General features: G+C 42.3%; 3 protein-coding genes and 1 long non-coding RNA gene across 8 annotated transcripts; 2 read left to right on the forward strand and 2 right to left on the reverse strand.

Moving 5' to 3' along the window:
• The first annotated feature begins 80,048 nt into the window (after positions 1 to 80,048).
• Positions 80,049 to 126,205, forward strand: LRPAP1 (LDL receptor related protein associated protein 1). Of its 2 annotated transcripts, XM_033950229.1 has the most exons (9): positions 80,049 to 80,316; positions 96,709 to 96,853; positions 109,614 to 109,735; positions 111,550 to 111,670; positions 116,442 to 116,597; positions 117,759 to 117,841; positions 121,209 to 121,385; positions 124,679 to 124,706; positions 125,730 to 126,008. In XM_033950229.1, the coding sequence occupies exons 1-9, from the start codon at positions 80,059 to 80,061 to the stop codon at positions 125,780 to 125,782; spliced, it is 1,143 nt and encodes a 380-aa protein (XP_033806120.1). In that variant the 5' UTR covers positions 80,049 to 80,058; the 3' UTR covers positions 125,783 to 126,008. The 2 variants fall into 2 exon arrangements, with proteins under 2 accessions (XP_033806120.1, XP_033806130.1); XM_033950239.1 differs by having other exon boundaries at positions 80,051 to 80,316; positions 124,679 to 126,205.
• A 21,678-nt stretch (positions 126,206 to 147,883) lies between these two features.
• On the reverse strand, positions 147,884 to 327,481 carry DOK7 (docking protein 7). 4 transcript variants are annotated; one of them, XM_033950252.1, is made up of 13 exons: positions 327,378 to 327,481; positions 327,162 to 327,207; positions 298,296 to 298,526; positions 294,019 to 294,219; positions 254,692 to 254,811; positions 241,083 to 241,190; positions 229,368 to 230,239; positions 208,455 to 208,503; positions 200,254 to 200,310; positions 187,404 to 187,454; positions 182,523 to 182,612; positions 159,380 to 159,532; positions 147,884 to 148,834 (listed from the first exon to the last, which is right to left on the reverse strand). In XM_033950252.1, the coding sequence occupies exons 1-13, from the start codon at positions 327,429 to 327,431 to the stop codon at positions 148,698 to 148,700; spliced, it is 2,169 nt and encodes a 722-aa protein (XP_033806143.1). In that variant the 5' UTR covers positions 327,432 to 327,481; the 3' UTR covers positions 147,884 to 148,697. The 4 variants fall into 4 exon arrangements, with proteins under 4 accessions (XP_033806143.1, XP_033806152.1, XP_033806169.1 ...); XM_033950261.1 differs by lacking the exon at positions 200,254 to 200,310 and having other exon boundaries at positions 327,378 to 327,479; XM_033950278.1 differs by lacking the exons at positions 327,162 to 327,207; positions 327,378 to 327,481 and adding an exon at positions 315,859 to 315,989.
• LOC117363066 lies at positions 316,080 to 374,397 on the forward strand. The gene is made up of 3 exons (XR_004539967.1): positions 316,080 to 316,337; positions 368,417 to 368,466; positions 374,194 to 374,397. It is a non-coding gene; the product is annotated as an uncharacterized LOC117363066 (long non-coding RNA).
• Positions 338,191 to 441,760, reverse strand: HGFAC (HGF activator). The gene is made up of 14 exons (XM_033950292.1): positions 441,484 to 441,760; positions 434,848 to 434,920; positions 422,801 to 422,897; positions 409,111 to 409,184; positions 398,737 to 398,850; positions 395,623 to 395,754; positions 389,016 to 389,126; positions 385,838 to 386,015; positions 369,747 to 369,832; positions 367,991 to 368,237; positions 361,579 to 361,718; positions 353,858 to 353,998; positions 343,650 to 343,798; positions 338,191 to 338,562 (listed from the first exon to the last, which is right to left on the reverse strand). The coding sequence occupies exons 1-14, from the start codon at positions 441,550 to 441,552 to the stop codon at positions 338,383 to 338,385; spliced, it is 1,791 nt and encodes a 596-aa protein (XP_033806183.1). The 5' UTR covers positions 441,553 to 441,760; the 3' UTR covers positions 338,191 to 338,382.
• Between the last annotated feature and the right edge of the window lie 15,555 nt (positions 441,761 to 457,315).

Raw genomic sequence — 457,315 nt, forward strand, 5'->3', positions numbered from 1 at the left:
CCAAGGCCAGCATGAACAGCAAGTGGAAGATGATGCTTTCTTCGGCAAACATTTAAAGAGTTACATGGGGGGCAGAGATGAAGAGAGGCACCTGTGTCCCCTGCAAAGAGGGCACCCAGAACAGACCACCCCTCAACCTCTTACTACACACTGTGTCCATCCTAGCAGAAACAGGAAGGTTTGTCAAAGGGGGCAAATGGAAGCAGAGGAATAGCATGAGGAGACCAGGGGCAGCACCAGAGGATTACTGCTGCTCCAACAACCCTCCCCCCCTCCACCCCATGCCGAATCCAAAAAGTTATGTGTAAAGGTGAGGAGGGACTTCAGAACGGGGTGATAAGAAGGAAATGATATCTCAGTTCACATCTCCCCCAAATATTGACCCTGACATGAATCCAAAATGGTCATTTATTTCCTGTTAGAGGTAGATAGGGAGGAGAAAGATGTGGCAACACGGGATATAGAAGTGTGGAGAGACAGAGCAATGCGTAATGGGGGGGGAAGGGCAATGCAGTATATGGGGAGAGAAGGCAATACCAGATGGGTGGGGGAGAGAGATGGAGCAATGATGGTTTTGTTTTTGAGGTAGTATCAGTGGTGTTGGGGCAAGGAGGAGAAACAGAGTCATCCTAGATGATTAGGAGGTGGGACAGAGTGCATCAGAGTGAAGAGATGAGTGATAATGAACGTTAGAGAGAAAGAACTGACAGCAGCCATTCAGGGAGCGGCGCAGGACCAGGTAGAGGCGCGAAAAGCTCGTGCCTGCCTTATGTGCCGCTCAGCTACTGCCGCAAGACTTGGAGGCAGCTGTCCAGCGAGGGAGGGGCAGGAGATGCAGCGTGGACCACAGGAATTTTAAAAAAGGTACCAGGGGAGGGGAGGTGTCTGCCTGCCTGCCTGGACTGCTGTAATTTTTTTTTAAAAGATACCAGTGGGGTATATTCGCTCCATAGGATGCACCTTCATTTCCACCCACTTGGGGGAGGGAGGAAAAGCGTATCTTATGGTGCGAAAAATACGGTATATATAAATAACAGAATACCAAAACATAATATATAGTGAACGACCCCTACGGGAAGATTACAATCAGCCACAAATGCGGAGAAAAAGAGACCTCAGAAAAATGACCTCACACCATATAGCACATGAAATTGTGCAAACTGGGGCTCTAGTACAGTCATTGGTCTCAAAAAACTCCACCAATTTCATATAATTTCAAAACTTTCACTCAAAAGAGATTGTGAAACAATGTTCATCCACACAGGACAAATCCAATCATGAAAAAAAACCGCTTAATCCCTGATCTTAACCTGAGCATCGATGAAGAACTGTATATCCAAGTTTCGAGATTGTGACTGAGACCATGACTGATTAGCTGAAGATCAAACAGGTCCGTAGTAGGCATTTGGCATTAATCTCACACTTCAGTGTTGTTGAAGGCATATACAGGTGATCATTTTGTGTGTTAATCGGTGGAGCTACTGTACATATTTTTTCATTTGTAAACCATATGAAGTGGTGCTGTGCTCCAGGTACATAGTCAAAAGCTGCTTGCACCTTCTCGATTTGGGGACATATTAATAATATCTTAGAATCTAAAATCCCTTTATCTTATGAAGTAGTTATTTGTGGAACTGTGTTGCATATCAGGGATCCGTTAGATAAATATAAAGGTCGACTGTTCCTAATTAAGACAGGTACTGCTGTACAGTTGATCATGCGTAACTGGAAAAATTGGGACCGTCTTAACTTTACATTCTGGTGGGCAAATTTATGCTTGATATACAGATATGAAAAAATGATTGCAGAATCGTTAGGAAATATAAAAATTTTCAAGCTAATATGGGGTCTATTGACGTCTTTTGTTGATCTATTGTAGATTTGATTTTTATTGATATATTATGTGCACATCCAGAGGGAGGGAGGGTGGATTTATTTTTAAATGATTCTCTGAATTCTTGTAAAATTAATGTATTGGATTATTTATTAGTGCTTATTATCTCTTATGGATATGAAATGTATATCATAATGTGCTTTTTGAAGATTTGATTATTAAATTAAAAATTTATAATAGTTATGGGATAGGGTGGGGGGAGGGATGTAGATTGATTTTTTCTTGAAAGAATATTAAGTGGTGTCTTATTTAATTTGTATTGCACTTATTGAAAATACTGAAAATGAATAAAGAATTAAAAAAAAAAAAAAAAAAGCTGCTTGCACCGTTTCAGGTGTGTGTCTTTGTTGTGTAAAGTTAACTCTTTGGCATTACACTTTTTAAGACAGTTTAATTTCAGATAGGCATGAATTATCCTAACCACAGTTGTCTGGCTTATTCCTGCTTCTCTTGCTATTTGGTGAGTTGTTCGGTGTGTTTACGGCATGTCTTCCTGACTCAGTACAAGATCACATACAACATCAATGTGCTCTAGTGTGCAAATCGAGCGCGGTCATCCACTGCCTGACTTATAGTGCCCATTGCTCGGATCTTGCATAGCAACACATCAAGGCCGTTCTTATTCCAACCCTTCTGTGGGAACTCTTTCAACAATCGTCAACTGCTCTAACCTTTTAGTAGTGCCAAGTTCTTTATCAGAATTCAGTTGATACAGAGACTGTTTACAAACTATCATCTGCTTCTGCGCGTATCCCATAGCAACAATTCATTTTCACAAGGTAGTGTTGTGGTGCGGTGGGACATATTTACAACATTTTACATGAACTTCATTCAGGACACGACGCACTAAGGGCTCCTTTTACTAAGCTGCGATAGCGTTTTTAGCGCGTGCAGAATTTTAGCGCACGCTCAACCCGTGCTACGCAGCTAGAACTAACGCCAGCTCAATGCTGGCATTAGCGTCTAGCACGCGTGGCAATTCTGCACGCGCTAAGCGCACGCTAAAACCGCTGTCGCAGCTTAGAAAAAGGAGCCCTAAATTTCATAAGAATCGGCCCAGTTCTGTGGAAGATATGACAAAAGACATTTTGGTATGGGGGGGGGGGGGTTCGGTTCAGAGTGTATAAATGCAATTGTGTGAAAAACTGGAATTACAGAATTGACGCATAGCACCCAAGTTTATGATGCTCACTTTCTTGACTTTACTGAAATTGTGATAGCAGTAATATAAAATTACAGGGTACAGCAATGGTGATCAGATGGACAATTCCCTGGCTCTGGTGCTGCAGTGAGAAATCTGAAAGACTAAAGGCAGTGGTCTGAAGTGAGGAGAACATATTCATGTGCCTGTATTTATTATGAAAGAAATCAGCTGCCAGATTGTCAACTTAGAGGGAGAAATTAAGGTTGATGCCTAATGAAGGGGGGTATAACTCTGTGAAGATTGGTTTGAAATGTAATTAGTTGAATAATTGACGACCTAACCTCTCTTGCTGCATGTGAAAGAAGTAATGCACGCTAGCAATCTGGCACTGAGCATAGCGAGACCAAAGCAATAGGAGAGAGATCACACATCTCTGTCACACAATGTGTGGAGACAGAGATGTGGGTTTCTGCTATGAGATTTACTCCTTTGTGGATGCTTGTCTGAGTTGTAGGACCTGGTACAGTAAGTCTCTTCTCCCACCCTGTGTCTACGGGGAAAAAAGTCTGGTAAATCAGACTTAGTCGGTTTGGATTTTATGGTGAGACACAGTATAATTTCTAATTGTAGCAGTCTCTGCTTTGCCCTGTTTGATATGTGAGCCTCTCACAATGGGATTATAGAAAAGAATGCAGAGTATTTCAGGTAAAGCCTTAGAAAAAGCCTGTCATGTACAGCTTTTAGTTTTATACAGAAGATTAATCTTTGTAAACATCAAAAGATGTAATGGTTTTAAATACATTTGGAAAATGTAAAACTTAAATCCAGACCATGAATTCTCTTTTTAGGGTACTTTATGTAATATAAAACTTTTATTGTTTTTGCTTTATTCATCTCTCATTCATCTGTCTGTGACCCTGACATGACAGGCAGATAGTAATGGGTGTCATGGAGGCATTGTCCTTGTAGTCAGAGTGGTAGGACCTGGTGGTAAGGAGAGACCCCAGAGGACGACCACTTAAACTCAGGAGGAGAGAGCAAGACCTCCAAGGCCTACCGTTCTGACTAGGGTTATGGGAATGAAAATCCAGACCCATGGCCCTGACCCCAGGCCCTTCCCCATCCACCTGAGTCATGCCTCGTTCCGCCTGAGTCACTCCCTGTTCCGCTCCCGGCCCTGCCTCCAGCCCCGCCCCCTCAACCTTGTTGCTTGTCGGGAGAGCATCTGCACATGCGCCGGTGTGACGCAATGACATCGCATGCGTGCGCGTAACGTCACCGCGTTGCATCCCCGCACGCTCAGATGCAATCCCGATGCAGCTGCTACCTGGAAAGCTTTTCAAAACCCAGACAAAGTGCTGGGTTTTGAAAAGCCATCCGGCCCCCCCAAACATGTCCTCGAAAAGGAGAACATGTCCGGGGAAATCCGAACATCTGGTAACCCTAATTCTGACCCACTGGAACAGAATGAGTCAGCGAAATGTGCATCCTCTGAACTGGCATTCTCCTACCACTGGGTTGAGTCAGCATGGAGCTACTAGTGAAATACTGGGGTCTTAGCAAGGCTTCTGTTGCTGCTTTAAGATCCAGGTGATAGAAGATCCTCTTGGGCTCCTATGGAGTATAACTGAAGGACAGAAAATCTTCCACTGTGGCAATCAGACCTGAGTTGGTGGGAAGCATGCTTTTGCAGGTAGGATACAAAGAGGAAGTGACTTCAGAGGGAGAGCTAAGACCAGCGCAAGCAGCAGGTTGGAGATGCTGCTTGTGCCTGCAAAGAGTTAAAGAGGAATGGGGGGAGGGGTAGAAAGGAGAAGAGGTGCCGGTGCCCCCACCAAGATGATGCCCTGGTTTGTCCGTGCCCCCCTGCCCTTCCTTACTATGTCACTGCATAGAAGTACACATGGTATTGTCCTTAGGTTGCAACTCCTGGAATTGCCGTTAAAGCTCACTTCAGCCTATATGAACCTTCTCATCATTTGAGTGTGCAGACCGTAAAAGTCTTCCCTCATGTTCCAAATTCCTGGAGTTCCCGTTGAAGCCCTCCCCAGCCCATTCTAAACCTAATTGCCATATATGGGGCACAGACCATACAAGTCTGTCCAGTACCAACCCTAGTTCTTCAATTTACAGTCTATCATTCGTTTTCTAACTAGTGATCCACTATGCTCATCCCATGCTTTTTAGAATTCTGTCACCACTTTCACCTCCACCACCTCTCTTGGGAGGGCATTCCAGCATCAACCACCCTCTCATAGGAATTCTATGAGCATTGGAGCTAATATCTCCATGGCCGGAGATTAAGAAAAAAGCCTAACACAGCTTCGTAAAAGGGGGCCTTAGTTTTTACTCAAAAAGTATTACATTGACAATAACTTTTTTTACTTTCACTTAAGTAAATTTTTTAATGTGTTCTTCATTGTACTTTTATTTAAGTATTAAAATAGACATATTTTTATTCTTTACTTAAATACATTGAACAACACTGGCTTTAATTTGTTTACTTTTCATTATTAGAAGTTTATGTGACACTATGTAGTAGCATGGGCTAGCAACTAGGCATGGACCCTTCACAGATAGAGGCAGCAGATACAGTAAACCATACAAAAAGCCTTTACTATTATGAACCAAAAAGTACCAAAATATGTTATTGTCACATATCTGAAAAAGCCCTGTGTGAAACGGCAGATTCTCCGTTGGTTATTTAAAAAGCTAAGTGCTTCTTTTCTCTAAGAGCTCCGTTTTGCTATCTAGAGTTTGCACATAAAAACATAAATAAACAAAATTGTTGAATTAAAATAACAAAGTAAAGTTACAATGTAAAGTTTTTTGTGACCAATGATAATATCCATGGCCCCAGAAAGACTCAGGGTGTGACCCATAGTTCGGGTGTTTGAGGTCCTTGCCTTACATTCTTGACACCATAGTCTTGTTTAGACCAATATTAGTTTGTCCATGTCTGTTCAGTTTTCTGTTTTATCTGTTTGTGGACAGAATTTTTGGCTTCTGTTAGCTCCATTAGATTTATTCTGATTGGCCCAGACACATAAAGCCCCACCAATAGGAGGAGCCTTAAACAACCTGGGCCAATCAGAGCCTCAAGCCCCTCCCCCCAGATACAAATAAAAGGGGCCTAAAGTTCTGACTGGCCCAGGTTATAAAAGGCCTCTCCTATGGGTGGGGCCTTATGTGTCTGGGCCTTTAGTGGGTGGAGCGAATCACCTGAATAATTTACTTTACACTGAGATAATCCAATAGGGGATCACTTCTAGCAGAATAATTATTTACAGTACTTGTATATACCAGTGATATAAGTAATCCAAATTGTAACATTCCTTGAGATTCTTCCTAATATCCATTTCACATTAACATCTCTACACAGTAAAGCTGGTTCCTCCCAGAAGGTCATCTGGGTTGGTCTGACTCAGCAGCGGCAATTCTTATGTTCTTATGTTTACCTTACATAGAAATATAGAAACATAGAAGATGACGGCAGAAAAGGGCCATAGCCCATCAAGTCTGCCCACTCCAATGACCTACCACCCTTGATTTTAACCCCCTAGAGATCCCACATGTGTATCCCATTTCCTCTTAAAATCCGGCACGTTGCTGGCCTCAATCACCTGACGCGAAAGATCATTCCAATGATCAACCACCCGTTCGGTGAAGAAATACTTCCTGGTGTCGCCATGAAATTTCCCACCCCTGATTTTCAGCGAATGCCCTCTTGTGGCCGTGAGACCTTTAAGAAAGAAAATATCATCCTCCACCTCAATATGGCCCATGATATATTTAAACGTCTCTATCATGTTTCCTCTCTCTCTACGTTCCTTGAGTGAGTATAGCTGCAATTTATTCCGCCTTTCCTCATAAGGGAAATTTTTGAATCCCAAGACCATCCTGGTGGCCATTCGTTGAACCGACTAAACTCTCAGCACATCTTTTTGGTAATGTGGCCTCCAGAATTGTACACAATATTCCAGATGAGGCCTCACCATGGATCTGTACAACGGCATTATTACTTTGGGCTTCCGGCTGATACAACCCATCATTTGTCTTGCCTTCGATGAAGCCTTCTCCACTTGATTGGCAGTCTTCATGTCTTCGCTAATGATCACCCCCAAATCACGTTCTGCCTTAGTCCTAGCTAAGGTCTCACCATTTAGTGTGTAAGTTCTGCACGGATTCCTGCTGCCAAGGTGCATGACCTTACATTTTTTTGCATTGAAGCTTAGCTGCCAAAGGTCCTGCGTCATACTGTCTGGCAAAGTGCTCTTACTTACTAAGTTGCATAGTTTGGCGTCATCAGTGAATAATGCGATTTTACCCTCAAGCCCCTGAATCAGATCTCCTACGAATATGTTGAAAAGGATCGGGCCCAAGACCGAGCCCTGTGGCACTCCACTGGTCACCTCCGACGTTTTTTAAGGGGCACCGTTCACCACCACTCTCTGAAGTCTACCGTTTAGCCAATCATTGACCCATGCAGTTAATGTTTCTTACTTGTCATCTGCTGCTCCATCTGGATTTTGTAGCATTCTCTTTCTCTACTTTCTGTTCCTCAGCAAGCAGTAGTAGCAAACAGGTTCTCCATTCCTGTGTTCCCTTGAACAGCATCTTGGTAGCAGCTGATTCGACAGCTGATTCGGATTCCTGACTCAGCCATGTCAGAAACAGAGGCTATAGGGATACCTTCTTTGCGGATGATACCTCCAATAGAGTAGACACCCCTGAGGGTGTAAATAACATGAGGAAGGACCTAGTGAAGCTAGAAGAACGGTCTGTAATTTGGCAGCTACGATTTAATGTTAAGAAACCTAAAGGAAAGGTACAGTTTAGGAGGTGAGGAACTTTTGTGCACAAAAGATGAAAAGGACTTGAGATCGATAGTATGTGGTGATCTTAAGATGGCCAAACAGATCGAAAAGGTAATGGTGAAAGCTAGAAGGAAGCTAGGGAGCATACGAAGAAGTATGGCCAGTTGGAAAAAGAAAGCATTGATGCCCCTGTATAAGAAAGACTCTGGTGAGTACTCATTTAGAATATTGTGCACAATTCTGGAGACCGCACCTTCAAATAGATATAAACAGGATGGACTCAGTTCAGCGGACGGCTACTAAAATGGTCAGTGATCTTCATCATAAGGCATATGGGGACAGACTTATAAATCTCAGTATGTATACTTTGAGGAAAAGCGGGAGAGGGAAGATATGATAGAGATGTTTAAATTCCTACATGGCATAAATGCGCATGAGGCGAGTCTCTTTCATTTGAAAAGAAGCTCCAGAATGAGAGGGCATAGGATGAAGTTAAGAGGTGATAGACTCAGGAGTAATCTAAGAAAATATTTTTTTTACAGAAAGGGTAGTAGATGGCTCCCGGTGGAGATGGTGGAGACAAAGACTGTGTCTGAAATCAAGAAAACGTGGGACAAACACATGGGATCTCTTAGGGAGATGAGGAGATAGTGAATGCTGTGGATGGACAGACTGGATGGGCCATTTGGCCTTTATCTGCCATCATGTTTCTATGTGACATTCTGATCTGCTAGAAAAAGTTTAACTATGCTGCAGCTTAGAGGTTAACAATTATTTATGTATTAATATTCCACCTACAAATTAGACTAATCACAATTGGCCAAGGGCTCTGTCAAACCTGAGTATCCTTGATTTGAGGTCCTCTGTATGGGGATCAATGATTCTTCACCTGGGCCCTGTTTTTCCTCCTTCCTCCCTTTAAGTTAGGAAGAAAAATCACAGTCCTTGTTCTGGAAACAGCAGAGTTAGGAAGATGTCAAAACTGCTTTCTACTAGCAGTGCACTGAAGGTTTCAGCATTGCTTAACCTGAGTGACCTCTACATATTTAATAACAGATAACTTTAAATGGATTTTTGCCAGAATTATCTGGACAATTTTGTCAAAATAACTTTAACTCTCACCTACTTAATACAAATGCAAGTTCTATCAAGAGTAAGGCTAATAATTCACAGGTAAAATTTAATGGTACTGTACAGCAGCGGTTCTCCATCTGTGTGTCATGAGCATTCAGGATGTGTGTTAATTATCATTTATATTTGGTTTTTTTCAAAGAGGTCAAGGCAGATGACTTTAAAATATGCAATCACCACAAATTACCCAGATATCATGAAAACACAATGTGTAAAATAATAAACACTTTCAGTAATGATTGATGCAATGAAGTCCTATGGTATGATACAAGGACAGCATAGGTTATAAAATAACTCAAAATGAAGGAAAAAGCCTCAGAAAAGAGCCCTCCCACCTCCACCAAAGTGGTTTATTGTAGGTGGTTGAGCGGTAACCTCATTGGCAAAAAAACCTTCAATACAATTATAGCCTTACTAGTGTTTAAGCCCGTTACATTAACGGGTGCTAGTAAAGCCTCCTTCCCTCACATGTCCCCTATTTTCAGCCCCAGCTCCAAACCCATTTTACCCCCCCCCAGCCCCCTTCTCCCATCTGTTCATTTTCAGTCCGAGCCCCCTTTTCTCGCCAGCAGCATTTCCCTCCCCACTTCCCTGTCCAGCAGCACCTCTTCCCTGCTCCCCCTGTCCCTCTTCCCTGCTCCCCCGGTCCAGCAGCACCTCTTCCCTGCTCCCCCTATCCCTCTTCATTGCTCCCCCGGCCCAGTAGCACCTCTTCCCTGCTCCCCCTGTCCCTCTTCCTTGCTCCCCCGGCCCAGTAGCACCTCTTCCCTGCTCCCCCTGTCCCTCTTCCTTGCTCCCCCGGTTCAACAGCACCTCTTCCCTGCTCCCCCTGTCCCTCTTCCTTGCTCTTCCGGCCCAATCCCCTGCAAAGTCCAGGGAAAACTTAACGCAGCAAATGCATGCGTGCAAGCCCACACAATGAGGCCAGGGGTGATGCAAAATGCCAGGCCCTGTTGCTATGTATGGAAGTTCTGCAGAGTGCATAAAACACAAAAGAGGTATTTGGGGCAGATTCCTCCCTCCCACCCAGCACTTATTCACTGCGGACCCGTACATTGCAATCAATCGAAGAGTGGTGTGAGTAGGCGAGAGGGCGGCAGGTGGGTTTGGAGGTCGGGGCGCATGCGGCAAGCCACCGCTCGCGTCTGAAGATTTTAAAAAGGCGGTAGGCATTGGGGCGTGTGCGGCAAGCCGCCGCTTGCATCTGAAGATTTTAAAAAGGCAGTAGGCATTGGGGCGCGTGCGGCAAGCCGCCGCTCGCGCCTGAAGATTTTAAAACCTCCCCTGGATCGGTCTGCCCAGCTCCTTACCTTAGTTGAAAGACGCTGCGGTGGCGCCTCTTCGCAGGAGCAGGGCAGACCGAAGAACAGCATGGCCGACAGCCGCCGCGTCCGACATCTGCCTGGGGGGAGGAGAGTGTTTCGCGCGCATGCGCACTCCTATCCGAGGTGCCCTACAGCGCACGGAAAATGGAACACGCGATGGGAGTGCGCATGTGCGGCTTAGCCTTTTATTATATTAGATGTTGTACTTCGCTTAATGAGAAATGAAGGATAGAAGAAAAAAATTTTTTAAACTTATCTTCAGCTGATCGGTACACCAACGGTGGCCAGCGTTTCACAAAATTGCTGCCTCAGGGTATATCCCGACCAATCAGTCTTCTTTCAAATCAGATGCCAATGGTCGTCTCATGCATCTCAGCAATTTTGTGAAACGCTGGCCACCGTTGGTGTACCGATCAGCTCACTCGGCGGCCCCCAGGTCAAAGATCAGTGCCCCAACCGAGACCAGCCCTACCTGCATTCGTTCCGGTTCAGCAGGAACTTGTCCAACCTTGTCTTGAATCCCTGGAGGGTGTTTTCCCCTATAACAGATTCTGGAAGAGCATTACAGTTCTCTACCACTCTCTGGGTGAAGAAGAACTTCCTTGCGTTTGTATGGAATCTATCCCCTTTCAACTTTAGAGAGTGCCCTCTCGTTCTCCCTACCTTGAAGAAGGTGAACAATCTGTCTTTATCCACTAAGTCTATTCCCTTCACTATTTTGAATGTTTCGCTCAAGTCCCCTCTCAGTCTCCTCTTTTCAAAGGAGAAGAGGCCCAGTTTCTCCAATCTCTCACTGTACGGCAACTCCTCCAACCCCTTAACCATTTTAGTGGCTCTTCTCTGGACTCTTTCAAGTAGTACCGTGACTTTCTTCACGTATGTCGACCAGTGCTGGACGCAGTACTCCAGGTGAGGGTGCACCATGACCCAGTACAGCAGCATGATAACCTTCTCCAATTTGTTCTTGATCCCCTTCTTTATCATTCCTAGCATTCTATTCGCCCTTTTTGCCACCACTGCGTATTACGCGGACGGCTTCATCAACTTATCAATTAGAACTCACAAGTCTCTTTCCTGGGAGGTCTCTCCAAGTACCGCCCCGGACATCCTGTATTCGTGCATGAGATTTTTGTTACCGACATGCATCACTTTACACTTATCCACGTTGAACCTCATTTGCTATGTCGATGCCCATTTCTCGAGCTTGATTATGTCACGTTACAGATCTTTGCAATCCTCCTGTGTCTTCACTACTCTGAATAACTTCATATTATCCGCAAATTTAATCACCTCACTCGTCGTACCAATGTCCAGATCATTTATAAAGATGTTGAAGAGCACGGGTCCAAGCACCGAGCCCTGCAGCACCCCACTGGTGATGTTCTTCCAGTCCAAGTATTGTCCATTTACCCCCACTCTCTGTTTCCTATGCTCCAGCCAGATTTTAATCCATGTATTTCACGCTTGATTCCATGGCTCGCAATTTTCCGAAGTAGTCGTTCATGTGGAACCTTGTCGAACGCCTTCTGAAAATCCAGATATACAATGTCGACCAAGTCGCCCTTGTTTATCTGCCTGTTTACTCCCTCGACGAAGTGCAGCAAGTTCGTCAAACAAGATCTGCCTTTGCTGAAACCATGCTGGCTGGTCCTCATCAGACCATGTCCATCAAGGTGAGCAATGATGTGGTCCTTTATCAGCGCCCCTACCATCTTTCCCAGTACCGAGGTCAGATTCACTGGTCTGAAGTTTCCCGGATCTCCCCTCAAATCTTTTTTGAAGATCAGCGTAACATTCGCCACCTTCCAGTCTTCCGGAATCTTTCTTGATTTGATCGACAGATTGGCTATTAGTTGAAGCAGTTCAGCTATAATCCCTTTCAGTTCCTTGATGACCCTCAAATGGATGCCATCTGGTCCCGGGGATTTATCGCTCTTAAGCCTATCGATCTGCCTGCATACCTCTTCTAGACTAACCATCAACCCTGTCAGTTTCCCATCTTCATTTCCAGCATATAGCCTGATGGGTTTCGGTATGCTGCTTTGTCCTCCTTTAGCACTCCCTTTATTCCATGGTCATCCAACGGTCTCACCGCTTCCTTCGCGGGTCATTTCCTTTAATATATCAAAAGAACGGCTTGAAGTTTTTCGCCTTCTTGGCTATTTTTTCCTCAAAGTCTCTCTTGGCCCTTTTTATCGCCTTATGGCACCTGCGTTGATATTGTTTGTGCTTATTCCAGTTTTCGTCCGTTCTTGACCTTTTCCATTCCTTAAACAAAGTTTTCTTGTCTCTGATCACTTCCTTCACCTCTACAGTGAGCCACACCAGTTCCTTGTTCTTTTTCCTCTTGGATCCCTTGTTGCTACGCAGTATATATAGATTTTTCACCTCAGTTACTGTGTCCTTAAAAAGGGATCAAGCTTGCTCTAGCCTTTTTACAGTACTTATCCTCTTCTTAATCTTCTTCCCCACCATGAGTCTCATCCCTTCGTAAAAAATAAAATCATTCCCCCTACTGTTGTTGTCTTCCTCCCTCCATGCTGTGCCTTGCCTTCTGGCCTGTCCCCCGGTGTTATCTTTGGGTCGGCTCCCTCTTCCTCAATGCTACAGTGCACAAAGCCTTGGGCAGCGACTCCTCGCACATCACGCGCTTCATCTGGAAGCCTTCCCTCTGACACTGCGACATCAGACAGAAGGCTTCTGGTTCAGGCACAGGACATGCGTAGGAGCCTCTTCCCACAGCTTTGTGCATTGCAGCACTGAAGAAGAGGGAGCCGGCCTGAAGACAACGCCACATTGATTGCACCGTGGACCTGCGGCTGAAGAGCACTGTCTGGGGCCCAATGCATGTGCCGGCCCTGTGGACGTGTAGGAAATTTCTGCGGACCTTCACCGGTCCACGGACCAGCGGTTGAAGAACACTGGTCTAGAGGGAGATCCTGTTGTTCAAGCTCTTTGGCCCATTTTCCTTAAGAACTTCAAACGTCAGAACAGAGTTTTAAATTTAGTCTTGTATTGTACTGGTAGCCAGTGACGTTATACAATTACCTTTTTAGCATTTACAATTCAACATCAAGTAGTCATGAAAAGTAGTAATTTTGCTTACTCACTGCTCACACATAGAAGACTTCAAATGTTCAGCAGAGTCACCCCCACACTGCTGTAAATCATTTCTCAAGGATTCCTAAATACCTGGCACAATTCTGTAAAACACAAAATCCATAAACGCATTCTGAAAACAAAAGACTCCTTGCAAGGAATCCACTTATGTAGTCTAAGAGTGTCCTATAACACAGCAAGTACACGAAGATGTCCAATGGGTATAAAGTGACATACAAGATTCTTAAACTGAAAAAGAGACATTAAAGCACTGAGTTGTAAATTAAAGCTCAAGCATTATTAATTAATTACAATTCACAGAGGCAGGCTGAACTCTCTATTATCTTTAATGTATCAGCAGCTGCTTAAGCAGCTGAATTAATGAAAAATGTGGCAACTGCAATAACTAGGTTTATGATTATTGTTCACAAGGGGTTTTTCAATATGTTGGTTGCACACTGTGCATCAACAATAAGAGCATTTACTAACATTTATTGTACAAATCTATGATGCACCCACAACTTCAACTCTATGTACAGTTCTGGTCACTGTACTGTACACCCAGAATAGACACGGACAAGACCAGTGAAGAAGATTTGTGATATAGAATGGCTTTGTTATGAGAAGAGACTAAAGATGAGCATTAGGAGACAAAAGCACATAAAAACATGACTAGACATATTTCAAGTTTCCAAGTTTATTTGTTACTTATATACCGCTATTCTTATTTTCCTATAAATGGAGATTTTCTAAGAAGTTTATACATGTTGGTACTCGAGCACTTTTCCCTATCTGGCCTGGTGTGCTCACAATCATGGAATCTTCCTTCTATATCAACATTTTGATGACACCCATGAAGGGAGAAACCACTTTTATAAACTTCTCCATGGTGATTTTAACAGATTTCTATTCTTCTTTGGCCACTCCTAGCAGATTTTCTTCCTCGGCAGGTTCAAGAGAAACCTGCCGTCCAGGAAATTCTTTTGCCAAGTTCATCTATGATAAATACTCCTCATGTGATCCCTTTTTTTTAAGAATTCTTCCCACATTTCCTGTTCTACTCTTTGAGAAGATTTCTCATCTTCTACTTCCATCTTTTTCTCATCTGCCTCCAGCATCTCCCTTTCAAGGATGACTCCAAGGAAGGAGATAAGGTGTTCACATTTGCCTCATGTGAGGGTTGGAACAGTTTTTCAGCATCTCTGTCTTCTCTCTTATTGAGATTTCATCTGAGGTTTCCTTTCCCATCACCTCTTCTGTCGAGGTTGTTCTTTTAGTTTAGTTTATTGTCATTTCTAGTCTGCCTTTGCCCAAAGCAGATTATAAAAGCATACATACACAGTAAAAAAAATTAAAATACATACACCAACAACATATTTGATTTTTTTAGCCTGTCCTCCCATAGGTATCCAAGCAGGGTCATGGTCTATCTAATATACCTGAGGATAAAGTGACTTGCCCAGGTTCACAAGGAGCAGTGTGGGTGTTTGAACTTAACAACTTCAGGGTGATGAGTTTATAGTTGTAACCACTACACTACACTTTCCTCCTTTCAAGGGCCTCTTCTGTAGACCCTTTAATGGTCAATGCTGGAAGGAAACAATTCATACAAGCAAAAACTTGTTCAACCATTATTCTTGTTTCCAATGATCTGACTTATTTATGAAGAGTTAGCTCCTCTTCTCCTTTTTCCTCTCTCTCTCTTCCTTGTTTTGTTTTGTTTTTTATCTTCCAGAAGTATCTCCTCACTGTAACGGCTTGTTACTGTTGAGTCAGACAGATGCAGAATTTCTTCTTTCTCCAAATATGCAAGCTTTTCAGGTTCCTCTCTGTCCAATTTTAGTGTCTTCATTGGAATGAGGGCTTTACTTCTGGAAGAACTGTATTCTTCAGCATCTGGTACACCAAGATTTGCTTTTTCTTCTACCACAAGCTTCTATTCTTATACTCTTCTGCAAATTTCTCCGTCATCTTCTTCCCACAGCTCTCTCAGTCACTGTCCATGCTCTCTTTCTTGCCATATTCCTTGGTACCACTCTTCTAACTTATGTTCTCTGTTGCACCTCTTGATACAACTCTCTCTGTTCCCTTCCTCACTGTACTTCCAGGCATCATTCCTCTACTTTTTGCTTTCTTTTTATTCCTCAAATTCTGTAGCATACCCATCTAGACTAGGATAAGATTCATATACATTATCCTTGTAGTACATAATTGCTTCCTGGTATCCCATATCAGCTAGTAAGGGATTAAGGGATTTTCCCTCACTGGGACTGCAGTTATTTCATTGGGCATCAGACAAATAGGGATGCTCTGAGATTTGCTGATCGGTGTTGAGATCCATTAAGGAAGGGATACAGCCTTGCTGGGTTAGAGGGGAGGGATTCAGGCAGGGAGGAGTATTTCTGCCCTAAACTGGAATTATTTGGAGAGGTCCCTGAGAGAGGATGTCCTGAGGAAGAGAGCTCCACTAGAGAACCCTTCCCTAGCTGTGGGTTGAGGTGAACCCTGGGAAGCAGAAGGAATCTAATGAGACTGTGAAACAAAGAGAGAGAACCCTTCCCAAGCCGTGGGCTGAGGAAAAGCCCTAAGAGGTCAAGAAATCTGACAAGATCCAATGTTGAGATCCATTAAGGAAGGGATACAGCCTTGCTGGGTTAGAGGGGAGGGACTCAGGCAGGGAGGAGTATTTCTGCCCTAAACTGGATTATTTGGAGAGGTCCATGAGAGAGGATGTCCTGAGGAAAAGAGCTCCACTAGAGAACCCTTCCCTAGCTGCGGGTTGAGGTGAACCCTGGGAAGCAGAAGGAATCTAATGAGACTGTGAGACAAAGAGAGAGAACTCTTCCCAAGCCGTGGGCTGAGGAAAAGAGCTGACAGTGTGAGACATTTGGTACATGGCTGGCTAAGGTAAGCCAAGCTTATTATACTGAATATTGTGGACTATGTGTGGGTCTGACTAGGACCAGCCCTTGAACTTTGTTTACGAGAAACTGTTTATCCTTGAACTGAGAAAGGGTTTTGTTTTACCTGAGCCTGTGAGATAACAGATTCAGGTCTGTACTTAATTTTTTTTTTTTTTTAAACTGTTATACCTGCAAGAGTGTCCAGGCTGTTTATGTGAGTGGGCATAGGGTCCAGGAAAATCTGGACTGGACCTGCCACACAGCTCTACAGTGACAATGGATATGTCCCACGTCTCCACAGCAGGAACATACAGGACTCCTTTTTCTCCTGTTGGCTTCACAGACAAAATTTCTGTGGAATTCCTCCTCCTGTTTCTGTTTCCACTGTCTTTCCTTGGAGAGCTTCCACTCTTTATGTAGGTCCTCCATGTCTGGCTTCCTGATTTTGGTCAAATGTTATTATGTATCTACTAGAAAGGTTAAGGAAGGTTTGGAGAGTGATCCAGCAGTTTTGAGTCTGATCTGCTGCTAAAGTTAATGCCTGTCAAAACTTTGCCTGAACTGAGCAGATAGATTCCTGGGGACAGAGTTAGCGAGGGGTTTGCCTTATACAGCCTTATTAAAAAAACATGCACATATGTACATGAAGTAAACCAGAACAAGTGTACATGGAAAACAGAGCATGTAAGTAAAAACATATCAATTCCCTTGGCTAATTTTTAAAATTAAGTACTGTACATTCATGTTTTAAATTTGAAAATTTGCTAAAGCCTGCCCAGTGAAAATAATCATGTATTTTTTTATATATGTGCAAAGTTATAGAATTACCCCTGAGTTCAATAAGATGCAATGTAATCTATGCATAAAAACAATACCTCATTATAAAACTATATCCATTCTTATATCTTTCCTTATAATCCCCTTCTCTCGCCTTCTTTCCCTTTTCTCAAATCAGCATTTAAGAACCCATGGGATAACCACAGAGGGTCCTAAGTTGCTTAGTTACAAATGCGATGAGATTTTCTATCTCCATTATAAAGCATGCTGTCTGAAACCAATCATACACTGATAATGGATGTTTAACATTCCATTTACCAGCAATAGTCAGTCTCACTGCCAAAAGCAAGTGATTGATCAATTTAGCTGTGAATTGTACTTCAAGTCTTGGAAAGCCCCCTATTCAGCAGCAATACTTCCAAGTCTTCTGGAACCAATATTAAGCTATACAGTATAAGATTAGACAGAACAATATGATCACTGTGTGTAAGATACACAATGATGTACCTTTCCTACTGCATTCTCTTCACTATTTGTCAATGAAGGAAATACCCAGCTGTGGGAACGTTCAGAGTGCCAACTGAAGTATATGGTCTTTGGGCCCAATTCTATATATGGCACTTAAGCGTGATTCTATAAAAGTTAGGTGCACTTTATAGCATCACACTTATGGCTTCTTTTACAAAGCTGCGCTAGTGGCTGCGCTGCACTAACGTCCCCGAAGCCCATAGAGATTTAAAGGGCTTCAGGGCTGTTGCCGCACGGTAGCCGCTAGTGCGGCTTTGTAAAAGAGGCCGTTAGTGCCACCTACGGGGCTCAGGTGTCAATAGGGGTTCTAACTTTGGACGCATCCTGTTTAAGGCAAAACACGCCCACAATCCACCCCATCATGTATACTTTGTAGTTGGCACCTTGGACTAGGCACCTATCTCAAAGTGATAGGTGCCTACCAAGTTAGGTGCTTAACATCCAATTAAGTGCAATTTATGTCAATTACAAGGTGCTAATTGTCATTTATTGTTGCCGATTAAGGCCCAGATTCACTAAAGACAGTGACCCAATCGCTGTTGGCCGATTCTCTGGCCGATTTGCAAACAGCGATTGATTTACTATCAAGTGAATAGGGGCATACAAACTCACTGAATCAATCGCTCAGTGAGCTATTGAGTCGGTGCAGAGCCCTGACAGTAGTGACAGGAGAAGCAGCTCCTGTCACTGGTGTCAGGGCTTCAGCTTTTTTTTTTTTTTTAATGGCACAGATGTTCTGCGCGACTTAAACATGCACCATCTGTCCCATTAAAAAAGCCCTCCCCCTGCGCTAACACTCCCGATCCACCGACCGTCCCCCATGCAAACTCCCTCCTGCCACCAGACGATCGCTGCCTACACCAAGGAATGGCAGGAGGGATGCCCACACCCTCCTGCCACCAGATGCCCCCCGCCCACCCACCCGCTGATGCTGCCCGATGATACCATCAAACTATTAAATATAGCAGGAGGGATGCCTACTCCCTCTTGCCACCAGACACCTGACGCCATCAGATGGCAGGAGGGATGCCCACTCCCTCCTGCCAGTGGAGTGCCTCCCTCCCTCAGCCTCCCATTCCCTCCCTGTTACCTTTCATTGGGAGCAGGAGAAGTTCCTCCTGCGCCTCTGCCAGCTGCCTCTGTCTGCAATGCAGGCCTTAGGCCCCGCCCCATGCATCAATTGATGTATGAGGAGGGGCCTAAGACTCTGATTGTCTCAGATGCTTCAAGACCATCCCCTTGGGTAGGGTCTTAGGCATCTGAGCCAATCGTGTACTCCCCTAGGCTCCCTCTGTATCCCGGATACAAGGGGGAGGAGCTAAGGCTAAGTGCCAATTATCGCTTGTTAAGGCTCTTAAATGGTTCATTATCCACTTAGTATGGGCGCCTAAGTCACGCTCAGTATTAGGCGTGATTTAGGCGCCCTTTAAAGAATCAGGGCCTTAATGTATAAATCGCGGCCTATCATTGGGGAAATACGGTACTTTTAGTTAAAGAATTGTAAGGACATCTTTTTATCCAATGAATTTTATTTTCCCATAGAATTATTGTGGCTTCTTTTTGTTATATATCACCTTGAATTAAATAGTATTAGAGCGATTCAGAAATCCTTGATTAGATTAGATTAGATTAGATTAATATCCTCAATAATTGGTAAAAAAAAAAAAAAAATTAATTGGGTGACAAACACCTATCTGATTCTATAAAAGATAGCTGCTTATCACATTGTGCTTAGCGGCACCTAACGCCTAAGTGGGCATTTCTATGGGTGGAGCGTGACTTAGGCGCCATTAAGCACAATTCTCTAACATCTTAGGTGCCTGAAATGTAGGCCTTTAAAACCCTCACCTACAATTCAGGCACCTAAGTTTTTACATAGGCGCCACTAGCTGTGATTCTGTAAACGATGCCTAAGTGTGACTGACACATAACCAGCACCATTTTTTTAGGCGCTGTCGATTTAGGCACCGTTTATAGAATCAGCTCCTAAATGTTCAGTGCCAGTACTTATAACAACCAACAACAAAGTGAATGATTGCCAATAGCAAAAAAGTCCAAAGTTGGGGTGCAATCAAAGGACCTTTAATAACATTGGCTCGACACGAGTCGTGTTTTGGCCGTAGCCTGCCTCAGGGATCACAACACTGTATTCTCTTTAATGATAACACACAATGTAGACTGTAAGACAACAAATGGCACTTTCACCATGATGCACTACAGTATTCCATAAAATGACAGCGGGGAAAATCTGTGGCAACTGAGTGCCAGTACTTATCCAGATACTAACACTGAATATCCAGGCACAAGGCAGCTGTCAGGAGCTAACGATACCACCAACATTTAACAATGATACCCAGATAATTACCCAGTTAACTTGGGGCAAGTATTTTATTGCCCTAATGTAACCTGCAAGGTTAATACATGGGTCAATTAATAATTCATGGTAACTTTTTTTTTTTTTAATTTGCCATTTTGATGCCCAGTCTCCCAGTCTCATAAGGACCTTTCACAATTTTTCACAGTCTTCTTGCGATTTAACAACTTTGAACAACTAGGTATCATCAGCAAATTTAATTATCTCATTAGTTATTCCCTTCTCTAGATCATTGACAAATATGTTAAAATGCAGCAATTCCAGCACAAACCCTGGGGAACACCATTATTTGCCCTTCTCCATTCAGAATATTTTCCATTTTAACTTACCCTCTGTTTTCTTTCAACCCATTCTTAATCCATAATAGGACATTACCTCCTATTCCATGACTTTCTAATTTCCTCAGAAGTCTCTATTGAGGTGCGTTGTCAAATGCCTTTTCAGAATTCAAATATACAATATCAACTAGCTCACCTTTATGCTCATTCACCCTTTCAAAGAAATGCAGTAGATTGGTGAAGCAAGATTTCCCTTGACTGTTAATCTATGCTAATATATTTGTTCTGCTATTTTGTTCTTTATAATAGTCCCTAACATTTTGCCCGGCACCAATGTCAGACTCACCGGTCTATAATTTCTCGGATCACCTCTGGAACCCTTTTTAAAAATCAACGTCATATTGGTCACCCTCCAGTCTCCCAGTACTATGCTGGATTTTAAATAAAAAATAAAAATTACTAACAGTAGCTTTGCAAATTCATGTTTCAATTCTATCAGCACTCTGAAATGTATACCATCTGATCCAGGTGATTTGCTATTGTTCAATTTGTCATATTGACCCATTACATCTTCCAGTGTTACAGAGATTTGTTTGAGTTTCTCTGATTCATCAAAATTGAATACCATTTCTGGCCCCAGTAACTCCCCCACATCTTCCTCAGTGAAGACCAAAGCAAAGAATTCATTTAATCTCTCCACTATGGCCTTGTCTTCCCTGAGAATCCCTTTTATCCTTCAGTCATCTAGTGGTCCAACTGATTCTCTTCCTGGCATCTTGCTTTTAATATACCTAAAAAAGTTGTTACGGTATGATTTTGCTTCCAGTGCAATCTTCTTTTCAAGGTCTCTCTTTGCCTTCCTTATTAGCACCGTGCATATGACTTTCCATTCCTTGTGCTGTTTACAATTATTTTCATCAGATTCTTCTTCCACTTTCTGAAGAATTCCTTTTTAGCTCTAATAGCTTCCTTCACCTCACTCATTAACTATGCCAGCTGCAGTTTGGTTTTCCTTCTTCTTTTTTATAATACATGGAATATATCTAGTCTGGGTTTCTAGGATGGTATTTTTGAATAGCATCTACACCTTGATATATATTTTAACCTTTGTAGTTGCTCCTCTAAGTTTCTTTTTTTATATTTTCCTTATGTTATCATAGTCTCCTTTTTTTAAAGTTAAATGCTGTTGTATTGGATTTCCTGTGTGAACTTATTTCAGGGATTATATCAAATCTGCTTCTATTCTGCCCTAATTTACTTTTCTCCGCTCTAAATAAATGCACTGCTTTCTGGGTTTTTTTAAGGCCCAAAAAGTAACTGAAGTATATTAGAGTAAAATAATGAAACAGTATAACATTCTCAGAAAACTATTTATTCTGAGAGCATTAAACTATCCAACCAACTGATAAATAGCGTTTTCCACTGTACTGACTTTCAAATGCATTTAAAATTGAAGAAAGATCATTCAAATAATTTGCCCAGTTTAGACATCAAGACAATACCAAAGTATTTCATCAATTTGTGAGCAAGTTTTAAAAATACACATGTGAAAGTTGAAGCATATTTTCCTTTTCAGAATTGCCCTAGTAAAAAAAATACCAGAAAAATTTCCAGTTAGTATTCCGGCAGGTTATTTTTACTTCAAAAGAAATGTGCATAGATTTCAAAGCATAACGGGCCAGATTCTATATATATGGCACCAAAAAAATCATTGTGAGAAAAAAAAATCTGTTTAGCGCTATTCTTAAACCATGCAGTGGCATAGTAAAGGGGGCCGTGGGAGCTGTCTTGGTGGAAGCACCAGCGCCTCTCCTCCTTCCTGCCCCCCGCCACATGTGGTTTCCTTTCCCCAATGTACCTCTAACTGTTTGCCTGCACAAGAAGCAAACAGGATGCTAGGAATTATTAAAAAGTGGATGGTTAACAAAACTAAGAATGTTATAGTAAAGGAGGCAAAGTGTGAGGTTATAAAATTCGCAGATGATACCAAACTATGCGGCAGAGTTAGGACCAGGGAGGAGTGTGAGGACCTACAAAGGGACCTAGACAAGCTGGAAGACTGGGCAAACAAATGGCAAATGCGCTTCAACGTGGACAAATGCAAGGTCATGCATATAGGGGAAAAGAACCCGTTGTTCAGTTACAAATTGGGGGGGGTATTGTTGGGAGACAGCAGACTCGAGAGAGACTTGGGTGTGATGGTGGATGCATCACTGAAGCCATCTGCACAGTGCGCAGCAGCCTCGAAAAAAGCCAACAGGATGCTGGGCATCATAAAGAAGGGCATAGCAACCAGAACACGGGAAGTCATCATGCCATTGTATCGAGCGATGGTGCGTCCACATCTGGAATACTGCGTTCAGTATTGGTCGCCGCACCTCAAGAAGGACATGGCGGTACTTGAGAGAGTCCAAAGGAGAGCAACGAAAATGGTAAGAGGGCTGGAACACTGCTCATACGCTGAGAGGCTGGATAGGCTGGGGCTCTTCTCTCTGGAGAAGAGGAGGCTCAGGGGAGATATGATAGAGACATTCAAGATCATGAGGGGCATAGAGAGGGTGGATAGGGACAGATTCTTCAGACTAAAGGGGACAGCAAATACGAGGGGGCATTCCGAGAAACTGAAGGGAGACAGGTTCAAAACAAATGCAAGGAAGTTTTTTTTCACCCAAAGGGTCGTGGACACTTGGAATGCGCTACCGGAGGAAGTGATCAGGCAGAGTACGGTACAAGGATTCAAACAGGGATTGGATGGATTCCTGAGGGATAAAGGGATCGTGGGATACTGAGGGAAAAGGAGATAGAGGGGTATAGATAGAGGATTACTGCGCAGGTCCTGGACCTGTTGGGCCGCCGCGTGAGCGGACTGCTGGGCACGATGGACCTCAGGTCTGACCCAGTGGAGGCATTGCTTATGTTCTTATGTTCTTATAATGCCCTTGTATCGCTCATGCTGCGACCTCATCTGGAGTATTGCATTCAATTCTGGTCTCCTTATCTCAAGAAAGATATAGCGGTGCTAGAAAAGGTTCAAAGAAGAGCGACCAAGATGATAAAGGGGATGGAACTCCTTTCATATGAGGAAAGACTAAAAAGGTTAGGGCTCTTCAGCTTGGAAAAGAGACGGCTGAGGGAAGATATGATTGAAGTCTACAAAATCCTGAGTGGAGTAGAACGGGTACAAGTGGATCGATTTTTCACTCCATCAAAAATTACAAAGACTAGGGGACACTTAATGAAGTTACAGGGAAATACTTTTAAAACCAATAGGAGGAATTTTTTTTTTCACTCAGAGAATAGTTAAGCTCTGGAACGCATTGCCAGAGGTTGTGGTAAGAGTGGATAGCATAGCTGGTTTTAAGAAAGGTTTGGACAATTTACTGGAGGAAAAGTCCATAGTCTGTTATTGAGAAAGACATGGGGGAAGCCACTGCTTGCTCTGGATCGGTAGTATGAAATGTTGCTACTCCTTGGGTTTTGGCCAGGTACTAGGAACCTGAATTGGCCACCGTGAGAACGGGCTTCTGGGCTTGATTGACCATTGGTCTGACCTAGTACAGCTATTCTTATGTTCTTAAGAAGCATATCCAACCTGCTTAGGGTTGCCAGATTTTGCGATTGTAAAATCTGGACACTCTAGCGCATGAGTGGATTGCCTCCTACCCAACGCGATTGAGAGGAGGCTTTTCAAAACCTGGACAAAGTGCTGGGTTTTGATGGAGTGAAAAATCGATCCACTTGTACCCGTTCATATCGTTGGGAAGTGAGAGGGGGGGTCAGTGACCACTAGGGGAGTGTGGTGGAAGTCATACCTTCATGCATCCAGTGGGCTTCTGGTCAGTTTGGGTACCTTTTTGGCTCTTATACACTTTTAAAATAGGTCTAACTCCAAACGTCTAAATGACACCCTAAACATCTTCCAAAAGGTTTTATTATCCTTGCAAAATGTCCAAGTCCTAAAGCCTCCCTAATCCCAACTAAAACACGCCTCTAACATGCCCCCTTAAGATTTAGACATACTGGAGGGAAAATGTCAGTTTCAAAAATCAACACTTGGATGTTTTAGCGATTAAAACAGCCAAGTGTCACTTTATGCCATTTTTTTGGACATCTTTTTGTTTTGAAAATAAGCCCCTTAGCCTTTTGATAACAGAATTCTACATTTTGGCTCTCTTTTATCAAGCCGCAATAGGGTTTTGTTATTGCTGGCCGCCGCAGTAAAAGCTCCGACGCTCATAGGAATAAAAGGGGGCCTTAATTCATTCCTGCATAATGTTGGGAAGCCAAAAAGTATAGCATCATGAGTACAAAGAAGCATATTGAATTAGGATTTAAGATTTTTTGCAGAGAAGACAAAACATCCTTAAAAGCAGACTGTTGATACCTCTTTTCCAAGACCTTTATTTCACAATCCAGATTATTCAGTTCAGCAGCACATATTTTATTTATATGAACACTATACTGAATAATTATCCCAGAAAGATAAACCTTATGGGCATCCCACATAACTGAAAAAGAAATATCAATCGTCATATAATGTATAAAGTATTCCTTGGTTTATTGCTTCAGCTTCTGGCTAAAACATTCATCTTTCTGTAATGCAACACTAAATCTCCTTGCATTTTCCACCTTACCAACTGTGTCTAAATTCAAACTTAATAAAATGCAAGCATGGTCTGAAACATGAATAGGCTTTGTACTGGCATCAACAAGTAAGTGGAGAAAGAGATTAGGTTCTTACCTTAATAATATCTTTTCTAGTAGATAGGTGTGTCATTTTGGACGGACAGGTAATATCCCATGCTTGCGAGCCGTACAAAAGGAATCCAGATTTATTAAAAGAACTGGACAATAGCATCAGCAATATGATATAAAGCCAGATCACTACTTACTTAGTTTCATTAGAAATTAAGTTTTAGTAAAGAGTAACCAGAAATACTACAGAACCTAATAGATTCAGAGTGGCTGCCACTTAGGCAATGCCATAAATTTATAAGTAGTTGTGGCATGTATAGAAATTACTCCTATTCATATCTGTGTTTTACGAGGGTCATTTCATAAATAAGGCACACTAATTTTTTTAATTTACATGTTTGTTTGTTTTTCAAGTATTTCTTTACAATCCTTCAATATAATCTCCCTGCTTTGCAATGACCGAGTACCAATGTCCGGGAAGCTTCATTATTCTATCCAAGACACTGTTTTGGTTCAGTTGACGAATGGCTCGGGTACTGGCGGAAAAACTCTTCCAGAGATGGAAAACGATGTCCATGCATAGTTTGGAAAAAGGCTGAAGTCTGGTGTATTCATGTCTGGACTGTAGGGAGCATGAGGTAACACCTCCCAGCCATATTTGCATAGTTTTTCAATGACAACATTCCCGGGCGAGCATTGTCGTGAAGAATGAGTGGCCTAGCTAAGAGCAACTGAAGTCGAGTTTTGTGCATTTTTCTGTGCATTTTTTGCAAAAAAAATCATGATAATACAATGCTGTGACACTTCTTCCATGATGATGCCTTCATGATCATAAGCAAAAATCATCATTTGTTTGACTTTTGATTGAGCTCATCAAAATTTTTTTAGTCATGGAGAAGATGGCACTCTCCACTCATCATTGAAAAACTATGCAAATACGGCAGGGAGGTGTTACCTCATGCTCCCAACAGTCCAGACATGAGTCCACCAGACTTCGACCTTTTTCCAAAGTTGAAATAACCTATGCATGAACATTGTTTTGCGTCTCTGGAAGAGCTTTCTTCCGCCGGTATCTGAGCCATTCGGCAACTGAATAAAAACGGATGGAATAATGAAGCTTCCTGGACGTTGGGACTCGGACATTGTAAAGCAGGGAGACTATATTGAAAGACTGTAAAGAAACACTTGAAAAAAATAAAACATGTAAATTTAAAAAAATAGTGTGCATTATTTCTGAAATGATCCTCATAGGTGTATCAATTGAAACAAGTAACTAAGGGCCCTTTTTACAAAGCCGAGGTAACGATTCATGAGTGGCAAATGCAACACAGCCCATTCAATTCCTAAGGGCTGTGTTGATTTGCTGTGCCAAGAATCACTAGCGCAGCTTTGTAACAGGGGCCCTAAAGTTGGCATACAGATCAATAACTTTTGTTCATATGTTGATACAGAAAAAAAAATATAGCTTACCATCAGGATAATCCAGATCAATACCTTGCTTCTAATTTAGGTATATGCCAATGTGTCCTGTGCCTGGTATACATTCTTGAAAGGCACTATTACAGGATGCCTGTGTGGCAACAAGCAACAAAATTCATTAAAGAAATTCCACAGAAGAGCAGGAGAAACCAATACAAAAGATGAAAGCTGTGGAACCAATGATCTTGTGGAAGACTGTGGTTGCAGGGGTTAAAGCTACAGCCTCAGCACCTTGAGGTTGTGGGTTCAAACCCATGCTGCTCCTTCTGACCCAGAGCAAGTCACTAAATCCCCTCATTGCCCTAGGTACATTAGCTAGATTGTGAGCCCATCGGGACAGAGAGGGAAAATTGCTTTTGTACCTGAATAAATTCATGTAAAACCGTTCTGAGCTCCCCTGGGAGAACAGTATAGAAAATTTAATAAATAAATTCACTAGTTAGGAAATTCTACTTTACAGAGAGGGTGGTGGATGCCTGGAATGTGCTCCCGAGAGAGGTGGTGGAGAGTAAAACTGTGACTGAGTTCAAAGAAGCGTGGGATGAACACAGAGGATCTAGAATCGGAAAATAATATTAAAAATTGAACTAAGGCCTGTACTGGGCAGACTTGCACGGTCTGTGTCTGTATATGGCCATTTGGTGGAGGGTGGGCTGGGGAGGGTTTCAATGGCTGGGAGGGTGTAGATGAGCTGGAATAGGTTTTAACGGAAATTTCGGCAGTAGGAACCCAAGCACAGTACCGGGTAGAGCTTTGGATTCTTGCCCAGAAACAGCAAAGAAGAAAAAATTTTAAAAATTTAAATTGAATCAGGTTGGGCAGACTGGATGGACCATTCGGGTCTTTATCTGCCATCATCTACTATGTTATGTTTTTAGTTTACTAAAAGAGTCTTTTTGCTTTGCTCATTTGTCGGCATCGCCTGCATCGGAAGCATTACACTCTCATATACACAGTATTCTGATTGCTTCACAGCATACCAAATTCTGTGATTACATCAGATAGGACCCTAGAAGAAGGTCTTCTGTGACCGAAATATGGACCATATCAGGTCCACACCACAACATCTGTACTGTGTATCATTGGATTGTTTTATTGATCTGCACCCTGTAATGTGAAGACTTTTTAAAAAAATAAACTTGTGTATCAAGATCATCGATTCCACAGCTTTCGTCTTTTCTGTTGCCTTTTCATTGGCGATGGCAAACCATCCCAGAGTGCCCTGTATAGGGAAAAGGGCTAAAGGGTCTCCAAAATCCACTTGATAAGACACTAGTTTTGTAATTACAAAACTTAAAGGGTGATGATGTCAATCCTTGGCCCTTATTTTCACCTCCTCCTTGATGTATTGCTGATCACTTACTGGTGTTTTCTAGTTATGTAAAACAATTTAAATAAAACATTACAACAGAAAGTATTTTCACTTATCTTTTTAATTTACAATCACTAGCCTGCCCCGACGGGACCTGTTTCGCCACATAAAGGCTTTTTCAAGGGTTCTAAAGGAGCTCTGCACAATACAAAGAAAATATGTTTAATGTGAAGACTTTTTTAATAAACTTGTGTATTAAGATCATCGATTCCACAACTTTCGTCTTTTGTGTTGGCCTATTCATTGGCCCCAGGTACAAAAACTTAGCCAGCTTTATAGGTGATTAGCGCCAGACTAGCACACATGTTAATGAGTGCAGAATTTTCATAGGGCTCTAGCATGGGAAACAGCATGCGTACCCTAGATGGTAGCAAATTGTATTTAAATATATTCACATTATATTCAAATATATTCAAATGGATGTTAATTATGTCATTTCATCCTCCCAGTGTTCAAAGGACAGCACAGAAACAAATACTGCCCTTAATGCTGCAAACTTACCACCAGCTCATGGGTATCATGGAAGATTTGAAGAGAGGATTTCATCAGAATTTCTGATTTTAACATGCCAGTTTTGTTTTTTTTCTAGAAGCGGAAGGAAGCCCATGAAGCCTCTAAAAGCTGATAGTGAAAAACAAGTGTGTGCAAGTCCAAGAAAAAATAGAAAGTGCATGCACACATCAGTGCCATTATTCTTTGCTTAAATAAGAGCCTTTAAAGTGAAAACAATTTTTGAAACACTTATTTTAAAGGCACAGAAGAGTGACAAAGATGATAAAGGGGATTGAACTCCTCTTGTATGAGGAAAGACTAAAGAGATTAGGGTTCTTCAGCTTGTAAAAAAGATGGCTGATGGGAGATTTGATTGAAGTCTACAAAACCCTGAGTGATGTATAACAGGTATAACTGGGTTGATTTTTCACTCCATCAAAAATTACAAAGACTAGCAGATACTTGATGAAGTTACAAGGAAATACTTTTAAAACCAATAGGAGGAAATATTTTTTCACTTAAGCTCTGGAACGCATTGCTAGAGGATCTGGTAAGAGCGGCTAACGTATCTGGATTTAAAAAATGTTTGGACAAATTTCTGGAGGAAAAGTCCATAGTCTGTTATCGAGACAGAAATGGAGCAAGTTAATGCTTCCCCTGGATCGGTAGATAGAATGTTGCTAATATTTGGGTTTTTGCCAGGCATTTGTGACCATGTGCAATGCACATTACATCAGCTTGATCAGTTCAGCCGGTTGCATGTAGGTATGAAGTGAAGGCTTCAGTATGTCCTTGACAATGCAGCAAGAAGCAGAAGTAGATACACACTGTTCCACAGCTATGCCGGTGTGATGAGCTGCAGAAAATTGGCCCCAACTTCGTTATATTATACACATATAACTCTCATAATCCAATACTTGAACTCTGGACAACTTGTATCATTTTCAATTATAATGCTTCAGAGGATTCTCAAATACGTACTTCAAAAGCATACTCTAAAGGACTACCTTCAGGGTTTTTAAGTGTCTATCTAATATTGGGGAACACAATTTGGTTTGAAAATTCAAAGCATGTTTTGAGCTAGATAGGATACTGGTCTAGATGGACCATTGGTCTGACCCATTATGGCTATTCTTATGTTCTCATATCTTAGCTTATGTTCTTATGCCTAAGCTTTAACAGAAATAGCAATTTTATGTTTTCTATATAATGTTTGATATTATTTAGTTAGTTAGGTGCCATCGATTCATGCTCGAGTCCTAGCGACTTGATAAATTACAGATCTAAAAAGAGATTGGTTTTATGCTAGTACGGTAAGCCGTCTGATTGCAGGTCACCCTCTTTGCCTGGTCCTTCGATCTTCCCAAACATAATGTCCTCCAATGATCTTTCTCTTCAGACCAAAATAAGACAGTTGTAACTTCATTATATGGGCTTCAAGTGACATAGCCCATTTGATCTCTTCCAGAAACAATTTGTTAGTTCTTCTGGTGGTCTACGATAGAGAATGACACAGGGAAAAAAATTCATCACCGTGCCCGCTCCGTTCCCCTGAGCTCGTCTCCGTCCCTGCCCCGTCCCAAAGAGCTCAGTCCCCGTCCCCACCCTGTAAACTGTCAGATCCCATCACACAAGCCTCGAATAGTTAGGATTTTATACTGAACTTATTTTATTAAAGTATAAAAAGAGACAATATTCTGTACAATTGTCATTTTATAAACACAAATAATACAGAGCAAGGATCAACAAAACCCCTGCCAGAACCGGAAAAAATCTTCAAGGGGGATCAGGAGGGTATATTATCATGCATGGAGGTAAGCCTCGAAGGCGTTCTAAGGCAGATAGATAGATTAAAAATTGACAAATCTCCTGGCCCAGATGGGATCCACCCGAGAATACTGAAAGAGCTCAGAGACGAAATAGCGGAGTTACTCAGGCATATTTGCAACCTATCCTTGAGAACAGGGATAATCCCGGAAGATTGGAGGATAGCAAATGTTACACCAATCTTCAAAAAAGGATCGAGAGGCGACCCGGGGAACTATAGACCGGTGAGCTTGACCTCAGTTCCGGGGAAGATGGTCGAATCACTGATCAGGGAAGGTATCAATGAGCATATAGAAAAAAATAAACTGATGAGATCAAGCCAGCACGGTTTCTATAAAGGACGATTGTGCCAAACGAATCTACTACATTTCTTTGAGGGGATAAGCAAACATTTGGACCAAGGTAACCCCATTGACATAGTTTATCTGGATTTCCAAAAAGCCTTTGACAAGGTACCCCATGAGTGCCTGCTGAAGAAACTGTGGAACCACGGGGTGGAAGGGGACGTCCACAGATGGATCCAAAATTGTCTGGCGGATAGGAAGCAGAGGGTAGTAGTAAAAGGACACTACTCTGACTGGAAAGGGGTCACGAGTGGTGTCCCGCAGGGGTCAGTGCTGGGACCGCTGCTGTTCAATATATTCATTAACGATCTGGAAACAGGCACGAAGTGCAAAGTTATTAAGTTCGCAGATGATACAAAACTCTCCAACAGGGTCAAAACTGTTGAGGAATGCAAAGAACTGCAGAGCGAACTGAACAAACTGTGTGAGTGGGCAAAAAGATGGCAGATGAGCTTCAATGTGGAGAAATGTAAGGTCTTGCACATGGGGAAAGGGAACCCCATGTACAGCTATACAATGGGAGGAAGGGTGATGGGGAAAGGCACCCTAGAAAAAGACCTAGGGGTATTGGTGGATACAACAATGAAGCCAGCGGCGCAATGTGCAGCGGCCTCAAAGAAAGCGAACAGAATGCTGGGCATTATCAGAAAAGGTATCACTACCAGAACGAAGGAGGTTATCCTGCCATTGTATCGAGCAATGGTGCGACCACACCTGGAATACTGTGTCCAATACTGGTCACCGTACCTTAAGAAAGACATGGCGATACTTGAGAGGGTCCAGAGGAGAGCAACTAGGATGATAAAAGGAATGGAGAACCTTTCATATGCTGAAAGGTTAGACAAACTGGGGCTCTTTACCCTGGAAAAACGGAGACTGAGAGGAGACATGATACAGACGTATAAAATCATGAAAGGCATAGAGAGGGTGGAGAGTGACAGATTCTTCAGACTAGCGGGGACAACAAAAACAAGAGGTCATTCAGAAAAACTGAGAGGGGACAAATTCAAAACGAATGCAAGGAAGTTTTTCTTCACTCAGAGGGTGGTGGACACCTGGAACACGCTTCCAAAGGAGGTAATAGGACAGAGTACAATACTGGGTTTCAAAAAGGGACTGGATGACTTCCTGGAAGCGAAGGGGATTGCAGGGTATAGATAGAACGTTACTCTACAGGACATAAGCGAAAAGCGTATGTGAGTTTAAGGAGCACTATCAGGTCCTGGACCTGAGGGGCCGCCGCGTGAGCGGACTGCCGGGCACGATGGACCTCCGGTCTGACCCGACAGAGGCAATTCTTATGTTCTTATGTTATGTTCTTATGTCTCCACTCACTTTAACAAATATCCCCTCCACTATTGTGAAAACTGAACAAACCAAATTACTACAGAATGCTACATAGAAAAATCAAGCTAACAGAATACTTCAGTCACACATAGCAGGAATAGTGTTAGGAGAGTGCAACTAGGGCACATGTCCCCTAGTCAGAGAGAGAGAGAGCCCTAAACCAGCTGGAAGCTAAAGAAGCACAGCCTGGGCTTTGCATTCCCTAGTTATGTCTAATACCAGCTCTAGCAGGATATATATTTCAAATCTGAAATATTCTAATCACAAAATATAAAATAAATTTATTTTTTCTACCTTTTCTTGTCTGGTAATTTTATTCTTCAAATCACATTGGTCTCAGGCTTTGGTTTTGGGTTCCTTCTGTCTTCATTGTGGCATGGCTGGCTCCTGAAGGTAAAATAGACGCAAAAGGAGCTGGGGAGGAGATGCCGAGTTTGACATGGGCACAATTTTTTTACCAAAGGAGCAAGAATTTTTACCGCTCCCACGGGGTGGTAAAAGGTCTTGTTCCCATTCCCGCGGGGCAGTGAAAGGTCTTGTCCCCATTCCTGTAGTAAACCAGTTGCAAATGTCTTCATTCCTGCTGATGTAATGCGGTGACCACGGTTTACCATTTCATTCTCTAGTCTATGACATGCATAAAATCCTTCTCCAGCACCAAACCTGAAATAAGTCAATCTTCTTTCTGTCTTGTTTTCATAGTGTCCAGTCAATGTGTCTGATCTTCATTTGGAATTTTCTTTCCTTGCCTTTAAATACTTTGTTGAGAACCTTCATTGAGGAGCGACCAAGTATTATTCTGCGAAGCATTTCTTCCTGCCAGTTGCTTCTTTATTTACAAAAGAACCCAGGGGATTGAAATTCTTTACAACTTCTGTTCTAATGCCTTCAAGCTAAAAATCTTCATTATTTATTCCATGTTCGTGATCTTGTTTATTTTCAGTTCTAATCCATTGTTATGACTTTTAGCTTTGACTTTTCTCAGTAGATAACATGTCTTCTTTTGTTGCTGGTGATGAGCATTGTATCATCTGCATAGTGCAGGTTACTTATATTTCAGCCACCAACTTTGAAATCAATGCTCTCTTCTTCCAAATTTGCTTTTCTGAAGATGGGTCAGCAAAACAGTGGGCCTTCTTTAGTAGGCCTGCTTCCTATCCTAATCCTGGTCATCCTCAGCAGTAACAATGCAATGATGTGCCAACAGTTCTGGTAATCACTAATACAACAGACTACATTTTTTAAAGAAAGAATAATATATCTATATATATAAAATCGGAGGTATGTATGTGTGTGTGTATGTGCCACGATCACGCAAAAACGGCTTGACCGATTTGAACGAAACTTGGTATGCAGATCCCTCACTACCTGGGATGATATGTTCTGGGGGTCTCGCGGCCCACCTGCACACGTGGGCGGAGCTACAAACAGAAAATCAGATTTCACCCATTCATGTCAATGGAAAAAATGTACAAAGCTGCCATTCTCACAGTAATTCAAAAACGGCTTGACCGATTTGAACGAAATTTGGTATGCAGATCCCTCACTACCTGGGGTGATATGTTCTGGGGGTCTCGCGGCCCACCTGCTCACGTGGGCGGAGCTACAAACAGAAAATCAGATTTCACCCATTCATGTCAATGGAAAAAATGTAAAAAGCTGCCATTCTCACTGTAATTCAAAAACGGCTTGACCGATTTGAACGAAACTTGGTATGCTGATCCCTCACTACCTGGGGTGATATGTTCTGGGGGTCTCGTGGCCCACCTGCTCACGTGGGCGGAGCTACAAACAGAAAATCAGATTTCACCCATTCATGTCAATGGAAAAAATGTAAAAAGCTGCCATTCTCACAGTAATTCAAAAACGGCTTGACCGATTTGAACGAAACTTGGTATGCAGATCCCTCACTACCTGGGGTGATATGTTCTGAGGGTCTCGTGGCCCACCTGCTCACGTGGGCGGAGCTACAAACAGAAAATCAGATTTCACCCATTCATGTCAATGGAAAAAATGTAAAAAGCTGCCATTCTCACTGTAATTCAAAAACGGCTTGACCGATTTGAACGAAACTTGGTATGCAGATCCCTCACTACCTGGGGTGATATGTTCTGGGGGTCTCGCGGCCTACCTGCACACGTGGGCGGAGCTACATACAGAAAATCAGATTTCACCCATTCATGTCAATGGAAAAAATGTAAAAAGCTGCCATTCTCACAGTAATTCAAAAACGGCTTGACCGATTTGAACGAAACTTGGTATGCAGATCCCTCACTACCTGGGGTGATATGTTCTGGGGGTCTCGCGGCCCACCTGCACACATGGGCGGAGCTACAAACAGAAAATCAGATTTCACCCATTCATGTCAATGGAAAAAATGTAAAAAGCTGCCATTCTCACAGTAATTCAAAAACGGCTTGACCGATTTGAACGAAACTTGGTATGCAGATCCCTCACTACCTGGGATGATATGTTCTGGGGGTCTCGCGGCCCACCTGCACACGTGGGCGGAGCTACAAACAGAAAATCAGATTTCACCCATTCATGTCAATGGAAAAAATGTAAAAAGCTGCCATTCTCACAGTAATTCAAAAACGGCTTGACCGATTTGAACGAAACTTGGTATGCAGATCCCTCACTACCTGGGATGATATGTTCTGGGGGTCTCGCGGCCCACCTGCACACGTGGGCGGAGCTACAAACAGAAAATCAGATTTCACCCATTCATGTCAATGGAAAAAATGTACAAAGCTGCCATTCTCACAGTAATTCAAAAACGGCTTGACCGATTTGAACGAAATTTGGTATGCAGATCCCTCACTACCTGGGGTGATATGTTCTGGGGGTCTCGCGGCCCACCTGCTCACGTGGGCGGAGCTACAAACAGAAAATCAGATTTCACCCATTCATGTCAATGGAAAAAATGTAAAAAGCTGCCATTCTCACTGTAATTCAAAAACGGCTTGACCGATTTGAACGAAACTTGGTATGCTGATCCCTCACTGCCTGGGGTGATATGTTCTGGGGGTCTCGTGGCCCACCTGCTCACGTGGGCGGAGCTACAAACAGAAAATCAGATTTCACCCATTCATGTCAATGGAAAAAATGTAAAAAGCTGCCATTCTCACAGTAATTCAAAAACGGCTTGACCGATTTGAACGAAACTTGGTATGCAGATCCCTCACTACCTGGGGTGATATGTTCTGAGGGTCTCACGGCCCACCTGCTCACGTGGGCGGAGCTACAAACAGAAAATCAGATTTCACCCATTCATGTCAATGGAAAAAATGTAAAAAGCTGCCATTCTCACTGTAATTCAAAAACGGCTTGACCGATTTGAACGAAACTTGGTATGCAGATCCCTCACTACCTGGGGTGATATGTTCTGGGGGTCTCGTGGCCCACCTGCACACGTGGGCGGAGCTACATACAGAAAATCAGATTTCACCCATTCATGTCAATGGAAAAAATGTAAAAAGCTGCCATTCTCACAGTAATTCAAAAACGGCTTGACCGATTTGAACGAAACTTGGTATGCAGATCCCTCACTACCTGGGGTGATATGTTCTGGGGGTCTCGCGACCCACCTGCACACGTGGGCAGAGCTACAAACAGAAAATCAGATTTCACTCATTCATGTCAATGGAAAAAATGTAAAAAGCTGCCATTCTCACTGTAATTCAAAAACGGCTTGACCGATTTGAACGAAACTTGGTATGCAGATCCCTCACTACCTGGAGTGATATGTTCTGGGGGTCTTGCGGCCCACCTGCACACATGGGCGGAGCTACAAACAGAAAATCAGATTTCACCCATTCATGTCAATGGAAAAAATGTAAAAAGCTGCCATTCTCACAGTAATTCAAAAACGGCTTGACCGATTTGAACGAAACTTGGTATGCAGATCCCTCACTACCTGGGGTGATATGTTCTGGGGGTCTCGCGGCCCACCTGCACACATGGGCGGAGCTACAAACAGAAAATCAGATTTCACCCATTCATGTCAATGGAAAAAATGTAAAAAGCTGCCATTCTCACAGTAATTCAAAAACTGCTTGACCAATTTGAACTAAACTTGGTATGCAGATCCCTCACTACCTGAGGTGATATGTTCTGGGGGTCTCGTGGCCCACAACTCTATGTTGCTTGCTCAAGGGTTGGTTCACCCAAGAATTTATATGTTCTTGCTCCAGGAGATGAAACTAAAATTGTTGTTTATAATCACGTTTTGCGTTAGTTGTATTGTATTCATTTTGTCAAATATTTCACATTATAATTTGAATATTGTACTTTTTATTAAGCTGTAAAAAAATAATTTCATTCACCACTATAAAGTATCTTTATTTGAATCCATTTTCAGTGTTATTGCTATAATTAAATACCCGTGCAACGCCGGGGCATCAGCTAGTTATATATATATTTCATTTTGTATATACAGTTGTCTACTAGCTCCAGATTTTCAGTTCAGCTTTATTTGATATACCATTAATATATGCAGAGACATTTGAACAGTTTAGAATTAGAAATAACTGAGGAGAGAAACAAAGAACAATCTAAAATCAAAAAAGACTAAATGTTGAATGATGGAAAAAGCAGAGTACAAGGGGGAAGAGAGAAGTACAATCTCAAGATAAAGTTCCCAGATTTCCTCTTTAAAAAAAGAGAGCACCTGGCCCCACCCTACCTCCAGTGCCACCCCATTCTGCCCCCAGCCCCCTCCCCACACAAACCTCCCCAAGCTCAGGGCCATATCTGGCGGGCCTCTGCACATACGCATGTGCATGTGTGCGTGTGTGTTACGTCACTACATCAATGTCCACCCATACGCATGTGTGCGTGTGTGTTACGTCACCACATCAATGTCCACCCATTCGCAGAGGCCCTCCAGATGCTCAGGAACTTCAAAAACCTGGACAAACTGCCAGGTTTTAGAAATCCCTCCAGGCACTTGGCTAGTCCTCTAAAAATAGGACATGTCTGGGATTTCCTGGAAGTCTGGTAACCCTATCTTAAGGGGAATCAGTGTTATGGGGGGAGGGCTAGGGAAGTATAAGACAAGAGGAGAAAGGTTTGTATAAAAGACTGCATTCTGAAGAAGAGAGTCAGAGTTGCAGAAGTACCTGAAAAAATAAATGCTAGATTCCATAGAAGGGAGATTCAGTGTTACAAAAAAGGCTTGGAAAAATAAGTGTACTTTAAGGGAACTCTTAAATGTTTTGAGGGAAGGTTTAATTTTGATTGAGAGTAGACAAAGCGATGTGGCTGGATGGTGTACATCCAAGGATGCTGAAGGAACTCACGGAAGTTCTGGCGGCTCCCCTGACTGACCTTTTCAATGAGTCTCTAGAGTCGGGAGTGGTACCAGAAGACTGGAGAAGGGCAGATGTGGTCTTTCTCCACAAAAGTGGAAGTAAGGAAGAAGAAGAGAATTACAGGCCGGTAAGTCTGACTTACACTTTTAAATTGTGAAGTTTAAATTTAAATTGTGAAGTTTCTTGAATCCTGTGGATTACAGGGCCGGAGGCAACATGGATTCACTAGAGGTAGGTCTTATCAGACAAATCTGATAAATTTCTTTAACTGGGTAAGCAGAAAAATAGATAGAAGGAGTTTGCTAGATGTGGTATATTTAGGTTTTAGTAAAGCCTTTGGCAGTGTTCCACACAGATGTCTAATAAATAAACTGAGTACCCTCGGGATAAGTCCCAAAGTGACGGGCTTGGTAAAGAACTGGTTGAATGGAAGGCGACAGAGGCGACAGAGTGATCAATGGAGATCGCTCTGAGGAAAGGGATGTTACCAGTGGTGTGCCTCAAGGTTCTGTTCTTGGGCCTGTTCTTTGTAACACTTTTATAAATGATATTGCTGCAGGGCTGTCGGTAAGATTTGCCTCTTTGCGGATGATACCAAAGTCTGCAATAGAGTAGACACCCAAGATAATGTGAATAACATGAAGAAAGACCTGGCCAAGGTTGAAGAATGGTCTGAAATTTGGCAGCTAAAATTTAATGCTAAGACATGCAAGTCATGCATTTGGGCTACAAAAATCAAAGGAAAGTGTATAGACAGAAGAGCAGGACTTGGGTGTGATTGTATGTGATGATTTTAAGGTGGCCAAACAGGTTGAAAAGTGATGACAAAAGCTAGAGGGATGTTAGGGTGCTTAGAGAGAGGTATGGCCAGTAGAATAAAAAGGAGATATTGATGCCCCTCTATAAGACTCTTGTGAGACCTCATTTAGAATATTGTGAACAATTCTGGAGGCTGCACCTTCAAAAAGATATAAAAAGGATGGAGACAGTCCAGAGGAAGGTTACTAAAATGGTGTGTGGTCTTTGTCATAAGGCGTATGGGGACAGACTTAAAGTTCTCAATCTGTATACTTTGGAGGAAAGGCGGGAGAGTGGAGATATGATAGAGACATTTAAATACCTATGTGGTGTAAATGAAAGGAAGCTCTGGGATGAGAGGGGATTGGATGAAGTTAAGAGGCGATAGTTTTTAAATTATAGCTCTTCTTTCTCCTATGTTTTTCTGCTATGTACTCTAGTCTTAATCATATGTGAACCGAGTCGAGCTACACTGGGAGATGACCCGGTATATAAATCGAAGATTAGATTAATCTATGGAAATATGTTTTTACAGAAAAGGTGGTAGATGCGTGGAACAGTCTTCCGGTAGAGGTGGTGAAGACAGAGAGTGTGTCTGGGATAGTCACGTGGGATCACTTAGAGAGAGGAAGAGATAATGTTTACTGCAGATGGGCAGACTGGATGGGCCATTTGGCCTTTATCTTCCATCATGTTTCTATGTTTCTATTCCAGAAAGTATGTGCAACAGTGCTACAGCAATTGTAATGCCATGTTTGATGAAAGGAGGGGACAGTAAGTAAATGCTGTTAGAATGAACAAAGGACACGCCGAGAAGAACAAGGGATAAGAAGACTTGACAGAAATAGTGGAAAGCCAAAACAGAGGATCTTTTCTAGATCTATTAACTGAAACAGCTGATGAAAATAGAGACTTTGTAAATAGGTTATAAGTTCTACAATTAAGTTATTTCTGAGAGTTGTCTTATTTCCTGTTGAGAAGACTAAAGTTGGAAGTTTGGTTCATCATCCTGTGGTGTTGTCTAGACTATTTGGAGGAGCAAGAGACTTTGGAGGTGCTTGCAATGGCCTGCCAGCCTAGGGTTGATCCTAGCTCACATCTCTACCACATACACTTTGTGTGACCCCTTCCCAGCAGCCATGATACAAGGAATTTCAGTAATCCAATCTGTGATGACAAGGCCCAAGACAAGGATTCTAAGAGAGAAAAATCCAGCATAGAGCAAACAGACCAGAGTAAAGAAACTACATTGAACAACAGAAGGAATCTGTTTTTGAATAAAAAGGTTGTTATTCAGGTGAACACCAAGGACTTTAACAGAGTCCTTCAAGAGGACATCTACATCATGGATATAAGATGAGGAAGAGAGCATGTGAGGTGGTCCAGAAGAAAAAGTAATTGCTTCAAACATATTAGCATTGAACCTGAAATAGCTATCAGATAGCCAGTTGATTCTCATAGGCAATTGGTATTCTTACGTTTTTGCATGCATGTGGTAAAACCAAGATTAGATGATGAAGATATGGAACTGCTAACCCTAGCATTACCGTATGGCTCCAGAAAAAGGAGGATGGATTGAGACATCTGAGTTTTACTTCTATTGCTTTCAATGGAAGTATAACCCAGATGTCTCAATCTGCCCTCCTTACTTTCATTGCTTTCAATCCATCCTCCTTTTTCTGGAGCCATATGGCAGCCCTAGCCTCAACCCTCTCTGTGCAGGCCAAGAGCCCATGCATTTTTAAACCATAGTTCAAATCATATCAGAGAACTATCATAGAACTGCACTGCCCTCCTATGGCCAATATTATTCGTTTTTCCCAAAAAAATAGTTGTAGCATATTTTTCATTATCTTTCTACTTTTGTAGTGATGGAAGGAAAATGACAGCGGTGCACTTGAGGCATGTACAATGTTCCTCATCTTAAGTATATAAACAGGAATTAGAAGTAAATCAAATCCTGCAAGCAAAGGCAATTTTTCAACATCTCCAAATAGTCAGTCCAAGAAAATGTTCCCTGTTCATTATCTGCACCTCTACTCACTTGGTGATGCTGTGTTCCTCCCTGTTACCCATGATTATGTGTGTTGTCTTGCAACCCATTCTGAGCTTTCTGGGAGAATGAGATATAAATAAATGTGACTCACCAAAAAACAATGTACATTAGATCATCTGACAAGATAAATTAAATCTCCAATGTAGCTAAAACTGATCTTTTACTATGTGCCACATGTTATAGTCAAGAGTTTTTCAAATGGATAAAACATTTGGCTGAATATAATTTTGACTATTAAATGTGTATATATTGCTTTGATGAATTCTAAATTAAATCTTCCATGTAGTTAAAACCAGTCTTTTACTTTGTGCTATGTCCTATAAAATCAAGAGTTCCTCAAATGGATAAAACATTTGGCTGAATATAGTATATTCCTTTGATGAATTCTAATTAAAAAATCAAGTGGCAAATAATCACAGGATCATTATACAGTATTAATCATTACTGTGAAACCAATTCACTAATTCATCCAGGATCTTAAATAAGTGTAAGAAGCTAAGTCTATTTAAAAGTCTGGACTATTCACTAAGGGACCCTTGTACTAAAGTGCAGCAAGCTCTTGTATTTTAATTGTGCTTTAATAGCAAAAATTAACATGCATTAAGTGCAAAGGCTGTGCAATTATTATTGAGGACCTACTCAGCAATTACTACAGTTCCATACTGAGTGTTTCCAATTAGGGCGCACTGAACACATCTGCTTGAGGAGGTATTAGGTGCATGTGTGCTAAGTGTTCAAGTGCCAGCATGCTGTAAGTTCATGCTGTTTATGGATAGATGGGAATAGGGGAGAAGAAAAAGGGAGGATATGGCACCTATGGATGGATAGATTGGAAGGGAAGACATGGAAAAGTAGATTTGAGAAGGAAGCAGAAAAATGGAAAAAGTTGAATGTTAAACTTTAATGCCAAAGATGGAGAGAAAAACAGCAAATGGATAATAAGGCCCTGGAAATAGAGTTAAGAGCACAGACAGAAAGAAGGAAGTGCAACCAGAGACTGGGAAGAGTAGAAAAAATAAAATCACCAGGTAGGAAAGGTGATTTTATTTTCAATTTAGTAATTGAAATCACTCAGTTTTCAGAATTTATATCTCCTATCTATATTTTGTACTGTTCGGAAAGAAATATATTTCTTTATATTTCTCTGAAGTTGTACTACATGCAGAGTCTGGCATCTTAGGGTTTCATTTTTTATATTGGGACTTTTAGTTTGTAGTCCTGTATTTGCATAGGTTTATTTGTGTTCTGCATGTGTAACCAAGGCCAGGTGTTTGTTGTGAATGTTATGGGTATCAGGGCCTCAAGTAGGAAGATATTTGTTGACAGTTTGTTGGGGTTTTGGAAAGCCCCAATCTCGGGGCTGCGTCTGTAGGACCTCTACACATGCGCGAACATTGACGTAATGACATCACATACATGCATGTGTCGATGTCCGTGCATATGTGGAGGCCCTCTAGATGTGGCCCAGAGCTCAGGGAAGGAGACATAAGGAATGGATCATGTGGGGGCATGGCTGGGGGCAGAATTGGGTGGAGTCACATGTCCTTTTTTTTTTTTTTAAAGAGGAAATCTGGTAACCTTAGACAAGCTTGATTTATAGGTTCTAAGTGTGTTTTTGCAGGATGCTGTGGCCGTTAGCATAAGAGTTTGCTGCTTCTCAGTTCACTAGATTTTTGTGGTATCATTCTATTTTGAGATGAGATCTCCACATCTTCAAGTTCAACAAAATGTAAGTCTATTTCTTTTTTTGGTGGTGAGAGGGAGAATATTGGGCACCCTAATAATTTTGAAAAGTTGGCTCCTATGACCAGAAGGATTGTTAAAAGTGTTGATAATTTTCAGAGTTTAGCTCACTACAGCACCCCCACCCCTGCGCCCCCCTTCCACTGCTGAGTCTGTGGTAGACTCCAGACAATGAGAAGGCTGCTCTAGTCACAGGAGGAAGCAGGGGCTATAGCTCCTGAGTAAGTGTCTGTGTTGAGAACCCCCTACCTTAAAAGCACCTCAGCTCTAGTTAGCAGTAGTACTCCTCCATTTTGGACTTGCTTCTTTCCCACCACTACCAGGAAATGTCCTGGAGTGGATTCATCTGGCTTACTAACCTGTGCCAGACCCTTTCCCTGCCCACCAGCTATTCATATTCATACCAGTGAATGCTGCACCGCTAGGGCAGGGAAACTTGCTGCTTTCAGTTGTGTGGGTGGGGTCTGACTATTCAGGCTCAATATTAGCTCGGGCCCAAAGGAACATTCCTGTCCTCCTCTTGCAGGAGCAGATTCCAGCGGGCACCACTCCAGAAATTTCTTCATTCTCTTGCACAACTTACAAAGATGTCTATCAAACCAGTGATGAGGACAATAGAAGGGTGAACTATGCATTTGTCGAGGCTTAAAAGACCCAGGTCAGCTTTAATATAATGCTACTCCTCCTCCTTTTCTTCCTACCTTGTCTTTCCTGAACATATTATAGCCCGGTATAACTACATCCCAGTCATGGTTCTCTGTGCTACTATATCCAACTTCTCTTCTTCCATCACAGCTTCTAGATCCAGAATCTTGTTTCTCATTCTTCGAGCATTAGTATATACTGCTTTCCAGACATTGCCCCCTTTTCCCCTCCGTATAGAGGTATTAAGTGATTTACTTACCTGAGAGCTTACCTGGGAGCTTTGATCACCCTGCCCCATCACTTCTAGTTTAAAACCCTCTTTAGTAGATTAGCCAGCCTGAGGGCAAAGACACTTCTACCCTTCTTTGATTGATACACACCATCCCTGCTCAACAGCCCTTTGAAGATCATCCCAAAGCCAAAACGCTCTCAATGACCATCCACATAGCCAAGCATTCATCACCAGGAGCGAACTTCTCTGCCCTGGCCTTTATCCTTCAAAGGTGGCTTGGACTCCAAATTGTATAGAGCAAGATTATTTTCTACCTCTCAGTGTTGGCACTGTAATTCTGACTTGGGCATACTTAAACATATGATATTTTCTTACCCTATGCTTCTTTCTTTTTGGAGAGCTATAAGGTATTTAGTGAAATATAGGAGAGCTATGAGGTATTTGGTGGGATATATTCCATCTCCTCCTAATGTGGCTATTATTATAAGATCTTCTCTTAAATTTAAACCAACACAAAGTCACTTGATAGATATATTAACATTTATTTATTTATTTAAAAAATTTCTATACTGTTTTATATCAAAACGGTTTACAAAATGTTAAAACAAATCAAGACAAGTAGAAACAGACAGTATTAATTCTAGCAACAATCAATACTCAGAAAAATGCATCAACAAATAATTGTGCACAATGCAACCCAAGAACCTAGGCAAAAAGAGTCAGCAAAATACAGACGTGGAGGGGCATAATCAAAAGAAATGTCTAAGTCAGTTTTGGCCTAACTCACAAGTCGTCCAAAGTCGGACACGGGAAAAGGTCCATTTTCAAAAAATACATCCAGCATATTTTTTTTTATATAATCGTCCAACTGTACATCCAGCTGTCTGATCGTCCAGACCGCTAAGTCATCCACCTTTATACCCCATTTTCGTCCAAAAATTCATCCAAGTCAACAACGCCTAGAAAAAGACCATTTGGACATGGGAGGTGCTGATGTTCTGGAGGCAGATATGTAAAGTTGTTATTACCGTTTTTAGGGGGGGGATCAGTGATCACTGGGGCTGTGTGTGGGGGTCTATACTTTGTGTCTGCAGACTTATCTAGTCACTTTGGATACCTTTTGTTGACTTAGACCTGGTTTTACATGGCCTAAGTCACAACGTCCAAGTTCCGTCTAAGCAGTGTTGTAAAACTTTCGGTTATATATGCAGTACAACTAAGTCTAGGATGGCCCACTGCCCGCCCATCCTGCCCTCACCACTCCTCCTAAAACGCCCCTTTTAGCTCTGGTCGTTCAGCAGCACTGTGAAGACGTAAGTTGTTTTTAAATACGTCTAAAACCCTGTTCAATTATCGGCACTTGGACGCTTTAGGCCAATTTTTAGACGTTTTTCTGTTTCGATTATGAACCCCCTAGTGTATACATTGGAAAAAAGGAAAACAAAAAATTGTGTTTTTAACAGTTTTCTAAATGAACTCCTGTCACAACATTTCCGAATTTGGCCAACAAGGGCATTCCATAGTTTTACCCCTGCACATGAAAAGGCATTGGTTTCCGCATATTTTGGGTTGACATTTGTTTTCAACAGTGCAGACCTTTCCGAATGCAGTGATCTTGTTGTTTGATAACTAGACATTTTACTCTTAAAGAATTCTGGAATCATGCCATATAGAAATTGGTGACAGATCATAATTGCTTTGCATTGGATTCTAAATACAACTGGCAACCAGTGAAGTTGTCGAAGATACAACAAATTCATAGCAATTGGACATCAACCAAAGATGATAATGCTACGTTTTGCTGGCATAGTATTCCAATGTCATAAATTTGAGGAAATAGCGGCACAAAAGACTTTACAATTAATTATGTTTTGATCCATATGGCAATCTCTTGAAGCTGTCTTAGCTCATGTTTAGTTATTGGATGTACAGTATAATTATCTTGATGGCCATCTACAGGTATTAGTTGTTTGGTGTGCCATCACTGTCCAACCCTTTTACAAAAGCATAGCACAGTTTTTAGTGCCGGCTGCGGCGGTGACAGCTCCGATGCTCATAGCTGGCATTAAAAATAGTACTGTGCTTTTGTAAAAAGGGGGAGGGGTGTTTGTTGCTTTTTTTTTTGTACTTAGGCATCCCTGTAGTTGTTTTATGTTTCATGTTTTGTTGTTTATTTAAAAAAAAAAAAAAAAGAATAAAGATATTGAACTAGAAAAATAAAGGAAATTTTGACATATTTTCTGTTCAAAAATATATGTGAGATGGACATCTATTTAGGACACTGTCCTTTTGAAAATGTCCCTCTTTGGCATCAAACTGCAAATATGCATGCATAACAGAAAACTTGCACAGAACAAAGTAGTTTTCAAACATAAGATACCCATATATGCTGGATTTGAAAATTGGATTCTTAGGCAAGTAAATGCACATTGAAAAGGAGTGATTGTTATATTGCAATAAAAATGGTAATTATTATTATTACTTATTGACTTGGTAAAGCACCTATACCAATGTCATCACTATAACAACTGGAGAAGCATCACGTTCCTTTCAATCGCCAGCAAATTCTTTTGCGCAGACTAGTTGGACTGTTCAGGTCTTTATCTGCCGTCATTTACTATGTATTCAGGTAGGCTGGAGACCTGAACATCGAGGAAAAGAATAGCCAGAATGGATTCTCTTTCCCACATTACTGGGCTAGAGACTCCGTTCTGTGAATTCAAATAACAGACGAGGAAAAGCCATGTAAAAACAAATGGTTTATTGACAGAGCTTCCACAGTCTGGGAAGAGCAAGCCCTCAAAATTTCAGGGCTCTTCAAAGAGAGAAAACAAGGCAAACAGATTTATACCCTAAGTGACATCATTTGTAATAATTATCATGCTTTAGAATACAATGGCACAGTTGAGCACATGACTTCCATTCCAAATATGCCTTACATCAGTATTAACACTAAGGCCCTGATTCTCCAAAAGTGCGTCCCGATTTTAGGCAGCTGTAGGTGTCCTACAGCTGTCTAATCAGCCAATCGGGATGCACGTTTTTTTAAAAAAATGCTCCCCAGGCAGGCCGCCTACATTGAAGGCGAGGCCCGCAAGACACCTAGGCCCTGATTCTGTATAGGACGCCCGGGAGAGGCGTCCTATTCAGAATCGGCCTAAACTAAACCCTGATTCTGTAAACCGGCATCCATGTTACAGACACGGGTTAGAGAATCGGGTTAGATTAGACACGGCCCGCTACACTTATCGCGGCAAGAGATCTCTCTGCCGCGATAACTATAGCGGGCCGCGGCCTGTCCGATCACTGGCAGGAAGGGTGCCCAATCCCTCCTGCCCGAAGATGCACCCTCCCGATACTACCGACCCCCCCTGACATTACCAATCTACCCCCCCCCCCGACAATATCGATCGCTGGCAGGAGGGTGCCCAATCCCTCCTGCCCGAAGACGCACCCCCCCGGTGCTAACAACCCCCAAACCTCCACTCCACCAAACCTGTTTTTACGGCGAGGTGGGTCTTGCACGTCCAGCCGGCAGGCAAGTCTCGTCGAAATGAGGCGGGCCCGCCCCTTCCCGGCCCATCCTGCCGAAGCCTAAGGCCTGATTGGCCCAGGCTCTAGAAGCCTGGACCAATCAGGCCTTAGGCATAGCGGATCCGCCCATCCCCACTAAGTCTAAGGTCTGATTGGCCAATCAGGCCTTAGATTAAGTGGGGATGGGCGGACCCACTGTGCCTAAGGCCTGATTGGTCCAGGCTTCTAGAGCCTGGGCCAATCAGGCCTTAGGCTTCGGCGTGATGGGCCGGGAAGGGGCGGGATCGCCTCATTTCGACGAGGCTTGCCTGCCGGATGGACGTGCAAGACCCACCTCGCCGTAAGAACAGGTTTGGTGGAGTGGAGGTTTGGGGGTTGTTAGCACCGGGGGGGTGCGTCTTCGGGCAGGAGGGATTGGGCACCCTCCTGCCAGCGATCGATATTGTCGGGGGGGGCAGGCGGTAGTGTCGGGGGTGGGGGCGGTCGGTAGTGTCGGGAGGGTGCGTCTTCGGGCAGGAGGGATTGGGCACCCTTCCTGCCAGCGATCGGACAGGCCGTGGCCCGCTATACTTATCGCGGCAGAGAGATCCCTTGCCGCGATAAGTATAGCGGCCACGTCTACTTACAATGTAGACCAGCATTTTGCTGGCCTACATTTTAAGCTTCTCCTCTACTAGGGAGACGCGTAGGGCCGCCTAGGTTCAGCCTAAGGACCGCCTAAGGCCCTTAGACGAGCTTAGGCATCTTGGGCGTCTACCTAGGCTCCCGAAGGCGCCTTCAGGCCTGCCTGGGGAGCATTTTTTTTTTTTTAAACGTGCATCCCGATTGGCTGATTAGACAGCTGTAGGATGCCTACAGCTGCCTAAAATCGAGACGGCACTTTGGAGAATCAGGACCTAAAAGTCCATTCTGTTAAGTTTTTAAACCCAGCAGGTGGTAGTGTTTCACTTTTCTTCCTAAATCAGTTTTGATCTTTGACCTTTCCAAGTATCAATCATGTCAATTACAAAGCCCTACTTCCTTAAAGTAGTATTGTGTTTTCTAATCTATAAGAACCAGATTCTCTGTAAAACACCCAAATTTCCTGTTCCTCTGAGAACTTTATCCCATAGATGTATGTGAACAATGGTACATAAATCTATGTCTCTTAACAGTCACAAAATCAACCAAATCAACCTTCTAAACTTCCTAGCATTAGCTGAAATGTAGAATCAGCAATTTAGACAGGGAATGCCAATCTGTGAGCTAGCTAAATCTATTTATTGCAATCTATTTATTACAAGGTCTCATGGCTGAGTTTCCAATGCAATGTGCAGATAACTGTATTTTTTAATGTATTCACTTAAGTTTGATTCATTCACAATCTCAGTTTTCATATCATCGGTAACAACTGTCACACCTGTAAATTCCAGAAATCTTCAACATATATTATTATGTTGCTTCATACTACTCAAGCAGTAGCTGAATACTGTGGACAAGGCATTATGGGAAGAAGCCAGGTTTCCCTGTGGATGCTCATGGAGTGAGCAAATTTTCACATTGTGCAATATCAATGAACAAAGTATCGAATTCCAAAGGCCACTGCTAATTAACTACATTGATTTCAAAAAGACATTTAACAGCATACTTAGAAAATCTTTTTGGAACATTGTTAAGAATATATGTTACATCAATATTTTCCAGAATCTCTACTTGAACTCCAGTTGCTATACTGCATCACAGATTTCTTCAACATCAATACTAGAGTTTGCTAGATTGCATCATCTCGCTGTTTTGGCTGTGGAATTCATCAAGAGCAGGGCAAAATGTAGGTATACTTTGAGTACAGTGGTTGGTAGTCATGAATACCGTGGAAAAACCAGTTCAGGCTCACAGATTTAGGCTTTGTGGACAATACTGCATTTCTAGCAATTTGGAAACAGAGGCTGGTAAAGTCAGCCTAAGGATCAGTCATGACAAAGACATGCAGGTTGAAAATGCCCAAGGAAACATACAGTTGTTTTGTCAGATGCCTATCTAGACAGCACACTTTCAAACAATAGCAATGTAGATAAAGATGTTAACTCAGAGGCCTCAATGTACAAAGCTCCAGACACCACAATAAAAAATACTACAGTGGGAGTGATTTTTCTTTTACCGGTACAAGCAATGCGCAGCACAATAACTTGCAAATTAAATGCATGCTATTCGTGCAAAGCATCGGCAGATTAGATTCTAGTTGTAAGAAACTCCAAAGAGTAGGCCTGTGTTGCCACCAGATAAGAGATGAGTGCAGGTGTCTCTGATAGGGGAGAAGCAAATAAACATGACATTTGGAAATCATTGTTTTATTTTGGCATACAGGGCCGGATTCTGTAACTGGCGCCAATATTGGCAGCCGCCTTAAAAGCGGCCGCTGATCATGTGTCAGTCATGCATCGATGCCAGTTTCAGAATCGTGCCTATGGGAACAATAGGCACCGGAAATGAAGGCCAGGGTTTTCCGGGCCTACATTCCCGGCACCTATCTTTATATGAATCATGCCTACATAGGCGTTTTAGGCTATCCAATGCCACTTCTGGCATTGGCCATGCCTACTTTGATATTCAGTGGCCTTAAGCAGGGGTGCGATTCCGGTCATTTTATTTAGGTGCTTCAACTTCGCCATTTTTTGCCATTTCTAATGGCACTGGTAGAATTTCCCCCTACAGTATACAATATGAACAACAAATTCAAGTACAAATTGTTTAATTGTTAACATCCTTCAAAGTAAAGTAGTCTCTGAGCTGTGGAAACCTTGGGAGACTGCTTTGAAGGATATTAACAGTTAAACCAGTTTGTACTTGTATTTTGTTGTTCATGCTGTATACTGTAGTGTATGCTATAATAAACAATGATTTCAAATGTCATGTTATTGCTTCTCCCTTACCAGAGATACCTGTACTCATCTCTTATCTAGTGGCAACATTAAGAAGTACATGGCACAAACTTTCAAATGTATATACAGTATTAGATTTCCAGTATTGGTGCATTTTTGAAGAGAAAAAATTAGTTGCCATGACTTATGAATCAACCCTTGGTATTTTGGGCCCAATTTAATGAAATGCCTTTCCCCTCTGGTCAACAACATGCTACCTACCTCACAGGAAACTGATAGGTTTCAGGTGCCTTTCTAAATCACTTTGGCTCTAGTCTAAAGTGATACTTCAGAAAGCAAAACTTTGAATGAAACTGATTATCTCAGCTCCTTATTCGCCCTAATGTCATTTTGAAACAGGAAACTAAACAGATAAGACCTGTAACTGACATTAACAATCTCAAGTAAACAACCTACAGATCTTATTTTGGCGAACAAGCTTTTACCGCCTGGGGTCTGCATTAACCTTTAGATTAGGTAGAATGGTTGAAGAGAATATTAAACATGTTGTGTAAACAGCACTGTAGAAAAGGATATCCACTGCTGAGAGCAGGAATTGTTAACCAATGTTTGGCCTACATGCTAAGACAAAGCAGAAATGGATCTGGCACAATTGTTAATAGGCTTCCTCTATGTGCACATGTTTAACATTCTATTAGGGCCAGTTTTAGATTTGCTGGAGCCCCTCCCCCAGATGAAACAATTATAAATGACTTCATACACAAAACACAGACATTTACAAATACAGAACATAGACAGACCTTCTCTAAGACCCCCTTTTATGAAGCAGCGTTAGGGTTTTTTTTTTTTTTAAAAAAAAAAGCTCCAACACTCAGAGGAATTCTATGAGCGCTGGAGTTTTACTGCAGCAGCCGGCAATAAAAAACCCTAACATGGCTTGATAAATGGGGGTATAAATAGAAAACAAGGTACCTCAAATTAGAAATAAAAATATGAAGACCAAAATTTAACTGAGAATCCCAAGAAGCAGTGGCGTACCAATGGGGGGGGAATGGGGCAGGGGGGCAGTCCGCCCCGGGTGCACACTCCAAGGGGGTGCACAGCCGGCCGGATCCGGAACCTCCCGAGCTGCTCCAAACGGCTCCTCAGCGCGGCTGCGGTACTTAGAGCAGAGTCGGCAGCCACGCTGAAGTGAACGAAGGTCCCGCGATGACTGTGCCATCTACCACCTCTGTTCCGGAAGAGGTAAATGATGTCGGGGGGAGGGGGGGTGGACCAGTCATCGTATGATCTTGCTGCAATTAACTGCGTCTGCCGGCCCCTTCCCCTCCGACGTCACTTACCTCTTCCATCCAGAGCAGAAGGAGTCATTGCGGGACCTTTGGGATGGAGAAAGAAAGGAGCATAGTAGGATGGTGAAAGAAGGTCAGGGTGGTATGGAAGGGTGTGAAGGGTGAGAAAGGGAGTCAGGGTGGTATGGAATCATGGTGAAGGGTGACAAAGGGGGGTCAGGGTGATATGGAAGGGTGTGGAGGGTGAGAAAGGGGGGTCAGGGTGGTATGGAAGGGTGTGGAGGGTGAGAAAGAGAGTCAGGGTGGTATAGAATCATTCTTAAAGGTGACAAAGGGGGGTCAGGGTGGTATGGAATCAAGGTGAAGGGTGATAAAGGGGGGTCAGGGTGGTATGGAAGGGTGTGGAGGGTGAGAAAGGGAGTCAGGGTGGTATGGAATCATGCTGAAGGGTGACAAAGGGGGGTCAGGGTGGTATGGAATCATGGTGAAGGGTGACAAAGGGGGTCAGGGTGGTATGGAATCATGGTGAAGGGTGACAAAGGGGGTCAGGATGGTATGGAAGGGTGTGGAGGGTGACAAAGGGGGGGTCATGGTGGTATGGAATCATGGTGAAGGGTGACAAAGTGGGGTCAGGGTGGTATGGAATCAGGGTGAAGGGTGAAGGGTGAGAACAGGTGTCAGGGTGGTATGGAACCTTGGTAGAGGGAGAGAAAGGGGCAGATGCTGATGGAATTGCAGGGAAAGAGACATAAGGGGGAAAGATACTGCATGGAATTGGGTTGGAGGGAGAGAAAGGGGGCAGATGCTGATGGAAGTGGGGGGAAGAGAGAGGAGAGAGATGCCAGACCATGTGGTTGTGGGAGAGGGAAGGGAAGAGGAGAGGAGAGATGCCAGACCATTGGAGGAGGGAAGGGAGGAGATGGATGCCAGACTAATTGGGGTGAATGGAGAAATGGAAGGGGGATGCATAAAGTTTCTAGAATGGGAATAGAGAGAAGATGCCATATAGAAGGGGCAGAGAGAGGGTAGACAGTGGATGAAAGGAAGAGAGTGACAAAAAGATGAGGAAAGAAGAAACCAGAGAAGACAAGGTAGAAAAAAAAAATTCTATTTATTTATTTATTTTTTGCTTTAGGTGAAATGCATCGCTGTTTCTGTGATGTTGCATTGTATGCAGAGTCCAGCTTCTTGGTGCTTCAGTTTAACCTTTGTTTACGTATTTTTATTCTATCTCCCCATTTACAAAACTGTAGAGCATTTTTTAGTGTTGGCATCTGAGCTGTTACCACCGTGGCTAAAAACCACACTACAGTTTTGTAAAAGGGGGAGGAGTTAGTTTGTGATTACATACTAGGCGAAGGTGTTTTCTGTGCTCTGTTTGTTCAAAAAGACATGGTTTTCTGCAGTGGCGTACCAAGGGGGGGGGGGGAGACCCGCCCCGGGTGCACGCTCCAAGGGGGTGCACAGCCGGCCGGATCCGGAACCTCCCGTGCTGCTTCAAACCGTACTTCAGCGCGGCTGCCCTACTTAGGGCAGAGTTGGCAGCCGCGCTGAAGTGAAGAAGGTCCCGCGATGACTGGGAAGAGGTATGTGACGTCGGGGGGGGGGGGGGTGGACCAGCAGCCGCAGTCATCGCGGGATCTTGCCGCAACTAACTGCGTCTGCCGTCCCAGCCCCCTCCGACGTCACTTACCTCTTCCATCGGAGCAGAAGCAGTCATCGCGGGATCTTTGGGACGGAGAAAGAAAGGAGGTCAGGGTGGCATGAAAGGGTGTGGAGGGTGACAAAGGGGGGTCAGGATGCTATGGAAACATGGTAAAGGGTGACAAAGGAGGGTCAGGGAGCTATGGAAACATGGTAAAGGGTGACAAAGGGGGGTCAGGGTGCTATGGAAACATGGTGAAGGGTGACAAAGGGGGGTCAGGGTGCTATGGAAACATGGTAAAGGGTGAAAAATGGGGGTCAGGGTGCTATGGAAACATGGTAAAGGGTGACAAAAGGGAGTCAGGGTTCTATGGAAACATGGTAAAGGGTGACAAAAGGGGGTCAGGGTGCTATGGAAACATGGTGAAGGGTGACAAAAGGGGGTCATGGTGGTATGGAAACATGGTGAAGGGTGACAAAGGAGAGTCAGGGTGCTATGGAAACATGGTGAAGGGTGACAAAGGAGAGTCAGGGTGCTATGGAAACATGGTGAAGGGTGACAAAGGAGGGTCAGGGTGCTATGGAAACATGGTGAAGGGTGACAAAGGGGGGTCAGGGTGATATGGAATCATGCTGAAGTGTGACAAAGGGGGTCAAGGTGGTATGGATGCCTGGTGGAGGGAAAGGGGCAGATGTTGAAGGAATTGCAGGGAAAGAGACATAAGAGGGAACGATACTGCATGGAATTGGGTTGTAAGGAGCGAACGGGGGCAGATGCTGATGGAAGTGAGGGGAAAGAGAGAGAAGGGGCAGATGATGGAAGTGGGGAGAAGGAGAGAGAAGAGGGCAGATGATGGAAGTGGGGGGAAAGAGAGAGAAGGGGCAGATGATGGAAGTGGGGAGAGAGAAGAGGGCAGATGATGGAAGAAGGGGATAAATAAAAGGAGGGCACATGATGGGGGAAAAGGATTGAGTTAGGGAAATACTGGAGGGGGTGAGGGAAAGAGGTGGCGAGCTATAGGTAGACAGTAAAAAAGGAAATTGATGAGAGGGTAGTAATAACGTAATCTAGATGGATGCAGAAAATAAATTGAAAAGGAAAATGAGGTAAGAAAAGGATTGCAGAAGAGAGGTGTGGGAGAGGGAAGGAGAGGAGAGAGATGCCAGACCAATGGGGGTGAAAGGAGAGATGGAAGGGGGAGGCATACAGTTTCTGGAAGGTGCATAGAAGGAGAGAAGATGCCATATAGGGGCAGAGAGATGGCAGACAGTGGATGGAAGGAAGAGAGTAACGGCAGACAGTGGATGGAAGGAAGAGAGTAACAAGAAGATGAGGAAAGCAGAAACCAGAGAAGACAAAGGTAGAAAAAAATTTTCTATTTATTTATTGCTTTAGGAGACATGTGTCACTGTTTCTGTGGTGTTGCATTGTATGCAGAGTCCAGCTTCTTGCTGGTTCAATTTAACCTCTGTCTATGTATTTCTATTTTATCCCCCCTTTTACAAAACTGTGGAGCGTTTTTTAGCACCAGCCGTGGTGGTAGCAGCTCTAATGCCCAGAATTCTATGAGCGTCAAAGCTTTTACCACTGTGGCTAAAATCCGCACTACAGTTTTGTAAAAGGGGGAGGGGTTAGTTTGTGATTACATATTCCATACTAGGCAAAGGTGCTTTCTGTGTTCTGTGTGTTCAAAAGACATGGTTTTCTGTTAGGATTGACGGTGTAGGATTGATCTGTACTAGTCTGGCTTGTTTAGTTTTACAATGGATGTATTGATGTTGTACTGCTCACTGCATATGTAAGATGCTGCCTTTTCCTAGGTACTCATGTGTGACATGTGGCTTGTTACTAAAAATCATGTTTTTCGTACAGATTGGGGGGGGTGCTAAAAAATGATGGGCCCCGGGTGTCACATATGCTAGGTACTAGCTATAGAAACACAGATGTATTGAAAACCAATGTATGTAAATCAACACTTTCAAATGGTGACTACTATGTGTATAGGACAAAACAATAATAAAGTTTTGCAGAAAAGTGTCTGTGAGACAAGTATCAACTCTAAATATGCTCAAAAAGAAGGAAAAAAGCCTCAGAAAGAGGTCCTCTTGTTGTACACTGTCTTGAACACAATCATCGGTTTGAAGACTTACGATGCTATGCCATTGATCATATTAAGGAAGGAACTTTGAATCGTCAGATTCAGTTATTACGTGCTGAACAATTTTGGATCCATCTATTAAACAGTGAAGAACCTGCCGGTTTAAATCAAAGACTTGAATGGAATGCTTTTTATTAAATTTGACAAATCTATTGAAAATAATTTTTTCATATTTTTCACATTCGTTTTGGAAATGGTTTTCCTTCATCACAAATAATTTCTTAAGATAAAATTCATCATGAACTAATGGTCTAAGAAAGAAGAGATAAGAAAGAAAAAGAAGAAACAATGATAAAAACAAAAGTAAAAACAAAATAAAAATTTTAAAATTGATAAAAATGAAAAACAATAACACACATTAAATAAATAAAATAAGCACGTTTTTGCGTTCTCTGGTTTATAGCATTGATTTACTTTGTTTGATTTTTTCTTAGCTGTTACGTTTTCTCAGTTGTTACGTCTTTTTAGGATTACTTCCGGTAGTGATGTCACACCGGGGGTATTTAAATTCAAGAATTCTGAAGCCGCCCCATGGCAGCCATCTTTTTTTGGACTCTTTCGAAGCGGTAGTTTCTGCTCTCTTAAGGTACGTGTTAATATCCAACAAAAGTTAAAACCTATTGAGAAATTGCTGAAGTTTCCTCTGTTTTATTTTTGTTTTGCAGACTGATCGGTTGGGTCACACCCTGATGCAACTTGTCGGTGAAATGCTGGCCTCCGTCGGTGTGCCGATCAGTTTAAGATAAGTGGTTTTTCCTCTATCTATTAGTCTATATATGTGAAGCACAAGTTTTTTGCTCAAATAACTCATATTAATGAAGGTTTTTGCCTGTGAGGTTACCGTCTAACCACCTTGATATCCACCTTTGTGGCGGTGGGAGGACCTCTTTCTGAGGCTTTTTTCCTTCTCTTTGAGCATATTTAGAGTTGATACTTGTCTCACAGACACTTTTCTGCAAAACTTTATTATTGTTTTGTCCTATACACATAGTAGTCACCATTTGAAAGTGTTGATTTACATATGCTAGGTACGCCACTGGTTTTCTGTTAGGATTGACTGTGTAGGATTGATCTGTACTAGTCTGGCTTGTTTAGTTTTACAATGGGTGTATTGATATTGTACTGCTCACTGCATATGTAAGATGCTGCCTTTTCCTAGATATTCATGTGTGACATGTGGATTGTTACTAAAAATCATGTTTTTCATACAGATGGGGGGCGGTCAAAAAATGATTGGCCCCGGGTGTCACATATGCTAGGTACGTCACTGCCAAGAAGTTAAACTTGGCACGTACTGCAACACTGTTGAAAGAAAAGCAGAAATGCACTTCCTGTGTCCTGAACACAATAAAGTGACATCTGTGATGCCATATCCCAAAGTTAATATAGTCCAGTTAATAAATTCAAAATAAAACACTTTTTTCTGACTTTGTTTCTCCAAGTTCATTCCAATTTCTCTTTTTTACTTTCCTTTCTCTCTTTCCTACTTAATCCTGTTTTGTTCTATATCCTCACATTGTGGGGCCCAGGGCAGAAATTAAGAAGGGACCCTCCTCCCTAATGATCTTCCCACCATTATTACCATACAACTACTATAATACAACTTTAGTTTAATTCTTTATGGTGGTAAGGGGGGGGGGGGGGAGGTGACAACAGCTACGTCAACAGTAAAGGTACTATAGGGGGCGTTTTTGAGCACAGCAGAGCTGTCCAGAATTTCTTCTACTGTGTCTCTGAAAAATGTAGTAACTTACCATATTCCAAATGAAAGCTATCACCTTATTTTCCATGTTTTATTTATATTTAATTTCTAATGAACTGTTTACAATGTTAGTTTTTAAAATTTACACCTGTTATTTTTATATTTTCCACAGTACAAGAGGACACAAGTCAATATTTTTCTTTCTGCAGTGTTGCATTGTGTGCAGTGTCTGGCTTCTTAAGGGTTTCTTTTACTTTTCATCTACATATGTTGGATTTCATATCTATTAACCTTTAGAGCAGAATAACACAGCTATGACACTACTTTATCCTAAATTTAAAAATAAAATTATTTTCTCTACCTGTGTGGTCTGGACATTTAATTTTTCTAATTCTATTGATTCCAGTCTCCAGCTTCTGCCTTCCTCTGTCTTGCCAGGATTTCCTGGTCCATTTGTCATTCTTCTCTCTTCACCTATCTTCTTCACTTCCTCCATTACATTCATTTCTAGCACTGATCTTTTCCTTTCAGTTTCTTCCTCTCTGTCTAGATTTCATTACTACTACACAGTCTTCAATTTCCCTCTATCTACCTAAAACATCTCCATCACTTTCCCTCACCCTGGACCTCCCCTTCCTCTTCCTCATATTTCTCAGGATTTCACTGTCCTCTCCTTCCAGCTTCTCTGTCCTCCAATTACACTCAATGTCTCCTTTCTCTCTCTCTCTTCCAACCAGCATCTCTCCCTTTCCCCTCTCTCTCCTCTTCCATTCAGGGTTACCCCATTTCCATCCCATGTCTCCCTTTTCCCCCCTTCTATCCAGAATCTCCTCCCTCCCATCCACCCTTCTCCACTACAGCCATCCAGGATCTCCTGTCTCTCACTCTCTTACACACCTACAATCCAAAATCTTCTCTACTTCTTTCCCTTCTACCATGCCCTTTCATACCATCTACCATGTCTCTCATCCTCAGCATTACCATCTCTTTCCTCCCCCCCCTACATTCCCCCCTACATTCAGCATCACCTGTCTCTTTCCCAATACTCCGGTTTTCCTTTCCCCCATCATGAACCTGGCATGTGGCATCCGTTAAAGGGCCCACCCAAGTGGATTAGTATTTGGAGTAAGCTCAATGCATATGCATGAGACCAATTCGCATCTCATGCATATTCATTAAATCTCTCCTGAGTCAGCTACTCCCAAGTGTCTTTGGGTTCCAGCTGCCTCCCCATCTCTGCCCCAGTAGTTCTGCTGGTAGACGAAGGAAGCTGTCCCTACTGAAGTGAATGGGCTGCACCCAACATATCCCACTGCCAGCCCAGAAGTTTGAGGAGTGCTCAGCAAGCTGCCAGTGGTAAGGAGCCCCTTCCAGTCCCATCACTTCCTGTTTCCCCCAAAAAAGGGGCCCCCACCAGCTTGGAGAGGTGAGATAGGTTTCCCTCCCTTCGACTCACTGCCCTCTCTCCTGCCACTGCCACAGTCTGTAAACAAATTTAACACATGCCTCGGGGCTCTAACACTGTGTGTGCCACTAACGGCTTCCCTTCTCTTTCCTCCCCTCATGATGTAACTTCCTGTTTCATCTTCCCTACCTCCTATTCTCTTCCATCTTTCATCTACTTCCCATTATCACATTTCTTCCCTTTGTACTCACTATATTTTTCTCACTCATCTCTTTGCCTCCCCCCTTGGCTTCTCCCATATGGTTCCACCTCTCCCTTTCCCTCATTCCTTTCTTGTAATCCAGCATTTCCTTTCTCTCTCCCCCCCTTGTTGCCTGCCATTTCCATGTCCCTTTCCTTCCACCCTCATTTCTTTCTGTCCCATCTCTATTTCATCCTTCCTCACCACAGTTTATCATCTCTCCTCCTCTTCCTCCCCCAATGATCCAGCATCTATCCCTGTCTCTCTCCCATTGTCCAGAATTTCTTCCTTCCACCCGACTCCAAAATCTATTCTTCTCTTCCCTCCATCCCTTCTATCCTCAGATCCAATATCTCCCTCTGTTTTCTCTACCTCCCTCCATCATCTCTCCCTCCCTTCCCTCCATCCCTGGGTGCATCTCCTTATCCCTTCCCTCCATCCATTGTCCACCATCTCTCTTCCTCCCCTCTGTCCCCAGGCTCATTTCTTCCCCCAACACCAGGCCAGCATTCCCCCCTCAACCCCCCCTCCCCCCAGTCTAACTTAAAACAGATCCAAAAACACCCATGGCCTAGCATCGCTCTCCTTCTCCCCACCCCTCCCCTTCCTAATCTATGTCTATTTCTATGGCTCACTTCCACAGCAGAAATTCTGACATATTCGTGGCCAGCATCAGAGCTTTCTCTCTGCTGAATTCTGCCCAGGTCAAGCAGAAACAGAAAGTTGCATTAAAGGGATGTGGGCCACAGCAAAGGAAAACTCCAGGGTCAGCCATAGATAGCATAAGAAAAGTGAAGGGAAGGAGATCAGAAGATGATTTCGTACTGGGGTGTGTGGAAAGAAAAGAGATTACCGTGCCAGGGGAGGTGAAGGAAATATCAACCCATGGGGGCCTTTATTTTCTGTTGATTTTCTCAAAATATTGTGGACTAAATATCCAAACAATTTGTTTTTCCTGTTTTTAGGTGTTTCTATTATGTTTAATTGATCTATTCAAGTTTTAATTATTCTGCTTGATTGTAATAAAGTTGTTATAAATAAAATAATTTAAGAAGAAAACATGGGGGCCTCCTAGAGCTGTGCTGTTTACCTGCCACCACCACCATGCTGGCCTTGCATCCTATCTTATCCTCAGGGCCAGAATGAGCTAAATGCAGCTCCTCAAACTGGTTCCTAATTTTATTCAGTAGTTTTTATAAATATCTTATCAGCAATAGAGTGAAAATCTAGCCCCCAGATATCCTATGATCCCATTTTGCCAACTGTGTTTGAAAACAGAAATCGTGGCCAAGCCAGTACTGGTGCAGATTTCTATAATCAAGGTCAAGGAAATTCAGATTTAATCTGAACTGAATTGCACTCTGTAGTTCAAATAGAGTAAGAAATTGAACCTATTATGAACCAGCTCACCCAACTGTGCATTGAAAACTGCAGAACAAGCCAGTATGTGCAAATAGCATTTATTTATCACTTATGGTCTCAAATCCCAGTGCATTATTCTCTGAGTTGTTACAGCAGCAGGATCCTTGGTATGAGGGTAATACTGCAGCAACATTTTCCCAGTATTCTCTTGGCTTCAGTTGGGAATTGCTTTTATAACAAGGATTTTCCGAAATCATGTCCTCAATAAAGATATCCTCTGGCACTGGGAGAAAAACACAAGCATTAGGACCCCATTTTTTGAACTTTGCTGAACCCCTCCATTTACTTTTGAAGATCTTTTTCCCATCTCGAATGCATGAGGGTGATATACTTGTCTTTGGCTTTTGATTCCTTCGCTGATTTGCCTTTGAACTGTCAGTTTTACTTCTGTTTCTTTTCGGAGCTGTTTTCTTTCGTGATAGTGCCTATATAAGACAAACAAAAATGAAAAATAGACTCTGATCTAAAAATAATTTTTATGTCAATAGTGTATTTTTACAAATTTTATAACTATTATACCTATTTTATAAAGGTAATGTATGTGCCTAGCTTTCGTAAAATAGTCTCCCTGAAAGTTCCCATATAAAGTTACATCTGCTTCAAGAGCTCTATATTTCCTGAGAACCTACTTTTAAGCCTGTATACTCTTGGGCAACTGTATAAATGCCTACTTGAGCATGTAAAATGCTGTTCTATATATTCAAACTACTTATAAAATTATCTCTTTAGAGCACAAAATTTACAGTCGGAACCAAGATGCATTTTAAAATTTCACCCTGAATGGACACCAGGGATGTGGCACGGACCTTGCAGATACTACGTACTTCTCCTATGGGGGTAGAGTATGATGATGTGAGCTCATGTGGCACCTTTGAGTACACTTTTTTTCAGACTTTTTACATAATCATATTTTGAGACATCACTGTTGATGTTCTATACATTTTTGAATGCATTTATGCCGCCTTGGGCAGGGGATGGAGATATGTTGATTTTACATTAAGCTTCTATATTTACCTCCAAATTCTATAAAAAGTGCTAAAAATTGCATGTGCATCTTAATTGAATAACAAGCTAATGTATTCCTTGGTACAAATGGCCATACCTAAATTTAGTCACAGTTCCCAGGCATAAGCGCTATTCTATATACCGTGTCTCACTTTAAGCATAGCTTTTAGAATAGCACTTTTTTTCAGCGCCAATTTTTTGGGCACCATATATAAAATTTAACCTTTAGTCCTAAGCTTGTAAAATTCGTCACAGGCCTAAAACGTCTATATGCTGACATCTATAACCTTTCTAAAATGGAGCTGTATATCATCCGGCTTACATTTATTCACATTTATTAATGCCTTCATTAAAAATGTACATAAAACTTGTTCCCTTTTTGAAACAGGTCATAAAAGATTGCCAACTCGATCCTCAGATGCACCACTCCACGTTCAATGTGCATTGTCATCACCGGATCCTACTTTATAATTACATCTGTTACTTTATTTTTAACTTTATAAATATTTAATTCAAATTTTAACTTATCTTTCAGTTTGTGGTCTCTCTTTTTTTTAGGGACTTCCTTTTGCCATTGAGAAGTGTGGTCTAGATGGAAGGCGTATAACTGTTTAGGAACCTGGCCTTGAAAAAGCTCTCTCCAGCGAAACATGTTGGCAAAAGGAAGTCCCTAAAAAAAAAAAAGAGACCACGAACTGAAAGATAAGTTAAAATTTGAATTAAATATTTATAAAGTTAAAAATAAAGTAACAGATGTAATTATAAAGTAGGATCCGGTGAAGACAATGCACATTAAGCTTAACATTATGAAACTGAATTGAACGTGGAGTGGTGCATCTGAGGATCGAGTTGGCAATCTTTTATGACCTGTTTCAAAAAGGGAACAAGTTTGATGTACGGTTGTAGATGAATGATTGCTGAGTAAAGGTTATATCAATAAGGTGCAGTTAGTTTCATTAAAAATGTAGCACATTAGTAAAGTAAGACATCCCTTGGCTAAAGCCATCCCATAAGCGCTTTTCTCTATGTTCAGTCATTTTACTATTTTTTTTTTTTTATAATACTCTCATATCTTTTTGCCCAGCATTGACATCAGGCTCACTTGTCTGTAGTTTCTGAGGTCACTCTTACAACCCTTTTTAAAAAAAAGAGATTATGTACTTACCCTGGTAGATAGGTGAGACATTCCAGTAGATAGGTGAGACATTCCAGTAGATAGGTGAGACATTCTAGACAATAGGTTTATTATCTATACTCGCATTGGCTGCAGAAGTAATCCACTGAGGATTTTTCATGGCCTCCAGTGTGCTTCACAGATTAGCTTAGCGCTCTCTAGCAGTCAGTACCCAAGCATAGAAAGGCACCCACACGTGAAGTAGAGGCACCAGTAACCACAGGCTAAACTATTGTTCTGCTCATAAACAATTAAACAGTGCCATTAACCGCCAACACAGGCTTCAAAGGCGCTCAGAAACAACTCCCTAACAAGTTGAACATATGTACAGATTCTTCACAACCCCAAAGGGCTGGCTGGTCACCAAGAATCAGCTTGGAGAAGCATAAGTAGACTGAAAATTGAAAGCAGGCACAGGAAGGATAGGGTGGGAAGTCTAGAATGTCTCACCTATCTATTGGAAAAGAGCTTACCAGTACAATAGGTGAAATATTCTAGACAACAGGGACATACATACAAAAGCAATCCCCTTTAAAATAGCTAGGGTGGGCTTGCTGTGCCAGCCCTTAAGACCAAGGACCCGAAGGCCGAGTCCTGCCTGGCAGCAACATCCACTTTGAAGAACTTGGCAAATGTGTGAAGCGAAGACCATGTGGCCGCCCTGAAAATCTCTTTAGGAGGAACAGCTTGAGCTTCGGCCCAGGACAAAGCCACATTCCTGGTGCCCTGACGAAAACAGGAGACTGTATCCCTGCCAGAATATAAACTGATGAAATGGCCTTACGAATCCATCTGGATATCATGGCCTTAGAAGTGGAAGCACCCCACTTAACTGATTGAGTCAGCACAAACAGATAGTCAAAGATCCAAAAAGACCTCCAAATAACGTAGGAGCACTCTGCGCACATCCAATTTATTCAGCAAGCAATCCTGAGTTCTGGAACTAGTTGGCTGAAAAGCAGGCAAACACACTTCCTGATTGACATGGAAAGCCAAAACAACCTTTGACAAAAAGGAAGGAACTGTCCGCAAACAAACTCCCGCCTCCGAAATACAGAGAAAAGAGTCTCTACAAGTCAAAGCCTGCAGTTCAGAAACCCTACGGGCAGAGGTGATGGCGACAAGAAAAAAGTCTTGAGAGTTAAATCCAAGAGAGAGGCATCCTGAGGAGGCTCGAAAAAAGCTCCAGCAAGGCGTGACAGCACCAAATTAAGGTCCCAAGCCAGGAAAGGATTCATAACGGGTGGCCGGCCCCGAAGAGCCCCCTTCAAGAATCAAGCAACATCCGGATGCGATGCTAAAGAGAACCAACTGTCCCAGAATCTAAAACAGGACAGTCCAGCCACCTGAACTTGCAGAGATGCCACAGTGAGGCCTTTATCCAAACCAGCCTGAAGAAAAGTGAAAATCTGCTGTGACAGGGCCGGTACCTGTATTCTCCAGAACCCGGACCCTGCTCACCCGAGCGCAACTCCGGCGTGCTTCCGATGAAGGAAGGAAGTCCTGTTGGTATATCTTTACTTGTCAGGAATCCAATATAAAAATAAAACAAATCAGCTTCACTTGTTCACAGTCACTTTATTCAGTGAAGCGATAATGGGAGCAACGTCTCCCTTAAGCATTCAAAGCAAAAACAAAGTCCAAATAGAATGCTTTATCCAAATATCAAAAATAAAGTATGGAGTGGACCCACCGGAATGGGTTTACCACTGCTACCTTCAATCAGGCAATTCAGGTAAGTAACAGTTCAGTATTGTAATCACTAACAGAACTTTAGAGGGGTTGTCTTTACCTTTAAGAAGGCAAAGGAACCTTTTTTCCCTCACACAAGTTCTGGGCCTCCAAGCTCAGCAAGTCTTAAAGCTTGGCTATAACCAACAGAGAAGCTGTTGGTGGGGGAGGGGAGTAAAGGAATTCACTTATCACTTTTCTGAAATTTCAGAATGCCAATAAGGGCCCCACTATCCCAACCTGGATCTTAAGTGAATTCTCCCCAAAATCGTAACGTTTACTTCCCTCACATTCACATACATGAGTCCCCAATTCAGGCCAATTGAATTTCACAAAAAAAAACGTGTTTTTTTTCTAGCACAAGTCTATGCAGTTTCCCACACACAGCACTACTGCACAACAATACTCTATTAAACAGAGAAAGCTCCTGCCTGCACAAACCTCCAGACCTGCCACTTATCCTCACTCCAGGAGCATGTCTTCAGGCAGTCCAAGGTTTTCTCCCCAATCCATGGGTTCAGACAGAGCTGGCTGGTTGGCAATAGGGTCAGTGTCAGCTTCCTGCATTATCACATCCTCACAGTCCGGAACATAATCAGGAGAGACCCTTCCCTGAGCTGGCTCAGGGCCAACTAACTTTCCTCTCCTCAGAGCAGCCTCTATATTGTTCAATCGAACACACCCTGCTCTCTGAGGGGGAGGAGTTACCTGCACTGTTTGCTTAGTTTGTCTTGGGTTTTTCTTTATGGGTCTCAGCTGAGAGTGAACAGGAGGAGGGAGGTTCCTCTGAAGCTCTTCTGAGCTGTTCTGCTCCCCTTCCTCTACTCCCTGCAGTTCAGCCTGCTTTAAGTTAAAGGGAAATCCACCTTTTTCCCTGGGACTAGTCACAATCCTATCCCCGTGGTTAGCTCGCTGTATGACTGGATAGGGTTTAGTCACCGGCAGCTCTGGGATGAGCGGAGCCACAGGGGACGGATTGTGACACTGCGCAACCGGAGCCAAATAAGGATCCACCTGGTCTTGGGCACGCCAGTGATGGAAGGTCTTTCACACACCATAGGCCGACACCGTGGATGACTTCTTAGCTCTGAGAAGTGTATCAACCATCAGATCTGAATATCCTTTATGTTCTAGGGCAGCGCGCTCAAGAGCCATGCTTTATGCACAGAGAGACCCGGATATTCCATGACCACTGGATCCTGACAGAGAAGGTCCGGATAGGCGTGCAGACGGAGACTGCATCCCACACGCAACTGCAGCAGATCTGTGTACCACGGTCTTCGAGGCTAATCGTGCGCCACCAGAATGATGACCCGCAATCCTCCAAAGGACTCGGCCAATCATTGGCCAAGGAGGAAAGACATAGAGAAGAACTCCCGGAGGCCACGGCTGCACTAGAGCCTCAAGTTCCTCATTTCTGGGCTCAGATCTGTGACTGAAGAAGCGCTGTGCCTTCTTGTTCCTTGCTGTGGCCATGAGGTCAAAGCTGGGCTGCCCCCAGCACCGCACAATTGCACAGAATGCCTCCGTTGAGAAGGCCCACTCGCCCAGATCCAGAGTCTGTCGGCTGAGAAAATCCGCTTGAACGTTGTCTACTCCAACCACATGCATTGCCGTCAGTGCCAGAAGATGATGTCCCGACAAAGGAAAAGCAGGCGGGCTTCCTGAGCCAAGGGAGAGCTCTTGATCCATCTCTGGTGATTGACATAGGCCAACACCATCACATTGTCAGAGAAGACCCGGACTGTCTGTCCCTCAGGGTCACCTGCAATGCTCTCATGGTGAGATGAATGGCCCTGAGCTCCATATGTTTGATTGACCACCTTTTCTGGAGTGCAACAACCCAGAAGAGGATGGTGATTGCCCCGAAGGCTGGCATCTGTCGTCACCACAGTCCAGGAAACATTGTGCAATGGAATGCCCTTGCAGAGCGTTTGAGGACGAAGCCACCAGTTCATGCTCACTTGGGCCTCCAAAGTCCACGGCAGACACATCTGCAAGGCATCCCTGTGGGGCATCCAGCAGGAAAGCAAAGCACATGTGTGTTCTTACCCAAGGGACATCCAGTAGTCTGGAATTTGTGCGCCTTGTCTGGGCGCCCGGACGGAGAATCCAGGAACTAATCTGACAGAGGTTGGGCAAATTCCAGCTTTTAGCCTGACTGAATAATTTCCAAGACCCACTGGTCTGCTGTAATACGCATCCAGGCAGGCAGAAACTCTGACAGCCAACCCCCTATCCGCAGAGAGGCATGCAGCTCCCTGGCATCATTGTCTTTCAGGCAGGTCATGCAGGATGGGTGGTGAAGGTTAGGAATGTCTGTAGCCTGCATACCAACCTCGGAAACTCTGTGAAGATCTCTGTGACGAGGAAGAAACATATTGCCTGTGGTCACGAAAATTTCTGCAGGAGCCTAGAAAATTAGAATGCCCAGAACCCCTGGAGGATCTGGCTCTACTATCAGGTAGGGTCTTCATGCAACGGACCACTACCGAATCCATGAGGTCATCTAGTCCCTTACCAAATAACAACTTCCCCTTGAAAGGCAACCATGCTAAAGTTGCCTTAGAGGAGGAATCACCAGCCCACTGCTGAACCCAAAGCATTTGGCATACCGAAATAGAATAGGCTGACACCTTTGCCAGCACTTTCAAAAGATCACATAAGACACCTGCCATGTAATTTGTCCCAGCCATCAGAAGCTAAGGAGGAGGTTCCAGCATATACAGCCGAGAGAGACAGGCGTCTGCCACAAAAGATGTCAACCCCGCTGTCTAGAAAATTTTCCTGAGGACCACCTCTACATGGCAATCCTGCATATCCTTCAACACTACTCCCCCATCACTGGGAAGAGAGGTACGCCTAGTCACCTGAGCCACCAAGGAATCCACCTTGGACTGTCCCAGAAGCTGCTGGCACTCCTATGCCATAGAATACAAACGGGACATGACCCTAGCATTTCTCAAAAGACCTTCTGGAGATTCAAACTGCTCAGAGATCATACAACTCATATCCGGATGCCAAGGAAAGGTTGCAGATTGTGAGCGCACACTGCAAAGCCAGAGAGAAGTGGAAGTAGCTGGCTGAGCAATCAGATCAGGCAAAGCTGCAAATTTAAATAAGCACAGCACAATCAGATCATCACCAGGATCCGGAGCCCCTAAGGGATCTATGGATCCAGTACCCAAGTCTGGATTCCCCAATCCGGGAAGAGCTGCACTATCAAATAAAGGATCAGAAAGGTCAAGATAAGCCTCTGGATCCCCTAGGAGTTAAAAGAGGAACAGGCGGAGGAGTGGAGTTCCCCGAGTGCAACCTACCGCCCCCAGACACTGATGGAGGAGGCAGAGAACTTCCAGCAGCAGCAGTCTGAAATTCGGACCACAAAAATCTCATACAGTCAGAAAAAATATCAGGTCCCTGGGGCATAGAGTCACCCTTAGATGACTTAGACTTGTGTTTCTTAGGCTGCGGAAGGTCCACCGCCTGGCTGCCCAAAAAAAACAGTCAAGTCAAGCCCCAAAAGCAAAGGCGGCTGCCCCACTGGGCTAGCTGAGCATAGAATCACCTACTTCTGTGAGGGGGAAGCAGAGCTGATAGCTACTGCTCCCCCCCTGCTGCGCCATGTGGTATGTGGCGCAAGGATGCTCAAAAATGCTACATTTGCACAAACTTCACATGAGGAGACCCTGAGGACTCTGTCCCAACAAGTTTCCTGGCAAAAAGATGAGTTTTGAGGAAGCAGGGAGAAGATGAAAAAAAGAACGCTAAAAATCCTAGATGGCCGCCGGCATCGTGCCAAAATCGCGCTAAAATTCGTGCTAAAATTCGCGCCAAAATCACGCTAAAATAAACACCTTCTGAAAATATAAAAAATGGCGATTTTAGGATTTTTCAGGTGGGGGAACACAGGGGACCACATGAAAACATAGAGAACTGCTCAAAATTAACTTTTCAAAATTGCTGTGAGAGCCTGTCAGCTCTGCTGTACTCACTATTACCAGAGACACTGGACTGCACCTGCTTCCAGCTCTGAGTCAGTAACCAGCTGGAATTCACTGCCACACTGCTGGGAAAGCCTTCTCCAAGGTGATCTTCAGGCTGCTGGTCAGACTCCACTATCTGACAACACCTCCATCCCTGCAGACCACCAGGCGGAGGCATGAAAATGCAGCTGGCATGCTGCAGGACACCGCTGAGCCCCCTAAGTGTGCCTAACAGTCTGTGCTCAACCCCCACTTAGTGGATGGTGGGACAACTTAAGGGACGGCCCTGAGCTCCAAGGATTACTATGCAGACTGGCCAACACGTACCCAAAAGGGATCGGCCTGTCAGCTAGACCGAAGTCTGTGAACTTACAAGCAGGCAGAACCTCCAAATTGCTGTAGACGCAAAAATACTCGCAAAGGGGACAAAACTATGTTGAAGCAACATAATAAAAATGAGGAGAGCAGAACACACACAGCTGCAGCCATGCGTGCAGAAGGAAAGACTGTTGGAGGGCGCTACGCTGATCTGTGAAGTACACTGGAAGCAGAGTAAAAAATCCGGAGTGGATTCCTTCTGCAGTCCATGCGAGTATGAGGAAATAACCTGTTGTCTAGAATGTTTCACCTATTAGATACCATATATAATTTTAACAATAGGTTAAAGTTTACTAATAAAGTCATATCCAGTCCAGGTTCTGGCTGTATACAGAAAAGTAGCATATTTGAGTGATTCAAATATCAGTTGGACTGTTATTATCTTCACAGTAAAAATGAAAAGACAAAAATAAATGAACAATATTAAGGAGGGAATTCATGAAAGGGCATTAAGCACGGCGCATGCTAATGTGTTAGAACACACAATCATATTAGAGCATGATAACTGCTAGACGCCCATTATATCTATGGAGGGGTATTTTTGATAGGATGTTTAAATTTGATTTTGGACGTTTCCTGCAAAACATCCAGAATTGAACTTCTAGAAGGGTCCAGTTTTGAAAATGCTGGATGTCTAAAATGTCTTTTTTTTTTTTTTTTTAATCGTCTCGTTGGATGCCTTGGCCATCAGGATGTCCAGCTAGATGTCCAACCTCAGGACGTCTAACTTTATTCCCCATTTTCAACCACAATACCATCCAAAATGAAAATGTCCAAATGAAGCACAATTGGATGTGGGAGGGGCCAGCTTTCTAATGGACTGGCCACATACACATGTCAACAGAACATTGGGGCACATTAGAAGGAACTGCTATGAACTTCACATAAATAGTTCCAGAAGTACATCTCACTATAAACCCCTTATAATATACGGTGAGCCCTCCAAAATTCCCTCAGAACCTACTATACCCACATGTCCACCGCCTCAATAGCCCTTATGGCTGCGAGTGGCACCTATAAGGCAATATAGGAGGGTTTAGGTGGGCTCATACTTTCCACCAGAAATGTAGTGGTTAGATTGGCTTATGGGCCTAGTTCCTCCTCTCTATGGTTCACTAACCCACCCACCTGATTATTTAAGATACTTGTGTTCTACTTCCATACCAAGTGCTGCTGTTCTACACACAGGTATGTACTGTTTCATTCAAGTTTTAGGGGGTGGGAGGGGGTCAGTGACCACTGAGGGGAGTGTGTGGGGCTCACTACTTAATCCCTCCAGTGGTCATCTGGTCAGTTTGGGTAACCTTTTGGAACTTAGACGCTTATCAAATAGATCTAGTTGAAAATGTCAAGTTCCATCTTGGACATCCTGGGAAAGGTTCGATTATACTGTGTAACAGAGGTTTTGGGGCATGAATTGTAGTGGGTGTTCTATAGTGATTTGGGGTCACTGAATTCAAAACTAACCTTAAATTTTTTTGTATGACCCTCTGATTTTTGGCAAAGAGCATTATAATGCAAAAATTAACATTTTTGCTATATTTTCTAATGCTTGGAGTAAATGTTATAACAATCTCTGAAATATTAAAAGTTTGCCTCAAATTAGATTTTTAAGCTAAAGTGAGAAAAGTGCATGGATAGCATTGAAGAACGTAATCAAGAATTTTCTGGGGAATAGGAAGGCACCAGCCGTTGTCCAAATGGTGGAGACAATGCTTAAAGCATTCTGTAATCTCAAATGCAACATGTCACTAAAAATTCATTTTCTCCACTCGTATCTGGATTTTTCCCCCCGATAATCTTAGTAATGTTAGTGATGAATACGGGGAAAGGTTTCACCAGGACATTGCTACAATGTTGAAACGATATCAGGGCAGATGGAATTCATCAATGCTGGCTGATTATTGTTGGACATTAATTAGAGATGCTCTAATCGCGTTTATATACACACTTCAACAGCAAAACAATTCTAGAACATATTTATAGGAACTCTTATATCAGCGCAATGTATTACATTATGACTTATCATGCTATAAATATTTGTGATTTGCTCAAAAACTATATGTGATAGGAGAAAACTCAGGCTATTTTCATACACAGGAGGTCAAATTCTATAAAGTTAACCTAATTTTCTTCTTGCCTCAGAAAAAAAGTTAAAACTTGTTGTGCAGTTATAGCTGCAGGATGTCCAAGTCTAAGCCCACCAAAGCCTGCCCACTCCCTCCCGTACCAACATGCCCATTTCTACGGGTAAGAAGTCCCGCTAGATGTTCAGAAAGTCAGTTTTAAAATGTCCCCAGATGTTTTGACTAGTAACATGTCCAAGTGCCACTTTATGCTATCTTTTGGACATTTTTTAAAAATGAGCCCCTTAGCGTTTAGAACACTAATGTGATTGCTTAATGCTCGTTCATGGATTTCCCCCTAAATCCTCTTCCTTCTTTTCTTATTTGGGGACTCCATCTTTTAGCCTACAATCCAGGACTTTCCCTGCTTCAGCTGCCTTCTTCTTTACTCCAGTTCCAAAGTCAGGAACTTGCTCCTTTGCCTGCAAGACACTCCAATATCTTATTTTCTTCTATGTTACATTCACCGATTCTATCTTCTACCTTGCATGATTTCCATACTATAGTGATGTAGTCATGGGGGGCCTCGGGGGTCTGGGTTCCCTCAAGTCAGGCTCAGCCTCCCTCCAACACTATAGCTGGCAGGGGTGTTCAAGCCCCACCAGCCAGTTTTCTGCTGGAGCCCAGTCTACATTGCCTGGGCAACATGAAGTCAGCAGGGCGCTCTGGCAGCTGAAGTGGCACTTCCACACATGCTCAGTTCATGTATGTTCATGTATGTATGAAGTGTTGGGCATCAGAGCTTGGAGCAGCTTGATGACTTCTGTTATTCAGGCAATGTGGCCTGGGCTCCGGCAGGGAAATTCTGGCTGTCAGGACTTGAACATCCCCACTAGAAAAGGTGATCAGGGAAGGGGTGGTTTTTATCAGTGGCAACAGTAGTGGGAAGTGGCAATAGTGGGGGAGGTGGGTCTGAGAGAAAATGCTTGCTTCCCAAGACCATCCTCGGGCTCTCCCTCCAAAATCACCTTCTGGATACACCAGTGGTGCAGCCAGACAATTGTGGGTGGGCCTGAGCTCAAAATGGGTGATCACAAAATTGTTTCTCAGCCTTCACCCTCCCCACTCTCTCTTGAAGACTTCAAAGGCAGTCAGAGCTCCCTTTTTCCAAGATTGGCAGACAACAAAAATATCCATGAGCCACTGATGCTAACATCCCATGCATGCTTAGTTGTCAGTAGCTCAAGGATACTGCTGCTGACTGTAGAGCCCGGTAGAACAGAATTCTAGCTACCTTTTGGAGCCTGAGCTCAAAATGGGTGAGCACAAAATTGTGTCTCAACCTTCAACCTCCCCCAACTCTCTGAACCAAGGGACAATGAAATTTTTTCAAACTTAACATTGAACAAGAATTCTTTGTGCCTCATGAAGACACAAGAACTTTATAGACTAGTTAATTCCAGAAGGACCAATCCTAGGAGACTTTTCCTATTTGTCCATGAATATCTAAGACTCTGAAATTGTATGGTAGACTTTGTTTGACTCTAATACTTAATAATACTTGTTCTGTTCCTATCACCCTGTTTGCATGTTTACCTTCAGTCTGCATTGTATTGACAGTCTTAAACTAATGTAAGCTCATTTTGCTCTGGTTCTGTAATCTTTATATTCATTTCATAGATTAAATGTTGCATGTGACCCCCTTCTCGCTAATCTTTTTGAGACCTGCTTTGCTCATACTTTCAGCCAGCTCTAACCTTTGACCCTATTAGTCAATTCTGGAATCCCTAGCACCTTGGGTATTCTTCTGCATCCCTCTCTCTAAGCTCCAACATGGCAAGGTCTCATGAGCCTTCTCTCCCCCCTTTAACCCTTGCAAAATAAGCAACTTTTCTCCAGTTCGACATTTGACTGTAGCAATCATCTCCATTCATTCCCACAAAAGTAATTCAATCAATTTAGCAGCCTATCCTGTAGGTGGCTATTGAAATGAAATGATTAATTCAGACAGAATCTGCCTCACTCTGGTTTCAATGATCTTCATGTAGAAAGTCTCTTGTATTTACTTATCTGTATTGAACATCTGGAAAAGAATAGCTTGAGTTTCCTCTATGAATGTTGGACTGCTTTAGCTAGCTGTTGGAATACCGCACAAGAAAAATACAGTTTGAGAACAGAAAATATATTCATTAATATCCTAAAAACCCAAGTTGTTTGTGGCCTCACCCTCCTCTTCAGCTTATATTAACTGTGTTACATAGAATAGATGCATCACATTCTTATCCTTCTTTGTTATATTGTAAAGCAATTTTTTTTTAACAGAAAATGAAGAAAGTCCTCTTACACACATCCTGTTGGTTTTATACTTGTAGTTATTCCTACTGTATTGTTGCTCAATTACATCCAGGACAACTTTATGGCTATAGGACAGGATAGGACTTATACTGGTTGGTGTTCTGAGACTAAATGAACACAAGGACTACCTGACATTTTGCAGGAGTTAGTCTTGGTGCTTTTATCACATCTCGGCAATGAAGAAACTGAGAACCAAATCTTTCCTTGGCTGTGTTACAGGTTTTTTTCTTCAGTTGCTGTTTCCTGTGGTTCCTAATCCTTGGAATTTTTCCTGGACAAGACTGAGTGGAAGAAGTATCATCTTTCAAGCTGACAATTTCTTCCACAAAAGAGGAGCATCCCTCTAAGATATCTATGCTGTCCATTTCTTTTTTTCACTAATCTTGACTTCAATGTGTTGTGGAGTTTATGCAGGATGGAAAGCAAATAGTAAAGGTGGGGAACTAAAACAAAAATTAAAAACATAAACATGAGGTAACTTGTGAAGAAATATCATGTCTGCTCTCATTTAGAATCCTTTATGGCATGGTTATAGGAGTAAGATTCTTGTTACCACAACAAACCAGGGTGAGATTCCAAATGTCATGGCAAAAAAATCTAATAAAATCTAGAATGCCTGGGAGAATAAAAAAACATTGAAGAAACTTTCAAGCAGATATTGCTGTAGCTCTCCATCATTATGTTTATTTTTCTTCATATACCATAGATCAATTAATATCTGTGCAGTTCACATTGTTTTAGAAATCATAATAAAACGCAACAAAATATGATCATATATCAGACTGTTAGATGTCACTCTCAACAGATTTCAAAGGATGGATTTTACAGTTTAACTACAGGGTGCCCGTATCCCAGAGCAACAGATTTTATAATGCTTCAGTTGCCTTGCTGGGACAGATCGAAGGTCCATCATCCTGTTTCCAATAGATCACAAGTACCTGGCAAAGATTCCAAAAGAGTAAAACAAATTTTATGCTGCTAATGCTAGAATTAAGTAATGGATTTTCCCAAGTCCATCATAATAGTAGTTTATGGACTTTTCTTTTGGAAAATTATTAAAACATATTTTTTAACCCTACTAAGCTAGCTGCTTTCATCACATTCTCTAGCAATAAATTCCACGGTTTAATTACAGGTTGACTGAAAAAATATTTTCTATGGTTTGTTTTAAATTTACTACTTATTAGTTTCATTACATGCCCTCTAGCCCTAGAATTTTTGGAGTAAACAAGCTATTCACATCTACCCATTCCTCTACACTCAGTATTTTGACCTCTATTATAACTCCCCTAAGCTATCTCTTCTTATCAGGAAAGGAATGGAAAACAAAGATGAAAATGTTATAACATTTGCCCTTGTATCGCTCTATGGTACAGCCGCACCTCAAATACTGTGTGCAGTTCTGGTCGCCGTATTTCAAAAAGAGATAGCGGAATTAGAAAAGGTACAGAGAAGGGTGACAAAAATGATAAAAGGGATGGGTCAACTTCCCTATGAGGAGAGGCTAAAGCAGCTAGGGCTCTTCAGCTTGAAGAGATAGTTCAGGGGTGATATGATAGAAGTCTATAAAATAGTAAGTGGAGTGGAAATGGTAGATGTGAATCGCTTGTTCACGCTTTCCAAAAATACTAGGACTACAGGACAAGCAATGAATCTACTAAATAGTAGATTTAAAACAAACTGGACAAAATATTTCTTCACACAACGTGTAATTAAACTCTGAAATTCATTGCCCGAGAAAGTGGTGAAATCAGTTAGTATAGCGGGGTTTAATAAAGGTTTGGATAATTTCCTAAAAGAGAAGTCCATAAGCCATTATTGAGATGGAGGAAATGGAAGGTAGATGGTAGACAGATGCCAGACCAGGGCCAGGAAGAAAAGGAAATGGAAGGTACAGAAGAGTGAAGAGAGATGGCAGACCACGAGGAAGGAAATGAGAGGAGAGATACCATATTTTTTTGGGGGGGGGGAAGAGAGAAGGAATGGAAGATTAGGTTTTCACCTTTGATAATCTTCTTTCTGTTAGCCCCTGGAGGATTCAAGCTAGAGGCCAGGTTCTCAAAACAAAAATCTGCCTTTAACGTGCGCGTTAAATAGGCTCCAGCTGATTTAGTGAGCACGTATTTCAGCAGTGGATTATCGGATTATCAAAACGGCTTAAAGAGGTCTTTTCCAAGTTTTCTAGCAGTCTCCGATACTGCCATGCAAATATAGTACAACCAGGTCATTAATACTGAAATAATCACTCCAAGCGATTCTCTATAATCGCCTAATGATTCTCTAACCAGGTTGTGTCAAATTTGCACACAAAATTTACCGACAGGTCTGAGCTGTCGTTGCCTTATTTTCTGATCAGTGCCTGAGCACTGATTGGTTCAGGCACTGACAGGAAAGTAAGGTGACATCTCAGACCCCTCCCCAATGCTAACTAAAATAATAATAATTTAAAAAACCCAAATTTAAGTTCAACAGGAGAGATGCCCACTCTCTCCTGTCACATTGCCGACACTAACCCCACACACCCCCGGCAGTGGGAGAGATGCCCAGTCTTTCCCGCCGCCAAGAAATACCTCCCCAACAACCTTAGGTGGAGGGAGAGATGGCCACACAACCCCCCCCCCCCCCAAAGTTTGGAGGTTTTCCTTATAGTTTGTATTTCCAGCACAATAACACCATCTAGTGGACTGACTCCCACGCTCCTAAGAATATTATATCCATGTATTTATACATTTATTTTGACTTGAGGGTCACCAAGGACTAAGAAGATTATATTCATGCATTTATATATGTATTTATTTTGAATTGAATTTATATAAATAAAATTTGTTTGTTCCAAGGTAGATGTGTTCTGTCCCATTCCCCACTTGTTTTTTCCTTCTGCCCACACTCCACCCATTTCCTTGGTCTCCTTTCCCATCCTCTGTACCCTTTTAGTGCTTCTCTCCCTCTCCTTTCCTCCAACCCTCTTCTCCTCTCCTGTGGGTGCTTCTTTCTCTCTCCTTTGAACTCCCAGCCCCTGTGGGTGCCCCTCTTTCTCCTTCCAACTTCTTCTGCTGTTTCTGTCTCTCTCCTACCATCTAGCACAGTGGTCTCAAATTCAAACCCTTTGCAGGGCCACATTTTGAATTTGTAGGTACTTGCAGGGCCTCAGAAAAAAATAGTTAATGTCTTATTAAAGAAATGACAATTTTGCATGAGGTAAAAAACTCTTTATAGTTTATAAATCTTTCCTTTTGGCTAAGTCTTAATAATAATATTGTAATTTATAGCTAAAGAGACATATGATCAAGAAACTGTTTTATTTTACTTTTGTGATTATGATAAATATACCGAGGGCCTCAAAATAGTACCTGGCGGGCCGCGAGTTTGAGACAACTGATCTAGCACTACCCTATCCATACTCTTTTCTCCAGTACTCATTTCCATAATACTTCTCCAGTCCTTCCTCCTTCACTCCATGCTGTTTCTCCAGCCCCCTCCATATCTTTATGCTGTTTCTCCAGGCCCCTCCCCTCTCTCCTCCAATGCTGCTTCCCCTCAAAACCTCTCTGGCTCCCCCCACCTTCTTCCTCCCCGGACCTGGCTGCTGTAATTTAATCTTTGGGCAGCCAGCCACAGCGAGGTGATCTGATGCCGCCGGCCTACCCCAGAATCGCCTCTTGGCAGTTACTTCTTGTTCCTGCATAGGTGGAACCTGCAGAGGTGGCTTTCGGGGCAGGCCAGTAGCAGTAGGCTTAACTTTTTCCTGCTGCCACCAGCTGTCCGAAGATTAAATTATAGTGTCTGGGCCTGAGTAGGAGGTAGGTGGGTGAGTCAGGGAGCTGGCTAAACCCAAACTCCTTCATTTTTAGAAAACTATCCAGACAATCCTCTAAAAAGAAGACAAGTCAGGGTTTTCCCAGATACCTGGTAACCCTAGGGAGAGGAGGGAGGGACACAAGGAAAGGGAAAGCAAATCACTTAATCCTCCATTACCCCAGGCAGATTGTGAGCCCACTGGAGCAGATAGGGGAAAATGCTTGTAACTGAAGGAAAAAAAAAAAAAAAAGCTTGGGAGATACAAATTTTTTTTTTTTTTTTTTGGGGGGGGAGAGAGAGGAGAGATGTCAGACCATGGGAAGTAACATTTCTGTTCAAAGATGCATACCAAAACTGCAGTTAAGAATACTTTTCAAGGAAAAAATATAAATAAATAAAATACAGAGAACCTCTTTTAAGAAGCGACTCCCCCTTCCTCCTGTATTCTCCTCCCCCCTCTTATTTTATTTTTTAATATAATTATAATCTCCCTCCTCCCCCACCCCAACTCCTCTTGTATCCAACTTGTCTGAACTTTGTCCTTGTCTTATATAGAGGTACCACGAGGCGAGGGGGATCAAACAGAGGCTCAAGGGATGATAGCCCAGGAGGGGGCCGGTAGGGCTAGAAAACCCAGAGGAAAAGCGGGGAAGTGGGGTGGCGGGAATGTGGGGAAGCTGAAAGCTAAGAGGGTAAAGGCTGAGGGCAAAGCAGAAGCACAGGGAACGGGAGAACTGCCTGAAATCCAAGGGCAGGCGGCCCAGGTAAATGCAGAGGTGGAGGAAAAACGACGGGACCTACGGGACCTGCGGTGCTTATATGCAAATGCAAGAAGCCTCATGGCCAAGATGGGTGAACTAGAAGTCGTGGCCAAGGGGGAGGACCTAGATATAATTGGAATTGCAGAAACCTGGTGGACAGAGGAAAATCAATGGGATGTGGCGCTGCCGGGGTACAAGCTCTACAGGAGGGACAGGACCCACAAGAAGGGGGGAGCATAGCACTATATATAAAGGACTCTATCCACTCGGTCGGGATGGATATGGCAACGAAGGCAGAGGGGCTGGAATCGCTATGGGTCAAATTGCCGGGAAACAAGGGTGCAGGCATAAAACTGGGCTGTACTATCGCCCACCTGGTACGCCAGAAGGAGTCGGACACGACTTGGAAGCGGAATTGAGACAGGAATGCAGGACTGGAAGTGTAACAGTGATGGGGGACTTCAACTACCCGGGAATAGACTGGAGTACGGGTCACTCCAACTGCACTAGGGAAACAGGATTTGTAGAAGCTGTGAGGGACTGCTTCATGGAGCAACTAGTCAAAGAACCGACGCGAGGGGGTGCTACTCTTGACCTCATCCTAAACGGATTAGGGGGGCCTGCAAGAGGGGTAGAAGTGGGAGGACCACTAGGCAACAGTGATCACAACGCGATCAGATTCACATTAGAAAGGGGGACACCCATAGTAAGGAGGACCGCAACAACTGCGCTCAACTTCAAGAAAGGGAACTATGTTGCTATGAGGGAAATGGTGGGGAGGAAGCTCAGAAACATCTTTAGGATGGAGACTGTGGAAAGCGCCTGGACCCTATTCAGGGACACCCTGCAGGAAGCACAAAGAATGTACGTCCCCAGTTTCAGGAAAGGCTGCAAGAACAAGCGATCAAAGGACCCGGTTTGGATGTCAACTGAAGTAAAGAGGGCAATAAATGACAAAAAAGTATCCTTCTGGAGATGGAAAAAGGACCCAACGGAGGAAAATCACCAGGCGCACAGGAAATGCCAAAAGGAATGCCACCAAGAGGTTAGAAAAGCAAAAGGGGAATACAAAGAGGGGCTGGCCAGGGAGGCGAAAAACTTCAAGGCATTCTTCAGTTACGTAAAGGGGAAGCGACCAGCGAGAGAGGAGGTGGGGCCGTTGGACGATGGGGATAGGGAGTGATTAAGGAGGATAAAGAGGTAGCTGAGAGGTTGAACACGTTCTTCTCGTCGGTTTTCACGAGCGAAGACACATCTAATATACCGGACTCAGAGGAGCTCATGAGTGGGGAACAGGCCGAAAAATTGAAGCACATAGAGGTAAGTAAGGAGGATGTCCTCAAACAGATAGGTTAAAATGCGGTAAATCACCGGGCCCGGACGGGATCCACCCAAGGGTTCTGAAGGAACTAAGACAAGAAATAGCGGGCACAATCCAGCATGTTTGCAACCTATCCTTGAAAACTGGTGAGGTACCAGAGGACTGGAAATTGGCGAATGTCACACCTATCTTCAAGAAGGGATCGAGGGGTGACCCCTGGATCTACAGGCTGGTGAGCCTGACTTCAATTATAGGGAAGATGGTGGAAGCTATGATCAAGGACGGCATTTGCGAGCACATCGAGAGGAATGGCCTACTGAGAACAAGCCAGCACGGATTCTGTAAGGGAAGGTCGTGCCTAACGAACCTTCTGTACTTCTTTGAGGGAATAAGCAGTCGGGTGGACAATGGGGAACCCATAGACATCATTTACCTCGATTTTCAAAAGGCTTTCGACAAGGTGCCACATGAAAGGCTGCTTAGGAAGCTGTGGAACCACGGGGTGGGAGGGGATGTGCACAGATGGATCAAGCACTGGTTGTCGGGTAGACTGCAGAGGGTCGGAGTGAAGGGCCAATATTCTGACTGGCGGGGAGTCACGAGCGGTGTGCCACAGGGATCGGTGCTGGGGCCGTTACTCTTCAACATATTTATCAATGACCTGGAAAAGGAGGCAAAGTGTGAGGTTATAAAATTTGCAGACGATACCAAACTGTGCGGTAGAGTTAGGTCCAGGGAGGAGTGTGAGGACCTGCAAAGGGACCTGGACAAGCTGGAAGACTGGGCAAACAAATGGCAAATGCGCTTTAACGTGGAAAAATGCAAGGTCATGCATATAGGGAAAAAGAACCCGTTGTTCAACTACAAATTGGGGGGGGCATTGTTGGGAGACAGCAGACTTGAGAGAGACTTGGGTGTGCTGGTGGATGCATCACTGAAGCCATCTGCACAGTGCGCAGCAGCCTCAAAAAAAGCCAATAGGATGCTGGGCATCATAAAGAGGGGCATAACAACCAGGACGCGGGAAGTCATCATGCCATTGTATCGAGCAATGGTGCGTCCACATCTGGAATACTGCGTTCAGTATTGGTCGCCACACCTCAAGAAGGACATGGCGGTACTTGAGAGTCCAAAGGAGAGCAACGAAACTGGTAAAAGGGCTGGAACACTGCCCATACGCCGAGAGTTTGGATAGGCTGGGGCTCTTCTCTCTGGAAAAAAGGAGGCTCAGGGGAGATATGATAGAGACCTTCAAGATCATGAGGGGCATAGAGAGGGTGGATAGGGACAGATTCTTCAGACTGAAGGGGACAACAAGTACGAGGGGGCATTCGGAGAAACTGAAGGGAGATAGGTTCAAAACAAATGCAAGGAAGTTTTTTTTCACCCAAAGGGTCGTGGACACTTGGAATGTGCTACCGGAGGAAGTGATCAGGCAGAGTACGGTACAGGGATTCAAACAGGGATTGGACGGATTCCTGAGGGATAAAGGGATCATGGGATACTGAGAGAGGTGCTGGGATGTAACACAGGTATAGAAAGCTAACAAGGTAATAAGTATAGAAACCCAACAGGTCGTGCATGTGCAAGACCGGAGGGTTAGGACTACGATGGGAAGATAGGACTTCAATGAGAAACCAAGGTGGCAAGGGAGCCCCTTCTGGTGATTCAGACAGGTCGTGACCTGTTTGGGCCGCTGCAGGAGCGGACTGCCGGGCAGGATGGACCTATGGTCTGACCCGGCGGAGGCACTGCTTATGTTCTTGGCTTCAACCTGCCTTATTTTATTTCTATTTTTTTATGTTTTTATTAATTTTTAATATTGTAAAGCGGCCGGATACCTGTGATTGTCAGTAAACCAAATTATAAACAAACTTGCAATTTAAGGGCATCGTGAAAAAATTACCGACACACTAAGGGTGCCTTGAACGATACGAACCACTACCCTAGCATGCAACTCAAAAGAGAGTGTGGCAGGAGAGTTTCTAAAAGTTGTGCGTGGGATTATGGACTAGCCGGGGCCCCATTTCTGCGCCAAAATTCCTAGAGTTGAGACTAACAATTTACACCACGTTTCAGCTGGTATAGGCAGCGGAGCCTAATTTTTGGCGCATAGAGGGCACCTGTTAACCTAATACCAACCCCGATTTTATTTGCCTTTTTGATCCGCTAATGATTTCACTATATTGTCCACAGAAGACCAGAATCACATCTTATGCCGACTGACCAAAACACCACCGATTCCAACACAGAACGCAATAGACTCGAAATGTCCGGAGACTGATAGGTCGACGATTGGAAAGGGGCGGGCTTACTGATAGCATGGGAAAAAGCGGTAGGTGAGCGAGGGAAAAATGAGAGCTAACTGAGCTGTGATTGGTTGCTTTGCCTTTAAGAGGCGGGCTGATTGAACAATGGGATGATGATTGGTGGGTCAAAGAACAGAAAGAGGACGACGCTACCTGATGACTTGAGAGTAGTGACGGTAGAGTGTGACCATAGGGGTGGGGCGACATGTTGCCAACGGAAGACCTATGGAGCGTTGATTGGTGGATTTGCCTTTGGTAGGCGGGCTGAGTGGTTCCTAAACGAGCAGTGATTGGTGGCTTGTGCTATGGGGGAGGAGTGGGTCGTGTATTGGTACCCTGAAGGACTGTGGCTGGCGATGCGCTCTCCTGCCGTACTTCACTCCGCTATGTTGCCTCTGGCCTTTTTCGGGCTCGTGCTGCTCGGTTGTTTGCCGCTCGCTTCTCTGGGGGGTGGCGGTGGCAATAGCAAATATTCGCGAGAGGTGAATGAGAGAGAGACGCAGCGTGGGGAAGCCGAGTTCCGGATTCTTAAACTGAACCAGGTGTGGGAGAAAGCGCAACGGGTGAGTGTCTGTGGCTGGCAAAATCCTCCTGTCCCCCGACTGCAAGTGGTAGCTTGATATGAGGGGATTGCGCCACATTGTTACGCTCATGTACACTTGACTCTTCCTCCTGCTGATTGCATGGCCCAGTTATAATGGTAGGCATATGCTTTCAGTAGGTTTGAGGTTCAAGCCTTTCTGATCCCCTTTGGTGGAACGGGACTGGATAAAAGGCGGATCCCTGAGCATGGTTTCTGCTCGATTTCGCTCGCGCATGAGAGGATGCCGCATTTGAGCCGCTGGAGGTGTGCTGGATCTTCCCAGCGGGAGTATAGGATCCACCGCCATTATCTTGTCTGTCAGCAGTTTACCAAAGCGTCGTTTTAACTGTGACTTTTCTCCAGATCCCCCAAACCCTTACTTTCCACTTCAAAGATTGTGGCAAACTGCTAGTAATGAAGGATTGCATTTGGAGGGTCCAGGGTAGCTCTGTTGGCGTTATCGATGCAGACAAGAAAAAGGAGTTGGATGCTTTTCCACTAATAGGATCCAGTAGCTCAAAAGCCACATTCTCAAGGTCTGTTGATATATGGACCCAATTTAAGTAGAATGTGCAGCTGCCTCTTCTGTACATTGTCTTTCAATCTGTGCTACATTACAGTGTTTCTCAACTTTTTCAAGCCAAGTACCCCCTAAGTGTAACACATCAATTGAGTACTCTGCCCCTGACCCCACCTCCATAATAATAGTACTAATTGTAATGTAATTTCATCCATCCAATTTTCACATACACAGATATAATCTTATTAATACACACAACACACTATGTAGAGAAAATGTTAATTTATCATTTATATTTGTTTTTTTTCCAGAGGTCAAGGCAGATGACTTTAAAATATGCAATGTCACCTCAGTGACAACTATAGAAAAATAGACAAATATAGTGCAAAATATAGACGGCGGATATAAATTTTCAAAATTGACACATTTTGATCACTGAATTGAAAATAAAATCATTTTCCTACCTTTGTTGTCTGGCGATTTACATGAGGCTCTGGTTGCACTTCCTTCTGACTGTGCATCCAATGTTTCTTTCTTTCTGCCTCCTGCACACTTCCGTTCCTCCGGACCTCATCCCCAACATCTCCCTCTGTCCCTCCATGAGTCCAACACTTCTCCCTCTCTCATGGATCATGTGCAACATTTTTCACCACTGCCCACCAGCCCCATGCCCATTTCTCTTTCTATCACCCCTCTCCAGCACCATGCCACATCTTTCCCTCCATCACTATGTACAACATCCCGCCCCCTTGCATTCCCTTCAGTCTGTCCCTCTGTTCCCTCTCCACCACCATATCCAACATTTCTCCCTCTCACCCCTTTCTACCTCTTTGTATACTCCAGGCAGAATTCTGTGCATCTATCCATCACTTCATTCTGCTCCTGATCCAACATATCCTTCCTTCTCCCCTTCTCCTCCTGTGTATTTCTCTCTCCCTCTTATCTACCCCCATGTCCAACACCACTCACTCTCTCTCTCTCTTCCTTATGCCCTATCTCAAATCTTTCTATCCCCTTCCATGCACCGTCTCTCCCTTCCTCTTCTCCATTATTTGCAATTTCATCTCCCCTCACCATGCATGTATCCAAATTTCCTTCTCACCCTCCTCTCCCTCTGTGCCACCAGATTTTCTTCCTCTTACCTCTTCCATCCCCTGTGCCCTCAGACATTCTTCCTCTCCTTTCCTGTACTCCAAGACTTGTTTCTTCGGGTCGTGGTATCTAGTTTCACGTTGTTACAATTACCCATACATAGCTTAAACAATTTTAATAAATAACTCTAATTTTAATTTTGTTGTTGGTTTTGCAATTTTATAATTTCAATTATAATGTGCATGGAAAACATAAGCTCCATTTAGTGTGCCAGAGCTAAAAAAATTTTGAGACACCAAGTTAAAAAGAGCTGATTTTTTTTGGACAACTTTGTGCATTCAGGTGAAATATTTTCTGTGGTGTTTTTAGCCTCTAAAAGGTTATAGGGTTTTGCAAGTGTGGTTATGGTATGCACTCAAGCTCATATTCTGTAAATGGTCCCTTAAGTTAGGTGCCTAACTTAATGTAAACAGCCACTTCAGCAGGATTAAAAGTTTTAAAACAAAAATGTAGGCACCTTCATCGCGGCTATGGAGGTGCTTTACAACTCCTAATGCCACTGTAGGCGTAGCTAACACCAGAAGCATCATAAAGCACCTCTGTAGCTGCAATCCATGTGAAGGTAGGTGCCGGAAAAGTAGGCCTTTAAAACCCTGATCTACAATTCCGGCAACCTTTCATAAAGCCATGATTCTAGAAACAGTGCTGTTGTGCGATTGATGCACAATCTGCGGCCATCTTTTATAGAATCTGCTCCTCAATGTGTATGTTTACTTTTCACACACAGACGCACTAGAGAAAGACAAAACGCTTATCACGTTGTACCTGAAACAAAAATAAAACTAAACAAAATGACTATTCCTGTAACAAAATAAGAATCTAAACAAAATTTAAAATTTTGGGGCTACACAGTTGTGTATATATATATATCTGCATATAGTATAGGTAAACCACTTTGGTTGTTCCCAGAGAAAAGTGGTACCGTATATCAGGGCCGCCATCAGAAATTTCTGGGCCCCTTACTGAGCAATCCTATTGGGCCCCCCACGCACCCCTTTCCCCCCCCCCCCAACCCACCCTTCTTCCATGGGCCGAATACACACATACTTTTCTCTGTCGCCGCACTCTTTGACCAAAAGATTTGTAAGCCTGCAACCACGTCAAGGTAGACTCAGCAGCTCCCCTCCCTCCCCTTACCTTTGTGGCCAAGTCAAAATGATCTACCAACAATAAAATTTTAAAAACACAAAGCACGCTGTACGCAGAGAAAATGTTAATTATCATTTATATTCCGCGGGTTTTCAAAGAGGTCAAGGCAGATGATTTTATGCAATGTCACCTCAGTAACAACTATACAAAAATAGACAAATATTCCCCCTCCCTTTTTACTAAACCGCTATAGCGGTTTTTAGCGCAGGGACCTGCGCTGAATGCCCCACGCTGCTCTTGAAGCTCATAGGCTCCCTGCGCTAAAAAAACGCTATTGCGGTTTAGTAAAAGGGGGCCATAGTGCAAAATATAGACAGCATATATAAATTCTCAAAACGGACACATTTTGATCACTAAATTGAAAATAAAATCATTTTCCTACCTTTGGTAATTTCATCAGTCTCTGGTTGCACTTTATTCTTCTGACTGTGCATCCAATATTTCTTCCCTTCTTTCAGCCTCCTGTATGCTTCCTCTCCTCCAGACCTCATTCCCTCCCCAAACTTTTTCTTTGTTTCACCCTGCCCCCTTCTTTCTTTTTCTCTCTCTCCATACCCCCTTTCATTCTATATGTCTGTCTTTCTCTCTCTCTCCGTGCCCCATTTTTCTTTGTTTCACCCAGCCCCCTTTCTTTTTTTTTTTTTTTTCTGGCTCCCTGTCCCCCCCTTTCTTTCTTTCTCCTTGCCCTCCCCTATGCCACCACCATTGGAAAAATGCTGCCACCGCCACTGGGGAATAGGCTGCCACTGCCGCTATCAGGAACAGGCCGGCGCCGAGTTCGCCCTGCTTCTCTTCCCCGTGGGGCCGACCAACTCTCGCCACTCGACGTCAATTCTAACGTCGGAGAGGACGTTCTGGGCCAGCCAGGCAGCGAATGGCTGGCCTAGAACGTCCTCTCCGACGTCAGAATTGACGCGGGTGGCGAGAGTTGGTCGGCCCCACAGGGAAAAGCAGGGAGAACTTGGCACCGGCCTGTTCCTAATGGCGGCAGTGGCACTCAAGTGGCTAAAGAGACGCAGTTTGCCAGCCTAGGGAGAACACTGGAGGGTGGCCAGCTGTGCACCCCTTTGGGGCGTAAACCCGGGGCAGACCGGCCCCACCCCCACCTTGGTATGCCACTGTCTGTACCTCACTCCCTCCCTATGACCAAAAATTCTCCTTCTATTCCCCGTGTACACAACCATCTCTTTCCCTCCCTTCCTCTCTCCCAAGTCCTTGCCTTCTGTGTCCAAAAACACATTCCCTCCCCTACCTCAGCATCTCTTTCCCTCCCTTCTTCTCTCCCAAGTCCATGCCTTCTGAGTCCAAAAATGCATTCCCTCCCCCACCTCAGCATCTCTTTCCCTCCCTTCCTCTCTCCCAAGTCCATGCCTTCTGTGTCCAAAAACCCATTCCCTCCCCCACCTCAGCATCTCTTTCCCTCCCTTCCTCTCTCCCAAGTCCATGCTTTCTGTGTCCAAAAACCCATTCCCTCCCCCACCTCAGCATCTCTTTTCCTCCCTTCCTCTCTCCCAAGTCCATGCCTTCTGTGTCCAAAAACCCATTCCCTCCCCCACCTCAGCATCTCTTTCCCTCCCTTCCTCTCTCCCAAGTCCATGCCTTCTGTGTCCAAAAACGCACTCCCTCCCCCTTTTGACGTCGGGGAAGACTTCCGATAGGCTGTGTGAGCGGCAGGGCAGTCGGAGTAGAAGACAAGCCTCGCGGCTTGAGTTATATTTAACCCCGCGGGTCCCCCATCGTCCCCGTTCAGCTCTCTCTCCTGTGCACCCCCTTGGGGCGTGCAACCGGGGCGCACCGCCCCCCCCCCCCCTAGGTACACTAGTGGCCCGGGCCCCCTTTCAGCTCCGGGCCCCTGAATGCAGGACTGGTAGTACTGCCCTGATGGCGGCCCTGCCGTATATACTCAAATATAAACTGAGGTATCCTTTTGTCCCCCAAAAAGGAGGGAAAAAGGTTGACTCAAATATAAACTGGGGGGGGAATGGGTTAATATTCAACTGCTGTGTCTTGCGTTGTCCTGCTAGGCTCTCCACCATGTAAACCCTGCACCCTGTAAACAACATCCCGATTGTAAGCAGCCAACTGCTGCCTAACCAGTCAATTGGGACGTACATTTTCTAAAAAAAAAAAAAAAAAAAATCCCTCCCGAGGCAGGGCGCCTACAGGAGCTTTAGGAGGCGTGCAAGCCTGCCTAAGCTCACCTAAGACTAGGTGTGGGCGTGGTTTGGCCCGGAAGTAACCTTAGGTGGACCTAGGCAGCCATACGCATATCCCAAGGCCTGCGGAAGATGTGTACAATGTAGGCCATATTGTAAGTAGACGCTGCTGCTGAGTTTATCGTGGCAAGGGATTTCCCTGCCGAGATAAGTTTAGCAGCCGCCAGTCCCCCCTCCCCCCCGGTACATGGCCGGCAGGAGGAAGTCCCAGTCCTTCCTTCCGGAACTCCCCACCTCCCCCGTACATCATGGACATCCCCCCCTGCCGGATCCCCCCCCCCAAGCCCCATAGGAGGGGCCTTAGGCACCTGGGCCAACTGGAATCTTAGGCCCAATTCACAGTGCATTCTGGGATGCACTGGGAGTGGCCTAAGATTCCGATTGGTCAGATCCATTAGGTCACCCCCCCCATGTACCGGGGGGGATTCTGGTAGGAGGGACTGGGCATCCATCTTGCTGACAATGTATGGGGAGCGTTCCAGCAGGAGGGATTGGGCATCCCTCCTGCACGTACTCTTCACAGGAGGGGTTTGCCACTAAACTTATCGTGACAGGGAGATCCTTGCCGTGGTAAGCTCAGCGTCAACCCAATTCTCTAACCGGCACCTGTGACATGGACTTGTCTGCTAACCAGAGCTGTGGAGTCAGTCGGAAGCAATTTTGAGTGGAGTTGGAGTATAAAAAATGTACCGACTTTGACTCTAGCTTCAAAATAAAAATTTACAACTTTTATAATATATGGTATATTTATCATTTTATACTTTATATATTTTGTCTTGAATCTAAAGTACTGGTAAATATGTGGGTTTTTACCAGTACTTTGTAATCGGAACAAAAAATTTAAAGTCTAATATCAGCTGGAGTCAAAAGTTTGTTGTACCAACTCCACAACCCTGCTGCTGACATCTGCTGTATTCAAGGTTTTGCTCCAGGTGCGCAGTATCCATTACCCTTTACTGTAATCTCCATTTCTCTTCCTACCAATGTAATCCTAGCACAGTTTAGCCCCAAACTGAAGAGAGAATAAGTTCTTAAAAAGTACAATTTATAGTACTTGTGCTTTTACAGCAGCAAAAGTTTCATTTACTTATCTATGAAATTTAAACCCTTTCTCATTGCAAGCATTTATAACCTGAGCCTCTTGTACAAGAATTTAACAGCTATGTATTTTTAAATAAAGTATGTTTGAACTACTCTGGAGAATGAATTAGTTAATAGATACCACAATAGAGCAAGGTTCCTTATCTGTTGCTTAAGTTAGTAAGGACATGGTACAATGAGCTATGTGGTTAAACATTGATGCCACCTGGTTAATCTTAAGTCATTTGTTCTAGTTAGTGTTCAACTTTCACATGAAGTGAGGTAAAAATTATGTGATATATTGTCATTTAACCAGACATATATACAGAATACACTTCTCCCTCAGAATCCACAAATTCAGTATCCGCGGATTCGGTTATTTGCGATTTTTTGTTTGTTTGTTTTGTTTTGTTTTTTTCCCCCACAAAAAACTATTTTCATTTATTTGCTATTTTTAAGCCGTCCAAGCCTCCCCGGTATCTTACCTGGTGGTCTAGCGGTGAAACGGGGCAGGAGCGATCTTCCTATGCTCCTGCCCTGTGCAGAGCCGTCATCGGAATGGCTGCCGTGAGTTCCCGTTGCAGTCTAGAGACTACGACGGGAACTCACAACAGCCATTCTGATGACAGCTCTGCATGGGGCAGGAGCATAGGAAGATTGCTGCTTCACCGCTAGACCACCAGGCAAGGTTCCGGGGATGCAGGAGGGAGGCGGGGTGGGTCAGAGCCGGGCGAGAGGTTATTCGCGATTTTTCACACTTTGCGGTCCGGCTCTGCGCCTAATTCCCGCAAATACCGAGGGAGAAGTGTAGTCTGAATATTTCAGTATACCTATTATCTGCTCGTTCATTGAATCTCGAATGCCAGTTGCATATCTCTTTTTGCATGTAAGATGTTTCAAAACATTGTGCAGAAGGAGTGAGGGAAAATATATCCCCCAAAGGAAGGGTTCCACCTTAACGAGGGTGGAAGAAGGCTGATTTTCTCTTTGTTTAAAGGTTAGAACAATATTTTAAGGAAAAATTGATAGTTGCTGAAGAATGCACAGTGCAGAGCAAGATATCTTCAATAGATAACAGGCAAAATGTGAAGAATTGGACAATGACATGGGTACAAAGTTTCACCACCTTCCCCATAAGCTTTACCCCTGCATTCTTTGCACTTAGGGTCTTTTGTAGGTCTATGACCGATATAATTAAAGAAAAACATTGCATGGTATGTGTTGGAATTCAAGTGGTGCACTGATTTGACCACTATTCATTGTATGATTGGTGTTATTCATTTTTATTAATCTTATATGAGTCAAATACTTTAATAGTGCAGTCTGAATCAATAAACAAGACCCAGCACAAACATATATCTTCAGAACAAAAGCAAAAAGATCCAGCAGTGTTTACATAAACCTCGCAGCATAAACCGGGGATCCTCTGCAGTGAACTATAGAGTGCTTGAAAGAAGCTAACTGTCTGTCACCTGTATTGGCCTCCCATATATTTTCAACAATTTTTTTTTTCTTTTCAAAACTTGAAAAACCAGATCAATATTTCATATAAAATCTTAACTTGTAAACTTGAACAATTGCGCCACCGGACCATTGCTGGCATGACCAGCGTTTCGATTCCTGCATCAGGGTAGAGGTCTGCTAGATGAAAAACAAAAAAATATCAAACTCAAAAAAACACAGCATTATCTCTCAAATATTCATAAATCACACACACAAAATTGCTGGACTTACTCCCATTAGCTCAGCTCTCTTACATTCTTATGTTTTGCTCCTTTGCTGTTGTGTGATTGGAGTGATTGGTTCTGTTGTGGGATTGGTGTATGTATGCATGACGTTGCTTGCTGTCTGCTCTTTAGCGTGGGTGCGTTGCTCCTTGGCCGCCCCGCCCTCCAGCCGCCCACATTTTTCTTCGTCGGGTTCATGGGTTCCTGAAGAAGGGTTCTTCCCCGAAACCAGCTCGGTTGAACCTGTTTTCCGGACGCGTTTCACTTTTGTGCTTTTGAGATGAGTTCCTGCTTCATTTTTCAGTTACCGTATTTGCCGGCGTATAAGACGACTGGGCGTATAAGACGACCCCCCCAACTTTTACATTTAAAATATAGAGTTTGTTATATACTCGCCATATAAGACTACCCCTTCTTCCGCACACCTTCTACACAACAAATAAAACTTAAAAGAACATCAGAATTTATTTCAACAATTTTAATTAATTCACTAAAGCTGAATAGAACAATAAACCCATGGGAGCTGCCATGCTATTTGTTTTCTAAACTGTTAACCAAACTGAAACTGTCAATGATAGAAGGAAGATAACACATAGAGGGAGAGAGCAAGTGCCGGGCAAGTCCCTAGCAAGTTTGCTGGCATGACAGTTTCCCTTTAAAAGCCTTCAAAAACCTCCTTTTCGCCCCCGCAACTTCCTTAAGGGCTAGACTCCACACACGGCCGCATGTGCGAGAGACGTAGTAAAGAGAAAAGGGGTGGGGCCAGAGCGCCGCTGCTTCCCGCTGCGCAGGATGAAGGAGATGGCACCCTTGTCACACTGATGTCCCGCCATGGCCCCGCTGATGTCCCGGCAGGTTTACTAGCACCGTAAGGAGGTAAGGAAGGAGATGTTAGGGCATGTAAAGTAAGGGCATGTAAACAGTACCCGGCGTATAAGACGACACCTGACTTTGGGGAGGATTTTAAGGTACTGAAAAGTCGTCTTATACGCCGGCAAATACGGTAAGCTACTTTTTGCTGATGTTTTGATTTTGTGCTGGGGTTTTGGCTGGTAGGGTTCACGCAGGGGTCGCTCAGGTCTCACCTGTTATTCACTTTAGTTGATTTATTCGCTGCTGATTTGTTAACATTTTCACTTTGAGTTTTTGCACGCCCAGGGTGCTCAGTGATGGTGTGCGGGTGGGGGTATATTACCTCTACCTGAGTTACAAAGTATTGGAGATTGTCTCCTGTTACTGCTTGCTCACACTGAGAACACCCTTAACAACTGATATCATTCTGCTATTTTTCACACGTGTTGCATGGTGTGCACAGTTTTGGTTCCTGAGCGCCCCCTTTGTGAACCCTTTTGACTATTTCTGCCTCATTGTTGTATCTGATTTAGGTTTTGGCAGTATTTTTGGAGTGTGTTTTGTTGTCCTTTAAACATGGCACCAACAATATCAGTAACATTGAAATAAGAAAGCACAAAACCACCTAACCTGTGACATCGGGCAAAAAAAAAAATCAGGGCTGTTAACAAAACAGAGAGGAATTGGAAAGACCGACATTCAGTCTCCAGATTCGACCCATTAGGATTAACCCCCTCTTCTACAAAACCACGCTAGCGGTTTTTAGCGCAGAGAGCCACACTGAATGGTCTGCGCTGCTCCCAACGCTCATAGGAACTCGATGAGCGTCGAGATTAGCGTGGTCCATTCAGCGTGGCTCTCTGCGCTAAAAACCGCTAGCGCGGTGTCGTAGAAGAGGGGGTAAATGTTTAAATAAAAAATCCCCACTTAAATTGTTATTGTGAAATACACTATCCACCTAATACAATGCGCTGTCGCACAAAATTCAAATATAATCTTATGACACAATATTTTTGAGATTAACTGGGATCTCAAGTGCTCACAGCCATAATATTGACGTATATTTCAAAATCAATGGCCGATACCGTGAGCTATCATTGAACCCTTATGTAATCTCTATGCATTTTATTGTCTACTTTTTTCTTTTTCCTTTTTTTCTATTATAATTTTCCTTTTGTAAAATATATAAATTATTTGTTTTACTTTCCCATACAGTGTGAAACCACTTATCTTATTTTCATTCTTAGTGTTTCTCTTGATGTTCATTCACTTCAATATTTTATTCTCACTTCCTTCATTGGATATTGTATTTTACTTTCTTTCTACGGAAGATCTCCGTTTCGCACCCAAATTTTAATATGGAGCTTCGTCAGGAAAGCGATCACATTCACTATAGAAAAAGCAAATTTCATTAATATTCACTTTAAAACTGTAATTCTTACCTATTTATATTAATGTTTAAATACTTTGCGCTAAACTTGGTAATATGGTGATAGCTAATGGGAACAATTTTTCTTTATACTACAACTTTTACGTAATATATATTATATATTATATTATACTATATTATAATTCTTCTTTGCATAATGCTTTGAACTTCCTTATGCCTTATATTCTATAACACGTAGTGTTACAGACACAAGCAACCACCCTTCCGTAATACACATATATCCTCTATACCCCCTTCTACTCAAAATAACCTATTCGCCTACCTCGCTTATGATCATGACATGAAATGAAGATTCTGTAGACTGGGGTCTCACAGCAATTATAAGAGACTTCTTCTTGATCTCCATACCCAGCTACTATCCATCGGAGAATGCGCCAGAGTCTGACTCTTTCTCATTTAAACCTTATCAGTGGCGTCTGACATCACATCCGGTGAAATCGAAGAAGCCACAGCCCTACTGAGACTCCACCCCCTAAACGTACGTCATGACGTCATTCAAATTTAACTGAGATTTTACTGTCCTTCATTATAACTAGCACTCCTTATTCTTTATATATAAAACTCACTTCTCATTTACACTTCTACACTCATAAACATTTTTCTCACATTTGCTTCTAGTTTTTCTTTGCCAGTTAATGGCTATATTCAGCCCTTGGGGTTGTAGGCTACCCAAACGCTCAATCCACCTTTGTTCTGCCTGTAGCAGCTTCCTCCCCCTATCTCCTCCTCGTATTGATGTTTCAATTTTATCAATTACCATACATTTTAGCTGTTGAAAATCGTGATTATATTGCATGCAATGGGCTACTAGTGGGGCTTCTTTTCTTTGATGTTTCAAACAAGACTTATGTTCCGCCATTCGTACATTCAACCGCCTAGTTGTTTTCCCTACATAAATTTTCTGGCACGGACATGTAATAATATATACCACAAGATTCGGAATCATTGGCGAATAGTGCAACGTAGTCCATGCTTTGAAAACACTAAACTACAGCTAACCTACACTCGAGGTAGGAATTTGAGAGAACACCTTAGATACAAAGTAGATAGAAATCAACTAAATGTAGAACGAAGAGGGTTTCATTCTCAATGTGGTGCATGCCAGATCTGTCAATTAACAATTCAAGGCAGTATATTTGAACATCCAAGAAATCACAGGCAATATACCCTACAATATATGACTACATGTAAGTCAGATCATGTGGTATATATTATTACATGTCCGTGCCAGAAAATTTATGTAGGGAAAACAACTAGGCGGTTGAATGTACGAATGGCGGAACATAAGTCTTGTTTGAAACATCAAAGAAAAGAAGCCCCACTAGTAGCCCATTGCATGCAATATAATCACGATTTTCAACAGCTAAAATGTATGGTAATTGATAAAATTGAAACATCAATACGAGGAGGAGATAGGGGGAGGAAGCTGCTACAGGCAGAACAAAGGTGGATTGAGCGTTTGGGTAGCCTACAACCCCAAGGGCTGAATATAGCCATTAACTGGCAAACCTTTTTTTGAAAGAAAAACTAGAAGCAAATGTGAGAAAAATGTTTATGAGTGTAGAAGTGTAAATGAGAAGTGAGTTTTATATATAAAGAATAAGGAGTGCTAGTTATAATGAAGGACAGTAAAATCTCAGTTAAATTTGAATGACGTCATGACGTACGTTTAGGGGGTGGAGTCTCAGTAGGGCTGTGGCTTCTCCGATTTCACCGGATGTGATGTCAGACGCCACTGATAAGGTTTAAATGAGAAAGAGTCAGACTCTGGCGCATTCTCCGATGGATAGTAGCTGGGTATGGAGATCAAGAAGAAGTCTCTTATAATTGCTGTGAGACCCCAGTCTACAGAATCTTCATTTCATGTCATGATCATAAGCGAGGTAGGCGAATAGGTTATTTTGAGTAGAAGGGGGTATAGAGGATATATGTGTATTACGGAAGGGTGGTTGCTTGTGTCTGTAACACTACGTGTTATAGAATATAAGGCATAAGGAAGTTCAAAGCATTATGCAAAGAAGAATTATAATATAGTATAATATAATATAGTATATATAATATATATTACGTAAAAGTTGTAGTATAAAGAAAAATTGTTCCCATTAGCTATCACCATATTACCAAGTTTAGCGCAAAGTATTTAAACATTAATATAAATAGGTAAGAATTACGGTTTTAAAGTGAATATTAATGAAATTTGCTTTTTCTATAGTGAATGTGATCGCTTTCCTGACGAAGCCCTATATTAAAATTTGGGTGCGAAACGGAGATCTTCCGTAGAAAGAAAGTAAAATACAATATCCAATGAAGGAAGTGAGAATAAAATATTGAAGTGAATGAACATCAAGAGAAACACTAAGAATGAAAATAAGATAAGTGGTTTCACACTGTATGGGAAAGTAAAACAAATAATTTATATATTTTACAAAAGGAAAATTATAATAGAAAAAAAGGAAAAAGAAAAAAGTAGACACAATAAAATGCATAGAGATTACATAAGGGTTCAATGATAGCTCACGGTATCGGCCATTGATTTTGAAATATACGTCAATATTATGGCTGTGAGCACTTGAGATCCCAGTTAATCTCAAAAATATTGTGTCATAAGATTATATTTGAATTTTGTGCGACAGCGCATTGTATTAGGTAAATAAAAAATCCACCACTAATTACAAAAAAAGAGATATTTTGAGGTTATATTTCAAAAAGAAGCAGGCTCTGTTTTGTGGACAGCAATTAATGATATTTCCTGATGTAGCCAGGCAGACACAATTATGCGGAAAGCAGTTCCTACATCTAAAGTCTAGAACTTTGGCCACAGGAGCTTCATTTTTCCTTAAGTTCCCTTGTAAAATGCCTGGTTAACTTAGGAAAGAATAAATATACTTTGTGGATCCTACTCAGTTGGAATTGTTTCTTTAAGATAAAAATGTACCTCAATTTCTGAAAAAGAATGATTAGAAGTTGAGGATAAAGGTGAATAAAATGTTTATTTTTTGCCTGCTTGTAAGATTTGAAGAAGAGCAACAAAAAAAATTTTGATTTCCTAAACTGATACTTGTTACTTATCAAAGCAGCCTCAATGTGGGCTTGATTTAATGCAATATTAATGTTTAGAATATATTTTTTGTTTAATTTTTTTCTTATTGCTGTAATTTTATTATGTTTATGTAATAAATGAATAACTATAAATTAAAAACAAATCCACCACTGTTCCTTCTAATTTAATCAATTTTTGATTTAAATACTGTGGTTTTGTGTTTTCTTATTTCAATGTCACGGTGCCATGTTTGAAGGAGCATTTTGTTTGAGGTGGTATATAAACGTGATAAATAAAATATTTGTTATGGTTTTAATCCATGGATGAATAATATGCCATGATAGAGTGGAGTATACATTTTTTAAATAAATTAAATACTTTAAATTGCATGCAAATGCTAGAAGTGAGAATTCCCACAAGGCTCAGATTTGTACCGAGCCATATAATGTAGAAAGGAAGAAGAAACTCCTGCTCCAGCTGCTAAAAACATGAAAGACTCAAATTTCCAGTTGCCATGGCATCCTAGTACCTGGAATTTGTCATGTACTGGTATGTACATTTATACAATATGTTCATTGTGTGTATGCTGGGTGATCTGTCACTTTAGAAAGAAAGTCATTTTGAAAAATGCCTGTAGCTGTTTTCTCATTCTGCTTATATTAATTTTTAACTAGTGGCAACACAGCTTCTCTACTTTGGGTTTTCTGCTTGTTCTTTGTGTGTCCTTTCCTTTTGGTTTCTATTGTCACTCGCTTTAAATCTGAGTGCAGAGTATTAGCATCCAGCCAGGTGAGAATACCTACCTGGAATACAAGTTTAAAAAGTTGCTTTTCAATCTGCTGGCTTAGCCGGTTGCATTAGCTTTGCAGTCAGCAATGTAGAGTTAGGCATCCATATCTGTGGTCCTGCTGAGCAGAGCAGATGAGCCAGCATGAATAAAGTAGGTTTCAAGCCATTTACAGTAATCTGCAGATGGTTTAGTTTTCCTCCTAGCATGTCGGCACATTTCAGTTTATTTGAAAAAGGGATGAGGGGCTTTTAATGTTTTGTCTAGAGCACAGGTGTCAAACTCAAGGCCCGCGGGCCGGATGCGGCATTTTCATTGCCGCCTCCAGTGTTATCTTCTGGCCGGCTCCCTCCTCCTCACTCCCGCAGTATGCACAAAGGCACAGGTGGCGGCTCCTCCGCGCATCCTGCTCCTGAACCTGAAGCTTTCTCTCTGATGTCATAACGTCAGAGGGAATGCTTCTGGATAAAGCGCGGGCGCCTGCGGCTTTGTGCACACTGCAGCAGGGAGGAGGAGGGAGCCGGCAAGAATATAACTCCGCAAGCAGCATAAAACAGCCAGGTGAGAGCTGGCCAGAAGGTAAGACACCCGCCAGAGGGAGGCACCTAGTTGAGGATGAGGCACAGCATGAAGGAAGGGAAACAACAAAGGTAGGGGGAGTGATTGAATTGTGTCAATTTTGAGAATTTACATCTGCTGTCTTATATTTTGCACTGTTTCAGGAAGAAAGGCATTTGTTTCTTTTTCTGTGGGGTTGTACTGCATGCAGAGTCTTGAATCTTAGGGTTTGGTTTGTATATATTAGTATTTCCTAGTTTTTGGTCCATTATTTGCATAGGGGTTATCTGTGTTCTGCATGTATGACCATGGTCAGGTGACCTTGAGAAGCATACAGTGTGCTTTGTGTGGTTTAATTTTGTGGTTGACCATTATGTGTTGTATATATAATCTTATTAACATATATATAATATATATAATCTTATTAACAACACATAATGGTCAACCACAAAATTAAACCACACAAAGCACACTGTATGCTTCTCAAGGGAAAAAATGGTGTTACAATTAGTATTATTATAGCCCGCAACTTAGCTTGTGTTTTGGATTTCGGCCCTGAGTTCATTTCCTTCCTTATTTATGCTTACTATAGGCAGAGACTCTTAGGGCTTCTTTTACGAAGCCGCATTAGGGCTTTAACGCGGGGAATAGCACGTGCTACATTGCCACGCGCGCTAGACCTTAACGCCAGCATTGAGCTGGCTAGAAGTGTACCACGCGGTAATTTTCTGCGTGAGCTAAAAATTGCTAGCGCACCTAAGTAAAAGGAGCCCATAGTGTGGCTTGCAGTTACAGTTTCTCCATTGTAGGCCACAAGAGCTCTGTTTTAAGTTTCACCCAGATACTGAGAAAGCACAGCTCTTCCTGCCTTCTATCATTATGTTAGGTGGGGTGTTTGTTAACATCTTTGCCTTGTTCTTAACTCAGAAATCTTATTTTGAAAAAGGGGTAAAATAGGTACATAATCATTTACATATTCATGACTATTTCTTGGGGGGGGGGGGAGGTTCCTTCATGAAAAGAATCTCAGAATTATAAGTGCCTAATTGAATATTCACTTTGAAATTTCACAGAAGGGGTGTTGATTCTGTGGCATGATCTCCTAGCATAGACAAAGACCATCTGAAGTAAGAAAGTTTGGGGTCAAATAAATAATTTGTTAGATAATCCGGTGGCATTATCCTATGACACCGTATTGTTTGGCATGTCAATGAGGGCTAAAAGCCAAATATCCTCTAATAACAATAAGCTTTTACTCATTATGACAGGGGTTGCCATACAACATATTACGAATAATTGGAAAAATTGGGATAGGCTGAATTATAGCTTTTGGTGGAACTCTTTGTATCACATATTCAAAATAGAAAGGATAATTGCCATGTAGCAGGGAAATTTTAAGAAATTTCAGGTTATTTGGGAGCTATTAACAAGATACTGTAAAGATTGAAATTACTGCATAGAATACATTAATTTTTTCCCTTTTGTTCATACAGGTCCAGGGTGGGGTGGGGGGTGGGAATATTTCATGATTTCTTTTGCTTATGAATAATTGTTGGGTATAAGGGAGGGGGAATATTTGATAAGAATTTGAATTTGATGATATATTAAGTGATATTAAAGTATAAAATGATTGTATTTTATGTTACACTTATTGTGAGTTTTAAAAATGAATAAAGATTTATAAAAAAAAGTTTGGATCAAGTACATAGAATCTCTAAGGTAGAGAAAAAGTTAATTTTCTTTTTCTTTGACAAATATTGTAGATTTCAAGACAAAACTATGTAGTATAATGCATAGACTGATACTTGTGGAGTAATTATTTTACTGTTTTCAATTCAAAGCTGCACCTTTCTGCTGTGAAGCTGGCAGAACTGCACAGTGACCTAAAAATGCAAGAAAAAGATGAGTTGCATTGGAAAAAACTGAAGGCTGAAGGATTAGATGAAGATGGAGAAAAAGAAGCCAAGCTCAGACGCCACTTCAGTGGTAAGACTTTCAAGTTTTGTCTATGTTCTTATGTTCTTAAGTCATTGTAAGGATATGGTATTTTAGTAAGGAACCATGATTCAGATATGCTTGCCTGTTTACCAAAAAACATAGGGGTCAATTCATCCCTGCCTTTAGAACTTCATAAATGTCATAAAACAGCTTCATGAATATTTAGGGCTCCTTTTACAAAGCCGCACTAGGGCCTTAACGCCCACTAAATTGCCGTACGCGCTAGCCGCTACTGCCTCCTTTTTAGCAGGCGGTAGATTTCCGCCTAGCGCGTGCTATTCCAGTGCGTGCATTAAAACCGCTAGTGCAGCTTTGTAAAAGGAGCCCTTAGTGTAAATGAATGTCAAATTTGGAAAAAGTAATATGGAGCATTCTGGAAGAGGAGTCATTCTAAACACTGTGCTCCACTCCAGCCAGTCCTCTAAGAGATTATTTGCCTCAGAGTCCTCCTTACCAAATATACTGCTCTAAAGTAGGTGGGCAGGGTGCAGGATGGCAGGAGAAATAGTAGGAGACAGCCTGTACCTGGGGAAGGGGATACTGGCGGTAAGGAAGAGAGAAGGAAGAAGCTGGATATGGGGGAGAAACATGAAATGGAGAAGATGTTGGGCATGGAGGGACAAGGACACAGAAGAGAGGTGCTGGATATGATGGATAAAAGATTCAGAGGGAGGATGGATGGTGGACAGGGAAGCTGGGGGAACATGCAGGCCTTCGGAAGAGGGCCTTATAGAAGTATACAGAGGGAGGGAAGGGGGGTTCAAAGAGATGTGCATATACTGGACTGGGGTTAGGGAAGAAATAATGAGTCTAAAAACAGGAGAGGGAGAGAGATGGATAATGGGATTTAAGGAGGGAAGGAACAGAAAGAGAGAGAAGTTGGACACAAAGGATGGTGTGGAGGGGGTGATAGAGATACTGTATAGGAGGGTAGTTGGGAAGAGAAAGGGAGATCTGGTGGACCATGGGGTGGTGGGGAAGGAGGGATAGATACTAGATGAAAGTGTAGTTGAGAAAAGGAGAGGTGGTGGATCTGGGAATGGTGAGGGTCCATCGCTGCAGCTGCAGGGGGATGGAAATGAAAAAAAGGAAAGATACCAGACCTCCGGGGGAGGGAAGGGAAACAAAAGGGGAGAACATGGAAAGAAGATGGATGGTTAGCACCGAGAAAGGAGGAGACCCTGGCAAGTGAGTTATCAGAAGACAACCAGAGCCTGGGACCAACATGATTTGAAAAATGACCAGACAACAAAAGGTAGATAAAATAATTTTTATTTTCTGTTTTGTGATTACAATATGTCAGATTTGAAATGTGTATCTTTCCAGGGCTGGTGTTAGACTGCGAACGTGAGCTAGTTAACAGAGAGAGGAAAAGTCTTTTTTTTTGTTTATTTTGTTTACACCACAGGATCAATTTGGGTAGAAGAGGGCAAAAGGGGTGAAGAGGCTATAAAATAAACCCACCAGGATATTTGAAAAATACCACTCAATTGGGCAGGAAAATCAAATCGAAAAATAGATTCAGTAGGCTGAATCGAATCAAATTTTATTTTGCCTGAATCGGGCAGCACCAGTGTGCGCACGTGGAGTGCAAAATTACTATGGGACACCTCAGCATATCCCGCAGTAAGCCCTTTCAAGCTGCAGTAAGCATACGTGTGTACTTATTGTAATTTTAGTAAAAAGATCCCATAAACAATAAAGCAGACCAGAATCCAATAATTTTATTATAAAAAATCATACATAAAACACAAAGCATACAAATTAATCAACATAAGAATAGCCTTACTGGATCAGACGAATGTTCCATCAAGCCAAGTAGCCCGTTTTCACGGTGACCAATCCAGGTCACTAGTACCTGGCCAGACTATGGACTTTTCTCCAGGAAATTGTCCAAAACTTTTTTTTAAACCAGCTACGCTATCCAATCTTACCACAACCTCTGGCTATGCGTTCAAGAGCTTAACTATTCACTGAGTGAAAAAAAATTTCCTCCTATTGGCTTTAAAAGTATTTTCCTGTAACTTCGTGTGCCTCCTAATCCTTTGTAATTTTTGACGGAGTGAAAAATCGATCCACTTGTACCCATTCTACTCAGGATTTTGTAGGCTTCAATCATATCTCCCCTCAGCTGTCTCTTTTTCCAAGCTGAAGAACCCTAACTGTTTAAGTCTTTCCTCTTACAAGAGGAGTTCTATCCCCTTTACCATCTTGGTCGCTCTTCTTTGAACCTTTCTAGCGCCACTATATCTTTCATGAGATAAGGAGACCAGAATTGAACGCAATACTCCAAATGAGGTCGCACCATGGAGCGATACAGGGGCATTATAACATTCTTAGTCTTGTTAACCATCCCTTTTTTAATAATTCCCAGCATCCTGTTTGCTTTCTTGGCCGCCGCCGCTACACATTGGGCGGAAGGCTTCATCGCACTGTCCACGACGACACCCAGATCTTTTTCCTGGGCACTAATCCCCAAGTTGGACCCCAGCATCCAGTAACTGTGATTCAGGATATTCTTCCCAATGTGCATCACTATGCATTTGTCCACATTAAATTTCATCTGCCATTTGGACGCCCAGTCTTCCAATTACCTAAGGTCTGCCTGCAATTTTTCACAATCTGCATGCGTTTTAAGAACTTTGAACGGTTTAGTGTCATCTGCAAATTTAATCACCTCGCTCATTGCTCCAATTTCCAGATCATTTACAAATAAGTTAAAGAACACCAGTCCCAGTACAGACCCCTGCAGCACTCCACTGTTTACTCTCCTCCATTGAGAAAAATGACCATTTAACCCTACCCTCTCTTTTCTGTCCGATAACCAACTAAACTTTGCCACCTATCCCATGACTCTCCAATTTTCTTAGGAGCCTCTCATGAGGAACTTTATTAAAAGCTTTCTGAAAATCTAGATACAGCACTACAACTGGCTCACTTCTATACACATGTCTATTCACACCTTCACATGCACCAAGCTGGTGAGGCAAGATCTCCCTCGGCTGAACCAATGCTGACTCCGTCTCATTAAATCATTTTTGTCTACGTGTTCCACAATTTTATTTTTTATAATTGTTTCCATCATTTTGCCCGGCACTGAAATGTGGCCCATTGGTCTGCAATTTCCCAGATCTCCCCCGAAGCCCCCCTCAAAAATCAGCACAACATTGGCCACCCTCCAATCCTCAGGCACTTCAGACGATCTCAGCGACAGGCTACAGATCTCCAACAGCAGGTCAGCAACTTCATAAGCATTTATATACCCAAAAAGTCCAAAGAAGGATCAGATGCCCAGTATAAATTTGGTATGTAGCCTGCCTCAGAGAATGTAATTTGGAAGAAGTTCAGGAGTATGAACCCTAGAAAAGGAATGATGGATGTAAAGGAGCAAGGAAGAGCTTAGAAGTGAGGTTCATTCTCATCATGGTACGTGGAGGAATTGCCCCTAAGAAAGACATCACCAATTCAGACTAAATCTATGGAAAAGCATTAAATGTCCTATGTGCACCATTTAATGCTATGTAAATGTCCCCGATCTCCTTTCAGAACTAAAAAGGATGCTCCAAATAACAAAATTTATTTTGAAAAATTACACAGCTTCTATAGCATCAGAGATAGTAGCGGCATTGCTGTCTTTTAAATATCAAAAATTTCCTGTGGTTATAGCTGAATTGGGGTATGTTTAAAAATAATGAAATCGAAATTCCCGTTTGGGCTACTCGAGCTCCTTTAGTGCAATTTGCAACGTGTGCACTCTCTTTGGTCCCAGAATTATAATGTGTACCCCCTCTAGATCCAGAATTGATAGCAATTCTGGGTCTAGAGAGGGTACACATTATAATTCTGGGACCAGAGAGAGTGCACACGTTGCAAATTGCACTAAAGGAGCTCGAGTAGCCCAAACGGGAATACCCCCACAGGGTACACACATTACCGAGCCTGAGATAGGAGCACACTATAGTCATGGGGAGTCCGAGACAGGTTCAAGCTTTAGCTCTGGGTCTATGGAGTGTAAGAGACAGGCGAATAATGTTAGGGAGTGTAAGAGACATGCGAATAATGCTAATGGGGTCCTAGTTGATAAAGAGGGATCGTCCCCACTGAGATACAACAAACACACAACGTGGAGGGCTATGTAAGTCAACGCCCACAGTCTGGGAAATAAGATCCTAGACTTGGAAACAGAAATGAGGGATGCTGACCTGGATGTAGTGGCGATATCTGAGACCTGGCTCACAGACTCCCACGGGTGGGACATGGTCATACCAGGTTACAACTTGCTTCGCAGGGACAGGGAGGGTAAAATGGGAGGTGGTGTAGCATTATATACTAAAGATGACATTAAGGTCACCAGAATCACGGATGTACAGTACACTGGGGAATCCCTTTGGGTAAATTTGGCCAGAGGGAAGGACAAATGCCTGTATTTTGGCGTAGTATACAGACCCCCAAGACATCAAGATGACCTAGATAAGGAATTAATTGGAGATATAGAGAATATCACCTTGCGGGGTGACACAGTATTGGTAGGTGACTTCAACATGCCTGATGTGGATTGGGTCACACTTTCCTCTGCTTCCGGCAACAGCAGGAAGCTATTAAACTCTTTGAATGGAGCAAGACTCAGGCAACTGGTATCTGAACCAACAAGGGATCAGGCAATACTGGACCTAGTACTTACCAATGGGGAAAGTATCACAGAGGTCTCGGTGGGTGAAACTTTGGCCTCCAGTGACCACAATATGATATGGTTCAATCTCAAGAAAGGTTTCACGAAATCTACCTCAATGACCAAGGTTCTCAAATTCAAAGACACAAACTTCCAAGACATGGGAGACTTCGTTCACCAGGCGCTACAAAGCCAAGCAGACACTGACAGCGTGGAAGAAATGTGGTCAACTCTGAAAGCCACCATACAGGAAGCAACAACCCGCTATGTTAAATCAGTAAGCAAACGGAATAGGAACAACAAGCCACAGTGGTTCTCTACGGAGATCTCGGACATCATCAAAGAGAAGAAAAAAGCATTCATCTCTTACAAACAATCAGGGACACAGGACTCTAGAGTAAAATATCTGGCCAAGTCAAGGGCCGTCAAAGCAGCAGTTAGGGAGGCCAAATTCCGCATGGAGGAGTCTCTAGCAAAGAACATCCAGAAAGGAGATAAATCTTTCTTTAGGTATATCAGTGACAGAAATAAGAACTCGGGAGGGATAGTACATCTCAGAAAACCAGACGGAGACTATGTAGAAACGGACTCGGAAAAAGCCCAACTGTTAAATGAATACTTCTGCTCAGTCTTCACCCGCGAGGCGCTGGGAATCGGCCCTCAGCCACAGACAAGGGTTAAATCAGTTGACCCGTTTAGTAATTTCAAGTTTACACCCAGCAGCGTCTATTGCGAGCTGTCAAAAATCAAGGTCAACAAGGCAATGGGGCCTGACAACCTACACCCTAGGGTGCTCAGGGAGTTGGGTGATGTCCTAGCGGAACCGCTGTCCGCGCTCTTCAATCTCTCCCTTAGTACAGGTAACGTCCCGATGGACTGGAAGACAGCTAACGTCATCCCACTCCACAAGAAAGGCTCCAAGATGGAGATGGCAAATTACAGACCAGTGAGTCTCACATCGATAGTGAGCAAACTAATGGAAACCCTAATCAAACACCAATTGGATAGAATCATGGACGAGGAGAAACTACGGGATCCCCGCCAACATGGATTTACTAAGGGGAGATCCTGCCAATCCAACCTGATCAGCTTCTTTGACTGGGTGATGAGGAAGCTGGATGCTGGTGAGTCCCTGGACATTGTCTATCTAGATTTCAGCAAGGCATTTGATAGCGTACCACACCGCAGGTTGCTAAGCAAGATGAGTTCTTTAGGTTTGGGCGACATATTGACAAATTGGGTTGGGAACTGGCTTGGAGGTAGGCTTCAGAGGGTGGTGGTGAATGGCACCCCCTCCGAAATGTCGGAGGTGATAAGTGGAGTGCCACAGGGCTCCGTCCTGGGCCCAATCTTGTTCAACATCTACATAAGAGACTTGACAGAAGGGCTCCGAGGAAGAATAACATTATTCGCCGATGATGCCAAGCTAAGCAATGTAGTGAACAAGAGCACAACAGACAATAATTCGATGGCAGATGATATGATGCATGACCTACTTCTACTGGAGCGCTGGTCTAGGTCCTGGCAACTCAGTTTCAATGCCAAAAAATGCAAAGTCATGCACCTGGGAAGCCGAAATCCATGCAAGATTTACACCCTAAATGGCGAGATCTTGACAAAAACTGAAGCAGAAAGAGACTTAGGGGTGATTGTCAGGGATGACATGAAGTCTGCAAACCAAGTTGAGCAAGCTTCATCCAAAGCAAGGCAAATCATAGGTTGCATACGCAGGAGTTTCGTCAGCCGTAAACCTGAAGTCATTATGCCACTATATAGATCCATGGTGAGACCGCACCTGGAGTACTGTGTGCAATTTTGGAAGCCACATTACCGCAAGGATGTACTGAGACTGGAATCGGTCCAGAGAATGGCCACCAGGATGGTCTCGGGACTCAAGGAGCTCCCATACGAGGAGCGGTTAGAGAAGTTGCAGCTCTACTCACTCGAGGAACGTAGAGAGAGGGGAAATATGATCGAGACATTCAAGTACCTCACGGGTCGCATCGAAGTGGAAGAGGATATCTTCTTTTTCAAGGGTCCCGCGGCAACAAGGGGACATCAGTGGAAAATTAGGGGCGGGAAACTGCACGGTGACACTAGGAAGTTCTTCTTCACCGAAAGGGTGGTTGATCGCTGGAATAGTCTTCCACTTCAGGTTATTGAGGCCAGAAGCATGCCAGATTTTAAGGCCAAATGGGACAAACATGTGGGATCTATCTGCAAAGATAGATAGGGAGGGTCAATGGAGTGGGCAGACTTGATGGGCCGTGGCCCTTATCTGCCGTCTATTTCTATGTTTCTATGAGCATTGAAAATACAAGAGACCATTGTTCCCTCTTCCTCCTTCCCCCAACCCTCTTTTTAAATCTAATTTTTGGCTTATTTTTTGTTACATTTTTTTAGGGGGGGGTCCCCTTTATTTTTCAAATTTAAGGCTCCTTTTACTAAACAGCACGGGCTGGCGAGGTAAATGCTCCGACACTCATGGAATTCCTATGAGCGTTGGAGCATTTATCTCGCCAGCTTGCACTAAAAACCTTTTAGCGCTGTTTAGTAAAACCCAGCGTTATTTTTGTAATCTTTTATTCATTATACAAAAATGGTATCACTCCTTTTATTTTTTAAAAGGCTTTTTTTTTTTAAAGGCTTTTTTTTTTAGAAAGGGTCTCAATTTATTTTTAATATTTACTTTCATTTTTTCTACTTATCCTAATTCAGTTGTAACTGTGGGAAAACCCTAAAATTTAAAGGCAACAGTGCTGCCAGTACATGAAAGAGATGCACATAAAGGAGGTGACAGGCATGCATATCTCTCATATATATTCATTAGGGATATCCTGAAAACCTGACAGGCTGGTGGTCCTCCAGGACAGGTTTGATAACCGCTGCTCTAAGTTGAATGAGAGTCCTCCATCTCCAGTCCTGCGAGTAGAGTGTTCTGTTTTAGTATATTTTCAATAGTGAGGGACAGTGTGAGAGAGGGGGCTTGAAAGGAAACATTGGAAGAGAGGCTGATGCAGAGAAAGAAAGAAGGGATCAAGAAAAAGGCTTGATAAAAAGAAAGGAGGAAGCTGAGAACAAAGGTGTTGGAAGGATGAGGTAGTAATGGAGAGACAGCAGATCAAGAGCCACAATAGTGAGATGAGGAGGAAGAAAGGAAGGAGAAATACCCAGATATGGACACATTAATGCCTTAGTTATTGGCATATTTGAAAATAAAGAAGGCAAGATTATCCAAGTTGAATTCTGCACCTAGAGTAAAGAATATATATAAGATGAATAAGGCTGTAACCTGAATAATGGGTCAATCCTGTTGATATCGTAGAAATTAATAGAATACAATACTCTGCAGCAAGAATTACTAGGAGAATGCTACAAACAAAGATGCAGATAAGACACTATGGGGCCCATAATAAAAAAAACCCATAAATGTCTAAAAAGCATCCTAAATCAGCACTTGGACGTCCTAATCGCCAAGACATCCAAGTGCCGGTAATCAAAACCCTTCTTTCTATATGTCTAGCGAGGTGTTTCAACCTCTGTACATTCAGAGCACAAGATGGGGCATGGTGGAAGCATGTTATGGGTGGGCTTTGGGCGGTCTCAAGCATGGGTTAGACATGGATGTCACGCAGCGATAATCAAACATTTTTCAAGACATCCTGGACAGAACATATACGTTTGCAATTAGACATGTTTTAGAAAGGTCTAAGTGCCACAAAAGTGCTCAAACTGACCAGATGACCACTGCTTGCATCAAGGTAAGACACCTCCACACTCCCTCAGTGCTCACTGACCCCATTCCATCACATAAAAATGAGAAGAAAAAGGTACAAACCTGTCTCTAAAACAGCAGCATTTGGCATGGGGAAGCCTAGTAGAGCTGCATATCGGTGTCTTAAATAGCCAAGGCGGGGAGTGAGCTAGTGAACCATAGAGAGGAGTAGCAAGTCTCATAAGCCACTCTAACCACTACATTTATGGTGGAAAATGTGAGCCCACTAAAAAAAAAAACCCAAATCCTACTCTACTGCCATATAGGTGCTACCTGAATGCATAAGGGTTATTGGGGTTGTGGGCAGGTGGGTATAGTGGGTTTGGGGGGGCTCACCATAACCTATAAGCGAGTTCTGGTGAGATGTTTATCTGGCACCCTTTATGTAAGGTTCACAACAGTGCCCTCTACTGTGCTGCCATGTCTAGGTGCAACATAGTAAGTGGAAGCTTTTTACAGGATAGTATGATAAAGGACCTTCGTATGTTGGAAAACTGGTCCTCGACATGGCAGCTAGGCTTCAATGCTATGAAATGTAAGGTCATGCACCTCGGTAGCAGAAATCCGTGCAGAACTTACACCTTAAACGGAGTAACATTAGCTAGGACCTCAGTAGAACGAGATTTGGGAGTAATCATCAGTGCAGACATGAAGGCTGCCAATCAGGTGGAGAAGGCCACATCCAAGGCAAGGCAAATGATGGGATGTATCAAAAGAAGTTTTGTCAGTCGGAAACCAGAAGTCATAATGCCGCTGTACAGAACCATGGTGAGACCTCATCTGGAATATTGTGTGCAATTCTGGAGGCCACATTATCGTAAAGACGTACTTAGAGTCGAATCGGTTCAGCGGATGGCCACTAGGATGCTCTTGGGGTTCAAGGGTCTCTCGTACGAAGAGAGACTGAGCAGACTGCGGCTCTACACTCTAGAGGAGCGCAGGGAGAGGGGGGACATGATTGAGACATTTAAGTTCATCACGGGACGTGTCGAGGTGGAAGATGACATTCTCTTCCCCAAGGGACCCTCGACCACAAGAGGAGGGAAATTTAGTAGCGACACCAGGAAGTATTTTTTCACGGAAAGGGTGGTGGACCACTGGAATGAGCTTCCGGTGCAGGTGGTCGAGGCCACCGGCGTGCTCGACTTTAAGAGAAAATGGGACACTTATGTGGGATCCCTACGTAAGTCGAGTCACTAGCATCTAGACTATTGGGGTGGGTCAGTGGAGTGGGCAGACTTGATGGGCTATAGCCCTTTTCTGCCGTCATCTTTCTATGTTTCTATGTTTCTATGTCTTGTTCTGGGTGCTTGGGACTTGGTTGAAAATGTGGTATAAGGATAGAAGTCCTGGCAGTCTGGGTGTCTCAGTGGCTTAGAGTCCAGATAGAGGATTTCCCCCAAAATTTATTTCTAGACATATGGTTGTTTGCCTTTCAAAAATATGCATTTTCTTACTGCTGACTGACTTGGATGTATGTTTTGAAAATGCCCTGCTACATATATACTATAATTTAAACCTATCTGAGATAGCAATTTTCCCTCAAAGGAAGGGGAGGGGGATTATTATATTTAAGTGTAATTCTTCCTTACTTTCAATTTCCTAACCACCTCCTCCTCCCCTAACCTCATATGACCAGAACTTCTCTCTTGCTTCCTCCCCCCTGTAATGACTGGCACTTTACTTTCCCTCCCCTCTAGGTTGACTGGCACTTCACTCTCCTTTCCTTTCCCCCTTCCTTGGTGTCTCCTCTCCCACCAGGTGACCTGGCGGTTCGATCCTCTCCCTTCCCCCTTCCTTGGTGTCTCCTCTCCCACCAGGTGACCGATCTCTCAAAATCTCTTTCCTCGTTGACACCAAATACCTGTTAAAAGTTCAAAATCTTCCCCAGCAACCAGCAGCATGATTGATATGCGGCTCCCACCAGCCCTACAGTCCTTCTAACGCAACTTCCTGTTAACGTTGGACAGAAGGGCTGTGGTGCTGGCGTGAGCATCATGATCTGTCATGCTGCTTGCTTCCGGCAAAGATTTGAACTTTAACAGGTATTTGGTGGCAACAAGGAGAGTGATTTTGAGAGAGGAGACACCAGATTGCCGGTCACCAAGGAAGGGAAAGGAGAGTTAAGTGCCAGCCACCACGGGGTGGGGGTGAAGAGACACAGAAATCCTCTAGTTCAACTATAAGCTGAGATCCAATTTTTGGGCTCAATTACAAAAGATGATGATAGATATTCAAACCATCAAACTGGAACATGCTGCATTGAGGAAGACTTTAATTTATTATTGGAGTATATGAATTTTAAATGTTGCGCCCGAAGCACAAAAACAATGCGTGAAAACAGACAAGAGAGATATCAAAACGAACTATTCAGAGAGAACTCAAAACAGTCCTGCAAAAGAATTTTATATGGTGACAGTACCATCAGCTAAAACTGAAACAGAAAGAACATAAGAATTGCCGCTGCTGGGTCAGACCAGCGGTCCATCATGCCCAGCAGTCCACTCATGCAGTGGCCCTCTGGTCAGCGCTCTAACAAACTAGCCCTACAAGCGCACGTTCTTGTTCAGCAGGAACTTGTCTAACTTTGTCATGAATACCTGGAGGGTGTTTTCCCCTATGACCGACTCCGGAAGAGTGTTCCAGTTTTCTACCACTCTCTGGGTGAAGAAGAACTTCCTTACATTCGTACAGAATCTATCCCCTTTCAATTTTAGAGTGCCCTCTCGTTCTCCCTATCTTGGAGAGGGTGAGCAACCTGTCCTTATCTACTAAGTCTATCCCCTTCAGTATCTTGAATGTTTCTATCATGTGGACCTTGTAGAGTGCAATCAAGAAGCAGATTGCTTACCCTGCATGCAGGGCTTCTACTTCTAGTTGATGTTATTTTGCACAGAAATCGTACTATCGAGTGCTTTAAGATAAGTATCAAAATTTTGGCCCCCTTTTATCAAGCCGTGTTTGGGTTTTTTATTGTTGGCCGTTGCATTGAAAGCACCGACTCTCATAGAATTCTATGCGCGTCGCTTTTAACACGGCGGCTAGCAATTTTTTTTTAAAACCCTAACGTGGCTTGATAAAAGGGGACCTTTTATTTGTTTTATCAAGGACTTGGGACAAGTAATTGAAGAGGAGTTGCCCACTCTTTGTGAAAATATTGGACACTTTGGAATCTTCTGAGAACATAACATTAAATCCTTAACCCTACTCCTCTGCCCTCCAACCCAGCCAGCTGATTCACCATTCCCCTTAACTGTATACATGACATCTTGTCTGTCTTGCCTGTTTAGATTGTAAGCTCTTTCGAGCAGGGCCTGTTTTCTTACTCTTTGTGACTCTGTACAGCGCTGCGTGCGTCTGGTAGCACTGTAGAAATAATTAATAATAGTAAATAAACAATTGAATATAATGAAAATTAACTCCAATCAACTATTTTTTGATCATGTATATGAGAAACTGGTCCATTTGGAGATTTTTGCCCCCCATGAGAGTGCTGCTGACAGCAGTTAGTGGCTCATGAATATTTCTTCTGTAATTTGACTGTTGCTTGGGTGCATCCCAGTTGTCTATTATCAGCTGAATCATAAAAAAAGAAATTCCTACTGCTAAATAGTTGTTTTATAGCCCTTTTTATTTGAATTTAAATTAAAATTTTAAAAAGAGATACTAATAAAGACAGTATGCTATAGTATAAGATTGCTCATTTATTCTGAAAAACATTGCAATGTGAAAGATAGATAAGACTGTAACTACTTATAATGCTATGGATAGTATTACTGTTTTTCAGCTTGGGGAATATGTCGAAACTGACCATAAGAATTGCCACTGCTGGGTCAGACCAGTCCATCCTGCCCAGCAGTCTGCTCACATGGAGGCCCCTAGGTCAAGATCAGTGCTCCAAATGAGTCCGGTCTCACCAGTTTAGCATGAACTTGTCCAACTTTGTCTTGAAACCCTGGAGGGTGTTTTCCCCTACAACAGACTCCGGAAGAGCTTTCCAGTTTTCTACCACAGAGACTTGTATGCTTAAGTTAAAATTCTACTTCTACCAAATGGAAGGAGTTGATGGTCCATGATATCTATGGTGCAAGACCAAGAAATCAATTAGGAAGAAAATTATTCTTTCTACCAACTTATAGAAGATGCAACAGCTTCTCTAATGCTACTAGCTTAATAAATGCGTAAGAAAATTGTGCTAAGTGATGAGATGCAAGTACCATAGTGAAATATTGCTGTATTTTCATAAAATTAGTGCTGTTTCACTTGTATTGTTCTTATAACTTTTTCCTATTTCTTTATCAAAGTGATTTTAGCCAAATACGGCTTGGATGGCAAGAAGGGTACCCAGGTAGTAAACAACTATATTAATGATGGCACTGAAAACGATGTGCTTGATGACCCCAGACTGAATAAGTTATGGAATAAGGTATATATATATATATACAATAAACCTTTGCTCAGTTTCAAAATTCCAGTTTATAAACCCGCTGACAAGACAATGCAGTTTAACTTGCCTGTTTTGTTTAGTATAAGTTAACATGTGGTCCTTGTGTTGCCTTAGGCTTTCATAAGGATTGAAGTCACTTGGCATTCTGTTAGTAATACAATTTAAATTTTAATTAAATCCCACAGTGTGCTGTTGTGGTTAGCTTATCTGACAAAGGCAATTTCTGTTTTGTGTTTATTTTTCTTTGGTGACCCCCCCCCCCTCTCCCAATATTCAGCGCTATTTATCTGGTCAGATATGGCCGTTGACCAGTTGAATAGCATTTTTTTGCAGCTAACAGTGAATATTTAGTGGGGGTAACTGGTTATATCACATGACTTATCTGGTTAGGCACAGATATCAGCTCCAGAATAGATAAAATTAGTAGTTAAATTGGACTGCATACATGGCAGTTCTGTTTTTAACCATTATAATTTTTTTTTTAATGTTTTATTTTAATTTTAGTGAAAAAGCAGAGAAAAACAAGTACAGCAAAAAGTTGTAACATGACTCTTTGATACAATGCCCAGAAAGCATCAACAATTGTATTACAACCCTCCCCAACCTTCCCCCCTTCCATGGTTCTGGAAATATCACAAATCATAACACAGCTAGATGGAGATTTCCCTATGTTCACACCAAACAACATATGGTTTCCACCAAGTCTGGTTTCCACCAAGTCTGAAACCTTCCCAATCTATGGTGCTTCATAGCAGTTAACTTGGTCATATGGTAGACATAATCTAGTTTTGGACCACTTGATCCTTAGAAGGAATAATCTCCTGAAGCCATGCCGCAGCCAAAACCAGGCATGCCGCAGTCATCAAGGAGGCAATGAGAGGAGAGAACCTAGCAGACAAAATGGAGAATACCATATCCCAATAATGACACACTTTAGGGCACGTCCACCAAATATTAACAAACGTCCCTTGAGCCCCACAGTTACGCCAACAAACATCTGGCAAGTTTGAATTAATCCTATGGAGTCTCTCAGGGGTATAGTACCATCGATAAAAGACTTTATAACCATTTTCCACCATGTTAGTAGCAATGGAAACCCAAAGTCAAGCACGCAACATGGACTTCCATTGCTCCTGGGTAAACGTGCGTTGCAACAAGGTCTCCCAGTACTGAAAGTAGTGCTCCGGTTTGGGATCATGTTGCACCAATAATTGATAAAGTCTGGAGTACAACCCCTCCCACTAGAGGCCTCCCAGGCCGTGGTATCTTGAAGCAGATCCGGTAAGGCTTTTCTGCGAAGAAAATCCACCACCTGATTTATATTGGAAAACCTCTGACACAATGAGGCCATATTTCTCCTGCAGGTGGGAGGCAGAGATTAAGCTAACATCAATTTAACCACTATAATTTAACTGGTCAGCCGCTGAATATTGGCTTACCTGGGTAATTGTTTAGTGGCCTAAAAAATACGAGATATTCAATGGCAGTTGCTAGAAACGGCCCTGCATTGAATTTAACACCAGTGTCGGGCTATCAAAGCGCTGCTCACCACTGGCTGAATATTGGACCCAATTTGTTTCTGACTTTCTACAAGATATGTTTGTGCTGCAAATACCCACCACTGTGCTAGAAACTCTCTTGTGAACTACAAAACTCTAATCCCAAGAGAATGGCGTAGCATCTTGTCTTTGTGTAGTTCATAAACAAAAAGGGTAATCTGTCATATCTATATATTTAATATCTGTATGCACATGAAAAGAGGATATTGACATTTTTTTCTTATTGATTTTTAGGCCAAGGCCTCTGGGAAGTTCACTGATGAAGAACTAGATAAACTATGGCGAGAGTTCAAACATCATAATGAAAAAACTAAAGAATATAATATTCTTTTAGACACTGTGAGCAAAACAGAAGGTATCTTTTTATTTTTTTTTCTATCTTTTACACAGTCCCACTTCTCATTAATATCAGAGTTGTATCTTCTTTTTGAGGTGAGAATGATACCATAATATTTCTGTTGAAATACCTATGTTTTTAATATAGGTGCCAGGGTTTCTTTGTAGGAGGGATAGCAACTGCTCCTTAAGTGCTAGCTTTAAAATCTGTATATTTTACCAAGGGTTTATTTTATCCAATAAAAGATCTTTTCTCAAAAATAAGCCAAATTCAATAATGTGGCATTGCATGCATGTGTCGGTGCACTCATGCTTCATAAGATGCAGAAATCCAAAAACAGCTTCTCATTGTAAACAAGAGATAAAATTTAAGGCAACAATGGCTTTCTGCTTCTGACAGAAAGTTATTGGATAGAATTGGTATTGAGAGAGTCTTGCAGGAGGTTTCACCTCACAAGCTTTACCTAATAAATTACCTTTGTCATTAACTTTCACATTAACAGTTGATTTGACTCTAATGATCCTCTAAAGACCCTCATTTCTCCTTGTACCTGCCAAACCTAGGTACAACTCCTCTTATAGGGCTGGATGTTTTACTGCTTGCATTTCTGCAAAGTTTTTCTTCATCCACTACTATCTTAGCAAGCTGTTGCTTTAATCTCTTGAAAATCTGAGGAGATAAGTCCCTAGGAAACTTTCTTGTCTGTGCAAAAAGTTACTTTTGGTAAAGGTCTTCACTCCTTCTCAGTCTGCTGAACTGCCTCCTCTAGCCATCTAGGTAAGTCTTGGCGTTGTAGCCCATCCAGTTATTGAACATTTCTAGAAGGGTTTTATCACATATGGACTAAATAATTATCTGTGAGGCAAGCCATAATCTGTAATATATACTAGGAGCCTAAAGCGTCCCTGTACTTATTCAGGGTTACTAGAATTATTTAACAACCCAAGTAAAAATATTTCTATTCTGTGTGATACCCTTGCTATAGTTTTAATAGGGTTCTATATCTACCTCATTTTGATAGTACCACAGACATGGGGTAAAAAAACCTGAGAAAACAGAATATTCAAGTGAATTATTACATTTGTTCTGTTGTCTCCTTAAAATATTACAGCCTGGTTTGTTGAGAAATTAGTAGAAAATGGTTTCAGAAAATAGCCATAACCATTTAGTCATATGATATTCCCAGTTATTTTGTCTTCACTAAGTATGCATCTCAGCAACCAACCACAGACAATGACCATCTGCAAGATTATTCCTTATCCAGAACAAAATTTTTGTATTTCTCCTTTTGTACCTTTTTGACCATGCTGTGAAAGGCAAACAAGGCCCCATCTTGGTTCTGTTCTGCATCAGCTTTTCCTGTTTTGAGCCACAAACTCTGAAATCTGTGTAGCCAAAAATATTAACACGGCCACTACCTGAGCAGCTAGCCCACTAAGTTCCTTTGAGAGAATCAAGGGATTGATAACATCAATATGACAACTTTATTAAAATCAAGGCATTAATTGTAGAACAAGATAAACTCGGACAAAGCCAGGCTTTCAGCTGCTAGAATAAAACTACTTTCTTGTACAATCCCACTTTATTCCGGGACCAGTGGGTTATTTCCCTCCTCCCGCCAGAGATCTATAGGAAGCCTCAAAACTTTAGAGACTTTTACCCCCCTCCCTCTCATACCCTCATCACTGAGCATGCTCCTGTCCTCAGTAGTCTTCTTTCCTACAAGCCAGGCTGCATGAGTTTGTGTTTTCTGCTTGTGTTTCATTTTGTGATATTTCAGTACCTTTCAGTAATTTCGGTTGCGGTTTTCACCCTTGTGCTATGCAGGTTCCCTTCGGGGACATTCTTGACTGCATGAGATCGCACACTGTTAGAGAAAGTCTGCTTCTGGGGGGTTCCTGCTCAGCAGAAAGCCCACCCCCCCCTTCCCCCTGGACAGCCTGCACATTCCCTTGGCAGCTAGCTCACCCCAGGTTCGTCCACTAGTTGGGTGGCGCACAGGCTGAGCGGTTCTGTGGCATCTGACCAGGATCAAAGCCAGACTGCTCTCCTTTAGGCGCTTGCGAGACGTGTCCATGGGTGGCGGAGGTCTCCAGCTGTGATGGTCAGGCCAATGGCCAGTCAGAGGACTTTCCACTGTTCAGCTCTGCCTGCAGTTTCTCTCATTCAGCACAGTGAGTAAAAGTTGCAGTGTTTCTTGTCTGCACATGTTTATGTGAGAACCAGCTAATAGCTTGAATCAGACATTTTAGGGCCCTTTTAAAAAGGTGTTGTTGTTTTTTTTAGGTGGTTTCCCTTCGTGCCTTATGTCCCCCCCCCCAACCAAAAATCTGTTTTTGAGGGTTCTCTGTGGTTTACCCAGGCTATTTTTAGTGAAAACAGGGCCTCAATGGCCATTTGGATTTTTCCAGATTTGATTTTAGTTATTTTTCATACCCTGCCAGCTTCATTTTTGAAAGAAAACCACATAGATGACCTCTCCAGGGCAGGATGGGATGGTTTCATGCCTCATTTGCGGTGGATGGCTGTCGGTTGCGCTGCTGTGTTCCCCGAAGTGGGCGAGATTTGTTCAAATGTGGTGCCTTCGACCTCCGGGGAGATCTTCAAGTGCTTTATGCCACGGCTCCCACAAAATTGGTATCGGGGGGGGGGGGGCCCTGGGGAGTGCACTGGAGGCGCTTGAAATATAATCACGGTTCCGGCAATAAATCTCATAAATCTTCCAAGCATTCCAAATCTGAGGCACAGAAGTTGGCTTCCACCGCGGAGGATGGGTTTCCCCAGGAATTTGTGAATATGCTTTATCAGGCATACTTAGTTAAAAAGTCTCTGCCTGTTTCCCTTCCATCACCCTCTGTGCCAGTCACAGGGACTCCTGCTCCAAGGGACCAGGGTCTGTCTTCTTGCTTTCCTGTGGGGGTATCTGGGAGTGAGTCGGCTATGCCTGCAGTTGCACCATTCCTCTGCTTTTGCAGGGTGGCACTGCAGCGGCCTTGGATGTGGCAAATCTAGCGAATCTCCACGATCTGGCCTTTGTAGAGCCCATGGTGCACAGATTCTTTAAACCCGCGCACCTTATGGATTTAATCTCTGAATTTCTGCAGGAATTTAAGCTGCAGTTGGAACAGCCGGTCACTGATTAATGTTCCCTCATGAGTGATCAGAGGCCATAATCTGCCTCTTTTCCTGATCATCCTGATGTTGTTCAGATTCTTACAGATATCTGGGACATTCCAGAGGGTCCCTTGAAATGTGCTCGGGCCATGGCGTGGCTTTATCCCATGGCAGATGGATTTAACAAGGTGGATTCTTCGGTGGTGCAGGTCACCAAGCACACCAGCGATAGGGGGTTGGTCCTGAAAGATGTCCAGGACCAACGCGTTTAATTCATTGCGTCTGTTTGATTTGGCTGCAGCTGGTATTAAAGCAGTGATGGCCTCTTCCTTCGTGGCTCGGGCATGACATTCCAAGCTGTGCCATTATCCTGACACTGTGGCACTTCGCGATTTGGATTTTCTCATCTCTAGAGTGGATTGCATTGCTGATGCCTTGTACAACATCTTGAAAGTTTTCACCAAGCTGAGCACCTATTCTGTTTCAGCTCGCAGAATGCTCGGGATCTGGCAGTGGTCTGGGGATTCATCTTCTAAGACTACATAGAGCCAGTTACCCTTTAAGGGTCAGCTCCTGTTCAACCAGGTTCTGGATGACCTTATGGCCAGTGTTCAGGATCGTAAACCCAAGGCATTGCCTGGGAGCAGGTCCCGCCCGTTTAGGCGTTCTAATTTTCATCCCTTTTCGGCATTCTCATCCGTACAAGGATCCTTCCACAGGACATCTTCATCTGCCAGACCATGATTCAGCAGGCCATGGCAAATCGACCGGCGGCTTCCATAAATAAAAAACAGTTCTGATGCCAGGATGATGTCTCCTCCGCGCAGAATGGGAGGCCATCACCTCTGACCGCTGGGTTCTAGAGGTTCTCAAAGATAGCTACAAATTGGAGTTTCTCTGTCCTCGGACCAAGTATTTTCTGGATTCCCCTGTGGACCACTCCAAGTATGTGGTTCAGGTACAGGCCACAGACTTTTGGATATTGCGGCAGTCGCCCCATGCCAGAGTGAGGCTTAGGCTCTGAGAGATACTCAATATACTTCATCATTCCAAAGAAGGGATCTGACAAAAGGAGACCAATTCTGGACCATAACTGCCACAAAACATACACACATGGGTATGAATGAATTCCATGAATCTTGCTGTAGAGTGCTTTCTCTATTTATTTTTTTTACTATTTGCTTATCTGGGTTTTCAGTTTAATTGGAGCTGACACTTACTGTGAATATGAATCTCTGAAGCTTCACTCACAGCTGCTTGAATTGTTTTTCTCCTTCACTTTTTAAGCCTCTTATTTTAGGCATTGAAAGTAATCATTAACCTCTGGTTTCTCTGGAACCTGGCGTAACTGATAGAAGGTCTAGGGATACTTATTCTTGCTCAGTGGCTGCTAAGCCCTTCCTTTCCCTCCCCCCTCTGTCCCCCCCAATCCTCTGAGCTGGCCAAAAAAGCAGAAGCTGGGTTTAGGAACCAAACCCAGACATCTACATGTCTGCTAAGCCACATTTTAAAAGAAACATGTTAAAGACAACTGCAATAGAAATGTAAGGATTTTAAATAAAGAAGATAAATAGTTTTCAGTCAGTTAATCTCTAAGACTTGTTTAACATAATGTTAAGGTAGTGGTGGTGTTTAATACTGTTAACTAAAGTGATATTTTTCCCTTTTTGTTAAGAAATTCATAAGAATATTATCAGTCCATTAGAGGAGGAGATGAAAGAAGAAGTTTTATATGAAAAACACACCGAGCTGAAAGAGAAAATCCGAAGTATCAATCAAGGTTTTGAACGATTGCGTAAACTTAGCCATGAAGGATATGATCTTGCCAGTGGTAAGCTTAGTTAAAACATATTATGAGTTTAACTTCTCAGGATAAGGTTCTTGGAATCCTTGTGGAAAACTAATCAAATCTCAGCTCAATGGCAACAGCCAATTATACAACTGGGAATTATTTGGACAGGAACAGAAAAGAAGTCTAGAATTGCATGATAACATTAAGGAGCAGATGTGGGATTGAGTGAAGAGTATTTTGGGTGGGAATGGATGGAGTCATAACGATGACTAGATAAATGGTAGACTATGAATGTTTGCTGGAGTGTGGGAATGTGGCGTGTGTTGTGAATGTAGCTAAGCAGACATATTACTTCTGTGAGTTAAAGTAGGAGGTCATATGGCTCCCACCTGGACGGTCTGGGGGAGAGTGGTAGCAGGGGTGGTGAGGAGGAGGGGTGGGTTGGGGGTGTGGGAAGACTTGGGGTAGGATGGGAGGGCTAAGAAATGGTGAGGAGGAGGGGTTTACATAATCTAGACCTTGGTTACTTTGATTATGAGAAGAGTTAAGATAGTAACATATAATATTTGAGGGCTTAACTCATAAAAGAAAGTTCTTTCAGTGGTATGTAAAAGATCCTAGATTCCCTGTAGATTATTGGGCCTCCAAGGACGGGTCATCTAAGAAGTGTGTGAGTGTGTGTGTGATGGGGGGGGGGGTTGGTATTCTCTTTGCTAAGGGTTTGCATTGTGAGGTAAAATGGATGGTATCTGTTGATAGTGGTATTATTAGAGGGTACCCTGTATTCCTTAATGAATGTGTGTGTGCCCAATGAGATCAAGAGGAGTATTTATAGGAACTGATGTCTAGACTACTTCAGTATAAAGAGGGGATAAGGGTGGGACTTTAACTTAACTATGATAACCTGCTTAAAAAATATGGCTAATTCTGGTATGGTAAGAAAGACAGGAAGTTGTTTCATGAAGGTATTCTCGTTGAGCTATTTTATAAAGAAAACAGTTGTGGGTGTGATTTGTTCACAGAGAGTGTGGTTTGGTAATGTGTTATTTAAATCAGTGCGATATAAATATATTTATTATGTGGTGGTAAAAAATAAGTGCAACAGAAGGTTTCTTAAAGTTAGTAGGTATTTATGGTTTTTATGTTTGGCACTTGAAGTACTGTGCCAACTAAATTGCATTTTCTGCCTCTTACCTTAAGAGTTTGAAGAACCCAGAGTGATTGACTTATGGGACATGGCACAGATGGCGAATTTTACTGAGAGAGAGCTGGAATCATTTCGAGTAAGAATTAAAAGATCTGTCATCAAATTTGGGAAATAATCATTTAAAAATGTTTTACAGCAAAACACAATGCTTCTTCTAATGCTACTTTCAAACATGCCTCTTCTGTGTCAGGGAAAATGCTTCTGTTGTAGAACTTCACAGTTGGGGGAAGGAATTGGTGAGTTACACATTAATCCGGGGGTCACTGCTGTGTGCATTAATTACTTCTGAAGTTAATGGTGTTTGGGAATAGACCATAGTTTTGCATTTGTATACTAATGAAATAGCTCATTTATTCAAAGTATGTCTTCCCAGTTTGAATAAATGAGATAATAAAGCTAGATTAGTTATTCCTGTGGCTGATAAAGGAGTAGAAAGGTTTGTATGTGAAAGCAATATTTTTGAAAGGAGCCTTTTGTAAATGGTGCTTTGAGCCAGTAGTCATATCCTGTGTAGTTCACTAGGGTAACGTACATGAGGTAGACGATACTTTGAGGGTAGTATGTATTAAGGGAGGAACACATAATTTTTGCCAATTAGCACAGGTTGTCTACAACAGGGGTTCGCAACTGTGTCCTGGAGGACCACCAGGCCAGTCAGGTTTTTGGGATAGCCCTAATGAATATGCATGAGAGATTTGTATATAATGGAGGTAACAAGCATGCAAATCTGCCCCATGCATATTCATTAGGGCTATCCCAAAAACCCGGCTGGCCTGGTGGTCCTCCAGGACAGGGTTGGGAACCGCTGGTCTACAACATTGTGCGTGTTTTGGGGCATAGCACAAACTAATAATAATAATAATTTTATTCTTATACCACCAAAGCCATGATAGTTCGAGGCGGTTTACAACAAGAAGTACTGGACAATCAGTGAAGTGGTCACCATACAAAGTCATTGAATACAAGTTTACAGAATGGAAGAAGTGAAAAACTATAAAATTCTTAGGTTACAAATCGATTAAACAAATTTGTTTTTACTGATTTTCTAAAACTAAGTAGTGTGATGCAAATGCACACAAGACAGTTATGAAAATTGAATAAAGAAGTTTGTGTTTAAGCTCACAAGTTGCATTATTCTTAGAACGATAGCAGGTGCTCAGAGTGAGTATTATCCCTCCTCGCCCCCCACCCCCGCACACACACACGCTCTCACCCTCTCCGAGATTCTCATGGGGTGGGGGCTCGCAAAAAGAGTCAACGCTCGGTTTGCGAGTTACAGTTTGCTTGAGTGTTTTGCTCGTCTTGCAAAACACTCGCAAACCACGTTACTCGCAAACCAAGGTTTGACTGTATATAGGTTCAAATGTGCCACAAAAATCATTTGCTCTATTTAGTGTGCCTCAAAACATTGCTCAGTGTGTGCCAAAGCTAAAAAAAAGTTTGAGAGAGACTACTTTAAATAATAATATTTTTTTTAAAAAAGCAGGATAAAGCATTTTACTGTGAAAGGGCAAAATAGGTTCCCACCCCCTGTGCTCAATAGTCATGCACATATTCTTTCTACCATATCAGAAGGAACTTAGGTGGGAGGTTGGACAGGAGCAATCTCCAGTCATTCCTGTCCCATCAGCTGCAGGTAGTGATAGTACCACTAAGAGTCAAGCTGCCATCATTAAAATTATTATTATTTTTTTAAATTTATATTAAATTTCAATTGAGCAATAGTCATTCTCCTGCCTGGAACCATTAACATCCTTCCTTATCCCAGTATTTCAGAGGAGAAACCTCAGGTACCATAGGTTAGTGTTGTGCTTCTCAACCCCAGTTCTTGGGGCATACCTAAGTCGCTCAGGTTATTGGGATATCCGCAATGAATATGGATGAGAGAGATTTGTATACATGTGCCTTTTCAATATATACAAATCTATCTCTTCTTTATTCTTTGTGGATATGCTAAAAACTCGACTGGCTGGGTGTACCCCAAAGGACTGGGTTAGTGACGTGCATAGAAAATATTGCTGCAGTAAAATGTGCAAATTTTCCACAGCTTAGTGACTACCTCTCTCTGGCCTTTCCCCAACCCTACCAGTCAGGTTTCCCTGCATGAGGTGGGGGGATGAGAAAGATTTGTCTAGTTTAGTTTATTAATTTACGAGAGTGAATCAAAAATTAAAGGCAATTATGCGATGGACTGTTCAGGTTTTTATCTGCCTTCATTTACTATGTTACTATGGTATAACCAGAACAGAGCTAGCAAAAAGCAACATATGTACTCGTACATTGCCTGTTGAATAGTTTGTCCACGCACAGTGCAGTGCTTGGCCTTTAGTCATGTGGCTGCCACGAGGTCAGAAACATGGACGCTCCATTGCAAGATTTCACCATCAAAGAACAATGTGCCAGTAGTGCCCTTTCTTTGAGCAGAGGGAGTGAAACCTGTGGAAATTCACAATCTATATTGACTCCATATGGTCATAGCACCATAAATCAATGAAAGGTTTATGAGTAGGTAAAAAGGTTTAAAGCGAGAAGAACAGGTGTAACCAATGAAGGTCATTCTGGTTGCCCATCATCATCACGCACACAGGAGCACATTGATGGGGCGGATGCCTCGATTAGAAAAGACCAACGGATGATTGTCTCAATTGGCTGCAAATTGGATATCAGCTATGGATCTGCATTTGCCATAATGCATGATGACTTGGGATACAGGAAAGTCTCCACACAATGAGTTCCCAAACAGCTAGGATTTAAGGGTAAATTAGATGCACATCTCCCTTGAGAAGCATACAGTGATATGGGGACTAAAACTATGCCAGAGTACACCTGGCAGGGCCTCCGCATGTGCGGATCACCGGACTTGATGGACCCAGGGTCTGATCCGGAGATGGCAATTCTTATGTTTACTGTTCTGCACAAGCAACAGCGTGTGGACCCAGTTCCTGAGACGGTATGAAGAAGATCCAAATATTCTGAAGAGAATTGTCATTGGCAACAAGACATGGGTATATCACTGCAATATGGAGAGCAAAAGACAAAGCATGATGAAGTAAAGGAAATGGTGCTCACCTGGCTTAAGGAGCAGCCAAAAAAAACTTATCTGCAGGAATGCAGAACTAGTTGAACGATACAACAAATGCATCGTCTTGCATGGGGACTATGTGAAAAAGTGATATGTTCAGTTGCTTACAGTTACTTCTATTAAAGCTGTTAAATGTACTTTGCCTTTATTTTTTTATTTACCCTCCTATATAACGCATAATTTTACTTGTAAGTCGCATCTTATACAGCTAAAAAAAAACCCCACTAAAAGACAACTTCAAACTGTTTCTTTCCACAAGTAAAACATCTGTTACCTAAGAATATAATACCCTTTGAAAATTATTTATGATTATTAATCTTTTTTTAATCTAAAAGTTTTCCCATTTATTTTACTGATGCAGGAGGAGCTTAAACATTTTGAAGCAAAAATTGAAAAGCATCAGCATTACCAAAAGCAATTGGAAACTTCATATATGAAACTTAAGCATGTAGAAGGAATGGGAGACAAAGACCATATACAGAGAAACAAAGAGAAATATTCCATGCTGGAGGAGAAAACTAAAGAATTGGGCTACAAGGTGGGTACAAGTGACTTTTTCCTTTGCAGCTTTGATTTTTTTTTTTCCCCTATGACTGCTCGATGTTAACCATAAATAGAGACTTCTATATTTCTACTTTATGAAAAGGGTTTTGGTTTTTGTCAACAAAGGATTTTTCTTTAATGTCACTTGCATAAAGAAGAAAAATTTTATTGGTTGGCTATCACTCACTTTTATTAATTCTATAATAGATTTAACTTTGCATGTAAATTGCTTTGCGTGAAATAGTGGTAAATCAAATAAACCATAATTTGACTTAGAACATAAGTGTGGCCTGTCAAATGCTGGTATTTGAACTATGACATCTGGAAGATGGAAACAGGACTTTTACCCATTGAGCCACAGCAGCTTCCACTAATGTCTTCCTCACGTCTGATATGATAGCTTAGGGATCTGCTAAGCTATGATCTTGTCAGGTATTTTCACCATCACATGGCTAGGATCACTAAGTTCTCATGGTAGGAACCCCCATGACTGAAAGGTAGCAACTGTGGCTCACTGGATAAAAGCCCTATGCTCATCTTCCAGAAGTCATGGATTCAAATCCCAGCACATATTTTAATTGTGGCATTCTATCTTCCTGTACCTGCCTGTACACCACAACAATAGCCCTTATGCCTACAGGTGTCATCTTTATGTAGGTGCAGTGGATTTTGGAGGGCTCGCCATACAATATATTGACATGTTTCTGGAATTTTTTAATGTGACTTTCACTGCAGCACCCCTTAGCGTGCCACTCTAATCTGCTGAGCTATGGCCTCTGAATTTGTAATACAGGCTGAAATATACTGTTTGGGTGGTAGGAGGGGGTTGGTGGCCACCGAGGGAGGAAGCGGGGGTCATGCCTTAATCCTTCCAGTGGACATCTGGTCTGTTTGGGTATATTTTTGACCCTTATTAATTTTTTTAAACAGGTCTAACCCTAAACGTCTAAATAGTGCCCTGGACATTTTGTTAAGTTTGATTATCCCTGCTGAACATCCAAGTCCTAAGTTTTGATCTAAGCATGCCCAAAACACTAACACACCTCCTTAAGGTTTAGATGCACTGAGGACAAAATGACCGAAAAATATCTAAGAAGTTTTATATGGGCAAGAAAACAAGGACAGATAATAACATTGAAAGTTTCTGTATCACAAGAATGAACTTGGTTCACACAGCCCTCAAAAAGCATTGGAGAGAGTTATGAAGTTTTTCTTTACTGGGTTATACAGCCTTCTTCCTGTCTCAATAGTCTTGCAGCTTTTGTGATCATAGTTCTCTCTGTAGTCCCTTTTTTCTCTGGCTTGGTCCATGCTGCAGCTGTGGCTATGGCTCTTATGACTTTGGTAACCATGTCTTTCTTAACGAGGGCTTCTGCTCGATCTATTTCTTCCTTGTCTTTGCCTGGATCTACTGCAACTCCTGCCAGAGCTGTTTCTCTCCTTGCTCCCTCTACCATTCCCCTCGCCCATCTGGTCTCTGTTACAGCTCTTACTCTTAAAAAAAGGAAGTCAGTTTTGAAAATGGCCACTTGGGACGTTTTGACTAGTAAGACATCCAAGTACTGGTTTATGCCATCTTTGGGATGGTGGATGCCTGGAATGCGCTCCCGAGAGAGGTGGTGGAGAGGAAAACGGATGAACACAGAGGATCTAGAATCAGAAAATATTATTAAATATTGAACTAAGGCCAGTACTGGGAAGACTTGCACAGTCTGTGTCTGTATATGGCCGTTTGGGGGAGGATGGGCTGGAGAGGGCTTCAATGGCTGGGAGGGTTTTAGATGGGCTGGAGTATGTTTTAATGGAGATTTTGGCAGTTGGAACCCAAGCACAGTACCGGGTAGAGCTTTGGATTCTTGCCCAGAAATAGCTCAGAAGAAAATATAAAAAAATTTAAATTGAATCAGGTTGGGCAGACTGGATGGACCATTCGAGTCTTTATCTGCCATCATCTACTATGTTACTATCTGTTTTTGAAAATGAGCCCCATAGTTCTAAATAATACTGATCATTATGAATGAGTAGACTGAAAATAATGGAGGAAAAAGACCTCAGATTCCTTAGTTCCAAATCTTTTGAATTGTGACCACTTACAGGTTGACTCTAATCATTGGTCAAAAAATTGCCCTGTTACCAAAGCATTTCAATGTGTCAATGAATATTTCAATTAACTTTTAAATGTCCCAAATTCCCAATTGGAGCTTGTTTCATCAAAGGCTTCTTCAAGAGAATATAATGGCTGCATCTACAAAAATAAACATCCACTCAAAAATTATCTTCCATTAAGGCACCATACTCCAACCCACATCGTAGTGACTAAACTTTTTCAAAACTGCTTCACTTGTTCTTCTGCTCTGCTCAGTCTGCTGCTACATTAGAGCAGCCTGGAAAACATGATTCCTGATGTCAAAGAACGCCATTGGTGTACTTGGCCAATCAGGAAAGGGGGGGACATGTCAAATCTATGACTCAAAACATCAGTCATTCAGAAAAAGGGAGGCTCAAAATTCTCCAACTCTGCGGAACCTGCATCCTTTCCCAGGCAGAGAATCCCCAAATATGGGGTCTCGGGGCAAAAAAAGCCTGAAAAAAAACCTCAACCTTATAACTGAAAATAAGAAAAACTAAGCAGAGCAGATCAGAAACACCTATTCACAGTTTGCTTGCACAAGGAAAAACATACAGACTCCAGTGAAGATTAATAGAAAAAAGATTATCTAGGTAAGAACCTAATCTTTCATTCACTGAAATGATTGAACACATTGGGGTTTGAAATAACTTTTCATCGGTGTTGCTTCTCATTTTCTGCATTTTGGGATGCCTAGCAACGCTTAATGGCACTTGGGCTGCACTAAGTGCGATTCTATATATTGTGCATAACTTTTAGAGAATTGCACTTAGCTCTGCACTAGTTGTCATTGATTTTTATAGGTGATAATGTTTAGAATCTGCTACTTAGCACCTTATATGCCATGCACTACCTACAGTTTGCTCATCATGCCCACTCTGTCCATGCCCCCAACACAAAATGCTTTTAAAACATGATTTAGCACTTTATACTCATTGAAATAATGCAAAACCACATACTGCACTTGTGTGGTAGCAGCTACCATGTGCTGTTTTGCATGTTAACTGCCTAACATGCTTTTATAATTTTTTTTTTTTTTCTGCCAATTAAAAATCCATAGGGCTTTAATGCTTCTAGATTTCATTTTCTTTGTATCACTATTTTATAATCTTTTCAATTCTAAAACGTTTTCAACTTACTGTATATCTGTTTTTGTTTAGGTAAAGAAACACCTGCAAGATCTAACAGGTAGAATCTCTCGAGGAGGTCTTCACCACAATGAACTATGAAAGTAGTGGTCATGTGATAGACTATTTTTAATATACTCTGAGCCTGATTTATAAATGGCTTAAGTTAGACAACTAGCTAGCACTGAACAATGGTGTAAATTTTCATATCATTGATTGTCTTCATTCCTTATGCCCCAAGGGTCAGATTCTGCAAATGGCTCTGTAATCGACGGCGGCCTTAGAAAATGCCACTGATCATGTGTCAAATCACGCTACAGCGCCGTTTTGCAAAATCAAAGCTATCATCAAAGGTAGGCATCGGAAATGTAGGCCAGGGTTTTGTAGGTATCCGCGGAGACACCTAATGGCGCCTAATGTCATTTCTGGCGTAAACCATGCCTGCTTTGACCTTATATGCCATTAAGCATCTTTGTTGATGCGATTATGGCATCCTTTTGTGTAGGTGTCTCTGAGCCATTTTAATTGGCTTTAAGCAACGCAGTCAATTACCACGCTGATGACCACCAATTAAAATAATTAAGTTAGGCAGTGGTAGAGTACCTACTACCACCTAACTTACAGTGCCATTTAGAGAATTTTGGCCCAATTGCCTCACGAAATCTTGTCCCAAAAATATTTGTGACTAGTACCATGGAATCTCAATCTTTCAGAAAGTTACTGTGAATCAGAAATTGATCTAACATTTTTTTTTTTTTTTTTTTTTAAATCCTGGATTAATTTTTGGCAGTGATGTATCAAATTTTGGTTCTCATTGGTGACTGTTTATCTGGTCACTGTGTTTAAAAATGTTACTGCACTATTACTGAGAATGTTGGAAACACATTTTTCTGTTGAAATAAATAATGCTCACAATTTGGTCTACTCTTCTAAATATGTGAGATGATGGTACAGATTTACCCTTTCTATTTCCCTAATACAAGATGGCCCACTTGAAACTTTTGTGAATTGCATAACATATCTCAAGTTGATGTGTACTCTGCTATATCATATTTCTCTCTGTTTCCCTTCTGTCCAAATGTAGATTTTAGTGGAAGTGGGGCTGCTATCGGTAGATGTTTTCAGACCATGAGTTGATGCATCCTGTTGTGGGCAGAAAACGTGTTTTGCCTGCAGTATTAACTGCTCAATTCTGTTCAGTAAGCTTATTTGTGAAAGACACTTTTCTTGGCTGTATCTTTTTTAAAAAGTTTTTATCACTGGAAATAGAGAAGATTAAATCTTATAGGGTTGATATTCAATGGCGACAGTGATGACCCTATCAGTTTAAATGCTGGCATTTTAAATTAAATACGCACCTACAGTTGTGATCATAAGTTTATATATCCCTAGCAGAATATGTCTAAGATGTGTACCATTTGTAGAACATGAGTGATCAGACATTTCTTTATTTTTAATGTGTTTTTCAAATTAAACTCACAGAATAATACAATCATTAAACAAACAATAGCAATAAAGGAAAATAATAAAATAGTCCTGTTGAAAGTTTGCATACCCTTAGTTCTTATGTTGTCTATTGACCTCTTTTGTATCAGTGACGGCTTGTAGTCTTTTCTGATAGTTGTGAATGAGGCCTTTTATTTTCTCATGTGGTAGAGCTGCCCATTCTTCTTGGCAAAAAGCCTCTAGATCAGGGGTGTCAAACTCAGTCACATTAAGGGCTGAAATCCAAAACAGACACTACCCAATCTCTGCCCCAGATCACACCCCCTTAATAGTACTAATTGTAACACCATTCTTTCCATTTATTTTTCATATATACACACACAATATAATCTCTCAAAGCATGATTATCTATGGAGAGGAGTGGTTTCTTGAATTCTTGATAATTTAAAATTGGGAGCCTCAACCCTGACGAAAGTAATCTGAAACATGGGCATGTTGATGGAGCTCCCTTAAAGCTATTTAAGCTAAGTACTTTATTTAAATGAAATGCTAAAAAATATATGCATGACTTTTTTATTAGAAAAAAGTATTAATGAAGATTTGATCCAATGAAGATCGGGTTCAGTGATTTGTTTCACGAGAACCATAGGGGTACTTTAGCCCTCTGAGGATCTTTACCATCTCTAATTGATTTAAGGCTTGATAAAATTGGGCAATAGTATTTACGGTTGTTACCGTAAAGTTCAATTTTGGTCTCATCATTCCAAATTATTTTTTTACAGAAGTTTGAAGCTTCTCTAGGTGCTGTTTGGTATATTGTAAGCAGGTTGTTTGTGGCATTGGTAAAGCAATGACCTTTTTTTTTTTTATTAAGTATCTCCTTAATGTGCATGCTGAAACAGCCACACCACTTTGTTTCAGAGAAATCTATATTTCAGTAGAAGTTGCTTGTGGGTTTTTCTTTGCACCCCTACAAAGTTTTGTCAGTTGTGTCTGAACTCTTTCTTGGTTTACCTGACCATGGTATGGTATTAACAGAACCCATAATTTTCACTTCATGATCAGAGTTTGAACAGTACTGATTTGACATTTTAAAATTTTTGGATATAAAAAGATATCCTTCGGATTTATAAAATTGAACTTATTTTGCTCACTTATACTTTGACAGTTCTTTTGCTTTCCCCCATGCTTAAGTAACCAATAAAGTCAGTGGAGCCATGGATGAAATGCCCAGAGGTTTCTCAAGAGCTAAGAAACTCATTGACTATTCATATACAGACACTAATTGCAATCAAACAATCATTGCCATGTGTCAACTTGTGTTTAGTTTCAGCCCAAACAAGTAAGAGTATGTAAACTTTTCATCAGGCTACATCGAATGAAAAACGTACTGTTAAGTATAGTTGGGACCACCATTCACACAGACATAATTGAGACTTGGTAAATAATAAAGGACAATGTAGAGAAAAACAGACCTCAATACCATGGTTCATGGATCCACAAGGTGCCCTTTTGGAACCCGTATCATCATGGATCTGTTTTAAAAAAAAAAAAAAAACACCTCCACACACCAAAAATAGAAGTCATGGCACAGTGCGTACAGGGGGGTCTTTAAAAGCAGTTTCTGGGCATTTTGGGAGTTGGCCCTAGTCCCCCACCCCACCCCTAAAATCACTGTGTTTGGGTTCCTTTGCTTTTCCCAGACTGTATTTATCTGAAAATTCATCACTATAACCCAAGTTATAATATAACATATCTAAAATCTTTTATAACAGGGTTTGGACAGTACTTTTTAAGAAAAACAATTAATTTGCACACACGTTGATAGTGTGGCCAAATTTTGATATGCACATCCAGTCTTCATGTTCTCTTATTTCTTAGGCTTTGTTTTTGCAGAGGGACACATTTTTATTCGGCAAGAGAGCTGCCACTTGCTTGTTTGAACAATGTAGATACCTTTTGCTGTGTTTGTGGCGAAGAGATTTTTGTATCACAGAAGTAGAGTATAACCATTTTGGTTAAGAAAGACTGCCATCTTTGTTTTGGCTCTAAAATTGGAGATCAGAACAAGAGCTGTGCCCCGCACATACAAGGGATCTTCAAAATGTTTCTGCACCTTTATTTTTTAAAATAGTATTAAATATCTCAAAAGCAAATTACATCACTTTTCCACATAATCACCCTGTTTTGCCTGACTGACTAGTCATATGACATTCTATGACACACCATTTCCTGCAAAAATATGGAAGTGCAGAAACTTTTTGGAGAACCCTCATATGTTACAACCAATCTTCAGCATTGGTTGACAGGAATTGAAGCAATATGCCCATTCTACAGAGAAGGACTGCCAGTTCCTAATGCAGCATCGTTCTCACTTGAGTCCAAAGAGGAAGAAGCTTATGGTCTTGAACTATCAATGTCACATAATCCAGCCCCCTTCCCCCTCATTTGAACCACACCTCATAATAGAAGGTGAACTGAGTAAGGCTGAGCTACTTGTCACCAGACTACAGCAGTGATATCTCCTGGTAGGTGATGGTAGGGTTTCTATGTTCCATGATCTTCAAAAGCATCTTCTCTCATTCTTCTTCACTAAAGTGAGCTAGTAGCCTGCAACAGTAGCAGTGGTCTAATTGCAGCCCTTATCATGCATGATCCAGATGAGTGAAGACTGTTCATTAATTCATTGATGACAAGTCTTGCTATTTTACCATCGATTTCAGTTGATCATGCACATCATATGAGAAAAACTTACAACAACATGAAACAATGTTTGAGATGCATAAACTATGGTTACCATCAGTGGTATTTGTGTGGCAACTTGAATGAAACAGGATGGACTTTTACTGGCGAGGGGGAGACAGTTTTCAAATAGTCCATTTTTCTCTGATTATTCTGGGAGATAGTGTTGGGGTGATCATGATTGCTGGGAAAGCCAAGGTGTGTAAAGTTTAATTAGGTTGTGGGAGACACAAGACTTAAGGTTTGCCACAGCACAATACTTTTCACCCAGTCCTTGAGTCCCATCAGGTTTTCAGGCTATCCACAATGAATATGCATGAGATAGATCTGCATGCACTACCTCCTTATTATGTAAATCTATCTCATGCATATTTATTGTAGATAGCTTGAAAACCTGATAGGACTCAAGGACTTAGTTGAGAAGCACTGGCCTAGGACACTTAAAATCCTTGCATTGGTCTTGAGCCTCTGTTCTGTCTTCCCCAAGCATTGATGAAGCAAGAGAAGGCCCGTCATTTTGTAAGAGGCAGGCCTGCCAGCCAGAGTGGGATAGGTGTCCCTCTGGCCGAACTTCCTGAATAAGGTAGGAAGGAGCAGGGGGTGTTGTCGGCACGGGGGGAGTTGTTGGTGGGGTTGGACAACGGAAGAAAGGAGTGGACATCCCTCCCACAGCAGGGGGGGTAGAGTTGGGGGATTGTGTGAGTGCAGCAGGCAATGTCGATCTTTGCCATGTGGTAATGATGCTGGGACATTCTCAGTTTTTTCAGGGATCTACCCCAAATGGGATCATGGCCCCAGCTCAGCATTTGCCAGGAGACTTGGGGCAGGATTCCAGGCTGAAAGTCAGATTTGGACCGGGAGCAGAGCTCAGTTTGGGACCAGCTGATGCCTAGGGTGTGGGTGTATTTTCAGTTTAATGCTGGGTGCTGTGACCGATCTCTGTGCAGATTTCTGCACCAATGTAATTAGTGTGTGGGAGCCCATCCTGTCTTCTAATGCGGCAACCCCATTGTTGGGGAGCAGGTATCTAGGGCATGGACAGGATGGCCTAGCCCTTGTCCCTCCAGAATGCCTGGCCAAGTCACCATCACCCATTAATATCTCAGGGCTCAGGAGTGGCTGCAGACTTACCTGAATAGGCAGACTGTAAATTTATTGTTGTGAGGATTTTCAGAGGGTTTTGCGATTCCTTTCCAAGGTCCGTGTTTAGCTCGTGTTTTATTGCAATACTCCATCAGTTGATTGTTTTCAATCGGTGGTTTATGACAAGCTCCAGATGGGGCAAGAGTGTTAATTCCTTCATTGATCCAAGCCTCTGCTCAGTGCAGTATGCGTCCTTTGATGGTGCAGTTTCTGTGTTGCAGCTGTTGGGGCCTAGAACAGTGATGGCTAAGGCCTTCATTTATTAGATACTAGTCGTTAAGCCCGTTACATTAACGGGTGCTAGAATATATGTGTGTCCGTCTATCTGTGTTTCTTTATCTCTCTCTCCTTGGCCGCTGTCTGTGTCCTTCTGTCTCCCCCCTCCCCCGAGCAAAGTTGTCTGCCTCCAGCACACCCCTCCCCCCAAAGCAGCCCCCTTTTCCCTCTCCCTGTCTCTCCATGGTCCCTTCTGTCTCCCCCAGCACACCCCTCCCCCATAGTAGCGCCCTTTCCCTCTCCCTGTCTCTCCATGGCCCCTTCTGTCTCCCCTCAGCACACCCCTCCCTGCATCCCAGCGTCTTCTGGCCTGCTCCAGGCTGCGATCATGGTGGCCGGCCCCAGCGAACTTCACAGGCCGCTCCCCAACCCAGAAGCACGCTCCCTCCCGACGCGATCCCATGCGTCAGAGGGAACGTGCCACCGAGGCCGGAAAGCGGCCCGCGAGGCCCGCCAAAGCCGGCCACGATCGCAGGCTACCCAGAAGAGAAGGATCAGCGGCAGCGGTGAGCGAGGGTGGGAGGTGAGGTGCTTGTTTCCGGTTGGTGAGGAGCTTGCTTCGGATTGGTGAGTGAGGAGGGGAGTAGCCAGAGTGATCCCTGGCCGCGTTCTAAAATGGAACGCGGCCACGGATCAGAAAACACGGCACCAGGGATCACGATTTTTCAAGAGCGCATGCGCGCTCTAGAGTTTTATTATATAGGATTCATTTCAATGGCTGCTATTATTTTGATCGCTGCTTGCTAATGGGATGCTTCATTTTGTGTGCATATTTTGAGGCCTTCTCAACATTTGTGCATTGGGTATTATGCTAGGTTGGGTGGTGGGATACAATTGTGCAATTTGCAGTAGCTAAAGGGAGTGCACAATGTGCAGAATTGGTGGCAACTTTTCAAAAGGTGGCTGAAGCCATAGGGATTCCGTTAGTCAGAGGGGCCTTGTTGTCAGCTTGTTTTCCTTGGCATTGAGTTGGACTCTTTATCATGATGGAGTTGCATTTACCTTGAGGGAAAGTGAGGGAACTGATAGATAATGTGCAGGCTCTGGGGAAAAGAAAATTGTCTGCGTGAAATAGTCATTGGTGGGGAAGTTCAATTTCATGGCTATGGTCATTCCCATGGACCGGGTTTTTGTGTGTTGTCTGGCATTACTTTGTTTGCCTTACATATGGTGTGCAGGCAGATTTACTACTATGATAATTTTTAAGTGGGTTTAATGGAATCAGTGTGTGGTGTCATCCTCCAGTTTTCAGCACAAATTTCAATTTCTTTACTGCAGCTTCTGGGGGGTAGTGACTTTGGGATATACCCAGGTGTGGCCAATGTGGTTGAGGGAGAGGGGCTGGTGTGAATGTGGCTTTCTTAGAATTGTTCCTTGTCTGGGTGCGGGTTGTGGCATCGTCATGTGGTATTTTATTCAGATAATGCTGTGATAGTGGTGGCTCTCAATAAGCAAACTGCATGGTGTCCTCTGTTGGTGGCGGTACTGCTCTTGATTATATTGCATTGTTTGGAATTGAACTTGATGCTGTCAGTTCAGCATATTCCTGGTATGCATAATGATATCACTGATGCTCTAACTTGTTCACAGTGGGCCTGATTTTGTGTTTTGGCTCCAGCAGCAGAACGGGCAGCAACAGACGTGCATCAGGAATATTGGATGTATTTTTTTGCAGAGATCCGGACTTTGCTAGCGTTGTCTTTATCCATGAATACCTGAAAAGCCTATAGCGCTGGATGGGTACATTTTTTGAATTTTATGACTCAGCACGGGTGGTCTATGGTATTTCCGGTGCTTTTATAGAACATGCCAAATGGCAAGGGTGGTCATTTGGGCTGTTGCATCATTCTTTGGCTTGTGTTGAGTTGCTATACAAGATTCTTGGGGTTGTTAACCTATTAGCCAGTTTTGTCATTAAGAAACTTGTGTGGATATGTTTGTGGGCTGCCAGTTTGCCCTGTGCATTGTTGGATGCTACTGATCGGACATGAGAGTTGTTTGCAGCTGCTTCATTTTCTGGGCCAGGCATGTCTCTGTGATTTTGAGGCCTGGCTCTTTTGGGTGACTTTTTCAGTGACACTTTTTTGGGGTGTTGAGAGTAGGAGAACCACATAAGCAAGCGAAGGGGGAAATGGGATTCTTGGTGCAGGATGTCCATCTGAGAGTGCAGTTCCTGCAGTTGTTTCTCTGGAAATCTAAAACTGACCAGTTGGGGAAAGGGCCATGGATAGTTTTGTAGCTGTCGCCTTCTTTACGGTCTTGCCCTTTGTGATGTATTGAGCGGTACATGCAGCTTTGGCTGGGGATAGATTTTATTGGTTGGTGCATCAGAATGGCTTCCTCTTAATGCACTCTGGTGCTGTTTTGAAGAAGGGTCTACAGGCAGTGGGGTTGTGATCCGAATGGGTATGGGTCGCACTTGTTCCGGATTGGGGAGGTATCTTTCACAGCTCAGCAAGAGAGGTGGGGGGTGTCAATTGAGCAGGTTAAGAAACTGGGGCGATGGCAATCTACTGCTTATAAAAGTTATGCGAGATCTCAGTAGCTGTTGGGGGGTGTTTTGCTAATTGTCTGCTTTGTTAGTTTCTATTTTAGATGGATTGCCCCTTGATAATTGTGTATGGATCTGTGGCCATTCTTATATGTATTGAGCTCGGAAGAGTGATAGACTCATTTTTGAATGCTAATTTGGGTTCATCCACCTTGGGAGTTTGCATTCACTGGCTCAGACTCGGAGGCATGCAGCAGTAGCAACTTCTTTCAACACTTTTGCATGTTCACTGCTTTTCTTCGTCTGAAGTCATTGTCATTCATTTGGGGGGTAATGACATTGGTTTAGTTAAAGGGGTGGAATTTATTCGTCTGATGAAACATACCTTGTTGTGGCTTGATATTTTACTCATTCCTGATGATGTGTGGTCCATTATCATTTGGCGCCTTGTAAGGCATGGGGCTGAGAAGGTGAAGGCAGTGGAGCACTTACATAAGCAGGTGAATTCTGAAGTGGCCTGCTTTGTGATCCTGCTCTGGGGCATGATGTTGACCCATGAATGGCTAACCAGCGATTTATGCTGGGCTGTACCACCCTGATGGCGTACATTTACCTGATCTAGGACTAGATATCTTTTTGAGTGATTGGAAGCCTGTTTTCAGTGGCAGTTTGGCTGCGGGGATGGTTGGAGCAAGCGATGACAAACTAAGGACTACCATTGATTGCTGTAAACCGCCTAGAACTTTCAGGTATGGTGGTATACAAAAATATTATTATTATCACTTATGGCAGAAAAGGAAAGATGAAAGGTACAAAGAAATTCAGTTACTGGGTAATATTTGGGGTGCAGAATGGGGAGGGAAGTTGAGACTCACGTGCCCAGTGACACCATGGGATGGAATGCCTGGTGACAGATATGATGTTTATGTGTCAGGAAAAAAGGCCAGCTAGTGCAGTACCATCTAGCTGTGCAAGTTTAAAGACAATTGTATTGGTTATTCTGATTGGGTGGTGTTGATTAAGTGTTGAATTATATAATGAAGTTATGGCCAGTATACTGCCACTGCATTTAAGCTTTGATATTGTTGGGATGGGATGCGGTGAGAGTGAGGGTGTGAGAATGGTGAATTAGATTGTGAGTGCCAATGATATGAAAGCCAGGGTAAACTGTTTCTAAAGTGAGCAGTGAATAAACACACCTAAGGACAAAAACTCACTCCTCTCCCCCAAATACATATACCGGTAGTTAGCATTGAATTCCAAACGCTGACCACAGCACTTAAATCTATACCTGAATACTTGCTGCTGGCCAATGTATGGATACCTGAGGAGAGTGTGGTGTAGTGGTTAGAGCTGCAATTGTGGATTCAAATCCCATGCTGCTCCTTGTGATCCGGGGCAAGTCACTTAATTCTCCACTGCCCCAGGTGTATTAGACTGTGAGCCTGCCAGGGCAGATAGGGAAAAATGCTTTTTGAGTACCTGATTTGTAACCTGTTCTGAGCTCCTTTTGGGAGGACAGACCACCCAAGCACCACCCAGATGTGCTGAGGCTGTTAAGACTATTTTTATTGTACAGATAATAGCATTGGAAATCACTGACTGAGCACATAGCTAAGAGGCAGCACCTGCTACCTGAATAACTAACTTTGAATTTCAAGTCTTAAAAATTAGGTGGTTGTTGATTGGGTATAAAGGGCTCTAAACTGCAAAGAGAAATTTGGCAGTGAGCCTAATGAAATGTTAAATGCTTGAAAATAGCTGTTGTTCATGTATATGGAGCTAATGTTACAATGCCAACTTTTACAGCTGCTCAATGTACATATAGGTTTAACAAAAGTGACTATTTTGGCCAGGGATTAAGGGTGTCAATCTCCCTAATCCCATGTAGTTTTCAATCACCTCTGCAATAAAATCATGTTATGTTGGTAGCCTCACAACTTAATTGGCGGCACTTCTACTTGTAGGTTTGTCAGATGGGGAATCTACACATGTTTTTTAAATCACCACATCCCTATGTAAGCACTCCAAGTTTGAGGCTAGAACCATGCCATTCATTTCCAACATTCATCTTTGTAAACTGATTTCTCCTGCTGCATTTGCCAACAAATACATATGCACTCTTAAATGTACAGTAGAATCTCAGTTAAGGTTAAGTCACCAACCGGCAAAAAATTGCCAGTGAGAAGAAAATGACACCTGATGCAGCAGCAGTCCTGAGCTGCTAACCTCCCTCAAGCCCCAAAGAACTACAAGCGGTGGCAGTTCTGAGCCGCAAACCCCACCTCCCGATCCAAAGCACCAGTGGTCCTGAGTTGCAAAGACTTCCTCAAACCTCTTAGTGGTAAAAACAAGCAGTGGTTCTGAGCCATGAACCCCCTCGCTCCCTACCTCCCTTCCTTACCTGAAGCGCAGCCAGGCAGCAGGAGGCAGCCTCAAAAACAGTTTGCTTGTGACCAGCCCCGGCAGAGCCTTTCTGCTGATGCATCACTTCTGGTATCCACCAATCCCCGTGGGTGCAGGATAGTAATGCTTCCCGATTCGCATCGATTCACTTTGGGTGAATCAATTTGTTTTTGTAAAAAAATCAGCCTTGCCAATTCGGTGGGGTCAGTCAGGAAGTGCATGAGGTTATGCCAGTCATCTTCAATGCAAGACCCGCACACCTGTCTGGAGCTCTTGGGGTCGCGTGAGTGAAGCAAACACGATGCCTTCAGCGGCCCCGGAAGCCTATCACTCATCTACAGTTTCCTGTCCCTGCATAGGCGAGAAATCTCCCAAAGATGCATAACATAGGAAGTCTTTCATCCATTCCAACCCCATGACAGTTGTCGGTAGAACACTGATCTCTCCATTAGCCACTGTTCCGCCCTACCCGAACCTGTTCCTCACTCTGACAAGCACACAAATTCCGACTTCCACAGCCAGGAAACCAAACCCCGCCCTAACACTCAAAAGTCAGTCTTCTCTATGGTCAGACGCTGTAACATAGGAAAAGCTTTCGGGACTCGCAAAGGCAGTGTGTTTGTAACGCTGCCCACAGCCCCGACGGTGAATGCGTACAGTGATGTTGGGGAGCTAGCAGAGTAAATAAGTACCGGATCCCATTGGGGGGGGGGAGGGGGGGTTGGAATAGAGTTCCGGACAGGTGCGCAGGTCTTGCATTGAAGATGACTGGCATAACCTCATGCACTTCCTGACTGACCCCCACGGAATCGGCAAGGCCAATTTTTTTTTTTTATTATTATTTTTTTTAATAAAAACAAATCGATTTGAATCGATTCACCCAAAGTGAATTGGTGAATCGATTTGAATCACGAATTGGGCAGCACTAGTGCCAGATAGCTGAGATTCTACTAAATGTTAGAAAATCTCTTGTTTTGGCAGACCATGTTCTAGAATATTGCTGGAATTATGCATGTCTCAACTTCAACACCTCTGCATTCTATCTAAAATGGGTTATTTGCACAGGTTGTGCCTTTTTCCCCAACCAAAAGGGGGAAAAATGTGAGAATCAAGTATCTAAAGTGTGTATGTTATTTGCATTGTGAGGGCTGGTCAAGTTGGAATATTTCAGAAGGATGCATGCAGACAGCCTTCTGCTGGAAAGCCTGGTGCATGGTCTTTATGCCAACTTGCAAAGAAAATAATTAAGTGTGGTTATTTACCTGTTAGAGCTGACTATGTGGAATGGCAAGCAGATAATATGGCTTCCTAAGTTCAAACAGTACCAGTGGGCACATAAGAACAGGAACTCTCATGTTTTAGGAGGGTTTTTTTTCTTATTTACTAATCTAAAACCAGATTAACTCATCAGTTTTGGAGCCAGATACATAGCTGATTTCATATATTACAAATGCAATCCCCAAATTCTAGTGGGGGTTTGCAAACACTAGATCCATGTACATACTGGCAATTTCCATACAGTGAAAGGAGTCCTAATAGTTACCTCATTGATTATATCTGTTTATATTTGTTCATTTTACTATTGTTATGCTATTAACAAGATTGTATGTTTTATGTCAAGCTGCACCTGCTATACAACACCTTGGGTGAATCTTCAGTAATGTAGTTAATAAGGAGACAAATCCTGACAAGTTGGGGCCAGCTCGTTTGTATGTTAAGCAGAAGCAAATACTGCATTGTAGTATGAACTGAAAATCCTGTAAACACTGAAATATTGTTATTTACCCCAGGATGGTTTATTATGATTATTTTAAACTATCATCCCAAAAGCCTTTGACCTTTGCTCTCTTAGGAGCCCTTTTACAAAGATGCACTAATTTTCCATTTCCTCAATTAATGGTCATGCATTAATTTCCCAATTCATTAGGTAGCCATTAGCCCAGAAGCACTACCTGACACCTGTTTTGTAGGTGGTAAGGGCTTACCACCTAGAAAACAGGTGTCGGTTAGTGCTCCTGGGCTAATGGCTACCATATGCTATTGGCTAACCATATGCTAATGAGTTAGTATGCAGTGATAGTTCCACTGACTCAGGGGTAGGGAACTCTGGTCCTCGAGAGCTGTATTCCAGTCGGGTTTTCAGGATTTCCCAATGAATATGCATTGAAAGCAGTGTATGCAAATAGATCTCATGCATAGTCATTAGAGAAATCCTGAAAACCTGACTGGAATACGGCTCTTGAGGACTGGAGTTCCTTACCCCTGCACAAACTGATTGGCACTGGGCAAGCCTACTCTCTGCCCCAAACTTGCCTCCTGCACTAAAAACTAAAAAAGTATTCTTTAGCACATGGGAAGCGTGGGCAGATCTGAAACCTACCATGGGCTGCTTGAGCATGCCCTACACTAATGTTTTTTAACCTGCAGTACCATCTAGCTATGCAAGTTGTGATCCTGCTGTGGGGCATGGTGTTGACCCATGAATGGCTAACCACAGATTGTGCTGGGCTGTACCGCCTGGGCTTAGCAGAAGAAACAGTTGCAGCTTCTACAAGTAGAGGAATTTGCAATAAGAATTTTAAAATAAGAACTGATTAAAACAATGTTCAAAATAGTCATAGTAATAATATCTGACCATTTGAGGAATGACTCCAGCATCTCACACAAATGAACCTTTCACATGTAAGTCATTCCATCTCAGTCGGTCTGATACCCCAGTAGGAGGGTGTTTTAATACTACTAAGAAAACAAAAATACCACACTTGCCACTGCACTTTATAGTTTCAGCATTGAGCTCAAGCAATAAATCATCATATATACTGAATCACATTTTTACCCTGAATGAGCCTTACGTCCCTTCTCCTCATCCTGTATGTCCAGTTGCTTTCCCTTAGTTATCTACTCTTGGGAGATGTTAACATGGGCTATTATTAGCACATGCTGGGGTAAAATCTTATTTTAACACAGGCCCGATTTTATGCACTTAAACCTAGTTACTAATAACTCCAGTTTAACAGTAAAATAAGCCATCTTAACGGACCATTTTGATAACCTCCCCCGTTTGTCCCCACTCTCCTTATCGGTTCATATCTCTTCAGAAATAGTAGAGTAGCCCTGGCAGTGGCAGCAGTCAGTGTCCATGTAAGAACGAAGCAAAGGCACAGGTAAGGGTATTCTATTGTATTGTTGTTTCTGTTCTCCATTGACTCTTTAATAAAGATGATATATACAAATAAAAAAAAAAAAAAAGAATGAAGTGGAGTAGTTGCAGGGACTGAGATCATATGCCAGTGGTGTCAAAGTCCCTCCTCGAGGGCCGCAATCCAGTCGGGTTTTCAGGATTTCCCCAATGAATATGCATGATATCTATTTGCATGCACTGCTTTCATTGTATGCTAATAGATCTCATGCATATTCATTGGGGAAACCCTGAAAACCCGACGATTGTGGCCCTCGAGGAGGGACTTTGACACCCCTGTTCTACCTGCTCCTGCTTCAGAAGGGAGTAGGGTCATCAAAGAAGAGGATGTGGCAGGAGAGTATGAAAACTGATGGACAAAGCAAGCAACAGAACACAGGAAGAGAGATCTGTTTAGGAAAGTGCTGGAAATATGATAATAATGAATTTGGCTGCTCACTATGGAACTACTACTACCACTTTTCATTCTGTGAGAAACTGGAACTCCCAATGATTCCTTTTGATACTATCAGCTAGGGCACAGACTAGGAAAGAGTCAGAATCTCTTCTCTATGACCTTTATCAGCTTTGTGCCAAGAATCACTGGAAGAAGAGAGTCCTTATTCTGCTTAGAACTACAACATCAGGAGACGGGGACATGGAGGGGAGGCTGGGATTGCTAATATAAGATGAGACAATACAAACTTTTCCATTAAGGTACCATTTGCCCCTTCCCCAACTCAGAGTTAGAATGGGAAGAAAAATGGAGGGTCGAGGGATGAAAAAAGAGCCAGTTGGGAGAAATTGGAAAGAGATTGGGAAATGGAGTTGAGGATAAAGAATGGAAGGAAATATGAAGAAACGAAGGGCTAAGACATTGTAATAGAATGAGATGAGAAAGTCAAGAAGGGTGATATAAAACACATTACAAATTAAAGTCCTCATATTCTAATCCAGGGATTCCCAACCCTGTTCTTGGAACACACGCAGCCAGATAGGTTTTCAGGATAACCACGATGAACATGCTTGAGATAAATTTAAGTGCACTACCTTTAATGCCCTATTTAGAATACTGTGTGCAATGCTAGAGACCGCACCTTCAAAAAGATAAATAGGATGGAGTCTGTCCAGCAGGGGGACCACAAAATTGGTCAGTGGTCTCCATCATAAAATATGTAGGGACAGACTATTGTAATTCAATCCTCCTTTCCTTCTGTCAACGTTCGTCTTGTTTACCTATTTGTTGTACTAACTTTCCCTAGTGATGTTCTTACTAATTCAGTTATTTTATTTTACTTTTTAAATGTACTTTGCATAATACCTTTTTACTGATGTACACCACCTAGAAGTCTGATTAGGTTGTATAAAATTTTTTTAAAATAAACTTGAAACTTGATTAATGTACAAGAAATGAGTCTCATTCCAGAAAACTGGAATGAGAGGTATAGAATGAAGCTAAAAGGCTGTAGGCTCAGGATTAATCCAAGGAAATACTTTTTCACAGAAAGGGTGGTGGATGCATGGAATAGTTTCCCAGTGGAGGTGGTTAAGTAAGTGTGGGACAGACACATGGGATCGCTTAGGAAGAGAAAGAGATTGTGAATGGAGAGTTCTGTTTCTATGTGACCTGACAAATGGGTTAAGGACCATTGTTCTAACCAAGAAATATGTTTACTTTCAACCTGGTAGACCGTGAATTGGTTGGGTTTTTTTTAAATTTCTTTATTCATTTTAAAGCCATAAGTAAGTGCAAAATAAAATACAATCATAATTCTATAAAAGCACTTAAATACAATTACAATTATAATCTATGACAAAAATAATATCCTCCCTCCCCCCCTCCCATAATTATATCTAAGAACTACACTCAAATTGAGAATTGAAAAATACATTCCAACCAACCCTGGACGTATATGACCAAAGGGCATAATCAGCAATCACTCTTTGCAAAATTTTCCCAAATCTTCAGAAACTTCTTATAATATCCCTGATGTATGGCCATATTAAGTTCCATCTTAAAAACATGACAGAGAGAATCCCACCAAAAGGAATAGTTCAGTCTATCCCAGTTTTTCCAATTCCTTAGAATAAGCTGTATGGCAACCCCTGTCATAATAAATAGAAGTTTATTATTATGGGATGATATTTGGCTTTTAACTCTCATCATAGTACCAAATAGCACAATGTCATATGACCATGAATTGTTACTTTTTCATCTTAAGTAGTTCTGAAGTGGTTCTAACCATTTTTTGGAATTTAGATCTTTTCAGGTAAACTGGGACTCTCAAATGATTTCTGCCCCAACCACTGCCATATGGGATCCCTCAAGGATCAATCTTGGTTCCAATCCTATTCAATTTATTTTTGGCTCCTTTATTTACAATGATTCAAAGCTAGGATTTTCGTATTTGTTTATATGCAGATGACATTCAAATCTTAGCTAGCTTTGCTGCTGAAGATGTTGATCTTTAAGGACTTAATTCGTATTGCTGTCTGACTATATCAATATGTTCAAATTAGATCCTAATAAATCTGAAGCTGTTTGATTTTCACGAATGATCAATGCTTCTATTTTATCACCTTGCATTGTGGGGACAGCAATACTACTCAAAAACTTTACAAAAATCCTTGATATTTTTATTGACTCATGACTCACGTTTGGATAACAGATTTAGGCAGAAATTCGTCAAGCAGGGTTAGGGGCTTAATGCGCCTTTAATGCAATTTAAGAGAATTAGCCTGCAATAAATTGTAAAGGCCATTTTATACCTATTGGCTTTTAGGCCCAGATTCTGTAATTTGACGCCTATAAAGATAGGCGCTTAAAGTTAGGCATCTATTGCATGGCAGTCACTCTTAGGTTCCCATTACAGAATTGTGCTTAGTGATGCCTAAGAAATGTAGACCAGGGTTCTTAAGGCACATATTATAGGCGTTTAAGTCCTTTACGCTCCCCCTCCTTTTACGAAGCTGTGCTAGGTTTTTTTTTTATCGCTGGCTGCGGCGGTATTCGCTCCAATGCTCATAGAATTCCTATGAGCTAATACTGCTGCTGCCGGTGATGTAAAAGCCTAACACGGCTGTATAAATGGGAGGGGGAAGTAGAGAATGACACCTGATGGCGCCTAAGTCACTCTCCACTCCTACATATGCCTACTTTACTGTTAGGCACTGCTAGGTGCCATGCAATAGATGCCTCTCTTTTATAGAAACGCACCTAAGAAGATAGGTGCCTATCTCCCAATTTTTATTTGTTTCAATTATGAGCTTGTTAACGCTCATAATTGAAGCCAATTTACTAATTAACACTCTCCTCCCCCCCCCCCCCACACACACACACACACGGAGCAGCGTTGGAGCATTTAGCGGCCCAGGCTGCAGTAGGAACTACTGCTGCAGTTTAGTAGAATAGGGTCTAAGATAGGCACCTAACTTTAGGCGCCCTTTATAGAATTTGCCCCTTAGTGTTTAAGGTGTGCTAATTTCCTTAATGCGCATTAAGGTGCATTGAATTCTAACATTGCTTGATGAATTCCCCCTTAATATTGTTCATTCTGCCATTATTTTCCTACATCAAATTCAAACAGTACCATATATTCTTGGAGCCATACATATTTATTATCAGGTACATACACCTGTCATAAACTATTTGGATTACTGCAATTCCCTTGAAGTTACATTTCTGAAAAGATTTCAACTTTTCTTTAAAGCTAGCAGATATCATCATGTTCCTCTTTTTTTTTTACTTTTCATTTTTCATTAATTACTATTTTTTTAGGTATCATGTACTCATGCTTTGAATATGGGTTTTCTACCATACCTAGCTTTTGTAGTGATTTGTTAAGTATCTCAGCTAACAGATGGGATTATCTCCTCAACATTTACTAAAATTTCCTACTCCTGCTATTGTTTGTTTAGAATCTAACAAGGCACTGGCCTTTACTCATGTGAGTCCCTGAGATTGGACTAAGAATAACTAATCTTAAATCATAGAGTACCTAAATTTAAAGCTACAAGACAGATATTTCATCAAGCATTCCCTTGGCTCTTGGCTTCTGCAATTTTAGCACTAGATTATTATATATTTTATTATAGCACCTTTATGTTAATTGTTGGCTTTAGCTTGCCCATATCTGTCCTATTTGTTACTCATATGTTTTGATATTACTGTATGAAAGATAGTTAAGCAAATTATGGCCCTTCTCACCCAACCTCTAGGACCCTGACTTACCCAAACAGTCTAAAGGACTAGGAGGTGATGAGGGGTAGGACAAATTCCAAACATAACAAAATCTGATCACGATAGGCTGAAAATCTCAAACACTATCATCATTGTTCTTAGAGGGAAAGACCTCAGAGAAACTTGTTTCACTTCACTCATGGTTTATACAGAGGTGTCAAAGTCCCTCCTCGAGGGCCGCAATCCAGTCTGGTTTTCAGAATTTCCCCAATGAATATACATGAGATCTATTAGCATACAATGAAAGCTGTGCAAGCAAATAGATGTCATGCATATTCATTGGGGAAATCCCGAAACCCTGACTGGATTGCGGCCCTCGAGGAGGGACTTTGACACCCCTAGTTTATAGGGTCTAATTTCTCTTTCATTGATCTTAAAAACCTCTGTGATTTTTCTTTCTGCTTTATATAAACAGCATAACAATAGTTTTTCTTTCTACTTTATATAAACAGCATAACAATAGTAAAATGACTATATGCATATATAAAAACAATGAGCTAAACTTGGAAATGGCATATTGAATCCTAGTAACAACACTAACATGATAAAGTATCAGAAATATACACATTTAAAAGCACTGTAAAGCAATCATATAATATGAGAAATATGTCAGCAGAATAAGAACATTCATATAACACAGACATAATAATTATTTCTATAGCATAATATTCATGATACCAGCATAATGCAAATAAAACACATTAATACACATGAGAACATTCAAACAACATGATGCTAATTGTTTGTACAATACAATGAAACATCTTAACAGGCAATCAAGGGGGCAAGTAGAGAGTTGTAGTTCAACCTGTAACCCATTTTGAGCTCTTTGGGGGACAAGGGGATAGAAAATGAATTAAATAAATAATAGAGGAAGTAGATTAGTGGTTAGATTAGAGCTAGTGCCTTTGCACCCTGAGGTTGAGAGCTTGATCTCAGCCTGCTCCTTATGTCACTTAAAACGCCATTGCCCAGGTACTAGAGAGTTGTACGGGAACAGAAATCCCTGCCCGTCCCCGCCAGGATTCTCTCCGTCCTCACCCATCCCCATCAGGATCCTCTCCGTCCTCTCCCATCCACGCAAGGAATTACCTTCATCCCCACCCGTCCCCATAAAAAGCAGCAATTACTTCTGACAGGATCATCAATTCCACAGTTTCTTTTGTGTTTGCGCTGCTGTTTTCCTTGTTGAATCTCTTTGGTGGAACCCTTTTTTTGTTTTCTGTTCAGGTAATTAACTTATAAACCCCCTCTTTTACTAAGACTGACATGTCCATTATATTATACGGACAAACCCTGCTTTCAAAGCCTTCCATCCCCGTGGGAGTCCCGTGGGCCAGAGGGAGAACCCCGTGGGAGTCCCGTGGATTAGGGGGGATTCCCGCGGGACCTGCGGGATTCCCGCAATCCCCGTTCCCGTGCAGACCTCTACCAGGTACCACAGGACAGATAGGGAAAATGCTTGAGTACCCAATTATTATTCAATGAATCGTAAACCCCTTTGAGTGAATCTTTTCATGAAAAAGGTGGTTAATAAATCTAAAAAAGTAAATCTGTGCAGTTGAGACGTAGACAAGTTGGGTAGTACAAAGTCATTAGTATAAACCAGGGGTGTCAAAGTCCCTCCTCGAGGGCCGCAATCCAGTTGAGTTTTCAGGATTTCCCCAATGAATATGCATTGGGGGAAATCCTGAAAACTCGACTGGATTGCGGTCCTCGAGGAGGGACTTTGACATCCCTGGTATAAACAGATGGGTGGTTAAACTGAAGGCATATGTGTGTATAGCTGCAGAAAATATGAGAAACTAAGGGCTCCTTTTACAAAGGTGCGCTAAAATGCCACGCACGCTAGCCGCTACCACCTCCTTTTAGGCAGGCGGTAGTTTTTTGGCTAGCGCGCGCTAACCTTGTGCGTGCGCTACAAACGCTAGTGCACCTTCGTAACAGGAGCCCTAAGTTGTAGGGTGGAAATCAAAAAAAGAATGAGACCATCTAAAACAGCACAGACTTTATTTAACATACTCCCAGGATACAGAAAGTGCCCGACATGGCCATGTTTTCCCGAACTGGCTGTGTCAGGGGCAAATTAATGTCTTTCACCTGTGTATTGTTGGATTTTCTCCTAACACACTTTTTCATGTCACATTGTGCTGTAGTTTATCTTTCCAATTAATCTTTTCTGTTTATTTTGCCTTGCTTGCCGGTAGCAACATTATGCACAGCAGGCCGACTCAGTCACTGTGGGACTTTGCCACAACTCCCTGCATCTGCCGGGTCCACCCCCTCCGACGTTACTTATTTCTTCTGGAGCAGAGTCAGCAGACGAGTCATCGCGGGACCTTCCAGCATGCGGCTGCTGAGTCCGCTCCAGAGCAAGTACGCCGGAGTGGGATGGACTGGCAGCTGCAGCTACAATCATCGTGGGACCTTGCTGCATGAAGGGAGAGAAAGGAGCAGGATTGGAAGAGTGGTGGAGGGAAAGAAAGGGGTCAGGGTGGTATGGAAGGGTGGTGCTGATAGAACTGATGTACAGAGAAAGGGGAGAGACATAAGGGGGAAGGATATTGGAGGGAGAGAAGGGGTAGATGCTGATTGAAGAGGGGTGGATGGCGAGAGAAAGGGCAGACATTGGATGGTAGTGGGGAGCCTATGCTGGATGGAAGTGCAGATGGGAGAGATAAGGGAGCAAATGCATGAAGGAAATGGGAGGAGAGAAAGAGGGGAATAGACGCTGGGTGGAAGTGGACAGAAAGAGGAGAAGGTACTAGATGGAAGGGTTGGAGAAAGAGGGTACATGATGGAAGGAGGGCACATGATGGGGAGAAAAGGACTGAGTTAGGGAAACACTGGAGGGGTGAGGGAAAGAGGTGGCAAGCTTTAGGTAGACAGTAAAAAAGTTCATTGATGAGAAGGTAGTAAGAACGTAATCTAGACATGCAGAAAATAAATTGAAAAGGAAAATGAGGGGAAAAAGGGAAAGGGATTGCAGAAGAGGTGTGGGAGAGGGAAGGAGAGGAGAGAGATGCCAGACCAATGGGGGTGAAAGGAGAGATGGAATGGGGAGGCATACAGTTTCTGGAAGGGGCATAGAAGGAGAGAAGATGCCATATAGGGGAAGAGAGACGGCAGACAGTGGATGGAAGGAAGAGAGTTACAAGAAGATGAGGAAAACAGAAACCACAGAAGACAAAGGTAGAAAAAAAATTTCTATTTATTTATTGCTTTAGGAGACATGTGTCACAGTTTCTATGGTGCACTTTATGCAGAGTCCAGCTTCTTACTGGTTCAATTTAACCTTTGTCTATGTATTTCTATTTTATCCCCCCTTTTACAAAACTGTGGAGCGTTTTTTAGCGCCAGCCGTGGTGGTAGCAGCTCTGATGCTCAGAATTCTATGAGTGTCAGAGCTGTTACCACCATGGCTAAAATTCACACTACAGTTTTGTAAAAGGGGGAGGGGTTAGTTTGTGATGACATATTCCATACTAGGCGAAGGTGTTTTCTGTGTTCTGTGTGTTCGAAAGACATGGTTTTTTGTTAGGATTGACTGCAGAATTGATCTGTACTAGTCTGGCTTGTTTAGTATTACAATGGTTGTATTGATGTTGTACTGCTCACTGCAGTATGTAAGATGCTGCCTTATCCTAGGTACTCATGTGTGACATGTGGCTTGTTACTAAAAATCATGTTTTTCATACAGATGGAGGGGTATCAAAAAATGATGGGCCCCGGGTGTCACATATGCTAGGTATAGCTGTGAACAACTCAGATATATTGAAAACCAATGTATGTATGAACAACACTTCCAATCAAAGACAAATGTGGTCATAAGATGTTGTAGTAATATAAATGTACTGCAGAAGCTCTATGAAACCAGTGTCAGTTCTTTATCACTCTGAAAGAAGGAAAAACGCCTCAGACAAGGCCCTCCCACCTCCACAAGAGTGATAAAGAACTGACACTGGTTTCATAGAGCTTCTGCAGTACATTTATATTACTACAACATCTTATGACCACATTTGTCTTTGATTGGAAGTGTTGTTCATACATATGCTAGGTATGCCACTGCCAACAGGTCCAGGACCTGTGCAGTAATCCTCTATCTATAGCCCTCTATCCCCTTTTCCAGCAGGAAATTGTCCTATCCTTTCTTGAACCCCAGTACCGTACTCTGCCCTATTATGCCCTCTGGAAGCGCATTCCAGGTGTCCATCACACGTTGGGTAAAGAAGAACTTCCTATCATTTGTTTTGAATCTGTCCCCTTTCAACTTTTCCGAATGCCCTCTCGTTCTTTTATTTTTTGAAAGTTTGAAGAATCTGTCCCTCTCCACTCTCTCTATGCCCTTCATGATCTTGTAAGTCTCTATAATTTTCCCTCTAAGTCTCCTCTTCTCCAGGGAAAAGAGTACCAGTTTCTCCAATCTCTCAGCGTATGAAAGGTTTTCCATACCTTTTATCAGACATGTCGCTCTCCTCTGAACCCTCTCGAGTAACGCCATATCCAATATTGGCCGCAGTACTCCAGATGCGGATGCACCATCGCCCGATACAACGGCAGGATAACTTCTTTCGTTCTGGTTGTAATACCCTTCTTGGTTATACCTAGCATTCTATTCGCTCTCTTAGTGGCCACTGCGCACTGTGCCTTCGGCTTCATTGTCATGTCCACCATTACCCCCAAGTCCCTTTCTTGGTACTCTTACATGTTTAATGTAAAGCACTGCATATATCTATTTAGCACTACAGAAATTAGTAGTAGTGGTGGTTCTTGAATTAGAGGTAGTCTTGAGTTAGATGTAGTCCATGTAGTGAGTTCCAGAGTATGGGGACTACTCCTAAGAAGCCTCGTTGGCAGTATTAAATTATACAATTTCTTTTGATGAGGGTATAGATAGTGATGCTTCTTGAGAGGATGTTACAGGACTTATTGTTTAGGCATTCTAGTCCATTTTGTCCAAGAACCTTGACAATCAAAGATAGTTTTTATTTTGCATTACTGTTCAAGTGATAGATAGCAACTGAGGTCTTCTTTTACAAAGCCACGGAGTGATTTCTGCCACGGTCTGGGGCGCTAAATGCCCCAACGCTCATAGGAATTCTATGAGTGTCAGAGCATGTAGTACTCCGGCCTGTGGTACAGACCACTACTGCGGCTTAGTAAAATGAGAGGGGGGGGAGGTGTAAATGATTTTTCAGGCACTGTCTACTTATCTTCCCACCCTAAGAATTTTGAAAAATCAAATATTCATTTTTACTTTTAAAAATTTTTTAAACTTTTGAATGGTAACCAGTCTAAAAGGTAACAAAGCTGCAATGAAGAATAAAAACCGAGGAAATGTTTATTTAACTTGCACCTGGTTTATGAACACAGACACTGCATTTACTTAGCAAGTAAAGTAAATTTCATCTCTAAATCCTACACTTAAGTTAAGCTTCTTTTAGCTTTAGTGATCAGATCTGTAGCATCTGAAGTGGCAGAGGATTTCCTGAGGCCAATTGGTGTGACAAACTTCTAGTGTTGCAGGCCTAGCAGCTGACATACAGCTTATGTACTGTACATATAAAAATGCCACATAAACCCACCTTCTCTGCTCTATCCATAAATCACTATTAAATAACATAAATTGTAACATTCCACAACCTCACTGAGATACCAAAAATGTCTGCTTAGTTTTTGGGTAAATAAATATATGTGTATATATATTTAAGTATGCATATATAAGTTTATATTTTTACGAAAGCATCCTACCTCCATAAGACCATAAAAATATATTTCCAAATGATCTTAAATAAATTGTCCCAACATGAAAAATACATAAGCTCTTGAGTTGCACATTCAATAAAATAAATAATGCTTCTTTAAACATATACATTAAAGAGATTTTTACATTTATTTTAGTTATGCTTATACTATTTCAAGCTTCCTCCCACAGGACAATGAACTCGGACACACCATGCTGCCAGTCTTCCCAATGAGGAATATCAGTGTTGGAATGAATCTGATATGAACATGACCCCATGACACCAGTTACTGTAAGAATGTGCTTACTGTAACCTCAGAGGTAATTTTGAAGCTTCAATTATCGGCAAGGTAGGATGTCAGAAAGGAAGTGTTTTCTTCGGGTCTATCATTGCTGTGCTCCCCTTCTTTTCTGTTCGAGCTCTTGAAGACGTTCTTCTCGGAAATGTGCGTGCTGAGTTCCCACTTTGTGTGCAGTTTCTGTGGCTGTGATGTCTATCTGGACATACTTGGTAGAGCCACTTCCTATAATCAATAGAAACCATTAGTGATGATTAAATATTCTGTATAGTGAAAACAGACCTCCAAGTCATTACAACCAAATAATGAAATCTATACAGCAAGGTTATTGAAAGATCCAAAAAGCTGCAACTGAAGCAACATTTTATCATGACCAAAGGAAAAAAAAAATCTGCACTATTAAAGCACTAATACAAGCAAAACCACGTTTTCAGTCCAGTACGTCATCCAGGAGAGAGAACAAACAACTACACAAAGGCCTCTTAATTCTCATTTTCATTATTTGATTTCCAGGGACTGGAGATGTGCTTACAGCAAGGACTGCTGGGACCAGACGGGTTACACCTGACCAGGAGGGGGAAGAACGTCCTTGGACACCGTCTAGCCCGCCTACTACACAGGTCTTTAAACTAGGTAAGTTGGGGGAGGGTACGGGCAGAAACAATCCACCTGACGAGCTAAGCTACCAATACTCTTTTGAGACTGAGCTAAGTAAATACTATATTTCTGGGACTCATTACAATTTTGGGTCTAGGGGGAGGATACATAGCAATTCTGGGTCTAGAGGGGGTACACATTATAATTCTGGGACCAGAGAGAGTGCACACGTTGCAAATTGCACTAAAGGAGCTCGAGTAGCCCAAACGGGAATACCCCCACAGGGTACACACATTACCGAGTCTGAGATAGGAGCACACTATAGTCATGGGGAGTCCGAGACAGGTTCAAGCTTTAGCTCTGGGTCTATGGAGTGTAAGAGACAGGCGAATAATGTTAGGGAGTGTAAGAGACATGCGAATAATGCTAATGGGGTCCTAGTTGATAAAGAGGGATCGTCCCCACTGAGATACAACAAACACACAACATGGAGGGCTATGTACGTCAACGCCCACAGTCTGGGAAATAAGATCCTAGACTTGGAAACAGAAATGAGGGATGCTGACCTGGATGTAGTGGCGATATCTGAGACCTGGCTCACAGACTCTCATGGGTGGGACATGGTCATACCAGGTTACAACTTGCTTCGCAGGGACAGGGAGGGTAAAATGGGAGGTGGTGTAGCATTATATACTAAAGATGACATTAAGGTCACCAGAATCACGGATGTACAGTACACTGGGGAATCCCTTTGGGTAAATTTGGCCAGAGGGAAGGACAAATGCCTGTATCTTGGCGTAGTATACAGACCCCCAAGACATCAAGATGACCTAGATAAGGAATTAATTGGAGATATAGAGAATATCACCTTGCGGGGTGACACAGTATTGGTAGGTGACTTCAACATGCCTGATGTGGATTGGGTCACACTTTCCTCTGCTTCCGGCAACAGCAGGAAGCTATTAAACTCTTTGAATGGAGCAAGACTCAGGCAACTGGTATCTGAACCAACAAGGGATCAGGCAATACTGGACCTAGTACTTACCAATGGGGAAAGTATCACAGAGGTCTCGGTGGGTGAAACTTTGGCCTCCAGTGACCACAATATGATATGGTTCAATCTCAGGAAAGGTTTCACGAAATCTACCTCAATGACCAAGGTTCTCAAATTCAAAGACACAAACTTCCAAGACATGGGAGACTTCGTTCACCAGGCGCTACAAAGCCAAGCAGACACCGACAGCGTGGAAGAAATGTGGTCAACTCTGAAAGCCACCATACAGGAAGCAACAACCCGCTATGTTAAATCAGTAAGCAAACGGAATAGGAACAACAAGCCACAGTGGTTCTCTACGGAGATCTCGGACATCATCAAAGAGAAGAAAAAAGCATTCATCTCTTACAAACAATCAGGGACACAGGACTCTAGAGTAAAATATCTGGCCAAGTCAAGGGCCGTCAAAGCAGCAGTTAGGGAGGCCAAATTCCGCATGGAGGAGTCTCTAGCAAAGAACATCCAGAAAGGAGATAAATCTTTCTTTAGGTATATCAGTGACAGAAATAAGAACTCGGGAGGGATAGTACGTCTCAGAAAACCAGACGGAGACTATGTAGAAACGGACTCGGAAAAAGCCCAACTGTTAAATGAATACTTCTGCTCAGTCTTCACCCGCGAGGCGCCGGGAATCGGCCCTCAGCCACAGACAAGGGTTAAATCAGTTGACCCGTTTAGTAATTTCAAGTTTACACCCAGCAGCGTCTATTGCGAGCTGTCAAAAATCAAGGTCAACAAGGCAATGGGGCCTGACAACCTACACCCTAGGGTGCTCAGGGAGTTGGGTGATGTCCTAGCGGAACCGCTGTCCGCGCTCTTCAATCTCTCCCTTAGTACAGGTAACGTCCCGATGGACTGGAAGACAGCTAACGTCATCCCACTCCACAAGAAAGGCTCCAAGATGGAGATGGCAAATTACAGACCAGTGAGTCTCACATCGATAGTGAGCAAACTAATGGAAACCCTAATCAAACACCAATTGGATAGAATCATGGATGAGGAGAAACTACGGGATCCCCGCCAACATGGATTTACTAAGGGGAGATCCTGCCAATCCAACCTGATCAGCTTCTTTGACTGGGTGACGAGGAAGCTGGATGCTGGTGAGTCCCTGGACATTGTCTACCTAGATTTCAGCAAGGCATTTGATAGCGTACCACACCGCAGGTTGCTAAGCAAGATGAGTTCTTTAGGTTTGGGCGACACATTGACAAATTGGGTTGGGAACTGGCTTGGAGGTAGGCTTCAGAGGGTGGTGGTGAATGGCACCCCCTCCGAAATGTCGGAGGTGATAAGTGGAGTGCCACAGGGCTCCGTCCTGGGCCCAATCTTGTTCAACATCTACATAAGAGACTTGACAGAAGGGCTCCGAGGAAGAATAACATTATTCGCCGATGATGCCAAGCTAAGCAATGTAGTGAACAAGAGCACAACAGACAATAATTCGATGGCAGATGATATGATGCATGACCTACTTCTACTGGAGCGCTGGTCTAAGTCCTGGCAACTCAATTTCAGTGCCAAAAAATGCAAAGTCATGCACCTGGGAAGCCGAAATCCATGCAAGATTTACACCCTAAATGGCGAGATCTTGACAAAAACTGAAGCAGAAAGAGACTTAGGGGTGATTGTCAGGGATGACATGAAGTCTGCAAACCAAGTTGAGCAAGCTTCATCCAAAGCAAGGCAAATCATAGGTTGCATACGCAGGAGTTTCGTCAGCCGTAAACCTGAAGTCATTATGCCACTATATAGATCCATGGTGAGACCGCACCTGGAGTACTGTGTGCAATTTTGGAAGCCACATTACCGCAAGGATGTACTGAGACTGGAATCAGTCCAGAGAATGGCCACCAGGATGGTCTCGGGACTCAAGGAGCTCCCATACGAGGAGCGGTTAGGGAAGTTGCAGCTCTACTCACTCGAGGAACGTAGAGAGAGGGGAGATATGATCGAGACATTCAAGTACCTCACGGGTCGCATCGAAGTGGAAGAGGATATCTTCTTTTTCAAGGGTCCCGCGGCAACAAGGGGACATCAGTGGAAAATCAGGGGCGGGAAACTGCACGGTGACACTAGGAAGTTCTTCTTCACCGAAAGGGTGGTTGATCGCTGGAATAGTCTTCCACTTCAGGTTATTGAGGCCAGAAGCGTGCCAGATTTTAAGGCCAAATGGGACAAACATGTGGGATCCAGTGGCGTACCAAGGGGGGGGGCGGGGGGGGCGGTCCGCCCCGGGTACCAAGCCCTGAGGGGGTGCTCCCGGTCCGGTCCAGTTCCCCCCCCTGCGCCGGGTGTCGCGTCTGGAAACAGCCTGCAGCAAGATCGCGATGCCAGAGATCTTTGCCTGCTTCGACTGTTTCCTCCGCCATGGTCCTGCCCCTCCTCTGATGTCAGAGGAGGGGCGGGACCGCGGCGGAGGAAACAGCCGAAGCAGGCAAAGATCTCTGGCATCGCGTGATCTTGTTGCAGGCTGTTTCCCCAGGGCAGTAGCGTACCAAGGGGGGCGAGGGGGAGGTCCATCCCGGGTGCCGCCTTAGGGGGGAGGTGCACAGCTGGCCCGGTCCCTATCGCGCTCCTACCCTCCCAGCGAAAGCAGCATCGGCGCCATTATCGAAAAAGGTAATGGCGCCAGGCCTTGGAGCACCAAGGCAGACCGCTTCTCCCCCCTCCCAGCCGAAACCCCGCTGACCATCCTATCTCTCCTCCCCCAAGTGAACCTTTCCGACCCTCCCAACGAAAGCAGCAAACCTCCCTCCAGTAGCGTCGGCTTTATCCTCCCTCTGCCGCATCACTGATGACGTCATCAGTAACGCGGCAGAGGGAGGAGAAAGCCGCGAAGGAGGTTTGCTGCTCTCGCTGGGAAGGTCGGAAAGGTTCATGGGGGGGGGAGATAGGAGGGTCAGCGGGGGTTCGGCTGGGAGGGGGGAGAAGCGGACTGCCTCGGTGCTCCATTACCTTCTTCGGGCAGCAGCAGCATTTACAATTCGCTGCTGTTGCCGGCTTCAGGCCTTGTTCTCTGCCTGGTCCTGCCTACTTCCAGTTTTCATGAAGACAGGACCCGACAGAGAGGAAGGCCTGAAGCGGGCAACAGCAGTGAATTGTGAATGCTGCTGCTGCCCAATGAAGTTCAGGACATCAGGACATCGGGGAAGGAGCAGGGAGAAATCGGCTGCTGGCTTGGGGGTGAGGGTAGGGAAAGAATCGTGGAAGTGGAGAAATCGGCACGATGGCTTTGTGCGGGCTAGGGGGAGAGAGAAAGAAAGGAAAAAATAAAGAGGGGGGGCCAGGGGGAGAGAGAAAGAAAGGCAGAAATAAAGAGGGGTCAGGGGGAGAGAGAAAGAAAGGCAGAAAGAAAGAGGGGGACCAAGGGGAGAGAAAGAAAGGCAGAAATAAAGAGGGGGTCAAGGGGGAGAGAAAGAAAGGCAGAAAGAAAGAGGAGGGCCAGGGGGAGAGAGAAAGAAAGGCAGAAAGAAAGAGGGGGACCAAGGGGAGAGAAAGAAAGGCAGAAATAAAGAGGGGGGCCAGGAGGAGAGAGAAAGAAAGGCAGAAATAAAGAGGGGAGCCAGGGGGAGAGAGAAAGAAGAAGGACCAGAAGAAGGACCAGAGACTCATGAAATCACCAGACAAAAAAGTAGGAAAAATGATTTTATTTTCAACTTAGTGATCAAAATGTGTCCGTTTTGAAAATTTATATCTGCTGTCTATATTTTGCACTATGGCCCCCTTTTACTAAACCACAATAGAGTTTTTTAGCGCAGGGAGCCTATGAGCGTCGAGAGCAGCGTGGGGCATTCAGCGCAGCTCCCTACGCTAAAAACCGCTATCGCAGTTTAGTAAAAAGGGAGGGGGAATATTTGTCTATTTTTGTATAGTTGTTACTGAGGTGACATTGCATAAAGTCATCTGCCTTGACCTCTTTGAAAACCCGCGGAATATAAATGATAATTAACATTTTCTCTGCGTACAGCGTGCTTTGTGTTTTTAAAATTTTATTGTTGGTAGATCATTTTGACTTGGCCACAAAGGTAAGGGGGAGGGAGGGAGGGGAACTGCTGAAAGACATCTAGTAATCCTTGCAGGCTTGACTGCAGGGAATTATTTTTGTAAAATCATGTTTTGTTATGTGACTGGCATTATCTAGACTTTAATTTCTATGAATGAATAGAATGAAAATGATATAAAATTACTTGCTTGTTTTTATGTGCGTGCGCTGAAGGAAAGTGGAGAGAGAGTGGGCTGAGGATGCTGAAGGGAAATGGGGAAGAGAGTGGGGAGAAGACGCTGATTTATAAATTGACAATTGTACAGAATATTGTTTCTTTTTATACTTTAATATAAACAATTCAAGGCTTGTGTGGATGGAATCAGGTGGTTTGCGGGGATGGGGACCGAGCTTACGGGGATTAGTCCAATAAAATGGTATTTTTTTATTTCTCATTATTTGTTTTATTTTTATTTGTTAATTATAAAGTGGTGATTGTTATGTATCAGTTTTTTCAAATTTACATCTACTGTCTTTATATTTTGCACTGTATTAGAGGACATGTGTTACTGTTTTTTGTGGTGTTGCATTGTATCCAGGGTCTGGTTTCTTGGCGGATCAGTTTAACTTTTGTCTACATATTTCTATTTTTAGTTTGTGATTATTCCATTTTGGGCGAGGGTGTATCTCTGTTCTGTGTGTTCTGAAAAAGACATAGTTTTCAGTTGGCATTGACTACAGGACCAATTGACTGTGCGGGGTCTGGCTTGTTTAGTTTTACAATGTATGTGTTGGTGTTCTAGTGCTCACTGCAATGTTTAAGATGCAGCCTTTTCCTAGGTACACTCTTGTGGTGCGATATGTAGATTGGTACTAAAAATCATATTTTTCATATAGATGGGGGGGGTGTCAAAAAATGATGGGCCCCGGGTGCCACATACCCTAGGTACGCCACTGGTGGGATCTATCCGCAAAGATAGATAGGGAGGGTCATTGGAGTGGGCAGACTTGATGGGCCGTGGTCCTTATCTGCCGTCTATTTCTATGTTTCTATGTTACACTGGAAACAAATGAAAATGAAAAAGAAAAAAAAAACCTCAAACAATTAGGGATGAAGATACTGCAAATAAAACCGAGCTAGTTTAATCAATAATAAATATGATATCCTAGGAATAAAAGAGTTAGCAATAGGAACTTTTATCCTATATATTTGATAAGCTGGAGAAAAAGCAAAAATGTACATTTTATAACTGATTAAAGAAAGACACTGTAGTCTATTTCTGAGCTACATAGTAACTTAGTAGATGACGGTCCATCCAGTCTGCCCAACCTGATTCAATTTAAATTTTTAAATTTTTTCTTCTTAGCTATTTCTGGGCAAGAATCCAAAGCTCTACCTGGTACTGTGTTTGGGCTCCAACTGCCAAAATCTCCATTAAAACACTCCAACAATGTCTTCATCCATTTATGTCTTCATCTCTGTTTTTTGTTTTGTCAAGCTGTCAGAGCATCTGTCCTTTCACCTTCCGCACACACGCAGCTCAATATATTGATAATTGGCTCCCTACTTTATAAATAAACATGCGCGTACACACAGTCTCTCTAGTTTTGGTTTGGCTTTGTTTTCCAGCTTGACGATACGCCAACATGGTAAGGTCCTTTTCCTTTTTTTTGTTGTTGTTGTTTGCTTAACACCTCCATTTTTAAGTTTTTAAGTAATTCGGGGACTTTTAAACATAAGAACATAAGATTTGCCGCTGCTGGGTCAGACCAGTGGTCCATCGTGCCCAGCAGTCCGCTCACACGGCGGTCCTTAGGTCAAAGACCAGTGCCCTATTTGAGTCTAGCCTTACCTGCATATGTTCCAGTAGGAACTTATCCAACCTCTTGAATCCCTGAAGGGTGGTTTCCCCTATAACAGCCTCTGGAAGAGCATTCCAGATTTCTACCACTCTCTGGGTGAAGAACTTCCTTACATTTGTACAGAATCTTTTCCCTTCTAACTTTAGCAAGTGCCCTCTCGTTCACCTTGGAAAGGGTGAACAATCTCTCTTTCTCTACTAAGTCAATTCCCTTCAATATCTTGAATGTTTCGATCATGTCCCCTCTTGTAGCAGTGATGTTTGCCATTTTTTTAAAATATATATATGGAGTGGTGGAAAACTGGAATGCTCTTCCAGAGGCTGTTATAGGGGAAAACACCCTCCAGGGATTCAAAACAAAGTTAGACAAGTTCCTGCTGAACCAGAACGCACACAGGTAAGTCTAGTCTCAGTTAGGGTACTGGTCTTTGACCCAAAAGGCTGCCGCAGGAGCGGACTGCTGGGCACGATGGACCACTGGTCTGACCCAGCAGCGGCAATTCTTATGTTAATCTTATACTGGCGTTTTAGTGAAGCAGATCTTTTAAAGCATTTCACGGTGTAGCAGTAACATTGGCCGTTTTTTTTTGTGTGTGTGTGTGTATATAGATTACTTTTAAATACCATTTTTTATGTTCACTTTTGATTTTATACAGCGAAGTTTTATTACCAATTTCTCTAGGTGTTTTTCTTAGTAAACATATTCAACAAGATATGTAGCTCTTATCTTCTTGCATATACTTTTCTCCACTGTCTGTGTCAGGTTTTCAACGCTCTTTGTTCTTGCTGGCTTTGGCCATATGGAGTTGTACCTCAGGCCATGTCTTGTAGAGCATAGTTTCCCTTGCAAAATCTCACATGATGGTTTTATAAATGTATTGCTTTATTACACAGAAGTCTGTATCAGCAGTCACAGTGGTGTATATAGCAAGTTTCAAGTTTCAAGTTTATTAGTTTGCTTGTTGAATCGCTTAATCAAATTTCTAAGCGATGTACAATAAAATATACATGTAAGACAACAAAAACATTACATACAGTTAATTAATTATAACGTAAACAAAAGGTAAGAGGGAGTGAAATACATTTTTTTATATTAAAGAAAGAACTTACAGGGAAAACACATAAGGAAATTTAAAAGAAAAAAAAAAAAAAAAAATTTACTTGAGTAACATTGTATAATAAAATTTAATTAATTTGCAAATGCGTCTTTGAACAAAAAGGTTTTTAATTCGCTTTTAAATTTCCCGAACACTTTCTCCTCCCGTAAAAACATAGGAAGCGCATTCCAGATCTGGGGAGCTGTACATGAGAAGATAAATTGTCTTCTTGTGCTAATTACTTTTAACGAAGGAATTGATAAGAGGTTCCGTTCACTAGATCTTAAAGTTCTTTTAACAGAATATGGGATAAGTAGTCTGAATAAAAATGCTGGAGTCTTATTTTCTAATGTTTTAAAGATAATAGTACATAATTTGTGTGTGATTCTATGTATGACTGGAAGCCAATGAGCCTTTTTAAGGAGTGGTGTCACATGATCAAATTTTTTAGATTTTGTTATTAATTTAATAGAAGCATTTTGAATAATTTGTAAACGTTTAATTTCTTGTAATGCTATTCCTGCAAATAAAGCTCTAGTAGTGGGGCTCTCCTACTATTCTATTTTGCAATTTCTTCTGTTTTGTCTTTTGTTCCTCACTTTATATTCTGTTTTATTGTTTTAATTGTGTTTAGCATTGTGAATTGTTTTATTGATTTTATCAGTAGTTTTACAGGTTATTTTCCAAAGTGTTTTAATTTTGGGCTCCTTTTACTAAGCTGCGCTAGCGGTTTTAGCGCGCCCAAATGCTATGCACGCTAGATGCTAATGCCTCCATAGAGCTGGCGTTAGTTTTGCCACGTAGCACGGGGGTTAGCACGTGCTAAAAACACTGCCGCAGCTTAGTAAAAGGAGCCCTTTGTCAACCTTTGTTTAATATGTTTTTATTCCATTAATTGGTGATTATGATTATTATATCTGTGTAAATTATGCCATTTATGTGTTAAAATATGATTTCTATGTTACTTTTAATATCTCATTAGTCCCCTGAGGAAGGCTTTTGCTGAAATTGGGATCCTAGTTGGGACCACAACTGATGAGAGAGTTTATCTCGGCTGGACTTATTTGTGGACTAATAAATGTAGTTTCTTTGGTTGGATTAAGACATCTCACTTGCCTCTCTTTGTGTCTATTTTGCATTTATTTAAAACAAAATAAGAAATTCCTTAACCCTTAAGCAATATAGCAAAATTTCCTATATTGCTTTTTTGTATTTGGGGGGAAAAAAGAAAATGTTATTCTTTTTTTCTTTAATTTACTGCCTGAAGCTCCCACCCCCCCCCCCCTCCCCCACCCCCCCACACACACACACACTTTGGGATTAAAAATATACAGCTAAATGTCCTAAAAGTCACCCTTTCTCCTCTCCTCCCAGATTTCCTAAATATCCCTACTCCCTTCAAAGCCCCCCTAAACTGACATCATAGCCACAGGGTTTCAAATGAGGCAGGAGTGATCTTCAGTCACTCCTGCTCCGCTGGGGACATATTTGAAATGACATCAGCCAACATATGGCAAGCACTGTTTTGGCATATGACCCACCTCCTGAAGTACCCTTCTCCCTCCATATTCACAATTTCAACAATCGCATTTTTGATTATTCACAGTTTGTAGCTTGCTGGCTCCTCACCCCAACTTACATCAGCTTGCATAGAGAAATCGCTGATTCCAAGCATTTACAGAGAAAATCGCTGATTCCCAGCACTTTCTTTACCGTGTTTTGCCTCTCCTTCAGGAACAGGCCAGGTCTCCCACCATGTTATTCGTGGATACACCGTATTCACAATGTTTTTTAATAGAAAACAGCAAATAACATAGGAAAAAGTTATTTGCGTTTTTTCTGTTTTCGCGGGTCTGTTAATCCCCTATCACAGCGAATACGGAGGGAGAAGTATATAGCTTTGGCAGGGCAGGAGCACCTGGGGTTCACTCCTACCCATTTTAAAACCCACAGCTATGGAATAAGTTTAAAGTGAGAGCCATAGGATGGGAAGAATTGTAGTGCAATTTTAATCAAGGGTTAAGGAATTTTATTTTATTATGTGCTGTAAAATAGCACATACTGAACAAAAAAAATCCCAAAGCTATAAATTGAAAGAAAAAAGAACATATATAGCCCCAACAGACTGTATCTTTTTTCAAATTAATGGTAGTCGATGTTTTAAAACAGTGTTACCTCTTATTCCCGTACTAGATTCTTGTAGCTCCAGCTCCAAGTAATGAAGCTGTTTCTTTGATGTTGGACTGATAGGAATATTAACATACGTTGCCATATCACTGTGGGGTCGATCAGACAGCGGTAGCTCTGTCGGATAACCTTGTGTGCCTCCTAATAAAAAGAAACAGACTCGGTAATCATGGTTAACAGCAATGTGTTAGTTCATAGCAATGGATGAGAATAAAAGCAGAAGCCACAGTCTCATTTATGGGAGAAACTCCATTCCTTAATTAAACCCAGTTGATGTACACTAAAAATATTACGTGGGTGAGTGTGAGTGCATCTAACAGAGAGATTTACATTCTTTTCACAACAAATATGGCTGGGTTTTGTTTAGAAGCAGCACGACAGAGGCTGGTCTGGTGACTGGGTGTTAATTGTGTACACTGTCACACTTGGGTTTGATTCACTCCTCAGGTATTCTGTTTTCTGAGACAGTCAAGGCTGAAGATTCTGTGGGTACAGTGTTCACACTTCATACAGTACAAAGAGTCATGATTACTAGAGGTGGGAAGTAAAAAAAAAATGTTCATTTCTGTATGTAGAATAAACTTTTTCTACTACGAACAAACATATATGTCGTGAACTACACAATGCAGTCACTATCAACAGATAGCCAGGCTGTCTTACGGCAAATTTCAGAAAGAAATTAAGACTGTACTGTTTGATAAATTCATTTCCTAAATAGAAGTTATATTAATAACAATAATTCTATTCTGACTCCTAGGAAATTGTTGTACTCTTGCTATTTGTACTTCGCTGATTGTCCAGCTCTCTTCAGTGTAAACCGCCCGGAAATCGTCTGATTGTGGCGGGATAGAAGAATAAAGTTATGATATATCTTATAACAAATGTGTTTTAAACAATGGTAATTGGGTCTCAAGCATAAATAGCTCCTAGCCTTGGTCGAATATAAAAGGTAGGAAAAAGCCTCAGAACCCCACCTACATCTTATGAAAATTTGGTGTCATTTATAGGAATTTCTGTTTTATTCATTGTTGTTTTGGCCAATTTATTTTTTTTTGTTGTACACTGATAGTTCAAATTTTTTCCAGACTGCATTATTATGTAGAAAGAGGGCATACTCTTTTCCTGAAAATTGGCACATGTGCAATAATAGCGAGCATTATTTTCAAAGAGCTTGCATTATCATCAGTAAGCAACAAAACATACAATTTTGACAATTTTGGTTTTTTTTCTGTTCCTTTTCATTTGGTAATGGCAAGCAAAGGCACAAAATATGTCATCAATATATTCCATGTAGCTGCAAATAATATCCCATCCTTAATCGTTGCCCAGTGACGGCGCCTTGTGGCCAGATTTCAGGCTCATAATTACAAGGTTCAGAAAGTGCTCCGGTGCATGGCTCTCAACCCAAGGATTGGAGCAAAGCAAGTTGGAAAAGGATATACAAATAAGGGAATATCTCTGAATGGTTATAAATGAAAACTCATAGCACTAGTACCAAGAAATGCAGTCTGAGACCAAGAGGGTGTGGCAGAAAGATACAGAAATATTTTTCATTATTTTGGGTCCCACAAGCTTGATTAAAAAGAACTTGCAAGTACAATTAGATAAGTTGCCTCGACAAAATGCATCATATGAACTCCAGAAAGAAGCTCTCTTTGGCACAAACAAGACTACAGCGAGCGTAAGCAGAACATTTGAGAGACTGAGATCATATTCCACGTGCTCTGGCAATAAAATCATTATTACCATACTGGTGTTTTACTTTCTTCACCCTCTTCTGTGATTTGTCGTCTCTGATTTGATCACCTTGGCTAATGATCATTGCCACTATCCATCAGTAACGTACTTAGTACATTTGACAGCCAAGTAATAATCCACGAGTCATACAACAAGGGTGCACCTAGGAAAAGGCAGCCTCTAGTGCTCATTGCTGTGTTTAAGAACATCAATACACCCATTGTGAAACTAAACAAGCCAGATTAATACAGATTGATGTTGCATAGGCAATGCTAACAGAAAACCATGTCTTTTTCATACACACAGAACAAAGATACACCCTCACCCAGTATGGAATAAGTAATCACAAACTAAAAGTAGAAATATGTAGACAAAAGTTAAACAACTGCCAAGAAGCCACAGAAACAATGATATGTTGCCTAATATTATGCAAAATATAAAGATAGCTGATGTAAATTTGAAAAAACTTAAAAATACCAATCACCACTTTACAAACTAACAAATAGTGTTGAACCCCCCCCCCCAAGGAAAATAAGAAAATAACATTTTATTGGACCAATCCATTTTTTCAATTAGCTTTCAGAGGCCAGAACCTCCTTCCTTAGGTCAGTACAGTATACTGCTGTTAAGGCAGTGGCGTACCAAGGGGGGGGCGGGAGGGGCGGTCCGCCCCGGGTGCCAGCCCTGAAGGGGTGCTCTCGGCCTTGCCGTTCAGTCCCCCCACACCCCCGAAGGACCGCTCGCCCCACTGACCTTCCTGCACCACCTGTGAAGCAGCAAGCAGCAGGATCGCGAGGTCAGCTATCCCTGAGCTGCTTGGGCGCTGCTTCCTGCGCCGCGGTCCCGCCCCTCCTCTGACGTCAGAGGAGGGGCGGGAACGCGGCGCAGGAAGCAGCGCCTAAGCAGCGCAGGGATAGCTGACGTCGCGATCCTGCTGCGGCTGCTTCATAGGTGGTGCAGGAAGGTCAGTGGGGCGAGCGGTCCTTCGGGGGTGGTGGTGGTGGTGGGGACTGAACAGCAAGGCCGGGAGCATAGGTAGTGCTGCTTCATAGGTGGTGCGGGGAGGCCAGGGGGGCAAGCGGTCCTTCGGGGTGGGGCGGGTGGGCAGGCAGGCAGGCATTCAAGGGGGAGGGGGGTGACAGGCAGGCAGGCCTTCAAGGGGGGAGGACAGGCCTTCGGGGGGGTGCAGACCTTTAAGGGGAGGGACAGGCCTTCAAGGGGGGGCAGGCAGGCCTTCAAGGGGGGACAGGTCTACAAGGGGGTGGGCAGGCCTACAAGGGGGTGGGACAGGCCTTCAGGGGGGGTGCAGGACTTCGGGGGGGTGCAGGCCTTCAAGGGGGGGGACAGGCAGGCAGGCCTTCAAGGGGGGGACAGGCCTTCAAGGGGGACAGGCCTTCAGGGGGGGTGCAGACCTTCAAGGGGGGGACAGGCAGGCAGGTCTTCAAGGTGGGGGGGACAGGCCTACAAGGGGGAGGGACAGGCCTTCAAGGGGGGGACAGGCCTACAAGGGGGTGGGACAGGCCTACAAGGGGGTGGGACAGGCCTTCAAGGGGGGTGCAGACCTTCAAGGGGGGACAGGCAGACCTTTAAGGGGGGGGACAGGCCTTTGGGGGGGACCCTGGTTTAGAAGTACATGGAGGGAAGGGGGTGTTCAAAGAGACGTGCATATGCCAAACTTTGGGGGGGGGGGATGAAGAAATAATGGGTCTGAAAATAGAGGAGAGGGAGAGAAATGATGGACCATGGGATTTAGGGAGGGAAGGAACTGAAAGGGAGAGAAATTGGACACAAGGGATGGTGTGGAGGAGGGATAGAGATACTGGATAGGAGGGTAATTGGGAAAAGAAAGGGAGAAATGGTGGACTCTGGGATGGTGGGGAAGGAGGGAGAGATGCCGGATGAAAGGGTAGTTAAGAAAAGGTGGATCTGTGGAGGGAGATGAAAAAAAGGAAAGATACCAGACTTCCTGGGGAGGGAAGGGAAATGGAAAGGGAGGACAGAGTTGGCAGATGGATGGTTAGCACGCAGAAAGAAGAAAGAAGGAGACCCTGGCAAGCAAGTTATCAGAAGAAAACCAGAGCCTTGGACCAACAAGATTTGAAATATAACCAGACAACTAAAGGTAGAAAAATTAATTTTATTTTCTGTTTTGTGATTATAATATGTCAGATTTGAAATGTGTATCCTGACAGAGCTGGTGTTGGACTGCAAACGTGAGCTAGGATTTAACAGAGAGAGGAAAAGTCCTTTTTGTTTCTTTATTTTATTTACACCACAGCGCCAGTGTGGTTAGGAGAAGCCAAAGGGGGTGAAAAAGCTATAAAACCCACCAGGAGTTTTGAAAAAAATCACCCAACTGGGCAGGAAAATCGAATCGAAATTTTTTTTCCTGAATCTGGCAGCATTAGTTTGCGCTACTGTCTTAGACTTTAGGACCTGGGATTGGGGAGAGATGGCATCCTCAGTACTTTATAATGCAAGTGAAACGAGGATTTGGTCAGACTTTTGAAGGGTCTGCAGAAAAAAAATATTGTATAGGCCGGGGACATGAAACAGCAGGAAATGGGAACTTTTCTTCCTTCTATTTTTGTGAATGGAAAGGCTGAGGATGTCAGAGAGTGAAAATATAATAATGTGTTTTATAAAGTTTATAGCATACGGTAGCTGGCCTACCCAGTGAGGTGTTTCTAGTGGTGGTGGTGGCAGCGTGTCAATGTGTTGAGAGGAAGAGGTGGTCTGGGAAATTCTGCTGAGCAAACTCCGGGCCCATTTCCACCCCCCAGTTAGTCCACTCCACTCAACTGGTTCACACACTGAGTGGGTCTTTGGGTGTTGTGTTGGGATCTCTTCCAGTGGTTTATCAGTATCTCCTTCTGGTCCAAGGAAGGAAACTTTGTTATCCTTAGCATTGACCTACAGAATATGTTTGTAACAGCGCTGCTTGTGTGGCATTAGGCTATTTAGTGATCGAAAGAAAAAAACAGACCTTTGCACATTTTTGCACTATATGGTGGGTGTATGAGGAGATTCACATTTCCTGCACAGCTAAGTCCATGTGAAGTTACCTTGTGCTGTATTTGACATCTAGCAAGGGCTCTGTTTGAAAGGAAAGATCTAAACTTAAAAATGAAGTGGCCAGAAGTTATGGTAAAAGCAGATAGTGTAGCTGGTTTTAAGAAAGATTTGGACAAATTCCTGGAGGAAAAGTCCATAATCTGTTATTAAGGCATGGGGGAAGTGTCTGCTTGCCCTGGATCGGTAGCATGGAATGTTGCTACTCTTTGGGTTTTGACCAGGTATTAGTATCCTGGATTGGCTACCATGAGAATGGGCTACTGGGCATGATGGACCATTGGTCTGACCCAGTTAGGCTATTCTTATGTTATGTTCTCATCTGTAGGGGCCTTTGTTTTCACTTCTTATTTTAATGTATTTTTTTTCTGGGAACTTATCAGTGTTTTTTATAATGGGAACAAAAATGGAAGAGAATTAATGTGTGTGGGATGAGGGGGTAACTAATTTCTTCAGCTAAATAATTCAATCCACTTCAAACAGACATAGGAGAACTCACGCACCATTCACACACCCTCCAACCAAAAACGTCAAAAGAAAAAAACTGTTCGACAACCTCCTAGCCATTCGAGCTGCAACACTCGACCCCCAACCCTACAACCAATTGACATCGACCACATACTGCAAAACCTTCAAAAAGAAATAAAAACCCTTCTATTCAAAAAACACATAAAACCGAACTAGCACAATCAGAACTGTCCCAAGCATCACCTGCAACTACTCCATATGTACTTCTGATGTCATGACAATTCAGACATAATTTATGTTATGTTATGTTTGGAATATAAGAAAATTTTCACTGCCTGTTTCTATTCTGACCATTTATTCCGTTTCATGGTCATTACAAAAAATATTTTTTTACATGGGGGGGTGTCAAAAAATGATGGGCCCCGGGTGCCACATACCCTAGGTACGCCACTGTGTTAAGGTATCCTGTCCTGACCTGAGGAAGAGGGTTTCAGTCTCTGAAAGTTAGTTTTTTAAAAATGTATTAAAATTAGCCCAATAAAAAGATTACCTTATATTCATTTTCTACACTACTGCTTTATTTTAAAGCAAAAACAAAATCTTTTTTCTACCTTTTTAAATTTCTGGTTTCTACTTTTCTCATCTTCTCTTCGCTCTCCTTTCCATCCAGCGTCTGCCCTTCAAGCCATTGTCCACCCTCTCCCCCTTCCATATGGCATCTCCCCTCTTTCTATGCCAACTAAACTAAACTAAACTAAACCTTAGGTTTGTATACCGCATCATCTCCGCAAGTGCAGAGCTCGGCACGGTTTACAGAGGTTGAGAGGAAAGGAACTACAAAGATGGATATATGAGAGGGACTGAGAAGATAGGGAGGGAACAGGGTACTAGAGAACGGGGGGTGATTAGATTTTTGAAAAGAGCCAAGTTTTCAGGTGTTTATGGAAGGATTGGAAGGAGCTAACATTTCTGCGTGGGGACGAGAGGTTGTTGTTCCAGAGTTCTGTGGCTCTAAAGGGGAGGGATGTTCCAAGTTTTTCTGCGCGGGATATACCTTTTGTAGATGGGAAAGATAATTTCAGTTTTTGGGAGGATCTAGAGGAGAGTGGGTTAGAGGAATTCCAAAGGAGTGGGATAACGGGGGGAAGGATGCCATGTAGAATCTTGAAGGCTAAGCAGGCACATTTATAGAGGACTCTGGAGTATACTGGGAGCCAGTGAAGCTTGGAGAGGAGTGGGGAGATGTGATCAAACTTGCCTTTTGCGAAAATAAGCTTGGCCGCGGCGTTCTGAATTAGCTGAAGTCTGTGGAGGTTTTTCTTAGTTAGGCTTATATAGACCGACGGCAGTGGAGACTGATAGCAGCCTGCTAGGTTCATTCTGCAGGCTGCCATAATTAGCTTTAAAGGGGGGAATCCGGAAGGCGCTGAGGGGGAAGCCGAGGAAGACAGCTGGTAGGGAGAGCTATATCGGGCGCGGGCCACAGTGAGAGCTGTTTTGGGCTGGATGTTGGGTTTTCGGGATAGACCTAATGAATATGCACAAGAGAGATTTGCAAGGCAAAGCAATGTTATTAATATCTCTTGATTTAATCTAGTTAGCCATTATCTTCTATTATCTCGCTTAGAGTTGTTAGGATTATCTGGGACAGTACTCAAATGGTTTCATTCATTCCTAACAGAAAGGATATTTAAAGTATCATTTTCATCATCAATTTCCTCTTCTAATAAACTTTCATGTGGAGTACCTCAAGGTTCTAAATTTTCCCCTTTATTATTTAACTAGTGTTTAAGCCCGTTACATTAACGGGTGCTAGAATAGATGTGTAGAATTTCTCTCTTTTTGTCTCTCCCTCCTGCTGTCTATCTTTCTTTCTGTCTCTCTCCCTGCCCCATTTTTCTTTCTTTCTTTCTTTCTTTCTGTCTCCCTGCCCCATCTATCTTTCTTTCTGTCTCTCTCCTTGCCCCCGTCTATTTTCATTTCTTTCTCTCTCTCACTATCTAAACAAAGCAGCCTGTGGATTAGAATAATATAGCCTGTGAACTTTAAAGCAGTCATTTATAAGCGCTATTCATGCTTTAAATATCCCAATACCAGCACATTATAGTTTTTTTTCTGCCAAAATATATAAGCTGGTATTTTACAAAAGGGCAGAATAAAATCTATAAGCCTAAAATGTCTAGGGCCAATGGAAGTGTATCGCGGCAGTAAGTAAAGTTACTTACCTCTAACAGGGGTTCTCTGTGGACAACAGAATAAGTCAGCCATACCTGGTGACATCATTTGACAAGCCTAGATTGGATTTCCACAAAGACTGGAGTCAAAACAACTTAGTTCAAAGGAGGCTCCCATACCCAGAGCAGACCCAAAGGTCAGAATGCTCAGACTTACTTTAGATCATGGGAGATCCTAGTGAGAAAATTGAAGAAGCACACAATGCGCTTACCAACTCCCCTAGGATGCCATTCTATACTTCATAGGAACATAAGAGTTGCCATACTGGGACAGACCCAAAACTGGGTTGCTAAATGAAGGAAAGAATCTCAGAATTACTACTCCAAGAATTATAATAATATTATCCTTATATGAATTGTAGCATGGGTATCTTCATAGATCCAAAACCTTCATATATTATAATGACTTTTTTCATAAAATCTAATAAATTATTACTACTCAAAAATTTATGATTCATTATAAAAAAAATTCTTTTTTTTTCAAAATTTTACATTTTACCAATCTACTTATACATATTGTACCACAAGGCACAATTTGTGGTCTCAAGCCAATATTAGCGGTCATAGACAATTGTATTGCTAATCATTATAATTATTTGCAATACAAATACCTCACAAGCGGCATCCTCAAAGTTAACAAATTGGGCAACAATTTTAGCATTAACACATCATTCGTTATGATCAGGGTGGGAAGGAGAAGCTACCTAGGACAAGGAGGAGCAGCAATCTTCCAAACAGAGAAGTAACTGCAGCCATGAGGCTGGGACAGGGAGGCCACCCTATCCTAGGGTTACCAGATTTTCCGTTTGGAAAATCTGGACCCCCTAGACCCGCCCCCAGTTCCACCCATCATGCCCCAGCCCCACCCCACACTGCCTACTCTCATCAGGCAGGAGGACATCCGCGCATGCACAGATACAATGCGATGTCATGCGCACTTGTGTGTGCATGTGACATCATCGCGTGGAAACCGCGCAGATGTCCTCCTGCCCAATGCAATGTGGAGGAAAGTTTTTCAAAACCTGGACAAAGTGCCAGGTTTTGAAAAGCCATCCAAACCACCAGACATGTCCTCACAAGGAAGACATGGCTGCGGAAATCTGGACATCAGGTAACCCTGCCGTATTCCAGGATTAATATAGAAAGGCCTGATACCCAGTAATAATATCAAAGAAAAAAGATGATTCAGTGTAAGCATGAATTTATAATGAGTGTAACTGTTAGGCAGACTGGATGGAATATTCAGGTCTTTATCTGCCGTCATTGCTATGTTATATATACTGTACCGGCCATTGATTTTTGAGTCACTGAGGATGAAGAACCTCTTTAAAGTAGAAGACTATAAGTTTGCCATTATTTTGACAATGTGTTCATCAATGTAGAACCATGGACATACTGAATGATGGATATATATAATAATAGGCAATTACATTGAGCAGCTTAAATGGCACTCAGAAACCCTGTGATTATTCAATTTAACATCAGAAAAATATCAGCTTTAGATGTAGGTAATGACTAATATCAAGACAATTGGCATCTCAGTTTATAGCAAGTACTTCTGTACAGAGGCACTAGTGGCTGCAATGTTTCAGATAAGTACTAATCATCAAAAATAAAAGTAGATCAGTCAATTTAATAACAAAAGGAGGGAAAATGTAGTTGTGGGACAACATCCATCATCTGTGCCAGTCATCGGAACTCCTCTTTGTTGTACATTGGAAAAACAAGACAGTTTGAAAGCACCTTCCAAAGAGAACTTGAGTTTTAAAAAAATGCTTTGCAAAGAGCCATTGTTTTCAAGATAAAATGCTTTTTTAGCAATATGCTGCCCAGTTTTATATTCAGAGGCTCTGGCTAGCTGGAAAAGTGCTCTTTATTTCTAGTGGAAAAAAAAAAGTTAACAAGGAACTCAGAGAGCTCCTTCTCAAATATGGTTCATTCTCAGGGATGGTCTTAGAAAGGGGGCAAACAGGGCAAGTGGCTGAGGCCCAACATCATTAGAGGCCCCCTTGACAAAGCTAAGTGATGTCACTGATGCAAAGCTTCAACGTGACTGGCTCTGGCAGGGCCTATTACACATTGGTTCTTATTACTTGAAGGGCAATCCTAGAAAGAGGGCCTAAATATATATAGACACCAATTGTGTATTCTAATTTATAAAAAAGGCACACAGCACGCGTGAATAACATCACAAACTGGCATTTATGCACGTATAAGCTAAGCATGATTCTTTAAACTGGCAAGCTAGTTGCACAATGCATAACAGCAAATGGGCTGTACTAGTGGATGGAGTATGGACATTTTGCCTAACAATACACACACCCTAAAGCATAATATTGGATATACACACTATAATACACACCAGTTTATGCCTGCCATTGACCTGGTGTAAGCTGTTGTCCCTAAGTTTTACGCTGTTATTGAACAGCGGTGTGGTAACATGACTGAGAGTGTTTGCAAACAAAAGAAAATATTTTATTATTATGATTCAACCTGTATGCCCCTGTTACTTCACAGGCTTAAGTCTAGCACTAGTCTTTTTTTTTTCTCTCTGGTTCTCCTCATATCACTCTCTCTCTCTCTCTCTCTCTCTAGGGCTGCCTCCCAGCCTAGCCCAATTCAGTATCTATCAGCTTCTTGGGTTCCCTATGAATATACATCAAAAGCAAATATTTTCTGAATACAGTTCGAGGTTATCTCATAAAGAACATAAGAATAACCTTACTGGGTCAGACCAATGGTCCATCAAGCCCAGTAGCCTGTTCTCACATTGGCCAATCCAGGTCCCTAGTACCTGGCCAAAACCCAAAGAGTAGCAACATTCCATGCTACCGATCCAGGGCAAGCAGTGGCTTCCCCCATGTCTTTCTCAAATAATAGACTATGGACTTTTCCTCCAGGAAATTGTCCAAACTTTTCTTAAAATTAGCTACACTATCTGCTCTTACCACAACCTCTGGCATGTGTTACAGAGTTTAACTATTCGCTAAGTAATAAAATATTTCCTTGTATTGATTTTAAAATTATTTCCCTGTAACTTCATCGAGTGTCCCCCCTAGTCTTTGTAGCATGCATACAAAAGGCCGAATATCTATGTCTGGAGAATTTTATAAAACTCCATGGAGTACCCTTCTGGTCCCAGTGTTATCCCAGGTTTCAAGGCCTTTAAGGCCGTTACCCTATAGGAGACAACTAAGTGCTTCCAGAGCTTCTGATTGGAAGACCTCTCATATAATGACAGACTGAAGAAGCTGGGGCTTTTCTCCCTGGAAAAGCGGCGACTTAGAGGAGACATGATAGAAATCTTCAAGATCATGAAGGGCATAGAAAGAGTAGACAGGGACAGATTTTTCAAATTACGGGGAACCACAAGTACAAGGGGGCACTCACAGAAATTGAAAGGGGAAAAGTTTAGAACAAACGCCAGGAAGTTCTTCTTCACTAAGAGGGTGGTGGATACATGGAACGCGCTACCGGAGGATGTGATAAGCAGGAGCACGCTACAGGGCTTCAAAGAGGGTCTGGACAGGTACCTGGAGGACAAAGGGATTGAGGGGTACAGATAGAAGTAGAAGTAGGTATTAGGGATAGGATTAGAGGCAGTTACAAAATAAGTCAGGGACACTGTTCAGGCAATTCAGGATGGACCTCTGGTCTGCCCCAGCGGAGGCAACTTCTTATGTTCTTATTGAAACACTGGCATTCCAGACTTTTACAGGTACTCCAAAATCTGTGATTTTTTTTTTTTAACTGGCTCACATTTATACAGAAATATTTCAGTACAAGCTGAATATCTTAAATAAATAAATATGTCTACACAACAATGATATTCATCCACTATCTTAATATCAGAGATTATACGTGCCAAGCTTCTTTAAATGGAGAAAAGACCTCAGTGTTTCTCAGGAACATACCTGAGAAACTTTCTATGGCAAGTACTTAGTTGCCACAGAAAAATACATCCTTGGTCTCAGAAAAACTCTGTTACATTAATCACTGTTAAAACTTTAAAGTAGTCACTATTAAGGCTTTAAAGTAGATATTCAACACACTTCAAAAAGTGCTCGGTATGTAGTAATATGCAAGAAAGCACATTGTTTGTTAATCCATTTGATAATAGGGAATATATAGGGGAGGTGTAGCATTATATACTAAAGATGACATTATGGTCACAAGAATCTCAGATGTCCAGTACACTGGGGAATCCCTTTGGGTTAATTTAGCCAGATGGAAGGACAAATGCTTGTATCTTGGCATAATTTACAGACCCCCAAGACAACATGATGACCTGGATATGGAAATAATCAGTGATATAGAAAATATCACCTTGCGTGGGGACACAGTAGTGTTAGGTGACTTCAACATGCCTGATGTGGATTGGGATAAACTTACCTCTGCTTCCGGCAGCAGCAGGAGGCTATTAAACTCTATGAAGGGAGCTGGTCTCAAGCAACTGGTGTTGGACCCAACAAGGGATCAGGCAATACTGGACCTATTACTTACCAATGGAGAAAGTGTCACAGAGGTCTCGGTGGGCGACACATTGGCCTCCAGTGACCACAACATGGTATGGTTCAATCTTAGGAAAGGTTTCACTAAATCTACCACACTGACCAAGGTCCTCAAATTCAAGGACACAAACTTCAAAGAAATGGAAGACTTCGTTCACCAGGCGCTACAAAGCCAAGAAGAAACCGATAACGTGGAAGACATGTGGTCGACTTTGAAAGCAACCATACAAGAAGCAACAATCCGCTATGTAAAATCAGTAAGTAAACGGCGAAGGAACAATAAGCCACAGTGGTTTACTGCGGAGATCTCAGACCTGATCAAGGAGAAGAAAAAAGCATTCATCTCTTACAAACAATCAGGGAAGCAGGACTCTAGAGCAGACTACCTGGCCAAATCAAAAGCCGTCAAAACAGCAGTCAGGGAGGCTAAATTCCTCATGGAGGAGTCTCTAGCAAAGAACATCCAGAAGGGAGATAAATCCTTCTTCAGGTATATCAGTGATAGAAGTAAAAACTCAGGCGGGATTGTACGTCTTAGGAAACCAGACGGAGACTATGTGGAAAAGGATTCGGAAAAAGCCCAACTATTAAATGAATACTTCAGCTCAGTATTCACCCGAGAAGCGCCGGGGCTTGGCCCTCAGCTACAAACAAGGGTTGACTCAGTTGACCCGTTCAGTAACTTCGAGTTTACGCCCAGCAGTGTCTACAGTGAGCTATCAAGGCTCAAGGTTAACAAGGCAATGGGGCCTGACAACCTACACCCCAGGGTGCTAAGGGAGCTGTGTGATGTCCTGGGGGAGCCACTGTCCAAGCTCTTCAACCTCTCCCTTAGGAAAGGCAGCGTCCCGTCGGACTGGAGGAGGCTAACGTCATTCCACTCCACAAAAAAGGCTCCAAGATGGAGACAGCAAACTACAGACCAGTGAGTCTAACATCGATAGTAAGCAAACTAATGGAAACTCTAATAAAACACCAATTGGATAAGATCCTGGATGAGGAGAATCTACGGGATCCCCGTCAACATGGATTTACAAAAGGGAGATCATGCCAGCCTCTTTGACTGGGTGACGGGGAAGCTAGATATTGGGGAGTCCCTGGACATCGTGTACCTGGACTTTAGCAAAGCATTCGATAGCGTACCACACCGCAGGTTGCTGAGCAAGATGAGTTCTATAGGATTAGGTGACACATTGACGAAATGGGTTGGGAACTGGCTTGGAGGTAGGCTTCAAAGGGTGGTGGTGAACGGCACACCCTCTGAAATGACGGAGGTGATCAGTGGAGTGCCACAGGGCTCGGTCTTGGGCCCAATCCTATTCAACATCTTTATAAGGGACTTGGCAGAAGGGCTTCGGGGTAAAATAACATTATTCGCCGATGACGCCAAACTAAGTAATGTAGTGGGCAAATGCACAATAGATGATGTTTCAATGCCCGACAACATGATGCACGACCTACTCCTACTGGAGCGCTGGTCTAGGTCCTGGCAACTCAGCTTCAATGCCAAAAAATGCAAAGTTATGCACCTGGGCAGCCAAAATCCATGTAAGACTTACACCCTAAATGGCGAGATCCTATCAAGAACTGAAGCAGAATGTGACCTAGGGGTGATCGTCAGTGAGGACATGAAGGCTGCCAATCAAGTGGAGCAAGCTTCATCCAAAGCAAGACAAGTCATAGGTTGCATACGCAGGGGTTTCGTCAGCCGAAAGCCGGAAGTCATTATGCCATTGTATAGATCCATGGTGAGGCCCCATCTGGAATACTGTGTGCAATTCTGGAGGCCGCATTATCGCAAGGATGTGCTGAGACTGGAGTCGGTTCAGAGAATGGCCACCCGGATGGTCTCAGGACTCAAGGATCTCCCATACGAGGAATGGCTAAACAAATTGCAGCTATATTCACTCGAGGAGCGCAGAGAGAGGGGGGACATGATCGAGACGTTCAAGTATCTCTCGGGCCGCATAGAGACGGAGGAAGATATTTTCATTTTCAAGGGTCCCACGACAACAAGAGGGCATCCGTGGAAAATTAGGGGAGGGAAACTACGAGCTGACACCAGGAAATTCTTTTTCACAGAAAGGGTGGTTGATCGATGGAATAGTCTTCCACTGCATGTGATCGAGGCCAGCAGCGTGCCTGATTTTAAGGCCAAATGGGATCGTCACATGGGATCTATTCACAGGGCGAAGGTTGGGGAGGGATCTTTTCACAGGGCAAAGGTAGGGGAGGGACATTAGGGTGGGCAGACTAGATGGGCCTTGGCCCTTATCTGCCTTCTATTTCTATGTTTCTATGTTTATATATTAACATCATATACTACCTGTGAAATAAGTGGAATAGTTTATGCTATAAGCTGCCCATGTAATTTATTATATATTGGGCAGACCTCGAGACCCTTTAAAACTAGGATCATCGAGCATAGATCCTTGTTTGTTATGTGGTAAAATAGAAGCGCCTATGGTGCAACATTGCCTAGATACTAATCACACCTTCTCAGAAATGCGCTGCTGGATTATAGATTGACTGTTCCCTTCGACTAAGGGAGGGGCCTTTAAAATGTTCCTTAGACAAAGGGAACAAAAGTGGATATTTAAATTGAGAACCTATACTCCGCATGGCTTGAATGCTAGAATAGAATGGCGCATTTTTTTGAAGTTCTATCTAAGAGTAGGAGAGTAACTGTGATTGGTGGTTTTCCCCGTCTTTAGACAGCTGTGATTGGTTCATTATTACACCACTTTTTTCTTTAAAAACTTGGGCAGATGCCGAGCCGCCATTTCTTTTGGAGAGAATCATTGAAGCGGTAGCTCTTTATATAAAGTTTGAATATGATTGCTTCTCTTGAAAGTCACTAGATTTATTATGTTTTTCAGATATTCCCCTGATGCAGCAAATATGCGAAACAGGGCCTGTCGGGATATCTAAGAGAAATCTATAAAGGAAATTCAAACTAGTTTTCCAAGTGTGGTATATCTGCACTTGGTTTCAATTGCAAACTGCGGTGATTTTTCAATATCAGAGGACAATGAGATAAGTGCTTGTTTCTTACTTTTTGAAGTGTGTTGAATATCTACTTTAAAGCCTTAATAGTGACTACTTTAAAGTTTTAACAGTGATTAATATAACAGAGTTTTTCTGAGACCAAGGATGTATTTCTCTGTGGCAATTAAGTACTTGCCATAGAAAGTTTCTCAAGTATGTTCCTGAGAAACACTGAGGTCTTTTCTCCGTTTAAAGAAGCGTGGCACGTATAATCTCTGATATTAAGATAGTGGATGAATATCATTGTTGTGTGGACATCACATTTATACAGATCATGAAAATGGGATTGTAATAATTGCACTCTCTCATCTGTTTTATTGGCAATTGCCCCTTCTCGCTGCTGTAGAACTAGAATTGCATGAGATCCCCCTCCCCCCTATGTTCTAACCACCCATGCCATCATTTTTCCCATCTTGTGACCATATTTATAAAAGCAATATTTTCTATAAAGCAACTGATGCACAGTTTTCCAATGAATGAGTGAGTTAAATGCCACTTGGGTAGCTAGGTGCCCTTGTTGGGGCTCGCACATAGACCTTCTTTGCAGTTCATATTTGACTTTCTAGATCAGTGGCTCCCAACCCTGTCCTGGAGAACCACCAGCCAGTTGGGTTTTTGGGATAACCCTACTGAATATGCTGAGATAGATTTGCATATGATAGAGGTGACAGGCATGCAAATCTGACCTATGCATTAGGGCTATCCTGACAACCTGACTAGCTGATAGTCCTGCAGGAAAAGGTTGGGAACCACTGTTCTAGATGGAGTATCCCTGCAGCTAATCTCTTCTGACTGGCAGTAACAGAGGCTATTATTGCTTCACAATGTACAACCTTCGCTGTTTCCCAATATAACAGAGGTTGCGATTCATGTTGGCCATTGTGTACTACAAACTCCTCCCATTGCTATTGCAAATACTTCCCAAAATCAGAGTCTCATGCTAGATACTGGGGGAACCTTGGTACTTATCTTGGCACCAAGACCTGGAACAACCTCTCAACTGACAGTAGGATGGAAACATTCTACAACAGATTTTTTTTAAAAAAATTAAAAACTCTCTTCTTTGAAAGCATATACACTATAGAAAACTAACTCAATTAAAAGGAAGGCATTTCTGACATTAAAACCTCAAGTCCTGGCAATTGAAGCATCCTTCTACTTAAAATTCCCGTGCAAATGTTTACTAAGATATTATTATTATGTTCTTGTATACCGCCATACCCAATGAGTTCTAGGCGGTTCACATCAATTAATTAAGATCCGATCAGAACACGGATTTACAACATTTTGTCGGAGTTACAAACAATGAGGAAGGAAATGTTGGAACATTTTAGCAGAAATTTATCAGAGTTACAAGCAACGACAAAGGTTGGATTGGAAGGTAAGAGGGAGGGAGAGAGAACCAAAGGAGGGGAGGGGGGAGGGGAAGAGTAAGAAGGGGGGAGGGCAAAGATGATATTTTTTGGGATCCTCTACAATTAGAGCAGTTTTTACTTGTTCAAGAAACCCATAAATCATCATAAATTGAAATTAATAATTACTGTCTTAGGAGTTAATTAAAAATACCAGTATGAATTGAGAACTTTGATCTCTTGAAATATTATTTATTTGGATTATATTACTACATCTCTTAATTATGATTGTAATTTCCTTTGATTCAAATAGTAATCTCCCTAAATGTGGGCTTGATGGAAAATGTTGGTTGTTTTAATATTATTACAGATGTAGTTTATTTCTTTTTTCTTTATTTGTATTGAAAATTTCATTCTTATACTTTGTATAATGTATAATTTTGAAAATTATAATAAAAAAAGAAAAATAACTCAAAATACCTAATATCACTAAATCCTATACTACCCAACTCAAGTGTTACTCTAGTACAGTTACTCCATTTATAACCTGATCCTCCTCAAACTGCTATAATATAATGTAGCATATACATCTGTAATACCTTATATTGTAAATTACCTTGAACTTATTTAAGCACAGTGTGACTCAGAAATACTGGATTAGATTAGAATCTCCAGATCTTGATAATGAGCAACCCCAAGTCTACCCAAACAGGAGTGGTCTGACACCTCCCCAGGGCGCACCTTTGTTGACAGCACAGATGAAAAACAGGCTCTGTTTATGAAGATTTAATCCAATCTAGATAATGAGCTATGGGGCTTAGAGAGGTATGTATAGTTTCTCTCCAACAAAAGCAGCTGATACCAAAGATCCATTAGATCAAGCGTATATATGAAGTCTGCTAACATTTTATCTTCTGTGGTATGTCCTCCATCCCGGTGCCCAGAACATTCTATATCTGAGCAAATGACTTGATTCATATTGCCAGCAACTATTAATTGTTCTGATTGGTACATGTGAGGAGATGGGTTTAATCTGTTCACTGAATCTTTTAAAGGCTTCGCTATTGCCTCTGATATTATGGCAATGGGGAAGGTGTCATGCGCACTGTATGGACTCTCCCACTGCCAAGAGCAGAGAACTAAAAGAGCTACTATTGGCTATTTTGAAAGATTCAGGCTCAGATTCTCAAAACTTTAACGCCGTCGCTAAAATGTTTACCAACGGTTTAGCCTGTATGCGTTCAATTATAGTTTCCTTATCTCAAGAAAGATATAGTGGTGCTACCAAGATGATAAAGGGGATGGAACTCCTCTTGTATGAGGAAAGACTAAAACGGTTACAAGTGGCCATTTGATGAAGTTACAGGGAAATACTTTTAAAACCAATAGGAGGAAACTTTTTTTCACTTAGAGAATAGTTAAGCTCTGGAACGCATTGTCAGAGGTTATGGTAAGAGCGGATAGCGTAGCTGGTTTTAAGAAAGGTTTGGACAAATTCCTGGAGGAAAAATCCATAGTCTGTTATTGAGAAAGACATGGGAGAAACCACTGCTTGCCCTGAATCGCCAAACATTTAAAGCCCTGGCAGACGTGACATCTTCAAACCACCGGAAGTAGCTGAAGGCAATAGAGAACAGCTGTCAAAACAACGCATCAAAGAAATGCCTTCCACTCGATTGCCACATTAAGTCCCTTAGATATTACAGTCTGCAAAGAAAAACTCCACCGTTGATCTTTCATTCTGAGCCGCTTCTGAATGTCCCCGCAGCGTTCATCATATGGTATACACTAGCAATATGCACTGAAATGATGAAAAATTGTGTTCCATAGCAATACAATGCTCAACAAGTGGCTCCATTAATTTCTTAGTATTCACACAGTGTCTATGTTCTATTAGTCTCATTTTCAATTGTCTGGATATCTGTCCTATGTAAAGCAATTTGCATGGACAGATTAGCACATAGATGACATTACAGGAAGTGCAAGAAATCCGTGATTTCAAAACAATTCTCCTCTGCATGTTGACATTCACAAATTCGGAAGTTTCCAACATTAGAGGACATACAGAATAATGTTCACACTTAGTGCATCTTTTACAAAGCTGTTTAGCGCGGGCTGCCGTGGTAACAGTCCCGAAGCCCACAGAGATTTAAAGGACTTTGGGGCTGTTGCCACGCGGCTTTGTAAAAGAGGGGGTTAGTATGCATCCCCTGGGCCACCCTCACCTGTCCCTCTTAATGCCACACTGAGGTGGTATTTTGCTTATAAGAAAAAAGGAATTGCGAATCTCAAAATACTGATGTTTCTTTATTATTTGTACCATCTTTGGTGTATGGAAATTATACTTCAATACTCATGCCAGAATATTAGATTCCTCTTCTTTCTTCATTTTTGTTTGCAACAAATACTCCCGATGGTTATACCTGGCCCTTTTTGATGCACTTTGCACTAGAGACTTTGGATAAACGTCTGTTTCTCTTTCTCTGAATTCTGAAGAAATTCCACTTCAGAGGAGCGTATGCGTCAAGTAACGTAAAAACTAAGGAAAAGGAATGTTCTTTAGGGTACATACTGGTAAAGTGTAAAGTTGTATTTCTGTCAGTCAGTTTCGGACACACAGTGGTCTAAAAATGACCAGAATGGAAGCTAACTCAAACATCCAAAAATTTGAGCTCCTCAGCATGATGTTGCAGCTTGAACTGTATTGTAGGATGACAACAATTCAATTCATCCACAAACTCCTGCAAAGAATCCACTGTATCGGTCCATAATAAAACAAATATCATCGAAATATCTCCACCAGCATTTCACATGTGAATAATATTGAGAAAAATAGACAAAACGGTGCTCAAAATTGGCCAAGAGAGTATTTAAGTCTGACCTGTCCGATGGTAGTTGTTGAAACTGTATATGACAATTTAAGACATATGTTTATAATTGTGGAGTTTTTTGGCTGATGATTAAACTGCACTTTGCTATTGTGGTTTATTGTGTTGTTCATTTGCCATAGCAGTTTCACCACTCCTTCGGACCATCAAGAGAAACTAGAACCTTCTACTTATTTGCTTATCCAAAAATGAATGGGTGTAGATATAAGACCTTCTTAGATAGGATTTTAGCATTTCAAGCTGGTAGGCAACAGACTTGGTTAGGTAAATGTATTCAGCAAGCTATGTTATCCTATTGCAGTTTTTGGAAATTAATTAAGACCACTTTATTCGATAATTTTATTATTTAGTGAGTTTTATTATTGAAATTCTATTTTACACATATTTGTATTTTTTACTATATTATTATATTTTGCTGATTGTCCAACTCTTTTTAGTGTAAACCGCCTAGAACTTTTGGTTATGGCGGTATAAAAGAATAAAGTTATTATTATTATTATTTGTTGTTTTGATTTGTTGCCTACTCTTAATTTGAGATATTTTTTTCTGTTTGAAAATCACCCAGACTGTGTATGGGTGAAAGTACGTGTCTTGTTTTACAGTGTATGTATATGAACTCACACTGAGTGGAGGAACTCCAGGAGAGAGGTTAGTGAGGGAGAAATAACACTTGCAGGTCTCCTTTTAAAAACAACACTACCAGTTAGCAGTACAATGAATGCGAAGAAGCCTATTCTATTTTCATGGTCTTCTTCACATTCAGCGCATGCTAATCAGTAGCATCGCATTGTAAAAGGAGTCCATAGTATTTCTGGAAAAAAATATCCACAGAAAAAAAAGGTTCAGACTCTGCAAGTACTTTTTTCCCTTATGGCAATTTGCACATACTTTCGCTTTGAAAACAAGTGAAAAACCTGAACTTTAAGCATACCTGTGGCAACAATGTGGCCAGCATGAAACTTACCCCCTCAGTGCTCTATAAATTAATTCTCTCTCCATGATATGTGATCTCCATGAATGTTAACACACCTGCTTTTCTCTCGTGCATATTTTCTATTTTATGACTCCTGTATTGTAAACATATTTTATCAGATCTTGCTTTTCTGTTATTTTGATAATAAGATAAATATTTTGTCATGGTGGTTGCTCATCTAAGTGAACTGAAATGTAATATTACAAGCACTGTCAGAAGGAAACAACTGAGTAGTGGAATGGAAGCTAAAGAATGACACGGTGGATGTTACCCGCGGCTAACCGCTGGTAACCCACCAAAATGGTGTAGGGGAAAGATGCTCACTGCAGATATGGAGACAAGGCCATCCATCGCACCGTGGAGCAGTGAATGGCTTTGTCCCCGCAGTTAAGGGAGGGAACGCGCGCAGTCACCGATTGCGCGCAGCTCCCTCCCTCCTTCCTTCCTACCTACCCGAATCTATCTATCTCCCTCCCTTCCCCTTACCTTCACGGCACATTTTAAGGTTTGAGACTTGTTGAAAGCCACCAGAGCGTACGTACAGACGTGTGCGTGTGTGGGCAGAAGCTTCTCCTCTGATGCCACTTCCAGTAGCATCAGAGGAGAAGCTTCCGCCCACACACGCACGCGACTGCACAAACACTCCGGCCACTTTCAACAAGCTACTCAAACCTTAAAACGCGCCACGAAGGTAAGGGGGAGGGAGGGAGATGCACGGACCACGCAAGGGGTTCCGAAGGGCAGTGAGGAGGCGAGAGGGAAGGGTGGATGCTGCGGGGACGGGGACGGGGCAGTGAAGGGGATGGCAGGGACGGGGACAGGGTAGTGAAGGGGACGGTGACGATGGGGCGGTGAAGGGAACGGCGGGGACGGGGCAGTGAAGGGGACGGTGGTACAGTGACAGGGCAGTGACGGGGACAGATTTTTTCCCCGTGTCATTCTCTAATGGACGCCACAGGCATCCCAACTATAGGAACATCTCTGATCGTAATGCTAAGCATGGATAGAGTACATTTTGTGTTTTGCAAATAATTTTAAGAAATCATAAGAACATAAGAATAGCCTTATTGGGTCAGACCAATGGTCCATCAAGCCCAGTAGCCCGTTCTCATGGTGGCCAATCTAGATCACTAGTACCTGGCCAAAACCCAAGGTGTAGAAATATTCCATGCTACCAACATAGGGCAAGCAGTGGCTTCCCCCATGTCTTTTTCAATAACAGACTATGGACTTTTCCTCCAGGAACTTGTCCAAACCTTTCTTAAAACCAGCTACGCTATCCCCTCTTACCACATCCTCTGGCAATTGTGATGTTTCACTTTTTTAAACTCTTCATATGAAAAGTCAAAACTTGCCCACACTTGTAAACATGAAGGTGGCAATTCTATAAATTGGTTCCAATATTTAGATGCCCTAATTCCAAGTGCTGAGCACAAATTCTGTAACAGCATCATGGCATCAAGAAAAGTGATCACGTTAGTCCCTTTTACAAATGACTACACTGGTTACCACTCAAAGAAAGAATTCTATTCAAGTTCTCCTGCTTTTGCTATAAATTAATCTGGGGAATGGCCCCTAATTTCCTCCTACCTCATTTTGAATTCTATTCCCCCCTTAGATCTACCAGAAACAACAACCTGTTTGCATACCCGAAAATTGTTGGCTGCAGATATCGAACCTTCCAGGACAGAACTTTCAAGTTTCAAGCTGGTAGACAGCAATCATGGCTAGGCTATCTCATCGATACCGCTAGGTTGACCTATAGCATCTTCCGGAAAGAACTAAAGACCACTTTGTTTAAGAAATTCTTGTCCTAGCCAGACACTCTCTCGCGAACATAACTTCAACACCTTATCCTGAATTTCTTCCTCACTCTAGGTATCCACATTCCCTGTCTGCTAAAAATTCCCTCTTCATAATTGTATCCTGATATTCGCTGATGTTAGAATATTTTCAATTGTAAGATGTAAAATAGTTATTTATATATTACTTGTTGGAATATTCATATTTATCTCTATCTTTACCTCTGTCTTTATATTTTTATCTTTATTTTTCATAAATTGTTTCTTCAGGTACTTTAGTTAGATTGTGAGCCTTTGGGACAGTTAGGGAAATTTCCAAGTACCTATCTTATTTATTTTTATCTATTGTATCTTTTGTAATGCATCATTTTTGTAAACCGCTTAGAAACCTCACGGTTATTAGCGGTATATAAGAATTAAATTAAATTTAAATTAAATTAAATTATAGAATACTAGTGTAAGTCAGCATTGACTTGTCTAAAGGTCAGCATCAACAGTTATGATACATCAATGGTACCTAAATGTGCCCTGAAGTATGTGTAACTTGTAATATTCTATAAATCAGTGGTTCTTTAACCTGTCCTGGGGGACCCCCCAGCCAGTCAGGTTTTCATATCCCTAATGAATATGTATGAGTGAGATTTGCCTATAAAGTAGGTAGTAAGCATGCAAATTTTTCTCAAGCATATTCATTAGGGATATCTTGAAAATACCAATTGGATGGGGGTCCCCGGGACAGGTTTAAGAACCACTGATATAAGTTACATACTGTAAATTTACATGCACCTTATAGAATTGTCCTTTAAGTGTCATGCTTTCATAAAATGAATGGCAAATTATTGAAAATTTGCTAGACAAGCCATGGAAAGATCTGTTGATCACTGATAACATGCTGTCTTTTGTTTCGGGGAAAACTGAATGTAAAAGTGACATTCTGGTACATTGTTTACAAGAGTGTGGAGTCCATATGGTGTACTTGCATGTAGTGTGAAAATTGTTACATATCCCTGCTCAATGCCTCTCTGGTCACAATTCAGTATATTTACCAAATTCTTCAGGATCTATAGAAACTCCAGGGTCTGGCATTTTAAAAACTTCTGATGATGGAACCAAGGGTTCAAAACCTCCCTTTGTATCTAAAAAAAAAAAAAAAAAGACAGATATCTCATCAAACTGTCAATCACAATAATGGCACAATAATACAGAAACACATCCTTTAACACATAGGTGTCCTTTTATTAAGGTGCGCTAATTGATTTAGTGTACTAGGGTACTCATAACAACTGAATGTCCTTTGAGGAAATTTGTAATAAATATAGTCTACCATCCAACCAGTATACTAAGGGCTCCTTTTACTAAGCTGCATTAGGGCTTTAGCGCAAGGAATAGAACGTGCTGAATTGCCATACATGCTAGATCTTAACGCCAGCATTGAGCTGGCATTAGTTCTAACCACGTAGCGCACGGTTTAGCATGCGGTAATATCTTGCATGCGCTAAAAATGCTAGCTCACCTTAGTAAAAGGAGCCCTAAATGGATGCAACTAAAGCAATGTGTTATTGCAACATTTCCAGATTTGAATAAATTAAAGTCTACGCCTGACCTTCTACACCAAATTATTACTATCACTCCTCTCAAAGGCGTTGCCTCCAAATGGTATGGATTACTGTGTTGAGCTCTACCGGTATCTGTATCAACGCTGATGAGTTCCTGGCAACGTGATTTAGATTCAGTACTTCAATCAACATACTTTTTTTTTACATCGGGCTCACTGGACTCCACAGTGGATTGCTAAATTCTCACATAAAGTTTCTAATTTATGTTGGTCATGTGAGAAATATGTGGGTACATTGCCTGATATGATATTTCAATGTTCTCAGATCAAGATTTATTGGGAAAGAGTTTGGAGTACCATTTCCTCCATATTGTATCTTAAATTTATTGTTTTAGGACAACAGGGCCTCATGCAATCCCTTTCTGAGCCCAATGCTCGCTTACTTAACATACTATTGTTCTTGGCCATTAAAAACATTTTGCACTGTTGGAAGAATCTATCCAAGGTAGAGTTCATGGCATGTGAGCAGGGTAACTTACCAAACCCTGCCCTTAGTTGCCTGGGAATAATGACAATTGCACAAATATTTTCCAATCAGTTATTTTTTATTAGCTTTATCAGGAGCATCATTCATTAGGCATTTGTGCAAGAAGATCTAAAGCCAGGCATGTCAATGTACATCTCTCCTGGCAAATATAATCTCAAAGAACGGCTCTCACAAGGTTCACTTTTATACTTTTGTAATGCTTAGTATGACATCACGCCTGTCAACCAATCAGCCAACAGAGAGGCAGTCCTTAGGTATGAACAAAGAAAATTCCTTTTAACATAGGAAAAATTCATATTTTTGTTTACATCAATTTCTGAATGCACAACACATTATAGCATATCCAATAATTCTCAATAAGTTTAAATCAAACCAGCCTTCTGACCACAACTTAGTAATGCTGACAGCTTCAAATTTCACTGACACACACAAGAACTGAAAGACCCAGACCCCTCCTCCCTCCTTACTGAGAATTTCCTAATATGGGCTTAAAGGAGCCCTGAAACAGCCTCCTGGAATTTCACAGTGTAGAGAGAATTGACCAGCTTAAAGGTCAGAGAGGTCAAACTACTGATGTTACCTTTCAGGATTTCTTCAGATTTAAAATATATATATGTTTTCAAAACCAATTCTATGTTTAATATACATTCGCACACACATTATCAAACACATTCTCATACATTCATTCGCATTCGGGGCCCCAAACATTCATAAATCACATGACATATTTTCATTCATATTCAATACTTTTTTTCTTCTATACCCAGCATTGGAATGTCAGGACCATCTGTTAATACTTAAGCCATTAGGTTTCATGACAATCCAGACAAAGAACACTAGCAACCCAGGCCTTTTCTAAGCGGGAAAATTTCAGTTTTTTTATACCAAGAAGAAGAGACACAAAGAACAACAGAACACCAAAATGGAGGCAGTTTAATACATCTCTGCATTATTATTTATAAACCTATAGGTACCTGATTTCCATATGGTCCTGCCCCACCTAACACCTCACACAAATAGTGAATTCCCATTTTCCTGTGCTATATATCGGTTTCCTGGTCTTTTGTTTATTATCCTGACTTTTCAAAGTTTTAAATGTGTTTGCATGTATATAAGATCCTATGATCAGGACTAGAAAGGTCCCTGTCATGTCCTTCTAATGCTTCTGCGTAGTTTGCGCCAAACCAGGCCTATACACATGATGGAATACTGTATGTATTACTAACAAATATGAAAGTGTAATTGCAGGAAAACATCATTCCCCTAGCATATTCCTCAAAATATGGAGCCCTGTTCAAACTTATTGCGCTTTAGACCATTGACAAACAGATTTTCATAATATATTGCTAATCTTAATTTATATAGCTGATGATGCCTCTTGAAAGTTCCATATTTTAATATGATTGTTGTGTATCATATGCTGACAATATATGTGCTGGTCCCCCTTATTCATCTGATATATACATTTTATGTAATTATATAGATACATATATACGTGGAGGGGCAAAATAAAAAAAAACATCTAAGTCCCCTTTTGGCCTAAGTCCCTAAACGTTCAACCCAGAAGCAGGAAAAGTGTCCATAACCAAAACATACGTCCAAGTTTTGATTATGGCCTTCCTCTGCCTAAACACCCAATCTCCACTACGTCTAAAAGTACCCCCACAGCACGTCTACACTTTTTAACCATAATGAAACAAAAACACGCCTAAGCCAAAAACGTCCAACAGAAGGGCTTTTAGGCGAAGGAGGAACCAGTCCTTCCCCTAAAAGCTGGATTCTGTAACCGGTGTCTGTCAAAAACAACACCGGTTACAGAATCCCCCCCCCAGCAACGATCCAGGCAGGAGGGTGCCCAAGCCCTCCTGCCATGTCAACCCGTGACCTCCCCTCCCGACGATATCGGGGCAAGAGGGAGTCCAAGCCCTCTTGCCCTGTTGAAGCCGCGACCCCCCCGATAACATCGGGGCAAGAGGGAGTCCAAGCCCTCTAGTAGTCAATATTGTTTACTGATAATACTTTAACTTCACTCCCCATTTTGGGATGTTTAATTAAACATAGATTTGTTTTATTTTTATTTAATTTCAGGTGAAAAACTGACATCCAGCTCTCTTCCAGATTCATATAATGGTTTACTGTAGATTTGATATGTTCTAAGGAACAAGTCAAGGGGATACGTACAGTAATGTCATCTGCATAGATGAAAGAAATAAATTTAACTTTTTGCAATGCGTAGCCTAATGGATGAAGGAAAATATTTTTTTATAATTCTTTATTCATTTTAAAACTTTCAAGTGTACAAAAATTGCAACACAATAACATAGATTTAACCACTTGTATATCTTATCATTATAACTTATAGTTGTAAATATAACCCTCCCTCTCCCATCCTGAAAGATGAAGGAAAATATTGAAAAGGGAGAGGATACATTGTGTATCATCCTCTTAACACAGATACTAATAGTTTTAGTGTGCACTCAAGTGTGCACAAAAATTACATAGGAGTTCTTTTATCAAGCTGTGCTAGCGGGGTTAGCGCGTCAAACATTTCATCACGTGCTAACCCCCGCAGCCGGCTAAAAAACTAACGCCTGTTCAATGTAGGCATTAAAGGCTAGCGCGGCAGGTGGTTTAACGTGCGGTATTACGCGTGTTAAACCCCTACCGCAGCTTGATAAAAGGACCCCATAGTGTGCAGTGTACAAAAAAATTAACCTAAAAAATTAAGCACTTATTTTCCTTTCTGCACTCTCCTAAGACTCTGAATGTCACAGCTGAAATCTGAATTCAAGAGCCATTGACCAGGTCTCTCTCCTGGGCATCCAATCTTTTGTTATTAGCATAAATGAACTTTTCCTCAGATTACACTCACTTGTTTTGCCTTGCTGCATTTCTTCTGTTCATGCCCTAGCAAAATAGCATATAGTGTCTTCTCATGGGAGTTTTTCAGGCAATGAGGACAGCATGTTTAGAAAATCGGAGATAGAGAATGACACGGTGGTTGTTACCCGCGGCTAGCTGTGGGTAACCCGCCAAAACGGTGACCAAAAAAAAAAGGTCACCGCGAGTTTGGGGACAAGGCCATTCACCACCCCGTGGAGCGGTGAATGGTAGCACGGGGCGGTGAACAAGTAGTGAACGCACGGTGAACGAGCGTTCGATCCGGCAGCCCACTCTCTCCCGCCGGCCGTCCATGCATCTCCCTCCTTCCTTTTCCCTTACCTTTTCTTCTTGAAACTGGCGATTTCTATAAGGCTACGAGCTGTATTACAGCCGGAGCCTAGAAGTCGCGTCACATTGCCTACTGGAAAAAGTCTCCTCTGACGCAACTTCCTGTTTCCGGTTGCATCGGAGGAGACTTTTCTAGCAAGCAACCCGAGGCGACTTCAAGGCTCCGGCTGTAATACAGCTCGTAGCCTTATAGAAATCGCCAGTTTCAAGAAGAAAAGGTAAGGGAAAAGGAGGGAGGGAGGGAAATGCACAGCTGGCTGGCGGGAGGGAGCTGCTGGACCGCGTGAAGGGTGCTGGGAATGGGGGGATGGAGAGGAGAAGACGCTGAAGATGGGGACGGTGATGGGGCAGTGAAAGAGACAGCGGGGACGGGGCGGTGAAGGGGACGGCAGAGACAGGGATGGGGCGGTGAAAGGACCAGCGGGGACGGGGCGTTGCAGAGGATGGTGGTCCGGGGACGGCACGGGGATGGGGACAGAATTTTTCCCCGTGTCATTCTCTAATCGGAGACTGGCTAGACAAGTATTGCAATAAAATCAGAAATTATGTTACGTGCACACAAAATGAGTCCATGGACCTATTCCGGATGCTTACCAGTTTGCGATATATATCCTTTATATGTTTTAAGAGGTCCAGACAAAGCACCTATTAAAAAAAAAAACCAGTTAAAAAAAAGTTACAAATACAGAAGAAATGATATTGACATTTTCTTAAACTTTCATTTTCCTGAATGTCCATTAGCTCTCAAGGTCTATGCATTTCCACTAAATACTTAAAAAGAAGCATTCATCAACAAACAGTTGCCTCTTCTGCATCATTGATTATTAACAAATTGCACTTACTTAAACTTTTTATTCAATCTGAGCTGCTCTTATTAGCTGCTGTCACAAGCTACAAATCTTAGGGGTCCTTTGACAAAGGCGCGCTAACTGATTTAGCGTGCACAAACTGATTTAGCACGCGCTAATCGATTTAGCGTACACTAAGGTGCCCATTATATTCTATGGGCACCTTAGCATTTTGCGCGTGCTAAATTGGTTAACGCACCTTAGTAAAAGAACCCTTTAGTGTGAGTGCCCTCTGATGGGGCTAATAGCTGTTGTTCATAACAGTTTTTCTTTCCTCTTTTATGAAGCATCAGAAGTGAAAAGCTTCTTCTCTTACCCCCTCTTTTACTAAGGTGCACTAACCAATTAGCGCATGCTAAATGCTAATGCATCCATAGATTAATATGCATGCATTAGCGCAAGCTAATTCGATTAGCGCATGCTAATTGGTTAGCGCACTTTAATAAAAGAAGGCCTTAGTTTAAGTCTTGTGAGCTGTGCTTCTTGTTTGTAGCCTCTTTACTTGGATTTTTTTGTGACTTTTATGTTTTTATGTTTAAGTTTTATGATTATTGTGTTTAAGCTTTTTTGGATGCTTATTAAACTACATACTGGTACATCCAATCTTCTGTTCCACAATCTTTTTGTTGTTTTGCTAAGAAATAAAGGGGGCAATATTCAGTCCATGTTCCTAAATGGACTTTATTTGAAAGTATCAAAGTTCCAAAGGTACACTAAAATCATCCACATAAAATAATTGCAAATGCAAGCAGTGTCTCACTTCCGGCTCACCACACAATTGTTTCCCACGTACTCACCTTTATAGGACCCCCAGGGACCCCTGAAGAAGATTTTTTGTCGAAACGCACACCATGTTGGGTCCTGTATCCCTAGCGGACTAGGTCCTTTAAGGCTCTTAGGTGGATGATTTACTTTTATGTGGATGGAATTATTTTATATGGATGATTTTAGTGTACTTTTGGAACTTTGATACTTTCAAATAAAGTCCATTTTGGAACATCGTCACGCCACAGAGTTTTTTTTTGTTTTCTCTGGATTTTCTTCTTTGTGGATATTATGGGGTCCATGCCAGTCTATTCTTTTTAAACACTGGCCACTATGGGATTTTTGATCCAGATTCTCAAAACGGTGCTGTTCGGTAGGCACTGGTAGACACCCGAATGGCGCCTAAGTTAAGTGTTTTAATTGGCAATTAGTGGTGTGGTAAGTGACCGTGCTGTTAAAAAACAATAAAAACAAATTAGGAAGAAAAAATTAGGTGCCACAAGGCACATACAAAAAAAGGCACCTGAATTGCATCTATGCAGATGCTTACTGGCACTGAACGTCAAAAGAGGCGTGGTGAATGGGCAGGTTGACGTTCAACACCACTAATCGTGATTCTATGTCAAAGATAGGTGCCGGAAATGTAGACCTCTAATACCCTGGCCTACATTTACAGCAACTATCTTTGATGCAGACTGCGATTATCAAAACAGCCCAGAGAAGCAGGGAGCCAGGAGAAGTCAGGAGGCAGTAGGAGAGAGAAGAAAACCAGCGAAAAAGAAGGAATCAGAGCAAGAAGGGGAAGGGCAGGAGAAGGCAGGCAAGAGAGGCAGCGGTGAAAGGTAGATCCGCCCACTCCTCTGACATCAGCGCTCGGATCCGGAGCTCCCCCTTAAACGGGGAGGGGCCAACGGGAGAACACCGCAGCAGCCCAAAGAAGCAGGGAGCCAGGAAAAGTCGGGAGGCAGGAGGAGAGAGAAGAAAACCAGCGAAAAAGAAGGAATCAGAGCAAGAAGGGGAAGGGCAGGAGAAGGCAGGCGAAAGGGGCAGTGGCAAGAGGTAGCTCCGTCCACCCCTCTGATGTCAGCGCTTAGATTTGGAGCCCCCCCTTAAAAGGGGAGGGGCCAACAGCGCTCAGCAATTCAGAGGCGCTCGCCTTAGCAAGAGCGCCTTTGCGAAGGGCCTTTGCGAAGGGCCGAGTCTCTGCAAAGCAGAAGGTAACCACAGAAGCCACACAAGCATGCAGAACAGATGGAGACCACAGCAGCCACACAAGCAAGCAGAACAGGGGGAGACCACAGCAGCCACAAAAGCAAGCAGAATAGAGGGAGACCACAGCAGCCACACAAGCAACAAGAAAGGAGGAAGAAGCCACTTCAGACAGACCAGTAAGCGGCAGCAATGGAAGCAGCAGACAGAAGCAGGATGTTGAGGTACCCAATTTTCTGCACTGTGTGCCATATGTATGACTACCTCCCCTCTGGGAGGCAGTCTTATGTATGAATTTGATGCAGGAAACTGGAGCGCCTGAAGAAACAAGTTAGACTCCTGGAAGGCAGAATACTGGAACTAAAGGCACTTCGAGCAGTGGAGGAGGAGGACAGAGAGGCAGACAACTTCAAGACAGAGGAAACCATTGAGGAAGAAGTCCGGGAGTTAGAGTTCATCGAGGAGGCATATAAAGAGGCCGTGGAAAATCACCAGCAACAGTGGAACTGCCTAGACACACCCACAGTGAGTGAGGACAACCACAAGGAAGAAATGGGTAACACAGCAGCGACACCTGGAAACAGCGAAGGGAAGCCACAGGAAGACAAGTCCGGTGCAATCCACCACCAGGTTGAGGGAAGATGGAAGTACATGGAGGACACGGACCTACGGCTGGAGAGATGGACATACACCAGCGACACGGACCTGTGGCTGGAGAGACAAGAGAAGACAGAGAGGACAGCAACCGTCATTGGGGACTCCATGATCAGACAAGTTGACAGCCACATAGCGGGAGGAAGACAGGATCGGCTGGTGACCTGCCTACCAGGAGCCAAGATAGAAGACATAGTGAGCCGCATTGACAGGATCATTGACAGCATGGAAGAGGAAGATACGGCGATGGTGATCCATGTGGGAACAAACAACTTGAGCAACAGGAACTACAGCAGGGAAGTACTGAAGGACCAGTTCCAAATGCTAGGAAGGAAGCTGAAGACCAGAACACCGAGGGTAGAGTTCTCGGAGATCCTGCCGGACCCAGGGCTGATGAGAAGAGGCAGATGGAGCTGCAAGCAGTCAACACGTGGATGAGGCGCTGGTGTGAGGAAGAAGGATTCCACTTCATGCGCAATGGATGACGTTCTGGAGGAAGAGCAAGCTATTCAGGAAGGATGGACTCCACCTCAGCGGAGACGGAACAAGGCTACTTGTAAGCAACATCAAGAGAGAAATTGAGAAGTTTTTAAACTAGGAAGAAGGGGAAAGCCAACAGTCAACCAAGAGTCGATAGTTCGGGAACTGGTATTCCCAGGGGATACTGTGTAGGAAAATAGCGGGGAAAGACTTGCGGGCTCATAGGCAAGACAGAAATCCTGACGGATCGACAAGGACACAAGAGGGAAGGAAATGCAAGAAAGTAACAGGCCGCAAACTAAAGTGTATGTACACGAACGCAAGGAGCCTAAGGATAAAGATGGGGGAATTGGAAGCTATGGCACAAAAAGATAACATTGATATCATCGGCATCACGGAAACATGGTGGAATGAGGAAAACGTCTGGGACACTGTGCTACTGGGATACAAGTTATACCGCAGAGACAGAGTGGGTCAAAAAGGTGGGGGGTATTGCCCTATACGTCAAAGAGGGAATTAAGTCTTCCGGAGAGAACACACCGGAAACGAAAAATAAGTTAGAGTCTCTATGGGTCAAAATTCCGGGAATGAATGGAACAGAAACAAAGGTCGGCATCTACTACCAACCCCCAGGGCAGTCCGAAGAAATTGATGGAGAAATGACAGATGAGATTAGAAACAACTGTAAGGGAGGCAACGTAGTTAACGTGGGTGACTTCAATTATCCGGGGATAGACTGGAACCTAGGCACCTCCGGCTGTGGTAGGGATACCATGTTCCTGGATGCTGTAGGCGATTGCTTCTTGGAACAACTTGAGCTATTGAGAATCTCCCCCTGATTCAATTAACTTTAACTAAATATCGCACCATCAGAAATTTTAAATTTTGCTTTACATATGTTCTTTGAATTTGGATGGTGCTCAGGACCTATTGTGTTATTTTGACTGCAGCTGCTCTTTGCCACCTCTTAGAAGGTATTATCCTAGGAAGCATTTATACAGTAAGTCGGGGGGGTAGGGGATGCAGGAAATCCCAATTATAACACACTGCCTGCAACGGAGGGTTCCGGAATGCATGTATCATCTTTGGCCACGACTGTTGCTGAAGTGACTGGAGAAAATGAGATAGGAAGGAATGTAAAAGGGAGAAAATGTTATGTCATTGTGAATAAAGTTTCATGGTGCCAGATGCCAGTCCTGATTCAGGATGAGCTGGAAACCCAAAGGAGCAGGAGAAAAATGACCATACCAACTCCAATCTTCCACAAAGCATACTTAAATGTTAGAAGATAGATAAATGTTTTCTTTATCTTGATATCTTGGTACACTGTATATCTAAGTATAAAGCTTCATGGGAAGAATTGATTTGCTGGTTTCCATCTCCATTTAGTTTGCTACTAAATCCCCATATAAATAACAAATGCAAGGACATATGCCAAATTGATTTTCCTACTCCATAAACGAGTAGAAGGCTGCATTCTTAAATCATATTCACATTAAAAATGAAAATCAATCTGATTACAGTTTAGTTTGTTGTAGGACATAAAATGTGGCATTTATGTTTGCCTGACACAAAATATGACAACATTTCTGGCAAATTAGAGTTCTGCCAATAAAAGTTTCATGCAAACACAAGATTAATCGGTTATGTTCTTTCAGGACTTTGTTAGTAGTTAAGTGATGCCAATAAAGCTGTTCTTCCCTATTATAAAAATTATCTACATAATTGATGAACAAATGTTTCACCACAGCTTATACAACAGCATACTGCATCACCCAAAATGCCCTGATTTCAAAAGAATCAACTTTCATTTGCTTAAGTGAGAGGACTTGAAAGTACTTGCTCAATACAATCGTTTTGTGGCCATGTATTCTGGAAATGTCACTATGCAACACTGCCAACCCAAACCTGAGCCCCTGGTTTCCTGCAATTCCATGGTTGCTGAAAGGGCTGCAAAATCTGGCCCTTTCCATAAAGCTGCATGGTCACTTCCGGACATAGTAGCTAAGCCAAGTCGGGGAGAAACTATTGCCAGTTACACTTCCAGCTCCTTCCCTCCTCCTTCACCCAGTTCTACAACACAGCCTCATAGTGATCTGGAATGAAATGAGAGAAGGCAGAGAAGCAATACATTTGGCTGTATCTGTCACTTTGCCAATTGGGGCTCACTTGCTGCATTGAGCCAGTGCCATGCAAAGGTATTTTACTTCATTTCTGGATGAAAGCAAGTATAGGGATCGCAAAATTATATACCACTACACCCATCTCTAACATTCTTCAATTTATTTTTCTCCCTCTCTTCATTCTTACAATATAGTCTTTAATTTCCCTCTTTTTATTGTCTACCTACAGCTATCACTTTTCTCTCACACCACACCCCTCATTCTTCTTTTTTTTATTTCCCAGTCTCTCACTAACTCTGTCCTCTAATGCTTCAATCCAGCATGTCTATCTCTTTCTCTTCCTACTTCCATCCAGTGTGTTGCCCCCTCTCTCTCTCTCAGATCTCTCCTCACTTTCATCCAGCACCTCCCCTCTGTCTCTCCCCACCCATCCATTCTGCATCTCTCTATACCTTTTACATCCAGCATGTCCCCTTTTCTCTCCTTATCCTTCCATTTAACGTGCCCCTCCCCCATCTTTCCATCAAGTTACCCCCCTCTCTCCCTATCCTTCCACCCAGCATCTTCTCTCTGCCCCTTTTCTAATCAGTATGCCACCTTTTCCTCTACTCACCTTTTCATTTAGCACATCCCCCTTCCCTCTCCCTCATCCTTTCATCCAGTATCTCCCCTCTCTCCCCATACTTCCATCCATTGTTCTCACTCTATCCATTTTACATCAAGGGGATCCTTTTTCCTCTCCCATCCTTCTATTTAGCATGACTCCCTCTCTCCCCCCCCCCTCCTCCTTCCATCCTGCGTTCCCCCTCCCCCTTTTTCATCCAGGGTCCCCTTTTTATCTCCCATCCTTCCATTTAGCATGACCTCCTCTCTTTCACTCCATCCTTTCATCCAGCATCTCCCTTCTTCCCCTTTTTCATCCAAGGTCCAAGGTCCCCTTTTCAGTGGCGTACCTAGGGTATGTGGCACCCGGGGCCCATCATTTTTTGACACCCACCCATGTAAAAAAATATTTTTTGTAATGACCATGAAACGGAATAAATGGTCAGAATAGAAACAGGCAGTGAAAATTTTCTTATATTCCAAACATAACATAACATAAATTATGTCTGAATTGTCATGACATCAGAAGTACATATGGAGTAGTTGCAGGTGATGCTTGGGACAGTTCTGATTGTGTTAGTTCAGTTTTATGTGTTTTCTGAATAGAAGGGGTTTCATTTCTTTTTTGAAGGTTTTGTAGTTTGTGGTCGAGGTCAATAGATTCTAGAGTTGGGGGTCGAGTGTTGTCGAACAGGTTTTTTCTTTTGACGTTTTTGGTTGGAGGGTGTGTGAATGGTGCGTGAGTTCTCCTATGTCTGGTTGAGGTGGATTGAATTATTTAGCTGAAGAAATTAGTTACCCCCTCATCCCACACACATTAATTCTCTTCCATTTTTGTTCCCATTATAAAAAACACTGATAAGTTCTCAGAAAAAAAATACATTAAAATAAGAAGTGAAACCAAAGGCCCCTACTGATGAGAACATAACATAAGAATAGCCTAACTAGGTCAGACCAATGGTCCATCATGTCCAGTAGTCCATTCTCATGGTAGCCAATCCAGGACACTAATACCTGGTCAAAACCCAAAAAGTAGCAACATTCCATGCTACCGATCCAGGGCAAGCAGACACTTCCCCCATGTCTTAATAACAGATTATGGACTTTTCCTCCAGGAATTTGTCCAAATCTTTCTTAAAACCAGCTACACAATCTGCTTTTACCATAACTTCTGGCCACATCATTTTTAAGTTTAGATCTTTCCTTTCAAACAGAGACCTTGCTAGATGTCAAATACAGCACAAGGTAACTTCACATGGACTTAGTTGTGCAGGAAATGTGAATCTCCTCATACACCCACCATATAGTGCAAAAATGTGCAAAGGTCTGTTTTTTTCTTTCGATCACTACATAGCCTAATGCCACACAAGCAGCGCTGTTACAAACATATTCTGTAGGTCAATGCTAAGGATAACAAAGTTTCCTTCCTTGGACCAGAAAGAGATACTGATAAACCACTGGAAGAGATCCCAAAACAACACCCAAAGACCCACTCAGTGTGTGAACCAGTTGAGTGGAGTGGACTAACTGGGGGGTGGAAATGGGCCCGGAGTTTGCTCAGCAGAATTTCCCAGACCACCTCTTCCTCTCAACACATTGACACGCTGCTGCCGCCACCACCACTAGGAACACCTCACTGGGTAGGCCAGCTATGCTATAAACTTTATAAAACACATTATTATATTTTCTTATAAAGCACATATTTTAACTGAACTCTCTGACATCCTCAGCCTTTCCATTCACAAAAATAGAAGGAAGAAAAGTTCCCATTTCCTGCTGTCTCATGTCCCCGGCCTATACAATATTTTTTTTCTGCAGACCCTTCAAAAGTCTGACCAAATCCTCGTTTCACTTGCATTATAAAGTACTGAGGATGCCATCTCTCCCCAATCCCAGGTCCTAAAGTCTAAGACAGTAGCGCAAACTAATGCTGCCAGATTCAGGAAAAAAAATTTCGATTCGATTCAGCCTATTGAATTGGTTTTTCAATTCGATTTTCCTGCCCAGTTGGGTGACCTTTTTCAAAAATCCTGGTGGGTTTTATAGCTTTTTCACCCCCTTTGGCTTCTCCTAACCACACTGGCGCTGTGGTGTAAATAAAATAAAGAAACAAAAAGGACTTTTCCTCTCTCTGTTAAATCCTAGCTCACCTTTGCAGTCCAACACCAGCTCTGGCAGGATACACATTTCAAATCTGACATATTGTAATCACAAAACAGAAAATAAAATTAATTTTTCTACCTTTTATTGTCTGGTTATATTTCAAATCTTGTTGGTCCAAGGCTCTGGTTTTCTTCTGATAACTTGCTTGCCAGGGTCTCCTTCTTTCTTCTTTCTGCATGCTAACCATCCATCTGCCAACTCTGTCCTACCTTTCCATTTCCCTTCCCTCCCCAGGAAGTCTGGTATCTTTCCTTTTTTTCATCTCCCTCCACAGATCCACCTTTTCTTAACTACCCTTTCATCCGGCATCTCTCCCTCCTTCCCCACCACCCCAGAGTCCACCATCTCTCCCTTTCTTTTCCCAATTACCCTTCTATCCAGTATCTCTATCCCTCCTCCACACCATCCCTTGTGTCCAATTTCTCTCCCTTTCTGTTCCTTTCCTCCCTCCCTAAATCCCATGGTCCATCATTTCTCTCCCTCTCCTCTATTTTCAGACCCATTATTTCTTCCCCCCCCCCAAAGTTTGGCATATGCACGTCTCTTTGAACACCCCCTTCCCTCCATGTACTTCTAAACCAGGGTCCCCCCAAAGGACTGTCCCCCCTTAAAGGTCTGCCTGTCCCCCCTTGAATGCCTGCACCCCCCTTGAAGGCCTGCCCCACCCCCTTGTAGGCCTGTCCCCCCTTGAAGGCCTGTCTCCCCCCCTTGTCGGCCTGTCCCCCCTTGAAGGCCTGCCTGCCTGTCCCCCTTGAAGGCCTGTCCTCCCCTTGAAGGCCTGCACCCCCTTGAAGGTCTGCACCCCCCCGAAGGCCTGTCCCCCCTTGAAGGCCTGTCCCACCCCCTTGTAGGCCTGTCCCACCCCCTTGTAGGCCTGTCCCCCCCTTGTAGGCCTGCCCCCCCTTGAAGGCCTGCCTGCCTGTCCTCCCCTTGAAGGCCTGTCCCCCCCCTTGAAGGCCTGCACCCCCTTGAAGGTCTGGCACCCCCCCGAAGGCCTGTCCCACCCCCTTGTAGGCCTGTCTGCCCCCCCCCTTGAAGGTCTGCACACCCCCCGAAGGCCTGTCCCCCCCCCCTTGAAGGCCTGCCTGTCCCCCCCTTGAAGGCCTGCCTGTCCCCCCCCCTTGAAGGCCTGCCTCCCCCCTTGAAGGCCTGCCTGTCTATCACCCCCCTCCCCCTTGAAAGCCTGCCTGCCTGCCCGCCCGCCCCACCCTGAAGGCCTGATGCCCCGACCCACCCTGAAGGACCGCTCGCCCCCCTGGCCTCCCTGCACCACCTATGAAGCAGCCGCAGCAGGATCGCGACGTCAGCGATCCCTGTGCTGCTTCCTGCGCCGCGGTCCCGCCCCTCCTCTGATGTCAGAGGAGGGGCGGGACCGCGGCGCAGGAAGCAGCGCCCAAGCAGCTCAGGGATCGCTGATGTTGCGATCCTGCTGCGGGCTGCTTCATAGGTGGTGCAGGAAGGTCAGTGGAGCGAGCGGTCCTTTGGGGGTGGGGCAAGGCCGGGAGCACCCCCTTAGGGCTAGCACCTGGGGCGGACCGCAACCCCGCCCCCCCCTTGGTACGCCACTGCCCCTTTTTTTCTCCCATTCTATTCAGCAAGACCTTCCTTTCTCCCCCCAACCTTCCATCCAGCATCTCATCATTCTCCCTACTCTTTCATTCAGCAGTTCCCACCCCCCTTTCCCCTTCCTTTTCCTGTGTTAGCTTGGCCTCTGTTCCCTCCTGCTGTTGCTTCCGATGCGGGACCACTCTGCTGAGGTGCATGCTATTGACTGTGCTGTGGCCTTCTGCCCTCTCTGATGTCAATTCCTGTGCCAGAGCAGAGGACCAGGACAACTGACAATCACAGTGCAAGCCTCAGCAGAGTGGTTCCTTGTGGAAGCAGCAGCAAGAGGGAAAAGAGGCCAAGGTAACACTGAAAACCAGACAAGAGAAAAAAAATAAAAAAGCCACCCGGACATCCAACAGAGTCCTCAAAAAGAGGACATGTCCAGGGAAACCCAGATATCTGGTAACCCTAAATATAACCTATCTGAACAAAGTAGTAAACAGGTCAGAGGAGTAGCTTAGAGGTTAGTATAGTGGACTGTGAGCCAAGTTTTAATTCTTTTTTCTGGGAGGGGGTTTCAAATCTGAGCTTTCCAGAATCAGAAAAATGCCAACTGTACCTAAATATTCTAAAACACCTGCAAGCCTGAAGGCTATTGAAATGGTGTACATTCAGGTACAGTAGATATTTTTCAGGTCCTGAAAGAATCATATTTACAAAGAAAAAAAGAGTTATAAAGGAGATTGAATCTGCATCCCTTGGTTTACAGTCCACTGCACTAACCACTAGGCTACTCCTCTGCTCTGCAAGGACACCTGTGTGGCCATATTTTTGAAAATGATGTCAGACAGACAATCATATCCCTGGTTTTTTTGGTGTTCAAAAGTTGGACAATTCGCTTTGGGAAATTGTTATTCATTTTGGACATTTTCAATGTAAAAACATCCATTTCACAGTAATAATCAAACAGGAATTCTAGATATTTTTCCTGTTTGATTATGGCTGTTAGATGGACATTTTTGTGGATGTTATGAGCAGCATGGTTTGGGGGGAGGGAGGGTTTGAACTTTGATGGGGGGGGGTTTCATGGCCCTCATAACATCACATCATATTTCTGCAAAATCAATTCTTTATGTGAAATGCTATTGCCCTGGGTAATAAAAGACCTAAAGGTTATATGTTAAATAACAATAATAATAATTTATTTTTATATACCACCATATAAAAAATATAGGCGGTTCACAACAGTCAAGCCTAATGCATACAATGCAGATGAATACATCAAATTAAAATACATCTGAAAGATTTGACGAGATTAAATGCATATAGTGTAGGTAAAATAGGATAAAAAGATATTAAGTTGAAAAACAAAATACATTAAGATACCAGCCTGTCGAATAGTTGTGTCTTTATCTGTTTTCTAAAATCAAGATAAGAGGAAGCTTCTAACATAATTTTTGCAAGCCATGTATTCAATTTGGCGGCCTGAAATGAGAAAGTTCTCTCGAGGAACCTCTTGTAATGACAAGTTTTTATAGAGGGATATGCAAACAGATGTACTCTTCGTGTACTCTTATTAGTGTAACTCAGGGTAAAATGAGGAGTAAGATAACCTGGTAACATACCAAAAACTACTTTATAACTACTTATAACATGAAAACTTAAACAAGACTCTGGATTCCAATGGCAACCAATGGAGTTTTTTATAGAAAGGGGTAATGTGCTCCCATTTTTTTAAACCAAAAATGAGGCGAACCATAGTATTCTGAACCACTCTCAATTTTTTGAGAATTTTCTTGTAGGCACCCAAATATATAATGTTACAGTAGTCGAGAATACTTAAAATAGAGGACTGAACTAACAAGCGAAAAGAGGCTTCGTCAAAATACTTGTTGATGGTACGAAGCTTCCAAAGCACCGAGATACATTCTTGAATATTAAATCAGTATGTTTTTCCAATGTAAGATGTTTATCCAAAGTTACTCCCAATATTTTTATGGATTGTTCGATATTGTAGTCCAGCCCATTCGCATGTATCATTGTTTCTTTAATCTTGTCGTTGGGGGTTGCTAAGAAAAATTTAGTTTTTTCCATATTTAATTTCAATTTGAAAGCAGCCATCCAAAGTTCAATCTGGTTTAAAATAGTTGTTAATGAATTTATAAGCTCAGATCACAATCAAATTAGCGGGATGACTATAGTAATGTCGTCCGTATAAATGTAGAATTTAAGCTTTAGACTCTGTAACAAATTTCCCAAAGAAACAAGATAAATGTTGAACAAAGTGGGGGGACAGAAGAGAGCCCTGAGGAATCCCATAGGAGTTGTCCCAGCAGCAGGACAGAATGTCATCCTTAAACACCTGATAGGATCTTTTACCCAGGAATCCATAAAACCAGTTCAGAACACTTCCTGAAATTCCAATGGATTCCAAACAGTCCAGGAGAATGATATGATCAACCAGATCAAAAGTACTACTCAGATCAAGTTGCAAAATCATAGCGCTATTGACTGAATAGTGAGTGCAAATAATCTAACAGAGAGGCCATGATTGTTTCGGTACTAAAACCTGACCGAAAACCAGATTGGTTATATTTCTCCAGATATGTGGTTAGTTGAGCGTTTACCACCCCCAGGGAGATACTAGCAATAGGTCTAAAATTAGATGCAATATTAGATGCAATAAGTATGTCTATGGACTATATAAAAAAAAAAAATATATATATATATATATATTTTATTTTTTTTTGTAAATTACCTTTATTTACAAATGTAAACATTCTGTGATATTGAAGAAAGACCTGTGACACCCCCTAGTTTCCTGCCTGGAGATTAGCAGTTATACTAGGATTCTCTTTCTGTAAGACTAGTAGCCTAAATGGGGAACTTGAGACATTTAAGTCCCAATGTGAAGCTGTTCAAAAATAAAATCTTGTTGAAATAGATACATCATTACATGTAGCGCAAATACTCCTGGCATACATTCACTGCAAGTAAAACAGGATTAGACAATCCAGAAATCCAAAAAGACAAATGCAGTTCAGAACTCACCATAGGCAGAGGAATGGTGGGCCAAAGAGACCATGTCTTGCCACAAAGAATTAGCAACTAGAAAAACATGGAGGATGGGAAAAAAGACTGTTTGATCATCCCAAATTAAAAGGTATTCTGCTGCCTCTGGAATTCACAGTTCACAATAAACACAGTATGCAAAATCTACATACACTACAAACTAAGGGATTCTTCTTTCTCCTTACTCTCTAGCTCCTGGAGAATGAAACCCTCACTTGTCCCTCTAGCTCCTGGGGAATGAAACCCTCACTTGTCCCTTTGTTGATACCTATAATAATGGATGCCTACAGGTAGTAAGAGATACCTGCACTCCTGTGGAATCCTTTAAAGCAGCAACTCTGAAGTCAAAGTTCCTATTGACAGTTCTTTCCTCGACTCAACTAAGAATTTCACTTTATACACATCTTGATAATATTTCACAGCAAACAAGACATATAGAACTAACTCCCCTTCACTCGAGATTAATTTCTGATCCATCTCATTCCCAGGAGTCCAGCTAGTTTCCCAAGACAGGAACTCAACAAGAAGGAACTCTAAGCATGGCAGCTAATGAGTTTTATTTACATCTCACTTTCTAAAGACCTCTTCAAACTTAAGGTAGATGTACATACCACTAACCTCCTTTTCTCTTCTACTTCAATAGGGACACATTTGAGGGGAACTATCCATCTAGCCTCAAAATATATTTGAATGCCTAACATACTGTAAAATAATATAGCAAATATAAAGAGGAACAGTGAAATCCTAGACATCTCTAGCAGCTTCTTGAATCCAAATTAAGATTTTAGTTAGGAAGCTGAAACCTAGAACATTTCAAGTAGCATTCTCAGAAATGCTCCCCATTCCACATGCTGAATCCCAGAGACAAGCACAGTTCTAAAGTCTTAATGTATGGCTAAGACAACGGTGCAGGGAAGAGAGCTTTAGGTTTGTTAGGTACTGGGTAACATTTTAGTGAAGGGGGAAACTGCTCTGAAACGATGGGCTCCTCCTCACCCAGGCTACTGGTGCTAACATTTAAAAAGGAGATAAAGTAAATTTTAAACTAAATCCTGGGAGTTTAGCACATGACAAAATAAAGGCAGACGATATTAAAAGATTCCTCCTGCTCAATATTAAAAAAAAAATCTAAGAAAATGAGGGGTTACTGCAGGTGATGGACTGTTGCCAAAGACATGAACTTTCATTCTGTATTCCACAATCTTCTTATGGAGATCATGGTTGTGATACCACAGGAATCTCAAGTAGTTTCTGTAGTCTGGATGTACTAAAAAGCAGTAGAACATTTACTTGATGTCTGCTGTTATGGCAATAGGTTCTTTCCTGAAGCAAATCAGGACTCCTAGTAAGCTATTGATCATGTCAGGCCCAGAAAGTAGCACATTGTTGAGTGAGACTCCTTGGAATTGAGCACTGGAGTCAAACACAATCCTGATTTGACCTGGCTTTTGTGGATGGTACACACCAAAGATAGGTAAGTACCAGCATTTTTCATTATCTTTCTGGTGGAGCTGGTTCTGCATGAATGTTATGAAGTGCTGTTTTGTCTCTGGTTTCTTCTGCAGGGAAGTCAGTCAAGACAGAGCTTGCTGTTGAGAAGTTGTGTTCTGGGTGTCTGAAAAGATAGAGGAGTCATCCAACTGTTGGACTAATCTCTGGAGAATTCCTTGTCTATCCTCAACTGAAAGAGTTGGTTTGTCATCACCCTTGAAACACTGTATTGCCTAGATGGTCTTATGTCTCTGATGGTGAAGTATTCTGTTTGTTGATTCAGTTAGGATCTAGTTCTTCTCAGCTGTAAAACTATTTTACTTGCAGATGGCTCTGATAAGGCTTTGACTCCCAAAGCCACTGCCTCATAGAGTCTCCTGAAAACTGCATCAACTCGGTGCATATCCTTGAGCACCACCCTCACTCAGAAGGGAGGTGCACTATAACCTCTGCAACCAAGGAATCCTCCTTAAGCTGACTAAAACATTGCTGATACTCCTGTAACATAGGATACAGCCTGGACATGGCTCTCTCTACTTTGAGAGACCCTTCCGGAGAATCTCACTGCTTCAAAATCAAGACATTAATGTCTGAATGACAGGAAAACACAGAGAACTGAATGCTCACTCCACACATGAGAGAGGAGGAGGTAGAAAGAACTGACTGTGTTTTCAAACTGAGCTCATGCAGAGACTCCAAAATGAGAACCGGTAACTATTATGAAGTCCACACTAAGACAAGAGATGAACCTGATGATAAAATGGTTAGGAACTGAATTTTCTGAGAAGGTGAAGAGATTAAAAGATGCATTTCAGCATGATGACGCCCGAGGCCTGCAAAACATGTGGGAGAGGCTCAAGCAGTAGTATGGTAACCCAGAAGTCATCTAGCAAACACTGATGAGAATAGACAATTTTCCAAAAATTACAAGTAAAGATAATGACAAGCAGTTGGATTTAGAAGATCTTCTTCAAGAACTGGAAGCACTTAAAGCTGATCTGAGTCTTCCAGGGCTAAGCTATCTAGATATATCCTCTGGCATAAAATCGTTTACAGCGAAGCTGCCGTATGACATCAAAGAAAAATGGTAATCTATAGGCATGCAATAAAAATAGGACAATCAAGGGAAGTTCCCTTCATTCATGGTCTTCACAGAGTTCATTAGAAAATTGGCAAAAAGAAGAAATGATCCTAGTTTCTTGGATGATGTACCCAAAGTTACCCAAAGTTGGAAAAACAGTTCTCTTCCAGAACGAGAAGCCAGTTAAAAAGTATGGCAATCCTACCAGGAAGTCCATAGCAGTGCACAAGACAGACGTGTTACCAAAGTAACTCCACCAAACTACTGTCTGCCTGCTATAGAGAATGTAGAGGATCCAGAGCAACAATGACCAATACATTAAAAAAACACATCCTCTCCAGAAATGTCGAGGGTTCAGGGAGAAACCCTTAAGAGAGCGAAAAGAACTGCTAAGAAAATACAGGATTTGCTATAAATGTTGCTCTTCATCCAAGCACATGGCCTAGAGAATAACACAGGGAAAAATATTTTCTGTCCCCATGGTATCTCTCTATCCCCATCTCATCCCCACAAGTTCTGTCCCTGCCCCGTTCCTGCAAATTCTGTACACTTTAAAATCATGTGTTCAAAGCTTGTGTGGTTAAGGCAGAGCTTGCAGGAATGGGACAGAGACAGAACTCACAAGGAGGGACAAGGATTTTGAGATCCCAAAGGGACAAGGACAAATTTGTCCCTGTGTCATTCTCTACCAAGGACTATAAAGTGGCCATTAAATGCACAGTATGTGACAATGACCAACACATAAGTGCCTGAAATCCTGACAGGAGCAGGCTAACCACTTTGAGAGCCCAAGCCTCAAAACACAGAGAATGACACGGAGACAAAATTCATCACCGTTCCTATCCACGCAGATAACCACGGGAAACAATCCCGTATCATTCTTTAGTGTCTATCCCAACCTCAGTCTTTCTACACCAGCATTCTTCAATGCAAGGCTTGAGGGTCAGTGGTTGTGCCCATTCATAACTCTGATTCTACCCTCTCTCCTTAAGGAATGATATGGAGATGTTGTCCCGTGGTTATCCGTGGGGACAGGGATGGTGATGAATTTTGTCACCGTGACATCCATGTCAGAGAGAAGGAGACAGAGCAAGTGTCACCACTGAACATCACTATAAACTGCACAGAGGTGTGTTGCGAAGACCTCAGTGGAAGGTCATGCACCAAGATTTGTGTGACTAACATGTATCCAGAAAAGCAATTTAAGAAAAAGAATGGCATCACTAAAGGTTTTGAAAATGTAAGTAATGGTATTTACATATGTAAATGGACAATTTTATACAACCACTGCATGTTAAATACTACCACTTACATTCTAAAATTCCAGATTTTACAAAGCTAGATTAAAGGAACCAAACAGCAAAATGGTAATCTTTGGCTCTCTCAGGCAATTTTACACACCAAAAAGGTAAACTCAATTTGCCCGCCCCTCCCCCATCCCCTGCTCCCAGCCTAAGTTCAAAAGAGCAGCTAGCTGGCACTATGCTTAATACAGAGCTGGTATAAATGGTAACAGGGAAATTTTTTCAAGTAAGTTTATATTGCCATTATATGTAGGAAATATATATATATATATATATATATATATATATATATATATATATATATATAAATTTCAAGCCTGCTCATATGAGGTCTAGAGTATGTCTCTTTAAAAATATACACCTGTGTAGGGGCTTCTCCGAAATGCTGTTTAGGCAGTTTACTTGTATAAATGGCACTGCATGTCTATGTATAAGTATATGAATAGTGCTTCCAATGGCCTCAAAAATGTTTACAGGTTACTGATTCCTGAGTGGATTAAATTAAAATATGGTTAATATTTGAGTTCTGCAGATCCAGGTTGCTCACAGTAACCATATTTAAAACAAAGCCAAGCAGAGAGTGTTGCCTAGCAACTGACAAGCCATCAGCAAAACCAGCACTTAGGAAGTATGAAAACAGCTGTGCTGGCCTGTACACACTGTTCAACAAGTGACAGGGTAGCTATGGTATAAACATTTCAGGTTTTGAAAGAGTGTAAGGAACAAAATAGCCTTTTCCTAATGTGGAGATGTTGTAGAACTAGAGAACATGAAATGAAGTTGCATGAAGAGAAACTTAAAAGCAACATCAGGAAATACTTTTCCACAGAAAGGGTGGTAGATGCAGTGGTGTAGCAAAGGGGGACAGTCCGCCCTGGGCACTGTCTTGGTGGAGGCGCTGGTACTGTCCTCTCTGCCCCCTGCTCCTTCCCCTGCCACGCATGTGCTTTCACTCCCCCCCCCACCACCACCACTACCATACCTCTAGCTCTGTGCCGGCGCAAGCAGCAACTCTAATCTGCTGCTTGTGTCAACTTCAGCTCTCCCTCTGACATCACTTCAGGATCCTGCACCTAGGAAGTGATGTCAGAGGGAGAGCCGACGCAGGCAGCAAGTTGGTGATGCTGCTCGCACCAGGAAAAGAGGTACAGGTGAAGGAAAGGGGCATGTGGCAGGGGAGGTAGGGAAGAAGTAGGGGAAGGGTGGAGAAAAGGCCGGGGGGGCACCCCTACGCCACTGGGAAGATGCCTTTGATGCACCTCCACCGGAAGTGGTGGGGTTGAAAATAGTAATAACATTTGAAAAGGTATGGAATAAACAGAGTAGAGATGCCAAGCTACCCAGTTCCAGGCTGAAGATTTTGGGACCGTCCTGGATTTCTCAGCATCTCATCCTGGACTACTATAGTAACGGTTAGTCAATATGTTTGCACATACTGTAAGCTTTGAAGAATCTTACCACCAGGTGATTTTTTTGTTTGTTTAAATGACATCCATTTTTTGTTTTCAGAGATGCCAAGTTACCCAAATTCCAGTTTGAAGACTTCTTGGCCAGTCCTGGTTTTGAACTTATATCCTAAAGCATTGTGGGTTTCATGTCTGATTCTGTCCATTGAAATCAGTGCTCCAAGTCTCATATCAGGGTGGGGTGGTCAGAAAGCCAGAGCTATCCCAAAATCTCTAGCCTGTAGCTGAGTAACTTAGCATCCCTGTGTTTTAACTAAATGACAACATTATTACAAGGTGCATCTATTAACAAATGAATCTACTTTATCATTTTGTAATGATGAGTTATATCTGATCTTTAGGATTCATCCAATAAGAAAATGTTTATGTAGTCTTTTATCCTAAGCATGCATTCAATTTATTGCAAAAAAATGATATATCTTATTGATTTATTATATCAAAGCAGGACACCTACACTGTAGGCATTTGTCACAGGTCTAGGGAGATGCGTAGGGACATTTAAGCTTGCCTAAGGCTAGGTGTGGGTGTGGGTTTGCCCAAAGTGGTTTTCTATAATTGTTTACATTTATTCAAGTTTTATGTAATGAAATACTATTTTTTTCTCCTTAAGTGATACATATATCAGTATATTTCAAATTGATATATTATTTATTTTATGTGAAAGTATGTGATTTCAGTTATATGTTTGTTATTTATATGTTTCAAATTGGCACAGTACACTCCTGATGAAGATATTTCAAAAAATTGCCATGTCGGATACTTTGCTTTTATAACTCAATAAAGAACATGAACTTGATTTCTCATCTGGTGTTCTTCTGGATCCTCTATTTGCTTTTCTGAATGAAGGACAAGTAGCAACTGGTGCAAAGGGGATGGCATATATTGGCCAGGGTTCCCTTTTCTGCAGTCCACTGCACTGCCCACCAGGCAACTCCAGAGACCTGCTTGCAGCTCTACTGGGACTGGACATAGTATCTCTAGCTGTCATAGAGACATACAGTATATGCACTATTTCATGCAGATATTTCATGCAGATATTCATGCAATCATCAAAACAATAAATACACCTCCGCTTATAGGCATATGATGCTACTCTCCACCCGAAGAAACTTGACTCAGCTCATGTAACATCTTTTGTAATCTAGAATATATTGTAATTCTTTATTCTCCACCAGTTGTAAATTGACTCAGTTGCTATGTAACATCTCCTGTGATATTGAATGTACTGTAATTCTTCACTATTACCTGTAATTAACTCTTCTCCTGTAATGTAATTCTACTGAAAATGCCCAGATATCTTCTTTATTGTAATCCGTTGCTATGTTACATCGGCTGCGATATTGAATGTATTGTAACTCTTCACTGTTACTTGTAATCTACTCTTCTCCTGTAATGTAATTCTACTGGAAATGCCCAGATATCATCTTTATTGTAATCCGCCTAGAACCGCAAGGCACAGGCAGAATAGAAATCCCTAATGTAATGTAATATTTGGGTGGGAGTGGGTCAGTGACCACTGGGGGAGTGTGGGAGGGTCATATTTTCATCCCTCTAGTGGTCATCTGTTCAGTTTAGGTACCTTTTTGGCCCTTATTCATTTTAAAAACAGGTCTAACCCAAAACATCTAAATTGTGCCCTGGACATTTTGTAAAATGTTTATTGCTGTAAAACATCCAAGTGCTAAGCCTGCCCTAATCATGCAAAAAATACACCTCTAAAACACCCCTTTAAGATTTAGATGCACTGGAGATAAAAGCCCAAATTCTCTATAGTGTGCTATAAGTTAGGCAGCAGTATGCATCCTACTGCCACCTATTTTTATTGTTTTAATTGGTGATAAACAGCACAGTACTTGACCGCATTGTTTAAAATCAATTGAAATCTAATTTTCAAAAAATGTAGGTGTTTGCAAGTGCCTACAAACAATGGTATCCAACTTCCGTCCATACCAGTGCCTACCAGTGCCTATGTCTAAAGTAGGTGTGGTTTATGCTGGAAGTGGATGTAGGTGGTGGAAGGCACCTCTATAGACGCAATTCTTGTCATAAGTAGGTGCTAGAAATGTAGGCCTGTAAAACCCTGGCTTACATTTCTGATGCCTACTTTCGACATGGCCACGATTCTCTAAACATGGCAGGATTCTCTAAACAGCGCCGTCACCCAATCAGTGCCACTTTTTTAAGTGGCTGCTGCTAATGGCGCCATTTAGAGAAATTGGCCCAAATTGACCGGAAAGACATCTAAAAAGTCAGTTTTGAAAATGCCCACTTTGACGTTTTGACTAGTAAGATGTCCAAGTGCCGTTTTTTGCTACCTTTTGGACATCTATCTTTTTTGAAAATAAGCTCTATGATATTCATATGATTTATTACTGTCCAAACCAGCACCTAAACCTGAGATACGAGTGAAAAACTGGTCCCTTTAATGGAAAACATTTGATATAAATCTACTTGCTTTGGTGGGTGAACCAAATAAATTGGTCATATTACATCAGTGCATCTTTGGTCCTCAAAGGCTGAAAACAGATTTGGATTTCTTTGTAACCATTCTATTGAAATCAGTGTATGCAGATGGCACTGAGGAATAGATATTTATTTTGGGGTCCTGAAAATAAAATCATCTACCCATGTCACTGTAGATCTATGTGCTAGTAGTAATCTTTAATAAAATGCTTCACTGTATCAGTAAGTGGACAGGTGTACTAAGCATGTTCACAATATAAACAATATGGAAAGAAAACTTTTTAGCACATCTGATCCAAATTTTTATTATTGATTAGCAAAAAGAAATATTTTTTTCACTTTAAATGCTTCCATACATAGTGCATAGGTTCTTACCTAGGCTAGTTGGCAGGAGTAAGATGCCAGTTTGTGAAACTGCTGTTCCCTAAAAGAAAGAGCAAATTTACGGTTTAGATATGTCCATTTTCAAATATCTGAAGTGTATACACAATACATAAAAAGCCATGGTTTAATGATGCTGGTAGAAAAGGATCCTTACTTGAGTCCAAACTCAGTATCACAACAGCTTCTATTTCACAATGAAGACAAATGAATAGGGATAAGATACAACAAGATTTTATTTTGAGCATGCCTATGAAATTGAATTGCAATATTTATGACTTAAGTGGCAGACAATTATGCTTTTACCTGATCATAGAAAAGAAAACTAAAATATATATATATGTACAGTACCCAGAGGACTATAAAATTATAAGTACAGTGGAACAGGTAAAAGTGAATTGGTTGTTCACTTTTTCTTAAAGTAGAAACTATGGGCCCTTTTAATAGAATGTAAGGAAAAGCTTTGTAGAATCATTCCTAGTGGCACCTAATTGAACTTAGGCGCTGGTATATTAGGCCAGGGTTTTCTTGGTTTAATTTACCAGCACCTAACATAAACACCTACCAGTGACTAAGGCAATCCATGACCAAACTCAGTTCCCAACCATGCCTTTTCTTTTCGGGTGGGTAGGCATGGGTGCATGCCACGCTATAGATGTCTCCATGGTGCCTACAATGAGGTTGGCGGAGAGTAGATTGGGCATCTCTCCCGCTGCCGAGTGGGGTGGGGGTGGGGTGTCCTATAAAGAATCAGGCCTACAATAAGCCCGATTCTGTAACCGACATCCAGATTACAGATGCCAGTTACAGAACCAGGTTAGTGTAGATGCGGCCGCTATACTTATCACAGCAAGGGATCTCTGCTGCGATAGGTATAACGGCCGTCACTCTCCCCCCTTCCAGACGATCACCAGCAGAAGGGTGTCCAACCCCTCCTGCTGGAGGATGGCTCCCAGGACCCCCTGCACTAACACCCCCCCTTCCTCAGGACCTCTCCCCCATTATCATTGGCCAGATGTATGGGTCTTCCTACTGGCCGGCCGGCAGGCCCGCCCCTTTCTGGCCCATCCCGCTAAGCCTAAGGCCTGATTGGCCCAGGCTTCTAGAACGTGGGCCAATCAGGCCTTAAGCTTAGCGGGAATGGGTGAGGATGGACCAATCAGGGGCCTAGGCCAATCAGGCCTTAGGCTTAGTGGGGATGGGCCAGAAAGGGGAAGGCCTGCCTCATTTCAATGAGGTGGGCTTGCCAGCCGGACAGTAGGAAGACCTCTCCAGCCGGCCAGCGATTAAAGGTTAGTGGGGGAGAGGTCCGGAGGGGGGGATGTTAGCATGTGTGGGTCCGGAAGGGGGCCTCCTCCATCAGAAGTGGTTGGGCACCCTCTTACCGGCGATTGGGGGAGGCGTCCTCCGGCAGGAGAGGGTGGGCATCCTCCTGCCGGTGATTGGGGGGTTGGTCGGCCTTTGGCAGGAGGGGTTGGGCACCCTCCTGCTAGCGATCGGCGGGGTGTCGAGAGTGTCCTCTGGCAGGAGGGGTTGGGCACCCTCCTGCATGTGATCGGGGGGGTTGGTCAGCCTTCCAGCAGGAGGGATTGGGCACCCTTCTGCCAGCGAACGTCGGGAGGGTGGACAGGCGACCGCGGCTGTTATACCTATCGTGGCAGGGAGATCCCTTGCCACAATAAGTATAGCGTCTACTTACAGTGAAGGCCTACATTGTAAGTATCTCCTGCTCTACTAGGGAGACATGTAGGGCTGCCTAGGTTCACCTAAGGCTCCCACCTAGCCTTAGACGGTCTTGTGGGCCTCCCTAGGCTCCCAGAGGCACCTTTAATATAGGAAGCCTGCCTGGGCAGCATTAAAAAAAAAAAAAAAAAAAAAACTTGCGTCCCGATTGGCTTATTAGATAGCTGTAGGACACCTACAGCTGCCTAAAATTTGGAAAATCTTTGCAGAATCTGGGCCAAAGGATCCCTGAATAAAAAGAGGATAGTATCAACACAAAACTCTACAGAACAAGAGTTAAAACTGCATTCATGAGGAGCAGGAGTGTGCAAAATGGCAGCCTCAGCAGTGAAGTCGATGCCAGACAGACTTCTACGGTCTGGGTTCAGTATATGGCAAGACGGATCAGGATAGGCTAGTTAGCTTGGACGGCAACTCCAGCAGTGGGAAAATGGGGCTGATGCCAGGTGGGCTTCTACAGCCTGAATCCCTTGAGCAACAATATGGACAGGAGCAAGAATGCACATTTTTATCACATTCGTCTTGCCTTTCTCAGGGGAGAAGGGAAAACATCTTATAGTGGAATTTAGCAAATATAATGAAACTTAGCAAGTAAAAGGAATAATTAATGGATTGCTGGTTTAACATTGCCTCTAAAATGAATGTGACTATTGGCCAGACTGGATGGATCACAGAGGTCTTTTATCTGCCATAATTTATTATGTTACTATGTAATTTATTTATTTATTCAATTTTCTATACTGTTCTCCCAGGGGAGTTCAGAAAGGTTTACATGAAAATTCAGGTACTGAGCAATTTTCCCTGTTTGTCCCTGTGGGCTCATAATCTATCTAATGTACCTGGGGCAATAGGTGAATTAAGTTACTTGCACAGGGTCATAATGAGCAGTGTGGGTTTGAACCAACAACTCAAAAGGTATAAGAAGATGATAGTGAGGTAAATCAACCTTGACAAGTCCAAAACTCCACCTCACAATATCAGAGAAAGAGACATAAGGCTGAATCTAACAATTTAGAACAGCCACCTCCAATATATTGTCCATTCAAAGTTCAGGTAAACAGTCCTCTTCAAACCATATCAGAAGTAAGACAAACCATACAGCATACAGCAGAGATACTAGCATGTCCCCGACGGGACTGCTTAAACAGTTTTTCAAATTCAAACAAGCCCTATTCCTAACACATAAATTCTCATTCAAACTAAATAAATAAACCTAAAATGGAGAAGTATTATTATTAAATAATAATACTTCTCCATTTTAGGTTTATTAATTTAGTTTATTTAATTTCTTCCATACAGCAGAGATACTAGCATGTCCCCGACGGGACCCGTTTCGCCCAGATAGGGCTTTTTCAAGGGTTCACAGTGGGCGCTCTGCATAATACAAAAAAATTTCATGTACAACATATCTAAAGTTTTACAAATTTATAAAAAGACAATATACCTAAATCTATTAATCCACTCTAATTTATATTCACTCTAATGAGACTGCTTAAACAGTTTTTCAAATTCAAACAAGCCCTATTCCTAACACATAAATTCTCATTCAAACTAAATAAATAAACCTAAAATGGAGAAGTATTATTGCACCACACTCTTTCCTTAAATCCTTTTTTCTAATACATGCAGGAATGCATGTCTACGCAATGGTTAGTGTTGTAAGTACAGCCATTTTACAATGTCCATGTCTACAACATCAGCAGAGGTAGTGAAGCAACATACACATATATGTTGAAAAGACATCTGTTTGGGGCGGAGCCTGATAAGCACAGTGAGCAGACTTATAGAGTAACTGCTCCTCCACATTGACACTATTTCACAGAATTTTGTGGCACTTCCTGGCTTTATTTCCACCTTCTGCGTTATATACAAAGCTATGGGCCCGGACAATCTACACCCTAGAGTACTTCAAGAACTGAGTGATGTCCTGGCAGAGCCATTAGCTGTGCTCTTCAATCTTTCCCTAAGTGAGAGAAAAGTTCCCCTGGACTGGAAAACTGCCAATGTTTTCCCGCTTCACAAAAAGGGATGCAGGTCAGAGGCTGAAAATTATAGACCGGTGAGTCTCACATCAGTAGTAAGTAAACTCATGGAGAAGTTGATCAAGAACAGATTGGACACATTTCTGGATGATGAAAGATTAAGGGATCCCCACCAGCATGGCTTTACAAAGGGAAGGTCTTGTCAATCCAACCTGATAAGCTTCTTTGACTGGGTAACAAAAAAAACTGGATGAGGGTGAGTCCCTGGATATCATGTATTTAGACTTTAGCAAGACTTTTATAGTGTTCCACACTGTAGGTTATTGAACAAGATGAACTCGTTAAGACTAGGAAAAACACTGACAGCATTGGTACAAGACTGGCTTAGTGACAGACTTCAAAGAGTAATGGTGAATGGTATTCCCTCAAAAACGTCAAAAGTGGCCAGCGGAGTGCCACAGGGTTCGGTCTTGGGCCCGATGCTATTTAATATCTTTGATAGGGATCTAACTCAGGGACTTCGAGGCAAAATTACATTATTTGCTGATGATGCTAAACCATGTAACATTGTGGGCAGGGCAACAGAACCTGATAGCGCAACCAGGCCCAGCACTATGGAGCAGGACCTGCTTTTATTGGAACAATGTACTTGGCAATTAAACTTTAAAGCCAAAAAATGTAAAGTAATGCACCTTGGGAGCGGAAACCCATGCAGAACATACACCTTGAATGGTGAAAACTTAGCAAGAACCACTGCAGAAAGGGACTTGGGAGTTCTCATCCGGGAAGATATGAAAGCTACCAATCAGGTGGAGAAAGCTTCAGCAAAGGCAAGACAAATGCTGGGTTACATCAGAAGGAGCTATATCAGCCGAAAGCCTGAAGTCATACTACCGTTATACAGATCCATGGTGAGACCTCACCTGGAGTACTGTGTCCAGTTTTGGAGGCCGCATTATTAAAAGGATGTGAAGAGAATGGAGTCAATCCAGAGAATGGCCACTAGGATGGTCTCAGGATTTAAAGACATCCCATATGAAGAACGTCTGACCAGACTGCGCTTATATTCTCTCGAGAAGCGCAGAGAAAGGGGAGACATGATAGAAACATTCATATACATCACGGGTCCCAATGAAGTGGAGGAAGAAATCTTTTTTCTTACGGGTCCCACGGCAACAAGAGGGCATCCGCTAAAAATTAAGGGGGGAAGATTTCATGGTAACACCAGGAAATACTTCTTCACCGAACGGGTGATTGATCGATGGAATAAACTTCCACACCAGGTGGTCGAGGCTAATAGCATGCTCGACTTCAAAAGTTGATGGGACAAACAGGTGGGGGTGCTACAGAGTTATGCATAAAAGATGGGTACTCTAGGGAGGAAGGGTTCTTGAGTGGGCAGACTTGTTGGGCTGCCGGCCCTCTTCTGACGTCATATTCTATGTTTCTCTATATTTCCGAACAGATTCATCCCCCCTCATGACGGCGCCAAAAAATAATAAAGGAGACTCAACACCAACTGCTCAACCCAGCGGTAAATGACAAAATGGTGGCGAAGCATGAAGACTCACAGCTGGATACCTTAATAAAAGAAATGCGATCCTTCAAACAAATCATTAAGGAGCAGGTTGAGGAGACCAAACTGGTACACTAAATGCTCAATTCATTGACACCAGGCATTGCATCGACACCCTGGAGGAGAAGACAGCTTCGCTTCAAAATAAATTCACTATGGTGGATAAACATGATAAGATGATCAACTCACTGCAGTGTGACCTGGAAGATCTATCAAATCATAGTCGGAGGAATAATATTCAGATCCTCGGCTTGCCAGAAGCATCGGAAGGCTTTGATATAATTGCTTTCTTAACTGAATTTTTGCCTAAAATCCTGGGCCTGACTTTTGCAGTCCCGCTTGAAACTGAGTGAGCACACCGAGTCCCCTCCAAACTTTATGCGCATCAAACCACAGTGGGGCCTATAGTTGCGAAGCTTCTACATTTCCAGCATGTGATTCAAATCATGACCGCTGTTAAAGCGCACCCCCAACGCCTCTATCAAGGAAGGAAATTCTTTATTAAAGATCTATTAACCAATCAATCGCTTGATCTTCTTTGTCTTGTAGAAACCTGGTTAAAGGAGGGTGATGAAGCTTATTTGTCTTATGCGTCCCCCCCTAACTATAACTATTGTTTTAATCATCGTACAGATAAAAAAGGAGGAGGCCTTGCAATCATTTACAAAGCCAACTTATCCCCAGTAGTTGAATCCACTCAAATCATTGGTACTATTGAATATATTCAATTAAAACTTAATTCGAATCCAAATATTAATTTACTTCTACTATATAACCCTCCTCCAAATAATCAATCTACTTTCACCCAGTTATTATCTATTGTTTCAAATTTTGTTACCACTTCACCTTTTACTATACTTCTTGGAGATTTCAATTTCCATTTCGAGGATATATCCAACCCTTATACATCCGAATTTCTTGTTCACATGAAAGATCTTGACCTTAAACCCTTCAAAATTGGCCCAACACATATCAAAGGTCACACTCTAGATATGATCTTTGCCTCAGGGGAATTATTTGATAATTTCTCAGATCTAGAAATCTTAAAAGTCCCATGGTCTGACCATAGTCTAATTCAATCAACACTAGTTATTTACCCCCCTCATGATCCCTTTAGATCTCCCAAAATTATTAAAGTAAGAGACTTCCAAAATATAGATGACTCGCTTCTCGTTACACCATTACTGGATCTGGATAACTTTAACTCTCTATCTATAAACGACCAACTAACTACCTGGAACAACACCTGTCAATCTCTTTTAAATAAAATTGCTCCTATAACAATTAAAACTATCTCTCCAAAAAAACAAAAAAATCCCTGGTTCAACTCTTCTCTTGTATTACTAAAACAACAGTTACGTTCAGCTGAACGTAAATGGCGAGCCAAACCCACATCAAACAATCTGGAAACGTACAAAAATCATTCCCAATATTACCGCCAAAAGATCAACGAAACAAAAAAAAAATATTACAATAAAAAAATATCTATGACTAAGAATTCTTCTTTACTTTTCAAAATATTAAAACAATTAACTACCTTTAAACATAAACCGGATATTCCTGTCAATGATTCCCTCACAGCTGACAGTTTAGCTGATTTTTTTTATACTAAAATTAATACTATCAAAGCTAACATATCCAACAAAACTCCTGCTATTTCTGATGAAGATCAAATTAATTTTCAAGCTACATGCTCCAAGTTTATCATTCCTACCCTATCTGAACTAAAACAGTTGTTTCAATCAATAAAACTTAAAGGTTCGAAAAATGAAGCATTCCCTCCTTTTCTACTTAAACGATACTTCTCAATTTTCGGTCCAATTATTCTACAAATTATCCACAAAAGCCTGTCTACATCATCAATTCCAGAAGACTGGAAACATTCTGTTCTTCTACCAATTATCAAGGATTCTAAAACCAGTCCTTGTGAATGTTCTAACTATCGTCCAATTGCGAGTCTTCCATTCCTAGCAAAACTAACTGAAAAGGTAGTTTTTCAACAGTTATCAGACTTTGTAGATAAAACTCATGTCTTGCATCCCAATCAAGCAGGATTTCGCAAGAATCACTCAACTGAACACTCTTTATTAGGTCTTGTTACTACTATTCATTACTTTCTGGACCAACACAAATCTGTCATTCTCATTTCCTTAGACTTAGCGGCAGCCTTTGACACTATTGATCACCATTTACTACTTCACCGCCTTTCTTCCATTGGCATCAAAGACCAAGTTTTAGATTGGTTTAAGTCATATTTTACCAATAGATCTTCTTCTGTACACTTTAACAATTCTACTTCAAAGCCTTATCAAACAAATTATGGTGTACCTCAAGGGTCCATATTGTCTCCATTACTTTTCAATATTTATCTGGCCCCTCTCTTAACTCTTTGTCAATCTATAGGTTTTACAGTGTATGCCTACGCGGATGATTTCCAACTTTTACACCCTATTGATTCTTCAAGCTCCCAAGATATACTCGAAATCAACCGTAAGTTGACCAAAGTTCACGATTGGTTGAACAATAATCAACTTTCTTTAAGTATTAATAAATCTACATCTATGCTTTTTTCAGGGAGAGAAGGTGTAAAACTAATCAACCCAATCTTAATAGATAACAAACCTCTATACCTTACTACCAACACAAAAATCTTAGGCGTCATTTTAGACAATAATCTTTCTTTCAGATTACACATCAGTGCTTTGGTAAAAAATTGTTTCTATAAATTAAGAATGATCCGCTCATTGGTTCCTCTTCTAGATTCATTTTCACTCAATACCTTAATACATTCTCTAGTGATCTCAAAGCTAGACTACTGCAATTCCTTGTTAAAGGGGGCATATCTTAAGGATATAAGGCGCCTCCAAATCATACAAAACACTGCAATAAAGGTAATCACAGGTTCAAAAAAATTCGATCATGTTACACCACTGCTTCAAAATGCTCACTGGCTACCAATTTCATATAGAATCACCTATAAAATAGCACTATTAGTCTTTAAGACATTAAGAAATAATACACCTGCATTTATAGACAGGCTTCTGATCCCCTACAGCCCCTCTAGAGTTCTTAGATCTTCCTCACAAGCGTCCCTTTATGTTCCCTCTTTGAAAGTCATAGGTACTCGCCGTGACCTTATTTTTTCGGTTACAGCCCCTACCATTTGGAACTCCCTTCCTCTTCATTTAAGACTTGAACAAGAATTGAATAAATTCAAAAATAGTTTAAAGTGTTTTCTTTTTAAAGAAGCCTTTAACTAAAAGTTTATTTTTCGGTTCATTCCTAATTTTATCGTTTTGTATTAAACTCTGAGTATATACCCCTTTTTTTTTTTCCCTCTTTGATTTTCAAGATTGTAAATCCTTTTCTCTTAGATTTCAAGATTGTAAATCCTTTTCTCACATTATCCTTATGTTCTAACCCAACCTGATTAACTCATCTTGTTTTTTTTTATTTTTTTATTGTATTTTTTCTTTTCCCTCCTTTCCTACTGTTCCATGTGTTTGTTACCCCAGTTCGTTTTTTAATTTTTTAAGTAACAATTTTTATTTACGATGTATTTGTAATTTTAATATATCCAATTTTATTTCTTTGTAAAACGCTTTGTATCCTGAAAAGCGTTCAATCAAATATTTTAATAAACTTGAAACTTGAAACTTTATCATTCCAGATCTTGCTAAATCTACTGCACATAAACGTAAAGGCTCCTTCTCCTGACGCCAAGGGCTGAAAGACATCGAGGCCAAATATGGACTCATGTATCCAGTGAGGATGAAGGTAACCTACAATAATCGTACCATTTTTTTTTACCTAGATCTGGAAGATCTCAAAACTTTCCTTGAGTCTCTGAAAATGCAGTGACTACTTGGCAGTAGGTATCTTCGGCTGCCTCCACGTGCTTTTGCTTAGCCGGGACTGCCTTAACACCATTTTATTATAATGGTGTGTAGCTGTTTATTGCTCCTGTTTCCTCATTTGTCCTTACAGGGGCACCCTTATATTGCTCATCTTAGGCACACATTCTCACATTTTTATTGCGGTATGTGTTGCATTGCTTTCTGCAATTTCTCTCTCCTCTTATTTTTCCTTTTGTTTCTTTCTCTCACCCTGTACTGGAATGGTCAGATATTGTACTTATATCGAGCTTATTTTTCCATTATATATGTGTTTGTACCATCTTACATGAAGTTTACTGTTTTGGATTATGGCTGATTTGCATATTATATTGCATAATGTCAATGGGCTAAATCACCCAATCAAGCACAAGAAAATTGCTAATTATCTCCTTGCCAAACAACCTGATGCTATTTTCCTCCAGGAAACTCATCTTCCCTCTGCCGTCGACCTAAAATTTACTCTTATGGGATATTCATCACATCTGTACTCCCCAGCTACTCACAGGAAAAAAATGGTGTTTCTATTCTCTTTCGAGCTAATTTACCAATCATCATTTTATCCAATGGGGTGGATGCAGAGGGAAGATGGTGCTTGGCTCATGTCTTGTTGCACTCAGTGGAATATGTCTTCCTGAATGTTTATGCCCCAGTATTAGATCACCCAGAATTTTTTAAAGAGCTCCAGACCATAGTTCTTGAATTTGGATCCGCCTCACTAATTGTAGGCGGTGATTTCAACCCAATCCAAGATTTATTTTTAGATAGATCTTCCTCATGTAAACCTTTCAAATCAAAAACATTTCAAGAATTACATAAGCTCATTGAAAACTTCTCTTTAGTTGATCCATGGAGAATACTGAATCCAAAGGGTAAGGAATTTTCACACTTCTCCCCTCCGCATAATACATACACAAGAATTGATTTCTTTCTCTTCTCTTCTCCCCTGATGCAGAAAGTGAACACCATCATTCATCCTATTACCCTCACAGATCATGCGTCCATTTCATTATATCTCACCATTTCATTACATCTCAATATTGCACAGTGGTTCCCAAACCTGACCTGGGGGACCCCCAGCCAGTCAGGTTTTCAAGATATCCCTAATGAATATGCATGAGAGAGATTTGCATATAATGAAAGTGACAGGTATGCAAATCTCTCTCATGCATATTCATTAGGGATATCTTAAAAACCTGACTGGCTGGGGGTCCCCCAGGTTTGGGAATCACTGATATAGCACCTCCAATCATAGGCACTCCCTCGTAGAGATTGAATAACCACCTTCTATTAGATGACGAAATTATGGAAAAAATAAAACTTTTCACCATTGAATTCTTTGCACTCAATTCCAAAGACCCTGAGATACGCCCCTCCATTCTATGGGAAGCTTACAAGGCCACCCTAAGAGGTGAATTGATTAAATTATCTGCTTGGGAAAAAAACTTAGACTACAAAAAGAAAAAGATTTAGAACAGACTATTAAACAATTTGAGCAACAACATATGTTAGATCACACGCAGAATACTTCTTACCATCAGATTCTGAAACTCAAATATGAATATAACTCGCTTATCTCTTACAAAGCTAGACAGGACATTTTTCTTCATGCTTCCGTACATTATATGGGGGATAACATCATGGTTAGACCCATGGCTAGGTATCTTAAAACCAAAAACAAGAAAATTATTATTTCTTCTATTCACAACAGCTCAGGACAAATCTTAACCAATATTGATTCAACTGCATCTCAATTTGAACCTGGAGCAATCCGAATTTACCTCTTCAGAATCGGACATACACTCCTTTTTAGATAAATTGGATCATCCACTGCTAAGTGATTTTGATAAATCAGACTTGGACTCGCCTATTTCCACTTCAGAAATCTTACTTGCAATCTCCTCATTAGCCAGCAACAAAGCCCCAGGCCCTGATGGAATTACCAGCGAATTCTTCAAAAAATTTAATACCCTTTTAGCACCATATCTTTTAAACTATTATAATTTTATACATCAAACTCCGGACTCTAGACCAGTTTATTCATGACACATAGCTGATCATTCCTGTTCCTGTTATGGTAACTGTACCTCATCTTTTTGTTCTTTTTTTGGGTTACCTTACTTTTGTGTTTACATATTATGCTCCTGCCTTGCTCGTATGACCTCAGATGCAATGTGGTGATATAAATATGTTTTTCTAGTTGCTATCTGTTACATATTATGCTTTGTATTATCTATAAAGCATATCTGTTTTTGTTATGTTAAAATCTCAATAAAAAATTTTGAACTTAAAAGAAAAAACATCTGTTTTATTGTATGAAATACACAGTATGAGATGTTGGTCGGTGAAAATCTGAGTTGTATTAGGTTGCTTGAGATTGATTCTTGGTATAGGAAAAGTTATTGGTATTGCTATTATCGTCAGGCTGGTATTTTATTTTGATTTTATGCTGAATATGATGTATATTGGGGGGTGTTGTAAGATGTCTGAAATGTCTGTGAAGTACTATTATGTGTGTGCTGTTGTACTTCACCTTGAAAAAGGCAGATTATAAATAAACAAACCATAAACCATGTGTCAGTACTTATTTGCAGTATATATGTATGTACTTCATTACATTACAAGTACTTATATTCCATGAATACCTATGCAGTTCAATGTGAAATTCCTAAGACCTTTAAAGAACAAAGTAGGAGTGGATAGATGCTTCCGCTCGGGATCTCAGGATGTACGACTAATGTTTATTCATGTACAAATAAAACTACAAAACAGACCTTACACAGGCAGTGTTTCAGCACAAAAAGTACCTTCCTCAGGGGTCTAATGTTGTGCCATTGGGGTTTAAAAAGCATAAAGAATACCACAGGGGTAGTACACAAGAGAGTCAGCCTGGTATTGACACTAGATAAGAGAACCTTCTTTTTATATGCTTTTTAAACCCCAGCAGCACAACATTAGATCCCTGAGGAAGGTAAGTGATATTGCTGAAGGGCTGTCAGGTAAGATTTGCCTCTTTGCAGATGATACCAAAATCTGCAATATAGTAGACACCCTGGATGATGTGAATAACAAGAAGAAAGACCTAGCGAAGCTTGAAGAATGGTCTGAAATAAAATTTAATGCTAAGAAATGCATGGTCATGCATTTGGATTGCAAAAACCCAAAGGAATGGTACATTTTAGGGGGTGAAGAACTTATTTACACGACAGAACAGCAGGACTTGAGTATGATTGTATTTGATGATCTTAAGGTGGCCAAACAAGTTGAAAAGGTGACAGCGAAAGCTAGAAGGATGCTAGGGTGCATAGGAAGAGGTATGGCCAGTAGGAAAAAGGAGGTATTGATGCCCCCATATAAGACTTTGGTGAAACCTCATTTAGAATATTGTGTACAATTCTGGAGAACTCAAGGAATATCACCCAAAGTGGCTCAAGAAATATTCTACCAAAAATATATAATCATACCACTTTTAAAGAAAGGTGCAACCACCATAACTTTTTTCTTTTTTTCTCTTTTTTTCTCCTCTTGCTTCACTCAGGAAAGGGCCTCAGAATAGGAGCCTACGCACAGTCCTATCACAGACTGAACTATCAGCGTAGTTTTTGTTTGCTCCGTAGCTCCAGTCATTGGCCAAAAAACCTGAGCCTAGACTTTATTAATTCAATTATTATAATTTTTATAATCAATATTTGTAAAAATAGATATAAATAGTTTTAAATGTTTAGAATAACTATAGTGGATGCAACATTTCCTTAGTCTGAAAAAACTAGCAACTTAGGCTGAGATAAGTGGAGAAAGAGGAGAAAAAAAGAGAAAAAAAGAAAAAAAGTTATGGTGGTTGCACCTTTCTTTAAAAGTGGTATGATTATATATTTTTGGTACAATTCTGGAGGCCACACCTTCAAAAAGGATGGAGTTGGTCCAGAGAAAAGCTATTAAAATGGTGTGTGGTCTTCACCACAAGGCGTATAGGAACAGGCTTAAACATCTCAATATGTATACTTTGGAGGAAAGGCGGGAGAGGGGAGATATAATAGGGATGTTTAAATACCTATGTGGCGTAAATGCACATGAGTCAAGTCTCTTTCATTTGAAAGGAAACTCTGGAATGAGAGGGCATAGGATGAAGTTAAGAGGTGATAGGCTCAGGAGTAATCTAAGGAAATACATTTTTACAAAAAGGGTGGTTGATGCTTGGAACAGTCTCCCAGAAGAGGTGGTGGAGACAGAGACTGTGTCTGAATTCAAGTAAGCATGGGATAGGCACATGGGATCTCTTAGAGATAGGAAGAGATAATTACTGCGGATGGGCAAACTGGATGGGACATTTGGCCTTTATCTGCCATCAAGCTTCTATGCTTCTAACTGCAACTCATTTTGCTCTAAACATACTCACTTCTGCCCCAGCAAAATTTTAGCTACTGCAGATAGGGAAGGGTGAGCTTGGCCTGACAGGTGGGGTAAGGGGTCCTTTATGCTTGAGCATTGGTAAAAGTAAGGGGACTATAGGGGAGGTCTTTATTTCCACTTGGTGGGAGGGATGTTTTACATCTTTATGTAGGGAGCAGTTAGAGAGAACTCCTTAATCTTTATGCACTTTCCGGGGGGCGGGGGTGGGGGGGGGTTGTGACTAGCGAAGCAAATGTGCCTTCCATGATCTTCAAGATCTAATCAAAAGTTTGTGTTTATTACAGTGTTTTGCATACATTTGCATGCAGCATGACCTGTTATCAGTTCACATTCACATTAATACAGAACACCATATGAACACCATATGAATTAGCACATAATCAACATGCCTGAATGCTGCTTTAGCTATAATGCATTATAGCACACTGGCTTCTATTGTACTGAAATATCTCACCTGTCAATAACAGGAAAATGTTTAAATCTCAGGTTATTTATTTTTGTAAGTCTCTGAAATAAATTTTTTACTATCTTCCTATAACTTGTATGACCCTGTTAAATGAGCAGTGAAATATTGTCCCTAGCCAGTGTTATGCAAGCTATAAAGGTTGCTATATTTCAAATCCAGTTTAGGGTGGTTTTTATTTTTCTCTCAGATATAAAAAAAAAAAAAAAAAGAAAAAAAAGAAATCCTCTCAGCTACAGTTTTCAGCTTAATGGGAGGAACTGAATTATGCATACCTTCAAGTTAAGCAGCAAACCATTTGTACCTCACACTTCAAATGTTCAATGTCCACAGAGGTGACCCTTGGGGAATGCCACAGGGGTTAGATTAGGAGTCTGATTCAAGATCATTTGTCTTGACTTTGTATGATCTTGATTTAAGGAATCCTTGGGACCAGGTGTGTACCCTGCCTTATATCCCTATGGCTTCTAGTATTTGTAGTAGTATGGTGTGATCTACTAGGTCAAATGCTGCAGAGAGATCAAGTTGGATTATCAACATCCTTCTGCCTTTGTTTAAGTGCTGTCAGGCTGTGTCTAAGAGGGTTCCTAGTAGTGGCTCCGTGCTGTGGTTGGTGATCTGAGAAGAATTAATTTAGCTTGATCTAGATCAGTGGTCTCAAACTCAAACCCTTTGCAGGGCCACATTTTGGATTTGTAGGTACTTGGAGGGCTGCAGAAAAAAGAGTTAATGCATTATAGTTTATAAATCTTTTCTTTAACCCCTTCTCCCTTCCCTGCTCCCCATGTCCATCATTACCCCTTCTCCCTTCCCTGCTCCCCTTGTTCAGCAATACCCTCCCTTCCTTCCTCCCCTCCTCCCCTGTCCAGCCATACCTGTATTTTGCAGCCGTGGTCTGTACGCGATCTCGCACACTGGGCAGGAAGAAAGGCTCTGGCACCAGCATCAGCTGACTTGGAACTTGCTGCTGCCGTCGTGTATGCTGGGACTCCTGCCTTCCCATATCTACCGGAGTTTGAGACCGTTGATCTAGATGGTAGTAGATATACTGTATGTTGTGATACCTAAAAGTGCTGTCTCAGTGCTATGATATCTTCAGAAACCTGTTTGATTCGGATTTAATGTATTTATCGAGAAAGTCTTACAACTGTGTGTGGACAATATTTTCAGTTATTTTTGCTATAAATGTGAGATTAGCTATAGGTTGGTAGCTGGTGCATTAAACTAATCTGGTAGAGTGGTCTTTAACCTGAGGTCAAATGGTTGCTGTTTTCCATGTTGTTATGAGTCCTTCTGACAGATTGGATATAACCATGAATAGAATAAATGGGCTGAGTAGTGTGATAGAACGTTTGACAATGGATGTAGAGATTGGATCATTTGGTGACATACTTAATTTCACTTATGTAATGATTGAATTTCCTGAATTGTGAGAGTGCTAAACATATGTAGGCTACTGCTAGGAAGAATTTTGGATCCATGAGAATCGGTATGAATTGGATTGTTGTGGGTTGATTATTATGCATGTCAGTAACTTTGTTCTTAAAATAGTCTGCAAAATCTTGAGCTGATGGTTAGATAGAGCTAGTGATTATAGTATGGTGGGGAATTGTAAGTTTTTTAAGAGTTTTATATAGAGCTACTGATGTTGGGGCATTTGTGATTTGTTTGGAATAATACACTGTGAACCAAAACAAACCACACCAAAATGTTTTTTGTTGTATCTTCCACAAAACTTGAACAATTTTTATGAAATACAGGCAGTCCCCAAGTTACAGACACCCAACTTAAGTACGACTCATACTTAAGAATGTGGTCGCAGCTTCATTTGATTTCACTGCGCAGTATTTCCAGTGGCATAGACTCCTACACATCTCCTGTAGCAGATTCATGAATGATACATGGCCATATCAAGAACAGTGTGTGGTTGTGCATGCTGTACCTTAGAAGGAACACTGGTTGGCCCTTTTGTCAGCTAGGAGCAGAGGTAAGCAGAAAGAATCATAAAATCTACAAGTTCTGAGTTACGTACAAATCCGATTTAAGAACAGCTTTAAAACGTAATTCATTCTTAACCTGGGGACTGCCTGTATAGTGTGTCGTCTCCTGAATGAAATTGATGTAAAATGTTGTAAATATTTTCCACCACACTAACTTGTAATAATGAATTGTGAACTGAATAAAAACACATTAAAAAGTGTTATGACATATCTTGCAGGAAAATGTAAAGTCAAAAAGTAATGTTTCTGTTAAGCAGATGTTCGAAGTGTGCTCCCTTTGCACGAAGGCACGCCTCAGCCTTGGCTGGCACTGATCTATGGACTTGTCAATGATGCTCTGCTTCAGCTCAGCTCAAACAGAGATGAGGTGCTGTTTAAGGTCTTTGACATCAGATATCACTGTCTGATAGACACGCTCCTGTCTTAGCCCATAGATCCGGTAGTCAACTGAGTTTAGGTCTGCTAAATTTGCAGGCCAGAGGTCTGGACAGATGAAGTCTGGGGTTTCCTGATGTAGCAGTTCTACGGTGTCCTTTGCCCAATGTGCTGGGGCATTGTCCTGTTGGAAGATAAAGTAGTCTCCCGACATGTGACAAATCGCTGGCAATAGCCTCTGCATCAAGAAGATGTACCAGTAGGGTGTGCCATGGATCTTAACCCCAGAATCATTGAAGAACAGACCTGTAAATCTGAGTTTCAAGATTGCAGCCAAGACCATGACTGACTGGTGAAAGTTGGGCAGGTCTGTAGTAGGCATTTGGCATTCACCTCACGCTTCAGAATTGTTGAAGGCATATTAAGTACAGGCGATCATTCTGTGTGTTAATCGGTGGAGCTACTGTAAATATCTTTTCATCTGTAAACCAGATGAAGCTGATGCTGTGCTCTGGGTACATGGTCAAAAGCTGCTTGCACAGTTTCAGGTGTGCGTTTTTGTTATGCCCCCATTTTATGTGGGCATTTACTCAATTTCTTGTATAAGAACAAGTATAAGTGTTTATGCTAAGATGTATAGGTAAAGCTTGCTCTGGGGACGTAAATCCCCAGAAAGTTTTCCTTTTCCCAGAGAGCTAAGCTACAACTACAGAGCTTAAGCCTGCCTTTCTTCTTCAGTTTGAGTGAGAGCAGCTGATGAAAAAAAAAAAAAAAAAAGAGAACTGCAGGACTGAAGTGCTTCATGAGAACAGTTGCCATATTTGTCAGACCGCATGGCTATATGAGAACCTGGGTCTAACATTGTTCTCCCACCAGGTTTTCACCCTTTATTTCTAACAGTCTAACACAGCTTAGGTTCTGTCTAAGTCTGGAGCACTGTGTTATTTTCCACAAGGTATGTGGACACACTCCCAGCTTCCCCTTGAAAAGGATGGGCTGGTAGAGCGAGAAGATTCTGTGAAAGTTGAACTGACTTGAAATCATCAGTTGTAATAATAATAATAACTTTATTCTTCTACACCGCCACAATCTTGCGACTTCTAGGCGGTTTACATTCAAGAGAGCTGGACATTCAGCGATTTACAATATGTAGAAGGAGTACAGAGTACAGAGACTTTAAGAAGTCAAAATTACAAAATATATACATATATATATATATATATATATATATATTACAAAATATAGGTGTTTATTCTTTACTTCATGTTGGGTTAGCTGAATAAGAGCATTATAAAATTGCAAATATAACTCAGAGTGAGTTCAACAGTGCTTGGCCATTAAGGAGTCCTTGTTTTTCAGTACAAAATCTGAGGAAATCTATGGTAAAGACTGTTCAGTGAAGCTGTAAATTGTCCAGTAAAAGCTATAGACAGCACAGTCTTTGTTTTGTAAAGTTAACTGCTTTCTAAGACACTTTCATTTCAGATCATCATGAATTATCTTAACCACAGTTGTCTGGCTTATACCTGCTTCTCTTGCTATTTGGCGAGTTGTTCAGTGTGTTTGAGGCTCAGTACAAGATCTCGTACAACGTCAATGTGCTCTTGTGTGCAAATCAAGCGTGGTTGTCTGCTGCCTGGCTTATAAATCACAGTGCCCACCGCTCAGATCTTGTGTAGCAGCACACAAGGCCATTTTTGTTCCAACCCTTTTTTCATAGTTAGGTCTATCCATTCCATACAATACATAGAAATTCCCACTGTCGCTGTTCATCTTTCTTCTCTGCTGTTATGTATGTCCGCTTGTACGTGAACATGTAACCTTGTTGCTAGCCTTCTACTGTGTATGTAAACTTGCAATCTATTCTGGGCTCCTTTGGGAGGATGGGCTAGAAAATTGACGAAATAAATAAATAGATCTTGCCAGCAATAAAGAGAGAGAGAGAGAGAGTTCTTTTGTTGCTGACCACGTCTCCTCAAATCAAAAAAGCCTGGAAGGACCTAATCTCCATTATATCATCTTAGGCACACAAACACTAAGGGGCTCATAATCGAAAGAGAAAAACGTCCAAAAACCGGCCTAAGTCTACACTTGGACGAACATTTCTCAAAAACATCCAAGCGCCGAAAATAAAACCGGGTTTTGGATGTATTTAAAACGACCTAGGCCTTCATAGTGCCGCTCAACGTCCAAAGCTAAACGGGGCGTTTCAGGAGGCATGTCGAAGGCAGGAGTTGGGTGGGACGTGGGACGGCTTAGCCTTAGTCGTACAGCATTTATAACCGAAAGTTTTACAACAGAGCCTAGACGGAATTTGGACCCACCTAAGGTCACCAGATAAGCACTGCAAACACATAAAACAGATCTCCACACACTACCCCAGTGATCACCAACCCTCCCCCCACCCCCATAAAAATTTTAATCATAACTTTAAAATTCAGCTTTCAGACCATCATTACCTGGCCGCCTGGCATAGGAAAGCCTAGTCGTCCAGCCCAGAGGCAGCTTAAGTTGTCTTGGGGGTGGGTTAGGGACCCATAGAGAGAAGGACCCATGCCCATAAGCCCCTGTAATCACTGCATTGATACTGAAACATGTGCACTCCTCTATACACCCCCAAATACTTTTTTACTGGCATATAAGTGGCTCCTGCAGCCATAAGAGCTATTGGGGTGGTAGATAAGTGGGTCTAGGGGATTCTGGAGGTGGTTTGGGGGGGCTCACCGTGACCTATAAAGGAGCTGTAGGGAGGAGAAGCCATGGCACCCTTTTTGTGAAATCCACAGCAGTGCCCTGTAAGGTACCCCACTATTTAGGTGGCATGTCTGGGTGTTCAATCCATCACTTTGCAGACCCCTCCCACGTCCAACAGGGCTTGTTCTAGGCATTTTGGACTTGGGTGGAAAGTTGGACGGAAATGTGGTATAAAGATGGACGATTTAGTGGTTTGGACGATCAGATCAGCAGGGCGTATAATTAGACAATTTTCAAAAGTAAAAAAAAGTTGGACGTCTCTTTCGAAAATGTGTCTTAGGCTCTTTTTAACTTTGGACAACTTGCGAAATGGACGTAAACGGACTTAGACGTCCCTTTCGATTATGCCCCTCCATGGAGCCAGGCTCCAGAAATTTTCTCCTTGAAAATATAGGGGGAAGCTTTTTGTCATCCTGTTACATATAGATTCAGTTGACTATTAAAAATCTGCTACAGACAGATGTAGCAGTAAATGCCATAGAACATACTTGTGGACTTCAAAATATTGGGCCCATTATTTAATTAATGCTGAGTTCTTAAATTTATGCTCCTAAGAGTTAAGCTCATAAAACTTGTGCCCTATTTTCAGCCAGACTTAGAAGAATAAGTTTTCAGCTGAAAATTCTTCTTAATTTAGTTTAAAAGTTACCCCCTCTTCTACGAATCTGCGCTAGCAGTTTCTAGCGCAGGGAGCCGTGCTGAATGGCCTGCACTACTCCTGATGCTATTAGAGTTCCTATGAGCGTCGGGAGCAGCACAGGCCATTCAGCGCGGCTCCCTGTGCTAGAAACTGCTAGTGCAGTTTCATAGAAGAGGGGGTTAATGCTCATAAATTTAGGCCTGCTATTCTTTTGCCTAGATTTGAGTCTAGTGCCGAAAATCAATGCTAGGTTCCTAGCTTATTTTTTCTATCCTAAACTACTCCTGTTACCATCCACTTTTTATGCTCCTAAATTTAACAGTTTAGTGGCAGTCTAAGTAGGAATTTATGCATTCAGCCTTAGTAAATTTTCAGAGAGGTCAATTTATGAGAAGCCCGGATTGCTAAATGCTCTGACGCTGCTTTGATACTCATGGGAATTCTATGAGCGTCGGAGCATTTAGCATGCCGGGCCACGGTAGAAACCTCTACCACGGCTTAGTAAAAGAGGTTGGGGACATTAGGAGTATAAATCCTAAGACTATTAGGCCCATTGGGACAGTGACAGCTGAACACCATTTTGGTTGGAGGAACCAAATTCCAATAACTCTGCCCATAGCACTCACCCTGATTTCTCACCTTACATGTGTACTTAATATCAATCTCTCTTATATACTTAGGCCATGATATTCAGTAGAATTTATCCAGGTAGAAGTGGCTCCTGCCTGGTTAAGGGCATTCACCAAGGCCAGAACTACCTAGATATTGCACCAGTTGGAATTTTATAGCAAGCCATTTACATAAATCTATGGCTAAAGAGATACATAAATAACTTTAGGTCCATTTTGCCTAGCAAAAGGAGAAGGCTGAAGAGGGATGAACTATACAACATAACCTTGCTTACATACCCACATATGCAACCAATGACAGCAGGTACATAAGTAGCAAGTTTAGAAGAGAAAGTATAAATATAGTTTCCCTTTCTAAAATTGCCGCTTTTTGCATGTCTAACAGCCTCATCTGCTTATGCAGTTGGTTCTAAAATCAACTCTTTTATCACAATATATTTACCTTAATGCCACCACAGACTGGGCAAGCCGCAAATAGAGCTCTTGAAATCCCTGGTTGAGGGCTACATATCTCACAAGGATCAGCTGGAACATTACTAGGTGGTGTCAGTTCACTGCTTTTAGGCTCTAACATTTGGCCTTGTTGTTTTACAGCCGACCACTTTGGAACAAAATCCATATATGGCTCATCACTTGTGCCTTTGGTGCTTTCGTGAGATGAGGAGATAGGCCTCCCTTTGTCCTGGCTTTGCTCAGTTGCTGCTTTTGTTTCTGTATGTGGTAGCAGCAGCTTAACATCACTGATGCCTTCAGGTGCCTGAGCCTGGTCCTTGAGTAGAGTGGAATCTAAACTCTTTTGCTGGATGTCCCTTGCAGCTGGTGGTGGTAAGCTTCGGGGTATGTCATACAGATGTCTGACAGAGCTGGGAACCTGATATTCTGAGGCTGAGCCCCTCTGAAGCTCAGCATGCTGACAAGTGCATAACGTTTGATCTGATGGAAAGTTCAACGGCAAACTAAGCAGTGAACCAAACTCCTCTCCCTGGCCAATGTCCAGACTCTCAGCATAAGATGAGAAGCTTCCAGAGTAAGAAGAATGACTACCAGTAGCTATTCCGCTGTCAGAAGAGCTCTGACGGCCTATTTCCTGCAACTGTCTAGACCGAAGTGGTTTAGGGGGTGGCTTTGTAAGACGAATAGTTTCAGTATAAGCTCTTTCATCCCGTAGATGAATGCCTTTTGCTGCTGCCATTCCATAACTCTCCACAGAGGTGCTAGTCAATGATGGTTCAGGCCAGATTGTCAATCTGCTCCCAACACTGGCATCTGAGTGACTATTGTCTGAAGAAGAACTTGATATACTTCTGTCATCACCTAGAATAAAGGAAATAGAATTATAGATGTTAAATACTCTAACCAAGCGAAAGACAGAAGCAAACTACACAAATACAGAATTGAAATGTATAGACAGGTATAAATTTAGGCAGTCATTTTAGAAGGGCTATTTGGGTTTGCGACATGCAAAAACCAGTTCTTAAACATTTATCTTGCATAAACATCTTAAGTTCCCATTTTACAAAACTGGGGTATGCATGTCAAAAACCCAATTACATGCAAATGGCAAGGGAGCATGTTTTGGGCAAGACTGGGGCATGCCCAGAAAACACAGTTACTTACCGTAACAGGTGTTATCCAGGGACAGCAGGCAGATATTCTTGACTGATGGGTGACGGCACCGACGGAGCCCCGGTACGGACAATTTTAGAGTGATTGCACTCTAAGAACTTGGAAAGTTCTGGTAGGCCGCACCGCGCACGCGCGAGTGCCTTCCCGCCCGACAGAGGCGCGCGGTCCCCAGTTATGATAAGCCAGCTAAGAAGCCAACCCGGGGAGGTGGGAGGGACGCAAGAATATCTGCCTGCTGTCCCTGGATAACACCTGTTACGGTAAGTAACTGTGCTTTATCCCAGGACAAGCAGGCAGCATATTCTTGACTGATGGGTGACCTCCAAGCTAACAAAAAGAGGGATGGAGGGAAGGTTGGCCATTAGGAAAACAAATTTTGCAACACAGATTGGCCGAAGTGTCCATCCCGTCTGGAGAATGCGTCCAGACAATAGTGAGATGTGAAAGTATGAACTGAGGACCAAGGAGCAGCCTTGCAGATTTCCTCAATAGGAGTGGAACGGAGGAAAGCTACAGATGCTGCCATAGCTCTAACTTTGTGGCCCGTGACAGAACCTTCTAGTGTCAGGCCCGACTGAGCATAACAGAATGAAACGCAAGCAGCAAGCCAATTGGATAGGGTGCGTTTAGATACAGGATGACCCAACTTATTAGGATCAAAAGACAAAAGCAGTTGAGGAGATGATCTGTGAGGTTTCGTGCGGTCAAGATAGTAAGCCAAAGCACGTTTACAGTCCAAGGTATGCAAAGCCTGTTCACCTGGATGAGAATGAGGCTTTGGAAAAAATACAGGTAGGACAATGGACTGATTAAGATGAAAGTCAGACACAACTTTAGGGAGAAACTTTGGATGTGTACGGAGAACCACCTTATCATGGTGAAAAACAGTGAAAGGTGGATCGGCCACTAGTGCATGTAATTCACTGACTCTCCTGGCAGAAGTGAGAGCTATTAGGAAGACCACTTTCCAAGTGAGAAATTTGAAATGTGCTGTGGCCAAAGGTTCAAAAGGAGGCTTCATCAAAGCGGAAAGAACCACATTGAGATCCCAAACCACAGGAGGGGGCTTGAGAGGTGGTTTCACATTGAAAAGGCCCCTCATGAATCTAGAAACCAAAGGATGAGCCGAGAGGGGTTTTCCATGAACTGGCTCATGAAAGGCAGCAATGGCACTAAGATGAACTCTGATAGAAGTGGATTTGAGGCCAGAGTCAGACAAGGAAAGAAGATAGTCCAACACCAGTCCCACTGCTAGAGACATGGGATTATGGTGATGTAAGAGGCACCAGGAAGAAGTATGGGTTCCCTGTAACTGAGTTGAAGTAGAAGGGAGAACCAATGTTGCCTGGGCCACCGTGGAGCGATGAGAATCATGGTGGCTCGTTCCCTCTTGAGCTTGAACAAAGTCCGCAGCAGGAGCGGTAGAGGGGGAAATGCATATAGGAAGAGATTGGTCCAATCCAGGAGAAATGCATCGGGCGCCAGATGGTGAGGAGAGTAGAGTCTGGAGCAAAACAGGGGCAGCTGACGATTGTGAGGAGCTGTAAAAAGGTCCACTTGAGGAGTGCCCCATTAAGCGAAAATGGACTGAAGAGTCGTGAGATCGAGAGTCCATTCGTGAGGTTGGAGAATTCTGCTGAGATTGTCCGCTAAGGAATTCTGTTCCCCTTGAATGTAGACAGCCTTCAGGAATAAGTGACGAGCTGTGGCCCAAGACCAAATTCGTTGGGCTTCCTGACATAACAGGCAAGAGCCCGTCCCTCCCTGTTTGTTGATGTAGTACATTGCAACTTGATTGTCTGTGCAAATGAGTAGAACTTGAGGAAAGAGAAGATGTTAAAATGCCTTGAGGGCATAAAACATCGCTCGGAGTTCCAGGAAATTGATGTGGTGTTTCTTTTCCTGGGTAGTCCAAAACCCCTGAGTTTGGAACTCGTTCAAGTGAGCTCCCCAGGCATAGGGGGAGGAATCTGTGGTGATGACTAGTTGATGAGGAGGTAGATGGAACAGCAGACCTCTGGATAGATTTGAAGATGTCAACCAACAAAGAAGCGACTGTCGAAGAGACGAGGTCACAGATATGTGTTGTGAACAAGGATCCATCGCTTGGGACCACTGGTTCGCTAAGGTCCATTGGGGAGTACGCAGGTGGAGACGTGCGAAGGGGGTGACATGAACTGTGGAAGCCATGTGCCCCAATAGCACCATCATGTGATTCGCAGAAATGGTAATCTGTTGAAACACCTGTCGACAGAGATGAAGGATGGTCTGAAGGCGGTTGAATGGAAGGAACGCCCGCATCAGAACAGTGTCCAGAATGGCTCCAATGAATTGAAGTCGCTGGGTTGGAATGAGGTGCGACTTGGGTAGATTGATTTCGAAACCCAATAGTCGAAGGAAGTGAATGGTCTGGCTGGTGGCAAGCAGAACCGCCTGAGGAGAGTGAGCCTTGATCAGCCAGTTGTCCAAGTAAGGGAAGACTTGAAAATTGTGAGAGCGGAGATAGGCCGCTACTACAATCAGACACTTGGTGAATACCCTGGGAGAGGAGGCCAGACCGAAGGGTAGCACCTTGTACTGATAATGGTTTTGATTGATGAGAAAGCGTAGAAATTGCCTGGATGCCAGATGGATAGGAATATGTGTGTAAGCCTCTTTTAGATCGAGGGGGCATAGCCAGTCGCCCTGAGAGAGGAGAGGGTAGAGGGTGGCAAGAGAGAGCATTTTGAACTTCTCCTTGACCAAGCATTTGTTGAGATCTCTGAGATCTAATATAGGTCTGAGGTCTCCGGTCTTTTTGGGAACTAGAAAGTACCGGGAGTAAAATTCCTGACCTCTCTGTTCTTGAGGAACTTCTTCGATGGCGTTGAGAAGAAGGAGGGATTGAACCTCTTGAGCGAGGAGGGACTGAGACTTGTTGGAAGCAGACTCTTTTGGCAGGCCTAACAGCGGAGGAGTCTGAAAACTGAGGGAGTAGCCGTGGGATATGATAGAGAGCACCCACTGGTCGGTGGTGATAACTTCCCATCGAGTTAGAAAATGTGTAGTCGACCTCCTATAGGTTGCGGAAGAGGACATGAGAGAGGAAGACTGGCAATGCCTTGGAGTAGCGAGTCAAAAGGGCTGAGTCGGTTTAGGCTGAGCAACAGGCTTCATGGCAGGCGGTTGTTGTTGGAGAGCCTGTTGTTGTTGCTGCCTTTGCCTCCGAGGCTGAGGAGGATGAGGCTGAATCGGCCGAGCAGAAAAACGCCTCTGATAGGACGTCTGCTGCCTGAAAGGACGAGGAGGAGGGGGTTTCTTTTTGGTTTTCAATACAGTATCCCACCTCGTCTCATGAGCAGAAAGCTTCTGAGTGGTGGAATCCAGAGATTCTCCAAACAGCTCATCACCCAGGCAGGGAGCATTGGCTAGGCGGTCCTGGTGGTTCACATCAAGGTCTGAGACGCGAAGCCATGCCAATCGTCTCATCGCTACAGCCATAGCAGTAGCTCGGGAGGTCAGTTCAAAAGTGTCATAAATGGAACGGACCATAAACTTCCTGAGTTGCAAGAGACTGGCAGTGCATTGTTGAAAAGCAGAAAGCTTGCAGTCAGGAATATATTTTTCAAAAGAGGCCATCTGCTGGATAAGATGTTTCAGGTAAAAGGAAAAGTGAAACGCATAGTTACCTGAACGGTTGGCCAACATAGCATTTTGGTAGAGTCGTTTACCAAATTTATCCATGGCCTTGCCTTCTCTGCCAGGAGGGACAGAGGCATATACACTAGAGCCTGCAGATTTTTTGAGGGTTGACTCCACCAGCAGAGATTCATGTAGAAGCTGAGGTTTGTCAAACCCTGGGATAGGAATAACCTTATAAAGTGATTCCAATTTTCTTGGAGCTCCTGGAATAGTAAGAGGAGTTTCCAAATTTTTGTAAAAAGTTTCCCATAAGATATCATGAAGGGGTAACTTTAAAAATTCTTTGGGAGGTTGGTCAAAGTCCAAAGCCTCTAGGAACGCTTTTGACTTTTTAGAATCAGACTCCAAGGGGAAAGAAAGGGTGTCTGACATCTCCCTCAGAAATTTAGTGAAGGCTTACTAGCAGGATCCTGCACCGATGGGTCAGCCTCATCCGATGAAAAATCCTCCTTGGTACCGAGGGGATCATCGGAGTCATCCCATAAATCAGGGTCCCGTACCGATGGGAGACGGACCTGAGACAAAGGAGTAGAGGATTCGGTATGCTTGGTTTTGCGTACCGATTTGCCTGAACGCATCGACACCGTACCCGGTGACTGTAACACGGGACGGGTGTCAGAGAGCAGTACCGGATCAAAGGCCGAGTGAGCCGTACGTTGAAGAGACTTCGGCTCCGCCGATAACACCGGCATGGAAATGGAAGAGGCAGATTTAAGCGGTGCCGATAGCGTCGATGCCGATAACATAGGCTGGTTGACTATCGGTACCGCAGGCTTAGTGGGTACCGACACCGGAAGGTTCGGAGTTAGCAGATCCAGGAGCAATTGCAATTGCTCCTTAAGCTGGACCTGAAGGATGGAGGCTATACGCTCATCCAGAGACGGTCCCGATGGCACCGGTACCGCTTTTTTCTTGCTCGGTACCTGCGGTGCCGCTCAACGCTCAGGCGAAGTCGATGCCGATGACTTCTATGGGAGCGGAGTGTTTGCGGGGCCGGCGCGCAGTCTGCAGGACTTGGCTCACTGCTTGTTCGACTGGCGGGCCAAGGACAGAAGGGGATGGCTGCTTAGCCAGCTTACCTGAAGGATGCGACACCGAAGAGACCTCTTGCGGTGTCGAAACCACCGGTGCCGATTTGGAGGAAGTCGCCGGAGTCGACGCCGGTAGAACTTCCATTGCGGCACCGAACAGAATCCGCTGCTGAATTTGGCGGTTCTTCAAAGTTCTCTTTTGAAGAGAACTACAGCGGGTGCACGTTTCTGCCCTATGGTCCGGACCCAAACCCTGAAGGCACCACTTGTGCGGGTCGGATAAGGAAATAGGGCGTGCACACCGCTGACACTTCTTAAAACCCGGTGAAGGGGGCATGAAGGGAAAAACGGCAGTAGCAAAATCGAAGCCTGAGGCTTCGATGGTGCCAACAGGCCCCGCCAGGGCCGACCGAAAAAATCCAAAAAATAGACTTTTTTTTTTTTTTTTTAGAAAATAAGAAAAGAACAAAAAGTGAATAAATTCACTAGAAAAAATTACGCGAGCGGGAAGGCGAAAAAAGAGAGTCCAACAGCCGTTGGAAACACGCGTCTTCTTAGCTCCGCGGAAACTAAGAAACTCGGGAACGCGCGCCTTCGTCGGGCGGGAAGGCACTTGCGCACGCGCAGTGCGGCCTAACTAGAACTTTCTAAGTTCTTAGAGTGCAATCACTCTAAAATTGTCCGTACCGGGGCTCCGTCGGTGCCGTCACCCATCAGTCAAGAATATGCTGCCTGCTTGTTCTGGGATAAGATACATATTTATTCTCATTTCATTTTAAGCTTCATTTAATTTAATTTGGGGGGTCTTTTACTAAGGTGCGCTAGCTGATTTAGCGCTCACTAAATATTAGTGTGTGCTAAATGCTAGCATGCCTTAGTAAAAGAGGGGGTTTATGAACTGAGTATCATATTCGGTCTTAGGGAGTAGAAAGGAAACAGCAATGTCATAAGCATAAACATACAACTGAATATTGTACTTCTCTAGGAACTACCCCTAAAGACTGCATCAAAATGTTAAATAGGGTGGAAAAGAAATGTGAACCTTGAGGAACACAATGAGCCCTCGAGAGCTTAGATAGTTCTCCTTTCATTTCGACCACTGTAGGCGTCTAACTTTAGGCACGCTTTATAAAATTTTGGGGATAGTGTACTGCATGTCCAGAATTAGAACAGAAACACAGATACATTACATTAGTGACTTATACTCCACCTTTACCTTGCAGTTCTTGGCGGATTCCAAAAGATGTAACCTGGACATTACCAGGAGAGATACAGGGTCAGGTACTGATTATAAGATAAGAGTTAGGTACTGCATTAGTTTGGCTTGACAAATTTTTTGAATAGCAAGGTTTTTATTTCCCTTCGGAGAGTTTTGTAATCAGGCATTGCTATCAGTAAATTGGAGAGGTGATGGTCAAGTCTTGCAGCCTGAGTTGCTAGTAGGCCATTGTACATCTTCTTGCGCAGTGTGCCTTTGATAGGGGGTGATTAAATGGAGTTTGAGTCCTTCTTGGTCTTGTTGAGTTGTTCCGGATGAGGGGATCGGTACAATGACACTCATAAGACCCCACACAGCATCTGGACTTCTTAAATGGAGTTGGCTCTCAAACTCACACACAGCATCTGGACTTCTTAAATGGAGTTGGCTCTCAAACTCATACACTGAATTAATATGTTTATGCCTTTTGTCCTTCCTTTTCAAAACCTACCACCAGAAGTAAGGTCAAGTGGCATGGGAATAGCATGCATATAAATCTGTACAATATGCTCAGAGGGCTTTAGCGTGGAAGCAACGTATGCAGCAGAGATGACCACAAATTGTATTTAAATGTAGTCAAACATACTGTATACAGTATTAATGACATAATTTGTTATGTCTTCCCAATGCTCAAAGAACAGTGTAAAATCCCTGATCTTATCACTGGAAAAATATCACCAGCTCAGAGCTGGCAGTGGAAGGTTTAAAGAGAGGATTTCTTTTGATTTCCAGTTTAAATCTGCCAGTTCTGATTTCATTTAGAAGTGGAAGAAAGCCCATGCAAGCCTGTAAATTCCGATACTGAAAAAAAAAATGTGCAGAAGTCTGAGCAAACCTGAAAATAAAAACACACAATAGCACCTATTTTCTCTGCTTAAATATAAGCCTTTCAAGTAAAAGAAAAAAATTAAAACGATTATATCTAAAGGCACTGAAGAGGAGAGCTTATGTGTTTCATGGCTTGGTTTGCTTGGCGCATGTGTACAAGAGCTGCGCTTTCCGTGAAACTCTTCTGTACATGCTTCAAGCACATTCCTCTGTTTTCAGCATGCAAATAATTTAGATATCATTCCTTTGAGTATTAGAGAGCTAGTTTACTGCGCAGTTCCAACGGTATGGGATCTGTGCTTTTGGCTGTACCCAGAAGTTCAGAGAACACTGCACAACAAAGTTTTTGCTTCCTGAACACTGCTGGGTGTTTCTTATAGAATTTTGGGTGCTGATCATGAATATTACATCAAAAATTACCCATCACGTACCATTTCAGAGAAATCTTCAATTTTGTCGTGATTTTTTCTTATATTTGGATGCAAACAATTTTTTCTCCCATAAGTGTCTTATCAACAACGGTTTGTGCCGCCTGGGTATGTCCATGCATAAAATCTAGCCAGGTTGGAAGCTGTTTTATGGAAGATGACATCCTGGGCATGTCTGGGCAGGTCTGAACGAGCTTGCGCTGTCTCACCATGCTATAATGGTGGCTTCCATACACCGATCCTGCTCATTTGGTTAATATAGATAGTCCGTGTGTGTATATAGTATCAGTATAGTAAAGTATAGTAGTATAGTAGCTGTAGCAATATAACAGTAAGTAAGCTTGATGCTATAGACGTTTTGGTGTCGGGCAATATGTCTCGTCGGTGTCGTAACAGCCGCGACACATTCTGCTATATCTGTGGGGAATATACACTTACGCCTCAGAGACGTTCGATGACTGCCCTTGTAAAGAAAGCCTATCATCTGTATTTTGGCTGCAAAATAGGTGATCAAGACAAGCAATGGGCGCCTCACATTTGCTGTGCGACATGTGCTGTTAGTCTGAGAGCCTGGCTCAGAGGTACTCGAAAGACGATGCCATTTGCTGTTCCGATGATATGGCGAGAACAGAAAGACCATGTGACGGACTGTTATTTCTGTTTGACTAATGTGTCTGGTTTCTCTGCCAAAAACAAGAAGTCAATTGAATATCCTAATCTGCCTTCAGCAATGAGACCCATGCCACATGATGACAGTCTTCCAGTTCCGAAACCACCAGAGGATTGGACCTTAGACGAACCAGATGAAGAAACTGCAGTGCAGGGTTCTAACAGTGACATTGACCCGGATTTTGAACCATCCTCATCAGGCGATCCACATCTGATAACACAGTCCGAATTGAACGATTTGGTCAGAGATTTGGGTCTGTCAAAAGCAAAAGCTGAGCTGCTAGGTTCGAGACTGCAGGAATGGTGTTTGCTATCACCAGGTACGAAAATTTCTGTGTTTCGAGACCGGCATCATGATATAACCAAATTTTTTGCACAAGTCGACAGTCTCTGTTTCTGTTGTGACATTGAAGGATTGTTCTCGGTCTTTGGTTGTGATCACAACCCGGAAGAGTGGCGTCTTTTCATTGATTCGTCAATGTTAAGCCTGAAAGCTGTTCTGTTGCACAATGGCAACGTTTATCCTTCAGTACCTGTTGGCTATGCAGCACATATGAAAGAAACATATGAGAATATGGAAATGTTACTAAAGTATGTCCAGTATACCAGGTATAACTGGAATATCTGTGGAGACCTCAAAGTCGTTGCTCTGTTACTAGGACTGCAGCTTGGCTATACAAAGTTCTGCTGTTTCATCTGCGAATGGGACAGCCGAGACAGAGAGTCGCACTATTCTAGAAAGAACTGGCCACTCCGTAAAAAGTTAGTTCCAGGACAGAAAAATGTAGCACATGAATCGCTTGTTGACCCGACAAAGATATTTTTGCCTCCTCTTCACATTAAACTGGGACTCATGAAGAATTTTGTGAAAGCAATGAACAAGGAAGGGGAAGGTTTTCGTTATTTAAGACAGATGTTCCCAAGAATAACTGATGCCAAGATCAAAGAGGGTATTTTTGTTGGCCCCCAGATCAGACATGTTATGAGTGACAAGCGATTTGAAGATCTGTTAGTTGGGCCGGAAAAAATTGGCTGGAAAGCCTTGAAAGACGTTGTTGACAATTTTCTGGGCAATTACAGAGCCCCAAACTACATTCAGCTGGTAGACAAACTTCTCAAAGCATACAAGAGAATGAAGTGCAATATGTCACTCAAGATTCATTTCCTCCATTCACACTTGGACTTCTTCCCCGCAAATCTCGGTGCTGTGAGTGACGAGCACGGTGAAAGGTTTCATCAAGACATAGCTACGATGGAGAAACGATACCAGGGCAATTGGAATCCGTCAATGCTTGCCGACTATTGTTGGATGCTACAACGTGATGCACCAGACACTGAATATAAAAGAAACTCGGGAGCAAAACACTTTTAATTCTGTTTCATTTAGTCGCTTGTGCGAAACGTAAACTTGACTATATATTTTATTGTCAGTAAACATAAAAATGTCTATTTCTCATAGTTCTTACGTGATGCAGTAAAACCAAAACCATATTTGAGCATACCAAGTTGGTACCTGTCATAATCACCAAAAACTTTTCAGGAATCAAGACTTAACCAAAAAATTGTTGTGCAGTGGAATCGGCCTGCTGGTGCCTACTCCTGTATGGCAACCCTTTCCTTGATCTGCTTTCGGGCCATTTTCAATTTACTCAAGAGTATCAACCATATCTCTACTAAACCTGTGTGTTCTGCAATCTGCAGCACAGAGCCTCACTTTTTTTCTGACATCATACACACTCAGTCAGCCTAGCCCATCGCTACATCAGCCCTATTTGCTTTACTTTTGCCTAAGCCTGATATTTTCACCCTATTTTTAATCCCCAGTCTGCAGCTTTCTAACAGCCTACTCATTCCCTCTGAAAGTAAAGAGAGAAATGCAAACAAAATTGTGGTGCTTCCATTTGCCTGGTGAGATCTTCAGCCATGAAATTTGGAAGAAGTGGGGCTGGGAAAGGCTTGTATGGCTGCTTCAACATGATAGGTCAAGTGACTACTGATTCTTCCTTTTCTCTCCACAGGCAAGTCTGCTGTGTCTGGCCCAGGAAATAGAAATCTTTTTTCTAGGCCCTATAAACTATAGGAGTGATGAAAATAAACAGAAATTAATGATTTCTGGTCTGGTATCCACTCAGTTCATTTAAGAGGAAACAAACTTAAAATGTCCTCGACATATCATTTTCACATGAATGCACATTCCTATTGTTCAATATTTATCCAAAATGTCATATTTTTTCAATTTAAGATTTCAGTTTTAGATTTATTACTGCTCTTTTTCCAAATTTAAGCTCAAGGTGAGTTACTATTCATTCAGGTCCATGAATTATTTCTCTGCCCAAAAGGCCTACATAAGTTGTATGAGAGTCAATAGAGGGTAAAGCAGCTTGTCTATGATGACAGAAAAAGTGAAATTGAAATATATCAGGTTTTGAAAATTCATATATTCTTCTGTAAGTAGAGCAACCTGCCTTTACTGAAACATGAAAAAGAGTTCTTGTAGCACTGCCAGTCACTATGACAGAGAACTTGTGAATTATCAAAAACAAAATATTAAAGGATCACCAGTTTTATCAAAGGCACAAAACAAAATTGTCCTTTTGCTCTTTCATGGTAGTCATTAAAATCACAACACTTTTTACCTCCACTGCTTTGGTGGCTGGTATGGGAAAGAAGACTAAGGCGTTTCTCTAGCTGCAAAGCTTCCTGAGACACTCTTTCTTCCATGTAGGCAGGATTCATATTAGGATCTGAATATAAAAAAAGAGATTAAAAAAAAGATTCTTAGAGGCTTGCACAAATTCCCCCATCACCCCAACTATTCAATTCAGTTGGGTCTGTAGTGTCAGTCTCCTTAGTTCAGACTATCAATGGAATATTATATCATTTACTTATATCACATGGAAAGCTTCTTGACCTACTCAAGGAGTTGGGATTGGGTTCCACTGCTTTGGCTCAGTTTGATTCCTATTTGAAGGATAGGTATCAAATGGTTAAATGGGATGGGCAATTGACCAATGAGAGGTCAGGAAAAGGGTTCATCATTGTCTACAAAATCCTGAGTGATGTAGAACAGGTACAAATGGATCTATTTTTTACTCCATCAAAAATTACAAAGGCTAGGGGACATTCAATGAAGTTACAGGGAAATAATTTTAAAACCAATAGGAGGAAATAGTTTTTCACTCAGAGAATAGTTAAACTCTGGAACACATTGCCAGAGGTTGTACTGTAGAGTGGTCAACATAGCTAGTTTTAAGAAAGGTAAGGACAATTTCCTGGAAAAAAAGTCATAGGGGAAGTCACTGTTTGCCTTGGATTGGTAGCATAGAATGTTGCTACTAATTGTTTTTTTTTTTGCCAGATCCTAGTGACCTGGATTGGTCACCATGAAGACGGGCTACTGGGCTAGATGGACCAGTAAGGCTATTCTTATGCTCTTATGTTCTTATGTTCTAGAACTGCCCTGGATCTGACCTCATTCTTTCCAGGGGGAAAATTCTATAAATGGTGCTTAAAAATTGGTACCGAAAAAAGTTGGAGCTCAAATATTGATGCCCAGTTTTGAACACCATATATAGAATCTGATGGGTAATACACAAGTGGTCTATAAGGATATTCAGAAGCACTATCTGGACAGTGTCTCTGAATATACCAGTCAGTAGCACATATCCAGATAGTAGATGATGTTATCTGGATAAGTCCTTTTGAATGTTGATCCAATGTTCTACAACTTTTATTATATGTCCTTGAAATAAAACATCTCAATTTCCTAATATAAGAATAGCATCTTGATAATACCTCCATTAGAAAAAAAAAAAAAATCTCTTTTCAAAAAGTCTGTTGCAGTAACTAAGGGCTCCTTTACTTAAGCCGCGCTAGCGGGGTTAACGCGCGTGACTTTTCATCACGCATTAACCCCCGCTCTGGCCAAAAACGACCACCTACTCAAGAGGAAGCGGGAGCGGCTAGCGCATCCCGCGGTTTAGTGCGCACTATTATGCACGTTAAACTGCTAACGCAGCTTGATATAAGGAGCCCTAAACCAATGATTGTAAAAATCCTACAAAAGTCTTGTACAAATATTGCAAACATGATGCATTCCTGAAGAGTTACAGCTGGTGGTAAAGATGTGCTTTACACAATTAACTTCTACAATTATTTTACCAATTGAGGGAATTGTTGTTTTGAATACTAATTAAGGACAGGTTTAATGATTATTGCTCCTATGATTGAAATTATTATGCTTTTGTTCACAACAAATCTGCCATGGTTTGTTTGTTTTATTTACCCCTTTGGAACCAGAATACCTGGACAGGTACATCCATCTTCTTAAAGTGAGAATAAGAAGGGCATTTTGAATAGGACATCTATGTCTGAGTTGAATGTTTTGGGAAAGAGGTCCAGAAAACCAGCAGAGAAAATGTCCATTTTCGAACAGTAATATGTCTATCTTTTTTACTTTTTAAAAAAAATGACCTTTCTAGAAGTTTTGGCCCTTAATGTGTCTATCTTTTTTGGCCATTTTCAAATATGAAGGGATCCAAATAAAAAAGGAGCAAAAACAAGCTATTGGGGCATCCAAGCAGCCAGCATTCTTAGCAAATGGGCCACAGACAGCTGAGCATAGCTTAGCACGCAGAGCAGAGGGGCACTCTAACGGGTACGATAGTGAACGTCACATTAAAAAGTCCCATTAACCTGCTTAAATTGTATGGTGAGCCCTCCAAAACCCACCCAAAACTTATTGTACCCACCTGTACACCACTTTTGCCTGCAGGTGTCATCTTTATGTTGGAACAGTAGGATTTGGATAGGTTTTGGAGGGCTCACCATACAATATAAGCAGGTTATAGTGACATGTGAACATGGGACTTTTTAATGTGACAGTCACTGCAGTATCCCTAGAGTGCCCCTCTGCTCTTCTCTGCTCTGCTCAGCTGTCTGTGTGACCATCTGAAGCTGTAATACAGGCTGGAATGTACTTTCATTTCACATCTTTGGGTGGTAAGAGTGGTCAGTGACCACTGGGGATGTAAGGGGGGGTCATGCCTTAATCCCTCCAGTGGTCACCCAGTCAGTTTGAGCATCTTTGACCTTTATTCATTTTTTTAAACAGGTCTAGCCCCAAACGTCTAAGTGGTGCTCAAACGTCTAAGTGGTTGGAACCCAAGCACAGTACCGGGTAGAGTTTTGTATTCTTGTCCAGAAATAGCTAAGAAGGAAAAATTTTAAAAAGCCGGGACATTTGATCATTTAATATTCTATTGTCCATTGATACTTAGTTTTTGGAAATCCATTTGGGACCAAGTGAATAATCTACTGGAAAATCCTGTGGCATTATCATATGACATATGACACTGTGTTATTTGGTACTTCCATGAGAGCTAAGAGTCAAATCTCTTCTAATAATAAATTTTTGCTCATCATGACAAGGATTGCCATACAGCAAATTATGAAAAACTGGAAAAAATTGGGATTGGCTGAATTATAATTTTTGGTGGAATTCGTTATGCCAAATCTTTAAAATGGAGCGGGCAATAGCCATACAGCAGGGGCTATTTTAAGAAATTTAGGGATGTTTGGGAGCCATTAACAAAATACTGTACAGAATGAATATTATTTTTTCCCATTTGTTCATACACGTCCAGAGTGGGGAGTGGGGTGGGAATACTTTATAATTTCTTATGCTTAAGAACAATTGTTGGGTATAAGGGAGGGGGGATATTTGATGTGAGTTAGAATTTGATAGTATATTAAGTGATGTTAAAGTATAAAATGATTTTATCTTATGTTACATTTATTGAAAGTTTTAAAAATGAATAAAGACTTAAAAAAATAAATAAATAAAAAATTTAAATTGAATCAAGTTGGGCAGACTGGATGGAGAATATGGGTCTTTATCTGCCGTCATCTACTATGTTACTATTGTGCCCTATTGTTAAAAGTTTGATTATCCTTGAAGAACGTCCAAGTCCTAAGCCTGCTCTAATCCCACCAAAAACACGCCTGTAACATACCCCCTCAAGATTTAGATGCCCTGGAGACAAAACAACCAGAAAGATGTCTAGAAAGTCAGTTTCGAAAACACCCATTTGAAAGTTTTGACTAGTAAGATGTCCAAGTGCTAGTTTATGCTGTCTTTTGGACATCTATCTTCTTGTTGTTTTTTTTATGAGCCCCTAAATCTTTCAATATTTCTTAAATTTTCAAAATCAGAGGCCTTGATAACTATTCCTTCATCTCAATTAAATAAAACTAATTTTATGCTAAAATCCTTGTCACTTTTATTGTATGAACTGGTAAGTATAACTGGAAAGTGCTGAGTAGAAAGAAGTGTTACTTAAAAAAATAGGTAGCCAGCACACTTTAATCTTGTCTTCCTGCAGGCAGGTTTATAATCAATTCTGAAAGATTTCTGAGTCTTGTTAACTCCCAAATATATAGAAATATGACAGAAATACATCTTCTGTGAGATTGAACAGGACCTAAACCCATTTGGCCCCAATAGGAAGGGTAAAAGAATCATATCCAAAAGGGAAATAAAAGCTCCCTGCCACTTTAAGAGGGGAACAGAGTACCTGATTCATACCTTTAGGGGTTGGGGGAGGGAAGAGTCTGATATAGGGGCATTTCAAGTCTGCTACATTAGGTCAGGCTGATTCAAAGGGCTTTCCTCTTAGCTTGGTGGGGGAGGAGCATAATTAATTCTCATAGAGAGATATAAGCTACTTTTTATAGAGGCCCATTGGAAGAGGGAATAGATTTCAGCTGTTGAGATGCCTTGGTAATAGTTTGAGTTAGAAGCACCTCCTGAACCACGGAGGTACAATAGGGTTGCTCCAGCCCAGAAAATCAGAACACTAGCTCCCTGGAGTTCTTAGAGCAAGGCACTGATTGCCCTTAAACTTTAAAGGACAGAGTTGGTTATAGAACTTTTTTCAGCTTTCTCTAGACACATTTCTTTTTGACTGTGCTCATAAGCAGTGTAGGAGAGAGAAAGTAAAGAGTGCAACCCTTGCTACTTGTGGGTGACCCACTGATTGGACTGGCTGCCCTTAGCCAGAAAGAAAGGCAGACAAGTATCATAGCACTTTATTGATACTTTTAACTTATCTAAAGATTTTGGAGAAAGGAAGATTTAAACATGCCTTTCTTATTGGAATTATATGAACTGTATGTGGAACTGAAAAACCAAATGAGCACTCAAACTATATTTGGATGGCTTTTTCTGAAGATATTTACAGCTCTCTGTATTTCCAGAACAATATTTAATTCATCCATTTTCATTGTTTTGGAAATACTGCAGCAAAATCTAATTGCCTAAATAACAGATTTGATGCAGACGGAATCAGCTGCCAAGAAAGAATAACTATGTTCAATGTTCATTAAAACCTCTAAATTATTGACAGTAGTTTTTAAATCTTACAGAATAAACTTGGAGGTGTCCTAAGTGGTAGAGTGGGCATGTAGTTTTGAGTAACTCAAAACTAGAGAATGATACGGGGACAAATTTTTTCCTCGTCCCCACAGGAACTCAATTTCCCCATCCTGTCCCCACAAGTTTTGTCCCTATCCCTGTCCCTGCCCCATTTCTGTAAGCTCAAGTTCAAGTTTATTTACAATTTGATTAATCGCCTATTATTTACAATTTGATTAATCACCTATTCCAAATTCTAAGCGATGTATTCTGTAAATTCCACTTAACTTACATAATGCATATTCACAAAGGGGCATTATGCAGGAGGCAGAACTTGGGTGGGACTCTATATGCATAACCTATAGAATACAAGTTATGTATGCCCCTGCTGCATATAAACACACGCACTTACACCATCTCTACGGCTGATGTAGCTGCAGGACCCAAATGTTAGTATTCTATAACAGCCCTTCCTCAACAGGATGTGGATGCCCAGGTTCCATTATAGAACAGCACCTACTGCATAGCCTCAGGGTGTCCACATGAAGGTGCCATAGAACTATTCCCCTATCCTTCTCATTCTTTTACAGGTCACCTACTTTTAGTTGCCATCTGTGGGCTTAAATTTATAAAATACTGCCATCTGTGCAGGTAGCTATATACTTACATTCACAGATGGCAGTAGCACACCTACCCACTTTTCAATAATAAACACACTTCCATGACATAGCAAGTAATTGTTAAGGACGTTCACAGGGATGGGGCATGGACAGGGCATAGATGCGGGCTGATATTTACATGGGCAACTTAGAAAACACTGTAAGTTGTGCATGTAAATGTCACAAATAGGTACTAACATTTACGCAAGCTGTAGACCTATCATAAAAGTTATTGCCTACAATGCTAGGTAACCTGATGTCAGATTACAGTAGTATTCTATAATTATGTACATTAGCATCCTTATAGAAAAGACTCACTACCCATTTTATTAAGGCACCTAAATGTGGGGCCCTGTTACAGAATTGCCTCCTGTATGTCCCCAGCTGCACATGTCTCCTCTGCTAGCTATAAGGCTATTTCATAATATTATGCTGACATTGTATCATGTCTGTTATATGAATGTTCTACTGTGCTGCCTAAAGGTGTTTCATTTGTATTCAACTGATATTGTATATCTGTTATATGAATGTTCTACTGTGCAGTTTTAATGTGTACTTTTCCATAATTGATCTGGGAAGATTAGGTTCTTACCTCGATAGTCTTCTTTCTAGTAGAAAGGCATAAGAGTCTTGAACCAGTGGGTTATTCGCTCCACCCTTGCATCTCTGGGCTGTGCCCCATCTCCTCAGTTTGTATCAAAGCAGTTGACAATTCCTATAAGAGGAGAGATAAGGAGGCAGGAAATGGGGTACTCCAAACCAGCCAGTTCTATTCTGATCTATAACAAGTCAAAGGCAACAAATCAATGCCAATATAATTATAACTGAAAACAAAGTGGAATTGAACAAGCCACCTACCTGAGTGCAACCAGCACTAATACTTAAGTAGTTGTTAAGCCTCTCATTTTTCTCATTGGAACAAAGAGATCAATCAGTACTCTTCAGATCTGCCTGACAAAAGACACCAACATCTCGAAATACATATATGTCTGAGACAGCAAACAGGAGAATTGAAATCTAACAGGGCAGGCCTTCAAGACTCATTTGCCTTTCTACTAGAAAGAATATTATCAAGCTAAGAACCTAATCGTCCCTTCTAGTGCAAAAGGCATACGAGTCCTGAACCAGTAGAACATACCAAAGTAGTCCCGAGTGTAGGGCAGGGCAGATAAGCCTGTTGTGAGCATCGTAGACCCAAAAGTGGAGTCCTTTCATGCTGCCACATCCGCTCTGTAAAATTTAATGAAAGTATGAAGGGTGGACCATGTAGCCACCCTATGAATTTCTTCAGGAGACGCTGTAAGGGACTCTACCCTTGAAGCGTTTCTCTGATATCTGGCATCTTAGTTTCAGTTTGCATGTTTCTGGAAAAAAAACATGGCCTTCTGCCGTGTTGAAGCACATTTGCAAGCATTCTAGGGATTGCGTGGGCTCCAAGTGACTCTTCCAAAGTTGGTAATCTAACCAAAGTCCTGCAGCAGCTGGACAACTTGTTACACTGCTGTCTCTACCTCATGCTTGGATGGAGCTCTGATCAGCCAGTTGTCCAGGTATGGATGCATCTGGATCTCAACGCTATGATAGAATACACGGTCTCCATTCATATTAGGGCACCTTCAGTGCTGCATTGACCAAGTTCAGATCCATTTATCTGAGTCTTTCTTGGGTACGATGAACTATATGAAGTATCTACCCAAATCCGATTCTTCTGCTGGTGCGGGTTCTACTGCTGAATATCCAGAATCTGTGTCATAATTGCTTGGAGTCTGACCACTTTCTCTGGCTGACTGGCCTGAGACTCCCAAAATAGGTCCAGTAGAGGACGAAAGAATTCAAGCTTGTTACCCTCTTGAATGATGTCCAGTACCCAATGGTCCAAGCAAATCCTTGTCCAAACCTCCCAATAAGCCAACAACCTTCCTCCAATCAGAGGGGGGTTTGGCTTCTGACCTGGCATTATTGAGACTACTTGGAGGTTGCTGTGGGGCGCAAACTAGAGATCTGAAGTCTTCTGGAGCATCCAAACCTATGCCAAGATCCTTGAAATGATCTATAGGCAGAGGACCCCGCAGAGGACTGATGAGATCATCAAGAACCCTGAAAGACACTATGACCTACCCCCCACCCCCACCCCAGGGGCCCACAGTCCACTATTTGGTAAGGACTTCAGGAGATAATATGCCACGCAGATCATAAGATTATCTCATTTTTTTCCAAAGAACATTTGGTTCTTGAATGAAAGCCTGCTCAAAGTGGCCTTGTCTGCCAAATCTCCTGCCCACAGAGCATTCTATGGACAGAGATCGAATAAACAGAAACCTTGCTCATTATTCTGAAAACATAATCCACTCCTGAAAACATAATCTACTCCTAAAAGTAGTAACTGGGAGTATGCGTTATCCTCTGCCAACAGGGCTTGATGCAATCTGTTGTGGCAAGCACTTACAACAAAAGAAGTCACCTTTAGATCCAAGGTCAGGGCCTCAAATTGCCTTTTGAGGACTAAATCCACTCTTGTGGTCTTGTGCATCCTTTAAAATTACTCGACCTTCACTAGTCATTTGTGCTATCAGTGAATCTTCTTTAGGTAGGACAAACAGCTGCTGAAAATCTGGAGCTATTGGATATAAGAACATAAGAAGTTGCCTCTGCTGAGGCAGACCAGAGGTCCATCTCGCCCAGCGGTCCGCTCCCGCGGCGGCCCATCAGGCCCACTGCCTGAACAGTGGTCTCTGACTAATTTTACAAATTGCCTCTAATCCTATCCCTCTAACCTTACCCTTATCTGTACCCCTCAATCCCTTTGTCCTCCAGGTACCTGTCCAGACCTTCCTTGAAGCCCTGTAGCGCGGTTCTGCCTATCACATCCTCCAGTAGCGCGTTCCATGTATCCACCACCCTCTGGGTGAAAAAGAACTTCCTGGCATTTGTTGTAAACCTTTCCCCTCTCAATTTCTCTGAGTGCCCCCTTGTACTTGTGGTTCCCCATAATTTGAAAAATCTGTCCCTGTCCACTTTCTCTATGCCCTTCATGATTTTGAAGGTTTCTATCATGTCTCCTCTGAGTCATCGCTTTTCCAGCGAGAAAAGCCCCAGCTTTTTCAGACTGTCATTGTATGAGAGGTCCCCCATACCCTTTATTAGCTTAGTTGCTCTTCTCTGGACTCTCTCAAGTACCGCCATGTCCTTCTTGAGGTACGGCGACCAGTACTGGACACAGTACTCCAGGTGTGGGCGCACCAATGCACGATACAGTGGCAGGATGACTTCCTTCGTCCTGGTCGTGATACCTTTCTTAATGATACCCAAACATTCTGTTTGCTTTCCTTGAGGCTGTGGCGCACTGCGCCGACGCCTTCAATGTTGTGTCTACCATCACTCCCAGGTCTCTTTCAAGGTTGCTCACCCCTAGCGGTGATCCCCCCATCTTGTAAGTGAACATCGGGTTCTTTTTCCCAACATGCATGACCTTGCATTTCCCTATGTTGAAGCTCATCTGCCACTTTTTGGCCCACTCTTCCAGCGTTGTTAGATCTTTTTGGAGGTCTTCGCAGTCCTCCATGGTTTTGACCCTGCTGTATAATTTAGTGTCATCCGCAAATTTAATAACCTCACATTTTGTTCCCGCCTCCAGGTCGTTAATAAATATATTGAACAGAAGCGGTCCCAGCACCGACCCCTGTGGAACTCCGCTCGTGACCCATTTCCAATCTAAGTAATGGCCCTTTACTCCAACCCTCTGTTTCCTGTCCGCCAACCAGTTTTTGATCCATCGGTGGACCACCCCTTGCACCCCGTGGTTCCATAGCTTCCTTAGCAGTCTTTCGTGTGGTACCTTGTCGAAGGCTTTTTGGAAGTCAAGGTAAATGATGTCTATGGATTCCCCTTTATCTACCTGGCTGTTTACCCCCTCAAAGAAGTATAATAAGTTTGTGAGGCATGATCTGCCCTTGCAGAAGCCATGCTGGCTCGACTTTAGCTGCCCATTGTTTTCGATGTGTTCCCAGATGCTGTCCTTAATCAGCGCCTCCATCATCTTTCCCGGGACCGAGGTCAAGCTCACCAGCCTGTAGTTTCCCGGGTCTCCCCTTGAGCCTTTCTTGAAGATGGGCGTGACATTTGCTATTTTCCAGTCCTCCGGAATCTCTCCAGTTTTTAAGGATAGGTTGCATATCTATCGAAGTGGCTCAGCTATTTCGTTCCTTAGTTCCTTGAGTACCCTTGGGTGGATGCCGTCCGGACCTGGCGATTTGTCGCTCTTTAGCCTGTCTATCTGCCTGAGGACATCCACCTTGCTCACCTCTAGTTGGACCAGATTTTCATCCTGATCTCCTTTTACAATCTCCTCGGGTTCCGGAATGTTGGTTGTGTCCTCCCTTGTGAAAACTGACGTGAAGAATTCATTTAACCTGTCCGCTATCTCCTTTTCCTCTTTTACCACTCCCTTTCATGGCAACCCACAAGAGGCCTTCAGGAGTCTCCAAGAGATCTGTCAGCATCTGGGTACTATCTGGATGCAAAGAAAAAATGTGGTCTGAGCCTTAGAGCTACTCATAACTGAAAGCTGAGCCTCAGAGGTCTGCAGGGAATCAAGTTTTAATTCCCTCAAGGATTCTGTAATTATCTCTAGCAATACCGCCTGTTTACAAAGGTTGGACCGCATCAGGTCTTTCCCATGATCCAGGACTGCCACAGACTCCTGGCTGGTGGCACCTGTCTGAGACCCTGCATCCTCCAAGACTGAGGATTCAGGTTGGGGTATTAAGGGCAACAACTCTGATCCCCATTCCTCCCAGTCCTTCAACGACTGGACCTCTTTGACCTGCAGATGACTCTTAGGTGGGAGAATCACACTCTGAGAGGGAAAACCCCCCTGTGCAATAATAAGTATGACCCCAGACAGTGCCTGCAGCCCCTGATAATTTAAATAGGCTATGAACATTAAACTCACTAAATCTGGAGTAAGCCCCTGAACAAGGAGCCCCGAGTCCTCCTTCAGGAACTCACCTTGTCTCCTGACGGGTCCAGAGGTGTCTGTTCATCTGCATTTGACTGAATCCACCAAGTCACTACCTGAGGGTTCTAGGAGATATTTTTGACCCCCAAACTAAGCCACCTGTGAGTGAGACATCCAGGTTTTACTTTCATTGTTTTCAATAAAACCACAAGGTTTCAGACAAGCATGAAATTCCACTCCAAATGCTTGTCTCATCAGGCTGCTAGTCAGACCCCAAGCATGCCTGAGACCTCAGACCTCCACAGCAACTCAAGTGTCTTCAGGGGGGAGGGGGAGGGAAATGCAGTTGGCACCTGCTAAAGCCCTCAGGACTGACATGAGGCCACATAGCTTGCACTCAAGCTCCAGTAAAAAAAAAGGAGTGAACTTCCAGGGGACAGTCCTTGAACCACCAAAATATTAGGGCAGGCTGGCCAGACACGTTCCCTGTAAAAGGGTTGCCCTCCTGGCTACAGACTTCTGACCACAGAGTCTGTGTCTTCTCCCAGGCATAGCTGTTCCAGTCAAACTGGGAACCTCTGGAGCACTGCAAGTCTCACAGTTCAGATGAAGACCCGAAAATAAAAAAATCTAAATTAGAGCCGATCATAAAGACACCTTCCAACTTGCTTGTAGAAGGAAAAACTGGGGAGATGGGGCACAGCCCAGAAATGCAGGAGGTAAAGCCAAGAGAAGAAGGTTCATGATGCTTTCTATAAACTTATGAGTAAAGGAGAATAACACACTGGTTCAAGACTCAAGCCTTTTGCACTAGAAATGTGTGTTCTGAGATTTACAACTAATGAATGGTATTTATGAATGATATTAACTTCAGAAAGATCCCTGGGGATGATTGAAAAAAATGATAATCAATCTAACGGATCAAAAGAAACGATCAGTACGGGCCGTGTGCCCTCGTGTCAACCAATGGCCAAACATACTGAAAAGAATAATCTATTATCCTATGTTAGTTGCCATCCAAGACGCTTGAAAGCGGCGATCCCGATAGGTCAATACTTACGGGCAAGAAGAATCTGTTCCAATCTCCATGATTTTCAAATCGAAGCTAGAATTCTAAAAGACAAATTCCTGAGCAGAGGCTATCCTGAGTCTGTTATTCGAAGAGCATATTTGCGGGCACGTTATGCCAACAGAGATTTATTACTCATGCAAAAGGATAAAGAAACATCTACCAACCAAATTTGCGTCATCTCCCACTCCACCCAATCCGCTCAGGTAGCCCGGAGTATTCACGAACATTGGCACGTGCTACAGTTACATCCGGCATTTAAAGATCATCCATGCATTGCCTTCACTAGGGGCAGAAATTTATCCGAACATCTAGTATATTCAGATTTTACTATCCATCAACCCCCCGGAATAACGGAAGGTAGGCATGGACCGTGTGGCCATTGCTCGGTGTGTGTTACATCACACCTGGGAAATTCTTGGACACATCCTAAAACTCAGCGGAATTATCGTTTGAGAGCTACCACAACATGTGCTTCATCGTTTGTTGTGTACGTCATTGAGTGTCCGTGTGGATTAATCTATGTAGGCTGCACCAGCCGGGCTATCAGAGTGAGGCTAATAGAACACCGTAGTTGCCTTAAGACTGAAAAACTGACGGCTCCTACGGTGGCTCACAGTTTGAAACATCATCATACCTTTGCTCAATTCAGGTGGAGCGTGTTGGAACAAATTCCCACTACCTATAAGGGAGATAGACAAAATCAGTTATTGCTTAGAGAGAATTTCTGGATTTTTATTTTACAAGCATTCTCTCCTTTTGGTCTGAATGAAAATGTTGATAAGTGTTTTACATAACTGTTTCGTCTTGTTTTTCATTTTTATAACATCATTGACATTTTTTGTTTTACGTCATCACGTATACGTTGAACCAGGTGGAGCTCTTTAAATCGCAATATAAGAACTCCTTGTTTCAGACATTCATTTGTCAGAGCAGCGTGATTGTGCCGCTGCGCAGGATCATTTCGTCCTTTGAATTTGAGGACGTGGTGTTTTTTGTTAATATCTTTAGTCTTTTTTCCAACTCTTTTGCTCCCTCCTGATGAGGAAATTGAAACGGGACCTGTCGAGCGAGCAGAATGGATGAGACCAACGCATAGAATGTATGAGACCAACAAGTGAGATATATGGGACATATGAGTGAGTTGAATGAGTGAACATACCAGCGTTAATAGTTGGAGAGACATTTTTTATCAGCTCTTTGGATCTACATTCAAGTACCGGGGCTACAGTACCTCAAGTTTATTTTTCATTGAGTGAGCGGGATTGATCAAGCAGAGGTGTCTTAGAAATTATGATTGAACTTTGAACTTTAAACCTCATCCCGTTCCGCAAGGACTGAGCTAAGTACTTTGATTGATTTTCTCTGGTTTCCACTTTGCATCACGTTTTCCAGATTGTTCATTGACAGACACACTGAATTTTTGATTTACAGATTGAGGATATTGCACTTGTGTAGTTATTAGTTTTAGAAAGTCTTTTGGATTTACAGTCATCACTATTCCACTTATTATTATTTTTTACTATTATCACATCATTTCATTATTTTGTTTTGTTATATATGAGGTTTCAGGGAGATTTTCTTTTTGATGATCTTTTCTTCAGAAGTCTATGTTCGGGGAAGAATGCTTTTTATTTATTTATTCACAGATACGTTTCAAAAGAATAAAATGATGTACTGGGCACGGCTTATTTAGATTTATTTCTAAGTGCTTGTCACTGCATAAGCATTGCCCGGGGCCATTGGTTGACACGAGGGCACACGGCCCGTACTGATCGTTTCTTTTGATCCGTTAGATTGATTATCATTTTTTTCAATCATCCCCAGGGATCTTTCTGAAGTTAATATCATTCATAAATACCATTCATTAGTTGTATTTCTACGTCATTTGGTATTTATTTATATTTTGGTATAATATTTGTGTTCTGAGATTTAACATTTTTTTTTATTAAAACTGAAAAATATTGAGAAACTTCAGAAAAATCCAAGATCAAACCAAAAACTTTCACCTGCAAACATCCTGAAAATCTACTCTGCACTTAGTTATCCTACTGCATGCAAGCTGCCTTTCCAACCACAGCAGTACATGTTAGTAGTGACAGGTTTCTGCTTGGCACTGTTCTTATACTATGCTGCTTGCATTAACCTGGTAAGACTGGGCGCAGCCCAAAAGGACCTTTCGTCGGGGAGATGCCACGGACAATACAGTCAAACAGGAAGCTGATCTGCTCTCCTTCAGCACAAGAGAGGAAGAAAACACCGGCCCCTGCAGCAGCAACAGAAAAATTAACAGTGTCATACATTTTGATAGATTCAACAGATGCACATTTCATAAAGCATTGACAAACATCTCTCTAAGCAACTTGTAAATCTGAGTCTGTTAGCTCTCCTTGCTTTGTCCAGATAGGCCATGAGTAATGTATTAATCTTCCCATTAATCAGAATTCCCAAAAGAAAATGATCCATTCTTTGAGAATAAAGAAATTATATGTCAACAAATTCAAACAATGTTTGCAAATCATAACAATAAACCATGTACAGTTTTCAAGATGAAAGGTTTATCTTCAGACCTCTTCAACAACAGTAAATTCTAGCCCAAAAAGAGATGCAGCATTCAAGACATCCAAAGTGGGACTCCTAAGCATCTAACTGGTCTGGATTTTTTGTTTGTTTATTTTATAGGATTGCCAAAGTAAATATGGAGGAGATGGATGTGAATGGCCAGACCTGCCAGGTGAGCCTTCAGGACAGATGAGAAACTGCTCTATCAAGCTAGACTTTTCTCCCACTTGAACTTTCCCCATTTCCTTTACAAGGGTCCAGGTCACCCCTACCATTGGATGTCTAGAGGTTGATAACCTGTTTTTCAAAACATGACCTTCTCATAAACATTAATAAACATTCTTAACATGTTCCTTCTGTCACATATCCTTCCTTGTTACATGTATCTGGGAAACAGCTGTTTGCGCATTTTTCAAGGCCCCATGCATGATTCTGCTGGTTGCATGGCCATATTCCTTGATGGTTACACAGTGGACTGCTGTTCCTCTTTGGCCACTATGCTGTTTCAGTGACCTGCTCTGTAGTCTCAGGTCCAGGTCACTGAAACTGCCTAAAGCACCTATGTAAGTACGATTCCAGTGCCTTTTATTTAGGTATCAATAGGCACTTCAAGCTCACCATTTTTTTCCATTTCTAATAGCGTTCTTCAATTAACTTAGGCATTGGTAGGGCGCCTAAGTTTAAGCGCCATTTTTATTTATTTTAAAAATTGTAGAGAAATGTAAAGTCTTGCATATAGGAAACAGAAACCCGAGGTACAGCTGTACGATGGGAGGGCTGGTAATGGGTGAAAGTAGCCTAGAGAAGGACTTAGGGGTACTGGTGGTTAAGACGATGAAGCTGTCGGCACAGTGCACAGCGGCCTCAAAGAAGGCGAACAAAATGCTAGGTATTATCAAGAAAGGTATTACAACCAGAACGAAGGATGTTATGCTGCCGTTATATCGGGCGATGGTGCGCCCGCATCTGGAGTACTGTGTCCAGTATTGGTCGCTGTACCTTAAGAAGGATATGGCAATACTCGAGAGGGTTCAGAAAAGATCAACGCGATTGATAAAAGGTATGGAAAACCTTTCATATGCTGAAAGATTAGAGAAACTGGGGCTCTTTTCCCTGGAGAAGCAGAGGCTTAGAGGGGACATGATAGAAACGTACAAGATCATGAAGGGCATAGAGAAAGTGGATAGGGACAGATTCTTCAAACTCTCGAAAACTACAAGAACGAGAGGGCATTCGGAAAAATTAAGAAGGGACAGATTCAGAACCAAGTTCTTCTTCACCCAAAGGGTGGTGGACACCTGGAATGCGCTTCCAGAGGGTGTGATAGGACAAAGTACGCTATTGGGTTTCAAGAAGGGATTAGATGATTTCCTGAAGGAAAAGGGGATTGAAGGGTATAGATAAAGAATTACTGTACAGGTCCTGGACCTGATGGGCCGCCGCGTGAGCAAGTTGCTGGGAACGATGGACCACTAGTCTGACCCAGCAGAGGCATTTCTTATGTTCTTATGTTTATTAATTTTATATAGCAAAATATAGCTGATACACAGTATAAGAAAATTTACATACATTAGCAATATGTTCAGAAAACACCAAGAAACTATAGTCAAATAACTTAAGACCAACCCCCAATCCCCCACAATAAGCCCCCCCATCTCCTGTATGTGTATAAAAGGATCTTGAATTGAAACCAAGTCCAAAAGGATACATTTTATGTGAGTATGTTTAAAGAAAATTAACATAAGTATCTAGCGAACCTCATGTTTCTTTAAATTTTCGAAACTCCACAGATTTTTCTGACATCTCTCTTTCAAACCTATAATACTGATATACAGTTTCCCACCAGAATAAAAAATTCAAACAATCTCAATGTTTCCAATTTCTCGTTATCATCTGTATTGCAATTCCGGTCATAATTAGTAACAGTTTATCTTTATCTGCTCTAAGCGGATTTTTAAACAAAGAAGTGCCGAAGATAACTGTACCATAAGACAATGATAAAGTCACTTCAAGAATGAGCATAAATTTTGCTCCAAATAGACTTCCAAAAACCCTTTATTAAAGGACAATGAAACAAAAGATGATCTAAAGTACCTGCTTCAATTTGACAGTGCCAACATCTGTTGGAGCGTGTACTATCTAATTTTTGTAATCTCACCGGAGTCCAAAATATTCTCCATAATAGAAAATAAAATGTTTGTCTCATTGAAGCAGAAGCAGTACAGTAGACTCTTTTATTCCAAAGCCAGGGCCACATAGCAGGAGAGATATTATGTTGTATTTCTGAACTCCAGATATCTCGCAGGCCCCCAGTAACTTTTTTAGGTAAATAATTATTTATTAACTTATACCATGCAGAGAAACGCCACTTGGAAACAGAAAAATGGAAGGCTGTGTTGACCTTTTGAAGTATGCCAATCCAGAATACCATTTAGAATTGCCTGTTCTAATTGTAACCATTTAAAGTGCTGACTAGATTGTAAACCAAATGACTGTTTCAATTGGAGAAAAGACATCAATTTATCTTGATGACAAACATCTTCTAGGGTTCTAATCCCAGCTTGCAACCTAAAGCACCTACATAAGCACGATTCCAGTGCCTTTTATTTAGGTACCAATAGGCACGTCAACCTCACCATTTTTTTCCATTTCTAATGGCGTTCTTCAATTAACTTAGGCATTGGTAGGGCGCCTAAGTTTAGACGCCATTTTTAGAATTTACCCATAAAAGTCTGCCAGGGGGGATCTTCAGATGCCTATGTTGATGTCTGTGGGGCACCCCACTGGGGGAAGACTGATCATTGGGCACCAATGCATAGGTCTTCATGTTTAAGGGGGTACTAATGGAGGGGTTCATTGCCCAAGATCACAGGGAGCCATAGTGGGATATGGACTGGGATTCCCACTGGGCTACTCCTTATTGCCCTCTGATTTTCAACAGCCTTGTAAAAACCATACCAAGTAAAATAAGGACTTAATACATATATACGCTTTCTTAAACATTTGTACACAGGCAAGAAAGTTCAACTGTGAAGCTGTTCAATGAGGACATAAGCAACAACAGAAGACAGAATCTGTTCACGCTCAGTACATGAGGTCAGCATATCAAGCAACACAGAGGGGGGTAAAACTGCTTTATGTAATGCAAATCAACTTTACAATCTAGCCCTGGGCTTTATAATTGCACATGTGACATTGCCTATTATTTGTATTGTTTTTACAATTTCACCTTAAAAGTAAATATATTAGATTAACCCTTAATGTCAAGGTTATGTTCAGCTGTTGTAGTTCATCCTTGTTTAGCTGATACAATTAATGTGTAGCAGCTGCTTTGTGATATCACTAGCAATGCTGAAAACTGCCCTGTAGCCTACATTTCTGAAACTAGGTTGCATTATGGTATCAGCCTCAGTAATTCTGGAAACTGCAATGTCTTTTTGTGACAGTAAATATCTGTAAATGTCCACTGCTCACAGCAGGTATCTAAATAGCTTAACTGATCCATATGCTTTAATTAAGCCACGATATAGGTTTTTATTGCAGTCCAGTGGCTTTGCATACCAGATCTAGATTTCAAACAAATCTCAATAAATGCTCATAAGCTATATCTGGATGCATTTTGTCTAAAAGCCAGGTTAATTTGCAGATTATGATCACTCTGAGCACTGGAGCTATCTGCAACCTTTGTGGACCTGAATTGTGCTCTCCTGATCTATTTTATGTTCATCATTTCCACTTCACCTTGTATGTATTTCAGGTGCTGAGCTGTTTCTGGGCCTTTCTTCTCTATCACTGTTCCCTCTAAGATGAATAGGAATTCTCCAGCTACAGTCCTGCCGGGGGGGGGGGGGGGGGGTGCTGTCTCACTATTGCATTTCCAATAGTGAGGGACAGGTAAGCTATGTAGGCCTCCAGGGAACCTGCCTGTATATTTGAAGCCACACAAACACACACACTGGCATCAATACAGTTGAAGGACTCCCACTCAGCAAACAGTATTTTCTACCGTACTCGGGTGTTCTAGAGTTCTAGCGCTCAGAGAGAAGTACCCAGACTCATGGGAGTGGGTCCCTAAGGGTCCAAGGCCTAAGATAGGGGTCTCCAAAGTCCCTCCTCGAGGGCCGAATCCAGTCAAGTTTTCAGGATTTCCCCAATGAATATGCATTGAAAGCAGTACATGCACATAAATCTCATGCATATTCATTGGGGAAATCCCGAAAACCTGACTGGATTCGGCCCCCGAAGAGGGACTTTGGAGACCCCTAGCCTAGGAGATAGAAGTTGGAATTATTTTACATCAGTTCTATTGAGGTGTTAGAGAAGAGATGGTAAACAGGGGTAAAGATGGTTTCAGGAGCAGACTTCCCAAAAAATGCTGAGGGCATTGCAAGTCGTACAGAATGTGACAGCTAGAGTGATTGCAGGTCTTTCCCATAGCAAACATATAACACCTTTGCTGGCCAAGTTGCATTGGTTACCAGTAGCTTAGAGAATTCAGTTCAAGATACTAGTACTAGAAACTTAGAAATATGATGGCAGATAAAGGCCAAATGGCCCATCTAGTCTGTCCATGGCCATACGCAGTAACCATTATCCCTTTCTCTCTCTGAGAGATTCCACGTGCCTATCCTAGGCCATACACCAGGAATTGCCAAAAACTATGGGTTCCTTGATTGCACTGTATGCATAACATGACCATTTATTTTTTTCATCAAAACGGGACATCTATTAATATTCAGTTCCGCCCCCAATCCTGCCAGGCAGAGAATGGCTGGTCCGGAACTTCCTCTCCGACGTCAGAATTGACGTCGGGAAGAAGGCTTCTGGGCACGATTAGTGGCAGGGAGGTAAGCAGAGGAACAGCGGCGGTGGATCGGGTGAAGTTTAAATCGGGCCTGGAAGGAGGCTTTTTTTTTTTTTTTTTTGGTGCGGCAGGGAGGGACAGGAAGAGATCATCTGTCCCGTTGTCCCCACGCACAGCTTCAGGACGCTGTCCCTGAAAATGGGACATTTTGGCATCCCGAAGCTGTGTGTGGGGACAACGGGACAGGGGATCCAAAAATGGGACTGTCCCGTTCAAAACGGGACGTACGGTCACCTTAAGTATTCACCTTCTTGCCTGTTGAGATCTGGACCTCAGCACCTGTTAGAAGTGCCTTCTTTACATGATATTGCAAAGGTTACAACCAGTGCAAGAGTTTTTAGTGTTACAAGTCCACAATTGTGGAATGCACTCCCTGAGCAGATTTGTCAGATTCCTGTACTTTTAACCTTTCGTAAGTGCTTGAAGGCTTATTATTTTCAGGAAGCCTTTGGTAGTGTATAGGGGAGATATTACAATTTTGTAGTTATTACTCTTTATGGAGTTTTATAAGAGAATGTTTTGGAATGTTTTTTGTTAATGTGCATGTTTGGCTGTTTGTCTATTTCTGCTTATATATGTTTGTTGTAACCCGCATAGATTTTGGGATATGTAGGATATAAATGTTTTAAATAAATAAATAAGATGTCTACGTAAGAGTTCCATAGAGGCTCCAGAATTATTGATTTTGTTGTGCACAGCTCTGTTATACGATGGGAAAGTAGAAGGCAAAGTCCAGGGTCTACCCCTCAGAATGAAACAGCAGATCCAGGATGTCTATAGACCAGTTGTCTCAAACTCACACCCTTTGCAGGGACACATTTTGGATTTGTAGGTACTTGAAGGGCCTCAGAAAAAAAATAGTTAATCTATATATATAAAATCGGACGTATGTATGTGTGTATGTATGTATGTGTGTGTGTGTGTGTGTGTGTGTGTGTATGTGCCGCGATCACGCAAAAACGGCTTGACCGATTTGAACGAAACTTGGTATGCAGATCCCTCACTACCTGGGGTGATATGTTCTGGGGGTCTCGCGGCCCACCTTCACACGTGGGCGGAGCTACAAACACAACATCAGATTTCACCCATTCATGTCAATGGAAAAAATGTAAAAAGCTGCCATTCTCACAGTAATTCAAAAACGGCTTGACCGATTTGAACAAAACTTGGTATGCAGATCCCTCACTACCTGGGGTGATATGTTCTGGGGGTCTCGCGGCCCACAACTCTATGTTGCTTGCTCAAGGGTGGGTTCACCCAAGATTTTATATGTTCTTGCTCCTGGAGGTGAAACTAAAAATGTTGTTTATAATCAAGTTTTGCGTTAGTTGTATTGTATTCATTTTGTCAAATATTTCACATTATAATTTGAATATATGTGTGTGTGTGTATGTATGTATGTTCCAGCATAACTCTTCAATGCATGGACAGATTTCAACCAAACTTTACATACACATTACTTACTATCTGAGGACAAACATTGTGGGGGTGGGAAGGGGGGGATATGTAAAAATGATTGAAAATGACAGATTTTAGTATCTACCCCATAGTGTTTTCGGGCTCACAGATGAATATTCAGCATAACTCTGAAACGCATGGAGAGATTTCAACCAAACTTGGTACACATATGACTTACTATCTGGGGAAAAATATTGTGCAGGTGGGACGGGGTAAAATACTGTGGGGGTGGGAAGGGGGTGATATGTTAAAATTATCAAAAGCGACAGATATTAATGTCCAACCCATAGTTTTCGGGCTCGCTGAGATGAATACCCACACTCCCGATGCCGTTTAAGTCTAAGTTCAGCCCCATAGATAGGGACATTCCTTTGGGACATGTGGAGGGTAGGGGGTTGGGACATGGGGGTGGGGCATATGGGACATGTGGGGGGGGTAACGTGGGGGGTGGGACATGTGGGACATAGGGGGGTGAGACATGTAGGGGGTTGGACATTTTGGGATAAATAAATATCCGGGCAACGCTGGGTAATCAGCTAGTGTCTTATAAAAGAAATGACAATTTTGCATGAGGTAAAAGTCTTTATAGTTTATAAATCTTTCCTTTTGGCTAAGTCTTAATAATAATATTATAATTTATAGCTAAAGAGACATATGATCAAGAAACTGTTTTATTTTACTTTTGTGATTATGATAAACACTAGTCTTTAAGCCCATTACATTAACGAGTGCTAGAGTAGATGTCTGTCTGTCTGGGGGTTTTTTTCTTTGTCTCTCTCTCCTTGCACGCTGCCTGTCTGTCATTTTTTCTGTCTGTGTCTCTCCCTATGTCCTTAGTGCTCTCAGTGCCTCCTTCCTATGTCCTTAGTGCCCCTTCCTATGTCCATAGTGTCCCTAGTGCCTCCTTCCCAAGTCCTTAGTACCTCTTCTTATGTCCTTAGTGCCCCCATTACCTCCTTCCTGTGTCCATAATGCCCCCAGTGCCTTCTTCCCATGTCCTTAGTGCCCTCAGTGCCTCTGTACTGTGTCCTTAATGCCCCCAGTGCCTCCTTCCTATGTCCTTAGTGCCCCCAGTGCCTCCTTCCTGTGTCCTTAGTGCCCCCAGTGCCTCTGTCCTGCTTAGTGCCCTAAGTGCATCCTATGTCCATAGTACCCTCAGTGCCCATTTCTATGTCCTTAGTGCCCCCAGTGCCTCCTTATGTCCTCATCATTATCTTCCAGACTTTGTCCCACCCCCACCCCCGATGCCAGCCTGCCTGCCTCCCATCCCCCTGGCCTAATTTCCTCTACCGCATCCCTGATGACATCATCAGTTACGCGGCAGAGGAAATTAGGCCAGTAGAAGAGCCGAAGCAGCGTGTTTAGTGTGCCTGAGATGCTGCTGGAGCTGCGAGGTTTGTCGGCTGTGTAGCGGTGGGAGGGTCGGCTGGGAGGGTCAACGAGCGTTTCTGGTGTGGCAGGTAGGGTCGGTGGGGGGGGGCAGTCGCGGTGTGTTAGTGGTGCGGCGGGTAGGGTCGGTGGCGGGGGGGAGGAGGGGGAGTCGCGGTGTGTTACCTGGCCGGTCCTTCGATGCGCGCATGCGCACTCTGCCGGCCACATCCCGACAGATCAGATCTCAGGAAGCACGGGATAAGAGTGCGCATGCGCGCTTAGCATATTATTATTATAGAGGTCCTCAAAATAGTACTTGGCGGGCCGCAAGTTTGAAATCACTGCTATAGACTGATTCCTTTGATAGTGGCAGTTTCAACTGGGCCTGTGGTGTTAAGCAACATAAGAATATAATAACATAAGCCGTGCCTCTGCTGGGTCAGACCAGAGGTCCATCATGCCCAGTAGTCCGCTCACGTGGTGGCCCATCAGGTCCAGGACCTGTATAGTAACCCTCTATCTATACCCTTCTATCCCCTTTTCCTTCAGAAAATTGTCCAATCCCTTCTTGAACTCCAATACCATACCGTGTCCTATCACGCACTCTGGAAACGCATTCCAGGTGTCCACCACCCTTTGGGTGAAGAACTTCCTAGCATTGGTTCTAAATCTGTCCCCTTTTAATTTTTCTGAATGCCCTCTCGTTCTTGTAGTTGTCGAAAGTTTGAAGAATCTGTCCCTCTCCACTTTCTCTATGCCCTTCGTGATCTTATAAGTCTCTATCATATCCCCTCTAAGTCTCTGCTTCTCCAGCAAAAAAAGCCCCAGTCTCTCTAACCTTTCAGCGTATGAATGGTTTTGCATACCTTTTATCAAACGTGTCGCTCTCTTCTGAACCCTTTCGAATATCGCTATATCCTTCTTTAGGTACGGTGACCAATATTGGATGCAGTACTCCAGATGTGGGCGCATCATCGCCCGATACAATGGCAGGATAACTTCTTTCGTTCTGCTTGTAATACCCTTCTTGATTATTCCCAGCATTCTATTCGCTTTCTTAGCGGCCGCTGCGCATTGTGCTGACGACTTCATTGTCATGTCCACTATTACCCCCAAGTCTCTTTCTTGGGTACTCTCACTCAATAACAGCCCTCCCATCGTGTAGCTGTACCTCGGGTTTTTTCCTACGTGTAAGACTTTACATTTCTCTACATTGAACTTCATCTGCCATCTCGTCGCCCACTCCCCTAGTTTGTTCAGGTCCCTTTGTAAATCTTCGCAGTCCTCTTTAGTCCTAGCCCCATTAAATAGCTTGGTGTCATCTGCAAATTTTATTACTTCGCTCTTCATCCCTGTTTCTAGATCTATGGAAGAGTTATTATTGAGCTTGTTAGGACAGCCAAATAAATCCTCCACAACTCTAAAAACTGGCATATATAGGGGAACCACTGCCTTTGCTGGCTATAGGGGGCTTTATGGAGTTTTATAAGAGAATGTTTTGGAATGTTTTTTGTTAATGTGCATATGTTTGGTTGTTTGTCTATTTATGCTTATGTATGTTTGTTGTAATTTGCATAGATTTTTAAATAATTAATAGTAGTAGTATGTGGGATATAAGTGTTTTAAACAAATAACTAAATAAATAAGATGTCTAGGTCAGTGTTTTTCAACTCGGTCCTGGAGTACCCACTTGCCAGTCAGGTTTTCAAGATATTCACAATGAATATGCATGAAAGACATTTGCATATAATGGAGGCAGTGGCTGCAAATCAAGTTTATGCAAATTCAATGTGGATATCCTGAAAACCTGACTGGCAAGGGGGTACTCCAGGATAGAGTTGAGAAACACTGGTCTAGGTAAGAGTTCCATGGAGGCTCCAGAATTACTGATCTTGTTGTGCACAGCTTTGCTATACGATGGGAAAGTGGAAGGCAAAGTCCAGGGTCTACCCTTCAGAATGAAACAGCAGATCCTGGATACCTATAGACTGAATCCTTTGACAGTGGCAGTTTGGTTGGGCATGTATGGTTAGGCAGACTGGATGGACCATTTGGGTCTTTATCTGCTGTCATTTACTATGTTACTATGTTATGAATTTCAGCTTCTTATGATTTGCCATAGATTGCATTTCACAAAATCTCTCTACCCATAGAGTTTCAAATCCAATAAACAGCTGCGGTATGACAGTGATACATATACAGCATATTCCTTAGCTTCCAAATGCTTGTGATGTGAACTTAGACTGAGGTGTTAAATGTCCTGCAGAGAATTTCTGAATCAGAACTTTGCAGCACCTGTGATACAGCGTGTAACATTTTGCGTGAACACAGAAGGGTACATTTTTGAAAGCTTAGTAGCATATTGCCTGGGTTAAAATAGAGCTAACCTGTACATACCAGATTTATGTGGGTGTGTTTTCATAACATATACAAGTGTGTCATTTATTCTTAATCATCACTGCATTGCTCTCCTTTAGCAGAGCTTCTTTAGATTCCACAGCTCCAATCCTGGCAGCATGATGTTGCAACATTTGGTCTTGGCCTGCCAGTCCCTGGCAAACAGAACATAAGAATTGCCGCTGCTGGGTCAGACTAGTGGTCCATCGTACCCAGCAGTCTGCTCACGTGGCGGCCCTCTGATCAAAGACCAGGACCCTAACTGAGACTAGCCCTACATGAGTACGTTCCAGTTCAGCAGGAACTTGTCTAACTATGTCTTGAATCCCTGGAGGGTGTTTTCCCCTATGAAAGACTTTGGAAGAGCGTTCCAATTTTCTACCACTCTCTGGGTGAAGAAGAACTTCCTTACTTTTGTACGGAATCTATCCCCTTTCAATTTTAGAGAGTGCCCTCTCATTCTCCCTACCTTGGAGAGGGTGAACAACCTGTCCTTATATACTCACGTCTATTCCCTTCAGTATCTTGAATGTTTCAATCATGTCCCCTCTCAATCTCCTCTGTTCGAGGGAGAAAAGGCCCAGTTACTCTAATCTTTCACTGTACAGCAACTCCTCCAGCCCCTTAACCATAATACTGTGTCCTTCTTCATGTACGGCGACCAGTGCTGGATGCAGTACTCCAGGTGGGGGCGCACCATGGCCTCGTACAGCGGCATGATAACCTTCTCCGATCTGTTTGTGATCCCTTTCTTTATCATTCCTAGCATTCTGTTTGCCCTTTTTGCTGCCGCCGCACATTGCATGGACGGCTTCATCAACTTGTCGATCAGAACTCCCAAGTCTCTTTCCTGGGAGGTCTCTCCAAGTAACGCCCCGGACATCCTGTATTCGTGCATGAGATTTTTGTTACCTACATGCATCACTTTACACTTATCCACATTGAACCTCATCTGCCATGTTGATGCCCATTCCTCGAAACTGATTATGTCACGTTGCAGATTTTCACAATCCCCCTGTGTCTTCAATACTCTGAATAACTTCGTATTGTCTGCAAATTTAATCACCTTGCTCGTCGTATCAATGTCCAGGTCGTTTATAAAGATGCTGAAGAGCCTTGTGGCACCCCACTGGTGACGCTTTTCCAGTCCGAGTATTGTCCATTAACTCCTACTCTGCTTCCTATGCTCCAGCCAGTTTTTAATCCACATGAGTATTTCACCCTTGATTCCATGGCTCACAATTTTCCAAAATAGTCGTTCATGCGGAACCTTGTCAAACATTTTCTGAAAATCCAAATATACAACGTCGACCGAGTCGCCTTTGTCTATCTGTCTGTTTATTCCCTCAAAAAAGTGCAGCAAGTTCGTCAAACACGATCTGCCTTTGCTAAAAGTCCACAAGTTTCTCAAAAACCATAAAGGAAGAAGTTCACCCCCATGAGTGGCCTCCCAAGCGAATCCATAATCACCACAGCCGAGTTGCAAATCCCACACAGACTGTAATACTAAAAACTCGTGCACAGGTTGTAACCTTTGCAATATCGTGTAAAGAAGGCACTTCTAACTGATCCATAAGAACATAAGAATTGCCGCTGCTGGGTCAGACCAGTGGTCCATCGCGCCCAGCAGTCCGTTCATGCTGCAGCCCCCAGGTCAAAGATTAGTACTCTAAATGAGTCCAGCCTCACTTGCGTACGTTCCAGACTAATCTTGCCATCAATCATGGATGGTATGAAAGCCACTATACAGTGGCTTACCCATAAGAATTTACTGGGAAATTTTATAGAACAAAGTATGAAATAGGTATTTCCAAAGAACAGTAAACTCTGTATCCAAATAATATTCTTTGTATGTTTTTATGTGATTTTTAAATATATGGAAATATAACCCCAAGCAGTAATCATGCATGACTACAGCTAGGATTGCCATTTTGGGGTTGGCACCAAACTGGACAGGAGTGACTAGATATCACTTTTGCCTGAGGACCCCCTCCCCCCAAAAAATCCCCACCAATGATAGCACAGTAGCCCTATGAGGAGGTAAGAACTACCTGTAAGATGGCATTATAGGAGGTATGATATTGTAGGGGATGTACAAGGCAAGCCAGGGGGATCCTGCTATGCCAACCCGTGAGTATTAGGATGCAGCTTTGCAGCCCAATCCCCCCAAGCACAGAAGCACATAGAATAATGCTACTAGCCAGGTGGATTGCAAGTAGTGTTATTCTCTTATTCTGAGATTCAGCAACCTGAAGAACCAGTATCTTGCAGGTTGCTGAATCCCATGGGGAATCAAGATGCAGAAATTGATAATTTTTTATCACGCCGTGATGAATTCTGCCTAAGTTTCTATTTTATAAAATGCATGTATACACACTGGCTTCTACTGGCACATGCATAAACAAACTTACTTCTGGTTTGGAGCTTTCAGATCAGCTATTTCATAAAATGCACTGTTCAACTGATATTTTTAATGAAATGATTATTTGCAGACAATTCAGGGGTTTATTTTAAAATTCATTATAGAAGCTGTGTAATGTTACTTATAATTTGAGTTTGTTGATGTCATGATATAAAGCAAGGGTGTCAAACTCAGTCACATTAAGGGGCTGAAATCCAAAACACAGGCTAAGTTGCGGGCCAGACACCGCCCAATCTCCACCCCAGACCCCGCCCCATAATAGTACTAATTGCAATTCCATTTTTTCCATTCATTTTTCATATATACACACACAATATAATCTTATTAACAACACATAATCGTTAACCATAAAATTAAAATACACAAAGCACACTGTATGCTTCTCAACATTCATTCCGAGCAGAACACAGATAACCCCTATGCAAATACGGGACCACAAACTAAAAGTACTAATATACCTGTATACAAACAAAACCCTAAGATTCAAGACTCTGCATGCTGTACAACCCCAGAGAAAAAGAAACAAATGCATTTCTTCCTTAATAGAGCAAAATAAAGACAGCAGATGTAAATTCTCAAAATTGACACAATTCAATTGCTAAATTGAAAATAAAATCATTCCCCTTACCTTTGTTGGTTCCCTCCCTCCATGCTGTGCCTCAACTAGGTGCCTTCCTCCGGCAGGTGTCATACCTTCTGACTGACTCCCGCCTGGCCGTTTTATGCAGCCCACAGTGCGATGCGGCGTTTTCATTGCTGCCCCCGGTGTTATCTTCTGGCCGGCTCCCTCCTTCTCACTGCCGCAGTGTACACAAAGCCGCAGACGGCGGCTCCTCACGCGTCCCACGCCTCATCTGGAAGCATTCCCTCTGAAGTTGCAACGTCAGAGAGAAGGCTTCCCTGTTTAGGCACTGGATGCGTATAGAAGCCGTCACCCGCGACTTTGTGCACACTTCAGCAGTGAGGAGGAGGGAGCCAGCCAGAAGATAACACAGGGGGCAGCAATAAAAATGCAGCATCACACTGCGGGCCGCATAAAACAGCCAGGCGGGCCGGATTCGGCCTGCAGGCCTTGAGTTTGACACCTGTGATATAAAGTTTTAGCTCGACAGTTCCTTATTTAAATAATAAATGAGGATCCTTATTTAAATGATGAATAGAAACATAGAAAGATGACGGCAGAAAAGGGCTATAGCCCATCAAGTCTGCCCACACTATTTACCCACCCTCTTAAGTCTACTGACCCCCTGAAGTATAATTGTAATTATACTGTCACTCTACTGACCTGCTCATTCAAGTCCTAGTGACCCTATCCCTTGGCATCACCTCGTAGGGATCCCACATAGGTATCCCATTTGTTCTTGAAGTCTGGGATGCTGCGTGCGGGCAGTAGCTAGTGTGGAGCAATAAAATAATGCTGAAAACAAGAAAATCTGATAACCAGAGATCAATGAAAGCCAAGATTAGGGTTACCAGATTTTACTTCAGGAAAATCCTGACCCATGGCCACGCCCCCAGGACCACCCAGTTCTGCCTCTGTCACGCCCTGTTCTGCCCCTAGATGATAACTGCGTTGCGCCCATACATGGGTGGATGCCCCTTCCTGACGCAATTTTGTCGGAAAGCTTTTCAAAACCCGGACAAAGTGGGGTTTGAAAAGCTGTGTGGACCCCCTTTTGAGATCATGTCCGGGGAAATCCAGACATCTGGTAACCCTAGCCAAGATATGAGGTGAGAAAGCTAAAGGAAGTGGGAAGAATTGTCACAGATTTACATAAAAAGAATGAAGCTTTTATTAGCTCAGTGACTAAACTGCCTTGTTCCAGCATGCACCTATGTTAGGGGTCCTGCGTCACAATACTGTCAAAGCCAAATTACTGTTTATTTCTTTATAATCAAACTGCATTTTGACTATCAAATGAACATTTTCTCCTAGATTCTCTAACTGGCATCCATGTCGGCATATAACTTAAAGCAGCTGCCGATCACGTGTCAATCACACGACAGTGCCAGTCAGAGAATTGCACCTCAAGCGCCTATGTAGGCACTATTCACACAAAGATAGGTGCCGGAAATGTAGGCCCTGAAAACCCTGGACTACATTTCTGGCACCTATCTTTGCGTGAATCACACCTATGTAGGTGCTTTAGGCCACCAAACACCAGTTCCATCATTGGCCACACCTACTTTGGTGTTTGGCAGCCTAAAGTGCCTACAGAGGCATGGTTCCAGAGTCTTTTTTATAGACATGGGTACTCATTAGTGTCAGCACACAACCTGATCCTAGGAGATTTAAACCTTCACCTCGATGACCACTCCTCCAAACAAGTAGAAAACCTCTCATTTCTCAAAGCTCTGTCTTATGAGATACTAGACCCCCAAGCAATACACGAGAAAAGTCACCACTTGATATAGCAGCCTAAATGACCCAACAATCCATCTCACCTGAAATCCACATCTTCAATGGGGCATGGAACCGCTCCCTCTGGTCAGACCACTACATGTACACCTTCAATATCAACTGGGCACAAGGCAAAATCAAACAAGAAACCCAAAGATCAACCTACAAATCACGTCAAATTATCAACCCACCCACATTCTGGTATAAAGCAGATTCCATGATCAAAGACTGCAGTCCCAAAGAATTTATATCTCAATGGTGCTCGCTAAGTGAAATAATCCTGGACGAATTGGCCCCAGTACATACAAAGAACCAAATCAGCAGGCAAGCCGAAAGGTAATGCAATCAACTCAAAAGAGAATGGAGAAAGAAGAGGAGCAGCGAGAATAGCTAAGGGAGAGGAAGAGGAGCAGGAGAAAGCTGTTTAAAAGCAGTTAAAGTTAAGAAAAGAGCCGAGGAGGAAGAGCAGGAGGCTAGGGGCAGGCGAGAGTAAGCTCCGCCCACCCCCACCGCGTCGGAAGAGTCAGCGTCCGAACTCCCCTACAAAAGGGGAGGAGCCAAAGACACACGCGGTGCACAGCATCGGACAGGAGGAGCAGCGAGAATAGCTAAGGGAGAGGAAGAGGAGCAGGAGAAAGCTGTTTAAAAGCAGTTAAAGTTAAGAAAAGAGCCGAGGAGGAAGAGCAGGAGGCTAGGGGCAGGGCGAGAGTAAGCTCCACCCACCCCCACCGCGTCGGAAGAGTCAGCATCCGAACTCCCCTACAAAAGGGGAGGAGCTAACGGCGCGCAGCCGTTCGGCGCGCGGCGAAGGCGGGCGGAAAAGGCGCTCGCCTTAGCGAGAGCGCCTTCGCGAAGGGCCTCAAGAAGGGCCAAGTCACTACACCCAGGAGCACAGGGAAGGACTGAAAGGTAAGGAAGCGGCAAGTACAGAAACACAGAAGGTAAGGAAGAAGCAAGCGCAGAAAGAACCAACACACACAAGAAGCAGTAAAGTAAGGAAGAGCAAAGACAGCACACACAAGAAGGCAGCAAGGCAAGAAGCAGGCACAAAAGCAGGCACAGAAGAAATAAACACACAAGCAAAAGCAAGGAAAGGTAGAGCGTAGGCAGCACACACAAGAAGAAGGTAGCAAGGCAAGAAACAGGCACAGAAAGAGCACATAATCTTAACCGTTATCTTAAAAGTAGGAACGACGATGGAAGCAGAGGGAAACCAGAAGATGAGCTTTCCAGTGTTCTGCACAGACTGTCATATGTATGACTACCTCCCCTCGGGGAGACAGTCATATGTATGCAGTCGATGTCAGGAGCTGAAAAGCTTGAAGAAAGAAGTCAAGCGACTTGAGGACAAGATACTGGAGCTAGAAGGACTTTACACCACAGAGGCATTTGAAGACTTCAGGAGTGAGAGACACATTGAGAAGGAAGTCAGGGAGCTCGAGGAATTCATTGAGGAAGCATACAGGAGGAGGGTGGCAGAGAACGAACTCCAGATGAAGGATGAAGTTACATCAATATGGAAGGGGGAGCAAGAAGCAGATGACCTCAAAGAAGACAGCCACAGAGGAATACCACAAGAGGGGGAGAAATTGGCTAGTCGATGCCCAGAAGAGAGAGAGAAGCACACCGAGGACATTGACCTGAGACCGAAGCGAAAACTGAAGAAGGGAAAGTCAGCGATCCTACTGGGAGACTCGATCCTGAGGCATGTGAACAGCCACATAGCAGGAGGGAGAGAGGATCGACTGGTGACCTGCCTCCCAGGAGCGAGAACCAAGGACATCGTGAACAAAATTGGGAAGATCCTGGAAGGAGCGGAGAAGGAAGATACCGCAGTAATGATCCACATCGGGACGAATGATGTCAGCAGGAGAGACTACAGAAGAAGCACGCTGATAGAACAGTTCAAGATTCTGGGAAGGAAGCTGAAGATGAGGACCCAGAAGATAGCATTCTCAGAGATCCTACCGGTACCAAGGGCAGATGTGAAAAGGCAGGAGGAACTACAATCAATAAATGCGTGGATGAGGAAATGGTGTGAGGAAGAAGGTTTCCACTTCGTGAGGAACTGGACAACGTTCTGGGGCAAGAGCAAGCTCTACAGGAGAGATGGACTGCACCTGAGCGCAGCGGGAACAAGACTTCTAGCAAGCAACGTCATGAGAGGAATAGAACAGGTTTTAAACTAAAAGGAAGGGGAAAGCCGACAGTCGACCTAGCGTCGACGATTCGGAAGAAGGTATCCCATGAAGATACTAAGGGGAAAAAAGGCTGGGAAGAAACAAGGGGCAAATTACAGGAGTCGACTAACCCAGAAGAGGAGGTTAGAAAGAGTGCAGCAAAAGAGAAGACACCAAAGATCGAAGCACAGGGAAAGGTAGTGAAGACAACAAAATGCCAGGACCTAAATTGCATATATACTAATGCAAGGAGCCTAAGCAACAAAATGGGGGAACTAGAGGCTGTGGCCAATGCAGAGGACATAGACATCATTGGAATCTCTGAAACATGGTGGAATGAGGAAAGCAAATGGGATACAGCACTGCCGGGGTACAAGCTCTATCGCCAGGACAGGTCAGGACAGAAAGGAGGTGGAATAGCCCTATACATAAAAGAAAGCATACAATCGACAAGAATGGACACAGTGGAGATGACCAACAAGCTGGAATCGCTATGGGTTAAAATACTGGATAGGAAAGGACATGAAATAAAGATGGGCCTATACTATCATCCACCCGGGCAAACCGGAGATATCGACAGAGAAATGGAAACCGAGATGAAGCGAGAATGCAAAAGTGGTTACACAGTTATTATGGGAGACTTCAACTACCCCGGGATAGACTGGAAACTTGGAAGCTCCAGATGCGCTAGAGAGACAGAATTTCTGGAGGCTACACAAGATTGCTTCATGGAGCAGCTTGTTAGAGAACCGACAAGAGGAAATGCCACTCTGGATCTAATCCTAAATGGGTTAATGGGCCCTGCAAAGGAAGTGGAAGTAGTGGGACCGTTGGGAAACAGCGAACATAATATGATCAAGTTCAAAGTTGAAGTAGGAATACCGAAAGGAAAGAGAACCATAGCAACAACTTTCAACTTCAGGAAAGGAAACTATGAAGCAATGAGGGAAATGGTAAGGAAGAAACTTAGGAACACTTCCAAGAAATGACAAACGGTAGAACATGCCTGGCTTTTTTTCAAGGACACGGTGAGCGAGGCGCAAAATTTGTACATACCCAGATTCAGAAAGGGGAGCAAAAAGAGTCGAACAAAAGACCCGGTATGGCTGACTAAAATAGTGAAGGAAGCGATAGGCAATAAGAAAAATTCATTCAGGAAATGGAAAAAGGACAAAACTGAGGGGAACTGGAAGGAGCACAGGAAGTATCAAAAAGAATGTCACCGAGTGGTTCGAAAAGCCAAAAGAGAGTATAAAGAGAGGCTAGCCAGGGAGGCACGAAATTTCAAACCATTCTTCAGATATGTTAAAGGGAAACAGCCGGCTAGGGAGGAGGTGGGACCGCTGGATGATGGAGACAGGAAGGGGGAAGTGAAGGAGGAGAAAGAAGTCGCAGAAAGACTTAACATGTTCTTTTCGTCTGTATTTACGAACGAAGACACAACCAACATACCGGAACCTGAGCAATTCTTCAATGGAAATCAAGCAGAAAAATTAACATCCATGGAAGTGAGCCTTGAAGATGTGCGCAGGTAGATAGAAAAACTAAAAACTGACAAATCCCCGGGTCCAGACGGAATCCATCCAAGGGTTCTGAAGGAATTAAAGGAGGAGATAGCGGAACTACTGCAGCAAGTTTGCAACCTATCCCTGAAAACAGGTGTGATACCAGAGGATTGGAAGATAGCCAACGTCACGCCCATCTTCAAAAAGGGATCAAGAGGTGACCCGGGAAACTACAGACCGGTGAGTCTGACCTCGGTTCCGGGAAAAATGGCAGAAGCGCTGATAAAAGAAAACATTGATGAACATTTGGAAAGAAACGAACTTCTGATACGAAGCCAACATGGTTTCTGCAGGGGGAGATCGTGCTTAACTAACTTATTGCACTTCTTCGAAGGAATCAACAAACGGACGGACAAAGGAGACCCCATAGACATCGTATACCTAGATTTCCAAAAAGCCTTTGACAAGGTGCCTCACGAGCGTCTACTCCGGAAACTGAAGAACCATGGGGTGGACGGAGATGTGCATAGATGGATCAGAAACTGGTTGGCGGGTAGGAAACAGAGGGTAGGGGTGAAGGGCCACTACTCGGACTGGAAGAGGGTCACAAGTGGTGTTCCGCAGGGCTCGGTGCTCGGGCCACTACTATTTAATATATTCATAAATGATCTAGAAATAGGGACGACGTGTGAGATAATAAAATTTGCAGATGACACCAAACTATTCAGTGGAGCTCAGACTAAAGAGGACTGCGAAGAATTGCAAAGGGACCTGAACAAACTAGGGGAATGGGCGACGAGATGGCAGATGAAGTTCAACGTTGAGAAATGTAAAGTACTGCATGTGGGAAGCAGAAACCTGAGGTACAACTATACGATGGGAGGGATGTTATTGAATGAGAGTACCCAGGAAAGGGACTTAGGGGTAATGGTGGACATGACAATGAAGCCGACGGCACAGTGCGCAGCGGCCGCTAAGAAAGCAAATAGAATGCTAGGTATAATCAAGAAGGGTATCACAACCAGGACGAAAGAAGTTATCCTGCCGTTGTATCGGGCGATGGTGCGCCCGCATCTGGAATACTGCGTCCAATATTGGTCGCCGTACCTTAAGAAGGATATGGCGATACTCGAGAGGGTTCAGAGGAGAGTGACACGTCTGATAAAAGGGATGGAAAACCTTCCATACGCTGAGAGATTGGAGAAACTGGGTCTCTTTTCCCTGGAGAAGAGGAGACTTAGAGGGGATATGATAGAGACTTATAAGATCATGAAGGGCATAGAGAGATTAGAGAGGGACAGATTTTTCACACTTTCAAATAATAAAAGAACAAGAGGGCATCTGGAAAAGTTGAAAGGGGACAGATTCAAAACAAATGCTAGGAAGTTCTTCTTTACTCAACGTGTGGTGGACACCTGGAATGCGCTTCCAGAGAATGTAATAGGGCAGAGTACGGTACTGGGATTTAAGAAAGGATTGGACAGTTTCCTGCTGGAAAAGAGGATAGAAGGGTATAAATAGAGGATTTCTGCACAGGTCCTGGACCTGTTGGGCCGCCGCGTGAGCGGACTGCTGTGCATGATGGACCTCAGGTCTGACCCAGCAGAGGCATTGCTTATGTTCTTATGTTAAGAGAACACAAAAATAGCATGTAAAAGCCTAATCAAATAATACAAGGTTAAACTAAAGGAGAAAAGGAAAATGTTCTACTCCAAACAGTTAGGTCTGGAAGTTCAAGACACAAATAAGCTATTCACACTAATAAGAGAGCTCACAGACACAAAACCCTACCACTCCCTCTCCCCCTCCACCCCTACCCCCATCCCTTCAGCCACCCAACTAGCAGAATTCTTCAAAAATAAGATCACAACTGCCAGGACCACCTTCAATGGCACCCCAAGCCTCCTGGACAAGGTAACATTACACCCCACAGTAGGAGAGTCAGTTGCAGCAGACTTTCCAACAATACAATGGCCTGACCTGAACCAACTCTCTAAAAAAATACAGCCAAGAAGCATGCGACCTTAACAACTGCCCCCCTTACTTGTTAAAAACCTCCACTCCAAAATTCCAAACTTACGTCATGCAATGGGTACAATCACTGCTCACAGAAGGCAAATTCCCACAGGAACTCAGTGAAACCCCAATGGGCGCAACAGATCTTCCTTCCAACTTCAGACCCATAGCTTCAATACCAATGTACGTAAAACTAATGGAAGGCCTAGTGGCACATTACTTTACAAACTATCTAGAAGACCACAGCGTACTTCTTCCCTCACAATCTGGGTTCAGGACCAACTATAGCACAGAGACACTACTAGGATCTATCCTGGACACAGCCCAACAGCACCTAAGTAAAGGCAAGAGGATGCTACTCATACAACTTGATCTCTCTGCAGTATTTGACCTGGTAGATCATACCATCCTATTACAAATACTGGAAGCTACAGGAATCACAGGTAGAGTGTACACATGGTTCCAAGGATTCATGCAATCTAGAACTTATAGAATCAGGATGGAGAAAAATCAGAATCCTGGTCCAACCCATGTGGCGTACCTCAGGGGTCCCCACTATCACCAATGTTTATCAACCTCTATGTCGCCTCTCTCGGCACCAGCCTGGACCATTTAGGCATTACATCATATAGCTACACAGATGACATCACCATACTCCTTCCTTTTGTTAAACCAACTCCCACCATACCAGAAAAACTGAAAAAACATTAGAAACAATTGAAAATGGATAAAAGACCACAAACTAATGCTGAACACAGACAAAACAAAATTTCTGCTGCTCGAAAAAGACAAAACTCCAACCACAACATAAATAGAAAAAATTATCAAAAATAATTATTGGTTAAAGCTATGGATGCCAAAATCAGAATAAAATTTGTAAGTATCCTATAATGATATCAGCATATCCTTGACGATGGTTCATGCCTCATTCTGTAGAATATTGGAATCAAGGGAATCTGTGTCATAGGCAACTAAAAGGAGTAATAGAAAAACAGACCAAAGTACGAAAACACACTCTATTTAACATGCTCGAAGTGGCCATATTTTGCCAAAATGGCTATGTCAGGGGCAGATTTACCAGCTGTTGAATGACACATTGAAAACATCAAAGCTGCAATACAAATGTGCCTGAGTCCATTGAAATTGACAATTAAGAAGCTTGATTTTGGAGAACGTTAAATAAAGACTGTGTTTTGTACTTTGTATGATCTGCTTCCCTAATACTCCTCATTTTGGATCTAGTAGATCAGTTGCCTTTATATTTTCTTACATAGGTAACTAAAATACAATCAGAAACGTCAGCTTTAAAAATATATATGAACTCCTTTACTAAAATGTAGCTCACTTACACAGAATTAGCGCTCATTAAATATTAAGAAGACCATACGTATAAAATGGGTTTCTTGGTATTTAGCACATGCAAATTTTATTAGCATAAAGTAAGCTTTAGTGAAAAGGCTCTTTAACAAATAATAATAATACAATGAATTTTTATAGATCATCACAGCCATTAGCTCTGAAAGGTATACAATGGGACTCATTTTCAAATGAAAAAAATGTTTAAAAAATAGCATGAAGTGGCATCTGGATGTTTTATTTGTAAAATGTCAAAATTGTCATTTTTGTAACATTTTTTAAGTCAAGGAAATTTTATTAGCATTTTATATATATACATACAGAAAAAAAAATTATTAAATAACAAACAATAACCCCCCTCCCCTCCGTCCCCTTTTCCCTCATATAGCAAATAGAATAAAATATTTGAAACAAGTTGTGACATAAATTTTGTCATATATGAAGATATTTTGTAGGAGAAGACCATTTTGCAACATACCATAAAGATAACTTTTTTCTTTGCTAAATACAACTCAGATCTATACGTGAAGCACCACTTTAAGTAATTTACTAAATGTAATTCTTTCCAAGAGCATAAAATAACCCTAACTCCTATAGTTATTAAAGTGTCAAATAAATAACAATCATTTTTTTGAAAGTGAATCTTGCAAACACAAAGAGGTCCTTTTATTAAGCCGCGTAATACCGCGCGTTAAACCACCTGCCGTTCTAGCCGCTAATGCCTGCATTGAGCAGGCGTTAGTTTTTTAGCCGGCTGCGGGGGTTAGCGCATGAAAAATGTCCAACATGCTAACCCCGCTAGCACGGCTTGATATAAGGACCACAAAGATTTTAAAATTTAAAATTTAAAACTTATAGGAGTATGTAAATGAACTATAGTACAAATTGTAGTCCATATCTGATTCCAAAAATTAGTGATACATTTGCCTTCAAATAAAATATGTTTAAGAGTCCCAACTTGTTCATTACAAGACCAACAATTTTTAGAGAAGGATGAATGTATATAATGAGATTTTAATAGTGTCCACAGAGAACGATGTGCAAGAAAGAACATGGATTGTATTACTGAAGATGACATTTTTTAGACAGTTTTCTATGCTGTTTGTCTGAACTGATCTGAATCTCAATGGGACATTTTGGGTGGCATGTTTTGTGTGAAATTAGGATTATGATTTGGATATTTTCTGCAATAATGGAACAATTCAGAAAACATCCAGGACAAAACTTGGACCTTTGAGGCTATACCTGTTTAATAATGAATAAGTGCAAAAAAGGTGTCTAAACTGACCAGGTGACCACTGGAGGTATGAAGGTATGGCTGTCCCTTCCCACCCCCCACCCCCATGGTTATTGATCCCCTCCTACCTCCACAGATGTGAATGAAACAGTGCATAGCAGACTGTATGACAGCTTCAAATGTAATGGCCAATTCTCTTAGAGCAGCAAGCAGGTCCCTGGAGTAGCTTGGTGGTCAGTGCAGTGGGCTGCAGAGAAGGGGACCCATGCCCATATCCCACTCTAACTAGTACACTTGTGGTGGACAGTATGAGCTCACCAAAAACCTACTGTACTGCCATATAAGTGACATCTGCAAACACAAGAGTTACTGCAAACACAAGAGTTACTGTTGTACAGTTGGGTACAATAGATTGTGGATGAGTTTTAAAGGGCTCACCATACAATGTAAAGAGGTTACGGTGAGATGTATACCTGGGATCTTTTATGTGAAGTTCACTGCAGTGCCTCCTAGGGTTCCCCACTGCTCGGAGATGTCTGTGTCGCTAGTCTGCTAAAAATGCTGGCCCTTCCTACAATCCCAATGGTTGGTTTTTATTCATTTTGATAGGTTTATTTTTTTTCAAAAAAGGTTCAAAAACATAGATGCACTGCGAGCAAACATCTAGGAAATGGTCATTTTTGAAAAAGAAAAAAAAAAAAAAAAGAAAAGCTAATACTGTTTTCTGGTTTGAAAACAGTCACTTTTTCTATTGGATCTTTGGACATTTTTCCCAAGACGTCTAAACTCAAATTCAAATCTCGTATTAAAAATGCCCCTCAATATAACTCTCATTATAACTAATTATTACAATAAATAACCAATAGAATTATATAGAAAACATGCAGAAGTGATATTGCTAAATCTGTAGAAAACATTTGGTGAATAGCCTTCAAATATCTTCCAAAATTTAACATGTCATATTGAAAGACAAAGCATTCGATAGTTTAGGTACAGGTATGTTGAACAACTTAGAATGAGATGAAGCCAAGCAGGCAGAAAAAAATGAAGGTCAAGCTTGCTAACACAAATTGTATGAATAGATATCAGGTTGAGTATAATTTTCAATAAAAATATTAAATAAACTGAACAGTTGCAATACAATGTCTTAAAGGCAAGACAAAAAATTTTAATTCTACTTGGCAACAACTGACAGTCAATGTAGATTCATTAGAGTTGAGTAGTACTTTCATACTTATGCATAGTGATTTTAGATGCCATATTCTGTAACAATTGTAATCTGGCAAGAAAAGCTCCACTAATGGACATTAGCATGTGCTAGGTGCCATTAAAAAAAATAGCGGGAAGATTTACATGGTGCCTCATCATTGGCTGTCCCACTTGTTGTATATCAAGTGTTTTTCTCAAATAGCATTTTCCCTGTTTCTCTTATTTTTAAATACTTTTGTTTTATAGTTATTTTAAATATGATAAATAATAATAAATAGTATAAATATAAAGTGCAATTGTACTTAGCTTAATCACAGCCAAACCTGGGAGTCTGACCCGACATGTTTCGCACAAAGAAGTACTGTATCAAGGGTCTCCCTATGGTAACAAAGAAAAGGAAGCTGTAACACAAACATTATGATGAGGCACCATGTAAATCTTCCCACAGTTTTTTTGACAAATCACACAGCGGTGGAGTGGTGGGGCTGAGGCGTCCTTGAAGATACAGTGTGGGGTAGATTTATACCCAAACATATTTACATCCAGATCCTTATAACTGTATATGGATTTCTGAAGACAGGGCTGGATATAACATACATGGATATAATTTGGCCATTTGATTTTTTTGGATAAAAAAAAATAGGACATGCTGCATTTAGCATGCACTGTCTGTTAGCACGCACTAAGCTTTAGTCAAAGAACTCCAAAGAGAATTAAAATAAACAAGAAAAGATAAATACATGAACTAACTTCTATAAATCTTCAAATCTGCTGCAGAAGCCGGAGTTTATAAAACACCCTAGGAACTAATTGCCAAACTTGGGGTCCACCTTCCATCTCAGTCAATCAGCACTCCCAAGTTTCTATCAACCTTTTGCAGAAGAATACTTTTACTATTTAATAGCAGACTCTGATGAAAGTAAGGGATTTGATTTACTAACCACTCACAATTAATGTGATCTTTCCAATATTTAACTAAGGAAATGAATTCTCATCCATGCAAAATATAATTGAAACCATTAGCCATAAGTATCATCAGTAATACCCGGAAAACAATTTGATCATCTACATAAAATGTAATATAACAAGCCTAGAGACTTCAATTTCATATCTAATGAACTGAAAAAGATCTTAAAAAGAATTGGTGATAGCAGAGAACACTGTGGCATTCTGCAAGCAGGAGCCCAGCTTGATTATAAGGTTGGAATCTCATATATAGGGCTTGATCTCCAATATATAGGATCTCAAAAAATGATACAAAAAAAGCAAAAAGTGGTTCAAAGACAAAGCCAATATAATGGACCTAGACTTGTGCATTTTAGAAAGAGTGTATATTGTGCGACTTACTGGACTTCTTGCTATCAAGAAATCCTTGGTTTTCTCAATGATATATTAGGCCTGGAACCCTAAATTTACCTACCAAAATGGCCATCTATTCTCTTATCACCACTTAGACTACAGCAAACTAATTCTTGCAGATCTCCCACTGAGTCATCTTTCCAAACTACAGTCTACCATATTTAAAATTCAAATGCATGACTTATCTTCCTTCACCATTTCTATAGCCAGGTAACCCCTGTTCTTAAGTCACTGCATTGATTCCCCATCCATTTCTGTATGAAGTTCAAGATTAGTTTACTCTCCTACAAATGTATTCCCTCTACAGTTCTTTATTACCTAGCTTCTTTTGCCCTAAATCCTTCCTCATTAAGGGCCCCTTTAACAAAGCCATGGTAGCAATTCTTCCGTGGTAAATGCACTGAAGCTCTTAGAAACTGAATGGGCTTTGCTGCATTTCCTGGGGGGGAGGGATTTGCATCATGGCTTTGTATAAGGTCTAACTCCCTTTATTGGGCAAATTGCTCTTATCTGTACCTTTCTCCTCCATCCTCAATTGACTTTGCTCTTACCAGCATTTTCTTCCATATGGATTGAATAGACTACCCTCATGTCAGTCTGTAATGCTGAAAGTTATTGTTAAATCTAGTATAAAAACTCATTGTTTTAACGCTGGATTTAAATCTTGACCATATCTCCATAATAAATACATAAGAAACAGAGGCAGAGAACATTATATGTAACCTTGGTCCGGTTCAAACAGTCCTAGATGCCAACTAAACTTTTCAGAGTAGCTACCTGAACAACGATTTACAAAAAATGTTGGGTCTGATGAGCTGAGAGCAGGTTGGGGCTGGACTAATTCCCAGTAGGCTGGTGGAATTTTTGTGAATGGAAAGGCTGAGGATGTCAGAGAGTTCAGTTAAAATATGTGCTTTATAAGAAAATATAATAATGTGTTTTATAAAGTTTATAGCATAGCTGGCCTACCCAGTGAGGTGTTTCTAGTGGTGGTGGTGGCAGCGTGTCAATGTGTTGAGAGGAAGAGGTGGTCTGGGAAATTCTGCTGAGCAAACTTCGGACCCATTTCCACCCCGCAGTTAGTCCACTCCACTCAACTGGTTCACACACTGAGTGGGTCTTTGGGTGTTGTGATGGGATCTCTTCCAGTGGTTTATCAGTATCTCCTTCTGGTCCAAGGAAGGAAACTTTGTTATCCTTAGCATTGACCTACAGAATATGTTTGTAACAGCGCTGCTTGTGTGGCATTAGGCTATGTAGTGATCAAAAGAAAAAAAACAGACCTTTGCACATTTTTGCACTATATGGTGGGTGTATGAGGAGATTCACATTTCCTGCACAACTAAGTCCATGTGAAGTTACCTTGTACTGTATTTGACATCTAGCAAGGTCTCTGTTTGAAAGGAAAGATCTAAACTTAAAAATGAAGTGGCCAGAAGTTATGGTAAAAGCAGATTGTGTAGCTGGTTTTAAGAAAGATTTGGACAAATTCCTGGAGGAAAAGTCTATAATCTGTTATTAAGACATGGGGGAAGTGTCTGCTTGCCCTGGATCGGTAGCATGGAATGTTGCTACTCTTTGGGTTTTGACCAGGTATTAGTATCCTGGATTGGCTACCATGAGAATGGGCTACTGGGCATGATGGACCATTGGTCTGATCCAGTTAGGCTATTCTTATGTTATGTTCTCATCTGTAGGGGCCTTTGTTTTCACTTCTTATTTTAATGTATTTTTTTTCTGGGAACTTATCAGTGTTTTTTATAATGGGAACAAAAATGGAAGAGAATTAATGTGTATGGGATGAGGGGGTAACTAATTTCTTCAGCTAAATAATTCAATCCACTTCAAACAGACATAGGAGAACTCATGCACCATTCACACACCCTCCAACCAAAAACGTCAAAAGAAAAAAACTGTTCGACAACCTCCTAGCCATTCGAGCTGCAACACTCGACCCCCAACCCTACAACCAATTGACATCGACCACATACTGCAAAACCTTCAAAAAGAAATAAAAACCCTTCTATTCAAAAAACACATAAAACCGAACTAACACAATCAGAACTGTCCCAAGCATCACCTGCAACCAGTGTTCCCGCTAAGCTGCGCTGGGGTGCGCTGGCGCACAAAATATTACCTCGCAGCGCACATGTTTCTCGTCACAGCGCACACAGTGTAGAGCACAGTTCTTCAACCGCCGGTCCGCAAACAAAATCTTGCCGGTCCGCGAAGGATTCGGTCCCCGCCGCAACGAAAGGCCGGCGTCAGCTGACTTGCAACTTCCTGTTGCAGTCGCTGTGCCGGGACTCCTGCCTTCGCCGGGACTCCTGCCTTCCACCGCGTTTGCCTCCTGCCTTGTCTCCGCACCTCCAGACCAGCAGCGGCAGCTGTGTATGCTTTTAACTTCGGCACAGAGCTGCCCCTAATCAATAGTTTAGCGCGGTTTCATAAGGCAGCCTCGGGGCCTTTGCTAGGCCGGCCCACATCGCATCATCGAAGCGGGCCGGCTATCAAAGGCCCCGAGGCTGCCTCATGAAACCGCGCTAAACTATTGATTAGGGGCAGCTCTGTGCCGAAGTTAAAAGCATACAGAGCTGCCGCTGCTGGTCTGAACTCTTGGGCCGCTGAAGGAGGGCAAAAAGCAGCTGTCCTGGAGGTTTCCCTTCCTCTCGCCTTTACAGGTTCCTTTTTTCCACCTTTTTTTTTTTCCTTCAAACGGCAACGGGCCCCAGCATCGACATCAATCAAGTAAGTTCCACTGTCAATCAAGCGGTTCTGCTCGGCCAAAGCTTCCCCTGTGACATGAGCCACCCTCAGGGGAAAGAAAGTGACCCACAAAGGTGAGGGGAAGGGGGGCAGATGATGGAAGTTGGGGGGGGGAGAGAGAGAGAGAAGGGGCAGATGATGGAATGGAGGAGATGAGAGAGAGAGAGAAGGGGACAGATGATGGAAGTGAGAAGAAGGGAGAGAGAGCAGAAGGCAGATGGATGTCAGTTGAGAAGGGAGAGCAGATGCTGAATGGAAGTGGGGAAAGAACACATACTGGATGGAAGGAGGAGATAAATAAAGGGGGAAGAAAATAGTAAGATAATGGAGGGGTGAGGGAAAGGGGTGACAAGCTGTGTGTAGACACAGTGAAAAGAGGGAAACGGGACTAAATAGTAAGAAAGAATTTAATTTAGATGGAGGCAGAAAATAGAGAAGGAAGACCAGAGAAGAAAAGGGAAGAGAGAGCAGAGAATGATCAGATCTGAGTGGAGGAAATGAGAAGAGAGATATGCTAAAAACCACAGGGGGGAGGGAAGGATAGAGATGCCAGACCATGAGGGGAACAGAAGGAAGATGATGGATGCTAGACCAAATTGGGGGGTGGGGGGGGGGCAGGAGGAGAGATGGCAGGGAAAGACAGACAGTGAATGGAAGGGGCAGATGCTGGACTGAAGAGACAGAGAAGGTTATCATGCTGCTGTACCGGGCCATGGTACGCCCTCACATGGAGTACTGCGTCCAGCACTGGTACTTTAAGAAGGACACGGTACTACTCGAAAGGATCCAGAGAAGAGCAACTAAAATGGTTAAGGGGCTGGAGGAGTTGCCGTACAGCGAAAGATTAGAGAAACTGGGCCTCTTCTCCCTTGAGCAGAGGAGATTGAGAGGGGACATGATAGAAACATTCAAGGTACTGAAGGGAATAGACTTAGTAGCTAAGGCAGGGAAAACGAGAGGGCACTCTCTAAAGTTGAAAGGGGATAGATTCCATACAAACGTAAGGAAGTTCTGTGGTAGAAAGCAACATATTTATTTGGCTCATAACTTGCTGGCGCCCGATATTTTTAGCTCACAGTGAAAAAAGTTTGCTCACAACACCCGCCCGCTTAGAGGGAACACTGCCTGCAACTACTCCATATGTACTTCTGATGTCATGACAATTCAGACATAATTTATGTTATGTTATGTTTGGAATATAAGAAAATTTTCACTGCCTGTTTCTATTCTGACCATTTATTCCATTTCATGGTCATTACAAAAAATATTTTTTTACATGGGGGGGTGTCAAAAAATGATGGGCCCTGGGTGCCACATACCCTAGGTACGCCACTGTGTCTATCTCTGTAGCACCAGCCACGTCTATTTGAGTTTTAGAAACAATTAGCAGTAGAAGGAGGAAAAGGAGTCAGACAAGATCTGAGAGGGCTTGTACTTAACATTTTTACTGCACATGAAGGGACTCAAAATTGGATAGATCACAGCAAAAAGGCCTCTTTCTGACCCATGTTGTTTACTTTGTTGGTTGCATATGCTTATCTCACACAACTAGGCCCATTCCCACCTCACAGATCCACTAAAACAAGAAAAATCTCCCAGGTATACAGGGGAAATAGTTCTAAAGCTCTTCAAAGGTTGGGGGGGATTTACTATTTATCATTTAGACTTACCCCACCACTCATCCCCCCTGTTTCTTTCAATAGTCAAGAGATATACCCTAGGAGAGTGGAAAGTAGTAGTTAATAACTCCTGTTTACTTCAACCCTTGTCCTGCCTCCTTTAAAAGCCCCTATTAGATTGAATGCAAAGGTATCCTGTGACATAGGTTGCCAGGGCTTGTATCCTTAGAAAGAATAATCAGAATGCCGTGCACCAAAAATAAGTTGCATCTCCATTTCTCCCGAGCAGAGACAGTTCAGTGCTCTCTCTTGACAGCTAGATGATTTACATGAATATTTACTGCAAAGTTCACTGGCACAAGACAATGTTGCCAAGACAAACTCTGCTCTCAGGATACAAAATCCCTACACCTAGAAATCATGAATTTACGAAGTATTAAAAATAAGTTTCAGAAAATCATTTTCTCATATGTATACAAATTCTAGTTTCTGAATGTTTGGTTTTATTCCAATAGTTTGTTTTACCTGATCCACCAACTCAGGGGTGCACAAGTTCAGTCCTCAAGGACCGCGAACAGGTGAGGTTTTAAGGATAACCTTAATGAATATTGTCATCCGCCGGGTCATGGACCAAGCAGGAAAGACCCTCAGTAGGTGGCAGTAACGATCCTAGCATGCCCTGCCCTGCTTAGAGCAGGCAGTTGCCCACTCTAAAGAGTTGGGGGGGGTGGAGAATTGCTGAATTCGCAATCAAAGATTTGCTTTTTATAAGCAGCCCGCAAAAACCCAGCCCAAGATATTCAGCGGATTCTCTTAAGCAATTCAAAACTCCAAAGTGTGACTTTTGTTGGATCAAACACAACAAAAAGAAACAAACGGTCCCAGCAATTAAAGAAAGCTGGCTCCTTCTCAGCACTGCTTTATGATTAGGGTACCTGCACACATGTGCAGTATCTTACCTGTTCCTTTGTTCTCAAAGAGAAACAAAAACAGGGGAAAAAAAACAATTTACAAAGCTTTGTCTGTCTTGACTGCAGCCCAAAATACTTTCAAAGCTGTCTGAACATTCAGGTCATCCAACCTGAGATTCTCTTTCTTAATCTATCTACTTTGAGCTAGATGCACTGTTGGCTGATTCTCAAGCAGCAATTGATGAGCTATCAAGTTGGTATGCAAATGATTTAACACACACACACACCCTCCCCCCTCCCCCTCCCCCGCCAGGCACCCCACAGCCACCGTCCCCCCCAACTCCCCAAAAATGGCAGGAGGGATACCCAATCCCTCCTGCCACGCAGGACACTGCCAGTCATGCCCCCCCCCCCTTCGCCAGGCACCCCAGAGCCACTGCCCCCTCGAACCCCTCCAAAAATGGCAGGAGGGATGCCCACTCCCTCCTGCTACTGGAACGTCCCCACCCCAAATCTCCCCCAAACCTCTCCGTACCTTTTTTAAATGTTGGAAGTAGGAAGCCTGCTCTCTGGCTCCTGCTTCAGATCCACTTGTCTAAATGATGGGTGCATCATGTGATGCACCGGGAGGGGCTGAAGGCCCTGATTGGTTCAAATGCCTAAGGCCCCTCCCAATGGGTGGGGCCTTAGGCATCTGAGACAATAAGCCCTTAGGCACCTCTCTCTGTATCCAGGATACTGAGGGAGGAGCCTAAGGCCCTGATTGGCTTGACCAATTGGCTTGCCTCGCTTATGGTCAGTATAATAAGTATAGAATAAATTTGGAAACTTGGAATTGTGTTCAAATAGTCCTTGCACTGCCAAGAATCAATTTACACATAAAGTATTGTCTACCAAATTGACATAGATCTGTGTTTCGCTGAAGCTTTCTCAAAAGTTGGACATAAACCATGGCACAAAGCACATGGCTATTAACGGCTCCAAACACTCTGCTCCATAGAAAAGATTTTTATCAAAATTCCTTCATGACTGTTAAAACCGGCAGAAATATCAAAGCTGAGGTGAATTTTGTTCAGTTTTACAAATTCCTCATGAGATAGATCTGTGTGCATCCATATTCATGTAGGCAAATCCATCTCATGCGTATTCATTAGGCTGAAAACAGGTTTTCAGCTGTTTCCTCCTATAACACCATCCTCTCTGCTCCAGATACACTTGCTCCTTCCATCATATGTCCTGTAAGGCACGCCAAATCCCAGCCCTATCTGATGTCCAGCTTCTGCTACCTGCCCTCCTGTGCCCAATTTGCTAAACACTTTTGGCTTAAATCCCGCACATATGCTGACTTCATACACTTCTGATTCCTGCTGACATCATCCAGTCTGCCCTCTCACTTACCAAACAAGAACACTATGCTCATTTAACTAACTCTCTTATCTCTAACCCTTACTGTCTCTTTACCACACTAAACTCCCTACTCAAAGAGCCCTTACCTCCAATCTCTCTTTCAATGTCTCCCCAGACTATGGCCGAAGTCTTCTACAACAAGGTTCAGAAGATTCAACTTGAGTTCTCAACCAGGTCACCTCCCCCCCAAACCCCCTTCCAGCTGTCCCTTCCGCCAACCTCCCCTCAACCCCTGCCATTTTTCCCTCCTTTTCTGAAATCACTAAAGAGGAAACTACACTTCTTTTCTTCTCCTCCAAACCCACTACATGTTCCGCTGATCTGATTCCCACCCACCTACTCAGCACTATCTCTCCCACTGTTATCCCTCCTATCTGTCACATCCTCAGCCGATCACTCTTCACTGCAACTGTTCCTGATGTCTTCAAACATGCCATAGTTACACCTCTCCTCAAAAAACCCTCACTAGACCCCACATGCTCTTCCAACTATTGCCGCATCTCCCTCCTTCCCTTCTTATTCAAACTACTTAAATGTGCTGTTCTCCGCTGTTGCCTGGTCTTCCTTTCATCTCAAGCTATTCTTGACACACTTCAGTCAGGCTTTTACCCACTGCATTCCACAGAAACCGCCCTTGCTGGGGCGCTAGTGAGCACCAAACATGGTGGACGCATAGAGCCAGAGCTCCTGCAAAATTACATCAAATCGATTTACCCTGCTCCATAGCCACCTAATCTTGCCTTTCTCGAGCATATCAAACTGCCATTAGTGATGGCTACTAATAAATCTGGCAAAAGGAGGAATACCGACCCGGTTTTGCCCCACAAATCGACCGCGAGCAAAGCCGAAGACAAGTCTACTCAAACCATACTGGAGGAAATTTGAGCTATGCAGTCGGAAGTAAAGCGTGACACTGAAAAATCAAAACTGAGTTGGCCACCTTCAAATTGGAGCTAGCTACTCTACAATCTAAAGTGCAGGAAACCACTACAAGAGTCTCCATGGCGGAAAACAACATAAAAGAGCTACTGCAGCAATCAAAGCGAATCACTCAGCTGGAAATGCAGCTAGAGAATTTCAACAACCAAGCACACTGCAACAATTTTAAGAATACTAGGCATCCTGGAGGTACATGAGGGACAGAATATGGCTGATTTCCTCGCTACCATGTTGCCTAAGCTGCTGGATATTACTTTTGACTTACCATTTGAGATAGACAGAGCGCACCGAGTCCCAATAAACTCGCTACCTAATGGAGTTGGCAAGTACCCCAGGCCCATGGTTGTGCGCCTGCTACGCTACACCCAAGTCATGACCATTATGCAGCAAACACATGTCAATGCCCCAATCAAGTTTGAAGGAAACACCTTATTATTTATCCCTGATTTGGGAAAGCACACCGCCAAACTGCACAGTTTGGAATGATGTACCCTGCGCGCCTCCGAGTCACTTATAATAACAACACAAAAGACTTTATTAGTCCCATTGAACTTGCGGAATATCTTGAACAACTTGCACCGAGTAGAATTGATTGTACCTGACAAGTATTCTAGTTGTTTTATTATGCTTTTATTATGCTGCATGCCTTGAATATGCTTTTTGCCTGCTCTGATTCTTCCTTATCACTAGTTTGATATGTTTATCATTGTTTGCCTGATTGCAGGGTGCTACATATTTGTTGCTATTGATGGTTTTGTTATTTAAGCTTCTGCTTTGTGGGTCCATATGGCTCACTGACCCGTGCTAAGCTACTCAGCTTTAAAACAGAGATTAAGTTATTGACTGCTCAGCTACTTCTATTTATGTTTTCTATTTTTAGGGCTTTAATTTACTTATTGAACACTAACTTAATTGTTATGGTATCATGTCCTATTATATTACATGCCATTACCATGCTCTAGCCTCAATGTTAAAGGACTGAATAATCTAAAGGAAATTAAAGATAAAAGACAACTATACTGTTATAAGGGTGGGAGGGGGTTATCTCTTTTGTTTTATTCTTTGATTGAATGTACTGGAAGGGAGAGGGTAATTCATTTTGTATTGTTACTGATGGATTGTAAGTGCTGTTTCTGATTATTAATGTATGTATAATTTTATGTACTTTGTATTAGCCTTGAAAATTTAATAAAGATTTTTTTTTTTTTTAAGAACTGAATAATCCCATCAAATCCAAGAAAATCCTGAATTATATTTCTAATCTGTCAGCAGATGTGATATTTCTTCAATAGCAAAAATTTACAGAAGAACAAGATGTTACATCCTCAACAATGAAAACTAAAGTACATTCCTATGCTTTCCCCCATCTCCCCTTCCCAACCCAAGAAAACAAGTATCTCTCACGCTTTAGTGCATGCATAAAATAAAGAGATAGGTTATCAGGAATCATTTTATGAAATACTTTGAAAGCTACCCTGTTTCCCTGAAAATAAGACCTATCCCAAAAATAAGCCCTAGCATGATTTTTAAAGATGCTCCTAATATAAGCTCTACCCCGAAAATAAACCCTAGTTAAGTTCGATGCAGAGGGAAGGCCCTGGCAGGGAAGGCCGTGAAGCAGCCCGTTCAGATCGCTGCCGCTGCTGCTGTTTTTGAAGTTCTCAGAGTGGAGGTATGTCAGTTTCAGGGTGGGAGAGTCAGTGGGGTTCTCCTGCATAGGAGGATGGGAGAGAGGGAAGAAAGATGCTGCACATGGGGGGCGGGAGAAAGGAAAGGGGAAGAATTGGGGTAGAGGAGAGGAAGGGAGATATTATTGTTGTACATGAAAAAAATAAGACCCCAAAAATAAGCCCTAATGCATTTTTTGGACCCAAACTTAATATAAGACACTGTCTTATTTTCCAGGAAACACAGTAGTACTAAAGCCTTAAACATACAATGCTTTCTGATTAATAACCAATGTACAGCAGACAAAGCAGGGGTAACATGCTCGGAAATACCAAGATTCTTTAACAGTCTCACAGAAGCATTTTGCACTTGTAATCAGAGCAAGTTTTTTATTGGGCAGTCCCAGAAATAATACGTTACAGTAATCCAAACATGACAATACATAAGCGTAAAATAATTGTGCAAAATCAGGTTCTGAAAAAAATACAAATCTTTCACATTGGATGTAAATAATAGAAGGATGTCGATACTAACTGAGAAAGATGATTGGTAAAAGTCAAAAATGCCTAAATTGCAAACCTGATCCATGGGTTCCACCATTGGCTAGTTCCCAGTCTTTCATGGCAGTCCAAGTATAGGGATAGATTTCAAACAAACATCAATAAATCAACCTGTTATGATTCCAGTAACAGGATCCCTACAAGAGCTGTTTGTTTTGCCAGTAAGACTGCCTCAAAGAATCCACTCTTTAAAGAAAGCCATCTACCACTGGCCTGATGTAAAATCATTGCACTTAAATTTAAGCACTCCAATTTGGGTTTACACTAGTATTCTGTAAAGGAATCAAGGCACCCAAATGTAGGGTTACCAGATGTCCAGATTTCCCCGGATATGTTCTCCTTTTCGAGTACATGTTCGGGGGTCCGGATAGCTTTTCAAAACCCGGCACTTTGTCCGGATTTTACTAAAGCAAAATCTGGTAACCCTTCCCAAATACCAAAAGAGAAACTCCCCATGCATCATTGGAGTACCTAATTGTCCCCTTAGATTGTAATTGCTCATACCCCATCCACAAGTATACACTCTGCAGATGCGCACCATAACAACTGAACACGCTCATAACCAGGGTCGGATTAATGGGTAGGCCCAGTAGGCATGTGCCTAGGGCCCAAAACTGGAGGGCACTAAGGACACAGGAAGGGGCACTAAGGACATAGGAAGGAGGCACTAGGGGCACTAAGGACATAGGATGGGACGCTAAGGACATAGGAAGGAGGCAATGGGGGCACTAAGGACATAGGAAGTAAGGAGGGAGGGAATAGAAAGGGACAACTGTTGGGCCTGAGTGCAGAAAGAAAGAAATGAAAGGATACACAGTCAGGAGGAAATGCAACCAGAGACTAATGAAACCACCAGACAGCAAAGGTAGGAAAAATGATTTTATTTTCAATTTGGTGATCAAAATGTGTCCGTTTTGAGAATTTATATCTGCTGTCTATATTTTGCACTATATTTGTCTATTTTTCTATAGTTAGTGAGGTAACATGGCATATTTTAAAGTCATCTGCCTTGACATTTTTGAAACCCCCCAAATATAAATGATAATTAACATTTTCTCTGCATATAGTGTGTTTTGTAGTTTTTTTAATTTTATGGTTACTATTATAAATTAATAAGATATTAGGGGGCTCATAATAATTAAAAAAAACAAAAAACCAAAGTCTAAAAAGTGGCCTAAATGAGTACTTGGACGATCATAAAGCCTGATCGTCCAAGTACCCATAATCAAAGCTAGTTTTAGACGTATCTAAAACCAGCTTAGGCCTTTCCCCTGCCTCTAAACGCATAGAGCAAAAAGAGGTGTTTTTAGAGGAGGGGAAAGGGCGGGAGGTGGGCCGACCTAGACAAAGACGTACAGCAGATTTAACCAAAAGTTTAAGCAGGTTGTCTATTCGGCACTTATACGTTTTGACTTAGACCAAGTCAAAACAGGTATAAATGCTGAAAAAGAGGCCGCTGAGCTGATCGCTGCAGCTAAGCGGCCTCAGCAAACTGCCTACCGCCTATTGCAACTATCGCGGCACCGGGGTGAACATCGCATTGCTGATGACATCATCAGTGATGCGGCAGAGGAACGCCCCGACATGAAAATCAAGTTTTATTCATGTATTTGATTAAAAGCTTATCCTAAGATACTAAGCGTTGTACAATAATAATAAAAACTTTTATAGACAGACAAAAAAGTCAGACAATTTTTCTTACTTAACTATTAAGACCAAGGTGGTACAGTTGGAGGGGGGGAAGAACTACAATATTTATCGAGAAAAGATACATAAAAGGGAAGTACATTAGGGTAGGGAAAAGTTAACAGATTTGCTGGACTAAATCAAATAGTCAATTAAAGGCATCTTTAAAAAGAAAACATTTTAAATTACTTTTAAACTTCTGTATATTTTGTTCGGATCTTATATATATATAGGAAGAGAATTCCAAATCATAGGGGCAGTCACCGAGAAGATCGTGGTACGGCGAGTACCTATTATCCTTAGGGATGGGACACTAAGAGTGTGTTGAGAAGTGGATCTAAGGGCTCTAGGTGAGTCATATGGAATTAAAAATCTGTCAATGAAGGCCTGAAGCACCCCGTTTAGATTGCTACCGTGACGCTGCCTTTTGGAAGTAGGTAACGATATGTCACTCTCGCAATCGACGTTGGGAGGAAGAGATGGAAGAGTCTGCTGCGGCATTTAGGATGATCCTGGTACCAGCAGTGGACTTTTATTTTGCTTTCCCCTACCCCAAAAATAAGCGCTTCAATTAGGGCTTACTACCCCGATAATCATGCTAGGGCTTATTTTCGGAGTAGGTCTTATTTTCAGGGAAACACGGTACCATTACTTCTACTACATCTACTCTCTCGTTATCTGTGAGAAAAATCAACAGCACTGGGCTGTATAGTGAATATGAATATTAATTTTTATCTGTTACTCACAGATCCCCTGAAACCCATCTATGATCCCCCTAGGGGTCCACGGACCCCAGGTTAAGAACCCCTGATCTAGTAGGAAGACAAAGGTAACAAGCAGGGTGCCTTGCTAATTCTCCCCCTATTTCTAAATGCTCCAGAAAAATGGTTGAGTTTAAGCAGTCTCTGCTTCATAATGAACACTCTCCTGTACTGCATTCCTATCATGTTTCCCCGAAAATAAGACAGTGTCTTATAATTTGGGGCCCCAAAAATGCAATAGGTCTTATTTTCGGGTAGGATTTATTTTTTTCATGTACATGATCATCTCTCCCTTTCTCTTCTTCACCCCAATTCTTCCTCTTTCCTTTCCCCCACATGTGCAACATCTTTCCTCCCCTCTCACCCATCCCCATGTGCCTTCCTTCTGCAGCATCTTTCTATCCCTCCATCCCTCCCATCCCCCTATGAAGCAGAACCCTTTGGCCAGCTTCCATCCTTCCATCCCTCCCATCTCCCTGTGCTGTAGAACCCTTGAGCACCCGCCACCGCACCCGCATCGCAGTTTCATAAAAGAAGGGGTTAATCTACTGTAATTCTCTAGTCAAAATTTCACATCATCCCCTTTTATTTAAACCTTGCTGGCTCAAATCCTATCATGTTTCAATTTGCAAACATCCCAGAATAAATAAGTTAGCACCACAAAAAGAGATCTCATGTTTGTATACCTGAGGGGCAATCTAAAAGATCAGTAATACAATTTCTTTATAGAAAAACTAGTTGGGTCATACATACAATAGAATCATTCTTAGCTGTATGGCAGATTATGCAACAAAGTAGAAATATAGTCTTTCTACTTACAGTACCCGCATCTTGTTCCTCCTTCAAAGACAAACCCATTAGCAACAGCTCCGTAACGTCGTAGATCAGATAATTTCCACTGCCCGATGACTGTAGGAGGAAGATCTCGCGCCAAAACTAGGATATCATTGCATAAATGAAGTGTAGCAGGTCCACTCTCCAATTTGGTGCCAGGTAACACACCTACATGAAATCGATGAACTGCAAAGTAAATGATGACTTTAAACAAATTGAACAGCAAACAGATATTGGCAGGTTTTTACAAAGTTATTTTGCTTTTTTTATTTAAAGAGTTTCAAGTTTATAATCACATCAAAACAATGTAATTTCAGGAATAATGAAATTAAACAATCCAGAAATTTTAAATCTCAAAAGGGAAAAAAAGAAAAGAAAAATTCATTATCATTCACAAACCAAGGCAACAGGATCAAGAATAGGAAAATAAGTACAAAGGAAAATTACAAAACTAAGCAGAGTACTCAAATTAAGGAGGCCTCTCAGCTAACTCATAGAGTATTCCATCACACTATGAAATTACCATGTTATCAATCTCAATTTTTCTTTTGAACCACACAATTAATTAGTTGCTTAGGTTCACCAAAGATATGATTTACCTTCAAAGGAAATACAACATACACAAGGAAAACATTATAAAAAAGACATTCTCAGAGCCTATGCCCGAAAGCATAAAGCCAGGAACTCCTGGCAATGTTTCTGGATAATTTTTGAAATACCATGAAATATTATAATCTTGGAAACCTAAAACCATCCAATTCATATATTGGAAAAACAATTTTTGAACAACATTTGTGTCTGGTTCCAAGGCAAAAATCTCAAGGTAGTTATTTGACTCACTATCCCTAAAGACGACTCCAAGGTTCATTCCAGACAGATATGTTCCATATGGGCCATTTCCTTCCCCTAATCTTGGTAATGAAAGGTACTGAGCTCTGAAAATACATGGTAGGGCATTAGAAGTTATCTACATGACTTCTCTCAGGTATTTTCTAATCATATTAGTCTGTGTAATCAAGGGTGACTTAGGGAAGTTCAAAAATCTAAGAGTACAGTCCTAGTCTGATTTTCCAAAAATTCAATTTTCAATTGGAATGTAAGTCTAGGGGCCAATAGACTGCAGGAGTTAGCCAGGCTGACTCCAGTGGTCGACAGTGAACCTGGAAATTCAATGCTAGGCCTTATCAGGTAACCAGTATTGAATTTGGGGAAGAGGGGTTGGCTTTTTACACAGCCAGTTAAGCTGATATTCATTGGCTGGCCGGCTAAATTATAGTGGCCAAAGATAGACCTACTATTTAGGTGGGTCTATCTGGTTGCTCAACTTAGCTAGTCAGCCAGTGAATATTTGTGCAGACCATCTATGTTGTGCAATATAGCCTCTGATTGGGTTAGTCTTTGAATGCGAATATTGAGCAGCCAAATTTTTGCAGCCAAATAGCGCAGAATATCTGGTAGCTTATCTATAAAGCATCAGCCTGCTTGCAATTCAGATACTTTAGAGTCCAAAGATACCACTTTTAATATTTGCTGATTTGTAACTTGAAGTCTGGGTATCCAGTATGCCACTCACATTGTTTATATCTACTGAAAATTTAGAAAACACTCTTATCAAGGAAAAATTCAAAGTTTACATGACATTCCATAATGAGTCTAAAGTCACTGTTGTCAGCTTAACTAGCGCTGCCATCACAATTGAGGAGCTCCTTCCCCCAAGGGGCAACAGGTACTCACAGTTTATTTTTCCTGCCCTCTCCACACAATGTCTCCGGGGGGAGGAAGTCAATGCTGGGAAGTGAAGCTCGAGCGAACTGTCCATTTCTCAAACCAGCAATTGTCGAGCTTCTAGGTTGTGTGGGGCCAATGTGGGTTCAGGGCTTAGAGAAGCATCATCAATACTGCTGCCAGACAAAACCTCCTTCAGCAGAGTGGAAGTGGTTCTGTGATCAGGAAGTGATGTCAGAAGGGGGCTGAAGCCACCGTAAGCAGCAAGTGAAGGATGCTGCTCACACAAGCAAACATTTCAAGAGATACACAGAAGGCGGCAGAGAGGAGGAAAGGCACTGGCGCACCCGCGAATATGGAACACGGGACAGTCCACCCCCTTACTATGCCACTGCCCCCCAATAGTGATGAAGCTTGAAAACTTTCCCATATGGACTGTTTCATGGACAGGGATGAAGATGGCTGCCGGACTTTTTCCCCTTCTCTTCCCCATCAAAAACTGAAATGGATGCCAACGAGAGTAGGGCACAGAAGGTAAGATCAAAAGCTCCTATGAGTGTCTATCCATGATGCTATCTTGGCACCCGCACATGCCATATGGTTGGTGTAAGTGGAGAACTTAAAATATACATGCATATTTTCCTGCTTTACTATTATTTTATAAAGGAAAGTCAGGGGAAAATTCTGTAAAAGGCAGCTAAAATGATAGGCACCTATAATATAGGCGCCTATCTCTTGTCAAACACACTTAGGCACCTATTACAGAATCGTGCCTAACTTAAAACTTAGGCGCCTGTAATGTAGGCCAGGGTTTTAAAGGCCTACATTATAGGTGCCTACGTTCTTTAGAGCAGTGGTTCCCAACCCTGTCCTGGAGGACCACCAGGCCAATCGGGTTTTCAGGATAGCCGACTGGCCGATTTGCATGCCTGTCACTTCCATTATATGCAAAACTCTCTCATGCATATTCATTAGGACTAGCCTGAAAACCCGATTGGCCTGGTGGTCCTCCAGGACAAGGTTGGGAACCACTGCTTTAGATAATTGCGCCTCATGACACCTAAATCTTTTGCTACCTTTAAACACGTCTACTTTGCTGTTAGGCACCATTAGGTGCCATGCGAAAAGCAACCTTCTTTTCTAGAATCGCGTCTAAGAATATTTTATTTTTTTTCAATTAAATTTTATTTTTTTCAATTATGAGCTTGTTAAAGCTCATTATTGAAGCCAATTTACTAATTAAACCCCCCCCCCCTCCTTTTACAAAAGCACAGAAGAGGTTTTTTGCGCCAGCTGGCACCCTGAATGCTCTGCACTGCACCGAGGCTCATAGGAACTATGGCCATTAAAGCAGCACAGAGCATTTAGCGCACCAGTCAGCGCTAAAAACATCTTCCGCGCTTTTGTAAAAGGGAGGGGAAGCTAGGTGCCTAACTTTAGGCGCCTCTTTCAGAATTTCCCCATAAGAAACTTACAGAACTGTGATTCTTTCATGTTGCGCAGATTTTCAGGATGCATATTGCATAACTTAGCACCGTACACATAAAATATGTTAGATCTATAATCAAGCCTAATCTGTATATAAGATGGGGCTGTCAGTAACAATTTAGTTGAATGCAATAAGTGAGGAAGGCAATAAATTCTTAAAGATGTTGCCATTGGGAGAAGAGCATCATCATTCAATGTTCCAAAAACGGTAAAACCTTGGTTTACAAGCATAATTCGTTCCAGAAGCATGTTTGTTATCCAAAGCACTCATATATCAAAGCGAATTTCCCCATAGGAAATAATGGAAACTCAGACGATTCGTTCCACAACCCCAAAACTTTACTACAAAATACTATACGTACTTCTATTGCAAGACCTTGCTCATTTAGAACAGTCACTACACTCCTGCAGCATCAGAAAGAGAAGAACCATCGGCCAGTTGAGATGATGTGACGCGTGTATACTGTATGTACTTGTATTGCAAGACCTTGCTTGTATATCAAGTTACAATTTAATAAAATGTTTTGCTTGTCTTGCAAAACACTTGCAAACCAAGTTACTTGCAATCCAAGGTTTTACTGTATAAGACAAAACCTTAAACTGTTTTCACCATTTGACTAGCAATCAGTGCAATTTTTGTAGCACAGGGAAAATATGTTCAAATCTTGAAATACCATATACTATTCAAGCTGCTGCATTTTGTGTTAATTGCAATGATTTTGGCCCCCTTTTACGAAACTCCAATAGGCTTTTTTATCACCGGCCGTGGCAATATTAGCTCCGACACTCATAAAATTCCTGTGAGCATTGAAGCTAAAACTGCCATGGCTTCATAAAAGGGAGGGGGTGTTGTTAACAGGTAAGTTGGCATAACTATGAACAAGGAATTACAGTAACTGAATAATGGCATCACCGATGTACCTGTATGTAACACTGTTCTACAATTTTCCTGTGACAGCAAATCATACTCTCAACCATAGAACACCTTCCTTGATTTATTTATGGGGTTTGTTTGGGGTTTTTTTTTGAAAACCCAACAGCACAATTACCTTCTCCCAGGCTGTAACGGATTCGCACGTCCCATGCGGTCATGATGTCCTTGTTATCAAACCCCAGCATCACCACTTGAGACAGGCAAACAATAGCCAGAGTTTGACTCATGCCCTCATATGAAAGCCCAGGGTCCAGGCCACAGATATCTTCCAAAGTCATACTGCTCCTCTCCTTGCGGCCTTTGACTCTCTCTGACTTATCTTTATATATTAACATTAACAGACAATCTGAAAAAAATAAAATAAACTGTTAGAAAATAAGAATCATATCATAAGGATATCCCGATTATGAATAAAGCATTTTTCTTCTTACATATTAACCATAAACTTATGGAGAACTTTAACTCTTACACAAAACCGTAGATCTTGATACAAAACGTATTACTTGGTTGAAGATTAGATGTATATCTGGTCTTTTTTCACTGGGAAAATCTAGTCAGAGTAATGGTTTAAGATTTTACATATGTAAAACACTGATTGATGTTAAGTCAGGCAAACAGCAACTGCCACAAAAGGGCTTGTTTAGAAGCTAATCACTCTACTCCTCTACCCTCCAACCCAGCCAGCTGATTAACCGTTCCCCTTAACTGTGTCCATGACATCTTGTTCGTCTGTCTTTCCTGCTTAGATGTAATCTTTTCCCTTTCTTCCCCTCCACCTCAAGTTTGTCTTGTCTTAAACTTATGTTATTGAGTTTTAATTTTGTATCTTTATATTTTATTTTGTACATCGCTTTTTAAACAGATTTAGCGATAAATCAAATGTTAATAAACCTTGAACCTTGATTGCAAGCTCTTTCGAGAAGAGACTATTTTCTTACTCTTTGTGACTCTGTACAGCGCTGCGTGAGTCTGGTAGCGCTATAGAAATAATGAATAGTAGTAGTAATCACAGTAGGCAAACACCAGTTCATGAAAGCATGATTAAACATAGTTGCGATTCCTTTTATTCATCTCTGAGGCTTGCACCTTGACATTTAAATAGAGAGCATATTTTTCAGTAGAGTTGCCTTAAATGATCCCCCAAATTCTATAAAGATTGCCAAAATTTGATGTTAATTGGCACTTTGGGGTTTACATGTGGATCTGTCCTGTGCTTTATTCTATGAAATGTATACCTAAATTTTGTAGCATGCACATTAAAAGCGGCATTGCCATGGGAGAGGCACAGGAGGAGCACTTACCTCGCCAGCCCTTGGTAGAAACCTCTAATATGGCTTTATAAAAGAGGCCCATAATAATTTCTGTTTAATTGTATACATAATTAAAAAGAGTGAAATTGATAAAAAGAAATGAATCTCAAAAATGATTGTGGTATACATTGGACTTTTCAGTAAGAGGAGCTTACAAAGAATTATGCACTAATGCACTACTGAATGCAGTATAAAATGGCATAAAATGGACTACCATAGGCTGCACTCATGCATTCTACAGTAACTACCATTAATACCAAAAAAAAAAAAAAAAAAAAAAAATTTTAATCCCTTTCTACAACGTTGGTAAAAAAATAAATGATCTTAGCATGCAGGAAAGACCCACATCAAGACAGCTTAGGCCACGTTTTACCACAGCTTAGTAATAGGATCCTCCAAGACATTTCAGGACCAATAATTATATTGTTCAGATCATACTGACAGTGATTTGTTCTTGTTTGTGTGACTATGAGGTTGATTTTCAAAAGAGGAAGATTCATAAAATGGCATAAAGTGGCATTTGGACATTTTATTTGCTAAAACATCCAAATTACCATTTTCCAAACATATTTTTAGAAGGTTTTCTATGCTGTTGGTCTGTAGTGCGCCTAAATCTCATGGGGCCTGCTGTGGGTGGAATTAAAATGGACTTCTTGTACAACCTCACTCTGTTGAAAAGGTGACGGCGACAGCTAGAAGGATGCTAGGTTGCATAGGGAGAGGTATGGCTAGTAGGAAAAAGGAGGTATTGATGCCTCTGTAAAAGACTCTGGTGAGACCTCATTTAGAATATTGTGTACAATTCTGGAGGCTGCACCTTCAAAAGATATAAAAAGGATGGAGTCGGTCCAGAGGAAAGCTTCTAAAATAGTCAGTGGTCTTCGTGATAAGGCGTATGGGGACAGACTTAAAGATCTCAATCTCTACACTTTGGAGGAAAGGCGGGAGAGGGGAGATATGATAGAGACGTTTAAATACCTACGTAATATAAATGTGCATGAGTTGAGTCTCTTTCATTTGAAAGGAAACTCTGCAATGAGAGGGCATAGGATGAAGTTAAGAGGTAATAGGCTCCGGAGTAATCTGAGGAAATACTTTATTTTTTTACAGAAAAGGTAGTAGATGCATGGAACAGTCTCCCAGAAGAGATGGTAGAGACAGAGACTGTGTCTGAATTCAAGAAAGCATGTGATAGGCATGTGGGATCTCTCGGAGAGAGAAAGAGATAATGGTTACTGCGGATGGGCAGACTAGATGGGGCCATTTTGTCTTTATCTGCCATCATGTATGTATGTTTCTATCTATATTTCTATTCCTGAACCTTTGGGCAGTCAGTCGCTTCTCATGAGAAATCTTGTAGGAAGCTTCATTTGCATACTTTTGCTCCTTCCCTTTTACCTCTTGGCTCCTTCCCTCTTACCTCTTACCTCAGTTGTCTTCCTAGTAGTGAGACAGTAGGAGCTTGCCTTTTATGCTCTTGTTTATTTTTAAATTCAATATTTTTCCACTTTTTTGCGAGGCTTCTTTTTCGTGCTGCAGAGGATCCCCTTGAGGGACAGCTCTGCTTGCGAAAGAGTGCAGACTCTGAGGCAGAAGGTCTGCTTCCAAGGGGTAGGCTGCTTTGCAGGACCCAAATCGGGGGGGTGCTCCAGATCTTGGTAAGGACCCCATTGTGTGCAGACTGCTTAAACCATCTGCGCCGATAGGAATGATCTATGAATCCCTCCAGGAGTTAAAACTGGAGTCATTGGCTACGCAATGCTCACTTATGAGTAGCACTAAGCCACAGTCTTCCGCATTCAGACATCATGAAAATGGGAGATGCCAGGATCATTACAGATGGCCAAGACTATGACCAAGCTCTATCGGATGCAGCATTTAATCAGCTCTTTGTTCCCCAAAAGGTGGATTCTCTGGTAGAGCAAGTTACCAAGTGCATCTCTGCTACCAGTGAAGGCGGCATGGTGTTGAAGGATGCCCAAGACCACAGAATAGATTTTGTGCTCAAAAGGATTTTTGACTCCGAGGCCTCTGGTTTGAAAGTGGCCACAGCGGCTTCATTTGTTGCCCGAGCCTATCACTCCAAACTGTATCATGATGCGGACACTATTCTGGACAACAATCTTCCATTTTTGATTATTGGAGTAAATTATGTGGCTGATGCCCTGTATCTCCTTTTCAGGGTTGTGAGCAAGCTGTCTGCTTACTCTCTCTCTGCCCATAGGATGCAGTGGATCAGACAGTGGTCAGGTGATTCTTCCTCCAAGGTGACCCATTTAAGGGGTAGTTACTTTTTGGTTAGGGCCTGGATGATCTTATGGCCTGTGTATAAGACCATAAACCAAAATCCTTGTTGGACAACAGGTCTCGATTCTCTCAGGGATCGGAGCATAGAACTTTTCATGCCTTAAGGTGATACCAATATTTGGGGGAGTCCCTCAGGCCAGAGACTATTTCAGAATGTCAGACAAAGATTTGGAGGAGCTAGGCGCTCACAATCATCAGGAGCCCGCTCTGCCCCTGCCCCTAAGAAGCAGTTATGATGCCAGGCCGGTAGCCAAGCCTTCCCGCATTAGAGGGAAGCTTTTGGCAATTTTGGAGGACTGGGCGCAGATCACCACAGATCACTGAGTCCTAGACATTCAGCGGGAGGGGTACAAACTCGAGTTCTATCACACCCTTCTGGACCTTTTTCTGTTCTTCCCAGAGGAGAAGCTGGAAAAGGCAGCAAAAGCCAGAACAACAGTCCACAGATTCCTGGCTATAGAAGCCATAGATTTTTCTGTCTTGAACTTTTGTGGGGTGGGAGATAACTTGTGCTTCCACTACATTGACTTTATTTTGGGCTCAGGATATCAGGAATCAATTTGATCCCACTTCTCTTTTGAGATACATACATTTATTAACCAAAAGATGTTCTTTAAATTAAGGCTGCTGCATAGGATTAGAAAATTTCTTTTACATGATCATTTTAAAATAGTAGTCCAAGCTCTTTTATTTGCCCAGTTGAACTACTGCAATATTATGTATCACTGCTAAAATATCTAAGTATTTGGGGCCAGATTCTATAAAGTGTGCCTATGTTAGAAGCGACTCGTAACTAAAATCTATGCACAACCCAAATTGTTTCAATTAGCTTAAATGGTGTGGTAATTGACTGCACCACTGAAGTTAATTAATAAATAAAATATTTAAAAACCCAACTAAGATTTCTGCGTGGAACTCAGAGAGGCACTTAGGTATGCCTAAGTTGAGCCACCCTCCAATGCCTGCCTGAAAAGTAAGCATGGTAAGAGGCAGAGAATAGGTGTGATTCACTTAAGCATTACTAGGCATCGGTATATTAGGCCCGGTAAAACCTTGCCTAATGTACCGGCGCCTAGTGATGCTTAAGTCCATTTAGATGCGATTAGATGTGATTCTACAAGCGGTGCCTAGCAGTTGATTGACAACCATGCAGAGCGGCACCTACAATATAGGCACACGTAGGCACCATTTATAGAATCTGGCCCTTGCAGACTGCAGAATAGGGCAGCCAGATTGATATGTGAAGCTCAGAGGTTTGATCAAGCAATCCTCTTTGTTGAGAACTTTATACTGGTTACTTTTAGAAGCCATTTTTAAAAAAATAAAAATTGTATTATAATGTTTAGAATCATTTTCGGTTTGGCTCCATCTTATTAACTCCTTTGCTGTTAGTTTGCTTCGAGTCATGATAGAAGGTTATTATTCATTTCTTCTCCTCCAGCCAGCAAATCTTTGTTTACTTACCAGATGCCAAATATTAGAAGCTATTACTAACTACATGGGTGACATACCAAAGTAGGATGTTGGAGGTGGGCCATCCCGGGAGCAGCCAGTAAGGAGTGCAGAAAGAAAATGAGGGGCTACGGTCTGGTGTGAGCAACCATTGACTCCGTCAACTGCTGCCCCCCCCTCTGATATCAACTTCTTGTTCCGAGGCAGAGGACAAGCAGAGCACCAATCAAACTGCAGCCCTGTGCCCACTCCATGCACACACACACACACACTGCCTAGAGGAGGGCGTGCTCCACCCCAGGTGGCAACCAATTGTGCTTTAATTGGAAGTTAAAATCTTTTTTGTTTAAAAATAATTATTTAGAAGTTTATATCTCAATGATTGCTTGGTTTTCATATTTTATTTATTTATTCAATTTTCTATACTGTTCTCCCAGGGGAGATCAAAATGGTTTACATGAATTTATTCAAGTACTCGAGCATTTTTCCCTGTCTGTCCCAGTGGGCTCACAATTTAGCTAATGTACCTGGAGCAATGGTGGGGATTAAGGGACTAGTCCAGGGTCACAAGGAACAGTGTGGATTTGAATCCACAACCTCAGGGTGTTGAGGCTGTAGCTTTAACCACTGTGCCACAATCTCCCCCTCTATTTTTGTTATCTGAAGTGAATAATATGGGGGACTTTTATTAAGCTGTGGTTAGCAATAGTACCGGTTTACCGCATATTCACAAGGTATTGTCACAGGGCACGTCAGGGCATCTTACGGTAGTACCAGGATTGGCATGCACTCAGTGGCGTACCTAGCATATGTGACACCTGGGGCCCATCATTCTTTGACACCCCCCATCTGTACGAAAAACATGATTTTTAGTAACAAGCCACGTCACACATGAGTACCTAGGAAAAGGCAGCATCTTACATACTGCAGTGAGCAGTACATCAGTACACCCATTGTAAAACTAAACAAGCCAGACTAGTACAGATCAATCCTACACCATCAATCCTAACAGAAAACCATGTCTTTCAAACACAAAGAACACAGAAAACACCTTCGCCTAGTATGGAATATGTCATCACAAAGTAACCCCTCCCCCTTATGCAAAACTGTAGTGTGGATTTTAACCACGGTGGTAACAGCTCTGACGCTCATAGAATTCTGAGCATCAGAGCTGTTACCACCATAGTTTTGTAAAATGGGGGGATAAAATAGAAATACATAGACAAAGGTTAAATTGAACATGCAAGAAGCTGGACTCTGCATACAATGCAACACCACAGAAACAGTGGCACATGTCTCCTAAAGCAATAAATAATTATAACATTTTTGTTCTACCTTTGTCTTCTCTGATTTCTGCTTTCCTCATCTTCCTGTTACTCTCTTCCTTCCATCCACTGTCTGCCGTCTCTCTACCCCTATATAGCATCTTCTCTCCTTCTATGCCTCTTCCAGAAACTGTATGCCTCCCCCTTCCATCTCTCCTTTCACCCCCATTGGTCTGGCATCTCTCTCCTCTCCTTCCCTCTCCCACACCTCTCTTCTACAATCTCTTTCTTCCCTCATTTTCTTTTTCAATTTATTTTCTGCATCCATCTAGATTACGTTCTTACTACCCTCTCATCAATTTTCTTTTTTACTGTCTACCTACAGCTTGCCACCTCTTTCCCTTACTCCCTCCAGTATTTCCCTAACTCAATCCTTTCCCCCCCCCCCCATCATGTGCCCTCCTTTTATTTATCCCCTCCTTCCATCATGTGCCCTCTTTCTCTACCCCTTCCATCTAGCTAAAGAAGCACTGCCTGGGCTTTGCAGTCCCCAGTTATGTCTCTAGGATATATATTTCAAATCTGATATATTCTACTGACAAAATAGAAATAAAATGATTTTTTTCTACCTTTTGTTGTCTCTGGTTTCTGCTTTTATCTTCTTTCCACTCTTTTCCTTCCAGCGTCTGCCCTGTCTCTTCAATCCAGCATCTGACCATTCCATCCACTGTTTGCCCCTTCCAGATACTGTCTGTCTCCCCCTGCCATCTCTCCTCTAGATCCCCACACACACACACTTTGGTCTAGCATCCATCATCTTCCCTCTGTTCCCTCATGGTCTGGCATCTTTCTCCTTTCATCGCTCTTTCCCTCCCCCCTGTGGTTTTTAGCATCTCTCTCTTCTCATTTCCTCTGCTCAGATCTGATATCTCTGTCTCCTTCCCCGTTCTCTGGCATCTCTCTCTCCTCTCTCTCTCTTCCCTTTCCTTCTCTGGTCTTCCTTCTTTATTTGTTGCCTCCGTCTAAATTAAATTCTTTCTTACTAAGCAGTCCTCAGTTTCCCTCTTTTCTCTGTGTCTACCCACAGCATGCCACCCCTTTCCTTCCCCTCCACTATCTCACTAACTCTATCTTCTTCCCCCATCCAGCATATGTCCTTTTTCTTTATCCCTCTTTCCATCCAGTATGTTCTCTTTCTCCACTTCCATTCAACATTTGCTCTCCCTTCTCCCCACTTCCATCATCTGCCCTCTTCTCTCTCCCCCTTCTCCCAACTTCCATTATCTGCCCTCTTCTCTCTCCTCCTTCTCTCCACTTCCATCATCTGCCCTCTTCTCTCTCTCCCTTCTCCCCACTTCCATCATCTGCCCTCTTCTCCCTCCCCCTTCTCTCCACTTCCATCATCTGTCCTCTTCTCTCTCCCCCTTCTCCCCACTTCCATCATCTGCCCCCTTCTCTCAATCTCTCCATCCACCACAGGCCCATCTCTTTTCCTTCCTCTCACCTTTCCGATTTTGGCAACAAGATCGGCAATGCCCCCCCCCCCCCCCGCCGCAATGACACTTAAGATCGGCAATGGGCCTCCTTCTACCCCCGGCATCAACAGAACTTCAGATTGGCAACGCAGTGCTCAGTCCAAATCTTCCCTCTGACTCAGCTTCCTGTTTCCGCCCAGGTTAAATTGCAGTTCAGTCTGAGGGGAAGCCTTTGACTGAGCACTGCTTTGCCGATCTGAAGTTCTGGTGATGCCGGGGATAGAAGGAGGCCAGTTGCCGATCTTAAGTGTCATGCGAGAGGGGGGCATTGCCGATCATGAATTGCGTCGCAGGGGGGGGGGTGCTGATGCCGCTCATCGCCATTGCAGGCCAGATGCTGCCGATGGACCCAATGCAATCTTGCCAGCCCTGCATGGACCGGCACCAGATGAACGGGAACTGGCCGGCTGTGCATCCTCCCTAAGGCGTGCACCCGAGGCGGACCGCCCCACCCCCCACCCCCCTTGGTACGCTACTGCATGCACTAACCCTTTTATAACGTAACCTAACCCAAGCATCAGAGCATTTACCTTGCCGGCCCACAGTAAAAAACATCTACCATAGCTTTGCAAAAGCCAGTGTTAGCCTTTTTCTGAAATTTCTGTTAGGAAATGGATAACTGTTGTAGATTTGCAGCTCTTTCGATGTACATGTATCTACAGGTTAGTTTTGTTTAGATTACATTTTTTATGTGGATTTTAGCTTACAAGTATTGAATAGTATTGTTTTGGGGATAATGTGGGATATAAATGTTAATAAATGAAATGAAAATGTACATTTAGATACATTTTGCAACTAAATTTAGTATTTATGCTCATAACTTACAGAATTCTATATGTTGTACGCATAAGTGGGAGACACACACATGTCTTGTCCATGCTCTGCTTACATGTATACCTTCCCTCGCTTTTACCCACTAAGTATAAGGTATGTTAATCAATTTAGAGCATACTAATGATTAGTGCATGCTAAATACTAAGATGCTCATTATATTCCTATGGGCATCTTAGCATTTAGCATATGCTAATCAGCATGCTAAATTGGTTAGTGCACCTTAGTAAAAGGACCCCTAAGGCAGTTGTGCGCTTACATTATAGAAAACCACCGAGCTCACAGTTACACATGTAATAGTATTCTACTGTAGAACATCCCTTAATTTTAGGCTCCCTATTATGGAATGAGCAGGAAAACCTATGGTAAAACTCTTTAAAAATGCAGTATGGACAAGAAACTTTGCTTTAAGAACAGAGTCCACACAACCTCAATAAAATATTAAGCTGTTACATTAGAGTTTCAATTGACCTCTGCACAGCGCAGTTAAATTTAGACAAAGTTGGAGACATGCTTGGAGCATGGCTAAATTTTAACTAGTGCTATCCACTCAAAGTTCTCCAGTTAAGACTGCCCTGAATCAATGCTTTTTTTGTAGGATAGAAGGTAGCGGTACTCATACTGGGCAACCTTAGGGGCAGGGTCACTATCTATGGTTCCACCTCTACAGTAGCCACACCCCTACGGTAGTCACACCCCTTTTATAAACCATGAATTTTGAAAAATAAGCTTATGAATGAAAGAAGAGATTGAATAAATATATTTGTACAGAGTTTTTTTCAGATCAGTGATGATACAGGTGGCTTTGGGTACTGTGTAGTCCCGGCTGCCTGTGTATGAGGTCTATTTTTCTCTGTTTTTTTGTATCTATTACTTTTCTGTCTTTTTTGTTTTGATTTGGTATGAATGTGGTTTTTCTGCTAAACTAAATATACAGCACTTTTTTTTTTGTATTTTTTTTTTTTTGCATATAAAAAGGCATCATTGAAAATATTACACCAATCCTTAGAATACCAACACATCTCTTACTGGGAAAATATAACAAACACGATTTTCCATGCAGAAACTACATACAGTATCAGCAGAATTCTGCATCTCATTCATATATACACAGAACAAGAACAGAGCCTCACCAAATACAAAATAAGTGACTACAAATTACTTTATGCTGCTGTTTTCATTATGAATACACAGTTCAATGCATTCCAAGACATATCAGAAGGAACAGGGCAGGCATAAAAAGAGAGGCATGGAACTGAAATAACTACATACAGTATAATCCAGAGTAATTTTGATTATACATACTTGTGGCCAAGTTTCACAAGAAGCTGCGTATCTGAATAATATCGTGAGTTGGTTCAGGTTTAGTGTCTGAATTTTGCTAATCTGGTTTGTGTCATCCTTCCTCTTCACCCCATGATCTGCCTCATCATCCTACCCTCCCATTTTCCATCTCATCTTCTCCTCTGTCTCTGCCCCAGTTCCTATACCTCTTCATATTCTTCACTCCTCCTTCCCCCCATTATCCAACATGTCTCTATTTCTATAGTCTATCTCCTTCATCCATTATTCAACATGTCTCTATTTCTATAGTCTCTCTCCTTCATCCATTATCCAACTGTCTCTATTTCTATAGTCTCTCTCCTTCATCCATTATCCAACATGTCTCTATTTCTATAGTCTCTCTCCTTCATCTCCCCTGTGCCCGGGTCAGATAAGCATCTCCCCGTGCAACATTCACACACCCCTCCCAATGATCCAGCACTTCTCCCACATACCTTTCCAATGTGATTTTCCCCTTCGGAGTAGTAACAGCAGCACGTTAAGCTGCCTGCATGTGCCCCAGAGTCTCTCTGCCATGCCCTGCCCTTTTGATGTAACTTCCTGTTTCCACAGGGCTCCTGCAGACAGAAGGATTCTGGGGCCCATGCAGGCAGTTTAATGTGAAACTCTGCTGCTGTTAGTGCTCCAAAGGAGAAAATCACATTGAAAAGTATGGATTTGGGGGGAGAGAGAGAAAGAGCATGGCAGAACAGCTGCCACTGGAGGCTTGCACGTGTCTGAATCAGACATGGGCAACTCCGGTCCTCAAGGGCCGGAATCTATTCCGTTTTTCAGGATTTCCCCAATGAATATGCATTGAAAGCAGGTCAGAGACTGGCAGAGAACAAGTAAATAAAGGTGCTGGTACACCATACCGACACATACTAGCACAAAAGAAATCTTGCCTAGATTTTACCAGATGTCTTATTGAGCTAATTTTTGGTCAGTATATCTAGTAGAGTTGGTTTAAATGGTAAGTTTTTGAGTATCTGGTTGTAGTGAATGGGATAATTTGCCTGGCTAATTTTAACAGGATATGCCACAACTGAATATCTGCCCCAATATACGTAAAGGGAAGAGCTTAAAAATAAGGATATCTCTGTATATTTGGGTAGAGTATCATTTCAAAAGAGGTAAAGCAGAGTACACAATCTCATTCATTTTAACTGGAATTAGGATTATTCTTTTGAAACAAATTACAGAATTTGTCCCCCCCTCCCCTACCCGCAGGTTGTTTTTTTGTGCTTCTCAGTCCCACTATTAACCAAGAGCTGCAGCACCTGCTGCCAGAGCACATCAGCCAATCACAACATCCCCTGGAAGACCACATTTCCCAGCATTCCCAGTCTCTTTATCATGAAAAAAAGAGTGCAGTGAGAATGATGTCCCATCATCCATTCACAGACATTATGGTCCAACAGCTGTAATTCATGTGGCATCTCTTCCTTTTCCTCTTCCCGCTAACTCCTCTGCCCAAGATACTTCCTTCAGAAAGGGGACTATTTGCTTATTTTATTTATTTATTTCAATTTCTATACTGTTCTCCCAGGGGAACTCAGAATGGTTTACATGAATTTATTCAGATACTCAGCATTTTTCCCTGTCTGTCCCTGTAGGCTCACTGTCTAATGTACCTGGGGTAATGGGGGGATTCGGTGACTTGCCCAAGGAGCAGTATGGGTTTGAACCCACAATCCCAGGGTGCTGAGGCTCTAGCTTTAACCACTGCACCACACTCTCCCTCCTCCCCCCACACACACACTTTGGAGCACTAAATAGACTGGATTTAAAGAACAATGCAGTTTTTTCTTGCTTCCACAACTGACCATACAACCTTACAATGATAAATTCCTGACACGCAGGAAATAATATTAAAATTCAAGATGTTATACAGCTTCTTTCCATAAAAATGGACCTGACACAGTCTATGTTTCAGCAAACAGTCACCTGCCTCAGGGGTCACTACACTGAATCTACTGCAGTAATAAGACCCCATGCATATAAAAGAGTTCAGCAGTAGAGAATGACACGGTGACAAAATTCATCACCGTCCCCGTCCCCGCGGATAACTGCAGGAAATAATCCCATGTCATTTTCTAGTGTCTATTTCAACCTCAGTCCTTCTACACCAGCATTCTTCAAAGCAAAGCTTGCGGGTCAGTGGTTGTGCCCAATTATACTCTGATTTTTCCCTCTCTCCTTAAAGAATGACATGAAGATGGTTTCATGCGGTTATCCGCGGGGACGGGAACGGTGATGAATTTTGTCACCGTGTCATTCTCTATTCAGCAGTTTAACTTGTGGTATCAGTCTTCTCAAGATGAGCCCAGATTTTAAAAAAAGCATAGGTATTGTTTCATGCAACTTTAAATAGGGATTATTTTCCATTTATTTTTATATTCCTGACACTAACATATGCAATAGGGGAATCCACATAGCATGTAAATATATTTTCCATCAAACGAGTTAAAGATTAGTGCTGAACAAAACCAACAGTTGCTACTTTATGTTACCTTGTTAGAGAGATTTCATGACCCTGACCATGCTACCACCTGTTCTTCATGTCATGCATTTGTTCTGAGCCACAAGACAAACTGGGAAAATACAGTGTGTTATTGTATCAACTTCTAGAGATGCTGTAATTACCTGAAGGAAATGCCAGCAAGATATTGCAAGTCATTTCAGTTTTCTGTTTCATTTGCAAATAATTTGGGGAAGAATCACCCATTTAGAAGACAAAAAAAGAGGATGGGTTGCATTTTGAGTGAATAGAAAGAATATGGCATACATTAACTCAAGCTTAAAAAGTTGCTAAAAGGAGAAAATAGTGACCAAAAAGACCCTGTTATAGAGCACATCATGATTTCAGACAAGATAGTATAATCAGTGGCCTGTAGATTATCTTTCTTATTATAATATACAAGGCATTATAACATCAGCTAGTTGTAAAGTATCACTTAGGGCTAGATTTACTAACCTCCATTGTGTTCCCGATTTGTGGCCGATCTGTGCAGGCCCGACGAATTCCCAAAACAAAACAAATTTAAATGAGGGCGATCTGAGGAACTTTTTTATTAGTCCAGTGAGCTCGTGGTTAAATAGCACTGGTCCCTGTACAGACCCCTGCAGCACTACACTGTTTACTCTCCTCCATTGAGAAAAATGGCCATTTAACCCTATCCTCTGGTTTCTATCCGATAACCAATTCCTAATCCACAACCTAACATCGACCACCCTCCAATCTTCAGGAACTACAGACAATTTTAGCGACAGGTTACAGATCACTAACAGCAGGTCAGCAATTTCATGTTTGATTTCTTTTAGTACCCTGGGATGTATACCATCCAGTCCAGGTGATTTATCACTTATCTTTTTATATAATTCTTTATTTATTGATTTTAACATTGACAATTTTCAAATTTCAAGTCAAAAGAAAAAATATAATGTAACCACAATCAAACATAGAATCAAAATTTAGGAATTTAAACAGAATATTACAAAGTATAGTTAGTCCACCTTTGCTGATACGTGGAATAAATCTGGTCTGGGCTTCCACGATTGGTATTTTTAAATAACATCCATACCTGGTTTACAGCCCTAACCTTTGCAACTGATCTTTTTAGCTTCCTTTTAACCATTTTCCTCATTTTATCATAGTTGCCCTTTCGAAAATTAAACGCCTCTACAGTAGATTTCTTTTGCAATGTCACTCCTGGTATCAGCTCAAATTTGATCACGTTATGATCACTGTTTCCCAACTGATCCAACACAGTTAACTCCTGTACTATGTCTTGCATTCCACTAAGGACCAAATCTAAAATAGCACCCCCTCTTGTCGGTTCCCGGATCAGTTGCTCCAAGAAGCAGTCATTTATGACATCTAGGAATTTTACTTCTCTAGCACTCCCCGATGTAACATTTAATCAGTCAATGTTGGGGTAACTGAAATCAGATATATATATAAAAAAATCAAATGCTAGACACACTTCATAGTCTATCTGGTCACCAAAACCCATGAACTATAGAAAAAAAAAGAAGAGAAAAGAGTCTGTGTATTAAAGCACCCAAAAATCTTTAATTGGAGAAAAAAAAGACCTCAGTTAAAGGGCTTCATGGGTCTTAAAAAAAACTCCAAATTAGGTGCTGCAACTCAGCTGTAGGAACTGCTACTGTAGATTCTCCAGATTCACAAACACTATGGGCTCCTTTTACAAAGGCGCGTTAGTGGTTTAACGCACGTAATACCACACGCTAAACCACTGGACGCACTAGCCGCTACCGCCTCCTTTTAAGCAGGCGGTAGTTTTTGGCCAGCGCGGGGGTTAGCGCGTGATGAAAAGTCATGCGCGTTAACCCCGCTAGCACGCCTTTTTAAAAGGAGCCCTATGTCCACAGGGTCAGGTCTCAGAAGACTATAATAATTCCAAGTTGTGCTTCTTAGTCACAAGAACAATGCAACTTCAGCATTGCATTTGAAAACAGAAAGGGGTACTTAGCTTCTTGCCCAGGATTCAACAATGTCAGGCTCTCTGTTGATTACCTCCGGTTCCAAGCCACAAGTTCCCCTTCTGAATTATTCAACGGGGAATCCCTGTTTCACTGGTCAAAGCTGCATCAGAGGCTTTATAACAGAAAAATAGTTAGCATCCAAGTTTCAAAATGGCGCTTCATCCAAGTTTCAAAATGGCGCTTCAATTCAGACACTCGACAGAATTTAAATGTCAGTCAAGGCTCCGCCCACTCTGATGATGTCATGGCCAGGAAAAAGAACCAAGGGCAACTGCCCGATTGTTCAAACCTTTAGGGATCACTGTGTTCAAAAGATATATCCATCGTTGTTCCTTCTGTCGGAAGAAGTGTCGCCAGTGACCTCTTCTATTCGATGGTTGACACTGCTCTAATATCATGCACTTCAGCATACTAAACTCATGCTGAAATTGTTTGTAGTGAACTACCAGTGGCTCCTCCATTCTATTCTTTTGGAAACATGATTTGTGTTCCTGCAACTGGATCTTGTGGTGCATTTCTCATGCTGGAAAACACATGTAAAAGACCCGTAGAAGAATAAAAATACAGACACAGCAAAAGCACTTTAATCATCTTTTATATGAGTTTATCTTTGGAGAACTCGTATGATCCTTTATTCTTGCTGAAATATACTATTTTGTTGAGAACCACTAGGCTTCCAATGAAATAGTTTTATATTCTTCTGAAGCAATCTCAGCTAGTTTGTAAAGAACTGTGAAAACCACAGTCTGGATTGCGCTCAAGCACCTGTTAATCCAAGCAGCTGCAAGAAACAACATATAATGACGTTGAAACTGTGCCTAATGAACTAAACACACATGCTGAAGACTGAAATCAATCCATAAGTTTGGAAATTGATGATGCATATTTGCATATACACATAAAGAACCATCAACAGGACCCGCCAGTCTTTTCTGTATAAACACAAAGAGGATGTCTTTATATTTCTAATGAAAAGCCCACAATTGAAGATCCCTACAAGTATACAGAGGCAATGCTAATTTAAGAATGGACCATGCTTTAGTTCTTTCTAAAAATTAAAGTAACAAGTAAATCCAAATATATAACACAGAGGAGATAAAACCTAGAAGATGCAGTCCGACTGGAATGACCTACAGGTATAACAATGTTCCAACACTTGAAACAAATCTCTGTCTCAGCTGTAGCATTAATAGCAATCAGAAGTAGCCACAAAATTGACTTCTGAAAAGCAATTTTCATGTCTGTGAAATACATTTGTGAACATTCAGTCAACATGTTCTTAAACCTTAAACCTGTGCGCTGTCCCTGCAAACAAGTGCAGCTGGCGCTGAAGAAAAGGAGCAGCCAAGCCGGAAGGAAGACGGACACGCGCTTGCAGGGGACACTATTTCTTCACGGGCCAACAGGAAATTTTTGCAGACTGACAACGGTCCGTGGCCAGCGGTTGAAGAACAATGTTCTAGGTTATGCAACATGAAAACCTTAAGGTTAATGACACTTGCAGTCAACAAAAATGATAAAGAAGACATTCTCATTTTGGTTCAAACGTGCCACGTCCAAAAACATTACAAATCAAAACGGACAGTTACACATAGAAATGAAAGTTTAAACAAAATTAAACCCAGTTGGTATTTTTCTTTTTTTTAAATTAATTCTTAAGTTATGCCCTTTGTCCAAGAATGGTTGAGGCCATACCCAAAGCTAAAATAGCTGTGAGCTGGATATTCACTAGCACTTATCTGTGTAGTGATATTTGATATGAGGGCAGTTAACTTGGATCCTCCATTTGGCACCCTGAGGCCATATGCTAGTAGACTATTCTTTCTGTTATAGAATACTAATATTACCTGGTACTGATATATTTACCCATTTAGGCACCTACAGCTTCACCAGCCCTAAAGCTAGTGTAAGTGCAGGTAGAGATTTGCACAGCTTAACTACGTGTAGGTGTAAGCCCTGCACATGCTCTGCCCCTCTATGCCCTTACATAAGTTACATTTAAAACTCTAGGTCTGATGTTCAAGGCCCTTAAAGTAAATGAGCCAGAGTACTTATTTATTTATTTATTTAACAATTTATATACTGCATAAAACGATGCAGTTTACACATTTGCTACATACATATTATCCTAATCGCTCTTTAGTTGCTTAACATTTGAAACAAACATTTGAAACTTGAAGAAGAGGTTCTCCTTCTACACTCCTTCTAGGTCACAGGCCTTCCCAAGGAGTATCCTTAACTACATCCTTTCCAAAGGACATTGCACTATGTGACACCCATAAACAAGCCTTCTCTGGAGTAGAGAGCTGCACAGGAACGGGGACAACGGGAATCCCGAGGGACCCACAGGGATCCCGCGGCTCCCCCTTCGGGTCACGGGGATCTCTGGGGACGCCCCCTAGGGTCGCGAGGATCCCGTGGGGACACCCCCTAGGGTCTCAGGAATCCCGCGGGATTCAATACAACTCGAGCCGCAAGGCTCGTCTGATTTTCCTATCTGCCCTGCCGCGAGGCTCATCTTCCATTTCCTGCCTGCCCTGCCGCAGCACACATAGCTGACCGGAAGTCTTCCCCGATGTCAGCGCTGACGTCGGAGGGAGGGCTTACGGAAGACTCCGGTCAGCTATGTCTGCTGCGGCAGAGCAGGCAGGAAATGGAAGACGAGCAGTGAATCAGCTTGATCCCTATAAAACATTTTCAAACAGAATTATATTTTATGTATCTTATGCCAATATCTTGTCAGCACAACAAAGAAACATGAGTATAGCCCACAAACCAAGTGGCCTACCAAATGTGAAGATTTACTAGCACTCAAATCTCCTGCCTTTGAGAAATGCCGTGTTTTTCAGGTAGGGAAAACAAGAGACCCCAACATATCCAATATGAAATTTAAGTCTAGATTTTTCCTAGTCTGATTTCTATCCATTTGAAAATGTCCTTGCATATTGCTTCATAGGGCAGTGTTCTCCCTAGTGCCTTTTAATTTAAGTGAGCACCCTGCTGTCTCCCCCGCCAGCTCAGCCAGTGCAGAGCCCTCCTCTCAAGCACAGGCTCTGTACTTTCACCCTCTTCCCGGTGCCTTGGAGCCTGCATTTATCACTTTCCTCTCTCCTCTCACTTTTCCGGCCCTCTCTTCCTCTTCTCACCTCCCCTGCAGTGCTCCAAACTTGCTGTGGGTCGCCGGCAGCAATTGTAAACAATCCACCAGCGGCCATCCCGCACCCTACCATCTGCCACGCCCCGCCTCCTCTGACTTAAATTCCTGTGGATGGAAACACTGCGGAGGAGCGTGGGCGTGGGGAGAGGCTTATTACCTATCAGGGATACCAAATCTCTAGTCCCGGATCTGTTTCCATTCCAGCGGTAGGAAGCGATGTAATCCAGGTCACAAGGAGGTCAGGGATAAAGATGGTTCACTGGGCCTAGGCATGGAGGAGCTGCCTTACTGCACGCTTTAAGAGGAAAATAAGCTTTTAAATCCTAGGGTGTTTTTGTTTCAGGGCTAAGTTTGGTGATTTTAAGCATTTCCAAAGCTCGTTGTAAGCACCAAAGAGGTGGTTGTCTCAGGGGGGATATTCAAAGCAATTTCACTGTCCCTAAATGGCTCCGGGTCACTGCAAACCAGGTATGTTGGGGACATTCTGTGGCTGGAGTGAGCATTTGGCTAGTAAAGGACTGATATTCAAGACTTAACTTGCCAATGTCAATGGGACTGTGCTTAAAACTCAATCCTTCCTTTATGCCATTCACCATAGTCTGTTAAGTACTGAATATCCCACTTAACCTAGAGTTTAGCTGACTGTAAACCCATAGAGACACTGGTTCTGGATGGGGGGGGGGGGAGAGAGGAGAGAGACAGACAGAAAAGGACCTTGAGGAGGGGCTGGAATGCAGACTTGAACCAAAAGGGAGGGAGAAGACAGAGCAGATGCTGGACTAGAGGGGGTAGAGAGGGGAAACACACTGAACTGAGAGAGAGATGCCAGGCCCTGGGGAGAGGGAGGACAAAGAGAGAGAAACAGAGAGAAAGACCTGGAACAAAGGTGGGAAGACTCAATATGTTAGCTTTGGGAAATGTATATAGCAGATGTCTTTGTATTGTGTTCAAAAGAAAAGGAAATGCATTTCTGGTTTTATTTCTACAGTGTTGAAGTACTTGCTGACCCTTGCTGTGACTGATGGGGATCCCCAAGCACCGCCAGCAGAGGACCTCCTCTAGAGACGGCCAGAACTCCCCTCCACCAAGCACAGCAGTCGCTGGCAACATCCATGAGCCACTGAGGTGCCAGTATCTGTGACTCAGGGACGCTACTGCTGCCTGCCAAGCTTGGTAAAAGGGACCCCCGGCCAACTGCAAAGGAAGTCCTCAGCTGACAGCTTGGGGGTTCTCATCAGCTGAGTTTTTATATTTTATATTTACATTAGAGGCTCTGGTAGAAACTCGTTTACAAAGTATGTATTCTTCCCAATTAATATTTTCAAATTAATAAAGTGTCTTTGCTTATTTGTAAATGGGTCTCTACCAGAGTCTTTAATTCAGTAGCATAATTAAATGAAATAACTATTTCTGAAGTTTATAGGGATGGAGGGGATTCCTCGCGGGGATGGGTGGGATTTTGGCGGGGACAGGTGGGATTTCTGTCCCCGCGCAACTCTCTACTCTGGAGTAGCCCTCACACTCTGGAATCTATTCCCTGAAAGGCTTCGCTCAACGCTAGACTATGGGGCTTATTTTCAAAAAAGAAAAACATCCAAAACACGACATAAATCAGCACTTGGATGTTTTAATCACCAAAATCTTAAGGGGGCATGTTAGAGGCGTGTTTTGGGCAGAATTGGGGCAGCCTTAGGATGTGGACATCTTGCAAGGATAATCAAACCTTTTTGAATACGTCTAGGGCATCATTTAGACATTTGGAGTTAGACCTGTTTTAAAAGTGAATAAGGGCTTAAAGGTACCCAAACTGACCAGATGACCACTGGATATATGAAATCATGAACCACTGACACTCCCCCAGTGGTCATTGAACCCCCCGCCCCACCCACCCCCAAAGATTTTAAAGAAACAGTACATACCAGCCTCTATAACAGCTGCAGATATTATGGTGGAAAGTGTGAGCCTGCCAAAAGTCACCCAAAACCTACAGTACTACCATAGAGGTGACACTGCAGCCATAAGAGCTATTGTGGTGGTAGACAGGTGGGTATAGTAGGTTTGGGGGTAGTTTTGGAGTGCTTACCATACAGTATAAGGGGGTTATGGTGAAATGTGTAGTTGGCACCCTTTATGTGAAGTTCACAGCAGCGTCCCCTAACATGATCCACTGTTATGTTGGCATGTCTGTGTGGCCAATCCATTAAAATATTGGCCTCTCCCACATCCAAATGGGCTAGTTTTGAACGTTTTGCATCTGGACATTTTGATTTTAGGAAAATGACCAAAAAAGGCAGATGTCCTATGATAGATGTCTAGATGAGTCATTTTTGAAAAAAGAAGATAGATGTCTTGCAGTTTTAAAAATGGTTGTTTTTGGATGTCTTTGCGGAAACGTCCAAAGACAGACGTAGATGACCTATCAAAACTGCCCCTCTGGACCCAGTTCTAAAAGCAACGCCTTAAATTAGGTGGCAGTGGATGCCCTACCACTGCCTAAATTAATTGGTTTTAATTGGGTGAATTGACACACTAATTGACTGTGCCAATTTAAAAAATGAAAATGTCATTAATAAATGGATGTGCTTAAGGGCGCCTCCAAAAAGTGTGCCATTATCATGCCCTAAGGAAGCACCTTACAACACCTAATGCTACTTTAAGTGTGATTAACGCCTTGAAAACCCTGGCCTACATTTCCGGCGCCTACCTTTTATGTGGCCACAATTCTGTAAACAAAGTTGTTGCATGACTGACACACAATCAGCGGCTGTTTTGTAAGGCAGCCGCTGATAACGGCACCATTTGCAGAATCCGGGCTTAAATGTCTACTTCAGGAAGCAGGTGAAAATTTGGCTCTTCTCCCAAGCCTTTAATGGAAGAAGGAACTAACTTGGTAGTCTCATACACACAAGGACTAACACTAGATCAGAGGTGTCAAAGTCCCTCCTCGAGGGCCACAATCCAGTCGTGTTGTTAGGATTTCCCCAATGAATATGCATGAGATCTATTTGCATTTACTGCTTTCATTGTATGCCAACAGATTTCATGCATATTCATTGGGGAAATCCTGAAAACCTGAGGAGGGACTTTGACACCCCTCCACTAGATGCACATACTGTAGAATGACTTGCTTATCCAATATTTTTTTTTTCATTCATATACCACTTATACTAAGTGGTTTGCATTCAGGTATTCAAGCATTTTTCCCTATCTGTCCTAGTGGGCTTACACTCTTATCTAATGTACCTGGGGCAATGGGGGATTAAGTGACTTAACACAGTGAAACACTCCTATCTCACAAACCTACAAGGGTTCAAAATACTCAAATAACTATCTCCCTTGAACAAATCAATATGCTTGTAATCTTCTTATATAAGAAGTTTGTTCATACCCCTGTTGGCTTATAACTCAAAATTCAAACATCCAAATGGATTAGTGAGGATTTACAAAAGGAGGAAGAAAAAGCCTCAGGCTCACACCCGTTGCTGGTTTTCAACTTGCAAACAGGCTAGCTAAAGAGCTACCTCACAGACATTTTTTTCAAAAACCCTCCTCCATTCATGCCTCCAAATCCTTAATTTTCAATTATAGAGGCTTAATTATAGAAGCTTTTTCCTCCTCCTTTTGAAAATCCTCACTAATCTGTTTGGATATTTAAATTTTGAGTTATAAGAAGATTACATGCATATTGATTTGTTCAAGGGAAATAGTTATTTGGATTCAGTGACTTGCCCAGGGTCACGAGGAGCAGCATGGGATTTGAACCCCCCCAAACTCAGGGTGCTGAGGCTGTAGCTCTAACCACTGCACCACACACTCCCTCCCGAGATCTTATTCATTCGTCTTTCTGATTTCAGGCGCAACCTTCTTTAAGCTAGTCCTCGTTTTCTAATTCCTATTAATCTGTTTATATGTTCCATCTCTATTTATACCCTATGCTCTCTATTAAGATGTTTTATTACACAGTGTGTTGACATTGTAAGCAGCATAGCGTGTTACCTATATCTGGCTTATTCCTGTCGTGTACCGCCTTCAAAAAGTAAATAAATCCTAATAAATAAATAAGCAAGTAGTTGTACAACTTCACCTCAGTGTCAAGCAAATTGGTGAGGCAAGACCTCCCTTGGCTGAACCCATATTGACTCTCTCCCATTAAATTATGTTTGTCTATAAATAGTTGCCTACATTCAGCCACTATCCACAGAGTTATGTGAATAAATTTAGGCCTGTAGAAAGGCTTCCCTAACTTGAATTGCATAGCTATACAGATAGCGGTTGAACACCACCATCTGTACGGCCAGCAGCAGTCACTGCTCTTCACATATATTTAGCAGACTATCTGGATAATAGTGATGAATATACAGAATATATTTAAATGCCCTAGCTCAGGGGTCTCAAAGTCCCTCCTCGAGGGCCGCAATCCAGTCAGGTTTTCAGGATTTTCCCAATGAATATGCATGAGATCTATGTGCATGCACTGCTTTCAATGCATATTCATTGGGGAAATCCTGAAAACCCGACTGGATTGCGGCCCTCAAGGAGGGACTTTGAGATTCCTGCCCTAGCTGTTGCTTAAAAAAAACACACTGAGCACAGCATTTCAATTTTGACCCATGTGTATCTTTTAGTTCTTATTTGAATGTAGTAAAGCAAAAGATGAGGACCTAATTCTAAAAGGACTGTCTCCCATGCTCTGCCTAATGGAAAAATAACTTTGGGGTCCTTTTGCTATGTAAAAAGTGACCTTAGTGTGCCCTTACATGAATAATAATAATAATTTTATTCTTATATACTGCCATACCGAAAATGTTCTAGGCGGTTCACAACAAGGTGAGCTAATACATGGGATACAGATAAAATACAAATTAGAATAATGGACTTAAAAACAGATAAAGACAGAAAACATTTACAATATAATGCAGAAAATACCAGCATGGCAGGGAAAGAAGTATGGGGTTTTCCTGTACGCTAAAACCATTTTTACCACAGCTATAAAATGGCCAGTTTCCTATTTTTTCTGTTAATGGCCATATGCTAATGTTTCCATTAGCAAGCAGTGATTAACAAGAATTACCGCAGGAGCGCTTACCGACACTTATTTTGTAGGAAGTAAGGGCTCATGTGGTAATCCTATGCTACCCAGTTAACATATGGTAATGTGGACCCACTAACTGATTAATACAGCAATACCCATTCTCCATCCCCAGACATGATGACCGCACTGCAGCTTAGTAAAAAGACTTCTTTATGAATAAATACCAGTAAGTTTCATAGCGCCAAACATGATTTCAAGAAGAAAACATAGGTTTAGAATCTGTCAGCCCAGCATAAGGCACATCCTAGTAGTGGATAAAGCCACTGAAAATCACTGGGTTTAAAAAAGGTTTGGACAAGTTCCTGGAGGAAAAGTCCATAGACTGCTATTGAGACAGATGTGGGGGAAGCCACTGCATGCCCTGGGATCAGTAGCATGGGATGTTGCTACTATTTATACTAATCAGTAGCCAGATACTTGTCACCTGGATTGGCCACTATGGAAACAGGATGCTGGGCTAGATGGACCATTGGTCTGACCCAGTATGGCTATTCTTATGTTCTTATGAGCTCCCTAGCACTATCTTGGTAGCACCAGGATGGTACAGGCACAAAACGGAAAATTCTCCAGATAACAGTGATATTCAGCACCACTCTCTGGATAATTATCTGGACAATTTAGGAAAGAAAAATTGCTGCTTCAAGTTATCATAATGGTTATCCAGACAGAGGCACCTAACATCACCATTATCCAGATAGCACTGGCGATCTGTTGCATAACTGATATTTAGGGCCATGTTACCAGTTAGTGCATGGTAATTACCCGTGCCAACTAGGGATGTGCATTCATAAAAACATAAGAACTGGCATTACAACAAGGTTATATTAAAAAATTTAATAAAATATGGGGACCATTGACAAATTATTCTACTGATCAGATATAATAACACATGTATAGAACATATAGAAGGGGAAGGGAGGGAAAACTATTGTAATATTAATATGCTATAAAATTCTGATAAAGGGTTTATTTAATTCACATTGTAAGAACATTTATTAATAATTTCAAGTGTTTTTTCATAATTGAATGTATTACATGTATTTCACTTGATGTAAGAATTTAAAAAAGAATAAAAAATATTTATAAAAAAAAAAAACATAAGAACTTGTCAACAACATGTCAACAGTGAGAGATTAGAGAAACTGGGCCTCTTCTCCCTTGAAATGAGGAGACTGAGAGGGGACATGATCAAAACATTCAAGATAATGAAGGGAATAGACTTAGTAGATAAAGACAGGTTGTTCACCCTCTCCAAGGTAGAGAGAACGAGAGGGCACTCTCTAACATAAGAACATAAGCAGTGCCTCTGCTGGGTCAGACCAGAGATCCATCATGCCCAGTAGTCCGCTCACACGGCGGCCCATCAGGTCCAGGACCTGTATAGTAATCCTCTATCTATACCCTTCTATCCCCTTTTCCTTCAGGAAATCATCTAATCCCTTCTTAAACCTCAATACCGTACTCTGTCCTATCTGTGAATAATAATAAATTACTACTTATAATGATTGGTGTTGCCATTCAGCAAATTACATATAATTGGAAGGATTGGAGGAGATTAAATTATAACTTCTGATGGAACTCTTTATGCCATATTTTTAAAATGGAAAGGTTTATTGCATTGCAACGGGGTTACTTTAAGAAGTTTTAGGATGTGTGGAAACCATTAACAAAGTATTGTAAAGATTAATTTGAAATTGTTTCCCTTATACTTATCGATTTAAGGTGTAGGGAGGGGGGAATTTTATTATTACATGTTTTATATGATGATGGAATATTAGGGTGGGTGGGATGGGAAAGGGGAAGGGATATGTTTTTATGTAATATATCAATGATTGTTTGTAAGTGAGGAAGTAATTGTTAATCTGAATGAATATTTTTAACACTTAATGTAATTTTGAAAATGAATAAAGAATATTTAAAAAAAAAGGAAATCATCTAATCTCTCTTGAACCCCAATACCATACTTTGTCCTATCACACCCTCTGGAAGCGCATTCTAAAGTTAAAAGGGGATAGATTCCGTATAAACGTAAGGAAGTTCTTCTTCACCCAGAGAGTGGTAGAAAACTGAAATGCTTTTCCGGAGTCTGTCATAGGGGAAAACACCCTCCAGGGATTCAAGACAAAGTTAGACAAGTTCCTACTGAATCAGAACGTACGCAGGTAAGGCTTGTCTCAGTTAGGGCATTGGTCTTTGACCTAAGGGTCGCCGCTTGAGCGGACTGCTAGGTACAATGGACCACCGGTCTGAGCCAGCAGCAGCAATTCTTATGTTTTCATCAGAACATAAGAATAGCACAGTGGAGTTCTAGATTATTTATATTTGAATTTAAATCACTATTCAGCCAAATACAATAATGTCTTGGGAGAAGGGGGGGGCACTGAATCAAATCAAATATGAATATAAGTACACCACTAATTTTCTGGTAATGGATGATCTCCCTCTGATATGACTTCCTGGTCCCGTGACCCAAAAGTGACATTAGAAGGATAGCCGAGATCGATGCAAACAGCCAGTTGCAGATGCGGCTCAATGCCAACAAAGATTTAAAGAGGTATAGAAGGGGGGAGACGGAGAACGGGAGAGGTGCTGTGGTTAGAGCATGTTCTAAAGGTGACCACCATTGGTTCAGCAAAACAGTTAATCCAGCAAGGATCTGGAGCTGGGGGTGCCGGAAAATCGGTAGTGTACTTGTATTTGGTACATCCATGGAAGGCCATTTTCAATAGGACGTCCAAGTCCGAATTTGGACATTTCCTGTAAGATGTCCAAAGTCAAAAGCAGAGAAACATTCATTTTCAAAACTGCTAGATGGCCAAAAAAAGTTTCTTTAAATCATCTACTGGGACATTTTGGCCATCAGAATGTCCATTCGAAGGACGCCTAACTATTTTGGCCATTTTCAAAACAAAAATGCCCAAGTTGAAAACATCCAAATCCAGATCATTTGAATGTGGGAGGGGCCAACATTGTAATGGACTGGTCACATAGACATGCCAATAGAACACTGGGGCACCTTAGAAAGCACTGCTGTGAACTTCACAAAAAGAATGTCAGAAGTACATCTTACCATAACCCCCTTCTAATGTGAGCCCTCCAAAACTTTCCTAAAACCTACAATACCCACCTATCTGCTTCCCTTATGGCTCTAGGTGGAACCTATATGGCAGTATAGTAGGATTTTGGTGGGTTAGATGGGCTCACACTTTCCACCATAAATGTAGTAATTAGAGTGGCTTATGAGCCTGGGTCCTCCTCTCTATGGCTCACTAGCCCACTCATCAGGCTACTTAAGACACCTGTGTGATGCTCTACTACACGGCTGCCCAAATCTGGTCCTCGAGATCTACTGGCATGCCAGGTTTTCAGGATATCCACAATAAACATGCATGAGAGAGATTTGCATACCAAGAAGGCAGTGCAGGCAAATCTCTTTCATGCATATTCATTGTGGATATCCTGAAAACCTGGCCTGCCAGTAGATCTTGAGGACCGGACATGGGCAGCCCTGCTCTACTAGAATTTCCCATACCAGATGCTGCTGTTCTAGAGACAGGTATGTACCGTTTCATTCAGATTTTGTGGTTATGGGAAGGGGTTAGTGACCACTTGGGGAGCATGAGGGTCATTACTTAATCCCTCCAGTGGTCATTTGATCAGTTTGGATACCTTATTGGCATTTATACGCTTCTAAAACAGGTCTAGCTCCAGACATCTAAGTTCCATGCTAGACATCCTGGGAAAAGTTTGATTATTACCACAAAACATCTAAGTCTAAGCAGGCCCAAAGCACGCCCATAACACACCTCCAACCTCTACGTTGAATTTTGGATGCACAGCAGCTGGGACAGCTCGCAAGACATCCAGAGTGACAGTTTCAAAAATCGGCTCTTGAATATCCCGGCGATTAGAACATCCAAGTGCCAGTTTATACCTTTTTTGGGATGTCCAGATATAAATGATGCATTTTTTATTTTTTTTATCTACCCCCCTTTTATTTTTTTTTTTTTAATAATTCTTTATTCATTTTGAAACTTAAAATAGTGCATACATGAATACATTACAGAATATATTAAAAAATAGCACTTATAACTTTCAATAAAATATATAAATATTTTCACACACCTCCCCTCTTATTTCAATATAATCAAGAAAACAATCCCAATATATCTCCCTCCCTCCCTCCCACCCCCTCCATGGATGTGTAAATTCTAATCAGGAATAAAGGGAAATATCATTCAAGTAGTATCAATAAAGTTAGTCAATGGACCGCATACCCGTTTAAACCATTTATTACCTCCTTGCATAAATATTATTTTTCATATCTATAGACTAAACATAATGAGTGCCACCAAAAAGTAAAATTCAAACGATCAAAATTTTTTGTGACCATTTGGATGGCTACCCCAGCCATAATACCCAACAGTCTGTTTTTATGTTTTAAAAAAACCCTTCTTTATCAATGGTATTTTTTATTTATTTATAACTTTCAACTTAAATATCAAGCATTATAACTTGTACAGAAAGAAATTAAACCTAGAACATTCTCCAACATTCCAAGTATATTGGCTGTTTAACAATCAAAAATAGTAACGAAATCAATAACAAAGGTTTAATTTTACTCAAATCCTCAAATTGGATCCAAGATTTAAACACTTGGCAAGAAACATAAGAAAATACAATAAGAAATGAAGATAAATTATGTATTTTTTAAACAATCCTCTACTCAGGAATAATAATAATAATAATTTATTTCTTATATACCGCTATACCAAAAGTTCAAAGCGGTTCACAACAAGGGAATAATGCATACAATCAGCGAATATAAAATATATAATAACAATCAAAAAAAGAATGCATCAAGTAAAAGCATGGAAACCATGACCACAATTAAGATGTATGTCGATTTAGTGATTTTCTAAAATCAAAGTAAGAAGTAGCCTCTAATATAGATTTTCCAATCTAACATAGCCTCACCACTTCCCAAGTACAGGAAGAACGAGTTAAACTTGGGAAGTGGTGAGGATGTGTTTTTTGGGACGTCTGCATTTTTCAAAATTGAGCCCCATATTAAATATTGCACCAGTGTTTAAATACAGCCCAGTGCTAAATATCAGGGAATAACTTCAAATTCTTAGTCAATATTTCAAATCAACACTAACCACTGTGTTTAAATATCAGGGGATTTGATTATAAACTATTCAGGTTTGCCCATTTGCAAGAAGAAACCACATCCAGAGCCATGTCATAAATCATTTTTCATTTTAGTAGCATCAAAAAATGACCTCAATCATTTGAGCTTATTAATTATTCTCTTGCTGGCCCAAGGAATTCAAAGGAGATATATGCGAGCAACTTAAAGGAGTCCAAAACAAATTTTAAAGTGGTAAAAAAGAAATATGACTTGATAATGTGGATATTCCTAGTTGCCATGTGGTATTTTGAAACCACACGGTGCAAAGTGGGTACAGTTTCCTTTGTAACCAAAAAAATAACTCCTAGGCTATGTTAAGATTACACATTATATTGGATGGAGGTATTTTCAGCCAATTTGTAGGTATATTTACATTAAGTCCCTTAATTGTGTTGTGAACATTTTCACTTTATACGTTCAAACATGTGGAAACCACATGAATGCAATTGCTCTAGCCAACATTTAAAATCTTACAAAAGCCAAATCAGTTACAGCAATTATTCCTCTGAATCCTAATATAGATGAAACGTGAGTTCAGAAGCTGTGTCTTGCACTCTCCTCCTTTCCCCTTTACTTTGTCTTACTTAGAAGCACTTTGGGGCTACTTCAATATCCCCTTTCTATTTTTATCAGTTTGGTCTGCTTCCAAGACAATTTATTGCTATAGTTCAGCAAAGGCGGATCCCTGACACGACATGGCAAAAGTTAGACACGATGGTGTTTTGCCTTTAGAAGAGAAATATATCTCACAAAAATAAAAAATACATTTGAATGAAAGAATATCTGAACCTAGTGTATGGCTACTTTTTATATTTGATGACTTAACATGAGAAAAGAAGCACATTTTAAAGCGAGTTAGCGAAGCTTTTCTGTCTGCCCATTCAGGAGTAAAGAAAAAAACAAATGTTTTCTGTCAGCGTAAGAAACAGCAGCGATGTCAAATATAGGCCTGAGTGAGGAGCCAAGGCAAGGCCCCCCGCCAGAGCCTGAAGTATTATTAACATACCTGCGACAGGGGAGGGCTTTCTGAACACCACCCATCTATTCTTCCACTGAAATCAGAAACAACAACAAAAAAAGAGGAAACAGTTACAGAGGATCCTTCTGATTCTTCGACCGGACACTGTAAAGCCACATAGAAAAAGCTTCATTTGGAAAAGTAGCACGAAATAACACTAATGTAAAAAAAAAAAACAACATGGGAAAAGTCCATTTCCCTGACCTTTCTTCCATCTCTCAATCTGACTTGACCCTCTACTACAACCGAATCCGTCATCTTCAGTCATGGTTCCAAACAGCTGCTCTCTCCTCTCACTTTCTCTCTCTCTCTCTCTCTGCTTTAGCTGAAGGGTCACTTTCAAAATAGCTTTATTAGCTCCCTGCACAGAGGGAGAGAGCTATAGACGGTGACACATTTCTGAAGTGAGCAACTTTGAATGCTCTCCCTGCCTTGTCCCAGCAGTGTGAGATGCCTTTGTGGTTGCCAGTGCCTCAACTCTTTCCGACGGTAGCTCTGCATTTTGCACTTCATAGTGCACCATTCTTTTAAAGAGAAATACCAGACATACCTACAGGCAGGGCTACAGCTAGGGGTAAGCACAAAGCTTCCTAGAGATTGGAAAACGGATAAAAGGCTAGTAGACTGGGGCAACTAGTTAGAAATGCAGGTTCAGTATTAGGTTAAGTAGGAGTAGGATTATCAGATGTCCGGGAAAACACAGACATGTCCTCTTTTTCATAGGCAGTGGAACGCTTTTTTATTTTGGGGGGGCTGAAAGCTCTGCCCCTACCCCCACACCCCGCCCCTATAATAGTACTAATTGTAATACAATTTTTTCCATTCATTTTTCATATATACATACGATATAATCTTATTCATAACACATAATGGTTAACCACAATATTAAACTACACAAAGCACACTATGCTTCTCAACATTCATTCCTACTAGTACACAGATAACTCCTAAGCAAATACGGGACCACTAACTAAAAGTACTAATATAAAAAAATGAAGCCCTAAGTTGCAAGACTCTGCATACAATGCAACACCACAGAAACAGTGACACATGTCCCCTATTACTGTGCAAAATATGAAGACAGTAGATGGAAATAGTAATAGTAGTAGTAAATTTGAAAAACTGATACAAAACAATCACCACTTTACAAATTAAAAGATAGAAATAAAACAAATAATGAGAAATAAGAAAATACCATTTTATTGGACTAATCCATTTTTCAATTAGCTTTCAGAGGCCAAATCTTTCTTCAGGACAGTACAGTATACTGCTATTATGGTATCCTGTCCTGACCTGAGGAAAGGGATGTAGTCCCCCCCAAAATTGCCTTATTTCCATTTCTTATTTATAAATTTTTATCAATACAGTTACAAGACTACTTGATTCTACAAAAAGCTACAAAAAAATTTATTTCTGCCTTTTGTCGTTTCTGCTTTAATCAACTTCTCTTCGTTCTTCTTTCTATACAGCATTTGTCCTCTCTCCCTTCCATGCAACATCTGCCTTCTCTTTGCCCCTTCCACCCAGCCTCTGCCCTCTCTCTCTCTCTACCCCCATCTACTGTCCACCCTCTCTCTGCTCCTTCCATCCACTGTCCGCTCTCTCTGCCCTTTCCATCCAGTGTCTTCCCTCTCTCTCTTCCATACGGCATCTTCCCTCTTTCTATGTCCCTTCAACAAACTGTATATCCTGTGCCCTTTCTCTCCTTTGTACATGATTCATTTCATGATTCATTTCAGCTTCACCCCCTCTCCATTTTTCTGTCTCCACCCCATCCTCTATGCTCTGGCATTTCTCTATTCTCCTTTCCTTCCTTCCTTCCCACTCCACCCCATGGTCTTGCATCTCTATTTCCTTCCCTCCCCCCATGCCCTGGCATCTTTCTCCTCTCCTATCTCTCCCTCCATGATCTGGCACCTCCTCTTGTTCCTTTCTCTCTGGTCAGGCATTTGTCTCCTTAGTTTCCCTTCCCTCCCCCCATACCCTGGCATCTCTCTCCTCTCTTTCCTTCCTTTCTCTCCCACCCTCCTTCCTTCCTTTCTCTCCCTCCCTCATTCCTTCCTTTCCTTGGTCTGGCATCTGTCTCCTTCCCTTCCCCTCCATGGTCTGGTATCTCCTATCCCTCCCTCCCATGGACTTGGCATCTCTCGTTCCTCTCCTCTCCCTGGTCTTCCTTCTCCCTCTTTCCCTCTCTCTCCCCAATTGGGTGCAACAGCAGCATTTCTCTTCCTTCTCCCTCTTTTGCTCTCTCTCTCCAATTGGGTGTAAAAACAGCATTTCTCTTCCCCCCCCCTTCCCTGGTCTTCCTTCTCCCTCTTTCCCTTTCTCTCCCCAGTTGGGTTCAAGAGCAGCATTTCTCTTTCCACCCCCCTACCCTGGTCTTTCTGCTCACTCTTTCCCTCTCTCTCTCCCCAAAAGGGTGCTTCTGCAGCATTCCCCCCCATGGTCTCACACAGCCATCGGCAGCATTTCTCATTCCCCTCCCCCCCCCCCGTCTCACATAGCTGTCGGCAGCATTTCTCATTCTTTCCCCCTGGTCTCACACAGCCGTTGGCAGTGCAACATTCACAACTCACTGCTCCTGCTTGCTTTGGGTCTTCCTCACTGCCGGGTCCCACCTACTTTCTGTTTCCGCAAAGGCAGGACCTGGAAGCAAGGAAGGCCCAAAGCAAGCATGAGCAATGAGTTGAATGCCTCCTTCCATGCCCTATCTCCCTCCGAAGCCGTCCCAGCCAGCAAGCGACTTTGCCCATGCTCTGGAGCTCTAACACTCTGCTTGCCGGTTTCATTTCTCCTCCCTCCCCCCTCATGACATGACTTCCGGTTTCAGAGGAACAGGGTTGGGAAGCCAGCAAGCACAGCGTTAAAGTCCTGGAGCATGGACAAAGTTGCTTGCAGGCTACAGTGGTAGATAGGGCAGCTGCCCTGTTTGCTCCCCCTAATAATGGCAATTTTTAGGGAGGCCACGGCCCCTGTGCCCCCCCTCCCCCCTCCATTACGACGTCTATACACTTTTTAGAAGACTGTCCGGGTGCCCGGAGGGATTTCCAAAACCCGGCAGTTTGTCCATGATTTGAAAGCCCCCGAGCTTGGGCCTTGTTTGTAGGCCCTCTTGGCATGCACAGACATCAATGCGATGGTGTCATATACGGACATGTGTGTGATGTCATCACATCAACTTCCGCGCATGCGCAGAGGCCCTCCAGACGCAGCCACGAGCTCAGGGAAGGAGACCAGAGTTCATGTGTGGGCGGGGCTGGGGCAGATTTGGAGGTGGGACAGGGAAGGGCCATGTGTCCTCTTTTTTTAAAGAGGAAATCTGACAACCCTAGGTAAGAGGGGATGCTAATAAGTCCTTGGCTTTGTAAAGAAAATACAAGCTACAGGACTGAAAAAAAAATTATTTACTCTACATTCTCCTAGAAAACAATAAGACTCCTACCTTAACAAATCTAATAATAAACTCAATCTCATACCCTATTCAACCCATACTATAACTTCTGGGAGTACTAATTGACATAGGCTGTACCATGCAACCACAGATCAACAAGGTAATAAAAGCATCATTTGTGACCATGAGAAATCTAAGACAAATCCGAAAATTCTTCGACAGGAAACAATTCCTACTGTTGGTACAATCCCTTATCCTTGGATTAATAGACTACTGCAACATACTATACCTCCCATGTACAGCGACCATGATAAAACAATTATAAACTATACAAAAGACAACCCTAAGACTCATCTACTATTGAAAAAATATGACCACGTCACAGAAGCATACCATGACTCTCACTGGCTCCCAATTCAGGCAAGAGTACACTTCAAATTCTACTGCCTACTATTCAAAGCCATTAACGAAGAAAGCCCAACCTACTGGAATAAGCGACTAACTCAATCCTCCTCATCCAGGCACAGGAGAACCCACTCACTATTCACACACACACCTTCCAAAAATGTCCAACGAAAAAAACCATATGACAACCTAATAGCCACCAAAGCAGCTAAACTGGACAGTCAAATCACAATTCTGTTGTCAGGAACCACAGACTACAAAACCTTCAAGAAAGATATTAAAACTCTACTCTTCAAAAAATACATAAAACCTATCTAACACGGCCAATTCCTACCTAAACCCCACCTACCAACTCTACACCCTAATATACTCTAATATGCTTCTAACTACCCAACTATTGCTAAAATGCCTCTATTTATAAATTTTTATCAATACAGTTACAAGACTTACCACTTTAAGATCTCAACAACTCTTTGGTAATTCTTATTACCCAACTTTTATCACCTTAAGATAACAACAACTCTTTGGTAATTCTTATGTAACTCTTATGACATCTCTTATGCTATTCATGTAAATTTTTGTGTAAACTTTTATGTAATCCGCCTTGAACCGCAAAGTATTGACGGAATAGAAATCAGTAATGTAATGTAATATTCACCACTGAGCTGCACATACTTATGACTTTGTTATTCGAACTTCTTTAACCCATCCAAGAAAAATTATTTTGGTTGTGCTGCAGACCACTTGTCTGCAGCTAATGTAGCATCCTCAGTGATTGAAAACTCTTCCCTTGAGCTGTTTCTTGAGGTTAGGAAAGAGATGAAAGTCCAAAAGTACCACATCAAGTGAGTAAACTGGGGATTCAGAACTTCAGAGTGAAGATCTACCAATTTCTACTGCATAACGACCACCCTGTGAGGAATGACATTGTCTTGAAGAAACAAGATTCCTTTTGAAAGCTTGCCTCAGCCTTTGGAAACCAGTTGCCACTTCAGTTTGTTGAGAAGTGCAACATAGAACTTTGCCGTGATGGTTGCACCCTTTTCAAGGTTTCTACAAGCAAAATTCCATCTTTGTCCCAGAAGACAGAGTCCCAACACTTTGCTTGATGACTTCTGTGTCTTGAACATCTTGGGATGTGGGGAACCACTGTGTCTCCATTCTTTGGATTGTTGTTTCTGGATCATATATATTTCTGACATGTGCCTACTACACCAGGTTATGACAGAGGAGAATGTATGCCCCCCCAGCTGCTGGGGATTGTGGTGGATGCTCTGTATCATAGGCAGCGGAACGTTGTGTATTAACAGAAAGAAGATTATCCAGGTAAAAACCTAATCTTCCATTGTGAGGCAACCACTAGATCTTGTTTCTGGTCAATATTGAGACATCCGGGAACCCATTTGACGGAGAGCTTTCTCATGTCTAAAATCTCTTGAATAATATCTTTAGGGTCTTTGCTTTCTTTTTAGTGGATATTCTTTGATTGTCCAGAATCATGGAATGAATGACATCCACGTTTATGGAATTTAGGTCAACGACGTATGAAACAATACACTTTGATGTGATGAAAATATTATTAGTCTAAAAATAGGTAAAATAGGAAAAGCCAAAGATTTATCAGCACTCCCTTGAATTTTGTGTTGAACTCTTTTCAACAGGTTGGAATTCACATATTGCCAATCCTATAAGTGCTGTAGAAGGAGATAGGCTCATTGGCCATTTTGATTTATCTAATTCAATGAATTGATTCTGTCTTCATTACTGATGGTTATGGCAGAGTCCAACCTGGGTTTTCCTGAAACTCTGTGCACATTCACCCAAACATTCACACAAAACACTTTATAAGGTGCAACAAAACTTTTATTCTTCTCCAGACCTGAGCTTGTTTCCTTATGGGCTCAGGGTAGGCAAAACAATTGCTTAATTCTTAGACCATTAATTCAGTTCCACATTTCAGTCTTCATTTATCACAGGACTTTACTCAATCCCAACACTGAGTTTCACAATATATTTGAATTATAAGGCTGGTTTACCTGGATATTCTCGCACACTTTCCAGTCCTTTCCAATGCTCCCTCTCAGCCTGCTAGGAAAGGTAGAAAAGTCTCTCAGGGACCTCTCCAAATGATTCTAGTCTGTGGCAGAAGTGCTATTCCCTGCCTGAGTCCAGCCCCTCTGACTCAGCAGGGCTGCTGAGTTCAGTGCATCCTGGGACCTGTAGTTCATCCCCTCTTGGGCTAGTGCCCCCTGCTGCCTGGTGGTATAACTATAGTCTTAATGAGGGAAAATTCTTTAATCCCTCACAATTATGTAGAGCAAGCCATTCAAAGTGCAAATTGAAAATAATTTTATGATCTTTATCAGCCAATATTCAGCCCACAGCAGTTAGTGGTTTTTAAGCCACTGACAGCCATGGGTAGAATCAAACCTGGATATTCAATGCCCAGGCACTGGCATGGTATATCCAGAGTCAGATAGTGATCCAGAAGTTATGCAGGTGCTGGTCAATTTGATTCAGTGCTGGCACCTGCATAGCTAAGTGGGCAAAGATAGGGCTTTGATCCTCTCTGCCTGCAGATATCCACATAATTGTTGGTTTCTCTACAACTCTGTCCTCAGGCAGCCCCTGCACTATCTGGGCAGTGCTGTGATAGAGCTGATATTGAGCAGCACTGCCTAGATAAGTGTCACTGAATATCAGTTGCCGGCCTATTCAGCAAGTTTTAACCAGACAGAAACCTTTCCTGTCCAGTTAAACCACACTGAATTTTGACTCCTTAATATTTATGATGGGTATGGATTGATATCTGTCTCCATTTCCTTTTTATTTCCTGATAATCCACCTTTCCCAACAGCATCAGAGTAGTTTGTATTAAAACAATACGTTCACTAACTAACATATTGAAGGATATTTTTTATGCATAATTGGTGCCTATCTTTAAGCGCCAGTTTGTAGAGTTGCCCTTTGTCATTTGAGGAGCTTAAAAGTTATAATTTTCCAATCAATATTCAGCCATTAGAACAGAACAGCCATACTGGGTCAGACCAATGGTCAACTAGTCCAGTAATCTGCTTCACAACCGTGGCCAATCCAGGTCACAAGTATTTGGCAGAACCCCATTTTTAGAAAATGCTGATCATCACCAGCTAAATTAGCACCTGATAATCTGGGGCTACATGGTGTTGGCCAGCAGAGATTTGCCGGCCCTGGCCAGTATTCAGCTGGGGCCCTCATAAGACAGCTGAATATTGGCCGGGACCTGCATAACTATGCATTGTCATTGGCAGCCCGAAGAGCCTCTTCGGGCTCTTCTACAACAGCTCCCACTAGGTGAGGAGCAGCCTGGTGGTAGAGCTGCTGCCTCTTCACCCAGAGGTTGTGGGATCAAATCCCAGGGCTGCTCCTTGTGACCCTGGGCAAGTCACTTAATCCTACATTGCCCCAGGTACATAATAAATATCAGTGTATATGTAAAACCACTTTGAGCACTTTGTGTAACTACAAAAGGTGTTATATAAGTCTCAATCCCTTACCCCTCCTCCTAGCCCACAATTTTAAGTACTTTCCTCCCACCCTACTCCTGCAACAATCACGCTATCTCAGTAGCGCCCCCGCCCCCCCCCCCCCCCAAGGCCTATCTTCAATCTCTGGTGTTCTAGTGAGGGTGATGGTGGCAAGGGCAAACCCCCATCGCTCATGCTCCTAGTGGCAGCTTCTCCAATATAGCTGCTGCAACTTCTTGCTGCAGCCTCATGGTACTACACTTCCCCCTCTGTATTTGCGGTTTTATTTATTCACGGTTTTTCATTCCCAGACTCCGCCCCCAAATTTACATCACAGGAAATTGCTGCTCCCAGCGTTTCACAGAGAAAATCGATGCTTCCAGCATTGTACAGAGAAAATCGCTACACTTGCAGGTCAGGTTATTCGCGGATTGTGTCTTTTTTAGGGTTTTGTTTTTTACAGAAAAACCGCAAATAACATAAGAAAAGTTATTTGTGGTTTTTGTGTATTCACTGCCATGCTGTTCCCCGGAGGGGTAAGTGTACTGCAGTACTGCAAAGCTATGTTGAGAAGTCATGACAGCCATTTTCCAGATTCTGCCACTAGGGGCAGGAGAAAGGAGGTTTGCTCCTACACCCATCGCCCCCACTAGACCACTAGGGAATGAAGATACTGAGACAAGGGATAGGGGGCTCATAGGGTAGTGGGAGGGAGGCACTTAAGTTCCTGGAAGGGGAATGTTGCCATTCTGGGGGGCAAGGGGTGGGAGGAGGGATCAGGATGGGGCAACCGGAGCCACTACCTGAAGGTAACCTGGAACTTGTCAGTACTCAGACCAGTGCCTGGTTGCCTTGTTCATATAAAGTTAGGACAGCCTTTTTTTCTGTCCTGACTTTATGCAGTTGCTCAGCCAGATATCAGGTTGAAAAACTCTGTTAACCGTCTAGCTCAGACATGGGCAAACTACGTCCCACGGGCCGTTTAGTGTTTTAATCTGGCCCGCAAAGCACTCATTTTGCACATGGACCAGACCAAGAGCATTAACCGGCACTATGCCGGGCCAGCTTCCTCCCTCCCAGGGGCGGGAATCCTCTGCCCGCCTCTTGTGTATTGCAGGTTTGCAACTTCTTTTCACACGCCCTTCCCCCATGTAGAAGCATCCCCATCTTTCCTCCTCCTCCTCTCTGCCAGGGGCGGCCATGTGGCTCCTTCCTGGATGAGGTCAGGACTGCACCTACTGGTGTGCGGGGCTGCACAGGTCGTGGAGGGAGCCAGAATGAGGCTGGAGTTGCCCTGGAAAGCCTGCGCTTCATTCCATCCCATTCATGCTGACGGCTATAGTGGAGCGCAGGAGGGTGAGCCCGGAGTTCAGGGTGCTGGAGGATGGCGCATGTGCTCACTTCTCACCGTACTTAGCACGGCGATTGGGGCCAGGAAGCTAAGTGGTGGCTGGAGCCCTCCGGTGCTCTGCCATGGCACTCGGGGAAGCAGGGCTGCAGCTGCCCGATTCCGCAATGCACTTTTCTTTGGATTCTCTTGCCTTGATCACCTCCCTCAACCCCAACATACATGTGTGCGCAGGTAGTTATATGGATACGTGTGTATTGTCACCATTTCTTTTCCTTGCAGTGAAGCACAAACTAGGAAGGTGAGGAAATTGTAAAAAAAGAAGCAATTTCTACTATTGGGAAGTGGAAAGATGAGGGGAGAAGTGTGCAGTACAGCTCTGATCGCAGCCTAGGCAAGGGGGAGGGGGGGGGCTTTAAATGCAACAAAATCCATCTAGGATTTTCTCAGGAGGGGGTAAGAAGAGGGGCGCACCTAAAGGATAGTAGCTAGAGGAGTGTCTAAGCTAGGGAACTGAAGGATATGCAATGATTTATACCAGGAAGTGATGTAACCCCCCTCCTTATTTGCATGCATAACAAACTGACCAATAGGGATGCCAGGTGAGGCTCTAGTCTGGGTCCTAGGTTATTTTCTTTGAAGACACTCCCCCCCTTTGCCAAATTTAAGAACCCACTGTGGCCCACGAGTCAAAAAGTTTGTCTACCCCTGGTCTAGCTCATATAGACACAGAAATATAACATAAGAACATAAGCAATGCCTCTGCTGGGTCAGACCTGAGGTCCATCGTGCCCAGCAGTCCGCTCTCGTGGCGGCCCAACAGGTTCAGGACCTGTGCAGTAATCCTCTATCTATACCCCTCTATCCCCTTTTCCAGTAGGTAATTATCCAATCTTTTCTTAAACCCCATTACCGTACTCTGCCCTATTACGTCCTCTGGAAGCGCATTCCAGGTGTCCACCACACGTTGGGTAAAGAAGAACTTCCTAGCATTTGTTTTCAATCTGTCCCCTTTCAACTTTTCCGAGTGCCCTCTTGTTCTTTTATTTTTTTGAAAGTTTGAAGAATCTGTCTCTCTCCACTTTCTCTATGCCCTTCATGATCTTGTAAGTTTCTATCATATCCCCTCTAAGTCTCCTCTTCTCCAGAGAAAAGAGACCCAATTTCTCCAATCTCTCAGCGTATGAAAGGTTTTCCATACCTTTTATCAGACGTGTCGCTCTCCTCTGGACCCTGATGGCAGATAAAGGCCAAATGGCCCATCCAGTCTGCTCATCCACAGTATCCACTACCTCCTCTTCTCCCTAAGAGAGGTGCCTACCCCACGCTTTCTTGATTTCAGACACAGCTCTGTCTCCACCACCTCTTGCGGGAGTCTGTTCCATGCATCTACCACCCTTTCCGTTAAAAAGTTTACTCCTGAGCCTGTCACCTGTATTTATACATTTATATAATTTTTAATTTGTATTAATTAATTAATTTTTAATTTAATTTTATTAATTTGGATGTTATATAATATTATGTCTTAGAAATGTTATTTCTTTTCTTCTTTTCTATTTAAATGGAGTTCTTTTCATAATTTGGATTGAATTATATTGTAAACCGCTTTGATCCTTTTTTGGTTATATATATATGCGGTATATAAAGATTTTAATAAACATAAACATAACTTCATCCTATGCCCTCATTCCAGAGCTTTCTTTCAAATGAAAGAGATACCTCATGCACATTTATGCCATATAGGCATTTAAACATCTCTGTCAGATCTCCCCTCTCCCACCTTTCCTTCAAAGTATACATATTGAGATCTTTAAGTGTGTTTCCAATATGAGAGGAATTCTGTCCCCTTATAATTGCACAACTGCAATTAGTTTCCCAGAGGGGTGTGATAAGAACCCAAAGGAGCATTTATAGAATGCTAGCATAGCCAAGTATATATATGTGTGTGTCGGTGCTTAAGTGTGAGCACCTATGCCACCCTTATAGCTGCTGTGTTAGTGCTGCAGATACCAATTATGCAGATTCCAAGGGGTTGTACATATGTGCACATATGCATGTAACTGCCAAAAATCTGCCTAAGCACTATTCTGTACACTGCACATATTTCCAAGGGACTGTACACATGGGTTGGGTTCAAACTTACTTGGGAATTTTTGTAGTTACATATGGATGTGCACACATACATACATAGATGCCATGGTTCCCACATTTACATATGTAATGAACACGTCAATGTTAGCACTGATGTTAATGGATTACCCTCCTCTATGACTAATTGCTCAGGAAATAGGTCGATCTGATACTTCTAGCAAAATTGTGAGATAAGGGAGATAGAACTGACAGACACATTTCAGAAGAGGTCAAAAGTTCCAACAAATCATTTAGTATGGTTTATTTCATAACTCCAAACCAATCTCTTCATAATTCTACATCCTGGAATATTATTATTAGAATATAATCCTATATATACAGGATAACCTGTGGTCAGTATGCAATTATGGTTAGAAAATGACACATATTTCAAACATCGCAAAATGCATTAGCTGGGAACCATTTCTGTTAGGTAGTATGATTCAGGGGCTTGGGTCTAATTTTCGCATTAATCCAGTTCACATAATTGGACACTCGAGTATAAACACCAGGTTTGTTGAACCTTCCACATCCATCTCCCCAACTGATGATCCCGTATAGGTAATATATTTTGTCCTTTTGACAAGCTAGAGGTCCTCCAGAGTCTCCCTATATTGACAAAGAAGAAAAGAATACATATTTCCATGACAAATGAGTATCTTTGACCTGGGGAGAAAAAAAGAAGCCATACCAGTTTAGCAGAAGACTTTTTATTCAGTTTAAACAGGTTGTACAACAGAGAAATAGACTTATGAGAATTTTTAGAGTTATAAAAGACTAAAAGATACTCTAAAGAGTCATGTTCAAGAGTTTTGTGGGGTGGAAAAAGTGTGTCTTATGGAGCAAAAAATATGGTAATGAACCTGGGGCAATGGGGGGATTAGGTAATTTGGCCAGGGTCACAAGGAGCAGTGTGGGTTTGAACCCACAACCTCAGGGTGCTGAGGCTATAGCTTTAACCACTGCACCACACTCTCCCCCGCCCCCAATTAACAGCAATTTATTACATTAAGTTGTGCATGTAACTGACCTTATTTTATAATGTGGATGCTCAACTTTGCAAGCTAAGTGTAATGATGGTATCTGATTAACTTAAGACAGCTTCTTTTCTGACCTAAGTCAACCGGATGGTTGTCTGGGTAGAAACATAGAAAGATGACGGCAGAAAAGGGCTATAGCCCATCAAGTCTGCCCACTCTACTGACCCACCCAATTAAGTCTGAGTACTAATGACCTAGTTCCTTAACTCGACCCTCGTAAGGATCCTACTAGGGCATCCCATTTATTCTTAAAGTCAAGCACGCTGGTGGCCTTGATCACCTGCTCTGGAAGCTTGTTCCAGTGATCTACAACCCTTTCTGTGAAGAAATACTTCCTTACGTCACTATCGAATTTCCCTCCTCTGAGTTTGAGCGGATGCCCCCTTGTGACCGAGGGTCCCTTGAGAAAGAAGATGTCTTCTTCCACCTCAACACGTCCCGTGATGTATTTAAATGTCTCAATCATGTCCCCCCTCTCCCTGCGTTCCTCTAGAGTGTAGAGCTGCAATTTGTTTAGTCTTTCTTCGTACGAGAGACCCTAGAGCCCCGAGATCATCCTAGTGGCCATCCGCTGAACCGACTCAACTCTAAGCACATCTTTACGGTAATGTGGCCTCCAGAATTGCACACAGTACTCCAGATGAGGTCTCACCATGGTTCTGTACAGTGGCATTATGACTTCAGATTTGCGGCTAACAAAGCCTCTATTGATACATCCCATAAGTTGCCTTGCTTTGGATGAGGCCTTCTCTACTTGTTTGGCGGCCTTCATGTCTGCACTGATGAGGGTACTGCTGATGAGGGTACTGCTGCTGTATGCTGGTAGTACCTGAGTAGGCTCCCTGCTCTGCCCTGACTCTACCACCAGACCACTCCAGCACTGCCTAGATAGTGCTGCATGGTCACAGCTGATATCCAGTGCTGCTGAATATCACTGCCTGGCCCTTTCAGCACTAAGTAACAGGGTAGGATCCTCTTCTACCCTGTTCACTAATGCCAAATATTGACCCTATAATGTTTTACTAGTTTTTGCTATTGGAAATTTTATTTCAATCAGCACCTGAGGAATATGTCTCAAAAATTAACATTATTTATCAGCCCAGGAAATAGTTGTTCTTCAATGTGCAGACATAACACTGGACACTATAGTGTTTAGGCCTGATATTCAGCACTATTTAGCCAGCTAAATAGTACATAGTCGGTTATCTGCCGATATTCAGCAGGAGATTGCTGGCTATCTCCCACCGAATATCCTGTTTGGCAGAGAGCTTCAGCAATCAGCTTCAGCATCCAGTTAGACCTGCCTAAAAAGCAGGTCTATCTTTGGCTGTTAGGACTTAGCTGGCCAACCAATGAATATTGGTTTAGCTGGCTATGTCTCAGCAGGCCATAAAAAACCCCAGATATTCAATACCAGTCACTGGATAGTGTCAGCATTAATGAATTTCTGGATTCGTCACGGGCTGCGGAAGACAGGAAGCTATCTCCCACGGTCTGAATATCAGGGGGTTTATTTTAGGTTGGACATCACTGGTAGTTGTAGTGGAAGGATATTCTCCTTCGGATACATTTTTTTCTACTTCAATCATGTTATTGTATTTGAAATAATAAAATACTGAAATATATTTTTCAAATCAAATACTGTATGTGGAATTTACATTTCAAACTAACCTTACTACTTCATAAATATATTATTGTGAAAAGATAAAATGTTTTGAGTTTGAACATTTAAGTCTGACTGTTTTACACCCAAGGTCAGTCCAATGAAAGGCAAGGGAGATGTCTATTTTACCAATAAGAGGATCTTTATTCATAAATGTAGTCCCAACAAGGATCCAAGTTTCGGCGTAAACGAGACGCCTTCCTCAGGGGACACTCGTGTAAAACTCACCACACGCCCTGAAGATCAGAGCCACATGCATTAGCACTTTCACTGCTTGGAGCGTCTGCCTGCTACTGCACGAGGCTCTGATCTTCAGCGCGTTTAGTGAATTTTACACGAGTGTCCCCTGAGGAAGGCGTCTCGTTTACGCCGAAACTTGAATCCTTGTTGGGACTACATTTATGAATAAAGATCTAGGTGCTGTTCTTCTCCTTTGTGCCCACTTGTTTTACACATAACAAATCAATCAGCAGAAATGTTTCCTAAATAACCTAAAGTAAAGATTGTGTTAACCACATCACAGAAAGGGTAGCAAAGTAAAAATATATTACTTCAGACAAACATATTCCTGACACATTTTTATTTCTAAATTTGCCATAATTATGCTGCTATTAATTCCCTAACCCCCAAATTCCTGTACACATTCAATTTGTGCAAGCAACTTCATTATTTAACAAGACCAATCAGTGCCGATAATTAGCAATTAGCACCTCATAATTGACGTTAAATGGCATTAATAAGAAGTTAAGTGCACAAATTGGTAGGTGCATTCCATAAAGTGGTACGCATCAGTTCTAGTGCGCAAATTTCAAAAGGGGGCATGGCCAGCGAGAGCATGAGCGCAGATCATAGGCGTTCCTAAATGTTGATCTCATTGTTATAGAATATGCCCAATCCATACACAACTTAGGCGCAGGTACTGTAATTTTATATATGAGGGTCATTTCATAAATAATACACACTATTTTTTTATTTATTTACATGTTTGTTGGGAGGTTTTGTCAAGTATTTCTTTACAACCCTTCAATATAGTCTCCCTGCTTTGCAATGACCGAGTCCCAACGTCCAGAAAGCTTCATTATTCCATCCAAGACACCGTTTTTGTTCAGTTGCCGAATGGCTCGGGTACCGGTAGAAGAAAGCTCTTCCAGAGATGCAAAACGATGTCCACGCATAGGTTGTTTCAACTTTGGAAAAAGGTCGAAGTCTGGTGGACTCATGTCTGGACTGTAGGGAGCATGAGGTAACACCTCCCAGCCGTATTTGCGTAGTTTTTCAATGACATTTTGATGAGCTCAATCAAAAGAAAAACAAATGATGATTTTTGCTTATGATCAGACAAAGTTCCATGTGGAAGAAGTGTCACAGCAGTGTATTGTGATTTTTTGCAAAAAAATGTGCAGAAAAATGCACAAAAACCCAACCTCAGTTGCTCTTCGCTGGGCCACTCATTCTTCATGACAATGCTCGCCCACACATAGGGAATGTCGTCATTGAAAAACTACGCGAATACGGCTGGGAGGTGTTACCTCATGCTCCCTACAGTCCAGACATGAGTCCACCAGACTTCGACCTTTTTCCAAAGGTGAAACAACCTATGCATGGACATCGTTTTTCATCTCTGGAAGAGCTTTCTTCCACTGGTACCCGAGCCATTTGGCAACTGAACAAAAACGGTGTCTTGGATGGAATAATGAAGCTTCCCGGATGTTGAGACTCGATCATTGCAAAGCAGGGAGACTATATTGAAGGATTGTAAAGAAATACTTGAAAAAAAATAAAACATGTAAATTAAAAAACAATAGTGTGCATTATTTATGAAATGACCCTTGTATTTTATATATTTTAATATATTTTTTAGATCCATAATTCATCAAGTCGCTAGGACTCGAACACGAGTCGATGGCACCTTACTAAATAATTAACTGCATTTAGGCTTGGTTTTTCTTGAATTAAATGGGTGCACCTAAATGTTAGTGATGCATTCCGCCACTAAGCACAATTATATATATGATGCATGCCTTTTATAGAATCATAAGTTCCATTCTGATTAGCACTTTCCATGCATCAGCTGCAACAAGAATATGCAGTTAAGTGCAAAGCCTGGGCTCTAATTGTTGGAGGCATTCCCTCACGTTCCCATGCCGTTCCCACACATAAAAATTATTTACAGCACAGTAAGTTTTCTGTGAGATCACACGGACACAATAAAAGGTGAAAAGTGTATCCTTGCTATTTGCAACAGGACAGTCCCCCTGATTCTATAAATAGCGCCCAAAATTAGGTACACAATTGGGCATGCAATTGTAGAATTAGGGTTCCTTGCACACAAACTAATTGTTTAAAGTGGCGATAACTATCCATAATTAGCCTTAACAAGCACTAATTGGTACTAAATAGGAGTTACACATATAACTGATATTCAGACCACGGAAAGCAGGCTGGCTATCTCCCATGGTCAGCACTGACTGCGGATATTCAATGCTGGACTGTTCCTGGTGACCGGCATGGAATATCTGGGGTTTTATTGGTCGGCATAAACGTAACCAGCTAAGTCAATATTCAGCACTGGTCGGCTAAGATTATAGTGGCCAAGGACAGACCTGCTATTTATGTGGCCCAATTTGGCATCTAAACTGATCAGTCGTGTTTGCACGCAAATGATTTGCACCTCCATTCATTGATTGACGCTTGAGAATCAGCCAACAGCCATCCAGTCGGTATCTGTAGTGCATCTAGCCCTTAGGCAGTTAAGTGCTGAAAATCATACTTAACCAAATAAGAAATAGCCAGCCACGTAAACTCAGATATTCATTGCCAGTGCCCAGTGTCGAATATCCAGGAATAATACCATCAGTGGCTAAAAATACTCTTACTGCCACCAGTTGAATATCTACCCCACAGAAAGTAATCCCTCAAACTCTTTATTTACCGAAGTGTATCTAACATTAATACTGACCAAAATGTTTATTGCCATGAGGTTCAGGTCATACCTGGCAGGCATCTGTCCTGCAGTCAAAGTAACCAGCACAAAACATGCTGTCAGTAATTTCAGCTCCATAGATTTCTGGGTTACGGCACACGTGATCAGGAAGAATTGGAACTATTGCTTCTTGCAAATGGTGAGCATACTCTGTTTTATCTTTAAAACAAACAAAATTTAGAAATAAATACTTATGCTGTCATAGAATCATTCTCAACTGTACATGCTGAATCAAGTGCACCAGCTACTCAATCTGGTACAATAGATGCTAATGGACATCTCTCACTGTCCCTCCATGAGTCCAACTTTTCTTCCTCTCTCCTCCACCCCTATTAGCAACATTTCTCCCTCTCTTATCCCCCGGATCATGTGCAGCATTTTTCACCACTTCCCACCACCTCCATGAACATTTCTCCTTCTATTGCCCCTCTCCAGCACCATGACACATCTCTCCTCCATCACTATGTCCAACATTCCTCCCCCTTGCATCCCCTTCAATCTGTCCCTCTGTTCCCTCTCCACCACCATATCCAACATTTCTCCCTCTCATCCTTCTATTCCCCATGCATCTCTACCTCACTCCTCTCTCTATGCCCAATTTTCCTTTCTTCCTTTCCCCATGTGCACCATTTCTTTCCCTCTCACTCACACACTCATGCCGAACAATTCTCCCTTTCTATTCCCTCCCTCCTATGTCCCAAATTAGTGCCCCTTCCTCCCTCCCTTGTGTCCCAAGTTCATGCCCCCTCCCTTCATTCAGTGTCCCGAGTTCGTGCCTGCCTTCCAGCCTTTGTCCCATAATCGTGCCCTTCCCATGTCTCAACATGCTCCTCCACCCTCCACGCTTCCTTCAGGGCCATCCAGCTTGGCTGCTCCTTCTAACCTTCAGTGACACGTGGCTGACCCAGAAGGCTTCTCTCAGACGTCAGAGCTGAAGAGAAGCCACATGCAGCGGCTGTTCGCGTCCCTGCAACAAGTGCCGCTGAAGGGAAGAAGGAGCAGCAGCCCACCTGGAAGGAAGTAACTAGGATCCCCCGCTGACCTGGAAGCCTTCCCTCTGATGTCAGTTCTGACATCGTAGGGAAGCCTTCTGGGTCGGCTTCGGCAGAGGGGAGAGGCAGGAAGGAGGGCATGGGATCCCCAGCGGCCATTAAGCAGGAAGGGGTGTGGGAGACCCGCGCAATGTGTACCCCCAACAAGCGGCTCACGTATCCCTAAGGGTACATGTATCGCATGTTAAGAACCTCTAGCTTAGACTCAGAGGGAGCAGTGTGAACTGTTTTGTGATGCTTCATCTATTGCATCACTTCAAGTACCATTTCAAACCTCCTTCTAACATGAATTTGAGGGCAGTTTATGGAATCCAATCTTTGATCAACAACCTTTGATCAAGCTAATATAATATGAGATTTTGAAACAAATAAATGCATTGAATGCAATTTAAAAGAACATTTCAATTTCATTTAACTTTAACTCAGGGAGGGATTATAAAATTCTAATTGCACTATTATCAATGATTGTACAAAATTTACAAAGCAAACAATACATCATATATTAAAAATAATAATAGTCAAGTTTTCACAACAATTTAATTTAAAACGTTCCTTCAGAATAAAACAAGGTCCAACATAAAAAAAATCCTGAAACCCATTCACAACTCTTAACTCACTGCCATCTATCTATATATATAAAATCGGAGGTATGTATGTGTGTATGTGTGTGTGTATGTGTGTATGTGCCGCGATCATGCAAAAACGGCTTGACCGATTTGAACGAAACTTGGTATGCAGATCCCTCACTACCTGGGATGATATGTTCTGGGGGTCTCGCGGCCCACTTGCACACGTGGGCGGAGCTACAAACAGAAAATCAGATTTCACCCATTCATGTCAATGGAAAAAATGTAAAAAGCTGCCATTCTCACAGTAATTCAAAAACGGCTTGACCGATTTGAACGAAACTTGGTATGCAGATCCCTCACTACCTGGGGTGATATGTTCTGGGGGTCTCGCGGCCCACCTGCACACGTGGGCGGAGCTACAAAGAGAAAATCAGATTTCACCCATTCATGTCAATGGAAAAAATGTAAAAAGCTGCCATTCTCACAGTAATTCAAAAACGGCTTGACCGATTTGAACGAAACTTGGTATGCAGATCCCTCACTACCTGGGGTGATATGTTCTGGGGGTCTCGCGGCCCACCTGCACACGTGGGCGGAGCTACAAACAGTAAGTCAGATTTCACCCATTCATGTCAATGGAAAAAATGTAAAAAGCTGCCATTCTCACAGTAATTCAAAAACGGCTTGACTGATTTGAACGAAACTTGGTATGCAGATCCCTCACTACCTGGGGTGCTATGTTCTGGGGGTCTCGCGGCCCTCCTGCACACGTGGCCAGAGCTACAAACAGAAAATCAGATTTCACCCATTCATGTCAAAGGAAAAAATGTAAGAAGCTGCCTTTCTCCCTGTAATTCAAAAACGGCTTGACCGATTTGAACGAAACTTGGTATGCAGATCCCTCACTACCTGGGGTGATATGTTCTGGGGGTCTCGCAGCCCACCTGCACACGTGTGCGGAGCTACAAACAGAAAATCAGATTTCACCCATTCATGTCAATGGAAAAAATGTAAAAAGCTGCCATTCTCACAGTAATTCAAAAATGGCTTGACCGATTTGAACGAAACTTGGTATGCAGATCCCTCACTACCTGGGGTGATATGTTCTGGGGGTCTCGCGGCTCACCTGCACACGTGGGCGGAGCTACAAACAGAAAATTGGATTTCACCCATTCATGTCAATGGAAAAAATGTAAAACGCTGTGGGACCGATTTGAACGAAAATTGGTATGCAGATCCCTCACTACCGGGGGTGATATGTTCTGGGGGTCTCGCGGCCCACATGCACACGTGGGCGGAGCTACAAACAGAAAATCAGATTTCACCCATTCAAGTCAATGGAAAAAATGTAAAAAGCTGTGGGACCGCTTTGAACGTAAATTGGTATGCAGATCCCTCACTACCTGGGGTGATATGTTCTGGGGGTCTCGCGGCCCACCTGCACACGTGGGCGGAGCTACAAACAGAAAATCAGATTTCACCCACTCAAGTCATTGGAAAAAATGTACGAAGCTGTGGGACCGATTTGAACGAAACTTGGTATGCAGATCCCTCACTACCTGGGGTGATATGTTCTGGGGGTCTCGCGGCCCACCTGCACATGTGGGCGGAGCTACAAACAGAAAATCAGATTTCACCCATTCAAGTCAATGGAAAAATTGTAAGAAGCTGTGGGACCGATTTGAATGAAACTTGGTATGCAGATCCCTCACTACCTGGGGTGATATGTTCTGGGGGTCTCACGGCCCACCTGCACACGTGGGAAGGGTGGGTTCACCCAAGAATGTATATGTTCTTGCTCCTGGAGGTGAAACTAAAAATGTTGTTTATAATCAATTTTTGTGTTAGTTGAATTGTATTCATTTTGTCAAATATTTCACATTATACTTTGAATATTTTACTTTTTATAAAGCTGTAACAAAATTATTTCATTCACCACTATAAAGTATCTTTATTTAAATCCATTTACAGTGTTATTGCTATAATTAAATACCTGTGCAACGCCGGGGCATCAGCTAGTATCTGATATAACAATTCTCCACAGAGGCCTAGCCAGACTCCTAAGGCAGATGCTGTCTAGAGAGCCAGTTCTTTTAATTGTTTATAGAATTAAAAATATTAATATTCATGCCTCAGTTCAGGGGGAAGAGAGTTCCATATCTGCAGCACTCTGCCCTTCAAGATTTTGGATCTAGTAAACTCCTGAGCAGCTGGATAGCAAGTAAACATTACCGTAGACCAGGGTGTTCAACCTTGGCTCTCACTAGGTTGGGTTTTCAGGATTTGCACAATGAATATACATGAGATCTATCTGCATACAATGGAGGCAGTACATGCAAATTAGAGAATGACAAGGGGAAAAAATTTATCACCGTTCCTGCCTCAATCCCCGTGAGCTCAATCCCCATCCCTGCCCTGTCCCCGTATGCTCAGTCCCCATCCCTGCCCCATCCCCGCGAGCTCAGTCCCTGTCCCCGTCCTGCAAACTCGGTCCCCTGCAAACTGTCAGATCCAGTGTTCCCTCTAAGCGGGCGGGTGTTGTGAGCAAACTTTTTTCACCGTGAGCCAAAAATATCGGGCGCCAGCAAGTTATGAGCCAACTCGCCCGATTCTCCTCTCGCCGCCCTGCCATCTGCCGTACGCCTCTTCCGATCGTGCGCTGTGACGAGAAACATGTGCGCTGCGATGTAATATTTTGTGCGCCAGCGCACGCCAGCGCAGCTTAGCGGGAACACTGGTTCAAATGGTTTTATTTATTTCCCCAAATTTATTTTTGTTATACGCATTGAAAATATTTGATATTGCGTTTAAATCAAAATCTCAATAAACTTGAAACGAGTGCCCGTGAGATTGTGGGAGGGTTAAATACTCAAAACTTAGAAGTTTTTGCTACGCCAGCTTTCTGGTATCTTTACATACAGTGGCGTACCTAGCATATGTAACATCCGGGGCCCATCATTTTTTGGCACCCCCCCCCCCATCTGTAAGAAAAACATGATTTTTAGTAACAAACCACACGTCACACATGAGTACCTAGGAAAAGGCAGCATCTTACATATTGCAGTGAGCAGTACATCAATACACCCATTGTAAAACTAAACAAGCCAGACCAGCACAGATCAATCCTACACCGTCAATCCTAACAGAAAACCATGTCTTTCGAACACACAGAACACAGAAAACACCTTCGCCTAGTAAGGAATATGTAATCACAAACTAACCCCTCCCTCTTTTACAAAACTGTAGTGTGGATTTTAGCTACGGAGGTAACAGCTCTGATGCTCATAAAATTCTGAGCATCAGAGCTGCTACCACCAAGGCTGGTGCTAAAAACGCTTCACAGTTTTGTAAAAGGGGGGATAAAATAAAAATACATAGACAAAGGTTAAATTGAACCAGCAAGAAGCTGGACTCTGCATACAATGCTTCACAGAAACAGTGACACATGTCTCCTAAAGCAATAAATAAATAGAAATTTTTTTCTACCTTTGTCTTCTGTGGTTTCTCCTTTCCTCATCTTCTTGTAACTCTCTTCCTTCCATTCACTGTCTGCCGTCTCTCTTCCCCTATATGGCATCTTCTCTCCTTCTATGCCCCTTCCAGAAACTGTATGCCTCCCCCTTCCATCTCTCCTTTCACCCCATTGGTCTGGCATCTCTCTCCTCGCCTTCCCTCTCCCACACCTCTCCTCATAGTCTGGTATCTCCCCTTCCCTGATTCTCTGGCATCTCTCTCCTTTCCTTTTCTTCCATCTTTCGTTCCCCCTCCATGCTCTCACATCTCCCCCTTCCTTTTCCCTTAGACTGGCATACCTTCCTCCTATGCTCCAAGCCCTGGCATCTCCTTTAATTCCCTCCCTCATCTTCCTTCTCCCTCCAGCTGGGTACCGCAACACTCTTCCCTGCAGCTCTGCACTTCCCCACAATTGCCATGCTTCGGTTCCTCTTCTTCCTTCCTTCCCCCCCCCCCCCCCCCCCCCGCGGGACCCTGCGGCACCATCAACTCTTACTCCCTCTAATGTCGGCCCTGCAGCTCCAGACTTCCTCGCACCTTCTCCCCTCCCCCTTTGGATCGCTATTATTTTAAATGTTATAGCCGCGGAGCTGTATCCATCAGTGGAGATGTCTAACCTCGGCCTGCCCCGGAACTCTTACTGCAGCAGCCGCCCGTCTAGGCAGGAACAGGAAGTCACTGTTGCAGTAAGAGTTCCGGGGCAGGCCGAGGTTAGACATCTCCACTGATGGATACAGCTCCGCGGCTATAACATTTAAAATAATAGCGATCCAAAGGGGGAGGGGAGAAGGTGCGAGGAAGTCTGGAGCTGCAGGGCCGACATTAGAGGGAGTAAGAGTTGATGGTGCCGCAGGGTCCCGCGGGGGGGGGGGGGAGGAAGGAAGGAAGAAGAGGAACCGAAGCATGGCAATTGTGGGGAAGTGCAATCCCCCCAATGCGTCCCCTTACCTTACCTCCCCTTACCTTTGCGACGCGTGTGTGCGCTGTGAAGAGAAACTTTGCGCTGCGATGTAATATTTTGTGCGCGCGCGCAGGCCAGCACACCTTAGCGGGAACACTGGTCAGATCCCATCCGCACAAGCCTCAAATAGTTATGATTTTATACTGAACTTATTTTATTAAAGTATAAAAACACACTATTCTGTACAATTGTCATTTTATAAACACAAATAATACCAAGCAAGGATCAACAAAACCCCTGTCTCCCATCCCTATCATAAATATCCCCTCCACTATTGTGAAAACTGAACAAACCAAAATTACTACAGAATGCTACATAGAAAAATCAAGCTAACAGAATACCATAGTCACACATGACAGGAATAGTGTTAGGGGAGGGCAACTGCCCCCTGGTCAGAGAGAGAGCCCTAAACCAGCTGGAAGCTAAAGAAGCACAGCCTGGGCTTTGCAGTCCCCAATTATGTCTAATACCAGCTCTAGCAGGATACATATTTCAAATCTGAAATATTCTAATCAAAAAATATGAAATAAATGTATTTTTTTTCTACCTTTTGTTGTCTAGTAATTTTATTCTTCAAATCACATTGGTCTCAGCTTTGGGTTTGGGTTCCTTCCGTCTTCATCGTGCATGGCTAGATCCTGAATGTAAAATAGGTGCAATTATTTTACCACAGGAGCAAGACTTTTCACAGCTTCCACGGGGCGGTGAAAGGTCTTGTCCCCATTCCTGCAGTTAACCAGTTGCAAATGTCCCCATTACTGCGCATTTACTGTGGTGACCCATGGTTTACTGCGGTAAATGGTCCTCGTGTCATTCTCTAGTGCAAATAGATCTCAGGCACATTCATTTGTAAAATCCTAAAATCCCCAAAGAATTGCAGTTCTCGAGGACCGAGGCTGGACTCCCCTGGTATAGCCTACAGGCAAGCTTATAAACTAAAAAATGCTTCATTCGTGAGCTATATGTTCATATTTCACCATCAGAACGTAGAAACTCTATGAAATCCTTAATGAGTATCTGGTCCCCATTACTATAATAATAATAAAGTTTATTCTTGTATATCGCCATACCATTTAGTTCTAGGCGGTTCACATTCATGAGAGACCGAAATGTTCAGTGACAATACATTCTTAGAGAATACAGAGTATAATTGACATTTAATTTACAAATTTTTCAAAAAGATACATTTTCATAGATTTTCGAAAGGTGTAATAAGACTTAGGGCTCCTTTTACAAAGCCGCGCTAGGGCCTTAATGCGCGGAATATTGTGCGCTAAAATGCCACACCGCTAGCCGCTACCGCCTCCTTTTGAGCAGGCGGTAGATTTTCGGCTAGCGTGCGCTAATCCGATGCGTGCGCTAAAACGCTTAGCGCAACTTCATAAAAGGAGTCCTGAGTCTGGAAAATTATTGTTCTTAACCAATTGTTCAATTTGCCTGCCCAAAATGAAAACATTTTATCAGGAAATCTTTTATAACAGCAATGTTTTAGTGTAGGATAGGCAAAGAAATTAATTCTTCGAGCAGACTTTTTTATCCCATATAGGTCAAACCATGAAGATAGGTAAGCTGAAGCCAAGCCGAAAAACGTTTTGAAGCAAATACAAGCAAATTTAAATAGCTCCCTAGCTTTGAAAGGCAGCCAATGTAGCTGCTGCTAATATGGGCTAATATGATTATATTTTTTTCAGCCCATAAATCAGATGAACTGTTGTATTTTGAATTATTGTTAGCCTTTTCAGGGTTTTTTTTTGTTAGCTCCCAGATATATTATATTGCAATAATCAAGTATAGATAGGATAGACGACAGCACCAACAGTCTAAAAAGTATAGCATCAAAATATTTTTTGATAGTTCTTAGTTTCCATAGGGCAACAAAACATTTTTTAATCACTTGATCTGTGTGGATTTCTAGAGCAGGGGTAGGGAACTCCAGTCCTCGAGAGCCGTATTCCAGTCGGGTTTTCAGGATTTCCCCAATGAATGTGCATGAGATATATTTGCATTCACTGCTTTCAATGCATATTCATTGGGGAAATCCTGAATACCTGACTGGAATGCGGCTCTCAAGGACCGGAGTTCCCTACCCCTGCTCTAGAATTAGATAACGATCTAATGTAACTCCTAAGATTTTTATGGAGGTGGCAATTGGGTAGTCTTGACCTTTGAAATATATCACATTGTCTTTGATTTATCGGTAGGACTTGCAAGAAAAACCTTTGTTTTTTTCTGGGTTAAGTTAAGTTTAACATTACCAGTCCACTTTTCTATCTGAGTTAAAATAAATGAAATATGGTTCTCAATATCTGCTGTAAATGATGTAATGGGAATCAATAAAGTAATATCATCTGCATAGATGTAGAATGTAACTTTCAAACTTTGTAATATATTTCCCAGAGAAACAAGATAGACATTGAACAATGTGGGTGACAATGGCAAACCCTGTGGAACTCCACATGGGTTGTTCCAGAGAGAAGAATATGTACTTGATAAGATCGTTTTTTCAAGAACTCCTGAAACCAGTTCCAGACATTTCCCGTGATCCCTGGTCTTTTCAAATCATGGAGGCCCTAGGGTGCACATACTGAATTAGCAGATACTAATTCAGTCAACTAGTCTCATATTTCCTTACTGAGAGGCATACCCATCATCATAGCACACATAGCATCTTCTTTATCTTAGACACTATTGACCAACTTGATCTCGTTTGTCCGCTGGACATATACTGTTTATTTTTGTTAATGATATTTTGTTAGTTGATTGACCTTCTTTATATCCTTGTGAAGATCAACGGCATTCCAACATTGTATATGGTCAATGTCTTTCTTCTCCATTGTAATTAAAAATTCAATAAAAAGCATTGAGACAGGTGCCTGAGCCCTCACCAAGACGGCACCCGGGGCAGACCACCCCACCCCCACCCCCTTACTACGCTACTGGGTGCGAGTGTGAGGCGGGGAGGAGCTGGGAGGGATGCCGCCACCCCAAGCGCTTCTTACCCTCGCTACGCCACTGCTCCCAATGTATGGAAATAAAATAGATATCTGGCTTCTGTGTCAAAATATAGCATCTCTGCTTTTCAGTTTATTAAGCAATTTAGTCATTCTTTCTCCATCAAATTGACAGAGCTCTGGAATAACTTGCCTTTTTGGTTAAGAAGCTTAGGCCCCTTATTATCATTCAGGAAGGCTTTGAAGACAATTCTGTTCGCCAAGCACTTTGGAAGTTAGCTACTTCTACCTCTGTGTTTTGGTTCTTTTCTCGTCTAGTTCGTTTGTATTTTTCCTTTTCTTAATGTTAACTGAGTCGAGCTCCAATCTGACTGATGACCCGGTTTATAAAACTAATGGCCTCTTTTACAAAGCCGTGCAGCAACAGCCCCAAAGCCCTTAAAATCTCTATGGGCTTCGAGGCCATTAGAGCAGCGCAGCCGCTAGCGCGGCTTTGTAAAAGAGGCAGTAAGTTTTAGTTTAGTTTAGTATTAGCTATGACAAATCTCAACCAGAGGCTTTTTCGGTGAGGCATTTAATGACTGAGATGGACAGAGCTTAACGCATTTGCCTAATATTCAGATACAAGAAAATATTCAATTAGCACGCATGTCACATTTGTGAGTATTGAGACCAGTCACCGGTGTTTCAGCCTTTGTTATCTCATTCCAACCAACATCTACTATAGCACACAAACAAAAAAATTATACGGCAAAATGGACATTATAAAATGGGGTTCTTTTTTTTTTTCTTTTAATTAATCTATTTATTTTCAAACTTTGACAGTGCCACACAATTAATTTAGATATAAACACTACAAAAAAGGCACTTTAAATACACAATTAATACATAAAACAATCATTTCCCCCCACCCCTCCCCATAACTTGCTATATTAATTAATCTTTATTCATTTTTAAAGCTCCCAGTAAGTGTAACATATAATACAAGATGGGGTTCTTTGCCGCAAAACATAAAATTTGCATTTATGGTGCAAAAGGCTGGGGTTGGATGAAAAGAAAGCTGAAAAAGGTGGAGGGTGGCTGCACTCTGTATGAGGCAGGAGAGAAGCAGTAGTATGAAGGGTTAACATGCCAGAGTCATTATTTCTTTATAAGTCTAAATTGTGACTTACTTTCATGCATATGTCCCCATCCAGCAATCTCACACATGTACTGATCAGGGAAAGAAATGTTAAGTTCTGGTAAACAGATGGGTTGTACAAACTGTGTTTTCTTGGCACAGCGGTTGTCCTTCTTCTTCAATTTAATGAGCACTGTAGGAGAAAAAAAAAAGCTGTTACCAAGATCGCTTGCATGGGTTCAGCTGTAGGCTGAAGACTTCAGAGAAGTCCCTGGTGAATGTCCCTTTAAAGTAAAGCACGAGAGCCATATTTTTATAAAGCGAAAGCAGGTGATTTAATTTAATTTTAACATGTGCCACCCACGCTAGGCAGCTTTTAACCTCATATAAATCTCAGCCCCATCCATATGTTGTCACTATATTTGAAAATGAAGAGCCCCATATGGCCAGTAAAATGTGCTAGCGATTCTGGAGCTGTACCTAACAGTGTAAGTGACGGAAGAAAAAGACCAGTTGCCCAGCTATCCCCATCCACACAGTAAGTAGACTGTATATTCCACAGAGCAGGGATCCTCGAGCCACACAGGACATTTCAAATTCTAGACAGGGTCAGATGGTAGGTGGGATACTTATCAAAGAAGAGATTGCCAATTGGAGGGGAGGGGTGAAGGGAAACCATGTCTGGTTAGGGTCGTCCAGGAACACCTAAAGTTGGAGAAACTTTACTAATGGAAGTTTTTCCCATTAATTTGTATGTGCTTGATCATAAAATGTTTTTTGTACAATTTTTTAGGCCCATCCTGGGGTTGCTTAAAGCACCACCAAAATATGTTTTTTTTCCCCCCTTAAAATCAGCTGATAATTTTGCACTAAACAGGTGATAATGCTATCATAATGCTATGGACTAATATTAGACATATGTAAAAGAATTTCTGGATTACAAAAGAGGTTGTACATACCGTTCGTACTTTTCAGCAAACATGCTTTAATCACTGACAGTGTCAAACAGGACATTGTCATTCAGAATCAATGCACCTATGCTACCTACTCTCACCAGATGCTGCTTAGTGCAATATGTTTTATTGTCATGTCTATATTGTAAATTATGTCATCTCTGTCCTATCTCAATCATATTGTGGATGTACTTTGTAACCCGTTCTAGGCTCCTTTGGGAGGACAGGCTAAATAAATGAGCCAATAAATAAATTGCTTCAAAGCTGTTGAACAAACCAAAGCCTGAACAGTTTTGTTGGGGCAAACTGGTTTTCAAGCAGGTGAACCGAAGCATATCACTGGGAGACTTGGTTGGACCTGAATCGCATTTCCTGTTTCACGCTTTTGGTATTACCAATGAATGGTTGACAAAGTCAGTGGAGAGGTGGTCTGAAGATCCAAACTTCCATACTGCTGAACACTTTGTCAACACAGTGAATGTGGTTAACGACACAGCTGATCAAGGTGTTAAACTGATAACTGACTTTGCCACTGGCATCACCACTAGAGAGTTGCACGGGGACAGAAATCCCAACATTCCCCGCACGTCCCCACCAGGATCTTCTCCGTCCCCACCCATCCCTGTCAGGATCCTCTCCGTCCCCACTCGTCCCCGTCAGGATCCTTTCCGTCCCCACAAGGAATTACCTCCATCCAAGCCCGTCCCATAAAAAGCAGCAATTACTTCTGACAGGATCATCAATTCCAGTTTCTTTTGTGTTTGTGCTGCTGTTTTCCTTGTGGAATCTCTTTGGTGGAACCCTTTTTTTGTTTTCTGTTCAGGTAATTAACTTATAAACCCCCTCTTTTACTAAGGCTGACGTGTCCATTATATTATATGGACGAACCCTGCTTCCAAAGCCTTCCATCCATCCCCGTGGAAGTCCCGTAGGCCATAGGGGGGTTCCCGTGGGAGTCCCGTGGGTTAGGAGGGATTCCCGTGATCCCCGTTCCTGTGCAGACCTCTAATCACCACAGACCCAGTGCAAGGAGTTGAACAACATCACAGGCTTAATCATGGCTATCTAAAGAAGATGTTGAAGGAAAAATTCTAAGAGGTGCCTACAGATAGGTGCCTAAATAAATTAGTAAATCGGCTTCAATAATGATCTTTAACAAGCTCATAATTGAAAAAAGTAAAATTTAATTGGGAAATAGGCGCCTATCTTCTTAGGTGTGATTCTGCAAAAATAGGTTATCTATCGCATGGCGCCTAACACCAAAGTAAGCATGTTTAAGGGTGGAAAAAGAAGTGGAGGGGCATAATCAAAAAATACATCTAAGTCCATTTTGGGCCTAAATCGCTAGTCGCCCAAAGTCGGATATGTCAAAAGTCCATTCTTGAAAAATACATCCAAAATATTTCTTTTTTCGAGAATCGTCTACTTTTATGTCCAGCCATTTGATTGTCTAGACCGCTAAGTCGCCTAGCTTTATACTCCATTTTCATCCAAAAATTTGTTCAAGTCAAAAACGCCTAGAACAAGAACTTTTGGACATGGGCGGAGGTCAGCAAAGTAATGGACTGGACACTCAGACATGGCAACAGAGTAGTGGGGCGCCTTACAGGGCAGTGCTGCGAACTTCACAAAAATGGTGTCACATAAACATCTCACCACAATTCTCTTATAGGTCATGGTGAGCCCCCCCAAAACCTACTAGACCCACATCTACCACCCCAATAGCCCTTATAAGACCAGTGCCCTAACTGAGACTGGCCCTACCAATTTTTATGTAACATTTCTCCTCTTGCATTCTGTAATTCGCTGATTGTCCAGCCTTCTTTCAGTGTGAACCGCCTAGAAGTCTTTTGACTATGGCGGTATAGAAAAATAAAGTTATTATTATTATTATTATGGCTGCAGGTGGCACCTATATGGCAGTACAATAGGGTTTGGGGAGATTTTGGGGGGTGTACATGTTTCATCATGAATGCTTTGTTTAGGGTGGCTTATGGGCCTGGGTCTTCCTCTCTATGGTTCACTAGCCCACCCCCAGACTACTTAAGCCACCTCTGTTCAGCTCTATTAGGCTTTCCTATGCCAGGTGCTGATGTTCCGGAGGCAGATATGTATGTCTTTATTCTGAATTTATGGGGGTGTGATGGGGTCAGTGAATATGGGGTGTGGGAGGGGTCTTTATTTTGTCCCTGCAGTGGTTATCTGGTCACTTTGCATACTTTCTGGGCATTTAAACCTGTTTTTAGATAGCCTAAGTCACTATGTACAAGTTCCGTCTAGGCAGTCTTGTTAAACTTTCAGTTATACTTGCGATATGACTAAGTCTAGATCAGACCATGTCCTGTCCAAATCCTGCCCTCACCTCTCCTCCTAAAACGACTTTTTCATCTCTGGGCATACAGCAGTACTAAAAAGTCCTAAGATGTTTTTAGATACATCTAAAACCAGTTTTGATTATCGGCACTTTGACGACCTGTCTTTTAGGTGGGATTTTAGACGTTTTTCCGTTTCAATTATGAGTCCCTTAGGCTCTGCTAGGAGCGATTCTCTAAAGGACTTAGGCACCTATAATTTAGGCCTTTAAAACCCTGACCTACATTAAAGGTGCCTAGGTCATCTACTAATGGCATTCCAAACACTCAAGAATTCAGGGCACAATTCTGTAATGAGCGCCTAAATGATTGACATGCAATAGACACCTAACTTTAAGTGCCTATCATTTTTAGGCACCCATTACAGAATCTGGCCCTGAATGCTTGAGTGTTTGGAATGCCATTGGTAGATGACTACACTAAAGTGTATATGTTTAGCTATTAGCAAGTATGTTAAATTTCTGTTATTTTCCACAATAAAGTACAGATATTGAAGGCATTACAAACTCTCTTGCATGAGAGAAGTATGCAGATGCTCACATATCACAAATATTGTTTCTATACATGCAGTCATAGAGCAGGTAAATTATTGGCTAACGTGGTGAAGAGCAGAGGAGGCTCACATGATATACCCACTTTGCGGGATGTGCATGGGGTACATCATACAGAGACTTCTAAAATTGCTGAAATCTTGTATGCTCATTTTTCTCAAGCTTATAGTCAGGGGTTGTTGGTTGACTTACTAATATAAACTCATATCTTCATGGAGCTGGGATGCCACGGCTTTCCCCCTGCCGCAATAGCTGCATTGAATGCACCCCTCCTTCCCAAGGAATTGTTAGCTATTTTGGGAGTGGCAAACTATGGTTCTGTTCCAGGCCCTGATGGCTATACTCATTGCTTTCTCTTAATGGTCATGACTACCCGATTATTAAATCTATCAAAATTCGGGAAGTCATACTAGACCGACATTTAACACTAGCAGAACACACGAACTTAGTGGTACAAAAATGCTTTTATACATTAGGGAAATTAAGAACCATAAAAAAATATTTTGATCCTTTATCGTTCAGACTATTGGCATTAGTTTTATCTATTTTAGACTATTGTAATATCATCTATTTAGGAGCACCCAAAAAAATTTTAAGGAAATTAAGGATAACTCAGAATATAACTGTTCGATTGATTTTTGGATAAAAAAAGAACAACCATATTAGTCCATATTATAGTTTACATCATTGGCTGCCTTTGGAGGCAAGAGTATTTTTCAAATTTTCCAGTATCTGCTTTAAGCTGATTTCAGGATTGTCTCCAGCTTACTTTTTTCCTCATTTTGTGTTGCATACACCATCAAGAGAAACTAGAAACTTCTACTTATTTGCTTATCCAAAAATTAATAGGTGTAGATATAAGACCTTCTTAGATAGGTCCCTAGCATTTCAAACTGGTAGGCAACAATCTTGGTTAGATAAAATGTATTCAGCAAGATATGTTATCCTATTGCTGTTTTCAGAAATTAATTAAGACCACTTTGTTTGATAAGTTTATTACTTAGTGAGTTTTATTATTGAAATTCTATTTTACAAATATTTGAATTTTATACTGTATTATTGCATTTAGCTGATTGTCCAGCTCTTTTTAGTGTAAACCGTCTAGAACTTTTGGTTATGGTGGTATAAAAAAATAAAGTTATTATTATTATTACACATATGAATTTTATAAAATTTTGCAATATCAACTTTATGCACTTTTATTGGATTATTATGAGACATGTATAGCACAGGGTTCTTTTCCATTATATGCAAATGAAGCCTTTATTAGTCTTGTCCCCAAACTGGGTAGAGCCCCAGATATACCTTTGGGCTGTAGGCCTATCTCCCTAATTAATGTTGATTTGAAGGTCCTTTCCAAGAATGATGGCTGACCAATTGTCTCACTATTTGCCCACTGATCAGGTACTACATCCTAATCAGGTGGGATTTGTTAAGGGCAGGCACTCGGTGATTAACATTAGGAAATTATTGATGGCTATGGAATGCTGTCAATAGTGCGAGGTGTCAGCTATATTGGCAAGTTTGGGTGCTGAGAAAGCTTTTGATAAAGTGAATTGGCAGTTTATGTTTCACACCTTAGAATAAGTAGGAATCTCTGGATGGTTTTCTGAGGTCATAAAAACATTGTATTTTCAGCCACAGGCTTCCATACTTGATAATGGTACCTTCTCCCAAGGTTTCCCCATCCAAGTATGCACACGTCAGGGGTGTCCACTTTCACCCCATCATTTCTACTTAGAACCTTTTTTATGCATGGTACATATGGAAGCGGGTATTCAAGGGGTCATTGTCAGAGGAACCATGTTTAAGGTACTAGCTTTTGCTGATGACCTGCTTTGTATTCTTATTGTTCCCTAGGCTTCTTTGAATCGTCTCCTTGAATTGGCCCAGGAATATGGAGCACTCTCTGGTTTTGCCATTAATTATCAAAAATCCAAGGTTCTTCTAGTGCTGCACCAGATGCAGGACCACAGGAGGGGAGATTTTCCTTTGTCTTGGGCTGGGGATGCCTTGAAATATCTGGGCATATTGATTCCTATTTGACTGGGTAGCTGTATAAATTAAATGTGGTCCTTTATTGCAGATGACACATCACAAATTGGAATTGTGGAAGTAACTTCCTTTGTCTTTGTTGGGGAGGGTACATTTATATAATAAGATAATTCTGGGATGATTTCAAATGTTGCCTTTGTTTCTTACTCACAGGGATAAGAAATATTTGCATAGAATTATCCAGAAATTTTTGTGCAAGGGAAGAAACCTCAGATAACTATCTTTAAAGCCATATAAACCAGAGATAAAGGGGGGTTTGGAATACTGAATGTAAAATACATGATGGTAGCTAGCCATATGAGACGCATTAATGACTGATATTGTAATAGTGCAATGTGCAATATGGAAACTCAATTTTTCTCAACAGTTCGTTTCAGTGCATTCCTCCTTACCCCCTCGGATAAGTTATCAATATGCTTCACGGATTTTATTTTATTGCATCCACTGCAAACCACCTGGAAATGGACTTACACTTTATTGAAAGTATTACCCTTATTTATAAATGATCTGGAAATTGGAACGATGAGTGAGGTGATTAAATTTGCAGTAAGCAACAATCTTGGTTAGGTAAATTTATTCAGCAAGCTATGTTATCCTATTGCTGTTTTCAGAAATTAATTAAGACCACTTTGTTCGATAAGTTTATTACTTAATGAGAGTTTTATCATTGAAATTCTATTTTACAAATATTTGTATTTTTTACTGTATTATTGTGTTTTGCTGATTGTCCAGCTCTTTGTAGTGTAAACCGCCTAGAACTTTTGGTTATGGCGGTATAAAAGAATAAAGTTATTATTATTATTAATAATAATAAACTGTTCAAAGTTGTTAAAACGCATGTGGATTGTGAAAAATTGCAGGCGGACCTTAGGAAATTGGAAGACTGGGTGTCCAAGTGGCAGATGAAATTTAATGTGGACAAATGCAAGGTGATGCACATTGGGAAGAATAACCTGAATCACAGTTACCAGATGCTAGGGTCCATCTTGGGGGTTAGCGCTCAAGAAAAGGATCTGGTTATCATTGTAGACAATGCGATGAAACCTTCCACCCAATGTGCGGCATCAGCGGCCAAAAAAGCAAACAGGATGCTGGGAATTATTAAAAAAGGGATGGTTAACATGATTAAGAATGTTATAATGCCCCTTTATCGCACCATGGTGCGACCTCATTTGGAGTATTGCGTTCAGTTCTGATCTCCTTATCTCAAGAAACATATAGTGGCGCTAGAAAACGTTCATAGAAGAGCAACCAAGATGGTATAGGGGATGGAACTCCTCTCATATGAGGAAAAACTAAAATGGTTAGGGCTCTTCAACTTGGAAAAGAGATGGCTGAGGGGAGATATGATTGAAGTCTACAAAACTCTAAGTGGAGTAGAACGGGTACAAGTGGATCAATTTTTCACTCCGTCAAAAATTACAAAGACCAGGGGACACTCGATGAAGTTACAGAGAAATACTCTTAAAACCAATAGGAGGAAATTTTTTTTTCACTCAGAGATTAGTTAAGCTCTGGAACGCATTGCGTTGCCAGAGGATGTGGTAAGAGTGGATAGCGTAGCTGGTTTTAAGAAAGGTTTGGATAAGTTCCTGGAGGAAAAATCTATAGTCTGTTATTGAGAAAGACATGGGGGAAGCCACTGCTTGCCCTGTATTGGTATCATGGAATATTGCTACACCTTGGGTTTTGGCCAGGTACTAGTGACCTGGATTGGCCACTGTGAGAATGGACTACTGGGCTTGATGGACCATTGGCTGACCCAGTAAGGCTATTCTTATGTTCTTATGTTCTAATACATTGTGTTTTGTAAACAACACACAAAATGTTTAAAACACTTACCAATATCATGATTAGTTGGGCTAAACACTGAGTATCTGTCGTAAAAGATATAGCGGTCTATTTCAAATGACTGTGTCACATCTGTTGTTGTATTAAAGAAGTGCTGACCCAGAATCACAGTAACTGTTGATATCCTTGGGCTAAAAAAAGAAAAAGCAGAAGTCCAGTAAGTTTAATTTGAAGAAATTGTAATAAAAATGCCCTGCTCTTTAAGATGTAAAGATAGATCTATTTCTGTTTTGTTAGTTATTTTAAAATTATTCATAAAACTGGATTTTACAAAGCTGCGGTAGAGGTAGAATTCTTATGAGCATCGAAGCATTTACCTCGCTGGCCCATGGTCGGAGCCCAAAATGAATTACTTTATGCCAATTTTATGACAGCACATAAGTGCACCAAGACTATTACAGAATGTTACGCGCAAAGTCACACTGGTGTGCCAAAATCAATTTATGAGGAGCACAATCAACCTACGTTGAGTGTAGGCTGCTACCTTAGCAAAATCTTAGGAGAGTCTAATCAGGATCCCTGAAGAAGACCATCTTTGCTCGAAACACGGACGGTGTTGGGTCCTCTTCAATTTACTAAAGTTGTAGATGAACTTTATACCTTGGAATTGTGGATTATTTTCTAGTTCTAATAAAGCCTGCATCATCGCAAGTCCCGCAAGAAATGGCGGCAGCCTATCAAGGAGCAGTGCAGGGCCGGCCGGGAGCACGAAAAGCTCGCTCCTGCGTGCCGGCCCAGGTGCACTGCTGGCTACTACCTTCAAAATAAGCAGGAGGGGTTCAATGCAGAATACACACTGGACCACCAGGGAAAAGATATGCGAGGGAAGGTGGGTGGTAATTGTTAGTGTTGGCCAGGACAGCAGATGGGAGGGATCCTTCCTGTCCCAGCCTACCACTAGGTGGTTTCAGTTAAAGGGAAGGGTTAATCTGCTGCCTGGGTTGGAGGGCAGAGGGGAGTACGGGACAATCAAGCCATTGTGACATCGCTGATGAGATTGGCTCTCTTTAGTGGGAAGAGGGTACAAGGAAGGAAGGTGGGACAGGGTGCAGAGCCTGGCAGGGAGGGGGGACAGGGTATAAAGCCTGGTAGGGAGGAGGACAGTGTTCAGGGCCTGGCAGAGAAGGGGGCTTGGTTCAGAGCCTGGTAGGGAATGGGACTGAGTGCAGAGCCTTGCAGGACAGGGAGGGAAGGGGGCTGGGTGCAGAACTTGGCAGGGAGGGGGGCTGAGTGCAAAACCTGGCAGGGGAGGGTGTGAGGGAGGGTACACTGGGTGCAGATCCTGGCAGGGCATGGCATTTGAATATTAAGCCCCCATCATATTCGAGTCAACCATTTTTCCTCCTTTTGGGGGGGAAAAATGGGGGTCTTGACTTATATTCGGATCGACTTATATTCGAGTATATACGGTAAAAAGAAACTATAGTGATACTTTATTATTGGATTAACAATTCAAATTTTGACTAGCTTTTGAAGGCCAAAACCTCTTTTCTTAGGTTCAGGCAGTATACCAAAGGAACAATATACTGCACCAACCTGAAGAATGAGGCTTTGGCCTCCAAAAGCCAGAAAGGTTTTTTTTTAATGTTTTCAGTTCAATAAAAAGGGATCATCTTATTTTCCATTTTTCTTCTTATTATTAACTTTTAAAGTGGGCTAACCCAGCTACCACATGACGTCATCCAAAATAAAAATAAAAAATTCCTAAAATCATCTACTTTGGAGCACCAACACTCTCTGGAAACTATTACAGCATTGACCAAATTCATCCTAACTCACAACTATTTCCACTTTAACAATGACATCTATTTGCAAATCATGGGCACTGCTAAGAGCACCAGGATGGCACTCCAATAGGCAAACCGCTTCATGGCAGAACTAGAGGAGACATTTCTAAATATATATCAGATAAAACCCCTGAAATACTACTGGTATATTGATGACATTTTTATGATTTGGACTAAGGGAGAAGAGACTCTCAAACAATTTTATAACCCTTTTAATACATACCACCCTACAATCAAATTCAAAATTGACTATTCCCCATAAAAAGTCAATTTTCTAGATACCACGGTCTCTATCAACAATGGTTATATCCAAACATCTATATACAGGAAACCTACAGACAGATGCAGCTACCTCCACAACTCCAGCTTCCACCCCTCACATATACAAAGATCCATTATACACAGCCAAGCCATACGATGCCACCGTATCTGCTCTGACCCAAGAGACAGAGAACACCTAGAAACCCTGACTGAATCCATCAAACAAAAAAGATACAACCCTAAAATAATCTCCAAGAAAATTGCCTCATCCCTTAAAACACCAGAGAAAACCTATTGCACTACAAGGACAAGAAAAGAGAAAGGACCCCTTTGGTAGTGACATACAATCCAGAGCTGGAAAAACTAAGAAAAAATTATAAGAGATTTACAACCACTACTCCAAGAAGATGAATTACTAAAATAAATATTCTCAGTTCCAGCTGTGCTGGCCTTCATTCAGCCAACTAATCTGAAACAGAAACTGGTAAGAAGCAAACTCCCTACACATACCCACAAAGAAGAGAATGGCACACATCTTTGTAGTGTGGCAAGCTGTAACCAGTGTGAGCACATCTTAAAGGATCCCATGGTCACTCATATGGGAAAAACATTCAACATAAGGGGATCTTTCACATGTTCATCTTCCAGTGCATAGAAGGATACTACATTGGTGAAACAGGCTAGATGCTAAAGACTAGGGTTACCATATTGTTCTCCGGGAAACCCCAGACACATGACCCCAACCCGTCCGCCTCCAGCCCCACCCAATTCCAACCCATTATGACCTAATCCCCACCCCCACAAAGCCTCCTCTCTTCTTCTGGATGAGCTCCAGCCATGTCTGGAAGGCCTGGAGCATGTATGGGTGTGTGCGACATCATCCACACATGCTCAGAGGCACTCCAGATAAGGCCGGAGCTCGTCCGGGCTTTCCAAAACCAGGACAAATGCCGGGTTTTGGAAAGTCCATCCAGGAGCCCAGACTGTCCTCTAAAAAAAGGGCATATCTGGGTTTTCCTGGACGTCTGGTACTATAGACTAGGATCGACTTACTCAGATATCATATTAAAAATAATAATGCCAACCTCTGTCAGACAGCACTTTGGAAAAACTGACCACTGTCCCAATGATTTTTGGGTGAGAATACTGAAAGGAAATTTTAAGACAATCCAAGAATATAAGACTTTTGAAACCAAAATGATAAAATATTTTGATACCCACCAGACAGGACTCAACAGGACTATTTGTTATTTATGAATGTTTGTAATGACTATTGTGTGTGTACTTATGTAACCCACCTTGTTAAAGGTGAGCTATAAATAAATAAGCTATAAACAAGGACCTTGGCTTTCTTTCTCACTACAAAGAAACTTAAACTGCATTGATACTTCTTCGTCTCCAACCACCACTGAAATACTTTCATGTTTCCCTTATATGTACTGATTTTGCCAACATTTGCTTATTTCTGATCTGAGGAAGAAGGGGTTACCTTCGAAAACTAATCATAAACTTTGCGATCTTGTTCTTCCTGCCTCCCCGAGCCAGGCCAGGCGCAAACAAGCGCCAGACCCACAAGCCTTCACCTCCGACGTCAATTCTGACATCGGACAGGAAGTTCTGGGCCAGCCAATCGCCTAGAACTTCCTCTCCGACGTCAGAATTGACGTCGGAGATGAAGGCTTGTGGGTGCGGCGCTTGTACACACCAGGCCTGGCTCGGAGAAACAGGGAGAAATCGGTGTGGTGGCTTGGGGGGGCAGGGGGAGAGAGAGAGAAAGAAAGACAGGCAGGCAGGGGGAGAGAGATAAAAAAGACAGAAATAAAGAGGGGGCAGGGGAGAGAGAAAGAAAGAAAGAAAGGCACGAGGAGAAAGAAAGACTGAAATAAAGAGGGAGCAGGGGGAGAGAGAAGGAAAGAAAAGGGGGGGCAGAAAGAAAGAAAGTGCAACCAGAAGACTCATGAAAGAAGGAAGTGCAACCAGAGACTCATGAAATCACCAGACAAAAAGGTAGGAAAAATGATTTTATTTTCAATTTAGTGATTAAAATGTGTCTATTTTGAGAATTTATATCTGCTGTCTATATTTTGCACTGTGGCCCCCTTTTACTAAACCACAATAGTGGTTTTTAGCGCAGGGAGCCTATGAGCGTTGGGAGTTGGGAGTTGCAAGGGGCATTCAGCGCAGCTCCCTGCACTAAAAACCGCTATCTCAGTTTAGTAAAAGAGGCGGGGGTATATATGTCTATTTTTTGTATAGTTGTTACTGAGGTGATATTGCATATTTTAAAGTCATCTCCCTTGACCTCTGAAAAAAACTCTGAATACAAATGATAATTAACATTTTCTCTGCGTACAGTGTGCTTTGTTGTTGTTTTTTTTTAATTTTAATGTTGGTAGATCATTTTGACTTGGTCATTTTAAAAGTAGCTCGTAAGCCAAAAAAGTGTGGCCACTCCTGTCCTATACTATATCCAGTTCCAACACTGATCTATTCCTTTCAGCTTTCTTCCATTTAGATTTCATTCATTGATATTATTCAGCATCCCCCTCTTGTTGCTGCATCCATCTACAACTTTTAATCTCTTTCCCCTACCCTGGTCCTTCTATTTTCCTTCCTCTTATGCCCTAGCCTTTCACTAATTCTTTCCTCTCTCCTCCCATAGCGCCCCCCCCCCCCCCGCCCCATCATCCAACTTCTCTCTACCGTCTACCATCCAACAGCTCTCCTCTGTATCCTTTCCCTCCCCCACACCTGCACCTCCTCTGTGTGTGTCTCATTCCATCCTGCATCTCCTCTCTTATCTCTCTCTACCCACCCCACCATTCAGCATTGCCCATCTGTTTCTCTGATCCTTCCCCCTGCACTATTCAGCATTGCCCATGCCTCTCTCTCATCCCTCATACAACATTATCCCATCCTTTTCTCTTCCCTTACCTATGCAATATTGCCTCATCTCTCTTATCCCTATCCCTACTCCTCCCATGAAGTATTGCTGCTCTTTATCCCCTTGCCATTTATCATCTGTGTATCCAACCCCCACAACCACCATCCAGTATTGCCCTCTTGTCTCTCTCTCTCACACACACCATTCAGCATTGTCCCACATATCTACCCCATCTAGCATTGCCCCTGTCTCTCCCTCACCAACAGTTGTCCTATGCCTCTCCATGCCCCCCCCCCTTTGCACTGGTCCAGTGTCACTCCCTGCCCACTCCCCCAGCACTGGTCCTGTATCTCTCCTTGCCCAACCCCTTACCCCCAGTACTGATCCTGTTTCTCTCCCTACCCAACCCCCTTTGGCACTGTTTCTGTGTCTCTCTCTGACCTCCCCAGCATTGTTGTTGCATATCTCCTTGCCCCACTCTCCAGCACTTGTCCTGTTTCTCTCCCCTCCCCTCCTTTATTCTCTCCCTGCACTGCTTCTATTTCCTTCCCTCCTGCTAGACCACTGGTCAGCATACAGGAGACATTTGTTCTTTCCCTCATGTTACTATCCCCACCAGGCACACCTCTCTGAACTCTGCAGCTGCTTCCTTCAGGCCATTCCTGTCTCCTCTGAACAGCAAGTTATTTTGAAGGAAGCAGGGCCAACTCAAAGGATTCAGCTGCAACATTCAAAGATCTACAGTCCCACATGGTTTTGCTATGTAATCAATACCGTGGGCCTGGTGGGAATAGCAACATGAGGGAAGGGACAAATGCTCCTTTATGTTGGCCAGCGGCTTAGTGGGAGGGAAGGAAATAGGAGCAGTACTGGAAAGGCAGCAAGTAGGGAATAGTTTGGGATGTGAAGGATTAGCCTCCCCAAGAAAGCCTCTTATATCAGGCGCCTATGAACGTGGGCTTTATGCATGGTAAAAACCTGTGTTACAGCACGTTACACCCAAATCTTAGTGCGCTTTAGTAAAAAGGTCCCAAGGTCCTGCCTAATGTCCAAACCCGAGTCTTTAGTTACAAGAAAATGTTTTGTATGCATCTTTGTAGCTTGGGCAGCATCCAGAAAGGCAATTAACTTATGTCCACAAAACAGAAAACCTCTCGTTCTGAAATATGTTGTCAATATCAACATCTTTTTTCACTATCTGAAAGAAATGGGGTGGTCCATGAGGAAATATTATCCACAGATAATTCCAAATTGCCATCAATTATAACCCACTGGTACTTCTCTTCCTCCATTCAACTCTTCAGTCAGTTCCTTAACCCTAGCATGGTGTCCCAAATCTCCAGGGAAAATCAGAGAGCATCTGTTTTAAAGCAACCTACACAAATTCCACTGTTCAAAATAGAGCTGATTTACATTCATATCTTTTTTGGTTCTGTGATAGAAATAAAAGGAATTATTATTAAAAATATACCTGTTAACAAAGCAGTGTGCAGCAGATATTACCCAACAAGGCTGTATCAGGCTTCCACTGCAGAAGTTGTTTCCAATGTATACAGCTGCTAACCAGGGGTGTGAAGCAGGCAAGGCAGAACTTCCTCCCATAATCCTGCCCCTTACTCGTTTCTCATGTTTCTTCCCACAAGTTGGCTTTGGCATGAGGGCAAATGCACTCATTTCAGGAACGTCCTCAAATGGATCCACATTCCTGTGATTGCTACCTAAAGAAAGAGAGCATGTGTGTAAATATGAATGCAAAAAGTGCTCATTGTTCCAAGCCAGGATCTTTAACAGGACATTTCTTTGGCAGGAGGTGCAAGCGGGGGCGGGCGGGGGTGATATCAATCTTCCTTTTGTCTCTCACAGTAATTATTATTATTATATAATTATTTCCCTCCAGGGATTCAAGACAAAGTTGGACAAGTTCCTGCTAAACTGGAACGTAAGCAGGTGAGGCTGGACTCATATAGAGCGCTGGTCTTTGACCTGGGGACCACCGCGTGAGCGGACTGCTGGACACGATGGACCACTGGTCTGACCCAGCAGCGGCAATTCTTATGTTCAATATTTCCGCAGTCTCAGTGAAAGACTTTTGTAGCTCCTTTAGAGTAATCTTGTCTTCCTCTGTTTCTTTAATTCATAGCTACTCGCTTCTGAGAGGTGACCTGCCTTCATGATGCCAAACTGTTTCCACATTAAAATGATGGATCTGACAATGCCCCACAGAATATTTAACACTTGGACCTTTTTTTTTTTTTTTTTTTTTAGAGTTTTCCCCAATCTATATATTTGAATAACTTTATCCCAGTGTTTTTTGGCAGCTGCATGATCAACATATTTAGACTTCTGCTTCAAATTCACTGCATACAACATCTTGATCACATATTACAAGGGGGTGCTGAAAAGCTCTCAACCCAACCAACCAACCAACCCCCCCCCCCCTTTTTACTAAGCCATGGTAGAGGTTTCTACCACTGCCCGGAATGCTAAATTTTCCAAGCTGCTCCAATGTTCATAGAATTACTATGAGCGATGGATCATTTAAAACCCCAGGCCGCAGTAGAAACCTCTACCATGGTTTAGTAAAAAAGAGCCCTAAATTCTGAATGTTATTTTCCTCCTGTAACTGAAAAGAGTTTTAGCTTATTTCGTTAAGTGAAAATCTGCAGAAATAAAATTCTATGTTTTGACATTGTTTCAGATCTTTAATTGAACCATATCCATGACATTCTCTTCTTGGTTGGGCTGAGAACTTTTCAGCACTCCCTCATTAACACCCCAAATAAAAGGTGGAGCTCCCAGAAGAAGAAAAAAATGAGATATACACTTACCCCCTCTTTTACTAAGATGCGCTAATCGAATTAGCGCGCGCTACACACTACTGCGTCCATAGACTAACATGTACGCGTTAGCGTTTAGTGCTTGCTAATCAGTTAACACACCTTAGTAAAAGAGGGTCTTAAGGAACTGGTAACATTGCTTGAATCTATCCCATTATTAGTTTATTTTTGTTTTCCATCTTATTATGTATCAGAATTATTCTTTATTAGCTTACTTTCAAGTTCTTTGATCTTTTTAAAATATATATTGGCGCTATTTTTGTTGTTCCTCCCCTTGTACAAATGATTTTCTTTGAAAAAACAAGTTATAAATATATGAATTAAATTACATTTAAATTAAATATCAACAAATTGCATTTTACCTCTGTAGAATGATATATATTTCCTTACCACACAATGGAATGTTACAGTGCTCCCATGACACATGGTGGTCTTTCATTATATAACACCATGGTATTTCATCCTCATCTGGACTTCTAGAATAACAAAACAGAAAGAAGAGTTATGAGTGCTAGCAAGCTATTATGTAGACATAATTATTAGAACCATTGTTATGGAGAACAATTTTCAGATTGATTTTGCTTTCCTTGTCTGCCTCCACAAAATAGCAGGTGGAAAGTATGTGGGCATTTAAAAAAAAAAATATATATATATATATACATATATATATATATATATATATATATGCACTTTTTCTGCAAACTTTCATACAGTAATTATCCCTTTTGTTCATCTCTAAAAACTAGTATAAGATGCTTACTGCACATTAAAATAGCTTGCTTATTTTCCACTCAGTGACCAAGAAAGGTAAAATAAAAGTGCAGATTTTTTAAAACACTATGTTCACATGCTATATCCCTCCCTCAACCTCAAAGTTCATAGGAAAGTGGGGGATAAGTAAAGTGACCATTTATTTTTTTCATCAAAAGGGGACATCTATTAATTGTCAGTCCTGCCCCCAATCCCGCCCTAGCCCCTCCTCAACCCTGCCCTAGCCCAGCCCCCAATCCCGCCCCAAATTTCTTCCATTCATTTTTCATGTACATATAATATCTTTATATTAAGTCATAATGATAAACTCAAAATTAAAAAAAAACTACAAAGCACACTATACGCAGAGAAAATGATAATTATCATTTGGGGTTTTCAAAGATGTCAAGGCAAATGACTTTAAAATATGCAATGTCACCTCAGTAACTATAGCAAAATAGATAAATATAGTGCAAAATATAGACAGCAGATATAAATTCTCAAAACTGACAGGTTTTGATCACTAAATTGAAAATAAAATCATTTTTTCTACCTTTGCTGTCTGGTGATTTCATAAGTCTCTGGTTGTGTTTCCTTCTTACTGTGTATCCTTTCTTTCATTTCTTTCTTTCTGCACTCAGGCCCAACAATTGTCCCTTTCTATTCCCTCCCTCCTTCCTTCCTATGTCCTTAGTGCCCCCAGTGCCTCCTTCCCATGCTCCTAGTGCCCTCAATGCCTCCTTCCCATGTCCCTAGTGCCCTCAATGCCTCCTTCCCATGTCCATAGTGCCCCAGTGCCTGTCCTGTGTCCTTAGTACCCCCAGTGCCTCCTTCCCATGTCCACAGTGCCCCCAATGCCTCCTTCCCATGTCCATAGTGTCCCCAGTGCCTGTCCTGTGTCCTTAGTGCCCCCAGTGCCTCCTTCCCATGTCCATAGTGCCCCCGATGCCTGTCTTGTGTCCTTAGTGCCCCCAGTGCCTACTTCCCATGTCCATAGTGCCCCCAATACCTCCTTCCCATGTCCATAGTGCCCCCAGTGCCTGTCCTGTGTTCCCAGTGCCACCAGTGCCTCCTTCCTATGTCTTCTCTTGCCTTTGTCCCTCCCCCCGAAGCCAGCCTGCCTGCCTACTTCCTTCCCTCTCTCCAGTGCCTGATTCAGCCCCCCCCCTGCAGATTCAAACCCCCCCGCGATTCAATACCCCCCCACCAGCACACCTGGTGGGTGTGAGTGGTCCGGGTAGGGGGTGTCCAGCAGGAGGGATGACAGCCCTCCTGTCGCGATCATTCGGGGGGGTGAGGTGTCTGGCAGGAGAGATTGGGTATGTCTCCTGCTGGGGAACTATCGGGGGTTGTGGCAGGTGCCGGGAAGGATTGACTGGGCATCTCTCCTGCCACAATCATTGGGGGGGGGGGGTTACAGCAGGTTCTGGCAGAAGAAATTGGGAATCTCTCCTGCCGGCAATCATTCGGGGGTCGCGGCGGGTGCTGGGCAGGAAGGACAGGGCATCCCTCCTGTCATGATCGTTACCGGGGTGGGGGGATGGGTTGCCTGGGCCGCTGAGCTGATCACGGCAGCCGCGATCAGCTCAGTTGCCCGATCTGGAACATATACCTGTTTTGACTTGGTCTAAGTCAAAACATATAAGTTCTGTACAGGCAACCTCGTCAAACTTTTGATTATTGCTGCCAGACAACTAAGGCTAGGTCAGCCCATATCCCGTCCACCTCTTGCCCTAACCACTCCTCAAAAAACGCCCCTTTTCACTCTGGGCACCCAGTGGGAGTGAAAAGGCCTAAGCTGCTTTTACATACGTCTAAAACCCATTTAGATTATCGGTATTTGGACGACCTGTCTTTTTGATTGTCCAAGTGCCGATTTAGGTGGGTTTTTAGACATATTTTATTTTTTGATTATATACCTCCGTGTATATACCAAGTTATACTAGTGTTCTATAAAGGAAAGTAGGTACTTTATAGAATGGGCTCTCAATAAGCTCTTTCTAGGTGCCTAATGGTAGACATTTCTTTATAGAACAATTTGCCCTGTCTAAATAATGCAGCTGAATATCTAGTCAGACAAATTCTGCACTATCCAGACCTTAACTGGTCAATTGTCTGGATAAAATCTGGACAACAAAAAGACTGTCCTAAATTTATCCAGTTACCTACCTGGTTTTTGGTCTGAATATCGCCAATACCCACATACGTAAATACTGTAGTGTCAGCCAGATACTGGTGTTGAATTTTCGATATAAAAAACCTTGACTATCACAAGCTGAATACTGACTCAAATAATATAAATTGGTTATGTTCCTTGTTTAGCAATTTTTCCACTATTACATGTTTGATGCATTCTAAAATGTAAGTCATTTTTTTTCTTGTTTCCTTGTTCTTTTTTTCTTTCATTTTATTTATTTCTTATATTTATAAATCCTACATTCTTTAGTTCTAGGTACTATATAACAAATAAGCAATATAAAAACATAACATAGTAAATGACGCCAGATAAAGACTCGAATGGTCCATCCAGTCTACCAACCATACACACTCTATAAATTAATGATTTAAATTAAATTGTCCTTTTTCTTAGATGTTTCTAGGCCAGAAACCGAGCTCTGCCCAGTACTGTGCTTAGGTTCCACTAGTATAGAGGACCTCAAATTTTGCATTTTGAAAGTAATTAAATCAGGCTTCAGGGGAGGAGATACTGAGTGCATTTTAACACAGGAAGAACAGAGATTAATTTTTCAGTTTGAAAGCCTCACCCCAAAAGGTCTAATCTCAGATATTGATTATTCTGTTTTTCTTTGATACCTCTATAGAAAGTAGTGTTTGTTGATGGCATCCATTTTCTTGTTCTATCAATAACCATATTTGTATGTTATATTGCTTTACATCCTTGTAATATGTTACTTAAGTTAACATAATTACTGCATAAAAAATTAAAATTAAAATCAAATTACTTGCCGTTAGTTTCCAAGGACCAATCACGTCAAAGAATGATGCTTGTCTGAGTGGTTGTATTCTTTCGCACACAGATGCTCATAACATTGACAGACTTTTGTGTATGCAACGTACATGCCATCTTATTTATTTATTCAACTTTCTATACTGTTCTCCCAGAGGAGCTCAGAACAATTTACATGCATTTATTCAGGTACTCAAGCAGTTTTCCCTCTCTGTCCCGGTGGGCTCACAATCTATCTAACTTACCTGGGGCAATGGGGGAATTAAGTGACTTGCTCAGGGTCACAAAGAGCAGCATGGGTTTGAACCCACAACCTGAGGGTGCTGAGGCTGTATCTTTAACCACTGTGCCACACTCTAATATACTTATGAAGGGAATTTTTAAAAATAAAGTAAAATTCTGGAATCTCTTATGGCACACCTGGAATCTCTTCGGAGCACACCACTGTGCCTTGGCACACAGTTTGAGAGACGCTGTTTTATAGCAATCCTTTAGATTGTACTCTACCAGCGCCATCTACTGGGTATGTTTGGTATTTCAATTTGATTTATATACATTTTGGATTACTTTTACCTGTACTTTGATGATGTATATATTATTTATGGTGTTAAGTTCTATTTATGATGAATCTTTCGAATTATGGTCATCAGTTTTATTTGTTTTTACATTAATCTTCTTTTTGATCTTATATTAATCTTGTATTTGTTTGAACAATTTATATATACACTTCTCCCTCCATATTTGCTGTGATAGAGGATTAACAGAACCGCAAATACAGAAAAACCGCAAATAACTTTTTCATATGTTATTTGCTGTTTTCTATTAAAAACCATCGTGAATATAGTGAAACCACGAATAACATGGTGGGAGACCTGGTCTGTTCCTGAAGGAGAGGTAAAACACGGTGAAGAAAGTGCTGGTAATCAGCGAATTTCTCTGTAAACACTTGGAATCAGTGATTTCTCTATGCAAGCTGATGTAATTTGGGGGGAGGAGCCAGCAAGCTAAAAACCGTGAATAATCAAAACCGCGAATGCTGAAACTGCAAATACGGAGGGAGAAGTGTATGTACACACATATTTTTTATATATAGTTTCTTATGGTTTTCATATTTTCTAGTGGTTACAAACACACCCCTGATGAAGACTTTCATTCAGAAGCTGAAACACAGACCATGTCGGGATCCATCTAAAAAAGACTCACGGATTCTTTTATTAGGCTTGACTCATTTTATGTACATGTTTTAATGGTTTAAATTCTTTAATAAACCATTTGTTCTAAAGGCTGATATGCACAGTCCCTTCCCCACTTCTTCTTGTGTTCTGTTCTACTGTACATGGGGTTGTATTTTCCTTTCTGTTGTGGAATTTTTTTAACTCTGTTGCCATTTTTCTCTCCACCACCTCTCTCGGGAGGGCATTCCAGGCATCAACCACTATCTCCGTAAAGAAGAATTTCATAAAAATACTCTTAAGCCTACCACCCCTCAACCTCAATTTATGCCCTCTGGTTTTACCATTTTCCTTTCTCTGGAAAAAAATTTGTTCTATGTTAATATCTTTCAAATATTTGAACGTCTGAATCATATTTCCCCTGTCCCTCCTGTCCTCTAGTCTAGGGTATACATATTCAGAGCTTTCGGTCTCTCCTCATACATCTTTTGGTGCAAACCTCCTACCATTTTTCTCACCTTTGTCTGTACCACTTCAAGTCTTCTTATATCCTTTGTCAGAAACATTATGCAAAATGAAGCACACAGGGGGGTGGGAGCATTGTTGAGAAATGAATGTAGAGACTGCACTTAGATGAAGTTCTTCCAATCTACTATACTATTCCGCAGTTATTGATGTGATCTGAGTCTAACCTCCAGTACCAATCTGGTTAAATATCAGGATGCAGCCCCAGAGAATGAAAAAAGGAGTGAAGTGCCCGGTTATTGATGTTTATAAGGAGTAGACAAGGTTGGAGATGGGAGGGGCCTATACCAACCAGCAGGATGGAGAGTGGGAAGGAGAGACTACGTCAAAGAGGTCTCTTAGTGAAGCAAAGCACTGGAAACTGGTGTTCCTGGAGCTTAAAAATCTGCACATGCATTTTATACAGGAATTTCAAGAGGTAAAATCTGGGACTGGCAGTCTAAAGGCCAAATTAGATGAGCTAGGGTAAAGGGTGGAAGAGTTTGAATGCCAAGTTTCAGATCTAGAGAACTGGAAAATCTGTGCAGGAAGAACACTAGCCCAATTACATAAGCAAGTGAGCTTGCAGCAAGAAAAAGTTGACTTGGCGACAGATCTCACTGGTTCAATATCAGGTTTGTTGTCCTGCCTGAAAGAACAGAAGGAAACATGCCATGAGCTTTGTGGAGAAGTTCTTTGGCAGCTGTTGAATTCTGAGAAGCAGGACCTGATAGGACTCATAGGATACACAAATACAGAATATTCAACCTTTTCAAGGTAGAACAAAAGAAGACAAAAGAGGCAATTTGAGGAGGTAGAATCTCCTGCGTTCGTATATTTGAAACAAGACCCCTGAGGCAGGCCTTAGGGCCGAAACACATACGTGTCGGGTCTTAACCATGAATAAACAGATTGAGCATCACAAATCGCCTCTTTTGTCTTCTTTAGGACTCATAGGATACCAGGTCAATAGAAAGAAGATCAAAACTATCCAAGGCCTGTACTGGCCAAAGTGCATAAACATACAATAAAGAAGTAGATTTGGGTAGACTGGAATATGAGTGCCATCATATGGCAATATTTCCAGGCTATAGTTACAAAACTCAGAAATGTTGGGCCACCTTTAAGGGAATTAAGAAATTGCTAAGGCAGAAAGACATTCTTCAAAACACTATTCGTTACTGTACCCACCTACCTTCTGAAACACTTTGTTCTCTAAAACAAACTCTGCCTCTCACGCAGAACATTATTATTCGCCTTTCCAAATCCCAAAAGATGCCAATTCAAAAGATTCCTCAACAAGACACTTTCCTTCCAAGCAGGAATCTGGAACAAAACTCTGTGACTTACTCCTTAACTCATCGTCATACCAATCATTCAGAAGATCACTGAAAACTCATTTATTTGACAAATTTGTTTTAATTTCTTCAAACAATTTCCTCTACGTCTACTTGCATGCTCCTGCCTTCTGATATATATAATTATGTTACACACCTATTTGTTTATTCCTACTTCATGCTTTTGATGTAACTTCGCTGCACTCCTGCAGCCTCTTTTGTTGTAAACTGTCTTGAACTGAAAGGTATGACGTGATATAAATAAAGCTATTATTATTATTTTCTGCTGAGTGTGAAACTGGACATATTATTTTCTGCTGAGTGTGAAACTGGACAAGGAATGGAAAAATGTTAATATCTCAGACAGTTTAGAGCATTTTTTGAAAGCCAGTGAGGAGGAATGGAGATGGCAGCCTGATGCTGGAGAAGGATGGCGATAGGGGGCTGGCTGTATGTAAGCAAGAGTGGCTGAGAGGTGAAACCCAGATTGGAGTGCAGAGGAATGATAAATTTGACCAGAAGACTGGCCCTTGCTGTCACAATAAAGCAACCAACAAAGACTACATTGGCGCTGGTGATAGACTATTTGAATAGGTGCCAAGTTTATTACCTAAATGGCATGGAAAAGAGAATGAGACGTTACAGCTGATTGTGGGACATGATAAAGTGTCAGTACAGTTAAGATGTTAATGGCAGTGGGACAGATATGTAAGCTTGTTTTGGGAGTGTGGGGGTACATGAGGCAGTATATCTATAATATTTGAGGAGTAGAGTGAGTATTTAGGCGTGGCAATAGTATACAAAATGCAAGGGGGGATCAGTGGAAGGAGTAAGAAAGTTGGCTGGAAGTTAATTACAGAGGTGTGTGGGAGGGGAGGGGATGGGGAACTTGGGGATTGGGGAGGGTTGGGTTGGGTTTGGTAGGAGATAACAGTTGGGGTATGAAAAAGAGTAGAAGGGCTGCTTGGGGGGGGGGAAGACATTGAGCTCACTATGATATGGAATAGACTAGATGGGAATGACCAGATAAATTTTTGGTCATGGAATGTGAAGGGAGTCAATGATTCTATCAAGCTAAAACAATGTGCTGAAAGCAACTATTGAAGGAAGCAAAAGTAGATATCGCACTCTTCCAAGAAACATATTGGAAGGAAGAGCAGAGGTGCTATCTGGCCACTGAGAAAGTTAAGAAGGGAGAGATGGTGGTGGTGGTGGGTGGGAGGGTGGGATTCCAATGTGAGGAGGTAATAAGGGATCAGGACAGAAAATATATGGTAGTATTTAGGACAGAGTGGTCATGCTGGTTAATATATATCAGCCCAATCAACAAGGGAAGACATTACTTATAGCAAAAGTAGGGAAGGGGTAATATTGATTTGGAAGATGTGAGAGAGTGACCCAGCATTTAAGGGAGTGAAGGTTGGTCAAGTGAATTAAGCAGCATATGGAAGAGTTGGAGCTGCAGCATATATGGATATGAATGCATCAATTGAAAAAGGATTATATATTTTATTTTGCTCCTAATAACTCCTACTCACATCTAAATATGTGGTGGGTGGAGGTAGAACATGAGTGAAGGGTAATAATAATAATAACAGTTTATATACCGCAGGACCGTGAAGTTCTATGCGGTTTACAGTGGTTAAAAGATGTTACAAATTAAGTAGAATTAACAAAGTTAGAATCTAGATATTAACAGCGCTAGAGATCAGTTATTGTGGAGTAGGATTGTACAGATTAGGGAAAGAGGTAGCAAGCTGTAGGTAGGCACAATGAAGAGGGAAATTGAGGACTGGATACTAAAACAGAATTTAATCTAGACAGAGGCAGAAAATAAATTGAGGACGATCAGAGAAGAAAAGGAAGGGGAAGGAAGAGGAGAGAGAGATGCCAGATCATGGGGGGAGGAGACAAATACCAAATCTGATGGGAGGAAAGGGGGAAGGAGACAGATAGCAGATCTGAGGGGAGGAAAAGAGGAGAAAGATATGCTAAAAAAAACAAAAACAAAAAAACCCAGCAGGGGGAAGGGAGGGACAGATGGAAGGGAAAAAGACAGGGATGCCAGACCATGAGGGAGCAGAGGGAAGAAGATGGATGTCGGACCAATGGGGGAGGGAGAGATAGAAAGGAGAGGCAGACGGTTTCTAGAAGAGGCATAGAGAGATCAGATGTCATATGGAAGAGGAAGAGAGAGGACAGACAGTGGATGGAAGGAAGAGAATGAGGAAAGATTAAAACAGAAACCAACCAGACAACAAAGGTAGAAAAAATGTCTATTTATTTTATTACTTTACTAGCTGATGCCCCGGCGTTGCACGGGTATTTAATTATAGCAATAACACTGTAAATGGATTCAAATAAAGATACTTTATAGTGGTGAATGAAATTATTTTTTTACAGCTTAATAAAAAGTACAATATTCAAATTATAATGTGAAATATTTGACAAAATGAATACAATACAACTAATGCAAAACGTGAGTATAAACAACAATTTTAGTTTCACCTCCTGGAGCTAGAACATAAATTCTTGGGTGAACCCACCCTTAAGCAAGCAACATAGAGTTGTGGGCCGCGAGACCCCCAGAACATATCAGCCCAGGTAGTGAGGGATCAGCATACCAAGTTTCGGTCAAATCGGTCAAGCTGTTTTTGAATTACTGTGAGAATGGCAGCTTTTTACATTTTTTCCATTGACATGAATGGGTGAAATCTGATTTTCTGTTTGTAGCTCCGCCCACGTGTGCAGGTGGGCCGCGAGACCTCCAGAACATATCACCCCAGGTAGTGAGGGATCTGCATACCAAGTTTCGTTCAAATCGGTCAAGCCGTTTTTGCGTGATCGCAGCACATACACACACACACACATACATACACACATACATACCTCCGATTTTATATATATAGATTTATTTTTGCTTTAGGATAAAGTAGTATTGTAGCTATATTGATAAATTGTTTATAAACAGAAAATGGAAATAAGGTGATCCTTTTATTGGACTAATTTTAATACATTTTTTAACTAACTTTCAGAGACCAAATCCCCCTTCCTCAGGACAGATTACTGGCTGCCAGACTGGAGGAGGTGGTCTTCAACTGGCAAGGTTTTGGGATCCCTTGCCACAGCAAGGGAGATAGCTAAGTTTTGTTGGACTTGGCCTGGACCTGGACCTGGGCCTGTGTGTTCAGTACAGAAAGAAATGCATATCTGGTTTTATTTCTCCAGTGTTTTAATATTTGGTGAGTTTAATTTCTTGAGGTTCCCAGTTCAATTTCAATTTATTTTCATGATCCCTTATTCTGTATTTGGTAAAGGTCTGTCTGTGTTTTATGTGTAAATAAGTCATTTAAAGTTGCTTTTTGTGTGATAGTAATGGGAGGTGGGGATATGGGGGGAAGGTGCAGAGAGGAGAGGGGATCAGGTGTTCCTTCCTTAATTTCTGCCCTGGGCCCTAGCATGTCTAAAACAGCCCTGGGAAGAAGGGAGAGATGATGCATTGGTGGGGGGGGAAGAGAGATGTTGTATCCAGGGCATAAGGGAGGGAGGGAAAGAGAGATGTTGGGCATGGGAGTGAATGAGAGGAAGGGAGAAATACGTAGGAAATGGAGAGGGGAAAAAGGAAGATGCTGGATCCAGAAGCAGAAGGGAGTGATGCCAGACTATGGGATTGAGGGAAGAGAGAATGCTGGACCATGGGGGAGAGTGCAGAAGGGAAGAGAGAAGGGACAGGGCGATAAGGTTACAATGAATGGGAGGTGAGAAAGAGGGAGTAAATGCTGGGCTAGAAGAGACTCAGAGCCAGCACTTGGAGATGTGCCTGCTCACCCTTGTGACTGATGACAGAGCTGGTAAAGTCCCCGCCTGAGTCCAACCCCAGAAGCTGCACTGTTCACACTTTCTCCCTGTCCCCTGCTGAAATCACTCTACAAGAGGAGGAGAGAGTGAACAGTTGCATATTGGGCTGTTTTCTCCTCTCTGCCTAGCAGCCTAGAGTCAATTGCTCATGAACTGCAGGATTATCTACCATTTCCCATGATTCCCAAGAGCAGTCAGTTCTCTAGGCAGACACAGGATGAGGAAGCAAACTGCAATTCACTCTTTTTCTCCTCTGGTGGGGAGAGGGAGAGTGAACAGCACATCTGTTGGTTGGGCGGGAGGCAGGGCAAGGGAACTGTGCATTGTGTATTGGGGGCAGGACAAAGTGTCCTCTTTTTTTGTCCTCACAAATATGATAACCCTATGAAGGAGCTCTCAGAGAGAAGTTGACACTTGACAGTGTTTGGTGTGCCAGCCTCATTCAAGTGTGACTACTGAGGTGGGGGGGGGGGGGAGTTCAGAGTGTGAGAATAAATACTGGAGGGGGAGGGGAGAGAAGAAAGGGGCAGTGAGCAGAAAACACGAGAGACTCCTATAGTAAATTTCACTAGGTATTAGCTAGTATTCAGACTAGAGAATGGCACGGGGACAAATTTGTCTCTGTCCCCACAGGAACTCAATTTCCCCATCCCATCCCCGTGAGTTTTGTCGCTGTTCCTGCCCATTCCTGTAAGCTCTGCCTTAGCCACACAAGCCTCGAATACATATGATTTTAAAGTGTTTGAGGCTTGTGCAAATGAGGGCAAAGCTTGCAGGAATGGGGCAGGGACAGGAAAATGAGTTCCTGCGGGGAAATTTGTCCCTGTGTCATTCTCTAATTCAGACCTCATAAAAGGTGTACATTTGAAAATAGTTCACAGTGGATACAGCTTTATTTGATGAAACTAGAAAGTGTGAAAGTAGATCACTTCTGAAAGTTTCCCTGGCAAAGAGCTTCTTTAACATGTATTTTATTTTTAAGGAAGTGAGAAGGGAACATTTACGTGTCAGTCTGTACCATCACTTATTCACTTTCTGAGAAAGAGTGCAATCAGAAAGGTTCACACAGAAGTGACAGAAATATCAAATGTACAACTGATACATTGCAAAAGTAATGACAGCAGCTTTCAAAGCTTCAGGAAGATCAGCCCCCTTAGAAACAGCACTGACAAGATAATGCAGAGCTGCAGACAAAGGAGAACCAAATTTGAATATGATTCATCAGAAGCCATATAAGTTTTGCAAAAAAATAATAAATAAAAGTCACTCTTAACACTGTTCCCTTTCACACTGTTCCCTTCTGCTACCTCCCTTACCAGGATTCAGGCAGAGTGACATGGACAATCATGATATAATTTGACCCCTTTTCATCACGACCAATGTTCTCTCCATTACATGTGCAGGCTGCCTCAATTTCAGGAGCTGAATCCTCAGGATTAACAGTTTTTATGGACTCAGTTTTATGATTTTTTTAATGTTATTAATAAACATACAAGTGTCCAGTTCATCTATTACACTGTGCCGGTGTTTCCTTCCAGTATTTGTTTGTGCTTTGTCTTTTGGGTAGTGGAGTACTGAGGTTTTTTGCTTGTTGTGGCTAACAGTGAATCCATCCCGAGTTCACACAGCCAAACTGCAAAAACCTAGGGTTATCATTTTTCGGGCCGCAAAAATCTGGACATATGGCCCCGCCCTGTTCTACCTTCAGCTCTACCCTAGCTTCTTCCAGTTCAGCCTCCAGCCCTGCCCCCACTAACCTCCTCTTTTCTTCCACGACAAGCTCCAGCTGCATCTGGAGGGTCTGGAGCATATATGGATGTGTGTGACGTCATCCATGTATGCTCAGATACCCTCCAGTTGCGGCCAGAGCTCGTCAGGTCTTTCCAAAACCCAGACAAACTGTTGAGTTTTAGAAAGTTCATTCAGGACCCCAGACAGTCCTCTATAAAGAGGACATGTCCGGGTTTTCCCAGACATCTGGTAACCCTACAAAAGAACTATTGCTGCCACCCTCCCTCCACAGGACAAGGGCAGTGTGATTTCACTCCCCCTCTTTATTTCTTTCAAAATATAAAACCTCACTACTTTAATCAAACTACAAAGAGGCTCCTCAAAATAATCAATGCACCACTTTAAATATAGTGAACAAAGTGGTACTATGCGAGGGAGGGGGGTGCTGAAAAGTTCCCAGCCCAACCAAGAAGAGAATGATGTGGATATGGTTCCGTCAAAGATCTGAAACAATGTCAAAAAACATAGAATTTTGTTGCTGCAAATTGGCACGTAACAAAATAAAATAACACTTTTTAACTGCAGTGACAAAATAAAGCTCAGAATTTAGGAAGCTGGTTGGTTGGGCTGAGAACTTTAAAGCACCCCTTTGTAAGATCATGAACAGAAAATATTACTTCAAATAATAATAATAATAACAACAGTTTATATACCGCAGGACCATGAAGTTCTATGTGGTTTACAAAGATTAAAAGAAGGTACAAATAGAATGAACTTAACAGGGTGGAAGCTAGTGATTAACAGCTCAAGGGGTCAGTTATTGAGGAGAAAGAGTTGTACGGGTCAGCTGCCTAGATATTTCAGGAACAGATATGTTTTTAGGCGTTTCCTGAATTCCCCATAAGTAGCAGGCGTAAGCAATTGTTCTAGATCTTTACCCCATAAAGCTGCCTGATGTGAGAAAAGGTGTTGATGGTGTCTTTTGAGTTTACATCCTCTAACTGGAGGGGAAACGAAAATCGAATGTGAACTTCTCTTATGTCTGTTGGCTGAGAAGGAGAAAAGGTCAGTTATGTATTTAGGGGCTAGTCCATATAGTACTTTAAAGCAGAAACAGGCGAACTTAAACTTTACGCATGCCTCCATCAGTAGCCAATGCAGCTGTCAGTAGTAGTAAAGTAAGGGTGATGAAAAAGAAGGTGGGAAATGAGTGTGGAAAGAGAAAGTAAGTGTCAGTGAGTTGGGGAGAATGTACTGAGCAGATGATGGACTGGAGAGAGAGAGAGAGAGAGAGAGGGTACTAGGAACCTGAGGGTAGGCTGGAGAGAGAAAGAAAGAGTGCTGGCCAACGGGGAAGTTTACGGATGTTTTTTTCATCAACATCACTTTGCTATATTAGCTTATCTGGACTATGCCAATTCCCTTTACATCAGCTTAAGTATAACTTGAAGAGATTACAGCTTATTCAGAACACGGTTGCCAAATTGATTTTTGGTAGGAATAAATACGATCATGCTACTCCATTGTTAAAGGCACTGCATTGGCTCTATATGTATTGGAGGGTTCAGTTCAAGTATGCCAATGTTGTATTTAAGAGTTTATATGGGATTTTTTCCCCCCCATTATGTACCCTCTCTTTCAACTCTCATCGACCCCTTTCCACTAGGGGTATACATAAATTCAAATTAATATTCCCTTCTATTAGAGGGATTCAAACTTTAAGTAGGTTCTCACATTCTATGGCATTTACCATGGTGAAAATCTGGAATGATCTCCCTTCAGATATTAGACTTCTTTCTTCGTTGACATGCTTTAGAAAAACTCTGAAAATTTTAAGAAATTTTTAGCTGATAATTGAAAGATGGCAGTAGATGAATTTTTCCTGTCCAAATACTGTTTTCTAATGTTTCCTTGAGTTAACTGTTGTTAACCGGTTCGAGTCCCTCAGGGGAATGACCCGGTATATAAGACTAAGGATTGGTTTGGAAGGGTAATTTGGATTTAGCTCACATCTTTTCAATGGTAGCTTAAGGTGAGTTATGCTAAAGTACAGTTAAGTATAGGGCCAGATTCAGTAAACAGCATTCAAAGTTAGGCATTGTTAAGATCCGTGCAAAGTGCCAATCCTATAAAGATCATTTAGCATTACGCAACCTTTTTAGTGCTCAGTATGGAGTCCTGTGTCAAACTGGTGTAAATCCTTGCTCCCAACTGATGGTAATTGGGCGCATAAATTCAATATTCTATAACATTGTGCCTAATTTCTGAGAATACCCCTGACCTGCCCATTTATACCCCCTTTTGAGCTGCACACTATAAAATTTGATTGTGCGTGTTATAGAATAGAGCATGCAGCAGATTTGTGTGTAATTCCTAATTAATGCCAATTAGGTGCTAATTAACTCCATTAGTTGATTGATAGCACCTAACTAATTAGTTTACATACTCATCAGAGATCCTTATCCAACTTTGGGTGAACTATATAGAATTCAGGGGTTAGAGGATAATTTTCTTATCATTTTCACAGTAGCACAGTCGTTCAGAAGTACTTCTATCGACTCATGATGATACGTTCCCTTGCAAAGTTACTTGAGCCAGCCTCCTTGAACACATTGATCCACTCCCTAGTAATCTCTTGTATAGACTACTGTAATGCCATGTATAAGGGCATTACAAAAAAAGGAAATTAGACGGCTTCAGATTGTACAAAACACAGCTATTAAGATCATTTGCGGCGCAAAGAAATACGATCACGTCTCACCCCTTCTGATTAGTTCACATTGGTTACCAAGTTAGAAACATAGAAACATAGAAAAAAGCGGCAGAAAAGGGCTATAGCCCACCAAGTCTGCCCATTCCAAGTATCCCTCCCCCCTGAGTTTACTCCCTTAACGATCCCACATGAGTATCCCATTTTCTCTTAAAATCCGTCACGTTGCTGGCCTCTATCACCTGGTGTGGGAGTCTGTTCCAATGATCCACCACTCTTTCGGTGAAGAAGTACTTCCTGGAGTCACCATGAAACTTCCCTCCCCTGACTTTCAGTGGATGCCCTCTGGTGGTCGTTGAACATAGAATCAGTTATAAAATCCTACTTTTAACATTCACAACAAAATTAAACAACCAACCAGAGTTCATTAACAGACTTTTAATTCCCTATAATACTTTAAAATCTCTTCGTTCAATGTCTCAGAATCTTCTCGTTCTACCTTCTTTAAAATTGATTAATACGTTACGCTCCAATAATTTTGAAATTCGCTGCCTAATCATTTGCGCAGTGAATCCGATATAAAACAATTTAAAGCAAAACTAAAAACATTCTTGTTCCAGAATGCTTTTGGACAACAACTGTCCTCTTAAGGACAAAAAATTAAATCAAAATTATTACTTTTTACCCTAACCTATTGTATTTTCCCTTTTTTGTTGCACTTTTCTTTAACGATTGTAGTTCTTCCCCACTTTCCCATTGTTGAAGTAGGTCTATACGTCTTATCAGTGCTTTATTATGACACTTGGATTTTATCCAGTATCCCCAGTTTTAATATGTTTTTATGTAATTTTATATTGTACACCGCTTAGAAACCCGATTATGTGGTTTAAAAAAATTTTTTTTAATAAACTTAATAATAATAAACTTTATAAGGAATTTTATACACTAGATCTGATATTAAGACCACAGGAGGGAGGCCGGCTAACTCCCACCGTTGTGGCCGACTGCCAATATTCAATGTCTGGCCATTTCCTGTGACTGGCATTGAATAACCAGTCTAGTTTTGGTCAGCTCAAACTTAGCAAGCTAAGTTAATTGTAAGCGCTGGCCGACTAAATTATAGCGGCAAAAGAAGGAGCTGCTTTTTGCATGTCCTGATTTGGCTGCCAATTGGCAGGTCAAACGCTTACAATTCGTAGCTATCTTGTGATATATCCAGCTAAGTTTAAGTTGCTAAGTTTAAGTTGCTGAATATTAGTTGTTAGTTGACCAAAAGCCATTTAAATGGCCAGAAGCCATTTCTGGCTGGTTAAATAACGCTGAATATCGGGCGGACTGTGAATCACTTGCATAAATGATTGTGACAATTTTGTTCTCTATGCCACTCATTTGCAACCCCCAGTGGCACCTTCACCATATTCCTTGGTTTACAGAGGCTAGAGGCTTCTCACCTGCAATAAGGATGAGACCCCAGGCCTCTCTGCAGGGCATCCTCAATGCTGTTGACCTGGAGCTCATGATACAACAGATCTGAATTCCAATGCATGCATCTGTGGCCCGAAAGGGTAGTGCTCATCGTGCCCCTGTACTCTGGAGCATAATTAGCGAAGTAACAAGTTTGAGTGGGATCTAGGCACAATAAATGTATCAATTAGTAAAGGACAAGTACTTAGAACCTGTTTTCAAAGCACAAAATAGCAGTGAAAAATACCACATGTCCAACTCATTAATAGAGCAATGATTGGCCTGCCTAGTGCCTACCTATATGTGCCTCCTTCACTCAAAAATTGATTTCTTTACTATCAGTCCATCTGTGCTTTTCAGAATTAGCCCTTCAGAATTGGGTTTTAATGTTTCTACTACATTGGAAAGGCTGTGAAGAGATCATGTAAGTTGATTGCATCATTTTTGTATATTTTCTTATGTTGGGTTTGCTTCCTGGTTGATGTTTGAGTAGTTGTGTAGGTGTGGTTGAATGTAATCAAATGGTGATCAGTCCAGGGTACTGTTTTGGTAGTGCAGCCAGGAGTCCCAGTGGTGAGCAGAATACCTTTTTGAATAAAGATTAGATCTTGGATGTGGCCTACAGAGTGAGTCGGCAAGAAGACTATTTGCTGGAAGCCTGCAAAAACCAGAAGGAATGGTACAGTTTAGGGGGGTAAAGAACTTATGTGCACAACAGAAGAGCGGGACTTCGGTGTGATTGTATGTGATCATCTAAAGGTGGCCAAACAGGTAGAAAAGATGACGGTGAAAGCTAGAAGGATGCTACGGTGCATAGAAAGAGGTGTGGCCAGTAGGAAAAAGGAGGTATTGATGCCCCTGTATAAGACTCTGGTGAGACCTCATTTAGAATATTGTATACAATTCTGGAGACTGCACCTTCAAAAAGATATAAAAAGGATGGAGTCAGTCCAGAGGAAGGTTACTAAAATGGTACGTGGTCTTCATCATAAGGCATACGGGGACAGAATTAAAGATCTCAATATGTATACTTTGGAGGAAAAGCAGGAAAGAGGAGATATGATAGAGACCTTTATATACCTACGTGGTATAAATTCGCATGAGTCGAGCCTTTTTCATTTGAAAGGAAACTCTGGAATGAGAGGGCATAGGATGAAATTAAGAGGCTCAGGAGTAATCTAAGGAAATACTTTTTTACAGAAAGAGTGGTAGATGCATGGAACAGTCTCCCGGAAGAGGTGGTGGAGACAGAGACTGTGGCTGAATTCAAGAAAGCCTGGGATAGGCACATGGGATCTCTTAGAAAGAAGACACGATCATGGTTACTGTGGATGGGCAAACTGGATGGGCCATTTAGCCTTCATCTGCAATCATGTATCTATGTTCTATGTACATTCTTCTTGGTGTAAATGGTCGTGCCTAAATTTAGTTGCAGTTTCTGAGCGTAAGCACTGTTCTATAAGTCATGCCTAGTTTAAGTGTGGCTTACAGAATACAGTACTCTCCAAGAACTCATGGTTCAGAGTTGGTGACCCCAGTCGTTCTCAGTTTTTTCCTCTGCAATTACAGTACTTAGAAAAATATCCTCTGACCACCTCTTCTGTGACCCAGGACCCCGCCGTGTGCATCCTCTGGCCCCACAACATCACCGATCTGCTCTGCCTGACCTCCAACCCCGGCCCACAAGCGCCACCACCCACATTAGCACTTACAACAGCTGCCACCACCGCCCCTCTAGCCCTCTCCTGCCTCCAATCCATGCTCCTCTTCCGCATCCAATAATCGTGGTTTTTCGCAATTCGCAGTCACTCCAGGAATGTAACCACCGTGAATTTCGGGGGAGTACTGTAGTGCTTTTTCGGCACTGATTTTTTTGTGTATCACATTTAGAATTTAGCTCTTTATGAACCTACTAGTCTTTAAGCCAGTTACATTAACGGGTGCTAGAGTAGATATCTGTCTGGGGGGGGTTTCTTTGTCTCTCTCTCCTTGCACATTGCCTGTCTGTCTGTCATTTTTTCTGTCTGTGTCTCTCCCTATGTCCTTAGTGTCCTCAGTGCCTCCTTCCTATGTCCTTAGTGCCCCTAGTGCCTCCTTCCCATGTCCTAAGTACCCTTTCCTACGCCCATAGTGCCCCCAGTACCTCCTTCCTGTGTCCATAATGCCCCCAGTGCCTCCTGCCCATGTCCTTAGTGCCCTAAGTGCCTCTGTACTGTGTCCTTAGTGCCCCAGTGCCTGCGTACTGTATTCTTAGTGCCCCAGTGCCAGCGTACTGTGTCCTTAATGCCCCCAGTGTCTCCTTCCTATGTCCTTAATGCCCCCAGTGCCTCCTTCCCGTGTCCTTAGTGCCCCCAGTGCCTGTCCTGCTTAGTGCCCTCAGTGCATCCTATGTCCTTAGTGCCCTCAGTGCCCCTTTCTATGTCCTTAGTGCCCCCAGTGCGGCTTCTTCCTATATCCCCATCATTATCTTCCAGACTTTGTCCCACCCCACCCCCAATGCCGCATCTCCGATGATGTCATCAGAGACGCGGCAGAGGAAATTAGGCCAGTAGAAGACCGCAAAGCAGTGTGTTTACTGTGCCTGGGACGCTGCTGGAGCTGCGAGGTTTGTCGGCCGTCTAGCGGCGGGAGGGTCGGCTGGGAGGGTCAATGGGGGTTTCTGGTGTGCCGGGTAGAGTCGGCGGGGGAGGGGGGGGGAGTCACGGCATGTTAGTGGTGTGCCGGGTAGGGTTGGCGGCGGGGGGGGTAGTCGCGGCGTGTTACTTGCCGCCGGTCCTTAGACGCGCGCATGCGTACTCTTACCTGCCACAGCCCGACAGATCAGGGATCAGGGAACACAGGGTAAGAGTGCACGCTTAACATTTTATTATATAGGATGTGCCTTCACAGCCTAGCCAACCTTTTATACAATTACTCTACCTATGACTTTTTGAGGTGCCTTCTCTTCAAAAAGAGAAATGGCACAGATGCAGGTCTCAAACATTTTCATTATATTATTCTGCTGAATTTTTTTTAATTGTTCCTTTAGTTATTTGTTGAAAATTCAGGAGCATGCACATCTGATGCTACCTTATCCCTCAGTAAAACATGACAGAAAAATGGGCCATGTGTTCATTTCTACCACTTGTAACCTCCTACCCATGCTCAGAGTGTTGCCAGACTTACCAATATCACAGTATTTTCCAAGATAGTGCCCAAAACAAGCACACGCGATTTCTCCTGTGGAGATAATCATCCTGCAGAAGCCTTCATTCACGCAGAGATTCTCAATGCACTCTGGAATAAAAAGAGAGAGAAAGGAAGAGGCACTGCAACATCCTCTGACAAAAGGTTGCCAAGCCATGCATAACCTGTCTCTGTGACAGATACAGAAAAAATTTCTGTGGTTTACAAGTGTTATAAACTCAATGTTCCAAACACCACTAATATAAGAAATAAAGCTGTGAGGTAATTCTTTTAAGATATTTTCTAAAACAGGGAGGAAAGCCTCAGAATGTGGAGTCTTGCACCCAATTCGGGTTCTATCGTGAAAATCTTTTCACTTGTTCCTGTTCGTCACCAGCTTACATCCCCCTCCTTACACTTATTGCTTTTCCTATTTTTGATTCTTTTTTAATGTTCTATTTCTTTATTTAATAAATATTTTCAAAAATTCTCTCTCTCTCTCTCTCTAAAACAAACAATCAATTGATTTTCATTCCCAATCCTAATTCACCAAACAGATTACTTCCATAAGGAAATCGGCAGATCTGTGCAAAGCATACTTCAAAAACTTTTGGTTATTAGTCCATCGTTTATATCAGTGTATCTCAAACTGTGTGCCAGGCACACTAGTGTGCCTCCTGAGATTCCAAGTGCGCCGTGGCAGATTGAGGAGGAAGAGAGGCGCCTGCCAGTTGACTTCCCTACACGGTAGAGCACCAGCACTGCCCGATTTGCCAAAGGCCTGCATGTTTCCCCCTTCTCTCTAGCGTCCTCCGGCTTTCCCCCTGGGCTCCCGGTCTCACCTTTAAAGCTAATTACAGCAGCCTGCAGAGGATCGCCAGTAGGTAAAATGATTTTATTTTCAATATAGTGATTGAAATGTGTCAGTTTTGAGAATTTATATCTGCTGTGTATATTGTGTGTATATGAAAAATGAATGGAAAAAAATGGCATTACAATTAGTAAAGGGGATGGGATCTGGGGCAAAGATTGGATAGGCCTAGGGAAATCTGTAGTTGGGGTTCTTAGCTTGAAATAGTTGAGAAACACTGCTGTAGGCAATCAGCTGGCGCCAATGCCTCTCCTTCTCTCTGGTCCTCTTCTCTGCTGGCACTCCCTACCAGCAGGACAGGATTAATTAATCGAGGGCCCCTAGGCACACCAGTATACTGAGTCCCCTCTCCCACACCCACATGGTCTTGCATTTCACTCTCTCATCTCCCTTCCCCCCACTTACATCAGCATCTGCCCCCTTTCTGTCCCTCCAACCCAATTCCATCCAGTATCCTTCCCCCTTATGTCTCTCTTCCCTTTCCTTGCACACCAATTCCATCAATATCTGCCCCCTTTCTCTCCCACCACCACCCTTCCATACCACCCTGCCCCCTTTCTCTCCCTCTACCACCCTTCCATGCTCCTTTCTCTCTTCCCCTCCAAACATTGCAGCTGCCGGCTCTGCCCTCTGAGCACCTTTGCAATAGGCAGCCCAAAAGTAGAATTAGAAAAGCTGATGGCCCCCCCCCCTCCTGCATCAATGGCAACGGGCCCCACTCCCGCATCAACAGCAATACGGCTGGCTCTGTTACAGGAAGGTCCCACGATGACTGCATCTTCTGGTCCATCTCCCTCCAACATCACATCTTCCAGAGCAAGTAAGTGACGTCGCAGGGGGATGGCCCAGCAGACGCAGTCATCGTGGGGCCTTCCTGTAACAGAGCCGGCCGCATTGCCATTGATGCGAGGGGGGCCCGTTGCCATTGATGCAGGGGGGCACATTGCCGTTGATGCAGAGGGGGGCCATTTGCTGTTGATGCAGGGGGAAGCCGGGACTGTTGATGCCAGGAGGGGGCCATTGCTGTTAAAAAAAAAAAATGGCAATGTGGGTCGTCCTCCTTCAGCGGGCCCCCCTCACAGTTTTGGGCCCTAGGCACGTGCCTACTGTGCCTATTCATTAATCCGTCTCTGCCTACTGGCATCTCATGGCCCATCTGGAGGGCCTCTGCACATGTGCGGACGTCGACATGATGATGTCACACAATGCATGATGTCATCATGGCAACATCCGCACACTTCTGGGTGCCTCAAGCCGTAGCCACTACCTTTAGTGTGCCCCAGCTCAAGAAAGTTTGAGAGACACTGATTTGTATCATCAATTTAATGAAACGGTACTTATCTTTAGAAGCGCTGTATAATCTTTCTAAGCGTTTTCGTTTTCACCGCCGAGTGGCTGTTGTACTGAAGCCATTGCTCATTTAGTTAGCTAATGTGCTTTAATTTACTGTGATCCGACGCGGCCAGCATTTCAAGGGGCTGTCTCTGCTCCCGCTGCATCAGGGATTTTAGCAACAGTATGTTATAGAAGCAGTACAACTCTTTTCTGCCGATTCCACTCAGCATTAAAAAAGAATCAAAAATAGGAAAAGTAAGGAGGGGGATGGAAGCCGGTGACGTGAACAGGAGCAAGTGAAAAGATTTTCATGATAGAACCCAAATTGGGTACAAGACTGCACATTCTGAGGCTTACCTCCCTGTTCTAGAAAATATCTTAAAGAATTACCTCACAAAAAATTACCTCACAGCTTTATTTCTTATACTAGTGGGTTTTGGAACATTGAGTTTCTGTCACAGATACATCACATTTTGATGACATTGTGAAGACTGCTGAAAGGGAACTCCCGCTGATATTCACCTCAGCCCTGAAGAAGAGGACTTGAAACACAAATTCATATCAGGAGGAGTGAAGCACTGATTTCCAAAAAAAAGATGAGTGACAAATTTATAACATTTGAATCATGGCATAAAGGAAATTTTTGATATTTAAGATAAAAAGGAAGACATGGACCAATGAAAAAAAGGGCTGTGATTGCAGGCGTTATGTACCCTGCCAGCCGTCTGAGGATCCGGAAAAAACGTTTAGAAAAATTTATTTATTTTTTTTTATTTAAAAAGTTATCATTGTAACATTGAGTATATGACTGGTTTGCAATTGTGGAAATGTGATGTTGAGATACCAGTCTACTAATTAGCGAAGTGATTGTAGTGTGTTATCTATCACAGATAGCCAGGTCACATAGGAAGTCTTTAAAAGTCAACTGAGAAGAAGTACAAGGAAAGACATTCATTGTATGTAGGGAAGACAATGATCACAGGGTGAAACAAAGGACAAAGGGTGAAGAACCATTCTTTCATATAAATAGTGGCAGATTAACATTATACTGTGGACAGAACATGCAATGTTTTAAAATGGTTATTTTAGAAGCTCTATTTTTGTTTTGGACATCTGAAAATTGGCATTTATATACCGTATTTTCACGCATATAACGCGCGCGTTATACGCGTTTTTACCTACCGCGCATACCCCTCGCGCGTTATATGCGTGAGCGCGGTATACAAAAGTTTTAAAACATAGTTCCCACCCCGCCCGACGCCCGATTCACCCCCCCAGCAGGACCACTCGCACCCCCACCCCGAACGACCACTCGCACGCGCTCCCACCCGCACCCGCATCCACGATCGGAGCAAGAGGGAGCCCAAGCCCTCTTGCCCGGCCGACTCCCCGACGTCCGATACATCCCCCCCCCCCGGCAGGACCACTCGCACCCCCACCCCGAACGACCGCTCGCACGCGCTCCCACCCGCACCCGCATCCACGATCGGAGCAAGAGGGAGCCCAAGCCCTCTTGCCCGGCCGACTCCCCGACGTCCGATACATCCCCCCCCCGGCAGGACCACTCGCACCCCCACCCCGAACGACCGCTCGCACGCGCTCCCACCCGCACCCGCATCCACGATCGGAGCAAGAGGGAGCCCAAGCCCTCTTGCCCGGCCGACTCCCCGACGTCCGATACATCCCCCCCCCCCGGCAGGACCACTCGCACCCCCACCCCGAAGGACCGCCGACTTCCCGACAATATCGGGCCAGAAGGGAGCCCAAACCCTCCTGGCCACGGCGACCCCCTAACCCCACCCCGCACTACATTACGGGCAGGAGGGATCCCAGGCCCTCCTGCCCTCGACACAAACCCCCCTCCCTCCAACGACCGCCCCCCCAAGAACCTCCGACCGCCCCCCAGCCGACCCGCGATCCCCCTGGCGACCCCCACGACCCCCCCACCCCCCTTCCCCGTACCTTTGGTAGTTGGCCGGACAGACGGGAGCCAAACCCGCCTGTCCGGCAGGCAGCCAACGATGGAATGAGGCCGGATTGGCCCATCCATCCTAAAGCTCCGCCTACTGGTGGGGCCTAAGGCGCGTGGGCCAATCAGAATAGGCCCTGGAGCCTTAGGTCCCACCTGGGGGCACGGCCTGAGGCACATGGGCCCAACCCGACCATGTGCCTCAGGCCGCGCCCCCAGGTGGGACCTAAGGCTCCAGGGCATATTCTGATTGGCCCACGCGCCTTAGGCCCCACCAGTAGGCGGAGCTTTAGGATGGATGGGCCAATCCGGCCTCATTCCTTCGTTGGCTGCCTGCCGGACAGGCGGGTTTGGCTCCCGTCTGTCCGGCCAACTACCAAAGGTACGGGGAAGGGGGGTGGGGGGGTCGTGGGGGTCGCCAGGGGGGTCGCGGGGCGGCGGGGGGGGCGGTCGTTGGGGGGGGCGGTCGTTGGGGGGGAGGGGGGTTTGCGTCGAGGGCAGGAGGGCCTGGGATCCCTCCTGCCCGTAATGTAGTGCGGGGTGGGGTTAGGGGGTCGCCGTGGCCAGGAGGGTTTGGGCTCCCTTCTGGCCCAACTACCAAAGGTACGGGGAAGGGGGGTGGGGGGGTCGTGGGGGTCGCCAGGGTGGTCGCGGGTCGGCTGGGGGGGCGGTCGTTGGGGGGAGGGGGGTTTGCGTCGAGGGCAGGAGGGCCTGGGATCCCTCCTGCCCGTAATGTAGTGCGGGGTGGGGTTAGGGGGTCGCCGTGGCCAGGAGGATTTGGGCTCCCTCCTGGCCCGATATTGTTGGGGAATCGGCGGTCCTTCGGGGGGAGGGATGTATCGGACGTCGGGGGGGGGGGCATCAGGCTTTCAGGATGGGGACAGACCTTCAAGGGGGGACAGTGCACGGAAGTCAGGGGGGGTGAACGGAGAGTCGGGACAGCGCACGGAAAGTCAGGGCGGGCGAAAGGAGCGTCGGGCAGCATGCGCGGTATACCCGTGAGCGCGGTATACCAAAGTTTTTGTACATATCATCGTGATTTCTGCGCGCTATACCCGTGTGCGCGTTTTATACGGGTGCGCGTTATTTGCGTGAAAATACGGTATTCATATTGAACGAACAACAAAATCCTAATCTAACACTGCAATATAACCATTTAGCAAGGAAGGGGTGTAGTCTGGGTGTGCTTTGGGTGGGATTAGGGAGGAATCAAAACATGGATGTCCAACTCACGTCTAAAAAAATGAGCATTATTTAGACCTAGGACTTACCACATCCAGGTTACAGAAAATTGCTCTGACTGAGCAGTTGTCCATTGAAGAGTTTAAGGCATGACATCTCCTTAACCCTCCAGTGGTTGCTTTCCCCTTTCCTCTCCCCCAAATGTGTAACCAGGAAGGGATATTAAGCTCTATGACAGCTTCAGGTACTATAAGAATTCTTAATAGAGCAACAAGCAAAACTGAGGAGTTTCCTAATGGTTAATGTACTGGACTAAGACTCAAAGGAGGACTGATGGACAGACCTGGAAGCTTTTCAATCAGGAAAGAGTGGTGCTGTTCGAAGAATGCTCAAGCACCCTCTTTCCTGGCTGGGGGGTGGGCTTCCAGATCTGTCCCATCAGGACCTATGTTCAAATCCCACTTCGGCTTTTTTATTTTTTATATTTTAAATTGTGAGCCCTCCAGGGACAGAAAATACCTACTGTACCTAAATATATAAGACACCTGCAAGCCTGAATGCTACTGAATTGGTGAAGCTTCAAGTACTATAGGTTGGGGGTTTTTTTTGTTCCTGCATAGCTCAAAATAATAATTAAAAAAAAAAAAAAAAAAAAATTTCACACAGCTGAAAAGGGATTGGAACCTGAGTCCCCTGCTTTAACCATTAAGCTACTCCTCTGTTTTGCACAGACATTTGTGTGGCCAGTTTATAAGACAGGCGTTCCTATGCTGCTAAGCATTCATCCAGGTCCCTTGTCATCCCCTCCACTCCCCCATTCATAATTTGGATGTTCATGCTAGATGTTTCCAGCACATGGATGACTCATCAATATGTATTTTAGAACAGAGATGGACGTCCATTTCTGATGTACTGACTTGTACTCCACTTGTCCTGGGAATATGCTTTCATATTTACTTTTAATTCTATGCAAACTGTGTCCATAGCATGCTTTGAAAGAGGAAGTATGAAAGATAGTGAATAGCACCTGAAATAACTGTGTCTGTTACTTAGCAATAACAGGTTGGAGCTTGTGAATTTATTGTAGAAAAAATGTGTTGAGTTTTAGCAGGATGGGAGGGGAGTGAAGCTCTGTATAAAAGTAGATTTTCTTCAAAAATATAAAATAGGAGGGATGAACTATTACCAAAAGATAATCTCAGATGCACTTAGTATAAAATGACAGTTTAGTCCCTCGTTCCACTCAATACCTGTATTTCGTTCATAGTAGCATTCAATTTCCCCATCGGTGCATGAGCACGATTCTGGCTCTGCTCCATAGTATCGTGGCCACTTTTCTCCAGTGTTGAAATATGTATAATATGTCACATCAAAACATTTTCCTAAATTAAAACAAGAGAGAAGACAGACTGAGGAGAAGAAGATAATGTGACTTGCTTATATGTCAGAGAACCAAATTATTTCTTCTGTACTTTATTTATGGTTGCCAGTTTTTACCATTACTTGTTCTTACTTTTTAATCCACCCACACAGAGGTCAAAATCCCCAAAAAATGTGGCTTGAAGGATGACCTACTGAAACCAAGGATACCGGTACATACAGTACTTCTAGTATAAGAGTTCAGCATGACAAAATACACACCAAAAACTGCAGTACTTAGCAATGTGAAAGGCCCAATTGGCTCACTCTGGCAAACACTGCTTACCGATGCCTAGACAAACACAAGCCCAGGATAGGCAACCACAGTCCTTGGATTGCTTCCATTTCATGCATTTAGATCTCATGCATATTCATTGAGGATATTTTGAAAACCTGACTAGGCTGTACCCCTCAACAACCATGTTTGCCCACTCCTGCATTAGACTCACCAATAGAATGAAAAGCCCATCCAATAATATTCTGGACAAAGAGAAATATTCAGCAAAAGTGTTTTCATAGCAAGCTGTCTATTATTTATCACTTAGATCTGCCCCAGAAAATGTATTTATTTTTCACGTTTACCTTCCTTGCTTTACATATTGCCCTTCACCTCCACAGGTATGCAAATCTGGCTCATGCATATTCATTAGGGATATCTTGAAAACCTGATTGGCTGGGAGTCCCCCAGGATAGGTTTTAGAACCACAGCCCTAGACAAATGCAGTACCATTTTGTTGGCTTGAATAATACTGTTGGATATTCCACTAAACATATCAAAAGTGAAACAGATAAGTATGTACAGTGTTCTCCCATGAATTCGCGGTTCGCGAATTCGCAGTCTGCTCCAACCACCTCTTCCTGTAGTAAGGTTGGGCTACACCAATCAGGAGCTGGATGTCAAAGCAGCTCCTGATTGGTGTAGCCCGACTTTACTACAAGAAGAGGCGGTTGGAGCAGACCGCGAGTGATTTTCTTCACCCACTTGCGCTCCAGCTGCCCTCTCCTGCCTCCCCTGCTTTTTGTTTCATCTTTGGGATGTGGAGTGGAATACTGTGAGCTGAAAGGTTTCTGGAGGTTATCCTCTGGATAAGACTTGGACTCCCATCATTATCTTCTCATGGGGCTAAACCATCCTCGTTACAGTCCCGACCCACCACTTCTTTAATTTAACGTGTTCAGTAGCATCCAAATGTGTTTCCCCATCCTAGATTAAAGCTATCTGTATAGGTCCATTTATCTTAATACATCCTAGAAGGTCTGTGTAAATTGCACAAATCCATTGCATAACCTTCCTGAAATGCCCACTCTTTCTAAGGTTTGGAAAAGATAGGGCCAATAGACCCTATCAAATGCTTTCTTAGCATCAATTCCCAAGACTAGGGCTGAATCTCTTCTCTTGTTGCCTGCCAAATAATATGACAAACTCTATGCATGCTAAAAAAATTTGGCGGCCTCTAATGAACCTTGATTGGTTATCTTGCACCAGCTGTGACATACACAATTGCAATCTCTTGGCCATGATCTTTGTGAAAATATAATAATCAGTACCCAACAAGGAGATAGGGCGATATGAGCTGTAGTTAGTGGGATCCTTTCCAAGTTTTATTAAAACTGTTACCCCTGCCAATCATCATGAATGCGGTAGTACTGTTCCCTCTTCCAAAGTATCAAATGGGGAAAGTATTTAAAGCATCCGGGTTGGTGCCCACCTGGATTGTAGTAATCATCAATTGTTTTGGTTTGATATAACAGCTAAAGTGTAGGGCAGCCAGTGAATCCCCAGCTCTACAGCCCTGCTTTTTTATTTACTTTTTATTTGATTCAGTTTGATTTGTTGAGTAGGCAGCCTGCTCAACCAGTCAAAATGCATCAAACAAAAAAGTTTTAAAAAAAGCAGGACTCTTAGACTGAGGATTCTTCGACTCTACACCCCACCCCACCCCAAGGCCCTGACAGTGCTGCCCTTAATTTGATTGGCTGAGCAGCATCTGCCTGTTGCACGCTCAACCAATAAAATTCAGAGCAGTGCCCTCAGGGCCTCTAGGGGATGGGGGCAAATCCCCTGAAGGCCCTGACCGCATGCCACTGTTTGCACCCCTGTGGTTTGGTGCTTGGCTGGATTAGATTACTTACTACATGTGGCAGGGGTGTTAGGGGTCTATTTCATAAATCACAGGTGATAGCTCTCTAAAATGTATCCTTCAGCGTTGGCTACAGAAGGACCCACCTACATTTTGGGAATGGAGGCGTGGACTGCATGATTTATGTATCTTAGAATCTCGCTCTGTAAGAGGTATATATAAATGAAAACAGAAATTTCTTCTGGTTTGGGATTCATACTTTTTTTTTCTCTCTGAAAGCTAAACGTTCCATCTTAAATGTTCTAGAAGGCCCCTCCAAAGAGCTTTAGTTAGAACTGTGTTAGGGATATTCACTAAGATGCTAGATTTTTGGTTCAGATGATCTAGGAGTAAGGGTTATAGATCTATTAGGGTTTTGTCTGGGGTCAGAATGGGAGAAGGGTAGATTTACCTAGGATTCTACATCCTGGTTCTGTCCAAATTGTGGGTTTAACCTCTGAGGTAGTTGTGAGGAGGAATCTGGGTTAGAAGGATCATTGGTGGGGTATGGAGATATGGGTACTTAAAAAGGTTTGGGGATAATGGGAGGGGATAACGCTGGAATTGTTAAAAGTTAACACATTCTAACCTTCTTCACACTTCTAGCAATGCCTCTGTAAAATACAAGGGGTTTTCCCACATTGAGAGTGGGTGATAATCAAAGGCTTTATTCCTCTATGTTTATTACCCTCTCACTTATGCTAACTTTTCAAAACTGCACAGCTATTGCTTTGCCTGGTGTTTTTCATTTTCAAAACTTCAGACATGATAGGCACCACCACTTGTCAATATCTTGCAACTGGGGGAGGGCATTATTTCACTTACTTATTTCGCAGTGTTTGCCTGTGTACTCCTCAGGGCACAGGCAGTGGTAGGTGCTCCAGTCAGCTGCACTGAGACACGTCCCTCCATTCCTGCAATGGCCTCTTGCACAGGGATCTAGAATCATAACAAAGCAACAGCTGTTGTGAGACTGGAGGCCCTTCTACACTTAAGAACTTTAAATCACAGTTAAAAGCCTACTAGTTAATAAAGGCATTTGATTCATCTTCCTTATAGATTTACCCTCCATGGTCAATACGAACACTTTTATCTTTCCATTTCTTTTTCTCTTCCCCCCCCCTCCCCCTTTTACAAAGCCGTAATGCGGCTTTTAGCACTGGCCGCGGCGGTAACTGCTCCAACGCTCATAGAATTCCTATGACCATCAGGGCTTTTACCACTGCAACCGTCGATTAAAAAAAAAATCCCTAACACAGCTTGATAAAAGGGGGCCTTAGTAAAGAGAGAAATAACAGCTACTCTGTGTCCTGTCCATGCTGGTCCTACAATCCAAGCCTCCCTATATGGAGCTGTAGAGTCCTCGGGAATATTTATATGAGAAGTGCATTAAATCACTTCATCCTAAAAAGCATGCACAAATAGGAATGTTTATAGACTTTCTTAAAAACCTGAAAGGATGATTCCAGTTATAACAGCTCTGTGGGAGCTTGAGAACCCCCAATATTGAAGAAACTCCTTGAATGTGTCCAGGAAGAGCACCCCTAATAATTTTAAAAAGTTGTCTCCTATGATTTCAGTCTACGGTAAGGTGGCAGTTTGTTTCAGAGTGAGGGGCCAACTACAGCAAAGATGTAATTACAGATCATATTCAGATAAATATAACAAAAAAGAAAGTATAAGTAGATAGAAACACTGAAACATGATTTCAGATAAAGACCAAATGGCCCATCCAGTCTGCCCATCCGCAGCATCCACTATCTCCTCCTCTCCCTAAGAGATCCCACTCACCTATCCCACACTTTCTTGAACTCAAGACTTATTCCCTGGATGAGAAATAGAGTAATGGTAGACAAGAATGAAGCAATAGTACACCAGAGTAAAAAGGTTTATGGAGCTATCACCGGTTTCAACAATCTCCCTGTAAACTAAGGGTGCTTATTTTTTTACTCTTGTATATATAGATATTGAAAGTACTTAGCTTATTACATTACATTACATTACATTAGTGATTTCTATTCCGCTTGTACCTTGCGGTTCAAAGCGGATTACATAAGAAGAAGCTGGACATTTCCAGGAGGGTACGTGACATTTAGGGTAAGACATAGTTACAGAATGAGTATAGATTTGGTAACATTGGATGCAAGCAGTTATATTACATTACATATCAAATCTTTTTCCAGGCGTTGGTAGGTAATATGGATCGGTAGGATGAATTAGGTTTTTATTTTTTTTTTTTTTTTTTTTGTGTGGTTGAGGATATGGTGTCAGGGGGTGGGTAACCTGGTCGGTGTATGTGGAAGAGGAGATTAGGTGTTTTGAATATGCTTTTTGAAAAGTAGCGTTTTGATTTCTTTGCGGAATGCTTTGAAGTCAGATGTTGAGGTTAACAATCTGGTTATGGAGGGTTCGAGTTTTGCTGCGTGCGTTGCTATGAACGTTAGTAACTCCTTATTCAAATTGAGGAGACTGAGAATCTATTATCGCGAGTGAAATGATGGTCACAGGCTCTACGGAGCCGTTTCACTCAAAACTGAGCTTCATCAGGAGACATACACACGGATAATGTACTAATCATTGTAAAAAGAGCAAAGAGCATTTCTCATTACAAAAGGAGCCTGGGGAAGAACGGTGCCACTGTGGCTATTAGCCCCTTTTAATTTTTCATTAAAATACACTTAGGGCTCCTTTTACAAAGCCGCGCTAGCGGGCTTAACGCGCGCAACTTTTCATCACGCGCCAACCCCCGCGCTGGCCGAAAAACTACCGTCTGCTCAAGAGGAGGCGGTAGCGGCTAGCGTGGATGGCAGTTTAGCGCGTGCTATCACACGCGTTAAACCGTTAGCGCGGCTTTGTAAAAAGAGCCCTTAGCCTACTAATTGCATGATTGCATGATGAAGCTCAGTTTTGAGTGAAACGGAGACGCTCCGTAGAGCCTGTGACCATCATTTCACTCGTGATAATAGATTCTCAGTCTCCTCAATTTGAATAAGGAGTTACTAACGTTCATATAAGCTAAGTACTTTCAATATCTATATATAGAGAGTAAAAAATAAGCACCCTTAGTTTACAGGCATTAGGCAGTTATGTCCTAGACTAGTTCTAATAATCAAATTGCCATGAGCGCTTGAGGTTTCTTTATTCTATCCCCTGTTTAATCCTCTCTTTAATTATAAAGTATCTTCAGCTGAATTTGAATTACAACATGAGGGGGTCTGAAAAATGAAAAATCTATTTGAATAACTAGAAGAAGATTGAAGAAGAAAGAGATGAGTGGAAATATTTAACTTGAAAAGAAACTTTTTCTCTTCCTCATCAATTTTGCTATAAGGAGTTTTTGGCATCGACATAGGGCTCCTTTTACTTGAAAAATACTAATGCAAGCTCTATGGAGGCGTTAGTGTCTAGCGCGCGTGGCAATGTAGCGTTCGCTAAGCGCGTGCTAAAACCACTAGCGCACCTTCGTAAAAGAAGCCCATAGTGTGAGAGTGATCCAAAAACAAGCCAGCTGAAAAAAACATTCTGTGCCCTTCCCTAACAGAAACCCAACATATAAAACACCCAATTTTATTTGCAAAATTATGCAGACACTATTAGCCAGATTTTCACAGGTACAGTGGAACCCTGGTTTACGAGCATAATTCATTCCAGAAGCATGCTTGTAAACCAAAATACTCGTACATCAAAGCGAGTTTCCCCATAGGAACTAAGGGAAACTCGCTTGATACGTTCCCCCCCGACCCCCCCCCCCGAGGCCAGCAGCGCTGCTCCACCCCGAAAGAACCAGCATCGCTCCCCCCCCGCTCACAAAGGCCCCCCTGCGCTAACAGGCACCCCCCACGCCGAGAATCTCGGTGAGAGGGAGAACTAGATGGCCTTGAGCATGTGCAGATGCATGCTCAAGGCCCAGCAAGATGCAGGAACTTCTTCAAACGGCACTGACACGTCCTGTGGGCTGCGTGCCGGTGCCAGACGGGGGGGGTAAGTTTGAAGTTGTTCGGGCGGGGAGTGCTGGTTCACGCGGGGGGGGTTGCTGGTTTGCGTGGGGGGGCCTTTGTGAGCGGGGGGAGCGATGCCGGTTATCAAGGGGGTCCTCGCAAATCGAGTCAACACTCGGTTTGTGAGACAAGATTTGCATGAATGTTTTGCTCGTCTTGCAAAACACTCGCAAACCGGGTTACTCGCAAACCAAAGTTTGACTGTAATTTAAATTTTAAAGTACAATGCAAAATCTTTGCAAATGAAGTAATAAGCTACAAAATTATAGCTCATTACCTGTGTTCATATTAGCCAAATTCTGCATGAAAAACTTCACTAAACTTAAAATGTATGCAAAACCTAACTACATTTTAAGGAGCTACAGTTAGATTTTTTTCTATCGAAATAGACTTTTACATCAAAATAAATGCTGGAATTAAATTAAAATGAACTGATATTGAGAGAAAATGTTTTTATAGTACCAGTTAATTCTCTCAACTTCACATGCAGGTTAGAACAGTAAAACCTTGGTTTACGAGCATAATTTATTCCGAAAACATGTTTGTAATCCAAAATACTCGTATATCAAAGCAAATTCCCCCATAAGAAATAATGGAAACCCAGGCGATTTGTTCCACAACCCAAAAACTTTAATACAAAATATTGTATGTACTTGAATTGCAAGACCTTGTTTGTTTATCAAGCTAAAATTTAATAAAATGTTTTGCTTGTCCTGCAAAACACTTGCATACCAAGTTACTTGCGATCCAAGGTTTTACTGTAGGTCAGTCCCTAGGTCAGCTGAGGTGGAGGGAGTCAGTAATTGTGCAAGGGTGACACCTAGTGACAGAAGTTTGAGCTCATGAATACAATGTTTCAGAAAAGACCTGACATTAATTTTCTGACGCTGATTCTCTCTGCAATAATTGGATTCAAGTAAATTGAAAGGTGATATAAAACAGTGGAAAATCCTATGGTGATTGTAAAATGCAGGCTTTTAGCACCAGATCCCAGTCCTGGTTCTAACTGAACCCAAAATATAAAACAGCAGAGAAAAATGTTAGGTGAAAAAAAAAAATGAATTAATGAGAGTACATTACATTACATTATCATCATTTGTATACCACATGGCCTATTCAGTTCCATGTGGTTCACAATTTAAGAATCTGAGACAACCTCAGGAATTACACATGGTAACAGATAATTGAGTCCTAATTTTATATTACAAATATTTTTCAAATAGATAAGTTTTCAAGAGTTTTTTTTGAAATGTTTATACTCTTCATCTCTGTCGGGTCTCCAATATACAAATTCCACTGTAAAGAATTACCAGAGAATTAATCATAGTATTAGCACTGATTTTTCAACAAGATATGTATAATAAAGTAATAAACAACCATTTCCCCAGTAATATTGATCCAGGTTAGCTAGAAGCTAAGGCCACTGAGTTAGGTACAGGTCGGTATCTGACATCCTGTTCCTGGGAGGCTTTTTTCCATTGTATATCTATGGGCTCCTTTTACTAAGGTGCACTAGCGTTTTTAGCGCACGCACAAAATTACCACATGCTAAACCGTGCGGTACACTTTTAGAATAATGCCAGCTCAATGCTGGCGTTAAGGTCTAGCACACGCGGCAATTTAGCATGCATTATTCTGCGCGTTAAGGCACTAACACGCCTTAGTAAAAGGAGCCCTATGTGTTTCTTGTACAGCTTGTGTACACTGAGGACTCTCAGTTGTGTGTATTGATTGAGCTTTATTTATCATGTGAGCATCAAAGATCAATGGACGTCATTAGCTGCTGATGGAAGAGACTGCGGCCAGCAGGTGCCACAAGATGGAGCTGTTTTACATTACTATTATATGCAGATGTTTTCTGTGTTTCACATAACTAAAGTGAATATCCTGATCGTAAAAGCTTTAACAGATGCAGAATAAAGTTCCTGCATTACTGAATCCCGTTGTTCACAGGCCAAATCCTTGAAAGCCAAGGATTAAGAGTAGAAAAATAAATAACCAACAGATAAATTAAATCCCCCCCTACAAGTCAGAATAACATATGTCCTATTACTGCATCTCTATCATCTGCAATTACAAAGCAATAGAACAGTTTTAGTTATGATTTTATAACACAGCTTCTTAAACAGACCCATTAGATTGAACAGCCCTCTGGGTCAAAGTACCTTGTCTGCACCTGAATGTAATTTGACTTAACCTTGGGTTTCGAAATATGAGCAATGAACTCCAAATCATATCCCCTGTATCATATAAATCAGACAGGCATATGGAAAGGTATATACAACTAAGCACAGAGCATCAAATATTAAGCCAGTAACTATATTTTAAAATTCTTTAATTAAAACAAAATAGTTTCCAAGTTTATTATAAAATTTGATTTATCGCCTATTCAAAATTCTAAGCGATGTACAATTAAAAGTTACAGAGTTGAGGGAAACAGACATAACTAACAAAAACTCATACTACTAAACATATTAAAATTCAACAGACATAAATAAAAACTCATACTAAACATATTAAAATGCGATAAATACATACAAGATCAAACATAAGGAGAGTTAGAGAAGAAATACAATTTAGTTATAAAAGAGACAATTAAGGTAAAAAACACATTGGAAAAGGGAAGAGACAAGTCATCAAAATATTATGGATGAATTAAAGGCATAGGCAATTCATTTAATCCTTGAATGCATCTTTAAAAAGAAAACCCTTAAGTTTGCTCTTAAATTTTTCCAAAACCCTTTCTTCTCTTAAATAAATTGGAAGGGCATTCCAAGCTTGAGGGGCTGTAACTGAGAAGATAGATTGCCGCCGTGTATTAATAACTTTTAAAGAAGGAACGACCAATAAATGTTGGTCATTTGACCTTAGTACTCTAGCTGAAGTATATGTAATTAAGACTTTATAAATAAGCGCTGGGGTTTTAAATGTCATGGACTTAAAAGTAAGCAGACATAATTTATACATTATGCGATGAGCAACTGGAAGCCAATGTGCCTTCTCAAGTAGTGGGGTCACATGATCAAATTTTTTAGCTTTCTCAATAAGTTTGATTGAAGCATTCTGAATAATTTGTAAGTTTAATCTTTACTCTCAACATCTAAACTAACTATCTAAAAAGACTTTAAATATCACAGTCAGCTTGAAACTCTGCTACCATAAATAAAAATGGCCACAGCGTTCTAACGATGCTCTGAAATAAGGCACCCCCCTCCTGACGTCATTATCATTAAAAACTCTAATTGGATGAACGTATTATGGTTGGAATAATGTGGATTATATACGTTTGGAAAGAGTGCATTATGCAATTCTTGGCAACTTTAACATCAAAGGTATTTCGTGTGGAGCCTCTACTATCAAGCTTTTGGCTTAGGCTGATGACATTCTGCTGTATGCTACTCAAGACTCACTGCAGCATATCCTTCAAACTATTGATGGTTTTTCTTCTGTGTCTGGATATAAGCTTAATGCTTCAAAAACTGAAATTATGCCATTAAATTGTCCAGAGGTAGAATTACTGGTGAAGGGGCTGAATTTTAAATGGTCCCCTTGCAAAATTAAATACTTAGGGATTTACTTTGGACCAACAATAGAAGAAACAATGTCCTATAATGTGACGTATATGAATGATCATTTTACCCAGAATGACAACTAGGCGGTCGCCTCTTAAGTTATCCTAGTGGGGTAGAATAGATACAATTAAATGATGATTCTACCTGTTATAAATTATATCCTTAGTATGCTGCCTGTCTTATTTTAAAAATCTGTATATCATAAGATGGAAAGCTTGCTGGTTAAATTTTTATGGAATAATAAACCACCAAAGATAAGTCTAAAGAAACTGAAGTGTGATAAAGATTGGGGCGGAGTAAACTTTCCAAGTTTCTATGAATATCACTTGGCCTTCATACTGCAACAGAGTTCAAAGTGGATGCATGCAAATTCGCAAACACTCATGTCAGCTTGGCTTCAGTATGAGAAAATTGTATTTGAGGCTCCGTTGTGGTCTATTCTTTTCACAACTATTGTAGGGGAGATGGGCAAGAATCCTGTGCTTATTGCTACAAAATCTGCCTTTCAAGAATAAGAAAAAAAATGTCAACATTAAATGGAATGATACATCTTGGGTTACTGCAGGGGTGTCCAACCTGTGGCCCGAGGGCTGCATGTGGCCCCGTGAAGTATTTTGTGCGGCCGCAGTCAAGGGCGATGCAGTGTTTTCCTCTGCTGCCCCCAGATGTTTACCATCTTGCCGGCTCCCTCTTCTGTCTTGCTGCAGCGTTTGTGCGGCCCCAGAAACATTTTTTTCAGCCAATGCGGCCCAGGGAAGCCAAAAGGTTGGACACCCCTGGGTTACTTTATGGAATAATCCACATTATAAAATACAAGGATCCATTATTAATTGGAGAATATGGAAGGCTGGTATCTGGCAGATAAAACAATAGTTGCATGGTCAGGATTGGGCACAATTTTCTGAAATTGTGAATAAATATAAGCAACCTCAACATCAATTTTACAGATGGATTCAGCTTAAGTACTGTATTACATCGGTCCACCCTCAAATTACAATGCAGAAGGGTCAGCCGGATTGTTTGTCACTTTGCTATGCATTGTCCGTCAAGCCCCTTCCCTTCCCTTGTTTAAAAGCAGACTGAAAACCCATCTTTTTGATATAGCTTTCAATCCTTAACCCTAATCCTCTGTCCTTCAACTCAGCCAGCTGATTAACCATTCCCCTTAACTGTATCCATGACATCCTGTTTGTCTGTCTTGCCTGTTTAGATTGTAAGCTCTTTCGAGCAGGGACTGTTTTCTTACTCTTTGTGACTCTGTACAGTGCTGAGTGCATCTGGTAGCACTATGGAAATAATTAATAGTAGTAGTATCCTCTGACCCAGGAGCAGCTGCCCAATGGTATAAATATTTGAAGATCAATGTATGTAAACCACCAAGGGGTTTGCAAGGAATGTGGGAATTTGATTTGAACACCAATTTAGATGAATCACAATGGAAATTAGTATGGAAATCAGTTACCACGTCACTACATTCTGCGTGTATGATGCAGTCTTCCTTTTTTTTGTTGCACAAGGCACTATGGACTCCGCTTCATTTATATAGAATTGATGCACCCAAGGGACAACTTTGTTGGTTATGTAAAGATGTGATTGGTACATTGGAGCATATGCTATTCAAATGTCCATATGTTGCCTCTTATTGGGATAAGATATGGACAACAATTTCACAGGAGGTTTTGGGTTGCAGACTTCTCTAAGTACTCATAAAGCACAACTTTTAAAGATCTTACTAATGTTAATGCTTAATGCATAAATTGGAAGGATTTTTCTAAATTAGAATACAATACATGGTGGAATATGTTATGTTTGCATAGTAAGTATGAGAAGATTTATGCAATTAAATGTCGCAATTTAGAGAAATTTAGGCACATATGGCCAACATCACGCCCATCTTTAAAAAGGGATCAAGAGGTGACCCGGGAAACTACAGACCGGTGAGTCTGACCTCGGTTCCGGGAAAAATGGTGGAAGCACTGATAAAAGAAAACATCGATGATCACTTGGAAAGAAACAAACTTTTGATAACCAGCCAACATGGTTTCTGCAGGGGGAGATCGTGCCTAACCAACTTACTACACTTCTTCGAAGGAATTAACAAACAGATGGACAGAGGTGACCCCATAGACATCATATACCTTGATTTCCAAAAAGCCTTTGACAAGGTGCCTCATGAACGATTACTCCGGAAACTGAAGAACCATGGGGTGGACGGAGACGTACATAGATGGATCAGAAACTGGTTGGCAGGTAGGAAACAAAGGGTAGGGTTGAAGGGCCACTACTCTGACTAGAGGAGGGTCACGAGTGGTGTTCCGCAGGGCTCGGTGCTCGGGCCGCTGTTATTTAATATATTCATAAATGATCTAGAAACAGGGACGAAGTGTGAGATAATAAAATTTGCAGATGACACCAAACTATTTAGGGGAGCTTGGACTAAAGAGGACTGTGAGGAATTGCAAAGAGACTTGAACAAACTAGGGGAATGGGCGACAAAATGGCAAATGAAGTTCAACGTTGAGAAATGTAAAGTATTGCATGTGGGAAGCAGAAACCCGAGGTACAACTATACGATGGGAGGGATGTTATTGAATGAGAGTACCCAAGAGAGGGACTTGGGGATAATGGTGGACAGGTCAATGAAGCCGACGGCACAGTGCGCAGCAGCTGCTAAGAGAGCGAATAGAATGCTAGGTATAATCAAGAAGGGTATTACAACCAGGACAAAAGAAGTTATCCTGCCGCTGTATCGGGCGATGGTGCGCCCACACCTGGAATACTGTGTCCAGTTTTGGTCGCCATACCTTAAGAAGGATATGGCGTTACTCGAGAGAGTTCAGAGAAGAGCGACACGTCTGATAAAAGGGATGGAAAACCTTTCATACGCTGAGAGATTGGAGAAACTGGGTCTCTTTTCCCTAAGAGGAGACTTAGAGGGGATATGATAGAGACTTATAAGATCATGAGGGGCATAGAGAGAGTAGAGAGGGACAGATTCTTCAAACTTTCAAAAAATAAAAGAACAAGAGGCCATTCGGAAAAGTTGAAAGGGGACAGATTCAATACGAATGCCAGGAAGTTCTTCTTTACCCAACGTGTGGTGGACACTTGGAATGCGCTTCCGGAGGACATTATAGGGCAGAATACAGTACTGGGATTTAAGAGAGGATTGGACATTTTCCTGCTGGAAAAGGGAATAGAAGGGTATAAATAGAGGATTACTACTCAGGTCCTGGACCTGTTGGGCCGCCGCGTGAGCGGACTGCTGGGCAAGATGGACCTCAGATCTGACCCAGCAGAGGCATTGCTTATGTTCTTATGTTTATTGAAACTTAATGATTAACGGATTATGCTTAATTTGGATTCATATGTTATGTTATGACACCCTATGACTTTTTCTGTTTTATGCTTCTCTGTTTATATTTTTCATTTGATTTGATATGTTGTATTTTTATAAATAAAAAAATTAAAAAAAAAGATTTCAATAAATTATTTCATGGAAAGAAAGAAGACATTTATTTTATAAAATTACCAACAATGAGCTTATCTAGTTTCTTCCAAAAGAACGAAACACATCTTTAAAATATGGGATCCATAACACAGCTAGTATCACAAATAAATTGACATACCTCTTTCGTTGCTAATCGGAGGTGCACAGTAACCCCATTCCTTGTCACGATCATAGTTGTGTGTTGTTGCACACCTACAAGAATTAATAATGAATGTAAAAAAAAAAAAAATTCAAAGACTCTAAAGCAAAATAAGATAATAAAAAAAAATGTCCAAGACCATATAAGACCCAAGACCAGAAGTACTAAAGGATTTTCATATTTTGTATCTACACTAAGAATTATTGGCATTGTAATAGGATGCAAAATGGGCCTTCCTTGCAGTACAGTAAGAACATTCTAGGTCCCTGGTCTAGTACAAAGCTAATTAGGGGTGGACTAGTCTAATAGTGTCAGCAGTTGGTGTTCTTCAAATTTGGAAGGAAGTATAAAAAGTGAGTGTACAGAGGTGTTAAGGGCCTTCCTTGATTGGAGCTTTACCAGGGGTCCAGTGAGGAACTTAGTCCTCTTCTACCCTCCTTCCTTCCTTTCCCCTGGTCTGTCATCTGTCTCCTTCCATCCCCCCATGCCCTGGCATCTCTCCCTCCCTCTCCATGGTCATTTTTCCTACCTTTGTTGTCTGGTGATTTCATGAGTCTCTGGTTGCACTTTCTTCTTCTTACTGTGCATCCAATATTTCTTCCCTTCTTTCAGCCTTCTGTATGCTTCCTTTCCTCCAGACCTCATTCCCTCTCCCAACTTTTTCTTCTTCTCTCCCTGCCCCCTCCCCTTTCTTTCTTTCTCTCTACCCCTTCTTTCTTTCTGTCTGCCTGTCTTTCTCTCTCCATGCCCCCTTTCTTTCTTTCTGCCTGTCTTTCTCTCTCTTTGCCTGTCTTTCTCTCTCCATGTCCCCTTTCTGTCTTTCTGTTTCCCTTCTTTCTTTCTGTTTCCCTGCCCCCCTTTTCTTTGTGTCTCCCTGCCTGCCCCCTTTCTTTCTTTGTCTTTCTTTCTCTCTGCCCTCCCCCAAGCCACCGCCGCCGCCATCGGGGAACAGGCCCCCATGCCACTGCTGCTGAGTTCTGAGCTCTCCCTGCTTCCCGATGCTGTAAAGAGGACGCAGGAGCTCCGGGACGAGCAGCCTCCCCCACACACCCCCCAACACGGCAGCGCGAACAGTATTCAGTAAAGTGGGGGAGTTCACACACACACACACACACCCCCGTCGGAGCCCTTTAAAATAAGTTTTTTGTGCGGCGCACTGATGTCTTGCGCTCAATTGTCCGCTCCAATTTGTTGGCACCCGTTTGTCCGGTGCACTTTTGTCCCATCACCCTAATTAGCTAGTTAGGTACTAGTATAGAATATCACCAGTGAATAACTACTGGCTCTGCCCCAAGACTGCTCCAACACTAATCAGAGAATGCCGCAGTGGTCAGAGCAGATAGCCAGCAGCACTGTCCGGTGAAGTGCTGCTACGACTACTTCTAATCATTTCTATTGTGCTATTAGATGTATTCAGCACTGTATACATTATATGCGGGTACTTTCTATGTCCCCAGTGGGATCACAATCAAAGCTTTTTGTACCTGGAACAATGGAGGGTTAAGTGACTTGCCCAGGGTCACAAGGAGTTGCAGTGATGCTGATCTATCTGCTGCAAGTTAACCAGGCAAATTAAATTAAATTAAATTGCTTTAATTATCAATCCCCTTTGTATTTTGCATCCATGCACTTACATACATAGTACTTAAAATTGTGAAGGGACTTTTCGCTATGTACAGAAAATGTATGCCACTTTCAGTTCTTTAAAGAGTGTCTATTTCATAGAATATTTTATAGTACTAATTGTGAATGAGGAAATTAAGAGAATAAAGGGGGTTTCTGTGGTTATCAGTGCAACTACATTAGCAAGCATGCCCTAATTCAATACTGAAATAAAACAGAAATGGTAGCATGTTCTGTAGCTTGGCTGGAGGTTTCAGGTCCTTGTTTACAGGAAGAAGATCATTCACCAATTCCCAGAAGGGGGAGCTTCAGGAGCTTATAGCATGAGAATAGACTTGGGGCCTGTTTTACAAAGCAGCGTGGTAACGGCCCCGAAGCCCATAGAGATTTAAAGGGCTTTGGGGCTGTTGTCACGCGGCTTTGTAAAACAGGCCCTTTGTAGATAAAGACAGGTTGTTCACCCTCTCCAAGGTAGAGAGAACGAGAGGGCACTCTCTAAAGTTAAAAGGGGATCGATTCCGTACAAACATAAGGAAGTTCTTCTTCACCCAGAGAGTGGTAGAAAACTGGAACGCTCTTCCAGAGGCTGTTATAGGGGAAAACACCCTCCAGGGATTCAAGACAAAGTTAGACAAGTTCCTGCTGAACCAGAACGTAAGCAGGTAAGGCTAGTCTCAGTTAGGGCACTGATTTTTGGCCTAAGGGCTGCCGCATGAGCGGACTGCTGGGCACGATGGACCACTGGTCTGACCCAGCAGTGGCAATTCTTATGTTCTTATGTCAGAAGCAGGAGACATGAAGAACAACCAGAAGGCCTAGCAGGCTTAACATATTGTATCATCAGTGTAGTCAAACATATTCCACAAATATTAAGCACAGGGTTCAGGTATGAAAAAAAAATCTATAGAAACGCACACAGGAGCATAAGATGCATCTTTTTGTCATCTCCCTCACTATAAATCTCTCTCTTCCATCTCACCCCTCTACTTGTACCCTCTCTCTTACATATAACTCCCTTCTCATTCTCTGCCTTCTATCTCTATTTTTCTCCCTCCTTCTCTGTGTTCTCCATCTTTTTCTTTCCTTTCACCCTTCCTGTTTGATCTTCATCTCTTTCTCTCTCTTTCTGCTCTTCCCTTGCTCCTCATCTTTTCCCAGCTGTGCAAAATTCATTACAAGTCACTCGTGTTTGGCACTAGGAATTAATCAATATGTCCCTCTAAGTGCAGCATAAAGGAAAAAAGATCCTTCAATTATTAGTGCTGGGAAGCACAGCATGAAACTATTTGTGCTGCTGGGTAAAATAAAATCTAGAAATACAAGCATATGATTAATAGAAAGAATCATCTTAAATGTGGAATGGTTATTTTGCATTGAAAACTTGCAACTTCCTATTCTTCCGTCCATAATACCAATTTTACCCTTCCTTTCACAAAGCACCATTAGGCTATTTTATCACCGGCCACGGAGATATTAGCTCTGGAACTCCTTTCGTATGAGGAAAGACTAAAGGTTAGGGTTATTCAGCTTGGAAAAGAGATAGCTGAGGGGAGATATGATTGAAGTCTACAAAATCCTGAGTGGAGTAGAACGGGTATAATTGGATCAATTTTTCACTCTGTCAAAAATTACAAAGACTAGGGGACACTCGATGAAGTTACAGGGAAATACTTTTAAAACCAATAGGAGGAAAAAATTTTTCACTCAGAGAATAGTTAAGCTCTGGAACGCGTTGCCAGAGGATGTGGTAAAAGTGGACAGCGCAGCTGGTTTTAAGAAAGGTTTGGACAAGTTCCTGGAGGAAAAGTCTATAGTCTGTTATTGAGAAAGACATGGAGGAAGCCACTGCTTGCCCTGGATCGGTAGCATGGAATATTGCTACTCCTTGGGTTTTGGCCAGGTACTAGTGACCTGGATTGGCCTCTGTGAGAACGGCCTACTGGGCTTGATGGACCATTGGTCTGACCCAGTAAAGCTATTCTTATGTTCTTATGAGCATCGAAGCTAATACCACCGTGGCCGGCAATAAAAAAGCCTAACGCGGCTTAGTAAAATGGGGGGTTAATTCTGATTTGCTATGCAAGTTTTGACAATTATAGTAGGAATTCAACCCGTTATGTTGGGCTCCTGTTTGTTTGAGCTTTTCTTTTTCCAGCTGAGTGAAATGGTGTGGTGGCCATGTTAATTTACTTTTCAAGGTACTATATAGAAATAAAACAAAACCATAAATGAAATAAAATAATACCTTTTTTTAATGGAACTAACTTGGGTGTCCTTTTATTAAGGTGCGCTAACTGATTTAGTGAAAAAAAACAAAGAGCACGAGTATAAGATGTTGGGGGTGACATTAGCAAAATGCGAACTAGAAAGGAATTTGGGGGTACTGATTGACAGAACCCTGAAGCCTTCGGCACAATGTGCGGCGGCAGCGAAGAAAGCAAACAGGATGTTGGGCATGATTAAGAAAGGGATCACGAGTAGATCGGAAGATGTAATAATGCCACTTTATAGAGCAATGGTCAGACCGCAGTTGGAATACTGTGTCCAACACTGGTCTCCATACCTCAAAAAGGATATAATTCTACTGGAAAGGGTACAGAGGAGAGCTACGAAACTTGTCAAGGGATTGGAGAAATTGAGCTACAATGAACGCCTTAGGAAATTGGGATTGTTTACCCTCGAGCAGAGAAGACTGAGAGGGGATTTAATAGAGACTTTTAAAATAGTAAAGGGATTTGATAAAATCAACCAAGAAGAAGCATTATTAACTTTTTCGGATGTGACATGGACAAGAGGTCACAGACTGTAACTGAGTGGCAACAGGTTCAGGACGAATGTCAGGAAGTTCTTTTTTACACAGCGCGTGCTGGGAATTTGGAATGCTCTCCCGGAGGATGTTGTGACGGAGATTACTGTTCTGGGATTCAAGCGCAAGTTGGATGCACACCTTCTTGCAAATCGTATTGAGGGCTATGGTATATCTGGGTCACCATTCAGGAGTACCTAAAAGGGCCGCTGCGTGTGCGGATCACCGGACTGGATGGACCTCGGTCTGATCCGGTGAGGGCTTTTCTTATGTTCTTATATTCTTAGTGTGCGCTAAATGCTAAGATGCCCATAGGAATATCATGGCATATAATCGGTTAGCACACCTTAATAAAAGGACCTCTAAATGCATTTTCTACCGGATTCTCTAAATGTCACTGTTGTCAGCGGCTGCCGATTCTGTGTCAATCAGGTGACGGCACCATCTAGAGAATCATACCTCTGGCAAAGATAGACGCTAGACGTGTGGGCCAGGCTTTCCAAGGCCTATATTTACGGTGCCCATCTTTAATGTGAATCGCACCTGACCCCATTTCCGGCATTAGCCATGCCTATAGTGGCTTTAGGCACTAGTAGGTGCCTCTGAAGACGCGATTCCAGCACCAATGATTTAGGTGATAGTAGGCACGTTGAATTTAGTACCGTTTAAAACAGTGTTTCTCCCCTTAACTTAGGCGCCTAATTAGCGGTGCCGTTTATAGAATTTGGGCCCAATTGCATTGTTAGTCCAATTAAAAAAGGTATTAATATATAGACATAAAGCAAAAACATGAAATAAAAGTCTCCTTTTTCCAAGAACAGCTTCATTATAGCAAATTTCAATACAGAACAGTTTCCATGCGCATCTCTGTCAGATGCATGAGAAAATATATCCTGCCTACAATTAAAATAATACCTATCTGTCTACGTCAAATCTATCACATTTTGGTATGGCGTGATTATGATTCATGCTCTTTTCAAGTCTAAAATCTTTCTGCTCTCTAATTACAGTGTTCCCCCGGTCATTCGCGGTTCGCTGTTCACGGTCCCGGTCATTCGTGGATTTTCCGACCGCGAATGACCGGGCAGGAGAGAGCAGCTGTAGCGGAAGGAGAGAGCAGCCAGAGTGCCGACGAGTGAAGGAAATCTCTCGCAGTAGGCTCTGACCGCCTCTTCCTGCACTAAAGTCGGGCCTCACCAATCGGGAGCTGCGTGTCAAAGCAGCTCCTGATTGGTGAGGCCCGACTTTAGTGCAGGAAGAGGTGGTCAGAGCATACCGCGAGTGATTTCCTTCACTTGCCAGCGCTCTGGATGTCCTCTCCTGCTTCCCCCGCTAAAAACTGTATTCGCGTTTTTTCAGCATTCGCGGGGTTCCTGGAACGGAACCCCCACGAATATCGGGGGAGTACTGTATAGTGATACACCCATTGTAACAGAGTGCTTTGTTAAGCAAATTGTCACTGTAACAGGCATCACAGTCAGCAATATAGGAATGCTACTCATCAGGTTCTTTTGTTTGTTTGTTAGGTTCAACAGAAATAAATATTGGGCTCCTTTTACTAAGGTGCGCTAGCGGTTTTAGTGTGGGGTTAGCGAGCGCTTCATTGCCCCGCACACTAGACGCCAACGCCTCCATAGAGCTTGCATTTGCATTTTCTGCGTAGTGTGGGGGTAGCGCACATGGCAATGTAGCACGCACTAAAAACACTAGTAAAAGGAGCCCATAGTAACATTCATAACATAGTAGATGACAGCAGATAAAGACCCGAATGGTCCATCCAATCTGCCCAACTTGATTCAATTTAAATTTTTTTTTTCTTCTTAGCTATTTCTGGGCAAGAATCCAAAGCTCTACCCGGTACTGTTCTTGGGTTCCAACTACTCTCCATCAAAGCTCACTCCAACCCATCTACACCCTCCCAGCCATTGAAGTCCTGCCCAAACATCCGCATCCAAAAGGCCCAAGTTTGTCCAAGGTCCGAATAGTTTTTGCTCCCAGTGAGGTTGGATAGCAGGTCATTAAATCACCATATTGCAAAGAAGTGCATCCCAAACCTGTCCTGTAGACCCCACAATGCATATGCACAAGATTAAATTTGCATGCTCTGAAATCTCCAATGCATGCAGATTAAACCCCAATGGCTGGAGGACAGAAACGGAAATAGGATGGCAGATAAAGGTCAAATGGCTCATCCAGTCTGCCCATCCTCAGCATCCACTATCTCCTCCTCTCCCTAAGAGATCTAATGAGCCTGTCCCACGCTTTCTTGAATTCATACACAGCCTTTGTCTCCACCACCTCTACCGGGAGACTATTCCATGCATCCACCACCTTTCTGCAACAAAATATTTCCTTAGAATTACTCCTGAGCCTATCACCTTTTAACTTCATCCTATCCCCTCGTTATTCAAATGAAAGAGACTCATGTAGCTTTTTAAATGACTGTCATATCTCCCTCTCCTGCCTTTCCTCCAAAATTTACATATTGAGATCTTTAAGTTTGTCCCCATATGCCTTATGATGAAGACCACTGACCATTTTAATAGCCATCCTGTTTATACCTTTTTGAACGTGCAGTCTCCAGAATTGTACACAATATTCTAAATGATGCTCCATCAATACCTCCTTTTTCCTAGTGGCTATACCTCTCCCTATGCATCCTAGCATCCTAACTTTTGCCTTCACCTTTTTGACCTGTTTGGCTACCTTAAGTTATCATATACTATCACTCCTAAGTTTCACTCCTCTTTCATGTACAAATGTTCTTCAACCTCTAAACTATACCGTTCCCTCAGGTTTTTGCAACCAAAATGCATAACCTAACATTTCTTAGCATTAAATCTTAGCTGCCAAATTTTAGACCATTCTTCAAGCTTCGCTAGGCCCTTCCTCATGTTATTCACACCATCAGGGGTGCCTACTCTATTGCAGATTTTGGTATCAGCACAAAGAGGCAAATCTTACCTGACAGCCCTTCAGCAATATCGCTTACAAAAATCCTAAAAAGAACAGGCCCAAGAACACAACCTTGAGGCACACCACTTGTAACATCCCTTTCCTCAGGGAGATCTCCATTGACCACTACCGTCTGTCACTTTCCACTCAACTAGTTCTTGATCCAGTCCATCACTTTGGGGCCCATCACGAGGGCAACCAATTTATTTATTATAAGCTTGTGTGGAACACTGTCAAAGGCTTTGCTAAAATCTAAATACACTACATCTAGCGCACTCCCACTATCCAATTCTCTGAACACCCAGTGAAAGAAATTGATCAGATTTGTCTGACAAGACCTGCCTCTAGTGAATCCATGTTGCCTCCAGTCCTGTAATCCAGTGTTTCTCAACTTCTTCAAGCCAAGTACCCCCTAAGCCTAACAAATACCAACCGAGTACCCCCACCCAAGCTCCACCCCAGACCCCACCTCCATAATAATAGTACTAATAGTACATAAGAACATAAGAATTGCCATCTCCGGATCAGACCCTGGTTCCATCAAGTCCGGTGATCCGCATACGCGGAGGCCCCGCCAGGTCTACCCTGGCATAGTTTTAGTCCCCATATCACTGTGTGCTTCTCAAGAGAGAAGTGCATCTAATTTACCCTTAACCGTATCACTCTATGCCACTCATAAGGAGAATGTGCATCTACTCTTAAATCCTAGAACGGTAGATTCTGCAATTACTTCCTCTGGGAGAGCATTCCAGGTGTCCACCACTCGTTGTGTGAAACAGAACTTCCTGATATTCATCCTGGACCTGTTCCCCCTCAGCTTCAGTCTATATCCTCTTGTCCGTGTCACATTAGACATTGTAAATAACTGCTTTCCCTGCTCCATTTTGTCGAATCCTTTCAGTATTTTGAAAGTCTCGATCAGATCCCCTCGCAATCTCCTCTTCTCAAGGGAGAACAACCCCAGTCTCCTAAGTCATTCCTCGTAGTCCTGGTTCTCCATACCTTTCACTAACTTCGTTGCTCGTATCTGCACCCTCTCTAGCAGTTTTATATCCTTCTTTAGGTATGGAGACCAATGCTGGATGCAGTATTCCAGGTGTGGTCTGACCATGGCTCTGTAGAGTGGTATTATAACTTTCTCTGATCTACTCTTAATTCCCTTCTTTATCATGCCTAGCATTTTATTTGCTTTCTTCACCGCCGCCGCACATTGCGCCGACGGTTTCAGGGTCCTATCTATCAGTACACCCAGGTCCTTTTCCTGTTCGGTCTTTCCCAGAGTTACACCTGACATACTATACTTGTGATCTTTATTTTTTTCTACCTAAATGCATCACTTTGCATTTTTCCACATTAAAATTCATCTGCCATTAATCTGCCCACTTCTACAATTGATTCAAGTCGCTCTGGAGTTCCTCACTGTCCTTCTGCGATCTGATTGCCCAGCATAGCTTTGTGTCGTCTGCAAATTTGATGATTTCACTGGATGTTCTTTCTTCCAGGTCATTTATGACAATATTAAATAAGATGGGTCCAAGTACCGCGCCCTGAAGTACACCGCTAGTCACTTTTCCCATTCTAAGAACTTCCCATTTATGTCCACTCTGTTTTCTGTTCTCTAGCCATTTGCCTATCCATCTTAATATATCTCCCTCTATTCCATGGCCTTGTAATTTCCTGAGAAGTCTTACATGTGGAACCTTGTCGAACGCTTTCTGAAAGTCCAAGTATACAATATCCACCGGTTCTCCACTATCAATTTGTCTTCCATCCATTTTTTATATAGACACACAATATAATCTTATTAATATATAATGGTAACACATTTTGATCACTAAATAGAAAATAAAATTATTTTTCTAATCTAATCTTTGGCTTATATACCGGATCATCTCCCAGTGGAGCTCGACTCAGTTCACATATAATTAAGACTAGAGTACATAGCAGAAAACATAGGAGAAGGAAGAACTAATTAAAAACTAAAGTACATAAGAAAAGCATAAGAAAAATAACTAATATCATTTCGTTGTCTGGTGATTTCATGAGTCTCTGGTTGCATTTCCAATATTTCTTTCTTTCTGCCTCCTTCATGCTTCCTCTCCTCCTGACCCCATTCCCTTTCCCAAACAACATTTCTTTCTCTCTCTCTGTCCCTCCATGAGTCCTACTTTTCTTCATCTCTCATTCCCCAGATCATGTGCAGCACTTTTCACTACTGCCCACCAGCCCCTTGCCCATTTCTCCTTCTATCACCCCTCTACAGCACAATGCCACATTTTTCCTTCCATCACTAAGTCCAACATTCCTCCTCCTTGCATCCCCTTCAATCTGCCCTCTCCACCACCATATCCAACATTTCTCCATCTCATCCTTCAATTCCCCATGCATCTCTACCTCACCTCTATGTCCAATTTTCCTTTCCCCATATGCACCATCTCACTCATACACTCACGCCCATCAATTTTCCCTTTCTAGTCCCCCCTCCTATGTCCCAAGTTAGTGCCCCCATGTGTCAAGTTCATGTCCCCTCCCCCCCAAAGTCGACCCATCCACAGAAGCCACAGGCACCGCTGGGGAACCCTGCCTCCCCCGCTGAAGCTGAAGCCGCCGCCACCGGGGATGCCTCCCTGTCTGGTCACCCACTGCACCACCCCCACCCCTGAAGCCGACCCTGCCACTAAGCCGGCGTCAACACACTCCATCCATCTCCCCCACCCCAGCACAACTCCATGCAGACACGGGCCATGACGGTGCACGCAGAAACTCACACACTGCACGCGGCCGCTCACAAGCCTTCCCCCTCTCCCCCCAACATCAATTCTGATGTCGGAGAGCAGGTTCTGGGCTAGCCAGGTAGCGATTGGCTGGTCCAGAACCTTCTATCCAATGTCAGAATCGATGTCAGGGGGAAGGTTTGTGGGCCGGTCGCGTATAGCAAGTGAGTTGCTTCATGCGCAATGGCCTGTACCTGCTTGGAGTTGCTGCTGGGGGCGGGGGGTGGGAATGGAGTATGTCGGCTCCAGCTTGGTGGCCGGGTCGACTTCAAGGGTGGGGGGTGGTGCAGTGGGTGGGCATACAGGGAGGCAGGGAAGGATCCAAAGCAGCTTTTTCCTCTTACTTTTCCTTACAAAATTGTTTGTTGCTCCTTTCAGTTTTGCCACTGCTTTCCTACTTCTTTCAGATGTTCCCAACCAGACAATTCCTAGATGTAATCGCCCATATGAACAAAGTTAGTTTTTCTAGTCTAGTACCTTTACTTTTGAATAAGCCCTCTCTATACCTGTCTTAATTTTAATCCACAAATGCAGTGATCACTAGATGCCATATGATTACCCACTGTAACATCAGAAACACTTTTCCCGTTTGTAAGCACTAAGTCCAGTATGACCCCATCCCTCGTGGGTTCCATTACCAACTGCTGGAACAGTTCTCCTTGTAGAGAATCCAGGATCTCCCTACTTCTAGAAGACCCCACTATAGGGATACCCCAATCATCATCTGACATGTTAAAATCACCTATTAGTAATACTTCCCCTTTTACAATTATATTCTGAATGTCTACTATTAAATCTCTGTGCACTTCTGTCTGTGTAGGAAGCCTGTATTTCACACCAATGTAAATACATTTTCCGTTCCCTCTTTCCAGATTGACCCATAATGCCTCTTCTTTACCCTGCAAATCCTGCAATAGTGTGGCTATAATATGATCTTTAATATATAAAGCTACTCCCCCTCCTTTTCTTCCTACCCTGTCTTTTCTGTACAGATTATAGCCTGGTATAACTATATCCCTGTCACGGTTCTCTGTGAACCATGTCTCTGTGATAGCCATTAAATCCAATGCAACCTCTTCCATCACAGCCTTTAGATTCAGAACCTTGCTTTCCATACTTTGAGCATTGGTATACTGTATATTGCTTTCCAGACATTGCCTCCTTTTCCTTTTTGTGTAGAGGTGTTTACTGATTCGCTCACCTGAGGGCTTTGATCACTCTGCTCCAACGATTCTAGTTTAAAGCCTTCCTCAGCAGGTTAGCCAGTCTGCTGCTGAAGACATTTCTTCCCTTCTTTGATAGAGATACACCATCCCTGCTCTGCCTTTGGAACATCATCCCATGGTCCAGGAAGCCAAAACGCTCTCGAAGACACCATCCATGTAGCTACACATTCATCTCCAGGATGCAAGCTTCCCTGCCCAGGCCTTTACCTTCAACAGGAGGTATCAGTGAGAATACCACCTGCGGACCTGACCTCTTCACCTTCTCTCCAAGAGCCACAAAGTCACTTTTGATGCATTCATAGAAGTACCTAGCCGTATCATTAGTGCCAGCATGGATGAGCAGCATTGGATAATAGTCATTAGGCTTGATGAGTCTCAGCAAGCTCTCCATAACATCTTGGATTTTGGCACCAGGCAGACAGTATACCTCCTGGGATATCATGTTTAGTCTACAGATGGATGCTTCTGTAACCCCCTCAGAAGGGAATCACCAACCATCACTACCTGCCGCCTCCTAGTGGTCATGAATCCTGCAACTTTGGGGATTTTGAGCTTTGGTCCTTCCTCTCCCTGGCATGTTCTCATCTTCTCTACTTCCAGGGCTGCATACCAGTTCTTCAGTTCAATGGCAGGTGGAGTCACAATATCAGTCCTGCAGGGTCCTGTAATCTGAGTCCAGCTTTCCTCCCTCAGCACAGCCTCTTCTTCCCCACTTCTGGAAATCTTTGATGCTTTATGAAGCATTTCATTGATGTACCTCTCTTTCTCACAGATGCTTCTCAGTTTTGCCATCTCCTCTCTCAGTTCATTTACTTCCTTCATGACGGATTCAAGCTGAAGACAGCTTGTACATGGAACCACTCACTCTGCATGGGACAAGTTTGGGAAGTCCTGTTGTAAAGGTCAAAAGTATCCAAGAATGGATCACTCTCAACTCACAGCTCAGTCTTCATATTTGATCTTAGCTAAAGGGCTGCAATTCCTCTTAGATCAGTTATTGCACAGATTCACTCTCTCTTATATACAAAGAAAAGAGAAAGAACTGCAGGACAAAACCACTGCAGAAGGAAGACCAGTGTCGGAACTGAAACAAAACTTTTAGGACCTGATTTTATAACCAGGTGCCTATGTGAAAAGTCCAAAATGTTTCCCGTGTCATTTCTAGGATTTTTCATTTTATTCACGTTTTTATCTTAATTTTTTTTTTTGTGGGGGGGCAATATTGCCAGTAGCATACACCATTGCACTATAGTGTGCCTATACATAAAAACAACATGAAACAGGATGTGAAATGATATTGACATTCCCATATTGTTTATTACAGATTTACTATAATGCCTTAGCTTACATACAGAAACAAGATGTTTTACAGACTGTTTCAAATAAATGCACGTCCTAGAGTTCTGGTAAGAGCGGATAGTGTAGCTGGTTTTAAGAAAGGTTTGGACAAGTTCCTGGAGGAAAAGTCCATAGTCTGATATTGAGACAGACATGGGGGAAGCCACTGTTTGCCCTGGATCGGTAGCATGGAATGTTGCTACTCCTTGGGTTTTGGCCAGGTACTAGTGACCTGGATTGGCCACCATGAGAACGGACTACTGGACTTGATGGACCATTGGTCTGACCCAGTAAGGCTATTCTTATGTTCTTATTTTCTAACTGCCACTGCTATATAATAAAAAGTTTATTATTATGTAGTTAACTTACACAATCAACAAAACAGCACAACATACCTCAAGTTTAGATAAATTAAATGATTGAATTTAAAATGTCAAACTTTCTACCAGTGTACTTCTTTCATTGCCCCTGTTTATCTGGTTTCAGGTATACCGCAGATTCCCATTATAAAAATGCTCCAGATAAATGATCCTGAAGATTAAGGCCTCCTTCTAAGGGTCTAGCTATGGGTGGGCCTGCCCTCCCAATCTCAGCTCAGGCCTACTCAGTCTCTCCCACAGTGACATGGCGACCATGTGGGGGATAACAGTCCAGCATTTGCCCATGTAATGCAGGCCAAGGAAGAGATTGCCGCAGTAGCTCAGGCACTGTGTCTGAGCCAGGCTGCAGCGGTTCTGCACCTCCATGCAGCACAGTACTCCGCCTTCGGGAAAGGGTGACTCGTCACAGGCAAGGCGGGGCAGGCAGGGCTCAATGGCAAGCTTGATGGGGGGTGGGAGGGAGGGAAAAAGAGGCTGCGTGGGCTGGGGGGGAAGAAAGAGAGAGAGAAAAAAAGGTCTACTTTGGGCTCCTACCGTGAATTCAGTCAACTAATATTATTTACTTACCATGTCTTTTTTGAAAATATTTTTGATATGCATGAATAATGCATTCTTCCTCTGTACCGAAACGGAAACACACATGGCCTACCATCTTCTGTGAGCCCTGCAAAAGGAAAGAAAGTGTGAACTCAAATGGCAGTGTGTGTGTTTACCAAACATGGGCATGGAGAAAAGAAGTAGTCTAATGGTACAAGAACTGAACTGTAGATAAAAATAAATAAATGAACTTAATTCATCCTACTGCTTAGCACTTTGTATTTCACACCCTTTTAATTGCAGTCAGCTTAATCTGCAATAAGGAAATTATTTTAAGCATTTAAAAGGTGAAAGGATCAATGTGGGCTACCATAAAAACGTGTGAGCTATTTTAGCACAGTGTATGGTGAGCCCTCCAAAACCCACTCAAAACCCACTGTACTCAACTATATACCACAACAATAGCCCTTATGTCTGCAGGTGGCACCTATATGATGGTCCAGTAGGTTTTGAGTGGGTAATGTTAGGCTCACATATTCCACCATAAGGGATATGGGCCTGAGTCCCCATCTCTATGGTTAACTACAACAGTGTTTCTCAACTTCTTCAAGCCAAATACCCCCTAAGTCTAATAAATATCAACTGAGTACCCCCCACCTAAGCTCCGCCCCAGACCTGCCCAAGCTCCGCCCCAGACCCCACCCCCATAATAATAATACTAATTGTCATGCAATTTCTTCCATTCATTTTTCACAAACACACAATATAATCTTATTAATACATAATGGTAACCACAAAATTTAAAAAAAAAACACAAAGCACACTGTATGCAGAGAAAATGTTAATTATTTATATATATATATTTTTTTTTTCCCAAAGAGGTAGAGGCAGATGACTTTGAAATATGCAATCACAAATGACTCAGATGTCATGAAAACAAAATATATAAAATAATAAACACTTTCAATGGTAATTGATGCTGTAATGTCCTATAGTGTGATATAAAGACAGCATAGGCTATTACATGACTAAAAATGAAGGAAAAAGCCTCAGACAAGGGCCCTCCCACCTCCACCGAAGTGGTTTACTAAAGGTGGTTGAGCGGTCACCTCATTGGCAAAAAACCTTCAATGAAATAAGAGCTTTATGCTGTGCTTTACTAATGAAAAATAAAAGATAGAAGGAAAACTTTTCCACTTATCTTCAGCTGATCGGTACACCAACGGTGGCCAGCATTTCACAAGTCTGCTGCCTCAGGGTGTATCCCGACCGATCAGACTTCTTTCAAATGGGATGCCAGAAACGTCTCCCACATTAGTAAAGCACAGCATAAAGCTCTTTTTCATTGAAGGTTTTTTGCCAATGAGGTGATCGCTCAACCACCTCTAGTAAACCACTTCGGTGGAGGTAGGAGGTTCCTTGTAGAAGGCCCCGAAGCAGCGTGTGTACAGTGCTGTAGACGCTGCTGGAGTCGGCAGGTTTGGAGTCGGGACCGCGGAAAGGGAAGGGGGGGCTGCGGCAAGGGTCTACGAGAGCCGACCAGACTTCTAGCACCCGTTAATGTAACAGGCTAAAATACTAGTACATATATAAATAAGTAAAAAAGACTTCTAAAAACAACAGTAATAGAGAAGGTATCAAATCGAGAGTCAGGAAGCACATCAAAGATAAAATACTTCATAAAAAGACAGAATAATCTGTTTCCTGGTTAAGTCCATGTAAGGTGAGACAGTGTTGAATTTATATACAGTATAAACCTTTGTTCAGTTTGTAGGAGCAGTTTATCCACATCTCCACCCCTCTGACATGCAGCTCCTGATTGGTAAGGCTCGGCTTTAGTACAGGAAGAGGCGGTCGGAGCATACTGCGAGTGATTTCCTTCACTCGCCGGCGCTCTGGCTGCTCTCTCCTGCCTCTCCCGCTGCCCTCTCCAGTCTCCCTCACGAAAAACCGTATTTGCGGTTTTTCAAGATTCACGGGGGTTCCTGGTACGGAACCCCCGTGAATATCGGGGGAGTACTGTATGTTCACATGCTAAGGTCATGAAGTAATGGGAACCTTAGCATGTGAAAACAAAAAGAATGCAGACAATATGTACAAGATGCAGGCTATGTTTATTTTACCCAATGTTAAATGTGGTAACTAATACCGCCTTTTTACAAACCATTAATGCTGGAAACAGAAAAATTGGCCATTTTGCCCATGCGGAAAAATGGCCTCACTGCATAGAAATGATACACACAAGCATGCACCAAAGCCATTTTTTACCTCAGCATAGAAGGGCCCCAATTTTCTACTCGGTGAATAACTGTGCTGCTAGGTTTTGGTTCAGCTCTAAAGTCCTAGTTCTACAGGCTAGTATCCCCACAAGCAAAGAATTACCAATAGTCTAGAGTGGGCAACCTTAATATTCATGGAACAAACTAAAAGTCATCAGAAGTCAAAAATGATTGAGTCTATGTAGAAGACGCTGCTTGAAAATGATCCTTCTACCATGGGTCCTTATAGTTAGTCCAAGGTCAAGAATGACTCCTAGATAAAAGTATTAACAAAAATGTATTAATACTGGAATGGATTTGGAGACTTTGGGAGAGGTATTTTATTAAGGAACGGTTTTCACCATATGCATGACTCCAGTTGAGTTTAAACTTCCTTCCCTACTCTGGATGGTGCCAGCAATAAATCTGTGAATGATATAAAATTTCCCCTGTTTCATGACTGGAAATACAGCATATTACTTTTAGACATTGTTTTATAGACAGCTTTACCATCAAATACATTTCTTCAAAAGGTAAATGAATGCCCTATTCATTATGGCTTTCAGCATGGAAGCTTAATACGATGAAACTTCAAAAGAAAAGGTAAAATAATGAACAGAAAATCCTTTAAAGAGGCTTCAGTAATTGCTAACAAGCAGAGAAGCAGCATTTATAGAAACTGCAAGAGTGAGAAGCAACATTATGAGATTAAACTCACCAGCTGGGGAGGAGGACTTTGATAAATTAATTTTTCTCTACTTTCACATGTTCTTTATGCTAGGACAGGCGAGACTCATAATTAATCCTGAAGCCAGTGGCTGCATCCCTGGAGAGAGATGTCCTGTACTATGGATTGGTTTCCCATTAATTAGAAATGTGGTTGGCATCTAACAGCAGGGCAATGGCGGCAACTGCTTAGGAAGGAGTTCCTGGGTAATGAGACTCAAATTTGTTTAGAGTTAATTGCTCTACATTAGTTGCCGCATCGGTCTGACAGAAATGCAAACGATACAGTATATTTTAATTTGGATTGTACAATTTATAAATCTGTCATATTAGTTAATATTGTATATTATCTGAAACCTGTGAACAGCAGTAGTGTACTTTTCATTAAAGCAAAAGGTCTTGGCTTGGTCAAACTCGTTAAAATTTTGTGATGTTGACAAGAAGCCAGATGCCAAATCCATATACTACAATGAAGCTTTCACTATGAGCTTTTGAAATTTTGGCGTATCAACAAGAAAGTATGAAGCATGGTAATAAGTCAGAAGAACTAGATCAAATCTCTGTAAACCTGTTAAGATGTAATGGGGCAATTTGACAAATTAAGAACATAAGAACATAAGAAGTTGCCTCCACTGGGTCAGACTGAGGTCCATCTCGCCCAGCGGTCCGCTCCCGCGGCGGCCCTTCAGGTCTGCGACCTGTGAAGTGGTTTCTGACCACTTTTATAACCTACCTCAAGTTCTATCTGCACCCCTCTATCCCTTTATCCTCCAGGAACCTATCCAAACCCTTCTTGAACCCCTGTAAAGAGTAAAAAATTGCCTGGACTGAATGGTTCATCCTAGAAGAAAAAAAAAAAGAACTTGTAAAGCTATTATTAGTAATAGGTAATTTATTTTTAAAATCAGGTATGGTACCGGAAGATTGAAGGGTAGCCAATATAAAGCCAATTTTTTAAAAAAGGGTTCCAGAAATGACCCAGGAAATTATAGACTGGTCAGCATGACATTGGGCCTGTCAAGTGAGCAGATATCAATAAAGGTTTTTATGTTGCTGAATGAAAAAAAAAAAAGATATGCCCCCTCTTTTACGAATGCATAGCGCAGGTTTTAGCGCCGGCAGCAGCAGTAACTGCTCCGACACTCGTAGGAATTCTATGAGCGTCAGAGCGGTTACCGCCGCTGCCGGCCCTAAAACCCACGCTATGCATTCGCAAAAGAGGGGGATAGTGCATTAAACATACTGGCTGGCAAACCCACAAACATATACTACGGATATTAAAGCGAGGAAGAAAAAAGCCTCAGAGCCCTACCTCCCCCATACCGAGACTGGGAGCAGGACTGTAGAAGACAAATGCAAATAAGAATGGAGATGTGGTAGACCCTGCATGATTTTCAGAGGACTGTGTTCGCGAGGAGCTAGCTAAACTAAAAGTGGACAAAGCAATGGGGCCGGATGGCGTAAATCCAAGGATACTTAAGGAACTTAGGGAAGTTCTGGCGTCTCCACTTGCTGACCTTATCAATGCTTCTTTAGAGTCAGGAGTGGTAACAAATGATTGGAGAAGGGTGGATGTGGTCCCTCTCTATATAAATAGAAGGATGAGGTCAGGAACTAAAGACCAATGTCTGACTTCTGTAGTAAGTAAATTAATGGAAATGCTTTTAAAACAGAGAATAGTAAAGTTTCTAGGATCCCTAGACTGTAATACCATGTGATGTTAAATTATTCTTGCTGCAATATAAACCTTTGGGAATGGATAAGAATGTATTCAAGGTTGTATGTGTATGTACAGGGGTTATTAAAAGGCAGATAGCAAGAGTATGGTCATCTACTAATATTCCATCTATGCCTCAGATCATTCAGGGTATATGACATGCCTATTATCTTAGTCAATTAACAGCTATTCATAGAAATCAAGTGATTGGTTTTCAAAAGAGGTGGGAATCTTTGGAGGCTTGGTATGTTTAATATAATTCTGGATGAATATTGAAATTTGAATACAAATTAATGACAGCAAATAATGTTCTATCAGTCTTAGGTTACTTTTGTTGAAAGAGGATTAAGTTAATAATCTGCCTGAAAAAAAGTGGATACATTATAATTTGGATATCCCTGGAATGGATGTATTATTGTATTTGTGTATGGTTTGTTTTTTTTAAAAATTATAAATCTTTATTGAATAAACAGTTTTTTATAAAAACAAAGGGCTCCTTTTACTAAGGTGCGCTAGTGGTTTTAGCGTACACGCTAAACGCTAACGCCTCCATAGAGCTTGAATTAGGATTTTTCATTTAGCACGTGGTTTGCGCATGCTAATCTTTTGCGCACGTCAAAAACGCTAGCGCACCTTAGTAAAAGGAGCCCAAAGTTTCTAGGATCCCGTTTGCTTTCACCAGGAATATTTCTTTCCACAGGTTTTTAAATCCAAACACCTCCTTAGAGGCGAACCAACCCTTCTTGTTCTACTCTCCCCTTCATCGCATTTATATTTATTTTTATCTCGATATATTTTTTTTAAACCTTATGTACTTACCTTTCCCCCTTCACTAAATTTGGTGATGGGTTTTTCTATTTCTCCTTTTTTTTTATAATTTCCTTTTAAACTTATTTTATAAATTGTAAACCGCCTAGATATTTTTTTTGTGATAGACGATATAACAAGATATTAATAAACTTGGAAACTTAGATGACAAGATCCGAGGCAATAAGGTTTTACTAGAGACAGGTCTTTACAGACAAATCTTATCAATTTTTTTTGACTGGGTGACCAGAGTTGGATAGAGGGAGAGTGCTAGATATGGTGTATTTATATTTTAGCAAAGCTTTTAACACTGTTCCACACAGTCAGCTAATATAGAAACTAACGGCCTCTTTTACAAAGCCGCGCTAGTGGCTGCCGTACAGCAACAGCCCCGAAGCCCTTTAAATCACTATGGGCTTCTGGGTCGTTAGCGCAGCGCAGCCGCTAACACAGCTTTGTAAAAGAGGCCATAAGTGCCCACGGTATGGACCCCAAAGTGATGGAGTGGGTTAGGAACTGGTTGAGTGGAAGGTGACAGAGGATAGTGGCAAATAGGGATCATTCAGAGGAAAGGGATGTTACCAGTGGTGTGCCACAAGGTTCAGTTCTAAGACCTGTTCTTTTTAATATATTTGTAAGCGACATTGCTGAAGGGCTGTCTGGTATGGTTTCCCTCTCTGTGAATGATACCAAAATTTGCAATAGGGTCAGGGCCGGATTTTCCTATAGGCTAACTAGGCTTCAGCCTAGGGCCTCAAGATCCGTGTCACATTTTTTATAAAGGTTAGTACCAATAACAACATGTTTCATTTAACTTATTGCTATATATCACAGTAATGATGTATTTTATTATCTCTCATGTAATTTACAAACTTAAAAATGGGAGGTGAAAGGGCCTCATAAGTGGAATAGCCTAGGGCCTCTTTTCATCTAAATCCGGCCCTGAATAGGGTAGACACGCCTGATGCTGTGGGTACATAGGGAAAGGAATAGCCAGTAGGAAAAAGGAGGTAATGATGCTGTGAAGAAAGTACTGCTTTTTTTTTTTTTTTTTAATTGTTTGTTGAGAAGTTGCTGGAGTACCAGCAAAGCTGGGTGTGAAGTAGGACTGAGAAGGCCTCACCAAACCATAATTTTTTGGGATTATTTTGTTTCACTATGTTTTTCCTTCTCGATGCTGTGACTGCCAGCACAAGTCGCATTAATTCGCTGAAAAATATTGGCTGGGATTTTCATGAGTTGCTTTTGAAAAGCAAAGTTTGAAAAGGTGAATTCAGTAATTCTTCCCCAGTCAGCTCTCTGGAGCTGGAACCTGCCAGTATCATACAGGGCAGGATTTGTGAACTCTAAAGAAATTCTTTTGAATTTTGGGCTTGTTTTGGCCTTTTGTTATTGGGAAAGAGAGAGAGGGCTGAGACTATTAAAGCCCGGGTACCTAATCAGACTTGGCAGTTGGCCCCCTTTTGTTGGAACTGTACAAAACTATTGACCAGGATATTACTGTGAACAATAATCCTGAGATGTATGGGTTTTGTTTTGCCTGACAAAGTTCCCTTGTTTGTTGAGAACTGTAGTCAAGAGTTAGACATTGATTGTAATATACTATATTTTGGAGAAACAAAGGCAAAAGTTTTTTGTTTTTTTTTTTTTTGGGGGGGGGTTTAAAGAATCAATTTTGGTGAATGCACTCAGCCAGGGCCGCCATCAGGGCAGTACTACCAGTCCTGCTGACAGGGGGCCTGGGCCAGTAACGTACCTAGGGGGGGCGGTGCGCAGGAGAGAGAGCTGAACGGGGACAATGGGGGACCCGCGGGGTTAAATATAACTCAAGCCGCGAGGCTCGTCTTCTACTCCGACTGCCCTGCCGCTCACACGGCCGATCGGAAGTCTTCCCGGACGTCAGTGCTGACGTCGGAGGGAGGGCTTAAGCAAAGCCCGCCCTCCGACGTCAGCGCTGAAGTCGGGAAAGACTTCTGGTTGGCTATGTGTGCGCGGCGGGACAGGCAGAAAATAGAAGACAAGCCTACGCGGCTCGAGCTACATTTTGCTGAGAAAGTTGCTAAGATGGGCTGGGAGGCAAACGGGGAACACAAAAGGCATGAACTTGGGAGAGAGGAAGGGAGGGAAAGAGATGCTGAGGTGGGGGAGGGAATGGGTTTTTGGACACAGAAGACATGGACTTGGGAGAGAGGAAGGGAGGGAAAGAGATGCTGAAGTGGGGGAGGGAATGCATTTTTGGACACATAAGGCATGGACTTGGGACAGAGGAAGGGAGGGAAAGAGATGCTGAGGTGGGGGAGGGAATGGGTTTTTGGACACAGAAGGCATGGACTTGGGAGAGAGGAAGGGAGGGAAACAGATGCTGAGGTGGGGGAGAGAATGGGTTTTTGGACACAGAAGGCAATGACTTGGGAGAGAGGAAGGGAGGGAAAGAGATGGTTGTGTACACGGGGAATAGAAGAAAGGAGAATTTTTGGTCATAGGGAGGGAGTGAGGTACAGACAGTGGCATACCAAGGTGGGGGTGGGGGCGGTCTGCCCCGGGTTTACGCCCTAAGGGGGTGCACAGCTGGCCACCCTCCACTGTTCTCCCTAGGCTGGCAAACTGCGTCTCTTTAGCCACTTGAGTGCCACCGCCGCCATTGGGAACAGGCCGGTGCCGAGTTCGCCCTGCTTCTCTTCCCCACGGGACCAACCAACTCTCGCCACTCGACGTCAATTCTGACGTCGGAGAGGATGTTCTGGGCCAGCCAATCGCTGTCTGTATCAAGTCCTTCAGTATCAAGGAACACGCCAGGATTGTCATCACCACCCGTCCAAGCTCTGAAGCCAGCTGTGTCCTGGCGGGTGATATTATCTGCCTAACTGAACTCTGAGGACTTTCTTAAGAGATCAGATTCCACAGGTGACCCTTGAGGAGAGGAATGATGGCCTAGTGCCTAACCCTCAGTAAGTCTGGTTCTAAGAGAGAGGTTGTAGAGGATCTGCATTAAAGTTTTCACAGCAACCATGCACTACTTTCTGCCTCCATTGGAACATCTTGTCTGGTGGTATTCAAACTTGGGAAAGGTAAACTTAGATTTTAGTAGGTTATATTTTTTGTAGTTCTCTTTTTTAGCTCAGCACAATCAGTCAGGCAATAGTATAACCTTTAGAGTCTGTTAGAGTTTAATACAAAACAGAGTTTTTAGCCTAGATTAATGATTTAGGTTGCATTTCAGGGCATATCATCAGATTAGGGCACAAATAGCTGTTGAGGAAAGGCTCTGGTGTTAATTTAATTTCCTCCCACCCACCCCAAGGCAGAGCTTTTTGATTTATAGGCTCTCCAGCCAACCAGGAACAGGGAATTACTTTGGTAGGATTTTTCTGCCCTTTCTTCTTTTTTTTTTCTCTTCCAGGTGTAAGTTATTCTGTGGAAAACAAAGGAAACTGCAGGCAAAATGTACAAGATGCAGGCTATGTTTATTATATCAGATTTCAATGCGGTTAAATATTACCACTTTTTAAAGAAACCTAAGGACCTGACACGGTCCGTGTTTCAGTAAACATGCCTTCTTCAGGGGCCCAGGGTTGTTGAGGTTTGACTTAAACCACAAATATAAAAATGAAAATGATGATAAACATAAGCCTGTAAAAGCTATGAAAAGAATGCTGACAAAACTCATCGAAAAACTTCCAATACCACAAACAGTTCAGAGCGGTTTCAAAAAGATAAGGTTTGATTGACTTTCTAAAAGTTTGGTAAGAAAGTGCGTTTGAGATAAAGTTGGCTAAACATTTATTTCATTTGCCTGCTTGAAATAATAACGTTCTATTGAGGAATCTCTTGTAGATACAGCCCTTCAAGGATGGAAAAGCCAACTTGTAGGCATTACATGTACAAGTTGTGCCTGGAAATTTGAAATGATGAGATAGATAGATTGGGGTAAACCTGCCCGAGAACTCCCCTGGTCACTCAATCTCTTCTTCTGGACACTCTTCCTGAGGACTCTTCCAGTCTCTCATCCAGACCCTCTGCCAGTTGTCAAGCTTGACTCTCTCTGGTCACACCAAGCTCTACCAGACAGGCCAGTCTAGGTGAGGATTAGGCTGAAGCCAGCATTCCTCTCCTTGAGGGTCACCTGGACTCCCAGAGGAGCACTTGTTTTCCCCAGCTCTCTGTGCTGGAACTATTCTTTTCAGCACTCTTTTCTACTCAGTTCCCAGGTGCCTTTGCAGGAACTTCTAAAAATATGACCAGGCTCCCCCAAAACACTTCCCTGGTCTCTCTGACTGCCAAAGATCATTCCAGCCTCTGCCAATCCTTCTGGTCACTATCGGTCATCCCTGAATATTTAGGTAGCTAGTCCCTCTGGTCACCATCATTTACATTGGGGCCACTGCTGGTCACTCTAGTTAACAGCCTTCTGGGTCCCCACCGATCCTGGACACAACCGGTCCCTCTGGTTGCTGGCCTCCCTGGTCCCAACTGGTCACTCTGATTCCTCCACTGGTAATCACTAGTCTTCCCCACCAGCCACTGTCAATCAGAAAATCACTAGTCTTCCCCACCAGCCACTGTCAATCAGAACTCCACCAGTAAGCTGGTCCTTCCACAGACCCTCTGAGAACTCTCCTAGTCCCTCAGGCACTCTCACCAAAGACTTTTCTGATCCCTCAGATACGCTCACTAAGGATTCTCCTGGTTGCTCAATCTTTACTCTGTGAGAACTCCCTGGTCACTATCTTTACTCTTGAGGATTCTCTCAAGCCCTTAATCTCTTCTTCTAGACTCACTGCCTAAGGACTTTCCCTACCAGGTCCTCTGCTGATTATCAAGCTTGACCCTCTCTGATCATAACAAGCTCTACTGGACAGGTTGGTTTAGATCAGGTTTATCTTGGATTAGGTAGAAACCAGCATTCCTCTCCTCAAGGGTTATCTGGTCTCCCAAATGAGCTCTTACTTTATTCCGGTCGCTGTGCTGGAACTGTTCTTTTCAGTTCCCTTTTCCACTCAGGGTGAGTGGACAGCTCCCAAGTGCCTTTGCAGGAACTTATGTGCAAATGAGCTCTATTACCACTGTTGAGGCTTCCCTCTGCTTCATACTGGTCTTACAATCTGATTTGGTACCTGAGGCATGGAGAGTTAAGTGGTTTGCCCAAGATCACAAAGAGTTGCAATGGGATTTAAACCCTAGCATTCCTGTTTCTCAGCCAGCTGCTCTAACCAATAGGCTAAAATGGGGCATCCCTCAAAAATGTACTTTGTTAAAGACTTCTAATTACATTAAAAGTTTTTGGAACACAATCTTGTATGAAGTATGTTTTGTGGTTTGGCACCCAAAGGCCTTCAAAGTAAAGCTTCCCCCATTTTGAAAATGAACCACTCCCAATGCACCTTTTGTAGAGGAAATATGAGATGGGGGGTTACATGTACATATTAAGTTATGTAAACACTATAAACAATTTTGCAGATGTGCCTAGAATCGTGCAATGCAACCTTCTGACACTGATTTTAAGAAACTGAAGGAGTTAGATCAGTCTGTATGTTACAATGGGCTCATTTTCAAAAAATGAAAAATGTCCAAAACGTGACATAAAGGAGCAGATAGATGTTTCCCTCCAATTTACTGTTTTCAAAATGCATGTCGTAGGAGGATTTCTATGATGCTTGTCCATAGTGCATCTAAATCACAAGGAGTGCATCAGAGGTATGGTTTGTGGGACTAGGGTAGGCTTACAATTTGACCTTTTTTTTTTTTTTTTTTGCAATAACCAAACATTTCAGAAAACATCCAGGTTACAATTAGGACATTTGGGGCTAGAACTATTTTAAGTAAAAATAAGTGCCAAAAAGGTATAAAGGATGAAGTGCCAAAAAGGTATGAAGGATGAAGGCAAGGCAGTCCCACACTTCCCCAGTGGTCAGTGATCCCCCCCCCCTCCCATTCCTCAAAATGTGAAGAAACAGTACATATCTGCCTGTACAATACTTTCAGATGATATGGCCAATCCTAGTAGAGCAGTAACCAGGTCTCTGGAGTAGCCTATTGGGTGGTGCCGTGGACTACAGAGATAGTGGAATATGTGAGCCTTCCATAACCCACCCAAATCCTACTGTACCTACCTGTAGGTGACACATGCAAGCATAAGGGCCATTGGGGTGGTATACAGTTGGGTACAGTGGAGGGCTCACCATACACTTTAAGGGGGTTATGGTGAGATGTGTATCTGTGACCCTTGCTGGGATGGGTGTATGACCAGTCTACTAAAACATCGGCCCCTCCTACATCCCAGTGGCTTGTGTGTTTTTCTTTTGGACATGCTTTTTTTCCCACCCCCAGAAATGGTTCCAAAAGTTAAAGGCACTGAGGACAAGCACATCTGAGAAATGATCATTTTCAAAACAGAAAGACTTTTTTGTTTCAAAAATAGTCATATTCACTACTGAATTTTTGCGCCTCTTCCGCAAAATATCCAAACTAGGATTTGGGTGTCATATCAAAAATGCCCCTCAGTATTACAAAACACGGTGGAGATAATGACAAACACATACAGGAAAGTAATAAAGATAAATATATCTTACTTCTATTCTGCGAGGCTCCATGTTCTGAAGTGTGTATTCGACTAGATCCACTGCCATGAAATCCCATTTTGTTCTAGAAATTACGTGAATTTTAATTAATGAAACTACAGTGCATTTTATAGTAATATTGCTTATTATTTGGGAAATATACTTACTACAGATTACTTATACTGGTCCCTATTTACTGGTGTGTTAACAGTTTGCAGATATAGTTTGTTTATTGACAATATGTGCAGAAATTGCAAAGTCCCGATGTTAAATATTGGGGGACTCCCCAGCATCCTTCCCATACAGTTAATGCAGAAACAATAAACATACCCCCTAATTCTATAAAATCAAATGCCCTGTAATGCGCTTCTGCCACAGCCAGGCTGCAATTTCTACTTCAGCAAAGGCAAACTCCACTGCTTTGCAAAGCTAGTCCAAGGGCTCCAGAGCAAGCAGTCCCAGGACTAGCTTTGTAAAGATTGCAGTGGAGCTTGCCTTTGCTGATGGCACAGACGAAAAGGCATTGGTTGGGAATGGGCTGAGACTGTTCTTCTACCACTATGGTACAACTTGAAGTGCTTTTGGTATTAGACTGCCTTCCTAGCAGGCAAATTATGCTGAGACATGGCCTTATGCGGGTCATTATGAGTGCTGAACCATTTCTGATGTATCTGGATGCTACAGTGAGTGGTTCGGCCTTGACAGACTTCTGATCTGCTTGTTGTTCTATGTTAGGACCAGTGTGTGTATGTGTGTTCTAGAGTGATCACTGCCTCTGCACTGTCTTTGAGTTTATTGACTTCTATCATTATCTTTCGTGTTAAAGTTACACAGCTTTCATCAAACCACCCAGGCAATCGCTTATCATGCATATAAGGTATGCCTGTGAGGGTATCAGACTCCTAATGTGTCTTAGAATTGTTCTCCAAATGTTACAAAAGTCATTAATATTTGGCTAATATACGAGGTTTGAAAAGTTTGGTAAAAAAGCAAGTTCAATAATGTGCGATATGATGTAAAGACACTTAAAAGTGCCAAAAGGTATCCAAAGTGACCAGATAATCACTGCAGGGACAAAGTAAAGACACACCCACCCCGTGTTTTCTGACCCCTTCGCACCTCCACAAAGTTCAGAATAAAAACATACATACCTGCCTCTGGAACATCAGCACTTGGCATAGAAAAGTCTAGTAGAGATGTGATTTAAGTAGTCTGGGGCGTGGGCTACTGAACAATGGTTCATAGACAACGGCGCAAAAGACAAAGGCGCGCCCAGACAATTGAGCGTGGCGCGGAGGCGCGCGCCGCTCAAAATTACTGTTTTTAGGGGCTCCAATGGGGGGTTTTGTTGGGGAACCCCCCCACTTTACTTAATAGACATCGCGCCGGCGTTTTGGGGGGTTTGTAACCCTCCACATTTTACTGTAAACTTAACTTTTTCCCTAAAAACAGGGAAAAAGTGAAGTTTTCAGTAAAATGTGGGGGGTTACAACCCCCCCCACCCCACAACGCCCCCACAACGCGGCACGTTGTCTATTAAGTAAAGTGGGGGGGGTTCCCCCCCACACACTCCCGTCGGAGTCCTGAAAACATTAATTTTGAGCGGTGCGCGCCTCCGCGCTGCGCTCAATTGTCTGGGCGCGCCTTTGTCCCGGCGCGCTTTTGACCTGACACCCTTCCTGAGTCACAGGGGCAGTTCTCAGTCAGAGAGGAGAATATATCCATGAGACTGGGATCAGTTCAGGGAGGTCCCTGAGTGAGAAAGGTGAACTCCCGATTTTTCCCTAGACACCAGCTGAGGGCTGTGGGAAAAGGACTGAAGCCAAGCTAACTGTTTGTAAAGTGTGAGGCAAACAAAGAATAAAAAGTCTTTTGTTCTTCTGAACTATTGTTTGGTCCCAACCTTTCCTGAATGTACACTTAAGGCTAGCATATTACAGGCAGACTAATTTGTGAAATAATGTGGACTTTTGATTTCCATCTTCTCTAAGGTTGTATTTGATTTTAACTGAATGATTTTTAACAATTTACTACTAGCTCAGCTTTTACTGCCCTGTGGGGTGTATCCATTTTTCACACAAAGTTTAATTAAACTCTAGAATTCATTGCCAGAAAATGTGTGAAATCAGATAGACTAACAGTTTAAAAAATGTTTGGAAATTTTCTTAAAAGAGAAGTCCATAGGTCATTATTGAGATGGCTTGAGGAAATCCATTACTTATTCCTAGGATAAGCAGCATAAAATCTGTTTTACTACTTGGGATCTAAGTACTTGGGACTTGGGTTGGCCACTGTTGGAAACAGGATGCTAGTCTTGATGGACCTTCGGTCTGTCCCAGTATGGCAATTCTTATGTTCTTAAGTTCTCAGCTGGAGTGAGAGTAAACTGTTGCAAAGGAGTAGAACAGAAGAATGGGGGAGCATATGAGGGGTCTGTGAGAGGAAGATGGTGATGGAATTCACAACGGCATGGGATGAACACAGAGGATCTCCAATTGATTTGTGTCCCATATATGGTGATTTGGTGTAGGATGGGCTGGGGAGGGCATCAATGGGAACTCCACTAACTTGGGAACATGAGGAGTTACTGGTCAGACTTTACTGTAGGTATCCTGCAAACAATAGGATGGTTGGATGGGCTGGAGTGAGCTTAGACAGCAACTTCAGCAGTTGGAACCTAGGACAATATCAGGTGGACTTTAGTCTATGGTCCAGAAATATCAACAGAAAGACAAGTTAATTTAATCATTTATTTTTAATAAGAATAACTAATGGGCAGACTGGATGGATCATTCAGGTTTTTATCTGTTGTTTTACTATGTAACTATGTTGTTGCCTGAGGAAAAGAACTGACAGCAAATGCCAGAATTTTACATGATGGTGGGCAGACCTGGTGTAAGATGGGGTAGGGTTGCCATATAAGTTCACACAAAAAGAGCGGATGAGTTGCCCCCACCCTCACCTCGTTCTGCTCCAGCCCTGCCCAGTTCCACCCCAGCCCCGCCCCCACATGAACCTCTTCTGTCCTTCAGTGAGCTCAGGGCTGTGTCTGGAGGACCTCTGAGCATGCGCAGATGTGACATAATGGTGTCGCATGCAGGCACGCATGTGTGGATGCCCTCCAGATGCGACTCCAAGCTTCTACACCCAGAAAAACTGCCAGGTTTTCAAAAACTACCTGGACACCCAGACAGTCCTCTAAAAAGAGGGCATGTCTGGGTAAATCTGGACACATGGTAACCTTAAAATGGGCACTGCCCGATTGAGCACATGAACATCAGGAGAGTCTCATACAAAAAGGGAAAGGGATTGGGATTTGTACACCACCTTTTTGTAGTTATACAACCACACTCAGAGCAGTTTACATTTACAGTAAAACCTTGGTTTGTGATCATAATTCGTTCCGGAAGCATGCTTGTAATCTAAAGCACTCATATATCTGAGCGAATTTCCCCATAGGAAATAATGGAAACTCAGACAATTTGTTTCACAACCCATAAATTTCAATACAAAATACTGTATGCTGTGAGCGATTGAGCTATGAGTAAATTGGGCGTGACACACTTATTATGTTCAGCAGTGCTCGAAGCAAGATGCGTGTATGTAGTGCGTGCTTGAACCGTGGGTAAATTGGGCATAATGCTTTTATTACGTTCAGCCGCGCTCAGCGTAAGATGTGCGCGCTTTAGCTGTGGGTTCCGATGATGTGACGTGCGTATACGTGCTCGTACTGCAAGACAACGCTCATTTATTGAGTTAAAATTTGATAAAATGTTTTGCTCGTCATGCAAAACACTCGCAAACCATGTTACTCATTATCCAAGGTATGACTGTATACAGTATACTTACCTTGTACCTGGTGCAATGGAGGATTGAGTGACTTGTCCTGGGATTCAATCGTACAACCTCTGGGTGCAGAGGCAGCAGCTCTACCACGGCTGGAATGGAGAAGTTCACTGGTTCAGATGTCCATGTCCACATACAGTGGCGTGGCGAGAGAGGTTGGTACCTGGCATCACCATGCCATACATCCCCCCCACTTTTCACCCCACTTCCTCTGCACCCACAGAGGCTCTTGACATACTCACGCTGGCCTTGGCTCCCTTCTGACGTCCCATCCTGGTCCCATGACCAAGAAGTGATGGCAGAAGGGAGCTGGGGCTGGTGCAAGCAGCAAGTGGAAGATACTGCTCACGGCAGCAAATATTTAAAGAGTAGGCAGTAGTTGGAGAAGAGGAGCCCCCCCCCCTCCCAGTGAAGACAGCACCTGGGGCAGTCTGCCCTCCGCCCCTCACCCCTTAGTATGCCACTGTCCACATACTAAATAAAGGGAAGTTTTCAGTCTATGGAATTTACCTTCTTAACTATTAAATTACTTGGTTAAAACCCTTTGAATACTGTCCTAGTACTGCCTCTATTCTGTTGATATCCTTTCAGAAGCATCAAAAAAAGCTAAATATTTTATTTTGCTTCTTCTATTTGTGAAGCTTTTGTCACATATAAAACTTTGTAAATGTAGATCTTGGAAACATTGCCTTTAAACCTCACTCTTTGAGGCTGTCCACCCTTGGAATCTCGGATTTGTAGCAGAGGCAATGGAGAGTGACAATGACTTACCTGGCTTCCTTGGTTCATAATCCCCTGCTGCAGGATGGAGACACTTTGGCCATCCTGTTTTTGAACTTAGATTTCAATTCAATGTTCTAAATGTAGTCCCTGATATCACCAACTGAAATCAGCATTTCAGATCCCATAATGTACCAGGATAGGGTTGCAAAAATGTATTAGGACTGGCTTAGAATTTCCCTCCAGGAACCAAGTAACTTTGTAGCTCTGGAGTTCTACCATTAAGCCTCTCTATTGAAACCATGTGCTGTCATAGTCCCCCATATTCACAGACAAGTTGTTATGCCATCATGCCCACAGCTAGGCTATGCATTTTTCCCTGCTACTTTTCAAGAGGTTGGGAGAGGGAGTCCCTAGTAGGGGGCCCACAAATATGTTTGCCTTGGACCCAATTATGGTAATATGGCCCTGGCTGCAGCTCATGGTTTCGGTTATATTTGATTCTAAAAAAAAAAAAAAGTTTAACTCTAAATACCGATTGGTTTGCGCTCACTTTTCGACTACAGCTCGATTCACTAACCTTCCTCCAGACCCCATCCACACCCAATCCGATCTGCGCATGCAAATGAGTAAAAAGGCATGTAAATTTCTTAAGGCATCATGAAACCATTTCGTCCAAACCGACTGGCCTTTCCATTCCAAAGTTTCGACTGCTGAGCACCAGTCGCTTTACATCCTCGCCGACTATTCCTGCCTAGCAACTGCCACGTGCATGTTAAGAAATAAGAACCCCATTAAAAATATATATCTATACCGCAAAAAATCCAAAATATATCTAAACTTTAAATATATGTAAATTTTCATGCACATAAGCGTTAGAAATCTTTTTTTTATTTTTTTGGAATGCGCATAGCGAGCGCGGGAGTGAATCTCGGATTTGTAATGCGCATGGCGAGAAAATCACAGATTAACCCCGTGCTCTCCTTGCGCATTGTACATTTCATATATCAATGCCAAATTTAAAAAAAATCAAAACTCTAAAATAACTTTTAAGGGCCAGCTATCCCTCCCTCCTTCCTTCCAACTAGATTGTCGCGTGCATCTGACGTCACGGGGTCGTCTTTGGTTGCTTTGTGCTTCACGGCAGAAAGAGCCGCAGAGCCTCCTGGGATTCGTAGGCTGTATATAACAGCACGTGATCCCAGCGCATTCAACTGCTGTTAACTGTTGTACCTTCTAGCAACTTAAACAGTTCTTTTCCTGAGTTGTTAAGCTGTTTGGAAGCGCACAATAAACTTCGAGATCAATCCATAAAAATAGGACAAACTCAAAGAATTCCACAGCTCACTCACAAACCTCCAATGCTATTTTTCCTTAAACCTCTTCAACAAATTTTTCAAAAAGCTACAGTCACAGCTTATACAGCTTGCAACAGCACTTAAGAAAAAAAAGAGAGGTTGGTAAAAACTACAGTTCTTATATTGCATTTTTCACGACAACAATGCTTTGCAGTAGGCGCATTCGGAGCCCGCCAATGATGTCCGCGATTAAACCCAGCCCTATGTCTACGCAGTGAAGTCCTAAAGAGCTAGCGCATGCGTTATGTGCTTCAAAACCAACAAGGAGACAGTGCGCACGCGTGTCGATCGATGTTACAGCGAGACGTGTGCGCCAATGGGGGCGTGCTTACGATTTGATCATTTGCATGGACACGTTTTACTGAATCGATCGGCCAGAATGACTCGGAAATGGATAGGACACGAATTGGATAGATTGGTGGACTTTAGTGAATCTAGGCCATAATGACCTTGAAGAAATAAAAATGCATAATAGGAATACAAACAGGGGTTTTAAGACTCCTCATTTAAGATCATGTGCATCATTTCTCTGCTGAATGGTTACGTTTTAACCCCTCATGCAGACGGTTTGGGGCAGTGCTGCCTATTTGTAGCTGAGGCCTGTACGTCAGTGCCCTGTCAACTGAACTTCTGCAGGTGAAAGAGTGGGGGAAGGGCGGGTAATAACTTAACAATTGCATTAAAGTCACTATGCCAGAAAGCCACCATAAACATCAGGACTTACCACTTTAGTCGCCAAGATGCTACTGAAACAATAAAGCAGAGCAAGACGTAGGTAGGTGTCAGCTTTCATTCTGTCTTCCCTTTTACTCTGATGAGAGAGGCTCCTTCCAGTTAGACACCAGTGAAGGGACTTAACAGCTCTGCATGCCAGGACCAGACAGCACCGACAGCTTGCCTTATGCAAATACCTGGACTTCAGCTCTGTCTTTCGCAAGCCAATTTACTGAAACTAGCAGGGGTTATATTGGTTTTCCCTCTTCTTCACTAATCCTCCCTCCCTCTTGCCCTCACATCCTAAAATTTGTTTGGCTCTCAGAAGCAAGGGATTTCGGTTAATTAGTAACTGCTTTCAGGGCTCACAAGCACACAGTTCCTCTGGAAGCATTTACTTTCTCTAACCCCATGAAACAATAAAAGGATGCTGGAAACCCTTTCAGTATGATTGACTAAACTGTGTTTTACTTGAAGAGTTGCAGTTTTATGGCTTCTTGGTTCCAGTGTCTGTCTTGAGGTGTTAGGGCAGAAAGGCTCAAAGCCCTATCAGAAGTCATACGACACAGTGTGTTAAAGTAATTTATATCAATACATGTCTCCTAACTTCCACTGAACCTTAGGAAGGATATGGCGTTACTCGAGAGGGTTCAGAGGAGAGCGACACGCTTGATAAAAGGAATGGAAAACCTCTCATACGCTGAGAGATTGGAGAAACTGGGTCTCTTTTCCCTGGAGAAGAGGAGACTTAGAGGGGATATGATAGAGACTTATAAGATCATGAAGGGCATAGAGAGAGTAGAGAAGGACAGATTCTTCAAACTTTCGAAAAATAAAAGAACAAGAGGACACTTGGAAAAGTTGAAAGGGGACAGATTTAAAACGAATGCTAGGAAGTTCTTCTTTACCCAACGAGTGGTGGACACCTGGAATGCGCTTCCAGAGGGAGTAATAGGGCAGAGTACAGTACAGGGGTTTAAGAAAGGATTGGACAATTTCCTGCTGGAAAAGGGGATAGAGGGGTATAAATAGAGGATTACTGCACAGGTCCTGGACCTGTTGGGCCGCCGCGTGAGCGGACTGCTGGGCATGATGGACCTCAGGTCTGACCCAGCAGAGGCATTGCTTATGTTCTTATGTTCTTATGAACAAGTAGCATACCCAGAAGCCAATTTTTGGGTGGGCAACAGGTAGAATGAAGCATTTTCTCTCCACACACCCCCCACCCCCTCCTACCATTTCCCCCCCAACACCAAACTTAAAAATTGAACACCCTAGCCCAGTGGTCTCAAACTTGCGGCCCGCCAGGTACTATTTTGAGGCCCTCAGTATTATAAAAAATGATTCTTTATGGAAAACCTGTGCCTTAAGTGTCCAGCGGTTGCTGTAACATCAGGCAAGCACTTTCCTGTGTCTGTATGTGATTGTGAGGTGGAGTGGAGAAGACAATCGCGTACAGACGTGGGAAAGAAAGCACTTGTGCGAGGTTACAACAGTGAGGCAGGCAATGTTCCAGAACGTAAGGTAGCCATTGGAGGCAGTGCAGCTTGTGCGTGTGTCCGGAGGAGGTAAGAGCTGAAGGCGGTTGCGGATGCCGGACACATAAAGAATCATTCTTTATAATACTGAGGGCCTCAAAATAGTTGGTTCAAAATCTTGTCTCTTGCAGACTTTGCAGTTGATAATTTGGTAGTTTTTCACTTTCTGCATGATGCACTGCTTTCAGCTGTGTAAAGCTGAAATTATCAGAAGCAATTAAGGAATGATACATAAACTATAACAAGTTTTACCTCATGCAAAGTTGTCATTTTTTTAATAAGACATTAACTATTTTTTTCTGCGGCTCTCCAGGTACCTACAAATCCAAAATGTGGCCTTGCAAAGGGTTTGAGTTTGAGACCGCTGCCCTATACTTAATTTTTCTACATTTCAATCATATATAATGGTGTGGCAGCCATGTTAGTCCATTCTTAAAGATAATATTTAGGAATAAAACAAAAAGAATCCAAGCAATACATATTAACTAGAGCATGGTTAGATTAGGTTTCAAAGGATGACCTTTGAAAGCTAATCTGAGGTTAGTCCAATAAAAAAGGTATCATTTGGATTCTTTTTGGTTTATTTTTTTTTATCTAATATAATAAAATGCTAGGCCGCGCATGCGCACTCAAAAGTCGTGTTCCCTGATCCGTTGCGAAAACACGACTGCGCATGCGCAGCCCCGGCTGCAGCGGCGGCTTTCAAATTAAAAAAAAACGTTACACAGCTGCGGCGGCCTTCCTCACCCCCGGCTCTCACTGAGCATGGTACCGGCTCCTCTCTCGAACTGCACCAGGATCGAGAGAGGAGCTGCGGAGGCGGCTTTCAATGACGAAAAAGCTGCAGCTGGGGCAGTCGGGGCCTCCCCCGCCACGCACAACCCGCTCCCTCTCCTGCAGCTCAGGCACCACAGAAGCTGCGAAATATACTGAGCGTGAAAGCGCGCAACCCGGTCCCCACATCTGCCTACCCTTCCCCCCAACACAGCGCATTTGCCCACCCCCTCTCCAGAACGAATCGATAAATGGAGCCGGGCTGCCCTCCGCAACAGACCACAGGAGTCCTTTGCCGCTCACCCCCTTCCCTTGCCGCTGACCCGACTACCTACCCGGCGATTTAAGCAGCGTGTGCAGGCGTCTTCACACGCTGCTTCAGGCCCTTCAACTGCCCTGATTTGCTCTGCCGCGTCTCTGATGATGTCATCAGAGACGTGCCAGAGTAAATCAGGGCAGTAGAAGAACCCGAAGCAGTGTGTGAAGACTGCTGCACAGGCTGCTTGAATCGCCGAGTTCCTAATCGGGTACGCGGGAAGGGAAGGGGGGCGGCAAGGACTCTATCCGAGTAAATAAAAAACTCTGGGGAGAATGGCAGATACCGGCCCTGTACTAACTCCCATGGACAGGGGGAGCAGGAAGAGGTGATGATGGACAGGGGGGAAAAAGGAAGGGAGGCCTATTGTTGGACAGGGGGAGCAGGAAGAGGTGCTGATGGACAGGGGGGGGGGAAATGAAGGGAGGCCTGCTGATGGACAGGGGGGGAAATGAAGGGAGACCTACTGCTGGACAGAGGGAGAAGGAAGAGGTGCTGATGGACAGAGGGGGGGGGAAATGAAGGGAGGCCTACTGCTGGACAGGGGGAGCAGGAAGAGGTGCTGATGGACAGGGGGGATGTAAAACAAAGGGAGAAGGGCTGCTGCTGGATAAGGGGAGCAGTGAAGGGGTGCTGGTGGACAGGGAGGAAAAATGAAGGGAGGCCTAATGCTGGACAGGGGGAGCAGGAAGAGGTGCTGATGGACAGGGGGGAAAAATGAAGGGAGGCCTACTGCTGGACAGAGGGAGCAGGAAGAGGTGATGATGGACAGGGGGGGAAAAAGGAAGGGATGCCTATTGTTGGACAGGGGGAGCAGGAAGAGGCGCTGATGGACAGGGGGGAGGTAAAACAAAGGGAGAAGGGCTGCTGCTGGATAAGGGGAGCAGTGAAGGGGTGGTGGTGGACACAGGGGAGGTAAAAAGAAGGGAGAATGGAGAGGAAAAAGTGGCTAAGGAGACAGAAAGAGAAAGAAATAAAGACAGACACACACATATATTCTAGCACCCGAGGGAGGAAAATGCTGCACAGGGAAGTAGGGAGGGGGGAAATGCTGATGCCCAAGGAAATGGAGGGGGAGGGAATGCTGATATGGCTACTGTACAGGAAAGTGGACAAGGGGAGATAAATGCTGCATAGGGGGAAGAAAGAGAGACAAATAGAAAGAAAGACAAATAATAGGAGGGAGGGAGACAGAAAGAAAAGAAGAAAGACACAAGGGCAGGGAGTGAGACAGAAAGAAAGACAGACATACAGTACATATATTCTAGCACCCGTTAATGTAACGGGCTTAAAGACTAGTTTCTATATATTATCTTTATGAATGGACTAACACGGCTGCCACACCATTCACTCATTTTGGTGCCTCAAATGTTAGACCTGTTTCTGGGTATATTTGACCTGCTGATTCCAAAAATGGCACTAGTTTTCTCCTACCAGTTCTAGTTTTAGAGATACAGAACATGTGTAATATACCACTCTTCACTCTGCTCGACCATTAAAAAATCAGGATTTTTTTCCCAAATCTTTATTCATTTTAAAAACCAACAAATGCAACATATTATCAAACAATTTACAAAATAAAGCAGCACTTAATTCCATCAATTGATACAATAAGTACATATTCCTTCCCTCCCACCCACCCATCCTTTCATACAGTATAAAGACAATCAAGAGTAATGCAAATGACCAAGGTAAGCAAATTACAATTAAAAAATAAATTGAGTACATATCACCCCCTCCTTTTCCTGGATGTCTATAATCAATGGCAAAATTAGTAATCGATCTTTACAAAATTTTGTCAATGGGTCCCAAACCTCCTTACATTTCTTATAACGTCCCAATTGTATTGCACTCATACATTCAAATTTATAAGTTTGGCACAGGGATTCCCACCAAAAACTATAGTTTAAAATGTCCCAGTTTTTCCCATTTTTCAAAATAAGCTGTATGGCAACTCCCGTCATGATGAAAAGTAGTCTATTTGTTATATGGAGTTATTGGACTCTTGGCCATCAATAACATACCAACACTACGTCGTACGTCAATGCCAATGGAACATCCAGTATTCTATTTATTTTACCCCCAAATGGATCGCCAAAAGTTAAGTATCAAGGGACAAAAGAAGAGCAGATGATCCAGTGTCCCTATATTAAGATGACTGTGCCAGCATCTATTTGACTTAGAACTATCTAATTTTTGTAATCTAACAGGGATCCAAAAACTTCTATGCAACAAAAAAAAAAAAAACATGTTTGTCTCATAGATGCTGACACTGTACATCTCATCCTCCAAGTCCAAATTCGTGGCCATTGAGACGCAGAAATCCGCTGCTTTGTCTCAATGCTCCAAATGTCTTTAAGACTAGTTTTTGGTTTCTTATTCAAAAATTCAGATTTTAATTTATACCACTTGGCTGCTTGATATCCCAGCAAATCTGTCTGGAAGCACAGGCCCGGCAAGCTATACTGAGTTTTTAAGTTGCGCCAATCAGGGAACCCCTTCTGAATGGCCTGCTTCAACTGTAACCACATATATACTTGAGACTTTGCGATCCCAAATGTTTGTTGAAGTCATGTAAAGTCAAGCATCTTTCCATCTGATAACACATCATCCAATGTGTGTATGCCCGCCTGCAGTCAGTGCTTCAGAGGATCTTAGACTCGCCAATTTGAATCTTGGAGTTCAACCACAAGGACTGACACGTGGATAAATGAATCAGAATAGGTATTAAGTTATTGATAAATTTCAATGTCTGCCATGTAGCGAATAAAATTCTATTGTCCTTATAAATCCTAAGTAACTTGATATTTAAAATGTGACACAATCACAATGGGGCAGGAGTTGCCATTCTAATATTAACCAATCTGGAAGATGTTCCATGAGCTCAGGAAGGATCCAATACATACCCTGTAGCATAATAAAAGCTTGATGGTATCTGTAGAAATTTGGAAAATTTACCCCACCTGCCGCAATTGGTTTTTGTAAAGATACTAAAGCAATTCTCACAGTTTTACCCAGCCAAATAAATTTAGTAAGAATACTATTTAATTTCTTATAAAAGGACCCCTGAAAATAAACTGGCAACATACCCATTTGGTAGCAAACTACAGGCAAAACCATCATCTTGACAGTTTGGACTCTCCCCCACCAAGAAAGATGTAAGGGGTTCCATTGCTCACATATTTCTGTGACCTTCAGCAATAGAGATTTTTCATTTATTCTCATCGTATCTTCCAGCTTTTTTGAATCCAAATACCTAAATATTTTATACCCTCTTCCTTCCAAAGGAAAGGGAATGAATCAAATAATCCTTTTACACAATATACATTTAGCGGAAGAACCTCCGATTTACTCCAGTTTATTTTATATCCAGAAAATTTACCAAATCGGTCAATCAAATCTAGTAAATGTGGAATTGCGGAATGGTAGATTCAGGATTCTTCAAATGAAGCAAAATATCATCTGCATAAGCAGAGACCATATATTCCCGACCTGCATAAGGAAAACCCTCTATCTCCTTTGTCTGTTGAATAGCCAATAGCAAGGGTTCCAGAAAAATATCAAAAAGCAAAGGGGATAATGTACACCCTTGTCTAACTCCCCTCTCCAGTCGAAAACGTTCTGAAAAAGTATTATTAATATATAATCTGGCAGAAGGGGAACTATACAAGTCTTGAATCATTTGAACAAATCCAGATCCTATACCAAACCAGTCCATTGCTTGATACATGAAGGTCCATTCTACACCATCAAAGGCCTTCTCTGCATCCAAGGACACAGAGAAGGCCGGATCTTCCATGGCTTTTGTTAAATGTAACATATGAAAAGCCAGTCTAGTGTTATTTGAAGAATGTCTTTAAGCAACGAAACCCGTTTGGTGCATACCAATAATATAAGGGAGAGCCTTGGCCAAACATAAAGCCAATAACTTAGCCAGAAGTTTTCTATCTACATTAATCAGAGAAATAGGCCTGTAATTTGAAACCAACATGGGATTTTTATTCGGCTTCGGCAAAACAATTGTTAAAGGTTCTGCCATAGTACCTAAAATGCAACCTTTAGTTAGTTGTGCCTGATACAAATTTAAAAGATGAGGTAATAATGTAATTTGGAATGATTGCAAAACTCCACAGTAAAGCCATCACCACCTGGAGCGGATCCAACTCTAAGGGACTTCAATGCTGTCTGAAGTTCTTTCAGTGATATAGGCACCTCAAGATCTCTCTTTATATGCTCGGGAATTTTTGGTCCTTTAATTAACTTTAAAAATTCTAAACCCTCAAGTTCTTTATTTTAATAAAGCTCAGAAGAGTATAAAGCTTTGTAATAGTTCAGAAATTGATTTAAAATATGTCCAATTTTAGAATGAGTTTCACCCTTCTCATCTTTAATGGCCACAATCTTTACTTTCCTTTTTTTGGCCTTAAGATAATTAGCCAATAATCTTCCCGCTTTATTCAAGTTTCCATAATTCAAAGCCTGTTGAGAAAACAAATCTTTCCTAGCCTATTGAGAGAAAATCTCATTGTATATATATTTAGCTTTTAAGAGGGCCTGTAAAGTAATTTGTTCCCATTTCGAGGCCAATTGTAACTTCAAATCCTTAATATTTTGTTTCAACTTAGAAAATTCCATTTTAAGTTGTTTCCTAATGTGTGCCAAATTTGAAATAATTTGCCTTCTAATAGTAGCTTTAAATGCATCCTACAATGTTTCTAAAGAGATTTCCTCTGAGGCATTGAGTTGAAAATATTCATTCATTTTTAATTGAAATTCCTCAAGAAAGTTTGAATCTGCAAGCAATGTATTATTGAATCTCCAAAAAACTCAGGATATTTTAATGTAGTGTTTAAATTAATATATTTTAAGCATGAAGGAAACATATTAAAAATTAAAAGTGTACAATATGAAAATCTACTTATTTCATACCAAAAGCACAAATTTATGATACAAACTTTCCAGTGATTAGACACACAAGAAGCTCCTGTTGTAAGACTTACGAGATCGGGATCTGCCAGGAAAATCCCACGTAAGATTCCTTGGTATGTGGCTTCCATTGGTTTTATGTATTGGTGAAATCTTTCACCTTACTCTTCGCTTAAATCACCAAGGTTCTCTGGGAAGCTATCTAAGTGACTATGCAGATAATGGACTTTAACACTCATGTTAAAGCACAGCCTGTTGAAATGAAAGAGCATATCCTCTACTAATTGTGTGTAGTTGTCTGCCTTCTTGTTGCTAAGAAAGTTTTTCACAACAAGAACAAATGAAGACCAGGCACATGATTCGAAATCATTCATTGATACTATGAAATGTGGGTCATTAATAAATTGTCTGATCTGTGGACCGTTGAAAATTCCTGCCTTCAGTTTTTCCATGGTAAGTCCAGGTCACATATGCACTATGGGGCTCATAATCAAAACAAAAATACATCTAAAAACCCGCCCAAGTTGGCACTTGGCCGATCTAAAAGACAGGTCAACCAGGTGCCGATAATCAAAATGGGTTTCAGATGTATCCAGGAACCAGGCTGAAAAGGAGACAGCGAAATGGTTACTTTGTGAGTTAGTGAAGCAAAAGAAAAGGATTTCAGCTGGATCACAATATACTCCTGTTAGAAGTTTTAGTTTTGTGTTCATCCCATATGATTTTGTCCTTTTTTATCTCAAGAAATCATTCCAATAAATTTTATTTTGATCCAGAAACTGGCCTGGATACACTGGAGTGCTTGCTTAGGTGATATGACTGTGACTGAGAGGAGGAGGACATCCCATAAAGGTAGGGCATTGAGGGTTCACTCTCCCCTTGCCCCACATGGCACCAGGAGTCAGGATGCTGGAGGTTTATCCCTGTCCCAGTTCCGTATTGTTTGCCTTGTATGATTTTACAAATTAAGAATAATACAAAACTCAGCGGTTCGTTTGACCTTCGGTCTGAAAAAACATGATCATGTTAGCTCTTATTATAGACAGCTTCACTGGTTACCATTTGATGCAAGAGTTTTATTCAAATTTGGTTGCATTTGCTTTAAAGTATTATTCGGTTTAGCTCCAGCTTATCGTGTCTCTCATTTTGAATTTCATAGAACAAATGTGAATACATGCTAATCTTACTGGTTTACATTTCCATCACCTAAAGCTTGTCGTTATTCAAGATGTTTTGATCAAACTTTAGCATTTTAGGCTAGTAAAATGAACACCTGGTGGAGTATATTAATTCCTCAAGCTCAATCTTACCATGCTTTTAGAAAAATACTGAAAACCTACTTGTTTGATAAATTCATATCTTAATTCTTTTAGTATTATATTTATGATATGTCATGTAATGCATTTATAAGATTTGCTGATTGACCAGCTTTTCTTGATGTAAACTGCCTAGAACTCATTGGTATGGCGGTATCCAAAACTAAAGTTTATTATTATTATTATTTACACATACACAACACACAGATGCACATTTCTCCGTCCCATTCCCGCAAGTCACCATTCCTGCAAGCTCCATCCTCATCTGCACACATCTCAAAGACTTTAAAATCATAAGTGTTCAAAGCTTGTGCGGTTAAGGCAGAGCTTACAGGAAGGGGACAGGGACAAAACTCATAGGGACGAGAAGGGGAAATTGAGTTCCGGGGGGACGGGACAAATTTGACCCCATATCACTCTCTAGGCATTTAAGTTTAGGAAAGGAAAACAAAAGATTCTGTAAATGAGCACTGAAGAAAATTGGCTCTAAGCACGATTCTGTAAAGGGCGCACACCGAGTGGTGTAGTAAAGGGGGCGTCCACCCCAGGCACCATCTTTCTGGGAGACACTGCCGCCACTCCTCCTCTCCCACCTCCCCCTCACATACTTCTTTAAATGTTTGCTGATGCAAGCAGCATCTTCCCTTTTAATTTAACTTTCTGGTCGTGACACCAGGATGCGACGCCAGAAGGAAATCAAGGCCAGCGCAAGCAGCAGGTGAAAGGTGCTTCTCGTGCCAGCAAACATTTCAAGAAGTACATGGGGGGGGGGTGCTCAAGCAGCAGGGAAGAGGGGGGGGGCGTATGGTGTGGCGATGCTGGGTGTCAACCTCTCTTGCTATGCCTCTGTGCACACCCTTTATGGAATTGTGCTTGGCGCCAATTCCCATGCTTAAACGTATGTGCAAGGCTTACTCCTGCTTAAACCGGGTATAAATGCTAGAACCCAAGTTAGGCATGCTAAGGCCATAGTCTATAAGGGCCTGATTGTGGAAGCGGTGCCTGCCACATGTCAATCACCAGCAGGCGCTGCTTCCAGATTGCATCTTTTTTTTAACAGACACCTTAAATGTAAGTCAGCATTTTAAAGGCCTACATTTAAGGCACCGGTCTCGCACCTATAGAGGCACATAGGGACACCTATGGATGCCCAAGTCCACTTCTGGTGCAAACCATGCCCACACCAGCCTTAGGCGTCTGTATGTGCCTCCATAGGCATGTTACAGGCACATAAGAATGGCGCCTGCAGTTTTTAAAAAAATGTGCATCCCAATTGGTTCGTTAGATGGCGGTAGGATGCCTACTGCCGCCTAACTTCGGGACGCATTTGGAGAACTTGGCCCTGTTTAACATGTGGGTTGGTGCTAAAAGTTAACAGCATCTTAACAGTTAGCACATGGTGAAATTAATTACCGTAGCTTAGCAGGATTTCAAAAAGGATTGGCTATTTTCCTAAAAGAAAACTCCATAAGCTGTTATTTAGATGGGAAAATCTACTGCTTATTTCTAGGATAAGTAGCATAAAATCTGTTTTACTCTTTTGGGATCTTGCCAGGTACTTGTGACTTGGATTGGTCAACATTGGAAACAGGATACTGGGCTTGATGGACCTTCAGCCTATCTCAGTAGGGCATCTTTTATGTTCTTAGGATATTATGCAATTCCAATGTTAAACAGCTAACACGGGATGTGGAATGGATGGGAACTGTGTCATACAGTTAACATGGAGATAGATGCCACATGCTATTAACGTGGCAGATAATGTAGAGAAGCTGACCGTACCTCATTACATTATCTCCACATTAACCAAATGACAAAATATCCTCAACATTTAATGCAGAGGTTTTCCAGTTACTATGCATTTGTTTGGGGGAAATTTAACATGCAGCGGACTTTAGTGCACCTTAGTAAATAGGCAAGAAACTATATTGAGGCTGGTTTACTTCATATCAACATACCGTGTGCTAGTTTTTATAACTAATGCATGGTAAGTACAAAACCTTATTGCACTTTAGTTAAAGGGTCTCATATAGGGTTACCATATTTGTGAAGACAAAGAAGAGGACACAAGACTCTGTCCATACTCCACCCACTAATCTCCAGGATAATGAAAATAACTCAAAAGTAGCTTATTATGTATTTTTGGAGAGGCTGATGATACATAACTACATAAGTTTAAGCATTATAGATTACATTACATTATTATTTGTATACTGCATAACCCTTTGTATTTCCTATTCTAAGGTAATCCGCCTATGTATCTAGAAATATTATGACAATTCTTATGTAATCCGCCTTGAACCGCAAGGTAATGGCAGAATAGAAATCACGAATGTAATGTAATAACTATATTTTAGTTCTATGTGGTTCACAACTTAAGAGTCTGAGACAATCTCAGGAATTACAACAAAATGAAAGATTGTTAAATCCTAGTCTTGCGTTACAAAAATTTTTCAAATAGATAAGTTTTCAAGAGTTTTCTGAAATGTTTATATGATACATCATTGGATATTAACAGTCTAAATTCTTTGTCTGTGCTGCCTGAAACGAAAGTAACTTATCAAAATATTTTTTATATCGACATTCTTGACAGAAGGGAATGTGAAGTATGTATGAGGCGTTGACATCTTTAGATCAGGGGTGTCCAACCTTTTGGCTTCCCTGGGCCGCATTGGCCGGAAAAAATGTTTCTGGGGCCGCACAAATGCTGCAGCAAGACAGAGGAGGGAGCTGACAAGACGGTAAACACTGGAGGCAGCAGAATAAAACACTGCATCGCCCTCGACTGGGGCCGCAAAAATACTTCACAGGGCCGCAGGTTGGACACCCCTGGTTTAAAGCCAGTTCAAAGTGATCCTTTAGATAATTTGTAGTAAGGCCAAACACACCTTATAACATAATAATCCAAATTTGAAAATGACCCTTGCTTCAATCAGAAGCCAGTGCAGTTTCCGATAGAAAAGGGTGACATGATCTGATTTTTTTCAGATTAAAAATTATCCTAACAGCTGCATTCTGAATCAATCTCAGTCTACACAAATTACTCTTAAGACCAGTATAATAGACAATATTGCAGTAGTCAAGAGAACTGAGAAGCATCTGAAGGCAGAATGATCAAAATAAGAGCGTATGAAATGCAACTTCCAAAGTGTATAAAAACATTTCCAAACTGATTACTATGTTCTTTCATAGATAGATCTTGATCTAAAGCAGTGGTCTCAAACTCGCAGCCTAGGGGCCACATGCGGCCCACCAGGTACTATTTTGAGGCCCTCAGTTTGTTTATGACAATCACAAAAGTAAAATAAAATAGTTTCTTGATCATATGTCTCTTTAGCTATAAATTACAATATTATTATTACGACTTAGCCAAAAGGAAAGATTTATAAACTATAAAGAGTTTTACCTCATGCAAAATTGTCATTTTTTTAATAAGACATTAACTATTTTTTCTGCGGCCCTCCAAGTACCTACAAATCCAAAATGTGGCCCTGCCAAGGGTTTGAGTTTGAGACCCCTGATCTAAAGTAATCCCCAAGATCTTAATCGTTGAACTTAACGGATACGGAATTCTATCTAACAATACACTTTGATCAGATGTCTTTTTACAGGGAGTTGCATAAAAAAATATTGTCATACCTCTGCTTCCTGCTCACCGTACATTTGACCCCTTATATTGTACCTGTTTCCTACTTACTTATATTAATTGTATCTGTATTCGCTGATTGTACCCATTTGCTGATTTTCCATCCCTTCTTTGTTGTAAACCGCCTCGAACTACTACAGCTTTGGCGGTATATAAGAAATAAAATTATTATTATTATTAAGTTTTAGTTTAAATTCCTGCATCCAGCGTTCTATAACCAACAGTACTGCAGATATCAACTGTGATGTTTGTAGCAGCGTAGATGGAACAGGTGTAACTACAGTTATATCGCCAGCATAACTGTAGTAACTGACATTAAACGCAGACAATTTGGAACTCAAGTAAACATTAAAAAGTAAAGGAGAGAGAGGGAACCCTGTGGAACTCCACATCAGTTACGCCATACACCAAGATGCGTATCACTAAAACACACTTGATATGTGCATGTAGTCAAAAAGTCCTGAAACCAATTATAGACCTTACCAGAGATTCCCATCCCATCCAAACATCTTAACAATATATCATGGTCCACCAGATCAAATGCACAACTTAGGTAACTTTGTCAAATTGTGTGTTAAACCTACCTTTCATTCAATGTACACATTTGCTGCACTGTTCCCATTAAGTTGCTTCACAGATGGTACACGTGCTGAAGAACTGCAAGTTTCAAGTTTTTAGGACAGGTCATTGGATAATGAAAATTCCACATGGTGGAGCTTGCAATCGCTGTCCTCTTTAAGAAAATTACTGAGGGCAACTTCATTACCAGAGTCACAAAAATGATCATTTATCACTTCCCTCAAATTATCATCTAATCTAATAAAACCCTTACCCGTGTATGCGCTGTTGAAATGGTGTGATTCCTGCTGCCATGAGATGTGCCTCCATGCCGAATTCGATTGGAGGCACGTGGGGCAGCTTGCAGCATGTGGGGTGGGGTGGCTTGCGGTGCGTGGGGCAGCTTGCGATGGCGATTTCAGCGGCAGTTTGACTCCTGCACTGCTGGGATGCCTCTTCTCCCCCCGACCAGCAAACGCAGTAGCCGTGAGGCATTTGCTAGGCCGGCCCACTTCGATAATGCGAGGTGGGCTGGCCTAGCAAAAGCCCCGAGGCTGCCTGGGCTAGCGGATGCTGGACAGGGGGGAGCGAGGAAAGGAGAAGGGGTACTACTGGACAGTCAGAGAGGTAAAAGGAAGGGAAAAGGCCTACTGATGGACAGAGGGAGCAGGGAAGAGGTGCTGCTGGACCAGGGGAAGGTAAAAGGAAGGGAGAAGGGCTGCTGCTGGACAGGGGGAGCAGGGAAGGGGTGGCTGTGGACAGCCGAGGAAAGAGAGAGACAGAAAGAAAGACAGACAGACAGAAAGCAGCCAAGGAGAGAGAAAGAAAGAAAGACGGACACACACATCTATTCTAGTACCCGTTAATGTAACGGGCTTAAAGACTAGTATAATATATTTCATAAATTACAGTGCACAAGATCATTTAAATCCAGATGGCCAACTAGAGATGAAAGGTTAATAGCTATGCTGAGTCAGTAGAGCTAATTTTTTTTAGCATATGAGATTTGTCTGAGGAAAAAAAAAAACCCACTAGAAATTGATAGAACAATGAATACTGAGTAAAAATAAGTAATTACGTAAAAAAATTAAGAGTCATGCCTAAAGTTGCTAAAATTAGGTCATCTTACAATTTTGTCCTTTTAAATATCAATAACTGTCATATCATTATACTAAAATTAATCACGCAATAAGCAACAGAAATGAAAGTGTCAGTTTAGTAAATTCATTGGGGTTTCCATAGGTTGTTATTTAGTATTAGCAATTGCTGATTTATGATTTTTCCTTATTGATTGTCAGGGCTGGCACAACCCAGTAAACACAGTAAGAGTGGCAAGGGGATACCAATTTCTGAGGAGCTGCCAAAAGCCACTGCAAGCCATGCTACCTGGTTTGTGCTAGACTACTCTCTCTGTCTTCCCTTTGCCAGCTCCTATAGGTCTGACATTGCATCTCATTCTTTCCCTCTGATCCTCTCCTCTCCCCAGCAGTTCAGCATTTCTCTCCCTCTCTTTCTTTCCCAGGCCATTTCCAAACTTGTTTGGATCGTGGGCAGCGTTTGCTACCTAAGCAGCTAAGGAGCAAGTGGCCGGGTCAGTGAGGCGCTGGAAGGGACATGAAAAGCAGAACAGGTAGAGAGTGGGCAGCCTTGACATCTCCCCCATCCCTCGCTCTCCCTCAAGTCCCCCTACCTGAAGCCATATGGCTTCTCCTTCTCCAGTGCCCCATCCTGTCCCCAGGCAGCCGGCAGTGGCAACAAGTGGAGCCTGCTGCTGCTAGCCTGCCCCAAAAGCAGCCTCTCTGCAGCGACTTCCTGTTCCCACGTAGGCGGGACCTGCAGAGAGGTGGCTTCCAGAGCAGACCAGCAGCAGCAGACTCTACCCATTGCCACTGTTGGCTGCTTGAAGATTCAAAATCGCAGCAGCTGGGGAGGAGGAAGGTGGAGGAATTGGGAGAGCCAGTTAAATCTGGACAGACTCCCCCATTTCTAACAAAAAATCTGGACACCTGGATGTCCTCCAAAAAGAGAACATATTTAGGTATTCCCAGATGTATGCTAAACCTAGCCTCATATTATATCATAAAATGGGGTCATGGGTGTGCCAGGGACAGGGCTTTAAATTATATGGATAGTAGTGATATCCAGCCACTAACTGTATGACTTATCTATATGTCAGACCACAGATCTTGGTTTACTAATATGACTGAATGGAGATATAATATAAACCATGAGTGAGGTGAAACAATTACATATGGAACAGTTGTTTCACACTAGCACTCTATGAAACTAATGATCATCAGATTGAAAACAAGCTCTAGAAAGATTTTTTAACACGGTGCATAATTAACATGGATAAGGCAACCAACATAATGGAAATCAAAAGGAAATTGAAGAAGTTTCTGGAAGAAAAAGTCCATACAAAATTATTATCCAGGTAGACTTGGGCCAGCCATTGTTCATCCCTGGAAAGGAACTATGGGAAATAGATTTACCTTTTGAAATCTGATGGAGACACACTGGCGGTCTCAGTAGACCTTGATCTGTTCAGTGCTGCTTTTCTTATGTTACCAGGATGCTATTTATAGAAAGTTAGCAACACACAATTAGTGATCTTTATGAATTTGCAGGATCACTGAACATCGCCTGCAATGGATTTTTACATTTCTTTAGTAAAAAATAATGGGAGCAGTTGTTATATTGCCCACACTGGACTAAAGCACATGGAAATGTTTTGCCTTTAGATTTTGCACAATTTTCAGAGGGAAGTA

Source organism: Geotrypetes seraphini, chromosome 1 (assembly GCF_902459505.1).
Source record: "Geotrypetes seraphini chromosome 1, aGeoSer1.1, whole genome shotgun sequence".
In the NCBI taxonomy this organism is placed as follows: domain Eukaryota; kingdom Metazoa; phylum Chordata; class Amphibia; order Gymnophiona; family Dermophiidae; genus Geotrypetes; species Geotrypetes seraphini.

Excerpts from the sequence above, each read along its gene's own strand:
- LRPAP1 (XM_033950229.1), top strand. The coding sequence starts at position 80,059 with ATGGGGGAGGAGTGGGTCGTGTATTGGTACCCTGAAGGACTGTGGCTG. Across the intron at positions 80,317-96,708 it reads TGTGGGAGAAAGCGCAACGG|CTGCACCTTTCTGCTGTGAA; the intron begins GTGAGTGTCTGT and ends TTCAATTCAAAG. Across the intron at positions 116,598-117,758 it reads AGGATATGATCTTGCCAGTG|AGTTTGAAGAACCCAGAGTG; the intron begins GTAAGCTTAGTT and ends TCTTACCTTAAG.
- DOK7 (XM_033950252.1), bottom strand. The coding sequence starts at position 327,431 with ATGACGGATTCGGTTGTAGTAGAGGGTCAAGTCAGATTGAGAGATGGA. Across the intron at positions 230,240-241,082 it reads CAGCCACCAAAGCAGTGGAG|GTGATGACAGAAGTATATCA; the intron begins GTAAAAAGTGTT and ends CCTTTATTCTAG. Across the intron at positions 208,504-229,367 it reads CAGTCTGTGGTGGCATTAAG|GGAACAGCAGTTTCACAAAC; the intron begins GTAAATATATTG and ends TCTTTCTTTTAG.
- HGFAC (XM_033950292.1), bottom strand. The coding sequence starts at position 441,552 with ATGAAAGCTGACACCTACCTACGTCTTGCTCTGCTTTATTGTTTCAGT. Across the intron at positions 398,851-409,110 it reads TCCGATTAGCAACGAAAGAG|ATCCCTGTGCAAGAGGCCAT; the intron begins GTATGTCAATTT and ends TTATGATTCTAG. Across the intron at positions 343,799-353,857 it reads ATGGGGACATATGCATGAAA|ATAAAACAGAGTATGCTCAC; the intron begins GTAAGTCACAAT and ends TTTGTTTTAAAG.